We start from the raw sequence: 545,741 nt of genomic DNA on the forward strand, positions 1-545,741 counted from the left end.
TTAAAATTAGAAACTGCACTACGACAGAATACCTTTGCCATAAATAGAGTTCTGAGGGCTGAGAGAAGACAGCCACATCCTGAGGACTAGCAAGAGAAAAAAGCACTGTAACTCAGGTCAGAGTGCGGATGCAGAGCCTTTCCCCCAGCTTCCCCATCCTAAAACACAAATGCATCCTGTCCTGCTTGTTCACAAGGTTTAAGCTGGATCTAAGCACAGGTCATTGACTGAGCAGCAGAGACAGGCCGAGCCACCTTCACGCTGGACAGTGATTGCATTAAGCCATGTTTTGGAACACGCTGCACGCCAGTGGAGTTCAGGCTAAAGCTGTTCTGAAGTTGTTACCCCACCCGTAACAGACAAAGCGTACAGAAATCCCGTGGCTGCCACAGCCATCAAGAGAGCAGTTCAAATTTGAACTTTTTAAAAGAAAAGCTACCTCCACCTCGTTATGGTTTTTAACGGCTATTGATTTGCAGAATTGTTCCTCTCCCCTCACCACCCCTCATTTCTGGCTTAAGCAGAAAACAGACTTGCACCAGGGGCTGATGCTGCCAGAGCAGTAGCCAGTAATCCCGTTAAGACTGATGCACATGCTGGGAAAGTGATCTTCAAAGGCATGGCGTTGTTTAGAGGGTTGACAGACCGTTACTCTTATACTTCAAAAATATCTTTGAAATCAGGATTGTTATGAAGCCTTGCTTTGTCTTTTAAAAGTACACAGGTACTTTTATATGCACTGTTACTCACTGTGTTTCATACTGCATAACTGGAAGCGATTCTAAAATGAGGGCATGGTGTTTCTTACCAGATTTCAGCCTCCTCCCTGTGCTGGCTTTGTGTTCATGGCTTTGCTCACTGGGGTAGGTGGAAGAACAGCATTGCCAAGATTAACTAGTATTTTTAAAAATAATTTTCTATACAATTTTTAACGCCGTTTCTTAGAAATGCCGCGGAAAACGTGAATTAAACTACTGGGTTTCCAGTGTCGTACCTTTCTAGATTCTTTCCGTTGGTCCGAGCCCACACTTTATCAGCCCAGCAGTTGTGCCACGTTTAGTCAAAAGCTTTCAGATATTTTTATAGTTATAGCTGCAAGAGAAATTACCCAAACTGCATATTCAGACACAGGCTTTTCTTTTGAGACTGGCACTCGCTCATCAGGCTTTTCCAGAAAAATTAGTGTGAAGTTATTTAAAGCAGTTGCCCTCCTCATGGAATGTGTTTTGGGGGAAAGAAAAAAATGAAGTGGGTCCTTGGAGTATATGCAAACTATCAATGAAACTGAAGGAGCCTTTAATTGGAAGCTTCAGGTTAACGAGGAACTACAGTTGAGCTTCAGCAAATGGGTGGGTGTCTGTAATTGTAATACAGTTGTGACCATGCTGAGAATAAATGGCAGTGGAAAAATCTCTGGCTGCATTTTTAGTATTCAATGTTAGGAGTTTATGAGAAAAGAATAAAAGATCAAGTATTTGTAGCTTTGCCTGGCAGCAGCTAAGAGAAGAACATCATTTATCTGCAAGCAGAGCTTGGTAAAAATTACTCAGCACTTAGTAGCCTGAGGACAGAGCCTGCTAGCCAAGATGAAAACCAGCTGTGCCACTATACTCTCTGAGGCAGGAGAGAGGCTGATTTTCCCTTTAATTACAGTTCCTGAGCCAGAAAGAGGGAAAAAAGATAGGAGCACATAGACTTTTCAATCTATATCACATTACTGGTGGGTGTCACTGGACACTTTTCAATCTATATCACATTACTGGAGGGACACTGAGGAGTCTGACCCATAGGGTAACTTTTAATTATCTGCATTTATGGATTCAGTCCCCGAGTACTGTATCCTGCATTAAACAGGGCGAGGAGGGATCTGCTTTCTTTTAGCAACTTACACAACTTATGTCCTTTCCTCCTTTTCCTGCTTTCTCTCCCTGACTTTGTATAGCTCCTCTTTTCTTTCCCTACAGCAGCAATCCCTGTCCATCGCAGGAGTAATCCTCCTTCCCAGTCTGCTGCTAATTAATTAATGAGTTTGGTTAGGCAGGTGTTTTAGATATAATTAGGCTGTAAAGTTAATAGCACAATGAAATAAGCATGGCCTGAGAAGTTCATACGTCTGTTAGCTATTACTCAGGCTTTCTGCAGATGTACAGTATAATTTCAGTGAGCAATCGACTTAATGCAGCAGCCTAAGATCTTGTTCTAAATTATTATTTGTACCACGCTAGTACTTAGGAGCTTACTAGGACAACAGAGGGTGGGGAAATGGAAAAGTAAACAAATGTCCTTGACCTAGAGAGCTTATGAAGGACCCAAGTCGAAGTCTTTCAAATACCAGTGTGTGCGTGGAGCTGTCTGGTAACAATTCAACATGTGCATTTCATTCTGAAGTAAGACTGCCATGATTCTGTTTAATTCAATCCACTCTGGATTAAATGAAACAGGAACAAGATGTATCTTCTTCTGGAATAAGCAGGACAAGCTCTGTTTAGATCCAAGAGGTTTCAAGCCCCTCTGGCAGGCTTTTTAATGGAATTCCTGTGATATGCCACTGGTAAGCTCAGCTGTCCACTCCGCATGGGAGAAGGCTGAGAACAGGTATAACATTCATTCCTTCTGTGACCATCCTCATGAAAATATAATACAGTGAAGCCGACTTACTGGTGCGACTTACACTGCAGCTGTCAGCCCGTGAGGTTGTTGTGATGTGCTCGTTTTTTCTTTACAAGGTTAGGGGGAGAGCTCCGAGGCAGCAGGAGAGGTGCTGGGGCTGCGTGCGTGGGTGGTGGAAGGCAGCACCGTGGGGTATGCAGTTCACAGGTGGCAGGTGGCGTTTGCAACCAGTCAGGTCTAGAAACCCACTTGAATATTCAAGAACATGGGCTTTTCTGGAGTTGGTATATTGGCATTCCTGCCCCCTCAAAAGAGAAACATACTTCTCTTTATTAAGAAATAAGAGCACTTGAGAAACATCCTTAGCAGCAAAAGGCGACTGCGGTGTAGTTGTAACTAACACAACGATGCAGCAGGAGGGCATCATTGGAACAGTTATCGACTGCAGTTCGGGCGGTGCTGGGAGCATCACCCCAGCCCCATCTCTTCTGCTTTTCCAAAGGCCCTGTGGCCTAGAAGAGGAAGAGCTGGGGAACATTCCTGCAGCGCAGACAGCGACTGCACCGGAGGCAGCTGGATAGTGCACCCCGGCTGTCCTTTTAGACCTTACAGGCGCTATTCCATAGGCGTGCCTTTTGCTCCATCCTCTTCGAGAGTTATCAGCTGTCTCTCCACTAAGCCAATCTTTTCTTGCCCAATCAACTCAAATAACCAGCTACAACTCACCCAAGAGCTCTGTAATCCTGCTAGTTCCCCATCTACTCTTACTCCTTCTGCCCTTGGAAGAGAAGGAAGGGGGTTCACACCTACTTCATTAGGTCCCAAGCTGCTCTCTGGAGGAGCCTACGCTGGCTGTTCTCCGGAAAGGCAAACCACACAGTCTGAAGGACAGAAGCGCGGCACACGTGTTTGTGCAGCACCTAGCACAGCAGGGCCCCGAGCAGGGCGTGCGCCTCGGGACCTCTTTGGTTTGTACAAAATGATGGTACTCATGGGAAAAGCAGCGAAAGGAGTGCTTTTCCACAGAGGCCATCCAGCAAAGTACATACACCGTAAATGATGCAGAGCAGCCAAAGTTTGGGTTTTTTTTTTCCTGAGAGCCACATGAATTACACCACAGCCTGAAGCTGGAGCCAAGTGCTGTGAGTAGAAATTGGTTGTTGCTTATTAGGAATTTTTTGTCTTTACCTGCAGTTGTTCAGGTCTTCCAAACTTCTGCCTTTCCCCAGCCACAGACATACACACATGCAACGTACAAATGCATGCTTAGGCCCCTGAGTAAGCTGCGATGAGGCATGTCCACATTTCCCCTTGTTTTGCGCTTTGGGCCTGGGATCCATTGGCACAACTGTGCCATTTGGGCCGAAGACTTAAGATCTTTCCTACCACTGAAAGGGAGGTGGCACACCTGAGCTTAATTTTAGTATCTGTTCCTGTATGCATGATGTTACCCCATAATGTGTGACACACTTTGCCTCACACACCGTGTATGACCCATACTACTTTCCTGCACCCTCCTCCTCCCATCATCTCTCTGCTTTACTTCAGAAGACCCAGGTCATCCAGCTGCCAATATATCCCTCTGCCAGAGCAGCGGACTTTTCTTTTTAAAAGTTAACTCCTGGCACTCTTCCCCTTTGTTAACCCTGACGTGCCAGCTTACAGAACTCACCGTGTGCAGATGTAGAAGAAAGCCTTCCTCTTTGCTTGCTTAAAGAGACCATGAGGCTCAACTGAATGGAGTTTGCATGTGCATCTGAGAGGATCCCTTTTTCTGTCCAGATACGTGTCGTTTTGTTGTGCTGAAGGGACTCCAGCCTCAACAAGCCACTGGCCAGCAGCCCTGTGTCTCTGGGAGTACCTGCACTGGGCAGGGACTGGGAGGCTTTGCTAGAAAGCAGGGGGAAAGCGTATCGCTAAAGAATACGCTCTACAAAGTTCACGTGACATGTGATGGCACAGAATTTAATGCAGGCTAAACTGGTGGGAGTTTAGTCACTAAAGAAAACCAAGGAGTTAGCACGGCTTAGACCACCTTTGTTAAACACGCTGCCATTGCTATTAAATCTTTGTCTAGACAAGGCCGCGGGTATGGGGTGTGCTGCTGCACCCTGCTCACGCAAAGTGTTTGGTTCAAAATGATTGAGCAAACCACATCCTAACGCCCTGGTGCTGCATGAAACTGGAATAACACTGGCGATATGAAAATAGCGTGTGAAAAGCCCAGACCTCCCACCGCACTGTAGTAATTCCTTTCAACATTCGTTCCGCTGTCCAAAATACTCACATGAAATCTCTCCCCGGAGTCACTTTACTCTGCAGTGCAGAGAGCAATTAGTTTTAACGGCATTTCAATAGGTGGCCTTATGAGCCACATGTCACCTCAGCACATGTCACCTCAGCCTGGTGATGGCGTGGGGCAGCGTTGGACGGACCCCCGGCCTCACCGCTCGCCCCGTGTCGGGGCTGGATGGGGCGGCACGGCCAGGTGCCCCAGGACAGGGGTGCGGGGAGCCTGCCCCAGGCACTGCGCGCAGCCGGGGGACAGGGGGCCGCGCTGTGCTGGAGGGAGGGAGGGAAGGAGGCCATAACTCAGGGGCGGCACGGCTCGTTTCCACGCCGCCACCGAGGCTGAGGTGAGGGGCGGCCTGGCCCCCGCGCCTGAGGCGCCCAGGGGCGGAAAGGGGGCGGCCGGGCGGCCCCCCGCACAGAGGAGGGCTGCGGTCCGCGCGGTGCCCGGCCGCCATCCCCGAGGGCCGGGGCGCGGCGCCGAGGGCGGGCCGTGAGGAGACTCGCCCACAGCCAAAATGGCGGCCGGCGCCGCTCGGCGGGCCGCGCCCCTCAGGCAGCACAGCGCCCGCCGGCCGCCAGGGGGCGCGCGAGGCAGGGGGCGGTGCCCCGTCCCGCCCATCGCCGGTGCCGGAAGCGGGAGCGGGCGGCCGCGCCGTGAGGGAGGGAGCGGCCGGCGGGGCCGAGGCGGCACCCCCTGCCCGGGCCGGCGGGGAGCAGGTGGGCGCCGGCCTTCCCGGGGGGCGGCGGGCACTGATGGCGGAGGCGGGCGGTGGCAAGTGGCGGGGGGCTTATGGCGGCCGTCACCGGGCGGCTGGCGGGGCCGGGAGCGGGGCGGCGGGGGCCTCCGCACCTCAGCCCTGGCGGCCCCGGGGAGCTGGGCAGGGCGCTGCCGGCGCCCGGCTGCGGGACGTTGGCGCCGCAGGGCCGGGGCGCTGCGCCCCTCCGGGCCTGGGCCGCGGCGGTGTCCGGGGCCTGGCTCGGGCCGGGTGCTGCCAGCCCGGCGGGCTGCGGCCTCCCTGGGCGCGGGTGCCCGCCCCGGGGCTGGGGCCGGGGCAGCCGGTGCCGCGTTGGTGCCTGGCGCTGAGCTGCGTGCCTGACGCAGCCGGTGGCTCCCGGCAGCCGGTGCCTCTCGGGGCTCCCCGCGTTAACCCGTGCTCCGTGCCCCCGCCTGCTGCCCTGCGGAAGGTGCCACAGCACCGCGGTTCCCGGCCCGGAGCGGCGGTTGCCTGCTGCTGCCCGCCTGCCTGCGTGCCCGGCGCTGCCCCTGCAAGGTGGCCGGCCGACGGGTGTTGGGAAACCCCATTTTGGGGGAGCACAGCTGCCATTGCCCCTGACAGCGGCTTCCAGGAGGCTCTGCCGGCATGGGGGGTGGCAGGGCCAGCGGAAAGCTGGGAGCTGCCTCGCTCTTAGCTGTGGAGTGGTGGGGCTTAGCATACGTGTTTCATGTGGCTGCCTTGCACGTAGAGTGTTATCGCTCCACAAAGATGCTAAATTGAAATTCCAACACTTAATGCCGATTATGGTAGCAAACCCAAATTGTTCTTAACTACCAGTCCCTCTGGCTTTCCCTGCTGGGCTCCTCTCCATCTCACAGTGCACTGTGTGTTTACAGTTTATTGGAAATAAGATATTAAAATGTTGTAAAGTGGGCAGCCACCTAAAACATACACCTAAGGCATACACCTTTGCAAATGCTTTTGCCTGCTGGAGTTTCAATAGCTGACATGTCTTGGGGTGCCGTGAAAAAGAAAAGAAACCAAGAGGTAGTTTTGTGAAGCTGACATGCTCCTGAAAAGTACGGCTCGTGGTTCCACCGGCTGCTGTGGCCGCTCGGTTATTCAAAGCTGCTCACTTAAGGCGCTCAGCTGCTGGTCCTGAGAGCTCCTGAGAGGCGGTTACCTGGAGTCGGGGACATTTGTTTGGAGCTGGCTGTCATACAGTGGCACTCAAGTAGATCGCAGTTATTTCAATGAAGCTGAGGTTACAATATTTCTGAACTGCAGGCATCTCTGAAGCCGAATTTGTAACCGGTGAATGAATACGTACGTCCATATGTATTTGGAGGAGTGGGAGACACTGGGTCACCGCAGAGACTTTCAGCTGTCATATGCACAGTCTGACTGAAAAATCATTAAAGTCGAGCTAGCAAACAAAGCAAAGCTGGAAGGAGCAGAGGATACAGATAAATGCACTCAGCTGTGCCCAAGAGGAGCAGCCGGTGCCAATGCACATGGGTGGAACGTTAACTTGGGGTGAGCCAGGGCAGAGCTTCCATGAGCCGGCTGGAGGGGAAGCCCGTCCATCTCAGGGCAGTGTGAGGCCTTCTGTGCCAAGGAGTTTACAAGAAAAGTCCTTTTTAGAAACGTGTAACTGCTGCATCATGTTTCCTTTTCACCTGTTGGCCCCTCTGTGTAGTGCTGGGAAGCTGCAGTTCAAATTTCCATGGCTTTCCCTTTATTTCTTAAAGGTCACATTAAAGGAATTGGCATTAGAAAGGTGCAGATCCATCCCTGACACTAGAGGGGAGAGAATAATAGGAGGTTGCATGTTCCGTGGTTAATTCAGTGTTAGATTTTAGGTGGATCAGGACACAGAAGCTTAATTTTTTTAAAAAAAAACAACATAATTTCAAGCTGTGGTGGTTATTGTGCACTCACTTGGTATGCTCTGGAGGGTTAAGGTCTGTTTGCATCCAAGTTAAGAGCTGTAAGGTGTCCTGGTTCCCGTATTTAATGTGTTCATAGGGTTCATTCCCCCTAGCGAGAAGCACATCTGGAGTTGTAGCTACTTGTTTGTTACAGAAGAGTTAGCTAACAAAGGCAATTAAATGATGTGTGAGCAAGGATTTGTATGAAGCCTATTAGAAAGGGAGCATTCTGCTCCTTCTCAGTGCTTTTGTTGACTAGTGGGTTGTGCAGTTGGCATCTTTACATTTAATAAAAACATCAGATCATAACACATTTAAATATAGGATACTTTGGGGAAAGTGTTGGGCAATCATTTAGCTAACTAATTCTTAATTGAGGCTGTAAAAAGAAGCCAGGACACTGTTAACAGACCAGCTGTCCTTCCGAAAGGCCCCAGCGCCGCTGACCTTGGAGCTCCTGGAGGGCATGAACTAGAGACACCAGCAAGGAGCAGAACCACAGCTTTGCTGGAGCAGCCCTGTCAGGGAGCTGAGACTCCCGTGTCTTTTCCCTCAAATCCCATGTCGTTGCCCTCCTGAAGCCCCAGGTCATGGCTGGAAACAACCATCATAAAGCAGTTCTCCAGTTGCAAAACCACACTTGGGGGGTGGGCAGTTCTTTTCCCCACTTTTCCTGAAAACTGAGGTTTTGCACTCTCCTTCTTTCATTACTAAAGATCGTTCACTAACTTCTGTATACAGACCGATATTCTGGGTCTCACCCTTAGCCTGTGATCACAAGCCTGATCCCAGAGCATATGTACGCTCTGTCAGTGTTTTCTAGAAGAGCCTCTGCAATCAGCATGTTTGTTTTATCAGTTTTGTGTGTGAGGAAGCAGCACAAAAGTCCATGTCGGTCTCTTCCTGACAGAGGCTGTGGGAGGAAGAGTTGGCAGGCAGATGGAGTATTTGTCAGATGGAGAGAAGGCAGTCGGGGGGTGGTGATGGGGAAGCATGCCGCTGGCGGAGGTTACCTGACTGTAGCTTCACTGAAATCCTCTGCGGCTTGTGGAACAGGAATGGCTGTTTTTACGAAGGCCAGGGGCTCCTTGTGCCCTGAGGTGGTGGCAGTCACGGTTCCGAACTGCTGACCGTGCTGAATTGGAATTAAACCTCTGGAGTAGGTGTCTGCATGACTGGGGGTATTGGTGGATCCCGGTTTTGGTGGATTCTCGGTTTGGTAGCCAGTCAAAGACTAACTGTGGATGCTGTACTGTTTGTTCATCTGTGTGTCGGAACTGGTGATGACTGATGGTGATGCCGACACAGATACCAGCACACTGCTAGATCCACAGCTGGAATGCTGCTCGCGTGTTGATCTGAACCCTTTTGTGGACATTTGGTTTCCTTTACAAAAGAAATAATGGGGATTTTTTGAAGGTTCTTCATGGCTGTTCCATGTTTTGCAGAAAATGCTCTGAAGGAGAACTGTACAGCACCTGCCGGAGCGAAATCTCTCTGGAAAAAATAATCCTTCACCCAAAGGCCTGTTTGTCATCAAGGGGGAAGCTCTACAACGGCCAAACTCTGCAAGTGATGGGCTCGGAGAACAGCGCTTTAAAGAGCTACGCACTAGAAGAGCCGTCCTTCACGCTGCCAACTGGACACACGATTTATCCGGCTGTGCTACAAGATGGCAAACTCGCTTCGGTTTTTGTCTACAAGCGAGAGAATGAAGATAAAGTTAATAAAGCTGCCAAGGTACCGTAGAGAGCGTGCCTGGGACAGACTTGTCAGAGCTGTCCCTCCTTTTTCTTGGCAGGGTAGGAATCAGTTAATGAGGGTCAAACCCTTGGGGAGTAAGGGCAGGAGAAAAGGTGGAAGTTGACCCTGGCTGCCGTGCAGGGGGGAAGAAGGGGGTGTCAGCAGCTGCGAAACTCATCGTGCGCCACGTGGCGCCAGTGGCGGCAGGCAGTGATGTTCAGGTAGCGATACCTGCATTACTGTGCAAAGTACTGGTCTCTTCCTGCAGGCAGAAGTCAGGGAGGTGGATCCTACCCGAAATACTATGTGTATTCTGTGTAAGACTTTGTATCTAGATGTATTATAAGAAGTTTTGCAATGAGTGAGTGTGCCCAGTGCTTGGTGAGGAGCAGGGATGGGCTGTCTAAATTCAAGCCAAAAACTTGGCTAAAAGTACAAGGCTAAGCTCTGCAGCCAAAAGAGATGCCTTGGAGGAGATTTAACGCACATCTTTGTTTCTGGAAGCACCTGAAAACCTTGCGCCACCCTTGCCTTCTGCGCTTCCTCTCTTGCACTGTGGAAGCAAATGGGATCCACCTGGTTACTGAACGTGTGAAGCCTTTGGAGATGGTCCTGGAGACGCTCTCTTCCGCAGAAGTCTGTGCAGGGATCTACGATGTGTTGCTGGCGCTCATCTTCCTCCATGACAGGGTGGGTATCACTGGCAATAGTTATCGGGCTTTGGTGGGAGCCAGATGAAATGTGACAGGAGAGCGCTGTACCTGGGCTTGCCTGGATGACCGTCTCATTCATGATTCCTCACAGACACTCACCCCACAGTTCTTTTAGGCTGAAATTGCTAAAATCATTGGCTGCTTTGTAGGAGGAAAGGTAACTGAAAACGCTGTGGGTTTTTGAAGTAAGGGAGCAGTTCTCCATTCATGAAGTGACATCTCCTTGTAGTGCTGCTTACTTTGGGGAAACGGGATTGCTTGGCCGTGGCATTTATTTACAGCTCTTGCCACGTGTCAGAGATTGGTGTCACTGCTCCCGTTTTGGCACTGTGTGTTTTCCCAGGACTGCAGTTCAATCCCAGCTCAGACTGTAGCTTTTGGGCCTTGTGTTCATAGTCGGAGGTCTCCTCTGGATTTACGGTAACACTGCAAGGGCTGTGACAATTAGAGCTTTGTCTGCTCTAAAACCCCAGCCCTTCTGCCTGATACCTGCTAGTCGCCAGCATCCCGAAAGGCCTTTAGAATTGTGTGCTTTTTCACAGCTTTTCCTCAGCTCCTCACAGCACCTAATTAACGCTGATTAAGATTTTAGGTCTTCACCTATACCCAAGTCTGTTATCCTTTTCTTTTTTTTCTTTATGTTTTAGGGAAACCTAACGCATAACAATGTCTGTTTATCATCCGTGTTTGTAAGTGAGGATGGGCACTGGAAGCTGGGAGGAATGGAAACCGTCTGTAACTTCAATGAAGCCACCCCAGAGGTAAGTGCCAAGCGGAGTGCAGGCTCATGGCCTGCTGCAGCTGGCCATCTGTGGATGTGAATGCCCAAGTCCTTCTAGTTATCTGAATTTACTGTTAAGTGTGTTGGCTCACTTCCAGCTCTGATCTGAATCTGTGCTGTAAGGATGCCATAACTGTACACTACAATGTCTACACAGACAGAAGCTAACTCCCCATTAGGCAAAAGGCAGCTGCTTTGCTAAGGGAGACTGCTGGCTGGAGGGTCAGTTAAGACTGAAGAGAGGGAGAAATCTTTGCTTCCTTGGACTGATTTAAAAACAAACTTGAAAAAAAAACCCAGCTTTAGTGTGACACAGGAAGATCCAGATTGAAATGAATCAAGAAAATAATGTAAATGATTCCTTTGCTTCTGCTGCTGGCATCTTTGCTTGTTACTGGTATTAGCAGAAAAATTCCTGGTTTGGTTTCTGCTGCATGCTGTGCAGAGTCATTGCTGCAGCCTGGCACTGTGTCGTAAATACATACTGCCTTTTCTCACGGAGGATCTACAAATCCTTCATGAACTGTACTGAGTGTCCCTGGTGTGTATCACCTTTCAGAAGGGATCAGGCAGACATGCAACTGGTGTGTGTGGTGGTGCACAACAATGCAAAGAGCACAGCAGTAAAACCGGACTGATAAAGCTCATGAAATCCTTTCCCTGTCCAGATAGATCATGCGGGATGATAGGATGGAGGACTGCAAGGGATGAGCTGGCTGTGATGCCCTGAAGTTGCTTTTTGTCAGCTTGGTGCTTCACACCTGGCCCGTTTGTTGCTTCCCCCTCTGGGCAAAGCAAAGTGCAGCTTGCCCTGGGTGCCAGCCAAAGGGACCTCCTGCCACACGCTCGGCCCTGCCCGGTGAGGAGAGTCTGCTCGGGCTGCTTGGCACAGATAAGCCATTGAGGCAGTTTATGTCTCCCTTCTTCTCCTTCCAGTTCCTCTGTCATGTTAAGTCGGTACGAGACCAGTCATGCATCCCTTGTGAGGAGATGGTGAGTAACGTCACTTGCTGGAGGAACCTTGTGCTGGCAACAAAAGTGTGATGTTCAGGAAATAAATTTTCATTCACATGATTTGTTTTCTTATGCCTGAATGGGAGGAAGTGGCTATTGGGTAATATCTGAAGTTCACTCTTCCTTTTTGCCCCCTTCTGTCCCATCCCTGGTTTGGGAATGGTGCTGGGCACAGGGAACTGAAATTCTGAATGAGGAATGATGGGACAGCAGGTTCTCATACTATTTTTCAAATGCTTTGTGGTGCAGCTTTAATGCTTCAAAATCACCAAAGCTTTGCGAAAATTACAGAGTAGTTGCTGAGATTGCCCAGATCGCTGTGGTCACATGGTTGTGTAACTCTCGTAACAGCCTTTTTCTCACTTGTTAGTCACCTCCTAGACATTAAGCATCCTCTGAGTTGTTTATGCTAAAGGAGTGTTCCTTCTCTCTCTATCACCTGTTTCCATAGAAATGCTGACAGCTGTTGACCTGCAGTTGCTGCATGCATTCATCAGGGAATTGTTTCATCATGATGTAGTTGCTCCTTTGGGTTATAAAGTCCCTGGTGGAGGGTTTTTTTAGCATAATATTCTATTTGTAGGGTACTTAGTGGAGCTTTGAGGCTATGAAAAGAATTGGAGAGTGTATAGGGCGGGAACAGAGACTCATGGAGACTACCAGGTATTTCATAAACTCCTGGTTTTATTTTCAGTCTGCAGATTTCAAAATTCTGCCCAACAGCTACGGACACGCGAGGGATGCCTATGCGTTTGGAACAACAGTTGAAAATCTCCTGACAGTCCTAAATGATCAGGGTGAGGAATGACACGTTTATTTTGCTATTGACAGGCCTCTGCAGCTTCTTTGTGCGCGTTGAGCTGTTTGCCTTTTGTTGCAGCTGGCAGATGTGCTACGGGTTCAGTGGCCATTGTCCTTCACGTTTGCCAAGTTAAAATGCAAACCAGTTCCTCTGTATTCCCTTTTTCCTGCATTTGAACATTGTCAGACGTGGCTGGAGGTCACCAGCCCAGGTAACCCAAGCACTCCCAAATCTGCGCTGTCAGGGGTTCGCTCAGTCCTGCCCCACCAGCCGCTTCATCAGGGGTTATGGGTGCAGGTGCGTGGGTGCTGTGTTCCGTGGCTGAGCAGGTCTCCTGCCTTCTAGCAGAGAGGGAGCAGGAAGCTGCTTGGAAGGACAGTAGCACTCCTTGGTGCCCCAACAGCCAAGCAGCTTATGAAGAGAAATGGAAATGCTGTTTTCCCTTCCTTTAGGGACAGTTATGAGCAATTTTGTTGTTTAACAGAGCTAAAAATTAAGTTTTGGGGAGGGTGGAGGCCTCCTGAACATAGCTTGTTTGGTGTTGAGAGAGAAGTCTAACTGTAGGCGCTCTGGCTTTCAGTTTCAGCGGACATTCTCTCCAGCTTTCAGCAAACCTTGCACTGTACGCTACTAAATCCAGATCCAAAGTGTCGTCCACCACTGTCCAGCTTACTGTCTCACGAGTTCTTCAGGTAAGGAAAGGAATATCCTGCCTCTCTTGGTATGTCTTGATACCGCTTATTTCTGTGTTGCAACTGTGTTACTTATCAGATGGGAAGTGCAGACTCCCTGCCTCTTACAGGGATCGTTGACAAAGAGACTCATAAAATTAAGCAAGCATGATCAGCCTTCCAAATGAGGTGCTGAGCTGGCAGTGCTGACAGAAGCGTGTCCCTTAGTCACACCCAGTCAGCTGGATCTCCCCCTGCTCGTGGGAGGTGGTAGGAAATACTCTAGAAAATAAAATCATTAGTGATACCATTGGAGCAAAGCAGGCTGCAAGACAATGCCCACAGAGCTGTGTCTGCTGTCACCTGAGTGCTTTTCTGGGTGGTGGCATTAGTGTAGGGCAGCACTTTGTTCTCCTCATTGCCCTGGTAAGGTGGTGAGAGGTGGCTGATGCCACGTTGCCTGGGGTCTTCCTCTGGCACTGCATGGGGAAGTGGTCACACCTCCACACTGGCTGTTCTTGGTCTGCCAGTGTTTGACTTGTTTCCCTCTGTCTAGTTCTCTCTGCTAAATAAAGGCAGGAATTTGCAATCTCTTAGTTGTGGGTGGTTTAAGCATCAATAAGGATCACAGTTTGATAGCATACGTTTTTGTGCTTAGGAATGATTTTCTGGAAGTTGTGAATTTTCTGAAGACCTTAACACTAAAGTCTGAGGAGGAAAAAACTGAATTTTTCAAGTAAGTGAAGAAAGTATAATCTGGAAGCTTCTTATTTCAGAAATACTTCTGCCAAACGGGACTGTGGGGGCACCTGGGAAGGCTAGTGGCCAGAGAGGTAGTTCCTCAGGCGGCAGGCTACGATTGCTTTAGCGGAACACTGTTTGCTCTGTAGTATTTTGGGCACTACAGCCAAAGTAGTGATCGCATCAAAGAGGAAATTTCACTCCTTCCTTTCCCATTTTCTTGTGAGTGGTTTGGCACTCGGGAGGAGTAGTACCTGCTGGGCTCTGCCTCATTCACACACTCACCAGCCTCCGGAGTGACGCTGTGCACGGCTGTGTGGGCAGCGGTGTCTGTACCTGCTACAGACCAATTGCTGTCGCTGAAGAATCAGTCAGAAACCGGACTGTGGTGACATGTGTCACTTCAGGTGTGCTTTTCTGAATCCTGTCTGCTTGCTAGCAGCTGGGTTGAGCTCCTGCAGGGCCAAGAACAGAAGCTTTCCCAGGAGCACAGGGTTATGAAAAGGAAAGAATTTTTCCATTATCCACATTCTAATTGAGTTAATGCACTTTGTGGGGCATAATGCTGCTGTTATGAACAGAAGTTAAATTACTCAGGTTCTCTTCCCCCTCCCACTGCACCACAGCTAAGCAGGAATTATTTGAAAAGCCTTTCACGTGCTGTAGTATTGCAGTAGAGGTGGGAGCATGGCCTATAACAGCGGCTTGAGCTTTGGGAAACAGTTCCTCACTGGAGCTGTGCCGGGGTCCTGGTTTTTTACACAAGAGCTATCTGCTTGCCCAGTTGCAAAATACTCTGAATTATCAGAGACCTATTAACGTGTTGGAAAAAATAGTCTTTCCCTTGCCTCATTCTTAGAAGTAGTTTTATTTTAGATGTGGGTTTGCAGAAAAAGGAAATCTAGCACCAAGCACCTGTTGAGGCTGAAATTTTTTTCCGTTTAGGCAGATCTTCTAAACTGCTGAGAGTTTTTTCAATAAAACATGTTGGGTGAGTTACTCTTGTGGAACCAGCCCTGTGTGGGTAAAGCTGCTGTCTGTAGCAGATGTCTTGACTGCAGTAGTGCAGCATCTGCAGGAAAACCTATTGTCATGGCCCCCAAGAAGTGTTCTGTAAGGGAAGCTTCCGTGTAGTCATGGTATTATCCGGGCCTGAAAGAGGGAGAAGCCATAAAAGAGCCTGGATGTTCTTACAGAGCTCTTTTCCGGCCTGTTTTATACTGCTGTGGGTCACCATTGGTTGTAATACGAGTTTGATTTCACTAGCTTGACACAGAGTTGAGGAAATAAGAGGGGAAAGGGGATCTCAGCAGCAGCATTCAGAATTGTTCCCACTGTCTCTGTAACAGCAGTGTTCCTGAGGGAGGGAATGAATACTTCACTTAAAGATAAGGCAGTGTTGCCCCTTTATTAGGCTGAGAGGCTTTCACAGCATGTGCATTATTGCCCTTAGTCTCCTCCAAGCCTAGAGAAAAGCCATACCTGTTACTGTCATTTTTAAAATGAAAATCCTACAGGGAAGAGCAGTTGCACGAAATCAAACTCTGGGAGTTAAAAAATAAACCAACCCAACCCATGCTCTGTTGGCCACCTCTAAAATGTTAGATGGAAATGGCTTCAAAATGGGATTCCCTTTTTGCCCAGGGAACTTCCCTTGTGTGGTGAGTAGAACAGCCTTTTCTCAAGCAGTAGGAAAATTCATTTTCAATGCACTGGGTTGTGGGGCAAGAGGACAGCTCTTTCCTGCAGTTTTGTTGCTGTAGCACTTCATGGGAGATACCAGCTCAGAGATAGTTTGATGCCACGGTCTTCATGTGCCAGCTGCAGGTGCGGTGGTGCTCCTGGATGTGCTCGTGACAACCTGTGATGTGCGTGTGGGGTTTTACTGTGTGGCTCCTGTTCTGCGTTACCTTTGCCCAAAAGCCTTGGGCAGCAGCAGAGCCTTGTCCTGCTAGGCTGAGCGCACACAGCGTGAGGGACTGCGACAGACTCTGTAGGAAAGAAGGCATTCACAGAAAGAGGGGAAACCGGTATGAAGGGGAACAGTTGCAAATGCATGGAAGGCTGCCTTGTTACTAACTGCTCTCTGTTGGAACACAGATTCCTGCTGGACAGGGTGGCCGGCTTGTCAGAGGAGCTGATAGCATCGCGGCTGGTGCCTCTTCTACTCAATCAGCTCGTGTTTGCAGAACCTGTAGCTGTCAAGAGTTTTCTTCCTCATCTGCTGGGGCCAAAGAAAGGTGACCTTTAAATACCTTCTCTCGTCACAATTATTACTGACAAGTTTGGGATGAACTCAGAGTGGTCATTGCATTGAATCAAGGGAGTAGTGTTGTTTATTTAACCAGAACAAATACTGTAACATGCAGTAAAAGGGAGTTAGATGTGCTTCTCCCTTTGCAGTACTTTCCACTGCTCTGGGAGAACTAGGAATCACTGGGCTCTTTCCCAGGTTTATGTGTCTCCCTACCCTCCCACCCCAGCCTTTCCCAGTGGCTCACTGTATATCCCTCATCTCGCTTTTCCCCTGCCCTGCTTGCCCTTTTGTCTTCTACCACTGCACTCATTCTTTTGTAAAGAGTGCTCAGTCTCTCCTCCTTCCCTCTGTAAGAGGTGCTCAGCCTGTCTTGCTGGATCCCCAGCCATCTCTGTCCTGCTGTTTGCCTCCCTTCTCTCAAAGTTCTTCCTAAATAGCTACTGGTGTTTCAGCCAAGCAATACCCGCCCTGAGGCTGTTGGACCCTTTGGTGTTCAAAGCTGTTGCCGTCGAGCAATGGACAGTGGCAGTGCTGCCTCTCCTCCCTCCCGTCTCTGACATCCCAAGCAGGCTGTGTTGGCAGGTGACAAAGAATCAGACCTGGCAGTGGGGTGACACTGTAAATCTCAGCTGTGACCGTTTCCTGTCGAGTAGCTTTTGGGTGAGCTGTCTTGTTGTTGAGCAGCCTTTTCCCATCTTCACCTCTCTTCCCTAGAGCAAACTGGAGAAAGCCAGACCAGCTGCCTCCTGTCGCCAGCCTTGTTCCAGACGCACGTCATTCCGGTGCTGCTGAAGCTATTTGAGGTTCACGAGGAGCACGTCCGAATGGTGTTGCTGTCTCACATTCATGCCTACGCAGAACTGTTCTCTCGGGAAGAGTTGAAAAACATCATACTGCCACAGGTTAAGGACAGGAAAACAATATGCGGTATATCCTAGAATATGGGATTTCTACTGTTTGGGTTGGTTCTTAGCTTAAAGTTAGGATCTCAGAGCACTGGCCACAAACAGTTTGTAACCTCTGTTCTGTGCAAGCCCTAACCCTCACACCCCATCCTCATCTGGAGTTCTGGTTTTGTTAAACCTGATGCCATCATGCACACCACTTGGGCTGATACCCATCACAAGAGACTGTTTCTGTTTCACACCACAGCTGTCAAGAATGGAGGAGTGACTGGTCTAAGCTCAGGGTGCCCTGGCGTTATGGTCCAGCGCTCCCCAGGCACTAGGATCAGCCACCCTCTTTAGCTTGCAACACAAACTGGAAGGCTGATTTTGATGCTACAAAGTAACATCCAGTACCCACTGAGAGTTGCGGGAGATCATAGAAATGAAATGTGCTGCAATACAACATTTCAAGGGGAAAGAAGTGAAAAAGCAAAATTTTCTGCCCTTGGTAACATGATTATGTTCTTTGCATAGGTATTGCTGGGCCTTCGGGATACGAGTGACTCTATTGTTGCGATAACGCTGCACAGCTTAGCAGTTCTCGTCTCCCTGCTTGGGCCTGAAGTAGTTGTAGGTGGAGAAAGGACAAAGATTTTCAAAAGCTCCGCACCAAGCTTCATGAAGACTGCTGATCTCTCCCCAGAAGGTAAATGATATGGTCAGAGTGCTCTCGGGATTCTTGCCCCTTCTGTCCAAGCAACATAGGCAGAACCTCTTGGATGATTAATGTGTTGCTGTTGACAGGTTAATTGACAAAAAAGCTAATGTGCAGCTAACCTTCAATTCTAAATTAGCTGCTGTTAGCAGATACAGAATTGATACTAGAAGAAAAGTTTTATAAAAATATTTTACATGTAGGAAATACATGGGGAAAAATTTAAATCTCTTCTTCATTTAAGAATCTCTGTAAGCAAAGATTGTTAAATGTGTGTGTCTGGTGGAAAATCATACTGTCCTTCTAAAGGACTTATGTACTTATCCAGGTAGTTGTTTAATGTTCCCTCTGTCCCTCATGTTTTTAAAAATAGTAAATCTCATCCTCTTCCCCTAATTTCTATTCATAGATTGGAAAAAGAATACGAACTTCCCTATTTTCTCAGCTCTCAGGAGGCTTTTCAGCTAATCCAGATGAAGACAGTAGTCCCTGCACCTGCTAGATAACTTGGAACCAAGTGTACTATGGGAAAGTTTTTCTGGATATTGAAACTAAGAATGCTTATAACTGGAGGGAAGAATCTGCATTTGCTCTACTTTAGGATATATAGATACCAAGTGAGATCAATTTAAGTATCAATGTTTTCTTCCTGATTGTGTGTACTGACAGCTGCCACCCTTTATTAAAATCTGTGGATGGCTCATTGCATTATTTTTCTTTACATTATTTTAGTAGACTATAGTAAATAAAACCCTTTGGATTGCATGCCAAGGCCAGATTTATTTTTCAGAATATATTTAAAATTAGACATGATTAACTGCTGACAAACAACAAAAAGACCACTTTTGTCCTCACTAGCGAGTGACAGCCTGCAAAAAAGTGCTAGAGGCTGAACGTGTGAGGCTTAATAAGCTGTTTGCTTAAGCCCCTAAAAGGATGTACCTTCTATCGAGGATGCTCTGGGGTGGGGGTGGGTTCTGTCATTAAGGGCAGACCTTTCCAATGCCACAGCCGAGGCAGGCGCAGCACTGGAGCACAGGTAAGCCACGTGGAAGCGGATGCTGTGCTGGGGTGGTGGCAACAGGGTTTTGTGCAGACAAGGCCAATGCTGGTGAATCGCCGCCACCACTGATGGTACGCTGCAACTCCCAAAAGCAAACTGAATTAGGCACTTGCCGAGCCACTGTCACTGGCTCAGGGAAACAAACCTGCCTTTTGCAGCTTCAGAGCGTGGCCTTGATTGGGGTCCCTTGACACGAGGGAGGCTGTCACACAGCCTTCAGGATAGAGGCTTGTGTTCCTGCAAGCAGTTTTGCTCATGCCCTCGCATGAGTTTGCTTATCCTCTGAATTGCTGCGACTCTCAGTGCTGTGCTTTTGTACGAGAGGCAGGGAACGGGTGATGCCATGCAGTACAGAAGCTGGGATTTTGGATCCAGCCAGGTGTCACACAGCATTTTTGAAGCGTCTGTTCTGATGACAATCAGTTTGTTCATTGTGTATTTCTTGAAAGAACCTATCAGCAAAACCTGACCATTTACAGTTGCCTGAACTTTGTGCTGGCAAGAGCTGCAGATGGCAGGGACAGAGGAGTGTTGTGTTATATACAGATTGAGAGGTGCAGCTGGAGGATTGATGTGCCAGTCTTCATCCAGTATTGCTCGTCAGCGCTGTAAATAAGAACGTTCCAGTGCTGCAGGCAGTTTCAACTAAGATTGTCAACACACCTTGTGGACCTGGTGTCCTTTCTTTTATCCCTGCAGACTCCCCCAGTCACGTTGTAAGCAATCAGAGAAATCAAACCTCCCTGCTCTTGAAGAACAATTCTAGTGTGTTCCCCGTCTCTGGAAATGTACCTGTCAAGAAGCTTTCTGTGCGACGAGACAATCCACTGGCTTCAAAGACAGGTAAAACTTAGCCCTGGCTCTTCCTTTTTAGAAATCAAGTGTTCTACAAATGTGTTGCTTGAAAAGATGTTCATTTCTCCCCATGTACTGATCTGAAACCTTCACTGAACCAAGGAAGGCAACGGTGAAGGAAGGAGATCGTGACCCTTGACTTCCTAGGGAATAGTTATTTGAGAGTCTGATAGAGGCTGCTGGCTGGCCTTGAATTTCTGTTTCCTTACAGCAGGTTCTCTGCTATGCTTCTTCACCCCTGCCACAGCCTGGTAGATACGCTAGATCTACAGGTAGGCCTCAGGAGCTGACTCCGTTTACTTTCATGGCCTTTTTTCTGCCACCTGTTGCTTATCAGCAGTCAGCTTTTATTGCCCCAAAGTTTCAAGATTAATACCCCTCCTTTGCACGCAGAAAGGTGGATGTGCTTTCTTAGAACAAGAGGAGCTTAGCACGGAATCATCTTTCCAGTTGGCATTACTGGCTTATTTCCATGCCAGGTGCTACCTATGATGTCAAGGAGTTTCAGGCACATGTAACACCTTTGTCTTCCACAGGTGAGCAAGACACTCAGTCTCCCTTGAATGGAATTCCTGGAAGCATTAATACACTAGGGAGCAGCAGGAACTCTTTGACTACCTCTGAAAAGCCAGCAGAGGAGTGGCCAGACTGGAGCGAGCCAGAGGAGACAGATGCTGAGAAAACTGTGAACATTCAGATTCAGCCCCGAGAGCCACGGGGCAGTGTGGGACCTCGTTTTGCTGAACATGATGTTGATGAGAAGCCTTGGGATGACTTTGAGCCCAGGAGCCCTAGTCCTGAACTGTCCTCAGGAAATTGCCTCACTGTGACACAAGCTGATGCAGTTGAAATGCCAAGGCCTCTGTCAGGTACCCATCACCTGAGCAAAGAATTCAAAAGCCTCAGACTGAGTCCCCCCAAAACGTCCTGCCCTGGGAACAGCTGGAGCAATGACAAGTGGGACCATCCAGAGCAACTCGGAGAAACTGTGCTGCCAAAACCAACCTTTAAGGAAAGGTTGAAGTCTTCACTGGAGTCTGGCCTAGGAGAAGAATTCACGATCAAAGTGAAAAGGAAACCTGTGCAAGACCCTGAGCTGGACTGGTTTGCTGACATGATCCCAGACATTAAACCTTCTTCAGCTATCTTGATTTTACCTGAAGCGAGGACAGAAGCAGTTGTTCCCAGTCACTCTAGTGTAGTATCCAGCAGAGAAGGTGCCTCCCAGAATGTGCTGTTTTCATCCAAATTTGCAGCAGCTGATGTTATTGAGGTAAGAGGCTATAGGCAGTGGGGTTTAAGTGACTGCACGCTTGAGAGGATCCTAAAGCATGTACATACCACAACACAGTTGTAGCAGCAGCTGGCTCCTTAATCAGATGGTGGGTAACCTGAGGAAGCAGCAACAGCATACAACTGTACAGTTGAGTCTTTACCTGTGAATACAAGATGCTGAGCTTTGAATTATGCATCTTAAACCAGGCACCAGGTAGTTTAGTGGGCGGTTACTACAGTACCAAGGGAGCTGTGTTAAGAAATAAGGAATGGACTCCTACACTGCTAAAGACACTGACTGAGGAGTTTCATCTCCATCTTGTAATTTATGCTGCTGCATCCTGGATGCAAGGATCCTCCATGAGGTTAGGGAGCGTCTTGCTTTGTCAAGAGAGGTAAAACAAGGCTGAATTTCTGTCTGTTGAAACAGCCCCACACACAGATGGAAGAGAGCTTTCAAGCACAGAGGATGCTCAGGACTTGGTGTTGCTCCTGGCTCTTCTGGGAAAACCTAATAGCACTGTAAATAAAGAACCAGGAAACCAGAACCTCTGGATTACAAAGTAAAGCTTTTTGGGTGCTTTGTTTTCATGAAAGAACAGCAGAAACATTTCAGAGAACTAGGAGTTCTCAAGTAAGCAGGTAAATCCCTGTAGCCCCATCGCAGTGACTGCTGCGGTTTCCTAGGAGAGGAGGGAGCACTCCCAACACCACCACCTGAACACCTAACTCCATTAGGGAATAGGTGTTGATTTCAAGTTGTTCCGCTAATTCAGCCTCAAGAGTGCTAGCACAAGGGTAGCAGGTAGCATGGGGAGAGGAGCCTTGGATGTAAACTGAAGTTGTTTATTTGAATATAAACTCTGTCATCACATCAACCCCATGAGGCAGAGGAAAAGTATCACACACTATAGTGCAGTCAAGACTGTCAGTGGATGGGTGAGATCAAACTCATCGTGTTAGAATACAGCAGGACAACAGCCGTTTCCTGGGAGAAAGGAATGTAGTTTGTAGCATCCAGTTCTTAATGTAAAGTGGGTTTGGGATAAACAGTTCTTGCTTTAATTTTAGTGGGGGGGAAAAACCCAACCCACTCTCCCCAGTAGCTTGCTCTTATCTTTAAACTGTTCCCTTTTGTATTTAGAAGTTCTTTAGGACAGAAAGCTGCAAAGACTGGCACTTCTTTTTTGGTCCTATGAGGGGCTTTTAGCATACTGGATAAATGTCCTGCTCTGCCATCACAAGCCACGCAGGCTCCTGTGGCTGTGCTCAGTACAGTACATGTGCCTTAGTGCTGATAATTTTATGTCATTCTAGGCCGAGGCTGCAGGCTGGGGTGAAGAAGAGGAGTTGAACTGGGAAGATGATACTAACTGGTAATGGGACGGAAAGAGACAAAGGCAATCTGTGGTGTATTGGATTCTGTAAGAGAAGTCGCTGCTTCCGCAATACAACAGTTAAGTACCTCAGCACTGCTTTTGCCAGAAGGCAGGCACTTGCTGCAGCAGCCAGCAAGATCCCGTGGGGCCTGAGCCCTTGCAATGGATGCTCCTTTCCAGTCTGTGCCAAAAACTGCAGGAGTGAGGCCTGCACTCGAGCAATATGCCCAGCTGTGATGTGCACCACTGCTACCGGAAAGAGGAACAGCGTGATGGTGCTGACGTGCTACTGGAGGCAGAGTGGTGTAAGCGATTGGTCCAGAACTCATCCCTGCTCTGAAAAACTGATGACAATAAATGAAAGTCACACTGAGTTCCTTGGTTAATGTGCCTTTTTTTTTTTTCCCAGAAAAGTAAAGCCCTTAGAAATGGCTCATTTTAACTTTGTAGCTAAGAGATGACTTTAAGATGAATGTACAGTTTACTCAACTTATTTATTTCTGTTCATATAGTTCTGTCAGTGGATGGCACAAGAGGTGCTAGGAACCATACAGTGAAGGACCACTGAACACAAACTGCTTAAGCATTCTTTCTGCTCTTAACTGTGACCAATAAAGATTATTTTTTAAAAAAGATGACCATAGTGTGGAGTGGAACCCAGCGGCAGAGGTATGTTCAGAGAACAGTACAGAGCCTTAAACTGTTATTCTTGTGTATTTTAAAATTAAGATAAAAACACCTAGTGCCTGGTCACCTGTACATGAGGGGAACAAAGGTAACTGTTACTTTCACAACAGATTCAAACATCTTAGTATTCAAAACAATCTCATGACATGTTTATCACCATACAGTAGCTTAGAAGAGCAAGCTATACATCAGCAACATACAAAATGACAGCTCAGGTGCACGATAGTGTCCATTAAAATAGATCAGTCCTTCCAGCCAGTTATTAAGAAAGTATCTCACACCTCAGTTCATTTTGGCACAGAGCATCGCCCCGTGGCAGTTTTTTCTTCTCCAGTAATCACAGCTACAAAGGCATCTCTTCCCTCAGAGCAGGGAGCTGAGCTGGTTTATTGTTCTAAAACCTGTTGAGCACCTTACCGTACACTGTCTCTGAGGTCAGCTACAGCTGTATGTAGAGTCTCCAGTTTTACCGCAAGCCAAGCAGGGGGTGACCCTTTCCGGAGCAGCAGCTTCACAGCCTCCACTGCCCCCTCCATCGTGCCTACTGCTGATTTATACTCCTCCTCAGAGGGTGAGTGACACGCTTTTTTTGCCAGAGGCTGCAGATTTAAGTTAACAGGAGACATCATTTATAATGCTCTACATAAGCAATCAGTCTTCATCCAAATGCAAAAAAAAACCCTTAGAAGGAAGAAGAGCTGCAAGTGACTCCCCTTGCCTTGTGAGAGTTTTGCAGCTGGCAGGCAAAACAGAGCATTCAGGTTATAATACTAAGGGCCAGGTGTGCACACAACCATGGCAGGCAGCAAGACCATCTTGAACCTCTTTAGAGACTTCCCAGAACTGACAGCAATTGAGTGGAGCCCAGATAGATTAAAGAAGTGCACATACCTCTCCTGTTGACTCCAGTTTTCCATCCATTTTCATGAACTGTGCACTGCAGGTAAGCCTTTCTTGCTTCATGCGTTCTGTTCGTGCTTCTGTTGTCTCTTCTACTTGCCTTGTCTAGGGAGAAAGCCACAGGAGAGGTACTAAACCAAGGTAGCATTACCAGCCTTTGCAGGCTCAATTTATATGCCACAAAGGGGAGGGAGCGAGACAGGGATCTTAACATGCAGTTCAAGATTAATCTAACTTCTCGCGCACTCTTCTGAGCAGGAGACTGAAGTTATCTACAGCTTTAGTGTAGCATCACTGGCAGCTATCAGTTCTTTTGCTAATTATCTGTTTGTCAAAAATGGTTCATGCAGGTAGCCCTGCCTTAGGTTACACAATGACAACCACCTCCTCTTTCCCACTGTTTATGTTCTGCCTGAACAGCCATCTGCTCATAAGAGAATTTTTTATAACATGCAAAAAGGGACTAAGATGCTTCATACATGTTCATCTAGCTTTCAGAAACTGACCCAAGAGAAACAGGGAAGGAAATCACACAAACTGAATATGAAGTTACTGTCTTTTTAAACAGAGAACTTCTCTGCTTACAACAACAACTGCAATTTAATCTTTTTGTTGTTGTTCAAGAAGGGAAAAATCAGAAGTTCAGAAGTACTGGCAGAGCAACATGTACAGGAATGGCAGTTGTTAATTCTGCTGATTAAAGCAAGTAGAAAAGTTCAACCAGAACCCAGTTAACAGAACAATTAATTTTAAATTTACTTATTTAATCACCATGCAGACAACGCAGTTATAGACACAGGCAGTGTACTGCTTACTATGGATGTGTACAACATCAAGTAAGAAAGCAGTAAAATGGTTCAAACATACATACCTTAGCCAGAAAACTAACAACTTTGTTCTTAATTTCTTCAGAATTAAGGCACTGAGGAACAACATCTTCATGGCTTGTTTCCTGCCAAAAATGTTGAGTAATAGTTTAGTACATTTGTATTTACAAAGGAACAAAGTAAAAAATGTTTCTGTGACAGTCCCTTCTCTGGTGTAATCAATCTAAGCAACCCGTGCTTCATCTTCCTTCACTTCCAGCTCCATGAGCCCTCATTACAGATGCTATGGCACATCAAAAGTAATACTAAGATCCAGACGGGTTAGTGAAGAGCAGCAAACGTTTAAGACAGAAGAATTTTTGTACAACAAAAGTTAACAGAGCCAAATACAGGCATCCAGAGCTCTTCTATGCTTACCTCTGCAAAATGTGTGAATGCCTCTAATGCGTGCTGATGAATCAGCCAGGTCTGGTCAGCTAGCAGAGAAGCAAACAAACACGACAACTGGGGTACAACTTGCCTCTGAAAGAGGAACAGATATCTATCAGTTCCAAAGAGTTAGTTGTGCACATCTTACCATAATGATCAATTATTAAAGATTCACTCTAAGGTCGAGGCACAGGTTTGTGAAACAGGAGAGTGCTACTGCCCTGTCTGACAAAAACAACACCATGAGGGAGGTGACATGTTCTATTCTTTCTTCTTGGAGGTTCAAACATCAGTCCGAATAACTGGTGAGAAGCAACAAGCAAATGAATAAACCAAGCATCTGACATGCACTCAGCAAGTCTGGATGAAAAATAAAACTGCTCTAGACCATTAACAAGTTTCTCAGATGATTATGCCCTGGCACTCCTGTATGTATTTAATGAAATTGATCCATTAACTTTATATTTAAATAAATAGCATATCTTGTCATCAAAAGACAAGATTATTTCACTAACGCCACAATTATATTTACCTGTGCTTCTTGTGGTATAAACACCTTTCCCATAGAAGAGAGAAAATCCACCATCGCTAGGCGAACATGATCTGGGGGATCCAACTGGAAAAGGGAAGACTGCAGTGCAAATACCTGCAGAAAACAAACTCCAGTGAAGCTCCATTGAACAGACTGCAGGTGAAAACCATCTCACCCTTAAATCTCAGGACACTGAGTTTAGAAAACTGGACTGAAAACAGGAGGGGGTATGCTACACCTTGTATAAAACTGGCTAGTATAAAGCTGCAGTGTGCATTTTAGAAAGCAATGAGCATTCTCTACAGCACAGCCGTATGTCTCAATTACCTTAGAGAGTAATGGGAGTCTCAGAAGCAAAGTGCCATATACTTGGTTTAAAGACCAGGAAAGTAATCAAGGAAGAAATAAAATTAGGAACCTCCATGTGTTAAAGAGAAGGCCAGACCATGAAATAACTCATTTGAGATTTCAGTAAATCACAAAGAACTTGGTTTTCACGTAGTAAATTACTCCTAATCTGTAAGGTTTTGTTTTGTGGGTTTTTTTTTTTACCTGAGTAATTGGTTGCGCATCTAATGCTTGGACAAAGAATTCCAAAAGGTGAAGTAGTAAACACAGTGTCTGCTGGAGACATGGCTCATCTGAGACCTTCAACAGATCACAAGATGTTAGTAACACTGCATTTTAGCTTATGGAATAACTGCTTAAGAAAGAATTTAAAGTTACAGTAGTGTTCCAAAATTCTTAGCTTAACTTCACACACCTAAAACAACACATCGTAAGCAGCAGCAAATATTAAAACAGTCATATAAATACTTCTAGGTAGTCATATTTTACAAGACCCTTTTCTTTGATTTTTATTAAAAATATTTCTTATCCCTTATCTCCTTCTTCCACTCACTAATATAAGCAGCTAAAGGTTATCTGAACTATTTCTTTTCACTGATCATTTGCCAAATGTCTCCACAGAATGGCTGAGGTTGGAAGAGACTTCTGAAGGGGCACATTGTTGGCTCTTCTTCACCCCCACTCAGACTTTCTTTTTTAATCCAGAGTATGAACCATGACAAACCTTTTCTTCTTTACTGCAACTGCAGCCATGAACAGGTATACAGTCGCCAGGGCATCGTCTTACCCCCTTGTTCTCAAATACAGGAGGAAGGTTACTAGCTCTATGGGTTTTCATGTGCTAACAAGCTATGTTCTAATTAGATCACCATGAGTTTTGTTCACATGCTAATGAACATTTAAAATAAGCCAAATTTGTAACCGGTATGAATCAGAATAAGGTATTTCAGACTTCTTGTTAAGCAAGTCTGAATCTGACACCAAGTAACAGAGTAAGAAGGTGCCAATATATTTAACATTCAGGAAAATTCAAACTCCACTTCCCAGAGCAGGCACCTGCCTAATACACAAACCAGCTGACAGCACATGGGAAGCACAGTTACACTGTGCTTTACACAAATGGTCCAATCCAAGTAAAACAACTTAGTAACAAACACATGATGATACAGCACCAGCCTCCCAGAGACCTCGTGCTTTCATCATTGGAGCAGCAAATTCTCTTACCTGCTTAGCCTGCAGAAAAGTCCAGAACTGACCAAGCACTTCCAAGACAGATGCCTGAAGTTCTGCCTCCAGAGTGTCATCAGCAAAACTGCATGCAGCCAACAGGACAGAAAGGGCAGTATTCTAGTAGGAAAAAATGTATTAGTAAGACCAAAAAAAATTACATTTAAAACAAACCAAACCCCCAGGCTCATATCAAACATTTAAAATGATACAAGATGGCAAGAAGCCCAATGTGCTGCATCAGCTGTACAGTACAGCTAATCCACCAGGCCACTGGCCAATAAAGCTTCCAAAGCAAGGAAACCATCCGTTACTTCTGTGAGTTTCACACAGCGCTGTAGTGAAATTACACTACATTAGCAGGCGAAAGCTGGCAGCAGATACTTCATGTGGAAGTCTCTGGTTTCTCACACTCCTTTGCCCAGGAGACCGGTGAGCATCTTTCAGATTTAATGCTGCATAAAACCAGCCAGGACTCCAAAACTTAAAAATAATTGTATGACATAATATAAATCAGAATTTCTAAAGAAAAATACATTTACTCACCTAGAGAGCTAACAACTAGAATAACTAATAAACCACAAGACCTTTACTGACACCCTCAGACTAGAGGGTCCTAAGGTGTTGTGTACTAGGAGAAAACATTAAAATGAGAGTTCTTGCTCAGGCATATGCCAATTAAGCATGGAAAAAACCTGTGCAACACACAGAAAAACAGAACTGAGGTGACAGGAACAGAATCCTTATAGTTTGGAAATCCAGAGTTCACATGTTTTTTTACAAAAAGAATGACATCTCCTTTACCACAGATTGAAGCTCTCCCAGAATGCGGCTGCTATTCAGCCATCGCCTGCACTGTGCGAGCCCTGCCACACAGAGCTGACATGCCACTTGTTTCCTCAGATCAGGATTCAGGGCCTTGAGGGATAAGTGCTGCCACACACGCAAGTTCTCCACCTCTTCTGGAAGAAACTTATGAGCAAATTCTACCTGCAAACAGAAGTTAACAAGAACTAAACAGACTGGAAGACAATTTGATAATCTGTTAGAAACTTGAGCAACCAAAATGTACTGCCAGTTACCTTTTCAAATATTACATGAGAATAAAGTTGTGTAAAACCTTTAATTTAAATAAAATAAAACTTCTTATATAAAAACCTTCTAGAACTGCTACCTCCACCATCACATATAGGACATCAGAATGACTAAGCAACTTACTCTTTCAGCTGCTTGAAGCAATGCCCCTAGCAACCAGAAGAAAGAGCTTTAGCCCCTCCAAGGTAAATAGAGAGGCACTGACAGGAAAGGATACTACTCTGTATCTGATGACATGAGAACACTGATGAACACCAGCTGCAGATGCAAGGACAGGACATACAGTCTCAGCAAATCTGGGAGATGTGCTGTTTTCATACTTGGTCAAAAAAATGACTTATTCACCACTTAGTAAGACCACTCTTACAAAAGGTGTTATGTGCCTCTTATTTTAAAAATCACACCTGCACAAATTGGGATCTGCTGTGACAAAGTAGCAACAAGTACAATATCAAGTACAGCAAGCAAGCACTCAACACCTTGTCATTTCTGAAGAACTGAAAGAGGGTATTTTAACACAGGCCACTGATTCAAATCTCTTCTATTAAGGACAGAAGATGCTGGTGCTATACTTGCCTGATGATCTGGAGCCATCAAGAACAGCATACGCCTCAGCAGAACACCCAAGGCAGAGACTTGGTAACAGTCACTGGGCCAAGACTTTACCTGAATTAGGATAAAATTAAAATAAAAGATAATGAATCTAATTAAATTAAGGAAAAAATCACCACTCAGCAAATGAATTCTATACAGAACGTTCCGAGAGTTGCTACGTGGGATCACAGCAGTAACAGTCTAAATAAAACAATGCAGGACATGCTGGAAATCCTCAGCATATTGTTTTGTATTTTCACAGTACTGCTATTGCTAATTATTAACCCAAACACAGTTTGGATTTGGAAAAAAAATGAAATTCCTGTCTTTGCTCATTTAGAAAGTTTGCTAGTAGGACTAGGATTAAAACTGGTGCCAAATTGCAAACATCCTTGTAGTTCTTACCAAGTGGGCGATCACAACAACGTGGTGAGCACACAGTTCAGCTGTTCCATATCTAGAATGTGAGAGATGGAAGCTTGTAAGTCTGTACTTCCTGCTCTTTTACAGACTAAATATCATAAATCTTGTCTGAGAGATGGCCATTTCCTTTAACATATTTAAACTTGATATGCACAAACACAATTTACTTGTGAGAACCATTCCAAAAACCAATTATTAAATAATAGAAAAGGTATGTCCCCCTTGCGTGCATGAATGTAAAAATAGCTAAGCCTTTTCTGCTTCTAATTTTCAAACTATGCTCTATATCTGAAAAGAATCCAATTATGGAACAATTTTGTCTTTAAAAAGTATCTCTCAAGGAATTATATACAACAGAACTAACTGGATCTCTGGAAATCCTGCTTGACCTGTAACAAAAAAAATCTTACCGGGCAAGGAAGCACCATGAGTCCATTGCCAGCAGAGACGTGATCATACTAGAACCCAGCACAGCATCCAGCAGAGCATACTCCTGAGGAGAAAGTATGTATGCAAATTCATGCAGAAACAGACTGCAGGCCTACTATTACTTTTACTCCACTAATTATCAAAAAACCTAGTAGGATTTTCAGCTTATCCAATCTAGAACGTTTTAAGAACTCATTTTCACACTCTGTCTTCAGCTACACCATCAAGCAAGCAGCTACACCTTTAGTTTTGCATACTTCGAATGTCTATGTACATCCATTTCAATGGGCTGAGAATCCTTCATTTTTCAAAACATTCCATCATGTGCATCCCTTCTTCACAAGGCAACTTTATGGGTTTGTTGTTTTTATTTTAAAAGCAATGTATTGCCAATGTCCTTGCCAGCTTTATTAGCAGTTTACTGAAAACCAAATAAAACTTGTCCCTCTTTTCGGAACACAAATTTTATCTGAAAGAGGAAAGTAGCATTCAGAAAAAGAAAAACTAAATTAGAGCTATAGTTTTTGTGACTGCTCTTAATTTTACAAAGGTTAACATTTATCTAGAGGTTCTTTTGTCTATGTGCAGTAAAAAGTGAAAAACTTCTAAAACATTATATAACCTTAATCAAAGCCCTGAATACTCCTCTGAAGTAAAAAAATATACTACTTATTATTTTATGGCATGTTATTAGCTGGAATACAACAATATAATCTATTTATTTTTATTTAATTAACATTTATCTATTTAATATGTATTTATTTAGTATTTAAATATTAAATGTCACTTTATTACTTCACAGTATAGACTAAAAAATCCACGTAAATTTAATACAAGTTGAATACTGCAGAAAAGAAGGCGCTGAACTTTTATAACAACTTGAGCTCCCCTCCTCCCAAAAAGAACAAAAATTTCCAACGCCACAGAGGTTCTCAAGAACTTATATGAAGCTTTATTTTCCCTTTCCCACAAGTGACATTTGCTTTATAATTGAACGCCAGTCATGTAACTGTATCCCAGCTCCTTTCTACAGAACTTCATACCTAAGCATCTCTTCAGAGCTAGATCATTAGAAAGAACTCCTTTTTTAAACAGTATCTATGCATCACAACAGCTGAGAAGGTGATAAGAAAAAAAAAAAAAAAAAATCTTACCAGCTGAGGAAAGTGTGATGGGAGTGTGGAAGCAATGAAGGAGCACAGGTGGATACAGACATAGTGATAGAGGGTGATGGGAACTGCTGGCTGTCCTGTACTAATCACCTCTGGCAAACAAACAGGGAGAGAAAGCTCGGCAGAACATTGCTGGAAACTGAAGAAGAGAGCTGAAAACAAAGACAGGCTACAAGGGTAAAAGAAAAAAAAGAAGGTGGGGTTTGGTGGAGAAACACAGCTGGGTTACAGATTTGCAAATCCCAAATCCTGCAAGCAACATCTGAAGTACAGAATCTTTGTCTTTGACCAGAAACAATGGCAGTAACTTCAGTGCTTTTACATGAGATTTCCGTTCCTATCTTCCTCTTTTACAAATTCAGGTGATTATTAGAGTTTAGGCATAAAAATGCAAGACGAAGTATCAACAAATTACATACATCTCTCTCTTCCTACCATGGATGTACTCTAAATACCATTCCTTTCCTGAAAAAACAAAGACATTTATGGTTCTGTATCCTTCACTGCTGAATCACTGAACATCAGATCCTGTTTTTCACACCACAAGGGTACGAATCCATAGAGTAAGACATGTTACTATACAGTTGCAAGGGAAACCCCAGCAGCTGAGCCACTCCTTTTGCTCATATAGGCTGATTACTGTAATGAAGAGGTGAAGAACTACAAGGAAAACCTTTTTAGTACCTTTTTCCTGTGTTCCAGAGAGTCTGCACTTCTTCAGGCTGAGTGGACAGCTTGTCCATTATGGTAATCAGGATGAGACACTGAGGGAGCTGCTGCTCAGGAGGGAGACCTGTAGAAGTTTTAAAAAGTGATGCTAGTTGCCTTGGTTGTGTGTAAACTGGCTTTTAAACAAATGACAAATGTTCCTAGTAAAACAATCAAAAAATCACAGACAGCTGGGAAAAAAGGAACATTTCATCATGAACACTGTGTTTGAAGTGAAAAATAAATGCAATATACTGAATCAGGCAAAATCTAAAATATTCCAGTTTTACACTGTCACTGCAAGATGCTGCGAAAGAGTTACAATTCTAGATGCCTTATGCATCCAGTCTCCTTGAAAGCATGGGATGTCTCAAACACTGAAAACACAAAGTTTTCTTCTAAGTGTGTTAGGATAATCACAAGGCCAGGGTACGCATATGGGAGAGAAGCAAGTCGGCTATCTCAGAATTCTGACACACTGGTCAGGGCAGAAATTGGGGAGGGGGGCGTGTTGTAACAAAAAGACGATCATTTCCCAGTTTGAAGGCATTCTACTTTTCACAGAAAATAATTTAGGAAAAAATAGCTGTCTTCCCCCACCAACAGAAGAGCAGAAAAATTTCAGCTTACTTTGAAAATTTGTGACAAACGTGGACTGAAATTACACAAAGCAGCAGAATTGATAGGATTTTTATTAACCAGATTGATAATGAAGTTATTGAAAGTACTTCGGAAAAGATGCATTTAACAGGAACTATTGGTTATAAAATTAATCTGAGCTAGCACGCAAGTGATTATATCATAGCACTTTCAAAACAATCAGAGCCAAGCAAATCAGAATACAACTGATAGTCCATAAAGTCAAAATATCAGCCCTGATCCCTCAGAGATGCTTACGTAGTACTATAGCAGTAGTAGCTGTATTTTAAACCCACCTAACTTTTCACTTAACACTTGCTCCATAAAAGGGCTAAAGGGAAGCAGCTGGTTGATGAGAGGGTCCAGAGCCACAAGAAAAACCCGGGATATTTCATCTCGATGAACTTCTAAGATGTTTGGAGCATAGAGACTGGGAGGAAATTTGCTAAGGGGGGCCAGAAAAAAAAAGTTACAGTAGCATTCTCAGTAACATTTTTCAAAAGAACTACAAAAAGGCAAATTCATTATTTCCTTGTTATTATGAAATAAAAGGCTCCCCATTTTAGAGTATGTATTGTAGCCTGAGAGTTACAACTCTGCATTCACTCATTAAACTAAACATCATAATCAAGTATTTTATGAAACATTGAAAGAAAATCTTACAGGCTCATGGAAAACACATGTAAAATACATAACACACCTAAGAAGAACTACACTGAATCACAAACAAGTCAAGCAATGAAAAACCAAGCAAACACCTGTATACACAATTTGATGGTCATAAATGTGATAGCACTGATCTAACACATGACACTAATAAAAGTGTACCAAAATTTCTTTGAAGAGAAAAAAGACCCTGAGCAATAGAAGAAAAAAAGAAGTGAGTATAAAGCAAAGGAATTCATGAAACGAAAACCTCTCTTACAACTTACTGACTGTAAAAATGCTTCCTACTCAAAAATCCTGCTCAGTTTTGCTGAGTGAATAAAATTTCACAACCTTCCACTTGAAAAAGATCTACAATGTAAGTAAAGTTAGAAAAGGAAACTCATAAAAAAATCCACCTGACCTTGCAGTGAAACACATAGTGAACTCATGTGCACATCTCACCACAGAACCTGGTTTCAATTCCAAAAGAATGACTGAAATCAGCCCTCGATTATGAAGTCCACTTTCCACTATTCTTCCCCACTGTTGCAGCAAATACAACAAAACTTTTGAAAGAAAAACAGTCAGCCACTTGCAGACTGTTAGGCTTCACAAGCATAATGTTAAAAAAGTGCTTGCTTCCGAGAGAACCACAGTGTCCTTTCGTGAGATTTCACAAGATTATAAACACAACAGTAAAGCTATGAAAAATTTCAGAATGCTCTGTTTCTGATGCTCTCTCCCTTCAGGACAAATGTTTCTGTACTTTGTCTTAGAGATTGAAAACAATCTGTTTCAAACTGGAAGGTACACTGCTGGGTTGCTCAGTTTTAACCCTGCCTAATTGCTTCATTTCAAGGTGACTAAAGGGCAAATCCTACCTTGGGGAATTTTGACTTCAGGAACAAGAATTTTCAACTTGCATAAATAGACCCAGTGTCCAAGATAATCTGCATATTCCGCACATAAATTGTTAAGAAATGTTGACATAAGTTATTGCAACAAAGTCAGTGGTTTGTCAATACTGGACACTCATCAAAAACGGGGTTAAGGTAATTAGTATCACACAAAAATGCCCAATTTATTAAAAACATATTTTAGTTTTCCGTACATGAAGAAAGGAAGGTAACAGCTCTAGAACAAGAATTCTATTTTTACATCTCAAAAACTAAGAATGAAGGATGGAGATGTTAAGATACTATCAATAATCAATTATTTGTACTTCACTTACCTGTATATCTGAAGAAAGAGCTGATGTAACTGAGAACACAAATCAGAGAAGAAAGAAAGAAATTCCTGCAAAAATTATTAGTTTTGAATGGTACTTTTAATATAAAATACATGATTAAGTACACTTCCTTTCCATTTTACTATACTGGTGTGCAAACTACTATACTGCAAAAATTGCTTAAGTTCTAACAATCCACAGCACAAAACAAGTGCAAAGCAAACAATGAAGAAAGTGCTCCTAAGACTAATTACACTACATGTATATATATATATTGTAGGTGAACTGGCTAAATTTAGAGGCATGCTTAAAAAAATTGGTAAGTACATTTGTAATAGTCACAGAGAGCCACAGAAATCTGAAGTGGTCTCATACACGCTGTAAGGCTGCTTTATCCTGTCAAAACGCTATTTGTTTTGTGCAGAAGAAAAAAAAAACACAACAAAAAAAATCACCCCCCTGCTTTTATCCCATGGGACAGAACAGATGCAGAATGTACCATCAGTGCTATTCCTAAAGAGCAAAAGTTTTTCACATCCATTCTTAAAACGGGTAGATTTACAGCATGTCTTCTAATAATGAGAAAAAGAGAACACAGCAACAAAGTGAAAGGGCCAGGAAAAAGAGCAAGAAATCAGTGTCAAAGCTAACAAGAGTAAGTGCACGGACACTTCTTCTTACTAATGCCACATCATTTTCGGTTGCCGAAACAAGCAACTGAAACAACCTGGCAACAGGTTTCATCTGCTTAATGCTTCCAGATAGTTTCTGTTGCACTGTCTCAAGGCTGCCTGTAAAGACTGGACCCCACTCCTCAGTGACACTGCTTGCAACAGCTTATTATTGCTGTTTGCTTTTCTGTTGAATCACAGCAGTAATCCTGCTTAGGCTTCTGAGTATATACAGGTGGAAGAACTACAAGCAGGTTACGCGTGGATGTCAATTATACCACCCATACGGTATAGTTATAAATTGTTAAGATACAATGCAGTACAAAATTATTCCATTTGCAGACCAGAGGCTTTAATTTAATACTAACATAGAATTAAAGTATTAAAACCTACCTTGGTGTAGTGTGCAAGGGAATTAGCAAAGAATCTACACAGTTTGACCGTCTTCTGGAACAGCCTGAGGTCAGCACCATCCTGCCCAAAAAAAGCAGCTCTAAAACTTCACATACAGAGTAATACAAGAAAAAAATGAAGTTAAATTGCTAACAATGTTTAAAACCTATTTCAAACTTGATTCTCTACAGACTCCACAGCTATGAGAGAAAAGCTGTAAAAATCTTCAGTAGGCCTCAACATTTTTGTGGCAATATTCAGAATTGCAATGTTATCTTTTGATTGACCTTAGGATATTGTCAGTTTAGGAAATAAAAGACATTTCCATAGAGTATGGTGGAAACTTTTTTTCAGTGCCTTGCTAAAACATCCCCAATCTAAACAAAGTTATGTTTTTTCACTTGGTTTCAAAAGAACTACATACTCTGCCTACTACAGGAAGTGAAAAAAACCCAACCAAACAACCCAACAAACCAAACCTAAACCACTCCAAGCAATAATACAGAACAAAGAATTTATCCTCCTCAAGTTTGATGGCAGCTTTGGGAGCTTTTTGATTCACCTGTATCTCTGACATCTTCATTTGCTCAGCCAGCTGCAAACAGGAGTGAAAAGAAAATAGAGTGTCCTTGCACAGGCCACCAAGGATGTCACTGTGTTTCAGATGGTGCTGCAGCAGAGAATGATGCTTCAGGCTTTGCCTAAAAAAGTAGGAATATAATCAGGTATTTAATTGTCAGAAGCCAGCATGCAATGAGTTAGTACAAATCCAAACAACTAATTCTTCAATTTAGGCTTTTATGTAACACTAATTGATGCAACATCAATGTATTGATGCAACATCAATGTACACTGAAATCAGAAATTTAGAGAACAACCCTCTTCATAGCCACAAGTAAAACACAGAGGAAAGGCAGGATGAAAGTGCAAGACAGCACAACTCAAGTCAAAAACTCTTACAAAACTGTAGGTCAGGCCTCTTAAGATTATTTATTCAGATTATGGTGTTTCAGATTTTCTTCTGCATTGTAATCCAAAAGACAAGCTTCTATTACTTTTCATGCACAATTCCTAACTACCTTCAGGGCCTTTAATACTATACTAGCTAAGTACCTAAATTAAATTTCTAAATGTACTTATTAGCTAAATAGCTAAACTGAAATCTCTAATTTCAATTTTATTTGAAACTCTGAACATAAAGCTATTGAAACACTGGTTATTTAAGATTACAGTCTGTTTATATTACAATAAAATCCAAAGAGTTCAATGACATACTTGACTATGAACTTCCACGTATTGGCATGAAGAGCATGGTCCATATCAGAAATGACAGCGCATATCTCCAGCACAGTGTGGATTACTACAGAGGAATTAATAACAACAACAACTGAGTGAAGTCTGATTCATGAGTTCACAGCTACGCTGCTCCTAGGAAAACAGCAGCAACCACAAGCACTAAGAAAATACCATCACACTAACACAGAATCAGGAAACTTGGCCGAGTGCTTAGATGCTGCCTGTTTCCTACAAACCTACACAACATGCCCCACCCCACAGAGAAAGTTTCAGGAGAAAAACTGAAATATTTCAAGCTTTAACACAGTGCTGTCTGAAAGGCTGGTCAGGATGTCAGCATGCTCAGAACCCTGTTTTAAAAATTCAAACATACCTCTCTATAAGAAAAAAAAAAAAAAAAGACTGAGCAATACTAAAAAAATGTTAGATGCACATATACCTGACACCATATCTGTGACGTTATCTTCAGTAGAAGCAGAGCCCATGGAAATCATATCAAGTAGTTCCATCAGCTGCTTCTGAAGAGAGTAAGTTTCCTTGAACATAGCTTGTAGGAGGTCAGAAATCAAGTGCAGATGCCCACAGTACAATGATTCACTGTCCTGTAGGAAACAGGGAAGACGACGTTTATAAAAACCAGTTCAGGAATCACAGTCTGATGTTTCACATGCTGAAAATACCGACAGCTTTGTCACACATTTCACTGGAAAAAAGAACAAGGCATAGACATACCTACTTCAATACACAGCCCAATCTGTAGCTTCTGCTGCTGACTCCCGTTTGCTAAACATAAAATGCTATTCACCTGCAGCTTCATCAACTAATGAAGTCTGCCTGGCTCTAGGGAGTTTAGCGGGCTTTGTGTTAGGCCTCAATATATGAACCTAAGATCATATTTCTGAACAAAACAGTCCAATGTTAGCAACAAAGGAAGCAGCATTCCAAATCTTAACCTTTGGATAAAGGTATGGCACGTGCATTTGACTCCTGACATGGAAAACTGATGTAAATGTTCCCATAGGAAAGACAAACTGAAAAGTGAAAATGAAGGCCAACCAAAAGCTATTGTGTCCTTATGATGAGCTTGTTTTATTTTTACTGCTCTAGAGGGAATTACTGTTGCATCTGCAAATCCAGACATGAAACCTGATAAGACATTACTCATCGCAACCAACATAAACATCCTAACCTCAACTTTCAATCCACTGTGGAACTTGCATAGGAATAAAGTAAGTAGCACCATTTTGGTAACCATTTGTAGCTCTGAAAATATCGCAGCTATCAGAAGCGCACAGGTATCACAGAGAGCCTACATTCATAAACACAACGTTCAACTGATATTGATGCAAAATACAGAAATAGCGCAGTCTGGGCCTTTCACTACCCAGTCAGACAGCTGAAAATAATCTTGTACTTGGGCATTGAATAAAAAATTTAAGAACTAAATTTAAATTGAAAAAAATAATTCCACAACAGTATTACTTCAAAATAGGATGTTCTTACAAAGTGAGTGTTTCCTAAAAGCCAGCCAGCGTAAGAATTTTTCTCCTTCTAACACAGCCCTACCTTGCAGTGTGTAAATGTGTTCTTTATTATATGAAGAACTGAGGATGGAAGGGTGCGGATACTCTCCAGAGGCACGCACTCTTGAAGTGTGCAGATGTATCGTACACAACCGGTCAGAGTTTCCAAGAGCTGCACCATAGTCTTAAAGCAAGAATAAACAACAACGTTTTTCACCCCTGCAATGATTTCAAAAGCCTGTTTTCTTAGATGAATTGCACCTAGATTTTTATAGCGTTTAAAGTTCACTGTTCTTTGCATATAAAGATGAATGAAGCACCATAAAATATCAAGCAATTCCAGAGTTTTTCTCTGATACCATATATTTTTGAAAGCTTCGTTATTTCTTTTGACTACTCTTCTCAATTTACAAAAATTTTAAAACTCAGAATTAAGTGACTGTATAACCAGGTGCCAGGTTCACTCTTTAAACAGGGAGAATCACATTCCATTTGCATTAGGAAATTAAGCAGAATTTGAGATTTTTTTTTTTTAATTATGATTAGCATCACATGCTAGATGTTATCAAATCATTCACAAAATGTTAATTGAGCTTCAACTGCAAAGGAACATCAAATAACATTTTAGCCATCTAGTTAGTAGGTGGTAAAAATATTCTAAAAAACTTGTAATTTTAGGTAAAAATCAAAGAATAATGTAAACACTCCTTTGACAGCTTATTTCACAGGACTTGCCTGCAGAAGATTCCTTACAGTACTGCATAACTCTGTATTCTGGCTGGTTAATCCTTTTGCCTCGGTGGATAATTCATACATCAAGTTATCAAATAACTGTAGAGTCTGTCACAACAAAACAAAACTTAAACATTTTATTTATAAATATACACATGCAAATAGTAACACTATTCTCTTAACTGCTTGCTTCCTTGGCATGGAGTCACCGGCTACTGTGATAACTCACAGGAGAAAATCATGTCTTCTAGCATTTGAATCATAAAACGTGATAAACAAGAAGCCATCTTAGGGTTTTCCCAAATTATAGACAGAAGCTATACTAGCTGCTATCTTTCCTAAAAATCTGTTAGTAAAACAAACTTCTCAGCTAATTTACTTGAAATATATATACCTCATTCTACCAAAGATTTTTTTACACATCGTTTTAAAAGGATAATTTAGTCTCAGAAAATTTGTGGTTTTGTTGAGAACGATCACTAACATTTTGAATACATTAAAAAAATGAAGTCTATGACCTACAAACAACAATAATTTAGTTGAGGTCCTTGGATATTTGACAAGTGTTACTGCTGAGACTGCAAAAGACAGTGAGGTGCTTCCAGGCATGTGCAGGATGCAACATAAATAGGTATGGTACGGCAATCCTTGTTCAGCATAGGCTTGTTAGGAGCCATTTTTCTTGAAACCTCCAAGATCTGCTACAGGACATAAAATAAACGAAATGGAAATCAAGTGGCCATTTTTACCAGCTTCTTAAAATACACAAGCTGAGCCTTGAAACTTAGATCAGTAACTTGGCTTTGCTCTACTTCATTTAAAATGTAAACACTGAAGAATTTTCATACAACTATAGCACAAAATTCTCCATCATTTAATCAAAAAAAAGAACTTATCTTAGGTCAGTATGGTCTAAAAGTTTTTCACTATATTATTAACATATTTCACAACATTTATTCATGATATCTGAGCATTGAGCTCTTCAGCATTTTTGTCCTGGGAGGCTACCTCACATGAAAATTCTCCACCATGGTCATTTCACAAAAAGCTCAATCTTCTCAAAAAGAAATAAAAACCAATTCTACCACTGAATGGAGAAACTATTACATTGCACATTCAATCCTCTCCCCACTGTAAAGAATGGTAACAATCTCAGAAACAACCCAAAACAAAATCGATAAAACTGTTAAAGGATAAAATTTTAATTTCAAGTATTGTACCCAAACCAATAATTATATTGTGTGACCTCAAAAAAGAATCTCTGTGTTCTAAGCAGGTTTTAGCACTGGACCAACTGAAAATTCCACATTTAATTGAAGCTGTCATACCTTTGGTAATACTTTTGAGAAAAAAGTTTCTTCCAAATCTGCAAGGCTGATATGGGGCAAAAACATTTCAGTCAGGATCCTCAGAACACCTGCAAAGCAAAGCATTTAAATGCTATAGAAGAACAATGTGTCATTATCAGAAATACGCAGCAACCTATCAGATGAAACAAAGAACTGCACCAAGCAGAAACAGATCAGGTATTTGATTTTGAGAGCAGCAACACAACATTTGCCACACATTTATTATACAAAAAATCAAGTAACAGTAACGTCTCTTACATGTATAAACCCGTCAATAATATCATCACACCTGACTGACTACTCAGCTGAAGACTGAGCACAATTGTTTGCCCATGGAACTAGAACATTCCAAACTGCAAGTAGTTGCACATTTAATGTGCTGGCTGGCACTAATATTCAACTTTATTACATACCAGCCTCATTTTCTTACCACTATCAAGTATTACAAGAGTTTTTCCACCTATAAGATAATGGCCAAAAAGACAATAAAATACATGATGAAAAAGAACCCTTCTTTGAAGTGTCTAATAATCAGTAGCGGGAAGGAAAAAGCAGCCTTGCATGCATAACTTCTTCATGGACTTTCTTCAAACTTATTCAACATGCAAATTGTGTAACATGCAAGGTCTGGCAAGACTGCTGATGACCATGAAAGTCACAAGTTATAGCATAAGTATTTTTAAATAACACAGAATTTATAATGCAATTGCAATACAACAACCCATAGGAAGAGGCACTTCTTGGTCACTACTTACGAATATGCTCAGTCCAGTCTTCAGACTCTTGATACATAGAGTAAAAAACGTTAAAGAAACTCAAACTCATTTTGCTGTAACAGTTGCATCTTTAAAGCATCTGCAGCAGTCACAGTGGCTTCTCTCTCACTGTTCCACATACGCTTCACCCATCACATGAAATAGGCAGGGATGCTTCATAACCGATGCAGGCTCATGTACCTCAGTACTCACACCATCAGCACGAGTATTTCTAGTGTATTGGTGAGTACATCTTGGGGTGGGTTTTTGATTGGTTTTATGTTGGTTTTTTGTTTTGTTTGTTTGGGGAGGAGCTACCTACAGTGCTAAATGAACACCACTATTTTCTACCGTGAATCTTTTATTTCAATGAAGAACCGTTCGTATTTCCAGTAAAACGCCCAGCATCTAGCTTTTCTGCCCTGTGTCTGCCCCTTACAAAGACTGCACCGCTTTCCCTCCCACGGATGCCTTTGCTCTAACTATGCAAGGCTGCAGGAGGCACGCCCCCACAACCCCCCCGCCGTTTCGGGATGCTTCCCCACAACCACCCAGCAGCCCAACCACCCTCCCAGGAAGGATATAAGAAGCCTGGGAAGAACGGTGGGCATCTCTCGGCGGCAGAGATCCCAATCCCAACCTCCCAGCTCTTGCAAGAGCAGCTCGCGATCTATCTGGGACATGGCGCTGACTCCACACACCTCACAGGAGAACAGCGGCGGCGGGAAAAAGTTACCTCCGCAATCCCAGCAGCCCCCAGCAGCCGCCCCGCCCCTTTCCCGCCCGCGGGGGCTGCTGGGATAGCGGAAGGGGCAGCCGCTCCACGTGGGAGAAGCGGATGGTGCTGCCGGTATCCAGCAACCGGGGGTCGGTACGGGCACGGGGTGGGCTCAGCCGGGATCGGATCTCTTTGCCCGGCTTGCATGCTTCAGCTGGGGCTGTAAGGGAGGGATGCTGGGCCTTAACAGCCTCTGTGCGCTGTGGTTTGGCGTGGCTTGAAAGACTGAAGGCTGAAACGGGGAGTTTTACGGTAATAAGCAGTTCCTCTTATTTTTTCCAGTCTCTATCTACGTTACATGAGAGATGTCACTTGTCATGCAGTCTTTTCATAAATTTAAATGCTTATAAGATGGGTTTTTTCCATTTAAAATTGTATTTAAATGAATTTAACCTAAAAAAATAGGAGGCAGCGATTAGTCGGCTTGTTTGTGCTAATACGTAGAACTTGTTTATTCTATTTCCAGAAGTAACTCACCTGGTTTGTTGGCCAAATATCTGCTATTCTACCTGCAAAGCACTCTTCCCCACAGCAATAACTACATAAAAACATCCTCTATAAAAAAACAAGAAAAAAGTTGTGTTAGTATTGCTCTTAGACGAGTGTTTCTGGCTGTAATAAATTAAACTTTTTTTTTGTTTACTGTTATTCCTGAAAATGGATTTCCGATTTAATTTTTTTATTGACAAAAATGAGAACGATGAACCAGACACTCTGGGTAAGGTGGACTTAGAGTTGCACTCACCAAAACACAAGCAAGAATCCACAGGAAAGAAGCAGCAAACTGCTGCTACTGCGGCAGGTGCCAGCCCGAGGCTGGGTGCTGATGCACAGCAAGATGAGACACCGTCAAAGTTCTTTAAAGCTGCCAAGGAGCACAGTATACCTGAAGATCCCAACAAAATATTGGAAAATAAAGTCATGGAAATGACATCAGGCTTGTATTCGGTGAATGTGTCTGTAGTGGAAACTATGTGTTTGGATGGTGTGGATGCAGAAGGCATCATATCTAAAAGTGTTTCTTCTCGCTCTGATCTCATCCCGGGAGTCTACGAAGGAGGGCTGAAGATCTGGGAATGCACCTTTGATCTCATAGACTACTTTTCCGAGGCTGAAATACAGTTTACCAACAAGGCTGTGTTGGATCTTGGCTGTGGGGCAGGACTGCTGGGAATAGTTGCTTTAAAGGGTAAAGCTGGAAAAGTCCATTTTCAGGACTACAACAGCACAGTGATTGATGAAATAACCTTGCCTAACGTGGTGGCTAATTGTACAAGCAAAGGCAGCAGGCTGGACAGTAGGGACAACAGAGGAACCAACAAGCCTCCTTCAAAGAGGCCCAGGAAAGCAGAGTGCTTGCCTGATATGCTCACCAAATGCAGATTTTTTTCTGGGGCATGGTCTGAAGTCAGCCAGCTCCTGCGAAGCAGCAACAGCCCCTTTTCAAAGTATGACATAATTCTCACATCTGAGACCATCTATAATCCTGAGTACTACAGTGCTTTGCACAATACACTGGCTGAGCTCTTGGATAAAAACGGACGCGTGTATTTGGGAAGCAAAGTACATTATTTTGGTGTTGGTGGTGGTATCTCCCTCTTTGAAACATTCATTGAAGAAAGGAATGTGTTTAGGACCAGCATAGTTAAAACAATTGATGAAGGACTACAGCGATGTATTATGGAAATAGCCTTTAAAGATTCCATTTAAAATGCAACCACCGGTCCTTCAAAAATATCAAAGACAAAATATTTTAATCCTCACATCTCTGCTTTTTCCTCTGTTGTGTTATTCTGGTTTGACAAATTAAAGATGCTTGTTAGAAATGCTTGACAAATTCTGATGTCTGAGAACTGAAGGACTTCTGATTCTGGTTTTGCGTAGAAAAATGGAGTTCTGCTTAAACCAGCATCTGTTTATGCCAAGTAATTGTCATTTATATGTATTTAAAAGTAAAGTAAGTCGCTGTCCCCAGTCCCCCTCTCACATTCTTTGGCAGTGCTAGAACCTCACCGTAAGTAAATGAGATCATTTAACATCCCAATACAGTGCAAGCAGCTGTTCTCAAGGGTGAGAAGAGTTTTAACTGCTGCAGCAGATTTCAGAATCATCTGCGTATCTGTGTGCCCGGCTGCTTTGCCACCAGAGGGGGTTGGATTTATTACTTGGGTTCTATTCTGCTAGCAGTCTCGCAAGTCATTGTAATGTTTCCACATGTAATGCACGCGACTTTTATTCATGCCTTTGAAAAAGTATACCAGAGAATATGCACTACTGTGGTCTCTGAATTTTTACATTCAGATTTTGATGTATCACTTAAGAAATTGTCAGCAAGTAACTGGGAAAAGCTATACTGGTTTTAGAAATTAGTAAAATGTTTCTGTTAATGGCTCATATGCTATGACCCATTTTCAACACTTGCTGGGGGGGTACTATTGAATGCTCACACCTCTTAAATCTTTTCAGCAGTTTGGCTGGGCAGCAAGCATTCAGAAAAGCTGTACAAGTCACTCCTTTGTCCTAGGCTGAAGAAATTACCTTACTAAAAATGCAAACAAACCCAAAGAACAACAAAACCTGGTCCCAAGTGCTTAGCATCACCCAAAATTCACACAAAAAAATGCATTGCATGTTTTGTTTAACCAAAACTGGGCAAAAAGCTATTACACAACTCCTAATGTGTGCATCAAAGCTACTGCTTATCATGCACTGCTTTATTGGGTGCCTTTGCAAAAATATAGATAGCCAACCACTGCAGTAAACTGCATGCAAGGATACTCAGTGTAGGGAGGACAATAGCCTAAGGGGATGGAAAGAAACTTCTGACAGTGGTGACCTAAGTCACTTTATTACATAAAGATCCTGTAGCTGAAGATTTTTGAGTCTTCACAGTGCAAGACACCCAAGTCAGAGATTTCCCGTACTTTACAGAAGAGCCTTAACAACTACTATTGTTTCAAAAACAATTGTAAGTAGACTATTTTAAAGGGATGCTTTGGAAATTACTGAAGTTGCTCTTTTACAGGAGAGAGAGAACAAAAGCAGTCAGTTGTGTCACAGCTGTGATTGCGCTATGGAATTTTTCTGCATCAACTCTGAAACTTGGTGATGATAGCAAACTGCTGACTATAGATTGAGGAACAAAGGGAAGTTTAGCTTTGGCAGATCAATAAAGTACTGTTAACAGTTCTTTTTTGTCAGAACTGAGAAGCTGAAAGCAAACTGGCTACCGCTTGCCATTTTTCAAGCCTCAGTCATAAGACAAATTGTGGCTTGTACATAGTGACTGAATAGCGTGTTCTACACTTACTAGGTCTACTGCTCTTTCAGAGAATGGTACCTGAAGCAATAAGAAATGTTGACCACTATGACAGTGAATGTGGTTAGGAACAAGAATCTTAGGTATTTTTGTATGAATAAATGAAGGTGGCACTCACTGTCTTGGGTTTAATATACTACTCCTTTCCTCGGTATCCTTTTATTCTTGGATTGCTGAAATATGGCTCTGTTTTCATGCAAGTACGAAATCGGATTTTTTTGGACTTTGAAGTGAAGACTGCTAGAGAGCTACAATCTCATAGTGACTGCACACCTGCAAAACAGGAAAGCCAACAGTGTAATTAAGTTCCCGTTTCAGAATTAAAGATGCTAATAAAGGATGTTTTTCTCAGGTGAAATCAGCAAAATCAGCATTGGCTTTTCCATAATTCCAGATGAGTTCTATTCTGTTCTTGAAATTCAGCAGATGGATGCTGAGAGGGAGCAAAATTAATACATTTGGGTTTAAAGGCTGGTGGTTCTGTTGGTGTTTCAACATCAAATACTACTATTTTCCCTAATGTACATTAAGGCTTTCTCTACCTGCCAAATCATCACCACCCTGGTGACCAGTTTCCTGCTTCTCCTCATGATCTGGAATAAAAATATCTCACTCACTTGTAATACTTATGTAATTACTTAATAGCCAAGGAAATCAGCATTTCTCTAAATGACATTGCAATAGAAAATAACAGAAGTGGGAGGACCATCAAAAGTATTTTTTTGATGACTCAAACCCTTACACCAGGCCCAGTTTCTTGTATGAAGAAACAAAGGTAGAGATCAGCTGGTAACTCAGTTTACCAGCTTGTTCCAAATTACCACCACTTTTCTCCCCTTGACCCACCCCCTCACTTTTGGAAAGAGTCATCACAATAAGAAATCCGGTCTAAATTATGTCTTTCCCGTAAGTATTGTGGAGAGAAAGATTAAAATAGGTCATAAAATGTCTCAGGAAACTAAATTAAAAAGCTTGTTTGTTTTAGCAGACGCTATCTTTAACTGATGACTTCCCTTTGAAGACTATTTGCTAGTTTTGGGAAATGAGGCTAAAAAAAAAATGGGCTTTCTGTACTGGCAATTACAGCTATTTTACTAAGGCTTAGGGGAAAAAACCCATGAGGAAAATCAAAGTGGGAAGTGGCCAATTTGCAAATTATTGACCTGTATGCTATTCTTGGTTACTAGGTACACAGACATTTCATCATGTTTTGGAATCAAAATCTTAAGAAAAATCAAACCTTCAATCAATGTTATCACAGCATTTGAAGTGGTGCAGGCAGAAGACCAGTGCACAAGAGCATAAAGAGAAGCACAAACAGCAGATGCAGAAGTGCATAGGGGTGCTGGAGAGGGAAGTCCAGGCTGCATGGTGGGGGAAGCAGGTGCCAACTAAGAGACCTGCAGCACCAGCTTCAAGAGATCCCACTCCCAGGTGATAACTGGAACTCTTCTAATGAGGAATGGGCTGAAAGGTTTGAGGACAGGAAAAGGAAATTCCTCTCTGCCCAAGCAATTAAATCAAAGACACAGAAGGGTGACATCAGATGGATAATTAGCATAATAAGGTAGTAACAACGGGATTTTTTGTGATGGAAACTCGACTAAAGCCTCTCAAATTTCACAGTTCGTACTTTAAGAGTCATATACACATTGAAAAGGAAAAGCCACTCCATACTGCCAGATAGTAGTAGATCAGTGCAGTAGGAACCACAGCAAAGGGAAGAACCAGGATTTATATGCAAATACCTCTTGAAGACTGCAGGTCAACAATGTAAGCTTAAGACCAAAAGGAACTCCCTTGAAATCCACAACAACATTAAAGGAAGACTTGCAGGAAACATAAGTTGCAATTCTAAGAAGTAAGTTAATAAATGAAGGACAACATCTTGCCACAACAGGAGGATGCAGGTGCTGTAAGTTAATTCAGACACTGCCTAGGTGTGCTGGGTCTGGCCAGGAGGTAGTTAACTAGAACATAATTATTGCTATAAAAAAAAGGGAAAAGCATCATTATACTCATGGGGAATAAAAGAAGTACAGGAGAATCAGAGCAAAAGAAGGGTTGTTACAATTTGACATTGCCATCAGTCTGCTAAAGGTAAGGATTTTACAAGAACACAAAAGATCTTGATCATTAGTCATGTGGAACATAAATACTGAATTTTCAATACCATGGAATAAATCAGAGATTTAGGTGAAGAAGTGTAACAGCCAACCCTCCTCACTTCTTCCCCAGGTTTTGTAAATCTGGTGAAGTTGGAAAGCCTAAAGAAAAATACAAAATAAAGGAAACAGAAAACACTATGGTCAAAAGACCAGGTAACAGGTTTGGTACTGTGGTGCATAAATTGATGGCAAAATCCTAAAGGTATCTACAATAGATGAGTGAGACAGCACTGGATGAAGACAAACTGGAAGGTAAGATGTGGGAGTGTTTAATTAGATGGCATGTCAAAAGGAGAGGAAGAAGGCTTAGAACTGCAGATTCTGCACAAAGGAATGATCTGAAAAATAAGATCTATCTGGGGATACTAACCATATTATGAATTACAGCAGAGTCCAGTTTCTCCAGGTTTATGGTAACGTACATAGAATACACATTCAATTTTATTTGTCAAAGTACAGCTCACAGTTTCCAGTTTTTAACTGCCTGTTGTGCTTGTAAGTAGGCAATTTATTTCTTGTCATCTGACCATGTAATTTCATAATCTGTATACACTTTTTTCAGTATCTCTACAGTCACCGAATGATCTGCTTTTCCATAGCCCTGCAAGAAAGAACAAATACTTATTAGGCATGTACAGAAATTAAGTCCACAGAACCATTCAGTTCTTGTCAACACAAATTATCCAGTTATGATTTGGTACTTCAAGTAGTTCATGTGCAAATCAAATACAGGTACTAAAAGAGTTGTTCTTACAGTATCATGTTTTATTTTTCTGTTGGCCTCTTCAATTCACCCCAACGCCAAGTTGTAGAAAATAAATGAGATGGGGTCAAGCAATCTCGAGTAATAGAGGATGCATTTTCCACATCATTTCTCCAGCAGAAGGCTCATTTTAAAATGTTCCCAACCCCTTAGCCACCATATTTATTGAGTGTTCTTTTAAACCACAGAGATTGCATTGACCCACCCTAATGTATGAGTATGCAAACATCTGATCTGGCTCAGCTGAAGAAAAAAGGAATAAGCCACCACACATGAGAACATTTGAGTACTATTCTAGCCACTAAAGAAATCACAGTCTTCATGTTTTATTTATTTGCAATCTTGCCTTAGCTGGTAATGGCAGAATTTTAAGTATCTGTGGTCTTCAGCCACTGCAACTCCTAACACTGACCTAAGGCAATGTCAGATGACCCACATGATTTTTAACCCTCATTTACATCACTGATCAGTGTTGCTCTTTCACTGAAACTTAAGACAGCTGCGCTAGAAAGTGCCTTTCCTTTACTGATGTAACTGGAGTTATTATCTTGATTTCTTATTTCAGAACTACAAGTAAGTTTTTTCCTGTCAAAAAGCCTTTACTGCACAGTAGTCTAGTCTACTGATAAAACCCTGTGATTTACAGGTTACTTTCTTTTTCCAGTAACATTTCACGTGAAACTTAACTTGGGAGATTGAAAAAACAGCTCAAAATTGTATTATCAAAAAAAATATGTACTCTTACTCATCACTGACTCTGCCCCAAGAGGAACAGCTTATGTAAACCACCATTTAAACCATGCAGGTTAAAACTGATGCATTATAAAATGCAAACTTTTTAAAAATACTAGATAATATGGTTATGCCAGAAATACCACACCCAACATTTTTAATGGCAAATAAAGATCACACAGTAGCTAGACCAAGGCCCTGCAGCTAGAGATGCGCTATTCCTGCTCTAGCAGCAAGACTAAAAAATTCTGAGCCAAGATATGCTAACTTCCATTTCTAGTCTTGAATATAACTTAATGCTGGTATTATGCAGCATTAAGTCATTTATTACTTTTGGTCTCCTGCCCTTAAAACTATTGTCTTTCTAATCTATCTCACAAGTGAGCCAGGCAAGTTTTCCCATTAATGTTTACACTGGGATTCAAATAGCCAAAAGCCACCATACTATAAACAAAAATCCCGGAACGTCAAAGACTAAAGGATTTGAAGGAATACAAGAGATTCACTTACGGTAGAGAGCCCGAATACCCTTATTTTCTTTTCTTTGCTATTATGCTCAATTTTCCCTCCTCCAAGGCACTTGCACTCATATCCCAGCTTTTCCATCTCAGGATTTACTTTTTCAAATATATGATCTGCACAAGAAGAATGATTAGAGACATTAGAATACACAGGAGGCACCAAATGCTCTAGAACTATTCTTTTCAGCTGTTTTCCACTCATTTTCCTCCAGTGCCCTTCTTTCACCTGTGAGAGGTTTCTCTTGCCAGACATAGAAAAGCTGTTTCATTAAAGTTTGCTAGGTCAGATTTTACTTAGTTAAACAACTCGTTCTCCTAGATGAGGTTTATCAGGGTTGGCAATGGCACCTGACAGAGGTATTGGCCCACTTTTCATATTCACACCTATAAAGGGGAAAAAAGAGGCTCCTCAGCTATGTCCGCTGACAGCGCCCACGGCAGGCTGGCTCCCCCTCCGCCTCACATTCACTTGGGAACCGGCAGCCACGTCCCGCACGGTTTTGTACTAAGCTATCTATTATTTTTAGTTATATGAGAGTTGCCGCCGGGGAAGGGGGCCGGCTAACGGCCGCGGGGGGCTGTCACCCCCACCCCACCCCCCAACACCCCCACCCGCGGCCTGTCACGCACTGTGGAACTCGGCCGCCTTGGTGCCGCGGACGATATCGCGCCGCTCCTCGCCGCCCGGGCGCTGCAGGCGCACCAGGATGTACTTGAACGTGCCCTCGGGATCAATCTCCACGTCCCGCACCGCCGCCATGGCGGTGAGGTAAGGCGAAGCGGGCCGCTGCCGCGCGCGGGGGCGGGCGCTTGGCGGGAAGGCGGTGCTCGCGCCCGGGGGCGGGGCAGCAGCTGCCGCTCGTCGTGAGGGGAGCGGCCGGGCGGCATGGCCTCACAGGGGCGGAAGGGGCGCGTTACCCGTTAACATCGGCCGCCCAGGCCTCAGGGGTGACCTGGGCCATGTTTCCCTTCCTTGGCTGCCGTGCCTCCTCTCCCCCGCATCTTGGAGCTGGGGCCTTGCAGCGGGTACCTGCCATTTGGAGGGCAAGGCGTCTATACTGGGGGGGCGAGGAATGGAGAAGGTCGTGGAGATGCAGGTAGCTTAATGCCCTAGCGTGTTGTAGCTTACATTTTAAGTAAGAGACACAAATTTACCTCATGTTTGCCTTTATGGGTGCCACTCCAGTTGGGCAAGAATCACACATTCAGCATGAGATCACATATGTCAAGAATTACAAAGATGCACCAATTCACTGCAGATTGAATCAATGGTATTTAAAAGAAGAAAAAATTGTTTCATTGCAGTGCTGAAGTAAGAGCATGGTCTTGTATTGAGTATTAGTGCTTACTCCAAAAAGAGAGAGTCCCTACATTTTAAAGACTAGAATTTTTAAAAAATTTAAGAATATCTCCCAAACTAGTTTCAATATAGCCGTATCTTTTAAGTGCTATACTGTAGTTCACTTTTAACTGAACTACTTTATTCTTTTAATACGTACAAGAGTAAATCATTGTTGACATGAGTTTCTCCATCTGTAGTAGTTTTACAGTATAAAAACAGTGCTTGAACACAGTGTACTATTAGTTTTTAATGCATTACACCTTCTATAAAGAAGAATACATATCTAAATACAGCATTTAGAGATACTTAACAAGTATAACTTTTGGATTAGAATTTGTTTTCTGATTTATTACTTCATAACTAAGTTATTTAATAAACTATTAGCTGTCTTAAGCCTATAAAAAAGTTATTTCAGATGCTATTGTCAGTTACTTTTTTCTGGGCACAGAGCAGTACCAACATGATGAGGAAAACAAGCAGAGCCCTTGTAAAGTAAACTAAATCCTTATTAGTTAATTCTTAGGAGATGAAGGGGTGAGAAGGGCTTTAAGTAGAAACCAAGCCTACTGTCTCAGCTGTTCTGGATTTGCCAGGGCAGACAGGGAAAGTGATAAAATCTGTGTCTGGATGAGATGCCCTTTGGGATTAGGGTTCAAGCATCACTTCCTCTAAAAAAACCCTCAAAATTAATGTATTCCCATGAGTAGGAAATTGAGTAAAGGAGGTAGGAGACTGTATGGATGAGTAAGGGGCTTCTGACAAACATCCATCAGAAGGAAGAAGTTTATGGGATCTGGCAAAAGGGACAGGGACACTTAGCAGGAATATAGGGGTGTGGTCAGAATGTGTAGGGAGACAATGAGGAAGGTTGAGGCCTGTTTAGAATGAAATCTGTCAAGGACAACAAGAAGGGCTTCTTCAAGTACATGGACAGGAAAAGTACGATTAGGGGAAATGTGGGCCTGCTGCTGAATGAGGTGGGTGCTATGGTGATGAAGGGCACAGAGAAGGCAGAGATACTGCATGCCTTCTTTGCTTCAGTCTTCACTGCTAAGACTGGCCTTCTGGTTTCCCAGACCTCGGAGGCAAGAAAGGAAGTCTGGAGAAAGGAGGACTTTCTCTTGATCGAGGAGGATCATGTTAGAGGTCACTTAAGCAAACCTGATACCCACAAATCCATGGGCCCTGATGGGATGCATCCCCAAGTGTTAAGGAAGCTGGCAGATGTTATTGTCAAGCCATTCCCCATTGTCTTTGAAAGGTTATGGAGAACAGGAGAGGTGCCTGAGGTCTGGAGAAAAGCCAGTGTTACTCTGCCTTCAAAAAGGGCAAGAAGGGGGACCCAGGCAACTACACACTGGTCAGTCACATCTCCATCCCTCCAAGGTGATGGAACAGCTCATCCTAGAGGTCATATTGAAGCCTGTGGAGGAAAAGAAGGTCATGAAGAATAGTCAACATGGATTCACCAAGAGGAAATCGCGCCTCACCAACCTGATAGCCTTCTATGATGGAATGACTGGCAGGGCAGATGAGGAGAGAGCAGTGAGTGTTGTCTACTTTGACCTCAGCAAGGCTTTCAATACTGCTTCCCATAACATTCTCATAGGTAAGCTCAGGAAGGGTGGGTGAGATGAGTGGGCTAAGAACGAGCTGAACAGCGGAGCTCAGGGGGCTGTGATCAGCAGCGCAGAGCCTAGCTGGAGGCCTGCAGCCAGCAGTGTTCCCCAGGGTCAGCACTATGTACTGTCTTGTTCAACTTATTTATCAATGACCTGGATGAAGGGGCAGAGGCACCTCAGCCGGGTGTCTGGGGATACGGCACCCGGAGGAGTGGCTGGAGCACCGGCGGCTGCGCTGCCGTTCAGTGAGACCAGGGCAGGGTGGAGAGCTGGGCGCAGAGGGACCCAGAGAAGTTCAGCCAAGGCGAGTGTGAGATCCCGTGCCCGGGGGGGAGCAGCCCCATGCACCGGTACGTTCTGGGGGCTGGCCTGCTGGAAGGCAGCTCTGCGGGGAAGGGCCTGGGAGTGCTGGTGGGCAGCAAGTTGCCCATGGGCCAGCAGTGTGCCTGTGTGGGCCAGCAGGCCTGTGGGATCCTGGGGTGCTTGAGGAGGAGCGTGGCCAGCAGGTCAAGGGAGGTGATCCTCCTGCTCTGCTCTCCCCTGCTGAGGCCGCGCCTGGAGCGCTCTGTGCAGTTCTGGGCAGCGCTCTTCACAGTTCAAGAGAGACAGGGAACTACTGGAGAGGGTCCAGCGGAGGGATATGAAGCTCAGGAGGGAACTAGAGCATCTGTCTTAGAAGGAAAGGCTGGGGGAACTGGGCCTGTTTAGCCTGGAGAAGAGGAGGCTGAGCGGGGATCTTATCAATGTCTACAAAGATCTTAAGGATGAATGTCAGGAGGACAGGGCCAGGCTCTTGTTCTGTCTCTGGGTGCTGCTGAAAAGGGGCAACGGGCACAAACTGAAACACAAGAAGATCCTCCTGAATATGAGGAAGACCGGCTTCACCTTGAGGATGACAGCACTGGAGCAGGCTGTCTGGAGTGGCTGTGGAGTCTCTGACTCTAGAGACATCAAAACCCTCCTGGATGCAATCCTTTGCAACCTGCTCTAGGGGAACCTTGCTTTAGCAGGGGGTTGGACTGGATGTTCTCCAGGGGTCCCTTCCATCCCTGACCATGCTGTGATTATAAAGCTTAGAGAGTCCTGTGAAGCTGGGGTTGTTGCTTGAGTTTGCTTTATTCGGTTCAGTAGTAAAGGCCTATAGGGCTATTGCAGTGTTAGTTCTTTTAAGTTTCTTTCAAGCAATCTAGAAGATCTGTTTTTGTTTTGATTGTGAATATAGCTTGTTCCTTGATTATTTTGTTTACCCATTTAGCCTAATATCTGATGTTCTTGTTTATTTCTTGTTAGAGCTATAGCATTAAGAAGGTTTTATGGAGCTTGTTTGTTTGAATGAACCTTGCCTTTTTATTTTTCACTGGAATAGGATACTTCATTTCCTTAAGCATAGAAGTCTGTTGTGTAGCTGTGGAAAACTTTATTGTGCCATTTCAGTTATGATGCACGGAAGGAACTACCAACAAACAATGGTAGCACTGATGAGCAAGGGCAAGGATGGCAAAGGAAATACTTATGCCATACCTCAGAAGCTAAACTTCAGGGGAATTTGTCCTCAGCAAGGAGAGCAGGCATCTGACATGATCCTGAGTAGGTAAGTTTGTAACTTAGTAATAAGCAAAGCAGAACTTTGTCCTGTTCTTCTTAATGCTTTCCCAAACACCCACCTTATCCAAAAGTAGCTTCTTATGCTGTGCTGAGGTATAGGAGCTTCCTGTCAGTATTTAGGCTGAAGACAAAAATCCCCTGCTGTTCGTGGTAATTGTTAGCACGTCACTTTGTGAGCCTCAGGGGTACAAAGAGGATGGCATGGGGCAACAGGGGTCTCAAACCAGACACAGCCTGCCTCCAACAAAATTGCATGGAGGGACTTTCCTTTTGTAATGGGCTTACTCATACCTAACTGTGGCAGTGTGTTTAGTGCTAATTTCTGAAAAATTAAGGTTTTTTTCTATTTATTTGGCCAAGTTACATCTCTTGACAGTGGTGTCCTAAAAATCATTGTTCTGGGGAGAAGCATTTGTAAATATCTCAAATTAGGAAACAGTGAATACAATGCAATGATAATTAAGATAGGATAGTGGGTATTTTCCTTGAGTAATTACAGCCAGATCATAAGGGTAAGTATAGCCAGCATGTTTTTTCCTCTTCTGTGTTATATATGGGGCTTGTTTTCATTATAGTGTGCAGGCTTTGGGCTGGACCCAAATGACTATAAAGTTACACTGTTGTTGTTTATGCCCCTCCTGTCATCAGATTGTTTTAATCCACATGGCCTTGCAAAATTCTCCTATCCTTATATTGGCTTGGGTTGTGCCAATATTGCAATGTGTGTTGCAGTGCATTAAAATGTTGGTGTAACAACATTTGTTTGTTTGTATAACAGAATGTGTGGTTAGGCTGGATCTGGGATATGTCAGCCAATTTACTGGTTGAGCTAGTGCATTTGAACTTGGTCAAGCTTCTCTTCATACTCTAGCAATCAGAGATTAAAAAGGCAACAAGCAAGAAAAGCTGCGGTTCATGTGACGTGGTGTGATGGCTGGGTATAACTATTATAGCTACCCCAGTTCATTTTCATACAGGGATGAGATGTCCTGGTATCCGTCATACTTTTACCTTTTAAAAGTACTTACTGCGTGTCTTGAGAGGGATAAAGCAGGTAATAATAGCCTTGTGTTCTCTACTGCATCCCTCATAAGAGGGTCCTGTGACTATGCTTTTTCTGTTTAACAACTCTGAAAATGCTAATAAATATCAACTCAATTTGAGATAGTGATAGAGATATCAGTGTTACTATGTACCTACAGGTTTGTTGAAAATAGATGGAGAACAGAGATGCTGTGAGTGTTCCTGCTGAGAGAATGGGTTTATATTGGGTGTATCTGTATTGGATGAAATATCTGAGTGACAGAAGACGGCTGATAGGGGACAAATACATTCCTGCAGTCACACTTAACTGCATTTCTACTGGGCTTTGTGGTGGCATTAAGGCTGTGATATTTGTATCTTTTAAAAGTAACTTTCTAGAAACAGTTTTGTTCCCTGTTATGTGCCTCCAGCCCCTGAGAAAAATTGCTATTTTCAGGAAGTGTATAAGGTTTCTGAGCATGCTTTTTGAATCTTTTTCCTAGAGTTTCATATTTTTTTGGCTACTGAGGTGTACAAATGGTCTTCAAATAATCTTGGAGGAGGCTTCCACTTACGAATGTAGTGCCCCCTAAAAATTAGCTCTAGAGTGTTTAGTAGCTGTGTAAGCAGTAGCTTGACACATCAAAATACAAGCTACTTTATCTTAAGTCTTTATATCTTCTAGCCTTCTACCATTCAGTAGCTCAAACTACAATTCAGATTAGTACTTTCTTCTGAAAAAAATGGAAACTGTGGCTTTAAGTACATTAATTGTTTACATGAGTATGTTAAATGCCAGTTTTTCAACAAATACAGGTTCTGAATGTAGTTTAAGGAATCCAGTTATATGCCAGTGTCAAACCTAACAGCAGAGGAATGTGCTAAAGGCTTGCTATTTTTTTTTTTAAAATAATCAAATCAGTAGCTTAAATGCATTATGAGCAAAGCACAAGTGGGTGATGTAAAGGCAGCTGCATTTTCTTCCTATGTATTTGCAGTCCAGCGAAAGCATGTGTAGAATATCTGCAATAAAACAGATACAATACTGTAGTTGTGTCAGGTGATAGTTTCCTAGGAGTTCCTGAGGCACAGGTGCTAGCAGAGCAAGGGTGGTGGTGTTTCTTGTGAAGGATTTTCAGAGCAGTTCTGCCTAGTTATCCCTTTCTTCTGTTTGACCTGTCTCTTTCCCTTCTCTTCTTCCTGTGAATATACCTGACGTGGTTGTTGTAGGACTCCCATCTGCTAACTGGATTCCTAAAACCTTTGCTATAAAAGCAGAAAGGTCTTCTTTTTAAGTATCACTGAAAAAGCTTGCATGTATAAATAAGGGCAAATCACTGGAGGTTCTCAGGATGTGATTGGACAGGGTGCTAGATAATCTTATCTAGGCTCCCTTTCTCACAAAGGATTGGACCAGATGATCTTTTGAGGTCCCTTCCAACATGGGCTGTTCTGTGAAATTAAAGTGCTAAGATTACTGAAAAAGCAGTGAAAAATAATTTTTTGGGTTTGTTGTTTATTTCAGGGGTGTGTGCTTACAAATGTGTAAATGGGCTTCCCACTTAAATGTTTTCATGCATGCAAAGATTAGATCTTCACCAAAGAGAATCCTTGTGGATAGAAGATTCATAGCTTCTCCCCCCCATTTCTCCAGATCAGTTCTGTGTAGTCAGTATTCTTCAATCCGACTTGAGTCAGGAACCTACTTTAAACATTCAGGCAAAGCATGACATACAGCATTTCAACTCCTCTCCTGGGCTGAATGTCAGGATTCCAGCTTTGAAACAAAATTACATTTTGACTTACACTGGAATATTCAGACAGGTTGAGTATCTGAGGTGACTCCTTTCCCCTGTGCTATGTTCTGTGTTTTATAGCCTTCAGCTAAGGTCGCTAAGTGGAAAAGTTTAGTACACAGTAGCTGATGGTTGCAAAGAAAACACACTGGCTTCCCTTTCAGAGCAACCCACTAACAGAAAGGATCTGTGAAAAAGCCTAGGTTGAAAGCCTAGATGGGTTAGCCCTTGTGCATGAGGCTTACGAGATTTTCTGATGTGTAGTTAAAAGCTAAATTGGCCTTGAGTGGAATTTTTGAGAAATTGTTGTTGACTACTGACAGCTGTCACTTGTTTTATCAATTTGGATTGAAATGAAGGATGGGGAAGAGAAGATGAGGCTGTACTGCAGCTGTATATGGAGGTATCAAAGCCAGTTGTAATCAAACAAGTTCAGTAACAGAAGTCATCTGGCTGCAGAAACACAGAGTTCAGATCTGATCAGCTTATACTGCCAAAATCCAGTATCAATTTACTGTGCAGGTCTCAGACCTGCTATTTCTAGCTTGCTTTCAGTGCCCAGACTACACTAGTTTGCTTGCGTGACATCTTAAAAGGAAGAAACTGGATTGCAGTTCAAGATCAAAAGTAAATTTTTCATTTGAGAATAGGAAAAAAACCTGAGTCAGGAGTATCTTAATGTCAAAACATCCTCATATTTATTTTGCTACTTAGCCCCTGAACAGCAAATGACTAGAAAAGGAATATTAGTATTATCTAAATGTGTTAAATACATGTTGTGCTGCAGTGGAGCTCATCATGGGACTGTCTCAGGCCATTAGGCAAATCCAGGTTACTAGAATCAGGAAAAGGGAAACAATCAGTTTAAAGTCCAGCTGTATAAATTTTTCCTTTTATTGAGTTCTTTGACAGCAGAGCACAAGATATAAGAATATGTTTGGCCCACTCTTGTATTACAGGAAAATATTAAGAAAATATTTTTTAAATAGGTAATTTCCATTGCATGGAACTCTCAGAAGAAGGAAAATAAAATGAGGGTACTTGCTGAGCTGTACTTGCAAATTTATTTCTTTTGTCCCAGAGTGAGAGTATACCCTTGAGTTGAGCAGAAGAATGCCTAATACACTGGTGCAAATGAAATACACTGTTGTATATTGTGACTTAAGGTGGCCATCAAAGATCACAGGACTGCTTTGCTGCTTGGCCTGCTCATTGTAATAGGCTTTGAAGAAGGATTTTTCTTGAACAGCTGTTGATTAGCAGCTCCTCAGATTTGCAAAGAAGCGAGAACAAGTGCAGGATAATAACATTATCTCTCCTGGTATTAACATCTTTCGGATCTGCGTATGAATAGGCAGTTCAGAAGCTAGAGGCTTGATTTGTGCACTGAAGGTTAAGAATCTAAGCCAACCTTCAGCATGCAGGAGTGTAAAGGAGGGCTGCTGGGTCCTTTATACCTTGCTTTCATGAAAAACGCTCTCATGTGATCCCTTTTAGAAACTGAAAAAGATCTGCATGAAAACAAAGTTTTTTGATCTGCAACTTGTAGAAGTCAGTTTTATAACCTTGTTGCTTTGATGGCTAGAAACTCCCTCCTAATTTCCAGTCTACATTTATTCACAGATGATTTGTATCAGTTTGTTTTTTTGTACCAGCTTCATCCTTTTATATACAGAAAACTTCTGATCACCTCTTTACTTTCCCGATACTTACAAAGAGTGCAGGACATCCTATTTGAGCCTTCCTAGCTGCTTCCTTTTCTCCAGACTTCAACACAAATTTCTATTAGGCACCCAGTAAGATATTTCTTTAGAGGGGACTTCATGGACTATTTCTATCTTTGAACAATCTATAGAGTTTCCTACTTGGAGGTGTCATTCTCCTAGGTCCCCTTCTGAATGACCATAAATACTGTCTGCCTGTCACTGGATTGCTAGTCTTTGAAGTACTGACCACATGCTCCCCCCTAGAATCCCCTTGATCAGTGAAACCAGTCTGCTAGGTTTGTTTTCAGGGCTCTGCTGTCCTTTGGTTGTCCTTCCCTGCCCTTAGTGTCCATGCCTTACAGCGTATGTTGGAGGCATGATGAAAGCATGGTGTGCAGGTGATGATTCCAGAGTCCCAGCTGTTGCTGTGTGGTCTGTAGAGACAAATAGTGTGAATGAGTTGTTTAACTGATCTGAGTTCATTTATGGGGGAAATGTGACATCCTGAATATAAGGGCCTTCCAGCTGCAGCTGCTTTTCTCCAGAAATATCTCTGCTCCATGAATGCAAATGCATGAGTTCGAGGGTATTCTGAGTGGTGGTTTTAGGGCTGGAGATACCCAGCAGGGAAACAGTGTCTGTCCTTAGTTGTGGTGCTGGGATTGCAGCTCCCTACAAAAAAAACAGAATGAAGAAAAAAGATGGGTGGATAACATCATACTAGAAGAATTCTGGATATAGATTGAAGGAAAAAGGTAGATAATTTTTATTTTTTGAGATAGTGATCTACTACTGTTTGTGTCTGTAGGCTGGTTTAGCTAATAGCAATAATTCTTCTCTAAGAGAAGGGACATGGCATGCAGAGCAGGAAAATGAAGAGCTGCTTTCCCAAGTGCTGGTATTCAAGGAGTGCCAAGGTCAGAGAGCAGCGTCTGGTATACATAGGAATATATTTTTGTTACTCCATTTTACTAAATTACATACCCTAGTAGGTGAGGGAAGTGCTTTTAAAAGGGCATGTACACTGTTTATTTCAGGGGGAGAAAACTGAACCCTGCATTAGAGGATAGAAGAAAATCCCTAGAGCCAGTGGTTTAACTTTTAATTTGTATTTCCAATAGCTAACAGTACAACCTAAATAAGAGATGAAGAATTACAATACTGCCAATTTTGTTCTGAATTCTTTTCCCATGGCTGTAAGCGTCTAAACAAATGTATTTGCTCTCAATTTTTCTTCATAGAGAGAAAGGATCTCCTTTGACTTAACCTTTAGGTAAACCTTTGTCTTTGACTCTAGAGGGTATAAAGCAAATACACTCCTAATTTACTTACCTTCAAGTGGGCATAAATCTGGATCTTTCATTCTATTTTGATAGTAGGGTAGCTTCTCCTCTGTAGTTTATGTACCCAGTCTAACATCATGGGGATTTTGTTGCTTAGAAGTACAAATAAACTTAACTTTTAACTGCTTCAAATAGGAATGTTGCATGCAGGCCCAGTATTATTTTATAGATGAGAAATTACAATCTCTTCACTTCCTGCTGATCTAATAACTGTTATGAAAGTAATCTTAGCTGATTATTACTCCTGTGGTCTAAATAACCAGACTCTGCTACTGATTGCAGTCATGTGTGACTACAAAGGATGAGTAAATGCCTCTTGATAAATGAGAGGGGAAAGAACCCAACTACTATGCACCAGGAAAGACAAATATAGAAGTCCACCACTAAGCCATGTCCCTAAGCACCTAAATATCCCCAGGGTTGGTGACTCAACCACTTCTCTGGACAGCCTGTTCCAGTGCTTGACCACCCTTTTGGTGAAGGGTTGTCACGGGGTGTTGTGGGGTGGGATTCATGCTTTGCATCTGAGAAAAATGACCTTGTGGACTGCTTTATAGGCTCAAATATGAAAGTGTCGCAATTTCAGGGTAGGTGACAGAATCTCCCTTCCTGATGAGTCAAGATATCTAGAAGTGGCAGAAAAGCAAAATCTTCACTGGAAAGTTAAAGTGGTGTTTTCGGGCCCAGGAAATAAGGAAAGTTCTAATGATCCTGACACCGGTTAACTGGAACTGTAAAAAGCCTTGTGCTGCTGGTTTTTGTCCAGGAAATGTTAGAACTGAGCAATTTAATGGAATGGCTTTCAGTGTTAGTGACGAATTTTTGTTCTTGAAACAACTACAATATGCATCAGTTGAAGTACCCTCCACTAATAATACTAAGTTAAACATGCCTGTCCTAAAAAGCAATTACTTATCCAGCTGATAGAAATAAACTTTCTTGAGAAGGGATGGTGTGGTTGTGGCGAACTTGTGGAAGAGTGTCTAGAATGCTCCTGGAAGACTACTTAATTCAAAAACTTCTCTCATGGTCTGCAGACTGAGAAAAGTCATGAGTAGTATGAATGATAGGCCTTTGCCAGCTGTTCATGGGTCAGGTTTTACTTCTCAGTGCTGTGCAGTTGTTCCTTGTACTTTGGTCTTCTGCTTTGAAGATTTCAGATATCAAGTGTTAAGGATCTCATTCCACAGAATGCTAGTACCTTTGGTGATGGACCTTTCTGCTGCTTGGTTTTATAAATGGCATCAGACAGTGATGATAGTTTCTGGGGCTTGGCTTTAAATATGAAGGTCAGTATCACCCAAAAAAGCACCTTTTAGGTATGTAATCCAAAACTTCTAGATTCTTCAGAAATGTTGCTCTCTAGTTTATGATCTGCTGCAGATAACGCTTGGAGAGTTTGTTTTCTGCTTGTTTACCAGTAAAAAAATTAAGGACTGGAATATCTGTGCTGGCCTTCTCTGAAGCTTGCTTAGCAGATATTCCTTCCTAGAGCAGCACAGCTCTGGGGGTGGGCAATTTGGGCTGAAAACTTAAGCAGAAACCCAAGAAATTACAATATTGAAGTTATCAGGTGCTGTATTTAATGGTTAAGCAATCATTGTTGAACATAGCTTTAGTTATGGAATCAAACACATTAAATACTGTGTCCATTGATGTATAAAAATTATTTACCTGAAACTGACTGAAGCACTGAAAAGAACAAACCTGAAGCTTGGAGTTCATCAACTAATGGTGAGATATATTAGTAAGGAAGTGAAGCTACTGCCCTCTTCATCCTTTCTCATAGTCTCTGCCTCATAATACTGCAATTGGAGAATGGAAGGTCATGTCAGCCCTCCGGTGCTACTGATAGTTCACATGCTATCTGACAAGTCAAAACAGTGTTTTCTAGGAACAGAGCTAGGCAGAAGCTATGCAAAGAATTTGCAAAACAAAAAACATTTCTCATGATGACCACTTTTACAGACCCAACCACCAACTTAATCTCCTAATACTGAAATTTCCTCTCACTCCTCTCATTTGCCAAATACTGTAACTGTTCTCTTCCTCAGAGCCAGAATTCCCATAAGTGTCACATCTGGGACATCTCACCTGCCGAGACTGTGGGACTATGGAACAGACCTGGGCAGTAAAATAATCGGTGCTGGGTTAGTGCATGGGTTATTATTAAGTTATTCTTTCTTACATGTACATGAAGGATGGCAAGGCTCCAAGAACTCCTCTGCCATAGTTTCCAACAGTAGAATTAGAAATAATTGAGTTCTGCGTGGGATCAGTTCCACCTGCAACTGCAGGTAGCCAGGTATGTGTGATGTTAAGAGCAGCCCTGCTTTTATCTTAACTCAAGGTGTGAGTTGTTCCCTCTGGTTCTTTGTTCTGTTTCACATTTCAATGCACTGAATCACACCTTGCCAGTGCAAGTGATCCCTGGCCTCGGGTTAGATTTTTGAATGTGTATTTTTGTCTGTATGGAGGAAATTGAGCAACATGAGTCACATTAGAGAGTTCCCGAAATGAGAAGTGGAGATGAGATTTTTCTGGCTCCTGGGGTTTCACTCCAGACAGAGTGGAGACTGTCTTAGGCAGCCTGAAAAATTCCAGCTTCTTTGTAGCATTTCTGTTGCCTGCTTCACACTTCATGGGACACACAGGCTGAGGGATGAGTATGTTTTTGGAAATTATCTTTTCCCTTTTAGACCTTGGGGAAAACTTGTGCCCTAAACCCTTTGTCTCTGAATTTTTAAAAAATTAGTGTTTCAAGCTCCTCTCCAAACAGGAAACACCTTCACTAGTGGCACCAGAACATCTTTTCCCCTCAAGGTTGACTAAAGCTCTTACTCTTCTACTGTGTTACTGTGGATGAAGCTGGAGTTTTTTCCATTACTTCAACATATCAAGTAGTTTTACAGCTCTTTGCCATGGGATAATACGTATCTTTTATAATATATATTAGTTATACAAACTATTTTGACATAAATACTTATGAAGTGTTTTAATTTAGGAATGATAAATATAGCTCCTAAGAGAGAAATGGAACTGGGTTACTTGGAGGTACTTAATTCTCTATTTTTGTCTGTTGACATAGAATTATAGAATGATTTATGTTGGAAAAGGCCTTTAAGATAGAGTCCAACTGTTAACCCAGCACTGCTTAAAAAGGAAGACTTAGAAATATGTAAATGCAGCTGTAGTCATATAATGTATGTAAAGAACCATTCTTTAAGAAAGAACATGGGTAATTAATCTCTGTCTCTTTCTATATGTACATACATATATGTATATATTCTGGTTACCTGAGATCCCACCATATTCTGTATTTGTCTTATTTTTGTGATTTCAGCAAGTTCAACAGAGAATTCTAGATAATCTAAAATAATTTCCCACTACATCCTGTTTTCATAAACTACTGATATTGACAAATATCTCAAACCAAGACTTAATTTCCAACAGAAAGCTAGACTACAAAACTCCTGTTCTAGTATTTCATGGCCTCCTTATTTAGAAAAATTGCCTTTGAAATTTTGTCAAGAAAAATCAATCCAACCACTACTTCTTATGCACCAAGTGAACATAAAGAATTTTTTGTCATGTGCCTTTTAAGTATTCTAAAATACCTTTGGGGCTTTAGGAGATTGTATAGACTACTTTCTTCTATCATCCTTTTCTGCAGTGGGGTGGGAATAAAACAGTTAAATGCCTTGGATGTTTGCATGTAAGCCATGTTTTCTGAGTGTGTGTTACTTGAATTACATGTTACTGAGTATGTGTTGTCTGTGGAGAGCTGATAGTTCAGAAGATTAGATTCCTTGCAATCTCTTTACTAGTCAGACAAGCATTCCCGCATGTTTCAGGGACAGGAAACAAAATGAGGATGTTCATAAGAAATAAAATCAGTAAATCTTAAACATTTTTTTGGTTTTGTTATGAAGATAGTGCAGGGTGTCAAGATTGTATGAGATGGTCCTAGTTTATTTTCCAAAAAATAATAAAACTTTGATCTCATTCTAAATAGTGTATCAAATGTGTTGCTCAGGATTTGATTGTGTTTTGTCTGCCTGTAGCTTTCTGAAATTGTGGTACTTGAGATTAGGTACACTACACCAGATGAGATTTGGCAATGGCAGATTGGACAGAATAGTTGCAAATTTTGTCTTAAATAAAACATTCCTGTTAATATATATCAGAAAAGCATTTCCTATTTTTAAAAATGATAACAAATCCTTAGCCCATATTGTAGTCATGATTTGCTATAATTCCTACTTCCTTTTTTAGGATTCTCCTGCCTAGCAAGGAATTTCCCAGTTTGTTTCTATGGTGGTGTTTGGTTGAGTGTTTTTTTCTTTTTTGGTGGTGGTTTGGTTTATTTGATTAAGACCATTGTGCTTGCTTCTATTGTTTTGTCCTCATTTCTTTTGGATCACATCTCTAACTTATTCAAATCTTTGAGTCCTATATTGGTCCTTTGGAACTCTTGCAGTTCCTCAAAGCCTGGTGTCGTCTGCAAATTTTCTAAGCATTTTAGATGATAATTTGCAATCCAACTTAAATTAGCTCATGTTAATTCAAGATAAGCCCTTGCAGGGCTCATTTGTATAGTCCTCTCAGACTGATGGTGATTTTTTGAAAACTGCCCTTTGAGTAGTGGTTACATCTCATGCACGCTCATTTTATGGTGATTTCAGTTTGCTTATAAGAATGTCTCGTGGACAGCATTGAAAAATCTTACCTACAGCAAAACATAGTGCACTATTGTTTCTTTGTTACTCACTCAGCCTTCAAGTACAAACTAGATTGATCTGTCAAGAATAAAATCTATCATATCAATTCAGCTGTTCTTCACAGATCAGCCTTCTGCTGATTTTCCAATTGTGGTGTGGGTTTTTTTTTAATTTTCCAGTATGGTTCTAGTATCTTTTATAGGTGCTCATGTGGAAGGCCTGGCTTCTAATTACCTGGATCTTCCTTTCCTAGATACACACAGGCAATATTTGCTTTTTGTCAGCCCTCTGACATCTTTCCCTGTACTCTAAGGTAATTACTGAGGGTTTGCATCCTTACAGTAGCTTGATTGGCTGGAACTAACCTAAATAGTCATCACTCCAGTCTTTCCATATTCTGACCTGTTTTCTTTTCCCAATGTGTAACACTATTGCAGTGAGTGTTTTTTAACTTTTCCCTGTGTAGAAAGAAATGACATTTGACATGTCCTCTGTCAATTGCTATCCTTCTTTAAATAGCAGACCTGGCCAGGTTTTGTTGTTCTTACTCCTAATGTGTTTATATAGCCTTTTCTTACCTTTTATGTCTCATAGTAGCCTATCAAATAAACCTTCCAACTAGAAAATTAGTTGCTGCTAGTTAATCCTTGTTAGGCATCTCTGTAAGGGAAAAGAGCTTCTCTCATCTGGAACTTGTAAAAAGCTGGGCTTTCACTTGTGGAAATGAAGGTCTGGAGTGTATAGGACTAAGAAGTGTTCAGCATTTCTAAAGATTTGAATTGATTTAGGTCTAACATCTCCCATTTTTCTGGCAGAGAGGAATTGGATTAGTTTTAAGGAACTGTGTCTGTGTTCAGGTAGCATAAGAGTGCACGAAACTCAGTGCAGCAGAAGAAATGAAACTCTAATATTCTCCAAAAAAATGGTAAAGGAAGAAAAAAAGCACAAATGTGAAATAACTATGAAAAGAATAAATCAGTAACATGTAAACCAGCTAAAAGGCAAGCTGGATGGCATTTCTAGCTTGGAATTCTGCCATTCAACCTAAGTAACTGTATCAGAGGTGTTTTCCTGGAATACCTATGTAACTACTGATCTAATGAGCTTTAGCTCACAGGAATACCAGTCTTCCCAAACAACAGGGTTGAAGTTTTTAAGAGCCTTGGACTTTTAATAGTGAGATTTTTAACCTCTCAGTTGTGTGAAAATGCTTTTCAGGCTTGCTTTTTTTTTTAAAAAAAAAAATTGCATTTGTATGCATCTTCCATTATATTAAAAAGAGATAAAAATGTGATTAGTGGATGGCAGAATTCCCTGGGAAAAACCAAAAAGAGCCCCATGTCAGTGATGCATAAGAGAATACTGCCAACAAAAACAGGCAGTCTTTTTAGGCTGGAATTTTTACAGGCATATTGCTGTTAGTCTTTGGTGTTTTGGTTTTTTTTGTGTGCGGTTTTTAATCTGCTGCAGACAAGAGGTCTCAGACAGCCCCTGTAAAGGAAGGCTATTGTGAACTGTGAAATAGTCTCTTCCTTCCTCCGGAGATTCCACTGGCAAAGCAATTCTGATAAAGTTTCCTCTACTCAACTTCAGAGCTTCTGCCGTGACAAGAATGAGCACTTACCAGTAGGAGGCTCATAAAACTGCTTGAAAAAGTGAATGTCCAGGAAAAGGTGTAGGATTTTCTGCCTCCTGGCTCCAGAGGGGATGTAAACTGTTCTGAAGTTGTCTGTAATTCTACTCTGTATACAATTATAACAGCTGATCAATGTTTTAGAAAAAAAAAATAAGGCTACCCTATTAAAACTCATTATCATTAGTTTGTATTAGGATAATGTCTACAGAAATTAGGCCCAGCTGCATGATGTACCTTACAGGTGCATGAAAAGTACCAGCCTCTGTTAGGAGGGTTTGCAATCTGGAGGACATGGACAGAGCAGAGTTGGCAGCCAGGAGATGTTTGCACACCCATGGATGAGCAGCTGAGGCTAAAAAAAAAAAATAGCAGACCTGATCTGCTGCTGCCTGGAATTCTCTGGAGGTCTGGTGGTTCTAAGCATGGGTGGCCCAGGCCTAGGCCTGCAGGATGAGTTGGTGACATAGCCAAGAGCTAACCTCAAGTTCCCAGAGTTTTTTGATGGCTTGTGTTTCTAGTTTTGCTAGTTAGCACCTGCTAGAAATTGTTCCTCTCCCTACAAATATTTAATGTGTTACGTTTAATCCTCGCTATTCAGTAGCTGACTTTGACATGCTTTCTAGGACTTTGTTGCAATTTCTAGTAGACTCTGATATTTTGATAGTAACTGAGGGTGTTTTAGAATATATTATTTTTTCTATCCTCTCTTCTGTGATGGATTCCTTTGGGCAGAGATCTATCAAAGTATGGTTACTTGACAAAATTTTTTTGTGAAAAAATTGAGGATTGATACCAGCTGAGATCTTAGCTTGGAATCCATGAGCCACTGATTTTTATTGTGTAAGAACAGGCTGAGGTTCTAAAATAACAGCTCTAACATTAACTGTATAAACTAAAACTGTGCTTTACAGGTACGAAGCGGGTGCTACCCTGTGTCCTGCTATCACTGAGAACTGCTACTGATTCCCTTGCCTGTTAAGCTTCATTAAACCTCACTGATAATGGTGAATCTTTATGCCTGGAATACCAGTCTGGAAACTGGACTGTCTGGTAGAGCCCTCATAGTAAGTGCCTGCATGGATGTGGAATAGGGGGTGGGGTGACACGGCTAATTGGGGTGCAAGGGAATAATACCACTTTGTATCGACAAGGGTTGGCAGCGCTGGGGAATGTGGGCTCTGCTACAAGCTTCTAATGTCATGTCTTTGCACAGGGTTGAGAACTGAGTTAATGTGTCTATTACTCATGTTGCCTGTTCCCTGCTTATGACCCTCAACACTACTTGTGAGACCTGTAACAGAGGTGAGAAGGATGCTTCAGTGAGAATACCCAAAGCTACTTCTGTTCGTAGCATGGCAAATCATTGCCTTACCACTGAAGTGGCATATGTGTGAAGGTATGCATGAGGATCAAGGAGTGGAGCAGTGCAGCCAGAAGACTACTGTGCAAGGAATGGGTCATCCTCGCGCTCAATGCCTTCTCCTGTGTGCAGATGCATTCCAAACAGCCTGTGACCGCTTACCAACCCACTGTAGCAAAGTGTCCATGATTACTCAGACATGTGTTGGTGTACCATGGACACCATGTGACTGCTTCGTGCAGTAGTCATTAATCAGTGTATACACAATAAATGTGTGTGAATTCAGTAGGAGACTAGTGTATTGTCTTATCCACCTGAAATATTATGCACACCTGTTAAGGAATTGTAACTCTATTGAGACAAGAATATTGTAGCATATGGTCCAAGGGACTCTTCAAAGCTAAATCTACCTTCCAGGCTTTGATAAATCTGTATTATGAACAATATTCTAGAAGAGTACTAGCAGTCCTGAGGCTGGAAAACCTTACCACAAATGAGAACTCTTCATGACATTCTGTGAATCACGAGGAAAGGCTTGTCCAATGATGCAGCTTCCATCTTTTACCCAAACTTAGTTAACCAGCTATGAGCATTGGTGCCTTTCTTACTGAGATCCCCAAAAGAACCAACACTTTCTTGCTGCAAAACATCATGCTGGGTGAAAAACTGGAATCTGCTTATTCATGCAGCTAAAACTAACAGTCTTGCTCCTTCCTGATATCCTGGAATTGTGTGTTTCTGTCAGTAAAGCTATGTAATGAAGCACTTGGCAGTTTGTCAGCACAGTGTGTCTTTGAGAAGGTTGATTTGGCAAGGGGAAGCATGGGCTTAATGTGTGGGAGGGCCAGATCCGGGATTTCCAATATTTTTTTTTTCCACACGGAATTTCCCATCTCATGGAGGATAGGCCAGTTGAGAGAATAAAAGGCCATAGTAAAGGCAGGGGATTACACAGTCCAGACACTTGCTGAACTTAATCTTCAAGTCTGTATTCAGCAACCTAGCAACAGAAGACAGTCACTGAGAAATATTGAAGAGGACTTTTGCCACCTGGCCACCACAACTACAACCTGTGAGTATAACTGGAGTGTGGTGTTCTGTTTCATTGCTTAGCTAAAAGAACATAATAATGTTTAAAAGTATGTAGAAAAGATTGTGTAGGCAGTATTTTATATTGAATTGTAAAAAGTCAGTATTCATTCTTTACAAATGTGTTCCTTTGATCTCTCATAGCCATCTGCTTAAAAGATAAAGTGAAGAGAAAACAGTCAGAAACATGATTTTCTTGTGGTTCCCATCTCTTCTTGCTTATGGTAAGTGTGTATTTCTCTGTGTAGGAAACTACTCGGATGGTAGTATTAGTGTGATGCTTCTGTTTGAGCTCAGAATGAAACAGAATTTTTGAACCAGACCTAATTAGCTTGAGGCTAGGTTCATATAGAAGAACAGAGATTCTTCGGCAACGGGATGTTTCCCTGCTTGCCTGTCAAATACATAATTACCTCCTGTAGTTTGCTATGAAGTCTGCAAAGCTTTGTGTGATTGGATGTAGTTTCACAGGCTGAAGTCCCTGTACTTGATGCTGATATTCCTGTTTTGAAGCTTGACAGTTGATTATTTATAAAATAATTGCCACTACTTCTTAAGCAGTTTCAGATATTGACAACTTTACAGTATTTATAGAGCTTAATATATCTTCTAGCGAGAGGGAAAAAGTCAGACACCAACTTTTTGACATCTTTTCATTCTAGGACTTACAATACTGCAGGGGGTAAATTGTTGGACATACCATTATTCAGACACAAACATGACCTACAGGGAAGCAGAGCTGTGGTGCAAAAAGAGGTATACTAACATGGTTGCCATTCAGAATAAGGAGGAAATCAGCTATCTCAATAACTTCTTACCCTTCAATCCGGGTTACTACTGGATTGGAATCAGAAAAATTAATGATGTGTGGACCTGGATTGGAACTAACAAAGAACTGACAGAAGAGGCAGAAAACTGGGCTTCAGGTGAGCCAAACGGCAAAGGGAACAATGAGGACTGCGTTGAAATCTACATCAAAAGAGGGAAGGATGATGGCAAATGGAATGATGAACAGTGTGAGAAAAAGAAGGTCGCCTTGTGCTACACAGGTATGGTGCGATAAAGGCCATCTAGTGTGCCCCTGTGGAGATGAGATGGTGGGTGGGATGAGTTTTTTAACCTAGTCTTATATATTAACTGTCTGACCCTGTGAACACTTGTACACTTATCCTTACAGAGCTAGGTTGTTTTTGTTCTAAGAGTTGGATTGATCTTGCTTACCTTTTAGCTCCAGGAATATTGTATGTCTTTTACGAGCAAATCACCAGACCTTCTCTATAATCAGTAGAAACATGCTCTTCCAGATGATGACTTTCATCCCACGCAAGTGGGTGTCTCAGCTAGATAAAAATTGCCCTTTTGGAGGCATCTGTTTGCTGGCTATAGATCACTGGGTCAGATTAGACATTTTGTGTAGAGGTGGCTAAGGCTACATAAAAAAAAAAAAAAATTGCAAGTCAAATATCAAACAATTAGAGCTGTGATGAGTTAATGAAGAATGTACCTGTAGGGGATTTCTACTTACCTCATAGTATATTGTTCCTTTTGCATTTTAAATATTGCTAATATCTACCTGAGAACAAGTGGTCACGGAGTCTGCAGCCAGTAGAATCCTTTCACTGTGAGCTAGTCTGTCAAAGATGTTGATTTCTGAAATCATTCTGTGAAATGACAGGGTAATCCTATGTATTAAACCACCTGTTTTTCTTTTGCTCTACAAAGTGCTTGTTTAGTGCCAGAAAACCTAAACAAAGTGCTGGCCAGATTTCATTAGTGGCCACTGCTGATTCTTTTATAATTTGCTGTATTTTTTCTTTTTTTTTCTCTCCTGCAGCTTCTTGCAACCCATCTCTCTGCAGTGGCCGTGGAGAATGCATAGAGACTATTAACAACCACACCTGCCATTGTAACCCTGGATTCTATGGGCCTGAATGCGAGTTTGGTAAGATTACTCCCCCCTGCTTTTCAACCAGGGCAATGCTAGCTAGTGTAGTTTGTCTGTCTTGTTGATTTACCTGCTGAGCCAGTGAGACTGACTGTGTACCTTCTTGTGTTTCTTTGAAGTTGAGAGTTGTGATCCACTAGAAAAACCTGATCATGGGAGCCTCGAGTGCAACCATCCATGGGAGAACTTCGGCTACAACTCGTCTTGCCAAGTTCAGTGTGAGGAAGGCTATGAACTGACTGCATTGGAGTCTGTATACTGTACCTCTTCTGGGGTCTGGTCTGCTCCCCTGGCAGCATGCAAAGGTGAGCTTCTCAAGCAGTGATAGGTGAGCTTTCTACATTATACATAGCTCTGTTAACTTCAGTGTTGCTCTGTTAGTAGGTACAAATTGAAGTTCTGGCCCATTCCTTTGTAATTAATTATGTGGTGAAGGTGCTATTTTATTGCAACACACAGGTCTCTCTGTTCCTGAAAAGATGAATTGGGCAGGGTGAATGTTCTGGCCCTGGTCTAGATTTTCTTGTAGGGAAAGACATTTCCATCTCATAGTGGGGAACAGGGAATGGAGGTGATCTAGCTGTAAGACTGCTCACAACAGGCCAGTTACTCCTGGCTGCAGCAATTACTTTTTGAGGTGTTCATCTTAGAATAAGCTACTGTTTGAAGCAAATAAAAGCATCAAACATTAATAAGCAGCAGTCAAAATGGGAAAATTTTGCATTGTAACTAGTTGATGTCATGAGGTGCAGGTGAATTTACAGCCTTGCCTTAAGAGACGGTCTTCCATTTTGAAATCTTTCCACTGCTTTCTGAAATGGCAGCACAGTAGGTCACATAAAGATGCTTCCGTTTAGTGGTTATGTTGCCAACTTTCAGGAAAGGAAAAAAACCCCAACTTTTTATGGTTTGTTCCAAGCTAAGCTCTGTACTCTCTTTTATGCTTTTCAGCTGTGACCTGTCCTGCCTTAGAAGTGCCTGCTCATGGTGCTGTGAACTGCTCCCATCCCTCTGTGGAGCTCACCTGGGGTACCACCTGCGAGTTCACCTGTGAAGAAGGATTTGTCCTGACAGGACCAGCCACACTGCAGTGTGGGTCTTCTGGGGCCTGGGACAGGCAGCAGCCATCCTGTGCAGGTACCTTTCCTCACTGCTGCCCACTTGAGCACTCAGGGCTGTCAGCATTGGCCCATGGAACTCCTGAGACATCTGTGCTGATTGCTGTTGTGATCTGTGTGTTGCAGCTGTGAGGTGTGAGGCTGTAACCTGGCCAGAAGGTGGCTTTGTGACCTGTGACCATGCTTCTGCAGATCTCTCTTATGGCTCACGTTGTGATTTCCACTGCAGCGAGGGCCACATTCTGGACGGCCCGTCCAGCATTGAGTGCACGGCACAGGGGCGGTGGTCAGAGCCAGCGCCAAAATGCAAAGGTAAGACTTTCTGGGTTGGAAATCATCAATTAAAGCTTGCAGTATCTCAAATAGTCTGAAGATACTTCCTCGTTCAAGTGTAGGCAAGGAGTAACAGTCATCCCCAGTGTGTTTATAGGACTATTCATAAGCAGATCTCAAGATGGGGATTGTTTAGCCTCTTGTGTTAAAGAGGAAGCAGCAGTGCAGGGTGACAAGCAACGTTCAGGAACTGTGTCACCGACACATATGTTAACAGGATTTTGAAGTAGAGTGTTCTGACAGGAACTCTGTGTTCCCTACACCCCAGTGGGAGCCAGTGTCTCCTTATGCAGTCCACTTGTGGGGTATAACCTGGAGCCAGTGTCAGGATAGCTTACATGCTTTAGGTGCATGTGTAAGGGTTCTGTCTGCACCGTGCAACACGTGGAAGTCACTGTTTCCTGAGACACTGTGAAGTCTGAAGGGATGTACTATGGCTCTGTAGGGGACAGCACCAGGCACAGCATGTCCTCTTGTAAGCTCAAAGAGTGTTTAACTTGACCTACTCCAAGCTAAGCTCTGTGCTGTGTCTTTTGTGCTTTTCAGCTGTGACCTGTCCTGCCTTAGAAGTGCCTGCTCATGGTGCTGTGAACTGCTCCCATCCCTCTGTGGAGCTCACCTGGGGTACCACCTGCGAGTTCACCTGTGAAGAAGGATTTGTCCTGACAGGACCAGCCACACTGCAGTGTGGGTCTTCTGGGGCCTGGGACAGGCAGCAGCCATCCTGTGCAGGTACCTTTCCTCACTGCTGCCCACTTGAGCACTCAGGGCTGCCAGCATTGGCCCATGGAACTCCTGAGACATCTGTGCTGATTGCTGTTGTGATCTGTGTGTTGCAGCTGTGAGGTGTGAGGCTGTAACCTGGCCAGAAGGTGGCTTTGTGACCTGTGACCATGCTTCTGCAGATCTCTCTTATGGCTCACGTTGTGATTTCCACTGCAGTGAGGGCCACATTCTGGACGGCCCGTCCAGCATTGAGTGCACGGCACAGGGGCGGTGGTCAGAGCCAGTGCCAAAATGCAAAGGTAAGACTTACTGCTTTGGGAAATAATTTTGCCACTGGACAGCACACTGAAATCTGTATTCCTGTAGGGTTCTGGCTCCAAACTAAGGTGTGTGCTGTCTCTCATAATTTCAGCTGTGACTTGCCCTGCCTTAGGGCTCCTGGCTCTGTGAACTGCTCCCATTCCAAAGTCAAATGAATTTGAAAATACAATGTACATATAGTGGAAAAAATAGGGTCAAAGACAGGAAAGTCTTTAATGGCTTGTAACCATCTCTTTCTGTATTTCAGTTGTGCAGTGTGAACCACTGAGCTCTCCTGAGAAAGGCTCTATGGATTGCTCACATGGTGCTGGGAACTTCATGTACAACACAACCTGCCACTTCAGCTGTCTAGAAGGATGGAAGCTCAATGGTTCTCATGTTCTTGCGTGCAGTCATTCAGGAAACTGGAGTGCCAGTCTGCCCACATGTGAAGGTATTTTACCTGTGCTCACAGAGAGATGGCACTGGGTTTCTAGTCAAATGAAGTATGGAAGGGTGGAGAAGGCAACACCAGCCAGTGAGTTACAGCTTCTAGTGAAGTTCCTGAATTAAAAAACCCAACAAAAGCATGGGTTTTTGAAAACAGAAGAGGGGAAAATTCCTAAAAGGTCTTGGTGAAACATGTTGATTTCTCATAAAAAAAACCCAAAGCTGCAACCTGATTTTGAGTTTTGTTTGGGTTTTAGTGTTTCTCATGTTGAGCTTTTTCCGTATGAGTAAAGAAAGAAAGGTTTTCTAGAGAAACAGAACTCTGTGGGGAAATCTGTGTTCATAAGTCTTTCTCAGTGGAGAAGTTTATAGATTTGTTTGGTGTGACAGTTTCTTGGGTGAGCTCAGCTAAAAGATCTCACAGAGCTCTTCTGTCAAAGGCTGTAATTTTACAGGACAGAAGTCTCAGCCTTGCCTTCCCATTCATGGCAGTAAGGGCTTTGTCAGTGTCCTCAGTGGGAACATACTTGGCCTGCCTGTAATGCTTTTGCTTGAGGTTCTAAAAGCTCAACTCCACTTTATTGGTTCTAGCAGAATTAAGATTTCTGAATAATTTCAGAAAAAAAAGAAAAAAAAATTGATCTCAACCAAATTGCTCAGAGAGGAAGACAGCACAATGGGAATTAAAATACGAACTGAAACATGAAAAATAAGATGAGCATGAATTGTCACGTGAGGCTGGAGGTTAGACAGACCCCGCTATAGCTAGCTTGTTGCCTTGCCATTTCTTTGGCAATGGGTGGGATAATTTTTAGTATGCAGCTTTTTACCTTGTGTACAAGATGTGCCCTGTCTCAGCAAGAGAAAACTTAAGGATTACAAGCTGCAATTCTGTTTCCTCTTGAAGAGCACAAGGAAAAGGAAGAAGTAGAGGGCTTCAAAGACCACACATGCCTCTTGATCTCACTGAAACTTTTTTATCCTTTCAGTTTCAGAACAAGTCAGCTATGTCTCTGTGGGCATAGCAGCCACAAGTGCCTCTCTGTTGTCTACGGCATCATTCCTCCTTTGGCTTGCAAGACGTTTCCAAAGAAAAGGTAAGCAATTGGACTGGGTCCACTGGTTTTATTTACCTTCCTGAAAAAATTTCAGTGGAGAAAAGACCCTGAAACCCTCCAAACCCCAATACATTGGTTTTTGAAAAAGTGAAAATTCCCATACTTACTCTCCTAAATTATTTTCGAGAAGCCTGCATACATGCCATGTTTGGCTTCAGATGAAAATTTAAAAATCAAAAATAGTAAACCTCAAATGTTTATAAAACAAGAATTAGAAGAAAAAAGCAACATTTTATTACTGCCAGGGAAAGCGAATGAGAATTTGAGATGAGGCTCATGACAACACAGTAATAACTGCCTATGAGATTTGTTGATAGAAAATGGCTTTTTATCAGATATTCAGAAATGAGAGGGGTTTTAGTAGAAGAAAAAGTTTGCACGAGGGACTTTCATCTTGAAATGCTAATGCCTTTTCTTATTCTTCTTGCAGCAAAGAAATTTACTCCTTCTAGGTAAGTTGTGTCTCAAAAAACAGCATGAAAAACATGGCAATCACTTTTCTAAAATCCATTTGATATAAACCAGTTGTCATTGAAGTACTTCTCATTTCTGTTTTTTATAGTAGCTGCCAGAGCCTAACCATTGAAGGTAGTTTCCAAAGTGCTGGCCAGAATGTCTGATTCCAGGTGTTACAGGTAAGCACATGAGATAGCTGTACTTGCAAATTCTTTCCTATTAATTGGATAAGCAATCAGAGCTGTTAATTGCAATGCAATTGCTGAAATAGCAGTATGTGCTTTGGGATACCTAATATGCATCTTGGCATTGCATGAAAGTTCCTAACAAGGCTGATGGATTTATTGCTTTAGAAATGGATATTTAGCTCCTTAAGGATGACTGTGTTTAGCATCCTGTCCAGCTGCCTATAGTATTAGGAACACTTCTGTGTGTTTTTGCTACCTGATGCATACAAAATTCCTCTGAAATGAGAGCAAATACAGATCTATGCCAATTTTCCAACTTACAGAGGAATTTTGTTCTCTCTGCAGGAATTGAAGCCATCTTTACTTAGGTCTCAGATTTCTGGAGAATGAAACTGCATGTGAATCAACAGCTCTCCAGATGTTTTTACCTCTTGCTGACAAGATGATTGACCTTGTGTATTGTTCAGAAATTTTGAACTCAATCTGTCTGGTACTTCCATTGAAGACAAGCAGAGAGTAAAACTCTGGCCTTCTGGCAAAATACTGTCTACATTCAGTCATGTAGTTATCATAACTGGGAGCTTGCCATCTCTTGTCCAGATGGTGAGCAAATAGTAAGCTGCTGCCTAAAGAGGAGGCTGGTTTCTCCTCTGGTCTGCTCAAAGGTACCTAGGTGAGGTGAAGACATGCATTATTTCACATCACTTACTACACTGCTGGAGATGTCTTCTCTGGAGACATATGGGTTATACTTGCAGAAACAGAGTAACTGGGATGCAAAAGTATGCATTAAATAGCTTTGAAACCATTGATCTGGTTTGTTATTGAAGTCAGTTTATTTTAAGAGGATGTCCCAGTCAATAAATATGCCTGTGGCAATGTGGGCAACTATTTGGGTTTCTGCTGCATGTCCCAGAAAGCTTAGGGACTTTAAACCTTTATTTTTTTGTAGTAGCGCTAGGAATGGTAGTGCTTATACTAGGTACTCCGGTTTCTGAATGCAGCAAGTGGATCTGAAATGATCTCATCCCTGTGGGATTATGTACTGTAATACAGGTATATACATAAATATTTAATTGTGCAGTTTTTACTGTGGATATTTCTGTGCTGTTAACTGTAAATATATTGTAAAATACTGCTTCTTGAGTAGGTCTGTAGCCATTGATCTGGGCCCAGGTAATTTTAAAATAATTCAGAAGTGTTTGTAAGGATTTCATGCCTGCATATTATTTACAAATAAAATGGAAGCCTGCGATTTGGGTGTATATATTGCAACTACGATTTATTAAGCTGTTAAAGGACTTCAAATGAGAGAGTATTTCTTAAGTTATGTTTAAGTTATGATCATAAATCAAAAATATCTGACAGAATCTGATATGTATTGTCCTATTTTGTAACAGTATTTAATAAAATGTTTTAAATGTAACGCTCCCGTTTTGGAAACGTACATCATTTCAATGATTTACATCAGCCCTGCGGATATGGCTTCGGCAGCAGAATGTGAGGGGTTGGGGGAAGACTAAACAGCAAGGCTGTCCCTGAGTTCGCTTTCCATGTTTTCGTAGCAGTCAAAGAACAACTAGCCAGCAGATGGCACTGACTGCCTGGGAGCCAGCTCGGCCAGGGCCGGACCCCAGACCCGCATCCCCAGGCCTGAGAGGAAGGAGGAAGGCTCGGTGATGTGTCCCAGAAAGCAGGTGCCTGGACCAGCAGTGAGCTTTGGGAGAGGCATGCTCAGGAGAGGAGAACAGAAAGAGAAGCAAGTAGGTGATCCTGGTGCATAGTTAACAGAACAAACCCCGCAGCCCATGCAGGCCTTTTGCAGCCCTTTCTGCTGGGAGGTTAGCTAGTGTGGGAGGCCATGGGCTAAGGGGTGAAAGCACAGCTGTGGAGATTAGCGGTGACTGCTGTCTGGGGACCTCCACTCCCACCCTGGCTTGGGCTGTAGCCAAAGACACTGCCGTGGGCTAGTGCTGGCTCGGTACCTCTGATGGCCAGACACTCCTATGGCCACCCTTCCCCAATATCACCTGACCTAGCAAAGGAAGTGTGCTGTGGCTTTGCGTGGCTGCTGCCAGGAGCCAGCCCTTGATGATAAACCATGAGATGCATTCCTGCTCAAGAGAAGCTATCAGGCCTGTGGGCAAGGGAGTCAATTAAAAGGTGCTGTGCCACAGTGGATAGGGCCTGTTGCTGTTTATCCCAAACCAATTAAAGAACTGAGAGTGGCTGTCAGAGCTTCCCCTGCCTTGACAAGGTAGGGCCCAACCGTGTGAGCAGATGCAGACCAGTAATCCTTCAGGTTCCCTGAGGGGACATAGAGATTAGCCTGAAACGCCCTGCTCTGAATCCCTGCAGGAGCTGTTGTGAGAGTTAAACCACCACATGGGTCCCCCAGTCTGTCCTTGTTGTTGTCCTCTACATGCATGGCCCTGTGGCTTCCTCTGGAGAGAGCTGCTCAGGCCAGCGTGGCTCCCACCCTGCTGTGAGGGCAGCCCAGCTTTTCCTTTCCTGCCCAGAGCTGATGCTTCTAGCAGCTTTTCCTGGGACCTTACATGGGCTTTATTGCCAGAAGAGAGACTATAAGACCATCCCCTCTCTTTCTCCAGGTCTTCATCTCTTGTGATTTCTAAAGGCAGCAGGAGTGAGACCACATTTGGGTGGGATTAGTTCTCTATTTCTCCAATATATTCTCTAGGCCAGACAAAGACTCCCTGAAGGGGTTCTCCTTCCTTGCAGGGGCTTTCAGGTTACATCTATCCTCATAATTAACGTTGGTCCAGGGCACAGGCAAAACCCTACTCTGTGCTTGTCCAGCTTGCCCGATTGTTGGCCCTCTTCTGGTACTGGTTTTTCCTGCTTCAGAGTATGAATTACCAGTTTGGATGGCATGGTGTGTCCAGGACTTTAGGATCTTCAGGGAGTCATTTTATTTGCAGTGGATGTGTCTGTTGCAGTGCCTGTGAACGCAGGTCTTCTGTTATTTGCTACCTGTATAGTTACTGTGCTGGCAAGAATGGCCATGGGAATGCTTGCTGCCGGGCTGTCATTAGTACCTCCGTTGTATCACAGCTCTATATGATGCTGTGTGATCACCAAAGGATGACAGGGTCTTTGCTGGAGGGACTTCCCTTATTTCCTGTTGTTCCGTTTCCCTGAAATTCCTTAGCTCTCCCTGGGTCTTGTTCAGAATGGGATCTGTGTTCTGCCTGGCATCTTATTTCGGAGTGGATGTCTGCTTGTGCCGTGACCTATGGAATCTGTGAAGGTGACATTAACTGGGAGGCACGCATGTCCTTTCACAGCTCTGCGTGTTTGCTGCTTGGCAAGGGGATGGGTTTTGTGGCGTAACTTAACACATTCTTGATGAACCGAGCTACCCAGGTGGCTTGAGCTTTTTACATCTGCAGTATGACAGAAGGGGATTTAGAAACAAAATTTCACTTAAAGTTTCCAACAGACAGGTAGTGTTTGAGTTGGGGTGGGTGTTTCTGTGGCCCTTAGTGATACGAACAGCATAAGATCTGCCCAGATTTGGTTTGTGCCTTCTGTTTTCATAAGCAATTAGCCATCAAACAAGCAGTCATTTACCAGGGGCTGGCTGATGTTGCCTTCTAAAGCTCCAGTTTTTTCAGGGGTTGGACTGGACCCAGCATTTGGCCAGCAGTTCTTCACTTATGAAGATAAGTCACTGTTACAGGCTCTGGAGACTGCACATCTTTGCAGCTCCTTGCATGCTTTGCTGAGAACTGGTAGCAGGAAGTTTGAAGCAGCAGTTTCCACAGGAGTTGGTGTCATGATTGAATCACCAACCTGCTCAGCTCGTGCTTTAGGAGCTGTCAGAGGATATTAGGGCCAGGAGACCAGGCTGCGACATTATGTCTGTGCAATGCAACATACTCAAGCCTCTGTGAGCAGTTTTTGTCCTGAGTCTTGTTCCTGTTTGGGTTCCCCTGGTTCTTGCAGGGGTCTGGCTCCCTTCTCTAGGCTCGAGCATGCTGCTAATGTCTGGCTGCTGGTGGGTATTTGGTGAGGGGTCTTCAGCCCATAGACCTAGAAGGAGCAAGTTGCCATGGAGAGCTCTTGGCCAGGGACAGAAAGGTCCACAAGATCACTGCTTCCTGGGAGCTGTAACTCGCATCAAATGAGAAATACAGCATGGGCTTGCCCATGGCAGCAGGAGCTTGGTGGAGGGCAACAAAGTAGGTACCAGAGCCCAGCCTGTCATAGCATTTGCAGATTTGTACTGTGAAGCTCCCTAGCCTGGTTTACAGCCTCTCTCATGCATACCTTTAGGAAAGAACAAGCAAAATTGCAGGTTAGATTTGACCAGTGGAGTCAAAACCTACTGGATGGTTATCACTGCTCACCTGGCACTGTTAAATCTCACCTAGAAGGGAGGCAGATTTGGCCAACGCAGTTCAGCTGTGACTCCAGTATTGAGAAAGAAATCCACAGCCCAGAAACTGTTTCCACAGCTGATGATGGCCAATGCTTTTTCCAGCTCAGGGAAGCTGCTGCCAAGAACAGGACAGCACGCAAAAAGCACAAATGCCTCCTCAGCAAGGCAGCAGATGCCCCCGGGCAGCTGCCAGCAGGTTTTCTACCTGCCTTCCTACTTCAGGGAAGGACGTTCCCTGAAAAGCCCAACAGTTGCTTTGACTTTCAGCCTGGGCCAAGTGGGACTTTCATCAACTTCTCGCCTCGCCAGCTGCCATGAAAGCAGCTATGGCAGGTGTGAAATTGCAGGTGACTTGCTTGCTTCTGGCACTCCAGTGCTGTCATTTTGGGCTTTTGACAGCCTCTGAATGGGCAGGAAGAAGGAATCACACTGAATCCATGCCTTCTGGAGCAGGCCTTGGGTCACAGAGTGCTTGGGTGGAAGGAACAGCCTTAAAGGGGAGACAGGAAACACTTTATTCAGGGTTTATTCCACAGGATGATTCCTGGGAAAGGAGGGGCTGCAATCAAGCAGGATGTATTCACTTTGGGATCTTGGGAAATCAAGCGCAGCTTGGCCTAAACCAAGAGGAAAATAGAGCGCAGCCCACACCGCATGGAACAGCAACATCCCTGCTTCACCTTATCTCATGTTAGCACAAACAATCCAGATAACATAAAAATCAGACATGGTGAAATGCTGGCTTCACATGAAAAACAAAGATATCCCATGGGAAATGATATGGTTTGAGTAGAAAGACAGTGGGGGTAGTCCTAAAAGCCCTGTCCTAAGATAGAGGGAAAGGGCTCTCTCCGGTCCTCCCTGTATTTCCTCCTCCTCCTCCATCGCCTCAGTTGGTACCAGGGCACCACAGGTCGGTCCCTGGGTGGAGGGCAGGGGATGCTGTCTGTGTCATGGGGCTGTTCCCAGACTAGACTCTGATCTGGATGGCCCCCAAAGGCCGGACTCTGATCCGGATGGCCCCTAAAGGCAGCAGAGCAAAGCTCTGCAGATGGGTTAGGAACTGCTGGGTTGTTGTCAAAGAATAGAGATCTTTGCTACTTCACAGCAAATCACTTTTGACCAACACAACCCCTGCAAACAACCAGATGTAGCAGAGGCTCTTCGACTCTGTTAAAGGCACTTGTGGAGAAAAACTCACCTGTGTCAGTAACCTCTTGCAACTAAAGGCAGAGGATTTGGCTGAAGCACTTGACCGTGATGAAGCAGTCAGCATGGAGACATGCAGGAGAGAGCAGGGAGACAGCCCACGTTCTCCACTGCTTCTCCTCCTTTCCTGGAGGGAAGAACAGCTCCATCTGTTTTGCAAGACCCTTCTCACTTGCCACTTGGGCTCTTCTCCCTGGCTTTTTTGGGTACAGGGCTTGGTGTAGAGGTGACAAACCCGTGCCACATGCCCTTGGAGAGACGAGTGGCAGTTTGAATTGTGCGGGCAATTGGTAAAGCCACAGTGAATTTTGCACACATGACTCAGACACGCAGAGTTTGCTCAGGCTGGTGGCTTATTTGCACTGAAGGCAGGCCAGCCATTCACCTGAATGCATTTGTCACTGTGCTTTTTTGAACTGAGGCAGCTGGATACTGCTGCTGAGGTCTGTACAGGTTGATCTGGTCCATTTTCCTTTCCCTCTATTATTCCCTCTGTCTTCAGGAGTATTCAGCACCCTGTTTAATTTGCTCTGCCTCAGTAGAGGGTTTCACTTTTGGTATAAAATCTCAGCTGATGTGCAAGGAGGAGAGCACTCAGGACATTAAAAAATCTATGCCTTTCCTAAGACTGAGTTTAAAATCTGGATTTTAAAAACACACTGGACAGAAAAAGTTTCTTGTAACTGTAATTACTCACAAGTATCTGGCTCAGTGAAGTCATGTAAATGCTGAAAAGAAGTCGGACACAGATCACCCTTTTCTCCAGACTGCAATTCATTCCATTTGGCTACATTAAATTCAGAAGCAGTTCCTTTAGGTGCTGACAAAAGTGTTTCAAATGCTGCCAGACAAAACTAATAACGTATACACGCGCGCCCACATGTCCACACACAATGGGTCAGTCAATGGTTTTGTCCTGTTGCTTTTCCTTCCTGTTTCCTTGCACATGCACAGGGTGGATTTTGGTTCTCAGCCTGTTAAATGGTGAATGACCCTTTGCAATATCCTTCCCTGTCTACCAAGTGGGAGCAAGTCTTGCAGGTCAGTGATAGGAGACTCCATGGACTTTTAAAGTACTTTATTTGTGTTCCTGCATGATCGGGGAAAGGGAGATGGTGGCAAACAGCAGACAGATACTCTGCTTTCATGTCAGCATTGAAGCATGGCTCTAGAAAGTGACTCTGTCTCAGAGAAATGCACTGTGCAGGAGTGAACAATCTGTCTTGGAGGGGTTTTGGGAACATGGACTCCCCCAGATTTTGCAATGAGCAAAGCTAACTTGGAAGGGCAGGTTTCTCCCTGAGCTTGCACCTGAGGAAAGAACTTGTCAGAGGATCTTAGGAAATAAGATTTGAGAAGCTCTGAGAAGTCATCTATTCCAACCCCCTGTCTCAGGCTGTGAGTGAGACTGCAGGTGGAAATTGGTGCTGTGCACTGTGCGCAAAAAGCAGGGGGTCTCTGAGAACCTGGCTAGTTCCCAGTGCAGTGGCACCCCACATCTTCAGGGATGCTCCAAGCAACCCTAGGGGTTTGTGTGCCCAGGTCCCGGACAGCGGAGTTTATTTGGTGTCTGAATCTCTTTGGCAATTTCAGAAAGCCCAGGCTGGGGCTGTTAGCTCTTCTAACACTCAGGCTGTGGTCTGGAAAAACAAGCACTTGGTTTAATTTCCCAGCACTGCTGATGGCTAAGTCTGGAAAATTCATGCCTCTACTTTGTGTCTGAAACAGAATCATAGAATTATAGAATCATTTAGGTTGGGAAAGACCTTTAAGATCATTGAGTCCAACCGTAAATCTTAACACTGCCAAGTCCTGCTACACCATGTCCCTCAGCACCACGTCTATGCATCTTTTGAATACCTCCAGGGATGGTGGAAGAATGATGCTGAACTCCTTAGAGAAGAGCTTTCAGACCTTCCCAGGAAGAAGAGAGGACCTGTGCTAGGGGAATGACAGCATGTCCTGTTCTTATCCTCCTGCCCTCTCTATCTGCTGCCAGATACGAGGCCAAACAGGCCTTTGCTCTGCTCTGGGAGATCTGTCCTTCTGTTCCCATGTCTGGAGAGAGAAAATCTAAGCCTTTGGGGTGTTTGAATGCTATGGGAACAGGTGCAATAGGGGCCCTAAAAAAACAACAGATCAGAAAACATATGGGACCACCCCAGCTCTTAATTAACTTAATTGCTGTAGCTTCCATGAATGTCTGCATGTTTGCCTAGTGTGATGTTTCCGGTGCAGGCAAGCACTGGTCCCTGAGATGGAGTGCAGACATGGTAATGCTATCAGCAGCCCCTTCCTTCCCACAAGGGGCACAGCAGGCCAGACCACCTCCATCAAATCCAGCTGGTGGGCCCAGGGTGCAGGTCTTTGTGCCTAGACGCATAGCCCACTCCTCCAAAGAGGTGCTGTAGGCTTCTCTGGAGAGACTAGGGGTGAGGAATGGGTTTTGAAAGCTAACAAGGGTTATTACAGCCCAGCAGTTTGAGTCGTCTGCCTGTCCACCATCAGAGGATGTTACTTGCTGATTGCTGCTGCAGGGGCAATGAGTCATTCAAGCTGCAGGTGGTCGGCTGATAAATGTATTGAGCCAGCTCACCTGCATGTTCAATGGCACAGTAAAACCACTAGATATTTATAGAAAGAAATTGCATCCTGACTGGTGAAAAGAGAACACTCTAAATGCTCTTAGGTTAAAGAGCACAACTGGGCTGTAGTCCTTTCTTCAGGACTTCAGACCGAGAGAAAGGGTAGTCAAGAATCTTTACTAACCTCTTTTGATGCTCAGACAACAGCAAGTTTTTTTCACTTTAGAGTCACTTTTCCTTCCCAAAAGTATTTGGAGAGCAAAGTCACTCCCAGTTAAACATTTGTCTTTTCATGGCACTGAATTGTAAATAAAGCTGTTGTCCTAAAAATACTACAGATGCCTCAAAGTTTCCAGAGGTGCAAAGATATCCTCTAACAACAATCCTTGTGTTGTGCTGCAAACTGAAATTTGAAATTGGTTGTCCAGATGTCTGGTACGGAGCAGCCCAGCCGGCTAGCCTGCTGTTTGTAAGGGAGCAGCTATTCCCACATATGTGCTTCACTCCAGCAGAGTCTGGATCCTCTCTGAAGCTCAGGGGCTGGAGACTTGAAGCACAGCAGAAGGAGCTGCCTTGAGAGGTGCAGAGATGTTAGTGATCGAGGAGGGAGAGTGCGGTATCTGATGTGGGCACATCTTGTCTAGCCAGCCAAGCCAAATTTTTATCACCTTTGGATTCACCATGCTGCCCAAAAAGCAAAACAGACATGTAGTAGTGTTGGCAATCTCTGTAGGAACCTCCTGTCTGCCAGATTCTCTCTCCCTGCCCTCCCAGCAGGTGCCAGCTGGGTTTTTGCTTTCTTTCATCCTATGATCATGTTTCATCAAAGCAAGCACAGTCAGGGGATGCAGAGCGCAAAGGCTTACTAAAATTAGGCCTGATCTTTGGTCCTGTTTGTAAGTTGTTTCTAGGTATGGTGACGTCTAACATACAAACTGGCTAAAATCAGCGTTTGCAAGTCCTAAGTGCAGCTATGTTTATATTATTGTTTGCAAAGTCCTTTGGAGCAGCTGTGTGCCTGTTAGAACAGAGCAGCAGCACGCAGGCTCAGATCAAAGAGCCCCCGTGAAATAGATTTCAACATAGACAAGCAGCCTACGCTATCAAACTAGCTGACAAAGGAGGATCACGGGAGAAGCGCGGTGGCTGTGATTTTGACACAATCAAACCATGTTTGTGCAGTCCCCATGACTCATTTCTGGAGTCACATAGGTTCACTGTGGAGATCTCTGGGTCTTCTGCAAAAACAACAAATGAACAAGATGTTAAGTCCCAATTAAGTTAATGCGGCTTAGACAAATCTTTCAAGTTGAATGTAGTGGCTTGTGTTTTAGTGGACCTGGATCTTGCTAAAGCTTCTCTTCCCCCTTCCTCCCATCAGACCTACTTAAATAACAGTGGTTAGTAAGGAGGAATTATGAACAGCAGTTCAAACCCCAAAGCATGACCAGAATAGGTGTTTGGAATGGCTATCCAAAATACCTTCAAAGAGGTGATGAATAGGCAGCAGAGGTAAAGATGGAGAGCGAAAAGCATGGTTTGTGCCTGTTTTTACACTTAGCTTATGTGGGTTTTTGAATGAAGAGGAAGCGTTGATGTCAGGTTTCTGGTCTGGCTGATTGTGTAGCATGCCATGGAAATCATTGCCCGTCAGTAGTGCTGTCCTCACACTTGGGCTAGAAGAGCATTCGTTCAGTGCTGGATCTGAAATAACAAATCATCTGAACTGTGGTCTGCTCTTTGGGCATCAAATGTGGTCAAGTTCAGGTCTTCATGAGGACCTGGATAGCCAGCGGTGCTTTGCCAGGCCTGTGCTCAACATGCCTTTGCAAAATGGGCTTCTGAATTGCATGACCCAAGATGAAGCTGACCCCATTTTGCAGCAGCCTGAGTACCCCCATGATACTCCTCTGGTGCAGAGCTCTGTTTTCCTTTTCCCTGCTATGTGGTGTCCCCATATGCTGCAGCTTGTGAGAAGGAAGGGGATGTATGGGGTGCATCATGCCCCAGGACAGGGGTGCAACTCTGGTCTGGGATATCCCTGTGAGACCCAAAGGGATGCAAGTTCAAAATACATAAAATGATGTGATTCTCCACTCTTCGCTCACCTGTCCTGGCAACTTCCCTCCCAGCAGCTCCCTCTCTGCCCAGGGAGACACAGGGGAAATTCTGGTGGCAGCTCTGGCTTGGGATAAGGGCAAGCTTCTGAAACGGGCAGCTCCTAGACCGTTAGGAACTTTATAGCCTGAACCCAATGTCTTAAACTTCCCCTGAAAACAAATTGGCAATCAGGCCTAATGAACGCACTGCCAGGAAGCTTTGCAAGGCACGTTTTTGTTACGACTCTAACTGTGAAGGTCTACAGACTCTCATTTGACGAACAGACAGCAACATTTTTTTTTTGTCCTAACAAGGTTTCCTTAGAAATGGATCCACTGCTGAATCCTGAGCCTGCCTGGCATATTCTGGGGGACATCTGGCGTAAATTCTTCATTATTAGATTACATTAGTTGCAGCAATAATCATTCACGTGGGATTATTACATCCAAGCTTGTCTCATTGCCTTTATCCTTTCACACATTGTCTTTCCTGGTTCCCCTTCAAAGGACTGTTGTGAGCTTGTGTCGGAGCAAGAAATTAACTCGTTAGTAATTTATGCATCATTTCCTCCAGCCACATGTATTTAGGGCAAGATCAATAAAATATAATAAGGAAGCGAGTGGGTATTGTCACTGTGGGGCTGAAATAATTCATTTTGTATCACTGTAAATCCTTCCCTCACATATGAAAACCTGCAGTCCTGTCTATCATTAGCTGATTTTGCTAGACTGTATCAACAAGACATTGATTCAGCTCCTTTGTGTGCTTGCAGGGTCCGTGTCCTGCTACTTCTGCTCACAGCCACACAGAGTACTCTGAGTGGAGGTTTAAAATTTTGAAAAAGCAGTGTTTCACACACAGCCTTTCTTCTGGCTCCAGTCATGTAATTAAAGCCGTGCCACCTAACACTGGAGGTTCATTTCTGGAGTGGGTCCATGCTCTGGCAGCTGCTGCGATGTGTTAGGTCTGAGAAAGGGAAAGGGATAGCAAGAGGGATGTAAGCACCACAGGTCAGAGCACAGAACATTTTGCTGTCTGGGAGAACTGGGGAGGCAAACTTGAGTAGATCTGAGAGGTCAGTTGCAGGTTCGAGAGGATCTGGAGTCGTTGACTAGTAATCTGACTGCTGGGCAGCCCTTCCTAGGTTAAAAAAAAAAAAAAAAAGACAAAAAAACCCAGCAACAACAAAAAAAGGAGGGATTTGGATCCATCTTACCCACTGGCAGGGTAAGAACGTAAGAGAGGCAGTGCTTGTGAGGAGAAGAAACAGCAGAGAGAGCACCCTGGATTTCTATGGCTCTTAAAGAGGCTTAGAGTTGATGCCACAGGGTATCTTATTTTTCCATGTCTCTTTTCTCCCCTCCTGGCTCAACTCCAGAATACCCTGCAGGGTTTCAGATCCACAAGAACTTGAATTTGAGGAATTTGTTACAATTTCAGATTAAGAATTTCCTGAAAGCACAAGCAAAACCAACTAGCAATTCAGCACCCTTTCTAGCCCTGCCTGCCTGGACTCCCTGCAGCTGTTTCTGGTGTGGGAGATGTCCTGGCTGTTGGCACTGATGTAGAAGGGGCTGTGTGGCCCACCTTGGCTTTAGCAATGCTCTGCCTGCTGATCCAAGGGGATTACAGCAATGCAGAGGCTCCAATTTCTGAAAGTCTCTGGAAGGAGGAGACAAGATCACTCTGCACTCTGGGACCTGCGTGTTTTGTTGCTGTAAATGTGGAGAAATCTAGGAGAGGGAGGTGGTTAAAACCCCTTCGCAGGTCTGAGTCACATCCCAGAGGAATATTCTTTGTGTGGTTGTGCTGGGCTGGGCAGCACACAGTGTACACGATGGGGCAGCGAAGTCAGAACAATCTTGCCCTCCGCAACCCCTGTGATGTTGACACAGCCTGAAGGGGATCGCAGAGGAGATGAGATCCCGAGATTATCAGTGCAGACAGGGGAGAGGAATGTTGTTTGCTTGTAACTCTTCTTCATCTGGACTGGCAAAATCCAAACACTGAGGGAAGATGCAGGCAGACGCCCATGCACGGTTGGAGAGTGTAACAGATAAGCAAGGTCAGGGACAAAGCCAGGGGCTCTAACTTCAGCACAAGAAAAACTGGTCACAGCACAGGCTGATTGTCTTCTGAAAGCCTTTTGGAGACAAGGGTCTGTCCAGGTCACCTACAGGCTGCTAGTGACACTGCTCAGGAATGCATACAGGACATTTCTTTTGTCACCTGCCCCCACCATCCTCACAGCTTCAGTGAGGCAAAAGCCAGCTTTGTCTGGTCTCCGCTGTCCAGTGGTGATGTGGCTAACAGGCTAACACTACCACCTTCTTGAAGGCAAAATTTGTTATCAGATAGAGTGGAAAGGCTTGCAGATGAGAGAAAAAAGATCAGCTAGCAGGGAGGAGGAGGGAAGCAGAACTGAGGCAGACACTCAGCCAGGATGGCAGTTGTTTGCTTGGTTTCGTTCCTTCAGGAGCTGGGGTTAGAAGAGAAAGTGCTTCCAGGAGTCACTTTCTCAGCAGAGCCGCTTCGGACCAATTCCTTTGCATTGTAGGGTCTTTCTCGGGCAGGCTGTGCAGTCAGCCCTCCTGTGGCATTGCAACATCTCCTGCTTTCCAAAGAGACAGGAGCCTGGAGAGCAAACACAGGAAACCCCAGCCCCGGTCAAGGTCTGGGAGGTAAATTTGTAACTTAGGACAGATTGTGAGGATGCTGCTCTGTAATATGTAAACACTTCTCTCTTTCTCCAACAGCCCAGCACAGCTGAGAGAGCCGATCCCAAACCTCCCTTCATGGTTGAGTCCGCTGAAGAGACAGGACGCAGGTTGGAAATGCAGCCGGGCACACAGACTCCTTATTCCCTGGAGACGGGCTCCTTCCCTCACTTCTGTAAGTCCTTGCCCTGACCCCGTGCGAATCGGCTGTGCTGAGCAGCACTGCAGGCTCAGCCGTGGGTTGGGCAGCGGCGCGGAGGGGTGGCGGGACACCGCTGTGGCCATTGCCAAGAGCTGTGGGTTGCCCAGCCTCCTGGGCACGCTGCTCCTGTAGCAATAGGGGCTGACTGAACAGAGCCTTTATGGGAGTTTAATTCAGGCACAGGTTTTGGAAAAGAACCGTTGTAGCACTGTGCTGCACTCTCTGTTGCAGGAGAGAAGGCTTAGTTTAGACACTGGGAAAGGAGTGCTGGGGATGTGGTGGGATGGATGGTCTGGGGAAGGAAGTGACGGCTCTGTTCCCAAAGGTCTCCGGTCTAATTTGGGGCAGGAAGACAGGTGAGATGAGCTTGCCAGGTCTCTTCCAGACCTGTTTTCTGTGAGTCTGTGCTTTCCTCCTGCAACAGAGGGAAATGAAAGTGTTCAGGGCGTGGAAGGGGAGACTGTATTTATGGGTGAAGGCTGTGATGCCTTATACTAAAGGAGTTCTGGGAATCAGCTCATAAAGGTTAATAAAGGACAGGTGGAAGTTACATGTAAAGCTGGTCAAGAATTTTCCATGACAGAATACTTCTAATAAGGTGTTTTTTCCAAAAACTGAAGCTCTCCCTGGATAAATATTGATTTTGTCAAATATATTAAACATATGTGTGTATACGTACAGAGAGAGAGAAAGACAGAGAATTTAGCTGGGAAAATGCTGTAATGGTCTAATTAATTTCAGATCCCTTCGAACCTGGTTTGTGTTTTGACCTGACCCAATGTGTTTCACTACCTCTGCTGCAAGTGAAGTCTTTGCAATATATGCATAACAATATTCTGACCAAAAGGAATATATTTACTTCCCTTTATATGTTTCCAGGTCACATAAAACTTAAAACAGCAACTTCTCTTGCTGCTTTCTTAGTAAATACGTCACATATCCATATCAATATCAAGTTCAATTAGCATCAGCAGATACCCTATTTGTCTGATTCGTGTATATCAGGTAAACCAGTGGCACAACATGAATTGATCCAGTTCGACGCAAAGTAACCTTTGCACCAGGGGCTGAACCCTGGGAATTGAAACCCACTTGTCTTGGGCAGATCAGAGGGCTGGAGGGACTGCAGAGAGGGCAGGGATTGCTCCCCAAAAGCCAGGAGAGATTAACTGAGCACAAGCGGGCAGGCAGCATGCCGAGATGACAAGGTAGCAGGCAGTGGGTAAGCATTTACTGGCTCTGGCTTGGGCTTTCAGTGAAGTTGCTCTCCTCTTCTCCCTGCCTCCCTTCCCTCAGCTGCACAGTCCATGGCTGACCTTAGCACGTGCTGGCAGCCTGTGGGGCACAGCAGGGTCTGTTATCACCTACCACTGCTAATGCCTGCCCCAAAGGCATACTTGCTGATGTCCAGGACTCACAGAGCTGTTATCAGCTCTGAGCATGGCAAGGGGCTGGCAGATCCCTCCTGCGGTCTCAGCTTAGGCCACCTGTGGGGCACACAAAGAGCCTGTGGGTTTAAATCCTTCCCTTGAGCTAGGCTAAGGGGAAGGGGACTTCAGCAAAAAGCACCATGAAAGCTAGAGACGAACTTGAAAGCATTTTGGAAAAGCCACCTAGGCTTGTGTCTGATGATAGTGCTGATGTACAGCTTTCCAAATGAACTCTGCAATTCTAGCAGAATGTCATGGCTGTAAGACATCCTTGGTACATTTCCATGTTGGCAGAACCCATGTTATAACCAGGGTATTGAAGAATCGTTGCAATTTAAAAAAATTCTGTTTGTTTATTTTTACAAGTACTCCAAACCGTCAACATACCTCAACTCTAAAGTGCTCCCAGGTTGAGGGGAGTTTAAGTCAAATTCCAGCAGTTTTGGAAGATTCCCTGGCTTTTTACTGGGGTGATTCACTTCATACATGAGAAACCACCAGCAAATGCCTGGATGCTCACTGCTGTTTCCTACAGAAACCTGGACAAATAGGTGTGCATGTATGTAATGGACAGAGAGAAAATTATGTTCTAGTCTCAGAGATCTAAAAAGCTGATCTGAGTCACAAAAGCCAGAAAGGCATCCATCCCACCAGCCTACTCCCATCCCTCAGGGTGAAGGAAGGCTACACAGATGCCCTGCCTGGTGCTCAGCCCCAGTCTCAGTTTCAGGCTTAGTCCGCAGACTCAGTTGTCTGGAAGTGATCCACAAAGGATTTGTCACCAGCTGCAGTCAACAGAGCCCCGAGTTGAAGTCTAGCGTGTGCTGCCAAAACCAGCTTGCAGGTACTCACAGGTTAGCCCTTTCCACTCTGCATCTGTCAATAATGCGAGCATCCTTCCCATCCTGACTTTTCTCAGCTGACCTTTTTAAGCATGGTTGCAGGTTCTGCCCGATCTTCCCTTTGACAGCTCTGAAGATTCGTTCCGAACTTTGCAAAGGCAATTGGTTTACGGGAGAGATCAGCAGCATTTCATGGGTGCGGGGCTGGTCTGCCTTTCTCTTCCTCCAAGACAAGCTCACGCACACTTGAAAACACTCATGGAGAGATGGGAGATGCTGCCTTGACCATAGATGAGAGGGTCTCCTTCAGATAGGGAGTCTGGAGTTCAGCTTTTGCATGAGAAAGAAATTTCTGTATTGAAATCAGGGAGCTGGGAAATCACAGGTGGCTGAAACAACAGGAGCAAATCCCACTGCAACTTTCATGTCACTCCAGTGACCTTCTAGGAAAACGACTTTTATTGCTGAGCCTACTCCTTGCAGTACAGAGAGGACAGTAAAAGCCCTTTAATTAGCTGATGAGAAGGAGGTTCCTCCTAGGCTAGACCTAGAGTGTTATAGCAGGTGTTATTGCAGTGATGGCAGTAGGGGCAAGGGTGAAGAGTGGGTGTTTGTTGCAGGTGTTTTGAGTTTCCTTTTGATCTGCTTCAGCTGAAAACCCAAGATGGGCTGTCCAAAGATTTTTTTTTTTACCCAGAGGATGAGGCTAGAGTGTGGTATGGAGTTCTCTTGCTGTGATCTTGCTTGCTATCTCTTTGTTCCTGCTGTAGTAGCTTGCTGGGGTGATTCAGAAGTTGAGCTGAAAATCCTCACCATGTGCCTTGTGTGATGCCTGGCTCTGCCACACTCTTCTTATAAGTCATTTGCTTGTGCTGAGCAATATCCTACTGCCAAGTGAGTGCTACCCCTCTGGGGAGGGGTGCTGGGCTTCCCTTGGGGAAGGGACAGGATGGAGCAGTAGGGTGCTACCTCGAGGCTCATCCACACATGTGACAATGAGGGTGGAGAAGAAGTCTCTGGGAAACTGCAATAATGCAATCAATGAGAGTAAAGCTGAATGTGCCAGTCTGAGGAGGCAATGTGTGGGACTAGTGGTGCATTGCTGTGCCCTGCAAGCAACACGTAAGTTCTTCTCTATCTGGGTGACATGAGCTGTCTGGAAAAGGTTTCTCTATGCCATCTCCTGTGGAGGAGCATCACATATGTGTGAGCCTCAAAAAGCCAAGCAGCAGCATGGTGGCTTTGGTGTGCCAGTGTGGTAACGCCTGCTCTGTCCTTGATGTTGGTGGCTGCTGAGCACAGCTCTCCCCTCAGATGGGCCCGGCTGCCCTGTGGGTTTTCTGCAATGCTCCCGTTTACCTTCCTGTTACGGCTTTTTAACAGGAAGCCCTTGACATGATTCTGGCAGAAATTACTCTTGCCTTGGCCTGCCGCTTCTAAGCTTTCTCCAGAAACACTGTTGCATCCTGAATGAGACGTTTTGGAGCCAGGTCTTGGATGGCCCGCTACCTGCGAGGGGTGCTGGAGGTGACGGCTGCGGTGTGGGGCAGCCAGGCTGCCTCCACGCCCAACTGTCAGAAGTCTTATGCTGTCTGGAGTTTTACAAGGGCTTAATCTGTATTTTTTTGGCATAGCTTATATTACTGAGGTTATATATATATATATTACTAGAATAAAGCCTCTGTTTTCAGTACTTTGAGGAAGAGAAGCGTTACACTGCAAATCTAGTCAGTGAAGCTGCGTTCAGAGACCGAGAAAGGCTTGGGGGTGGATTCTCCTTTCATTGGCCCTAGCCCTGCTGGGCTTGAGGGCACAAAGTCAAAGTGCACAAGGAATCTGGATCTCCTTCTAAAAACAAACAAGATCTGAGTTTGCAGTCCCTCAGCACCCTGGGGAGTATGTGGTGCGTCTACTGCAAACCCAGAGCAGATTAAACCAGCTGGACAGTTTGGCAATTTTGAGCCGCAGGCTCACTTCTTTCCCCTTGGATCTGTCTCCTTGGGGTCCCCAGGTGAAAGGAAGGCATCAGAGCAAAGATGGGATGGGTGCTGGGGGCCACACTTGCTGGTCCTTGGCATAGGAGCGAGCCAGCAAGGTTACAGGAGGATAAGACAGCAGTGTTTTGGGAGGAAGGCTGCCTTGGTGTCTGGCTGGCCCCGGGGGCACCAAAGGGGTTAAAGCCCAGCCGTTCTGCCCAATCAGTCTGGCTTGCCTGTAATAACCAATTAACAGAGTGTAATTGTGCAAATCCATATGTGGCAGTAATTACCAAGGAGATTAATGGATTCCTTCCTTTCTAAGTGGACCCCACCACAGCTTGCCAGTGTCCCCCCACCACCTTGAATAGGACTTGGTGCGGGGGGGGGGGGGGCGGGGAAGCAGGAGCTGCTCTTCCCTGGACACTGTGATGAAGCCAAGCGGACAGGGAGGCCCCGTGGGGACTGCCCCGTGCTTGTTTAAATAACCCTTTTCATCTCCCTGCGTTTCCTTACATACAGCTCACTGCTCCCTGGCTTGGGCTCAGCCTCCCGAGGACAGTTCGTGCCCAGCTTGCCGAGCCTGGGCTGCTGCGTCCCTGCCCTCTCCATTGTCCATTCATTCCTCGCTCCCCTTTCCCCTGTTTAGCCCTAATTGCCACAGAATATCGCGTTTGTTTGCCCTCTTCTTTTGTAGCTTTGTTATTTTAGTTGCAATGGGTAATCCAGCAAACTGTTAAAGGCATACATGAGGCGACGAGGGGACAGCAGGGCGCTTGGGGCAGATTTTCAAGCCTGGCAGGTGGGGTTGCATTTGGTGGCTGGCAGCTTGCAGCTGGGCTGAGCCTGCCACAACCTTTAGGATGGGTTTTCTTAAGGATAGATATATGGCCACAGAAGCAAAGAGTGACCCTGGAACAGGTGAATACCTCCCCCTCCAAATGTTCTGGGGGGGGAAACGGGGCACTGAGCCCCACTGAGGAAGCGGTTGCATTGCAGACCTGTCCCCTAGCAGGTCACCACCTGGCCAGCACAGGCTTCTCAACTGTTGCACCAGCACATCGGGCATTTGAGGTGCAAAACTGCCTGTCCCACTCAGGCCAGCCTTGCCGCTGCATCACACACGTGGGTCTGAGCCCTGCTGGCCCACGGTGCAGAGGGGACTGGGAAGAGCTCAGCCTTGTTTCTCTGCTGGGTGATGATCCTTGCCCCTGACAGATAGCTCGTGCAGAGTCAGCCCCTGGGGAGGGCTGTTTCACTGGCCGGGAAGCCATCTGTCTCTGACTGCACGCACAGGGCTGCGGGTGCCCCGAGGGCAGCTGTGCTTGCTCAGCTGGGGATAGGGTGGGTGGCTGGAGAGCTAAGAGCCCTTTAGAGTCTGGGATGGGAGGGAGACATCACATAATATTTCCTGTGAAGCATCCTTGCATCCTCGCTGCCTTCCTCATCAGGCCAAAAAAGTGATGCTGGGGTAGGAATCTGGGTCTGTGATGTATTTATTTTTACCTTCTGTGTGTAGGCTGGTACCTGGACTTGGGGTAGGCCAGAGCTGCGTGGGCTGGGTAAGAGCATCTTGCGGGTGTAAAAAGCAGCCAGACGGAGCCAGGCCAAAGGTTCATCCTGCAAATGGTAGCTGTTTAGAAGGGAGGTAGGAGCAGAGTGTGCTCGAGTGCCCTTCTCCAGCACATACCTCCCAGCAACCTCTGCCCTGAACTGTTTAGTACCTTTCACCAGTGATAACTGTGCGGGTCCAGGACTGGCTGCCCCCAAAATCTGCAGTGATATCTGCATAGACATCCCTGCAGAGCACTGGCTGGCCCTCGCCTGGCTGTTCTCCGGCAGCCCTGGCCCTGTTCACTGCCACATAGTGATGAACATAAATGATCTTTTTCTTACTGCTGACTTGTTACAAAGGCCAAGAACGTGGCTGCTCTGAGGGAACAGCTGTGTGAGGTCCTCCACAGAGACATGAACAAGACTCCTCCAAGGAGGGTTACAGTTGTTGGGGAAGTTTTGGGAGATTCTTGCCTTCAGGTGGTGGGAATGCATGGAACAGTGCATCTTCCTGGAGGAGTGGTGGAGAGCACTGATGGAGATGCTGCTTTTGGGTCTGCTTGCTTAGGGTCCTGGGACCAGCCTGCACTGCCAGCTTTGTTTCCAGCCAGAGCGAGACACCCGGGCAGCTCTTATGTATTGCAAGTGGGATGGTTTGGGTTTTTTTTGTCAGAGCGCTGTGTCTATTGGTGTCACCTGAGGCTCTTAACTGTTTTAGCTCTTCTGTTTCACCTGACAAAGGGTTCATCAGTATTAATTTTTCCTTGCTGCTGTGTGTCATCTTAGGTTAGAGGTTATATGTGCCAAAGTACGGCATGTAAATGTGTCTCCTGGGTCTGCTCTGCTTGTGGGATTTTGAAGTAGCCCATGTCTTGGAGGAGCAGCTTTCCTGGAAAGCTTCCCACTTGGCCCAGGTGCCCAGGGGGATCCAGAGAAGTACTTGGGGCACTGAGGGATGTCTTGCACAATTTCTGGGATGTTTGAAGTGTTGTGTCTTTGCGGCCCTGAATATTAGGCTCCACGGCTGCAGGATTTAGTCGGATAGGTATGATTTAAAAGCCTCACTAATGAAATAAGCCTGGGGAGACTGATTTGTGTGGATATGGCTTGACTCTTAAATGACCAATGTTCCCTGTGGAAACAACCCTTGGCCTATGCTGACTCCCAAACTGTGCTTGGGAACTATCTGGCGGAAAGTGCTAGGGCCTGTGTTTACAACCAGCAGGACAGACCCTGGGACCATGCCCTGGAGTGGTGAATTTACTGGTATAGATTAGCCTTTGAGGCTGTGCTGCTGGTCTGGAAAGCTTAAGACCTGAAAAGGGACTGGGGTCTAGATTTTGCAGCTGAGATATGTCTTGCTAATAGAGGAGACAGCTCTGTGTTGGGAGAAGCTGCTCTGGGATCTTCAGAGCTTGCTTTAATAAACTGACTTAAGTCAGCATGCATTAGCACAGTGCCACTATGCGAGCATGTGTTCCTGTGCCCACGTCATCCCAGGCCCTTTCTCTGCTTCTGCTGTGCAGAGGATGCTCCTTCAGCTCAGAGGCTTGAAAGGACAGGGCCAGAAAGTGGTTGTGGGCAGGTGCTCGCTTCTTTCTTTCTGCTGGGAAGAGATCGGGAGGCAGGGAGCACGTATTTGACAGCGCCAGCAAATGTCATTCCACATCCCTGCAAATTCTTCATGTGCTTGCTGCTCGCTGCTGTGCTGCCTTGTCCCTGTGTGGTGTGGTCGGTGCTTCTCTTGATCCAGGGCTGTTCCTTTCTTTGGGTCACAGGGAATTTTGTCATGCTCCCATGGCTTTAAATACCAGCGGATTTTCTGTTCAGTACAGAAGAGCATGTGGCTTTTGAGAGGAGAATGTTTGAAAGGCAATGGAGGGCGCTGATGACGCTGTAGCTGGCTCCTTACCTGCCCCTTGGCTGCACAGGGAGGCAAAGGGTTTTAAACAGTTTTTTTGAAAAAAGTTTAAATAAAAAAGTTTATTTAAACAGAGAGGAACCGATCTTGTGGGAGAACATTCCGGCTGAGTTTCATGTTGTGTTTGTTCCCCTTTGACAGCCACTGGAAGGTGGGTCCCAGGGCAAGAATAGCTGCAAGAACAGATGAGAGAGAGGTGTATCTGCCTGGGTAAGGCAAAGAGATAGCTTATTCCCCTGAACGTCAAACAGACCAGGCTGGCAAAGCCTTGAACTGGTGTTGGTTGGATCTATAAAGAGATGCTGGGAAAACAAACTTGTTGGCTTTCTGTGATGCTGAAGTCCGCATGGCTTAGGAGACAGACCCAGACTATCAAGAGTAGAGTTGTCTGAGCCACCAGTGGAGGCAGAGGCAGTGGAGGGGTAAAGTGAGGTCTTTGTATCCCCCTTCTCCCAGCTTTTTATATGGCCAATTAATGAAGGGTATCTTTGGGTTTCAGCTCATCTTAAATGCATTTGGTGCTTTGTCTTTGGGCAGCAAGACTTGGTTGGGCTTTATTTCTTCCACTTTCCATACCTAGGCTATGTCTCTGTATCTGGTATTTGTGGAGAGGCTGCATAGGCATGTCTGCAGCACAGCATTGAACAGTGTGTCTCTGGGCAAAGAGGTGGTCTGGTTTATTGTTCGGGAGGGTTTTGTGCGGGGTTGGTTTTTTCCCCCCCCGGTGACTGAGGGGGATTATAGATATGAACTGGAGGATTGCAGTGGGCAGGGTTGCTGGATTAAGAGTATTTAGAGCAATGGAAACTTGTTCCAAGACTTGCTTGAAACTCGGAGAGCCATCCCCAGGAAGATCACAGATGAGATCTTCTTGTATTAGAGAAGACAGCAAAGCATTGCAAAACCTGCCTCTCCCTCTTTCATAGAAGCACAGCTGGGTTTTAGCGGTGTTTGATTTCCTTTCCTGCTCTCAGGGGACCCAATGAACAGGCTGAAATCTACTGGAAAAAAGTGTTAATGAGCCAGTGACATCTGCAGAAGTGAAGTGGAAGTGGGATTCGGGTGAGCTGCCTGGCTCCTGAGGAGCTGCGAGCATCCTGTGAAAGGCACAGCAGCCCCACCATCCCCATCCCACCTCGGCTTATAGAAAATGCCTTGTTGACTGGAGCAAGGACCAAGCTACGAAGGCACCTTGCTGAGAAGTGCTGATGGAAGCTGCACCTTCCTGATATGGTAGATGTGGCTTTTGGGCCCTGGTACACAGAACTTTTGATCTGGATCATGTGACACAAAGTGTGAATCTGGTATAAATGCCATCTTCTTCAGATCTTTTTTAAATGATAGTAATGGGCCAACTTGATAAGGCAGGTTTTATCCTGGATCAGATATGCTGGATGCTAGAGAGCAGACTTAAAAGCACAGGAGAGAAAGGAGTGATTCAGTGAAAGCCAGAGCCCTTGCTATGGCATTAATGTGACAATGTGCAGTCACATGCTTGTACCTGATCGAGGCAGTGCTCAGTGGAGAAACCCCGTGTGAGCAAGCTTGAAGCTGTGGCCTTGCTGGCTCGGAGAGAGCATGGATTTTCTAACCAAAGGTTTTCATTCTAATCCAAAGGTACGTGCTGATGTCCCCTCTCCCATGGCATGATACAGAGGAGCCTGGGATGATGTGTCTTATGATGGATATAAATTTTCTGGGCTTTGGGTGTGTGTGTGTGGCTGCTGTGACTGGGACCTTGGGGACTGGGCTGTGACTGGTGATGGCTACTGTGCCCTCTGTCGTGAAGGTATTGTGTGTGAAGCTGTTCCTTTTGGGTACTTCCAAGCCTTCCTCCCCTAAGACAGGAGCAACTCGGAGCAGAAATAACCCATGTTACCTTGAACTCCAAGATATCCATGTTTGCCTGACTGGTATAAATAGACCATCTGAGGCAGCTGGATGTGATGGAGATTGACAGGTTGTCTCTGGAGTTTTGCACTTGCTGAAGCAGGAGGAAATGTAAAAGCATGAACATGGGGATGCACAGAGTGAAAGTAGCAAGCAAAGCAGCAGGCACCTGCCACGCGTGATGTAGGTGGGAACCCTTTGTGGCCTTGTGCAGGACAGTGCTGTAACAACATGTTCCCCACTCTGTACTGAGCTCTGGTGGCCATCAACACATGCAAGGTCCAGCAGATACCTTGTGTGGCTGGGCTGTCCCTTGTCAGCTCTGTGCCACCCAGCTCAGGCCCTTGCCAAAGAGGGTAACGTAGTCTTGCTCACAGAAATCCAGATTTCCCAGCAAAAGAGAATGAAGAATGGAACAGGATCCAGGAAGGAAAGGCTTTTTGAAAGTTTTCCAGGAGTTCTGCAGAGATAGGCGGGGGGGGGGGGGGGGGCTGAGTTTCACTTTGGTAGTTTGTTTCTGAGTAGTCAGAGAAGCCCTGAAATCCTTAGGTTTTTGTGACTGAGGGTTTGTTGTGGGGTGGTTTTTTGAGTTCCTGTCCCTACAAGTGACAATGCAGGGTTAACCTGGTCAAGGATCCATTTTCTGTTGAAATATTTCCTCTGAGAAATGGTTGTTGTGGGAAAACAGCAAAATTGCAGGCAGTTGCATAGGCTGTATCTTCTAAGGTTTCTTGGAGAACTTTTTTCATAAGATGAGGAAATCTTGGTCTTCAGGGTGTAGTTTTCTTTGAAGGAAGGCAAACTAGCTGTTTTCAGGCATTTTACAGAAATCCCATTATATAGACAGCAGGGTTAAAGAGTGGCTTGCATTTAAATGACAACTGCTAGGTCCTCTGACACTGATTGGGAAGTTTGCTTGCAGGGTGATATCAAGGAGGTATCAAGTGAACTTTTTTTTTTTTTAACCTGTCATTTGAAAGTCTCTTGCTGAGCACCAAATGACACGCCAGGGTGGACTTTAAGAGCTGAGTGTTCATTTTCCACCAAAATCTCCTCTGGACATGATGGCCTTTTGGTCAGAGACATGCCTTTGGAACTGAGTGACTTTAGCATTTGCCTATAGAAATCCTGGCTTCATTTGGTGCTCATCTAACCTGGAATCCTGGTTTTATAGCCCAGTTTGCTGCCTTGCACCATGGACAAGAGAAGTCAGGTGCTTACCTTGAAGTGCGAGGAAGTGTGACTCTTCCAGTTGCAGTATTGTGGCTCCTTTTTTGTCTACAATCTTTATTCTAGCAAAGCTAAAAAGGTGGAGCGACCTGTCTGAAAGCAGGCAGGGACTCGCCAGCTCCCAAACCCTGAGCTAGCACTCTGACCAAACCATTGCTTCTCGATACATGCCCAAACCTCTATGTGATGTTAGCACAAATCTGTATTACACGCTTGCTTATTCCCTTGCAAACCCAACCCGAAGCAATGGATGCTTTTGACAAAGAAATATTTTCCAGAGGGTCCAAATGGCTATTTTTTTGGACCCACCTTCCCAGGAATACTTCGCTGCATGCTTTTCCATGACGCTACCACTGCTGACCTTTCTGCTCTGGCAAGGGGGAGTCGCTGGGAAGCACATAGGCAGTGATTCTTCGCTGTTACAAAGGCCGGGATTGTTGGCAGCTTGACGCCCCAGAAAGTGTCTAATTGACTTGACTCTCTCTAGCTGGGCTCCAAATGGATTTTCTGCCTCAGGATATCTCGGCATTATAGTGGACCTGTTGTTTTTGCTCCTCGCATGATATTAAAAAGTGCATTGTTGGAGCAGAAAGTGTGAGTCAGAACGGATGTGTGGAGGGAGCTGCCTGTTGCCCTGTGAATGAGTGCCAGTGCAGAGGAGCGGAGCGAGACGGGGTCACCTGCCATCCGCGGTTAGAGGCTGAAAAGTTTCTTGGAGCATCCCAGAGAATGACCTTGGCTTGATGGTATAGACGACACTTCAGTCAGAGACAGATGGATGTAAACCTGCCCTTTGCATCTCTAATATGGAGCATTAGTGTTAAAATAGCTCCTCTTGTAATTTTGCAATGTTTGTCCACATCAACGTGTCTCCAGTGTGGGCTTGGTCCCAGGTGCCCTCTGGGCTGTATGGAGGCCTTGCTCAGGTATCTCTGTCATTGTGTCATCTGGCAGTAGCGCCTGGGAGCGTCTCACCTGCATCTGTGTTAAAACGTACTTGTGCCACCACTGGTGTCTGCCTGGGGAGGTAATTCCCTGGAGGAGTGGGCAGCTGGGCCCTGCAACCAGCAAAGCTGCTGGAGGCGCTTAGGCAGGCGTAAGAGGATTCGGTGACACCGCCGATTAGTGTCAAGGGCCTCATTATGGTGCTGGTAATTGAAGGTCTCCCAAGGTTTAAACAGACTGGGAATTATCTGCCCTCAGAGGCTGCTCTTGGCTGCATGGGACTGTGCTTTCTGCAAGGTAGGCAGAGCCCTCCCTGGAGCAGCCTGATGCTGGGGATGGTGGCCCATGCCCTGCAGACCCTGGGGAGGGGACCCACAGCAGGTGGCAGCTATGGGGCTCAGGGAAAGATGGGAAAGGCCTGGGTAGAAGGAGAGGGTGGGCTGTGTTACTGCCGGTGTGTTTGTGGTGCTGTTTGAATATGCTGCTGCTGGTAATTGCATTAGCCCGGTGAGGCTCTGAGGCTAATTTCATTAGCTCAGTGTCTGTGGTTATTGCTTGACAAGAGACAACCGTGAGAAAGGACAGGGCTGGCTGGGGAAGGGCTGATGCAGTAGCTCCCTTCCTCTCTTTATCCAGGGAATCACAGGGGGCATTTTGCTTTTGGTAACTCTTGCCTGTCCCGGGCCAACGCCAGCCAGTGCAGCAGATAGATGAGGTTGGGCCAGTCCATCGGTTAGGCTGGAGAAACCCAATTTCAAGTCTCTGTTCTGCCACTGACTTCTTGTTTGGCCCTAAGCATGTCACCTGGTGTCCGTGTGTCCTCCCTCAGAGGCAGCAGGGAGGGGAATGGGCATTTTGGCTCCTGGGGCACTCGGCCTGGTAGCCCCTATTGCACCTCACTAGCGATGTGAAGGGAGCCCCCACTCTACTGCCAGCACTCTGTGGGCAGTGGGTTTTCTCTGGGACTCTGCAGCTCCAAAGCAGTGTGTCAGGAAGAAGATGCATGTGCAGCTGTAGGTTTATGAGGGCTGCAGCCTTTTTATTTGCGTATACTGTTGCCACATATGTTACTGTAGAATGCCCCTGCCTTTAAACAGAGATGGGATGGGGGACTGATGGTCTTCTTAATTATGTTTGGGTTTTTTTTGGTTCAATCCAATAGTGCAAGGAAAATGTATGATATTTAATCTCCAGCTTTCCTGGTTCTAGGTCAGGGTGTGATGTGATTATTCCACTTTAGGCCTTCATGAGTTTAGGGTCTGGCTCCAGAGACCAGCATCCCAAAAGGCTCGGTTGACGGAGTGGTGCTGAGAGGTCTTCCAGATGCTATTCCAATACACTGCTGAAATATCAGCTTCAGTACAATGGCTTTGGAAAGCTAACTGGGAGGTGAGTGAGTCAGGGATGTCAGCACCAGGTTAGCATCTCAGCTGGCTTGAATCAGCACTGCTTTGACAAGAGTCCTGCTCTGACCGAAACCCCCCAAGGTGCAGCTGCTGGATGGCAGTGTGCAGCACAGAGTCCCATCAGGTTGTGGCGTGGAGATGGCTTTCCTTCCTAAAATAACAGTGCCAGTCATTAATAATGTCTCCTGCTTTTACATAACAAGGTGGGGGGAGACACAGACAGGAATAAAAAGCATTCAGTTTTTTGAAGTGGTGATGTGCTATTTCTAGTAGAAACCGAAGGGCTGCCTCTAAGGTCCTGCAATACTACTCGAGAAACTGAGCTGGTTCCTGGAGTCCATCACAGACTGATCTGGGTGCAGGGCCTGGAGCCTCTCCATGCCACGAAACCCATGGTGGTCCCCTTAATGAATTGCCTGGTGCTTGCTTTGCCTGAGGAAAGGGCCTGGAAGGGTTTCCTTCGAGTCGCTCAGTGTGTACATGTGTTCTGCAGCACTAAGCGCTCACTAACCCAGATCTGCTAAAAAAATCAATAAAGTAATCCACTTACTGCTTGGGACTGCCAACCTTTTTAAGGAGCTCAGAGCTGTTTTGTCTTCTTTCCTCTCCCCTTTCTTCTCAGCTGGAAGAAAGAGGGATGGAGAAGGGGGTGCTGGCAGTGCTGGACTAAAATCAGGCTCTTTGCTCTGGGCAGATCAATAAAAATAATTCCCCACTAAAACTTCATTAGCATGGAATTAAAGCGGCTGAGATCCCGTGTGGTTGGTAAGATTTAATGGTACTACTAAATCTCAGCACGGTTGGCGCTTAAAACGCAAAGCTGCTTTGTTGCTCACACCTCCCTGTCCCAGTGCTGCTGGGGCTGAACTAGTCACACAGCCGGGGCTGCTCCCACCCTGCCCCATGGCTTCTCAGCAAGGGCACAGCCCCCTTGTCCAGCCTGAGGACAAGGGACAAGCCAGGCTGGGTTGGTAGCTGAAGCAGGTGGAAGCAAAACTGTTGTGCGAGAGTGAATTTGTCTTGAAACAGTGGCTCAGTTCTGAGTTCTGGTGGGCACCTGGGGACTGGGGTAGGTGACCCCGGTGTATCTCTGCAGGGTGATGGACAGATGATGGGAAAGGTCTCTAGATGTTTCCCGTCATGCCAAAGCTTTCCCCTGACACCAGAGTCCCTCTCTTCTGTGGAAGTCTTGGATCCTATTGAAGATGTTGTGAAAATCGCTTCTTTTGGAAGCAGTTTGTTGGAGTTCTTGATTGAAAAATGTTTCTTTCAGCCTTGTCACAGAGGAAGAAAACTTACCCTGCTGAGAAATCCAATTTTCTATCCAAAGATTGTAACAAGCCACCTTGCAGTGCTCTGGGTCTCTGCCTGCAGGGCCCTGGGGCATCCCTGCCCCATGCCTGGCTCTTCCCTCCTGCCCCTAGCAAGGATCCCTAGTGTGGCTGTTAGAGGGTAGCACCAGAGGCAAAGCCAGCGTGATCCTGAAATAGCAGACTTTGCCTACACGTTAGAAATCCCTGTAGTTGCCTGTGACCTAATGCCTCTTGGGTTTGGTGCAGGGTGGAGATTGTTTTGAAGGGACTCATGGGTGTGTGGGAGCATGGCCTGGTGAGTGTGGGGCAGCACCCACTGAAACAGGAGCTGTGCCTACACCTCCTGTGCCTGGATGGAGTTGTGAACACTTGGAGGACTGGCCCTTGCTGAGGATGTGAGCTGGGAACGTCCTTGTTGGAGTGGTGGCAGGGGAGGACACCAGCTCAGCTCAACAGGGAGAGGGACAGGACATAGCACCACATGGTCTATAGCTAGTCCATAGTATTATAACAGCTCTGTTATACTTTTGCATTTGTTATCAAACCCTCTGGTCTCCCTTCCTCAGAGGTCAAAACTTGTAGCCTGTGAGCAGGGCATGTAAGCATGCCACTCAGCTGCCTCTCCTCCTCTGAAACAGTTCTGCAGTGCCATTAATGTTTGTACAATAAAACAAATGAGATGTGAAAACTGGCCAGACAGAAAATACAAGAGCGATCTCTTCTGTTCGCATTCTCCCTGCAAGACTGCAGTTACTTGTTCTTTTGCCTCAGTAGAACCTACTCTGAATACTGATATTATTTTTTTTATTTTTTTTTTTTGAACTGTGAGGAAAAACCAGTGCATATATACCTGGACTACAGCTAATGGGCTATGCAGAATGCTGATACTGTTGCCTGCAGACCTCCTTGCTCCTGACAGCAATCTGGTTATCCATTCAGTCTGCAGTGTGGAGATGCACTCCCAAATGTTAAGTTCGTATTCCCAGGTAAACTTCAAGTTCTGGAGTTGAATGTACCTGCTACCCATAAAAAGCTGTGCGTCTGTGTCATGGTGACCTCGTGATATTGTGCATTACCAGGTCCCTGTGCACAGATGCAGAGCAGAAATGGGAGTAAGCCAAAATAATCTTTTAAAAATAATTTTAAAGTTTATTAATATGAGGGAGGGAAAAACACCCCTTCTCTTGCTTAAACTCTGGCTAGAGAGAAAAGGGTATGGCAATGTCTGAGAGCGAAGGAAGAAACAGAGCTAACAAGGGTAACCTTTCCTTCTCCTGCACACACGATACCTCGGGGCTGACAGCACCTCCGTCAGCATCCGCCCGAGCTGTGGCTGGATGCTGTGAGCAGCTCTGTGCTGGCATATTGCATGCCTTCCCCTTGCGGCATGCTTAGTGCCAAAGGGCAGCATGGGCCCTTGGGTGACCTGGAGGGGGCCAAGAGCCAGCAGGCCCTTGAAGGATGCCAAACATCCTAATCTGCTGTTTTTCCCTCTTTTGTCTGGCTGCTGCATGCTCCCCATCTTGTGTGTGAAGGTGGTTTGTGGACTCCCTGGGAAGACAGAGCCCCTTACTCGCCCCATACCCCCTTTCTTTACCATGTGGCTGGCCAAAGGCAGGGCTGTAACCTACCTCCTTCTCCCACACATGCTTAAGGCAGTGCAGACCTTGGTCTCTGTGTGCCTTACAACCTCGGGCAAAATTCCTTCCTCCTCCATTCCTTCGAGGTGACTTCATCCGAGGTCACCCAGATCAGAAACCAGAAACGGTGGGCTGTGCTACTGCCTCTCCTCAAAACTGCAGTGGCTGGGTTGGGGACTTGGCTGGGCAGGGCACTGGGGCTGCTCCCCCTTCAGAGTACCAGTCACTGGAGGAGGCAGTGCTGGAGGCTGCGTGTGGCTTTGTCCCATCTGGCAACTGGCTGCTTGTTTCTGCTTATTTCTACCTGTTTCCTGCAGTAATTCAATTTATTGCCCACCCACCCTGACAGCAAAGTTGTGGATGTATATAAGGGACTGTCTATGAAGCCTGCTGCATTCTGCTGCTGTGGCTGTGAATGCTTTACTGGCTGTACGTGGCATGGATTGAGCCCCCCTGGACTCTGTCCCATGTCCCCACCTTGTCCCATCCCATACAGCTTTAGCAACTGGCTAATGATGCTTTTTGGGGTGGTTTGGGTGCTTTTTTTGAGTCCTTCGGATGGGGTTGGGAGTTGAACTTGTAGCACCACTAGCCCCAGAAAGGTCCTGGTCCTCCTCAGTCCTGGCTGCTTTTCTTAGAGGTGACCGGGGGGCTGTGACTTGGTGCCAGGAGCGCAGCTGAGGCAAGGCTTGGTGTGGGATGGGAGCGTGGAGCTCCCTGCCCTGAACAGCCTGAGTCCCAAGGTGCTGGGACTGTTGCATATGTGCTCCTGCCCTGTCTATCAGCCAGCCCATCATCAGGGCGCCAGCCCCTCTGGGTGGGTACTTTGCATGTCTGGAAAACACCTCCACATGGCTGGGGCTAGTATAACTAATAAACTGCATTGAGTCTTCACTGGTGGAAAAGCAAAGCACCCCCCTCCTTCCCCACGATGCTCCTCCCCTAAACAACTTAACCTCCCCCCCTCCTCCCAATTTCTGATCTATACTGGAGCAGTCATGCATTGATCAGCGTCTTATCCGGGCGATTATGCTACCCGGACGGTCCGCTGTGAATTTGCAGGGAGCCGAGACAGCTGAGCCCGGGAGCCAGCCCTGAGCGGCGGAGAACAAGAGCATGTCTCATCCCGGCGAGCAGCTGCTGCCGGCGTGAAGCAAGGATGAGGCCACTGGAGGAGGCAGCTGCCCCGGCACCCTCCGAGAGCCCCTGCTCCTGCAGAGCCATGTCCCGACCCCGGCGGCTTGTGCTGCACTCCAGGCAGCTTTGAAGTTAGAGACGGCAGTTGTGTTTAGAAAGGCAAGAGATGAACTGAAGATTAAACATGTATGGGAATTATCCTCACTTCATTAAGTTTCCTGCGGGCTTTGGCAGTAAGTATTTTACTTGCGTTTGCAATCTGTGCCTTCTGGGTTAGGTGGAGGAACTGATTCCACAGTAGGAGTACGGGGGGTGGTGGTAAAGGGAAATTAAAAACATGTTTAACCTAGCTCGTATGGGGCTGTAACCTACGGTGCCTGTGTGCTTATGATTGAAGCTGTTCTGTGATTATCTGGGCTGTGAACTTCAGCACAGCCAAACCAAGCTGCCTGAAATTATGCAGGTGAGTCCAACCATGACTCTTTGCTCTGGAGTTTAGCATATGGCGTCTGAGAGATGCATATATGTGTTTGCGTGTGATGCGCCGAATCTATTAATTTAAAGAATAGGGTCAAACCAAGTCAATATCTTTCCAATTGCATTTTTATTAAGTTGGAGGAAAAAAAAAACGTAAAACAGCCCCCAAGAAAAACTAAAGAGGGCTCTTTCCTCGGCTGGTGGCTGTCTTCTGCCCTTGTGACACAGATACCACCATAATCGTGTGAAGCTGTGTCAGATTAGCCAAATGAGGCTGCATGGTGAGGCAGTGGTCTGCGAAGGGCTGCGTCTGCGTGGCTGCGAGCTGCAATACCCCCTGCACGCCAGCCGTGAGCAAGCCGCGGCTGCAGAAACCAGAACTTGCTCTTGGGAAATGGGCTTTGCAATTACTGGGGCTTGCACGTCGTTTTTAGCTGAAGTTATTCCTCTTGTCCTAACGTGAGGGATGCAGAAGGGGAATGGGTTGAGGATCTGTAGGGTGGTCCCCAGCTGAGGCAGGGCGCGTGCAGGTTGGAGTGCTCAGCTGCCAGGGGCTGGGAGCACCCACGTATTGGCTGCTGACAAAATATTGATGCTGCTCCAGGGAAGTTAAAGTGCATCGTTGTTTATGGATGTACAAAGTCTGTATCCCTGGAAAACTCCTCAAGTTGCTCCCAGCCCTTCAGGGTGGATAAATGCCTCTAGGACTCGCTCTGGAGGCCCCCAGGCTGTATACATCAACCTGTTATTTTTCTGCTAGGGAAGAGGTTCGTGCAGGCGTTGGATTGCACATGGGATGTTTCTTCTATGTGTGTATTTTTTCCCCCTCCCTCTGGCACCAGATGCTCACCTCTGGTAATTCTCCAACTCCAGAAAAGTCATTGGTATTGCATCAAGTCATCCCCAAGTTTCACAAGCGTTTGACTTTCCAAAATACCTTTTTAGGCAGTTTCTGAAAAGAGACGACTCGTTGGAAGAATCTATTGCTCACTGGTGTTTTTAAGGGATAAGCAAAGGCAAGCCAAACTTTGTTCTGTTGCTGCAAGAAGAGTGAAACAATGGAAGTGTTATTTGTGTTTCATTTGAGTATTACAAATTTACAAGGAAGCAAAAGAAAAGCGACATTCAAACTGATCTTCATAGGAACCAGGCACAGCTCTCTGTAGAAACAGGGGTCCCAGCACTCTGCAGAGCTTTTGGGGGATTTCTAGGAGAGAAAATTGATAGTAGAAGCAGAGTTATTTCTGCTCCGCCAATAAAGGTGAAGGGACGGTTCTCCAGCCCACCAACAGTTCTGTATATTGGGATTCCAACTTTCACTTAGAAGTATATTTAACTGGTGTGTTAACCTGCTTCTGATTTGCTTTAGAAAATCAGAGGTGTTTTCTGCAGGTGAACTGCTGGCACAGGTGCAAAAGCATTGGCTATATTTTGTTTGGGCTGCTTTAAAACAGCTGCTCTGGCCTGTCCTCTGCTCCCTGGACCCTACAGACCTGTGAGTTACCACTCACATCTACACTCCCCTCAAAGCTGGAGGGCTTCCATGCCCCTGAGGCAGCTTGGTGGGGCTGCGGGTGGTGTGGGGGCTGCCTTTCCTTGGGTTGTTGGGTCTGCAGAGGGATTTCTGGCTGGTTGAGAAGGCAACTGCTGCTCTGGCTAGACAGCTTTAGGGCCCATGGGCTGTGTGGGAGAACAGGCTTCAAGAGGGAAGAAGCAGGATAGGTCATGGTCACCATTGGTGGAGGGGGTGTGTGGCAGCTTCCCACAGCCATGGGGTACTCACCACAAAGCCCATGCAGGCAATCTGCATCACCATCAGGCCTACAATATGTTCATGGTCTCTGCTACTCCTCCCTCCTCTAAAATAGCTATGAAACTGGTCCTGCTCCTGCCTGTGCTGGTACCATGAAGGGGGACATCAGGACTGTGGAAAAGGGCAGTGTCCACACTAGGCTGTCAGCTTGTTGCATTCACTGTTCTTGCACTGCATTGCTGGAGGGCAGAGTTAAGGTGATGTGGCTGCTGCTGTTTGGCATATCAAGATCTTATTGTATTCAGATTTCCTTTAGCTCTGAAATTCCGGGCTTCATTTTGAGGAGAACAGCAAAAAAAAAGCGCAACTATATTTGCTTTCTTTTTTTGCATTCAAGCAACTGTTACATATGGTTTAACTTAATTTTATCTGCATTCAAGTTAGAAATAAGGTATGTGGTTTTGGTATAAGTGTCACTCTGATCTTAAATGTCAGAATGACACCATCAAATTTGTCTGAGAACGTACATACGCAAATTGATAATAAGCACATGATTTGTGATGAGGAAAGGACAGTCAGGCTGTGAAGTGTTGCAGATGAGAGAGTAGCAGGGAAGGTGTTCAGATGAGTCACTCGTAGACATCTAAATCAGGAGATGTGCACTAAGGCAGATGGATTTGCCTTCACAGCCTGGGTTGCAGGAGCAGGGAAAGAGCTTCAAAATGTGGTTTTATCTTCCAGAAGGATGCATTTCATCCAGAGCCCAGCTCCCAGGGCAAGGAAAGATGCTGTGTTGGCTGTCCTTTCTCTCTGAGCACTCTCTGGCACCGTTGGTTGGGGACAAGAGCTAACTTGGCTCCTCCACAAAGTCTCTTTTATTAGTACTCATGTAACTTGGCCGGTGGCCACACCACCTCCGGCTGCAATCTTGTCAGCTCTCCCAAGCAAAGCGGGGTTAGGCTGGGTCGTTTGGGGGATAGGAAGAGGAAAACCCAGGTTGTGCCTGGCTGGCTGGCACCTTTTTCACCTGTGATGGTCCCGGGTTTTGTGACCTACAGAATGCTTGTTCCCTGGGTCCCATGTCTTGCCGTGTCTGTACCTGTACATGCATATCGGAAGATGGAAGAGAGCTCTTTGACCTAGCCAAGGTGTGGGAAAATCCAGTGACTAGGCAGCTCTTGCAGCTAGGGAAATGCAGAATTTTTTCAAAAATTATGTATTTTTTAAAGCAGGAGACAGTTGCCTTCAATTATGTGGGGCAGCCATGGACCCTGCAGCCAGTGGGATCCATTCTGATGGGGGGCTGTAGCCTCTCCAGGAGTTCAAAGACCACTGTAGGAATTTGTGCATGTTTCTTCCTGGTGGATGCTGGAGATCTCGCTGTCCAGGTGGGAAATCTGCTCAGATAATCATGAAAAACCTTTCAGGCCTCAAATTCAACAGATTTATTCCTTTAGAGATGAGAAAGTTGATTCAACTCTTGTGTGTTACTGTAGTCACCAGAGGGATGTGATACCTTGTTAGGGTGAGTTAATTTAGCTTGCAGTCCTTATTTTAATTACCTGGCAAGCAGTTGCTAAAGGAGTTTTTGGTTGGTAAGATCACCACAGCCACAGTTACCCTGTAATGCATGGTTCTTGTCAAAGTCATGGCAAAGCCCGCGTAGCTTCTGTGGACTCTGCTCCTTCCTTCCCTCCTCCTTAAGCCTGGCTTTCTGAAGAGGAGAGTATGTTGTTATACTGCAGGTGTGTCTTGTCCAAAGGTCCTTGTACATATTAAGCTATTGACCCACTGTCCATTTTCAGTTGAATTGGACCAGGATCTCAAAGTAGCATCTGATGTTGAGCCTGCACCAGGGCAGGTGAAAGTCTCCTGTGCTTCCAGCACGCAGCCTCTTGTGGGCCGGGTTTTGGGTGGCCCCTGTTTGCAAGGGTGGCACAGGAGCATTACCCGGGAAGAAGCAACTCTTTCCACCACCCGGAGAGCTGAGGGGAAAGATTTTCCTGCCCTGTTGCAGAAGCCCCTGCTCACATATGTGTCAGCACGGCTCCAAAATTTTTTGCTCCTGCGTGATGTTAACTGTCAGGGGAAGGCTGCATTATTTATTGACTCGGAGTTGAGCAGGAAGGTGGAAACACAAAGGTTACTGGACCTTAAAAGCAAGGCAAAACCAGTAACCTTTCTGTAGGATATTAGCCTGGCAATCTGTATTGCCTGTGGAAATCTGCTTGGACAGTTAAAAATATCACCAGAAAGGGAATAGTTTTTCATTTTAGCTCCCATGCATTAAATAAAAACTAATTCTGCAGTTATCGCAGCAAAACTATTTGTTTCTAGTTAACGTGGGCTCCCTGCTACATAATCGCATCCAGTTTCAGGAGTGTTTCTCACAGGTATTTCCCCTTGAAGGTCATTCCCAAGGACGAGCTGCCTGCCAAGCTGTACCTCCCACGCACACCCGTGCTCCTCTGCTGGAATCAGCCCTTCTCTGCATGTCTCTTCCCACTTCTCGGTGCTCTCTGATCTGCAGAGGGTGAAGTATCTGCAAAGTTTTGCTAGTCATGTATCAGGCAGGGCAACTTGCACCTTTAATTGTTCATGCCAATTAAATGAAACTTTTCTGTGTATATCTGAGGCCTCAGAAGCACAAGTGTGTTTGTCGTTATTTGAAGAGTTCCAGCTTTTGATTCTCTCTGACACTAAAAACAAAACTGTGAAGGTTGTCATCATCTCAAGGCTTGCCAGGCATCTGCAGATCTCCGGAGGTGGGATTGCTTTAGGCCTTAGTTGCAGAAAGACCCTGGTGTTTAACACTGGTACCTTCCCTTGCAAGGCTTTGCTAGGTGTTAGGGCTCAAGGGGCATTAACCAAAACGACCTTGCAACCCATGTGGGTTAAATAGTGTATGTAGGGACTGGATGTTACTGGTCTCCGTGCATTCTCGTTCCACTTCCCACTCAAATATAATTGGTGAGACTGGTGTTTCTGGGACTGCTGTTATTTGGGTGAGAACCAAGACAGCTTCGTTGGCTGCAGCCTGGATGCTTCTCCTCCTACTGCCTTTGCCAAGTCATTTGGGGTCACTTGCCCGCTCTTGCGGGTGGTCTTTGCTTCTGCGTCTGCCCCAGCTTTACATGTGAAGTGGTCACAGCGCAGGGGTGTCCAAGCTGGTTTTATTGAGCTAGTATTGGTCCTGGACCAGCTTAGCTGCATTAGCCCAGGCTGTTTAGCATTGCTGTGGTGGACCTGGGTTTTTGTGCTTTGCAGGCACATCTGTTGGACAATTACATATCTGCTGTGATGTGGGCAGTGTTCTTCTGTTCCTGATTTGAGGCTATTCATGCAAGTTTCCCATCCCTGGACTAGGATTTTGCTAGGGTAGAGATGAAACACCGGTGAAAGTGAAATATCAAAGCTTTGAGTCCTTGCTGAGCTTCAGTGGCTGATGGGTAAACATAACGCTGTTGCTTATGTCCTCAAGGGCACTGTTGTCAAAACGCAGAGAACTGAGTGCTTTTTAGGGTGGTCTTTACTATTTTTTCTCATGTCAGCAGAGTTGTCTAGTCTGACCTTAGATATGAACCTTATTCTGAATGCTAAAGCAACAGGACCGACGTTGCTTCTGTGCGCACGCTTCCAACCCATGGCTGTTCTCTGCAGTAAGTGATGTGATACATTTGTAGAGGCAGTTTGAAACAGCAAAGCACCCAGAAGCAAGTTTCTTCTTTTTAAACTTTGCTTCCTTCAAAAAGAAATCTGGAGTATATGCATTTCAGTACAAGAGAGCTTGTGGCAGGTTGATTGAGGCACAGGGTTCTCTGGACACTGCATGTTTGCAGTGGAGACATCAGAGAATCCACACGAGGCAGTTCCCTCCTGTCCTCTCTTCCTCTTCTCTTCCAGGAGAGAAATATAAACGGTATCAGGCTTCCCTGAACCTCTCATTGGGAAACTACCTGTCCAAGCATTCCTGTAGAGGAGGGAGACAGGAGAGAGACCTAAACAGCCCCATTTGTGGATCAGAAGTAAGCTCATCTTGAATCTGGAGCAGGTGGTTAAAAGTATTAGTGAGCCCTGATGCTTGATGCGGGGCCTCAGCCAGTTTTTTCCAGCAGATGTGGAGGCCCTGGCCGGTCTAGGAGCCACACTTGGTGCTCAAAGGCAGGGGCTGTGCAAGCCGTAGAGCCCTCGCCTGCCGACACAGCGCTGCCCTCCGCTCCGCAGGGCCCGGCGCAGCTGGCTGAAACCCCGGCACTGCTTGTCACCTTGCATTACCTGACGGACAGACTCCGGGCTCACTTTGGCCTGTGTAAATGTCACCTGTGCCAAATGCCGCTAGAGAGGCTGTGGCTGGCATGCAGGACTGAGTCCTGTCTGCCCAGTCGTCCACCGCTCGGTCCCAGAGCTGCTTCCCTGCTGCGGAGCAGTTCCTCGCTGGTCCCGCTCGACTGCCGTGTTGACATTTCTGTTTGTCCCCCAAATGAGAGGGGGGAAATACCTTGAGGAAAACCAAGCCATCCCTGCAAGCCCACGACCTTACTGGTTTCTTGCTGTTGGGAGGTGAGGGACACAGACCATCAGTATTTTCCTGCAGATCATTTAGTTTAATAATTTGATTAATTCAATATATTGAATTTGAATTAAATAATTCAAATTGAAAAATCATGAATCAGACTTGCAGTCTGCTGTTTTCTTTGCTCAAGCCACCCTGGCTCCTTTGGACTGAAACAACTTTGAGGGTACTTAGCTTAGGGAATAAGTAACCCCAGTGTTGAGGATGCTTTGGCATGGCTTTTACTGCACGCCTTTTGCCAGTCATACAAATTGTTCCTCGTACAAGCTGAAAACCTGGTAGCAGTCACATATTATATCCCTCTCAGAGCAGTCCAGCCTGAAAATGAGAAGCTCAGTATGGAGGGGCTGGAAGTCAGAGTTCGGACAGCCTTGCAGGAGTGCTTTGCTTTGGGTTTTTTGGGGGAGTTTTTTGCTTGGTCTGTTTGTTTCTTCTTTTCTAAATGGGGTTTGTATTACAGTTTATAACAGATGGATGAAATCATTCATTGGTAAATGGAAAGTTAACACTGATGGGTTTGTCACAGCCTTGGCAGGACAGTGTGGCCAGACACTGTGGAAACAAACCTGTTAACTCTGACTTGTGTCATCAGGCTCTGGCAGTAGGTATTTTCATTTATCCATCCATCCCTACCAGCAAACACTCCTCCATGCATTCGTGCTTCCTCTTTGGTGTCTCATTGCTGGGGTAAGAGAGGTAGGTACAAGCCCTCCAGGCTTCCTGGCTTCAACCTTTGATCCTATCCTGGGGGCCAGGAGATTCCCCTGGCCTTAGCCCTTGAACAGTCGCCTCTTGGCATGGACATGAGCACACTGTGGGGCTTGTCCTGGCCTGCAGTCCCCTCTGAAAGCCTTGCTTGCTGTGGGTTCTTATGAAACTTGGTGCTTTTCTAATGGAGAAACTTCAATATGACAGCATTTCTGTAAGGTCTGGTGTAAATGCAAACAGTTAAATAACTCTCTGAGGAGTCTTTTCTTATTAGTTTAAATCTTCTGCATGATACTTTCAAAACATGCCCTTTTCTGTGTTAATGGAAGAGGATGAAGAATCATTCTTTTCCTTAGCTGTCCTGGTGTGATAGATTTCTGCCCAGTCTCTTCTTCAGTGGCTTATTTTCCGAGCTGAAGAATCCTCAAAGGCAATGATGTTTCTCTAATTGTTTAAAGAGGCATAAACCCAATTTCTTTATAAGTCTGTGCTAGAGATGCTGGGGAGGGCTGCATGCTGTGGTACCAGACTACTTGCAGGTGATGAAAAATGCATTTGCTTGTCTCTGAAGCCAATAATGGTACAAGTCAGGATGGTCCTTTTAAGTCCCAGGAAACAACGGAGGTGCCTCTGTGAGATGAGCACTTAGGTCAGACGAGGGCCAGGCAAACAGCATATCTTCTGCCCCCTGCTAAAGGCTGTCCTGGCGGCTCTCTCTGGGGTGAAAGGCTTTTGCGCTTGGAAGACATTACAAGGTAGGGATTTTGCTGTCTACTAACAGAAAATGGGCTGTGTGTCTGTGATGGTGGCAGGGGGATGTAGGGTGACTGTCTCTAGCAGCAGGCAGAAGCCCTGGCTCTGCCTTCAGACCGCCTCGCTGCCTCCAAGGCTTCTGCTGTTGTCATTGAGCTGGCTGTCTCTTGCTGCACATCGCTTTCCCACTGGGAGAATTGATCCAAAAAGCCAAAGCAAGAATTGACAAAGACCTTTTCTCCCCCTCCCTCTGCAGAATTAAGTCTGAAGTGGGTTGATAACGGCGGATCGAGTCCTCCTTGACTCTGACAAATGTCTTTAATGTTATTCAGCAAGCTGACCTTTTCCCGTCTTTATTGTGCATCTTCCCTTTGAATCAGATTTGATTGTTACTTCAGGTAAAATAACAAACACTGTCAGGTAAATAACTTTGCAATAATGTTAAAAGGAAGAAAGAAAGAAACAAACAAAACACCAAAGTGCTGCAATGGGAACAAGCATCCTCTGTGCCAGCCATGGAAAACCAACCATGTGACCTTCCCACAGAACATCTTTCCTTTGCTACTCCAGGGAATGATCTCCTGTGTTGAAAAACCAACAGAGAAACGATGGTTCATTGAAATGTTAATGACAGTTAATGCTAACTGGGGTTGGTAAACTCTAGGGGAGGGAGGAAAGGTCGTATAAATCCTTAAAATACAGCTAGATACATGACCCATTGGGACTAGTGGGCATTTGATGCCCAGATACCCTCTGAATAATTGAGATTGGTCTTATAGGAGACAGCGTTTAGGCCTTGGGTGAGGTGTTCAGCCTCAGAAACTGCCCTGAAGTGGCCGTGTTTGAGGTTATATGGCTTTTCTCTGCCACCTCTTCCCCGGTGGTGTTCTGCAGCAGATTGGATCTTGTGGGGCTGCTGTAAGGCTCAGTTTGGCAATGTACACTGGAGCTATTCGCCATGGGGGGAGGAAGCCCTCTTTCCTTGTGGCTGTGAGGCTGTGCCCAGGCATGTCTGTGTGGCCACAATCTCTGTTCTGTCTCATACTAAGGGAGGAAAAGTGATGGAAGAAATATTTTGTGGGTGCCTTGTCCCATAATCTGTGTTGCTAGCATGTCGTGGGCAGTTTGTCCTGCATTGCTCCAGCCCTTCCTGAAGATGCTGGCATCAAGTTCTGAGAGCTGGAGGAGCATTTGAAATAGCACGGTGGAGAGATAAGTGGGTGGGAAGGGAAAGAGCTGAGCCAGGGGAAGAGGAGCCTGCTGAGCCATCACAGGGAGCAAACGTGCTTCATGAGATACGGGCAGCATTTAGGGTTTCCAGCCTGGTCGGTGGGGCTTTCATGGTTTCAGATGTGAGCTGTCTCTAGAGCCGGCTTGGACAAAAGAAATGGGGCCTCAGGGAATAGTTTAGAGAAAACCAGCAGCAGGCAGGTAGGGGTGCCTTCTTCCAAGTCAGCTGAGGCACTGCAGCAGTGAAAGAAGACTTGACTATGAACTGTTATCTTCATAGTATGTTTTGTTGCTGTATGTAACTATTTCCCGTAGTGTAATCAACATTTTGCTCGTTCCCTTTTTAACATAAGGCATGTTTGCTGGTTGGCGTTGAGCCTTGGCCAGCATCTAAGCTGACACGACCAAGGCTGGGCAGCTGACTGCTGTACAGCCAGCCTCGCTCATAGTGTATTTAATCGTTCTGTTTCTCCCTGTAGATTCCCCTGTCCACGCCAGCTCCACATCTGTGAGCCTGTCGTCAAGCCTTTCCACAGGAAATTCAGTGGACGGACACCACAACTACCTCGAGGCCCCTGCAAACGCCTCCCGGGCACTGCCGTCCCCCATGAATGCCATTGGGTCTCCGGTGAACGCGCTGGGCTCGCCATACAGAGTCATCGCGTCCTCCATCGGCTCGCACCCTGTCTCTCTGTCCTCAGCCCCAGGCATGAATTTTGTGACACACGCCAGTCCGCAGGTAGGGAGACGTGCACACTTGTTTCGCTACACTCTGTGGTGTTCAGACTGGGCAAAGCCCCAAAATTTGAGGCAGTGGATTGCATGGTGGGGAGTCTGGTGTGTTTTGGCCACTTAAGGAGATCAGCTGTAAAGAACAATTTCCAGCCTGTGAGTCTCTCCACATAAATGTCCCTGGCTGTATGTATTTCAAAATACCCTGCACGATAAGGGGAGAGAGCTAATTTCCAGGTCTGTCTTCGCCACGGGTACAGTCCAGTTCCCCTCCACTGCATCTATTGTAGTGTGTGTAATTACTGTACATGGAAATAATCAGGATAGCCAAGGGGTGAAGCATGTGAAGCATTCCCCTTCTTCCTGCAAAAGGATATCTGCTTTGTTTCATTATTTGGAAAGGAGACAGACTTTCTAGAGAGAGAGACAGATGTTAATGCTAAATGCTAGCCATGTACTGTGTTGCATATAGACTTCGCCTGAAGACAAATTAAGCACTACTGTCCTTACTGCCTGAGCTCACTCAGGTGCTGAGGTTTCCCCTCCAGACAGGGGTGAGACCCAGGTGTTAGGATTGATGCCTCCCCAGAGCCATGGATGAGCTGGGAGCCTCCCAAGGTGGCTCTGTGGAGCAGGGGCGGGGACACGCTGCCCTAAAAACCTGGCACCCCCTCCAGCATGGCTGGGACCAAGGTGGCAGCATGGAATTTTGATAGTATGCTGAAATGTTCTGGGAGTCCAGATCTAAGCAGGAATTCTACCTTTTATTAACAAGGCTTCACATTTTATTTGTGGGACCCGAAGGTAAGGAAGGCTCAAGAGCCTCATGGTTTTCACTGAGGACCCAGCGAGGGGATGGTCCCTGAGCCCTCTCTGCCCCATACCCTGCTGTCACTCCACCATCTGTCTGAAGCTCTTCCTAGCGCCTGCCACTAAGGCTGGGAGAGGATGGTATGGGGAGGCCTCTGAAGAGCTCTGAGAGAGAAGAAGGGTGACTTGACAGGTTTGCCTTACCTTTCACCAGCACCCTTAACTCCAGCGTGTGTCTTGGCTGTCTGCAGTGGGCATCCTTCCTCCCCTCGTACCACCCAACTGTTCCCCACCAACCTCACGATATTTGTACCCATGGCATCCAGGGCAGGTGCTTTGTGGTGGTGGAGCTGGTGGCAGCATTTGCTGCATGGAAGCCTTCCCTTTGGGGTTCGGGATGCTCTGGGAAGTGGTTTTCCCAATTTGGGCACTGCGCCAAGTTCCCAGCTCTGAGGAGTGGGTTTCATTTCTGTTGCCTTTAATGCAAGGAGACAGCTGGGCCTTGGGGATTTGGCAGGAAGGCAGCTAATGGGTTTGGGTTCAAGCAGTTGTCCCAGATACCGTACATGATTGCACTTAACCTGCAGGAGTCAAGCTCTGAGGACACTGATGGCTAAAACTGCCCCATTTCCCTCCCCCTCCACCCCATGAACCCTCTCTCCCTGTTATTGTCTCAAAGTGCAGCCGGAGAGAAAGAAAAGGTGGTACCTGAGTCCTGAGTAACGTTTTAAACCATAAAAAGTTCCTTCTGGCTCAGCATCTTGCCAAGAAGAAGTTTTCAGGGTAAAAAAGGTAGCCACTTTGTTTTTAAAAAAAGGGCTCTTGTGGGAGGAAGGGGTTGTTTTCTCCTTTCCTTGGGCCAAGTTCAGATTTTGAAGCATTAGGAATTAGGATTTACAGCTGCCACTGCCTGGTCTGGGTCTCTGCTGGGGAGAGCAAATCTCTGTTCTTCTGGGCAGTTTTTGCCTATGCACTTTTATTTTCTAGTAGGGCAAAATCCCTGTCTCCTAGAGAGGTAATTTTTGCTGGAAAATTTGTATTTTCAATGTCACAAGACCTTTGAAGCTTTGAAAATGAAGGGACAGTGGGGAGGGAAGATGAAAACAGGCTGCCTCTTTTTCTTTTTCTAATGACAGGTCCAGAAATCCCAATGGGATGAACCCTACTTGTTCTCTGCTGAAATCCCTTGTGGAAATTATTATACTTTTTCATGGGAAATGAACCATTTCTTGGAGCAAATGGAGAACTTGCAACAGCATGCATGAAATCTAGTGGTTTAAATGTTATGGAGACTCTAACAAAGGCTGTAGCTGGATTTTCATCGAAAATCTTGTTTTCTGTCCCTTCTTCTGCCCTCTTGCTGCGAAGAACTTTAGCCAAAAAATTGGGGTGACTTAAAAGCAAGGTTAATGATAAAGAAACCGTACCCATCCCTCAAAGCATGGCAATGGGAAAGGTGACGTGATAGTGGTTTTACAGAGGCATTGCTCTGCCCAGACTGCTTTTGACAAAACGTGCTCCATGGCCCTTAATCCTCACTGCCCTGCCGACAACAGCTCGAAAGCAAATAGCAATAAAACAAAGCCCTGGGCAACATCAGGCTTTGGTCTCTAATCGATGTCGGTTTGTAACCTTTAACGTGCCGTGCCGCAGCCATGAGCAGCTCCCAGGGATCTCAGCTGGGGACTCTGGGCCATTTGCCTGTGTCTCGCTGCATCTGATTTTTAGATGCTCAGCCTGCTCCCTGTTTTGTTTAATCTGGCAACCCCACATCTGCTCCATTCTCCAGCCTGTGACAGTGTTTGGGAGCTGAAGTCCCAGGGAGTGACCACGTTTTCAAGTGTTTATGCAGATTTGCATATCACAAGGCAGGGAAGCTAATGCACTTAAAGCTTTTTTTTCTTATTTATTACTTTTTAAAAAAATGTCATTGCAGCTTCCCTAGCCATGCAGCAATGCAGGTTTAATTGCAACAAATCACCTGGCTGCAAAGGTCTTTCTTACTAAGCTGTTAATGGCTGAGGCAGCAAGCAGCCAGTGATCAGCATGGTCTAATGAAGCGGGCAGGATCCCACCAGCCTTGTCGCTTGGAGGCTGTAACTGAGCAGCTGAGGGTTGCTGCCTGCCCTTTTCCAGTTCTGCTTAGTCCTGGCTTTGGTTACAGCATCAGGACAGGGTGAGAGGCAATATCTGCTACCAAGCATCTGCTTAAACCGCTCCAGCTGGATTCACCAGAGGATGTCTGTCTGCCCATGGCAGCCCCGTGGAGTTGCTGGAGATAAGCTTGTAGGACGAGCCCAGCAGGAGCAGCAAGGGAGAGGTCAGCTCAGTTTGGGGATGGTTTCATTGAGGTATGAATCTCAACCTTTTAACCTGTCTTGTGGCTTCTGCAGCTCAATGTCCTGAACAATGTCAGCAGCTCAGAGGATGTCAAGCCCTTGCCAGGTCTCCCAGGGATTGGGAACATGAATTACCCATCTACAAGCCCAGGATCCTTAGCCAAACACATCTGTGCCATCTGTGGGGACAGGTCCTCAGGTAGGAGGTTTTCTTTCTTGGGGAAGGCTTTGTGCAATGAAAGCTCCCCTGATGCTCTGAGGCAAGGCTCGTGCAGGAGTGAACGCTGGAGGCTTGCTGGAGCCATGCGGGCATCACAGGGTTTGTAGCTGGGTCTGGCTTACCCAAGGGCAGGCTGTATGTTTTGCAGGTGGGTTGCACTGTGTCCAAAAGACAGCAAACCTAAAAGCTGTGCTCTTCTCCCTCATGTGTGTAACCTCATTTTAGGTTTTGTCCCTGTTTATCAAAGGTAAATAGACCAAAATCACTGTGTTCTCATTTACCTGTGCTCTGTGTTAGCTGGGCTTTGGCTGTGCCTGTGTTTTCTCTCCTACCCCAAAGACTGCAGCCTAGCTGGTGCCTTGCAGACCCCCTTCATATCAGTGTACCCCATTTGCTGTGTATGGCTTTTCTACACTTGAACTGCAGCTAAGATGTGGCTCCACATCCTTCCCCTGGGATGTGGTCCCTCCTTATCACAGGAAAGCAGTGGTCCTATGGTTTGACTGCTGCTGGTCGCTGTTCAAGCAAAGAGCCGCTAAAGCCAAGTCAGGCTGGCTAAGATGATACCCTGCAGCCAGTTTTTTCACCTTTGGGGTTGGTTCGAGCTCCTCCATGCTGGAGGGGAGGGCAGATACCTGCCTGCCCATTGATGGCCTCCCCTGGCCTCCCCAGGGAAGCACTATGGGGTGTACAGCTGTGAGGGCTGCAAAGGCTTCTTCAAGAGGACAATCCGGAAGGACCTGATCTACACCTGCCGTGACAACAAGGACTGCCTCATAGACAAGCGCCAACGCAACCGCTGCCAGTACTGCCGCTATCAGAAGTGCCTCGCCATGGGGATGAAGAGGGAAGGTACGTGTGGGCTGGTGGACAGAATGGGCTTAGAAATTTTCCTTGCATTCATTAGGGTAATTCTGGCTCTTGGTGGCCCTCCAAGGCTGGAACATTCCAAAACCCCACACTGACAGATTCAGAGTGTTTTTGACCTCATTTCGGAAAGGAAATGAGAATCATAGAAACGTTTAGGTTGGGAAAGACCTTTAAGATCGTCTAGTCCAACTGTTAACTGAGCACTGCCAAGTCCACCACTAAGCCATGTCCCAAACCACCACGTCTATGTGTCTTTTAAACACCCCCAGGGATGGTGACTCAACCACTTCCCTGGGCTGCCTGTCCCAGTGCTTGACCACCCTTTTGGTGAAGAAATTTTTCCTAATAAGAAAGAGGGACTAAAAAGAAAAGAGGGTGATGGGGAAGCTACTACACTATGTTTTTCCTCCCATCCCACCTAAATGCTCATACTGGTGACTATGGAATCTATTAACTGATTTTTGACACAAGCTTGCCCTTAGTTAGCGACCCTTAATGGCCTGGACCCCTTGGACCCCTGTAAACCTCTGCTGTGGACAGCACCTAGCAGTGACGAGTCCTGCAGCCTGCTTGTCTCCTGTGTGAAGAGCAACCTCCTCTTTCATTTTTAGCTTGCTTCAATTGTCACTACCTTATTCTCACACTGGAAGATTAGGGCGAATGATTTATTGCTCTCTCTTATAGTTCTCTGGCATTTCCACTGTTAACCTTGCTATTTGAGATGAGCTCTGGTACAGCTTGCATTCTGTGGTGTCCTTGTGCTGCAGGAGAGAGCTGTATGGGAACAGTCCATGCACCCTCTTCCATACTCCACATGCACTCACTGCATCCCCCAAAGGACTGTGTTTCTGGCCCAAACCACTGAAGCTGTTGATCCAGAGCAAGGATCCAACTTGAGGCAATTGGACTTAGAGGGATTTTGCACTGACTTGAAGGAAGGCTCCAAGAGCTGCTAAGGGTGACAAGTCTGTGGTGGGTCCTGCAGCCCTGCCTCTCTCCCACCCAAATCTGGAAAGTACAAACTCTCTGTAAAAGCCACCAAGTGAGTCTCTGCTGCAGGGAAAGGCAAGCCCAATGGCACGGGCGTTTGTCCACCTCTGCTCTCTGCAGCTAGTTGCTCTGTCCTCGGTGGAACAAGGTCTGCTGAGCTGGATAGTCTCCCAGATCACACTGACAGATGCGAGGTCAGGTAGTAACAACTAGGACAGCGTTTAAGATGCTTTTTTCCAAGATAAAATAACTGTGCAGCCTCTGGGGTTGAATGTTAACAGGCTGTGTAGCTGTCCCTTTTGGAGGCCATGCTGTCCCCCTGAGGAGCATGAGGCTGCTCTGTGCAGGGCAGAGCCTGGGGAAGCAGTGTAACACTGGGCACCGGCTGAGCCTCATCCTGTTCCCTGTAGCATCATCAGGGCTGTGTTGCCTCAACTGCTTAGGGCAGCGGGGGGCTGTTAAATGCCAAGCTTGAATCAAAAACCTAATCCCAGGCACAGTTCTCCCTTCCAGCTGGGTGCAAAGTGGTTCAGAGGACCAGGGCATCAACGCAACTTCCCTTTGCAGAGTGTGAAAATTTAAACCCCAGGATCTTGGTGGATCCTGCAGGGATTTGGCTGCAATAACCACAGGGGCTTTCCAGGAGCTGCAGAAACTGGAGACAGTCTGCAACTTTAACAAGGAGTCTTGTATGAGTTTGGGGGCTGAGTGATGGGATTGGTCTTTCCTTGGCATGTTCTTCCTCCCACTAAGCTTTTGATGACTTTAGAAACACTTCCCTGGCTTATTCCTGTCCGTCACCCTGAAAAGGACAAATGCTCCCCCCAGCTGGCTGGCACATATGTGCATCCCTTGTTGCCCTCCCTCGCCAGTGCCAGACTGGATGCCCCACTGAGCCCTCTTCTTGGGTGCTGCCAGTTCCCAGCAGCTGGGCAGTGCTGGGAAGCACATCCTCTCAGCTGGGAGAAATGCAGGGAAGCACTGAGCATTGCAAAATGATCATGAGCCTTAGTGCTGAGGCGCCTCCCCTGGTTTGGCCCTTCCCCTGAAAGCACACTAACGTAAGGGTGAGACAGGGCTGATGTAAGGGCTTGTTTCCTGACACTGCTACAAACAGAAGAGCTGTGAAGACAAATGGAGAAAAAGAATCTCCTAATCCAAGTATTTGACCTAAAAGCTTGTCACACTCTTCTACCAGCAGCACTTACCTAACTGAGAAAATGGGAATCAAATTCTCCCCCAGGCTGGCTGTGAGCTTGCTGAGCTGGTCCCTTCCTTGAGGTCCCCTGGTGTTTATGCAGGTCCACTCTCCTCTTAAAGGACTTTTTATCGCTTGGCCTTGGTGGTTTTCTCTCTCCTCTGGGTGCTGACTGCCTGGTGCTCAGCTAACGGGGCGGGATGCCATTAAGCTGTTGAATGGTGAAGCACCAACGTCTGTGTGGCAGGGGTCAGCTTCTCACCCACTGAACCTTTCATTTCAGGTGTATAGACGCCTACAGCTTGGTACAGGCTGTTCTCTGAGACCAGGCCAGCTGCCTACCTGTCCCTCACGGGTTACTGGGTGCTTTGGGTCCCTGCCTGTTGCAGTATGCTCACCCAGGGGAGAGATGGTAGCACAACTGTAGTTTTGGGGCATTTCTCCCCAGCAATGAGCTAAACAGATATGACACCTGCTGGTCACTTTTTAAAAAAAAATTAAGCAGGATTTTCTTATTTCCCTTTAAGATTTCTCCAACAAAAATGTGCACCCAGAACTTCTATTGTACAAGCCTTGTGCTCATGTCCTACACTGACCTGTCCTCCACACACCCAGCGGCCCTGGGGGTTAATAGCTGAGATCTGGAGAGAGTTTCAGTGATTCTGTTCCTCCAGTCAGTAGATATTTTGGAAAATGTGCAGAGATGGGAGGAGAGAGTGAAGGCATTGGGGCATTTGGAGGTGCTAGGATCTGCTTTCTAGTGGGGAGGGTTGGGAAGAGAGGTGGTGGAGAGAGAGGTGACGCCAGGGCTGAACCAGGCTGGGTAAGCTTTTGCTCAGAAAAGAGGTAGAGAGTGTGTGTATCCAACTGGAGATGAGGGACTGTCTAGCTCTGCTGCTGGATGCTCTGACCGCTGCGGGACTGTTTGAAGCACTCTGTGAGCACAGCAAACCACTGTCTGTCTGGGTGCTGGGTCTCTCCTGTCTCCTCCAGCATCTAGTGACAGCTGAGTCCAGGCTGCCACCTGGAGGTATCAACTCCTCTTTCCTTTATTCCAGAGCTTCGCACCTTGGAAATCCCAACCTTTTGTCAAATGTGGAGGCTGCTGGTCTAAAGCACCCCCAAAGTGGTGGACATAGACCTGAAACATCCATTTATTTGCTGTTCTGCCTCTCCTGAGTGGGTTTCTGGTCCCTGCTTCCAGAGGAAAGGGGCCCCACTGTGACCGAGTGTTGCTGTGCATGTAAAGAGTGACATTTCTGTCCCGCAGCTGTACAGGAGGAGAGGCAGAGGAGCAGGGAGCGGAGCGAGCATGAGGCTGAGTCCACAAGCAGTGGCAGCGAGGACATGCCCGTGGAGAGGATCCTGGAAGCTGAGCTGGCAGTTGAACCCAAGACGGAGGCGTACAGCGACGTGAACACGGAGAGCTCGGTAAGGAGCACTAATATCACTTGCATCTAGAGATGAGAGCCTTAGAGGTGCGATTTGAAAAGGCAAACCTCGCATGAAGGGCTAGCATTTTGTAAGGGGTTTTTGCTTTGCACTGCCTAAAAATCACCACAATTTTCTTTTGAAGCTACTCTGAACAACAACTAGAAAACTACTTATACGTTATTTTCCTAGTATTTTTTTTCCAGTTCCCTTTGGTTTCAGTGAGTAGATAGGGCAGTAGCTGGATGCCAGAGAGTCTGAGCCCGGTGCTGGCTTCTACAGTTGCACATACGTGGGCACTGCTTGTCTGCCCCAGTGACCAAGACTGGAACGGAGCTGAACACAGCAAGTTTACTGCTGTGGTTTGGATAAAACTGCTGTTCATGCCTGTTCAGAGGCTGTTTGATGGGGTTTAGCTATGCCCTGGGGAGCAGGTCTACAGCCTACCATGCAGGAGTTGCTTTGCAAGGAACAGCAAGTAAACAGAAGAGTCTAGCAACCAGCTGATTTGGCTGGGTGTAGAGGGGGAGTAGTAGGAGTAAATATCTTCTCTTCCTAATGGTACACAGCGGAGATTACTGGCAACTTGATTTTACTTGTGGGCTCTGAGTATCATCACCTTGATCTGATACTATGTGCAGTGCAGACAGTGATTATACAAGGTTTTTGATTGATAAATTTTCATCTTTTCCTCTGCTCTTTTTATATCTCTTTTAATTAGACTAATGACCCTGTCACCAACATATGCCATGCAGCTGACAAGCAGCTCTTCACACTTGTTGAGTGGGCCAAGCGAATCCCCCACTTCTCCGACCTGACGTTGGAAGACCAAGTCATTCTCCTCCGGGCAGGTAACATCCCCCACCTGTGGCCACTGGAGCTATTCCTGGTACCCCTGTCCCCTCTCTGGGCCGTGTGCCATGGCAGTCAGGCAGGATGGTGAATGCAAAATCCTGAGCTGATCCATCCCCACTGTCACAGGGTGAGCAACCCTTCCTGAGCCATGATGAGCGGTTGGCAGCGGCTGTGGATGGGGCAGTGGAATCTTCTGTTTGTTCCTGTCTTAATGGAGATGTGTAGGAGGGCAGGAAGAGAGTGAATAAATGTGTCCAGTTAATGCAGTTCTTATGGCTGTAGAGCTTACTATGTGTGCAGCACATTAGTGTGTAACATGTAAAATGATGTAAAGGGGTTGCTAAAGCAAGGAATAGGGGTTTTTAGGAGGAAAACCCAGCATGTTCTCTTCCCCCACCCCACCCCCTTTTATTTTGTTCCCCATTTGAGTCTTTTTCTGCACCTTCCTTGCTACTGGTCAGGGTTTGCAATCCCTTGCAGTGTTGGCAAGGGTGCAGTTGATACCTGGGGTTCCATCTCTCCTGTGAGCTGAGTCTGAAGCCAGCAGGGAGAAACCAGCTCTCCCACTTCATGCAGGACTGATACTCTGCTGAACTACCTCTTGTGTCCTGCACATCTCCTCTTGCAGGCTGGAATGAGCTGCTCATCGCCTCTTTTTCCCATCGCTCTGTGTCAGTGCAAGATGGCATCCTTCTGGCCACAGGCTTGCACGTGCACCGCAGCAGCGCTCACAGTGCTGGTGTGGGCTCCATCTTTGACAGGTATGTGGCCTGGTTTTGCCATGCCCTGGTAGAGGTGGCCAGGCTACCTCTGTCTTTCCCCTCTAAACTGGAAACATGTCCTTAGTGAGAACTAGAGCAAATACATGGTGATTTGGGACAGAACTACCTTCAAATGAGGAGGGGATGCTTGACTGGCTTAAAAACTGAGAATGAGATGAAAGCACCTTGGAAAGGGATTTGCTGCAGCAGCAGATCATTTGTTGGGTGTGCAGGGGGAGGAATGATTCTCTGCCTTCTCTTGAGAGTTTGCTGTAACTGGATCTCGAGCTAATACCGATCAGCAAGAGCTTTAGCTGGCAAAGCCTTAAACCCCAACTTTGCCATGTAATGACTGCACAGGTACTGTCCGTGCCATGCCTGCTCCCTGCCTGTCAGGACACTGCATTCCCACTCTACCACAACTGGTGTGTGTAAAGGCAGTGCCTGTGTTTTGCATAGTGAAATATGGAGAAAACCCCATGCAGTCTTCCTCAACTGAATGCAAAATCTTTTTTTAGTGCAAACAGAGCACCCAGGCCGTGTGCTGAGCGTAGTAAGAATGGGAGCAAATTTGATGCTCAGGTCCCTGGATGCTGCTGATAAACATACAAAAGAGCAGAGTGTCATGGCTGTCCCTCAAAGCTGCCTCTTCCTGCAGAGATGAATTGGGGGTATTCCCAGTGCCTGTCTCGAATGTTTTTCAGCCCCCAGCCTTGCTGTCTGTACCTGTTTCTGATTGTCTGCCCACCCGTGTCCCTCACATGCAGGGTTTTGACAGAGCTGGTGTCCAAAATGAAAGACATGCAGATGGATAAGTCAGAGCTGGGGTGCCTGCGAGCCATTGTCCTGTTTAACCCAGGTAAGTCTGAGATGCCAGACAGTCCCAGGTGACATGCATGTCCTCAGGGCCATGGCAGGTCACAGGCAGGAGTGCAGTGGCAGTAAGCATCAGGATTGCAGACGGATTCGTCCCACTCCCTGGGTGCATGATTAAAGAGAGCCAGAGTCCTTTCCCACCTGTGCACACAGTTGTTCTGCTGGTAGTGGAAAGGTCCCTTCTGCAGTGATTTCTTCCCTACCTGTATGTTCTCCCTCAACCAGATGCTAAGGGTTTGTCTAGCCCCTCCGAAGTGGAATCGCTGAGGGAGAAGGTCTACGCCACACTGGAAGCCTACACGAAGCAGAAGTACCCCGAGCAGCCAGGGCGGTGAGTGTCCCGAAGCGAGGCAGACAAGGTGGTGTAATAATAATAATAAACCCCCGACTTTAAAGAGGAGACTGAGGCTGGGGTGTCAGTGCTAGCTCTGCCTGAAGCACCCTCAAAGCCAAGGGCAGGCTACCAGCCAAAGGTGCCTGAGCAGCCCAGCTCCCGCAGGCTGGCCCGTCCTCTTGGTGCCCTAGTCCTGGGCCAGAGCCTTTAGGGTGCTGGCGAGCTGCAATTTTCGTGCTTTTCAATCCAATCCCACCCTCTGCTGGCCGAGCTCTCGAAATGCCGGCAGCTGGATCCATCCCCATCGCTGCCAGCCAAGTGATGCGCCCACAACATCTTCTGCCATCGTTGGCTCTGGATGTGACCGCAGAGGGCTGCGAGTGGGGTGTGGGGAGGGGGAGGCAGCCTGCCTGCTGCGCCCCTTGCACCCCTCGGAACAGGGGGCAGTGGCTGGCAGGGGCACTGCTGAGGGGTTGTGCACCCTCTCGGGAGGCTGGGGATTTCTGAACACTCTTTCAAGAAAGATTGAAATGGCACCATGGAGATGTAAGTCACTTGTAAAGTTCTAGTCTTGGAGAGAGAACCTCTCTTTAAAACTTTTTTTTTTTTTTTTTTAAAAAAAACGTATTCCCTCTGCACATGCAGAGAGAAACACTTACTTTGAAAGCATAAGAGAATCCATACATAAATAAATAAAGATCTCCCCGAGGCATTTCTGGGGAGAATTTGGGTTTTGCTCTCCTGAGCCCCCCTGACACAGGCTCAGAAACATGGGAGAGGGCGGCCAGTGCCTCCTGCCTGTCTCTGACTCTGCTCTCTTCCAGGTTTGCCAAACTCCTTCTGCGCCTGCCAGCGCTGCGGTCCATCGGGCTGAAGTGCCTGGAGCACCTCTTCTTCTTCAAGCTGATTGGGGACACCCCTATCGACACATTCCTCATGGAGATGCTGGAGACACCCCTGCAGGTCACTTGAGGGTCTGGCCCTCTCTGGCCAGCCCCTGGTCCCCTTGTGCCCCCACACAGCCTCCCACCCCTCTGCTCTGAGTCTGTGAGAGCTCAAGAGATGTCCTTCACCCTCCGCTCCTCCTCCATGGGATTGTCGTGGTTTTGTACAGCTGTAAATCGCCCCCTCTAACCCTCCCTGGCTTGGCTGTTGGGGGTCACAGATCCCCTGACCAGCTAACCGTTCCCCTGTACAGATAATTGCTTTAAATTATTTTTTCACTCTCAATAAAAGCCAACAAAACAAATAAAATAATATAATGAGAGGCACTGATTGGAGCTGACAGAGCAGTGTCCTCTTTTGCTGCGGTCACAAGTCTGGTTTGGGATGGGGCTGAGGAACCCTCCTGAGACTCCTGGGCAGCCCAGATCAGGGCAGGAACATCGCTTGGGATGTCACTGCTTGTGCTGGCGGGCAGTCCTCTGGCCAAGAGAGGACAGGTATTGCTGCTCCTTGCACCTGCTAAGGGAAGACCTGGAGAAACTTGCTGCTTTGAAACAGGAGAATTCATTCCACTATCTTAAAAAGAAACTCATGGACTCTTTGAATTCATTGAATTTTTAAAGTGATTTTAAAAGTGACTTTTTTTCATGTGCTTTTCCTTTTCTGAGCTAGTCCAGCCACGGAGGGAAGAACTGAAGTGCTTCATTTTGGTCCAGGTAGAGTATTTTGGGGTCACCCAAACCTGGCGTGCTGATGGATAATTTTAATTTTTCTGCAATGTCATGCATGGATCCTGTTCTCAGGTTTTTTGTCTTTTCTCCATATTTTTGCACTGGAAACAGGTTCTTCAGACCCAAATTTATAATCTCATACCTCTACAAGTGAAACCTGCAGAGAGAGAAAGCACAAGACGCTCTAACAAACCTGCCTCAAAGGTCTGCCTGGTGTTTCCCCTGCTCAAATGGCACTGCTGGAGCTTCCCATCACAACCCAGCTAACCAGAGTCAAACGAGTTAAAGACATTAATTTGTTCAATATGTGGAGCTTATCCTGGTGGGAAAATGTCCTCCCAGGAACCCAGCGAAATTGTCTGTATTATTATTCATAAAACAGGTGTAGTGTTAAGTGATCTGCCCCTTCTGACCCTCTCAGCAGACAGTGCGGTGAGATGCAGCCGTGCTTCGTCTGTCCGCATGACAGATTGCAATGCTGCTGCTCAGTGACTCGGGGAAGTTCGAGGAGAAAGGAGTAGCGACAACAGGAAAGAAAGAAGGATAAAAATGAAACATTTTGTTAAACTCCCACACAGGGACATGATTCTCCAATATTTCATTGTGAGAAGGAAAAAGAGACTCAAAAGAGCAGACAAGAGAAAAGAAACCCCCAAAATTATGAAAATTCTAATTTGTTTGTTTGTTTCTGGCGACACTGGAGAGAAAAAAAATATCAGGGAACATTTAAAAAGATGTGAAAAACAGTGACCAAGGGGATATTTTTAGTAGAAAAGGTAATTTTCCATTAAAAGGAAAGTGTTTAAAGACAAAAAAATACTCAACCTGCTCATTGTAAAACATTTGCTAGAGTCTGAGATGCTGCACAGAGACTATGCTGGGATGGTACCCATGCCATGCTGCCGGGTAGGCAAAGTAAGAGGTTACCTCCAGCCTGGGCTGCTGCAGGCTTCCCCCTCTAGGAGCTGTGGTGCCAGCTGGCTGGGTTGGGTTTCTTTTCTGGTTATAAAGCCCTGAGTTTATCTTGACTTCCCTGCTCTCTGGTTTGATGGTTTAAATTGAGGAGGTTGGTTGGCATTAGCAGGCTTAGCAGAGAAGGGCAGAGCTGGTGCTACTGTCTGAAGATACATCATGTGGCATTAGTGTTTTTTGTTAAAATATATAGAGGAAAACCGGAGGGTCTTTGTGCCTGCAGCAGAAGTCTGGCTGAGATGATGCGTGGGTGCTGTTTTGGAGCCCTGTGGCACTCGGTGGTAACTCAGAGTGTGCTTTAGCTCCAGGGTGAGCTGCTGCAGCGCAGCGGGCTGAGCCAGCTGGAGAGGACGGGATGCTTCCATACCAATAGTGCTGTCTCTCTCAGGAGCTCATGGGCTGTCCTCGGCACGCAGTTGTTGCAGCTGTCGTCAGAAGTATTTACATGGAGCTGCAAGGTTGGAGCTTAATTTGGCCAAGCCATCCAAAAGGGCTTTGGGCCATGCTCAACCCTCTCTGATAGGTGTTTAATGTGGACGGTGTAATACCTCTTGGTGACTTAATTTGAGTCTATGATGAAGGATTCAGAGTCCCTGATATTCCATATTGGCAGAACAGCTCATCACATGGGCAGCAGAGAAAAATAAACTGGACAGAAGAGTGGGACCCAGTGCGTAGCCAAGATGGCCCAGCACATGCCACTGCAAGTAAGAGTTTGCTAAGTTCTATGAGCAATCTTGACTCTCTTGATGCTGATCTCGATCCACAGCCTGTGAGCGAATCCAGACTATTGCCTGCAATACAAACAGTCACTTTTTGAAGTTGGAAGTGATGGGATGTGATAACCTGGACTGGGGCAGGAAGTCTCAAAGTGGCCATTGGTGGCTTCTGGACACTCCTACTCTTAACAGTCTACCTTGAGACTATGGGAAGGTGGTCTTGGGGTTCTGGGCCATGAGGTCTCTGGGCTGTGCTTTGAGCAGGTCTTGTCATCTTTCTCCAGATGACTAGTGGGTTTTTTTGAAAAAGTTTTGTGCTTGGTGATCTGCTTAACGGACACTGCACCACACACTCCCCCACCCCACCTCTGGTGCGGCAGTGAGACCTTGAGACGCAGTGTGGCTTCTGTAAACGAGATTGCAAGCTTGTCTGAGAGTATCACTAGCAGACACCTGCCCTATGCAGGGGAAAGAAATCATTCAGGGCCTGAGGTTTGATGTGATCTCCTGGATTTGGTCCTAACCCTTAGGTTCCTCATTCATGTTGTGGTCTTCTAGACAATGGTGTCAAAATACTGCCCAAGAGCATTTCTTCCCCTAGCCTTGCAGTGCACGGAGGTGAGTCTCTATGGAGAACCTGAGGAGCAAATCCTACAGCAGTTACTACTAACTTGTGTAGTTTTCCTTCAGGATGAATTGCTGCAGAAGAACAGCAGCTTGGCATGGCTGGAACTTACCTGATCTGCAGCCCTGCAAAGACCTAATTTTCATAAAGTAGTAGAAATCACTGTCATGGATAAGCTAAAGAAAACTATCCTTGCACATGTATTCAGCCAGCTTGTGTGGTGTTACAGCTGCACAAAGAATTCAAAAAGCAGCACTGGAGAACTCAAAACTCAAGAAATACTGAAGTTTAAGTCACTTCCAGTGCAGTCATTTTTCCTGGCAGGCTACGTCGTGATGGTGCCTTCAAAAATCCAAGGTACTGGCCACTTCCCAGGCATGCCAGGGTTCAGCTACCTACCCTTCATACTGAAACCTGGCTCCTCCTAATCTATGAATTTTGCTTTTGCCAGATTCCAGTTGCTGGGTCTTGCCACCATTTCATCTGAAGATCCAGTCATCAGTTTCCCCATGAAAACCCTTGTAGCCTCAGATTAAGCTCTGACTTTCTTTCCTTTACTCTGGGAATAACAAATAAACCAGGCTCTGGGAATGACTGGTGCAAAGCAAAGTGTCATATTCTCTTTCCCACCATGCATCACATCTCATGAGCTTTCTGAGTCAGCAGCAGGACCCCTCCACCATGGACAAGGCTTGTTTTAGTGCTCAGGCCAAACATTTCAAAGCATTTATTAATTCTGAGCTTCTCGCTCTGTAGCGCTCTGTGGAGGGGACTTAAAAAAATAGTGGGTTTAGCCACTTATGATGAGAACCTTGGAAAATGAAAAACCCCTTAAACTCCATTGCTTGTGCTAAGCTGGATTTGTTTATCACCTAGAAATCAAGCCAGTGTATTTTCCTGCCCTGCCTTCATTTGGGTTCTGTAGAGGTTACTTCAGTTTCTACTGAAGTTCAACAACAGCAGTTCTGGTTTGGGAATTAAAAAAATAAATCCCAAGCTATAAAGGTTTGAGCCGGTTTGCATTCAGTTCAGCTCTGGGCTCCCTTCTGAATTTAGTGATTCAAGGGCATGTCCTTTATAGCAGAGATGACTTTCAGGCACTGATGGCATGACTGAACTGAGTGCTGCCACCACTAGTCTTTCCTCGAGGACCTGATGTCTGGGCTGGGCCCAGGGCTGCCTTCACCATCACACCTGAGCTCCCCTGAGATGCTCTCTTGGCTGCTTGGTTTCTCTGCTCGTCCCCTCTCTGTCCCTCCCAGCTCTCTGCTGCCGCACCAAATGCCCAGGTGGGAAGTTATGGAGGCTGTGCTGAATTGGTACCTCCTGGGGCACCAGAGAGCGCAGGGAGGAGGAGGAAGAGAAGGAAGTACACTGATTAGGAGGCATGTGGGGCTCCCCAGAGCTGATGGTGGCAGTGGGAAGCAGTACCTGTATCCTCTTTCAGGGGATGATGGCTTTTATCTCATGGTGAAGTACATCGGGGTGGAAAGCATGATACAAAGGCAGAGAAGCCCTGATAAAGCCGCAGGCATTCATCAGCATTAGTGGACAAGGACCAGCCTATACCTACGCAAGGCCAGTGGCTGCCACCTCATACCTCTCTTGCCTCTCTCCCTATGCCCTCTGTGCAATTAGCTCTGCCTGAGACAGGCTTGGTTTGGGGGATTTCAGCGGTAAAGGGAGAGGATTTTGTCACCCCAGGGATATTTGACAGCATTGTGGCTGTGGGCTGGTTTCTGGCTTGCCTCCCTACCAGGGCTGGCCAGCCCAGCTGGGTGTGCAGCAGCTGATGCCTATAAAGGGCTCTGAGGGTGGCAGGAAGGGGAGGGTGGTGTGTTTTCAGGGGGGTAAGTGGTGTAGAGGGATGTCTCTGGGTGGTGGGCAAGGCTTGTCTTCTGGGTCAAGTTGGCTTCAGGCATTAGGCAGCCTGATGATGCTGGCTGGCTGGCCCAGGGACTCCTGTCCCAAGGGAGGTGGCTGGAGCATGTGTAGGGAAGCGCAGCCTGTAACCACCCTCTTCCCTGGTGTCCAGTGTGCCTGCGCCTGGGTCCAGCCCTCCCTGCTCCTGCGTGGTTCTGCATCCGCTTTGCTGGGCAGGGCGGAGGTGATGCTGGCGGAGGGATCTGGTTCCCTGCTGTCTGGAGCCATGCCTTTTGCTGTGCCCACGTTTACCTGCCCTTGGAGCTGAGCGCTGGTGGTCTCCTTTCAGCAGTGAATGGTGGGGACCTGCTGGTCCACACAAGCTCCTCAGCAGTGAACGTGAGACCTGAGTAACCCCACAGGGAGAAGGCTCAGGGAGATGAGTCCCTCTTCCAGTGCCTTGTTAATTTAGTGGACAGCTTCTGTTTAATGCTGTTTTTCCCAGACCACCCAGTTTTTGCAACACCTCACTGCCTGCAGACCCTACAGCTAGAAAGAGAAAGCCTTGTCCTGCTCCTCCTCTGGTTTAATTCTCTTCAGCTGCTGATGCTGTGGGCTGCTGCACCTAATTCAGCCCTGGGTGAGCTAATTGTGGAAACTCTGGCCCTCAGCAGCTGCAGTGAGCTGGCTGAAATATTCCCCCCACCTTTTGCAGGGCCAGGGCCAGTGCCCAAGGTGAAGGTGTGCTTTGGGAGTGAGGGGGTTTGAGGGTGTATTACTGGTATATTTTACCAGTTCATCTCGTGACCATCTTTTGTATGAGACCGGGTATGCTCCAGTACCTGTGATCCCTGTGGGAGCTGGTGGATGTGTGTAAATCGTGGGAAGCAACACCCTGGGGTTACACGCTGGGCCCATCCCTCAAGCCTGATCCTTCACAGACTGAGCCGGGAGTCGTGCGTGAGAGCTGTGAGATAAGGCAGTCTCCAAACCCCTCCTTGCCTGGAGAGGAGGAGGAACACCACCACCACCACGGGGTGACAACATCTAGGGGGAATGACTTCCCTCCCAGCTGTTCCTGCATCTCTGATCAGACCAAATCTGTGAGTGGGCATCCTAAGTATATAAGCAAGGTGTCCTGTATGGGGCCACAGTTTTCAGCAGTGTTGGAGGATGGCATTCCCTCCCCGTGGGGCTGACCTCTGGGTGTGTAAGGAACATCTGCCCTGCACAGCTCTGCAGCTGGGGTGGGATGGGGTGGCTGCGCTGCTTTGTACAGGGAGGGTGAGCAGCATGCTGTCCCTGGAGCCCCTGGTCATGCTGCAGTGTTTGCTGGGCTGGTGTCTTGGCAAAGTGGCTCTGATGGATCTGGCTACCCAGAAACTTGGCTGGAGCCGCTCAGAGACCTTCAGGAGAGACAAAGGCGGAGGCAGCAGAGCTCAGTGCCTCCCTGCTGCAGCTCAGCCTTCCTGGATGTGAGGCATTGGAGCTGTTTCACGCTGACCTGTACAATAGTACCAGTGCTCTTGTGCCCAAGCCCCCAGTGTAGTTATACTGGGATATAGTGGACCTGTCCCAGGGTCCTGTTTCCCTCTCCCATGGGGTTTTGACAGGGTGGTGATCCACCTGCGCTAACCTGTGGCCTCTCCCCTTCCTACCAGCTCCCAAAGGACACGACCTTGCTCCCTGCATCACCCGCGTCATCTGGGCGTGGGGAACACTTGGTGACAAGGATGCCCCACAGAGAGGCTGGGAGTGCTCCTGCCCCTTGTGCCAAGGTCACTGGTGAACACAGGAGGTGAGGCCCCTAAAACCTGCCAGCCTCCAGCAGCGGGACCCTGGCAGCTCTGCAACCCTTTTCTCCCCCCCGCCAGCTGGAGAGGGGCACCCAGCCCTCCTCCGAGCCGGGTGAAGCCGCTGCCCAGGCTGCCCCCGCAGGTACGTGGCCCCGGCCCCGCTGCGGGTGGCTCCGGGCCTGCGGGGACCGTGGAACACCCCAACAAAATAGCGATCACCCCCACCGGCCCGAGGCAGGGAACAGCCGACCGGGACGGGAGAGCGCCGGGGCTGCGGGAAGGCTCCAACTTCCAGCTTCCCCGGCCGGGCAGGATCGCTCCTCTGCGGGTTTCCCCTCCCCGAGACCGATGCGGTTTGAAGGGGCCGGAGCGGCGCGTCCCGGAGCCGCCTCCCTCGCGGTGCCGGCGCCCGGAGCGCACCGGGCCCTGCTCGGCGCCGGCGATGAGCCCTGAGGGGCAGCGCCCCGGCTTAGGGTTGGGTTGGTTTTTTTGTTTGGTGGTTTTTGTTGGTTTTGTTTTGGTTGTGGGTTTGTGGTTGTTTCCCCCCCCGCCCCCCCTTTTCTTTTCTTTTCTCTTCTTTTCTTTTCTTTTTTCTTTTCCCCTCCCAGCATTCATTTTCTTTAAATGCTCGGGAGCAGCGGGAGTGGGGCGCCCGGGGCGATGCGCAGCGCAGGGAAGCGCATCCCCACCGGGGACAGCATCTCGCCCCGGCCGCTGCCTCCCGGGGCTGGGGACCGGCTGTCCCCAAAAACTCCTGGCCTGGGCTTCCCCTGGCAGGGGGTGCTGCTTTCCAGCCGGTTTCACTGCCGGGAGAGCGGTGGTGACGGGGCACCACCCTCTACCTTTTTTTTTGCTTTTCTTCTTTTTGGCTTGCTTTCTAAGAAAAGCAGCAGCCGCGGAGCGGAGCGGGGGCTGCCCCGGCGGCCCGGACGTGCCCCTCGGAGCCGGGAAGGGCCGCCGGCCCCTCGAGGCGTGGCGGGGCCGGTGCCTGCAGCCAGGCAGGAGAGCGGGGAGGAAACTTATTTCGAGTGGGGTGGAGAGGGGAGGGCAGGGGGTGGGGGTCGGGCAGGGAGGTATCAGCCTCAGGAAATGTGCCTTGGCAGCAGTCGGACGGGCGCTTCCCCGCAGGTTGGTGTGCTCCGCTCCGGAGCCGTCCAGGGCACGGCGGCTCGTTCCCCAGCCGGGGCAGCTCCGGAGGAGGCCAGCCCGGGGAGGCAGGAGCTACCGCAGGATCCCCCCGGAGCGGTGACTGCGGGCCCCCCTCCCGCCGGTCCCCGCAGGAAGGTACCTCCCGGGCCGCCCCAGGTAAGCGGCCGAGCCCCGCCGACGGCAGCCCCGCATCCTCCCGTCCCGCTGCCGCGGAGGGGGGGGGCTCGGGTTCGGCAGCCCCCCCACGTCGGGGGCCGATAGGACGCTGCGAGCCCGGGCGGGGCAGCGACTGCGGAGCCGGGGCGGGGGGTCTGGGGGGTTTTCCCCGCTGGGCGGCAGGGAGGGAGGTAGGGAGGGAGGGGGAGAGGGAGAGGGGGGCAGCGGGCGGGGAAGCCCCGGCCGGGGCCAGTGTGGCCAGGGCCGGTGGGGCCGGGGCCGGGCTGAGCGCGGCGTGTCCGGGCTGTGTCGGCAGGCGGGCGGCGCGGCCCCCTCGCCCGGCCGGGCTCCCCACCATGCTGGACGGGCTGAAGATGGAGGAGAGTTTGCAGAACGCCCTGGACCCCGCGGCTCCCTTCTCCTCCCTGCTGGGTAAGTCGGGGCATGCTGGGGATCCCCCTTTCTCGGGGTGAGGCGCGGCCGGGCGGGCCCCGAACGGTGGGCAGGGGGTGTCCGGGGGGTCGGGGGGCAGCTTTCCCTCTGCCTCGCTCCTGCCCGCAGCCCTGCCCGGCGCCGCTCCCTTCGCCCGGGGAGCGCCCCCGGCGCCCGCCTTCGCCGCTCCCGTTTCGTTCCGCGATTGCATTAAATTGTGTGCCCCCCCCCAGTACAACGAAGGCCTTTTCTTCGAATCGAACGATAAATAATTTCCCCCCTCCCCTTCGTTTTAATATCGCTTTCAAACAATCGCCCTTTCTCCGAGCTGCGGCTCCGCCGCCGCCTTTCGAAAAGGAACGAAATTGGGGGTGACGTCCCCCCCCCGAAGCTCCCCTAAGGCACAGGTCCCCCCCGCATCCCGGAGCAGCGCCCCGCACGCCCCCCCCCTCCCCCCCTCCCCCCCCAACTCCGCTCGCTGGAAGAGCAGCGGGATCCTCCGTCCATCCCTCGCCGGGTCCGTCTCCCCGTGCGCCCCCGCCGCCACCCACCGCTGCCCCCGCGTCCTTCCCCGCAGGCAGAGCCGCGACCCCCCGGTCGGTGTGCGAGGGGTGCCAGCGAGTTATTTCGGACCGGTTCCTGCTGCGCCTGAACGACAGCCTGTGGCATGAGCAGTGCGTCCAGTGCGCGTCCTGCAAGGAGCCCCTCCAGACCACCTGCTTCTACCGCGACAAGAAGCTCTACTGCAAGCTGGACTACGAGAAGTAAGTGTCCCCCTGCCCAGTGGGGAGCCTTCCCACGCCGCTCCCACCGCCCGCAAAGCCCCAGTGCCCTGCCGAGAGCGCAGGCGGCCGGGGGGCTCGGGGTCCCCCTGCAGCTCCCCGCTTCCCTGCCCCGTGTTGTCCCAAGAGGCGTCAGCCGCACGGTGCTGCCTGCCATGCTGCGCTTCTCCCCCGCAGGCTCGTCGCACCCCACTTCTGCCCTTTTTGGAGGTGTTTGGTTGTGCTCGGTTTGCGCCTTTTTTTAAAAGGGAATTTAGGAGCCTTTTGTTGGGAGCCTGTGAGACCCCCGGTAACCCTGGGGCTGCGGAGGGACGGGGCCAAGTGTTTTCCCGTCTCCTCCGGCTTTATTTCCATACTGAGCGCCTGCAGGAGGAATGTTATATCCTTCCTGACCTGGTCCCAGACTGGGCTGTTTTCTAATATCCCCATAAGCAGGGTGATGTTATTGCTCCCCCTGGCTGGATGGGGAAACTGAGGGTCTCGGCAAGGCCCGGGGAAGGCCCTGCTGAATTCGGAGCGTTTGCTACTGCTGTTGCACACCGGGGGCTTTGCTTGCGCCTCGGACTGTGATGGAGCAGGAAATTTGGATGTAGGTGGTTAAGGCTTCCAGCCCCAACGCTTCCCCTTTGGCAAATGTGGGGCTAGGGCAGGGGGGGAGGATAATATGAAAATTATTTTTCTCTTTCTAAAGAAAAACCTTTCCAGTGGGAATGGGGAGAAGGCTGTTGAGTCTTTCCTCTCCTGCAGCTGCTTTTGTTTTTTTACTGCTCATCCCACTCTCACTGTCCCTGTCGGATCCCACTCCCCGGCTGGGTTTCAGAGCAGTTAAATTTGTGTTGTGTCCAGGCCAGTTGTTTCTTAAGGAGCTTGTAGATGGGGGGCTGGATCCCTTGCTATGGCGATAGCATGGCTGCTGGAGCCCTGTGATTTAATTTCTGGATCGCTGTTATACAAGAAAATGGTTATTGGCGATGCTCTTGTCCCTGGCCTTCGGTGGGTTAGCAAGCGTGCCGGCGGCTAGCCCTGCTCCAGGCCTTTTTAAAGTTTTTTGGTTTTTTTGTTTTGTTTTTTTTTCCTTTAAGTCCCATATTCTGGGTCTGAGTTTAATCACTATGGATACAAGGCAAATTGAAAGCAGAATTTGTGCGCGTGACCTTGTTTTCAAATGTTTACGAAAGAGCGGAAGAATTAGCTGCCACGAGAGTGGAAAGGAGAGCGCTGTGTTACGGGGTGGGTTGTTTTTTTTTTTTTAGGCAAATTTTTGTCGAGATCGGGTGCGTTGCTTGTTTGTCCGTAGAAATTTGGCTGCCAGTTCCCATATATTTCTAACACAATTTAATTTGCGTTTTCTGCTTTATCAGTGTCTCCGTTTGGAGCACTAAGGGGAAAGTGGGGTGAATGCCTTTCCAGCTTGCAGAACGTGTGGGTTTTACTCTCTGCACATTTGACTGCAGCTTCTGAGCTCTGGAAGCTGACTCCAACCTGAAACCCTCCTTCTCTGTCTCTTGGCCGTGAAAGAAATCGGTGCCGTGGATGGCTTCTTGCTGTGCCCATCTCGCTGTTGGGATGGACAAGGATGATTATGAAAAAAAAAAGAAAATGTCACAAATATTTCCTAGGCTCTGGTGGTGGCACCGTTTATCCTGGTTGTTTCCCAGCTGCGTTTGGGTTGATGGCTTTTGCCTGAGCCTGGGAGCGGGCTTTGCGGCAGGCGGTTTCCCCGAGGTGTGATGGTTTTAACTCTGAACCGCTGCTGGCCTCTTCCCCTTCTGTACCCGCCTGCCCCTTGCTATCACGTTGTTGTGCCCTTGAATTTTATTTTATTTTATTGTTTTGGTATGGGGCTGCAGGTCCATGTCCCTGCTCTCTGTCCCCTCGGCAGGGCTCTCTGCTGTGCTAGCTCTGTGGCTTTTTACCTGGGGACAGCAAGGGTGCGGAGCAGAGTCCCAAAGAGCTGTTCCTTTTGGGCTCTGCCGAGCTTTACGTATGACTCTTTATTTAACAAAAAACCCTCTTTCTTCGACCAAACCACCCTGTCTTTCGGTTGAGCATTTTCGGTGTGCCTGCCTCCACTGCGGTGCCGATGCCGATAACAGGGCTTTCAGCGTGAAACATGCAGGGGAAGAGCCGCTGCTCTTGAACTGAGCTAATTATCTCGAGCCGATAGCTGGTTAATTATCACGAGTGACTGACACTCTGCGCAGTGCGATGGTGGAAAGCAGCCGATGTTCCCCGTGGCACCGCGGTCGGGCTCCAGGGGCCTCTCTGTCGGCACAGCGGTGCCCGCCGGTGGGAGGGCTGGGGTGCCTGCGTGTGAAATGCCGGTGCTGGGGGAGTCAGGGAAGCGGTTGGCATCCTACCTGCTCGCTGTGTTGTGGTGCTGGTGTTTTGTGGGGGGGGGTTGTTTGGTTTTTATTTTGTTTTGTTTTGGGTTTTTGTTTTGTTTTGTTTTTTAATTGAAAGAAGGGGGTTTTCTTCCAGATGGTGACTGTTGGGATGTTTTACCAGAGATGAGTAGGTGCAGTTATTTTCTGACATGTATCTTCGCTTGCTGTTTGAGCTCTGTTTATAGTGAGGCTGCAGAGGGTTAATGATAGAGCATGAGATGGCTGAGTTATGCCTTTAGTTATAAATACATCCGTGGAGGGTGTTACGGACAGTTTTAAGCAAGCATCTGACTTGCCGGACTCTAGAAATTGAGGAATCATTTCTTAAGACACGTTTTACATTTCTTTGTCTTTCATAAAGAGGAAGACCTTGGGAGAGGACCTGGAGAGGGATGGATTAAGGACTGGGAATGCCAGGCCAGGTCTTGGCATCCCTTTGGGGTGCTCAGGGCCCATAGGCAGTTCAGACAGCGATGCCGGCCAGGGACTGGAGGGGCCAGGGGTCACTCTTGGACCAGTTTCCCCAGCACTGACGGGGAGGGCTTCTGAGGAGGGACCGCTCAAGCCCGTGCCCCTGGGACAGTGTCTATTTGGGGCAGAGGACGTTCGTTACAGAACATCCCGAATCCCGCGGCAGCCCCCGGCGCTTGTCCAAACCTGATAAGTCTCAACTATGACAAGGTTCAGGCTTCGCCCTGGCTGGCTCCCTGCCTGCAGAGTGGCCCTGGGGATGTGCCCCAGCTGCAGGGCCCCCACCTCGGTGGCCAGGGGGATGGGCTTTTGTCCTGGCAGATTTTGGGGGTGGGGGTGACTTGAAACCTGGCCATAAGTGGGGAGGGGTGCTGGAAACGATGGGAAGAGTGGGGCTTCCTCGGAGGCTTAAAATCCACGAGAGGATGGGAACGGCTGAGCCTTGCTTGCCCGGAGGTGTTTCACGGTGGGTTTGCATGGGCCAAGCAGTGCAAGGAAGGACCTGGAGCCATGGGGACATCCCCATCCTGAAGCCCCACCACGGGTGATGCCGGTGGGGTGCAGAAACCCTGCTGGCCGGTTCTGGGGGTTGGGAGCACTGACAGCGGTGCAGTCATGACGGGGGGCGCAGCTGGGGAGCGTGGCGACGGCGGGACGGCTTGGCACGTCCCCAGCCACGGCGCAGAGCCCCAGCCTCAGCCCCGGCTGGCAGGAGCAGATGGCCAGCACATCTCGGAGCAGGCCTGGCATGTGGGCGCCGGCAGCGGAGGGGCGGCCGCAGCCCCTGAGCCGCCACTGCCATGCCGGGCTCCCCGGCCGAGGGAGGCAGTTGTGTGATGCTCGCCCTGTCTTTGTACGGCTTGATGGCTCTGTGCCGCTGCCAGCTTCTGTACCGTCATCGTAAAACTCCCCCTGCTTGGCTCCAAAATCCCCTGCTCCCAGAGTCATGGGGTTGCATGGGTGCCTTCACCTCCTCCTCCTTGAATTAAAGTGAGGAGGCACATCGGACTGTGAAGGGAAAAAAAATAAAACAATCTTTCCAACCTCTGAATGTTGCGCAGAAGAAAATGCGTGCAAAGAAACCTATTGGTGTTGGGTTTTAAAATCACACCCAGCATCTTCTTACGGGGGATGAGCCTGAATCCCCGGCAGTGTGGTCCTGGCAGACCGTGGCTGGCTCTGCCCAGGGGGAAGGTGGGATCTGCCGGCTCAGGGCAGCGTAGCCTCCTCTCGCCCGCTGGAGGCTCATCTGGCAGCTGCCACCATAGAGGAGAGAGGGGGAAGAGGTTTGAAGCATGGTGGCTGTTTATCTTGCTTAAATGTGGGTAATGAATGTAATTGCACAATTAGCTGCAAACAGCGGTGCTGCTTCCCCAGCCCGGAAGGGTTGTGAGAAGGATAATCCCAAACGGATTGAACGAATAAGGTGATGCTGAATGCTTCAGGGCAGCCTGGTCCCACCAGCCAGAGACTTCCTGTCGTTGGGGATGTTTGTGCTGGTGATTTGCAGTCCTTTGCCTTCTCTTGCCTGGAGAAATGGGATGTTTTGCTCTTCTTGTGGCTGATGGGAGAGAACAGTCCCTCCAGAGAGCCACGGGTCAGCCCAGCTACGGTGCAACATGCCCTCTGGAGGTCTTTTCCCCTTCTTGTAGGGCATCCTATGGAGAGGATGGTGCTAATTTGTTTTTTTCCAGCTGGCCAGGTGCTGGGGGCAGTTAGGCTGGCCCAGATAGGGTAGCAGAGCACATGGCAACTCTGTGCCATGATGTCCCTCTTGCTGGTCTCTCTTTGTCCACCCCTTAATATCTTCTAGTGCTTCTCATGCTTCTTGCCTGCTCTCCATCCCCACCCAGCACCTTGTCTCTCATAGCAAACCCCTTTATGTCCTCACCCCCTTTCCCACAGCGCCTGGAGGAAACGTGCCAACTCTGTGGGTTGGGATGAGTGCATCCCTGGGCAGCCAAATCTGGTATCATCCCCACCGGGGATGTGGTGGTGGGTACCGCTGGGCTGGGACCAGGCACCGGTCCTTTGTTTTTTGTTATTAAGTCGCCTTGTTGTGCTGATGGAGAGGGGGGCGCGAGGAAGCAGCGGGATGCAGCAATGAGAATGGCGTTATGGGGGCTGCTGCAGGATGTGTGCTGGAAACACCAGGCGAGAAAAATACTCTTTGCCCCAGTGTCTGCTACCCCCTGTCCTCCCGCTCGTGGGGCTCTCCCTTTCCAAGGGGAGCGGAGAAGAGATTTTGCGTTTTTTTCCTTCCCTCTGCCCTCAATTAGATTTGTGTCTTACAATTAATGCTTCACAGAAAGGCCTGAAAGGGAGTGGTGATTGGCAGCTTGGGTGCGAGGCAGCCAAATATACTTGTCATCTGTCCCTCGGTGGTGGGGACAGGAGTGGCTTTGGGGTCACCCTTTCTCCTGCTTGTTGGCAGTGGGACCCTGGAGGCTCCAGGTCAGTGCTGCAGAGCTAGGACGTGAGCATTCTTGGATCTCTCCACAGTTTCTGTTCCCTTATTTTTGGACCTACAATGATATTTTTTTCCCTTTTTTTTTTCTTCTTTTTTTCTTTGTCCCCCTGTGGCACAGCATTCCCCAGTCAGCCCCTGATGGGGCACTAGGAGCTGAGGGAACCACTTCAGATCTTTGCGAGCCTGATGATGGCACAGAAAAGAAATCAGCTGGGGGAAGAAAGGGGGGTTTGTTTCAGTTTGATGAGAATTTTGTTTCCACCAGCTGGAGAGACAGCTGGGGTCCTCTCCTGCCCCGGCTCGCCAGCCCTCGCCTCGCCGGTTCTTCACCTGCTTGCAGCCACCAGGCACAGGGAGGGATTTGCTGAGCCATGGATTTAAGAGAGCCCACGGTTTGGTTTCTTGCTCAGTCCTTCCTTGGGGAGCTTTCTGGCAGGGTCTAAACCCAGTGCTGTGGTCACCCCCAGCCGGGTTCGGAGAGGATGGTGGTCTCTGGTGTTAGCCGTGCCGAAGGCTGGCTGGTGTGTGGGCAGGATTTGGCGGTGGGCACAGGTGCTGCTGTGGAGGCTGAGCTCTGCCGGCTGCCCCCAGCCCCGCTGGCAGCAGTGGGGTGGCCTCAGTGCACCCAAACCCACAGCCATTTCTGGCTCTGGTCCTGCACGCTTGCTGGGGGGGATCCCGAGGCACCCTCTGCCTTGGAAGGGGAGAAAGAGGGTTTTGGGGGGGTGAGGGTTGGTCTTCTCTTTGCTTGCAAGGGTGCAAGTCCTGCTTCTGGCTGAGGAGGGGGAATACCCAAAGGTTTGGATCAGGTTTGGGTCTGGATTCATGGTTCCTCACTTCTGGTGAACCCCGCAGCGTGCAGCCAAGGGGGGTCCTCGGCACGCCCCATGCTGGAGGATGTCCGAGGAAGAGGAAGCTGTGGCCAAGGTGGAAATAAGAGAGGCGTCCTTGGTATTTTTCTTCTCAAGATTCTCCTTGCCCCTTTGTGCTTCGTTTTGTTTCTGGCTTGTGCTCGATGCAGATGTGAGGTGGGGATGGTGGGGCCTGGGCTGCAGGACTGTGCCTCTGCCTGCGGTTTATTAAAGCATCTCCTCCGTAATAGGTGTACTGGATAGCTTTTAAGCAGGGAGAAAATATTTGGATTTTCTTCAGGTGAAATACTGGGGTTGACCCAAACTAATATATATTTTTTTCCAGAAATGTGTTTTCATGAGAAACTTGAATTTCTGTGTATTTAAAAGAGATTTCGGAAGGGAAAGGTAGGGGGGACTAATGGTGCTCCCTGGCATGGTGAACACTGTGCAGACCTGCAGCCGCAGTTCCGCTAGCCTGGAACTCCACTTTTATTCCTCGGTATTTGTAAGCTAGAAGGAATCTTGCCTGGGCAGAAGGAAGCCGGCTGGTCCCCGGGAATCTTCTCCTGGGACTGTTGGTCCTTGGGGGCAGTGGGTGCACTCGGGTTGTCTTGTGCGTCTCTGTGAAACAATCAGGCATCTCACTGCAGCTCTGTTTGAGGTTTGGTGGGGGGGTTTGTTGGCTTTTTTTTGTGTGTGTGTGGTTGGTTTTTTTTTTTGGTTTTTTTTTTTTTTTTTAAGACCATCAAACCTTGGTTGCCCAGGAGAGGGGTTCTGTAATCCCTGGCTTCCCACCCCAAATATTTACGGACAGCCAGACCTTGAAGCTTTTGCAAAAGGCATGGGGCAGGCTGAGCAGTGCTGTGCCAGGGCTGCACTGGCAGAAGGGGCACAGAGTCAGGCTGGTGGCACCGGCCTCTGTTTATTTGAAGGGTTTTCTGTCAGAATGGCTCTGCCTTCTCACTTATCTGTTTTGCTGGGATCTTATTAACAAAAGACCAATTTCTTCAACCTGTTGGGGATCCTTCAGGTCTTTCATATTTTGCAGGCTGGCTAGCTGAAAATGGTGTTTTCCCCTAGAAAGGTTTGAGTTTTCAGGGGGGTGGCATGTGCATTTCTCAATAAAGGGGTGAAATCATGTTGTGTTCAATGCAAACAATTTATTTCCTCATATTGCACTTGCATGCACCTACCTGTTTTCAGTAGAGCACTTCCCATGCCCATAGATATGATCCTGTTTTGGGTTCAGGTCTCCTGCATTGGTGCCTGGTGTAGGTATGATGGGTCCCAGTTGCACACAGGAGAAAGAGCTGAGATTGGCTCTTCCACCCATGAAATGGAGCTGGAAATATGAATCTAGCTAGAAAAGGCTCAGTTCATCATAAATGCTTTGAGCATCTTTCTGGGCGAGTTTGAATGCTGGGCCTGAAATCTCCGTCTCTCTCCAGATTTGCCTGATTTTGTGTCATACCTGCCTTCGTGTCTTCTACCTGGGGCTAACTTTGACCAAAGTTGACTGAGAGCTTGTGTGGTGGAGGTACCAGCTTCTCCCAGGCATGAATCGGTGGGATTAAGGCATGAGCTGATAGAATACGGTACGGATTGATAGGAGAACCACTCTCCTCTATCCTGACACATGCCGGCAGGCAGCAATGCTTCCTCTCATCCACTGGTCACTGGGGCTCCGTAACCGCAAGCGAAAGGTTTACCCTGCGTGAAGGCATCCTGCTCTTCCTCGGGGCAAATGCCTCAAAGGGCAGAGCATGCTGGAGGAGGCTTCCTCGACTGGTACTCGTGCTTTGCTCACCCATCAGGGCTCGGCATTGACCCTTCCCAGCTGTCCCCCTGTTGCCGTCATCCGTACATCATCTCTCACTGCTCCCTACCCTTCTCCTTTCCTTCTGAGGCTTCATTTCCTAATGCTGCTCTTAGGGAGAGCTTTCTGTCTTTGACAGCGGAACAAATCCCTTTTCACACGACCATCCCTCCCCGGCCCATTGTCCCCTGTCCCCGCTGACACCGTGCAAAATCTCCCTCCCTGGTACGTCTGTTCCTCTGGAATGATAACCACCATCATGGTGGGGTGGTGAGTCCGCAAAGTCCCTCTGGGCAAGGTCCCCTGCCCTGCAGGGGAGCAAAGTGGGGTTTCAAAAGCACAACAAGAGGCACAGGCAATTCTTGGAGAATCCACGCTTTGGATGTGATTCATCTTTGGGACGTGCATAGCCTCCTCTGCTGTCATGCTGCAGAGCTCCTGGGATGAACCTGGAGCCTGTGTGTACCCAGGGCTCCTTCTTCCCTGCCTGGGGCCAACGCAGCCATGTTGTAAGTTGAATTTTCACTGTGTAGCATCATCCAAGGTAGCTAAGCAGGAAGAGGAAGGCAGGAATTTTCTCTTTGCTGTTGAAAGCTCAGGGAAGCATTTGGCAGGAAAGTTTTGGAAAGCGGAGAGAGAAATAAGTTAAGGGACCTGAAGGCAGTTCTCAGCTGCAGCAGTTGTTTTTTTTTTTTTTATTTGAAAGAGTCTGTGTTGCCATTTCTTCCCCCCATTCCCTGCTGTCATAAAAGCATAGGGATGCTTTTGTTGTCAAAATTTCTGCTCTGTGTTCGCTGGCTCTGTTAAATCTTTATTCCTGGTAAACAGCATCTTAGCTATGCACAACATTGCTCACCTCTGCAGTAGTGTATCTAAATAGGTGGAGGGAAATGCAACATGGGAAATGTCACATGTTCCCAATTGCCTCCACAGGGGTGACTGATGCTGTCGGATGAATAAATTCACAGGTGCTGATAGTGGAGGTGGATATTTGTCAAGGCGCAAGCCCAGAACTCTTGCCCAATGGCTATGTGTTGAGCCTGGATTGGGACTGCCCTACAACACACTGCTGAGGACTCTTTTCCGTTTCTGGTCTCAGAGAGGACCATCCAGGGAACAGCAGCTGAGCTGTGTGTGCATCGGGTGTGCAGGACCCCAGCCCTGAGCTGGGTGCTGAAGATGGGGGCGACTGTCTCCTCTCCGCTTGCAGACCGCTTTCTGTAGGCTCCTGCAGGGGCTGAAGGGGAGAGAGAGGCTCCTCTGGAGCACACAGTTCAGTCTGAATTGCCCGATGGAGATGCTGAGCTCCAGGTCTTGGCTGCAGGGAGAGCTGGGAGCACCTTGCTCACCTGAACAGTGTCCATGAACCCAACCATCCTCTTGGCTTGGGTGCCTGCGGTCTCTGGTGCGGTGGGGTGGCTCAGCCTCATGTGTCTCGAGTCTCGCTTGCACCCAGCTGGGTTGGTGGTGGGAACTGAAATACTGAATTATGTATAACGCAGCATCTCCGCTGCCGGGCAGAGCGCTGGAGTGTTATTGAGCAGATCCTTTTAAACAGCGATGTGGGTATGGCAGTTTGGTTAGGAAAGCCATTAAGCTTTTGAATCTTCTTGATGCCTACTCAGGTGAATGTTGCTCCTTCTTTCTGCATCCGTAATTATGAAAAGCTGAAAGAGCAACCTCAACGGACTGGCTTAAAAGTTTAATGAAGCTTAAAGTCTCGTAGGTTGGGCTCTTGACTCTGAGCTTGTTTCAGCTCTGGCCCTAGGAAGGAGGGTTAACCAGAAAGGAGGAGAGGCTTCCTGCACACATTATCTCAAGGACATAAAACCCCACGTTGATGGGAGCTGCTGTTGTGGAGATGGATTCGGAAAAAGTAATGGGAGAAAAGACATTAGAGACAGGTGAAGGGCCCTGCATGGGGAAAGTATGTCCAAGTGAGGTGTTTATCCTTGGCAGGAGGAAAGCTGCCCATGGCAGGGAGGAGATTTTCTGGTCCCTGCTGTGCAAGATGGTCGTGTGACGGATGCCCTCTGCTCTGCAGCTCCAAACCCGGGCAGCACTGATGGATGGGTGCCAGGGTGCAGCAAGATCTGGGCAACTCACCCGCTCTGTCTGGTGTAACGCGCCTCTAGCAGCACCCAGCAGAGATGTTCTGGGCTGGGGAGGGCTGCTGGTGTGCCCACGCTGGCAGTCTCCAACTGGGTCCTAACATCAAAGTGTCTGTGCCCTTGGCAGGGTCTTTACAGGAGTTTCCTCCACAGCACCAAACTCACCTTTGCACCTTTTTTTGGCCGGCTGAGATGTGGAGCCGAGACCCTGAGCAGCCAGCTGGTGCGGGGCTGGGGGAGAATTGTTCTATCTCCAGATGTGCTGCGTTGTGAATCTTCGCCAGATGCTGCTTTTAGTTTCATGGTAAGGGTACCTCTGGCCGAGTGTGCTGGGCTCCTGCCTCTCACCTCCTGGCAAAACCTGGCAAAGGCCGTAAAGGAGTGGCTGGAGTAAAGATGGAAGAAATGTGGTCAGTGCTTTAATGCTGGGGTACATATGGGGACACAACTGGCTTCATGGCCAGCCAAGTTCAGAGGCACTGGTGCCACCTGTCCTTATCCGGGCAGGGTGACATGAAGTGATGAATCTGGCTGCTAAACCAGAGAGCCCAAATCCACCCTGCTCTGCTGGGATGGCCCATCCCCATCCTCCAGAGAAAGGGTAATTTCTCTGCCAATAATGTCTTTATGCTATTTCCAACCACATAACAAAAATCCCAGGAACTCCTCGAATCCTTGGCTTTTAAAGTAAATATGTCCCCACCTCAAACTGATTTATTTTCGCCTGTTTCAGGCACTTCTGCCTCCAAACATCAGCCTTGGTCCTTCCCTCCCTGGCCTGATGCCTGCATAGCACCGTTCTCATGCAGAGCAGCCGCTGGCCTTGCCTTGGGGTGATGCTTTGCAGGTCTCCTTGGTCAGCTGGGGAAGCGCAGCAGGCACGTGGTGGGTGAAAGGTGCTAATGAAATGAAACTCAGATCTACACCTTCCCCTTTAGCGCCTTTGTGCTGGAAAAGTGCAGCAAAAGTCAACTGATGATCCATCTTGCCGAAGCTGCATTTTTTCTTCCTTAAGGATTAGTGGTTCAAGAGCGGGGATTTTCAAACTGACAAGCCCTTGGCAGAGAAATAATTACAGGCTTTTTATTCTTTGTGTTTCTTAAGTAGTTCTAAATAACTTTTTCCCTTGGGGCATTTTTTTTTAAGTCCACAAAATGGGGGGAAAAATGTGTATTTCCTCAGTGTCCTTGAAAATATGCAAGATGTTTGTAGAGACCATTTAAGTTTCAGCTATAAGATTTTTAGCGTGTGTTTGTTTGCTTTAATCACGTCCAATCAACTGAAGTTTCTTGGCTGGTGATGCTTCAGAAATGGATCTTAGAAATGGGAGATGGAGGGAGATAGATGTGATCACTTCTTGGCCATCTCAGGAACGTGGGTTTTGCCTCTGTGGTGTATTCCCTGGGGCTTTTACCCCACTCCTTGCTCGAAGAGAAGATTTCTGGAGCTAGTGGAGTTGGTTTTTCTCGTCAATATCCATTATTTGCTTGTGCTGAGCTGCTGAGCATCCTGCTGGGAAACCATGGCCATGCCCCTTTTGTCAGCATCCCGCCACAATTCCTGGGGGCTGTGGAGCCCATCAGGGTGTGCCCAGCCTTGTCTTCCATTGGGTCCTCTCCTTGCCTGCACCTCCATCCTAACTGCTTTGGCCAGTCTTTAATTTTTAAAAAAAGACAGCATGATGTGAAAAAAGCCACCCAGAGGTGGTTGAGGGCAGCTCCCAGGCACACATGAGCCTTTTATCCCTAGCAAAATTCATCTCCTCTAAGTTTCTATGCAAGCCCTTAATGTGGTACCCTAATTTTTGGAGCACATCTCCGTGTCACAGCATGTTTTTCTGCAGCTCAGTCCCACCCCAGAGCTCTTTGCTCTCTACCATTTTGTAATCCCCTGGGAAGAGCCCTCCAGAGGATGCTGTCCTAAATCCCAGCTATCCCATGACAGAGCAGGGAGGGGGTATCCATCCATCCCTGATGCTAAATGCTGCTTGCGATGTAAGGGGGGACCTGGGAGAGGACCCTGCTGGTGTTTACACTCACCGCAATATAAAAGGGCAGCGCTGGGGCCTGGAGGGGCTGCAATATTGCATCTGCTGTCGGGGCAGCACTGGGATGCTCCCCTGGGATTACCAGTGTGATATTACCCGGGGAGGGGGGTGGGGGCAGGCTGCTGTTAATAACAGCATTGCTCCACCTTGGCTTTATTAAATGAGGGAAACCTCTGTTCCTTGCACCACAGGCATTGTTTGGGTCCAGGCTTCACGACGAGAGGGAAGCGGGTGGGAGCAGAGAGGAGGGTGGTGGGGAGATGGTGTTTGGAGTAATTAGTGCTCAGTGGAGAGGGGGGAATTTCCAGGAGGGGTGACAGTGATATCTTGAAGGAGATATCCTGCCCTGACCTGCTGCAAAACATTCCTGCAGGCTCTGCCCATCCCTGGATGGAGCCCACCTGGCTCCTCTGGGCCCTTCACTTCCCTGGGGGCTATGGCATTTAGCGAGTGGGGTGGTGAATGCCTTGCTTTCCCTATTCTTCTGAAGACCCTCTTGGGGTAGCTAAAGCCTGGTTGAGCTTGTGTCCAGGGCTTACAAAGTCCGTTGTGCCTGGCAGGTGTGGCAGTTGGCACTGCAGAGGGACATGGTGCCAGGAGGGGGACCTGTCTGTCCTGTCTCTTCTCTGCCCCAGCCATCATTTCTCAGGGGAAAGGGGTATTTTTCTTCCTCTGCCCCGTCCAGACACTGTGAATCCTACTAAAACTTTTGACTGGAGCAGGGATTAGGTGCTCAGGTTTCAGCCCTTGTCTGTGAGCGGTGTAAACTTTCTGCTGGAGCTCAAGTGACATTTTGTGGGAGATAGGAGAGTATTAAGTGTTGGTCCTTGCAGATAAAAATAGCTGCTGGCCTGACGATGTTTTCTGTCGTCTTGTTGCTGGTCTGACCCAGCTCCATCGTCTCCACGCTGGTGCTCCCAACCTGCTCTTTTCTTAGCAACAGGTGCTGGAGGCACCCACCACCTGACCCAGTGTGGTCCCACTCTGAGCATCCCCGCTAGCCCGTCACAGCCATGCTCCTTTCTTCCCGTAAGCATCGTGGCCAGGACAGTGCCGGGCTCTCGGCGTTGGCTGGGGGCAAACCAGACCAGGAGTAGCAGGTCCTGGGTTTGTGTTCACAGGGGCTGGAAGGAAACACTGTCCCTCCCGCTCAGTGAGCCCACCCTAACCAAGCACAGCATCCCCCTTCCCTGAAATCAGAGCCTGCCGATTGAAGCAGGTACCTTGAATTGCCAGTTATCGCAAACCTCACTGCTGATGTGGGGGAGCTTCTGATTACAGGAGTCCTCATGCGTGCACACGTGTCCGCCTGCCTGTTTTTCCCGTTGCTGTGTTTCAGAGCCGATGTTTTCATCCTGAGGTTATAGCCAGAGCTGGCTCAGGGCCCCTCAGCAGCATCGGCAGAGTTGACTCTTGCCGCTCCAGAAATGCGGGGCTGGGGCCGGTCGAAAGGAAAGGGAAGGGGAGGAGGGAGTGGCAGGGTCTGGCTCGCTGCTGAGCTGGGACCAGATCCTCTGCTGGGAGAGGCTTTCCCGTCTTGCCTGCCTTGTGCCTTTCCTGGGCTCTGCTTCAGAGTAGCATCCACCCGCTCCACCTCCAAAAACAGCCAGCGTGGCTCTGGGAGAGCTTGTGTACGGCTGGTAGCATGGCAGCAGGGCAGTTTCTCCTGATGTTCAGCCTTTCTTTTTCATGGCTGGAGTGGGAAGTCTCCAGGCATTGGTCTCTGTGGACTGGGCATCCTTTGAGGATGCCTTCATTCCATCTGCTGCTTCTTCTGATGTCCACCAAGAGCATCATTCTCCCCAAGGGTCTCTTCATGGACCCCTCAGCAGCATAGTCAGGCTGCCTTCAATGCAACTTTTTAATTGCAGCCCTTAAATCCCTTTCTCAAAGTGAGGGCTTTTGGCAACAGCATCTTTTCCAGATTCCCTTTGCCTCGAGGCCCACCTGCTGCTAGGGGATTCATCATCTTGCATGGTGTCATCCATCAGCCGAAGCATGTCCCCCGTCAGAAATAAGGATTGAGGTCCTCGTGTGTCTGGAGCCGAACTGATGTGATGGCACTTGGCCACTTACAGTAGTGGGCGATTACTGAGCCCCTGCCAGGAATTCTTCCAGTGGGATCGGGAACGCTCTCGGGTGTTAAATTTGTCCTGCGGCGTGTAACCTCTAAGTAGAGACCATCGTGTTTTGTAACGGGTCATATGATGTTGGCAATGGCAGCCGCCCGTCCTGCATTTCAAGGTCAGTGCTGAGCTCGGGGCTGGAGGGGCAGCTCCTGGCCGCAGCCTCGCCTGGCCACTGAGCCATCTCGCAGGGCACAAAGCCTCAGCAGCTCAGCCTCGGCGCTGGAGGCTGGTTTGCTCCTGGCTGGTGAGGCTGCAGCCCGCATCTCAGGATCTGCCCTTGCAGGGTGTGCTCCTGGGGTCAGCATGGCTCTGGGGATGCAAACCCTGCCGTCTGTCCTGCAGCCCTGTGAGGGTTTCTTGTGTGCCACTGATACGCTGTCTCCACATCTGGAAGCTGCTGTCCCTTAGCCAGCACCTGTGCATCGGGGTGGCTCCATCCCAAGAGCTTTACAGCATCATGCTAAGGACAAGACCTTCCAGCACACATACAGATGATACACCCTTGCTCTCAGTGCCTGAAAATACCTCCCGGTCAGAATTCCATCTTGTATCCCTGAAGTTGGGGGAATTGCTGTGCAGAGAAGGGTTTGCTGGCAGAGGTGAGGAGCGCAGGGTCCTTGTTTCGACAGACGACCAGCGCAGTGCTGTTGCTGCCTGCTCTGTCCTGTGGCTTCCAGCCCCTCACAGGAAAACACAGCCATCACCACGGTGATCCCAGGATCTTTACTGATAAATAAATATTTTGGGTCCATCACTGTATCAAGCAATGAGAAGGGGCTTTTCAGACAGGTTCTTAAAATAAAAATTAGCACAGGTTTAAAATATTAATGAGCAATTGGCCCTCGCCAATTCTCTTGTTACACAAACGTTTCATTTATAATTTGGACCCAAGCTGGGATGTGCTGAGCGATGCTCAGGCTGCAGCCTGCGCACGGGGGTTAACGTGGTGTTCTCTCCTGCCAGAAAATAATAAAAGCCAGGGACTGTCTAGGGATCATGCGTGAAGGATTAGGAAGAGGATATGCATGGGCCTGTCTGCAGCTGGTTGAAGTCTAGTGCAGAGGGGTAAGCCTGGAAATCATTGCTTTCTGATGGCTGCAAGGGGGCCAGCGTGGAAAGGGAGCTTGTCTCCTAAAACCTGGGGAGCTCTGCAGCCAGCTGATGCTTTGGGTGGGAGGTGGTGAGTGGATCCTCTCTCCCCAAGAGATGTTTGTGTGGCTGGGAAGGGGGCAGCGCTGTGTGGTGGATGCTTCTGCCCCCTCTTCCCGGGTGTAGTTGTTCAGTGCGAGTGGAGGATGCTGAGCTCCAGGGACCGGGGTTTTCCACCTCTCTATGGGATGCCTTGTCAGATCTAAGATTCTGCTCGGAGCTTGGCTTCATCCGCAGCATTATCTGTGGCTTTTTGGCTTTTAAAGCTGCAGGTCCCAGAGTCAGGGCATTCAATTAAGTCCTCCGCTGCCTTTCAGTAGGGAGCACTTCTAGCTCTCTGGCTCTAGGGGAAGCTGGAAGAGGCTCAGGTCTTGCATTTATCTGACTTCTTGATGTTGGTGGTGCTGTTCCCTGGAACAGTCACCTCAAGCTGGCTCGGGAAGCCAGAGTCACAGCTTTTCAGGTTAGTGAGTGCATGAAGAGTTCCTAGCACCAGTTATTCAGCATTAGGATTTACCTTGCAACCACCACGCTCATGGGAGGTATCTGCTGAGATGGAGCCATCTGAACTCCCCAAGGCGAGTCAGGGCTTTATGGCCCTCACCCAAGAGAAGCACATTGCTTTTGTGGCAACTATTAATTGCTTCCTGAATTTAAAAGGCATAAACAAACTCGCCTGCCAGGGAACGAGTTACCTGGCACATAAATGCTTTGCCATTAATGCGTGGCTGACCCTGACGGTGATGTGAGGACCAGAAGAGCTTTCAAAGAATTTACCAGAAACCATTTCAGGGGAGGTTGTGTGTTGTAAATCCTTAAGTAACGGGATGGAGGGAATTAGATTAGATAATAGTTTGCAGAAACCGGGCACGATTCCCCATTGAGGATCTTGAGATCATTATAAACACGGCGTGGTGAGGCGAGGCCCCTGCACGTCCTTATCCCAGTGACTGACGAGGGAGTTTACAACCTGGAAAATGAGATTATCAAAGGGTTTGGTTTACACACCACATTAACGAGCGATGTTAGGGAGCAAACCAGGGTCCTGTTACATCCAAAGGTGCATTGTAAAGCCGCAGCCGTTCCTGGAGCAGCAGCCCAGGACAGGGCTGTTTGCACTGTGTTGAGGATGCCCACTGCATTCAGCACCCATAGCAGCAGCACCAGGGCACCCTGCAGCCTTTGGTGTGTGTGTGTCTGGGGTGGTCCTATGCCTCTGCTGAGCTCACCCCAGCTCAGAGAGCCGCTTCAGGAGGACTTTTAGCTGCTGTAGCAAGGAAGATGGTGTCTTATCTTGCTTTTACAGTCTGCTCTGATGTATACGTCCATCTCTCTGCTCTTGCCGTGAGCTGCCCTAAAGCTGTTTGCAGGTTTCTAGGGGCCCCCAGCCCCTCCTCACCAATTCCCCAGCCTGTAGACAGGTCCGCTGAGCTATTTCACAGGGTGATGCTGGCGCGTGGGGCTGTTTGCTGCCTCTCCCCTCCAGCAAAACCTTTCAATTGCTTGCTACCTCTGCCGGTTTGCTCTTCCCCAGGCTCCCCTTGCATTGGAGGGATGGATTTCCGTGAGCTTTAGGGATGCCGGTGGCTTTTGGTGACAGACCTGCTTGTACCATTCAGGGACATGATGGGTTTTCTCCAGATGTTTGGAGATGGTGCCTGCTGCAAAATGCCGGGGAGCTCTGCAAACAGTGTTAAATCACTCTCATTTGAAAGGGCAGGCATGGGGAAAAAAAAAAATATGTTTCGCCTGCGGCAAAGAAGTATTTCCCAAATCCAATATCTATGCAATGAGGGGTACCGTGGTGGGAATTGCACATCCTTTCATGGGGTAGTGCTTGCAGGGAAAGCAGTCAACGGCCAGGCTGCCTCCAGCCCTAATAACAGTCTTGCAGGCTGCCTGGGGCAAGGCGCTGGTGCTTAAAAGATCAAATCTAGTGGCTGATACTTGACTGCCCGTTAACGTGGGTGTAGCAGATCCAGCTTGTCTGCCTGTTGTGGGGCTGCCCAGCACGTGCACGGGCTGGTGATGGTTTCAGGATGACAGTGCTTGACACCAGGGAAGGTGTAAGTCTAGATTAGCACTGGGGTGTGGTTCTGCATCTCCGGATATCACTCTCTCCAGCAGAAGGATGGAGTTCAAAGGGGCTCTGGCCTTCCTGGAATAGGAAATGGCAGGACCCACCCTGGAGCCTTTCCTTCTCTTACCCAGAAGGATCCCGCCCCAGCTGAGAAGCCCTAAACCCAGCTGGGTGTGGAAATGGGGGTGGAAAGATCTGTGTGAGGACCCCGCTTCATTCCTACCACGCCAGTGCTGGTCATTCCCCTTAAGCATGTGTGAGGTTGTGTTTGATCTGGGTCTGAGCTTGGGGTTTGTCTTTGTTCTCCTTTAGAAAGGGGGGAAAAGAAATTCAGGAGGCCCCGGTGAGATGGGCTTGGAGCGGGACAGATCTCGCTCCACAGAGCAGGCACTGGCGTCCAATTTTCTGTCTCACTTTGTTTAATGGACCTGCAAACCCGTTGCAAAGCCAAGATTGCACAGGCGGACGCCCCGCAGCCAGATTGCAGGGTCTTGCTTAACCCAGCACTGCCGGGTGTCTCCCCGCAGTTTTCATGCGAGGTCCCGGCTTCACCTTTTCACCAGTGAGAAACTCCCCAAAACTGCGTGGCCAGCCCTGGAGGACAGCATTTTCTTTTGGAGATGGGTTTTACTCAGCCTTATAGATGCTTTTTGCCAATACGAAGTACACTGTGATGGCCACGAGGGTGGAGAGGCTGTTTTGCACTGCGGTGAAGTGAGTCCCCTGCTTTCTCCCTCTCAGGAGGTAGTTTGGAGGCACCTTTCCAAGCTGGTGACACACAGATCCCTCTTTGCCTTAACCACCCCGGGAGGTGTCAGCTCAGAAGGTGTTTGGCAGGTTGGCAGGTGACATCATTAGGTTTCAGTGGTAACGTGTGGTGGCAGTAAGCAGGGAGACTCTCTCAGCAGTTGGTTCCCTAACCAGGGGCCCTGTGTTGCTTGGATTTGAACTCTTTGTGCTCAGATGGTTCTCCTCCTGATGCATACCTTCCCCACAGGCTTTCACAGCAGACTCTAGCAGGCTTAGGCTCTTGGGCAGGCTTTGGCTTTCTGCCTGTGAATACATGGCCTCGTGGCCTGAGGTGACATTACCGCTGTGTTTCAGCTTTGTGCAAGTCCTTTCCCACCTCTGCATCCTGCAGAGGACTTCTAAGGACAAAGGAGGCACCCAAGGGAGGCGAGATGCTGTAGAAGCCAAGGCATGGTGGCCTGGTGTGCCAAGTCCATCACTGCGTCCACCACCCCTGCCCAGTGGGTCACATCCCTGTCTGGCTTTGGGGGCCACCAGTCCAAGAGGCAGGGAGCACCCAGTGTGGATTTTTTTCTGGGAAATAAGGGCAGAGAAATACAACATCCACATTTGCAAGCCACTGGGAAAGTCTCTGGAAGAGGAGGTGTGGAGGTGCTTGGGATGCAGCTTGCAGAGGGGCTGGGTGAGTTTTGGAGGCTTGGGCTCCCCTTCGCACCACTGCTGCTGGGAGAGGCTGGTTTTGTCTGGCATTTTCCACCTCTCCGCTCGGCGGTGGAGGGTGAAGGGTCCCCCCCGCCTGCCCTGGCTGCTGGCAGGGCTGTGCAGGCAGGACATGGGCAGGGAAGGAAAGGAGGAGAGGATAACGCCCCGGCCGCGGGCCCTGGCCATTTCTGGATGAGTAGGTCATCTGGGTGTGGGAGGGGAGCCTGTGTCCAAGCCAGCCCGGGGAGGCTGAGGTTGGGTGTATGTGCGATTTGGGGGAAAGTGAGAAGGGATTTCTTAGGCGAGAGGAATGCAAGTTTCCTCCTTCACATATGTCTCCTGTTCTTCCAGTTTGCAACAAAAGTCATCAAATTGCCCAAGACCTGGCAGCAAGGACAGCCCGAGAACAGCCCACAAATCACGGGAAAGCATCTCCCCTCCTCCCTGCCTGCCTCCAGATACTCATGCATCAGGAACCGTTTTAATCCCCCTTTGGGCAATAAAACCCCTGCCCCTTCCCAATGCTGTGTGGCTGCACAGCTCAGACCCTCCGGAGCTCCTGCACGCTATAGCACCAGTCCTGCTGGGTTAGAAATCTGGGTTTCCCTTGAATTCATTGCACTTTTAAACCCTCAAAATGGTCCAGGGAAGGGCTGGAACACTCAGACATCAGGGGTGACAGCAGCTGTTCAGAGGAGACACCGTGATGTGGCTGGTGTGAGTCTCCTTGTCCCCAAGTGGTGGGGACAAGTGGCAGTGACTCAGGTCCTGCTTGATCCGACAGAGTTATCAGGCACTGGGAGAGGAGACGGTGACTCCAAGGATGCTCAGCCGGGGGGGTTGGGGGTGCAGGGCTCCAGCCAAGAGGCTGAGGAGCAGCTGTATCTCAGGATGAAGGGTGCTTTTAATGAGCTCAGCAGCAAGATTTCCTTGCAATCCTGCTGGCGGCTCTTTTTTTATTTGGCAGAAAGAGCCGTTAGCGAAGCAGAGCTGCAGAGATCAGGCGAGCCTTTCTGCACTCTCCTCTTCACCCTCTACATCACAGGGATGAGCTAAGCCCCTCCTGCCATTGTAATCTCGAGTTTAGGATCGCTGCTGAAGGGGTGTTCCACCTGTCTCACCTGGGGCTCCCAGAGCAGTGAGAGTGGCTGCAGCCCGCCATCCTCCCTGCTGAGGGCTTGCATCCCACCTGGTTTTGCAGCCACCTGGTTTATACCAGGAGGTGTGCTCAGGTTACCCCATTTTGGTCATTTGTGTTGTTACCAGATTTTCTTACAAGAAAATGATTCTGTCCGTCTTACTGCTAAACGTAGACTAGCAGTGATACCAGGACTGGGACTGCCAAGGTGTCCCACCGTCAGGGTCTACCCCTCGTCCTGTGTCCCATGAGACAGTGATGGTGCAGCTTTCACTAAGCGGTCCACCAAGTGCTCGTGTGGTGGAGGAGACACAGGGGGGCTTCAGGGTGGCCGGAGGGCAGGGGCATCCAGCACTTCGTGCTGGTCCGTACGCAGCATCAGTGAGTGAAGGTGGCAGTATGAGGCTCTGCAGTGAAGGAGGAATGACTTCTGTGTACAACTGGGGAGTGCAGGTCTCCTTCAGTCATGTGGATACAGCTGTTGGGTCTGCGTATCGACTGCTGCCCCCCTGCCTTGCCCAGCTGAGGTGAAGGTGGCAGCCCCCTGCCACCTCACCCCTTCCCATATGTGGCTGATCCGCCTGAGAACCAGGCACGCAGTGCTGCTCAGAGGGGAAATGTTCGTGTGATGGACCTTCCCGAGCCCGGGCGGGGGGCAATGGTTGCAGGTGAAGCAGTTAACAGCTAACAGTTCTACTTGGCATGTTATTTTTTCCTGCAAGGCATTGCCCCCGGCTACCAGGGTGCCCTAGGGATCACCAGCGTGCAGTGCTGGTCCTTCTTCAACTCTCCTGGTGAAACTGAGCTGCTGATGGGCAAGGCCGGTGGCCGGGTGTGCAGGGGAGCCAGGGGGCTGCCTTCCTTCGCTGCCTTCCTTCGCCTGCTGCTCCCGTGCCGAGCCCGTTCTGTTTCCCGGCTCCCGCCTTCCTCCTCCGGACACAGCATCTGCTCCGGATGTTTTTCCCCCAGACTGCAGAAGCTGCTTTTTTTCAAGCTGAATTTCCTTCGATGTTTTTTTCTGTTTGGGTTTTTTTTTTTTTTTTCTTCTTCTTTTCTTTTCTTTTCTTTTCTTTTTTTAATCTCTCCAGGGACCCTTTCAGACTGTTTTTCTCCATTCCATCCCCTCCAGTTTATTATCTCCTGCTAATGTTATTAACATGCTAATTAGCCCCTAATTGCAATTGCCAATGAAGATGTCAGATAGGGCTGATACAAATCCTGGTCCTTGACATCACTCTTTTTCTCTGAATTCTGCAGATTACTCTGTACCTCTCCCATCATCTTGATTATTTTATCGGGTTTGGCTTCACAGAGGGATGCTCACATCTGTGTGTGATTGCTCCCTTAGTAAAAACTCACCAAGACGCAGCACAGGATGGTTTATGAAGACCCCAGGGCCAGGTTGGCGATGGGTGTAGCTCTGAGAGGTAGTTTCTGGCTGGTCCCAAGGTCTTGTCTCCAAGGCAGGATATGTGCCTGGCTCCCCATGGCAGACCCCTTTGGAGGCAGAAGGAAAAGGACTTTGGAAAGTTGAAGAGTGGCATTTGCCATCCCGCCTATACACTCATCCCTCTGGCTGCTAGGGCTTTGTGCAAAGGTCTTCCATGACTATAGATAGGCAGAGGGTAGGCAAAAAGATGGTGAGATGGGATGAGGACAGGCGGCGAGCCAGCCTTGGCCGGCATCTGGAGCTCTCATCACCTTCGTGCGCAGAAGAGGTGCGGTTTGTTCTGGCCACACTGCTCTTGTCAGGCAAAGTTTGCCCCCGCAGAGCCTATTTTTGAACACACACACACACACATACCCCCCCCCAGGTTACCTCTTGGAGGTGCTGCAAAGAACCGGGGCCGGCTTATGGTAAAGGTGCCCCGGCGCTGCTGCAGGACATCGAGCCACGTGCTTCGAATAGCTCTGTGCAGACATGGCCTATGGAGATGAAATGTGGCTCTTGACCGATTGCAAATAAATCAGGGTCAGGAGCTTGAACGCTGGCCAAGAAACCCAAAGGGATAAAATATAGCCTCTCTACAGACTGTTAGCAAACAGCACGTGGGCTGAGATCTGCTAGATAAATTTATGCGCTGTGAATTGTTCACCCAGCTGTAGTGGAGGGATGGACGGACCCACAGAGAACTAATAACCATATGTGGTGGACATGCCTTCGGTGCTGACCTTTAGAGGGTTCAGCAAGGCTGGGAGGTGGCATGGTGACGTCTTCGTAGGGATGTCACTGAGAGGGAATGGCTGCATGTGTTGCTTGCCGCAGGGGAGGGGGACCAGGCTGCCTCTGCCCTGCACGTCCAGGAGACAGGCTGGCAAAATAAATTAATGCTCCTGACCTTGGTTTTCCTGTCATGTCATTTGACATGAACTGAGGATAAATACTGGGCTCTTTGCCTTTGCCTGCTCATTTCTGAGCTTGTGGGACTTGCCCAGCCCAAGAACTCCTGTTCCTGAGGCAGATCCAGTTCCAGGGAGATCCAGTTTAAAATGGGAGGAAGTAATAGGGAAACGGTGAAAAGATAGGATACCCAGGCTGTGGGCACGGGGCCTCCAGCACCCGCTGTCACCCATTTCAGGTGAAACACCGGGAGCTGGCAGCCCTGCCCTGGCCACGGGGGCTGCCTCCTCTCACTCACCCCAAATCCCTTGTAGCCACAAAGAGGAACATCGGCTTCACGTTGGGATGAAATATCCTGGCGGCGGAACCAGCTCCAGGCAGACCAACTTAATGAGCCTTTGGGCTCGGTTCAACTGCTTTAAACCAGAGAGATGGGCCTGAGCCCAAAACATGGAGCCAAACAGCCTTGTACTTGTCCAAGCTGCAGAGGAGCGTGAGCCGTTCGTGGCTGGTTCCTCCTTTCTCTAACCAGGCATCTGCTTCCCACCCTCCGCCCTGGGACGCTGGATGTGTGCATGCTGTCATCAGATGGGACCGGCTTATATGTTGACATCTTGTATGTCAACATCTTATATATCAACATCTCTGTCCTGGCTGTAGCTCAGTTTGCGGGGGGGACCTGACACCCCCGTGGGTACCAGACCCTGTGCCCTGGATCTGGCTGCGGGAGGGTGACTGCTCTGTTTTCTTGTCTCGTTTTACCCCAGTGCTGCAGGGGGAACCTGTCTGCCCCTGGCTGTGATTCAGAGAAATGTGGGGTGGGGGGGAAAATCCCACATTTTTGGGGAAAAATCATTTTTCCTTGATGCTGGGCCAATCCTGCACTCCCAGGCTGGGCTGGGCAATCCGCCTTCCCTAGTCTGGCCTAGATAGGCGATACCGAGGGGGCTGCGGGCTGTCTCTGCTTTCTGGGATTTGCAGCATCGGTTTGAGGTTGAGAGGTGGAAAGAGAGGCTTCATCCAGCCTGGGAGCCCTCCCTGGGACAGACTGGCAGCTAGCCGCATCTCTCCTGCACTATTGCAGCAGGGCAGTCAGCGTCCTGGCCCTGGCAGGCAGCGGATGGGGACTCCTGCCGTGGTGGCTAATCCAGTAGCCCCCCCGCCTCGCCACCCCCCCTGTGCTTTTGCCATGGGCTGTGACTTTTGACACGGGCAGGACACATTTAACAGTGTGCTCTGAATGCTTCACCAGTGGTGATCGGGTGCGTTGTGAGCGGCAGGGCTGTGTCACAGCTCCTGCCGGAGTGACACCGGAGCTGGCATCGCCGTCCCAGCCGGTGCCGGGGACCCTCATCCCAGCAGCAGCTGGGGACAGATAAAAGCCACCAAAGGCTGGCATGGCTTTCCGTGTGCAGGTTGAAGGATTCCCACTGTGACTCACACTGCTGTGTGATTCAGTGATCTCATTTTTTTTGCTTTTAAGAGTTATTTAGACTGCGTCAGGGCAAAACATAACAAGTTTTTAACACTGACTGATTTTTCCATCGAGACATCTTTTCTTTCTCCTTGTGGCAGTGAGGATTTTGACAAAACCTCCCAAGGAAACCACAAATAAAACCCAGAGCAATGAAATAAGTGTGAAAAAGTGTGATGTGGTGCTTGGGTTGATGTGCCCATTGCTTTTGTGAGGCAGCTCAGAAAAGCCCAGTGCTGCCCAGACAAACCCTAAAGACATTTTTGGGGAAAAAACTTAGCTTTTGTTTCTTTTTTTAATCAAAAGGGTGTGATTTTGCAAAAAGATGTCATCGTGGTCCTTTGCTCTGTGACCAAGCACCCCACTGTGTACTCTTTGTATCATCAGAGTCTGGTCCATACCTTAAAAAAAGGCAGCTGCCAGCTTTTCTGGAGAGCAAACGTCGCTGGGGCAGGCAGGAGAAGCGCAGCCGCACTGCTGCCCAGAGCCGCTTGCTTATCACACACCAGGCAAAAGAGTAGAGCTAAAAGGGACTCCCCAATGCCTAAGTAGTGGAATGGGGGGTGGGTCGTTCTTACCCCACCCCCACCCCAACTAAACACTGCATTTAATGTTTCAGTGAAGGAAATGAGACTTCTGCTGGGGATGGGTGCCTCGGTTAATGGCTTTAACCTACTACCCGGATGCATTTGTTATTGCTGTTGGTGGCATTTGTGGCCCCTTTGGTTGCAATCATTAGGTTCCAGAGTGAACGACAGCCACAGGGTAGTTTAAACTTGTCTCAGGTGGGAGGGGACATGCCAGCTTTAATTTAATACCTTTCAGAGATGTTGCCTTTTAGCTGGCAGGATGAGCCATAATTTTTGCTGTTGTCTTCCAGAGGGTCCTGCTGGGGTTTATGGAGCCCTGCCCTGACATTGCCACTCTGGGGGCCCCCATCTCACCGGCTCTGTCTACTAGCACGTGTTTTGGGGCCAGGAGAGCCTTCTCCTGGCTGAAGGCGTTGAGCTATCTTCCATGAGGGGTTCGCAGCTAATTGGTACAATCAATATTTGTTTTGCAAATGCAATTGGAGGGAAAGAGGGATTGAGAGTGCCAGAAATTCAATTGACCTGTAAAAACAGATACTGTGTAAAGGGAATCCTTTCCCTGCCAAGCAAATATTTAGAAAGGAGAAGCAATAAAATGAATAAGCAACAAAGTAATATCCTGCCTCCACGGCCGTCAGAGGCTGCTGGGAAGGGCTGCTGCCCCCGATGCTGCAATAACCCCGAGCAGACGAGCGGCAGGAACCTGTTTCCTAGAGAAAGCGTGTTTGCTTTTACCGTCTAATTTGTCAAAAGCTCATCCTCATGCCTCGGCAGTGCTGGAACCTGTCTCAGGTAGCCCAGCAAGCTGGACGCCAGCCCGGCATCCCTGCAACCACGGTGTGAGCCTGGTGGTGGCCCGGGGCTGTCCCTGCACCCTTGTTCCTCCTTTCAGAGGTTTCTGCTCTTTGCTCCCACATCCTCACTCAGCCTCCTCTGATTCCTGGGTGATGGAGCACACCGGGGAGGGCTGTGGGTGCTGTAGGGTGTAAGGGGTGTGTGGGGTAGAACATCAATAATTCGTGTCTGTAAGGAAATTCCAGCACATCAGCACTCGGCCTCAGCACACCTTGGCGTGAAAATCAAAATGTTTAAGAGGAAGTAAAAAAAGAGAGTTTTTCAGATCAAAAAGCTCCAGAAAAATGTTTTGGGTAGGGAGTGGTGAGGTGGGATCCAGCCAGGGCTTTTGCCAAGCGGGAGCAGAGTGCCAGGGTCCCTCTTTCCCAGGTTGCTCAGCATCCTTAGTGATTTGAAGAGAGACCCCCTTGGGCTCATTTCTGAACTGAAAAAAACTCTGTGGAAAACACAGACTTTTCAGAAAAAAAAATACGATCTCTGTACATATGTGTGTGTACATGTGTGTGTACATATATATATGAAATAAAGCAAGCAGAAGGAAGGGAGATGATTTTTCGGGAAAACTTCCAACCAGCTCTGGCACTGAGCACCTTTAAGCCAGTTTGGAGGCTTCCGAGCATCTTCCCCCCATGACAGATACTGACGCCTCTAATTGAGGTCAGGATCTGAGCCTGCCTCTCCTTTACTGGCATCAATTAGAGCCTTTTTTAGGGGCATTGGTGGCTACCGATGCTACCTTGAAATGCTGTCGCTACACAGAAATCAAAAAGAGGTTTGGATTTGCATTGGCATAATACTGAATTTTCAAGAGAGCATTGGCTAAAAATGTAGACTCCCCTCGCAAACTTCCCTGGACTGAAGAGGAAAAAGCTCTAGGGAAGCAAGTGAATTTTAAACAGTCGATAATCAAATTTTCTCGAGGTTTTATCCCTGTTTACTATGAGACTGAGCTCCTCTAGGATGCTCAATACGTCTGGGGAAATGATGCTTGGACCCACAAAAGGCAGAGCAGCTCTGCTTCTCCACGCACGAGGGGTCATTTGGGAGCAGGTTGCTTGCCGAGATCATGGTTGCTGAGCTGCCCGCTGCTGGGCTGTCTCTGCCGACGCATCCCCGACCCGTCGATGGCATGAGAAACCCCCCTGTGCGCCGTCATCTGTTATCGCAGCCCTCTCTCGGGTGCCGCTGAGGTTGCAAAACGTGCCCCGAGCGTTCGTTTCTTCCAAAACTCCAGCCTGAGAGCACACGCTAGAAAAGAGCTGCAACATGAGCTCAGTGGAGGAGGGGGGGGGGGAAAGATGGCTTAAATTTAATGTCTTTTTAGATGAATATTTCCATTCATTCCAGAGCATATTCCTCTGGCATTTCCAGCATGCTTGTTTAGCCGAGTAGTTAACAAACTTCATCGAAACACATGTTATAGTGCTCTCTAGTGCACGGAGCTATGAATGAAGGATGCCTCTTTTGAGATATTTTGATGTGCAGCGCAGCTTTTACTCTGGAGCAGCCTGTTAACCGCAACAGCTGCTTCCCATTGTGGAAATGCAGTTGGAAAAAAAACAAAACACCCATCCCAACAACTTGACAACACATGCAGATGATATTTATGCGAAACCCCACATGAGGGTGAGCTGGGGCACAGGGACATAAAAGATAAGGCAAGAAATAACCTAGCCAGGAGACTGATATCTCCCTGCCGGCAGCACCCGGTGTGCTCCCGCGGATCTCTGTTTGCCGAGCCAGTCCGAAGCAGCTGGTCTCTACGTCCGACTTAGTTTACTCTGTTTAGCTTTTATACAGCCGAGCGATTTTTATAGCCACCGGAGCACTAGGAAGCTCGACAGGATATTGGCCGCCTCCTAATGAGGGTTTGCCACGTTGGCATGTCGGCACAAACGTCCTGTGAATTTTAAATGTCTGGGAAACGGTGGCTCCTGTGGCCCCGTCCCTGGATGCTCCGGGAGCCCTTGGGGGGAACATGGGTTTTCTGTTTAATAAAGGAAAACTCGAGCCTTGATTGTAGCCTAGGAGACTCAAGAGCAGCCGGGATCCCCAGTGCTGTGGCACAGCTGGGCCCAAGGCACATCCACCTGCGCGTCCCTCGATGGTGATGCTCTGGGAAAGCCCCCCAAAAGCCAGGGGAGCCCGTCCTGCCCTGGGCAGTCAGGGAATTGGGTGGTCCCAAGCATGAGGTTGGACCCGTGGAACCAGGCTGGGGGTGAACTTGAGCCCCTGGGATTGCCTGATCCCTTGTTGAACCTGTTGGTATAAGGTGGAGGTGAATTTATGGCATCATGGTGGGGTCGGGGCTGGAAGTGACTGGAGCTGCCCAGCCCTTCCTTTACTTGGAGCAGGGCTGGCTTGGATGCTGGGTCAGGTTGCTCAGGGCTAGGACCAGTCGAGTGCTGGCTGTCCCCAAGGAAGGAGATTTCTTCTTTTGACCTGAATGCTCTTTCTTTTCCTTTCTTTTGTTTTTATAACCTTCCTTTTGAAATTCTGAGTGGAAAATAGAAAGGTTTTAATTTTTTCTTTTGTTTCTATATTCATTTTCCATCTCAAGAGCTTTACAAAAAAATCAGAGGCAAATATAATATCTTGCAAGAAGGGATATCTTAAGCTGGAAGGGAATGAAAATAGCTCCTTCCCCCACGGTGGTACAGCACATTGAAAAACCAGTGAGTGTGTAAAATCCCCAAAGGGGTAGGAAAACCAGCCTGCAGGATTTTTTAGCCAGGATATCTGTTTCTTGGAAAGAAGAAAAAAAAAAAGTTTCAAGATCATCACTGTTTTATCTGCAAAATGAATGACACGAGCAGCATTTCCTTCTCTCTTAGTTATTCCTGCCCCGCTTACAAAGCTGGCCAAATTGGGGTGGTGGCAGCGATGGCACATCCTCTTACTCCTGGTGACTTTGCTTTTCCATCATTTGCCTCTCCATTAATCTCAGTACAAACAAAGGCTCTGAAGAGACAAGCTGAAAAGCTCCTGGGGGTACGTTTAAATCAGTCCTTTCTAATAATGTCTGTCGACCTCTCTGTGGAAGCACTGCTCCCCAAGGAAAGGACACGGAGCCGCAGCAGCGTGCTGAAATATGGTGGGGTGTAATTAATTCTGACCTCTGGCTCCCGCTCACTCACTCTCAATATTAAATTTGACTAGTGATATTGTGGTTTTTCAATTATCCTTGTTTTCCAGGGGGCACAGGGAGGGGAGGGTGTCGCCGCTCAAAATTCAACTTGGTGGGAGATGCATTGGCTGGGATGTGGAACTCACATGCCATGGGCTGGATGGGATCGATCCTTGGGTCATCTCTATTGGGATGGCATTTGGGCTTGGACACAGTGTTGTGTGTGCTTCTCCCCCTCCTACCTGTGTCCATCCTGCTTCCAAAATGAGATACTTGTCTGGTGCCGGGATGGGGCCAGCTCCCTGCCTGGTGCTACATGCTGTTGGGGTCGTGGAGAGGGGGGGCAGGTACAGAAAGAAACAGCCTTTAGGGAAACAGGGAGGAAAATCGGCATTTTGGTCTTGTCCTTCTGGCCTTGCCCAGGAGGTTGCTTTCTGGCTGCTCCTGAAGTCAGTAGAGGATTTTTATCAGACTCTTCGAGGGCCTGGAGGGGACCCAGAGCCATCAGCTCCTACAGGACCTTATTGGTGAAAGTCTTGGTAGCATGTCCTTGACCAGAAATGGAGCAAGTTAAAACAGCTTTAGAAGCCATGCACTTGCTTGACCTTTTATTTTTGTGTAGAAAAGGCTCGAGGGTTGCTAGTGTATTTTGGCAGCGGCTGTTTGCTGGGAAGGCTTCGTTTGTCTGTTTATTTAACCCTATCATTCTAACAGTGCCCCTGCTTGTCATGGTGTGGTCTCTGGAGGGTCGGGGGGGGTGTTAAGTGACCACTTTTGGACCTCAGCCAGGAGGCAGGGACGAAGGTGCCCTTTTCTGGGAAGGCTCAGGTTGTTCATGTGTAGCAGTAGGGTTAAACAGCCCAGTGCCAACCCCCTCTCCTCTTCTGCCCCCCTTTCCTCTCTGCCACCACCTCCCCAGGATGTCCCTCATCACCGGTGTCCTCTGCCACAGCACCAGGCTTCACAAGGGGACATGGGACCTGCTTAAGTGTTCTCATCAGGGCAGGAGCTTGTTTAGGGATGCTCCTGCAGGACACCCATGTGTGGACCCCCCTAGTTTAAGCCCTCCAAAACCTCTGGGGTCCCTGGATGGGGCCGTCCCCCTTCTCTGTGTCCCAGCAATGCCCAACAGCAGCTCTGCCTTGGAAAGCGAGCTGTGCTTGTTGGCATCCACCGCTGTGGCGAGCTCTCCGAGGCTGGGATGCACGGCAGAGCGGGATGCCAGATGGGGTAGGACCGAACCCAGTGGTTTGGACCCTGGGAAAGCTGGGTTAGGTGGAGAAAGGTGAAAAGCAGGGCTGTCCAGCTTCACCTCCTCTCCTCACTTTCCCCAGCCTCTCGGAGAACGCAGCCACCAGCTCAGGTCTGGATTTTCCAGAGGCCAAGGACTGACTTTTCAGACGCTCCATCCCCAGTTGCCAGCAGGGTCTTGGCTGGGCCCTGGGGAGAGCTTGCCCCCCGGGGCTGTGGAGTTTGCATCAGCCCCTGGGATGAAACAAGTCCGGTTCAGCCCGGTTGCTATGTCCCCTCGAAGCATCGGAAGACGCATTCAGGCAGCAGGAATGATGAGAAGGGCTTGAGCCGGGAGGGGGCGGGGGGGGGGGGGGGGGGGAGGAGAAGGGAAATTAAAAAAAAAAAAAAAAAAAAAAAGGAAAACGCCACTTGCTGCAAAGCAAGCGAATTCTCCAATAAACCTGAATCTGCTGAGAATACATTTTACAAACATGCAGCGAAGTTGGCCGCTTTTGTTTGGGCGTTTGTTAAGCATTAACTAAAGAATGCCATGGTCCAGCCTGCTCGGTGTGAAACCTAATTCTCCCCCTTTCTGGAGCCATGGCATGGAGTGCTCAATTTTTTTCTCTCTGTAGGACTGCAGCCTTCTGGTACTCCAGCCAAAAAACACTCATATTTTAGCAAGCTTAGCCCCGGCCCCGTTGCCAGGCAGTAAAGCGAACACTTGCCCGCCTCGGGGGGAGGGAGCTGGGAGACGGGGAAGGGTCAGGAGAACAGCCCCAGGGAAAACATCCCTCCTTCATCCCACCCAGAGCTCTCCCAGGGCTTGGGGTGTGTGGGGAGGGAAGGCAAGGGTGGCTGCGGGTGCTCTGCTCTGTCAGCCTGGGAACCCGGAGACCCCGGCTGGGTTTGGAGGTGCCCGGGATAGCTGGTGCTGTGTTGCCCTCTGAATCACTCTCCCCGTCCCCAGGACATGCCAGCCTGCTCTCTGCAGTGCTGGGGTGGACTCAGCCCTTTCCTACTTTCTCCCACAGCCTTGTCACCCTCCCACGATGGCTGAGGGTCCACATGGTCCCCTCATGAGGATGCCAAGAGATGCCCTCACAGGCACCACGCATGGTGGATGCATCTGTCCTGCTTCCTTCTGGGTTGCGGTCCATGCCCTCGGCCTCATCCTTTATCCCCAGGAGGGCCAGAGTGGGGGACAGGGTGACCTGAGTCCAGCAGCAGCAAGAGAGTGACTCGTTCCCAAGCCATGGGTGGAGGGTTGACAGCCACTGGCATTTTTCCACTGCCAGCCCATTGAGGACCTGGTGCTGCCTTCCCCCCTTCCGACAAGTGACAGTGAGTGAGAAGATGACCCAGTGCCAAGACAACTCAATCCAGCATCCTTGCTCCCCATGGAGCCCTGTGGCTCACCGCTGGCACCCGCCGCCAGCCTCCTCCCGCGCCTCTCGCGCTGTGTGTGGCCGTCAGCTTGTCCCCATGCCAAGGTCACGTCTCTGGCAGGGGTCGTGGCTTTGCTTTCCAGTGAGCCATCAGCTGGGGATGGCTGTGAGCACGAGCAGGCTGGAACTCCAGCACTTCTGACGGGTTGGTCGGGGTCTGCTCAGGTTCCTCCGGGGTCATGGTGAGAGCAGGTGATGAGTTGGTCAGATCTCTGCACCAAGGTGCTGGAAAACACAGCACCTCTGCGGATGCACCTGCTGTGGCAGCCCTGGCAGGGAGGCGAGCGGGGCAGCTGCTTTGTGGGGACTGGTGCCATCAGGGTCATTGGGGGTTGCTCCTGCCCCTCTCACCACATCCCAGGGCCAGGTTGGCAAGCATCCCTCTGCCCAGCAGAGCTGCCTTGCCTTACCCACTGCCTGAACCAAGCCTCTGCACGGCGTTTGAGATTTGTCCATCAGTATTTAATATCGGCGTCCCTGACCCGCCACCCCCTCCCCGGGGAGGCTCCGAAGGGCTGTGTTTGTATGCGGCGCACACAGACAGACAGCAGCCGGGAAGCGCCCGTCAATCATGGCCCCTTTCAGCCTGTCACCTCAAAATAAAGGGAGAAAGAGGGGGTGGTGGCTCCGATGGGAACCGGGGGCTGCCCACGCTGCTCCCCCTCCATCAGTGCGGGAAGGGACATGGGATGCGCCTCCCCAGAGGTGGCTTTGGCCACGTGTTGAAATTTCTAGGTTTCAGTGATGATGCGTGGATGGGAAACCCCAGAGCAGAGGTCTGGGATGGATTTCTTGAGGAAGAGGAACTGCACAGAGAGGTGTGACTGTGTCCCAGGGGAAGCGGGGTGGTGGTGTCTGTAGCATCAGCTAGCTTGCTTGGGGGGTTTTCAGCAGGAATGTTAGACTTTTGGAAATGGCAAAATACTTTGTTTCAAGATTTTCTTGAAACCCACCACCACCACCTTTGTTTCAAAACTACAGATTTCATTTCAAAAGGGACCTAAATTTAAAAAAAAAACACAAACTTGGTGTGGATGAATCAATAGAGGAACAGGAACATTTTTAAGATCAGAAACAAAAGGTTGTGTGTTGTGATAAAAATTGCTTGCATCACTATATTTTTATTCCAGTTCTTCGTAAGTTGAGTGGGTTTCTTTTCGCCTACAAATATTCACTGTCAGCGCTTCAATGAGGCTTTTACCGAGTCACTTGTGGCAGGCTGGGTTTCCAGCGAGCATCACAGAGCTGAGCAGGTCACCCCGTCTGGTGCCCTGCCCTGTGCCTGCCAGCTCTGAACATGATTAAACAAAGCCAAAGGCTGCTAGCCAGGGGTTAGCTTTTGAACCCCAGGCTATGGAGGGAAAAAAATTAAATCTACCAAGAACTAAAGCCCACAGCATCCCTAGAATGGCAGAAATGAAGGCGCTCCCATTGCAGTTTGGGGGCTGGTAATTTGTTCTTGGTTTAAAACCTGTTGAAGTCCTTGGTCAGAGCCTGTCCTTCTCTTCTGTGGAGCCTCCTGTAGAGAAATGTAATCTCAAAGTCCCCTTTGCAGTTGCAGGGAGACACAAAGAGGTAGAGAGGGGAGAAAAGATGGCATATGCTCTGCAGCCTGCTGCTTGCAGCAGGAGGGGGCTGGGCACAGAGCTGGAGATCCCAGAGGTGGAGGAAAACATCTCTGGATCCAGGCTGGTGTGGATTGCTGAGGCAAAAATGTTAAATTAATTGCTAGATCCAGTGCTGGAAGAAAATTTTCCTTCAGCCCTGTCTCAGGCTGACCAGGGGTGTTTCAGTTGGCTTATTTATGCAGGAGTTGTCTATGCAGGAGTTATCCTATGTGGAGCTAACCCTATGTGGGGTTATTCCAGAGTGGGATCATCCATGTGTGGGGTTATCCATGCGGGAGGTTATCTGTGCGGGGGGTTATCCGTGCATGCTCTTCCTCCCTGGTCCCTGCAGAGAAGCTGGTACCGTCCAGGGCTGGTCCAGGGCTGTAGGGATCTGGGACACCAGCAATGCCCTGTACTCTCTCCATTACTACCTGCGGTAGGCTGCAGGTTTTATGCTCGTGACCTTTTAGCGCCTAAGATCTCGGTTTATTGTGGGTTTATAGGGAGCTCTTTATGGTTTTGTACTGTGGAAGAGGTTTTATGGGGATTTCTCTGCATCTCACGTTGCCCAGGGATGGGGGAGTCCTGCACTGGGCAGCAAAAGCTGCCTGGTCCGTCTGGCATCCCTCAGCAGGAGCTGTTGGGGACTCAGCAGTTTGGAAATGAAGTCATTTATTCAGCGACTTAAGTACGGCTTTAAGTGTCTAATATTAGGCAGCCATTTACCTAAATCTCACACCTTTGTGTTTTGCAACACGCTTTGGGCTTAGAAACATCCATTGCTCGGCTGGTGCTGCTGTGCATAATTGGCAAAGGTTTATGGCGCTCTAATCAGTACCCTGGAAATAGAGATTTTGGACACATTCATTCGTGAAGATTAGATAGCAGTAAGGTAATAACTTATCAATATTTTATTACTTAGAGCAGTTAGTAATCCCAACAGGTAGGGCTTAAACTTCATTTAAACAAGATGAGAATGTGTTACCAGATGAATACAAATCACCTCCACTTTGACACAAAAGAGACATAATTAAAGGCAAAATGACTACAGAAATATTAACACAAGCCTGCGCTGCTCAGAGCTGGGGCAAGAATAAAAATGACCCTTCAGAAGGGATGCTTTCAAGGGAATATGCATCCCTCTTCTCCCAGGGCAGTCACAGGGATGTTGGAAATACATCTTAGAGACAGACAGTTGTATGTAAACCTGGGAAATCGTAGTTTAATGTACAAAAAAGCTACTAATGGCATTATCTGGAATTACCAACTCCCCCTCCTTTTATTTGATGATTTTCTGCTTTCTGTAGTGACAGTAGTGTTTTATAAAAGCTTTATAACATCCCTTTCCTACTTCTTGGGGGATGCTACAATTTGCTGAGTGTGCCCAGGATTTGGCTGGCACAGGGAGAGTGATGTACCCCATCCCCATGCTCGCCACCACCAGTTTGGGAAAACCTGGGAGGGAGCAGGCACTGCCCATGTGCTGGTGTGCCATGTCCGTGAGAGGACCCCAAGATGGGAGGGTTGCCAATAAATGCCAATGCCAATAAAGTGGGGTGCATTTGGGGGCCCCATTCCTGACCCTTCAAGCCCTTGCCACCCAGCCCTCAAGGCTGGTGGACGCCGCTGATGGGCAGCAGTGTGCAGTGCCAGCTGTGTGCACATCTGGCAAGCAGCTGTTTGCCTCCAGAGCTTGGTGTCCACCAGCTGCAGCATGGGGCACTGGGAGGTGATGTCCCGTGGCTGACCTTGCCCATCGGCGTGGGGAGGCAGGCGTTATCCTCTGCTCCTGCACATGTCTGCCCTTCTCATGCTGGTGGGACGTGCCGCCTTGCCCGGGCTCGCTGGCTCCACGCAGGCAAGCGCTGCTCTCTGACGAGACGGGCACAGATGTGCCCAGCTGCTGCCACCAAATCTCCTGGGCTCACTGCCTGCACGGCAGAGCCTGCCTGTCCCCCTCCGGCGGTTTGCACAGCTGACCGTCTTGTTTGTCATCTATTGGGCAGCTAAACTGGTGAATTGGAAAAGCGAAATGAAGCCTGGCTGGGATTTCAGGGGAGCAGGGGCAGCTCGTGGGCTGCAGCAGGACGCACTCCCCTTAGCTGCTGGGGAGCTTTTGTTCAGCAGTGCCGCTGGAGGTAGGGGTGCCTTCGACTTGGGAGCTACCTCTGGGGCATGAAGACACGCACCTGCCTTGCTATTGCCCCCCGTCTCCTGGTTTTATGGGCTACTGAGCTCATCACAAAAACTTTTTGACATTGTCCCCATTTCCTGATGGTTTCGCTGCGAGGGTTTCGCATACATCTGGTCCTCTCCTCCTTGGAACGGGGCTGACTCAGCACTTTTCATTTCCTATGTGGTTTGTTGTAACAGCCAAAAAAAGAGAAAGGATCGAAAGCCTGCTGGTGGCTGCAGGGCTTCTCTCCCCCTCCCCAGCCAGCCAGCCCCAGCCCTGCAGGTCTCTCCCCGGGATGACACATGGGATGGGGACCATGGCAGTGGGAGTTATCGGGGCCGTTGGAAGGCTGGATGCAGCGCTCCCTGCACAGGTCCCTAGGGCATCTCTGGGCTGGGACAGGGGCGATGCTCGGAGATAACCTCTTCAGGATGTGCGCTGACTTCTGACTTCTCTTTCTGGGCCAAAGTCATCAAAACAGGGGAATAATAATGTCCAGTTCCCACAGATATTTAGGGCAAGGCTGGGTAAAAGGTGATTTTTTCTTTATGGAGCCCAAGCCAAAAACATAGATATCTGGGGGTGATGAAGAGATTCAGCGTTGGTACCTTCAAACATCTCTACTGGGGGAAACATCCCATTCACTTAAAACATCCAGCCCAGGGTTTAGCTCCAGGTGCCTCCGAGTCCTCTCAAGAAAACACTGATGCTTGTCACCTCTGCTCTGCTCGCCTCAGTTTCCCCAGCTGTAAATCATTGATCATGCTACTGAGCTGTGGTTGTTGGGTTTTTTAAGTCAGAAAAAGAAAAGCTTTGTTTTAACCTGAAGTGCTATTGCTGTAGTTACTATTGTTGGCTTTGAAGTATAAAGCCAGTGTGTTGAAACCTGGAAACTGTACAATTAGGGATGCCTCAAACACTGTCACATCAATGTCAAGGAACAAGCTGAGCTTTTTGTTTTCCTTTTGACACATCAAGTCTTCAGCCTGTCACCAGCCTTAACCCCCAAACTGCTGCCACGGAGGTCTTTATGATATATTAGACATTCCTGATGTGCTTGCAAGCAGGAAGGGGGCTGTTCCAGTGACCCAGGCTAGAGGAACAGGGTGGTTTGTGGGTGACCAACAGCACAGGTCCTTTCTGCAGGTGCTTGTTGAGAGGCACAGATGAGCTTGCTGGCCCCATTGCCATCTCCAGCATCTCCTTATGTCTAGGCATCAGCTGGAGGCAGGTTTTATCAGTTGGCCTGATAAAACTCATGTAGATGTGTTGTATCCACATCTTGTGGCGGTGGGAGCTGGACCATTGGGTTTGCCGCCTGTTTGCTTTTCGCCTGGAGTATCTGGAAGTTGAGGTCTTTGTCCTTCAACAGTATCCATGGCAAGCACCTGCTAACAGATCAACCAGAAACGCTAAAGTTGACCCAAAAGCAGCATCCCCCATTGGCACAGGGCAAGCTTGCAGCATGTGCCTTATCACGGCAGGGTGCCAGCACCATTGTGCCTAGTCCCCCAACACAATCAAAGCACCAATGGGGTGACCCAGTGATCCTGTGCCAATGCCCGTCTCCCCACCATGGGTGCCCCATCCGTTGTCCCCAGTGCCATGCCACCCGCTGGGTGCAGCTGTGGTGCTGCAGCGTGTCCCAGCAGGATCTCCTCTTGCTCTTGCAGGCTCTTTGCGGTGAAGTGTGCTGGGTGCCTGGAGGCCATTGCGCCCAGTGAGCTGGTGATGCGCGCCCAGAAGAGCGTCTACCACCTGCGCTGCTTCTGCTGCTGCGTCTGTGAGCGGCGCCTGCAGAAGGGCGACGAGTTTGTGCTGAAGGAGGGGCAGCTCCTCTGTAAGGGCGACTACGAGAAGGAGCGGGAGCTGCTGAGCTTGGTGAGCCCGGCTCTGTCGGATTCTGGTAAGGGGCCGCCCGCGCCCAGCGTCTCCCTGGCTGGTCCCGCTCTGAGGCCCCGGTGAGCGCGGTGGGGTCTGGAGGTGAGGTTTGGGGTCGCTGCCCTGAACCTCTGCCAGGGTCCGAAGGGAAAAGCTCTGTAAGCACCATTGCATCCTCCAGCCAGTCTCTCCCACCTCACTGGCAAAGGCAGGAGTGGGGACCTTGGCAGTGGAGGGGCTGCAGGGCTGGAGGATGCTCTGGGAACCATTCCATCTCATTAGGCTCATTTTTATAAGGGTTTTTGCTCCTGGCCTGTGCAGGGCACCAGCACCCCATCCCAAAGGGTACACAGCCTCCCTGGGCACGGGAGGGAGAGTCGTGCTGGCTGAAGGTGACATCTCCCACCTCCTCACCTGAGGAAATGGAGGAGCTGCCCCTGGTATAAATACACCGTAAATGAGAGTCTTCCTGAAAACAAAATCATGGTCCCAAGCATCCCACTGACTACCTTGGGCTAAACCTTCTGTGTCCCTCCCTTGTGCCTCGCTGTCCCCACCTGGGACTCTGGAAAGGCTGAGTGCAAGAATTGAGATGCTTCTGCTGCAGCCACCCTTTTTAATACTGAGGGGAAACTGAGGCACAGAGCTAAAACTTGAACTGGCAACAGGGAACCTGCAAATCTTGTGTCCCCAGTGGCTTCCCAGAGAGTCGATGACTGGAGCCAGACTGCAGACCTGGTGTGGTGGCACTGTGGGGACACTGCAGAGCCCAGGGGGGCTGCAGGAGGGATGGCACGTGGCTGGAGGTGGGCAGGGGGCTGGCATTCTGCTCCAGCCAGGGTGTCACTGCCGGACTGGGTTGCCCAGAGCATCAGATCATCATTAAAATATGTATTTACAGTCAATGCAAATCAAATCTGAATGTTTCCCAGGAAGATAAATTTAGTAAGAAAACCCAGCAACAGGGGCCGGGGGGATGGAAATGACCTGCTAGCAGAAATCCTCATGTTGATGCCGTCCCCGCAGAGCCCTGCTCCTCTTGAGGTTGGGCAGCCCCACACCATGTGCCTGGGTCACTCGGCTCCTCTTAAAAACCGTCACTGGGGGAAAATCTGCTTTGCTCAGGGAAGGATTTCCCTGCTAAATGCCATGCTCTGGAAAGGGCTGACAGCAAACTGGCAGGGAGCCTGTCTTTTCCCTGCTACAGCAAAGCACTGGATAAAAAAAAAAATTTGAAAAATCATTGTTACAAGCCCATTTAGGAGGGGGTTGTTCAGGTGTGATGTGGGGCAGGTCATGGACATGGCAAAGCCTGGAGCTCATGGCCAGGTGCAGGCAGTGCTGTGGCTGGGGGAAGGTGTCGGGGGGGAAAGGGATGGCTTTGGTGGAGATGGAGCAAAAATTACCCAAACCCCATGTTTCTCTTTAATATCGTGCTCCTCTGCAGCGAGAGCCTGGCTGCTTTGCAGCACTGTCTGCAGCTGGCTCTGTTCGAGCTCTGCAACCCCGCTTGCTGTACAGAAAAAATCCTCCCCCCAAATAACGGTGACGATATTTAAAAAATAGAGTGAGGCCATGGGAGGAGGTGGCTGAAAGAAGCTGGTGAGTGATGGTCCAACGCTGGAGGAGCTGGAGGGGCAGGAAAGCAGCAAGATCCAGCATGCTGGCGCTGGCTCTTGCCTTAGCCCTGGGAAAGTCCTTAATTGATTGAAGAATTATTATTTTTTCCTTCTGGGATGAGCAAACTCTTTCAGTTAAAATAGGAACCAGTGAGGAGACGTCATGCAAGAAAAGAAGTGAACTGGCCACCACGGTTTGGGTTTATTCCTAGTGGGGGGAAAGGGCAGTTTGGGAAAGGTGGGGGAGCTTTTTCTCCCCAGCGACTCATCCGCCTGTGGTCCAGCCCCACTGCCAGGGCCTCTGGCCAAACCAAGAGCTTCAACTAGCAAAAACCTCCAGGGGAGGTACTTAGTTCGGTGGAAACTCCAGCTGAGACTCAGGGGATGCAAAAGGCTGGTGTGGGAGTCAAAAGGAAACGGCAACCCCCTGGCTGCTTGGAAGCCCAGGCCGAAGCCCCTGGCAGCCCCTGGCAGCCCCTGGCTCAGGGGTCCCAGCCCTTCTCATTTCCCTGCAGACCCATAGCTTAGCCCCACCACTGTCCGTGCCTGGTTTTGGTTGCCACCAACAGTTCCTAGGGATGTCTTGTGGCTCTTGGGATGGTGGCATGGCGGGGACCAGCCCAAGGTGCATGTGCCATGTGGGTGCTCGGCGTGGCACGGCATTGCCTCCTCCTGCTGCATTCCCCTGGGGACCACACTGGGGGATGCAGAGGGTGTCCCCGCTCTGGCACTGGTCCTGGATGCCCTTCACCAACAGCATGCCATGTACTTGTCCAGCCTTTCCCTGTCCCCATCCTCGCTGCTTTGAAGCCCCCCCACCCTCTCTCCCCCCGGCTGCCGCGCACCAAAGGCCACTTTATGAGAAAGCACAGATAAAAAGCAAGCCATATGTTGTCTGTAATCTCCCAAACCCTCGCTTCAATTACTGCCTCCCCCGAGCCTCCGCTGCCCAGCCTAAGTAAACAAGCCCCTCTGAAAGAGGACCCCGCTTTCCAATTAAAAGTGTCCTAACGTTTCTCCTCTCCCTAAATCCTCCCAAGCGAGGAATGTCCTGGCCCCGGCGGCGGGATGCGGGCTCGGCGGGTCGGACCAAGGGCACGCCGCACAATATCCATCGCCCAGGCCCCTTCCCAGGTGACGTCAGGGGCAGCCCCAGACACTCATTAATTTCTCCCCCTCCTCGGTGGGGAAAGGCTTGAAAGGGAGAGTTAATTAAAAATAATACCCCGCCAAATCCGGCTTCGCTTTTCCTTCTTTCCCTTTGACACTGGGAGGGATTTGGGGAGCAGGTGTTGGGGGGGAGGGCTTGAAGGGGGGGGGTGGGGGGGGTGGGAGCTGCTCCACATCGGTTTTCCCCCTTGGCATGGGTTTTGAGCATCATTTGCTTGATGGAGTTCATGAGCCTCTGGTTCCCCGCTGCTGGGCTCTCCCTCTCCTGGACTGGAGGGGACTGGGGTGTTCACCTCATTTTAGGGATGCAAAGGTGTTCAGGCACTGATATGTCTCCACTGGTTGACATTCCTTCTCCTGATATTTGTAAAAATCTCTACCCTTCCATCAAAATTAAAATCCTTCAGGTTTCAGGAAAGCTGGCAACTTGGCGGAGCAGAGACCCTGCTTGTGCTGGTGATGAGAAGGAGGCAGCGGTGGCTGCTGCTCAGCCCCATTAACCATCAGAGACTCCACACCCTGGGGGTCCCCAGCACTGGGGCTCTCAGACCTACCTCATTACTGTATCCCTCACGCTGGGACATGAAGAGAGAAGTTTGTCTTTCCCTGTGCCGCTGCTGCTGTGGGTATGCTGTGGATGTGCTGTGAGCTAGTGGGGAGCTTGCAGCAGCAGCAAGGTGGTGGCTCTTGGGGGCCAGCATCCAGGTCCAGGCTGTTTGGGGACCACCAGTGTGAAGATCCGTCCCCATCCCAGCCCTCCCCACAGGGAAGGCCTCCATACCAGCTGGTGAGCCCAGGAAAGAGACCAGCAGTGTGAAGGGAAGAGGTAACTGGTACCTGAGAGCATCCTTGCTCCTCCACTGTGATCACTGCCTCCCCTCGCCCTGGAGATCTGCTCCTCTCCCCATTCCCAGCTGGGCTTCTTTTGGATTTATGCTTTTCTGATGTGTGTGATCCATGATCAGCTCTTGCTGTGGGCTTCAACCTGACCTGCTTTCGCTGTGAATCTGAGCCAGGCTTACACACCCCTGCTGCATCCCCATCTCCCAGAGACACAGCAGCCCTGGGACGGGTCTTGGGCCAAGTACAGCCTTGCAACTGCATCAAACCAGCACCTCAGCTCCATTATCGATTCCCAGTCAGAGGGTGGAGGAGCTTTCTGGAAAAGGCTTGTGAGAGGGAAGGACCTGTGCTGTCAAACCTGCAGTACAGCCCTCCCACACCGGCTGAGCAGGCGAGACCATCGACACGGTGGTGATGCAGTAAGTGAGGAGGGCTGGTAAGAGGCAAGGCAGCGCTGCCTGCTTTCCCGGAGCAGCTCCTGCCCGAAAGCCCCGTGGCCCTGAGCGGCGAAGAGCAGCAGGGAGAGACACACCAGTGCCTGGGAACACAATGGAGCAGCACATTGCAGCAAGTACCCAAGGGGTGAAGCTTGAAGCAGCCTGCACTTCTGTCCAGGGAGATTTAAAATTCCATGCCAGGGAGGAAACACAGGTGAAAAGGTGCCCCTTGTATTTGTGGTCAAAAGCCTGGGCTCTAAATGCGGTTGACATCCATGGTAGGGCAAGTCAGGAGGAGTTTGTGAGGTTGTGGCTAACGTGTTGCCCTCTCTGAGGATCTCTGCTCACCCCACACCCTGACCTTCCCTAGCCTGAGCTGTCCAGGCAGGGGGACCAGATGCCTGGTCACCAGCTAGGCTGGGGGACACCCCCAGGGGCACAGTGGTCCTCCATGTCTGCTGTCCTCTTGAGTGAACGTGGCCTGCCTCTGTCCAGATGTGTCCCCAGCTGTGGCCTGGCAGAAAATCCCTGTGGGGCAGGCAGGGATTTGGGTCTGATGGAGAGAAATCAGGCATCCCAGGGTTTCACACTGCAGCTGCTCAGGCAGTTGGGGAAAAGAAGAACCCAAAAGCACATCTGCTGGCTTGAGCAAATGTCCAAAACAAAAACCCCAAACTGCGAGTCACAGCAGCTCTCCCTGTCTCTGAGCTACCATGGGGCAGCCAGCCCCAGACCTCAGCTTCTCACACACATTCACAAGAAGATCCCCACCACAAACAGTTTCTTTTAAATCCCCCAGATTATTCGGGACATGCTGGAAAGTGGTGTGCATGGCCCATTGTCTGTAAAGGACCTCTTTGTTTCCCCCCCACCCCCACCCCCGTAGGCAAGAGCGACGATGAGGACAGCATTTGCAAACTGGGCCAAGCCTCGGGGAAGGGTGCTGAGGATGGGAAAGATCACAAGCGGCCCAAGCGGCCCCGCACGATCCTGACCACGCAGCAGCGGAGGGCGTTCAAGGCATCGTTTGAGGTCTCCTCCAAGCCCTGCAGGAAGGTATGGGGAGAAAGGCCCATGCTCAGCTGCCTCCAGTCCCGGGGATGTCCTGGATGCTGGGCAAGGAGTTGCTCCAGCTGCTCTATCCCCTCCTAAATTCCCCCTGAAAAGCTGAGTGGGCTGAGATGCTGCTGTCATTCCTCTCTCCAAGGTGCGGGAGACACTGGCGGCCGAGACGGGGCTGAGCGTCCGTGTGGTGCAGGTCTGGTTCCAGAACCAGCGAGCAAAGGTGGGCACGAGGGCTGGCCCTCTGCCAGCAGCCAGTGCTGGGGCTCCCCTCCCTCCCCTTGCTTTGACCAAGGGATGATTTCACTCCTTTTTTCCTCCCTTCCCACCCAGATGAAGAAGCTCGCCAGGAGACAGCAGCAGCAGCAGCAGGATCAGCAAAACACACAGCGCCTGAGCTCAGGTACCCCCGTCACACCCAGCTCTCCCCACGCTTGGAGTACCCCGTTTCCCAGCCCTCTCCAGGCTTCCCAAGGGGTCTGGGTCCCCCCAAAAGCAGCAGCCTGATTGCACCGACAACTTGCTCTTCTCTTCCAGCCCAGACGAATGGCAGTGGCAGCGCGGGGCTGGAGGGGATGCTGAATCCCTACACCACTCTGCCCCCACCCCAGCAGCTGCTGGGCATGGAGCAAAGTGTCTACGGCTCCGACCCTTTCCGGCAAGGGCTCACCCCACCGCAGATGCCCGGAGACCACATGCACCCCTACGGTAAGGCTCCAGGGCTTGCCCCTTGCCTCCTCTCCTTCGAAGAGATGCTGAGCTGGGGTGGGGGGCTGTGTGGTGGGGGCTTGTGTGTGGGATGCAGCAATTTCTGGGAAGATGGCAATCCCCTCACCTCTAAATCATTACTCTGCAAAAGCTGGGGGTACCAGGCACTGCCATGGTGCCAGAGGAGAAAGCAGGCTCTGAAGCCCTTCTGCTCCTTCCCTGCCTCCCAAGGTGCTGAGCCCCTCTTCCACGACTTGGATAGCGATGATACCTCACTGAGCAACCTGGGTGACTGCTTCCTCGCCACGGCGGACGCAGGGCCACTCCAGGCGCGAGTGGGGAACCCCATCGACCACCTCTACTCCATGCAGAACTCCTACTTCACCTCCTGAGCGTGGCATGGTCCCCGGCACGGGGCAGCCACCGCTGCCGCGCTGCCCCAGGAGGGGCTGCAGAGCCCCCGGGGTTGGGAGGGAGGGGGAAGCGACACTGCTGGGATGCTGTCAAACAATATGTTGTAGCTTGGGATTTCCAAGGAGCGAGTTAAGTTATGGGTTACATAGTTTCATGTTTCTTTTAGGAGCCTAGGATTAGGGACAGGAGTGGTTTTTGCAGCTGGCTGGTGGATTTTCAAATTTCAAACGGGGAACCAAATTTCTCGTTTCAGCAGGGGCAAAGGCAGGGGAAGGGGGATGGATGCCCCTATAGGATCATCCCAGTACCGTACCCACTCTGCACCACCTTCGGTCCGAGGAGTGGAAAGAGCAAACTGCTGATCTTCATGGGGAGAGCCTAAGGCATCAGCAGGGCTTTGAAATTTGAAAAGCTGACGACACTTTGGGGAAACACGGGGAAAATGTCACTGCAGGGTTTTCCCTCTGTTGCCTCGACCAGCTTGAGTGCTCGCTGTTAAAACACAGTGACTTTTAAGATAGATGTTCCCATGAGAATATAGAAAGCTAGAAACCCCTAACATTGCCCCCGTCCCCGAGGATGGGGTTGTGTGCGTGTATGTGTGTGTGTGTGGGCACGCACGTGTGTGTGTGTGTGCAGAGCCGTGTGGCTGTGGGTGATGTACTACACAGCTGCACCTGCCAGATTGTATCAACAAAGTTTATTTCTAAGTCTATCAGAAATTTACTGTACAGCAAAAGTAACTTTATTTTCAACGTGAACCATATTTAAGGAAATACTCAATGCACTTAAGTTATAAGATGAAATAATTTACTTTTTATAAACATTATGTTTAGGTTGCAAAAGCCCAGTGGCAGGGAAGGAAAATCAGTTCATTTCAGGCGATAGGTTTGGGTTTTGGGGTTGGTTATTTTTGGTGCTCTCAGGTTGCCCCACTGGTTTTGAGGTGCAGTTGAAACACAAAGCAGGGCTGGCTCCAGGGACCTGCTCTTCTGCTGGCGGATCGATGGGGACAGCATGGTGGCCAGATCCTGTCCCCACTGCTGGACGTGTCCAGGAGGTCGGTGTGGGGTGGACAACACTGCTGGAGCTGGTGGACATCCTGGCCCACTGGGGCTCAGCCATGTTTCTCTGCATCACCTCTCTCCTTCCCACAGCAGGACCCAGCTTGCCTCCACCAGCAACCCCATCCCGTACCCTCAGACGTGGGGGCTAGGTGAGTGGGAACTGCTGTCCTGGCTCTGGAAAACACCGCAGCTCGTATTGCCACCCCTCGGGTGAAGGAGAAAGGAGGGACAGCCCTGCATTTCCCACCCCATGTTCGGGTTCATCCCTGCCAGAGCCGTGGGAACCTGGGGAAAGTTCTCCTTAGGGTCGAGCCTTCAGCTGACCCTCACCTCATCCCCACTCTCGTTTTCATGCGTTGTGTCCTTTTGTGCTGCTGTTCACAAATGATGTAAGCAACAACCTGTAAAGACATGCAAGTGACTGTGAGGCTCAAAACACTGGCTCATTGCCACCGTACGATCTGACACTGAATGTAGCGGGGTCCGGAGATGGCTGACCCGGCAGGAGATGCTGACACACTGTCAGAAATCGCGTACCAAGATGAAATTAAAAAGATAAAAAGATCTCTGGAAAAAAAAACCCGAAAGGCGCCTGATCTTTTCTTGCGTGGGGTGTCCCCTTGACTCAGAGAGGGGAGGGTTTGCACCATCTCCAAAGTCAGCAAGGTGTTGGGTGGGGTACAGAGAGACTGCAGGGGAAGCTTCAGCTCCTTGGGTTTGAGATATCAAATACTCTCTGGTTTGGGACTAAACCGGCCCTTAAGGGTCCTCCATGACCAATGGACAGGGGGGACTGGTGGAAGGTGACACATCTCCCTCCGGCTCCCACTCAAGGTGGCAGTGAGGGGCTTGCTGGGGCTCTCCACTGGGCGCAGCAAGGACTAGCTCAGCTGTGAGCAGCCAGCTTGGGCCATCTAGGCATCTGCAGGCAGTGGAGATGACGCCCTGCCAAAGTGATGAAAGAAAAAGGGAGGCCAGACAGCAGGCAACTTTCCTTACAACAAGGAGGGATGGGGAAAAAAGAGAAAAAGAAAACTGTTTTGCATGTTTTCCAGCTCTCTGCATGGGCCCATGTGTGTTTGTACCACCAGAAAGCTCTGCTTCACATTTCCACCTGCCCACAGTGTTTCTATGCTCTTAGTGTTGAAGGAGAGCTGTAGAAGTCAGGACAGCCAGGTTACTAGCCAAAAATTTTCCCGAACGCATGAGCTCTTGGCTTAAAACACCCTGCAGACCTCAGTGGTACCTTCACATCCCTGGCTGCCATCTCAGCTCACGAAGCAGAACATGGCTGGGAGGCATTCACCCTTCCCAAGGACAGGGGGACTGCAGGAGTGGGAGAGCATTTCTGCAGGCCAGGTTACTCCATAAATGGCTTCACCTGGAGTATCACCTCACCATGAACCACAATGCTCTATGGCAGGGCCATGGGCAACTCCGTGTTAGGACTTCGTAAAAGGTAGGGGTGGGTATTTCCCGATAGGGGTTGCTCTCATCACAGCTCCCTGACATGGAGAGATCCCATGAATATGTGTCGATGCCACCAAATTGGGGATGGAGATACGCAACCCATTGCCTAAAATGTTCAAAACCAGATGTTCTCCTTTCCGCTCTTCATCAGTCACTGTTCTGCTGTTCCTGTGCTATAAAATATTTTCCAAGTCCAACCTGCAGAAAAAAATATTCTAAAATGGTGCGACTGTGTGAAGAAAACTTGTGATTTTTATTTTGCAAGTTGTAGTTTCCTAAGAGCAGCCTGGATTTCTAGGGTTGGTTTGGGGTTTTGCTTTATTTCAGGACAGAAGAGCAGTGCACCTCACCCTATGGACGGCAGCTGCTGCAAGCCCTACCAGCAGCCCTAGCCCAGCAGTGCCCAGTTTGTTCCAGTCACCCAGTCATGTCTTGGCACGGGGTGCTGGGCAGCCTGCCTGACCCAAACTGCTCAGGTCTGTGTTCTTGGGCATCCTGCAGCTGAGTGTTTCCCCTTGCTCCCCAAAACAAAGACTTATTTTTCACCACTCTACAGGCTCCATTTTCTCTCAACAATCACATTTTGATTACAAAACATCTCTGAGCCCGTATCTGACCTCTGTTGCCTCAAACACGAGCTGAAAAGTACAAAAAGAAGATTGGAGAAACATCTAACACATAGGAGAAAGGCTTTCCATAAAGAATTAAACAAGCTGTATTGAGTTGCAAGGCCTTCTCTCCCAGTAGAAGCATCTCACCTGTGCCTGCTTGCTCGTTTGGGGTTTAATTAGTCAGTCACGAGGTAAAGGTGTTGCTGGAGAGAGGGTAAAACCCTATAAAAGCAGGATTCACAGGTTGGCTGTGTTTGGGAGGAGGTGGGAAGATGTGCCCTAGGAAGCTGCCTGCCCTGATTTGAGATGCTCTTGTGAAGGACAGCAGGGTAGGTGCTTGTGTGGAAATTTTGCTGGATTTCTAAAGCCCTTGATCTTTTGAAGAGAGAAACATGTGTTGAGGAATTTCTTTGTAGAGACTGGGGTATTTGTGCATGTTTTACTCTTGACAAAGCACGAGGGTGATACCTGTTACAAATGCCGGTATTTTTTAATGTTGGCTAAGTGTAATTTTTTTAGCTGGTTGTCTTCAAACCCAGCTTCTGGGTGGATGATGTGGAAAGGTGAAATCTGATCTTTTAGTTTGGGATTTTGGCACAAGAGGGTTCCACAGCAACAGGGAAAAGTGCTGGATCTGTCCTGGCATGGACAAGTTAGGGAAATTATGGCCTGAGGCTTCTCTATCACTGTGTTTGGTGGTCTTGTAGAAACGCTGACTGGTGTTAGCGGAGCAGAGGGAACCTGGGCTGGGGTGAGGTGGATAGTCACCAGGGGCTGGATGTGGAGAAGTGCTTTGCTCTATGGAAAGGGGGCAGATCTGGGGGAGGTGGTCTGTATGTGGTGTGGAGGAGCTGCTGTGACCCACAGAGCCAGCATGAGTCTGGTTTGCAGGATCTAGTTGTGGGTGATGGCTGGGTTAACACCACCCAGGCTTGCAATAGAAAAATGGATGTTTTCATTAATGGTTATTAAAATTGCCTTAAAAATTCCCCTGACTTGGATGCTTCTTAAAACATCATGTTTAAAGTGTTGGTTTTTTTGTAAAGCCTTTTAAAGTTAAAAGGCTTGTCTTCTTCCACCCACAGTTATCTACTATTTGAAAAATGTTCACCTACACCAGTCTGGCTTTCCATCAGCCTAACTATCAATTTACACTTACTAAATTACTTCCCCCAAAATAAAACCCCCATAAAACCCATGTCATACAGACTGGTTGCCTACTTTTAAAATCCTGAAAAAAATGTAATGACACCCTATAATAACAGTAGCTTGAGGTATGTGTGTATATATGTATAAAACTATTATTTAGAGTATAGAGTTTTGGGGAAGGATTAGTATTGCAGAAGGGGGTAGGTCTTCAGTAAAATCAGCAGAATGCATGGTCTTAAAGCTGTCCTCCTTCTGCAAGCTGGCCTGTGCGCTTGACACAATGCGAACACCAGTCCAGCTTGCAACCTTGCCATGTCGTAGCAGATGAGGGTCCTCCTGTCATCTGGATTTCATATTCTGTTCTGCCTGATTTCAGGGTGCAGATGGATCCTGCCAAAGCACAACTGGCTGGGTCTTGTCTTCTGCACGTGTTGGAGTTGCTGCATGGCAGATGACTTCTTGTCATGCTGGGTGGGTTGTTGGATGTCCCTGGGTGGGTGGTGGGCCTGCTAAATTCGGGGCTGGCCCCCCTGGGATGCACTTTCATGGTGCTGCTTTGCCATGTTGTACTCTGTGTCTGAGCCTGCCCTCAATGCCTGGGGAGTGACTCTCTACGACAAACCGTATCTTCTTGTCAAAGCCAGGAAGAAAAGGACAAGGTCTGTCTGACATGAAAACGGGTTCTACCTTGCTTTCCAAGGCAAGGGCAATGCCAGGAAAGGGTTGGGACCTGACCTTTGTGTCTTTAGTGACACAAAACAAAGCTGCCTCTGTTCTGGCACTGCTCGGTGGCCAAGGAAAGATCAAGTCAGAGATTACTTTTCAGTTGAGGACACTGATTAGATGATAACTGATAGGCAGCTAGCTCTGAGTGATATTAGGTTAATTAACTTGCTCTTTGTGAATGGATGGTCTGGGAGCTTGTGGCAGATGCAGGCTGGAGTGAAACTCAAAATGGTATTGGCCAATACTGGCTGGGTTTGCATCTGGAGATTTAAATCTTGGTGGTATTTTTAGGCATTTGTGAGAGACTTGTGTGCAGACACAGGAGCTGGAGCAAGCAATCTTCCTGGAAATGTGTGATATTGGTAGCAGATGCTGTCTAGGAAAACCACCTCCAGATGAAGGGTTGGATCCTTGCCTTGCTCAAAATGGCCTGGCTCAGCATGTAACTGAAGCCAGTGGAGCTGTGCTGGCTCCTGCCAGCTGTGATGTGGGTGTGAGGAAACCCCAAACCTAGCAAAGAGCTTGGTGCAGTGAGGGGACCCCAGAGCACAGCCACCTCCCCAGCCCCTTGCTGCTTAGGGGGCTTGCAGGCTGGCAAGGTGGGTGTTGCTTTCTTGGGTGATGTGGGCCTGCACTCACATGGAAAGAACCTGCGGGAGAGTTTGTGCCCACATCAGCAGGTCACCTTTCTGCGTATGAGGTGGAAAGGCACAAATCTCAAGGGAAACAGCAGGCAGGGTCTTTCCCCAGAACTGTATGTGGGAGGTGGCAAATGCAGCTTCTTTGGTGGGAAATTGCCAAAGCTTTTGTTGCTTCTGTCACCCTTCCAGAGTGAAATAATTTGCCAGATGTCTGATACCTACACTGATGCTGTTCTGGGCACAGAATGTCACCCATCATTAGAAAATGCTTGTCTTGTGACACATGGTAGGGCTCAGGCCACTGAGGAAGAGTGCCTTGGTTTTATGGTAGGTCTCTGAGTAAGATCCCAGGTAACACCAGCTGTCCGCATCTGTGACTTGCATTTGCTGCTCATTGACTGCATGGAAAGTTCATTTAAAAAAACCCCTATTTATAAAATGGTAAAGACATGCAATGGAAGGAAAAGGGTTAGAAGCTCTTCAGGTGTAAAAAGGTGAATAACATCTTATCTTGTCAGAGATCGGACCAAATTCTTGTCTCTGTTCCTCTGACTGGCAACGTGTTGGTCATGAAAAGGTTATCTTGTCAGCTGTAGACCTCCTAGACACTGATGTGGAGGCTGATGTGTGCTTGCCTGATTGATGTGTATAAGTTCACAGGCTGAGGACGAGCATATCCAACTGCAAACCATGTCAAAACACTCCAAGTGATCAAATACCGACAGCACTTTCAGTGAAGAACAGCAGGTTCCCACTGCCTCGGGCCCTCTGAGCTGCTGCTTCAGAGGGGAGATCAGATTTCTCCCCTGATGACCCTGAGAACAGGGGGCTCATTCAGAGGGATGCTTGGTGGGTTGGATCATGGTCTCGGGGCAGAGTAAATCTGTGGCAGGAGGCAGGCAGATCCTGTTGGACAGAGACGGGGAGCTGGTGGTGAACCCCGGCAGGCGTTGCCCTAGGGTCCCTATCAACTTGGTGGCTTCAAGTGGGGTGAAGAGCCGATGCCCCTTTTCTGACCAAGCTTGAGAACTCTTAGAGAGGCCAGATGGAATTGGTGATCTGGAGAGCCGAGCTTTGGCATCTCAGATCAGTGCTCTGAAGCTGGCTGGCCCCCAGCAGCTCTGGCTCTCCTCCTGCCTCTGTTCCTTGCGGTACAGATGCAATAATATCTGCTTTGGCGAGGACGGGCTGTGAAGGGAGGTATCCATGGAGCCTCGGGCTTCTCTGTACTTTCCCAAGAGCATCTGTAAGGAAACAAGTCTGTGCTCAACACAAGCTCAAAATAATATGTGAGCACGGAGAGCCTGGAGGCTGTGTAGGAGAGCGAGGAGGAGATGGGAAACAGTGAGCAACTCTCCGTTTGCTGAATGAGGCAGGGACTGTATGGGAAACATAGCATGAGATCATGGAACTAACGATGTAGCGCAACACCTGTGCCTTGGGTGGCTGATTCTGTTGTCCTGACAACCTTGCACTGGTGTCCCAGGGTTGGAGGGTTTGGCTGTGCAGCTGAGTGCATGGAGGTATTTGGGAAGTAACTGGAGAGCCCCTGAGGAGTTTAGGAAGAGGAGGCTGGTGAAACCCTTCCAGCAGGGTTAGCTGGAGCCTGCCAGAAGCTATAACTGACTGTTGGCTGCTCTGTCTCCTCCTGGAGTAGGTGGAGGAGTGAGGAAGGAGCGGCGACATCCCAGGGCTGCCAGCAGAAGACCTTGGGGGCTGGGGCACATGAAGCATCACCCCATGGGGCAAAGACTGTCTTTGCAGGGAGCTCTTCAACAGAGGCTGGGGTGGCTGAGCTGGAGACGGGGTGAGAAGCTCAGGCAGGACGCAGGAGTTAAAGGGCAGCAGCAAATGTGGTAGAGCAGCTCATCTAAAAAAGGAGCAGCCCCACCATGGGTGACCAGGAGGCCTAAAAAGAGACACTGTGAACCATCTGAAAGCCTGTTTTGATCCTCAAATTCAAGGGGTGAAAAATGGGGCCAATTCTCACCACCAGTTGCCTGAGCATGGCCAGGCTTCTGCAGCTGGTGGCAGGGAAGGAGAACAGCATGGCTGGTGTCTGACCAGTGGCTTTCCTGTGTCAGGCTGGGTTACCTGAGAGTGAGATGGGGAAGGGACACTGAACCCAGAGGAAAGCATCAGTGAGTCTTTGGCAAGGAGTTAGACCCATGAAGAAGCCCGAAGGCAGATGTCATCTTCAAAGGCATTGCAACGTGTTGGGCAGCAGTGGTGGGACCCATAGCCCATGCTGTGCCCCAGAAACAGTTGTATGAACAGAGCTGCTTTGCCTCTTCCCTGGGCTTTACAGTTCCCATCAATTAGAGGCTAATAGCTTCCTTCAGAAAGCTTTTAAGTGCAAGCAAGCTTATTCAAGATGATGAAATTGCCTTCTAATTGATTATTCCTGCAGTTTAACAGCTGCTTCCCTGACTTGTGTTATTTTTTTTCCTTTCCTCAAAATAAAAATCTGCTGTTGATATGACCAGCTCACCTCCAGCCAGGAGCTCGGGAGGAGCTAACAAATGTTTGTGGCAGCGCTGGCTTTTGTGCAGGGATTGACAGAAGCGCCTGGTGGAGAGTGTATTAGCTAGGGCTGGAGCTGGCAGGGAAGAGCTTCCCCATGAAATATGAATAAGCAGAGGAGATGCTGCATTTTCAGTCCTCCCCACGATGGCCTCAAATCTGTGGTGTGCTGTGGGAGGAGGAGGAGGAGTCTTGTTTCATCCCACAGCCCTGGGCCACCCGAGCTTAGGTGCTGCCTGACCGTATGCACCCGGCCAGCCCCTCCTGATAGCATCGGGGCGAATACAGTAGGCGCTTTGTGGTTGGGGGGGATCTGGTTACTTGGGAGCAACTCCGCTCCTGGGGAAGATGATGACAATGCGCTGAGGGGAAGCAGGACTTGGGGGGGGAAAAAATGGCAATGCCGGTTTGTGAATTCCTCCGGGATTGTTTCAAGGTGCTTCCTAAGGAAGAAGTCAGCGGGCTGCCCGCATGCAAGGGTGTTATAGCTGGCTACCTGGTCTGCGTCTGCCTGCTCTTGCTGACATCCATGATGCTGTGTTGAATTTGCTGTGCTATACCACATCCCCCACCCCCTGCCAGGACACATGCTCCCTTTTTTGCTGCTGTTACAGGTCCCGCTCTGCATTCCCAGCAAGGCTGGTGGTGGCTATTTTTTATTTCCCAGCAAATGTTTTTATTGTGCTTTTCTGCTCAGACAAGGCTTATGCAATTGCCTGACCTGCCATCTCCTTGCCAAAATAATTTTTGCTGGTGCTGTCTTATTTCTGTCTGTTTTTATAAGTTAAAAAATAGGTTTCTGTGGGTCTTGCATAGAGGGATGCTGAAGAGATCTGTAAATCTGTCCACTACTACTCTCCGTCTCCATGGGGAGACTTCAGTGTGAGCACAACCCTTGCTGGACTTCAGGCACTGCATTGCTGATTGCTGCTACCCATGTCACATCTGCAGCTGAGGTGTGAGGCAGGGGTTGTGGCTGCCCACTGAAGGGATGCACAAAGACACGGGAGATCAGGCTTCCCAGTAGCTGGGCTGCTACTGAGTCCTTCAGGAAGAGGACCCTGTTGGCCAGAGCAACCCCGTGAGTTCTGCTGAGCTGAGACCCATGAGTGTGCTTGATGTGCTGGAGTTATGGCAGATATACATTACTGCTGCTGGCTCATTCCTTCCCTCTGTTGGGAGACCTGGCCAAAATGGGTCAGGGGTATGCTGTTTGTTCTTTGTCAGCCTGTGAGCCAGGTGGCTGGTGTCTTGGCAGGATCATAAGAGAAAGTCCCCTACTCTTCTTTCTTAGCTCTCCCACCCCTCTTTGCAGCAAGTTCTAGCGAAGGTGAGGCTGAAAGTCTTCTGGAGGCTCTCGCTGACAGTCTAACGGCGTGCAAACTTCTGTGTAGATGTCTTGAGTCACTCTAATAAATGTGTTCCTAGTGGGGTTTTCTGCAGCATGGGCTGCTTCAGGGAGGGAATGGGATCCTTAGCTAGAAAGTGAAAATCTTGGGAGGTCCATGGGAAATAGAGCAGTGAAATACAGAGACGGTGATGAAACTTTGCCATCTGCTCCAGAACAAACCAACTGCGGGGAATATTCAGAGCAGTGCCAACACACACAAACTTGCTCCTGCAATGTGTTTGCAGTCCTGCTGGTGCAGAAACCCACTGGACATGGCACCTCAGCTGCTGATCCCTAAACACCTATAGTGCACCTGGAAGGTTCACCTTTATGTTGGAGGGCAATGGGAAGCTGTCCTTTGGTGTCAGACAGGTTGCAGTCCTATTATTGAGCTATGCTTTTGGTGTGCTGCATACTGGTGGGTAACTGGTGTCCCACTCGTGTGGCAGGCTGGCTCTGCTGGGAGAGACCCTCTGAGCTGCTTTTCCCAGGAGGGCACACCTGGTTGCCATGTCTGTTAACATCCATGGATTGGAGGACACAAACCACTGCTCTCGAGACACCACCTGCATGACGCAGCCCAGACTGAGGGCTCTGTGATAACCAGCCGGTAAAACAGTCTTCGAAATGGCAGCGACGCGCGGACTTGGGCAAGCTTCCCTCACGGGGTGAACAGATCCAGTTTCAGTGCTAATGGGTTTCCCAGGATTTGCAGATGTGAATTATTTGCATTCTTGACTCCAAGGTGAGCGCAGGTGCATCGGATGGTCCCTGTGAGCACCCCTCTGGTGTGCTGTCCCCCACCTCCCGGGGTGCGGGTGGCTGGGCGAGCGCACAGAGCCGCTATTGTGCATCGCTGCCTGTGCACCACCTGCCTGGGGCACAGCCTGCCGGGTGCTCAGGGTGTTCCTCGGTGCTGTCTGGGTGATGGTGCTTTCTAAAGGTGTCTCTCCTTTTTCTCCTCCAGGAGAGAAGGTGTTCACAGAGTCAAACCAAGCTGGCCCTTGGGCTTTTGGTCAGAGGTCCAAGGAAAACAGCCTCCGCTTTAAACCACCCTCCTTGCATTTGCTCTGCTTAAACTCCAGGACTATTTAACACGCTTCAGCTTCTTATAAAGTTTCTGTCAAGACGGATTAGCAGCAGGCTGACAGATTGCTATTACAGCCCCAGTGAACTTTTAATACCTGCCAGTAAGTTCTGTGAGTCCTTTAAATCCTCCTGTGGATGCTTGTGTTGGGGAGCAAAGGCTGCTGCTTACGTGGCGGGTATTCAGAGTACCTCCGCCTCTCTCCGAGCTGTCAGCATTAAGAAATGACCTCTAGGGATTTCTGACATTATGTTCCCCAAGGCCTCAAAATGGCTTCCTCGACACAAATTGCATCCCCTCTCCCTGTGGGGTGCGGTGCTGCTGGGAGGGGGCTTGGGGCTGGAGGTCCCCCAACAGGCTTCAGGCAGAGGAGAGGCAGCAGCACATCTCGGCTCCTGCCTGTCCAGGGAAGGGTGTCGGGGTGTCAGCAGCAGCCAGGGTGATTTGGGGGACCCTCAGGGGCTGGTTCCTGTGCAGTCTGATGGCTAGGATCAGACCATCACTCGAGATGAGCTGTTAGCTGCCCATCAAGCAGGCTTGGCTTGATCTAGAGAAGTCATGCCCTGCACTCCAGGCGCCCTAGTAAAGGTCAGCAGCCTGGTGGGGCTGGAACAGATGTGATTTTTCTTTCTTATACTGACTTTTGCATCTTTTTGTTGGAATCTCGATGCACCTTTTCCTACTATTGTCACCAAAACCTCAGTGTGGAGGTGAGCCAAGGAGTAGTGGTGAAGTGGCTGCCATGTGAAGGGGGTGGTACATGGTAGGGTGTGCTGATAGGGGTAACTGTATGGTGGTGCAACCCAAACAGCTTCTCTCCAGGATCCCTGGGCTCCTGCTGGGTACCACCACCACATCTCCCACAGTATTTTTTCCACCTTCTAAATCCCCTGCTTCTGGAAGCACAGTGTGTGCAGGAAGGTATTTGCTACACTGGATAGCTTCCATTTGTGGAAAAAAGCTTGAAACTACCAAACTCCCTGGATTCCAAAACCAGAAGTCACCTAACACTCAACTGAGGGCACATGAGGTTTTTTGTATGCTTAGGACAAAACTTGGAAATGGCTTTTGGCCAGGGCCTTTCTGCTTGTATCTGAATACGTTCTGCTCTTTAGGTTTTGCATACTGGGATGCACGTTCTCCCAGTAGGCAACTTGCATCCAGAGTCTTATTAGCCTTTTGAAATGCCATCTTTTTCTTGTGTAGTGTTGGACAAGTTTGTGTAGCTTGGCAGAGGTACAGTTGCTCAACAAGAGGCTGCAGCTGAGCAAGATGTCTTGTCTTGGCATGGCCAACACATCATGGCGGGTATTTTGGCCTCCCGCCTGAAGGACGTGCCTCAAGGCACCCTGCAAGTGCTGTGGAGGTGGATGGTGTGTACCCTGCTGCCATGGGAATGTGAGGGTGGTGTTTGGTACGGTTTAAGGGGGGTGGGTTACAACTGCTCTAGAAACTCCAGCCAAAACTGGACCTCTGCTGGGGACTGCACACATGGCTGGCAGGAGCTCGGACGCAGAGGTCCCTGTAGCAAATGTATGGTGGGTGCAGATATAAGGGGGAGCCCCTTGTCAACAGAGAAGGATTTGGGGTGCTGGGGGAGCCAGGATAGGCCCAGGTTTGCTCCTGCTTGTAGACAGCTTGAGCATGAGAGGGAAGGAAAGCGAGAGGCTTTGGTTTCCTGGTGGCTGTCCCAGCCCTGCCCTGTTCAAACTGGGCTAACTTGGGCAGCTACTCTTTAAGTATCTTTGATTTATTTTTTTATAAAATGTACAGTGTGATGTTTTTTTGGGAAAGCTGGGCTATTATCTGCCCAATAGCAAAATCCAAACCCAGAAGAGAGAAAGGGGTGAGGGGAGGGAGGGGAGCGTGAGAAGGGGGCCTTTGAAGTGAGCTGCCCAAATGAAACGTGTGACATCAGAGAGATGGCAGATAGCTGGCAGAACAAGGCTGCCTTTGAGCCCGCCCTGGGCCTGGCCAGCACACACTTTACACCCCACCTCCTGAAGTCGGAGATGAAAGATGCCCCAGGCAGCCTGCCTGACCCCATTGCCTCTGCTATCTTCACTTGATTGCACAGTGTTTTGCTCCAAACAATTCTTCACTGTCTGGGCCGCACAGGTGAATCTCCCAGCTTGGCTTGTGAGTGGGGATGCCGCGCATAGCAGGGCTGCTTTGTTGTGGTCGCTCACCTGCTTGTGGGGTGGTTTTCTTAGGACAGGCATTGTTTGGCAGCAGGGCATGGAGGAGGGGTGGAAAGGATGGGGCAGGACTGGGCAGCCTGGGTACATGGAAAGGTCTGGGGGATATGGAGTCAGGGAGCATCCTTAGAGATGGGTCCATGGGGGTGGGATACAGAGTCAGAGCATCCTTGGCCGGCAGGTTAGTGAGCCCAGCAGCTTGTTGGATGTTTCAAGAAGAGATCAAAGCTGCATTTGAAAATAACTTCCATTTGTTACTAGATCCAACCTACATGTGTGTCCAAAGCACTCTGGTTTCCCTACCTGGGGTCCTTGCTTTCAAAAAAAAAAAAAGCAGCGTGGTGGAGGGAGGACATCTGCATGCATGTTTGTACCAAGAAGAAAATGTATCTTTGAGAAGCTGTTCTGTTGCAGGAGAGATGTGTGATGGATTTATATAAAAAAGATGTGAGGAAAGGGCTGTGAGTAAGGCACACACCCAACAGGCTAAAAGGGCAGCGGCTCTCTGAAACTAGACAGGGATTTGGGAAAGGAGAAGGTGGTGGGTCATGTGTTTGGAATTGGGGCTCTTCTGATAAGTGTCCATGCTGGGCTCATGGAAAGGAGGGTTGGAGAAATACAGGTCGCACAGGCTGTGTGCGTGTGTGGAGGATGCATCAGACATTGGAGTTCCCCTCAGAGGGGATGAGGCTGTCAACTGGGTGGACCTTCGGGGTTTCCCCCCCTCCCATCCTCAATTTATTTGAAGCTGGCATATACTTAGTGATGTGAACCATGAAACCAGTCTTCACAGGCTGCTTTAACAGCACTTTATACTTGCCACCCTCTTACCGAGCATCACAGGGTGGTGGAGTCCTCAGCCTGGAGGAAAACCAGGCCAGATCCCAAACTAGAGGCGCCAGGACAACACCAGTGCTGCCATGAGCAGGGCTAGGATAGACTGACTCCTCCTGACCGGTTCACTTCTGAGCATCTTCCAACAGTGTAAAAGCCAGGTGGCAGCTGTCTCCCATGCATCCACTAACTGATTATTCATGACTGTTCTCATGGGACCTATGTCTTTCCAGTTGGGTTGGGGTGGTAAGGGTAGGTAGACATCCTGCTAATGAGAAATGGTTGTGCAGTGTAAGTGTTATGACAGCAGGAAGAAATCAGAAGGCTGGCCGCCTTCAGCTGCCAGTTAGATCAAGATGGAAAAGGACTGAGCACTAGAACCAGTCCTTAGAGGATCAACAGGCAGTGGAACTCAACCTCTACATGTTGATCTGTAGATGGACAGGCTCAGGAAAGGTTTGAGTGTTCAAATAGTACCACAGGTGTGTCCACATGACCTTCTTAGCAAGTCTTTCCCCAGCACATGCAATCAGAGGCAATTCCTAGACTCATGAGTGGGGCAGACTTCAAAACCCTGAAGGGCATTGGAACGGATGAGCTCCCATACAAAGATCTGAGCACCCTTTTGACCTTTACTGAAAAGATCAGAGCCAAGTTTTCCCTTGCATTCAGTGACTTGTAAAGACTGAATGCCCTAAAATCAATGTTACTTGTGGGAACATGGAAATTAATTGTGTCAATCTATCACTCATCTTGCCCTATTACATTCAGTGATTAGAACTTGGCCTCAAATGCATGAACAAAGTGTCTTCTGTGACAGCTAACTGCTGCACAGGAGATGGCAGCGCATGACTTAAAGTGGTCAAAAGCAGAGAACAAGAGAAAATTTTGGTTGCAGCACTAGTTTTGGGTGGGTTGGTGTTTTTTTTTCTAGTCCAATGCAATGCTTTCCTTGCTTGGGTCTAGTCAGGTCAGTATGACATCTTGGGAACAAAAGATCAGGTTTACAGAATTGAGTTAGAAAGGCAGAAAAGTCTTCACGACATGTTCCCTTAGTGTTTCTGCTGATGGGCAATAAGTAACTCGCAGAAATTTGCTTAGTAAGGACTTGTGAAATGGTAAAGGTAAGGGGGGGGGGGGGGGAGGGGAGTAAAATAGCAGGAGGGGGAAGGACATGGAGAAGGTATGTCTTTTGTTGTGAGCTGTCCTGGAGCAGTGCTAAGGAATAACATGCCAAGTTGATTGGTCATCTGTAAGTAGACCCTGGGGCTGAGGAGAGATGACTTGCAGGACTGTGTATAGGTATTATGCAGTGACCTCACAAAACATGTTTAGGACTAGGTTGTTTGAAGGTGAGAATGACACCAGTGCTGTGGGTGTTTTTTCATCTCTAGCTACCACTATCACCCTACCCAAATCTGGCCTACAGGCCTCGAGGAACAAGTGGTGTTGATGGTGACACCTCTGCCTCATCTTCATACCCGGGCAGCTTGGAGGCTGGCCAAAATGGTCAGGTTGCAGTCATGGCTATGAAACACTGCTGAGGTTCCTGATGGCTGGAGGGGAGATATAACTGAGCTAACCTTCAGAGAGCCCAGCTGGATAGCAACAAACAGGTATAGCAGCACAGAGCTCAGAGTTGGGCTGAAATGACTCCACCTGGCTATGGCTTTAAGTTCAATTCATGTTAAGCTTTGCTTTAGACTAGCTACTATGAAGAAGTTACAGCTTTGTGGGGCGCACAACGTGCCTGATCAGCCTTCATCTTGCCAGAGAGGCATGCCATTCTGTCCGAGTAAAAAAAAGCTGCTTCTCACCCAAGATTACTGTTGAGCTCTAGGCACCCCCAACTCTTTTGGGCCCAGCATGGTGAGATGCCGTTGGCCTGAAGAACTGCCTGGAGGTGGCAGAGGGATGACAGCCTTCATCCACCCTGTGCCATCCCTCCAGGGGATGGAAGTCCCCTTCCCACTGCAGACCCACTGAGCATGGCTGGCCTTGCTCAGGAGCAGTGGTGGTTCATCTGTCTTCACTCTGGCAATAGGAGCATTACAGCTTGAGGCAGCAGGTCAGCTTGGAAACTTGCTGATACCCCTTACACAAGGCTCATTTCCCTATGGCAGCATCCCCATGTGCTCCCTGTTGCCTTCCAGCACAGCCTGAATTTGCGAAATAAAGCTAATTTTGGGGTGTGGGGGAACCAGTGACTCAAAGCAGAAGCAGACCTGTGGGATCTATGTTGGTTAGGCTAAGGCTATCTGGCTGATCACCAGACTGAAAACCTCATGCAAACACCTGCATGGGGACATCTAGGTGAGCCCCTGGGCTTGGGTGGCACAGTCATGCTGTACCTCAGTTTTTTACCCATGGCTTTTCCAAGGAACATCTTGTCAAATCGACTAAGACAAGGTCTCGAGGTGCATAAATAATATAGGCTCTGAGGGTGCTGGACCACCTATAGAGTTTTGTGGCTCTGTATCAGAGTTTGTCATCTGCAAAATATGGAGAAGAAAGTTTTCCTTTGGAGTAGAGCTGTCTGTTGGGAGGCAGAAACACGATACCCTGAAGCTGAGCTTTTTGGAGGTTGTGGTGCAAATACTGAACATCTCTGTGTTTTCCTGTGTTCACTAAAATCTTTCCCAGAGGCTGTGCCCAGGGATGGAGCTCAGCACTTCTCTGTAGCTGGTGGGAAGAGGGCAAAGGGCCCAGATTAGGACCTCTCCTTGTGTCAAACAGAAAGTTAATTTTGGGTGTAGAAATTCAGAAGGGGAGAAATGACAGCTGGAGCAGGCACTGGGGGCCTCCTACCCTGTGCCCTGATGCAAGGCAGGGCAGGATCTGTGCTTTCCCAGCCTGCACTGAGTATCCTCCAGTGACCAAGACTGTGATGTTCTTCTGGAGCTGCTGTTTGGGACCTTCCCCAACCTTTTTCTCTTTGCTCCCTTTCTGCTTGTAGTGAGAAAAAGGAGGCAGGGAACAAAACCAAGGAGAAAGAATCTGTTTGCTGCTGAAGAGGATAAGCTGCAGATTGGGGGGCTCGTCCCCTGTGGTTTGGAGGTGTAGGAAGATGCTTCCACCTCTTCACTGGGGCTTGGCTCTGGGGATGGCTCATGGGTTTGCAGCACTGGTGAAGAACCTGGTTCTGAGCCATCCCACAGCCCTGGGCTTTTCCAGCATCCCAGTGCCCCTTGTGCCATGAGGACAGAACCACAGCTGTCCCTCCCTGTGGGACCTTTGCCTTGAAGATGGTCGTGGCAGCTCGGTATCCGCATGTCCCCTTCCTCCCTCTCCTTCATTAAGGCACCAATCTCTTCCCAATAACAAGGGGGCTTCTGTTCGACAAAACCTGCCAATTAGTCATTCTGGCTGGGTATAAACGTGGCACTTGAACAGCTGAGGGGACGGCGGGCAGTCCTGCCCCTTCTCACGGCGTTGCCAAGCTTGCCATTAACACAATGTGACAACTAATCTCTCTATAGCATCTGACTGAGCAATTTTAATTAATAGCTCTGTACGCTTGCACACACACCCCTACCCCCTCTGCTTTGCGCAGGTACCGCATGCCTTTAAAGCTCCTTCCCTTGCATCGCAGCCTGGGTGGACAAAAGGAGGAAAAAAAGCATCATTCTGCCCCAATTAGTGCGGAAACACTGCTCATTTGGGGCTCTGGCACTCGGACTAATCCAGGGCTTACTGCTCCCCATTCCTGCTCCCCTCTGTGGGGTTGAGGACCTCAATAAAAATGGTGGTTTGGGGTGGAGGTGCTTCCTCAGCTCTGCTGGTGGTTGGGGCATCTCTGTAGTGGCCCGTGGGAGGTGAGGGGCTGGCAGGGCTGAGCCAGCTTTGCAGGCTGGGTATGGGGGGAATTGGAGAGCACAGAGTGGGCTTTTGTGCTACTCCTCAAAAAAAAGGCTCCCCGGCTTTATTGAAGTGTGTGATAAAACTGGAAAAAAATCCTATTTCTGTGGCCAGGCTCTCCCCTGATACAGATGGCTGCTGCTGGGACCACTGTGATTTTGGTGTGGAGGTGCCTCAATTTGCTTTAGGACAACTGGCAGGGCTCATCTGTAGTAAGCTTGGATGCTTCTTTTAGCAAACGTTAGCCTGAGGGTGCCTGTTTTGGTCTATCGCTCTTAGTGCTGTGGCCACTACAGTGGTCACAGCAAGAACAGGGCCAGCCCCCAGCATGGCTGGGGAGGGATGGAGGTGCCTGGAGAAGCTGTGTGGGTTGCTGCAGTGGGAGCAGAGCACACATTCCCAACAGAGAGGGAGAAATCATTGCAGTTAGAAAGCTGGACCTCTCTGTTAAGGAAGAGCAGGAAAAGCTGGATGCAGAAGAGAAGGCTGGCAGAGTGCAAGGGTGTGGAGGGGTCCCCCCCATCCTCCCTTCAACAGCTTAATTCAATATTTTGGTGCTTCTGATCCAGGTGGTGCTGGGTAGCCAAGACCAAAGGTGGTATCCAGGTAGCTGAATATCCTAAGCATGATAAAATTGCTCAGACTTTGGGTACTAAATAAGCTAAATACATGGGATCATCTCTTCCCGTGGTGACATGGCTCCACCATCACCTCCCTGCAGCTCCCTCCTACCCAGCTCTCTTCCTTCAGATCACCAGAGCAAGTCCTCAGCAGCTACGGAGCACCACAGGGTGCTTAAGCTTGGGCAGAACATCCATGCTTTCTGCAGGTTCTTGTTCCCACAGCACATGGGGCTGGGGGACATGCTGCTGTGATGGGAGCCCATAGCCTTGAACAGCGACCCTGTAGGAAGGGGGGAGCAGAAACTACAGCTAGCAATGGTCCTGCCGCACCTGGCCTGCTAGAGGATGCTGAAGTTATTTGATACTTAGGTAATAAGTGGGGGGAGCCCTTGCTCTCACGAGAGGGCTCTGCTGTTGTAATACTGTTGGATAATACATCTCTGGCTGGGAGTATCTACCCACTCTGGAAGTGTTGCTCATTACGGAAAAGTGCAGGGGCTGGACTTTGCTTTGTTCTTGTAGAAAGCGCAGGCCTGTGTCCCCAGGAGTTGTGTGTCTTGCCCTGGAAAGACAGAAGTTGCATGGGGTGCTGGGGTGGTGTGTAGGAGCCCCTTTCCTGGAGGTGGGATCTAGGAGGGAATGACCAGCTGGCCTCACATCCCTTTCCCTCTACTTGTGCTCATCCTTGCTGGTGACTCCTGGCTTGGGCTCATGTTTCTCTTGGTCCCTCTCCTGCCTTTGGGGCTGCCCAGGCTGTATCCCAGAGCTCTGGCTGCTGTTGTTGGAGGATCTCTCTGCCTTGTTCTGGCAGGGAATGCATCCTGCATATGGTGGGGGTTGGGAATGCCCAAGAGCACCCTCAGTCCCTAAAGTGACTTGTTGTGCTCAGCACCCTGGGCACCCGAAGCACAGTGCCAGGCTGTTTTGCAGCGGCATGTCCCCTTATCCCAGGGCACGGGCCTGGCTACCTTATGCTGGGTGAAGCTGCCCCAGCCCTTTGAGCATCTTGGCCCTGCGAGGACCACCGAGGCTGTTGCATTGTGCAGAGCCGTGAAAGCTTCCTTGCTTCCAGCTCGCCCTCCCGGCAGAGAGGTCGCATGCCGGGATGCAGCGGAGCCGCCTTGGCCAGGCAGCTGGCGAGCGCAGCCACCAGTCTGCAACCTGGGAAACACGATGTGGACCAGCCGTGCCCCCAGCCAGCCCCGGGGAGAGCAGCTCTGCCCTGCAGCGGAGGCCGAGCGGCTGCAGCGGGGAGCGGTGCAGAAGCCGGTGCTCCCCGGCACGGCGGTGGCAGGCGGACGCGGGACCTGCCCCATCTGCCCGTGCAGCAGCGCGGCGGGGAGCTAATGAGAAGCAAGGTGAGAGGCAGGAGACGGGCTGACAACTTACTGGCTCCGCAAGCTGCCGGTGGTGCGCGGACGGCAGAAGGACGGCATCTGCCCCCCCTGCTCCCCAGCATCTCCAGCCTCATAATGAGGTTATTACTGGCCCGCTGCTTGACGGCCGGCACCAGCATCTCTCGCCTCTTCATCCTCCCAATTCCCACTTGTGGCTACGGGAGCGGTGAGTTGGGGAGGAAGGGATCACCCTGCCTTCGCGCTTGGGTTTGGCCCAGGGCTTCGGTGGGAGGGAAGTGCGGTTTTGACCTTGCTTGCGGAGGAGACTGTGCTCCCGTGCTCACCGCCTGTCTGCCCCCGTTATTATCTCTTGAAGATTTCTGGCCCGTTGCAGCCTGGTTTGACAGGGGGAGAAGTCTCAAAGATAATTAAGTTCCTACAAGTTTTGTGAGAATAGGCAGGTGAAGGAGAGGAATGTGATGAGGGCTTCTGCGGCGGGGAGGGCTCCTGATGGGGAGGCTGAGCCGGGGAATGGCGGCTGCCTTGCTTGTGGAGCTCATGGGAAGCCCGCCCAGAGATTTGACTCGGGAAATTGGGGGACGATGCTTAACCGGGGGGCTTCCCACCGTGGGTCTGCTGGGGGAAGGGTGGGATTTCATGGGGTATGGCCAGGAGGGATGAGATCCCAGTGCATCCCACAAAGGGACTCACATGGGGATAATGACTACAGGATTTGTCCCATCAACTCCTTAAAAAATTTCTTAAGGATAAAAAGCCCTGTCAGCATGCGTGCTGGTTACCAGTACAGCATGGTGTGTGCCAGCCATCCCTCTGCCTGCAGAACAGCGGCTAAAAGGCTCCAAACACTTTTAATCGTCCCACCCCACCTAAGGGCAGCTGCAAACAGCTTCACTGAGCCCATCACTCGCAGCACGCTATTAACATTTGCATTAAGCACTAATGCAGCACCAGAAACCAGCGTGTTACCAAACTCCTCTGCCATCCTAAGGTTTGCAAACCGGGGTGTGGAATGGCTGCTGCTCACCTGGCTGCGCTCCCGTCCTGCCTCAGCGTAAGGGACCCACTGAGAGGGACACGGATGTGACACCGCTCACTGCCCCTGACCCCACGGCTGGCCACGGGGACCCACTTCCAGGCACCCACGTAGCGCTGTGGCAGGAGCTGCCTGTGGCTGGGGTGCCAGGCAGGGACCGGCCGGCGTTTTCGCCTCTCGGAGCAGCTGGCAGGGATGTCGCAGCCGATTACGTCGGGGAAGGAGGTGAGCGGGAAAGCAGTGACACCTTGCTTATGGCGCCCTGCTGTCGAGGGGCAGATGTGGAGGCCGACACATGTTCATCGCCACCACGCCGCTAATTAATCACCTCTGCTGCAGGGCCGTGACAGCACCCTGCCCCATGCAAAGGGTGCGGTGGCCCCACCAGGGTGGCGATGGGTGTTTGTCCCCATGCTGTCCCTTTGAGCCCCATCTGTGGGATGGTGAGATGATGGGTCGCTCTGCCAGCAAGCCTTAATGCCATCGCGTTTTGGCTACCACAAAAAAGATATCGGGAAGGCAAGTTGCTTCAGTCTCACCCCTCGCACAGGCACAATTACCCTGTAAGTCAGTGGAGTCCCTGCCCCACACCACCCCAGCTTGCACACCCATGGGAAATCAGGCACCCCAAGACCCAGGCACCTTGCCTGTACCCCAGGGTACAGGGAGACACCATGTCTGTGCTGGCAGCTGCAAGGGGTTTGGGCAGACAGGAAAGGGGATTCCCTTCCCCCTGGGAAGACCTGTAACTTCTAAATAATATGGAGAGCAGGCCCTTTTTTGCAGAAAAATGTTGATAAAGATGGGTCTTTGGGGGTGCTTTCCTGCTTGCTCTAGTACGTGTGGCACAAGGTGGGTGTTGCTGCACCAGTTTGACTCACCAAAGAAGCACTGGAATAGCAAGCACCCACCCAGACCCCTTTTTCCCAATTTCCCTGCTAGCCAGCTGAAAAAAAATCCCAAGTGGAAAGATTCACAATTTTGCTACAACCTGTTTGTTTGCTGGGAATGTCTCACTGAAATTCCTGACAATTTTCCCCCGTCCAGGAGCATCTCACGGTGGGGGTTGGCCACACTAAACCCCTTTGCCTGCCTAGCCTGTCCCCAGGCTCCCGAGGGGGACAGTGGTGCTGGGGAGGGGGGAAGCAGCCCCCTCCTACCTGTTTGCTCCAGCTTTCCGCCGAGTCAGAGGACCAGATTTCGCAGCAGACCCTGTTGGTGCTCTGGCTTCCGGGGACAGAGGATGAGGATGCAGCGATCACCTCCAGGGATGCTCTGGGGCCAGGTCCCAACCCATCCCCAAGGCACCACGGTGCCTGGGCAGCCCTGCTGTGCCCCCAGAAGATATGGGGGGCAGCGGCTGGGGACCCTACAAATGGCTGGGGGGGCTCTCTGGGGCCTCAGCGGGGCTCCCCGGCTCCTCTGCGGGCAGAAGCCTCCATCTCGTGGCCGAGCCCCGAATGACAAACGGGCTGCGGGGTGGGAGGGATGGGGCCGGGGGCTGTGGGGTCCCCTCGGGGGTGCGGTAGGAGCCCCACCACCCCACAGCCCCGTCCTTCACCGCTGCCCGTAGCCTTAGCTTTTCCCCGCTGCAAAATTCAAATCTCCGCTGTTGAACTGATTATTTTTATGTATTACTCTTGATTTCTTCCATTCAGGAATCCTTTCAGCAGTCAAAAGTTTTTCAGAAGGTTACAAAGTCTTTTTTGTTTGTTTGTTTGTTTGATTTTTTTTTTCTTCCCCCTTCCCAATTTATATTTCTGAAACTGGGCTCAAGGCAACCAAAGCGGCAGCAGGGTACAGTCAGCCAGTGGTGGGTGCATTGTCACTCCTCCACCTGCTCCCAGGCTGCGTGGTCCCCAGCTGAGGGGAGAGGGGGGACCTCTGCCAGCATGAAGCAACTTCTCCCTGTGCGGGTGTCCCCGTCCCCTCGGGCTCAGCCAGCCCTTGCTGGAGGCGTCAGGAACAGGGCTGTGCCTGGGCACGATTTGGCCATCACGTTTAACAGCCAGGTCTCCTGCAATGCTCGTGTTCCTGCTCTCTCATCCCTTAAATGTGAATGTGCGTGGGGGGTGGGATGCTAACCCTGGTTAGCCTAGGGTGAGGCAGGCCTTTGTGCCTCAGTTTCCCTGTTTCACGTGACCTTATTCTGCCTTCGCTTCTCCCCTAGCCTATCCCCTATTCTTACCCCTTTAATTAACATAGGGTCCATCTCTGCCTTACAGCATCCAGCAGGTTTTTCACCTAACGTCCTCAGCTCATGTAACTAATGAGCTTTCTAGCTTTTTTCTTTTTTTAAAGCAATGGGGCAGCTAATTTCTGACTTGGCCACCTGTGCTGCGTGACTCTCTTGGGGCTGATTCATGCTTGCCTGGGGGTCCTGCAGCCGCGGTGGCTCTCGGGAGGGGTTGCACCAAGCAGGAGTGTCTGTCTGACCATACTTGCAGGGGAAGGAGACCATGATGCGGCCCACTTTCTAGCCAAATTCCCCCCTGCGATGGATTTTGGATGGGTTGCCTTCAGGTTTGGCAAACCTGATTAGGTAGAGGACACCTGCAGACAGGGGAGCCTGTGCTAACCTCAGCAGTTGCCTTCTACTTTCCCTCCTCTTTTAAGCTCGATATGGAAAATCAGGAGGCGTGATGCAGGTTTTGTGGTGCTCTCACGGAGAAGCAGCAGCTCCTGGTTCTCGCTTTCCCCCATCTGTTACCAGCAGCGCAGGTACGGCACGTCTGCCCGGGTGCTTTCAGGGCGTCATTTCATTTAAACAATTCCCAACTGCAACTCATCAGTTTAGCTTCTGTCATCTGGAGACGGCTGCCCAAGACAGCGTTTGGCTGGGAAGTCCATTTTTGCACAGATCAAGGACAAAGTTTGACAAAAACCCAAAGAGACAAACGGCAGCAAAAAGCGAAGCCTGCTGACCAGGGCTGGGAGACTCTGCCACCCATCAATTAAAACGCTGGTGTCCTGGGGGCTTGGGAATTAACCCTCTCACAACTGGTGAGGACTAGGGGGTGACTTGCACCATGTCACGATGGGAAACCTCTTGCACATGTCCTTGTGGTCCTTACCCTAACCCAGGGTGGAGGTCCCACCAGCCGTGTGGTGGTGTCCCCCACCACCGCTGCAGGGCTCTGCCCAGCAGTGCCTGCCCCACACCTGGAGCTCCCCCTCGCTGCATCTCCCCAGGCAAGCCTTTTTTATTTTCTTGCTTGTCAAAAATTAAGACCTTATTTCAGCATCAAGGCAGGGTTTTTTTTTTCCCCATTTCAGAAATTCCACAGGGAATTTCAAGAAAAATGGAAACATTTCCCACATGCCCTGGGACAGAGAATTGGATTGTGAGACAGCCTTCATCTGGTGCAGCCTTCGTTTCCTGCCCTATGGGATAAAAGTCACAGCAGAAGTGACAAAGACTCATAAATTCTGCAGAACAATTTAGTTCTTTCTGGAAAAAAAATCTGGTTGTTCCCTGAAGTGGGACTGAGAGCTGGGTGTGACGTGGGGTAAAAAAAGTTTCTGCAAATGTCTGTCTCTTAATTAATATTAATACCTCTCCAGCTTTTTATCTCTGCTTTAAATAAAAGGAATCCAGCTATGGCAGCGTTCCCACCACATTAAGAAACTCATGAAAGTGGAGTGATGGATGCTTTGGAAGATGGCTCTCATTAATGTCTAATCTTTCCCATCAGCCCCACTTTTCCCTGACACTTAGAGCTTGTTAACCATTTTTTGCAACTGTATTCAGGGACCCTGAAACCAGGGGGAGATGGCGTTGCTTCCTCCCCTTGCATTTGGGTGACGGTGTGAAGAAGAGCATGCAAAAGTGGCTTCTGGTTTGGGTGCAATTAGCTGCCACTCTTTCCCATTTGTCTGCCCCAGGTTTATGGCAAGAGGTCTCTTCCAGGCAGACCCCAAGGTCGTGAGGCCAGAGCTTGCTGGAGGTACTGAAAAATGTATGTTTCATCTATATATATATGTGAATATATATATGAAAAATATATACTGAAAAAAATACTCTAGAGGCTCTGGCCATAATATTGTTTAGGCGGTGTGGACTTTACAGCAGTTTTTTCTGGGTGCAGGGCCATGTGGTGGTGCTGGTGGTGGTACTGGTGAGCCGAGGAGCAGGAGCCCTGCTCAGACTGTAGCTGCTAAAGGCAGTCAAGCTGGAGACCTTTTGGAAAGCACCAGCTCCTGGATTCATGTGAATAAGTAAGTAATTTTTTCTTTCTTTTTTGAAATAGTATCGCTTTGGTGCAAGTGAAAAATACAACAGATTTTGCGGGTAGAAGGGAATAAGCGGGTTTGGTCTCCATGTGGTTACACCTAGAAAATCCGGTGATGGGGCTTCTCCCCGAGCGTAGCTATGCCACCGAAACACTTTACTAGCAGAGGAAAGCTTGCTGTGCTCATCCCTTATGTTTTTGTCAGCTCTTTGCAGCCACGCTCACTTGCAGTAAGTGCTAATGGAGACTGTGTCTCAGTGGCTGGTGTCACCACAGTATGTTCGAGGAGAAAGGTGCCATCTGCCCTTCGGTGCCCAGCCTCACGAGGTGTCCTGATGGGGAGGGCACAGAGTCCTGCCAGACCTCACAGGTCCAAGTCACTCATGCCATGTGCCAGGAACATGGACCTCTGGTCCTGCTTGTAGTCTTGCAAAACCCCTTGGCTGCTTTGCTGAGGGGATGCTCGAGATGCTGGGGCTGGGAGGAGCAGCTCCCTGAGGAGGTCTTAAACAATGTGAAGCTTCTGCACCCGGCCCAACCATGCAGGGTAAGCAGGTCCCGGCCTTTCTGGAAGAGAAAGGCCACCCAAAATCAGGGCGATTGCCAGACTTAGTCACATACATCTACGTTTGGGCTGAGGGTAATGGGTTGAAGTGTTTCTCGCAGCTAAATATTGCAGTAAGAGTTCCAAGTAGGTGGATGCAAAGCCCCTTGGAGTAAATCTAGCCCTTGATGTGGAAGCGGTGCAGCCGAGGGCGGCCACTTCTGTCTGCTTTCCACTAGAGGTAGCTGGAGCCACGCACAACCCGCCCGAGAGCCCTGGGGTTCCCACATCCCCAGCCCTAAATCAGCATCGATAGAAGTGATTAGCCTGCCATTAAAGCCACGTATCCCAACGCAGGAGGTTGTTCGTCCGCAGTTCTCCCTGCGTGCCTCCTGCCCCTGTCCGCATCCTCGCATCCCTGCATCCCCGCGTCACGAGAGCTGCGGTGGCAAAGCTGTGTCAGCGCTTTCTCGGTGTAAACCCTGTAGTTTGGGGGCTTTTTAAAAGCGGAAGCAAAAATCCCCTCTGCTGCTGCAATTCATCACGCTGCTTCTCAGCCCTGGGGACAGATGTCTGTGACACTGGGGAGGAGTAGAGTAAACTGCTTTTAGCTGTTTATTCTGCAGAGGAGGAATAGGATAGAAGTTTGGTGGTTTAAGGCGATTTTTTTTTTTCCTCCTCCCCCCATTTTTTGCCCTTCTAGCAGGTTTAAAATGTACGTTGGCAGTTGACTCTGTAGCTGCTGCTCACAGAGGGGTGAGGAATAACCACCCAGGCTGGATGGGTAAGGGGGGGCCTAGGGGGTAGTTGGCTCCAGCCGTGGGGACTCCTCCAGCTGAAGGGCTCCCAGGCTGCAAATGCCTTTTTTTGGTTTTGGAAGGGAAGGAGTATATCATATAGAGCAGCTACTTCTGGGGAATTGCAATAACCTTGCAAAGTGAGGAGGGAAAGAAGGTCAGGAGGAGCGGGGATTATCTGCCTTCCCCACTCCCAAAGGGATTTTAACCCTGACTTTTAATAACAGCCATTAAAGAGGCAGACTTTGTGCTTACCCAGAGGAAAAGGCCCTAATAGCATAAACGATCAACTAGAAAAAACCCTTTTTATCTCGCTTCGCCATTCCCATGGAGACTGTTATGCCAGGGACTGCAGCCCCTGCCCCAAACCTGCCCTGGACCCTTTGCAGTGTGTCATGGTCCCCGTTGGCACAGGGGATGCTCCTGCCACCGGTATGCCTGTGATTTGCCGATGGCAGTGTGACTTCTCTGGACAGGGTCCCTGGCACAACCCTGTACAATGTGAGGGGCTTGTACATGGGCTGGAGAGAGGGTCCTGGGTCCCTCTCTGTGGCCACCACCTTGCCCAGTCTTTGCATGAGCTTGGCAAGCGTGTCCTAAAACAAGCGAGGTCTCGATGGAGCTGAGGATTTGGGGGAAGAATAAACCGGGGTTGCATGGCTGGGGCTGTCTGCTGCTCCTCAAAGGTCTCCCAGGCCTGCAGCATGCCACATCAAGAAGGGCTCCTAGTCTTTTCCTGATGCCACTTGAGATATGGCAGCAGGTTCTTAGCTGCATTGTCCTCTTTGTTCTGGTCTTCTGGCCATCAAGCGTCAGTCTCATTTGATCTGGCCAAAGCCAGCAGCCACCACGGTGCTTCTTAGTCCTTCAGGCAGGAGAGGCTAATGAGTCAAGAGAAACGAACCTTTCTGAAAGAGGGGCTGGTACCTCCTTGTGTTTCAGTCTAATCCCTAAGCCAGCGCTGGGAGATGATCTCAAAACTGTCCCTGGCTTCTTCTCCAGAGGGTTTGCCAAGGGCTCGCGGGCAGCGTCTGGGGACAGTGGAGCGCTTGCCCAGCCCCATGGATGAGGACGGGCATGAGCCGGCAAGCTTTGACAGATGAAGACCGTTAATATTGAACATATAATTACGCTGGCCAAGGCCGAGAGTCCTTCCACGGCGATGTGTATGGAGAGCATCAATATTAAGGCGAGTTACTAAATGTATCTCAGAGGTGAACTGAAAGGCATTTCGGAGGTCCAGGGCTGAGTTTCGGGACTGTGCCGTGTCGTGGCTGGCACCGAGAAGGTTCTTGCTGGCAGCGCAGCAGCAAAGAGAGCTGCTTCCCCTCAGCCTCCCGAGATGTCTCTGTGTTTGACAGTTAAAAGAGGAGACAGGCATGGCCACCCCGTGCTGCCGAGCTCAGCCTTTCTGAAATCCGGGGATCAGCTTAAAATGCTTATTTTTAAAGACGGCGTGCTGTAAATGAGTCAACCTAATTAAAATAAATCCCCCTGGAGTTGGGTTTTTTAGGGTGCTTGGCTTTCTTCTTCCATCAGACAGCTGGAAACCTTGTCATGGTGGATTTTTAATGCAAGTTACTCTCACCTAAGCCCTCGGTTCCTGGAGCTGGGGCTTTAAAAGGCGATTTGGGTGCCATGGGACGAAGCTAGGGGACATCAAAATTGTGCTGGGAGCTCCCAGCTCTTTAGTGAGAACTTTTTTTATATTTATGGAGGAAAAGGAATAATTTCTCTCTATCAAAAATGAATGAAAACTTGAAAAATCTCTATCAGGTTTATTTATTATCTCATCTATTAAAATAGCCACATATCTAGTCAAGTGTGGGGCTGTACTTTATCTTACCTTCCCATGAGTCACAGGATACTTCTTTTTCCCAGGGAGAAGATATTGCTGAGTTTCTCACAAGGGGAAAAATATGCTGGAGAATGCTGAGGGCATGACTTGTCATCACAGCAGCCGGGCAGCACCACCATCCTCCTGCCATGGCCATCCTGCAGCCCTGCAAATGCCTCAGCAGCCAATGCCGCCTGAGAAACCCATTCCCATCCCTGCTAGAGTCTCGAAGCTGGGGTTTTCCTCACCTCTAAACCAGGAGCCATCCACTGCTGGTGAGTGCTGCTTAGGTTAAAGAAGGCAGAGATGTTCGGGGATCCCTGAGACAGCTGCAGAGCTACCTGCATCAAACCTCTCAAGGGTCTGACAGGCTGTTGCTAGCAGGTTTGGGCATTTGTGCCTGTGTTTCTGTGCTGTGGCATGAAGAAGCCACACGCACACGCGCACAACCTTTCTTGCTTTGCATTCCGTGAAACCGCTCACGTGAAGCATAAGCTCTGAGTTTCTGCTAAGCCAGCGCGGTGTGGGAGCTGATCTATCTGTGCTGGAAGGGACACACTCTGCTGTTCAAACACCAGATGCCCCCAAATATGTTAATTCAAAGCCCAGAACAGAAAACCCCTCCGTATTTTTTTTTTTCTTGCTTCATCTCACACTGAATTGCAAACTCACAGCAGGACGAGAAATTAAACCTGCCTCCCATGACTGTCCCCCTGTGCGTGACTCTGCCCAGGGCCGAGCTGCACACCTCTGTGGCAGCCTGGGGTTTCCCTCCATCCCCAGCAGCCATCGCACTGAACAGATGTTGCAGGCTTGAGGGTACCTGCCGAAAAAACCCAGCATGGGAGCTGCTGTTGAACCAGAAAAGTGATGGTGGTGTTTAACACGGTGGGGGTGAGGAGAGGCTCCCCAGTGGGAACCCCCGGGATGCTGTGCCCAGCCTGCGCCTTTCCATGCCTCATCACAAATGGGCAGGGACACCTTGGTGAGGGATGCCAGCAGATTTCCTGGTGAATAAACTTTATTGAGAAGTTACCCATAATACTGCAAATACTATTTTCTAGGCTCGATACTATGCATGGTCTTTCCTGCACACAGTAAATGCCAGTTTTGCTAGAGCTGCGAGGGCCCTGTGAAGCCGCAGGGGAGCTGGTACCTTTTTCCATAATATGGGGCTGGTTTTAACTTTCCACAGTATTTTTTCTCAGTGTAAAGCAAGCCAAGGATGACATGGGCACGACTCGGGACCACTGGAGCCAGTGGGTGAGTGGGGCTCTGCCAGGGCTGGAGGAAAGCCAGAGTCCCACTGATAAAGACTTTAACCCTCAGGGACCGGCAGGAGGGGAGGTGTGGGGGCAAAAGACATCACTTTTTATTAGTATTTTATGGAAGCACATCAGCCTGGGGCTGGCAAAGGGCCTGGCTCAGCGGGACGGGTGGCACTTTCTCCTGCTGTGGGTATTTTCCCGTGGGAGCCCCACACTGGACCCATGAGTTCCCGCTCCCCCCACAGCCTTCCTGCCCTTTCCCTGCCATGGCTCAGAAAAAGCTTTATTTATACTCATTTAGCTGCTTGCCTTTTCCCTAATTGAAATCATTAACCTTCTCGCTTAATGAAGAAGAGGACCAGGGGGAGGGTGGGGGTACTGGGGCCGCCAGACCCCCTCCCGGGCTGCTCCACTGACTCCCTCGACCGGCTGAAAACGTGATTTTGATTTTGGCCACTGGGAGCTAAAAAAAAAAACCCACCAAAAAAACCCTGAACAACTGCATCTCGGTCGGGGGGCTGGCGGGGTACGGTTCCCTCTGCCCCCAGGGCCCTGGCGGGGCTGATGCCGGCATTTCATCTTGGCGGAGAAGTCATCGGCTCTGACCATGGGGAGGGCTTTGCCCGCCAGGTCCCACTTTGCTCCCCTATATTTAGCCCATTATGAATATGGAAGAGCGTTGAAAATGATTCGCCCAGACATCCCTCTGTCCAGCCGAATAACGTCAACGGCAGGAGCGGGGACGGGAGCTGATCTCCCTGGCAGGGACCCCGGCCCCCTCCTGGCCTCGTGGTTCGCAGAGTGGGGTCCCTGCAGCCACGTGGGGGGAAAATCACACTCGTGACACTAGGGACCCCCACCGCGGTGTTTTTGTGGGGTCTTCGGGTGGGTGCCGTGGGATGCTGGCTGGGGGAGCGCTCCCCCCTCTGCAGCGTGCTGAGCAGGCGCCCGGGGTCTCAGCTGGCTTTGGAAGGGGCCGCGGCAGGGACGCCGTGCGGTGCCCAGCTGCGCTCTTCAAGGGCACAGTGGCCCCATCCCTCCCTCCCACCACCCCCTGGCCAGCCAGGCATGGCCCCGGCGAAGGGCCACGCAGCCTGGGATCTGCAGCCTGGGAATTGCTGGCACTTGCTGCTTCCCATCAAGCTCCCTCCTTTCCTTCCTGGCAGCGGGGAAGAGGGATGCTGCAGTCCTGGCTGGGTTTGCCGATGCCTCGGCGTCTCCGCTTTGTGCGCTCGGGCTCCGGCATCAAACATGTGCTGAACATCCTGGGTGTGCGACCCGACAGCACGTGGCTGCTCCTCCTCCGTGCCTTGCTGGACTGCCCCGAGCACTAGACATCTTCTCCCAAGGCGAGCTGCTATCCCTTCCTTTTGGGAGCCCAAATCTGCCTCAAAAGCATTTGGGCATCCTCCTGCCTCACTCTGGGGCACAGGCACCCCTCCTTGGGCATTTGCCCCTTTTCACCCACTATTTTCCTTCCCTTTGCAAGGGTTATAGCTCTGACCCAAAAACCAGGCACTGATGGGGAGAGGATGCAGGGGGCAAACCCTGAAGAGCCCCCCCAGCTCGGCTGGGTTGGACTGGGGCTTGAAGAGCACTTTGCACAAAAGATTACCGTCGCTTTTGGGCATAGTGGAAAAGAGGGAAAACAGTTTTATTCAAGCTGTTAATGAAATGTCATTTGCAATTCACTTCCACAGCTGTCACGTGGCAGATCCGCAGCACCCCCGGGTTGCACTGGCTCACACGGTGGGGGTGTTACTTCAGAGGGCGTTTTGGGAAGGGGGGAAAATGCACAAAAGCATCAAAACACAACTACCCCATCCCCGGAGCTCGGAGGCTGTGTTTGCCATGGGTGCTATTGCTGGGTGAAGTGGCTCAGCCTCCCCTCCTGGCTCAGGGGACAAGGTGGGGGGTCAGCAGAGACCTGGCGGAGCAACACACCTTTTCTGTGGGGTCTGGCCCCAGAATTCTCCCTGGATTTTATTTTTCCCCTCCTCTCATCACATATCTATATCCCTCATGTATATTTCCCCTCCTCTCATCTATATCTATATCCCTGCACGTGGGCAGCCAGTGGAATCCCACTGCCTTCCCCCCTCTACAAGGCCTGGTGGTGCTGCTCGGACCCCCTTTTTCCATCCTCCCCCTGCTACCTGCCCCCTCTGCCCCTTCCCAATTTCTGAGTGCTCCTCTGCAGCTGTGAGCAGGTTTAACTAATCTTTCTGTCAGTGGGGTACTTTATGGAAATTGAAAACTAATTAACGTTCATCTCAGCAGCTAATCACATAAAAAACCCACTGCCTTGGCCTCCCTGGTCTTAAAATAATGATGGCATGTGAGCAGGAGTGGGGAAGACCTTGATCAAGCCCACCAGGATGGTTTGCTCCCCGAGACAGACCTGGGATGCCCACGACACCCCATACCTGGGGATGGGTCACCTTCTGCTGGTGCTAGATCTGGCTCCTGGCCCACTGAATCCATCTTGTCCATCCTACAGCTCTTCCCTCTGGCTACCATGACCCAAGAGGTAGGGAAAAGGCATTCTGGGGCATTTTGGGGAGAGGTGGTGGTGTGGGGCTGGGGCCGAGAGGGCGATGGAGATGTACGGTCAAAGATGCTCTCGCCCGCAGTGACTCTATTCGGCTTTAATTGCTCCCTGAAGTTGCTGGCTGCTGGCGGCACTGCATCAGAGATGTCACGTTATAGTCATGCGTGAAGAGCTAATGGTCAAGGGTGACACCACCAACAAAACATCCTCAGGGAATCTGTCAGCGGGCGGCAGAGGGGATCAAAGGGCAGAGACAGAGGCTGTCCTGCTGTCAAGGGTCGGGGCTACTGCTGGAGATGCAGGTGCCCAGCGTAGGGCTGGTGGCAGCGCTTGTGGGGCTTTGTGGCCAGAAAATTGTCCTGCCACATCAGGGACAGTGCAGGCAGTGCCCGAGCTGAGAGTGCTGGCCCATCTCAGAACTCCTGGAAAAGATGTCCTTTGACTTTGAAGCTTCACACTGGCACAGGTTCGGAGGGCTTGTGCTGACTGTGTCACTGGACCAGCGTTAGCTGGTCTCTGCTGTGCCCCATGCTGAAGGGTGGTAGCCCAGGTGTGACCACCCAGGATGTGTAGGTGGGTCTGAGATGCACAGCTCCTGTGACAGCCACAGGGGCACCAACCTGTCCCTTCGGGCATCTGCACCCTCTTGTGCCCTGGCTGGAATGCTGCTGTGCCCCGGCTGGTTGGCACCTACCAAGATTTGAAGGGAAGACCTGGATGAGACCCCATCTCAGCCATGCAAGAGGTTGAGGGGTACGGTGTGGTGGGGTTGCTTTTTTAGGTGCTGCCAACAGTCTGCAGGCTGTGCTGCAGCGAGAGCAGCGTGGTGCAAGGTGCCCTTTCCTAATGCCCTCGTCCCCAGAGGCCACTGCAGGACACAGGCTGCTCCTCTATTTCGCAGCAGTGCTGGTGTGGCCCTGGTTTGCATTTGGCTCGGTGCTCCCATTTCCAGCTGCTTCCCGCTGCTAGGTGCAGTATCTCTACCCCCACCGCCTCTCTGGTGGGATGGGGCAGTATCTCCCTGCCCTCCATCAGCAGGAATGGCTTGGAGAAAGCCAAGCGAGACGGCCACGCTGCTGGGGCGCACAGATCAGCCTGCCAGAGAGGCAGCCCTGGCTGCAGCCATCCCACCGAGAAGCGCGGCGAGGGAGGAAGAGTTATTGCTGCAGTCACACACCAGCTATTACCTCCCAACAAAAGGCAGCGTCTGCACAGCCGGGAGAGAGCCCGAGGACAGGGACAGCCCTGATGACCTTCAGAGGACATGCAGCAGACAGGCCAAAGCCCTGATCATCCCAGACAGGTATGCCTGCGGGCACCCCTCCACCTGGCCCGGCGCAGCGGGAGCCTCCCGGGATGCTCCCCATAAGCCTTCAGCCGTTATCAGCTTCAAAATCTCCTCGCCCACCCCCTGGCCCGGGTGGTTTGTTTTTTTCCCTTCCAGCACACATCAAGCTTTCAGGTTTCTGAAAGGAGGCAGAGGCGATGCTGTTGTCGGCGCTTAGCCGCTGCGAGGTGCCAGTACCCAGCCTGACGCTGGAGTCTGGACGCATCCTGCAAAGCGTCATTTCCCAGCCCATTCCTGGCAGCCGGAGCTCAGCAAGGAGCCTGCTCCTAACAACCAGGGCTCAAGGCTAAGGTGACAGCACCTTGTGGAGTAAGCCGGGGCTCTCAATCTGAGCTAGTGGTCAGGATCTATCATCTGTATCCCTGGGGCCTGAAACCCTCCGGGACACCCAGGTTTGAGGGTGATGTCCCTGTGCTGCTGCTTGCCCCAGAAGTGAAGGTACTCCAGGGCATCCTCATGCCATGGTAAGAAACCACCTGTAGGCAAGCAGAAATGACTGCCTAGCTGGGGTTCTGGGCTCTGCCTTTAACCTGGCCCTAATTCACCTTGGGGGGGTGGGGGGGTGTTTGTGTGTGTGTGCAAGAGCAGAAGCACCAGCAGCCCCATGCTCAGCTCCCCACCCAGCCAGCGGCCAGGGCTAACTGAAGGGGCAGGGGGGAGTGGGTTGTCAGCAAACGTCAAAAAGCAAAAAACAAGCTGGATTTCAGAGCCAATTAAGTTTGTGATGCGAGAGAAGTGCTGGTTAAAGACATGGGAGCGGCTGAACTGTATATCCATTTATTTAAATGCAGTTTTCCATGGAAGTGAAGTACATGCATATCATTAGTGCCAAATATCTCTAATAAGGCTGTCTCCACTAATATGCCAAAAAGAGCTTAATTAACTATGCTTCACCGTGAGCCAGGGAAGTTCCTCAAATGCCTTTTACTCTGGAGCAAAATGGGTCTTGAGACAGGGGGGCAGATGTGGGTGGGTGGGTACCGATAGCGTGGCTGGATCACCCCATGCAGCGAAGTGTCTGACCCCGCTTAGCTGGTGGGGAAGAGCTTCAAAAGCACATTGTGTGCCCAAGCTCCGTCTGAAGCATCAGAGGAGCACTGTGGCTACTCGGAGCGAGGTGGCAGCTGCCTCCCCGGGACACACGGGGCCATTGCCTCTCAGCGCCCCGCAGCCAGCGCAAAGCCCCAGCACCCTGCAGACTCCTTGGCCAATGCCTCTGCCTGTAATTAGGGAGATGGAGGAACCAGCGTGAGATTTCCATGGCTGCAGGTTATGTCTGTCTCTCCCCATCTCCTCCAGCACAGGAGCAAAAATGCTCAGCCTCAGCCTCTCCAAGCCCACCATGTTCCCCCGTCCTCCCCCATCAACTCCCTCACTCAGCGGCTGCAGCAGGGCTTGTCCCTGTGCTCCTCTGCACCACGGAGGAGCAGAGCACTGACGCTGTTGTGACGTGCACTGTGCAGGGGGTAAGCCTGGCCTCCAAGGGGTGACACTGCTGGTAGCAAAAGCAGGGCAGCAGGAGCCCCACGGTACGTTGTTGGCACCCCAGCATGGATGACACTGGCCATGCTGGGCTGTGGAACCCGCTGCAGGACAGCTCTGTGCCCAGGGGAGCTCTGCGGTGGCACCTCCAGTCCCGCTGCAGCTCCCTCCCGGCTTTCCGAGCATGAGACGGGCTGCCTGGGCTCACTGGGGTTGCAGATCCCAGGGGATTTGTAGTGCCTGGGCGCTAGCACACTGCTAAGTCTACCTATATGCATACATGTACGTATGTAAATACGTTATACAGACGATGATATATATGTCTTCTATTTCATAGAGAGGTCATAGCTGTGTAGCTGCCAGCTCTTTTGCACAGCAGACTTTGCCACCAGCCGAGCCATGCTGGAAGCAGGGATGGTTTACCAGAGCCCCCCACTCAGCACCGGGCAGCTGGCAGCAGTGGCGGCTGGGAGCCCCCTGTCCCAGCGCCGGCCCCACGCTGGCCAGGCTCCAGGCAGCGCTCCCCGCTTCCCTCGCAAACCTCTTAGTCCCGGGTTAATTAATCGTCATCAAATAACCTGCGTGGCCGCAGCTGGGATGGCAGCTTCACCTTCCCTCCTTCCTGCTCACGCCTGCGATGCTGGGCTCTGTCCTGGCGGTGTTGCTGCCTTTCACGGGGCTCCCGGGGTGCAAGTACCCAGCCCTGGGGCGGGGGGGGCAGGGACAGCCCCTGGAGAGTGGGGTCTCTCTGGGAGTGGAGGCTGGATAGGAGCAGGATCTCGCTAGCACGACTCTTTTTGTTTCATGGGGAAAGGCGTTACGTGCAATGGCCGCACACGCCCCAGGAGATGAGTTTTGAGGCAGCTCGATGGGATTTCCCCACTTAATGCCCCGGCCAGGCTCTGGGAATGCCGCAAACTGCTGCCACAGATCTCGGGAGCTGAAATTACCTCTGTTTTGCAGCATCTTCCCATTGCCCCTGGGGGTTGGTATTAGCTGGCGGGCACTGGTGGGGCCCCTCCATAGGGTGTCCCCTATAGCGGCGCGGTGTCGCTGCCGGGCACCTGAACAGATATTTCTGTGCCGTAATAAAAGGTTAAATATTTTAATAAGCATTAGCCACATGTTGAAGGTAAAACGAGCTGCTTGCTTTCACTCTCTCCGTTGTTTTTTTGGTTTTTTTGCATGCAGATGAACTGGAAGCTTATTAACAAGATGAGAGGCTGGAGCCTAATTAGCAGCAGGACGAGGGAGCTGCTAGAGCTGAGTCAGCGAGTGGGAGAAGCACTGGCGTGGCCCTCGGCAAACGCCACAGTGGTCCCGGCCATCGCCGCCTGCCGCTTCCAAACCGCTCCAGAAAACAGGAGAATGGGGCAAAACCCGCGCGGTCCTGGCAGGGTCGGGGAGAGCAGCCTCACCCGGGTCTGGCTCTGGACATCACCTGCGTGGTCACCCCAAAGCCACTGGCTTCAGGGTTTTTTCCTCCATGCTAATTGCATCGTAGCTTGGATTGTACGGGTTGAGCTCGGGCGGTGTTTCCAAGAATCTGTTGGATATTTAGGGACAATGCCACCCAGGCATTGAAAGGAGGTACTGGGAGGGGTGGGGGGCGGGGGGCTCGAGCGTGCCTGGTGCCCACTCGCAGGGGACCGGACTGCTCTAGTCCCCATGTAATTTGTTTCAGTGACTATTTGCTACAGATTATATTTCTTTTCTCTTTTCATTTTGAAGAATCATTTTCCCACAAAAAGCCGGGAAGAAAACAAAGGGGAAAAAAAGCCCACCCCTCCAAACCACCAAAATCAGGGAAACATTTTTTGATGTATTTTTTTAAATAATCTTTTTTTTTTTCTCCTGTCCTTTCTTCTATCCCCCTTTCCCTGCTCTGAAGGTTGCTTCAGGCAGATGAAGGACACCCCCCAGCCACCGCGGTGGTGCGGGCAGGGGCTGCCTGTCCGTCGAGGCTAGTGGCCACGGGGTGACGGGGACTTGCCCCCGCATGAGAAGCTGCTGCCAACAAACCCCTCTTGTAATTTGCACCTTTGGAAGGCGCCAGCAGCCGCGTGGCTCTGCCGTTCATTTGCATTTTTAATTAGCTGGGGTCTCCCAGCGCCTCTCAGCTGCCCTGTCCTGGGGCCAGCGATGGCTGCAGGCAAACAGAGTTGATTCTGGGGGCCGAACAAAGCGTTTTGGTGGCCCACAGGGTGGGACCTTGGCAAGGTGGTGATGGCATTCCTCTTTCCCCCCGTTTTTCATATGTATGTACCCTGCTTGGTCTTGGTCCAGCCCTGCCACCGTGCCATCACCACCCGTGTCCGTGCTGAGCCAGTGCCCGTCCACCCGCCCCCTCCTCTGGGCTCCTTCCTCGCCATCCTCCTCCTCTCCCGGCACCGAGCGCCCGCACCGGCCCCAGGCTCCCCCTGCCTATGCGGCCCCTGCAGCCGCACCTTGAACCGCCAGTGTGCAGAATTTCCCTATAAAGCTATTAAAACTCTACCTCATTAGCAATAATTAAAAGGTGTAGCACACGTTCCCAATAGCTCATGCCCATGGGCACGGTCATTTTTAATTTATTTTATTTTACCTTATCTTTATTTTATCTTATCTTTATATTTTTTATTTTACCTTTATTTTATTTTATTTTATTTCATCTTTATTTTATTATTTTATTATTATCTTTATTTCATTTTACTTTATTTTATTATCTTTATTTCATTTTACTTTTTATTTTATCTTTAATTTATTTTACTTTATCTTTAAATTCTTTTACTGAATCTTTATTTTATTGTATTATATTTTAGCTTTATTTTATGTTATCCTTGTTGTATTTTATTTTACTTTATTTTACCTTTATTTTACTTTATTTTGTCTTTATTTTATTTATTATCTCCACTCCTACACCCACCATGCCCAGAGGATGGGCAGCCATCACCCCTCCACACCATCCCCGCGGTGCCAGCAGAGGAGGGACCGGGGGACAGCCACCACCCCCCTGCCTGCCCGGCAGCGGGGGGCTGCCTGCATCCAAGGCACAATAAAATATTTTACTACAAAGCAGAATTACTCCAAAGACTGATGGGCTGACTTGCAAGACCCACTCACGTTTATGGAGGTCGTAAGTTATAGACTCCCAGTGAACTGGAGAAAAACATAACCCTCGCCTTTTATAGGCGAAACTTCCTGCCATATATTAAACTCTCCAGCAAACGGACGGGGGCTTTACTGCAAACTATAACTTTAATGCCTCCCAACCACTCGGTTAGTTTGGAAGGATTATTAATAACCAGGGATGTGCTTCGCCCGTGCGCGCCGCCTGTCTGCCCCGGTGATGCTGGTGGCTCCCAGAGCTGCCGGCACAGGGCTGGGTGGGCACAGGCGGGGGGACCCCAGCCGGGCAGGGGTGCTGGCAGCTGCTGATGGAGAGAAAAACCTGCAAGAGGCATCACACAGGTCATGCCCCCACCCCGTCCGGGACATGGCATGTCCTGGGGTATCAGCATCTCACCAAGCCGCTGGTTTCTGCTCACCAAAAGCCTTGCCATGGAAATCCCAGTGGTTCCGTGTTTTTTTTTTTCCACCAGCTTTTGGCCTAAAATATTATAACGTGGAATGAAAAAGTGCAGTAGCCTGGCCTGGGGGTTTGCGTTCACCCAGGGATGAACTTTGTTGCCCTAACGTGGGGAAATGGGGGGGGGGATCCTATTGATGAGTGGCAGGGAGAGAAGGAAAAGGTGGGGATGCAGAGAGGGGGAAGGAGACAGCCAGGAAAACACCAACAATCCGGTTTGGTTCCTGTGGGTTCAGTTTCTTTTAGCCACAGGCAGCCAGCAAGGGGGGATGGAGGGATGGAGGATGCTGGGATGCTGCACCCAGCTGGTCCCCCCCAGCCGCCCCCAAACGTTCTAGGAAGCTGAAGGCGCCCTTTTCCCACCTTATCTATTTTTGGCAGGGAGGGAGAACGGCTTGAGCTGGGAGAGGCATGACACGCTCAAACCCACCCCAACACCCGAAGGATGCGTTGCCAGGACCCCCCAGCCCGAAGAGCATCACCTCCCTTCCTCCCAGCATCACCTCCTGCCACTTGCCATTTTGGGGCGATTTTCTCATCAGAGCCCGGTGAGACTTAGCATTTCTCTGTTTGGAGCTGGGATGAGCATTTATTAGAATTAAACAGCTGGGAGCAAGATGATATTTAAACTGGTATTAGGAGAGCACCGGCGGAGGGAGATAATTCCTGGGGCGGTCTGGAAGCGCGGCAGCCGGGGGGCTCCTCGGGTCTCCTGCAGGAGAGCGATACAGTTAATTTGCAGCCGGAGCTGGAGGCTGGCCCGCACTGATATTGCCGTGTTATTTAGAAGAGAAAGGTCAGGCTGGAGATTGAATAATCATTGACAAGAAATCCATGGGGGAGCAGGGCAGCAGCTCCAGGCGAGCCCCAGCATCCTTGCGCTGCCTCCCCGGGGGTTTCTTTCCCTCCACTTTGGTCCCTGTGGGGTGTCGGAGGCATTTGGGGGGGGTCCTGCTCACCTTCCTCCAGCTTGGGAACTGGGGAATCACAGTCCCCCTCTCCAGCCGCCCCCTTTTTCATCTGCTGCCTTCATCTCCGGGGACATGGCAGAGCTGTCCTGGTTTTCGTCCCACGCACAGACTCTTTTTTTAAATTGCAAATTATTTTCAAATTTAAAATCACTTTTTGCTTAGAAACGTTTTCAAAATTTTTCCTTTTTTTAAACTACCCCCCCAGGAAAACACACGAAGCCACCAACCCTTCCCCTGCCCCCCAGCCCTGCCCCATTCCTGGGGGTGAGAAAGAAAATCCCCATTCTAGCTTTTTTGGAAAGAAGTGCATGAAAAAAATCCAAAAAAGCAGTGAACAAACAATGAAAACGGAAGACTGAAAGTATTTTTGGTGTGGAAAAATCCGTGTGTCCAGCAGTACTCGCCTCCCCCTGCCCAGGGAAACTGAGGCACAGGGAGGGAGCAGTGGGAGCAGCGGGGATGCTGTGCATCAGGCATCACCCCCAAATTGCATCCCTCCAGGATGAAGCATCAGGCTCTTGCCTTTGCTCACCCCCTCCCCTGCACCCCAAACCCTTCCTGACCCCTGCATCCCCATGGGGGAAACCCCCAGGGCATCTCGCTTTCCTCTTCTTCCTCCCAAAAAATACGCCAGGTTTGGTTTCAGTTTTGTTGTTTTTTTTTTTTTTTTTTTTTTTTTTTTTTTTGCAACAAAAGAAACTATTTATTTGGAATATGCATTACCAGTACAAATCAGGAAACTGTAAAACCTACACCTTGTTAGTATCGTCATAGAACATAAAAGTCTCAATTGGGATCAGAAAGACAGAGGCCTTTTTTTTTCTTTACAGAAGCAGAAAAGCTTAAAGTTTCAAAACCAGGTCGGAACAGAGAGTCTTTTTTTTTTTTTTAGGGTTTTTCTGTTGGTTTTTTTTTCTTTTTCTTTTTTAATATTTGGAATCCATTAGGAAGAGAAAGAAAAGATGGGGGGAAAAAATAGAAAAGAAAAAGCAACTCAGAACTGGATCATCTTTACAAGGGACAGAAGGGCTTTGCAAGAACCAAAAAAAAAAAGCAAACCGACAAAACCCACCCCCCAGGCAATGTCTGATTTACATTGTCTTAATAATAATAATAATAATTATAATAATAATAATAATTATAATAATAAAGGTGTATGAAAACAAAAGGACTCCAGGAAACCTTGGGATTAAAAATAACACCCCAAACCCTAAACCGTTCAGTGATGTGAAAAGCTCAGTTTTTTGGGAGGAGGCAGGGAGGAGGGAAACTTTTTGAAGAGAAAACTAAAGCAATGCCAACCGGCATCTTCCTCAGCACCGCTCCTTGAACCCCACTCTGCAGCCACCCAGATTTCGGGCTCGACCTGGGGGCATTCTGGCCATGTCCCATCATGGCTGTGGGGCTGCCACCTCGCGTCCCTTGTCCCTCATCCTTCCCAGCACCCCTGTGCAGCCAGGGCTTGGGGCCAGGCTGTGAGACCTCCCCCAGTCCTCAGCAAGGTCCGTGGTTGAAATGAGCTCAGCACCCTCCTTTCCTCCAACCCCTCGGTTTTGGGCCAAGAGCTGCAGCCAGGGGCACCTCCAAGCCAGGGCTGTGGCAGCCAACCCTCGGGGCAGGGGTGCTGCCGGCATCTGGGGCAGAGCACAAGGGCGCCGAAGTCCACCGTCTACACATTTTGGGGAGGATTCATGTCTTTTCATCACTTCCAGGGAGCTAAGCATCGCTCCCAGGCACAAAGACCCACGAGGGGCTCAGCACCTGACTCCCCATCACCCCTAGGCATCTCCTCCCCAAACCCCCTTGGGATTACATCCCCCTCCAGAGAGGTAATCCCACCGCTCAGCCCCAGAGCAGCCACCCAAGGACCTTCTGGGCTTGGGTGTCAAAAGGAGTGGGGACACCCCCCCCCCCCCCCCCCCCGAGAAACACCACCCCTCCCAAAACACCACCATCACTTTTCACATCACTTGGGTCACAGCTCAAAAGCGCAGGGGAAGCGGCAAGGCCGTCGTGTCTCGGACAGGTCAAAATAAACTCAGCATCATCATCAAAGCCCCCACCCCCCGCCCACCCAATAACGCCAAAAAAAAAAAAGTAAAAAAAAAAAGTAATTTCTGGGTCTCAACGTTAAGAAACATAAAGTGTTAGACTGTACCTATTAATGCTCACTATTCCAACCATTTTTTTTTCTTTTTAAAGTTTTACAAAATGAATTACCGTCACTTTTTAAACATTGTGTAAGAAGAAATGAGTGTGCACAACTCTACACTTTTCTAGCATTCTTGAACTAATTCACAAATGCGAGAAAATGGGAAGAAAAAAAAACAAACCATGGGAAAAACAAACAAACCAAAAAAAAAAAAAAAAGATGATGAACGTAGGTAGTTTGATGTTATAAACTATACAGGAATGAAGCGCTTGTTGCCACAGAAAGAACAGGGATGGCACCTTCCCCCTGTTCAATTTTGCGTGCTAAGAGGGTCATTTTTTTATTCTTTTATTATAAACACTATTAAATTCCGACTGCGTTTTTGGTTTTTTTTTTCTCCTTTATCTGAATATACAAGAACATTCATTATCAAATGTTCGTTATCATCAATACTACAAAGAACGAGACACAAATCGCAAGAAACAATGGAAAATGTTAATAAAGCTGAAAGAATCGTCGAGTTTTTTTTGTGTTTTTTTTTTTTGTTTTTATTTTTTTTGAGTTTCTGCAGGTTTTTTTGTTTGTTTTTTTTTTGTTTTGTTTTTTGTTTTTTTGTTTTGTTTTTTTTTGGTATCGAAGTCAGGTTTTTCTGGGCAGAAAACAAAAATAATAAAAAAGAAAAAGAAGAAGAAGAAAAAAACCCACAACACTCAGGGTTGGGGGTGGGCGGGAAGGGGAGGAAGAAACAAAACCCAAAAATTAATTAAAAAAAAAAAAAAAAAAAAAAGCAAAGAAAAAGGCAAGCAAGCAGCTACGCCAACATGAACCGGAGGGACCAACCGGGGAACCCAGGAGGTGATTTGCAAAGTACCGTGGAGGGGCGAGCGCCCTGCGCGGGCAGGGGTGCTGCGGGCAGGGGTGCAGGCAGGAGGGGCAGCACTGGCAGGGCAGGGGCAGGCAGCCCCGGTTCAGAGGGTTGTTTCAGCTCCTTCCCGGCTGGTTTCCAAGAGGTACGGCGGCATTCCGGCAGGCACGGCACTGCTGCCGCTCCGGAGAACAGACCTGACCCAGTCCTGCGTCCCTGAAACACTTTGCCAGAAGGGTTTCACGTAAAATAAGCTGGAAACAGTTACAAAGCTGCACTGGGGGAGGCCACAGGAGGAGGAGGAGGAGAGCGGGAAGGTTCCTCAGGCTGATGAGGAGCACCTCCTAACCCGTGTCCTCGCAGGGAAACAACCTTCTCGTTGCTCTTAGTGTAATCCCAGCCGGGAGGCAGCCCTAGACCTCGCACGTCACATCCCGCTCCGTGGCACGGCCCCATCCCCGGGTACGCGTGTGGAAGGAGCAGAGAGTGTCTCACGGCTGGAGACACAAAAACCAAGCAGAGAGCAGCTTGTGCCATTTCTCATCCACCTTTTGCACCCTACTCTGATGCCACCAGCTCAGAAACAGAAAATGCACTCAACTGGGACTTTTTGCGTGCGGGGGAAGGTCACATTTGAGAGCGGGTGTTTTGGAGCCTTCCGGGCTTGTTCCCCAGGGAAAGGCAGGCTTCACTGCCGCTTCAGGTGAGTCATGCTGCTGGCCGCATGCTGCACAGTGACAGCGTGCCGGAGCTGTGGGCACACCACCTCCATGGCTGGCAGGCCAACCACCATTATTTTTTCCAGCAGAAGGATGGAAATTATTTTGGCAGAGCTTTAATTTCAAATGGTTCCTGCTTAACGCTGCTCTGTACTGGCAGTTCCCATCTCGAGATGGCCAGCGCCGGCACGGGCAGGGCAGGCACGGATGTGGAAGAGCACAAGATGTGGCCAAGAGGTATTTGGATACATCACAAGGTGCCAGGCATGCTGCACCCACACCAGTCCCCACAGCACTCAGGTCTTGCCGTGGGCTGGGTCAGCGTCCTTGCGCCTGCTGAACAACCACTGGCCAAAAGTACTGCCCCAGCAAGAAGCTCAGCCCGTCGCCCTGGGCAAACTGGTGCCTCCTCACCCTGCTCTTCAACAAAAGCCATGTCCTGCCAGCACCGGCTGCCTCAAGGAGTGTTTCGGCAGGGGGAAGCCTCACTTAACAGCCACTGCTGGTTGTCCAAACAGACCAGAAAGGCTGGGCAGAAAATCCCATGAGTTCTCCCATGGCTTGGGATACTGCTGCCCAGAGTAACTCTTGGGATAAAACCAGCAGCTTCAGCGGAAAGACATCCCCAAACAGGGCACTCACCCGTCCTACAGAGCTTCACCCTCAAGCAAACCTGTTGCATTAACCGTTACCAAAAGCACCCACCACGCTCACCCCGCTGCATCCAGCCTCCGGCATCCTGCTGCCCATCCCTTGCTGCCTGCCCGGCAAGGCTTTGGGACTGCAGCGGGTGCCATCAGGTCCTCCCTGCACTGGGGAACCCACCTCCTCCTCTTCCAAGTGCAGCATGCTCCCAGAACCATAAGCCGACACCCCACGACGCTCTCCCCGCCAAGAAAATTCCACTGCCAGCCTCCCTAGGTGCTGTGAGAAAACTGCTGGGGTCCCATCAATCATCCAGACCTGATCCTGTAACAACATCGCGGAGGTGCTCAGCGCCTTCGTTACCAGTGATGGCTATTTCTTGCCCGCCTCTGCCTTGTCTCCTCCCCTCCTTTCCTCCCCTCCGACAGCAGGCGGGGAGGACGGTGGGGTTTCATGGCTCACCCAGCTCACAGCAGCCAGCGGGATGTGGCGGAGCAGGGCAGGGACCAGGGAGTGCTGGCTGTTTCCCCCAGGCTGGGAATGGGCCAAGTACCTTTTGGAAGCGAAGGGGAGCAACACTGGCTCCTTCTCCTACGTGTACGGGGGGCTGTATCCACCCACCCCGTCACCGGCAGTGCCCCAGGGACAGCTCACCGAGGCAGGGCTGGGCACACGGAGGCGATGCGCTGGCTTGGCTAGGGCTGGCGGAGGCGAGGCGACAGCAGGGCTGTGGTGGCATTTCCCTATGAAGAGGTGTTTCCCTACGGAGAGGTAGCCTGAGAGACGGGGAGGGGCGAGGGGGGCTGCCTGCTAGAGTAAAGGAGCGAGACGTGACTGAGGTACGTTTGTGGCTCCTCAGAAAGACGCCCAGCACGAGGCCATACACTGCTTTGGGCTTGTTTGGTGTGGTGGCAGTTGATTTTTGCTTTTCCTCCTTAAAATCCTTCCACCTGTTGACATATTCTTCGGTGGGAAGGGATGAGGGGAAGGGACTGGTGTTGTGGCAGTGGCGGGGAGGGGGAAGAGCGGCTTCTACCCAGAAAAGAAAGGGAAGAGAGTATAAAGAAGTGTCCAGATTGGCTGAAAAAAGCATCCCGACGAAGAGAAGAGAAGAGAAGGAGTCTTCTTGTGTGTGCTGATTGGGTTCACCTCCAGTCTGACTGCTGCGGTGTTAGGAGAGGCCCCCTCCCCTCCCGCCCCCGCCGGGGCCGGCTCAGCCAGGGATGCAATTTGCTGGGAGATCAGTTGGAGGTATCAGAGTGAACGCTGCCAGGGCCTTCTGTGGGGGAGGTCACCGACGATGGGGTAGTAGCGTCTTGCCAACCTCCATTAGCCTGCAGGAAGGGAAAGATGGAGAGACCAGTCACCTAGCAGCATGCCTGGCCCTACCCGATCCACCCATCCACCCTGGACCTCCCTCTTCTCCCTCAGCAGGGGCCGATGTAGGAGGCAAAGATGCCCCCTCTGGCTTCCCCATCCCACCACAGACCGTGCAGCTACATCAGTGGGATGAGGCCAGAAACAACTTGGTTGCAAACGCGGGTTTTGATAAATTGCAAATGCTCATGGAAATTCTGTCCCTTAAAAAATAGGAATTTCTGCAGAAACTCTGAGCTCTGGTTGTCTGGGGTTTGCTCACCCACAAATCGGACCCTTTCCCATATGGACAGCAAACACCTCACCCCAGAAACCCCATCCTGGAGTGTTATCTGGACCCAGGTGCTATGAACATGCGGAACAAGCAACGGGTCCCAAAGGACTGCTGAGCCATGCTGTGTCCCCCAGCACAGCTCCATGCACTACCCCCTCGCTGACCTTCCGGGCATCCCTCGTGCTGTATGGTCCCTCTGTGGGGGGAAGCCACCAGCACCAAGCCTTGCTGTGGGGAAGACGTTGCCCAGACACCTCTCCCGCCACCCTGAAGGCTGCTTTCAGGTATTTGGGCCACCTCTCTGCTCCCACTGCCCTCCTTGCTTTGCAGTAAAACCACAAACAAGTTTCTGCTGCCCTGGGGCTGGTCCTCCACGCTCCCTGTCACCCTTTCTCGAGGGACCCCAAGCCACAGCACAAGGCAGGTGCTACCACCACATACATCTCTCTCATCCGAGGGTTTGTACAGCAAAGCACAGTGCACAACTTGCCGCTTCTCCTAAAAGCAGACGCAGAGACAAACTCTCCAGCCTCTTGAGAGCAGAGCTATGGGACAACCCTGGCTGCCCCAGACAGGAGCCAGCAGTGGGACAAAAGCTGCTCCTCCGCGGCTGCCATCCCCTTTGGAGAGGAGCAGATGTTGTATCCTCTGCCCACTCTGACACTGATTGAGTGCTCAGCTAACTAATCCTTCCCAACCACTGTCCAGGACTGACTTGGCGGCAGTCGCTGTCCCGCTCTAGACATGCCCGGGCTGCTTTGCCCTCTCTGGCTGCCTGTCCTGCCGCCTCCTGGCACGCGGCACCGTCCCTCACTGGCCCAGAGGCCCCCAAAGCTGGGTAAAGGTAGGAAAATCCTCATTGCCCCGAGGTGCTGAGCAGCCGTGCGGGACTCGCCAGTGGATTGTCCACGCTGCTGAGCAGCTCCTACCTGCCCGAGAGGCAGCTGAGGTGGGAGCAAAGAGCCGACCATGGGTGCGGCGTGGGAACGCGTGTTTTGAGGGGTGAAACCACCCTACAGCAGGACATGCACAGAACAGAAAGGACAAAGGCGTGCACTCACGCAACGGGCTTGTGTGCTCTTCCACGCGCACGTGGAAGCGTGCAAACACGCTCCTGTGCGAAGGGGTTCAGGCAACAGCAGGGAAGACAGGAATCGTGACCTGGGCTTGCCAGCAGGTCAGTAAACCCCACTCTGCTTCACTTTGGGTGCAAGCATGAACCCAGAACATACACAAACATTACCAGCACTGCATGCTGCCTGTCTGCAGAGACCCTGGGCTCACCGTGCCCACCACCCCCACCAGCTTCCACCCACACCCGGGCCCCAACCCACCGTCCCTGCGCTCCCTGAGATGCAATATCTACCCTTACACGTCTTGGACCGCTGCAAGAGGCAGCAATTACTGTAGATTATCAGCCCGACAACGACAGGCCACGTAAAGAGAGACACAGAGCCAACTCTACCGCCCCGAGACTGGCATATTCAAGTACACTTAGGACATTAATAGCAATTTACGTGCCATCAGTGAGAGAGAACCACAATAGCTGTGCTGGCAGCCTCTTATTACCAAGCCTGTTATTTGTTGGAGTTACAAGCTATAATCACAACAGAAACTTTCAAAACCCTTATCTTCCGTGACGCACCAAATCTATTTCAGAGCCGTAATTGCTATGTCACCGGAGAGTTTGCTGCTTAATGCACTCAGATGCCATTTAGTGTTTGCAGGGTCATTACAGCGAGCAGGAGGGGGGAGAGCGGAGGGGGCCGTGCAGAGCAGGGCTCCGTCCCTATTGTGCTCAACTATTTTTAGTGAGGCTTTTGCGTGCCAGTCACAGTTGGAAGGAGCGAGAGGGAGAGCATCTTGCAGACAGCAACTGTGGCGCCTCCATATTTAGCACCCTGCCCCCCCAAAATGCTGGGGAGCCCCATGGTACTCCGGACTGGGAATCACCCTTCGTGTGTTGCAGGAGTCTGTGCTGCCGATGACCACCTCGGTTGCATCCAGAGGGAAGGCAAGAAGATCTCGGGGAGAGGCTGACCTGGATCAGGGCACCCTCCACAGACCCCACACCCTCCTGCTCCCCCAGCCTGAGAAGGTCCCAGGTTATGGGTCCAGCAATGGAAAGGCGGCCCCATCTCGATGCCACCCTTTGGTACGGACAAGCCCTCCATGAGGGGGCCGGATCCTTCCCCAGGCAGAGGGCATGTAGGCACCATCCACACTCATCCCTCCTTTCTGGAGTTCACCCCCTTGCTGCACAGGCCAAGCCACGTGCAGGATGCATCCGATTCCACCCAGCTGGCCCTGCCTCCTTCCGGAGCACGGAGATCCCTTGGGATCTGACTGCAGCAAATTGCTTGGAATCTCCCTTAAAGATGAGGGAGTCTTAGGAGGAGGTTGTGGCTCCTTGGGGAGCCCCCTGTACACAGCTGTGACATCTTCAGGTGGGGCAGAAGCCAAAGACAGAGCAGTGGTCTCCGAGACTCCTCTTCATATGCCACCTTCTGGTGCCAGAGCACGGGCAAGGCCTTGGTGACTGTCCAAGTAGAGCACCACTCCACTAAGTGGAGCCCCGGTGATGAACTGCTGAAGCAACTGGTTTTGGTGCCCATTTCCACAGGTCTCACGGCATTTTTGTCACCTCCAGCAAGTCTGCCTGGCTCTCCGCCCGGGCCTCCTACGTGGGGCTGGGAGATGACTTTCTGCCAATTTTTAAAGGCTCCTTCTGCTTCACACAGAGGCTGTCTGGATGCCCCACCTTCTGTGACCAAATTCTCGATGGGGCAGGATGTCAGGTCAGCCTCCAAACATACCAGATACCAGCAAGTCTTAGACGGGGAGTAGTCTCTAAGATGTTTCAGACCTCTGAACTTCTAAGAGTTTGTGTCAGGGTCTTACGACGTGCACTGAAGCTCTTACTACACACCAGAGAATCCAGCCTTGACTGGCCACCACTTCCCAAGGGTCACAGTGGCAGTCTTCAGGACACACTGAGGGCACTGAAGCCCTGCCAGACCCATTTCTATATCCCAGCTTGTGATCATGGTCATGAACCATAGGTTGATCGTGATGGCGAATGGTACCTTACTGAGGAACAGAGCAACAACTTTCTTTTCAAGGCTCAAATTCTTAAAGAAAAGGGTCTCGGCACGAGCGAGGAAGACTTCTACTTCCTTGTAGAAAAGCCAGAGAAGCCAACTTCTACTGCAACCTGCCAGAGCCTGGACACCTAAATGCTTTGAAACTCCCAGCCCCAGGGACCTCCGGCCGGGTACATATCGGACCTCCACGAACAAGCCCAGTCCAGAGGGACCAGACACTTAACATCTCTCACTTAATGGTGCAAAACCCCTCAACCCTCAAAGCTTGCAAGAAGGGCTGGATCTGGCCCCAAACACCTCACCTTGCAGGTGGGAGGGTCCCTCCTTCCTCTCAGTGCTACCCAAGGCTGGGTATCACCAAGACAGCTCCTGCCTCTACCACCCCTCCATACCCAGGAGCATCCCCGTCCCTTGCCGGGACCGGTGCTGCCTGACGCCGTTTCCACCTGTGGAGGAGAAGGCGGCTGCTCTCACTCTGCCTCAGCCATCACTGTGGGTCACAGAGATCACAATGGCTGGGACATCGCCCATTATCCTGCTAACGATGCAGAACTGACTCCAGCCCTTTTCGCCCCGCGGAGCGGTCTGTCAGCCGTTGAGCAGCAGAGCCATGGAGGGAACCAGGCTTCGGGTAGATTCCTGCTCTCAGCTGTCACGACTTACACACATTTAAAAATTCATCCTCCATCAAGGAAGGCAAACCCCGAGCGCTGTCTACCCTGCCAAGGTTTGCAGCAGCGGAGCTGGGCAACCTGCCGCTGACTTCCCAGCCCTGACGGGCTCCGGGGATGACTTAACCTCAGCCCCGTGCAGACATCGTTGTGACAGGGCTCTTCACTAGGTTTCGGCTCATCTCCTTCCAGCTCACGGGGATGCTCGGGTGATGCAGAGACGGCAGCTTTCTGTGTCACTAGCAGCTTTCCTCTGCATCCCGCTGCCCTTCCTTGGCATTAAGGGGTTCAGGGGAGAGGCAGGGAAGCCCTGCCTTCCACGAGACAGCCACCCTGCCTACCCCGAGCAGCTCGCCCAGACCCTGCCCAGGACCAACGCTTCCCAGAGGGCAGCCACACTTTCAGGAGCAGACAGACTGGCACCCATCAAGGGACCTAGCTGCATGGGAAGACATCGACAATAAAAGCTACAGGCAGGAGCATGCTGCCCAGGATACGGGGGAAGGAAAACATTTGGGAACAGACAGACAATCCAGACAACCCAGAAGATGCTTCCTAAACTATCTGCTCAGCTCTGGACTCCCTGCCTTGCTCCCCATGCCCACCACAGCATTATGGGGAAATGAGGCATCACCCCCAAACCCAGGTGGTCCCTTTGCCCACTTGCCACTCTGTCCCTCTCTGAACAACATCCAATCGGGCCAAATTGGGCATCTGTCCTCCTGGAAAACCAGCCTGAGGAGCCATCACGCCAGATCCCCATTAGGGAAGCACAGGGGGGACTACTGAGCCCCTGCCGCTCTCAGCTCACCGATTCCCAGTGCTACTCATGGTAACACTGGTTCTCCCATTACCACAGCCAGAAACACCAGCCAGCCCAGCTCTCCTTGTCCTATTTGGCTTTTGAGTTTCCACTACCTCTTTCTTCTCCTCTTCCCCCATCGCCCCCTCCCTGCCTCATAATCCCCGGCAGCAACCCTCCCCCCAAAATTTTGGCTTAACCCAGCCCACTGTTATTTTCCAAGCCAACTGCAACTGTAATCAGCTCAGCCTCTTTCCTTGGGGGTATTTTAATTTATACAAAAGTATCATCTCTTATCATGATCAGCCTGCAATTCATTTACTCTCCAAGTATTAAAAAGCCAGAAAGGGAATAAATTCAGCGCACGGAGAAATTAATGCGGAACGATAGGCTCTTTCATGTGGCATTTCCAAGTGCCGTTTTTGCAACGGGCTTATGTAATGAGACATAATTATCTGCACATGTTCAATTACATTACTTCACAAATCCTCCCTGCCTCTGCCTCCTGACGTCAAGCCGCCCACTAAGCCCCGGCGCCCGCAGGAAAGGGGAGCGCAGCCCCCTGTCCCGCCTCACCTCTCTCCCCGCACCCTCTCCCCGTGACCACAGTGGCCGCTGGCACACCGATGGCCTGAAGATGGTCACACGCAAGGTGACAAAAGCACGAGTCCCAAGGTGATGGGACTGGATGGTACACCCCACTGGGGTGCTCAGCTGCAGGACCACCATCCCACCTGGAGGACCATCACCGTCCTGCTCAGCCCAAGACCACCACACCTCAACCTTCAGCCTCCTCGGTGGGGACAGCAGCAGCCAGCCACATCCAGGGCTAGCCGTCCCCTCCTCCGTGCCAGCCCGGACACCACTGCCACCACCCACTCAGCGCTCACAGCCTCCTTTTCCAGGCTGCTCTCTTCTCCCAGCTTGCTGTCACCACCGCTGAGATGGCGGACGATTGATCTGAGAAATGAAGTTGGATTGCTGTCCCGAATCTACACTGGGTTCTCCTTGTGTGTGTCTGATCAATTTCCCCCTGTGCGACACAGCTTGTCGCTACGAATTTTCATGCTAGTCAGAACCCGCCAGCACACCCAAGAACAAGGAGAAGATGCTCCAGAGACTGCCCTCCCCCTCGCATCCTCCCCCAGCCCGGTTGGGCGAGGTTTTCTTGGGTTGATGTTGGTTGGCTTTGTTGGTTTTTTTTCCTCCTTTTATTTACAATTGTTATTGCTGCCAACCCCATCGCCGCCGCGCTTTCGGATGCCGGCCAGGCAGGGATGGGTTATTTTTAGATGGTTGCTCCAGGATGGTGCCACTGGCCTCCACGTGGAGCCATCTCTGGACCGGGGCGTTTGTGGTGACATTCCCCACCGCGGTTACACGAGGTGTCACCTGTTTAGCAGCTCCTCTCGGCCGAGCGCGTGTGGCCGCAGGTGCCGGGCAAACGCTGATCAGCTGTGACAGTCCTAGACGCCAGCTGCCTGCACAAAGCCTGCCCGGTCGCCACTTTTTTTGTGGGCAAAGCTCTGCCGTTGGCATCACCGATACAGAAGCAATAAACTAGGTGACCGTAAAAGCAAAGACAAGTCCTACTAAGTGGCATTCTGAGCCCTATGGCTTTGAAATAATTGGTAGTGAGAGAACAAAAATGAAAATGGAAAAAAAAAAAAGCCCAAAAAACAAGAACCCAAGCCTTTTTTTTTTTTTTCTTACACTGATGCCCTGCGGACTATACATCTGACTTGCTGCGAGTCCGTCACTGTATCCTCCTGTCTGGCTGATAACATGGCGAAGGGTATCCACCTAAACAGACCAACGACAACAAAGACACAAATTAGAGTGAACGAAATGTTAGTGGGCTAAGCCGCTTCGGTTCATCTTTGGCAAGACAAAAACAAACGGTACCAATAATAACAGCAATAAAAATAAAGGTATATCTTTAAAGAGGGGTAAAAGAGAACCGCAGTTGGTCTTGCAGCGAGAGCCGAGCCAGAGGACTGCTCCAGCCTCCCTCACCACCCCCCGCCTGCCCCGGCAGCCCCGTCACGCTCTCCTTGGTCCCCAGTCTAGAGCGTGGCAAGCGTGGGGTGGGACGTCCTGGAGCACGTCGCTGTGGCCGGCTCCACCACTGCTCCACCCACATTCCTACCCCTTCCACCCTTCGGCCCCACGCACTGGGAAGGTCACGGCAGCGGAAGGAGATCCTCGGAGTCGGCCGAGCACCTTCGTTTTGGAGGGCCCAGAAAGGAAATATACCTACCGTGGCAAAGGCACCAGCAGCTCTCCTCTGGGCATCCCGCTCCTCTCCCTCCACTCCCCCAGCCCAGCCCCAGCAGCGGCATGCGTGGCGAGCATGTCCCGTCGCCCACGGATGAGACGCTCGCTCTGCGTCCAGCACTGCGAGGGGAGCAACCTCAGCTTTAGAGAGCTCTCCTTGCCCAATGCAGAAGTGTCAGAGTGGCTGTCTCTCTCAACACAGTACAGAGCCTTAGATGCCAGGGAGTGGACTCATGGCACATCTGGACATTGGATGGGAGGTGGGAGATCTGAGTGAGTTCCTGGGTATTTGAATTTCTTTCTTTTTGCCCAAAGCATGGGTTGACGTTTCAGTAACGCTGCTCAAAGCTCCCTCGCTCTGTCTTGCTGCTGTGTACATGGGTGGTGTGAGTGCCTGTGCTTTGGCGGGGGTGGAGAGATGGTAAAGGGTGGCTTTTTAATAAAAATAATAAAAAAAAAATCTAGCTGTGTATTTGAACATTTCTTGCCTTTCAGCAGACACCTGGTTTGGCATCAAAGGAGTAAGTGGAAGCCTTGTAAAACGAGACACCAGTCCAAACATCTGGCCCCTTCCCTTGGAAGAATAAAGCAAGCAGAACCTAAACCTCAGCTGCTTTCGTTTGAGTTCGTGCCTGTTCTCCTAAACCTCCTCTCCTCCTAGTACGACTATCAAGCCAGAGCCAAATGCATTCACAAAGTGTGGGCAAGTCTCCTCAAGACCATGGTTGTTGGTTTGGTCGGGTGTTTGGTTTTGGTTTCTTTTGGATTGATTTTTTTTGGTGGTTGTTGCTGTTGCTTTTTTTGGTTGGTTGGTTGGTTTTTTTTTCAGTTTGGTTTGCCTTTTTAAAGTGTTGGTTGGTTCATTTGTGCTGGTTGAGATTTGCTCTTTTCGGACGGGAGGGAGAAGTGCCAATACAATCAAAGGCTCCTCCAACACTAATGCATTCACTGGCAGTACATCGGATGGGTCCCTACCTGTGACTGCACGTTGGCTCCAACCTGGGCCCCTTGGTAAGAATCCCCATTGAGAGACTGCACGCTCATGAACAAATCTCCAGAGTTTGACATGTTAAAAGAACTGGAAGAACCTGGAAAGGAAAGAGTGAGGCACCTGAATCACAGAAAGGAAAAAGATCCACCCCATGACTCTCAGCCAAGAGGAAGGAACAACATGCAAAGCAACCACAAAAACAAAACACACAGTCAGGTTAGTAGTATGAAGAACAGAGCAAGCAAAAAAAAAGGATGCACTCTTGAGGTTATTCAAAGCCACATGTTGTTACAGCTCAATGCCAAGAACATTCTTCAACAGCTCCTCAGCTGGAGGAAGGATTCTTCATGCTTTCGACCGAGACAAACAAAACCCAGCCTGGAGGACTCGGGCAGCCCTTCCCCTTCACTTCAGGGCATCAAAATCCTTCAGGCAGCGTTGAAAAATCTCGGGGTTTGGAGCTGTCCACCCAGCAGACTGCACTGGAGAACAGAATTACCCAAGCGAGCCTCGCTATTGAGAGCGGAAGCCCTGTCAGCAGGGGGGACCAGGCCCACAGTGCTGCTGGCTCTGAGAAGCTCAGAGCGGGCTGGGTAAGTCTACCCCACACTGCGCTCCGCAGGGCGAGCACATCCAGACACCATCCAGTTCCACAGCCAGAGCTCCCACCCAGCCACCGGGAGCTCTGCCAGGGAGCGGGGGGTGCGGGGGGTTTGCCTTCGGGACATCAGGAACCCACCACTGGTAGGAACCACAGCGCACCGAACTCGCAAAAAGGTGTAGGTGCCTCAGCCAGACTCGCAGGACCCATCACGGTGGCAAGTGTCTTTCATCGTGCGGGGCCATGAGAGAAGGCAAGGGTGTCACAGCCCTCCTGGGCCAGCTGCCCCAGAAGAACGAGCTCTGTCAGCAAATTCCCCACTGCATGCACCAGTTGCCCATGTTACGCTAAAAAATGATAACGGTGAAGACAACTGGGTGGGATCAGGAAGAAAAAACCCACAAATTAAAAGAAGAAAAAAAAAAATCCCGCCTTTGCAGAAGCAAGGTTTTCTGCTTCCAGCTTTGAGATATCCGAGTACCTCCTCAACTAGTGAACAGGAGAAACAAACCCCTCGTGTAACTGGAAGGCGGGGAAGGAGGGAAGGGGGTTAAAAATAAATAAAAAGGTTTTATGGGATTATTTCAGAACTTCTCGTGCAGATCAGCGCGTTAAGTGTGAGACAGCTCAACGTGCAAGGTTTGGTTATACACATGACGTTAGCCTTGGAAAGGAGAGACTTCAGGGGCCCAGGTCAGCTACGTTTTCAGCTCCAACCCCAAATACACTTTTCATCATCTCCACTGCCACTTCCAACTTGGAAGACTGGCAACCACAGTCCTGGTGGAATTGCCCAACTATGGCTCATGCGTACACTCTGAGAAACACCTGGCAATCCCCTTCCCTTTGCTGGGGAGGGAAGAAACGTTCTGCAAAGACCCCAGCTCTGCCCTGTGGTGGCCCAGGGAGGCTCCTCTGAAGGAAGCCACCTCCAAGTAAGATCAGGGAGCCGGTGGGAGGTCTATGCTGGAGACTTCACGTTCACTAAACTATCTGCTGCTTCTCTTTGCAACTGGTTCTATTGTCAGGTGTGGCAATTCTCAGAATTGAAGGAAAGCAGAAACATCGCTGCTAGATACAACACCCAAGACAGTCAAGAGGAAGACTCATCTTGAGCACAGCGAGTCTTGCATCAGGACCCTCCCACCGGTGCCTGAAAAGAGCAGAGCCAGGAATAGCTCGTTGCCTGTGCTCACTGTCAACCCTGCCCAACCTGTTCCAGAGAGCAATCCCACAGCGCTGCTAAAAGCACTGGGACTAGTCAGAAGGCAGCTGTAACCATCTCCTCTGCTCAGCTGGCAAAGGGCTCCTGTCACTTCCCGACCTCTCAGGTTACTCGCTACTTCTAAGGCAAAAAAAAAAACCCACCCACCACCTTGGGAAAACGAGCTGGCAGGCTGAGGATAGCCCACCCCGACACGGCTCAGCTTTCAGCAGGAAGATGGGCCCTTTTTGCACACACAAAGATGCTCCCTACCCAGTTTTCTGAATCATCGCTTTGACTGCTGGCATAAAAGCACAGGGCAGTAACGTGACTTTGTACTCCCACACAGCTGAGAACCAAAGGACTTTGCCGCGACCGCTCACAAGAAGAGGAGAGTATCCTCCTGTTCCTTTGAAGTGAGCAGAAACCTTCGAGATCACACAAATAATCAGTGGCAGAGCCGGGAAGAGGAATCGGGAATCCCTGAGCACCTGACAGGGCACTGCTATCGCTCTGCCCCCCGCAGAGCAACATTTCATCCCACCTTGCCCTACCAAAAGAAAATTATAACAATAATAACAAATAAAAATGCCATAAACTTAACCGGTATTTTATTGAAACTTAACAAACCTGGCCGTAAAACTGAGACCGGGAGGGAGGAAATAAAAATAAACAAACAGCCACAAACTCTAGTTCTGAAGAGCGCCGGTGTCTTGGAAATCATGAGGAGCGCCGGAGATGTCACTTACAAGATATACACTGCTATTGGCACAGGGGATTTTTACAATATATGTGCATATCTAAACGGTAAATATGTCTTGCCGCTGATGTGGATGCAAAGATAAATATGCGCATACCAATGGCCCCGCATGTATGGATGCATTTGTATCAGAGCCGTAATTGCAGAGAGCCCTCTGCTGCTTCAGCACTCCACTCCCTATGTACTAGCCACGGATGAAAATTACGATGGCCCAAAGTCTCAGAGACACGGCTAAGAGGGGCTGATCCACTGGGGTGGGAGAGGGGGCAGGAATGTGAGGAGCTCTGAAAATTAAGACTCTGGTATCCTCCACAGAGACAAGATCCAGGAATACAAGTCAAATCCTTCCACTAGAAAAGGTTCCATCATATATTTAATCCGTCCCTCCGAAAGGCTCCATTGTGAACACACCAAAGGTCTTCAGTGGTCATAATTTGACCTGGGGCTCCTTAAGAACTGAGAGGTAACAACCACCTTTGAGCTTGTGAACCTAGGAGGAAAGGGCTCTGATCTTGGCACAGAAGTCCCTTGATGCTATTGTGTGTAGGCCAAAAAAAAAACCCACCAGAAAAAACAACACTTTTCATGACTTGTAGCACTGTGGAACGGTGGTTTGTCTTCAGCATCCAGACATCTCACCAAACCCAAGCCCTACCATCACTATTCCGTAGTGCTGAGTTTCTCTCGGGTCATCACCAGCTTCAGGAGGAGTGCTGGAAAGGTTTGAACACGCTATGGCATCAGACCTTGCCACTGGGTGAAAGCCTACATCAAAACAATGTCCCCAAAGAGATCTCTTCCACCTCTAACATTTCTGATGAGCAAAATCCACTTCAGTTTTGCCTCCCAATTAAAAAAATTTCAAAAGCTTGCCTGTTGGTATTTCTTGTACCACTTCTCCAGCCTTCAGAAAGTTTCTTCTCCAGCTTCTCTAATGTCTTCTCTAACATTGTGACAGTCTCTACTTCCACCTCAAATTTTCCAGGACCTCTAGTAAGTCCTTTTCTCTGAAGTATCTGATAAATCAAATGGCATCAAGAAAAAACAAGCATGGTAATGGTGTTCATTGGAGCTGAAATCAAGCCATCCTCATCTCCTGCCTCATACCACCTGCCACCACCTGCCTGAGATCCAGCTCACTGAAACACTTAAGCTGGCTTTGGCCATGTATACGAGACTCTTGTGTGAAGTCAATGGCAATGACATATATGCATTGACAGCACAGAATTTACTCTCCCTGTAACTTTTTTTTGGTGTTTCTACCATGGCCAAAGCCGAGGGAAGAACTTGATGGACCACGTAGCTCCTCAGCTGGACAAAGCCACCAAGTTTGATAGCAGGTCTACAAGTCTGGGATAACCCAACAGAACTTTCGTTCTTTTTCACTTGCCATTCAACACTGGAGACAGTGTGACCATGACCAGAACAGCCTCTGCTGCAGCAGGGTCCCCTCCAGTGCTGTGCTCTTGACAAGCGATTGCCACAAAGGGATGAAGGCAGAGAAGTTGCAGCAATCAGGTCTCTGCTGAAGTACATTTGCCGACAACATGATCCTTTCCATCAGCAGCTTTGCAAAAAGACTTTTACAAAACAAAGGAGTGAGAAGGAAAATAACAGTTCAGGACAATTTTGGCTGCTCTACATGGAAGATTTCACTCGATGTCATCACCTGTGTGCGGCCCTAGAGGACTCTGGTTGGCAAAAGGGTCTGCCCACATGAAATAGCTTTCATTTGCCATGTGGTTTCTGTGCTGAGATTGTCCAGGCAATCAAAGTGAGGATGGGGAGTTGTTAGCCCAAATGAGCCAGACATCTCAGCTTATTTGAACATCTGGCTGATAAAGCCCAACTGTGTGTATTCAGGATGAAAAGGTGTTTGACATTCAGGCCTGGGTGACTGAGGACGGGGGACCCTGCTTTGAACGTGCCAGATGGCTAGACAGATGCAATCCTTGCCCTTGTCAATGTGTGGCCAATCTCTCTGACTGACTGTAGCCATTCACCGATCTCCGGTAACACGGGCATCAATGCAGAGAACAGATGGGCTTGCGTAGCCACAGCAGAAATGAATTTAGCTCCTGTCCCAGGTCCCATTGCATCCAGTTCCACCTCCTCTTCCAACATCATGGCCCTCCAGGGATCACATTGCTGGCCACTTCTATCTCGTGACCTGTCCGCTGCCTGCTCTATTTCTTTCCACATGCCCTACAATTTATTTGAACCAGAAGGTCCTACAAATTCCCAGCAAATCCTACCTTTGTTCAGACTCCTTCCTCACCGAAGTCTCAAGCAATGATGTGAAAACAGAAAGAAGTCCATGGTGTAAAAGGACAGGCATCATCTGTCTCAGTCCTTCACCTCTTCAATCACTTCTTCATCCCCCATGGCAACTCAGCACATCTGGGTGGCTTATGGACCTTGACATCATCCTCAAAATCTTTCACAGACAGGTATTTCAGACCTAGCATGTACAGGTGTGCTTCTTGCTGCTATCACTTACAGGACAACCTGAACAGGGGAGGTCACACAACTCCAGATGTCCTCGGGACATGCCTTTGACCCACAGTGTAACAATGCAGGGATGCTTGACTGAACTGTTGCATCTGCATGGTTCAGCTGGGGAGATCTCAACCAGGAATGCCACTGCAGGAGATAAAATCCTGAGGCCCTTCCAGCTGTCTTCTCAGGAGAGGACTTACAAGGACATCCAAACCCACTCTGCAAGCTGACCTACAGACTACTGCAGTGCTGACAGTGGGGCCTCCCTGCTGCTCTGCCGCTGCTGCAGCATGCAGGGAGGGTGGTGGGATCTGGGTCACGTTAGAAACACTTTGCTGCTAGCAGAAGGAGGATCTCCATGGCCCACAAGCTCCCCTTGCACCGATGTGCTGCTTTAGCACCGCCGCCACATTAGGCACGTGAAAAGAGGTCGATGTTTCTGGAGCGCAGACAAGTGAGCCAGAAAGAGGACCCAGGAGCTCAAGTCTTACCCCTTAATAACAAGACTGTTTGTCCTTCCTTGAAAGCATAGTGTTATCCAGGGATTATCTTAGCTGTTTACTGCAGGGTACTGGCCAATTTATCTTTGAAACAGCCATGTTACTGCCTGTGGGGAAGGCGAAGAAACAGCTTTGCACCAGAGCACTATTTAGCTGGGCAGGCACCGGGGAAATGCCTATTCTGCTACACGCAAGCCAGATCCAAACCCATTTAAGCAAGCTGAAGCTCTTCCCTGGCTATTCCAGATCTCTGGATCTGACAGCAGTCGAAGAAAGAGGAAAAGAAGAAAAGCTGTGTCTCTTTGGTCCAAGCTGATGCGGACTGCAGGACAGCATCACAGGCAGTAGGCACTTCCCCCCACGCATGCAATTCTGCTGTCTACCCTCCAGCCTTTTCTACAGAGGGGGTTAGCATCAAGAGACCCCACCTGACCAGGTACTTTGAGTGAGATGCTTGGAAAGGATGACATTTTTAAACAAACCAAAAAGAAAAGAATCAAACAAAATTCCTGCAAACCATCTGTCCCTGCAAACTGTCGACCTGAGCCTTCTGAGCTCCTCAGCTGAGCCAGAGCAGGCAGCCCTGGGTGAGGAGGAGGTGGGAGAGATGCCTCCAGCAGTATTTCTGACCAAAAGCTGCATCCCTGCTCTGGGAGGCAGACCCCTAGCAAGTAACACGTCCCCTGGAAATTAAGGGGCTTGTGTGTAGGGACTTCTCTCCACTGCTCAGCTGCATAAACCTACAACTCGCTTCTGTGCAAGCCATCCACGTGAGTCCCTGCAAGGTGTGGGCGAGCTCCCCAGCCCAGAGTGATGAACCCCCCTGACCACATCAGCTCGTGGGTAACAGACTGCCTTTGCCTTCCTGCTGGAGGGCTGGTTTGGACGATCAGCCAGACACATGCTGCTGTTTTCTCCCCTTGTTTGCCCCCTGGCTCTTCACTTTCGACTCAAAACCTCCCAATCTGAGGGTGTTTCTGGTGTCTGATCCCTCTGATCTGTCACAGGCAGAGTTGTGCTCACTATAGAAGCATGTCCTGATAGAAACCAGCATTTGCATGGTGTACCACTGGTGGTCTGCTTAATGTCCAGCTTCTCCTGCTGCCCACCAGCCCCTTTGCTCCCCCACTGTTTCTTTCCTCTTAGTAGCCTACCTGTAACAGCAAGCATCACACCCCAGTGAAAGGGTACTAGGAGCAGACACTGAGCTCAAAGGCACAAGCGTGGCACATTCCCACTCTCCCTCCCACCCCTAAAAAGAAAAACAGGCACGCAGATGTTCACGTGGATAACGAAGTACATGGCACCCACAAAGTTAATGTTTTCCCCTCCGTTTAATCAAATCCCAATTTTCCATTGCTCTTGGGAGTGGAGCACAACCAACTGAGCGCAGCCTAGGATGGTTTTTGGGTCGGCCACCCTCATGGCAGGCACCACGCATGAACTAAGCATCGTTCTCTAGCAGAGGAGTTGAAATCTGGACAAAGTGCTCTGTGCCTTTGACCCTCAAAACAAACAAATGGAAACCACAGCAAACGGGCAGGAAGGGGGGAAAGGGAAGGGAACTACCCATGGATTTCCCTGGATCACGTTGACACAAACGGAAAATAAAATTCACACAGAGCACACTCTTGCAGGTGATCCAGACACTGTCATATAAGCAATCAAAGGTAACCACAACAGAAAGAAAATCAAAGGATAAAAATCTACCCAAAACAACCCCCAAAATGGCATGAGTTAGGACATCCCAGAAATGCTGGGCTTATCCATTAGGGCCACTCATGCTTTCAGCCCCAGTGAAATAAAATCATTATGCAACAACTTTTTAATCACTTCTTTTTTCTCCCCCCACATAAGTGCAAGCAATCCCAGCAGCTTTTTTCAGATAATTTTTTCTGGTTTTGCGTTCACCATACATACATATAATCCCCAACATGGCATCGTCAGTCACAAGGTCTGTTCACGTCATTTTTCCAACGAAAAACAGAACAGGGAAGGGGAAGAGAAAAAAGAGAGAAAAGAAAAAAAGAGGGGAAAAAAGCAAAGAAAATAAAGTACCCCCAATCAAAATAACCCCCCAAACCAAACCCATCTCTCTTTTTTGTTGTTTTTTAAAAACCACAAAAGTGAGCCAGCCAAAACCAGAAAACAAAAACTGAAATAACTAAAAGAAGGAAATAAGAGAGAGATTAGAGGGAGGAGGGGAAATTAACAAAAAAACGAACACTAATGACCCAAAATAAAAAAAAACCACAAAAACTAACCAGCTGAATTGGGAGTTGAGGGTGAGTTAGCCTGGCTTCCATGGGCTGACACATTGGTAGCCGTGACAGCCGTTTTGGCAGCATAAATATTGGCTTCCTCTTGAAATTTACCTATGTTCTTCTTGTACCGGATTCTCTTATTTCCAAACCAGTTTGATACCTAGAGCGAGTTTAAGAGAAGACAAAGACGTTAACGTTTCGGCTCCGGCAAGCACAGCTGGGTGAGGAAGGTGGATTAGTTCAGGTTAAGCAGTACATATTCCTTTCCCCCCCCATTCTCCTAGACGCCGAAGGTAGCACTTTCTACCCACGTGAGTGACACCAAGCCCAGGAAAGGTGGTGGGACCACCTTGGGAGCGCTGGGTTTGCGCGGATGTATCTGGTTCCTCTATGGATGAGATGTCCACTATGGTTCCTCTGTGGATGAGATGTCCCTTAAGCTTAAGGGGATGCTCCACGGGAACCGCCAGACCCACCCCATGAAAACATCAGACGTGTTTAAAAAAGAACTGAGAAAATCAAATGACCCTGAAATTGCACGATCTGAAAATAGGTATGTGTCATTTTGGAACTTTTTATTTGCCTCCTCCTCAGAAGCCCTTTGACAGGGGTGGATCTCCTGACTCCCAGGTGCCCCTTCTGCTCCCTTTGGAGAAGCCAGCTGTGGCTTTCAGGAAGAACACCCAACAAACTTCCTCGGGCTCGGCTGACACACAAAATTGCCTTGGGATCACTGAAGCTCTGCTTTTGATCCATCTGCGTGAAATCAGTGCAAAAGGTCAGAAGTGGATGCTCTTCCTCCAGCTGAACTCGGCTTGTACGGTTTAGTGTGAGCCACTACCTAACCCAGGAGCTTCAGGGGAAGGCTGGAGAGGGAGCACAGGGCTTGTCCTATGGCCTAACTTTGGTCCCAGGGAACAAGTGTGTCCCTTGGCAAGAGGCAGGAGATGTTTCCATCGTGTTTGCCCGGAGACTGGTATGGGCCTGATGTGCCTAAGTGACTAGAAGTGCGTGCTGAATAGGGCTAGTGGGTTTATTTTAAACAAATGTAAAGAAGCAGGATGAAATTCTTCACAAGTCATGAGGGTGGCTGAAAATGATGGCCCAGACCTGAAGGCAGAACGAAGTGGTGCCGCTCTGCTCATGCCAGTCCTGGCAAAAGCCGTTTCCCTGCGTCTGCAGCAGCACAATGGATGAACCTCAGAAAACTCAAAGGGGATGTCTGAGCAGTGGCCCTTGCAGACTGTCAGGCTGATATCCTGGGATCAGTAGTATGAATGCTTGACAGAAAGGTCGCTTGGACAACTTTGGACAAGGTGTCTGGATAAATACCCTGAAGTATGTATGTCAGAGGTTCAGCACAGTGATAGCATAACTTCAAAGTCTGTGAAACCAGGCTGTGGTACCTGGCCAGAACTGCTTCCCAGGGAAAATGGCAGGGTACCTCCCAAAGCACCACGAGCCCAGCGTTCCCCAAATCCTGCTCAGTACTCTGTGGACGGTAATCCTGTTCACTTGTGGACACTATGTTGCACTAAACAATTTCAGAGGAGACATGGGAAAATTCAACCTACAGTTTGGGAAGTAGCTCTCAGCTGCTTCTTCAACAACACGAACACAGAGAATCAGGAACGTCTTCTCACAGGCAGGTCTCTAAGCAGAAGACAACTTCCAGCCGCTACTAACCTCATTTGAGAAATCTCATCAGGATGAAGAGTATGGGCAAACGCCAGAGGACACTGCAACTCTCCAGCGCTCCGAGGACTGCTTGGAGCTCAACCTTGAGCTAGCAGCTCAACCTCTTTGGTGGGACTCCAAGGACATTCTCCCTTTGTGCTTACATCAGTGCTCCCCCTTCCAAATGGACTGTCCAAGCACCAAGACACAGAAGACAAAAGACAATACTGGAGGCTCATCCTGGGAAGCTTATGATTTTTTCCTCATCTTAGGGAAACAATTGTTTTGGCTTGGGTGCCGATAACTGAAACCTCTATGTTTTTATTCCTGTGATGCTTTCTATCTGCAGTGCTCCTAGAGCGTTCAGCAGCTTCTACACAGGAGTCACTTCATCCACCAATTTATTTGCTGCTGAACTGCAGGTACCCAATCCTGTGCTGCTGCAGAGCAGGGAAAAGAAAATACAACCTGCAGAGACTCAGAACAGCACCCAACCTAGATCTGGGAGCACACATTTCAACGGCACCAGGAGCAGGTGCTGTTTGCAAGGACCTCCATTTCACTCGGTCCAGCTTTCTCATTAATGACACCGTGCTCCTTTGTGATCTTCCCACTTGGCCATCTCTCTACAACAGCTCTTCTGGCTTCAAATGCTGGAGTCGGTGGGTGAACTCTGAGCGCCACAGCGAAGGAAGTCAGGATAAACGGCCACCACAATCAATCTCCATCTTAAAACTTGTGAAGCAAAGAACCGACCTACCCTGGTCAGCCTTCTGAGTTCAGATCAGCTCTGCTCATGACTTGCACAGATTCATGCTGTCCCATGTTCCCACCTCTGCAGAAACAGAGACCTGGATGTGTGTTTTTCTACCTTCTTTGGATGAAGAAGGGTGGGAGATCCTGGAGACAGGCACAAAGCAGCCTTGATACAGCTTGATCAAAAACTACGATACAGCACGAACAAAAAAAAGTGTAGGATTTCTCCTGGGCATTTTCTTTTTGCGAGAGAAAAGTTGTAAGTGTGAACAGATGAATTAAATAAGTGAGAGGGGAAGCATCAGGACAGCTGTAGTTTTACTTCAGCCAATATGTGCTATCTCTCGTAGGTAACTCTGGGCAGAATCAACGTTTGGGTCTTCTGACCCAGGGGATGCAACTGGAATCACTCAGCAGGCGTTCAACACGGTGACGACACCTACCCTTGGATCCTGTTGCTCCTGCTGAAGGCAGACACGCTCTCACAAGGACACCAGATGCTACTGCTGTCTTCAGTTTACTCAAGCGACGAACAGGCATGTGCCTGGGGCTGGGAAGCAGCCCAAGATGGGGAACGCGATGGGAGCCTAGAGGGAGTGCTAAGCTCACATGAGGACAAGCCTACCAGAGGCTGTATAGATTGGCTTTCAATCACACAGCTTGCTCCAAAATGAGAGGAAATAAAGAAGGGCAGGCCCGAGCAATGTACAGCTGAACACTTCAAGGACTGACTACACTCCTCACAAACCCCAGCAGCTCCCAGGTCAAACCTACAGACTCCAGAAACTATGTGGCTGCCTTGAATGTATGGAAATAATTCGATTTTTTCTTGACCACCTTTCTTTGAGGAACAAGCAAGTCAGGGAGATGTCGTGTTCCGCAGCACAAGAGCAATGACAAAGAGCCATCACCCTGAGAAAGCCCACTCTCCTTGAGCACAAACTATAACCGTTACCCTATCTGACCCAAACCCTTCCCACCGGGATCTTGTCCGTTCTACCTCACCAAGCAAAATCTGCGCAACTCTTCCTACTCCCTTCGCACCCCTTGGCTTGATGGACTTCCATCACAAAGAAGCTCTTCTTGCAAGCCAGCTCAGCACTGTTTCCTTGAGGAGAAGACTTTGCCTCTGTGGGTCTCACACCACATTCTGCACTGTTAACGCTCTGGCTGCACACACAACCATCACTCTATGAAGTCTTCATCCCTTCTAAACCCTCTCCCAAAGTCTCCTTTTCCATCCATGCCTTCAGTCTGCAAGTCTGCCATCTGCTCTCCCATCCACTTAACGCTAACTTGCGCTACACTCATTTAGTAATTAAATGCTCAACACCGCACCATGACTGACTTGACCGTGGTCCAGGGTGCCCTTCGCCGCGCCAAGGTTTCCCATTAGGAGCCATCTTTGCTGCATTTCTGAGCTCTCTCACCTGTGAGACTGTGATGCCACATTTCTTGGCTAGCTCTTCTTTGGCTTCCTCACTGGGGTAAGGGTTGCTGAGATGGGAATAGAAATACTCATTCAGGATTTCCGTGGCCTGCTTGTTGAAGTTTCGTCTCTTCCGCCTTGGCATGAAGAAAGAGGGGGAAATAGAAGGAAAAGGAAAGGGAATCAGTGCCAGGGATTCAGAAATAGGAATGCAATTTTAAATACCCTGATTTCCCCCACTTCTCTCCCTCCTTCCCCTGCTCCTGGGAGCATGGAGTGCAACAGATTCATGGCCTGGAAGCTTCTCATCTGCACCTTGCTGGTGACTCCTCTCTCAGCACCTTCCAAAGCAAATTGTCACTGTATCCTCCAGCTCCCAGAAGAGTCTTGAAGTTGGCACCCAGCTCCTCCACCTGGGAAGGTGACTCCCAACACCTGGCTACCCTGGCCAAAACCATCACTGCTACTCTGCAAAGCTCCATGCTGAGAAAACAGCGCTGGATATATCCTTGGGGAAGCCTGTTCCATTTACAGCTGCACGTTACATCTGCTACCTCTTTCCTCGTACCCCCGGTGTGGCTGCCTCTCCTCCCAGTCCCAAACTGCAGGCCAAGCCACCGGCTGCACGTAACCAGCTTGGGCAGTGGAAGAATTCTGCAGCAGATCAATAATCTGGGACAACGGAAACAGAAGGAAAAGAACAGGAACCTAGAGGGGGCACGACGGGCTGGCAGATTAGCTTTCAGCCCTAACTGAAGTGCCCATTTTCACCACAGAGGTTTGCTGCAACAAGCCACAGAATTTCCTTCTGCCACAGAAAAAACCAGAATGTGCAATTCTCAAGGTACAGCTGGGAGCCTCCCTGAGACAAAGGCTGGATGTCTTGAATTGCTGTCCCCTACCCTGCTGAGCCACAGACAGCTAAAGGATAAGGAAGGTAAATAGCCTCTGTGGCTCAAGACCAAGAGGCATGGCCCCTCAGATGGACCTGAATTCACTCTAGAACCTCAAAACAGCTCTCCCAGGCCTGAACAACATTGCACAGCATGTGGGGAGAAAGGTTTGGTGGGGTGAACTCACCGTGCGTCCAGAAATCGGGAGCGCAAGATCATTACGGCTTCACACGTGCTTTGCTTCAACTGCATCTGGATGGAGCTGAACTTGCGGTGGATGATGCTCACCATCCGCTCTATCTCCTTCGGCGAGATAGGTCGGGTCCGGCTCTGCTCACGCAGCAGGTTCATCACATGGGTGGTGAATTCGTTGCATGCCTGGGATGGCAAGAAAAGCAAAAGAAACCCCAGGATCGGAAGGTCATTCGAGGGCGTCAAGGATGGAGGCAACGCTGCTGAAGGAAGGAGACGCAAGTGGAGGCCTCAATGGCTGGGGCTTTTAGAGCAGACCCAGAGCAAGAATGTGCTGGCTCTCCAGGGAGATGTAAATTTCTCTCGTCTGCCAAGCAGAGAACTTGAGAGACTCCCCAAAAATACGCTGAGAAAGGCAGGAGCCAATTTCTTCGCTCTCAGGAATCATGGATGGAGCTGGGGCAGCTGAAGCTTTAGGACTCAAGTTAAGCATGAAGAAGTCCCAGCCACTGTTTTTCTGGATGTGACTGGTGGAGGTATAGATGTATGAGGAGGACCATGAACCTTTTGACCCACTGTCCCTCCTCCCACTGCCCCAGCCGGACCCCAGCACCACATATCCTGCAGAGCCCCTTGTGCTTCATAGGAGCAGCTCCCAGAGAGACGCGGCCCCGCTCCGTGCCCTCAGCACATCAGGTAAGACAGAAATAACGATAATAATTAAAACCCGAGTGAGGCAGGAGCCCTGACAAGTAAGGACAACCAGGTAACCATCCCAATTAGTTTGCTGCTGGCACAGCACTGCCTGGCCGCTCGTGCTGTCCCCACGCTGTGCTGTGAGGATAGGGCAGTAAGAGGAGTCAGGGGGACAAGGGAGGGATTTTGAGGCTGGATGAAGGCCACTTCATCGCCCTCTTCTCCACCCCCATGACAGGACCCTCTGATTCCCAGAACCAAGCCCCGAAAACCAGGTTGAGAGCAACAGTCAGATACCGATGGCTCGAGACGCCTTCGGTGCTGCTGGGACACAGGCAGCTGCTCTGGGGACAGCATCCGCAGCTCCCACTCCATGATGGGGAAAAAAGCAGGGGCAAGAAACACTGATTTTTGTGGACTGGCGACATGGGCTTGACTTACTATCTCCCACCCCACCCTTCCAAGCTGAATTCCCACCCGCAGCTCAGACCCAACAAGGAGACATCCCCGAGGCCAGCAGAGCCCCTCCAATTGCCCGTCACCAGCGCCAGCTGACAGCTCCCATCTCCCGGGGTGAGCGCCAGCTAAGAAAGCTCTCAGCCGGCCGCCTCTGCTCCCAGATGCCCGAGCAATTTCAGCTCATCTCCTCTTGGCATGAAATAAAAAGCATTAAAGGCAAAATTGCCGACGAGCGCTGTGCTGTCACAGCAGCAGGCAGACGCTGTGAGACACCAGGCGCTGAGCTCCCCCAGCCACCAACTGTGGGACTGGGGAGGGGGACGGAGGTTCGGTGGCCCTGAACCCTGGCTTTGCAGGGCTGCGGGTGATGATACCAGAGACGTGGACCGGCACAGCCAGCTGCAAAGGAACTCAGTGGCAAAACTAATCCTGTCGGTGGGCTGCGAGGAGGAAAGATGTGGCCCACCTCACCCCATGGGGCTGGGGTAAAGGCTTCTCCCACTTGGGTGCCCCTTTGGGGAGCAAAATTGATGCAGAGACAAAATCAAAAATGCAAAGAAACAAACCTCCTGCCCAAGGGGAGGAAGGAGCAGAAGGTCCTTCCCTGAAGCCTGTCCTTGGCTGTGCCAAGGGTCTCTCCTTGGACCCGGGTGGCAGAGGACAGAGGGTCTCTCTCTCCTTCAGCCTGGAGGCTGAAAGATGAGCCCTGACGTGCTCTCCACTCCTACCCACATGAGATGTCTGAGGCTCCCTCACACCGCACCACCCTGTCTCCGTGCCTCGAGGGAGTGGCAGCAAGGCTGTGACAGCCACCAAAGGTCATCCAACTTACCCCCAGCCTGCTCCCTGAGCCCTGCCACTGCCTCCTCCTCTTAATGCTCTGCCAAAATGCCTTCCATGGTGTGACCACACTTGGCTTCTCCAACACCAGAGCCCTGTCTGGCCTGGCCACACTGACTCCAGCTCCAACCCAGGCGTGTAGGTCTGAAGATGGCAACCAGGAGCCTCAGCTTGGCAACGCGGCTCCTGAAGGATGAGATCTTCCAGTGCCACCATGCACCCAGTCAGCCAGGTAAAATGGGGGCTGGGCTGGTTCGCCCATACAGCCCCCGGCCCCAGTGGCCGCTCATAGCCCTGTCACATCGGCAGAGATGGCGTTAAACCAGACCTGGAACCCTGCCTGGCCCTTGGCCGCGGAGCCTGTCCTGCACCCAAAAAGGAGGGATGCTTCCTCGCTTGCACTGCATAAACCACAACCTTGGGGTAGAAACCACACTCAGCACAAGGCAAGCCATGCAGCAGCAAAGAGAGGTCTGCAAAACATCTGGAAGCGTTTGAAAGAAACCAGTTTTGAGCATTGGCCTGTGAAGCTTTTCATGCAATTGTCAGTGTTACCAATAGCTGCATTCATGACCCAAATAGTTGGGGTTTTTTTAAGAATAATTTTCCACAAGAATTTTTTTTTTTTTTTTAAAAAAAAAAGAACTTTTGAGCAGAAGAAATATTCAAGGAAGATTTTGATTCAAGCCTTGCTTGGAAAACTGCCTGCGCCGAGGCCAGCACCCTGAAGAGGACACCCCCTTCACAGGGCCAATTTTTGGCAAGGTACTAGGGGCGGAGTGAAAAGCTAAAATCAAAGGGGCAACCGGTGCCGAGCCTATTCTCGTGCCACATCCCAGCACAACCACCCAACCCTCCCAACCCTAAAAAAGCATGTTTTCACTCCAATATCAAGCAACAGTTTGCATTTGCCTGTGTGCTCCTAACAATAGATGTCAGTAGCGATCCAGGCTGTGCACATCCACACCACCGTGCCGGCACTTCTGGCTGCTCCGGCTCCTGCTCCCACCATCCCACCACCACCAGCACCCCTGCCCCGGCTCCTGCTCCCACCATCCCACCACCACCAGCACACCCCTGCCCTCCGCCGCGAAGGAGCCTGTTACCTGCTCGTACTTCTCCAGCTCCGTGTGGTAGATCTGCCGGATCTGGGAGAGTTTGGCTCTGTAGTCGGAGTGCTCCACCGAGTTGTCCGAGCCGGCTCCTCCCGAGGCAGCAGCAGCAGCAGCAGCGGCAGCCGAGCCACCTCCTTTTTCAGGGCCTGCTACCCCCTCGGCCAGGAGCATGTTGTCTAACCGCATCAGCTGGGGGTCCGTGGGCTCCTCTTCCTGCGCCCCCCGGATGCTCAGCACTGCAGGAGACACAAAAGGGAGAGCAAAGCCTTGAGTTGCGCCCAGGGCTTAACTCGGGAAAGGGGATGCTCGGCCAAAGGGGATGCTCAGTTCCCACCAACGGGGCTTTTCTTCCTTGCTGGGTACCCCAGCAGGCAGTCTGTACCCTGGTGCCCCAACGCCTGTCACCAAGCGCAGCTCCTCGGCTCTCCAGCCCAGCAGCGGCGACGGGGACCACTCCAGCTCCCCACTCCCCTCCCGGCCTCCTCCCTCCTTCCCGCAGGGAAGAAGTAGGGCAGAACCGGCAGAGAGCTCACTGCAGAGCTAACCCAGAAAACCAAGCTTTGTGCTCGAATACGCAGCAAAACTGGTAGCCACACCAGCCAAAAACCAAAATAGATGTACCCGTTCTTGCTGCCAGAAGTGATAGGGACCATATCCCGACTCAAGCACGGAATGGGAAGGTGGAGGTCTCTAGCCCAGACCTCAGCTCACCCAGGGGTCCTCCTGTGTCACCTAGCATGTCATTTACAGCCCGATCCTGCACCATTTGCATCAGCCCTCAACCCCAGACAGCAGAGGAAGACGCACAGAGCCTAGGCCTGACTGTGCCTCAGTTTCCCCATCTTTAAATGCAGATGGAGAGGGCTTGTGAGGCCATGCTTTTAACCACGCAGTGGAAAAAAAAACCAAAAAAAACCCGGTAAGAAATATAATTTTACTCTTCGGAAAACACCTTTGTTGTGGTGTTTTTTTTTTAGAATCCAGTTGTTCCAGTGAAGTGTAAACCATGCTAAGAAAAGGGGAACAGATAAATGAATCCTCCTGGAGCAAGTTTCCAAGGATAGGATTCTCTTCCCCTCTTTGTACTCTCCACCCCAATTACTGCTTGAGTAGAAGTCCTTTTCTTGCGAGGACTTCCCTGGAAAAAACACATGTGAGCATCCCGACCGCTTGGGATGTCCCAGGTCTGAAGGATGGCAGTCCCCCACGTGTCCCCCACGCATCCCTGCACAGCCTGTGTTTGAAAACAGAAGCATAACCTGAGATTTCCGCATGCACACAAGCACAGGTGTGCGCAGCTGCGAAATAAATAAAATAAATCCTTGGTGAGCAAACAAAAAAGGCATTTCCTAAGAGAAATCAATCGTATTTCCTCATCTCGTCCAGCACAGGAGCTCAACGCACTTTGTGAACATGCACACACACCCTCCAAGCACACGCTCACGCACATGCACATCCAGAGCTGGGTAACGCTGCGATTTTAATAAAGCTGTGCCCACTTACACCAAGATGAATTTGACCCCCTGAATCTGCAGCACAAACAAGAGCAAGTGATTTTCCCTGTCATTTAAAAAACAAAACCCAAAAAAAGTCTAAAATCAATTTGCAATAAGGAAAGTAAAACCAGGGCAGCTAAAAAACCTGGGCAAAGACCGAGTATGGTCTTCCTCACTCTGAAATAAGTTAAAGATACAGCTATTATCAGTATAAAATGAAAGTTAAAAGGCCCTGTTGAGGTTTGGGTAACACTAAAAAGAGCTTTTTTAAAAAGCCTCAAACTCTATGGAAATAATAACTTTCAGGACTCTAGCATCTACTGGCATTTCTGTGATTAAAACATTTGCTGTCAACAAAGGTGGGAAGGTCAGGAGGAAAGCAAGACAGAAAAAAGCCCAACAACAGTAAATATGCCAATAAGATGAGCTAATAATAAATAATTCCAGGCTAGGGTGGATCATTTCTATACAGAGGGATGGAGGCAGAGTGCCAAATCTGGAGCCGGGTGCCAGTTGCCGAGCCCTGAGGAGACAGGACCAGCATCTCCCCCCACCGCCAGCACCCAGCTACACGCTTTGCCGATGAATAAATCCGAGAGGAGAGGTCAGCTTTCATCAAGAAAATGGTTTGGGGTCTTCGGACTGCAAACTGAAACAAGAGATAAAAATAGCCAAATTCCTTAAAAGAAGAAGAGGAAAGGGGCCGGGCTACAGGGAGGACATAAACTTGCTATGGAAAAAAAAAAAAAAAAAAAAAAAAGAGAGAATAAATTCCTATTATTCCAGGACAAAAAAAAAAAAGAAAAAAGAAAAAAGAAAAAATTTGCTACATTAAAGCACATCAAAAGCCCAAATATAAATGGAAAGCAACACAGATTTAAAAAAACCCCAACAATCAAACAAAAACCCCCAAATAAACAAATCAAAAGCGGAATCGCCCAAACAGGTGCATCTGTATTTCAAAAGGGAAATATTTTTAGATTAAAAATCTCAGGAATCATTGACCTGACAGGTAGGCATGAGTGATTAATTAGTTTATGTTTAGAGAGCTGCTTCCTGATGAAAAGCACTGTATAACCCCTGAGCTTTATTACCGAGCAACACACACAGACCAGTACCCGTGGGGGTGTGCACCCAGAGCCCCCCCGGCACATGTCCCCGCAGCAGAGACCCCAGCCCGGCTGGGGACCATTGGGGATGGTCTGGGTTGGGGTGCTGGCTCCCAGTAACGCTGGGCAGTAAATAAATGGAAAGGCCAATGTGTCTAAGCAGAACTGATGCTGCCTATTTATCCCTGGAAGGCTGTGCTCAGCTGAGGAGAAGACAAAATGATTATTTAAAAGCTCCTTTTTTATCTTCCCGGTGCCGTCCCCAGCTCCAACGCACCTCCCGCCAGAATGCCCGGGGTGCTGGGCTCCCCAGCAGCACTGACCCTCCCAAATACCCCCTGTGGCAGGATGCGACCCCTGCTCTGCCAGCCGGGGGGGCGCGGGGTGAGCCGCTACACCCGACCCGCAGGGCCTGGGTGGCCGATCGTGAAAGGCCCCCGCTCTCCCCAGGCTGCTGGCTTTCCCACCAAATTAAAATAAAATAAATTAAGCAGAATGATCCTCAGCGGTCCGGCAGCGAGCCGGAGCCGAGGGGCTGCAGGCATGCTCCCGCCCCTGCACTGGCATCCCCAGGACCCACCATTTGCTGCTCCTGATGGAGGAGAGGGGGGAAGAAAAGGAAAAAAAGGAAGAACAAAAAGAAAGATAGCGGCTGGCAGCCGGGGGGAGGAAAATTCATGCGAGACTTTCTGTCCTTGGCCGCTTTCCTGCTGGCTCGGCAGCTCCTGGAGCCGCAGCAAATGTCGCTAGAGGGTGCTCAGCCCTCGCCGAGGTCCCCCACTGCCCCAAAATGCGTTTTTATAGATAAACATATAGATGCACACATGCAAAGATAGAGAGATATATATTATTTTTTTTCCTACGGATGTATTTTAAAAGCAAAGCCAAGCCATGTGCCTTGTCCCCTCCTGCACCACTGCAAACGCTGCTGGGTTGACCATGGGAGGGGAACCAAGGAGCACGGCTGTCGGCAGGGTCACCATCACCAGCAGCGGACCACCGAGCCGCCAGCCTGTGGTCTGGTCATGGATACCACCAGGGTCACAGGGGCCCATCCCAGCAACCGGGAAATGGCTCCCAGCTCACACTCTCGCTCCTTCACCCTCTCGAGGAAGGTACCACAGCCACAGTATGCAGGGGACATTGTGCAAGTCTCAGGCCTGGGCTGGCTCGGTGGCATGGCTGTGGGGCAGGACATGGGGAGGCGGTGGCAGGACTGGCCTCAGAGAATCAGGCAAGAAGATCAAGCTGAAAACAGCTCCCTGGCTCCTTGCCCGCCCCACAATTTAGGGACATGGAATGGAAACTGCATTGAGTCTCCAAAGCTTTCACATGCTCCAAGATGCTCCCCACCAACCTGGGGAAGCACCTGCAGAGAAACCAGCTCCATGCTCCCGTAAGATGGGCAGCCAGCACCCCACACCACAGTATCTGTGTCCGTTGTCCCCACGTGCTGGGGCAGCCACCAGCCTGATGTACAGCCGGGGGGGACAAGGGCCAGGAGACACAGCCCTTGCCAGACACGGTGCTAGCATACACCTTCAGAACAGACTGTGCCCTGAGGATGGCCTGGAGCTGTGAAGACACCTAAGAAATCCAGAGGTAGGTATCAGACTCCCGGTCCTCCACACCACCATCCGCTCCCTTACTTACTCCATTTTCCTGGGAGCATTTTTCCAAAGGGACCTGAGAAGCCAGCTCAGCACAGCAGGCAAGCACACAGCCACCTCTCTTCTCCAAGGCTACCCCAAAATGTTTCAGCTTAGCAACTCTTTGCTCTCCACCCCTTCCAAACGCTCCAGATCAGAGAGGTGCGTGGGCAACAGAGGCAGCATGACATCATGAAGGCAATCAAACGTGACGGGGGTGATGGCAGCAGCTTAGCAGGAGACTGTAGCTCAGCAGTCACAACAAAAAAGGATGCTCAGACCTCCAGGCTCTACCTTTCTTCCAGAAAGGTCAATTTATCCTACTGCCATCACTGTCCTCAAGCTGAGGAGACGTGGGAAGCAGGGCCCTGTCCTGGCCAGACTCCCAGCATGGGATATACCCACTCACAAGGGGACGGAGGCTGCAGTGGTACAGCATTTCCACCATTTCTTATCCTCATGTCTCCCCTTGGGTGCTGCTGAATGCGTGCACACCCATTCCCAGCTAGGTGCTGGCCAGGACTTCTGGGGTGGAAGCAGAAGACCAAGCAGAAGACACCAGAGGAGGCTAAGGCAAGGTGGGAACAGCCTCTTCAGGGATGCAATCGGGACATCTTGGAAGAAGACAACAAGCGAAAGACACGAAGCCAATTCAGGTTGCAATGATGAAACGGGAGGTCCCCCAGAGCTGGTGTGGCCGCTCGTTCCTCAACTCTCCGCTGACTTCAGCAGTCAAAAGCACGGTCCTGTGAAATCTGCTGTGACTGCCTGGTTAAGATCCCCTCCTACTACATGAGCTGGCAGTTCCTCTGCAGCTCCGTTTGCTGACACCACCGGCCACGGGCCGGTCCCAGCGTCTGGGCATTTAAACAAACCCACCCTAACGAGAAACCTGCTGTGTGGTTTTAACGAGTACGGGAGGAGTGCTTGCCCTGCTGCCCGAGCTGGGTTGCTTCTGGATGGCTTTTCTCATGGTTGTTTCTGCCCATTCCCAACTTGCTGAATTGCCTTTCCAGGGGGACATTTTAAAGGAGAAGGAGATTTCAAGTAAATGATTGCAACTTATCGAAAATAATGTGCTACTTAGCATCGGAGACAAGCATCCTGGCAGGCAGAAATGGGAAGCAGTGCCGGAGCAGATGGGAGTAATTAGGTTGTGATTTTCAAAAGGGTTTTCTTCCCTGCCTCCACTGTGCCTAAGATGTACTGCGGGGGGGAACAACCCACCCAAAGCAAGAGTTTCAAGAGAGGCAGACAATTCCTCTGCTGGGCTGTGAGTTGGCCTTTGGTGTGACTTTCCTGTAGGGAAAGCAGAGATGCCCGGCATGTCAGTGCCACTGGTGGAGCACTGCTGGCTGCTCTCTGCCCTCTTGTACAGCCACAAGCAGGGCGAGATGCCTCCTTCCCCACCAAGGCACTCATCTGCCACCAAATCACGGACACCTCACCTGCACATCAGGTGAATGAGCAAATCCTTCGACTTTAGAATTAGATCTTTCTCGATAAGAACGAGGATTCTAGTGCAAATCCCCTCCTAGACCAGTGCGTGCCCCCGAGGGGTGGTACGGACAACGAAGGCATGGCAGCTCCTCCCCAGGAACCCCAAAACTCCTGCACAGACCCACACAGTGCACAGCCGGGCTTGGAACCACACATCGAACATCGGCCTTTTGCAATTTAACCACTATCCACGGTATTTGCTTGGGCTTGTGAAGACCGAGCTTCAGGAGTCACATGAGCTCACCGGTTTTCTTTAAACATATGTTTTTACACCTCCAGGTCTAAAACAACAGCCAGCAAACAGAAGGACAGCCACAATGCCAGCAAATGTCCCTGCTAACAAAACCAGTAACTAATCACCTTATTTTAAGCCGATCTCTACATTCCCTGGAGCTTGTGTCTACATTTGTGAACGCTGAAGATCAACGGCACTGAACTTGGTACAAAAATACTCCCATCTGCCTCGTATTTGAGGACAGTTACACATTAAGTGGCTTGTGGCTGGCTGGCTGCATCTTCCTCATACTCAACTGTGTAGTCACAACCAAGTCAGGAGAGTTGGGGTTTGCTTCCTCAGCTGATCCACGATGGCATGGGCTTGAGCTGCTCTTCCTAAACTTTCTTTGTGCAGAAAAGCCCCCCGACCCCATGCGCCTAACCTAAACACCTCCGTTTTTTCCTATGCAAATACATTTGCAGCCTCCTTTCTTCTGCAACAGCAAACCCCGGCGCAAAGGAAAACGCAGCATCTTGGATCTTCCCTTTAAACACAAAATCACCTTCAAGACCCTATGCTGAGAAGAAACAAACTTCCAGAGATCTGCGGAGGATACTAAAGCACCTCCAGCTGGGTCTTCACACTGCCAGCTCAAGGGCCCTGCTGACAGGCAGCAATGTAAATGTCTTCTCGGCAAAGCAGATGGTGTCCACCTTAAATGGGTATCAACAATCTCGGTAACCCCTGTGAAGCACTTCAATGTTAAGTTAATCACAGGGTGTTTTAAACCTCAGTTGGATACATTCACCATGTTTACCTAAAGCCACCGAAAATATCAACATCAAAACGCAAATACCTATTTCCAACGTAAGTGGAAGCTGGAATTTCCAAATACGCTGACACGCCCCCTTCCAGAAAGCGGGAATTAAGAGAAGTTGTTTTTTTTTTTTTTTCTTACAATTGACATGAAAGTTCCCCTCCTCGCTCCAACCTTTCCAAAACTTACAAATGGATGAACAGATTTTTGCTCAGATTTTCCAAAACAGGCTGCCATGGGATGAGGCACGGAAATTTCAGCTGGCAAAATGGCTTTTTTGTGCATCTATTTATTTATTTATTTCCCAGGGAAAGGAGGAACATTGTGAAACCAACGGGCCATTTCTGTCATCAATTTTCTCACACATAAACCCAAACCCAGCAACAAACCAAGACAGAGGCTAATACCCATAAGCACTATAAAGCCACCCCAGGCCCCCACAATCCCACCTCCTCTCCCAACACGGGAGTGTCCACCAGGGCTGTTTGGAAGCAAAGCACTTACAACTATTTTGTGAAAGATACTTTTAAAGGTGGAGAAGCGGTCCTTCAGCCCATAAAGCACACAAAATTGTGGCAAGATATGTACTCCCACAGAGATGGGAGTGAGTCACATCAGTTCAGAGTAACGGTCCATCTAGCCCTGGAGGCCAACTCCAGCCATGGCCAACGAGCCCCACTAGAGACCCAACCAAGGCCATGACCAACAGCAGAAGCACCAGATGCTCAAGGCAAAAAAGAAATCTTCCCCTCCCATTACATGTTAAAGTTTTCCCCTTCTCTCTTTTCTTTAATAAAAATCTGGGTCCATTTCAAAACAACCAAACTGCTTTAAAAACCAGTAACTTCACATCTTTCTGGGGTGGAAGAGACTAAATTATTTGCTGAATCCACCCCCCCCCCAAAAAAAAAAAAAAAAAAGTAAGTCTGAATTACTCTCAAACCGCAATTTTGGGGTGTGGGAAATGGGAGGAGGGAATTTATCACATGCCAAAAAGTTTCTCAGCTCCCAGCAGCAGCTCTCCATCACTTCAGGAGGATGCAGCCTGCATGTGCCGTGGAAGCTGCAGAAGAGAGACATGTCTTTCACAGCGCTGGCAAAGAGTCTGCACCAGTTTTCTCCTAACCCCATCCCAAATGCCAAACGGGTTGCCATAGCGAGCAAGGATCTGGCAGCAAAACGATCAAAAGGTCTGGAAAATTATCACTAACACATTGGGGTGGAAAAAAAAGTCATCCCCCTACCCCACCCCAACTAGAAAATGATCTAAAATTGCCACAAAAATAAGGAACAGTGTTGTGTTGATTACTGAAAACCAGATTCCCTGAGAAATGTGACTTCCCAGGAAGCTGCATCAACATATATGAGCTTGTCTTTCCAGTCCTTCCCTGCATCCTACTCCTGCCGACCAGTTTAGCTCACGGCTAGAAACCGAGCTGGGTATGGAAACTTTTGACCCCATCTCCACATGCCCAGTTATGGCTACGTATTCAAACAAAGCACTGCGGATCAAATTTAAGTATTTTCTATTTTTCTCTTTACAGTCCTAAGGCTGCAAGCTGTGTCTACTCATGGATGCTTCACTGCAGGCTGGTGGTCAACTCCCACGGGCTTTGGCAGCAAAGCTCCCGGCTGTAATTTCCACATCTGAAATTTGGGGGCAGGTAGCACTCAGAAACCAAAGGCGATTGAACCTCTCGCACCACAAGCCGATCGCTGAACAGACGTGGTTTAGCGGCAGAAAGCAGGCTGGAAGTGTTTGCAAATATTCAAAACAAGCCAACCAAAGCCAACTGCCCCACCACTGGACAAGCCAGCTCCTCTCCTCCCAGTTACAGCAGCTTCAAGCCCACCTTTGCCATTGTCCAACAGAACAGCAAACCCTCACAACTCCACCTCATTAAGCAAATCAACTCCACCTCCCCCAATAACACTCTGCAAAAAACTCATCATCCCAGAGCCAAACTCTGGTCATGGAGGGATCAACCCTACCGTCTTGGCACTCTTCCCTTGGAACAGCATGGACAAATTTTGGCCACACACAGGTCCCTTCCCCATCCCACTGGGCACCCCACACATCCCCAGGCCCAGCTCACGGTCCGGCCATGAAGCAGGCTGATACTGGGGAGCAATGCTGATGCAGGCTGGAACAGTCCCGCGCTCAGCTTATCTCGCAAAGCAGTTTTCCCTTTTCTAAGCAGGGCAGGATTAGCTGGCTCCAGTTACAGCTGTGAAGCATAATCAATCCCTTATCTACGTAGGCAAACCCAGCACATCTCAAATTCTCCAGCTGTGCTGAGCACACCATAAGGGAGAGATTGGCTGCGGCCACCCAGGCTCCTCCATCCCATCCTCCGCCATCTCACCTCATCCCCTCCTGTGGGCAGGGGATGGGGACTGGGACTGGGACAGACCTCCAGCTGCTTGGAGCAACAGCCACGGGAGATAAAGGAAAGCCGGGCGAGATTCAGCGCTGCCCTGCTGCTGGGCCAGATTTGAGCTGAAGATGTAACCCAGCTAACTGACCACAGGCTGCCCCAGCTCAGGGGAGCAGCATCTTCCATGGAGAAAAGCCGGTGGCTGGGATGGTAAATTGGCAGCGGAGGGGAGGACGATAACACAACCATGCACACGTGCCCTCCTTCTCACACCTCTGAGAGTACGTTTGGGATTTTTTTCCAATGTGAGGTCGCGATATGGGACAAAAGAATCTGACTGTCCTATTGTGACAAGAAGAACAGGTGGTTACACACAGGGCTCTACGTTGGTCCCTCCAAGGGCAGCGCCTGCTGTGCCAGGACCTCACTTTCTCCTGGTGGAGTTTGGGTGATGGCCCAGAGTCCCCTCTGCAGCACCAAGAGAGCAAATTGTCACTGACGGACAGCGTAAGCCATCGTCCCCACCCCAGGAGACGGCTCGGACCTGGCTTTGGCCAGGCCTGGAGACACATCCCGGAGCATGGCATGGGGAGCATGGCACGGACTGGGGCTCCATAAGCCCTGCAGGAATAAATCAGCAAACAAAAGACAGGATTGCTCCGAGGACAGGTCCAGCCATAACCCCCCACACACACACTCTGAACGCCAGTTGGGCTGGGATCTGCACGGTGCTTTGCATATGAATTCTCCTTGCTGAAAAGAAATGGGTCCTTTGAATGAGCTGAATCTGCTAATGAGAAGCCGGGGCCTCCAGAGCCCCTCTGAGGACAAGGGTCCCAGTTCAACCGCCCCAGGCCAAGCCCTGAAACCTGAGAACAAACAAAGAGAGTTTTTTCCCCAGAAGGAAGCTGCCTCTCCAGTCTGCTCCCCTCTCAGAAAGGTCATCTCCCCTGGACACGCAGTGCTTGCGCACGGCTGCTCCATGCACAAAGCAGCCGGGGCGAGAAAGTCATAGGTGAAAAGACTGGCAAAAGCCCAAGCTGAAAAGCTGCATTTCAGATTCCCTGCTCCTGCCATCCTTCAAAAAAGATGACCCGTGAGACTCTCCATCCAAGGAAAGCTGCCTTGGAGCTCATTAGATGGCAATGTCCCACTCAAGCCTCAGCTTTGCTAAACTACCTGAAGGTACCTGCTGCCCATCACCCCGCCGCTCCGTTGCCAAATCCATGGCCTTGCCACGGGCTAGATCCGGGATCTTCTGCAATACAGGGAGTTTTTCCAGGTCTCGGAGCCAAGTCATCACAGGATACACACTGGTTTTTTCCACCCTTTCTCTCTCACAAAGTGAGCAGCGCAGAAGCAGACAGACATCTTTACCAAAAGCTGGGGACAGACACGTAACAGCCCCCCACTGCAGAGCACCCTGGGACCGTGTCCTCTCCCTCCGGGGCCAAGGAACTTCCCTGCCTCCTACTTACTGTCGCGCTCTCTGCCCAGAACCACGTTCCCATTTCCAGCAGCAACCTTCCGATGCAACCCAAGAGCTGAGCATGGCCCTTGTCACTCTTCTGCTTACTTGAAGGCAGCCTCGCTCCTCAGTGCTTGCAGAAGGTAGCTGCAGGAACCATATATCCCTTTTTTGGTGCATGCAAACACGAGGCAAACAAATGGGAAGGAAGAAGCAACTATTAAGCAAGGACTCTCCTCCCAGGGTGAAACCTCAGGGATGGGTTTTGCAGGAAACCTGCTGCCCTGGCAAAGGGGACACTGCGGCCACTGCTGAGTATGCGTGGATTGGAAGTGCCTACCACCAGTGATCACCTTTTCTTGAGTTCACCCATGGCCCAGGCTCTCTGCCTTGTGGAGGCTGGACACTGCTCTTCCCTGAGAGACAGGGTCCCTGTTCCAGATGCAAAAATCCCTCCCCATGTCCACCTCTCCCCAGCCACGGCACCAGGCAATTCAAAGCCCTCTCCATGAAAACTCTGGAACTGAGTTACACACGTATGATGAATACGCCAAGCCCAAAGCCCAAGAAGCAACCATAACCAAAAGTGTGGGAAATCCTACCCCAGTTCCTGCAGTGCAGCCACCATTTAGATGCAACCCATCAGCCACTGGACAACTTCAGGCACCTACTTTCAGTGGTGGTCTGTACTGGGATGGTATCAGGCCACTTCACAGCATTATAGATGCCACCTAGGTGACAGGACCAGAGGCAGCCTCCCTGGAGTCCACAGGCACGTCACCCCTGTGCGTTTTTGAAGCACCACAGCTCTCCAGGACTAAATGTCCCTCTAACTGCTTGCAGATTTCCCTTACACACAAGGTCTTCATGCCATGCATAGATCACACCAAAGCCTACCTGAATGCTCCTCTTCCCATCTGCTTGGTTTCCAAGCCTGTCCCACTCACAGCACCAGAGAGGTTGTTTGCCTAGATGGTCCATCAAGCTCCTGTGGCTGAGACATGCCACCTTAAACCCAACTTTGCTGGGATTCGATGATCTCAGGCAAATAAACAAGCACGTTTTTTGCACGATGCTCAGTCCCTCACGACACCACGCCAACCTGCTGAGCCTGGCGTCAACCCCGGTCCTCAAGCACGCCAGACAAAGCCCAACTCTTTGAAAGGCAACAGCCGGTCGGCAGCGTTTTAAGGCCAGAAAACAGCTCTGAACGTTCAGTTCCTTCTTTAAATAGAGGCCCCTTCTGTAAACGATCTGTTTGGACAGGAGGGAGAGTGCTGCAAGAGTCCAAGCACTTGTGAAATAGGATCGGCTGCCTTTGCTCCTGCTCCACTCAAAACACGTGGGGGGAAGAAAGAATCCCCAAACCAGCAAGGCAAGAGGGGGGGAGGGAGCCCCTGCACCTCCGTGCTGCTGGAAGCGCACAAGACACCAAAGAAAGTGGAAAAAATAATTAAAAAGGATCAATTAGTGGCATTTCTGTTTCAAGGCGCCTGCATGTGTTTAATTATATTCCATGCAAGAGGTTGTTGACGCAGATTTCCATGCTGTAGGGCGGTGGTGTAACGGGATCCAGCTCTGCCTTCTACCTTGGACAATCCCGCTCAGACTCACCCTCTGCACGGTTGGGCAGTGCCCTCGGGCAGAGGGGGGTGATACTCAGCCCCAAGCATGGTCGCACAGCTCCCCCCTGCTCCTGCAAGAGAGGCCCCTGCCGTGAACAGAGAGGAGAATAGAGGGAGAAAGAAAAAAAAAAAAAAAGGAAAAAAAATTCTTTGCCCAACTCCGGCTGCGTCCCAGATCAAAGATCATCTCCAGTGAGGCCATCTGGTCCTTGTAAATGTAAAACCAAATTGAAAGCCCTGCCCTCACCTCCTCCGACTCCCTCGGCAATATTGCTTTTACCGGCCAGGGATGGGGAAGGAGCTTACAAAAGGCATCTGTATGTAATATAGAGCCTCCGTGCAGCTGGGCTATAGGTTTGCAACCCCCCTTTTTGTTAATCACGAAGCAGAGGTAAATGTTTTCTTTGGATCTCCAGGGGCCCTGTTATTCCCAGGGGCTTTGGGAAGAGCCCACGGCAGCAACCCTGGGATGGAGGAGGGCTGCTCTACATCCCCCCGCCACTTCTCTCTGGCTGAGGATGGGGTTGTCATCCCTGTCCCGGTCTAGAAAGCAACACACCAGGAGAGGGAAGAGGTCCCTGCCATCCCAGCAGTGCCTCCACCATCACAGAAGCCACACAGCACCCTCCTTCCCCAGTCCAAGCAGGTTTCTCCCACCACTGCTCCCTGTCTGGGATGCAGAGGCCAGCAAATAAACAGAGAGAAAGAGGAGGACCGAACAGAGCGCTTCCAAAAAGGGGATACAATGCATCTGAGCCAAAAATGACTTGTGAAAAACCCCACCACTGCCAACCCAAATACTCCAGGCTCAACTTGAAAGGCAAGCAGGATCTGCTATCGAGAGGAGAAAGCTACACGGGAGACGTCGCAGGCAAAGAGGAGGCAGCTTGAGGAATTCCTACCCATCAAGCTTTATTGTGTTATTCCAACTAAGCAGAGACAAAAAGACAAATCTCAGCTCCCTACTTTCATTTATAATTGAACCCAGTCCAGAAGGATGGAGCAAGTACCATCTGTAACGCAGAGTGCATTAGCAGCCGGCAGAATGAAATATTCAAATTACTGTAGGCTACCTCGCATTTCAATGACAGGGTTACAAAAACCTGACTTGTAAGTGGAGATTGGACTGGAAGAACAGAAAGTTTGTTTTTCCAGTGCATGAATTAACCTAACAAAATGTTACTTTCAGGAAAAAAAATAATCATTTGCGTGGGTAATTCTTCAACATATCCCAACAGGCTCACAAGAAAAAAAAATATTATTCCATTTAGCTATCTTAATTGATATATTGTCCAGGGAGATGGAAAAGCTCGGGGAAAAAAGGGCAAGGCTTTTCCTTTTGGCTGAAGATACTAAATAAATAGACTTAGGTGTGCATGAACCCTACCAACACATACGGGTCCTGCACACAGGGATGCGTGGCAACACCTATGTGCATCCATGGGGTGTGTCAGTGCCAATACTTGCACGAGCTGCAGCCTTTCGATGCCGTGCACAATCTGAATATGCAAATCACTCCTTGATTTTCGTGCTTGTGCCTGCACCGGGATCCATTCGTTTTGATATCGTTAATCAGGGCTGCCGAAAAGCCTGACACAGTAAGTGGCTGTAGCCCCTAGCAGTAGTCAAGATAGAGTGACAGGCTCCATTTAAGATGTCACAGCATATAATAAAGTGTAAAACTATACTTAAAATAAACGAGATAGAAACAATAAACTTGACTCTGGGTTTGAACTTTCTGGGAGAGCAGCAGAGAGATGCGAGCACACGCGTGTGCAAGCAGGCAGGAGGCTGGGGTGGCTGGAAAGGATGGTCCCCCACCAGCCTGCCACCCAGGTGACAGCAAGCAGGGCTGCTGCCCACATCCTCTGAAGGAGCCAAGTCTCTCAGCAACCCCACGATAACAACTAGTCTGCATGCAGGACATCTCTGGAGCTTCTGGAAGTGGATGTTAAGGAGGAGGAGGAAGACAAGAAGCCATAACTGGGATGTGCTGGGGACTGAGGGGACAGCCAGGCCACTACGGGCACTGCGATTCACGCACGGAGCCCGCTGCAGGGGCTCAGCTTTGCTTCCAGCACCTCAGCAGAGAAGGGATTTACCCAACACAGGTGTCACCTCCAGGCACCTGACTGGAGGTTGGAACAACCTGGCCCAAACCACTCTTCCCTCCCAGGCACCCAGGGAGCCCCACCAGCTCCTGGCCATGCTCCTGGGGTGTCCCTTCCCCTCCATCCCCAGATGGCTGTGTCAGGATGGGATGGAGAGGCAGCAATGTCCTGAGCACCTCCAGCCTGGGCTTGGCCATGTGCCCCAGGGCTAGGAGCCACAGCAGATGCTGGAGCCCTTCCCTGGCAGGGTGAGGATGAGGATCAGGCCCATGCGGGGTGGGGGAGGCGTACTCACAAGTCCAAAAGCCCCATTTTTCTCCCCACATCACCTCTCCCCATCCCAAAACCTCCAGCGCGCCCGATGGCAGCTCTCCATGCTGAGACAAACCAGTCGCTCTCCCTCCTGCTAAGCAGTTAAATTAGAGAGTATTCAATTAATAACAGCTGAATATTCTGTCACATTTAGGAAGATGTATGGTAAGACAAGCGAGTTGTGATGTCTGTGACAGAAATGATAAAAGTTCTCCCGACACAGCCTGGCAGATACTTGGCTGGAGGAATCGCTTGCTCTCATGGACTCCAACGTCAGCACAGACACCAGGCCCAGCGCCGCCTTCAAAGGAGAGACGCTCCAAATTGCACGGCAGAACCACTGCCAAAATGGTTTGCAGGCAGCTCCCTCCCGCCCTCCTTCTGGGATCCATCTGAGATGCAGGGCCGAGATCCTGGAGAAGACCTTGTCCAAGACCTTGGCCAAGACAGGTCCAAGACAGTGCCTGTCAGCCACCACATGGTAAGCATCACTCAGCAGAAGCTCAAACCCTCCCCAGTCACCTAAAGGCCAACCCACAACACTCCTCCCTCCCAGGGCTGCCTCAGTTTACCCATCTGCAAAAGGGACAGCAATCACACCCCAAGCAACCCACCCCAGGGGGGACCGGGGCAGCGCTCGCATGGCACCACGACCATGGGCAAGTGCCTGCCATCCGGTAAGATGTTCTCCATCTAATTTACAGATGCGACACGGGCAGGGGACACACGGGAGTGGTGCTCACGAGGCCACCTCCTCTTCTTCTGGGGGGTTGTTTTTCACTGGTGTTGTTTGCGAACACAGTTTTGTTGCTAAGAAACTACCTTCATATTGCTCAGGGAGCAAAGACAAAGCAACCGTCAAAATAACGCTGTATTTTGACAGTAGCCAGATCGTAACCATAAATGATCCATTTTTCCTGCTCTCCTGTATGCTCATTAATGTGGTCTAAATACCATACTCCCATGTATAACCCGGACCCTGCACGCACACGCACGTGGCACACACAGGCGCTGGGGACCCGTGCCCCACGTGCGGGGGGCTCTGTCGCATCCGTTCATTCCCCAAGCGAAAGCTGAAGGAATCAGGCCCGGGAAGAGGAGGGAGCTCCCTGGGGAGGCCCCACGGCTCCCTTCTAGGCAGGAAGATGGCACAAGATCTTTAAGCAAGGGATACATGAGAAATAACAGGGAGAAGATAAGACCTCTGCCGATATCCACAGCAGCTAGCTCTGCGCGTCGGCCCTGGTTTGGGGACAAATGCAATTATCTGTTGGCTTAGGGTTTGTTGGGTGGGTTCAGGTTGCCTGTTGTGGGTATTTTTCAAGTCCCAGGGGAGAAAAAGTGGGGGGAAAAATGAAACCCATTCGCTGCTCAGTTTCTGAGGTGCTCTGTGCCTCTCGCTGCTTTCAGGGTGGGGAGATCCTGGCACACAGGGAGGATCAGAGCACCCCTTCACCATCAACTTGACACAGATATATTCCCAAACCAAGTTCCCAGGAAGGATCCTGAAAACCAGTTTACCAACGCACCCACCTCCTAGGGCAGGATGACATCTCTACTTTTCCTGCCGAAGCATCTCTGGCCTCTCTTTGCTGGTCTCACTGCAACTGGGAGGACCTGGATGGGTCCCAGAATAGATATGAAAAGCAATACATTTACCCCGGCTAAAAAGGCAGGAAAGGGACAAAAGTACCTCCAGGACAGCAGTAGCTGCAGGAAGATGTTTTTCTTGTGCTGATCCAGGACCATCCAGGATGATGCATGAAGCTAAAAGGCTTGGTGGACATGGTGGTGCAGTGAGGTTGGCAGCACCCTGCTCGCGCATGCTAGAGGAAAGCAAATGGCCTGTTCACAAATGTCTCATGGGCCCAGAGGGCAGCGAATAAAAGGGGGGGGGGGGGGGGGGGAGGGGAAAGACACCCGGGCTGTGCTCACTGACAACTGGGAATAAAAACTGCTTCACTGGAAAGCTTCGGCATCACGGCCAAGTGCCCTGAGTACAGGCAACATCCCGCTGTCAGGTGCCAGAGAGACAAGCAGAGCAGCGGGTCACTGCCACGCAGGCAGGGACACAGACCTCGGCACCTTGTACCCACCCTGCTGCAAAAGCCCCCTTCCAGGGCCACAGACCTGCTGCTGCTGATTTACAGGCAGAGGGAAAGGGCTAAAAGGCAAGGCTGAAACTGTGCCCTGTCATGCCAAGGCAACCCAAAGGGCCCCCACACTTTTGGAAACCCCTGGTGCAAGAAAGGGTCACACACAGAATCCCACACACAGAATCCGGTGGCTCTCACCACACCAGCAGGGCAGCAAACACGGACCTGCCATCCTCCACCACCACCACCCACCCGTGGCAATCACCAGGTCGAGAGCCGGCAGCGAGGGGCTGTATCCCTCTGCTCCACATCCCTCGGCATACACTTGTGCGGGCAGCGATGCTCGAGGCAGGGACCAGCAGGGACCGGGAGAGCAGCGCCCTGCCTTGGGTGCTCTTTAGGGTGAGTCAGGAAGAGAACTGAATTCTCTTCCCAGCTGTGGGAAGCGATCCTGCAGTACCTAGGGACCCTTCCCCTGGGCCAGCTGGAGCATGGCTCTAGCTGATCCCTTGCTCAAGCAGCAAGATGCTCCTGCACGTTCCCAAAACACCAGCCCAGCACCGAATGGCCTGTCTCCCGTGGAGCAGCAGCTTGCCACGTGTGCTTTCCCTGCCAAAACCCCCAGCTCCACCCCACAGTAGGAGAAAAAGGGAAGGGCAAGAAGAGCTCTGCTGAAACCCACCAAACCCCAACCCACATTTCTCCGCAGCAGAACAAAGCCCTTGGCAATCTCTTCTCCACTTGGGTCCCCCAAACCACATGAAAGCGGCATTTTTCTGGGCTAATTACACAGGCTGCTCTGAGCCTCCTGGCAGAATACGAGCTGCAAAGGCAGACATCAAAGAGCTCCCAACTTTAAAATAAATAGAGAGCAAAGACAGCGCAGTCCATGGGAGATCTTTCCCTGTTGCCTGCGCTGGCTGCTCAGGTTGAACGTTGGAGGGTTGGAGGTGACTCGGTTCACGAAGCCCCCGGCAAGGAAAGCCAGGGGAAGGGGGGGGGGGGGGGGGGGCGGAGAGCAGCTAGATTTTATTTGCATGGCACGTTCCCAGCAGGCAGAGGCAAGGAGCAGGGGGTTGGTCCTTGCAGGACCAGACCTGGTCACAGCACAGCTTTCTAAGGCTTCCATCCAAAGGAAGGACCTTGTTGGAAGGTATCTGCTAGCTGGGGTGGGCAAGCTGTGGGGGGCTGGATGGAGCAGCCAAGGTCGGGTTGTGGGAGAGGGTGGGATAGGAGTCACTGCCACATGCCAAGCGTGGTGGCTGCCATCACACTTGGTCTGAGCACCAGCCCTGGGCGCCGTGTGCCTCAGTTTACCCAGAGTTAACACCTAGTGCACCTGGAGCTTTGGAGATAGTATTTTCCAAACACGTCCTTCACCCTGCAAAAACCTTCAACCCAGGTCATAGCAACCTTCCAGAGGAAGCCTTGGTCCTGCTCAAGCAGAATCACAGCCTGTCCTTGCATCTATCTCCTAATGGACCAGAAACCTGAGCTCTGCTGCTTCCCATTCATTTGGCAGAGGCACATTTGCTGTCCCCTCTAGGAAAGGGGCACCAGCCCCAAACCCCCGGCACCCCTTGCTGATCCATCCCCCCTCCTGGCCCCAAAAGCGGCAGGCTCTCCTGGCTTTCAGCAGGACACCCTGATGTGCTGGGTGTGATTTGCATTGGAGATGACTGGTGAAGATGAAGTCATCCTACCAGCTCCTCCAGCCCCCACCTTTCACCCTCTCCTTTGGGCTTCATAAGGCCTTACAGCACGGCCAGTACACGCTCCGCAGAGGAACCAGCCCTTGCTCCTTCTCACTGATGAGCGCAGAGATGCTTCCAAAACAGCAAGGCATGACCAGAAATCCTATGGGTCTTCAGGCGCTGGTCCTTCCATGGGCAGTAATTACCCAGGAGTGCTGCCGCGAGACAATTCTGCAGTGCCTCGGAAAAGGACAGGGGCAAGGAAATCCACAGGGGATGCTCCAATATTCAAGAAGGTCAGCACACAGAAAGCTGTCATGTAAGGGATGCCAACCGTGCTCCTGCACCCAGCCTGGTCCAGCCCTTGGTCTCTCCGCTTCTCCCCAGTCTTGGCTTCAGGGGTGCAGGGACTGAGGGAGGTACAGGAGGAGGGCTGGACTGCACCCCGCTTCCCAGAGAGGAGAAGGAAGATGAAAGGAAGGGTAAGGCTGGGATGGCCGAGCGTGGGATGCGAGGGGAAGGTGTCAATTAAAGCAATGAGGCCCTCCGCATCCCCGTGCCTGACAGCCGGGCTGAGCGGAGCTGACAGCCGGAGTGCCGGCTGGCTTCCCCGTCTCGCTTGCCGGAGCGCGCTTCCCCCCGCGCACCCCCGGCTCCAAATCGGCAAGGCTGGGGCATGCGGACACCGGCAGCGGCATGGTGTCCCTTCCCCTGCCCCCAGAGATGCTCCTAATAACGGGAATGATCATGATTTGGGGCTTAAGCAGGCCACGGCCAGCCTGGGGGCGGATGGCAGGGAGGCAGTTGGGGGCCGGGTGGGATGGCAGAGGGAGGCACCGCATCGCACTGAAATACCTAACGAGCAAGTGCTGCCAGGTCTCAGCCCCTGCGCAGGATGGCATCAGTCAGGTGCTGGGATGCAGGGAAGGTGGCGATCCAGAAGACACCAGCTGGCAACATGCCCCCCGAACCGCCCCCTCCCCGGACAGCCAGCCGCCTGCATCTCTGCTCTCCCTTGCCTCTCCCCTGGGAATCGCATCCCGGGAGCTCCTGCTTCACCCCCTGCCTGCCCTCCCCGCAGGCTCAATCCGATTACTGCTGATACACATCTCCTCCTGGGCTCCAAAACACGCTCTTCCCAGCTGAAGGATTCGCAGGGACACGGAAAACTTGTCCTGATTGCGGCGTTAATGGTCGTGTGGCCCATGTCATCACCAAAATGGCCTTAGGGGGAGAGTTGATGGGTCTCTGAAGTCATCAGGACTACCCCACCTCATCTTGCTCCCCTTATTAAACCATTCATCCTGGGAGCTAAATGAATATGTTTCATCTTCAAATGCTGAGACACAACAGCAAGCAGGCAGAGATCTAATAGAACAATACCCATCTAATCATGCCGATTTTTCTCTCCCCATCCTGCCTTCATATTACACGCGCGGCCGCGAGACCAAGCCAGGGCCGCAGGCAATGGGTGAGGACGGGCCACGGCCCGCACCTGGCTCTGCTGCCACCACCACACCTCGTGTCCCCCCTACCCACAGTAGGGTCTTCCACCCTCTGCTGTGGTGGAAAAAGCCCCAGGACTTTTAAAACTAATAAGCCTGATAGATACTGAGCCTAACAAGTCTAAGGGAGCCAGGGAAGCAGGGCAGGCCCTCCGTCATCAGCAGACCCCTGCTTCCCCTGGGAATATTGCATGCCGTACTGTCCATGAATCATTTTGGCGCTCCTTCCCGCACCCACCGCAGGTTTTCCCAGCTCCTGTTCCCTTAGATACAGGGTTGATTTTTTCCCCTTGTTTGCTAAAGCACGATGCTAGAGGAAGCGTAACAATTTTGTGTCTCTCACATATTAAGGGTCTCCAGCAAGGTCCTCGGCTGGGGATGGGGTGGCGGAGGACACGGCAGGTGGGAGCGTCGTGAAGGGCTGGGGGTGGGAAAGGTGGTTAATCCATCGCATCTTTCAAGAGCCTGCCAGAGACGCCGCTGGTCTCCCCTTCCTAACTAGGGTTTGCACAGCAAATCCCTGCTCTATCTAATTATTAACGATAATAACGGTGGCTGGCTCGCTGGATGCCATCTGGAGCCCTGCCACGCGTGCCCGCTGGCCCCAGGAGGGCCGGGAAGGGGGTGACCCACGGGGCGAGGGCCAGGGCCAGGGGCTGGCCAGGCGGTGGGTACCAGCTCAGCATCGCCCTGAGGACCCGGTGGGCCCACCCAAGCTGCCGTGCTTGTGTTCGCTGCTGTGGCAGGCTTCATAAGGCTCCGCTCTTTGACTGGCGTTGAGTTTATGTGAAAGTAATTAACAGTAATTAATCCTTAATTACAGTAATTAGCCAAGTCGCAGTAAATTAAACCACATCTGGAGCAGATGAGGGCTTCTGAACGGAAGGCTAGTGCAGGCGACAATCGGAGAGATGCTGAATTCATCTGACAGCATCTGATTAAGGCTACCTGTTGCAAGCTGCTCATTTGCATCGTGTTTTTGTTTGTGTTTGGCAGTAACCCTTTCAGCCGGGCTCCCACCCCCCAACTCCACTCCCCCTGCCTGTTTCTACCTCCCCATCTGCCCCTGCAGAGCTGCGTGGATCTGCAAGCAGAAGGGAGCAGCTCCAACCCAAGAGCCAAGGGTCTCCCTGCCACCCTCTGCAAGCAGCCCAGGGGATGAGGAGCTGCTGGGCTCCCCCGAACCCTTCAGAGAGCAGGAGCTGCTCAGGGGGTGGTATATAAACCACCCACCCCACAGGTAGGCACTGGGCAGGGGGCAACTGAGCAGGATGGAGACAAAGCAATGGAGGCAGCCAGCTTTGCTCCTCAGTTTCCCTGCGCCATAACAGCTACAATAATCATAATCATAATAATGATAATAATAATAAAAGATCTGGACTCCAAAGGGGAGCACATTACCAAAAAGGGGCAGGCTATTATTAATACCACTCAGCATTTACCCAGCACCGTGCTACCTCAGAGACCTTTGCTGATGTTTAGCCATGCTCACAAGGAAGGGGAAATCCTTCCCTTCCCTTTCTTCCAGCAATGGGGAAAGCACAAGACGGAGAGGCAAAACAGGGTCCGAGAGGCTCAGCAAAAGCTTGTCATGTCTGAACGCTAAGAGCAAGCTCAGGGAGCAAACTACACTGTCCTGATTCGGTTTCATGCCTTCGTCCCACACAGCCAGGATGCATGGTTGGCTCTGAGCTATTACAGAAAACTGGGGACAATTCAGAAAAATATCTTTCACTCTTCTGGTCCTCAAACTGCATCACTCACCAGCACCCCAAACTTTGGGACAAGGTTTGCTGTCAAGGCAGAGAGATGCCAATGGGATTTCACGAGTAGAACTGCAACCATGGTGGTCCAAAAGCAATTGCCTGATTTCACTAGGTATTGCAAAAGCTTCGGGCCTTAATTGCACGCAGTTAATGAGCATGAAGGTCCTGCGTATCTTGCCTTTTCATCACACAGTACAGGGTGGATGGGTGGTATACCTAGGCTCCAAAGCCTAGGCAGGGAGTGTTAAAAACCCCTTTGACACTGAAATACTGCCTCGCCTCTGGAACTGAAACCATCCAGCTAAAACACCCACCAACCAGCCAATGTCTAACGCCTGTCCGACCCAGAAACAGACTTCGCTGTTGTGTCTCAGTTGGAGAAAGGGGAATTCACAGCTTTCATCCCCTCCCAAGGAGAAACGTGGTGTTCCTCAGCCCCCAGGGCCACCAGTCACCAAACGGAGCAGGAAAAATTAAGTAGACTCAAGTGATGCTCCACCAAACCTCACCTTCCTGAACTAGGCAGGTGCCTGAACATGGATGCTACCTCAAGAGGGCTGCGCCTGGTGCAAGAACTGTGTGTGCCTACCCAGGGTGAAAGGATTTTGCAGTCAACTTAAGAGTGGGGAGGGTTCCTGATTCACACCCCTAAAATGAACTCACACTGTCCTTCCAGTGCAATTTTACTTTCAATCAATAGTTTTCTAAATAGATATTCCATCAGCTTTGTACTTGAGATCCTTCACAGCTATGGCATTTACAGCAAATCACATTATTTTGCTGCAGCCAGATTTTTGGCTAAAAAATATATATATTCATATGAATAAAAGATTCCCTCGCAAATGTCTTCAAGAAATACACCCCCAAAATCCACAATGCCAACATTTTGCCTTGCACAAAAATAACATAAAATGGGAAGCTGTAACCAAATACACAAACCTGCTCTGGCCAGGCAGAAAGAGTGCAGGATGTTGCTCTGCTCCAGAAGCAGCAATGACCTCAGATGGTTTAATGGTGGAGGCAGGAAAGCCTGGCTGGGCCTGCTTCTTCTCCACAGGTATCAGCCAACAGCTATCTGTACAGACCATAGATGCTAAAGATATGGCCTTCAAAGCTGCAAAACATTCAACATCTCAGCTAAAGTGAATAGCCAACTCTCCAGTGCGTGGGCAACTCAATACTCTTGGGAAGATGGGCACTGCAGACCCAAATATGTGTTTTATTTTAGCTTGTGTGTGTCTTTGCATCCAAATTTCCTCCAGTCTCACTTAGCTATGCAACTTCATCTCTACACCCATAAGGAAGCCCCCTCCCCATGCATTGAAAGGCTCAAGAGAAACAGCTCCTGTAACGGCTCCCAAGACAATTCCCAGCTGTCCCACCCTGGATCAGGACACAACAATACCTCTCTCCCCAGAAGACAGTGTAGGTGAAGTGGTGCAACCTCCCCTGCTTGCCTGCCCATTGCTCCTCTCAAAGCTGGCAAAGACTTGCAGGAATATGAGGACCAGGGTCAGTGCTTTCTCCAAGATGCATCAACAATGTTGCTGTTAGGTCCAACTAGACCCAAAGCTAAAAGCTCCCTAAACCTCCGGCGTTGCTCAGCCTAGTCATCCTACCTACTGGCAACCGGTACATCTCAAACTTTCAGGCCTGTATCCTTCATGGTGGTTCCAACCTGCGTAAGTAGCAACAAGTCCCTCCGGCTTTTACTTACGTGGTTGGGAACACAAGTCGCCAATGGTAACAGACCTTCCATGCTGGTGGGGCGATGGTTAATGCCACCAAGTTGACCCTCTCTACCTTTTTAAGCCCAAATAATTGGGACATTTTGCTGCAGAAGCCCAGAGCAGTCCAGCGGTTGCTCCATTCCCAGTAGTTTCACACCAGGTCCAATGAGAAATCCAATACAATCACAGAAAAATTAATGATACTGCAAAGGGGAGAGGCACATCTCGCTTCTCTCCAGGGGAAGGGAGATGTGGCCATACCCAACGACACGGCCAGGTGGACTTCCTCACCCACCAAATATCACCATTTTTGGACCCAACATGCTACTGTGGAAGTTTTAACCTGAAAATAGAATGTGTGCGTGGCAAAGTTCCCAAATAAAACCAAGTAAAACTAAGCCTCTATGCCTTACAGCCCAGGAAGGTACCATGGCCCAAGGACCTGGGGCTGGGGAGGTGAGACACGGCAGATCTGCCCAGCCCTGCCAGCGACCTGGTGCAGATGCGCCTGCCATTGCAGACGGACGCACGCACGCCTGTTTTATGGACATGTGTGCGGTCCTTTCAGGCCGAAGACTCAGGTCCCTCCTCATCTGCACAGTTCGAATTAATTATACACTTTAATTTCATGAATTATTAATTTGATTCTGACTCGGCAGCTTACGATTATCCAGCGCTACAGACTATGCAATTCCAGCTTCATTAAAACATCACCAGCTGCCTGAGAGACAGACATTAAATAGCAGAGAGTAATAATAAAATTAAGCTCCCTGCGCATAGCAACAGAGTCTTCCCCAGCCGCACACGGTGAGGGCCCAACTGGTAAATAGGTCCCTTCCAGGAGCTCCATTCCCCTCCTGAGGCTGGTCGCACCCCGCTCCTTCACTGGGAAGATGCTGCTCCCGAGGACCTGGGGGTGTGCAAGAGCACCCCTGGGATGGGTGGCGCGACCGGGCGATGAGGGCGAGCGGCATCCCCCTCCCAACGCCCTCCTCAGCGCCCGCAGCAAGGACGGGGAAGGCTCCAGGGCTAACATCGCCTCCAAATAAATAAAGCCGGAGCGCTGCCTCCCAGCGTCTCCCTGGCAAAACAATTTATAGAGGGAAAATGTCGGAATTTAGACATTCCATTTAGCTGCTTCAGAAATCTAAGGACCCCAAACCTTGTGGGATTTGAGAAATCGATGGAATTAATTAAGGGAGATGTCCAGCAGTCTCTGCTAAGTAATCAGCAGGTACAGTAGACCTGAAATTCTATAAAGAAAAATGGGAAGGGATGACATTGAAGGAGGCAGTGGGGATTAAAAAATGAGCATCCGAGTGGTAAAGGCGCACACCCATTGATCGCTGCATTACGGATTAAGGCTTCAACGAGCAGCCAGAAGATTCTGTAGCAGAAAATGGTTACAGAGGATGAGCATGAGCAGAGCGGATATATATAACCTCTGACAGCCGGGAACAACTGAGAGACAGAGGACAGCTCTGCGGCGAACCCCGGAGCAAGAAAGTTTTGGGGAAGGGGAGGAAGGGGAAGCTGGGGGGTGTGGGGGGGGGGCTCGGGGGGAGCCATTTTGTGCGAGGGAGACCTGCCTGGGAGGAGGCAGCAAGTCCCCTACCCACCCCGGGGAGGAAGGTGGAGGGGGACACCCAGAGCCAGTGCCAGATGGGGAGCCATGGGGGTGGGCAGCGATGTGGGGAGGGGGCACTGGTGTGCTGGCCTGGGAGGCCACTCCATCAGCAAGGAGTTAACGCCTGGGAAGGAGGCACAGAACAAGCGAACACAAACGCACAGACCAGACTCGCCTGCCTGGCTGCCAGGCCTGCCACAGGGCTCCCCAGCCCAGCTTCACCTCTCCGCCAGGGGCTCTCGAAGAGACCACTGCCTTTAACCCTACGCCCCTTAGCGCTCCTGTGCTTTGGTTGCCCAACCATCCCGCCACAGATGACCGCATCCAAGCCTGGGAAGGCACCGTCCCCACTTAGACCATGTCCACACGGCAGCAGCTTCCCGAGGTCGCTCTACCCACAGCACAGCCACAGGATGCACAGCTGCCTGCCCCCAAAAGCCAGGCTGGACCCTCCTCGCCAGGGCAGCTGCGGGCAGCAGCAGGCAATGCCGTGTTCAGGGGCAGGTCGCCGGTGAGCCCCATCCACCCCCAGGAAGGAAACAAGTAGGGCATGATCATGTCTTCAGACACTCCGGGTATGTATGGGAGGGGGATAAAGCAAGATCACCCAAGAGGTGCCACCCTGAAACCCCCAGCCCACAGCCACCCCACTGCACAGCACTGGCACCACATCTATGCCATCATTTGGGACCAACCACAGACCAGATGTGCTTCTCCAGAGGTCCCAACCATCGCCCAAACCACCGTACCCAACGACGCTGTACAGCAGCTGGCTCAGACAAGGCTTCAGCAAGGTGGTAAACTTGATTTTCCATGCTTAAAACGGATCCTCACTGAGAACGTTACAGCCGCATCCGATGCCTTGTGCAAACAGAGCTGCTGCCTGGAGGAACCCCTTGGGAAGCAGCAGTACCCCACCCAGCCATCCTGCCTTCCTGCTCAAAACTGAATTGGGATTGTTGGAACATTTCAAAGGAAAATTTCAAAAATAAAATCACCCCCCCCGGCTGCAGGGCCGGCCCCCCATCACCCTCCAGCCTGCTCCTTATACATACGCATTGTTGTAAGCCAACACGAGCTAAAAGTCAGCGGTGCCAGCACACGCGCACAGCTGGAGGGGACCCTCACTTTGCTGGGAGGCACAGACCGGCCAGGTGCAGCAGGGAGAAGGGCTCACCTCACGCATGGATGCAGCCATGGGGACCCAGCTGCTTTGGGAGGTGTCTGCAAGCTAGCGAGGCTGGTGAGGCCGAAGCCCGCTTCCAGCGATGGGCTGTCTGCAGCTCTGTGGGTGCCTGGACAGGTCCGGCAGCCCTTGTGCTTCCATCCCAGCACTGCTGCTCCCACCACCACTCCGTCCCCCACAGAAGTATCTCCATCCTTCAGCCCTTAAATATCTTTCAAAAATCTGTTGGGGACCAAAAAAGCGCGCCTGAAGGTCACGGGCATTTTGAGCCAAACTCAGTGAGGGCGTCCTGGCTGGGGCAGGGTCTGCAAAAACATCTTCCCTCTGCAGATGGGCCACCTCCCTAGTCCTGCAGGAATCACACAGCTGTGCTTGCATGGGCAAACTGCACGGAGCATCTGGGTTACCCCTCTTGCGTGGCTCTGGGAGACAGAGCAGGACACCAAGTGGACCTTGTCCCCTTCATCATCAACAAAGACAGCGTCATCTTCTCCACTGCTAGCTGAGGGACATGGAAACCCCAGTCTCTGTGCCAGGCAAACCACAGGGACCAGAGGGCGCAGCATGGGCAGCTCCTGTTCCAAGCTGAAGCGAGATGCTCCTGCGTGCAGGAGGAGGAGCCCCAGACCCAGCATGACAAGACGCCAGCATAAAGAGGCCATGACCTCAGAAGAAAGATGGGTCTAGCAGATGCAGCAGCATAAAAGCTGCTCATCCCTTCTCCCCAGAAAGGCTTCGTCTGTGCCCAGGCCAGACTCTGATGGCTCTCTCTGTCCCCACGACTCCTCACATCCTTGGATCAAGCCCCTCCGGCTCCAGCTCTAGGTTCCCTCAAGCCAACTCCAACCTGCCTGCAGGCAGGAGCTGCCAAACCCACAGCCCGAGCCAACAGCAACGCCTCGGAATCACACTTGGGAGGCCTTACGGGTGCCCAGCGACACGTCAGGCGGTGTGTGTTTTACAATCCATGTGTCGAAGAGCCCTGAGCAAAGGCTGTAGCAGATGCAGAGCATTCAGTGCATTCCTTCCCCTGGCTGCATTACAGCAGGAGGCAGGGAGCAGCCCCGGCCTCTGCCCCCCGCCTCCCCAGCCCCCAGCAGGCATTTGGCATCCAGCACCACGAGCTCCCGGGGCAGGCATGCTCGTCGCCACAAACATCCTCCCTCAAAGCAGGACGCCTTCTCCCATGGGGCAAACATTAGTGGGACAACTGGAAACGTTCAACTTGATTATAATGCTTTAAGAAAAGGTCACGGTGAAATTTCAGCGCTTTACCTTGAGCTCTGTTTGTTCTCTGCAGGATGAGATGGGAAGAGTCAGCTTGCCCTGGCTCGTGGCATCCGCGTAGCTCTGATTGCATTTCACGGGCCGGCAGCAGGCTCTTGAACCACAGCAAACCCCCCAGCTCTGGGGACCAAGATAAGTCACTGCGGACATGCTTGTAGGGGCACGTGCTGGACCACCACACACTGTAGCTGGACCACCACACCATAGCCAGACCACGTTTTCACTCCGAAAGTTGTCCAACCCTTCGCTCATTTTGCCCCGTGCTTGCACTTTTGCTGTCAAAACAGGCCAAATACACCCAAAACGCACGGAAAAGCAGCCAGCAATTCCTAGACAGCGTGTCCCTCGGAGTCAGGAAGGTTTTCCAGCATACCATTTGGCTTCGTCTTTTCAGGCCTCAAAAGGGAGCTGTGGCCAGAACTGCAATGAGGCAGCAGCACTGCGGGACTCCAGCATCACTCAAGCGTCGCCCAGACCACAGATGACCCTCAGCCACTACACCAGCCCCACCAGCAGCTTCCCCTGCTCCTAGAGAGGGAGGACAAGCAATGGCAGCCAGTACTGAAGGACTGACATGGCTTCTGCCAGCACTATCAGCAGGACCAGGTCTCAGACCTCACTGAGCAGCATGCAGCTCAGGAGCATCCCAGCTTCCCCAGCACCTATCCTTGCACAATTGCTTTGGGACTCATTAACAAGCCACTTTGCTCTCCAAGCTGAGGTGCGCAAGGACAACCCACCAAAAGGCCCACAGCTGGTGCAGAAGGTGACCAGCACTCCCCAAAACGCATGGGCACAGGAAGAGGAGCAGCCTAGCATCCCTCCTCTGCGCATCGGAGTGGGAGCAGCTCTGACCTGCAGCAAAGGGTTTGCTATCAGTTGGGCGAGAGAAAAACCAAGGTCAGTTTGTGGCCAACTGCCCCCAGCAACGTTCCTGCTGCAATAATTAAATCTGTCGTCCAACTATTTGCTGCTGGGGGAGGTCTCAAAGGGTCTCCAAGCAGAGCAAGGAGATAAGCACTAGTGGACACGGAGCCCTCTGCAGCCACTGGGGTTGGGGCTGCCAGGTCTGGGTCCAGGCAGGTGGAATGAGAGGAAAAGCCTCTGGGAGCTACCTTCAGCTAGGATGACTCCCCTGGAAAAGGCAGTCAGCAGAGGGTTTTGGGGGCAGAGTTTAAAACAGCCGCTTCCAGCAAACTGGACCAAAAGCTCGAGGCGCCAAGTGCTCTCGCAGCACCTGGAGGTGTCTGGGAAGGGCGCAGCATCCTTCCCCGGAGGTGGTGGTACAATCCAGCTTGCAAAGTGCTCCCCCCAAAAGGGGAAACGGTCTGAGACACCACCACAGCGCAAATGATTCTTTCCTGATGCCTGCTGATGCAGTCAGAGCGCAGGGCTGGCATGACACTCCTCCGTGAGTTAGGACACAGCTGGTGGGTCCCCTCGGCAGCATCCTTCCACTGAAAGCCAGCCTCAGCAAAGGCAACGCCTGCTTCAAAGCCGGGGAGGGCAGAATCAACTCTTCAGCTTGTCGGTGGGGCCGTGGCAGACCCAGGAGGCAGGCAGGCCCTTGTCCCCGCAGCGCCTGCTCTTGCTTTTCCGGAGCACACAGACGCACCTGCCCGCGGAGCCGGGATGCTGTATTCCCACCACTCCGACAGTGCCACTCGCAACAACTCCCAGCTGCTGCCAAAAGGTATTTTTAGCTGCATTATTTATTTGAACACCTGCCTGAGACTTCAAGGCAGAGTACAGAGCCTGAGCAGCGGAGGGAGGGAGGGAGGAACAGCGCAGGGAGATCTGGACCACTTCCACTGGAAGATTCGAGAGTGGAGACACGGTGCAATGGAGCAAGACTCGGGCCATGCCGAGGAAGAAGACGGTTTGGCCGAGATCACACACCTACACCACAAACAGCACCGGGTTAACCCAGCTGCTGGGAACAGTCGAGTACCAGTGCAGACTGGGAAGATGCTCTAGCCACCTTCCTTGAGAGACTGCCTTCAGGGAAATTGGGCTCGTTAGGTATCCAACCACACATGATTTCAACATGCTCTGGCCCAATGTGGTGTCTGCAGCCGAAACACCCAGGTCTCGCTGCTGTGCATCGTTCTTCCACATAATCCCATTTTGGAGAGAAAACTCAGCAGAACTGCCCTCTTTCAAAATGCCTTTTCTCTGCACAAAACCGATTCCACCCCAAAACCAGCCCGCTGCCCTGTTTTGGAGAGCCACCCCCAGAGAAAAGAGGACAAAGCAAGCAGAAGGCGAGGGAAGGAGGGATGCTGCAAGGGAGGACAGACGTACTTCACTCTTCTTCCCAAAGGTGGAGATGCCCTCAGGGGTTGGGGGGGGGGGGCATGGGGTAACTGAGGGGTACACGGAAACGATACAACACCCCTGCGTTATTTTTGCACATGCCTTTCTTGCCACCCCATTTACTGATGTGAACAAAACCCGCTGCCTCCCTGCCCTTCTGCTCAAATAATCCCCCTTTTTCACTGAAATCAGCCAGGAAAAGGAGGGGGGGGGGGGGGGGGGGCGGGAAAGAGAAAAAGGAAAAAAAGAAAAGATCATCTAAAAATAAAGGCCAGGCCAGAGTATGTGCCTCTTGGTTGGGCTCCTGTGCTTACAGATCTGCTTATTTTGGCCTATCTCTCCCCAGCGATAAGGCAGCTAACAGCCCGTTATCAGCCAGTCGGTGAAAATGTGCTCCAGCCTGATTAGGGCTCAGTCTTTGCCAAGGTTATAAACAGCCGTTATCGTTCTCCCAAACAGAATAATCCGGACAGTATCAGCTCAGAAACATATGGGCCACACAGCGAAGATAGCCGCTGACGGACACTTCATTTTAATTGTAACGAGTGGTTAGCAGCAGCCTCCAGACAACAGACACAACTGCCCAATTGGCAGCGGGTTTGCATCTCCTCCTGCATCCCTCCTCCCTCCTGCTCGCCGCCGGTTTTTTTCTCCTCTCCCCTCTGCCCTCCTCCTCTCGACTTTGCAGACCCCTGGGTGAGCAACCTGTAATGCTGGGAGAGCCCTGCCCCGTTCCCGTGGGGCTGGGGGGAACTGGGCAGGCAGCACCCTCCTTATCTCCGCAGGTGGAAAACCAGCACGGGCCAGTGTGGCCATGTCACACCTGATGTGCTTGCGGCCCCGCTGGCGTGCGCAGGGAGCGAGGCGGTGCACGAGGCCGCTGCGATGGTGGGGAGGCACCTGCGCCCACCTCTCCGCAGGGGACAGAGGCAGGGTGACGGGTCCCCACCGGAGAGCGCAGGGTCCCCGCGCCTGGGTCCCCCCTCCGTGCAGCACATCCCAGCGTTTCCTCGCTCCCTGCCCGCGTGCCAGCTCAGCAGCAGGCAGGGTGCGGGAGGAGGGGCAGCAAACCCTCATTTCACATTCTCCCGGTGTCCCTTCTGTGTCATACTTCTTTTTTTTTCCCCCTTTCCCCCCTCCCTCTTCCCAAAAGGGGTGGTTTAGCTCAGAGAGTCTTAAACACATTTGCATTCCCAAGACAAGCCTAGGCATAAATTCATCTCAGTGCACGGGTCTTTTTTTCTTTTTTCCTCCCCATCCTCCTTCTTTTCCTCCCCTCTCTTTTTCTCTCCAAACCCAAAATGAATTCAGAAAGAACCCTTGCAATTCCAGCACCGTTGCACTGCGCAATGCAGGATTACAAGGGATCTGAGGGCTTTCCTTTTCTTCCGACTCACGGCGTGCGGTGTTGCCGCTTGGTTTTGTTATTAACAATATGCAGGAATAAGGCTCTTAGCCCCATTAGCTGCACTAACCTTCTTTCCACCTTCTTCTCCAGCCAGCCCTGGCTCTCAGAAATCACACGTGAGCTCCAAACCCCCTGCAGTCCAAAAGCAGAGGGAAAAGGGGAAACCCCCCGAAAAACCCCACAGCAAAAATGTTAACGTGGGGGAGGCAAGCTGAAAACCTTAGGGGGACCCAGGACTGAGCTTCGAGCCACAGACGCTTTCTCAGATAATCTGTATTCCTATCTCGGTGCCAGCGGAGCTGTGATCAGAATATCCAAGGTCTCATAAAAGATTCAGGGCTTATTGACTTCCCTGCCTTCCCTGCCAGTTCGTGGTGCTCCTGCCTGCTCCCGCTCAGCCTCCAAAGCACTTGCTGCCCCCTGCAAGCTGCCACTGCACATGCCAAAGTCGAAGACACCTAACTCCTGCGGCTGTGCTGGCCCAGGTGGATGTCCAGACTAAGCTGGGGAATGTATTCCTGGCCCCCAACTCCAGCACGAGGCATTTCAGGAGAGCCTTTGCACCAATGGACATCCCCACCCCAGAGCAAACCCCTCTTAGATGTCCCCATGGCCATTCCAGCAGCACCAGCCACTGCGGCGGGCAGGCGATGCTCCACACGCAGCAGGCAGAAAAGCCAATTTCTGAGTTATTTTAATTCAAGTCACACGTTTAGGTGAAATCAACTCCAAGCTGGAAAAGAAGACTTACAGCAGGGACCCCTCAGGAGCAGGTTTCCCCCCAGATCATACGTGGGACGAGCTCTCCAAGGGCTGCCTTTGGCTGCACTGCAGCCTAGTTTTGCTGCATAAGCAGCCCCCAGAAAATGTGCCGACCAGAGAATCCAGTCCCTGCAAATTTACGACCAGTATTACTCAGCCGCTGCCTTAAGGGGAAGGCAGAGGATGGGGGCAGGCACCCAGCCCTCTGGAACATGCCATCCCACCATCGCTCACATAGTTATTGGTTTTAGGCACAAAATATCAGGTGAATGGTGAACACGGAATGAATTGTGTAGTTTACATACTGGAGGTCTTCATACATGAATTACACAGCGATGCCCATGAACACCACATACAACCAAGCACGATATAACCATCAAATCCACCCAGGCACCCTATTAATTATATTTCCGCATCACCTAAAAGCCTTACAGGTGCATCAAGACTCCATACTAGAAGGCACTGCACAATATAGAAAATAAATCCATATAAAAATAAAATACTGCATAGGAACATATGGATTTATATATACATATATGCTCAAACACACACGCACACGTTTGTTTACATACCGTATGTGCATACACCCTCATACAGCACGTGCATATACACCCCCGCAAGGCATACCCAGACAAGTACATATATATGTACCTGCACACAGATATAGACTGTTTATACATACACAAACTATACAAACGCTCTACGCACCCCGCTTGGTGACAGCTCAGATTTTCAGTAATATCATAATATTATTTTTTAGATCAGTTAAGGTATAAAATGTGCGCTCTCTCAGTCTTTAATATTAATAAGTCTTGTAACTAGCAGTTTCTCGTAGCTCCGAATTCTTGAGCACAACTAGAAAGGGCACTTATCCTGAAAAATCTAATAAATTTACAGTTTTATATACTTCCTTCAATTGTAAAAGTCTTGTTCAATAAACTTTAAAATGCCACTATAGAGCAATAACACAGACAGTATAAACCCAGCCCTGGGAAAGCTGTGCAACCAGAAATTGTTCCCCTTTCTGCTACAGCAATAAAGTTTTATATGTTTGAACTGACTGTAAAAAGGTTTGAATGTTGGCAACTGGGGAATAATCTGTCTTCTTTATAGTTATTATCATATTTCCCACAAGACCCTTTGGTCTGTGTCAATCCTTCTCGTATATGACACCTTTGTACTGTCAGCGAAAGCAAGAATACTTAACTTTTTGCGTGTGCGCGCGGCTGTGACTGGAGGTCCTTTGCTCTGCTTTTCTTCAGATTACAGCACCCGGGAATAAATTACCTGTGACGTGCTGCAGTGGAAGCCTTTTACCAAATCAAGCTGATTTGGAGTGCAAAGCTCAGGAAAAAAAAAAAAAAGGAAAAAAAAAGAAAAGAAAAGAAAAAGGGATTTGTGGACCAGTTCTCAAGGTGCCAGGGTTAGGAGTGGCTGCCACTGAACGGGGATGCTGCTGTCCCCGTGGTCCCCCAGGACACTGCGGTTGCACCCCTGGGACAGGCAGCATCCCCCATCGGTGGCATCTCCCTGTTGCTCTTTCATAACAGAATCTGGTTTGAGACTGGCTCCTCCTGTCTCTCCACCACCATCTTAAGGCGAGGGCAGGTCCAGCACCAGGTTCAGCAGTTGGAGCCAGAGCACTCAGATCCCTCCTGGACAAAACGTTTTGGGGATTCTTGCTGAACCCCAAAGAAATCTGATCCAGACCCCAAAGAAGCAGTAGGCAAATACAAGGAAATTCCTCAAACTCATCCATTTCACAAACAGATGATGTTTTAATCAGTTGCAATATTTAACTAGGAGTTCACAAACCAAGATGAAGACAAATGTCACGAGACCTACAGCAAGCCTGGACCTTGGTACCACCCATGCAGGGATGATGTCTGCATGAGCCGCTGCGGGGGCAGCTGTGGGGTGCAAGGATGCAGGGGAACCCAGTCCTTCAGCCTTCAGCAGCCCCATGCCACACGATCCCCAACCGGGGGCCATCTTTCAGGTGACAAAGATGAGGCTCAATCAGAGATTGAGATGTCAGAAGAAGTGATGTTAAAGCACGTTTGGAAAATGAAAAATGAGGAGTCACCAGGACCAGATAATACCTGCCTAAGAGTTCTGCAGGGACTCAGAAATAAAATGATTGCATATTTTCATTAGCAGCTCAATCTCTCATTACACTAGAGGACACAAAGTGTCATACCCTATTTTTAAAAAATGGAGTGAGATGAGCCACAGATTCACCGACTTGTGAGTCTCACTTCAGTACTAGCTAAGATGATAAATAGATCGGATAAAGCCTCAAGATGGACACGATACCACCGAGATTAACTAGCAGTGCCTGTAAGGAAGAAGAAAACATACTTCGCTCATCTATTACAACTGCTGCACACCCGGCAACAGAAGGCATGAAGCACAGTTGGTGTTGTCTGCAGTCCCCCAAAGTTTCATCAGTCAACAGATTTAACTCTTCTCCCAGCAAAAGCAAGGACTAAAGTTTGGTTAAAAGGTGGAAGAGAGTAGAAAAAAAAAATGGCTTTTTCAACGAGACCACGGGTGTAGAAGGTTTGCCCGCTGCTGCTTAGTAAGTATTGCCAGGAGAAGAGCATGAGCAGCAGCAGGTTTGAGGAGAACATGAGCAACAGGGGTTTGCCAGGACTCACGAAGGCTGAGCTGCTCCTGCAAGGATGTGTGAACGAAGCTCCATGAGCTGGAGATAAGATGGGGGGTAAAAGTCAGCGAGGGTAAAATGCGCAAGGAAGTAATTTAATTACTCACACACACTGACTACGACAAACTTTGCACAGTCAGGCTGGACGCCTAGCGAAGCGTGAAGGGAAGGGGCGGTGAAGGCTGCCAGGGCTGCCCCCTGCCCGCAGGCTCCTCACCCCCTGCAAGCCCATCATCCTTGTGAGAAAGATGGAGACGTTCTTCACCAGAGCCTGTAGTGCTAGAACAAGGGGTAACGGTTCTAAGTTTAAAGGGGTCAATTTAAATTTGATACAAGGAAGAAATGTTTTATAATGAGGGTGGTGAGGCACTGGAAGAGGTTGCCCAGAGTTGTGGATGCCCCGTTATTGGAAGCGCTCAAGGTCAGGTTCGATGGGGCTCTGAGCAGCCTGATCTCGTGAAAGGTGTCCCTGCCCCTGGCAGGGGGGTGGACTAGATGAGTTTTGAAGGTCCCTGCTCCAACCCAAACCACTCTGTGATTCTGTGGTCCTGCAGACAGGAGATAACGCCACCCACGAGGTCTCCCCATGGGGGAGCTATGGAGAGACTGGATAAGGTGAAGGGATGCAAGTGAGCACTAAACACTCATCAGCCTTCACAACACAATTTGACAGTTAAGTGGGTGACTGGAAAACCCATCAATGCAAACAAGAAGAGGTCAGAGACACACTCAGCCTGCTCTCCCCAGGTGTAACCACAGAGCTGGAAGGGCACGGACCACCACAGCTTTTCCCCACCCAACCTATGCCTCCAGACATGAGAAATCGCCTCTGAAATGCAAACCGAGCACCACAACCACAGGGTTCCAGTTCTGGACCCCAGCTTAGCACTTCGTGCAACCAGCCACGAATGAAGGCCAAGCCCCTTGGCTTCCCAGAACAGCTAACACTGACCAAGAGAAAGGCCAGGCTGAGGGCCACCGCTTCTCCTGCCCAGCGCTCCTCACCTCACCGGCTGAGCCCCCAGCACCTCTGCACCCACCCTCAGCAGGACCCCAAACCCCAAGGTACCCCACGCGAGCCATCGGGCTGCTGCTTGCTGACAGCTGCATCCCTTTGCACCTCCCAAGCAGCACAAGTCTCTTTGCTAAACGAGCGATGAAAAAACCTCTTGGTGCTCACCATGAAGATGCTCCATCCTGGGCTTGCAGCAAGCCCAGCAAGTGCTGCTGTGCAGGAAGGGGGGTCTGCAGGCACCTGGGCAGCGCTCCCCTCACTCCACTGGGATAATCCAGCTCTTCCCACCGCACCTCAGCATCCCAGCCCTGAACCTGCTGGATCTCAGGGCCACAGGAAAGCGGAGCATGCGTCCCCTCATCCCACCCTATCCTGCCAGCGGAATGGCGAGGGTTAAGTCCAGCCGGCAAGGCGCATCTCTGTTGCAAGAGTCCATTACCTCCCGCCACATTACCTCATTCATTTCTTATATGCGGATGGTTTATTCTCCCATGAGCACCCTCGCTGGCAGACATGGCTAGTGTAAAGTCCCCTCCCTCCCCTGTATTTCTCTATCCATCACATTTAACACTCTGACAGTAACAGTCTATAATGTTTCTATTCTACAAAACCGCTCTGTCAACTCCGGGCTTCCAGAGCAGCAACTGAGGAAAATAAATAACATCAACGCCAGGCCCGACAGTATCACAGCTTGCTTTCTGCTGGGTGTTTTTTAGTTGGTTTTTTTTTGTTTGGGGTTTTTTTTTTTTTGTTTTTTGTTTGGTTTGTTGGTCTTTTTAGGAAGGGAAAGGAAGAGAAAAAAATGAGAGCGAGAGGGAAAGGGTAAAAAAAGTGCAGCGGTATAGCATGCAGGGAGAGATGGGTGGGAGTTTCCTTCCCACCCAAACTAAGGGCTGGGAGACACCCGGGGGTGAGCACGGCACTTCTGATGCAGAGGAGGGGTGAGCCTGGCACCCCCCTCACCCTGCACCCCGGGGACACAGCGGCTTAGGGGAGGGGGAGGCTGGGGACAGTACCCGCTCCCCTTCAAGGCCAGCCTGCCTCTGCCATCCAGGGTATGCTCAGGCAGACGGCAGCTGCCCACACCAAAGGGCTGGAATGGGCTGGGCAGCGTTTGCAGAGGCTGTTTGGGGGAGCTGAGGCTGGGCAGCGATGGGGAGAGGGGCCGCAGCTCTAGGACATCTTGGAGATGAAGGATTCAACCTGCCGCCGCCCACCGTAACTCCCACAGACCCCACAGTAGCAGCAGGCAAACCCCCATCTGCTCCACACCAGCCCCAGGTCAGGAATCACTAATCCACTTAAATGATCCACTCCGGCTCCTGGCTTAGTGGCCTCACGGTGTTTTCCATCTCCTTTCACTCCTGTGAAATTCCCTGGAGTCAAAATCAAGCACACCGCCGGAGCTCCGGGGTTTGCCAGCTCCTTTCTGCAGCTGCACCAGTAACCCCAGCACCCAGCCACAGGGGAACCACACCCCTGCAAGTATTACCAGCAAATACACGCATGCATGCATAAATAAATAAATAATAACAATAATACCGATAAACACCCCAAGAAACTGCCTGGCATTTTAGAAAGTGAAAATGAAGCAGAAAAACTCTGCTTTTTTTTTTTTTCCAATATTTTTGCTTTTCCTTCATAGGATTATGTTGGTGTTTATTTTAAGTCACTGTCTGCAAGCTCGCCTGCCTTCTGCATAAGCTGTGCAGGCTTGACAAACAGAGACCTGCTCAGGTGGTGTTTTTCATTGGGAAAAAAAAAAAAAAAGAAAATAACAGGCACAAGAACTTTTCCAATCAGTCAGAGAGAGACAGAGCCCTTGACAGCCCTGCAGACTTGGAGGCTGTGCTCACCAGACAGCTTACGGAAACCGGCAGGGATGCACCTGCCCGCGGCCAAAAAGATGAGGAGGAAATGCAAGTGAGGGCCCGAAGGGATGCTCAGAGGAGAGAAAGAGGTTCGGAGGACTCAGAAAACACAGGGAGCAGGTAACCACCCTCACAGCCCCCTGGTTATTCGCTTCCCCAGTCCCTTTGTATCAAGCAGCTGACATCCTCCAGCTTGACACCAGACAGGGCCACCACTAGCCCTGGATGAGGATGTACATGGGGCTACACCACCCTACATCTTGATGACTCCTTCAAGTAAAAAAAAACCAACAACCAAAAAGAAAGAAGGGGAAAAAAAAAAGAAATAAGTTAAAAAAAAAAAGAGCAAGCAGAAAACTGTTCCCTCTTTTGTTTACATACCTGCCAAGGGCTGACGCTGGCTGCTGTCACTCATTTGTATGAGCTGACTGTTTTCTAGCCGAAAGCAACACAAGCAACAGCAAGGCAAGAAATAAAGGGATGGATCCTGCTCTGAGAGACCCATGCCACCCCCCTCAGCTCACCCTGTGAACTCTGCTCTGGGAGGAAAACACACTGAGCAACGAGAAAGACTTCAGGTTTGGAAATGAATTGTCTTCTCAGGCTCCTTGCAAGAGAGAGCATCACCTCTACAGGAGGGGCCCCTGAACAACGCCAGCCCCGAGCTCTGCTGAGCATCCAAAATTCGGAGAACTTGGCCAGAGATGGACAACTGCACCTGAGCATCCTCTCTGGGATTCCCCTGGAGGGGGGCGGCTCATGTGGCACCCACGGCAGCTCAGGCTCGCTGGCCAGACCCTGCCTGCCCTCCACACCACAAGCTGGGCTCTGCTGCAAAGCCCCTGGAGCCGCTCAGATAACCCTCTGAGCCAGAAAGGATGTTACTGGAATTCGGGCTACCGTCTGGAACGGGCTAAAGGATTAGGACTCCAGAGGCAACTATCTTTGCCACAGACTCCCAGTCCTCTGCCAGGAAGGGACTTTATTCTGCTACAAAAAGAAACTTACCACTTGCAAAAGCAAGAATAAAGCTTCCCACAGAGGTCTGACAGCATAATGTGCATGCAGGCCCTAGTGTACACACACACCTCCCGCATGCAGGCACGCTCGCAACAGGAATGTGCAAGAGAAATACAAAGAATTAAGTAGCAATGAAAGGTACAAACCAAACTCCGAGCTTTGATGTGAAAAAATGCACAAATGCATTTTTTTTGTCAAGGTGTATTATTTTCCATTCATAAATATTCACCTTAATAGCTATATATGTAGCGAGATAAAATTTGTATTTAGCTAAGCCCTGTCACTGGGAAGTGTGTTATTTGCTCTTTGATCGCTGTCGTTACTCAATTTATTAAAAAAACACCTCCTTTTGCCCAACACAAGAGGAGAAGCTGGGCACCGGGACCGATGACAGCGTGGCTAGTGAGCAGCCCTTGGAGAGAAACATTTACAAACAGTTCACAGGCTGAGATTTGTTTCTGGAACGCAGTTGTGTTTCTGCGTAATTAATCCATTTCATATTTACTTTTGAATCAGGATTTGCTGACAAACAGTTCACGAAGCTATGAACTAAATGGGAGCAGTAGGTTTGGGAGCTGCAGGGAGAGCTCACAACTTTTTTTATTTACTCCCCAAGCCCTGGGGAGATGCATGCCCTGTGGATCGACACGGCAAGTTTAGCTGTTGTATGAATAGCCCAGCCTTCCAGGTTTGCTGTCAAATTTCAAGGCTGGAGGCTTGCCCGCAAGACCAGCCACATCTCCCACTCCTGCCCACAGCAGAGTCCTCCAACGGCCAGAAATGACGGAAGCAGCAGTGCACGGGGGCAGGGAAATCCATCCATTCTAGTGTCAAGAAACGCAAGATTTGGGCTGTTTTTTTGCAGGGTGGAAGGGAAGTGAAGGCGCAAAAAATCCTGCAGTCAGAGCCAATGCAGCCCTGCGGTGGCACCCCAGGCTCAGCACCCCAGGGAGCAGGCAGCATGCGCACCAGAGGGCAGCAGTGCCAAAGGCACCCGCTGCTGCCCTGCAGCCGGCAGCCCCCACCGCCAACAGGTCCACAGCCCACCGCTTCTCACCACGCACCTAACACGAAGAAAGAAAGACGAAGCAGGAAAAAAAAAAAAAAAAAAAGGCACCAGCCGTTTGATCCCTTTCCTTTCCAGAAAGCTTTGTGCCACTTACCAGAGTCAGGAGCAGCGGTGAATGAAACCAAACTTAAGCCCTTTTTGCTGCTCCCCAAACGCTGCAAGCTTCACCCAGGCGCGGGTGGCTGCTTGCAAGGGCTGCATCACCACAGCGCTGCCCGTCAAAGCACGCCGGGCTGGGGCTCGGCCGATGGGCCCCGTGCTTGGGCAGTTCTGGGCTCCGAAAAACCCAGGAGCTACTGCTGAGGAAAGGTAAAGAGTGTTGTGATGAAAGCCATGGGGGAGGCCTGGCATGCAAGCAATGCATCGCTGTGAGCATCACTGTGTTGCTGTGCGCATCCTTGCGAGCATCACTGCATTGCTACAAGCACCGCCACCCCCCCGCAGCCCGCCTGCACGAGGCCATGGGGCCAGCCCAGCTGCGAGCAGCGCTGTGGCCCCCCTCGGCCCCATTCTGCACACCCTCCTCTTGCCACGCTCCTGCCTAAAGCCCACCTCCGGAGACGATAACAGCTAATGAAACCCACGGCCTGCGGGTAACGGGAGATCAGGCAAAGCAGCAGCAGTGGTGGCAGCAGCCAGGCTGCCGAGCGGGCTGGGATGCATGTAATCAGAAGGGTTATCTAATGCTAGTTTCATTCTAATTGAGTCACTACCATATGTCACCCTGCAATAACAACGCAAGCAGCATGCAACTGAATACATATTTAATTCACATAATGGGTACAACAGTAGAAGTAATCAAGGCAGTTTGCCATAAGCCATAAAGAAGTGTAGCGTGTTCCTATCCAGGAGCAGCCTGCGCTCGGGGAGAAGGGGATGGCAGGGGCATCGCGCCGCTGAGAAAGCTGCAAAGGAGGGGGGGAACCCCCCAAAACACGCCCTGGCATGGATTGAAGGTGAGGCGACCATTCGACACAAATGGAAATCAATAGCAGAATATTGTCGACGGATCGTTAGCCCCTTCAATATAATTAACAGTAATGGATTTATTGGCGGAAATTTAATGATTTGAATGTTAAATACCAGCCTGGAATTGTGGTGCACAGTCCAGCCGAGGGGCGGTTGCTCTGCTCCCAGTTTCAAAAAAGACCAAAAAACCGGAAAAATCAACCCAAGCCAGAAGAAGGTACAACCCCGGAGGCAGGGCCAGGCAGCAGTGGCCGTCCCTGCTCCCAGATCACCCTCCTCTTCCAGTGGCACCCGACGGCCCCGCTCGCTGCCTTCATTTCCTCCCGCAATGAGAAGATTAATACGATTGAGGACCACTCATCAATATCTTTGGACAGATCAACCGGAGTTTTCATTAAAGCCATATTAATGCTTTTGGATACACAGCTGTGAACGGGTTAGGCTTCAAATCTAAGGCCCAGAGAAGAAAGAGAAGAGGTGAGGAGCAGTGTCCGCTCCCAGCTGGGAATTAACAGAAAGCCGGATGGTTCCCTCGTTAGCGGCCTCTCCCACCAACATGTTTTGATGTATATTTCATGAGCATAAACGAACATTCATTTCACTTTGGGAAGGTGCTTGCTGTAATGTATTGGCAGCCTCACCAGCAATGAGGGGACATTAATTTCAATTCTGGTGTTTAAACACCTTGTTGAGTCCCAATCATTCATCCCTGCCTCAGCACAGCCCTGGCATGGGGAAACAACGGACAAGCAGAGCCCCAGCCTCACCCTTCTGCAGAGCCCGCTGGAGTTTATTTGCTATTTAAATGACTTAAGAAGGACCAGACATTAGGAGAGGCAGCTCTACCTGGCTGCTGGCCTCGGGGTGCCGCCTGCAGCCGTCCCGCGTATCATCATCATTGGAGAAAGGCTCCCTGCCTATGCTGGGAAATACCAACCCTGGAGAGAACAGGCTCCAATGAGCATTTGCAGCTACGATGGACCACAGGACGTGCCAGAGATGGAAGGGGACATCTGTGCTGGAAGACTCCTGGGTCTTTGAGGATTCCTCAAGCCCTCCACCTCTGCATCCCCATTACATTCCCCAGGGAAATACAGGTACGGATGCAGGCAGCTGCATCTTCTCTCTATCCCTGGCCCTTGGCTCCTTGCGTGCACTGCTGAAGAGATGGAGCTGACAGAAACCATGCAGTGGAGGGAGCAAGAGGGACTGGGGCATGGAGAGTGGGGACATCTGGGAGTGCGAAAATGGGAAGCAAATACAGTCTGGAAAAGGACACTGAGTCCTGCTGCACAGAGGAGAAGAGCAGGACAGGCTGAAGAAAGAATGGCTGGAAAGACATCACTGCTTTTATTACTCTCACGTGTCTGTAAGAGGTGACGCTGCTTGTGGAAAGGCTTTTTACACATCATCTGTGGGTTACGATGCATGGAAACAGCAAAACAGGAAAATGATGACAACAGTGACGTGTTGTTTACGTGAATGCCGAGGGTTTTGCTTACCCCACCCCTCCCTGAATACTCACCACCACCCAAAGGGAAGAAGGGAGCTCCAGCACAGTTCCCCCCCTTCCAAAAAAAAAAAAAAAAAAAAAAAAAAAGTCCCATAAAAAGACTAACAAATATTCATCTGAAGAGCCACGGCAGGCAAGGGCAGGGAGGAAGATACCGCAACACCAGGACAACCGGGGCTGGCCCTCATTTTTCCTCCCACTTTTATTCTCCTGCTTCTTTTTCTGATCACCAAATACACAATATACTCTACACGAGTAAAGACTTAAAAGAAGTTACAGTATCTGACAACACACCAACAGCTCTCTGGGAACACCGTAGAGACACTGTGGTTGCTTTACATTATAAAGCATGCACAAAGAGTCAGACAGACACACACGCTCCTATCTAGTTCCACATAAATGCAGGCAATGCCATAAAAACATCTCTCCTTTTGCTTTGTTTTGTGTGATCTGCTTTGTGGGGATGTTGTAGAGGCAGCAGCACTGTCTCCCTTCTCATCCACACATCACCTTGTTTCTGAGAGTAAAAAGCTGCTTTAAGAAGAAAACACATTAATGCCTAGCAAGGAGCTTATGACAAGAGAGCTGCCACGACGAGGGCCACAGGGCAGCCAAGCACTGAGGGACAGAAAACATCTTGTCCCCAAACACCTTCCAGGAGATGACCCCAGTGAAAGGGTTTTCATCAGCATCAGGTGCTTCAGGAGGCACGACTGTCCCTTGGTACTGAACGGCTAATCCAGCCCCATTAACGTCTCAGAGGGTAATGAAGGTGTCTGTCCCTCCAAAAACTCTCCCCTCGCCCTGCCGTGTCCCTGTCTGGACTCATCCAAAGACAGGTGTTTCCAGGAGCGCTGCAATGGACACAACTGACCTGATGGCAGCCCCCCTGGAGATGTAGTGGGACTTCACGCTGTTGGTTGGATGAAACTTATTTCTTTGTGGTAGGGTTAAAAAATGCCAAATGTCCAATTCCAGCTCCCTGCAAGGAGCACGTACCATCAGGCATGGTCTCTACCCCAACGAGCTCCTCATCTACCCAAACTAGCCAGCGGCGTGACATGGAGGGAAGGATCATGTCGAACCTCCGTGATCCCAACTACCCCACTACAGCTCACCCATTGACACGACACCCAGGCAAGCCACCCCAACTTCTGAAGCTTCCCCGTCCTGCAGGGGCCATTGGAAAAGAAAGATCCATGGTCTGAAGTCATATGGAAAATCCCAGAGCCTTCCCTCCCTCCACCCCCCTTCCCACATTCAATAATCCTGTTAAACTGAACCCTGGCTGGATTAATCTCTTTCCCCAGACAAATGGGTGATTATTCAGGCGTCACATTGGGATTTTTAGGGTTTGTGTGCGTTTCTACTGATCTCCTCTTGGCTTCTTTTGTAAATGGCTTTTACCGCTCCCCCGACAGCACACACGATTCAATTCAGTCTCTCTATTAACATTTCAGATACAAATACCTGCTCCCCAGGGCTACCCGCAACAAATATAGGCAAAGCACTTTGGGGAATCCTTCCCTACTTCACCACCAGTTTGGTTGCTACAAAAACCTACAGCTACTCATATTTGTCCTTAAAGTTCTCTCCTCTCTAAAGCCGGCTGAGACCATTTCCGCAAACACCCAACCTGCACAGCCTGAGCATCCAGAAATCAACCTCCTGACCAAGCCTGGTAAATCCAACACATGCCTCAGGCAGCCTTGCATAAGGAAGAACCTACTGAAGTCAACTGAATTTGGCACCCAAACACCGAAGTACAAATCCATAAACCGCCCGGGAAACACCCGTGCAGGAACATTAGGTGGCTGTTGCATCTTCTGCCCAGGAGAGTAAATGGAGACCCACTAGGAAAAGCAAGAAGGAAAGCTGAAGAGACCCTGAAGATGATGCTGAGGTTTCTTGCCTGGATAACAGGAGATGACCACCTGCAACACCAGGGAACTGGCCCTGGGTCCCACATGGCCAGGTTTCCTGCAAGGTTGGTCTCAATTTTTTCAATAATCAAAAAAAGGATTTGGGATCAGGACGCAAGGTCCCCACCCTGCATGAAGAAATGGAACCATGGGGCTCTTTTACTCCCCAGAGTGCCTCCACAACACAGCCTCTACCCACCCGGCCAACAGCTCAGACTCCTGGCCTTCCACACCTGCATTCCCATATATGCGATTACGAGTGTACGTATACAGATATAGGCGTACACATAAGCACGCGTTTTTGTAAACAGAACGGAACCCGGCAGCGTTGAAACACCTTTTCTTTGAAAAGAACTGCTTTTAAGGTTGTTCACTCCCAGCCCCAAATAATGCCATCACATAAAAGCCAACAAGCCCTTTTGCACTGCCCAGATGTTTTCCTCGCATGCCCCCAGCTATATTTCTATACTTCAGTGACTACAATAAGTTGCAACTAATTTATATTCTGGCTAGCCCTGCCAAGGCAAGCCGGCTAGGAGGAGCCAGCTGGACTGTGGAGCTACAGGACTGCTTACCAAGCCCCAGCCTGCTCTACTCGTCCAAGCCCAGCAAAGACACGGGTGTGCAAAGGAGCATGCCATCCCCTGGATGCCAGCATGACCCTCCAGCTGCTAGCAAAGGGAAAGGGAAGAAACCAGAAGAGGTATCAGCTCTGCGGCTGGAAGGATGAGCTCACCAGCACTCACCGCTTCCATTTCGGTGGGATACTCAGTTCTAGACATTTTTCCCCTCAAAGCTCCAGGAGTCTTGGGAGAGATGAGGCTCACAGCATTTGGTATCAGATCAAGACTCAAAAGAGGAGTTTCCCCCATTGCTTAAAACATCCTTAGAAAACGCAGATCAGTATTTCCAGCTTTGCTGGGGTGTCTGGTTTGTGGCCCTTGGGACATACAAGACGCTTCCTGACACCACTAGGGACAGAGGATTCTCTGCCAGTTCCCACCCAGATCGGGGACTGGGGACAGCGGCGGAGGACTGGCAAGCTCAGATCAGGGATCCCTCAGGAGAGACCTGGAGCACCACAGGACAGGAATGGCTCTGCAACTCTTAAGAAATCCTTCCCATTCCACTCCCTTTGCAGCAAAGGACAGCCCAGGGCACCAAACAGACCAAAAAGCCACGAAATCCACACACCCCACACCTCTCTTCCCCAATCAGGACAGAGGTAAGTTGGGCAAAATTCCCATTATCCAGCTAATGCGTATTGCAGTGTTTCCCAGGCACAGCTCCTCATGGATAACAGTCTTTATCCCCCAACTTCCCTTCATCATTTGTCATCTTCTTTCAAATCAACTCAGTATGTCCTGAACCTTCCAAGAACCAACAGGCTCAATGAAACCCCAAAAGAAAACAAAACCAAAAAACAGCCAAACAAAAAACAAACAACAACAACAACAAAAAAACCCCAAAACAACAAGGCGGTACGTGCTTATGACTCACTAGAAAACTGGTTAATGTTTCCCACCCCTCTCTCTTCTCTCAAACTTCCCCCTTTCCACCCTGGGCCTCCAAACACTTCCCGGACAGCCACAGATTGGCTCAGATGAGCTGGCCTGGGGGAGGAAACCCAGCAAGCAAGAAGGCAGATGGACTGTGGTGCTGGGAAGAACAAAGCACAGAGCACCAGGATCTCCGGCAGATGCATTTCCCGTTCTCCCACCCCACCCGCAACCAGCCCAGCATCCTCAGGACAAACCCACCCCTGCACCAAGCGGTGCCAGGACCTTTCCCAAAGGACAAGTGTAGGAAAGCAGCTAGCGATCACGATGCTGGAGCATCTTCTGCACACGATGCACAGCACACGTGCCCCCCCGCCAGCAGCCCCCTTCAAGCTGACACGAATGGGCAGGGACATGAGTTTTGGTAGCAAAAATGGATCTGTGAGGGCACAGAGGAGAGGGAGAAGCTCTGCACTGCGGGTTGGGCAAGTGTTTATTGAAATGAAGAGAAGAAAACAGAGCACAGCAGTGTTTCCCGCTCAGGGGGGGTCTTCCCCCTTCACGTGGCATCTGTGGGCACAGTGGCAGGGGGTCACTGTGGGTGACCAGGGCATGGCCCCACACAGGGCTGAAGGCAACCCTGCCTGCACTGTCACACCGCATGGCACCTCCACCGCAGATGGAGACCTCCAGCTCGTACAGAAGACGACCTGACCCAAGCTATCGCCCATACGGCTCGTCTCCTGAGCGGGGCCCATCCTGCAGTCCTCAAAGCAAAACAGAAAGAAATGGATAATTTTTTTAGCCCACCCTTCAATGCTTCCCCCCTCACCAGGTTCCACTCCCTCCCTTTGCTTTCTAACACACCGCCACAGCCCCAGATAAATGTGTACAGGCAATCCAGGGGCAACCCAAAAGCAAAGCAGAAAGGCTGCAGAGTAGGGAAACAAGGAAAAAAAACCAACCCAAAATAAAATAAAAAATGAGGAGAAAAGGGTTTTAAAGAGACAGGACTGGGGAAAAAGCAACAGCAGCACAAGGAAAGGGGAAGGCGGAGGAGGTGTGGGGGGGAATTTCTCTGGAAATCATTAATACTCCAGGAACCTTCAGGACTAAACCTGAATACAGACACTTAAGCTCTCAGCTCTGCCATTAACGCTAGGGCCTAAATTATTGATCTTTTGCCTTTATCAGCATAACAGTCACGTCCCGGTATCAAGATCTAACTACACTGCGGTCCCTGTGCTGCAGCCACTGAAATAATTAGGAGAAATTCTCATTAAAGGAGAGTGAAAGGTTCAGAGATGGAGACGGAGAAAAGGGTCTGGGAGGGTGTTTAATGTCTTCCATGGGGTCAAGAGAGCGCTCTGATCAAATCCCCGCACGGGGCCAGGGGATGACAGCTTATCAAAAGGAGAAGTCCAAAGCCCGGGCTGGGCTGCGCCACACCGGCGCCCACCCGCAGCCACCGCCGCACGCCGGTGAGAGGGTGAATAAAGGAAGGTAGGGGGAAAATGCATGAAAAATAAATAAAAAGGAAACAAAAAATAACAGAAGGATTGCTGCAAGCTTGTTTGGAGTCTAAAAAAATTCAGCCCGGGGAAAGAGAAGGGGTACGGGAGGTGGGTAAGGGGAGCCAGCCAGAGGAAGGAGCCCAGCCTGCTCGCCAAGGCACATGGCCACGGCTCTCGCTATCGATTTCACTGCGGACTGCGCCGCTCGGGACGCCCAGAGGAAACCGCTAAGCAAAAAGGGAGAGCGGCAAAACCGAAGCGACACCACGCGCGCATCCGAGAGGACGGAGGGAAGGAACCAGGAGGATGGGGCGAAGAAGCCCAGTTTGGCAGTGGCACTGGTCCCAGCCCAAAACACCGTGGAAAATGTTAAGAAAAATAAAAAAATAATTTTATGAAAAAGGGAAAAATGCACACCCCACTAGCCCTAAACCTCAAGAAACGTTTCACAAAGCCTGGGGGAGGGTGAAAAATCCCAGTCTGGTGGGTAGCAGAAAGAAGTTGCTGGAGATTTCAGTGTGATTGGGGAGGGGGTGATAGAAAGATTAGGTGAGTGATGGACGGGGAGGGAGGAGGACAGGGATGAATGTAAAAATCCTGTCCCCTCCCCCCCCCCGCACACAAAGTTTGCCTATATTTAATGTCAACGCGTTGTAATTTAAAAGAAAAATTCCATTTCACTCAGCTAATCAGAATGGTTAGAGAGACCATTACCACAAACACTGGGAACATCTGAAATTGATTATTTTTTACTTCATGCAGTTAATGAAATCCTCTCAGCGACCACGGGCGAGCGCAGCAGAGGGGTCTGCGCCCAGCACCGGGGATGGGGAGGGGGATGCTGAGCCTTCTGCCCAGGGCTGCGGGGGAGAGGAGTGGGGGCTGCCGGAGCCGGGCTGGGCTCTCTGCCCACCATTTTGTGAAGGCTGGAGATATTTAGCATGGGCGGCACATCCCGTAAGGAGCACCACATCATTAAATGTCTTGGGCTGGTGCGGCGGGGAAGAGAAATGCAGGATGTCACTGCCTGATAGGGAGAAGACTCGGAGGTTATTTATTAGCGGACACTTACCACAAACTGCATTTTCACCATTTGCATTCGATACGCTGCAGCCGGCTTAGCACCAGGAAAAGGTGGGTGGGATGGAGGGACCAGCACCCTCGCCCTTCCCCTGCTCTCCCCTTCTGCTCCCCACTCATCTAAACCCCTCAAGAGCCTTGACAGTCCCACTGGAGCTACTTGTCGATCTCCTTGGCATGACCTGGTCACACCAACTTTCCCAAAGAAGCTGTGAGGCTCCCCGTTGATGCTCTCCACCACCACGGTTTAAGCAACCAAGCCCTGGGGTCCACCCGAGGTCCCCAGAGCTCCACAGCAGCCCTGCAGCCACCGATGCAAGACACATCCCTTCTGCAAGATCATCCGAACCAACTCACCAAAGAGCTCGCAGGACACTCGGACACTCAGCCCATCTCAGACGGGTACTGAATCCTTCCTAGGAGCTTCAGGAGGGCATCCCAATGCATCCCTGCCTCAGATGCAGGCACAGGCAGAGGGCCACTCTCTCCTCCATCCCATGGCCGCAGCCTCTCCCCCACCTCCAAAAAGTGGCCGAGTGTAATTACGCAGAAAGCTCCTCTGGAGCTATATCAATAAGACAGACGTCTGTTGTATCATTCTCTCTCAGTAAGGCATTTCTTCTCCCCAATTGCTCATATAGAATCATAGCCTAATAGCATGCTATTAACATAATTGCCAACACAACTAGTGTTCCGTGTCTCACAGCCATTTGCTTATTTTGCCATAAAGACTATCAAAAAACAGCCCGAAAACCCGCAGCCGGGTTGTGCGGCCAAGGGGACCGGCCGCTTGGCTCCACCGGTGGTTTCAGGACCCAGCCAGGAGAGGAGCAGCATCAGCGGCCGGCCCCAGCTGCGGACCACGGCACCGGCAGCGCACTCCGACCGGGCTCCTGAGCAGACGTGTGCGAAGATCTAAACGGATTCTGCCAGGCGAAATGAAATTCCCATTATTTTTAATTAATCCTTAATTAAAATATATTACTCCGCAGATTCCGCAAATCTCTCTTAATATGCAAATGCAGCCCATTCAAGGATATTTACATATCATTAATTAAAACGGCACATTCTTTCAGTCTAACAAGCTGGGAGCCGTGGCTGTTGCCACACTGGCAAGAAAGCCCGGCTCGGCACTGCCAAATTCATCCGCAAGAAAGATGTTAAGTGTCACAGCAGGGGGGGAGAACGCAGGACAGGGCTGGGGAAAGGAGATAGCTCTCAAGGCTCCTACCCATCACCAAATGGGAAGACGAGTTAGGGAGATCCCATTCCATGGCAGAAGAGCACCCCAGAGCCTGGCTGGAGCGGTGGATGGGGATGCACGGTGGCACGGCAGCATCCCAGGAGGAAGGAGGCATTCCAGCACAGCTGAGGGCACAGTCCAGACTCCGATCGCCGGGTCAGTGCTCACCCACACACAGTGTTTGAGGTCAGCTGGTCCTCCATGGCCTTCACTGCCAGGGACACTGTGCTGTCCCATCAAGATGTGTCATCAGGGAGTACTCCCACTCTCCCTTGTCTGCCTCAACCTCGAAGCATAGAGATCTCCCTGCTTCAAACTATGAGGGACATCACCCACAACAGCCAAATTCCCAGCACCCAATTCACTCTGGGCCATTTCATATCGAGCAAGACAAACTACCCCATCGGAAGAATCAGACCCTACAAGACAAGCCAATGCTACAGCCTTACAAGAGGGTGAAAGCATGGAGGTGACAATGAGCTTGCTTGAGGGAAGAAAGCTTTCCGTCCTGCAGTAATTTCCTCATCCACGACTCTCCAAGACAAATCCGTTCCTCCATCCCCAAGCTGTTAGGGACAGGCTCTTTGGGTAGCATCACAAACATGGTCACCAGCACTCAGCAAGCTCTGCACCCACTACCCCATCCTCCTGTCCAGGGGAGCTGCAGACCCGGAGACGTTTGTGAATCAAACCAGAGTGTGAGACAGCCGAGAGGTTCATGACTGTGCTGGCACAGGTCTAATAGCTGCAGAGAAACGTAGGAGTTAGGACTCTGGAGAGGCTTATCAGGTAACCGAGTCCGGGTATTAGTCAGGCACACATCAGTTACCCCCAAAAGCCATCAGTTCTGTACATGCAATGACAAGTCCTCGTGGCCAGCTGGCCTGCATCTTAAGCTCCCATGGGTTGATGTCAGCAGGAACGTCACGCACCCAAAAGCCAGCTAGCAGCTCCTTCCCAGAAGAGGAAGGCCACCACCAACCACATAGAGTCTACACGTTCGTGGCTCTACTGGTGCCTGAAAGCAAAGGCTGCCCAGGTCTTGAAGGCGACGCACCAGGACAGAGCCCTACCTCCCATCACAACCCGGATATACAGCTTCTATAAACCTGGAGGTTTTCAGCCTGCAGGACTGATTTCGATGAGAATGACAGCCCCACTCTCATTGTCTCAGTACTGTCACTACCTTCTCCTAGACAGAGCAGACAGCAGAAATTCATCCAGCACCTCCTCACATGGACTGACAGATATTCTCAACAACAATTAATAAGCCTCTGTCCTTCTTCGGCACTTTTCATCAGAGGACTTCAAAGCGCTTGAATGGATTTGTTTCCATTGCACTCCAGAGTGGGAGCAAATGTGTATCCACCTTTCTGACCAGATGGGGAAACTGAGGCACGGTGTGGGGAGATGTGTCCCCTGCCACACAAGAAACTTTGCACGCAGAGCAAAACAGAAGCCACCCAGCTGAGTGAAGGAACTTGTGCTGATCATCATCAGGTCTATTGCTGCTTGCTGCCGGGGTTTGGGAGGGACACATGCAAAGGGACACTCTGCTCCTGACTTGTCCCTTTTTGCTCCTTCCCCTGGCAGCTGCCACCAAGCTTTGGCAATGAGAGCAGCCCAGCTGGGCGCACATTCAGCCTGGCCTGGCACAGCTGCCCTGAAACCCCCGGAGATACCTGCATCACACAGGTATACTTGCCACACAACATCTTCACGCTCTCCCCATAAATGAGGCTGTTCGGGTCACACAAGCCTTCGAACTCCCAGGTCTTCAGAAGAGGAGCAGAGAGTCACACTGTTACCAGCCAGCCGAGAGGACATTATACGAACCACTCAAATCAAGGTGACTCGGCTGCATTTCAATGCCTCCTGTGGTCAGGAAAAGCAGCAGTATCTCCACATACCAGGCTGATACTCACATCGAGTCCATTTTACTAACACCGAGTCTATTTCAGGCCATGCTTACCCCTTTTTGCTGCACAGGGAGTCGTTCGCTCTTCTAGCAGGCTGAGCCTTTGACCAGGAGGCGCATCAGAGGGGGTGCTTGGTTTTCTCTTGCCTTTTTTCAGGACAGCGCGGGGAAAACATTTCTGCTCTATTGCAGACTGCCCCTTCAGCAAGTTTTCACATCACTTAACTCCTCTTCAGATCTTCAGTGCCATAGCAGTGCAGGGAGCTCACCAAGGCCCACGCAGAACACGGCAGCTGGCAAGCCAGGTGCTGCTGGAGAGGTTCGTCCTGCCTCTGCAGCATCTTCGGTCCCAAGTCCTTCTCAAGAAGCAAGCGGGGTCAGACGGGGGGGGGGGGGGCGTTCGGGCTGGGCTTAAAACACCCACTCAGCCCCTGTGCCAACCTGCCGAGGAAGTGGTCGATGCACCAGGAATTGCAGACAAAACCTACCAGGACGGCCTTCCTCATCTGCAGGCAGGCGGTTTTGGAGACCCTTCCACCAACCCCTAGCACCACACCATCCCCTCAGGAGCTGCCCAGGCCAGTGGCTTTCCCTCACTTTCCAGAAAAGCCTCAAAGCTCCCCGAAATTCCCCCCAATCCAGAGCACCAGGACACTGCATGGACAACACACCACAAGGCGCCAAACGGTTGACAAATTATGCCAATTAATACTCCCCTGGCATCTCTTGTGACAGAGAGGTGTTTGAACCTTGGTGGTCTTGGCCCAGGGCCAGCTGAGGTGATTAAATCACGCCTCCCTCCACTCTCCCTTTGCAGTTCCAATTGCACGTGAAATTGCTCCACACCTCCCAGTGCATCCACCTGCATCCTGACCGCCCTGCACAGGGTTACCAGCCACCACCATAAGCCACAGCTCCAGTCCACGGGTCCACAGCCTGAGCCAGTCCAAAGAGTCCCACAGGTCCTAACAGTGCCACATCCTGCACTCACTCCTTCAGCAAGCTGTGAGGAGGAGGGGACAGCCACATCTGGCTTCCCACTCCTCTGCGTTGTCTTCCCTCCACCCAGAATTTGCTGGTGTGGGCGGTGGAGCAGTTCTGGGGTCCCTGCTCCACTCCCCAGACTGGGGGACCAAGACCCAGGTTCCCCAGGGAGGCAGCTATGCTGCTCCATCCTGTGCAGAGGGGACAGGGCGCCTCTCCCTGCTTCCCACCATGCATTCCCCTCCCAGCAAACGAGGCAAAGCAAAACCAAACAGGAGAGACTTCATGCCCAGCGAGGGCTGCCTGACAGGAAGTCACCAGAGACACCCCAGGGCCACTCTGTCACCCAGGCTGATGCTCTCCAAGCCAAATCCTCCCAGCAGCACCCACCAGTGGCCCCAAGATGTCAAACTTGGGATGCAGAAGGGCCCCGGCTTCTCAATGTATTAGAAGGGCTGGTCCTCATCCCTCTTGGCTCCTGCTCTGCTCCTCTGTCCCCAGCAGATACTGGGCACCTCCTGGCAGCTCAGCACAGCCTCCAGTCATCCCAGTTTGGGGGGGGATGGTGGAAACAGTCACCAGTGGAGAGGGCTATCCCTCTCTCCCTCCCCACCACTACCACACACTCCACCATGGCACTAATCCCACATTAATATGCTCACCACAGCTGAAGCAGCCGACGTAATGAGAAAGCCCATCCACAAGGAGATAATTATATTACAAAACTATTTTAAATCAATGAGATCCAAGATGGATGGGGCAGGGGGGCTGCTGGGGACAGGCTGCCATCACTCTGGGCGTCCTGCCACAGTCTGGCCACCTCCAAGGGCTGGAATCCCTGGCTCCACTGGGCAGGGGTCCCCCAAGCCCCCTGTGCCAGGGGCTGGGCAAACTAGGGGTGAGAAATACTAAAGAAAGAGTGAAATGTGGCTCAGAAGAGTGTGGCCTTAGAGGCAGCAGGCAACTGTCAGCATGGCTTTTGGTGCCTCATCTCTCAGGACACGCAGCAGTTTGCTCCAAATTCACCAGCTCCCAGAGATGAGGGATGACAGCTTTCATTTAAAACCACCTGCAAAACATCCCAGCCACCTGGTTTTTAAAACGGCACTTTCACACCCACCACTGTCTCCAACATGGTCACACAGCATGGACAATACCCAGCAGAGCCAGAGGACACCAAGATGTGCTCTGCAGCAGGGATAAAAAAAGAGGACATCCCTCCTCCTGCCACAACAGAAGAGGATCCAGGGCCCGCAAGTCACCAGCTCTGGAGCAACAACACGTCCAGCCTCAACGAGAAACCCCAGCTGCAAAGGGAACAGCTTAAAAGGAAAAATAGCTGGAAAAAGGGGAAACCCTAGAACGAAAGGAACCCCTACAACACATGTTCTCCCCCTCCCTTCTTCCTTTTGCGCCTTGTTCTCTCTCTGCTTTCCCCGGCTGGGTTTAATTTGACACCTTGAGCTTTGGTAACGAGGTGGGGAGAGAAGAGCCACAGTGGAATTCATTAGGCTGAGCACTGCAGGGCCCGCTCTCGGCACGCTAATGACATCGGAGGATAGGGAAACGAGACAGCCGCCACGCTGGATGAAATAAACATGAGCACTGTCAGCCCTGACAGCAAAAGGGACAAAATAAGGCAGGTAGAGACCTTTCCCCAGCCGCACAATGCAAAGCGACAGCTTCCAAAGCCCCCTGCCTGTGGATCCCCCTCTGCTTGGGAAAGGGGAGGTTGGCCAAGAAGGGGATGGAAAAGAAAAACAGCGATTAAACAGGATTCCGCAGCAGGAGGAACTTGTGCCACCTCCTTTCAGCAGGCCAGCATGACCCCAAACTCTGCGCAGCTGCCATGGTGGGGGTTTGGGGGATGCTGTCTTTGCCTGGGGTACACCCCTCGCCCTGCCCAAACAGGACCAGGAAGCGGGGAGCAGGGTGAAAGTATTGCACAAATCCCCCAGGCTCATCACACCAGTGAATAAGCTGGAGAGGACCAAGCTGCAGTGCGCCATGGGGTTGATGTGCAGCACAGGGGCACGTGTACAGGCACAAACAGTGGAACGTGAACCCAGCACCATGGCTCTGGCACAACTTCTGTCAACGCTCACTGTCTTGGATTCTGAAAATACCCAAGCAGCCAGCAATGCCTTACTTTGCTTATCTGCAAACCTTCACCCCAAGTCCATGAGCACCCTACTGAGACAGCAACATTTAAAGGGTAATATGCAAGTTGCAAAGGGCAGGAAAACTGCAGGTTCTGGAAGAAAACTGGATCAGCTCAGCAGTTTTGATGCTGGGCTGCAGGTACAGCAGGCAAAGATGGTCCCTGCCTGCTTCCCTTGCAGGATCTAGATCTTCAGGATCATCAGGTGATGCTGAGGTACTTCCACTGTATCTAAAATGTGAGAGGATGGTCACAGGACCATGCCCACCAGCAAGGAGCCAGAGCCCAGCTGCCCAGCTCAGCCCCCAGCATGGCGCAGCCTCTCCTCCACCTCCAAACATCGCTTCCAGCACCCTCCTCGCCCAGCTCCTAGTCCCCTCTCCTGAAGGTACTCTTCAGAAGGATGAGGCTCTTTGTTATCATAGGGCTGCTCCAAGCTGCACAGGTGACAGGAAGGTTGGAGAAGCAGACATTACTTGCAGTGAATCAGGAAGAGTCACATGAGCTTTGAGAAACCAGATCTCGGGAAGCCAGGGCCACTGAACTGACCTGCCCAGCATTAACTCTGCCCAACGTCAGGCTGAGCTCAGGGCCCAGCACGGCTCCCCCTCATGCTTCACTCTGCCCACCCCTTCTCTCATTCATCAGGCACTGCAACAGCCAGGTCAGACTGCCCTTCAACGCCCCCGAGGCTTTGCAAGGTGAAATACTTCTCAACCCAAGAGTGACTGGCATCACCAGCACTTCTCTACTCCTCCAAAACACTGACCGGCTCCATCCCTTCATGAAGGGATGAGACTTCTTCCCACGTGCACCAACACACAGCACAAGAGCTCATCTGCCTGATGCCAGGCAGATCGCTCGGGTTGACAGATGCTCTCTTCCCATCAGGAATCTGTATTTTCTGCTTGGGTTTGGGGGCAAGTTTTTCTGGCTGGGCAAAGTTTCCAGAAGGCTCTTTTATAGCATCTTCACTCTAGTGCTTTTAGTGCTCCCAGTTGTTGGCTCTGCTCCCAGGGCACAGCAGCATGCAGGAGGGAAGGGCACACAAGGGAAAAAAAGACAAACTTCTGGAGCATGAGCGCCCCGAGCACTACTTCTGTACCGGCCCCTGGCCTGCCACAGCTTCCCCAACTATTAAAATAGCCGAATCCTCATCTGGCCTTTTCTCCTCCTATTCTGAGCAAAGGATGGCACTCATTCACAGATGCACTGCTAGATTTGCTGCATCTTCACCACTGTGATTTTCACCCCTGCAAAGAACCCCACACATTGATGGGAATATGGCACCCATCACATGGTTTAAATGACCCAGGGCTTTTTCTCAAAGTCCACTCAAAGGCCAGGAACACTTCCAGGCTCGGCCGTTCACCCTCCGCTCCATCCTCTGCTTTTATTCCCTCCTCCCATTCCCCCAAGCATCCCTTGAAAGCAAACGGCAATTGAGTTTGTAAGTCCCTATTCATCAAGGAAATTAATTCCTTATGCATAATTCATTTCTTTTGTCAACTTCCCCCCCCCCCCCCCTCCAAATGCTCCTGAATGCATCAGGAGTGGAAGCAGCAACGGGAGAATGGGAACATAAGAGGCTGAGAGGGGGAAGAAACGGCCTCACTATAAGCTGATAAGCCCATGCCCTGCACCAGCCCATCACTCCAACCCCCCGGCTCGCAAGGTGTCCCACGAGATGCCTGAGCAGGAGGGAAGCCATTATAAAGTTTGAGCCACCAGTAAGCACTGAGTTTGCTGGTAGGACAGAGAAGACCTGTGGGCTGTAAGTTTGTGCTGTGTCTATGTTGTTGCCTATGCCTGGAGGTGGTCTTGCTGAAGATGGTCTCAGTGTAGTTGAGCAGCATCTCAAGTAACAACTGAGAGTCCAAACAGTGGTCCAAGGGCTGGCACGGAGCAGGGGCACCAGGGTGCCCAGAAGACTGAAGATGGACAGAGCTCTGAAGGCATAAAAACACAGCACTCTGGTCCCCAAATCAAAGTGGGTGGCAGCCTCTGATCAGGCTTTCTGTCCCGCTCATTAGCAGGTTATGTGCCCTTGCGCTGAGCTGGGCAGCATGTCCTTCAACAGCTACCCTCTCCGGGTCTGGAGCGAGCTACCCAGGCTGCACCACACACCTTGTCTGTAAGGAGGCACCTCCCCATCCGAGTTATTTATGGAGGAGAGCTTTGGAGCCATGTCAGAGCCCCGCTGACTGCAGAAGATTTGCAGATAGGTTTACCTTGTTGCAAGCAGAAGTCTAGAAGGCGGCCTGGAGGTAACATGCACACCTTACCAGCTCTGCGAAAGACAAACCAGAAACATAAACCCAGTTGCAAGAGGAAGAGTTGGCTGGAGCTGAGCTGTGCCTGCACTCAGAGAGGACTCTGAACCCCCAGTTCCTCCCAGGGTCAGGATGGGCCCATGCCACCAGCAATGCCCAGTTTTTTATTTCCCTGAAGCTCTTACAGCATGGCAGGAACAGAGTGACTCTCCCTGCCAGCTCCACCTTGCTCCTTCCCAAGGTGAGGCGATCCCAGCTTGCCCTGGCATGGGCACAGCCCAGCTCAGATATGGGGAACACCATTGCTGAAATTCAGACTAGAAGCGCTGGGGCCACGTGCAATGCCATAGCCCCAGCAGAATGCCACTGATCCCAGCAGGATCGGGTACAACAGCAGCTTGGGTTACAGGGCTCGGTTTACCACTGACCTATGGACATTTATACTCGCGTGCAGCCGGTAAACCGCCTTCGGATACCTGACCAAAAAAGACTGTGGCACTCGGCCCGTGCTGCTAATCCCCAAACTTGAGGAGAAGTTCACACGCAGCGCTCACACCCACGTACCATCACTTCCCACCCTGCAAGCTGGGAAACCCCATATAAATAAAGCTTAATTGCTGCTACTCCAACACAGCGCACACAGGCAAAACGCGCGGCAGCCAAACAAACAGCAAAGCCCTGGGAATTCCCGACTCCCCCGCGGACCAGACCCTCCAGCCGATGTTCAACCGAAGTCAATAGGACCATCGCCTTACCTGCAAACCTGGCATCTTTCATGACCGATTTCTCCCTCTGCTAAGGAGGGGAAGGCATTTGTATAGTGAAGTTGAATTCATTTACTGCTTCTGGACTCGTGACTCTCAGTGGCACTAAAGAAAAGCGGAAAATTAAGCGATGTGCTGAGATGCCACTACCATCTCCGACTCTCTGAAGAGGGGACGCAGCCCTGGCTGCATCCCACCCCAGCCCACAGAGCAAAAGGCAGCGGTTTGTGCTGTTCCTTGTACTAAATTTGGACAGTAAGTAACGCCACCTTGTCACGGGGGTACAGAGAGCGTTTGCAACGCCCCATTTAACTGCACTGTACTCCTATCCACAGGCTTCATCAGCATATTTCAGCAGCGCCTTGATGGATGAAGATAGATGGGAGAACATCATCCTTGGTGAAATCACTGTTTTATCAAGGTTAAACCATCCTCACGCTGCACCACCTCCCTTTGTTGCTTCGTTTCCAATCACAAAATCAGCGGCAGACGTTAATGTGTTTGCATGGACCCTGTTACTCCCTCCCCAGCTCAGCTCTCTATTCTGTGGGGTGAGGAGGGAGGGGAAGCATGGGGAGACCTCCCTCATCTCCATGCCCAAGACCCTCCAGCTCTGTGGGCTCTGGGGACCCAGTGAAACCCAAAATCCCACATGAATTTCGTTAAGTTGCTTCTGCGGCATGGAAGGCTGGTGAAAGCACAGCTACATCATCCATCAGGGCTCTCCAAAAGCTCCCACCAAAGGGCCGCCAGCCCTTCTCCTTTCACCTTGGCATACCACATCCACTGGCACGCTTCTGTGGGCTGAGAGCTAAAGCCAAGGCAAGCAGAGGATGAAGAAGGAAAGCATGAGGCAGGTAGGCTTTTGGTGGAGCCAGCTGGCCTCATGGTGAAGGTACCAAGGGGAATGGGATGCAGAAGGGCAGCAGCACAGTAAATGACCTTTCTCCATTGTGAGCCTGGCTGGATGCAGGCGGGAAAGCCTGGGCAATTCGAGGAAAAGGGCACCGGAGCCAGGGAGGGAGGGGAAAGGCTTTTATCTCTGGGTCAGAAGTTCAACCCCAGCCCAGGTCAGCAGCGACAGAAAGCTGTTGCCTTCTGACGCCTCTCCAGCAGCCAGCTGGGCAGGTTGATGGATGCCCCTGTGGCTCCCAGCCCCAGTACTCCCCACATCTCCACCTGGCAGGCTGGGCAGGTCTCCTTCCAGCTCCCCCCTAGCACCACCCCCTCCAGACTCCGGGGACATGGCCCACAGCAGCTGTGCTGGGCCACCGGTCAGAGCCAGGTTCCCCTGCAAACCCCAAGCACACTTAGAGGAGTTGTATCAAACCCCTTCCACAGAGCCCCTCCGCTGGGGAAGGCCTGTCCCCCTGCCCTGTTTTATCAAAAAGGAGAAATACACGGCCTTGAGCACTGTCCCTGGCAGATCGCCTTGTATCACCCCATTTTTCCAAGATCAGACGTAGGATGCTTGCCACAGAGAAGGCCTTGTGCAGGGTCAGCGAGGCCCCAGCACGTCTTAGGCAAGATCATCAGACAAGGAAGGAGCCCTTGTGACTCGGCGCGCCCGTCCTGCTGGAAACCCTAGATCGCGGGCTCCCAAGTCACTTTGACCCAGATTTTGGAGACCTTTCGGGGCTGAGGCACCCCTGCCCGGAGGGCAGGCCCCAGCAGAGAAGAGCACCTGTTATCCCAGCAGCCTCCAGTCAGGCACTCACTGGAGGAACATGATCCTGCTGGCTGGGGAATATATAAGGACAGTCGACCAAGGTGGGCAGCATGCAGCTTTTAAACAGTCTGCAGGACCCCTCTCTGTAGCCCCAGGCGCCTAAATACCTTTTAAAAAAAATCTGTACCCCCTTTATAGTGCTGTTTGTCTCTGCAGGGCGCTATTAAGTTACAAAGATATCTCCGGGCCTGGGGCCAGCTGCCATGTTGTGTGGTCCCCATTAAACACAGATGGGTCGGACTGCCTGCTGCAGGGAGATCTGCTCCAGCCATGGCTTTACAGCCCCATCGTGAAAAAGTCAGCCCTGGCAACTAGCCTTTCTATCTAGCCCGTCACTCATTCCTTATGTGTTGCATAGGCCCCCTCGGCACCTTTCAATCAAGGCCCAACAGTGTTTTGCACCAAAAGAAGGGTAAGATGGCTTGCAAGATCACTGGCTTTACAGTTGGGGAAACTGAGGCACAGAAAACCCTGGGAGGCCAGCTCATGCTCATGAAATGAAGCACTGACCAGCCCGATTGCTGCAGAGCCACCTCTCTTCCCTCTCCCCTCCACCCCGGCTTCCCCCACACCTCCTCTGGACCAGCTCCAGACACAGCCGGCCCAGCGGGTCAGGTCCGTGGCGGCTGCCAGCCCTCCCCTCCTCCAGCGGGATCTCTCCTTTGCTCTTTCACCAGCAGAAAAAAGCATCCCTGATATGCAGCTAAGCAGGCAGCTGACCCTGGCACGCAGTGACCTGGGAGAAGGTCACTTATCGAGTCCTGCTGTGCTATCTGCTGCCTCCGAAGTCACCCTGGCTGCCAGGGCGAGCTGATGTCCCTGGAGGGCCGTGGGTACGTGCGCACACACAGACACCCACAGACCTTCCAGGAGAGGTGGCTGGTTTCACACCCCGGCTCCTTCAGGGCTGCTTCCCCACACCAACAGCACCCAGCGCTGGCAGGAGCAGGACAAGCCTTGCCCTGGCTGTCCCTGTCCCTGCCACCCCCCTCCTGTTTGCGGATACCACCACAACAAGCCCGGCGGAGAAGGAGGTCCGGACGAGATGCTCGCAGGGAAGTTTCCTCTGAGCTCAGCATGCAGCAGTTGGCTCACACTCCAAAGCACCACAGTTTATAGCCCTTATAAAAACATTTATATAGAAACTGCCTGTTCCTATGCATATAAGGCCAATGCCTTCAGACTTGGGCAGGCCCCAACACCATATTGAGGCGCAGGGAACAACCCGGCTTCCCAGTGAGCTGAGCACATCCAAAGCTGGACAGAAACCAGCCAGCATCTCAGAAAACCTCTCCAAGAGCTATATACGGATTCTGGAGCCCAGTCCCAGTTCACCCTGGGAGAAGAGGCCAGGAGGGCAGTGCTGACCAGCACTCTTTGAGACTTGGCTACAGAAAACTAAAGAAAGGGTTTACAGCAGTAAAAAGAAAAGCAAAAGCTGGAGGTCTCCTTCACCCCATTCCCAGCACAGTGAGGTAAATGAGTGCATGGATTAGACAGATGCAGCTTACGCGAGATCCTCAAACAAAACAAAAGCAAGGCTTTCTGCAGTGTATGTCATTTAAAAGCACAGCTCTGGGTAACTACTGCAGCAGCAGACGTTCACAACAGCCCAGATCTGGCCTAACGTAAGAGATCCAGGTTGGACAACGCTCAGCACCTGAATCTGAGTTTCAGTTTAGCAAGGTTCCCAATCCACGCCTGGTAGAAAGGACCAGTTGCCTTTCACTCGTTTCATACTAGTTGCCTCCAAATCTCCTCCTTGGGTATCCCACCGGGGGGAGCAGGAACATTTTCTCTCGGTTGCTATTTCATACACTACCAGCAAGGAGATGCCTTCTTCCTCAGTTCCCCAAGGACCTGAGCAAAGTGCTCCCTTCCATGGCCATCCTGGCCCAAAGCCATCTCCATGGCAAACTTGCCCCCTCCTCCCAGTAACAACCAGTTTGCTCCAGACCTGTGGAGCTTTCATTAAGAGCTCATGGATCACACTTGCCCCAGATTTCCCTGCCTGGGAGAAATCTCTCTGACCTGGGCTGTCCTCTGCCACAGAGGCGGCAGCACCTCAACGACGCGGCAGTTGGGCATCTGTCAAAAGCAAGGACACTCTGCAAAGCTTTGCTGTCTCTCAGGCACATGTCACTTTCAAGACTCAGGAACATCTGGACTTTGGTTCCTGGAGACAATTAAGAGAAATAAATCTAGTTGCTCTGGTCCCAGCACTGGAAGGGGAACGATTTTGCCTAGTGCTAATGGAGCTGATTTTCCTTACATATATATCAGCTCAGACGATGTCAAGGCAGAACGCTGAATTAGCCAGCCTCTATCAATTACACCACTTCTATGGCTCTTTCCATCTTCCAAGTGCTTTACAAACAGCATTAATTCCTGCGCATGTTATCTCCTTTCCAAAAACCTCCCTGAGGAGCTGGCAAAACCCCACAGCCTGGAGCAGCCTTGGAATGAGTGGTCCCCACCCAGCCTTGTGGTCCCCTGCGCGTATCCTGTCTCCCACCGTGCCTTTGCTCAAGACCATTGTTTGGAGCTGGAGCAGGAGCCTGACTAATTTATGAGCCATCAAAAGGGCCAGGACTCCCCAGAGAAGTGTGTCCCCAGCCGACGGTCTCCCAGTGGCTGGGACTTACTGCTGTCCTCCCATACCCGAGGGCTGCTGGCACTCCAACTTCAGCATCTCTGCCTCGCCTCTCCAGCTGGAGAATTTCTCCCACCATTAAAATTAACGAGGTGGGTTTGCAGAGATGAGCTCGCTACAGAGCCCCTCCTGTTCCTGGAGTTTGGGGTTGTTTTTAAATTGAGTTGCAGTTCCGTAAGTGCAAAGTTATACCAAGCGTCATTTACTTTACTGTTGAGCAACAAGGAGCAGGGAGGGAAGCAAGGCGCTCCCCTCCCGGCACACCGTAAAGCGCCTGGCGTGCGCAGGCACGCAGACGCTGCCTGCAGTTCTCCTCTGCTCCGGTCCGGCAGCGCTCCCCGTGCCAAGAGCTACAGCCTGGAAAATGGCACTTGTGCTAAAGTGCCCGCATTAATCAAATCTTCATTCACACCAGCAGAGAGAGAGAGGGAAAGGCAGAGAGAGACCCCACCAGCTCCCCAAGCCCAGCCTACGGCCCACCCGGGCTGGGAACAAGCTCGCTCTTGGTACTTTGGCAGCCGGCAGCCTCTGCGCAACGCGATGGAGGCCATGACGGCACAGAAGGGCAGCAAAAGCCTCTGCGTCACGGCTTTCACAGACCTAAGTGTTCCCAGGATGAAAGAAGGAATTACAACTTCCCAAACTAGATTTAGCAAGACGAACATAAAGGACCTATGGCAGAAGAGGGCCAGGGCATTCCCAGCAAAATCACCCAGCTGTGCTTTGACCTGAGCGACTGACTGCAACTTTCTAACTGGATGCCACCCCGGGGACCACCAATCCATCATCCACAGCATGCTATGGAGACAAGTTCAGAATAGCAATGGGATCATCATGTGCTGGACCGCCAGGGGCAAGGAACCCTTGAAAGCAATCACTGGACTTACGGCTATCCCTAACATCATCCCAATATAGTGGAACCTTGGTCTCATAGCCACAACTGGCAGGAGCAGAATCAACACTAACCACATCAGCACCAACCTTGTATTGGGAGACCCAACGGCAGACTGGCCTCTCACACCCCAAATCAGCAGCAGAAGGATGGGGGCAGACACATACATAATGACCCCTTCTCCAACACTGGAATAAGAGCATCCTTGATGGGTATTCTTCTAACCTGTGCTTGGACACCCATCACAAAGGTGAGTCTACCACCTCCCCCGATGGATTTACACTTACACAAGCTGAAGAAGGGATTGCTTGAATATTGCAAATTCTTACCTGGCTTTTGGGTTTACCTTTACTCCTTCAGTCTGCAAAACAAAGAGTATGTATGCTGTCCTCTTTGGACAAAGGAGAACAATAACCACAACTACCACCTTGATGTTAGTCTGCCCAAAAGCCTTACTCCTGTGCACTCCCACCTAGGAGACTGTAAGACAAAGCCTTGTTCGAGCTTACACACCTATCTGTGGCACTGGAAAAAAGTCAGATAAAGATCATCCAAATGCCAAAGAGAGCGAGTGCTCTGCCAGGTAAATCGGGGAAAAAAACCACTGAAACACAAATTGGAAAACGAAGAAGGTGGAGGAGGGATTCCCTTCCCTCCCATTTTAATAACCCAAGGTTGCAAGGACAGGAAGAGCTCTTCAAACTCACCGAGCTGGGTGCAGCAGCATCATGACCTTCACCAGTTTTCCGCTCATCGGAGAGGAAAGAACAAAACATGCTCCAGTTTCTTCCACTCTTCTACCTTTTTCTGTTCCCCACAGACCCTCTGGACAACCAGACAAGATAGATCTAATGCTCAAAGGGAAAGTCAGCCGGAGCACAGATTTCCTGAGAAATCTGCCAGGCAGACCTTAGATCAGACCTACCTCTCCCCAGCTGCAAAGTCAGCAGGAACCAGTACCCTGGCCACCAGCAACGAACCATGAATATTAGCAAAACCCTGCCACCCTATGTGTGCCAGACACTTATGGCCTCAGCACCCCTGCGCAAGAAATGGGAAGATGCCCTACAGATGTTGGGACCTCATTCTCCCAACTTCAACGTCTGGTTTCGATCCTTCCGATCCTTCTCCCCTCTGCCCCATTACGGGGTCTAGGGCACAGGGCAGCACCACACGGCAGGGCAAGGTCTCCTTCAGGCTTCAGTTACAAAGCAGCCTGGCATCCAGCCCGCAGCGGCAGGCAGTGCTTGACAGCCCGTCTCCTCCAAAGCCATCACCTCCCAGCTCCACAGCAAGCCAACCAAGACAAGCGAAGGTTTCCCCGAGCAAGGTGCACCACAACACCTTTGCTCAGCACTCGGAGGCGAGAGGAGGGAGAAGGAGAGTCTATCCAAAGCCACTTGCCAACCAGCCTTAAGAAGTTAGTGCAGAATTTTTCCCAAAGAGTCTGGCTATAGGAGACACTGGTCTCCACTGAATCAAGATCTGTTATGTTGTAATATAATAGATGTAAATTAAAACAGAAAATCTATCATGCCTCTAATGTGGCCTGATAGCTGAGCGTGTGGATCCGTACAAGCAGAAGCACAGAGAGGAAGGGTGATATATGGCGAAGCTGGATGGAGGGTGAAAAGCGTGGCGAGACGAGCCGGAGAATGGCGCAGCCCGCTCTACGCTCCTCAGACCCAAGGGCAAGAGAGGAATAAATGTTGATTAGTGTTGATTTTGTCCGACGAACGCTTGTCAAGTGACAGTTGGACTAAGCTGCTCTGAAAGAGAAGCATTAATCTTGGTCTGGTTTAAGTAGAGTATATTAATTTGTGTCATTTTTACTAAGTCATACTGAGAAAGGCTTCTTACTGCTTTGCATCTGACTGCTTTGGTGGTTTAGCCTACTTTATTTTTTTTTCTCCCTTTTTCCCTCCTTCCCCCTTTTAAACAGATATGGCGGCAGCAGCAACATATTCAAATAGCTCAGCAGGAGAGCGGGGGACCAAACGCTTCGCTCCTGGATTAAGAAAATAAACTCCCAGGGTGTTGGCATAGCAACAGCATTTCAGATGAACTGCTATATATTCCATGATTAATAAATTAACATTTTTTTCATATGGTTGTTCCTCCTTTTCTTTCCCTCCTTCCGATGGCAGGAAGGAGAGCCCGAGAGGGGGTGGGCGTCAGATGGGAGGCCAACACCGATGTCCCCACAAGCCAGGGATGAAGCTTTGCCCAAGCAGGGTGGTAGGGCGTCCTTCCCTCTCAGTGTGCCCAGCTGCAGCACAGAGCTTTCTGCACCCTACAAAGGCACAGGAAAATGACAGGGACCCGACGCCCCATGCACTGGGGCCAAGGAGAAATGGGCCTCGGGTCGATGGGGATGGGGGTGCAGCACAGCCAAGGAGGAAGGCGCAGGGGTAGGGTGCAGGCAGCCCCACCACAGGTAGGGCTGGAGGTGCTGCCGGTGCTGGGTCAAGGCCAGTTTCAACTCCCCTTTCAGGGCAGAATAGCCCCAGCTGGCCAAGGAGTGTGCACCCTCTCACCAGGCAGGAATGAAGCGCCCCTAAGCAGCAGGCAGCAGCACAGGCAGGCGCTGCCGGTCCTGGCTCGGTTACGCTCCAATCCTGCTCTCGGTGGGACCGAGGGCTTCACAAGCAGGTCTGTGCCCCTCGTTGGTGGACTGGCCCTTTTGCAGCCACTTTCTCATCTCTGCTGCCTGCCTTCTTTTTTCCTTTCACTTACTTTTACAGAAAAGGGACTAGAGGGAGAAGCTAGAGAAAATACTATGAATTAAGAGCAAAAGACTGCAAAGTTCCCCAGAGCAAACTGCACGCACAGAGTTAATTTTCCATGGCTGGAGCAGGTAACAAGAGCTCCCGCACGTTTCCCAAGCCCTTCTGAACATAACCAGGCGATCCCATTCTCGTACAAACAAGAAACCAGAGCCTCCCCAAGGAGCACTAGTGAGTGACTGACCCAAATTCAAACACTTTCTTCCTCCTGCCAGTGCTGGCAAAGTGACCGGTACTGAACCGTATCCGCCTTCAGGCCCTTGCTGCGCCGCACTGCTGAGAGCCTCAACACAGCAGGGAGAAAACCAATAATTCAGGATTCATTATAGCCCCCCCCCCCCCCCCCCCCCGAAAAAAAATAAAATAAAAAGGTCTGGCAGTATGCTGAGTCAGGAGAGCTTTGCCAGGACAGCAGGTTCCCCACAGGGTAAAGGCTGGTGGGGTGAACGGCACCCCATTTTCAAACACTCATACCAGGTGGTCTGTACGCCGTGGGATCACCTTGCCAAGAAGGTTCAAGCTTGGTCTACGTGCTGCTCCCACCACAGCATTCAAGAGGTTTTGGACTTTTTTAAAAAAATACTACTGTAACACCCCTTGCATCTGCAAAGGTGCCCTGAACATCCCCTCCCCGTCGCCTATACTACTCAAGGCCTCTTTAGCAATGTAGCAATCCTCACCCAAAGTTGCTTTGCTTCAGGCACCAACCAAAGTTGAAACATCCCTTCTTACCCAGATCTGAATTTTCTAAGTTTCATTAAAGCATGAAATCATTTTGTTGAGGCCTGAGTTACACCCACCCCAAGCTGCACATGCACAAGGGCACAATGTAGGCACGTACTCTGCACACCTGTTTGAGAAGTAAGATCCTTGAAGAACCACCAACATTTGAAAAAGTATTTCAGCCGTTCAAGACCCCAAGTCTGCTTTTCAAACCTGGCTAGGGATGAGGCTTAACAGCTTCTCCCAAGAGCAAGACTTGGGCAATCCAGGAACATTACCAAAGTGGTTTAAACCCAAGCCAAACCCAGCAGCTCCACGCTCGCTGCCCTGCACACAGCTGCAGGCGTGAGGCAGAAAAACAAGACGAGTCCCAGCTGGTATAAACAGGTAAAGCTCCTCCATCACCAGCAGGAATACCCTGGTTTAAGCTCAGTGCCAATCCCTCCCGGTATCTTCTGAGGTCTCAACAAACCCCCACCTCCTTCACGGCATTGCCCTTCCGACCGTGCAAAGCCCTGGCACGAGCTCTGCCATGGTGGCGGGTCCCTCTATGTTCTTTATACCACGGTAGTGTACAGCAGGGTCTCTACCTCATGCCTCGAGGGCACCCTCTCACCCAGCAGACCTTTCCCTGCTGCTGGCAATCCTTAAAAAATGGAAGCCTTTAAAATTGGAGCCATGGGGGACAGGGAAGCAGAGGACGGCCCCGCAGCACTATCCTCCGCTCATTAATGCTGCTGCTGGGGGCGGCCAGCAAGCAGCACCGCGCCGTGTCCTCCCCTTAACATTATCTTACACTCTGAAGCACAAAGGACTACTTAGAAAACCCTCGCTGGTGTCATGCTGTTTCTCAATGACTTTTCTTATGGATCCTGGAGGATAAGCCATATCAAAGCATTTCCACAGCTGCATACAAAGAGCCGGGAGTAACTTAAGCCTTTTCTTTAAGCAACTGCCAGCCTCTAGCCCAGCATCGGTAGTTTTTAGGGGGAAGATGGAAGCAAGCAAGCACCTGTGGTGACACGGGATGCTTAGCACCAAACTTCAGAGGTGTCTTTGGACATTGGCACATTCTTCACCTAGTCCTGTTTGAGAACACATACCAACCTGCATCATGTTTATTAAGCACACCAACAATCAGTCTACAAGTAAGGATCAAGTCCCAAATCCAAAATACGCAGAGCCTGGGATTTATTCACACACCTGAAGGTGGGAAGGTTCCTCATCACTCCCACACACTGTCCGTGAGAGACCACGTGAAGTCACTGCAGCATCAACACTACCCGGTCCTTCATTAACCCAACCCATCATTCCATCTAACCCAAGAGATTTTAAAAGAAATCAATCCATCAAAACACGGAATCCAAGTGTCAGCCCCTTAGTCCTTGAGGAAAGAACGAGACCCTGACAGGCAAAGTGCACACACACATCACAGCTCATTTTCCCAGGGCTGAACTGAGGGAGCCAGGGTCAGCATGGGAAGAGGTGGCAGCCCCTGCTTCCCAAGGTATATGACCTGGGAGAGAGAAAATGGGGCACCACTTGTCCATAAAGGACCAGTGCCAAAAAGCCTAAAATGGTACAAAAAAAGATCCTGTTGGCCCTACCTTGTTACCTGAATGCTGCCGTGCACAGAGGCTGTGTCACTCCAACAAAAAGTCTTGCCCACTTCAGGCACAATGTCACACTGTTCTTTAAATGATTAGTCCTTAAATTGGTATGCTGGACCAGATGGTTCTCAGCATCCTCACCAGGGACAGCATCAAGGATGAGATCCCCTCTTAAAAATAGAAGTGGTCAACAAGCCAAGAATGGGATGGGGAAACCCTCAAAGAAATTAAAAAAAGAAAACAAACCAACAGAAAAGCCTCCTGGAATTTGTCCGCGATCATCTGCACCAGGCTATTGCACTTCTCCCAATTTCCCCAGTTTAAAATGAAGCTTACAAAGAATCGGAAGCTTGAAATAGAAAAGCAGGTATGTTAAAACAGCACCAGCCACACAGCGTGCTGCAAAATATCTCAGCCCCTTACAGCTTTTGCCCCCCTGCAGCATAATCCCCAGCAATGCTATTCAGACCCTGTTTCTGGCCTCACTTTTCAATTCATCCCTTGTCCATCCTGAATTTCACCACCCAGTTCCTAGTCCAGGGACAGCCCTGTGTAACCCATTCAATAGTTCCCCACCATCTGACACCCACACCTCTCATCAGTTCACCCAGGGAGAAGCAAAGCAGCAATACTTGCTCCCTGAACTCAGCAAGAAGGAGCTTCTTTTTTGGGGGAAAAAAAAATGAAAAAAAAAATCTTTTATCACCCCCAAAAACAATGCGAAAGTCTGAATTCAAACTCAGACCAAGAATCCAAAATAGAGGACTAACCAGACAATTAATCATTCATTCCATGCTGCTGAGAAATCCTGATCCAGAAGTTTAGCCCCGGATGACATCCACGCTGGTTTAGGGGAGCCTCTAATTTACTGGGCTCACCATCAAGGTACTTCCACCATGCTTGCACAGCTCCATTAACGCATGCTCAGAGAGACCTGCTCTTGGTAATGTGCAGCCAGGAGCACAAGACAGAAGCCTGTAAAAGGTCTGCTGCTGTTGCTCCTTTGCTTTTACAAAAGATCCCATGAACTCCGGTGCTGTGCAAAGAAATGGCACAAACAGGTAAAATGCCGTTCATCTAACGGGCTTCTACTCAGCACCCTGGAGTCGCTTGTTCATTTATTTTCTTAAGTTTCTCTCAATCCAGGTGTTTCCTACCCAATATCCCCTCAGAGAGTGCCTGCTGGTGGGTCTCCTGGTCTGCCATGGAAATTAATGAGGCTCCACCACGAAGGGAGAATTTCTCCCTGTAACTCCGTAGCCCCGATCCCATACATCTGGAGTTCCTGAAACTCCCTTTATTTCACCAGTATCGTTGCATTAATAAGATGTCTGAAGACACATGCCATACCCAGTTAGGAAAAGGAACTAAGACCTCTCCTGCTCTATCAAGTGTGGCCTCTGCAGCCCAGAAAGCCCACTGCTACCCTTTTTGCCAAACCACACTGCAAGTAACACATCTAATTTGCTCTCCGCTGTGCTCCTTAGGTCTTTTGCAACATTACTGATTTCCAAGAGCTTTCCTCCCACTGAATCTTTCCGGTTTGGATCGCGAGGGTAGTATTTTGCAATTCCTTCCTCACACATTCATGAAGTGTTGCTGTTTGCCACTAAAAAGCCACTTGCTGGGCTCTACCCCAAAGGCAGCTGTGTTTCAATGGTCGGGAAGCTAATAATATACATTACCATACCGGTAGGCAGGGAGAGACATGCACTGATGTTTATATCTTCCCCGCACAACCAATGCACGACACGGACAGGTTTTTTCAGAGGAGAATTTGGAGGCGGAGGGAAGCGCACGAGACGCTGATGGCACGGGAGCAGCCAGCACCCCGGCTCCCAATCGATAGGCCATCTGTAATAGAAGATCAATCGCTGCCATTTTGCAAGGTGTTAAGTGTGACGGGGATTGAATTAAAGCCGAGACCATAAGAGCAGCTATAAGTTATGCCTTTTTCCTTCCCCCCCCCCCCCCTTTTTTTCCCCATTTAAGAAACAAACCCATAAAACAGTACTTTTTTTCTTTCCTCTTCCCTGCCCCCTCTCTTTCCCCTCTAAGATTTTCAATTAGGTGAGTGGAAGGACGAATGGTGCAAATACATTTTGCTCGAATTCTAAGTGCTTTTGAAACCCCCTGTCAAAGCATTTAGTAACGCAAGATTTAAGATGCCCAATTAATTTTTCCCCAACAAGGAGCCAAAAGTAGATGCAGGAGGAGGTTAAAAGCTAAGTGTTTAATTAATATTAAATTTATATGATTCTTTATCACCGAAAGCGTTGTAAAATTGAAAAAGCAGTTAATTTTATGGTCACTGTGTATTCCTCTGCTTTGATCTTTGATCCGTGGAATGAAATCGCGGAGTGTAAAGATTCTCTTGCTTTATTATACCTGTCTCATGGCAGGGACGCTGGGTGAGGTGAGCTCATCTGAGCCCCAGCTCAAACCAGGCAGGATGGTACTCAGGGCACAAAGCCCACACGCTGCCCAGGGCTTGGGGGTGCACAGTTTGCAGTTGCCCCCTGAGGGGAACTTTGTTTGTGCCATTTGACCAAGGATGGCACGAAACTCTTCTGTACGCCACCGCTGCCTCACCGCCGATTCCCGGCCTCCCCCATGCCTATCTGCCAGCGAGACAAAGAGCTATTATGCAGAACGGATTGCACTGGAAAGAAAAAAAGGGGGGAAATAATTTCTGCAGGGGGGTTTTATGTGAGTTTTTTATATATTTTTAAATCCCGCTGGAAGCCTCATTATAATTTAGTTGGGGGGGGGGGGGGGGGGGACACGGACGGGGGACGGACACGAACAACAAAATAAGCAAAAGAAATTTAACATCTTAAAATAAAATATTTAGAGGAAGGAGCAAAATCAACAGGATGAAAGTTCTACATGCTTCAAAGCAGTTGCAAAACCTGGATTCCAACATTTCTGGCAGCCCCAGCAGCAGCGAGTTTCCTTGGGGTCAGCTCCCCATCACAGATCCATTGCCGCTCCCGGGCGGAACAGGCAGGGTGCCCCAGACTACGGACGCCCACCCAGCCCAGGCAGATCCCCCAGACGGGAGCACGTCTCCACATGCAGCAGGACTGTCTGATCCCACTCCTCTCACCCAGCCTTCTACTTAGAAACCCTTTGAAAGGCCACGCACATTTCCCTTGTCCCTTCAATTCAATGTCTTCTTCCTAGAGAGAGGTATAGTGCGTATATTCATATGGGAGTTTAAATAGGAATTTAATCTTATTAAAGTCTTGATTTTAGGGCAGGTACATAAGTCATACAGATGAAGAGGCACAGAGTAATGAAAAGGTGCAGCTCTCAGGAAACAGCTGGGAAAATTGGGAAGTAATTAAGGACGGACAAAAATTAAGCTTGATATCAAGAAATAAGATCTAATAATTGGCACTGCTTCATAAGCAATGGGAATTAATACCATTAACCCTTCATCCTCACTCTTCAACTTATTTTTGGTTGCTGTCAGAGAAGGACAGCCACCTTATCCCCACACAAGAGGTTCCACCACAGCAGCAACACAAGTTGCCCCAGGTCATGCAGCAGTGATGGAGCAGAACCTGGAAGAGAAACCAGGTTTCTCCTCTCCCATGGGATGCCAGAAGGCTCCTTTTCTACTAAGCAGAAGAGATTCCAGACACACAAAGAAGTGGTCTGTAACCTCAGGGAGTCTGAAATGGGATGGATAACCACCCTGCTGTTGTTAGCAGGTCCTCTCTGCTCCTATCCATGGCATGGGAAGCACGAGGCACAGATTTGTGTTTTTCACGTCCCCGCTGGACGGGCCATGGAGTCCAGTCATCAGAGATGCTGACCACCAAATCATACCCTCCAGATGGCACCTCTTCCAGTCCATATCCAGCCTGTGTTTTAAGGGTCAAACTACCCTTGGCCCAGCCAAGACAAAGTCAGATTTCCGAATGCTCAGCCCTGGCCTTGAACCAGGCAACCAGCTGTCAAGCCTTGTACAAAGCATGCCAACCAAAAAGCCTTGAGAAGTATCTGCAATTGTCCATGGGGAGGTATCTACAGCCAGCCTGCTCTCTCCACTGTTCAGGGAAGAGAAACAGGTACCAAGGAGCCCACCTCCTGCTAACGTTCACATCTAAGGTGGTGCTTTCAGGAGCTGCTTGACAGAAGTCCTGCATGACTTCTGGTCCTCTCCCATGAACCAGAAGTCATGCATGCTCAAGCATGGCCATGTATCTATCTTGGGAAGAGCTGCCATTAAGTGAGATGTTCAGGGGACACGTACAGCACACAAGAGACCTGGTGCTGCTCCAATAACTCCTCTGCCTCCTCCAAAGTCGTGGAGAACAGCAGGTCCACTGCAGCTCCGGCCGTACACAGCACAGCCAGACTGACTGTATTTTATACGTATGCGTGCAGATATCGACAGATGGAGAGAGAAAATTACTGTGCCCATAAATTGAAGCTTTGGTCACGTCAGTTCAAGAAGCAGAATAGAAAATTTAGAGCCAAAAAACCAGCTTGTGTCAGTCAGGCTGATGAGCACAGGTGCCAAAAAACCCACCCCTTAGCATGGGGAGGCAAGATGCAAGCACACGCATGCATGCAGAGACCCTGCTTCTCTTCATCTATTCTCAGCAACTGTTTGTCTGAGGCCACATGCAACTGGATTTGTCAAGCCCCCTTTTAACAACTTCTTGTCACAGTCCATTACCAAATTGCATATAGTTATATATTCCACTAATTAGGCTTCTAAAATATCATTAACATGTCTCTTGATCATTAGCATAACGTATGAGGCGTCCTCGTTAGGCACGACTCGAGTTTGTTAACGCAGTAATGAAAGGCACGGGGCTGGTACTGCAGGAGCCGTGCAGAGATAGGAGGCTGGGAACATCAAAAGCATCCATGCCAGGCTTAAAAAAATAACAACAAGATCAGCAAGAGGCAGAGGCAGAAGCCAATCACCGGGAAACCAGGGTGATCACACACACACTATGCATCTTCCCTAGGCTAAAATAACATTCCCATGATGCGGGTACAGCGCAGGTAAGGGATGAGTCAGGATCACAGAGCTGAACGCATCACCATCCAGGTCTAGATAAAATGGTAGGGATGGCCAGGGTCCACACGAGATCAGCCCCGAGCCCACGGCACAGATCTGTGCCCTAGTTGAACCCTTCCTGTCTAGCAGACCCTGGGACACCCCTCACACCTACTAGGGCCAGCCCTGCTCCCCGCAAGGACACCCTGCACCCAAAACCCAGTGCAAGACACACACGTTCCTCCCTCCTCCGAAACCAGCGCTTAACACTCCCCCTCTCCCCAGCCCCAAGATAAAACTGGTCCGATGCAATGCCAGGCACCACCCTCACCCAGCCAGCTCAGACTACGCAACATTGAGCAACCACCCCAGTTAAACCAACAATGAAAAACCACCACCCACTAGGCATTACACAGCAGGAGATCAAGGGTGTTAGAGACAGCAGCCCAGGATGGCGCAATTACACAAGACCTGGGTCAGGAACGCAAGAGAAAGGCTCGAAGGTCCCCGGTACCCAAACGTGAACCCCAGACAGCAATATTTGCATATGTGCTTCAATGCATCCAGGGCTGGGGGGGGTGGGGGGAGGGTGAAGGATGTGAATTAATAGCCAAAGGTTTGACCAGGACAGATGCTTCCATGTCCAAGGCAGCTCATGTATCAGTGGTTACCACTGTTGCTATAAATAAGCAGGGACGTGTTGTTTTTTTGGTTTTTTTTTTGTTGGGTTTTTTTTTTTCTCCTTTGAGCGAATAACTCAATAAGTCACCGCATGAAAGATATTGTAAATAGCTCCAGCAGAGTGCAAGTCAGGGCTGCTTCCAATTAGCTTTCACTTACACTCCCCCCGCCTGCGCCAAGTTTGCAGAGTTTGTTCCCGACACGCTGCTTGCTGTCTGGGGAGAGGTGGGGCGCAAACCCCACTGCAATCCGGGCCACCACTCTTTCACATTAGAAATGATCTTCTCATTAAAGCTGTAAGGACGTCAAAGCAAGTGAAAACAGCCCACATATGCATTTATCTTTGTCCAGATGTTAATGCAAAGGTGGGGGGAGAGGAAACAACCAAGAGCTTTTCTACAGCTGCTGAGAGCTAACACCAGCACCACCGCAGCAACAGCTTGGAAATACGAAGCAGCACACAACTTTTTATTAGAACAAAGACATAAAACAAGCTCAGCGAAGGCAGTCCAGGGGCTTCTACGCACGCATCTGAAGAGACCCCCCCCCAGTCCCCATCCCTAAGAAATGGGTAGGACACATCCTCGTGGGCGACGCCACTGCCAAAACAACAGGGAGAAGATGGATGATTTTGCAACCCTTCATCAAAAAATTCCTCTTCCATGAGATAAAGGCGGTGTTAAGACTCTTTCCAAGTTTTTACTCATTCATACACACAACCTTTGTGTCCCGCACATGCGCGTGCCTTCACGTAGCAGCTGGTCCCGATACCAGAGGAGCATCACAGCCAGGAAACTATCACCAGGAAGATAAAATACGGGGCAGGCGAGTGCAGGATCGGTTGGTAACCTACAGGAACAGGAATCCTGGGGACGAGGCTTAGTTCCCCACCATCCCGACCTGGGAATGGCTCTGGGAAAGTCACAGGGTGACTGCGCCTCACCTTTTGCCATCAGGATGGTGTTGCGAGTGCCTGATCTGTGACAGGAGACAGAGAGGGACCTGGAAATCAGGACTTGCTCATCACATCATCATTTTAGCCAAATCTCCCTTCTTAAGTCACCACACAACTAGGTACCACCCTCACCCAGGCGTCCTGCAAGGAGGTCAGCAACAGCCCAGAGCAGGACCAGGATGTCTCCCCAAGCAAGCAGATGTATTCGTTCACACTCAAGCAGACTCCCTTCCCTGCCGCCCCAACCATAACACTGCATTGAAATATGGACACTGAAAAGCATCCGCTGTTTTGGGGAGAGGGGGTCACAGCAGTCAGCAAAGCACATACAGCTTTTGCTGGCTTCCTGCCTTTCAAGTCAAAAGCAACAATCACAAAAAAGAAAAGCCACTAACACTTGATAAAGTTTTTTGATTTGAAAGGGGTCAGGAAAAAGTTCCAGGAAAGGGAAGAGAAACAACCTTATTTTAAATCCTTTAATGCAGTGATAATCAGCTCTCGTAGGCTACAGGTTTGTGTTTTTCTCCTGTAGTTTTTCAACCATCCTTCCCCCCCTCCACCATGTTCCTTTGTCTTCCCACTCCCTCCCGTGCTCCCAAATGGTGGCAGCGCTCTATTAAAAAATGGCCAGAGAGGAACCTCTCCCCTCTCCATGCAGAAGGGCGCTGGGTTGACCTCTCCACATCTGGACATAGCTGCAACCTCCGGCTTTCCACAGCAAATGCCGGCAGCGCAGCGACCTTCCCGGAAACATGGTCCTCTGACCTCTCTTCTCCGACTCGCCCACCTCCTGTCCCTCTGCTGAACTCCACTATCTTCCACCGCGGCCAGGCTGGGGACACAGCACTACCCCAACAAGGGGTGCAACTCCCCAGGCAGCACATCGACAGCTCTCACGGGCCCAGATCTGGGGTGTATTTGCTTAGGAGATTGGAGCGGGGGGTGAGGTGGGGGTGGTCAGAGAGAAGAGAAGGAGAATCTAGGCTGCAAACTAGCCAGATTTAACTAAAGCGAACAGCCTCAACAGCAACAGATCTGTTCAAATCTTAGAGCTGTTTCCACTTTTGATCAACTGGAGAGCACTTGCCACTGCAGAGTGCCTTCATCCAGCGCATCTACTGTACGCCCAAGTCAGGAGGGGTTACATCAACACCTCTATCGGTACAGTGGAAAAGCCTTGGTGGGTCTTCTTCCTTCTTGTGCTGCATGAGTCCACCAGATCTCACCGGGTTACTGAGTAAAACACTGCCTTCCACAGCCATGCCAACATGCCTCAGCTTTCCCCAGCCAGTCCTGCATGAGTTGTTCCATGCTCTGGCTTCTCCAAGCCACGCATGGGCCAAACCAGACGGTCACTGATACCACGTCATGCCCCCTCCCCATGCAGGCCCATCACTCCCTCTTCTCTATTTTCCCACAGCTCAGATTTCTTCGTGGGAGCTGCTTCTTCCAAAATACCAAGATTTTTAACAAACTGGCGCATTGCTGGAAAACCACAGTGGTGCTCCTGTGGAACAGGAGACCTCATCCCAATAGGGCCCACAACTAACCACCTTGTGATGGTTTTTCCAAACATCCTCCCACCCAGACTGCAGCTGCCCAAGGCAACACAGAGCTCCCCATGCCTTGGATCTTCTTGGCTAGAAAAAGCACAACAGAAAGCAGAACAGATGTTAATGGCTAAGATACAAACTGTGACTCGGGACAGTCCCGTCACCAACAAGCAAAAGGGCTCACACTGTTGGCGTCACTTGCTCCCAGCCAGAGGAACAAGCAGAGCTCTGCTTTATAGGATACAAACACCTTTTCCCATGCACATCACCACCACCAAATCCTACTTTTGCAGCTCCCCCAGCAGCAAGCCTACTGATTTTCTGCCCTCCTTGCTGGGTGAGTGTGGCGACCCCATCCTCACCCCCCAGCTGCACTGGAGTGGGATCATGTCAATAAAGCCTCACTGATGCAGGAAGACATGAGCCTCCCTGCTGCCAGCAATCAACTCCATTTGTTTATTTTCATTTGAGCAAAACTTAAGCTAGGCTGGGCTGGGGGGAGGCTGGGAAGGGGACAAAACCCTGGAAAGCCGGGCTGCACGTTGGTCTCCAAAGGGACTGAGATTGGGGATGGGAGGAGGGGCCAGCTCTCCTTTCCAAAGAACTTTCAATAGGAAACAGATGTTGAGGGCCTGAGCATTGAAAGCCCCGGGTCTGCAGCGGGCTTCCCTGGCTCCATGCTCCTGACAGAATCCGTTTTAATTAAAATATTTCTGTTCAGGCACGAGGCAAGGGGTAGGGGGAGTGGGGAAAGGTCTGGGGGTGATGTGCTTGTTACCTCTGCACAGGCAGCAGTGTTTGTGGCAGGGCTGGAGGGGGGTACCAGGGTGCATAGGATTGGGTTGGAGACCCCCACCCAGCCCAGGCTCCCTCCCTTCAGCAGGACTCAACATAAATTCTACTGACCTCAAGTGAAAAATTGCCTCGTTTCGGTACCGAAAAAATAACATTACATCATGTAAGCTGTGTCAGGTTCTATCAATGCCCCCTTCCCGCCCACCCCCAAAGCAAGGGGGATGTAACACAACACTATGAAAACATCAGCCTGGAGAAGAAAAGGGGCCTTTGTCGTGGACCATCAGCTCCCCACTGCTGCCTGAGGTGAAGAAAGATCTCTGAAAACGTTAGGCTGGGAGGTACAGACTCCAGACGCACTCTCACCCCCCACAGCCCCTTTGCTTCCCCATCCTCACCTTCAAAACTTCTGCCATTACTGGGATCCAGGGCTACCTTCTCCCCCAGCTCCCTTTGCAAAGGTCAGCCCCGTAGAAAAAAAAACCCAGCATGCCAGGAAGCCCGAGAGCCCAGCCACAGGGTCACCAAAGCCTGGCTTTTAAGCCTGGATGAGTCAACAGTGTCCTCCAGCTCAGGATCCATCCTGGCTTTCTTCCCAAGGGTACCAGACTCCCTCGCAGGAAGAAGCAGAGGAGGATGTGGAGCACAGGACACATGGACACCCACACCCAGCTCCAGGAAGGAGGAACAGGGGAAGGACAGGACCCGAACAGTAAGGCGGGGAGCCAGCAGAGGCTCTGCCAAGCCATGGCCACCCAAGCAAACCCACGCGCCCTGCCAGAGCAGAGGCCCATCATATGGGGACACGCATGAGCCAGTGAAGAGAGGGAAGGAGAACAGGGCCCGCAGGGGTCGATAACCAGCAGCAGCAATGCACTGCCTTAGGGTCCTCAAGGCTACGAATTCACAGGGCTGAGCACAGGCTGTGTGGCTCTCCTGTGGCTGCTCAGGGAGCGTTGTGCCAGGGAGGGGAGGCAGGCTGTGCCGCTCACCTCGCTGCCAGGGAACAGACCCTAGTCCACTTTTATTTACTGGGAGAGAGGAGCTGCACAAGCTCCTAGGCTGAGCGTGCAAGTGGGAATTGGAGGGGTTGCAAATGGAACGAGCCGCCTGGAGCATAGACGGAGCAGGGCAGGGTTGCCTTCTGCCTCCCTACTAGGACCACGCTTTCCTCTGCCCAAGACGGGGGAAGAGAGGCATGCACCCCAGCAAAGCATGCCTCGCTCAAACTGTGCTCACCGGCAGCACCCCAGCTTGCTGAGCAAACCCACAGCAGAGGGAAAAGCAGCTGCCACCGCCCGCGGGCAGCACCGCACCAGGCCACGCGCGCGGGTCGAGGGAGGAGAACACCCAGCTTGCCCCGGGCCCTCGGCTCTCAAATGTATTTTCTCATTAACGTGTAATACGGTTTTATTGTCTCAAACAATGTCTGTTTTCGATCAGTTCCTTTATCCCAGACACTGCTGCGCAGAGAGACCGAGGAGGCCAGATGGTTCGTGTTGCAGGAGTCTTCCCGCTCTTCCCGCCCGCCCCCTAATTCCTTACAAATTCCTGGAATGCCTGCACCCCCGAAAACCAGCCCCAGGGCAGAGGCAGGCACCAGCCTCCAGAGCAGGGGCTGGGGGCCCTCCTCGGCCTCCCCCTCCTCACCGCCAGCAGCTCAGGCAGGGCAGGTCCCCGGCGGTGAGCAGCACAGCGGCTGTCGTCTCCTCTGCGGGGTCCTTGGCGAGTGGTTTGCACCTGAAACCAGAGACCCGCAGGTCCCCTCCTCCCTCGCCCATGGCAGCGGGGTGTCCTCTGCTGTGGGAGGGAGGCACAGACCCCCAAACCCCCCATCCCAGCCTCAAAGGCGTGGCCAGCACCGCGGCTGCAGGCAGCGGGGAGGACGTCTGCCCGTAATCCCCACCACGTGCCCAAGGCCACCAGGCCCCCACCACAGCGCTCTCAGCTCCAGCTTTCACCCACACTTCCCGGCGTTAATCCCCACGCTGGCAGCTGGATGCGGAGGTTCACTGAGCCCTTCCCAAAATCCAGGGGATGATTTGAGCCTCAGCCAAATCAAAGGGAAGGCTCCCGCTGTCTTCAAGTGGCCTGCCTCACCGCCCCCCCCCCCCCCCCCCCCCGCCCCATGCCGGCTATCCAGACAGGCAAGTTGGCTGCCAGCTTCAGCCCACCCTGAAACACCACCCAGAGGTCCAGCAAGGCTCATGCTCCCCCTGCCATCTTCCCAGCACCCTTTTAAGTACCTTCCTGGGAGGAGGGAGCCCCCCAGCCCCGGGAAGAAGCCCTGCTGAGCATAACCCAGCAGCAGAGGAGAAAAATAAGGGATGCTGAAAGCAATTGTTCAGCCTGGAAGGAGGCCAGGAGACTAGTGTTCACACCCTTAAACTCAGGAAAAGCACCACGAGAGTACAGATAATCCCATCTGGGAAAAGTCTGAGTCTGGGGGGAAAGACGGCACCTTCTCTGAGGCACTCAAGCACCGCACAGCACGGACAGGCCATGGGTCATCCCAAACCAGGCACTGGCTGCAGGGTCCCACAGGATCTCTGATCCTGCAGACCTTGCCCCGTCTCCCACAAGCTCCATGAGACATGTTTTTCTCCCATTCCTGCTTCACAGCAGCTGCTGCCCAGGAAAAGTCTCCACTGAGGAAGGGCCAGAGGGGACGTCCAGCCTGTAGGACCACAGGGCCGGCAGCCACTCTCAGGGTCTGGCTGCCAAGACATCACGCAGGCTCCTCCGAGACCTGCCGAGCAGACGGGTATCTGCTCCCAATTCGACTGAATTTTCATGAGGATGACACAAGACAGCCCCACTGCCAAGTTTCCACAGCTTCTCCAGAGAGAAGGGGTGCCAGAGCCTGAGAGGCACCTCCAAAATCTCACTTGCAGTCACAGCAAGGACACCTTTTTTCTCCATCACTTCTGGTTTGGTTTTTTTTTTTCCTGAGCCACTCAGCTCATTTTAGCAAGCCCTACACCAAACTTGCTTCCACCTGGAGAAACACCAGAGCACAAGAGCACACAGTTAAGAACTTGGCAGGGTTTAAGAAATGGGGGGGGGGGGGGGGGGGATAAAAAATAAGGACATGGGAGGTTTATAGCAGGTAGATTTATACCTGTAGGATCATACTGTCTCCTCCAACACCCTTCCTACACCCTGCCCACGAGCACTGCAATGGAAGAAGCTGTTCTTGCTATGTCAGTCAGATGCACAAGAGGCAACGTGGCAGAAGCTGAAGGGGTCTGAGATGTTTGGTTTCCACACAAGAAGCCCAGGTATATAAGAAAAGCTGCTACAGGCCAGAACTGAGGGGTTCAGGGAGTTCCCAAAATACCCAGGAGAGTGGTAAGTACAGGATGTGCCCTTGGTACAGTAGAACAAGAATGAGAGCTGTAAGTGGTGGGGGGCACGCAAGCATTTTGGTGATTTTGCACTCCGTAGCAGAGAAAAATCTCACCTGCCACCTTTTGGCATTCCCAGCGCTCAACTTTGGCTCCATCCAGCAAGAAAAAACAAAGCAGGAAAGAGCAAGCGAGCTGAAACCTGATCTGCTGAACGGCCGGACTCGTGTCTGGCTTTTCTTACCGCCTCGGCCGACCTGTACGTGCCAGCCTGGGAAGGCATAATGGTTCCACCGACAGAACTTCATTAACTTTTTATACACTCGGCCACTAATTTATAATCATTAGCAGACAAACAGCCAACAATTACACAAGCAGCACGTTAAGAAGAGAGGGAGAGAGCTTGAAGGAACAGCGATGGAAATGCGTTGGCGGTTGGGAGGGAGCAGGGATGGTGTGTCCCCTGTCCCGGGGCTGGCATGCGACAGGGACAACCTCTCCCAAGATTTACTGGCACACCGTTTCACCAGCTGTAATCAAGGCATCGGGCAGCAGAAAGGCAAAAGGAGCAGGTGAGCAATCTCACAAGCCCTCTTGTTTTCAACACAAAAAATAAAAAGGGAGACGGGAAGAGGAGGAGCATGCATATCCCACATTTTCAACTCCTGGGGCAGGAAGGCCCCTGCTTACAGAAGAATGGGAAACTGCACACACAGACAGCACAAAATTCATGCTGACTTAATGAAATCTTCTGCTACAGGTTACATAACCCCGGTGCCTTTCCCCACGCCATCTCTCCTTCCTGCTGGAGGCTGCTCTTGTGCGGAGGTAGGAGGTAGTGTTGCAATGCACAGCCCTGGCACCCTGGCTGAGCAACGCAGGCAAACACCCAAATCCCCAGGATGCCTCTACCTTGAGGATGGAGATGTGAAAGTGGGGAAAGGTTACAAACGCTCCCGAGATCAGCAGTCTGTGCTCCCCAGCCGAAACTCAAAACTAACTCCCCCAGTGCTCCTCTCCCACCCAGTATCCCACCCAGTGCCTGCCAGTAAAGGTGTATCACCCAGTCAGACCCCAGCTGCACAACACAAGGGTGCAGGCAGAGGCCAATGGGCAGGCTCCCTTCTCTGCAACAACCCGAGCTGCTGGAATCGATTGGAGCCGTAAGATCTGCAGATATAGATGTCCCTGCTGCGTGGGCAGGCCAGCAAGGAAGCAGAGTGACCTGACCAGCATCACTCAACAATGTGTCGTGGCCAGAAACCAAACCTACACCTCTTCTGGCTCCCGCACAACGGCTGAGCCTGCTCTCCTGCCCCACACCAGGCAGACCAGCCAGCCCTTTTTCAAGATGTAAGCTTCCTGCTAAACAGGTCTAATGAACACTACACACACCTTGCAAAGCCTCTGCTCGGGCATCTGCGAACAGCCAGCGCAGCTCAGCAAAGCACCTGCTGCCTCTGATCAAAGAAGAGGAAAACTTCCCAAAACCCCATGCAGCAGGGGGGAAGAGCAGCACCCAGCTTTACAAAGCTGAGCAGCACCCCTGAAAGAAAGGCAAAAGAAGCACGCAGCTGCCCTCCAAAGCAGGAGGGGGAGGATGCAGCAAGCACCGCTGCCTGCATGCAGGACCCGCCGTGCCTTGCAAGCCACGGCTTGCCAAGCACGCAGAGGACAGGTAGGCAGAGCTCCGTGCTCCCAGTGCACAATCCCAGGCATGCTTGCAGCTGGAAAAAGCTGTTGCAGCCCACCAGCTCCACCCGCTCCCCCTCCTGCTCCCCACAGCAGAAGCTTGTGGAAAGGCTCACAAGCCACTTTGCTCATGGTAGGGCCTTTCCCCTTCCACCCTTGCACTTGCAAAAAGCACAAGTCTAACGCATGCTGTCTCTTATCACATCAAGAGACCAAACTGTTCAGGCCAGAAAGATGAATGCCTCTGAGATTACTGGGGACTAAACTCAACTTTCTCGTGTGACAAGCTCCTTTCCCTCTACAGCAGCTTAATAACCATCCAGCACTGACACTGGGGGGGGGGGGGGGGGGGGGGGGGAAACAAAGGAAAACCTCTCCACCAAGAAGTGCAGCTCTCAGGGCAACTCAGAGGATCAAGCAATAAAGCTAATTTAGATGAAAATTCAGACCACTCATCCTGCCTGGGAGAGACTTGCAACTTCACCCAACTGGATACAGCTGCAAGACCATAGTGCTCACCTACACCGGGGCAAGCTTTTTTAAGAAAGCCTCTACCTGATCTGTTAAAAATAGGGCATGTTGTTCAGATTTTCCTGTGGCTGTTCAATATCCATAGCACCACAAAACCCTCAGTCCATGCATCTAAGATGACCAGGGAGGGGGGGAACTACATATAATAAGCCATCACATAGTCCATACGGGGCAACAACCACAGATCGAATGGTGGGATATGCAGAGAGGAGAAGCAGAGGTTGTTCCTACAAACTTTGCTTTGCCGTTCCTGCCTTTAAGTAACTTTCAAACAGAATTGCCCAAATACCTGTTCTTTCAGGACTTTTTTTCCTCTTTAAACAGCATCACTTCAGCTGGATTTGTCATTAAGGTATTGGTAATATAAAACTGAAATCATATTTCAGAGAAATACTTTTAATAAAAAAGGCAAAGGCTTAATTTCAAAAATGTAAATATGAGACGTTTCCACCTTTTTTATGCTTCCCAAAAGCAAAGCAAGAGAGGCTTCTTTACTGAAAGATGTTGGGAAACTGAGCTGCACAAATTTGTACAATGTTTCTGTCAACCCAAATACATATTATTATTATTTCTTTTCCTCCTCAAGACCTTTTAATTTGGAAGGGGGAAAATAAGACCTCATCTTGCCTGAAGACATGAAGAAGATGCCTCTCAAGCCCATAAGCAACAACTGGTCAGTACCCCATCCCACAGGGATGTGGTGTGGCATCCACAATGGGTGAGAGGGAGGAAGGAGCATCTCCCACCGGCCCCAGGTCAGCACCTGGTCCAGAGGCTCTGCAGCAGCAGTACCGGCAGGATGCACGCACCAAACCTTGCACTGGAATTAAGCACTGCCCTAAAGAACCCTCTGCCTCCCCTCCGATGTCTTGCCCACACCACCCAGGTCACAGAAAAGCAGACAAAGGGCAGGAAGACCTCATGATAGGGCGGCATTGCTCTGGCAGGAACTGCCAGCATCTGGAAACTCCTGCCACAGAGGGAATTAAAGGCAGCCGGGCTCCAAAAGGGAGGAGGAAAGAGTTGTTACAGCCATCTACTACAGCAGGTAAGCTCACAAGCCACGGACCCCAATTTTTATTTTTTAGGAGAAATGCAGAGATATCCAGGCTCATCCAGCCCTAGAAATGCCTGAGCAGGGACCACCAGTGCTCCTGGAGCAGGACACTCAGCACCTCAGGCGATGAAGGGACAGCCTTTTAAAGTAAGGATGTGGTGAGCTGGGCAAAGGGAGCCAAGCAGCACCCTTTGCATCACTAAAGCCTCAGCAGCACCATGTTGTGCTGGGGGGGGGGGCTCTGCTGGAGGGGCTAGCCCACAGAGCCAGGGCTGCTCCCCCCTCCATGCATATTTGGGAATGCTCCTCTCTGGCTTTCGGCACTCTATTATCCAAAGACTCCAGAAAACGAGGCAAGATCAGAAGCGGCACAACTTGACTCGATGTCTCCCCATGAAGGGGCCAGCCCCATCCACTTCTGGGTTCCCAGGAAGCTGCAGTAAGGGGAAAGGAGGCGGGGAGCTGGTGAAGAGTACCCCCCACACCACAGCCAGCCCCACACAAACCTCATCCAAAGCCCTCCCTGGCGAGGGGGGGGCCGCACAGCCAGCACCTCTGTGTGCAGCCCCTCTTCCCCACCACCCTCTTCCCCTTTCCCTCCCCCTAAACTCGCTCTCGGCCCCGTCTTCCCGAACAATCTCGCTGCAGGCTCCTTTTGTAAGCCTCCAGCCCCAAAAGAAAAATGATGGGTTTGAACTCTTAACCCCGCCCCAGAAAAAGGCTGGAATTAAAAGGGGTTTATGACTAAGTATGCAGATGGGAATACTGTAATAACAACAGGCGAAATGTTTGCCCAGCAGTTCTGGGCTGGTTTCAGAGGGAGGGAGGGAGGGAGAGCAGGGACGGGGCGGCTTCTGGCCGGAGGATGACGGCACGGAGAAAGAATTTGGCGGCTGGGAGGGAAGGGAGGTTGCTGATAAATGCTGGGGCAGAGGCAGGGAGGGGGCCCAGGACCCAAACGCCGCATCGCTGGCACTTCAGGGAGGCTGGCTGCAGCGCTGCGGGTTTCTGGCCGGCTGACAAAGGCACCGCCGTGGAGGAGGCGAGCAGGGGTAGGGGGAGATGGCTCCGGGGCCGGCACTGTCGCACTCAACCAGGCTGGGCTGCACAACAGCGAACGTATCAAGGCAGACTGCAATGCTCCCACGCACCCCAAATCCCTTCTGATGGGGGGGGGGGGGGGGGGGGGGGGGGAGACGCATGCACACAGGCTCCAGCCACGGGGGGAGCCCACAACTGCAAGCAAATGGCTGATTTTTACCAGCTCTGGGACTCCAGCTCTGCTGAAAAGGTGGTAAAATGTCAGTACCTAAGTCACCTGGGGGGCATTTTCAGGACACCACCTTCCCATTTTAGAAACGGGCTGCACAGAGGCCCCACAAGCGGGAGGCTCAGGCTAGGGGAGACCCAAACCTCACCCACTGTCCCAGAGGAGTGCACCCCACTGCTGGCTTAACCCTTATGCAAGAGGGAAAAAGCACTCCTTCCCCAGCCCCCAGTCCTGCGCAAGCCTGCTCCCACTCCTTGGGAGCCCAGGGGCACCCAGGACTCCTCTCTTTGTGGGGGAACCAGCCAGGTGAGGTACCTTGACAGCTCCCCATCACACAAGGAGCCACCCAGGTATCACTCAGCTGAGCCCAAAAACACCTCCCTGTCACTGTACCAAGCCAGGCTGTCCGCAGGCACCCAGTCCACAGGAGAGGTTTGCACTGGGGATGCAAGTCCCGAATTGTACCAAACCAGCACCTTCCTGTTCTCTTGAGCTCCCTAGGAGGTACCTGCAAACTTAATAAGATGCAAACCACTTGCATGCAGATCACCACTCATAGCTTGGCAGCCACAGGCCAGAAAGCCATCAAACACCCCAAATCTTACAAGTCATCAGGACCCACAAGAAAGAAATTCACGTGTGATAGATGGAAACAAGCCACAAACCTCCCCGAGCCCCCAGAGGAGCCACAATATCAAACTATTCCTGAGCAAAGTTCCTGCCACAAGCATGGGGACCTCCCCCCCTGCACTCACTGGGCACAGCCCAACGTGATGCAACAGCAGCCCTTTGCCAAACCAAGCACCTCGCAGGGGTAACAAGGTGCAGATGGGAACATGCCCCAGCCGCTTCCCTGCAGGGGTGAGGAGGTAAAGCTGCACGCAAAAAAAAAAAAAAAAAAAAAAAAAAATCACAGCACAACTGGCAACCCAGGCACTCTAGTAGACTTCCCAGCTTGCAATCCAGGGAATTTCCAAGCGTGTCTCACACCTGCCTTTGCTTAAAAAGGACCTCAGAGTTTGCAGCATCAGCGCACAGAGTTTGGACTCACCTCTGGTCACCTCCTGCTGACCCACTGCATTTACCAGGGACAGAGAGTGCTGGAAGGAGCCTGTGGATAGTAAAAGGTCTTTCTCGCTGCCACAATCCTCCTCCAGGTCAGACCTGTTGCATTTATGAACAGAAACACAGCAGCCCTACAGCAACCAGGTGAGAGGCGAGTGGACACCCCCTTCCCCCCAACCACCTCCGACAGCACTCAGTACTGCTGCTACCAGCAACACAGCACAGGGGACAGGGAGAAAACAAAGCCACCAAGCTTGCCCCTCTTAACAAGCAAGATCTTTATTTTGCCTCTCAAGCAGAACAAATGCCACTGAAGACATTTAGAGACCATCTGCGGGGTCAGGAAAGATGGTCACTAGCGATGGGGGTGTGCACTGCAAAGGTTGATGGGGAGACCCAGGCTCTGGTGTCCCTTCCAGCACCACACGCTGCAGCAGCCTGCAGTGGACACAAGCTGCACAAATGCACAGTTCCCTTCACGGCTGCTGCTCTGCGATGGCACAGCAGTGAGAGCAGACACGCCAGGAAGCACTTGGATCAGGTAATGAAGGGTGTAGGAGACTCGTGAGATGATTCCTGTGAGTCAGACAAGCTGGCCAGGGCCCAGATCAGCAAGCTCTGCAAAATCACCTAACAAAAGAGTGCAAAACCTGGACCTCCCCAACCCCTTCCTGCTGCCTCCGAGATGACCCCATGCAAGCCAGCAGGTCTTGATGAGAGTGGCCAGAGCTACGTGGCATGCTGCAGCCAGGGCAGGGGACAGGGACTCAACCTGCCTTGGGGTGACCTGGTCACCCCAGCTCCCTGCTCAGTCCTAGGACTCACTGAGCAATTTGGTTTCTCCTCTACCAGCAGAGCAGACCACATTGCTCTTGCTTTGTTTAAACCATGAGCAGACTCTCTCCACATGCAAACTGAAGCCAGGAGATCTGCCTCTCAACCACAGCCTCCGGGGCACTTCCCAGGGTTTAAGGACCAAATGTAAATGCTCCTTTGAAAGTCTTTACCTGGCAGCAGTGTTTCTCCTCCCTATCCAATTGCACACCTGTGCCTCAACAGCCAGGCACAGAGCTGGTCTACACAAGGGACATTCATATCTCCCTCCAACAGGGTGGCTCCAAGCAGGCAAAGCCCCCAGCCCTGCCTTGCACCACATCCCTGGAGCTTGCTTCAGGGGCTTAAAACAGGTAACACACTATGGGAGGCTGCAGCCACTTGCCTGTACCAGCACGATGCCCTTAGGAGACCACGGGAAGGGTCCTCGCTTTCCAGAGACAGACATGAGGCACTCGGTGCCTCACGAGAAGATCTAGGACTGAAACAAAGCTCTGGCCCTGCACATCTCTGCGGGATCACCTCTTGGGGAGCAGCCCTGAGCCAAGGGTCACCATACATTTCATGGAGACCTCCTCTCTCTGGAGGCTTGAGAACCTTACCCTCCACAGCCTCTGCCAAAATTGGCACTACAGCCAATCTAGCTTCCATGAAAGCCCCCCAAAAATCTCTGCCATCAGGTGCTGCCATCCCTTCCTCATCTGGGACTACCAGACATTCCAGTTGTCATTATTTTTCATTAAAAAAAAGAAAGAAGGTGAACAGTGGGGAGGACATCTGGAAGAGGGATAAATACCCATCAGGAGTCATCCCAATTCTGACAGCTGAATGAGTTAGACAAGTGCTAACGAACAAACAAGCTAAATTGCTCCTCTCCCTTCCTGACAGGCTGAACCAAGTCTCCTGAGCAGCCCAAATGCCAGCTCAGGAAACAGCCACTTCCCAGCTTTTGGTAGCAGCGAGAAGCCCAACCCAGACAACTGCCCAGCTACACCAGCCTGCAGGGAGGCCTCCAACATTGAACCCCACTCCCCTGCACCCTTGGTGGGGTACCCTCACCACCCAGAGGGGAGCCCTGAAGCTGGGTGAGATAGAAGACCAAGACCAGACCAGGTCACCTTTCTCGGTGAGACAGAAGACCAAGCCAGGGAAATTCAGCCTTTACAAACAGATGGGGACCAGGACCACGCACCCCCTTTTCCCCACAGGGAAGCCTCCTGTTCCAGCAGAGAGGTGATGCAGGCAGACCAGCAGCCTCCACCCCTCCGATCCATGAGGGCCTGTAGCCCCTTCCTTCCCGTGCTCCCGACGGGAGGCACACCCAGTGCTAAACACTGAGGCTAACTCCATCCGGTCCTTCTTCCCAACATTTATTGTCACTAAACATTTATCTGGTTTCTGCCAAAAAAAAAAAAAAAAAAGCCAACCAACAATCATGTTGTACCTCCCCTCTGCTGTTCAAAGTAAAAGCAGCTCTGCTCTTTATCCAGGGAGGGGAAGAAGAGTTTAAAGATGAGACCCCCCATGTACCCAGCACTGCTCCGTTCCTCCTCCTCCAAGGACTTTCACACAGCCCTGTCCCGTCAGCCTGTCTGCGGCATTTGATTCCTGTCTGTCACTAAGTGATGAGGACAAAGGGTGAGGAGTCAGGAAAAGGTCTGAGCTACTTTGTTCATCGTCTGGATACGAACTTTGGATGAACTCCGTGGGGAAAGAGAAAAGCCGCATGGAGCAGGACGCACGGTGCATAGCACTCTCTCTCTTCAAAAAAAAAACAAAAACGGGGGAGGCTTGAACAAGGGAAAGGGGTGGGAGGGAAAGGGAGAGAAGAGCATTCCCCATCCCCATGGCGGCAGGCAGTCCTGAGAGCTCCCTGCTCGGAGGAGACAGAAGGATATTCAAACCGCCTTCCCAGGAGGCATGTTCAATAAAGCAGGATGCCAACGCAGCCTTTTCTCAAACAAATCTGTTAGCGGCGGGCCAGGGGCCAGCCACAAGGGCTTGCTTTTTAAAGCAACCAAATGGGAATTTCCTAATAAAATAATATTTTTTTTAAAAAAGCCCCACCATGGCACGGTTAAAGGGAAGCTTGCTGACAGCAACTTATGCACAGACCTCTCTGGAATCGCGGGAAGATGAAATACAGTGCAGGACAGGGAGCTTTGGGATGTAACCACAGCCAGGGTGCCAAAGCACCCATGTGCTCCCCTGGCACCCAACTCCATGAGCTGGGGAGACGACTGTCCACTGTATGGTTACATACCAGGGCAAAGGTTTACAGCCATGATTTCTGCTGTGCTGAACAAGGGAGGAGGCTCGCCCTGCACTGCAAGGGAGGCAATTTCCCTCATGCTGACCTGGAAAAGCCACCACAGGGAACGCTCAGCTCCTTTGCTTCACTCTGCTTTTCAGTGCAAAGCTAAACCACTTTGCAACTGGAAAGCCCTGTGGTAGCCTTCCTCCTCCCGGGCAAAGTCTCCTGGGCACCAAAGTCATCACAAACTTTCTTCTGAATGGCTTTTGCCAAGCAGCTAAGATGCCCACACTGGGATCAGATACAGCCTCCATCGAGGATTATCGGCAAAGCCTACATGCAAGATGTGCCAAGCCACACAGGAGTGATTGCAATTGTACGTGCAGTTCTGCAGCATTCACAAGAGAGCTGCTGAGCACTGGAGGTGAAGGGTGCCCAGAGAAATCACCCCACCACACTGCACCAGCATCACCCACTCAACACAGGAGGGGTCCAACAGCCCCACAGGCTGGCTGGGAATACAGTTCTGGCTCTGTCACCTTGAAAGTCTCTGCCTGAGCCATGAGTAGTTGGACATCCATGGGGTCTGGAGCTGGAAATCCAAAGGTACTGAAGTCTGTTCACCACCAGCCTTCCCAGCACACCCCAGCAGAGTGGCTGCACTTACTTTCCAGGATGTGGAATCCTACATAGAAGAGATTAAGTGGGTTGCAAAACCCAGGAGGAGCACCTGAAAGCAATCCACCAGAACACGCCGGAGGTTACCTCAGATCCCTTGTCTCTCTACTAGCCACCAGTAAACAGAAAAACAACTCTGCATGAGAAAGCTCTGCCTGGGACACCACCACAACGGACCTGCAGGCTGCAGCAGCCCAGCTGCAAAAGGCACTGGCAAGACCTCCCTGACTAGGCACACAGCAGCAGGCAGGGCACATGCTGCCCTTCAAGGTGGGAGAAGCTTCATCCTTTGCATGGTGCCCAGTGCAGGAGACAGAGCTGCAGAGGTGCTCACAGGAACTGCTAATCCCAGCTCCAGCCTGGCCTCTCTGCCTGGGAAGATGCTTACTTACCACGAGGACTGCTGGAAGTGCTGAAGGGATCAAAGGCTTTGCTCCATTGACCTACAGCTACATATGGTCCCAGCCATTCCAAGATCCCCCTGCTGTGCACCAAGACAATGACCAGGGCAAAAAGAAGGAGGAAGGGGAAGGAAGCACATTTCTGCAGGGAAACAACTTGTTCGTGGAGGCCAGGAACACAGGGTCCTCCCTTGTAGTCACCAGCCACCACCACATCCTGGAGGAGCACATGTTAGGAGGTAACTCAAGCATCTAGGAGATGCTGCCCAACATCTCCAACAGAGAAACTTTGATCTCCTCCAAGCACATCTAGTCCCTGGGGACCACCTCTAAAACACACAACAGAGCGTGCAAGGACAAACAGACTCCTTAGAGAAAACCTCAGCCTACCTGGAGGAGTTTGTTCCACCACTCACTCCAGAAAGTCCAAAAAGTTCCTCTGGCAGCAGGAGGGACTCAGCCCCCGCAGCCCAGGCAAGGCAGCCTGGCTTGAGGTGACAAGATCCTGACAGGGAGAATCAGACAGAAGGGGAAAATACTGAACAAGATGTTGGCTGGATTGGCCAGTAATCCCATTTGTGGAAGGTAGGAGCTCAAGGAGGAGATGCTAGTGCTGCTGGATCCAGGGCTGTTTTGAGAACAGCAAGAAAGAGGAACAGAGGGAAAGAGAAGAGGCTGGGGGAAGAAAAGGTAAAAGAAAACAAATCTGCTTTATTATTGCCTGAAAAGCAAGGAGAATGATTAAAGCAAACAGCCCCCCTGCCCCTTCCAAAGGGCTGTCTCGCCTGCTTCATAAATCTGATTCCCATTTGTCTCTAAATGGTTCTCATTTGTTCTTCATTTAGGTCTCCTCCACACTCCTCACCAAGCCTAAGAGAGCCCTCCAGAAAGCCACAGGGACAGGCTTCCCCCAGGAGCCTGCAAGGGCAGTCGCTGACCAGGGTCAGACGCAGCACCAGTGTCTGCACAGTGGGAGGAGATGTGGCAATAGGAAGGCAGCTGGCTGCTGACTATGTGCAATGGGTAAGGGGCTGAGAAGATCCTTGGAAAGAGCTGCCCAAGGGAGGAGACCATCACTACCCAAGGGTGGCGATGGGAGCCTGGCCACCTCTTGGGTAGCAGAACCAGCATCCCTGAAGGGTGAAGCAAGAGCAATAAACAAACAAAAAAAAAAGCCAAAGGGACTGAGAAGAGGGGATGCAGCATGAACCAAGTCCCACTACACAAGCAGTTTCCCTCTTCATTAGCTGACAGCCCTCTGATTAAACAGGAGCTTAAAAATTATCCTAATGGAGCTCCTTTCAAACACAAACCGCAGGGACCTCTCCTAATTGCGCAGCTCCTTTCTCAGTCACAGCCTACGTACGACGAAGCAGGTTCATCCACCGCCCTTGCCCGCAGCTGCGTGTCTCGGCACACAGCGCCGGCATGCTCCACCAGCCGTGCCCGCAGCTCCCGGCCGGGTGTTCGGGCTGGAAGCACCGTGCCATCACAGCCCTCCCAGCGCTCCACTTCTGCCCCAGCCCCCGGGTTGTTAGCCCCCGAGCACCCAGCTAGTCAGGCATGCTGCCTTTGACGAAGCATGTTTCCAAGGCCTAAACCAAACATGGCAGAAAAAGGGAAATAAAAATCTGTCCTTTCACCCAGGTGGGCTTTGCCACTTACCTCAGGAGCATGGCAAGAAAGGGGACTTCCCCTGCTACCACCCTTAGCTGTGTCTTATCTCCTTCCATATTGCTTGTGGGTTTTCCACAGCAAACAATCCCTCTTTGCCCTTGGGATAGTCTCCCTAAACCTCCAGCCAGGCCACTGCACTGCTGCATGCGTCCTTTTACTCCCAAGAGCCCACAGGTCAGGGCCCCATAGCGTTCTAAACCTGGACGCAGAAGAGCCATTTCTAAGGAGAAATCCCACCCCAGGGCTGCATGCCTCCCAGGCACACTCTGCAAGCCTACGCAAATGGAAACAGAGCCCCTTTGCCACAACCCAAACCAACCAAGCACCCACTGCCCAACTGGTCCATCCACCACCAGAGGAAGCTGAGCACAGTCTGAGCTTTCCATAGCCGGGGCCAACCCTGCATCCACCTAATATCAGAGCAGGGTCCAGATGGTGACACAGGTGCCATCACATTACGTAGCATCATTTCCCCCCTCCTGCTTGCTGCCTAGGTAGAGGACACAGTACCCATCAGCTGCTCTCCCTGCTTCCTCCTGCCCATAAGGAAAGCAGAGACCCCTGACCTTCTCCGCCGCATCCCCCCAGCCCCTCCACAGCTTAAGCAGCCCAGGTGTGCAAATGTTACCCAATGCCCTCACCAGGCAGAAAGTAAATTCCACCGAACGGGGGAAATGCCAGCCGCAGTCAGACACCAGGATGTGCAAATAGCAGCCGGGGACCTTCGGGAGAGGAACAGCCCAGGCCCAGGCGCTCCTACTGATAATCCTTCTCAGGACGCCCCCTCCAGAAGCTCCTGTAGCAGAGGAAGGATGCTAATTTGACTATTTAAGGGAGCACACGCACAAAAAAATAAATTAAATGTTTGCTATTGCGCTAAATGACCTTTTCAGCCACATGGGGACAGAATTGCACCGGGGCTTTGGAGCGAGCTATAGCGGGTGCTGCTCGCTCCCTGCTCCCATGCTCAATGCTTTCTGCATCCGGATGCATTTAAGGGGTCCGTGCCCCCCAGCTGTCTCTGCTCACCCAGCAACAGAGCTGAGAAAGAGCCTCTTCGGAAAAATCTGCATGAACGAGGGATGAAGAAGCGGTCTGCTAAGAGCTTGCTGAGCAAAGCGCTTCAGACCGCTTCATTTCACATCGCCGAAAGCGTAAATCAGGGAATTGTTCTTCAGGTTTTTCTCCATTAGCAAAGTATATTGCAACTCCCCACCACCAATACCGATCAACACTCACATCTGCTGAGCAGATCTAACAGCCAGGACCTTTCAGGGTAATAATACATTCACCGAAAACACCATTCCTGCCACCTGCTCCCCCCAGCCACACAACTGCACCGGGAGCAGGGCCGCGGCAGGCACACGCACAGCATAACGCGGCAGCCAGAAGCTTCACAAATTCCTATCAGAAATAAATAGGTGACCCCTTGCAAAACAAGGGTCATAAACCCTTCAAAACACCACCTTCGCCAGCTGTGGTGGAGCATGCCCCACCACCTCCAACTTTCCTACACAAGACCAAGAATCCTTCTGGAAAGCACAAGCTTCACCGAACATACAGGGGAGGCCACATCCTGCGCTATGAAGTCAGGGCTGATGGCTGCAACTCCTTCCAACTCATTCCTTTTACCCTGTGAACCATGCCTTTTGACTAGAGAATTGCAATAATCGTATTACTGCAAATTATTGCAATAGGACTACTGCAAATTACTAAAATAGTGCCACTGCAATAATAATTTTGCATACAAAAAAAAAGACTAAGTTAAAATACTTGCAACCTTTTAAAATTAAGAGACTTAAGAGCCAAAAGCCAAATTTCAAATCTTAAAGCAGGAGGCAGATCCATCCAGAGGCTGCAGTTACTGTACCATTCTTAGTGTTTCATGAGAAAATCACTGCGGGGGGGGGGGGGGGGGGGGGGGGGGGAGGAAAAAAAAAAAATGTGTGTAAACAAGCAAAGGTACACCCACCAGCAGCTTGGGTTTTGAAACATTAATGTTGAAATTAGAAAGGCACATTTGGAGAGTTACAGGCAGATTCACTTTCATTTTGGCTCCAGCCTTGTAAATATCGAATGTCAAAGGAAACAATCGCACTGAATTAAGAGAAAAATCCCTGTGCTGCAACGACGTGTCCAGGATCAGGACCGGTGGAGTTGGGAAAGGATCAGCGACCAGCAACGAATACTTCACAACTGGAAGAGTATTTTTGCCAGTTAACCTGCCACTGCTAATTCTGCTAATCGACATCACTCTGGAATTTGAAAATGTTATCCAACCAGGAGAGAAACTCGATTTTCCTCTTCTGATAACAAGGACAGGCAGGCCAGCCAGGCTGGGCCAAACGTGGCGTTGCAAAATGCTGCCTGTGAAACCGAAAATGGGACATGGAAATGATGAACTGAGTTTCTGGACTTGCACTCAGGCGAGAAACAAAAATCCAGCCACCAGCATTTAGATGGGCTGATCCCCCTTGCAAAGGCAGCTCCGCTCGTTTTTCACCAAGGCTGCAGTAAAATGGCAAAGTTATCATTTTAGATTAGAGTGGTTCCTCACAGCACTGGCTGTTCTGAGGGTTTTCAATTTATCAGTATATTTAAAAAAAAAAAAAGAAAGAAAGAAAGAAAAAAGGAAAAGAGGGTGAGAAACAGCCCCATCAGGTTAGGGCAAGCAAAAAAGCTATTTTGGGTAAGGCTTCTCCTATAAATAAAAGGCTGGGCAGGGAGAGGACTGTGACAACACGCTGCTTGCTCAAGGTGTCAGAGGGGATTTCTATTATCTGTGCTGGTGACCTCCCCAAAACACCGAGAAGCAGTGACAGCACACCGTTCCTCAGCGGGCACAGCAGCCTGGTAAGGCAGCTTCCCCCGGCAGCCATCCCCTCCATCGGGCTGCCGGTTCTCCTGCCACCTCTCCTTTGCCACCAGGAAAAGGAACCAGTAAAGGTGGCTTTCTGTTCCAGATTTTAAAAAAAAAAAAAAAAAAAAAAAAAAAAAATATACAGGCGCAGGGCTCACAAGCCCAAGAGATTTAATTCTTCAGGGATTTTTTTATTTTATATTTTTTTCTAAGCAACACAGTTGCAAACCAATACTTCCAGCCCAACCAATCCCCCAACACCGGGAAACAGCATCACCCAAGTCCCTCCCCAGCCCCACCGCTGGCCTGACAACACCACGCTTTAATGTATTCAGCCCACAGCCTCCTCAGGTCACAGCTTTCTGTAATTTATCCCTATACTGCCCGCCACCTTGTGCTATTTAAGTCACCAGGGGATGCAACACCTCCAAGAGAGTTTTCAGCAGAAGCTGCCGACCACCCAGCCTGCAAAACCATTGTTATTGGTTTCAAATGGGGTTCCCAGCAGAAGCTCCCCAAAGGTGACATGGCAAGAAGAGGGATTTCATGGAAAAAAACCCCGACATCGATGCCTCTGGAGCATACTGGGGAGGTGATGGTCTGCAAAGCACCATGCAGCAACTACAAACAGCCAGTGCACCCAAAAATCTGGGATGCTTGCACAGCCCAGGCTCTGTTGGAGGGTACAGCCTTGGCACCCAGTACCCACTGGCAGCACTGGGGTGCCACAAATGACACTAGGCTGGCAGTCCAGGGGCCAGGCACTGTTCACAAACAGCTTCTCTCACCACAGGGAACACTTACCAGTCCAACTGGACCGGGATCATCTCTAGATGGATGTTTGGGGAAAGCAAAGGATGCAGATTGAGGCTGGTTTATTAGATTATGGACAGCCCCATGCAAATAGGGCCATATTGATCCGGTCTGCAAACACCTGGCTGGGAATACAAGCAGCCCCTGAGTATACAGAAGCTGCTGGAGATTATTAACCAGATCCATTGCTGTAAATCACATTACCTCCTTCCAAACCCCAACCCAGCACCGAGTCCTGCCTGTGCTAGGCGCTGTACAGCACACATCCTTGCAGCACAAAGAAGCATCACTTCTCCCTGCCCGGCACTGAAAAGCCCAAAGCTTGAGCCCAAAAGCTTGGAGCCTGGCAGAGGCCATCCTGCTCTGGGGTCCATGAAAGCCAGGGCTGCGCAGCCCACCTCCCCCACAGCAACTCCCAAAACAAAGCAAAGAACAGCACATGTTACCAGGAGGGTGAAACTCACAGTATGTATAGGAAAACTGCCATGAGAATGCAAGACTTGAATAAATAAATGAAAAAAAATAAATCAGAAAGGTAGAAAAAAAGAAAATATCACATCTTCAGACACAAACTCACCCCCTGTTCCCACTGGGTACCTGGCATTTTGCACCTGCTGCAAACCACCCCTCTAGTGCACAGAGCAAATAGGACAGGCTCTGCTGCCTCCCAAAGCACCCCAACTCCAAGCACAGGAAGGGGAAAAAACCAGTAGTAAAATGTTTCACCGCAGATTTCCAAGAGATCACGAAACCCTTTGCAGAGCTTCATTAGCAGAGAAGGCAGCAGCTGCTGGATTAAAGGAGGAACCGGGGAATGAGGTGCTGAACCAAAAGCAGAGGAGGAATCCCATATTCCTCCCTTTTCCCTGCCAGAATCCCCAGCTCTGATTCAGCAGAAGCACCACCAGCAGCATAGCCTGGTGTGTCTTGCTGCAAACAAAATCATTTACGTTTAAACCACCACCCTACTACCCTAAAGAACTGCTGCATGCAGTAATTTCCTTGTGACCAGGGTGAGGGGGGGGAAACCATGATGAAATTGTCTCAGAGTTTCTCTGCGTGTTGTTTACAGCCACTGCCCTCAAACCCAGGGCCAGCACGCAGCGCGCGAGCCTGCTAAAAGGAATAAATCTAGCATTTGAGATCATTTAGAAAAGCCCTGCTCCCAGACAGTCAGCGCTCCGAGGGGGAAATCCCTTTGCAGGTCTCAAATAAGGGAACTTGAACCATTTTTCCCTGGAGAAATTTAGGCCTGAAAGATCTTCCGAGTTTCTCGTTTGGAGCTACAAGACCCAATAAAAAGATCTCTTTCCCTGAGCTCACCCACACCGCTCTGACTGCTGCCAAGACTGTGCAGAGGCGAGGGGAGATGGACTGGGCAGAAACCCGTGGCAGCGCGGAAGACACCTAACGTTCACGTTAAGAGGATGCTCTGGTTAGCTGTTATTTATGTATGCATCTGGTTAAAACAGATATTTTTCCAGCGTGCATTAATGGAACACAAAGATTCCTTCTCCTCTGCGCCTTGTCAGCAGGCAGCATCTGAAGAGCAAGCTGCCGGCACAGCACCTTCCCAGCACCCTCCTTCCCCAGACACATGCATCCAACAGCCACTGCCACCCAATACCTGGGGAGGCTAGTGCAAGCAAAGGCTAGGAGACTGGGGAGCATGGGATTGAGGGCCAAGGGACAAGCTCATCCACCCCCCAGGAGCAAACAGATGAGGCAGGGAGCAACGGGACCCAAAAGACCCTCCAAGAGCATCGTCCCAGTCTGCTGCAATTACAGCAAAGTTTGCTCGACATCAGGCACCCACAAAAAAAACAAGCCTGAAAACAAAACCAAACAGGTTTCTTCCTGTACTCCTGAATTGTAGTGAGTCCCTCAGGAGCGGTGAGGCTGTGCCAGAGCTGGGCCTGGTTTCTCTGCTTTGCCGGCAGGGCTGAGGGGGAGGAGGTGGGAGGAAGAGCCCGCTGGCCGCCCCGTGCTTCCCACCTCCTTCCCTGGAGGATTGCAGGAGGCCAATTTTGATTAAACTAATTAAGCCTGCTCCGTTCAAAGAGCTCCAACCACATGCTACCAGGGGAGAGGAAGAAAATATAAAATTAAAAGGGAAAAAAAGAGAATTCTCCCTGCAAGCATGCTCCTCTAAAGCTACCCATCCCAAGCGTATCCCAGATGGACAACATCATGCTGGAAGAGGAAAGCCCAGAAAAAGAACTCGCTGCAGTGACACAGGTCCAACCTTGAAGACGCTGCTCATTCCAGCCACCAGGACCCTACTGGGGCACATCCCCCTTCCCATCAGGGTGACTGGTATCCATCCCTCCCAGCCAGTCCCCAGAGGTGGCCGCTCCTCCTGCAGTGATACAGCCCTCCACCAAGCCAAGGTCTCTCAGACGCTGCTTTCCCTCCCAAACCATCCTCATCTTCCAGCACCTTGCATGTTCCCTTCCCTCCTTTCTCTTGAAGACATCAGGTTTCTGGAAGCAATTTGTGAGCTGCCAAGAGGCTTCCTCGGGCAGTGCTGGCCGGCAGGAAGCCCTCTCCTCTCCCACAAGGTTTCACTTCCCACCAGGGCAGCGGCACTACGGACCCCACAGACCATGCCCCTACAGACAGCCTGCCCAGCTGGGAGAGAGAACCATCACTTTTGCCTTCAAAGCCTCTCAACTGGAGGAGAAAAAAAAATATTAATAACAAATATCAAAGCAAAGGCTTCCTCCCCTTTGATGGGCAGAAGGGAGAGCAGCCGGGTGAAGGGTGGACCCACCAAGAGCAGAGCAGGGACCCAGATGCTCTGGGGCTGGAGCACCAGCACTTTCATTACGAGCTTTTGCAGAAGCAGAATGAAGCCTTAGGTGCAAGAATTACACTGCGATTCAAAGCGGGATGTTTTAACTCTCCCCTGCACCTTGAGAAACCTCAGTGGAAATGCAGGATAACAAGGCAGGCAGGGTCTGAAACGGGAGGGGGGGCGGGGGGAGGGAGGAAAGCAAGCTGCCCCATTCAGCCCTGAGAAAAACTTCATCCGAGGGGCCTCGGGCTTGACAGCATATCCCACTTCCAGCTCTGCCCCATATCCCAAAAACACTACCACTGCACGCACTGCAGCTGCCTCTCTTCTCCCCATGCTGCTCTTGGTGGGGCTTGAGTTGGGAGCAGGGGGAGAGAAGGGAGGGAGAAAGAAAGAAACCCCGTATCGTAATTGCTATATGAAAGAGAAATAGCAGGCAAGAATAATAAGGGAGGTGTCAGAAGTGAAATACAGTAACAGACATTAGAAAAAAAAAAAAGACTACAGTTCTGCAATGGGGGTGTTAATTGAACACAGAGCTGGAGAGAACAAAGGGGTGTTAAGGAAGAAAAGAAGGGGGGGAAAAAATCCTACCTCCTTCAAAGATCTGATTTGAGTTAAGTTTGGTGAAGATAATGCACAGGGAAAGGTAGCTAAGAGGCACCTTATATAGCTATTATGTTCTAAAATTAAAAAAAAAAAAACCACACACACAAACCCATTATTCAACAACAATTGCACAGCTAATCAGTGCTGTCTATAAATATTCCACTTCGTAAATTCCCCCCGTTGGTGGCATGTACATTTTTCTTTTAAACTTAAAATTCTTTCAACACAGAAGGGTGAGGGGGGTTAAGGAAAAAAAAAAATAATCAGGGGATTTGAAATACAAAGTCAGGGTCTTTTTAAGAACTAGAATTTGCCTGATGCCCTCACCTCCCCCAAAAGAGCAGAGAAAGTGAAACGATGGGAAAAGCTCTTAAGGAGGAGGAATCAGATTAAATGGTCATATATCCTGCGCTCAGCCTCTCCCCACCGGTCCCTGCCGAACGAGATGGGAGTTGGGAAAGGCTCATAGCTGAAATAGATGCTGCTGCATTTTGACAGCAGATATTTTCCAGTTTGCCATCCAAGGACCCCACGTCTGCGTACGCCTTGCCTGATTCTTCTGCTTAGCTATTCAGCTCATGCAGAGAACAGCTTAAAAAAAAAAAAAAAAAAAACACAACATACCAAAAAGAGGAAAAAAACACAAGAGAGGAGGGAGGCCGTAAAGACAGAGTACCTACCCCTGCCTTCAAACTTTTTATAAATCAGCAATACGATTTCCGATTTCAATCCCTATTGACAGAGGAATCAATTGTATTTAGGACAACAATGCCTCCCATTTCCATAATTATTATTCCAAAAAGCCAGCCAGCCATTTGAAGGCAGTCCTGCCCCTTCCTTCGCAACAAAGCGACCAACAGCAAGTGAAAACACACCAAATGAACGTCGACAACTTATACGCATATTTCAGCGGCAATTTCCACACACCCCCCTCACATGCTCCCACTCAGAGCAAACCTCTCAACTTTTGTTACTTTTAAACAGTCATCACCCCAAAAGCAACAATCTCCATGCCGCAGACAAAAGACAACCCACTGAGCTTTTTTCCAGGTTTTGTTGGTTGTTGGTAATTTTTTTTTTCTTAAAGTATTTATAAATGCTTTAAAAGAACTGAAGAGCCCAAATGCAAAAGGCAACTCTTCAGCCAATACAGACGACCTCTTTGTCTAAAAACTTTATGGACACTTCGGGTTTGCTCAAGACAACGTTAACGCTATGAAATATTAGCCATAATGTTGCGAGAGACTGTGGTAAAGTCTCCGTAAGGCTCTGGAGTCACTTAAATCAGGCAGCGGGGTAACTGAACGCACATTTCTGCACATCATAACGCCGGGGGGAAGATGTACGCACGCACTTTCAAACACCCACCAGTGACCACAAACAATCACCAGGATTTCAAACACGACACATGCAAAAATCTGGGAAGCAAAATGGAAAGTGGGAAGAGAGAAGCTGGCTCAACTTTCATGCCGCTGCCCACAAGGAAGGAGCGAGCAAACAGAAGCAGGCAGTACCCTCAGCCCCAGAAAAAAACAAGACCAACTTCCTCCTAGCATTGGGCCCACAAAGCAATAATTAAAAAAAAACAACAATCAAAACCAAACCATCTGGCTGCTTGCTTCTTTACAAACCCTGACTTTTGGGGACCCAGATGGGGGAGAGGGGAGGAGGTCTTTGAATTTACAAATTAAAGAATTCACCATAAACATATTAAGGGCAGATAAACAATGCTCCAAAAGTCATCTCAGTTCAACCTCTTCAGATACCTCTACACAACTCCTCCATGGCCAAGTAACCCAGGCACAACAGCAAAAAATAAAAATAAAAGAAAAAAGTGTAGAGACAACCCCAGTTCACACCTGAATATCCTTTATTTCCAGCAGCACACTTTGCCCTATACCACCTCTCGATTTTCCTCAGCAGACAGGAATTATCCTACCCAGCCACTGTGGGATACGTACAGCTCCCCAACCCTCCCCAGCTCACCAGGACCCCAGAGCATCCCTGAGGTCACCTGAATTTCCCATCAGGTTTGGTCCTAGCAGATTCCCAGTCTGTCCCCTAACTTTGCAACTGCATTAATAGAAAAGCTGAGGTGGGATTCGTCAGTTACCCTGCCAAAAAGTACCCCTGCACTGGCAGCATACGGAGCATCACATACATGTGGAGAAAAGGCAGACAAACATTTTCTTTGGCTCATGCGACACAAAAGAAGAGGGAAGAGAGGAGACACCGAGTTCCTTTCTTTTTTTAGGGTGGCACACAGGGGAACGCTATAAAATCCATAAAATTCACCTCCAGGCAGACTCCCTCACGTTACATCATATGAACTGTACAGGGGTTCCCATACTGAACCTACTAGCTTAATATTATGGGAACTCCATAAGAAAAGACTCCTCGGAAAGGTCAGACCCAGCCACGCAGCCATGAGGACTTCAGAGAGCCGAATGCCATCGGTAGGAGCTTTGTCTGGGCTACACTCTGCACAAACAACGTTTAACAAAAGGTCCCCCTTAGTCATCTTATATATATTGCAAGAGTCAAGTAATTGTATTTTCAATCAGCTGCTCACGCTAGGAGGTTTTATATATATATTTAAGAAAGAAAAAAAATAAGACTTGCGATTCAGGCTCCTGAAAGCTGTTCCTCTTTTATGTGTAACTATCAATGTATATCAGCTAGGTGTGCAATCATATTTATTGTCACTTTCATTCATGTCATGCCCTTGCTTATATGGCTCAGATATGAATTACTGACTGTTACAGTCCTTGTTGTAAAAGGAGGGGGGGGAAAGAAGTCAAGTACTTCACAGCAAGCTGAAACAAGGCAGCTAGATCGGCATGGAAAAACCCGCCGATCAACTCTGGTCGGCTCAGAAAACCAACAGCAGAGATGAACACACACACACCCCCCCGCCCCACCAAATTTCCATCATTCCTCCCATTTTTTTAATTAAAAATAAGAGATTCTGACAAATACATAAATAAGTGGTGCATGTTGTTAAATGCCCTTCCCTGAGCATCTGTTGTTTAAGATCACCCTTGATTGATGACTGCTATTTTTTAATTGTTGCTTTTAAAATTTAAATGCCCCCCTGGGATGTGTTATAAGTGTGTTAGTACATGGTAGGAGGTCTGGAAAGTGGGAAACAGCAGAACCAACGCTCTCATGCCATTAGCTTCTTTAGAAGCCTGAGAACACCCCATGCCATAAAACAACAGTACCCTAAAGTAACTAACAATCTAATATATTGCTTTCACTAAAGGCAACTGACAACTCCCTCTTACATGAGCTAGCCAGGATATGACTGGCAGACAAGAGCATTTTAACCCTTTTTTTAAAAAAAAAAAAAAACAAAACCACAACTAAGAAACCTTTACGTTTACCTGAACAGTAACAGCAATCAGACTGCACAATTTTATTTTGTCAGGTTTTTTCCCCCGCTACTCTGTACTCAGATTTTATTTAATAATAATAATAAAAAAAAAAGCAGTGCCATGTCTTAAAGAAGAAACTATAGCAAGAGACAAATTGTGAGGGTTTTGATCTTTTTCTTGTCCCCAGAAAAAGCAATAAATAAAAAGAGGCTATACAATAGAAATTAAACCACAATATTTTCCCTTCCAGACACAAACTGCATCGTGCAAGTCCACAGCCAGAAGCATTAAATACCAGCGAGTTATTTCTCCCCACTTAAATACTGCTATGGGGGGGAGGGGGCCACAAACTTGGTGGTATAAAACCCTCAAAGAGCAAAATGAAAAATAACACAGAACCAACAGCACTGATTTCCTACCTGTTTTTTCTTTGATTTCACACAAGACATTAAAAAGGGCTGGCTTCATCCTGTGGCAGTTTAAAGCATGTTTCCTGGAGAGAAAAGAAGAGAGGGGCGAGTGAGGTTAGGATGTCACCATGAAGAACAACTTTCCAAATTCTTGCTGGCTGGCACGTGCGTGCCGGAGGTGGAGGGGACACGTTTGAGCCCCCTCAGCCCCACCACTACCTCTGCCATGACTTGAGCGCCAGTGCTGCAAACAGCCACCTATCTAAGGCAGAGGAGATGAATTATACCAATTTAGGAATGGCTTGAAAATCACCTTTGCCACCGAGCGTCTCCCACCGCCGGTGCAAGCCCGGCGATGCACCAAGCCGACACCAGCAGCTTTTGGGAGCCAAGCTTGGTTCAACTGTCTTACTCAATACAGAGCAAGCACTGGGCTCTTGCCATCCCCCACCTCTGATATTAAAGCTAGCCATGTGCTTTATTAGGCTCACCCTGCAAGGTAGAAGGGAATTAAACCCCCCCCCCCCTTGCCCCAGCGGTGGAAAAATCCTCTGCTTAAGAGCTGTCAATTCGGAGAATTTCATCGCCCAACTTCGAGTGCGGAGATACACATGCATGTATGGCGAGAGAAACCCATTTCCCTGCCTCCACACTACTTACATCCAGCTTATTCACAGGTGTTACAATTTAATTCTTTACAATTGGGACAGTAAACACATTTAAAAACACAGCCAGCTGCTTCTGGGAAGGGGAGGGCACGCTATTCAACGCCTTGCTTTTTGGCTGCTGTTATTTCAGAGCTGACCGTTCTCTGTAGGTTCTGAGGAAAGAGTTTGGGGGCAGGGGAGTGGGGGTAGTTTTAATCGGTTGGTTTTAAAAACCCACCGCGTGCCCACTGAGGCAAAGAAACTGTATGATTTTATCTTTTTCTCTTAAGCCATACAATCATTTAGCCAAGGGTTTAGTTGTATAAAGGGCTGTTGCTATCAGGCGCCTGTTACAGGATTTCTGTTTACCAACCGAAATTACACACGAAAGACGATGTGAACATCTGGCAAACATTCACACTACTTACCCCACACCACCCACAACATGTTAAAAAGATTTATATATCTGATGAAGTCTCTCAAAGGTATATACCCTTGCAGAACCACAGCGTCCCCTTATCAGCACACCCAGATGGGTGCAGACATTTGGGTATACACAAATCACGTACATATGCTGGAGGAGCCCCCTTACTAATAATATTGGCACTTTGCATCTTCCCAAAACTTCATTTAAAAAAAAAAAAAAAAAAAAAAAAAAGAGGCAGCAAAACAACAGTAGGATGGATGGAAGAAATGCAAAACTAAACATCACTGATAAATACGGTGTGTTTGGCAGCTCAGCATTAAAAACAGTAATAAAAAATATATTTAAAAAGTACTGCGAGGAAGCAGCTGAAATAGTCCAGCAAGGCAAACCCATAAAGCCTTCTCCCAGCTCTGTTCTGCTTTGGCTTTGTTGATTTGATTAACTATACTAAATTATGCAGGCAGGAACACACAAAATTCCTGCAACTTTCCGAAGGAAGATCCCTTCGCTGCCCCGGGTCTGGCCGGGGAGAAAGTGCCTGATTTCCTCCTCCTCCTAACAGCTACTCTGCCCCTGCAAGAACGTAAGAAAATTAGTAAGATCAGCCCAGCAACGAGGCTTTTCAGTAAGCAGGGGCTTTATACAAGCTGGGGAGGCGGTGAGGATGTAAGCTGAGGTTTGGGGGCTACTTTTATCCTTCTGGAAGTTCTTCCTAAAAGAGTTGTGGGGCCGTGCGATGCGTTTTTCCAGGAACAATGTATTCTAGCAATCTGCTCCAGCTCGGGGCATGAATGCCAGGGGGAAGGACACCGTACCTAGCAGCTCTGCAGCCCAGAAGAAATTTCAAGTGTACCCCAGGCAATTCAGGGCAACTTTATTTTGCTTGTTTGTTTTATTCCTTCAACTATGCCTTCGATTTGGGGATTTGTTATTTTTTCCTCCCTCTCTTAACTTTTGCGAGCGCCTTGAAGGTACGTATTTAGGTTTGCACTCCCTGAAGCCGGGGACAATTCGGTTACCGGCTTTTACAGCGGTGTTTTTTGTTTTTTAAATACCTCTGCCATTAACAAGAAAAAAAAATTGAAGGGAAGCTTCTATGTGCATCCTCCAAGGGCAAAAACACGGCCTGAAAAATAACAACACCACTACAGGGCCCTAAAAAAGAACATTATTAACGCCCCTATCAACAAAAAATAAATAATATAGAGCAGTACTTTGTGCCTCTTTCGGAGGAGCCCAACGCAGAGCCCTGCTGCAACACCCGCCTCCCTCCGGAATCCACCCCCACCCCAAAAAGGCTGAGGACCCCGGGCCGCTGCCCAGCCGAGCCCCACTTCGGGACCCCCCGTGGGGAAGGAGCTGGGGGATGGGGTGGGCTGAGACCCCCAGGAACCACCATCAAGTTGGGAAGGGGGTGGGGGGATAAGCTGTGCCCTTTTTTTCCCGCCCCGCCACGTCCCGGCAGCAGGGACCCCCCGTCCCCCCGCGCCGGGCGCTGCCCCCGCCGGACAACAAAGGCCGGGCCGTGCGCGGGGGAAACTTCCCGGCACCTGCCCCCGCCGGGCCGGGCCGCCGCTCTCACCTGGCCTGCGCCTCGTCCAAACTCTGGTCCGTGATGGTCATGATCTGCTGTAAGATGTCTCCGATGTCCTGCTTCCTGCCTGCCTCCCCCTCCGCCCCGCCTGGTCCATCCTGCATGTGCTGGGACAGGCCCGGGTGCCCCGGCATCCCCACCCCGCTGTGCGTGTGCATCAGCCGCGGCTGGTCATCCATCGCCGGCCGCCGGCCCCCGCTCCGCCGCCGCCTCCTGCCCTGGCTGCCGGGAGCGGCGCGGCTGGGCTGGCCGCCTGGCTCCTCGCTTTCTTTTCTTGCTCGCTTTCTTCTTCTTCTTTCCTTCCCCCCCCCCCCCTCCTCCTCCTCCTCCTCCCCAGCCTCTTCCTCTTCGCTTTTTATTTATCCTTCACGCTGGCGCCCGGCTCCGCGGCGGAGAGGAAGAGGAGGAGGAGGAGGGAAAAAATGAGGGAGAAAAAAAAGAGAGAGGAGAGGGGAAAGAAAGGGGGGAAAAATCCCTTTGGCTGCTGGAGGAGGAGAAGGAGGAGGAGGGAGGAGGGAGGGAAGGAGGAGGGAGGGAGAAGGGGGGGTTCCGGGGAAGGGAGGGGAAACGGCGGCGACTCCAAAAGCAGGGCAGCGCAGCCCCGCGCCCGGGGAGGCAGCGGGCCGGCCGGCGGGGGCAGGGGCTGCGCCCGGGGAGAAGGCGGCGGCGGCAGCGGCAACGGCCGCGGCGGGGCGGAGCGGGGCGGCCGCCCGCGATGGCAGCGCCGGGGCTGCCGGGGCTGGAGAGCGGCGGAGCCCCCGCGCTCCGGGGGAGGGCTTCAAACTTTCCCCCACCCTCGGGCCGGGCTCGGGGCTGGCTGGCAGCCCGCTCCGCTCTGCGGCCGGCAGCGGGGCCCCCCCTCTGCCGGGCCTGCGCGCACCGCTCCCGGCCCTCGCCGCCTGCTTTTGTTCGGCTCCGGACTCCTCAAACTGGCACGGAGGAGCCCGGGGGGCGGGGGGAGGAAGGGGCAGCGGCGCCTCCCCGCCCCCCCGGCCCCATTGGCGGCGGCGGCGGGAAGACCGGCCCCCCCGGGCCGCCCCGCCTCCGCCGCGGCCGCCCGTCAATCTCCGGGTTCAGAGGTGGGCCGGGGGCCGCGCCCCGCCCGCGCCTTAAAGCGGCCTCGGCCGCTGGCGACAGGGACAGGGGTGGGTGCGGCGCGATGGCCTGTCCGGGCACGGCCTGCAGGCCCCTCGCAGCCCGTCTCAGCGGCCGCCATGCGCCGCTCGGCGGGTCTGTCGTCGGCCCCGGCCCGCCTCCCTTCAGTGCTGTGCCCCTCAGCCTTCCCGCCGCCCCTCAGGCTCTCCTCAGCGCCCACCCCCAGCTCAGCTCACCTCAGCGACACCCGCCAGCTCCTCCTTAGCCCCCCCCAGCTCTCCTCAGCGCCCCCTCACACACCCCAGCTCTCCTCAGCGCCCCTCTCCAGCTACCTCTCAGCCCCCCCGCGCTCCTCAGTGCCTCCCCCCCGCCCCAGCGGTCCCCAGCGCCCCCTCAGGCCCTCCTCAGCTTCCCCCGCCAGCTCTCTTCAGGTTCTCAGCCTCCCTCCTCGGCTCCCACCCAGCTCCCCTCAGTCTGCCTCCCTCCGGCCTTCCCTGAGCCCTGCTGTACCCCACCTCCCCTCAGCCTCCCCGCGGCCAGCCCTCCCTGCTCCCCACAGCCCCCCTACGCCTCTCAGGCCGCCTCTGTGCCACCGCCGGCCACCTGGCTCTGGCTCCTCATGCAGTCCCCACATCAGCCCCACGCCCCGGGTGGCAGCAGGGCTCCCTCTCCGCTGTATCCCCCAGGGAGCTCCCTCCACTCACCTCAGCCGTCGCTGTCCTTGTGCTGTATCTCACTTTCCTCTCCCCCGGCCCACGCAGGGCCTCCCCACGGACATGGTGCAGGCCGGCTGTGCCATGTCCCACACCTGATGGCCCCACACCTGCCTGAGCGGGGCAGGGGAAGCCAGCAGAGGCTCCAAGGCCACCACGACTGCCATGCCAGCCCATGTGTCACAGCACCCTCTGCGTTCCCCAGGATCTGAGACTGTCCTGTGGCCCAAAAGGACCTTGTAGGCACGAAGCTGATAAGCAGGGATGGCCCTGGGGCCAGGCTTGCCTGCAAATTTATATTCAAAAATGAATACATTGTTATGGTGATACAAGGATTTCTTGCGTGGGAGGTTATTTCCTCAGATTGTCCCCTTCTCAGGTCTGAGGGTTGCCGGCTCCAGGCCCCTCATAACACAGGGGAAGACCAGTCCTGGTTCCTGACCTCAGCTGAGACTGGGGAAAGAGCCATCAGGTTGATTGGAAAGAAAAGAAAATACAGAAGGCAACTGTTTTGCTTCCACTCTTCCTTTTTAATGAAACACTTTCCAGTGTTTTAAGCAACACATGACTTTTCGTTTTGAAATTTCCTTTTGAACCATTAAAATGTTTTAAAGTGGTTGAAGGCGAAGTGAGATGTTTTGATTTTTGTCGCTATGAAATGTTTCACTCAACACATTCTTTGTGTTTCTTGATTTGCCAAAATTTTTCAAAGGTTTCTGCTTTCTCGCCCAAGACGTATCTATATATTTTTTACTGTTTTGAAAAGAAGGGAAAAAAAAACGGGAGAAAAAATACCCTTTATCTCCACAGCTCCACAGGAAGCGAAACTTTATCCAAGAAACAAAGGGCCAAGGGACTCCTCTCCAAAGGTCCAAACTTTCAGACACTTAGTCATCCCTTCACTTGCGTGCTCGTACACCAAGTCTAGACATATGCTCTTTCAAACTCTGGCAGGGACTCTCACATCCCCAGAGGTCACTCCAGGGTCTTTCAGGTTTGATTTTGAGCAGCTCTGAGGAGAGGCAGCACCGCAGAGCTGAACGTGCACAGCAGAAAAGGGAGCAGTGGCCACCGGGGGGGACAGACAGGGACACTGGGGACCATGAGACTGACCCTGCAGACTCCCGCATTCCAGATCCTTCCCCCAAGTCACAACACGGTGCCTCAGCCCATCAGGTAGACACAAGAGAGCTGGAGCCAGAAGATCCTTCGGGAAGCCGGCACGTGTTGGGTACGAGGCACGCGTGGGGTGAGGCGGGTTGTCCGCGGGGTCGGTGACCCCAGGCAGCCCCATGGCATCTCGTGGGGAGAGGGGCAGAGCGACCCGAGCCGCTCTGAGGGAAGCATCCCAGCATGGGGCCTTGGGGGAGCCATGGGGCCAATGCAAAGTGGCCAGGACTCTGCCTCTGCTGTCTGCCAGAGTCAGTAAAATCCTTCCTGTCAGAGATAACTAATCCTGGGGCCTTTACAACACCTCTCCTGAAGAGCACATTTCATTCCTCCGTCTCCTCCTGCCTTCCAAGCGCATGAGATTGCGATAGGTATTACCGAAAATATTCCCCATGGGAGCTGACACTGGACTCCCTTAAAACCCAAACACCATCACCCCTCCTTCCCCAAGACACAAGCGAGTGCTATGCTCTATTATCTCTACACCCACTAAATCTTTCTGAAATAAAGAATAAACATTTCCACTACACATAGTGTAAGTGCATGTGCCAAGCTGCATCGCTTCCTCTCCTCTGTGGTTGTTATAAAGTGGTTTTGTTTCAGTGGTGAAGCGGATGGACAGATTCCAAGTCTGGCGTCCCCACTCCCTCCGAGTACGTCTAACGCTATCTTTGGTTTATCACAGATTCCTGAAGAAAATGTTTACAGGAGCCTCTTGTTTAAAATCTTGGCTCCATCACAGCATAATTCCTATTATTTATTAAATGAAAATCAAGCGGTTGTTAATGCACCATTACTGTGGCAAAGTGAAGCCCTTGAAAACAAAGGCCAAACACACTCGGTTTCTCTGACTGAGCGCGAGGGAAGCGTCTCCCCATTATCACTGCTCGATGCTCACGCCGCAATGGGCTGAAAGGCGGTCTCCTGGCCTGTGACTCCTTACACATTTTCTTTTTGGCGAAGAGAGCCATGGATGCTTTTGCTTTGCTGTCCAAAACCTGACATCCCGGAGTCAGACGGTGTGCAGGTTGTACATAACGCTGTCAGAGAGGCTTTACCTAAGACACCTCTGTGGCAATGCCTTTCTCCGTTCACCATGACCAAAGCAATTTTCCTCCCTCTTCTGCAATTTTCCTCTAATGTATTCCATGGAAACGCCAAAGCCTTTCCTATTTCCCAGCCAGCTGCAGCCCCCGTAACCCAATGAGCTCTGTACGGATGGTCTCTCTTGGGCTGAAGTGTGGCACTTTACATTCCTAACCGGTTTTCAGAGAACATTCTTAAATTTTCCCGGAAATGTTCTGTTGCTGCTTTGAACTGATTGTTTATTTGTCAATTTAGTCATTAACCTTCTTCCTTACTCCTCTGGCTTTTGATAAGACAGAAAATGTCAGAGGGAAGGGAAATAGGCTCAGAATGATTTCCCCTGGCGAAGGATCCCAGTCCCCAGAAGCGAAGGGAGTTTTCTCATCAATTTTAGCAGAGACACGGCTTCACTCACGGTGCCAGGTTAAATCAGCGTTCCAGTTTTTGAAGGGTTTGTGGGTTAGGCTTCAGCAAAGCACCTGGGTCTTCCAGAGTGATCTCAATCTGTAGATCTCAAAGCCCTCTCAAAACAAGCTAAATGCCGCTGATCCCAGTTAAGGTGGGAGGTGGGAAGAGCTGGCCAGGCAGCGGGGGAGCCAGAAATGGATTCCCACTCATCCCATTCCCAGTCTGATGTTCAGTTCCCTGCATCACACCGCCTTTACCGTGTTCGTGCTCTATTCTATGAAGAAATGCATGTCTTAATGAATACGTTGCTTATTAATATTTCCTATTCGTGAAATTTCTACAAACAACCTGGATGCACGTAAAATCCTACTGCCACAGGACAGGGGATCAACTTCTGTTCCCACAAAAATCTGCGGCGTCTAAACTTGTTGTCTGTTGCTTATTCAAATGCAAGTAACAAAATTCTTACCATCAGAAGTTTACCAAAAAGGAAAATGGCTTTTCCCAATAGCTGACATAAACATGTAAGTGCTACCAAACATATTTACATGTTTGAAATAGATGGTATAATTACAATGAGTTATAGTCAATATTCAGTCTTTCCCTGGTTTAAATGCTACCTTCTGATACAGCACAACACATCCTTTAATTGTGATCACGTGCTCTTTCTTAGAGACTGCTGCTTTTTTTTCCCCCACAAAAACGTCTGTAATTGAAAAGAAAATGGCATTGTTTAAAATAAATTCCCTACCCTCCTAGAAATAAACAGGTGACTTCCCTTATGGAATATCCTATTTCTGGGATTTCTACATCAAAGAAAGTAATCTGCAAAATCATTTTGGACATTTTTCAAGACCCCAAACCTGAATTTCAGCAAGGAAATGCATTTTAAAGACAAAAAAAAATAGCAACAAGGATTTTGAAAGCAAGTCAGGTGAAAGCTATCAGAGGAATTATCAACAAAAGTAGTCAAGAGTCCTCCAATAAAAGCAGGTCCATTCCAGATTCAACAAAAAAGGTCTTTTTCCCTCTTTCAGCCAATACTGATGTTCCTCAAAGGATAGAAAATAGCTGTTAAATTCACTTTTATCTAGTGCGTCTCACATTCCGAACAGCACTTTTAAATTGAGAAGCCACATCAGAGGGACAAATACATGCCTGTATTACACAGCTTCTCCATGAGATCTCACAAGTCAGGCCTCCGAAGAAGACCTCTTCTTTATCACCTGCAGGATGGGCTCACTTTTGTAGTAAGGCCATTTTCAGATGGTTTACCAAGGAGGTATACCCCTAGCCTTCTTTTACAGATGGTGAATCAGAGGGACCAGAAGAAGGGCCTTACCCCTGTGATCCAAGATAGCAAGAGCCAAGGGTATCACCTGCAGGTGACCTTGTAATACCTACCTCGATCACAGTGTCTGTGAAAGAAATCTCTGCTGCCTCACATGAGCTATAGGTATCTAGAATTGCTTCCTTTGTGTCTCAGATGCAGACTCATGGGTTTGGGATGTTTTCCACCACGTCATCTACCTTCAAGTGGTCTTTATGGGGTTTACCTGAAGGCAGAAGACAGTTATCCTCTCCTGAGCTTTCCATAGATTTCCAAGGCTGAGAAAGGCTGCAAAGGAAGAAGCTCAGCTACAGGTTTCTGATTTCACTTCCAAAAAAAAGAGGGGTTTAAAGCTATCCCCAAAGGCAATTCTCAGCAGTCCTGGATCAAGAGACAGAGCAAATGCCCTCCGTCCCTCTGCGGTGAAGCTGGTGGGAAGTGTCCCCCCATGCAAAGGTCTGTCAAGAAGACCCTTGCTGCTCTCCTGAGAGAGTCCTGCCATCCCATGCATCTCTCAAATTGGCTATCACGATGGAGCAGTAAGTGAAGAGGTCACAGTGTGAGACGTAGGTCTCTGTGGTGGTAAGCAAGCCAACAGCTCCAATTTGCTGACTCGCTTTTCGATAAAATCCCTTCCCAGCCCTCCCTCCCTTGGCTGTTGCGCAGATTCCTTCAGTCTCTCTCACAGGGGTTTTGACCCAGTGTTCCTGCAGGCTTTCCTATTATCAGCTGTCCCATTTTTTCTACACAACTGCTGAAGTTGGACCTTAGCCTTTCATTTCATTTTCATTTGGCTTCTTCCCCAACTTCCCATATTTGAGCACTTCGCTTATTATCAGTCTGGTCCCTCCTGTACTTTGCTCAGCTCCATTCTGCTAATTGGTTCGAGCATGGGCCCAGCATTCCCTAAAGGAGAGTTGCTTCTCCCCGCATACAGTCACTGCTGCGCATTCAACACCCTCCCCAGACTCCCGGAGCAGGAGCGACCCTTCCTCTCCAAAAGGTGCTGGTGTCCTTGACTGAATGGGTCTGAGACAGTGATCAATATAATCACTGATATATGATTGTGTCCCATATTGGCTCTTCACAGCCCAGGAAACACGTCCCCTGGCAGGCCCTGAAGGTTGTAGGACAGATAGGCTTTACAACCAGACATCCATTTTCACTCTTGCTCTTATCAACAGCTTTCCCAGTAATATCCCTATATTGCACACCACCTTGGGAAGGGCCACATTTCAAATAGCCAGCAACATAAAACTAGGATGTTCATTTTAATTCCTACGAATTGAAAATATTTGGATTCTCATACGGTCAGAGGAACCAAAGATGCTTGCACCACCCTTGTCAATGACCTTGTCTTTCCAGAACACAAGTCACCACCACTTCCCTGTGGCTCCCAGGTCATAAAGAGGTGTCAAAACCACTCACCTCTCACTTGTGAGTAAGGAAGCAGTGCTGCAGAGAGAATAACCACAAATCACAGCAGCAACTCTCCTGCCCCCAGACCCAACCCAAGTTCACCAAGGATTTTACTTTCCCTGGTCGACTGGGCAGAAAACCTGCAAAGCTTAATTTCTTACCACGCTTTCCCAGGAGGAAAAAATCTCACCTAGAATTGCTGTCAAGTCACATATCGTATCTCACCCCAAAAAGACTTAGGCAGGTTAAGCCTGGAAGAAAAAGAAACTATCAAAGTCTGCTTGTTTGATAAGGGCACATCTATACTGCAGCAGCACCTGGTTACTCTGGGACATGTGGAGCTGGAAGCTGGGCTGGGGGAGCAGGTTGCCCTCCCCAGGCACTGTTCACTAGCGGGGAAGGCAGAAAAGACAGGGTCTCACTAGCTCTGAACGAGAACAAAGCCCGCAGAGCAAAAACCGTTGGCATCTTGCGGTGAGCTCAGAGCCACCTAGCCCTCACATTCAATAGGTAGACCACCAGCCCCACCAGCTCTGCAGCCTCTAGGGAGGGGAAGCCACAGAACAGAAAGCCAAGTTCACTGGGATTGTGGCTTTGGAAGGAGGTCCTGTTGAGCTAAAGGAGGCGGAGGTCTCAGACACTGCTCTGGAACAAGCCTGCAGTCTCCCACTCTGGTCTATTCAGCAGCAGCTTCAGCCTTCCCAGCCTCCGTTTAATTAGTGCAAAAGTCAGGGTGTCCAAGGGATGGGGATCGTTGGGAGAGTGCCAGAAGATATTTACCAGAGAGCTGGAAAAAGGACAAGGACACCATGGTTGTGGCAATGGGGAAGGCAAAAGGACACGTAAAACTCAAAAAGCTACCGATGACTCTAACATTCTGCTTTTCCCCCAGTCTCATACTGGGAAGGTCCTCCAAGGATGTAAATTAATAAACCCCATTTAAAGCAGTACCAATTTACTCACAATAAAGACCTGGCTTTCAAATTTTAGAGGCCCCAAGCGGGTGTCACATGGGAGCCCGGATTTCAAGGCCCAGGCTGGGAAGATCCCACTTGGCTCCCATTGCCCTGGCCTCAAACAGAAGAGCCAAAACTCCTCCTGTGTTCCGGGATGCTCAGCCCCTTCCTCCAGCTAATCGTTCTTTCCCCAGTTGGATAGTCTAGTTCTGGAGCAATAGAAGAATTAGGGCAGAGAGAAAGACACTGGCAGAGCCCAGGGAGGAGAGGAGTCCCCCCAGGCCCCCACTGTCCCCATGGAACAGCAGTCGGGCTCCCAGCACCCAGGTGGGGATGGGGTGGGAGGAGAGAAATGGGAGCGGTGTCCTGGGGGCTGCAGACCACCATAAGCAGAGAGGAAAGGGAGGAGAAGCAAAGGAAGTCACAGCCTTTTGGTTTTGCAGGGAAGGGAATGTGGGTGTTTTATAGTCATCAACACCCCATGCCCAACCAACATGCATGACTTGTGACCAGCCCAGGTGGGCAGCAGATACAAAAGCAGCAAAGGGACATGTGCTCACCCAAAAGTGCCCTGTACTTTCTCCTCAGAGAACTGCCCCAAGCAGGCAGGGCAGTGTTTGGCATGTTAAAACACCCTTAGGCCAGGCCTCATACTGCTTCTACTGCAGAGCCCTCAGCTCTGCCCACAGCACCCAACAGGTCTGCCGATCCCCAGTTAACCCCATCTCCCAGCCCTGCTCTGTCTCCCTTCCCAGCCGGCTCAACGCTGGGAGCTGGCAATGCAGACCATCCCACCAAGACACGCTCTCAGCATCTCAGCCCTTTCTATTCCCACTTCTTCCTCCCATTCAGCTGAGAGAGAGCTAGGCGGAGGTGGGTCAGACTCACCACATGGATCCAAAGGCTCAGTGTAAACCAGGGAGAGCAGTTCCCAGGGCTTGGGCTGGAAAGTGGGGAAACAACCGGCACGTCTCCTGAAACCTCAGCAGCTTGCCAGTCTTGTGACCTGAAAGTCAGGGACTGCTCAGAGCTAGTAGCAGTTATTATTTGCATTTGAGCTAAGGGGCTGACTTGGAAGCTTTAGGCAGTCACTGTTCCAGATAATGAGAGGGTACTCCTTGCACGCACACTCTGGACACATCTGGCCAGCTGCTGCTCCTGGGCACTGCCATGTGGTTGAAGTCAGAGGCATCATGAGTCTGGAGGAGGAGAAAAGGCAGAGCTCTATGAGAAATAGCAACATCCGTTCCTTTCCTAGGGACAACTCCAACTCTGCTGGTAAAAGAGAGAGAGAAGCTTAGCCAGGTCTGGAGCACAGGGCAGACCGTTGCAGGTAGCACCCTGCATAATTCCTTGACCAGAGAAGTGTTATTTATCAAAGCACGTTCAGCCTGTTTTCATAGTATTCTCCAAGCCAGTGCTTGTTAGATGGACTAACCATGCATTGGAGGCTGCAGTGCTGCCATCAGCCCTAAGTAACATCGCAGAAGAAGACAGGTCCTGGGAGACCCCACCATCACAGCCTCCTCTGGAAGAAGACAGCCTCTGCTGGAGCTTCACCACAGGCAGGACACAGAGCTTCACTGCACAGTGCGCTGTTCGTCCATGGATGAACGGACTCAAGCAAAAACAGGAGACACCTTCACCAGGATCAAAGTTTGGTTCGCAGTGGTGAAGACATACCTGCATTTTGATGCCAAGTTATCAAAGTGAGTCATTTCAACCACACAGCAAGCTAGAGCACCCCATGTCTGTGTAGACATGGTTAGGCTGACTCCACTCAGTCAGAGGTCTTTCTCTACACTGGAAACCCAAGCAATGCCAGTGATATGAGAATGGCATTGCACTAGATTTATTCTGCGGAGCCAGGATCAGACTCTAACCCTAACTTTTACACAGCTTTTTTATCATCTCCCCTCACCACCACTTTACTCTAACCCCAAGTGCTGGAGTAACCAAATACCATCAATTAAATTGCCTCAGAGGAAACAAAATGTACATTTTTACAGTCCTGAGCCAAAGCCCTGTTCTCATGCTTCGTGATGAAAGGAGTTCTTTACGTTGCAGAAAACACTTGCATTAAAAGGCAAATATTATTATCTCCTGCTTTTTTCTTTGGAGCCCAGAGCAGATGAGAGAGAATTCATAATGTGGATTCAAAGGTGCCCGTTAAAACAAGGAATCGATGTATCTAATCCTCAGCCAACGTAGGACGAGATGGATCCTCCGTAAGGGTAGAAAAGTGGTCTCGGGTTGGTGCTGGAACTGCAGCAGAAAAAATCTGTGGTGGGACACAAAAATCCCTTCATGATGGACTAAAGAAAAAAAAATCTGAACCTTCCCATTAGGCAAGTGTTTCTACAGTAAGCATCTCTTCCCACTTGCTCGCATGCCCTTCCCCTAGCTAAAGAGGAGTGGTGGTGCTTGTTGCACACCCATGCACACCCAAATCCCACACATGCTCTTTCCATCCCATTTGAGGCATGGCTTCCCAGGCTGTATCAAGTGCAAAGTGAAATCACCTGAAGAGTGTCGCTTTAAAAGCCACGGAAGTGCAGAGAGCAGCACCAGCAGCAGTCAATAGCAATTTCCACCGCCGGGTCGATACCATCTGATGGCTGTGTAGCTGTAAAGATTGTTTCACACACATATCAGGAGGTGGGCAGGGGCAGGAAAAGTGGAATTGGTTTTAATGATTGCAGGATTCAAAGTACTCCTGGCTCCCTCTCCCTCTTCTTCTTTCACAAGAAATACACACACAAAGAGTCAGAAATCAAATTTCCAGCCCTGTCAGTTCCTATCACACCAGCTCCCCAGCTTGGACTCCTTCCCAGTTTGCCAGGGAAGCTTCTCCTAATCCACTGAGAAGTGCATTACCGGGAGATGGAGTTGCAGCCTGTGTCCAAACTTCCCCACAGCTTCAGGTCATTAGCTCCATCGGTTTGTATGTGGAGCTATAGCAGACGCGCAGTGCTCGGGTTCAAACCCAAAGGGCTTCCAGAGGAGGGTAATTAGCACTATTTTACCTCCCCAGACAAGATCAGCATTTCATTTTGCCAGATGCTGAATGGGCAGGCAGTAGTAAGTAAACACAAACAGCTAAACACACAAAAAAAGGGAAGGTACCCATTTTGCAGAGAAAACACGTGAACGGCTGTAGCCTGAAAGATAATAGCACATTGTGGTTTTGTTGCCTCATAAAATGTGTTTCAGCCAGTGACTCCAGTGGCAACACATGAACAAACATGTCTTGGTCAATGTCAAAAGCATTGCTGTGGGATGAAGGAGGCCAGTCCAACCTGGGCTTCCCAGGGCTGTTCCTGCGGTCCCAGCTTTGCTCTTCGGCTCTGGCAAACGTGCTGAAATACCAGCCTCTGCTTCTGTTTCCCTTGCACTGTCTGTCTGTCTGCCTCCTGCCTGAGGCATGAACTCTTTCTTACAGGGTTTCACTAGCTGAAGCTCTGATCTCTGCAAGGAAACCCTCTCAATTGCTCCTGCAGTGAATGAAAGCCAAGACCATGTCTGTTTTTCAGAAAATAAAGAACATTAGTTTGATTTTTTGTCTTCTACTTCATTAATTCACTGACATCCAAACACAAACTTCTCCTCGCCATCGCATAAATAAGCAAGATAATTCTTCCAGGAGCTGAGCCCCCACACCAGTGTTCTGACCCTTACCAGGGTACCAGGGTAGGAGCAGAACTGGGCATCTTCAAGCATCTCTTTCTGAAAACTGGGGCAAAGCAGCCCCTCCATGGTTCATCAGATTGTGCTAGATGGACACCACCTACGTCCTCTGCTCCTCAGATCACTTCATAAAACACAAGTTACCACTGTTGTAAATGCCCATCATAGAATATTTTATGGACACGCTCATTTAGAGCTCATATGATGACTGAGAAGCAAACACAATGACCATATGCATATGCTACCAACAGGTCTTCCTTTCACCTTGTAGGGTGTCACATGAATCTGTATGTGTAATGCGTACATGCACATCCTTTCCTCTTTTTCTGCCAGCTTCTAAGACATCAACCCCTATTTGCTGCAGCTTTTTTTTTTTTTTTTTTGAAAATAAATATGCAAGCATTTCAGGGCCTGACCACCAGCTTGATTATTTTATGGAATGGAAAACACATATGCACAATATTCACAGTAGTTAGAAGCATGCTGCCAAACTTCCAGCCTCCAGAGTCCTTTTACAAGCAGAAATGGAAGGTAATGGTACCCAAATCCTGAAGCCTGGAAATGGTGAATGAGGTAGAGCTTCAATGCAAGGGCTGGAGAAACTTAAGAGGGGCAGGCTGCAATTAGTAGGGCTTGCTGAAGTTTTAAATCAACAGAAAACCACCTGTGGAAAACCAAAGTTACTATTGGTCTAGATCCAACTTGACAAATAGTTTTTTTCCTGGGAAGAAATACAGAGAGGAATGAAGAGAGGGAAAACGCATAATTTCAATATTTTTAAACAAGGCATCTCGCTGTTTCGGTTTGAAACACTGCTGGTTTATACTTGCCCCTTTCAGAGGACTTGCCAAGCTTTCCCTGGGTGAGCTGCCATCACCAACCTGAACCCCTACAGCTGCACAGAGGTGGCCACCACAGTGCTCCATCCAGCAGCGCTGCCAGGAGACATGGGGTGGGTGACAAATACAATGGAAGACAAACAAAGCCCAAGCCGTGGGATTACTGAAGCACGTTAGCTCAGCAGGGGGAGGCCAACACAACGCAGCAGACCTCTGACCCTCGAAGGAAGCCAGAAAACAAACTCCGTCTCTCTCCACGCGCATGACACTGATGGTGAGGCCACTTGTGCCCTTCAGCCTGGCCAGCAAAGCAGAAGAACCTGCAGATGATGAGGACTTCAGAACTGTAGAGGCCAAACGGGCCACCCACATCAGCTAAACCTGCCCTGGTACAGTGCAGGTGGAAGAGCTGTGGGAATTTCAGGTCAAGGTCTGCCTTGCCAGCAGGAACCACACATGCTTGCAAGGAGACACCCCCTGAGCTCCATGGTGTCTCCTTGGTGAGTTCTCAGCTTTGCTAATTAGTCACCAAGCCAGAAGCCACAAACACACCCCTTCTGCTCACAATAAACCAAAACATCACAAAACTCTTAATGCATTAAAAAAAAAAAATCCCAAAATTATTATTATTTTTGTCTGTCTTTTGGATCACATTTTCAGGTTTCTGCAAAAATCAAGTAGAAGGTCCTTGTAATGATGCGAGTCCAGAGGCTGGGACTTTAAATAAAATCCCACGCACTGGGAGATGCTCAAGGCAGTAGTGAGCACAGCTTCTGCTTTGCCTGTGCTCAACCCTGCAAAAGACTGAAAGGTCTCTGTCTGCTCAGCAGTCAAAGAAAATCTTCATCGTGACTCGATCCCAGATACCCACAGAGTGAAAATAGCTGAGATTGGCATGTTCGTTAGGCTCACAGGTAAAAGGCACAGTAAGCAGCAAAACCCAAAATAAACAGTGCGAGTTGACAGCACTGAGTGAGGGAACCTTGTATGGGAAATAAAAGACAATTTTGAACAGTGAGGGTAGTTAATCATCAGGTCCGGTTACCAAGGGAAATGGCAAATTCATCACCAGTCAGAGGTCGTGCATGGAGACTGGATGTCTTCCAAAAAGCGATACTCTGGTTTGGGATCAAGTTTTTGCATTCAAAAGCATCTCTCCGAGGAGAATAACACCCTCTGTCACAGCCTCCGCAGGTGATGCCGGCCTGAGCTGCCAGGCAAGCGGGTGAGGGTCACAGTGCTGCAGAGCCTCACAGCCCAGCCTCCCCCCAGTCACACCAAGGCTGTCTTTGGGGCCAGCTGAGCACCAAAACCCTGTGCTGACCATGGCTTTTCTCCAGACACCCCGAGGTGTCACAAGCCAGGCTCCGAGTCCCAGCCTCCGTCACCCTCAGCCCCAGCATGGTGCTGCTGACCACCGTGGCAGGCTGTGCCGCCCACCTCCCTGCACCGGAGCGCTGACTGCCCAGTGCAGCAGGGATGCAGAATAACGAGCTGGTTTCTCCTTTTAGTCTCTACATCTCCTTCCTTCCTTTAGCTGACACACAAAACCAAGCCCAAAATACATGCTCTGGCTTCTGTTTACCCTTTCAGGCAGTTTCCTTGATGCCCAAGACACTGATTTGAACTGACCTCTCTCAATGCCCCCTTACCACCAACTCGGCTCCCCATCCCTCCTTGGAAGCAGAAACAAAAATCCATAGGGCAAAGCAAAGGGGCCTTGGCATTCCTGATGTGCTCCAGCACCTCGATCTCCCAACCATCATGCGGGAGAAAAGCAAAATGGATCACGGTCTGACTTCCAGCTTTGATTGCAGACACGGAAAGTGAAATGCCAGCTAGTACGTCACGCCACCACAGTCCCTGCATGGGAGTGACTCCCCAGATCCCTAAGGGCAGAGCTGTGTTCTCTCCCCTCCTTCTGCACCAGTCAATATGACCAATTTAAACAGGTTTCAGAAGAAAGCAGGTGCCTGCAGCTCATGCTGCTTCTCTGACTCTTGTAAATCCAGTCTCTTGAGTGAATGGCTTGTTTGGAGAGAGCCCTCCATTTGTTTGTCTGGGCTCTAGTGATAATAGCTCTAATTTATCTCTGAGCTGGGCAGGCATGTCTAATGTGTTTGAGTATTTAGAAGCATTATGGAGGTTTCATTTGGTCAATTGTTTCTTGAAATCCTTTCCCACACACAGAACAGCCACGCAAAGGTGGAATCGCTCCACTGCGGGCAGCCCCAGGAGCCGCAGCCTGCATTGCCAGCCTGGGAAGGGCACACGTCGGGGCTGCTAGATTCATCAAAGAAGAGGCACAGAGATCCCAAAGCCCGTAGCACTCGGTCTCAGAAATTAAAGACCAAACAGCTGACCTTTGAAAGGGACAATGACAAGATGGTCTGGAACGTGCCACCACACCTCCTCCTGCTTAGACCTTCCAATCCTCTTTGCTTTATCGTCTATCCCCTCCATTTAGGCACACTCCATCTCAGCTCAGACTTGATTAGACAGGGTTGGCTTGGCATCGGCATTGGGAAATACGGCACAGTTGGCCAACACATTCTACCTAATCTTAAATTAACCCTTCCTGCAACTACCGAGTTACTTACAGCTCAAGCCTACACGGCTCAGCACGCGGCTGCACATCACCTGTGCTATGCCAGCAGACCCGTGCGTGCTTCGGCCCGTGACAAATGCAAGGTCACGTGCTTCGGCTTAAATCACTTTCGTTGAGGTTTCAGCAATTCTCTTCATGCCATTTCAGCTAATTTTAGCTGCGAGCTAAGAGCCCGTTACTGAAGTTCAGCTGACTGGTGGCAATTTATCAGGTCACCCTGTTGGGGCAGGGAGCCTGATCCCATCCAACCCAGCTCTGCCCTCTCCACTCCCCCTTTTCTGAATGCAGGAGCAGGCATGTGGAGAACAAGAACTGTTGTACAGCACCCATAGCCCCAGAGCGATTTAACGGAGCGTTAGCATGAGCAAGTCCACATTGCTCCCAGTGCCCATCCTCCATGTCACCCTGTGCACCACAACGCGACGGGTGCCTGAATGGAACACGTCGGGCATCGCACACCACCACACAGCCGGGAGGAAATGACGCTGCAGCTCCCCGGCTGGGGGCTAATTTATAGAGGCCGAATGTAATTACTTACCCTGGCACATGGCCAGGACACCAAGGTTAACACCCTTGCTCTGCAAAGAGTGCCAAGGGAACGTTAGAGGGATGCTGCCAAGTCATTTTATGTGCCTTGACTTCAGGTGTTGCGAACAGCACGCTTTAGCAAGGACCGGTCGGGAGGAAAAGGGTCGTCATGGAATTTTTTAAAAAGCAAAATAAAAGAAGGGGGTTGTTTTCTGCTTGGCTGCTTGGGTTTATTAACTTAAACTTTACTGTGCTGCACCAGGGACCCAAGTACAGCAGCCCTGCAGAAAAGCTTGCAGATGCATCCTTCAGTTGCTTTGGAAAGTTTTGAGCCTCTCTTGGTTTTGCTAGAGAAATCTTGCGAGGCCTTGAAAAACATTGCTTCATCTCTGTCCCTGAGCTTCCCGTCCCTCCGATGGCCTTGGCAGTGTCTGAGCCATCATCTCTTGGAGCAGGGGCTGGCGCAGACACGGTGTCTGTGCTGCGCCAGCCGGAGCGAGTGCTCAGCTCAACAGTCTCCTACAGCGCTGGCAAAAGTTTCTCATGGCTCTAAATTATTTTTTTTTACATGGGTTTAAAACAGATTGAAATAGCCCTTGTTAAAAATAAAAGCCACCGAATTTAGCCTTCCTTCCCTCTTCCCCCCCTGCGCCTCCCGTTTCCTGGAGTATTTGCAACAGGCGGCTGGTTGGGAGGTTTCCCCCAGGGGTTTTGTCTGTTATTTATAAAGCTTTGATGAAAAATGCAAAAGAAAGGGGAAGAAAAAAAAAGTATAAATTAACTTCCAGGTGACCTCTTTCCTTCTGCAGCAGCTCTGCTCCCTGCAGCGACGAGGCGTTGTGGCAGCCACGGCTTCAGGGACCACATCCAACATCCTTTGGGTTCAATGCAAACCTGCCCTCTGCCTTCCCTGGATGTTCTCTCCAACCCCTTCTCTGTCCTTGAGGGATGTAGCGATGAGGGATACAATTCCCTTCATTTAGAGTTTACTAGTTCAGCATAAAATGTCACACACCCCACCTCCTAGCAGCGCCGTGTTACTGGCGTGTGTCCCTGGAGCTTACTGGTCTGGAGGACTTCCCAAAAACTGTTAGCGCAGGACCTTGGAGGAGCTAAGCTGCTGTCCCCTCCCAGTTTTAGGGTAAAGCAAAGAACAAAGTGTCACAAATACATCTCTCCTGACTGTCCCACTGCTGGGACAAGAGCAAGGCTGGTCCCACTGCACCCAGAGCTGATGCAGGCATCTCGCATCTGGTGATGAACAAAAACCCAAATAAGCGGAAAGCTCTCTGGCCTTCGCCTTAGTCCGTAAACCCACACAGGAAAGGGCAGCACAGAAGGCCAGTCCCTTTACCCTCTGCGGGTCACCTTTCCAGCAGGGGAGTAAGGACAAGCACAGCAGGAGCAGGAGCTGCGTGGCAGCAATCCCCTCAGCAGGGCTGTGATGGCTGCACCCTCTGCTCAACCCGACGTGGGACCTGGGGTGATGCCCGATGCGGGAGCATTACCCCATGCTCCCTACTCCAGTGGCTGGGGGGGGGAACGCTGCAGCGATGTGTATGCATGTATTTATCTATATATACATGTGTGTATGTACTATGGTGTGCATATGATGCATATTGAGATAAATAATATTTTGAGAACAAACATTTCATTTTGAAAGTCACTGTGTGACAACAAGTTAATTATCTATCATATCATCTCTCAAACCCAAACATTTTGAAAGCTAGGAAATAACTAATTAAGATCATCATAAATCTTACTCTGTCTCACAAGCCCATTTTCCTAAGAAATAGGAAGAAATACATATTTCATCACAATGCAACATCTGTAACTCTGACCTATAAGATATTAATGACTAGTTCATGCAGGTTCTCTATCTAAACACTTTCTTGCAAAGGTTATCGTAAGGTAGCACAGGATAATTATTTGGTAACGCTCTCCTGGCAACCTGACTTCCAATAAATCTGTAGACAGAGATAGTTAGGAGGGGAAAAAAAAAAAAAAAAAAAAAAAAAAAGACAACACTGGGATCCTCTCACCTAACACAAGCCATGCAACTTCCTCAGATCCATTTTGCTTTGAACCAGGACAAATCTTATAGAGGAACATAATTAACTGCTCCCAGCTAAAGCTTTGCTCCCTCTTCCTCCTCCATACAACTGCTCCCAACAGGTTCTTACACCCTGGCCCGTACCCGCTCCTGGGGCTGTCCCCTGGTGCCGGTTTAGCCCCAGCTTTGGCAAACAGCTGGCCATTCCTGGAAGACAACTTCAGATTGATCCTGGGTGGATAAATCAAGTCTGCTAGAGAAGATGCACAAAGCAAGGCCAGAACTACAATTCTATTAACATGCTGAACATGACTGAGGAGCTTAAGGACTTGAACAGGGAGGAAATTTCAAATTTTTTTTTAATTAGAGCGTGAAACGCAGGTGGGACAACCATTCAAGCAAGGCTTTGAGCCTGGAACTACGTTTGATACAAAAAGGTTGTTCACGCTTAGCATCAGGACTACAAAGGAAAAAAGATGAGGTGGGGGAGAGATCAGCAAAGGAAGATACATCTGGAAATCAAGAAATACAGGAACAGAATGAAACTTGGCAGGACTCAGGCAGAGTTAGACCTTGAAGGGGGGACAGGAACACAGCAAAAAGGGCTTTCATTAGAAAAGGAGACCAAGTGACAAAGTACAGCTGCTCCACACTCATGGTGATCTGTGTGAGGGTAGTTTGGACATGGCCCCAAGAATAAATCGATGCTTGGTGCCTGGTGAGGGCAAAGGCAAAGAAGACACAGGTAGAAATGGCAACAATCCTCACCTGTGCAGTGGTCCAGAGCAGATGGAGGCAGATAACTCCTCACAGGCCATCACTCAGAGAGCCAGCACCCTGGAGCCACCCTCTGTGACTGCAGGGTAGGAGATGTAGCACCTCCACTCAGCTCTGCAGCACCAGTGGGCTGGTCTCCAGAGTCTGCAAAGCTCAAAACAAGTTTCAAGGCTGGGATTGTTTGGGACTCAAAGCTCACTACATGGAAAAACAGCCAAAACACAAATTAGCTCTTGCACATTTGGGTCTGAGCGGGCAAATCCCCAAACCAGCTTTCCAGATGAAACAGGAGGTTCATCTGGGGAAGACTTCACCGAACGGTGCCCTGTGGGACACATCCACTTGGGGTGGGAGGATGGGGATCATGGGACAAGGAACCAGGGGGCAGAGCAAGGTTAAGCTGTAGGGCTGTGAAAGTGCCCTGCATGACCACAAATTGCTGCCTCCAGCTCAGCGGCTGCCAAATATCCATACACCTCCACAGCCATGAGCCAGGGCCAGGACAGGAGCAAAAGCCCCTGGCCTCAGGTCAGAGTGGGCTTTGATGCTGTCTAGGGTGGGAATTCAAACAGACCTAAGCATAATGCTGCATACAAGGAGGCTCTTACACTGATGAAGCAGGCCCTGATTTTGTGAAGGACATTTGCAAGGAAATTTAAGCTAAAGGGAAAAAAGGCTCTTTTTATACTGGAATTAAAATGTCTAGACAGTGCCTTCCTGGTGTAACTGGACCTGTGTATACTGATCGTGATACACCTGATAAAACTCCCCATGTAAACAGGGACTAAGAAATACTTTGGCAGAAATTCCAGCAGGATCCATTTTAAAAGTCTTTAATCTCGAGAATTACTTATGCTATGTAACGAAGTCTGTATTATGGCTATTCATTACATGGACCCTAAACACTAGAAGGAAAACTAGATTTTCTTTGGTATTACAACAGGAATCCACGGCATAGACCAGGCTGGCCCTCAGCGTGAGGTCATATCTCCCTCTAGCTGCTGGTCCTGGGGACTCAGGAGCCTTTGACCACCCAACACAAGCACAAGCTTCCCTCTGACCTTACCTACACGCCACCGCTTTCAGTGCTGCAGGTCTTGGGGTCACCGCTTGCTGGCTGCAGTGCTCCTCCAAGGAGCACAAAGTAGCTCAGCTTTTGGCGAGGGCGTACTCCAAAAGGGAGGTAAAGAGGCCAAGAGTAAGACACCAGGTCTATGGCTACTGTAAAATAAACTAACATAGATTAGTCAATGCGGTATGCAGAGAGCTGGGGACCCTCTACAGAGGAGACATCCTACAGCCAAGCTACTCATGGCTTATGCCCCCTCTTAGCCCCGCTAAGTCCACAAAAGACCTTCAAGTCAATTTTCTTCCTCTAGCACACAGCAGGATCCAAGCAGCGCTCAGCATCACACTGGTCTTCCCAGAGATATGTTCCCCAGACCAGCAGCCCCAGGTCTCCAACTTGCCATTACAATGTTGCTACATCACTCACACCTTCAGGGCTAGCACCAGAGCTTGCTATCAAAATGCCACCAGCAGCACCAAAATGTCCCAGCAAGAGCAATCCCAGAGGAGGACCTCATCCTTGGGTCCTTGGAGGTGGGTCAGCTGAAGATCACTGAGTCTTTCTAGGAAGCAATGGTAGGAGGGTCGAAGGGAACTGGCTTCTCCACAGGGTCTATCTGCAGTTCCTGGGAGGATGACTGTAGGAGACAGAGGGTTTCAGCCACACTGTAATGCCTCACAGGATGATGAAGAAAGCTGTTTTGTTGGGAAGGTGCAAAGCCTTTTCATTTTTTGAAGAGCTGGATAGGAGCCTTGGTTTAAGGGGCTGGAATCTGGTGGCTAAGTGATGTCTTTTGTCACGTGGGTCAGAGCTGGCCTGGCTGGTCCCACTGACATTGACAAGTGAGCTTCTTCCTTATATGTTCGGATCTGAAGGGGAAAAACTTGTGCAAATCCTGCCCTGATGGTCCCTTCAGCCAGCCACCGCTTCGCAACATTGGAGAGGTTTGTGGGTGAGTGCGAAGGAGAGATTTCTCCTCCTGCCACAAAGCTGGCGGTAGTGACTCCTCCTGGCAGGTGCCAACCACGAATCCAGATGATCCTCAAAACCAAAATCAAGACAAAACAAACAAAACAGAAAAAAAAACCCAAGCAAAAAATAACTTTCCTTAACTGTGACTTATTTTCTTCAGAATCATCTGGACATGTAAGTTCTCCAGAACTGTGAACAGGCTTTGAGGAGCAAGAAACAAAGAGCAGCAGGAAAAAGTTGACATTTCAACGATGAGAAAGCTAGACACAACTCATGAACCTCTGAAAAAAACACTTATTGGGCACAGTAGGAACCTTATCAGCTCTCCACAGCACGAACACAATTTCCAACTCCAGTCACTTTTCCAAGCCAAACCCACAAGAGAACTAAAATGGGACTTTATCATGCAGCCAAACACAAACCTGGGGCTCCTTCACATCCCTCCGGTCAGGCAGATTAGATGTGCAGGAGCTGGCCTTCATGCTATCCGAGTGCTGGTTGTAGCAGAGAGGCACCACGGGGCAAATATGAGTTGAAGCCACCTTCCAGCTGAGGGCTGGGGAAAGTCTCAGACCCCTGTGAAACGCACCTTGCTTCTCCCAGGACCTGAAAGCAGAGAGTGTCCATGTGGCCAGGCAATGGTCACAGCACCACTCTTCCCCTTAAGCAAATCCTGGCTCTCCAGAGCCACTCTGTAAGATCTGCAGAGATCTAGAAAAGCCTTCTCCTGTCACCTGAAGGTCCATTAACATCGTCAGTGTAACATAGAGGGGCTCCAGGCTGAAGCCAAGCACGGAGCACATCTGCCAGAGACCCCGGCAGGACAGTGTGTCTGAATAGCCACATGCACAAACACACACACAGCGTCCACCTTGCAAAGTTTCCCCTGGATTTTTGTTACCATGTCATCTATTAATTACCTAATTACATCTTCTAATTATGGGATTCCTCCAGTATTTATACTCGTTACATAAATGGCGGCAATTACACTAATTAGGTTAATGATACAGGATAACAGTCTACAAATTGCTTTAAAGGGACACTCTCAAGACACATAGGCCAAGGATGCTCCCTGGCAGGTCAGCTGGTGGGTGGCAGGCAGGCGTGCTCCCTCACCCCACGTAACTGCTGCTGCTGCTGCCGACTCCTTGCGTGGCCTCTACCTGAGCACCGGGGCAGCCTCGGCCGGGCCTCCCTTGGCCTCCACAGAGAGCGACTACAAAGGCAGCTGCCGGGAAGGTAAGGAAGCAATGCTCTGTTGCATTGCTGCTGAATTACTTCGGCTGAAAACTGTGGCCCGATATTCAAGCGTGGCCCCCTCTAAGCTGGAAAGCTGGAGGAAGGGTTCTAAATATTTCTTCTCTGGCTGTATGGAGACCTGGGAGGAGGAAGGCAGAGCACCTGCATCCTTCCAGGCTCCCCAGCATCACTTCTGAATGCACCCCAAGTCCTAGAGTCCCCCTCGGCTGGATGTGTCCCAGGCTTTTGTCTATAGGCATTTCCAAAATGGCAGGGTTGCGGAGAGGAAATCCAACTCCTCTGCTCCAGCCAGATCCCCCGGAGCTGAGCTCCGGTGGCACTCTGCAAAGCCAAGCGTGTCCTCAGGGTGAAAGGCGAGCCACAAGAGGCTCGAAAGATTCTATTTTGCTGAGCGCCCTACTTACCCAGATTTGCCGGAGACTGAGCGGCGCATGACAACGTGCTTGCCCCTATATCTCACCCAAAAGGATCCCAAAGCAGCGCCAAGCTCCATTACTCTCTGGAGTGGCCTCGAGCACGGGGAGAAAACTTTCTTGCTTGGATTCGAATGCAGGCACTTCTCCGGTGGAACACGGGAGCCCTTTGCAGCACTTTGGAGCGTGATGAATGGCCCTTTGTCCTGCAGCCACTACAGAAAGAGAATGTAATTACCCAAACTGGAATTCGGCCAGGGCGCAATTTTACACTGAATGAATTTCTCCCCCCCCCCCCTCCCCTTAAAGTGTTTGCAAATCCCCCTTTAAAGATAAAATCCCAGAATAAAATCCAGTGCTTGCTTCAAAATTGGCCCAATTCCATTATAAGTCAACTGAACAACTCCATTTTGCACCTTTAAGGCCATGGAGCTCTCTATGTTGCGCAAGAGATTTCATTATTGGCAAGGCTGAGGAATGCTGATTTCTGCTACTGAACTGCTGTCTTAGCCCTAAACTATATCCGTGTGTCAGCTGCCCAAAGACATGTGTAACCAGGTCCATTTTCTGAAAGATATACAGCTGCGTCCGGCTTTATAGCCTGTTCCAGCAGGACATGGTTGGCACTTCCAGTGGAGCAGGCTGACCAGTCTCCACTCTAACAGGCAGGGTCTATGGCTCCAGCGGGAGCCTTGCAGGAGCATATATCGATTGTAAATAATGTCTCAATATCCTATAGTAGGTCATAAATCAAAAAGGGGTTGAAATATCTTTTCTCCAAGGGACTTTTTTTTAAAGGAGTCTATTTCTCGTTTAGTAGTTTTCTTTTTAGAGTTACTGCATCGACCTTTTACCCCAAGTGCCAGGTTGGAATCGTGGCCGGCGATCCCTGCTTGACCCTCCCCAGGGACACGCAGCAACTCTGAGAAGAGTCCAGACCTTGGGCGTCCTGTGGGAGAACAGTCACATCTCCCACCCAGGCCAAACCCCTCGCCCCAGGTGGTGCCCCTTGCCTTGCTGAGCAAGCCAAGCCCCACAGCAGCCGCGTCTCCTCTGGTTGCGGACTATGGCTTGGAGAAGAGTCTCACACCTAGTAGCACTGGAGATACCGTGGAGAGGTATCTTTCACAGAGGGTGCAGGAAGCAGAGATCCTTCCCGCTGGGTGTGGAGCAACACCATCTTCAACTTCTCGGCAGCTTACTTCACTGATACCGACCCAGAAAATCAAAACAAGCTTTGAGCTAATGAAGACGTCAGCCTGTTCCACAGGCCACAAGAGATCCCTCCAAAAGCCTGACCATCAACCCAGACCTCTCCTTTCCCTCTTTGGAAAAAAAACCAAACTACATGCCTCCAAACCACGTGTGCTGGCACGGCAATGGAGCAAAAGGAATGACCTCAGGGGTCTGTCCTGCTGGACATGCTGCTGACACTGCCATCGGCCAGGCCACACGCTGTTACTGACATGGGACAGATGCAGCCTCCAACCCACCGTGCACAGCCTTGCCCCAGTCACCTCCTCAGTGGTCATGACTTGCAGACCCATTTGACGTGGTTCAGGGCAGAGACCCCTTTTTTGTCACATCTCTGTAGGGCCCTATCACAGGGGCCTTTTGTCCTGCAAAGTTCTTGTTTCTCAAGCTGCTTTTGGGTGGGGGGAAGCCTACTTTGGGCCATTTTTAGGGGCGTTGAGCAGAAGGAACTGAATACCTGGCAGAAGAGTGGAAAAACCACAATAGTTTGCTGTTTAGAAATTCCTCTGGAATGGTCCAGGTTGAACTTCCCTGTTGCATGATGCTATGTGGTACTTGGGGACACCTCCAGTCCCTCTCCCAGCATCTCTTGTGTGTCACCAGCATCCTGCACGGCAGCGAGGACAGGCCACCTTGATGGCCACAGGCAGCAGGAGACGGTCCTACTGCTCCCCCTCCAGCACTGCCTTGGTAGGAACAGGGCAATATTGATTTCTCCAAGTCCATGAAGTATTTGAGCTTGACTGGCAATAAAATCAAGCCCAGAGAAAGGTGCAATGGGATCTCTTGGGACTGAAGTGAGAGCTATGATCTTTAAAGAAGCCAAGAGGGAATAAAAGGGAAGGAAGGGTGGGAGGGGAACAGCATTTACCTGCACAAAATCAAGAACATTGACAATAATCCAGCTCAGCTCCAGCTTGCACGGAAGGCTTTGGAGAAGGGGGTGGGAGGCAAGGTGGGAAATTACCAGGAGCTTAAGAAAATATATATGTAAAAATTAAAAAAATAAAATAAAACTGTATCAGCATTGACTAATAATTTCCGGGCTCTGCGCAGATGTCATTAATGACCCTTTTTATTCATGCAGGAGTTCCCAAAGAGGAGCATAATGTTCCATTAGTAATAATTGAGAAAGTCTCCTGTCGGGATTATGTCAAAACCTAGAGATGCTGCTGCTGCCAAAACATTTTGGTGACAAACGTGTGAAGCGTTTGACAGAAGGTGCCACAGCAGGTTGAGGCAGCTTCAGGAGGGGAATCCTAGGAGGAGAGAAGAGGTGGGAGACAGCAGCAGGGCAAGAGCTGTGCACCAATTTACTCAGGGAACACAACGCAAGGGACGAGCCTGCCTACTGCAACACCTCTGGGGTCACGGTGGCGCCTCAGAGATGCTGCTGGGGACTGCTCAGGATTTCGACTGACCCATCTCCTCCCCAACTCCCAAGATTTTGCAACACATCTGCAATACAGACTTTGCCATGGCTCAGCGCCCCCAGATCCTTTTGTCCAGGGATGACTGTGTCCTCAGCCACCGCAGAAAGGCAGGGCTGTTGCAACACCCTGAACATTTCTTGCTGCTTATCATGGCCCATGGGCCAGGGAGGGCTAGAGACTGCTACAGTCACCAGCACAAAGGGCAAACTTGGGACAAAGCTGCCGTGAGCAATTAACCCAGTGTTTCCCATTTGAAGATGATGGAGAAAATTTCAGGTGACACAAGTGTAGTTTCCTCCCTCACTTTTCAACCTACAGCAAGGCTGGGCAATGCCTTTTGAACCACAAGACGCTGATGAAATTTAGACAAATGGGAAAATAAATTATTTCTACCCAATCTTTCCTATTTACAGTTGGGACATCTCTTTTTTGACCCAGCAGATGCAGAACTCTGCTTGACCCCAGCTAGCATCCGAGTACCAGCATTACACTGCTGCTGTACAGATGCCACTAGAAAACACAGGAAAAGCAAGAGGTTTTCCAGGCTCAGTCCTTTTCTGAGAAAGGTTAGATGATGTCTTACAAGAGCCAAAATAACAAGTTCCCTCCTCTGTCCTCATTCCCCCTCACCAAGTCCTCCTGGGGCTGGACCCCTCAGCAGTACCTACCTGACATGCTGCTCCTCCAAACCAGAACCCACCTACCACAGCCCATGGCGTGGGGAGCCGTGCTGCCAGCCGGCACTGCCGTGAGCTGCCTGGAGCCCGGCGCTGTGGTATGCAGAGATCTGTGTTGCACTGCTGGGGCTGGCACAGCTCAGCTCCGTGACGTCCTTGGGCTCCACAGACATGAGTTATGGGAACTAGGGAGTGGGTCAAGCTCAGAAGAGCATTGGTGAGATACAGGAAGGGATTCCCTGGCATCAGGGGAGACGAAGGATAAGCTGGGCAACGCAGGGAGAGCTGGGGAAGCTGCCCTGGCTCCCCATCCCCAGCAAGGGAGCTTCCTTCCCCTTGGGCACAGCTCCTCCTGCAACATAGCTCGGCATGGGGAAGCACCCATGGGTCAAGCGCTGTCAGCCACACATTCCCAACTTGCTGCACAAAGCCAGGCAGGTCACTTCACCAAGTCAGCACCCGCTGCCAGAGGGGTGAAAAAGGGGATTTAAATGCAAGCACCATCCTGCCTGCATCACTGCAGCTAGGGAAGCCCAAGCCAGAGCACCTCAAAGTCAGCGTTACACAGAGCCATGAACAGAAGAAAAGTTTGTCACCACCATATTATTTGACCCTTGTAGAGCAGGGAGGTACTTGGAGCCAAGACATTGCTTCAGGCAGCATGCAAAGCCATTACATTTGGATTTGGATCCAGAGCTGGAGTCTAAAAGCCATCCCAGTTTGCAGGGGCTGGTTCAGGCTCATTTCTAGTCCCCAGACCACAGCAGAAGGGCCTCTCTTCCCCGAGGCAGGAGCAGAGCAGCTGGTACTCTTCAGCCCAGTTAACAGACGAGGTCTGGCCACCGCAGCCGAGGGCTGCTCCAGATTTGTTTTCTAGTGGTTTATTCATTGAGAGGCTGCCAACGTGTTAGCGAAGAGAAATGCACACTGGCCTGATTCTCCCCACCCCAGCCCTGCCTTGCACCAGAGCAAATCTGCTGTGAGCTGGAGCGAAGACTCTGCCGAAGAAGAGTATGTGCCGGGCGCTCTGCTGTAACTGCACCATCAGAGGATGGAGCCAGGGTACATCCCAAACAGCTCTGATTAAGGCAGCCCCCCTTAGAGACAAGCCCGTGGGCCCCGTACACCGCTTTGCATGCCCACATATGGGTCTGGTGTAGCCAAATTAGCGGTGCCATCCCCCCCCGCCCCCAACACCTGTGGGAAAGCTGCTGCTTCTGGCCCCACCACAGCAGCCGTACGGAGTCAGAGGCAGAAGTGCCATTGAGAAGAGCGTGAAGGCTGATTGCTGTAATTGAGCCTATCAGGGGAATTTCGGTCTGTGGGAACGCACAGTACCTCCCAGCCTGCAGGAACGGGGGTGGAGAATATCCGAGCTGTTCCTTTCGAGGACTAATGATGATGGGTTTTTGCTAGGACTCAAGCTGGCATGGATGAGAGCTCCCGCAGAGCGCAGAGTCAGCCAAATTAAGCGCTGGTCCTCCCTTGGAGAAATCCAGTCTAGAAGAGTTAGTCACAGAATGCAGCCAGCCTGGGTGCAGGCTGTGCAGAGGCGGCAGCAGCAGGCAAGGAGCCCTGTGTCCTTGCTGGATTCCTGCTGAGGATTCTGCTAACCCTAGTCTTACAGCCCTGCTATTTAGGTAGCAAGAGCCTGACCAGCGATGGCAAAGTGATTCAGGAGACATGGGCAAGATGATGCTCAGGTATCTCTGATCTTCTGACTTGGAGTCACAGGGCAGGTCTTGCATGGAATTAACAGTGGAAGAGGGAAAATACACAGCCCTGCACATGCAATGCTCACCTTTCTGTGTGCAAGCACATGTATGTATGTATGTTCACAGGTACAGAGAACCTGCATCACAGTCAATGCCCTTTTTACCATTTGGCCCCTTTTATGTTCCCTGTGTATGTGCACAAGCTCGCTCCAACGTATGGCCAGATGTGTCCCAGCCGTTCACTAGCCATTTCTAACTGGCTGAACGTAAAGGATTTAAATCCTGACCAAATGTGAGATGCAGGTCTCATCTCAGAGGTCTGTGGTCTGAAAGGTGAACTGGCAGCTGCATTGCTTTCTTGCCTAGCTTGGAAAATTATTTCTAAAAGATTTAACATGACTGTAAATAAGTTTGCTCCAAACTGATGCTTCGTAGCTGAATGCAGAGAGAAGAAACACAAGGAACACATTGCTCGTACTTGTGGTTAATTGCTGCCGTTTCTTTTGGGTCTACTTGGTTTGAAATATTAAATGCAGAAGAAACCATCTATTTTTCCTCCATAGCCTGTCAGTAGAGGAAGTGAAATATGTTTCCCCCACCTCCTTTTTTTTTTTTATAAACAAGGAGTATAAACTGTTTTATAGTAACTAGATAAAATTACACAGTATTTTACTCAGTGGGGAAAAATATGGATCTCTGCGTGGCGGTATTTCTCCTATCTTTCTCGCTGACTGTACATTAACGTGACGACTCTGCATAACTCAGCTTTGCCGAGTTGTCATGGACATCTTTGAGCTCAGACACCGTCCAGTCTGTCCCATCATTGCCACCTCCAGGGCCACGTGTCACCCAGAGCAAGTGGCATGCTTTTTAAAGAGTTCTGGGGTTTGATAACCCAATACCTTCAGGAAAATTTGGGCTGGCGGTCAAATATTTAAGCCTGTATTTCACACCCAGCCTGCTGTGGCCCACAATCAGCCTTTACCCTGCAAAGGAGCTCTGGACCAGTGAACATGGATTCAGCCCACGCTATCACATCGTCACTTAAAGGAAACGTTCCTCGGAGAAAGAGAGCCACAAGCGATCAGGAAAAAGCACCAACTTTTCTCTGTAGTACCAACAAACCTATAAACCGATACCTTCTTTGCTCTAAAGGACCAAACCTTTTGCCACCAACACCAGCTGTTTTGCTTCAGCTTGCTGAGCCTCAGCTCCACACCGCAAAGCGCTCCAATGGACCTCCTGCCCTCTGCAAACTCCAAACCGCCCACAGAAGCAGCGAGTTTTGAAGGAAAGATTTCCCAGCCCCAATGTTTCTCCCTTTGACCCTGAGCTTGCTCTAAGGGCGTGCCAATATTTCAGAACCAAAATGTCTTTATAGTTTTTTATGCCCATTCTGATGGAGAGACTGACATTTTGGCTTTTCATTGCGATGTTAAGTAGAAGCATTTTCCAGACCTTTATATGGGATGAAAATTCAACATTTTCCATCACCGCCTAGCAAACAGCTGCCCTAACAGAGTTTACGCTAGCACCTGGGGTGGAAAATTCAGTGTGTTCTGTATGAGTCTGCTAAATTTTGACTGAACAGTCAAAACTGGTGTGTCTGTAGGATGGCACACAGCTGGGAGCTGGGCTGCTGCCACCCCACATTGTCCTGAGCAATGCTAGCAGCGTATGGCTGCCACTGCCCAGCCCCTGCCTTTCCCTGGGAGATCAGCATCTGGTTGAACCAAACCGAACATCTGGAGCCACCACAGATTTTGCCAGCTCCACATGCAGTCATTGAGGGAGAAGACCCACTGGTGCCCTTACCTATGGGCTCCATCCTGCCACTTCTGTGGCTTAGTGGAGCTCTGGTGAAGGCAGAGGCACCAGTTCTCCACCACAGCTGTGGTGGGAAGGCAGGCTGAGGTCCCTGTCAGTGCCTTCAGCACATGCATGGCTGCAAACCCACCGGGCAGAGCCCAAAGCAAAGAGGAGGAAAGCGTACGAACAGCTTTAGCTTTCCTCAGCAGGCACCAAACCCCCATCTCTTTTATGACCAGAAATTCAGAAGCACTTTCCTAATGAAATAAGCCGGTTTGCAGCCTTTAGCTGTACAAACACAGGAGGAAAGTTTTCATTTGGAGCTGAACACATCCATTCCTTTGCACCGTGTTTGCACAGCCCGTCGCACCCCATGCCGATACCATCTCCAGCGCTACCAGAGCATCCTACTGCTTCAGATAAGAATGAAAGACTTTTGTGATTATTTTTTAATCCCTGTTTTTCCAGGGGAGGGAAAAAAAAGAAAAAAGAAAAAAAAAAAAAAGAGGATTTAATCTAAAAGTTTTACGGTCTGCAAGTCTCAGCTGCTCCTGCAGTGTTAGTGCCCACTGTGCGGGGCCAGCCCATGGGATTCTGGTGTAGGACGAGCGGTGGCATGGAGCTGGAGCAATGCGGTCACAGCATTGCCCGTAGAGGGAGCTTCCTCGGGGAGCCAGGCTGACATCTTTTCATCAAAACTGTTGAGCTTTTAAAAAACAAAAAATAATAATTTCCAGACAATACGAAGTATTGATTTTAAAGTTCTTGTGGGTTGGGGTTTTTTTGCCGCCCCCCACCCCTCACAGTAAAACAGGCGGCTCCAGGTTAAACCTGTTGGAAATGGATATTTTGCAAGGGGGGGGGGGGGGGGGCGGAGCACGAAAGGAACAGGGAGAGAAATGCTTTGTAGTCAGTTTTTTGTTGGAGTGAATCAAGCAAATTGCAAATGGTCACTTTTCCATTTCATTTTGTTATAATGAAGGAGGGGAAAAGCTAGTATTTTAACAAAAATAAGACTCTGCAGTCTGCCAGTGCTCAAGCGCTAAACAGCTTTTCGACCTACTGGATACCACTCTGAGTTTGAAATATGAAGCCCGATGGCTGTTTTTCTACACTTTTAAAATTTAATTTCCCTGCAAACAGGCTTCCAGGCTCCAGTTACTTCTCCATGAGATCCCCCCTACCCTTTGGGCATGGCCACAGGATTCCCACAGCTCCTGAGCCGGTGGAGGAACGTCCTTTTAATTCACTCTGTGGACGGCCCAATTAGCATCCCAGTAAATTATTACCTTGGGGAAAACTCCGGTCTCAGGACTCAGCAGCCAGCTGCAAAGGCAGCCGGCGCGCTCTCCGCTTCCCCGAGCGGCATGGGGAGAGCCGGGAAGATGGAGGGCATTTTCTCCGTGAGGCGATGGCGTTCAGGTGGCCAGGCAGCACAATTAGACAGGGAGAATTGTAGATTATCTCCGGTTTATAGTTCCCTGGTAGAAGGGAGGGGGAGAAGCACAACAAAAACATGACCAAATCATTTGTTCTGCTGTTCAAACTTCTGGACAAGGCGAGAGATAAGACACAGCTCCACCCCCCAGCTGCAATTGATCCTTCAGGCTTTGAAATTAAATATTCTCCCTGCAACAGGCATAATTGTGTCCTGGTGAAAACCGCTTCTCCAGGCTCTCCCGTAACACAGGTTTTAAGGCTCCCTGTGTTCAGCACACTAAGAACGAAAAGCCCCAGAAGCGGCTGAGATCCCTTTGGCTCAGGTGCTCCACAAGCAAGGGATGCTCTTCACACCAGGTCTTTTCCTACCTGCAAGGCAGAGGCCAGAGCTTGGGCAAGGGGACCGAAGAACGCCAGGGGACCAGACCAAGGCTGAGCAGCAGACGTGTGTCCCAGCAGGGACACAGCCCAGGTGACGGCTTGGTTTGGTCTACCATGAAGTTGTTCTTGCACCTCAGCAACCTGTTGCCATCTCCTTCTTGTGAAGGCCCCTCTCTCTGTTCTCTTCTTCCCAGATGCCTTTGCAATTCACATGAATAAGGTGCAGGCAAATAAAACCTCATTGAGCCCACACTGCAAACAAGAACTGTGACCCTGTTGTAGCCACAGTGAAAAAGAGGAGGAGTGTGGGGCGGTAAACGAGCCCCTTACCAGCTAAATCCGAAAACCACCTCCATTTGCATGAATAAATTTGGCACGGGTACCCTCACTCACCTCAGTGCGCTTCGGGTTCAGAAGGGCCAGGTGGACTTTCTCTCCTATTTCAGCATCCCAAATTTACACCTCCAAAGGTTTGCCAGCCTCGATAGTGCAACAGCTATTGTCAGGAAATTATTTTCCAATCTGTTTTCAGCTGGGGCAGCATCAGCACATAGACACCAGCACCTGGTCAGGGATGTTTTAGCTACATGGAATCTCCACAAGCTTCAAAGGATGATGTAGCATTCATGAAGTGCAGATCTTTTTAATAGTGTGGGACACATCGAGGCTCCCAATGTTTTTTGATGGTGGTTGTCAGTATTTCTGCAATGGGACATTCTCTTCTTTTACCAGCTCTGGATTTACACTACAGTATCTCCATCAATTTTTATGGACCTACTCTTGACAAGGTCACACTGGGAAATGGGAGAACTCCATCCCTTAGCCACGTACCATATTTGCTTGCGTAACCATCAGAGCTCCAAGCTTTTGCAGCCTTAAGATAAGGCACAACTTGCTGTACTTCTGTCTGACCTTGCAGTGTGTTTTCACACCTCAAGAGTACAAAACATTAAGAACATTTCCCTATACAAGCTGCAAATGTTTCACATCGCCCCCCAGTCCTTCCCGAAGGAGGAGAGAGTGAGTGGGATACCTGAGCCCCCTTCCCTGGCCTGTTTGCTGACTGACCGTGTCCATTCTCACTTGCTCTTTCCTCCAGACAGCATCCTCTTTCTCTCTCTGCCAGCCTCCCTCTAGGAGGCCTTTATTTATTTTAGTCTATTGTCTCATTCTGCTCACCTAGATGGAAGCAGCACCTGTTCATCTGCACTTGCCAGACCAAACCACCCACCATTTAAAAATTTTTATTTTTAAAAGCCCCAAACAACACTTGCTCCAGTTACCCCTTTTTTCCCCAGACCCCATCTCCAATTTAGAGTTATTTTGCATACTGGCCTTGTTTTCTAACATACTGGCCCTCTCAGCTAGGCTTGTATCATCTAGAAATGACCATAGCCCCATTCCACCATCCCGGGGCGCTAAGGAAAACGTGGAGCATCACCAGATGCCAGGGTTGCTCTGTGGCACACTCACTCAACAAACGCTTTCAGTACAACAGTGAACCTTTGGTAGGAGCTCTCTGACTTTGAATTTCTGGCCACTTTTGCAGCCTCTAGCATTTCATCTAGGCATTTCTCCCCCACTTACGAGACCCACCTGTCAAGCACACCTGGTAAACCCAGGATACTCAGCTTCTGCTGTCTGCCTTCCCTCCACAAGTCCTGCTGCTCAGTAACGCGATGTCCTACAAGGCTGAACCAATTTCCTTTGAAGCCACCTGTGTTACCTGTTCCCACACCCTTGTTTTTCTCCGAGGTTTTCACAAGCTTGACTACAGGTCCCAGTGCTTTTCTGGGAACTGCAGTTAGCCTGAAAGAAAGCTGCATAATTATCCCATTCCTCCTTTTCTCCCTTTTTAAAGATAGGTGTATTTTTCCCTAGTACTTAACTAGGATCACAGCCGACCTTCTTAGGAGGAAACAAATGTGATGCCACTTCTTTGGCATCATCTGCTGAGTGCTTTCCCTGTCCCTGAGTACCAAGCCAACACCGCTGTGGTCTTCCTGCAACTGCTGATGTACTGCTAGAGCGATCTCTCGTTACACTTCATGTCCCCTGCTAATTGCATCTCACCATGTGCCTTGGCTTATCTGATCTTGTCTCTGCATGTGCATGCTGCACTTCTGTGCTTGATCTTCATGGCCTGACCTACTTTTCATTTCCCCAAGTTTCTTTCTCCAGTCCAAGCTCTCCCTGTGCTTTCCTTCTCCTGCAACACCATAGCCTGAACTGTGCCCACAAGAAGTCGTGGCTGGCTGGCATTAACAACTTTTTCCCCGCCGAGACCAGCTTCCCAGGGGGTCTTACCTGTGCACAATCAGCTGGTGCTGGATTCCCTGGATCTGTGCATAGATCCCGCACTCTCCTTCTGCCCCCGGGCTCCTCAGCACCAGTTCAGTGATTTCCCAGCATCTCAGACAGGTCATCTTCCACATGCCTAGCCACCTTTTCCTGTAGGAGCTACCATTGGAAACAGGCTCTTCTCTGTTCTCCCACCCTGCTGGGTGATGGAGATGGCCACCTGCACACCTCCAAGACTCACTGGGTCATCTGCATCTTCTTTCCTCAGGAACAGATATCCCACATTAATTAAATGATGCTGCCAGCTGCTCACTAAAGCCTCCTTTACCTGGTAGGCTCGAGACCCTCCCCTGCAGTAACTGTCCTGGTGTTTCCCCTTTTAACCACCAGCTGGAAATCTCCATTAGTGGACCCACACACACGTTCTGGTCCTCCATGCAGATATTTACACCTTTGACACACAGAATATACCTTCTCCCTGGTGCCCCTGCCCCAGCCATATCCCTTTAAAGTTGCAATTCCAGAATAGGACTTCTCCTGCTAATTGAATCTTGTTGCTTTGTTGCAAGCTAAAGCCCCCCAGCTCCCCCCACTCCTCTCCCATTCATCTTGCATTCAGCTATCGGGCGCAACAGCCTCCTCTGCTCTTTCTTGGCCCTCCTTTGATCTCGCTTTGAATAGAAGAGGTCAAGCTACACGACCACAATTTCTTTCTTCCGTCCTTAAAGCCCGTGACGCCGGCGGTGACGGCAGGCACACTGAGCGCCAGCGGACGGCGCTTCCAGCAGCGGGTCAGGGCTCGTGGACCCCAGCAGGCTGCCGGGCTGCCTCGGCAGGGGGGCACCCATCCCTGGCCATCGCCCTCCTTAATAGGGCTCTGACACGGCGCTTTCCCTCCGCCTCGGCAGCACCATTCAAAGTCCATTGAAGGCCAGAGAAAGGCTCCCATTAGCTTCAGCAGGCTTTGGATCGGGGTCGTGAACTGTGAAGGATGGTATTTTTTACACTGAGGCTGCCAGATCAAGTTAGTAAATTGTCCTCAGCAGTCAGGTGCCTGCCGGGTCCTGCGATAACACAGCTCTGGGCTCTGTGTCCTGGTGCAGAAAGCAACAGACCTGGGCGTTTTTTTCTGCCCTGGGTCTAGCTCTGCAAGAAAAAGCCTTGCTAACCCCACCGGCACCTGTGAGGGTGATGTCTAAGCCAAGAAGCAGGGAAGGGAGAATCACCCCAATTTAAATCCACTCAGCTGCTCATACCAAAAAGGTTTACCTTCCAAGACAGGATCCTGATAGCACTCAGAATCCCCAGCCTGAAGTGCATGAGGTTTAATTACTGCAGCTTTGTTAAATCAGCTTCGTTAAGCCCCTGTGTAATTGCTTTCTTCTGGGCCCAGCAGTGGTTTATTTGAGGACAGCTCAGGCTGATTTCCAGATGACTCAAAGCTGCTCCTGTGCTGTTTACATCCCCTTGTTTAAATCAGTTTAAACCCATACCTTTTGAGAAAATGCCCTCAAAGAGGTGAGGCCTCAGCCTTTGCTCTGGTTTATGCTGGGAGAAAACAAAATACATATTTTTTGCTTTAAATACATGAAGCCTGGTTGGTTGCACCCTGTGCTACCAGTGTGCCCTAGACAGCACGTGGTACCATCAGTCTCAGGGAGGATGCATCAGGCACCCCAAAAAACCCACCAACCACCTGGCAATGGGGCCAAGGGACCTGCCCGGAGGAATCTGTGCACCGTGGAGCCCGCAGGAGCCACATCCCAAATCCCGTTGTGCTTCCCACCTCCCTTGCCCAGCTAGGGAGAAGCCCAGGACACGTGGCACCCGGGCGATCCTCCGCTCCATCCCTGCATCGTGCATCTGTGCTGGTTGCTACGGTTACGGGCAAATTGGTGCATTTTGCAGGGTGGGAGGGGGTGGCAGACAGGACCGGGGTGACGGGGGCTGTAAATGAAATGGCTTTTGCAGGAGGGAGGACCCTCGCTCAGTCCTCGGCAGCCCCGCGCCGCAGAGCCGACCCACGCCGGCTGCAGGCGCCTTGCAAATTTGCATGGAGATGACAAGATGACAAGGTGCAAATATGCCAGGCTGCTCGGGAGTAATTTTTACGGCAGCTCTGCCTTGTGCACGTTTTTATTGCAAAGAGGGTAATCGGGCCTCTTCATTATTGAAAACATATTTACTACCCCTCGGCCGCTCTCTCCCATTTTTGCCAGCCCCTTCCTTCCCCCCTTAAGTATCCTGTCCTCCACAAGATATGATCTCATAAATTTACACTGTACTTGCTGTCTGCAAAGTGGATGTTCAGTTTCATTTTTATTGGACTTTATGATACAGGCGGATTGCATTTTATTTGTTGCACCGCTACCAGAAGGCCTGAAACTGTGGGTAAGTGCTGGCTGCAACAGGGATTTGGCCTGAGAAAGGGCTGCGGGATGGGACTCCGCGGTCCCCAGGATTGCTGCCGGCATGGGACACGCTGGCTGCAAGCAGGATGGCTGCAGGGAAAGGTCGTGCTTTGGAGGAAGGCTGCCTTCCCCCTCCTCTGCTGGAAGAGATGCTGCTCTGCCCGCCCTGTGGTCCTCCCGGCTCCTCCTGCGAGGGACTGGGATCGATGCGGAGCCGTGCCTCTCTCCCCGTGATTGACAAGGGATGCACAGCAGGAACACGGCAGCAGTTTCTCTTTGCTCACCACTCTGTTTGCGGTTGGTACCCTTCCCAAAAATGCCTTTTCCAAAGCTTGCTCTCAGGCTAGACAGGCTTGTCCAACCCCCCCTGTCCAGCCTTGCCCTTAGCGCAACACTGACGTACCTTAACAAAATTACCAGAAACCACAGGGAACAGCAGTAACGTGTGCGACACCGAGGGGGTCAGCAGCTATGAAACCACCTATTGCAGTCAGTGCACTGCTCCAGATTTACCCTACTGTAACGGTGAGCAGAGCGTAACCTCACCCCCTTACCTCCAAGCGCCTCAGATGGCTCCTACTTACTGCTCGGGACGCAGGCAAAAACCCCCGTGGTGCCGAGGGACAGGCAGGGGCAGCGGGAAGCCCACGCCTCTGCTCCCACAGACATCGGCTCCGGACTGACCGCCGAGCCAGCCGCTGCTGTCAGGGCTGCTGTAATCAATCGCTAGTTCATTATTAAAAACTGTCTCGCTAGTGCACAAGGAATTTGTTAGCACGCAGCGAGGCGTGTGCCCTCTCAGCATCGGGTGGGTGGGGTGGCACCACATCTCGCTGCACAGCCGCTTTCTTCTCCAGGGGAAAGGGCTTTGCAGCCCTTTCAGCAGCTGCCCGGCAGCGTTAGGAGCCCAACACACTTTGTATCCACTTCATCTCGGCGCAGCACAGTGGAAATAATCAACTTGTGGCATTTCAATCTGAAAAAAGGAAAGAATTTTTTTTTTTTTTCTTTTCCAAGGTAACGGGGAGAGGCCAAGCAAAGCACCGCAAAGCAACATAAATGATTTAGCACCCAACGGTTTTGCCAGGGAAACGCTAAAGACAGAGTCTAATCCTTTCATCTAACCCTGGTCCTTCTAAAAGCTTTAAGCTAGGAGTTGACTCAGCATGTCAGTGCCAAAAAGATCCATTGACCTCGAGTTCAGTGCTGAGAAATTGAGAAATGTTCTTTTTAATGTCTATTCAATAAATACAGCATCACCCTCTCCGTGGGCTGAGCAATCCACTTCAAATCCATTACAGCACGTTCTCACAGACTGACAAGTTGTCCTGAGACAATAGTGGCTGCCAGATGAGGTTAACCCTTGCCGAGGGGGTGTAAATCTTTGTAGCCACAAGCCTTTTGCTCTCAGAAGTCCTTGAGAAGAGGGGAGGGGGATATCTGAATTGATGACGAGTGGCTGCTGCGTGCACTCCTTGCTGGACCAAGGTGATCTGCATTGGTAAAAAATATGCCCAGTCAACACAGCTGGGCTTCTGAACATCTTGATGGGAAAGAGGGGAGTGCTGCCGCCCTTTACTCCCTGGTGGGCTGGTGATGCTCCCAGGCTCTCGTGCTCCCAGCTTCTGCTGCCCATTGGATTGGCAGCAGGATGGATGCTGCTGAACCAGGGTTTTGTTGGGAAGCACCATGCTGTGGCACTACCATCCCTTGGGCAGCTCTGCCAACAGCCAAGAGTAACCTCTGGAGCTCATATTGCCCGGGGAAACCTGGAGCTGGTTTGGAGACCTTTGGTGTGGGCAATCTGAGCGTGAGCTCCATGCTCGGTCCCCTGGGGACACCTCCCGGGCTGTGTGGCCGTGCTCTGGACAGCACCATGCTGGCTGGATTACGTACATGGCCAAGGACGTGGACAGCACAACTCACAAGGCAACTCAGCCCACCTAATTCCAACCACTCCTGGCAGCAGGCTGTGGCTTCTGCTCCCCCAAAAAATCCATCTTAACAGAGTGGCTACACAAGGGACAGCGTGGGGCTGGCAGCGGCACAGACGTTGTACCTGCAGGCTAGGCTTTCTGTCCAAAAGCACGTCCATGCAAGGAGTGACAGCAGTATGATGCCACTTTTACCCACCACCACGTATCTTTAACTCTACCCAAAGCAAGCAAACACAGGGACGTACTTTTCACTAGCTCCTGGTTTCCAGCTGCCCCAGCTGGTGGGTGCCACGTGGCCGCCTACAGATGTTTCAACGTTGGTTGCCCTGGTCATCTCTGATCCGTACACGGCTGGTGGAGTCTGACCCAGCCAGAGGGTTGTCATCCTGTCTTAAGGTCAGAGTCCCAGATCACTGGGCTAAGCAGGCTTAAAGGAGTGCTGGGGTAGAAGGCACCTGCTTGGCCGGTTTAGTCTGTCAGAGCTCAAACACAAGGAGGGAGGTGTCCCTGCATGGCCCCGGGGGACCCTGCAGCCAGCTAGGCATTCTTTCTGATGGCAAGTCCTGGACTGCTGCAGCTTCCAGCAGTAGGTTGTTAATAAAAATTATCACCTTAGTAATGGTAATAATACAATAATTCCAAAAGGTAAAACTACGGGTGCACAGTCAATCTGCAAGAAATTGGTGCAGAGGCAGCAGGGGAGCTCTACGTCTTTGGTTTTATATTCAGCTACAGGTATTTTACGGTGCCCCCTTCCTCCTCCTCCTCCTCCTCCTCCCTGGTTTCAAGCTGCTGAGCTTTGGCTCAGCAATGCACAGTCACGCTGGAGGCTATGGCAGTTTTGGGGGGACGATGGGGTGCTGCAGCAGCCACCCAGCCTTTGCAGGCTTCTCTGACCCACCGGTGTAGAGGAGATCGCATGAGCTGGTATTCAAGGCTCTCTGCTGGCTCAAGGAAGCCATCCTGCATCATGTTTATCTGGGTCACATTTACAAATTCTCTTTTTTGGTTTTGGAGGCTGGAAGGTTCTATTTTTTCCCCCTCTCTTCCCCTTGTTTGTATATGCTGGCTGAGGGCAGCTTTGCTAAGATCTGCAGCATACAGAGGGCTCAGCCATGGGGTTGTACTGGTAATTACTGTTTGCTGGTTAACTAGATCATGAACACTAGCAAATCTTTATCTTCCATTAGGCTGCAAAATCTTCAAGGCAGCTTTCCTTGCTCATAGAGTCTTTAAAGGTACAGAATTCTGCTGGAAATCAGCAAAAAGCTTTGATTCATAGAAATCAAGCTTATATATAAACTCATATAGCTGCTGAGAAAAACGTGGGAAGGCCAAATGCCTGCACCCAAAGGTTAAAGTCTGCAAAGGCACAAAACGACCCCTGGATTTTTCTCCAGTGTCCCTGGATTAGATTAAAAATCTCATGATTTCTTGGGGGACAGTAGGCGCACTGGAGGCTTTTGCAGAGGTGAGGCTTCTATCACTGGGAGCATCATCCCAACACACCAGTCCTCACCGAGGGACTTTTGGGCAGCTGGGTGCTTAGACTACACTAGTATGTATTTCTATACCAGTAAATAAAGTGTGCTCAGCACTCTTCTCCAGCACTGCTTCATTTGCTTCCATAGGTATAGCCTTAAATACTTCCAAAGACCCAGACCAAAGTCCCTCGTGAAGGAGGGCAGAGCACAGCGCTTGAATGCTGCCCCAGCTGTCCACATCACCACCAAGACCTGCTCCAGAAAGTACGCCTGTGTCACATCCTCAACACTGTATGGTGGTTGGATACTCTGACCCTGACTTGTTTTGGTCTCCCAGGCACTCTGTGGGGAGCCCTACCCCCAAAAAAAGCACAGCCGCCACATAGGGGAGATGCAGCTGCTTTGAGATAGGCAGGGAGACTCCCAAATATCTCTGAAAGGCACCTAAAGGTCCTCAGGGTGAGGACCACCATCGTTAGAGATACTGTTGGCTGAAAGACAATGTCCCTTCCCTTCTGCAGTCTGGCCACACCAACCAAATAGGTCATACGGGAGAGATGCTAACAGAAGATTCTTCCCTCCTAATTCCTCACGTGCATAACAACACACCATATGTGTAACCAACAACACAAGTCCTCTAGACCTCAAGAGAGCTGAGGTCTTGCCTCCAAACCCCACGCCAGCACAGCCCTGCAGCCTAGCACCCACCTGCCCTGCCCACGAGAAGCCACGTGAGAAGGCCAGCACTAATCCAGACCCAGGTCCTCTGCTTAGGGCTGAAATGCCCCACACGGCCCCACGCAGGGTGCTGGTGTGTGCAGGGCGTGTACCCACCTAGAATATCTGCGTAGGCTGGAAGATTTGCCTCGACCATACTCGCAGCCTTGCACTGGGGTGGAGGATGCGCTCATTAAGATGCTATGCCCAGAACTGTGCTTGAGCAGCCTCACCAGAGAAGGAGATCTCATGGAGAAACCGCTTGCAAGATGAAAGGTCTTCACCTCACTCTTGGCTGAATTTCGCTGGAAGAGGCAGAACTGACAAATCAGGTATTGGGGCAACGATTTCCAAGCATGAGGCCTGAACGCAACTCTGTCGCAGGAGTGTTCCCAGAGGTCAGCCAGGGCGCATCATGGACATCACCACCAAAACAAAACCCTGCAGGAGGAGACATGAGGGGGGTAGGGGGACACTGCTTGGCTGCTGTACTAGACACAGCCAATTCATTTGGAGACAGGTCACAACACCAGGTTGTCACCCTGTCGTCAATAATCCCTGCTTGGGTCACCAGCACCGGCCATGACTTTGGGGCTCCATAAACCCATGGCACACTGGGCCACCTCCTTCTGAGGAGGGACAGGCTGTCCCTCTTCTACACAAGGAGAGGAGACAATAACAAGCTGGTGGAAGAGCTGGTGGTGGACCACCTCTGTGATGCTCCTGAGATGTAGAAGTGGACCAAGAGGGTGGCAGTGCCCAACACACCGATCTCCTATGGCACCCTGACCCACACACACCACAGCAGCCACCTGGCCACGGGGCTCCTTTTTTGGGACCCAGGCTTTAGGAGTCTCCTCCAAGACATCTGCTGACACCGCTAATTATGGCCCGGGCTGACAGTGGCTTGGTGCACTGCAAGAATTTCCTGATTGCTTTTCTGGGGAGGGACAGGAGCTTTCCTTCTCCCTTTGTCTCCCCAGTGAAGGATGTGCTCTCGGGCTGAAGTCCTGACAATCCAAGCTGCTGAAATGAATCCTCTTCAGTCTATTTACTTGATATTTACCAAAGTCTGCGATCAACAAGAAAACACATCTCAGCAGCTCACTTGGCAAGAGAACGAATTGAGGCAGCACTGCAGCTGTCATATTTATTTCAGTGGCAAAGCAGGTCAGGAAAATTGATAAAATTAATCATACAAACTAGCAAACACCGGGAGTGAAGGAGAGGGAGAACGAAGGGGAGAGAACGAGAGTGAAGGAGTGTTTGCAGCACCAGGCTGCACCTGCTTTTATTTCTTTTAATGGATTTTTTTTTTTTTTATGCAATGTCACAGATAAAATTGGTGCAAGGTACAGTATTTTATAAGTAGGTTTGGGGAGGGGTGTTGAGATTACTACAAGCAGATGCCTATTACACCAGGGCTGAGCCCTAGCCACAGGGTTTGCAAGGAAATAGGAATTCAAGGACAGAAGTGATTTTTCAGACACTCCCCACAGACCAGGTGGGAAGGTCCTTGAAAGTATCTAAAGGTGCACTGACCGGGCTTGGGTTTGGGCCAGGGCTCCGGGTGGCTCCTCAAGGTGCTCCCAAGGTTGTCCTCGGGGCCATATCCCTATCACCTCTGCCAGCCGGGTGCAGATGTGCCCAGGGCTCATGGCAGCAGCACCTGCCAAAGTGCAGAAGCATCTCCTCAGCCAGCCACCCTTGGGGGTGAACAGCTCTGGGGACATCTCACCAAATGCATCCCCCCCAGTTTCTGGACCTCGGTCTCGGGAAGTGTGGCTGAGGCACAGCTCCGGAGAGCCCCTGTGCTCCCCAGGCAGCGAGGGCTCCGTTCCTGCGGCCAGCCATGCTGGGTTAACCACCAGCATGAGGATTAACACTGAGTTTGCTCTCAGAGCACCTTATGGGTCTGTCTGGAGAACGCAGCCTGCCTAAACCAAGGTCTTTTTGCTACAGGGTCCTATTTGAGTGGGGACCTGCCTGATTTCTAGCTAGGGGGTAAGGCAAGCCGAAAAGAGCCAAATGACTCCAGGAAAACCTTCAGGGAAGGTTTCAAGCATCGAGATTCAAGCATAAAGCCCCTCCCCCCCCCCCTTTTTTTTTAAGAGTTTTCAGACTAAGATTTAAATTTTAAAACTTGCCATTTCAGAATGAAAAGTGGAAGAGTGCGTTTCAAGGATGTTACCAAATGGCATTTTGGCATTTCTACTCTTTAGTTTTCTGTCATAAAAATAGCAATCACAAAACTCAACCCAAATTCAGAAATAACATCGGTCCCTCTGAAATGTTTTCTTCTCTCCTCTCCCTTTTTCTCTCCTTTTTCCTCCCCTCTTTTTTCATTGTCCCTCTCACAGACTAAAGATTCACTGAAAAATATCTCTGCTCTAATTTCGAGTCCTTTTTCTCCAGCTTTCCCCCTCCTCTCCCACACCTCTCCAGGCCCTTGCTGCACGTCCCTGTTCCTGCCGTGAATTACTGTTCTCATTGCTCCAAGCACATTAAAAGTGAAGCTAATTAACCAGCAGAACAATTTGCCTAACGACGTGGTAGATTCTCCATCACTTGCTGCCTTCAAGTCAAGCCTGAACATCTCTCTGACAGAGCCTTAGCAGGGTGAGAAAATTTGGGGGTGAGGGTCTCAGACCCATGCAGGGCTGCAGGACACGTGAGGTCACCTTAGAGACTTCAGGACCCTAAAATAGGGGGTCCCCCCTGCCCCTAGGGAGGAGGGAATCCATCAGCTCCAGCTTGCTCATTTGCAGCCTCACTCTGTCCTGGCCAGGGATGGGGCTGCCGAGGGGGCCGGTGGGTTTAACCAAGCTGTGGCTGAGAAGGGATGGTGGAAGGGACCCCGACGAGGTAAACCCAGGGGGATGATGGCAAACCAGCAAGAGGTCACCAGAAACACCAAGGCTGCCATGGAAATCACAAGAGTTAATGAGCATTTTAGCAAAGAAATCCCTATAAGATCTTGCTGACAAGCGCTATTAAATATTCATTCTATAGACTGCGGAGACATCATTAGACACATACGTTCAGGCTCTCCATACTCCTGGCTCTGGCATTTGATTTACGCTGCACTGATGAGCTGAGGGCGTCCTGAGGGGGGCTGGTGCTGGCCCCCATTGGCAGAGCCGGGCTCCACAGGGGCAAGTATAGTTTGCAAGGGAAAACACATCCCAGGAGCCGCATTGCTGCCCATCCAGGGGCGGCAGGAGTAGGTGGGTTTGGGAGATGCCCGTGATGAAGATGTGTTATCTTCCCCGTAGAAGAGCAGCAGCAGAGGTTGGAGGGCATGCTGACCCCCAGGAGCCGTGGTCCCACCACCACCATCCTCCCTTACATCCCAGACAGACACGAGGGTGCTCGAAGGATGACTATCTTGCCTTCACCCCCTGCCCCGCGCGCACACCCCGGCACCGGCAGCAAACCCTAAACAAGCCCCCTCCAGCCAGTCACCCCTACCAGGGACTGAGGAGAGCTCCTACGGGCACCCCAGGAATTGCCACAGCCCTGCCATCCACCACCTCGGCAGGCTCGCCAGACTGATGCTGCCTGCCACATGTCTCCTTCCCAGCTCCGAGCCGCCTCTCCTGTGCCACAGGAAAACCCACACACTCGCCCTGGCCAAAGCCAGTTCGGCCCATGGGAGTTGGGGCTTCCATGCATGCATATAAACATATATATATATATGTATTTTTGCATACATACATGGTGACGGCACCATTTATATTTTTTTTAAAACAATCCGTCCATAAATGTCACCAAGAATCCCGGACTCCTTTTATTAAACCTGAAAAATGCGTATAAATGTAAATAACAAATGACTGATACAGGGAAAGGAACCAGAGCGTCTGCTGGCGTCACCCTCCCTCCCTCTCTCCCTCCCTCTCGCTCTTTCCTCCTCGTGTAATTTGCATTAATAAAGAGGCTGTTCCTTGTCGGAATGTGTTTCATCCGGTTTAAAATCCCAGGGCGATCCACCAGGAACAGCTCTGGGAGAATCCGACTGTCAGAGCCGACAAGACAAATGAATCCCGGTGTCAGGAGCGTGTGGTTCAACGATGACAGATTGAGAAGAACTGTCCCCCTCTCGACAGGCGGGCTTCATTTTCAAATTAATAAATCTGAATAAAATATTTTCCCTTTCATTACGAGCCGAGCCCGGATGACAGTTCCCGTGACAGGAGGGAGTCGCAGTGTTGATGAGGAGACTTTGCATGAATTCCACCTGGGCTTCTTCAGCTTTATTTTTACCTGCAATTTCATCCCTGTTTACTTCTCTCGCCTTCCCTCCTCCCGTTGCCCCCTCTCTCACGCGCCCCCTCCCTCGCTCCTTCCTTCGCCCCCTCCCAGCCCCTCTCCCGTTCCTCCTCTGCTCCTCCCTTCCCACCGTCCCCCGGTGATTTGGGAGGTGAGCCCTGGACGTCACTCCTGCAACACACGCACCAGCTGTCTCGCACCTCAAAGGTGTACATGTAGGAGATGCACCAAGGTCTCACGTCCTCTCTGCGTGCATGCTGGTTTATTTCCACAGGTGCACAGGTGCCTCGGCCCCACTCGAAAACCACAGCCCACACGCTTAAAGAGACCCCCTGTCCTTTGGATCCGCTTTACATGGAGGTGGGGCTTGGCCTGGGGACCAGGGACCTCTGGCTGCTCCCAGGGGGCTGGAGGCAGAGCCACACAGCAGGCCAGTCCCAGGGCACGGGCAGCTGGGCCACCGAGGGCTGGGCACGTCCAGCAGCATGGTCAACCCCAGCTAAAACACTCAGCTTCTGCTCTGTCACGCTGACAGTCCCACCGCCCAGCTCCTGAGGTGGAAGGCACCGCAGATGTGGGTTAATGATAACCTTTTCCTGGCCTGCTGCCTCAGGTACGTCTGTAAGTCTCCGAGCATCTTTCTGTGAGGCAGCAGCATGCCAGACGCACTTGCATGTTGCGTTTGCACAGCAGCACTATCCAAACCAGCACCGAGCTTGGCCTTGGTGCAGGAGCACGTTTTCCCTCCGACGCCATCTGCCATCCCCGGGGATGTGCGGTCTGCAGCAGCACCGTGAGGTCCTTCTGATCTGCCCCTCATTACCAGCCTCCCCATTTTCTGCAACTGACACAATACTCAAACTAATCCTTGCTCTGGAACATGCCTTTGGATGCTGAGGGCAGGCAAACAGCAAACAGTCGTGCCGCAGCCGAGCACTTGTGACACTGTAGTCTCCGTTCCACCTCCAGATCCTGCTGTGACCCACAAACATGGCTGGAGAGCCCATAAACATCTTTACTGCTGCATAGCCTCCAAGGCAGTGATGTGTCCCACTTCCCAAGGATGCCGCAGAGATTATTCGATGATGCTCCCCATACAACCTCAGCACAGCAAGTGGTAGCCCTAGGATGAGGGCTGGAGAGCCTCTTCCCATCCATGAAGAATGTCCTGGTTTAGGTAAACCTCCCAGCCTTCCTGCACAAGAGTTGGTCTTTGGTTTGGATGGTTCTCTGGCAAACCCCAACCGGGATGTGGCACCCATGGAAGATCACAAAAACTCAATCCAAAATTTGGACTGAGGTGGTAGTGGCATGGAGAGAGCAGAAACAGGAGAGACCACGGTGGGAAATGGAGCCTCTGAGCTGGCTCGGGAATTGCGGTGACTCCAGGGCGCGTTACACAGAAAGACGGCAGAAATGGAGACACCGACTGATTCTTTGCAAGCCCAATATCCCCCTCCGAAGAAATTAGAAACATTCCAACAGCTATAGCTGTGCCTGACAGTAAATTTGATTAACTTGCCCGTGGAGTTAATGATATAGAGGGCCGTGTGGATTTTGTTGTAAAGAACACAGAAAAGACAGATGAGAAAATGAGAAAACAAGAAAGTAAATTTAAGCAGCTGGAAGCTTTAACAACTGGCATGATAAATCCAATAAAGAACTGCTCGATAAAACCCAACCACTGGAAAGGCAAACATGGGTTGGGGAGGGAGTGGATATGGATATGGTTTGGATTCACAACCGAAGCAGGAGTGTGATTCACTCACGGTGGGAAAATGCTCCCAGGTCACCGTCACCGGCAGGGCTGCAGCCCTCCTCAGCTGCTCGCTCCTGGAGCCCGTGGCAGAGATGCTCCTGCTACGGCCATCCTACACCAGCAAGGCAAAGCAAATCCAGGGACCTGCTGCCCAGGCTCGCTCCCCATCCCTTTTCCACTCTTGTTCCAGTTTCCTTTGCAGTTCTCTCGGGACCAGAATGAATCTGCCGAGGCTGACGAGAGCCTGGGGGGGATTCACACCTACCAAGCCAAACCACACGAACTCTGGAAGGCAGCACAGCATCACAGACACGCTTGCCAACCAAACGCAGACCAGGTATTGCCAAGAAGCCTGAAGTAAAACCCAACATTTGGACATCCATATTCTTAAATTCCGTCTTCTCTAGATTTTAATTCTGCTGAACCCTGCTGGAAGTCACAGCCAAGAGGAAAACCTTTAAGAAAATGACTGATGAGGACACATCTCTGCTTACCCCAGTAGCAAGAGCTGTGGAGCAGCATCCCATACACCCTATTATCCAATACAGAGGCAGACTTGGAGCATCTCTGTGTCACAGACCCTGCAGGATCCTTGCTCTCTGCACACAGAAGCAATTTTGGCGTTCCCACACCGAGCTCATTGGTGTTCCCCATCCAGTTGGCTGTGCCATGTAGTTCCAGAGGTGAGCCACCACTGCCAGCCTGCTCCAGCCGCACTGCTGCACTCATGCAGGGGGAAGGCAGAGACACCCTCACATGAATCCAAGAATCAGGAGTGCAGGGAAAGAGGGACCAGGGCCACCCATGCAGCACCAGATGCAGCTGGCAACAGTCCAGCCACTGTGTTAGCTCTGGCACAGCTTCCCCAGGGCTCTGCGTTGCAGGAAGGGGTGTTAGCTGGGCACAGTCTGACTGCACAGAACTGGCCTTGAGCCCAAAACCATCAGCCCTGCTGGGACGAGCCCAGCAGCATTTAGGCTGGGTCCATGTAGGACCACCCAAGTATCCTGGCATGGCACTGTCCACCGTCCGTGTCATCTGCACCTTCATTTTTCCAGCCCTTCATGGCCTGGGCAGCAGAGAACCTCTATGTTCCCAGCTAGGACGTTCAAGCTGGCCTGCTGACCCAGATCTGAATTTGGTACTTGGACTTCGCAGACCAGTATCTACACTGCTGCACAGCCTGCATCCAACTTTGATGGGTCACGGTCAACCACAAGAGATTTGCTACAAGCACCAATGAAGAACAACAGCTCCAGATGCTCTCCGTGCATTCCCTAATGGGGCAAAAATACAGGTGGAGTCCAGTTCCCCAGAGCCTTAGTTTGCTGCCATAACCCTAATTCCCAAGAATATCTCCTAGGTGTCACTTCAGATTTGGAATTGGATTTCCAATGGGGGAATGGCATCATCATGAACTGGAGACCTGCTGTAGCCGCAGGCTTTGAGGGCTTTCTCAAGGAACCTTTGGTGACCAAAGAGAGCAAAGCGGCCCCTTGGAGCCACCTCCCCCATCTCCTGCCACTTCCCCGTAGCTCAGCCTCTTGCAGGACCAAGTGGCTGGAAATGTGCAGAGTGCTCTGAATTGAGCTGTAAAGAATGAAGGTGAAGTTTTAAGCCGCTAGATTCATGGCTGGGATTTTTATACACACATAAAATATGAATCTCAGTTGTATACAAAGCTGAGCCCATCGTGCCAAAAGGATCCCAGTCAAGCAGGCCTGTAAAATGAAATCCTCTTGGACTAATTTAAGGAGACCTGAGCAATATAAATTCTGGCCTGCTCAAATGCTGGAAATAAAAAAAAAAAATCTGACTTGAATACAGGCTTCTCTCTCAACGCACTTGGCAGCCTCAGTGTGCAAACAACGGGAACAAAAAAAAAAAAAAAAAAAAAACCAACAAAGAGCAAGAAATTAGCTCTGGAGTTGTGAAAAACACTGTTCCAGCTCCCTGTTTACGCTAGTCTTGTGGGCCTAACGAAACCCTCTTCAGTAAGAATTTAATGCAGAGATAAACTTTCTGATAAAAAAGGGGTGCTCGTATTTGCTGACTCCTGATGACTTTCCTGACCTGCACAGTCACTTCCACTGAGCTGTTATGCATGGAGAAAACATTTGTAAAGATGCTTCTTGTAAAAGAAAATATAAACTGATCTGCCAGCGAGCAAATCTTGACTTGCACACCTTTATCTCCTCAGAGCTCCTCTGGTTTTAGTAGGAATCTCCTTTGACAAGCCACCTCCTGGGAGGCTGGAGAAGGACTTGCTTGCCCTGCTCCTGCTGATGAGTGCAGCTGGAGGAAGGTCGCAGGGCTGGAGGAGCTTTCTCTGAGCCATGGCCACCACAGCTCTGGTGCTTCTGACAGTTTAAGGCCAGCCCTGGGGAGACCATGGGTCAGCCAGGTGGGACGAGGAGCAGGTGAAATCAAGCATCCATGTCCCCTTTTCTTTCCTCAGTCAGGGCACTGGGGTGAGAGGATCTGAAGTGACTTTGCTCAAGGTCAGAGAAGAAGCCTGAAGGTCTGGGAAACACACCCAGATCTCCCTGCAAGGGCCTGAGATAACATCATCCTTCCTAGCAAAATAAAGAGACAGATAAAAACATCCAATTACAGGATTAGAAATGCCTTAGCTGAAAGCACTGGCTTCTTTTTCTAGAGAACTATGCGCCTGTTTTTTGGAGGGCCCGGAGGAGGAGCATCACTCAGACTTGCTGGGAATTATCTGCCAGCTCGCTGGGACCAGAAGCACATTGCTTGGGCTTGTTCCACCAGCCCCATGGCATGACACACGGCAGCTCCCTCTCAAGCAAAAATAGCTTGGGGACAGCTTGAGTGAGGCGGGGACAGCTGTGCTGCAGTTGCTGATGGACCCTCAGCACCTCTGGAGTTCACAAGTCCAATGGTCTTCTCACCCCAGGACCATCACTCTGCTGCTAAAGGAGCCCTTACCTCCCTCCATGCCCAGGGTCCTCCTCCTTGTGTCAACGCCACCTCCCCAAGCCACGGAGAACTGAAGTGACTGGGAACAGTGGGGGAGCCTTTCGGTAGCTGCTCAAAGGCACGAGACAGCCAGCAAAGCTATACAATAATTCAGGGAACATCCTCCAGTGAGAGGATGATAATGGTAGCAAGTTTTCTGGGGCTATTTTCCCAAGCTTTCTCCATTAAAAAAAAAAAAAAAAAAAAAAAACACCAACAAAACCAACCAAAAACCCACCAAAACAAAGCAAAAAAACCAAACCCAAGCACTAGCCAGGAAAAGCCTCCCTAATGAACGCATCAGCTTCAGCTCCAAAGCTGAAGGCAACTTCCAGCCCAGCCCATCTTTGCTCCTCGGGGCCTTGGAGAAAGATCTCCTCTTGGGCAGCCAAGTAGCAATTGGGTCACAGAGCAGGATTATCTGCTAGTAACAAGCCGCAAATGTGCTCTGGGACCAGTGATTCATTAATGCAGTTCATGGTGACATATGAACCAGAACCCGAGGGAGCCTTTATTTCTGCCCTCTCTATCCATTCAGTTGAAAGACAGGGAAAAAGGTTCCAGCACCGCACTGATTTCTAACGCTGATCAAATTAGCGCTACCCTACAACCACGGCAACTAATCAAGGACATCGGGGAGAAGGTGTGGTTTAAGTGCAGCAAAACCCTGGGTCTCTGAGTAATGTTGCAAGACAAATCCTTGCTGTTAATAGAGACTAGGAAGACAGAGGACTGAAGAGGCGGGGAGGGGGGCTTTGCAAGAAGGCAGTGCTGCAAGGGGACCTGTCGTGGACCCTCATGGCCCCTCATGGCCATGGCTACAGGGTGCCAGCGCCTCCCTCCGTTGCTGGACAGTCTCTTTCATCCCCTTGGGTCCCAAGTTGCCAGCAGTCCTTGAGAACTGGGAGAACAGATGCTCTTCTGGAGAAGCGTGGTCCCTCCAGAGACACATCGCCCACCCACACCACCTACTGCCACCTCTAAAAATTCTAAAAATTGGGATAGAGAAGCAAAAACTATGCCGACAGCAGGAAAGCTAATACCCACTGCCCACCTTCAGCCGTGCAGGCTGAGTGCGTTGAAGGCACACTGACCACACCAAAATGTGTTTCTTTTAATGGCAGCTGCCAAAATATTGCCAAGGTGGCCCACATGCACCCTTTCAGACAGATCTTGGGGGATTTTCAGGAAAAGGCCCTTCCCTGAGGCCAGGACCTCTCTAAGTGCACTGGGAACGTGCATCCGAGGCTTGGTAAGTGACCCAGAAGCGAGTGTCTCTGCAGCAAGGCTGGAGGGCAGCCCTGGCGCCGCAGAGAAAACCCAGAGCTGCTCCAGCCTCATGCCAGCGTGGGAAGCGATGTCCATCACACAGATGGAAGGAGCAGCACTGACATCCAGGGAAAACAGGGCTGATGCTGTGTAAGTACAGTCTTCACCAATTTAACGTACCTGTAGGAGCTTTAAATGTTTTATTTCCTGACTTTTATGCAATTTTATTCTTAACCATAATGCTTCATTGACTTTTTTATCTTTTCTTTTTTTTTTTTTTTTTTCTCCTCTCCACAGTGTCTATATCTCCAGGTTATTAAAGCGCTGCACCGGGGTGGATTTGCAGCTGGTGAGTCCCAGCACCACCTCGCCCAGATCCACAGGGGGTGCCAACCTGGACCATGGTTCAGAGCTATCCCAGAGGTTTTGGCACCAGTGGGACTCCCCCTCCCCACCCTGGCACCTGGCTTGTCTGTGTGTTGCACTGCCCTTTCCAACACAGGACCTGCGGGGGATAAAAGCACCCAGCACCTTTCCGTCCCCTCCTGCTCTGGCAGACGCTGCTCTCCCATTGCATGGTGTTGCACCGAGTCAGGCTGCAGCAGGAGATGGGGCGACCACCCCACGGACACAATCCTGAGCCCTGGCTGAGCCTCGCTGGTGACCACAAGCCCAAGGAGGAGGAGGAGGACGGCAGCAGGTCCACAGGGCTGAACCACACTGCTCCTCCATCCCAACTGACCATGGCGGGACGCGCACCCTATCAATGCAATGGAAAGGTTAATGGGATCGCCTCCTTCCAACTCCATCACAGTAAATGTGGGATTTATAGCGACGCTAAAATACTGACCTCTATCTGTTTTATGCTGATCATTAACTAAGATTATCTCACACCAGAGATTTGCTATACCAAAGAGCACTGACATCACTAACTGCTATTAAGTGTATTATACTTAAACTCCATAAAGGGGAGCAAAAAACCCATTGTCAGCAGCATAGGGAAAAGGCACATTATCAGGCACGCTCATATTATATATATATATAAAAAAAAAAAAAGAGCAGTTGCCTGCAGCTTTCTGTGTGCGTCTGGCATTTTGCGATTGCAATATTGAGAAAAATCCTTGAAAACATTTTCAGACTCAAACCCCCCCGCACACAGACACCCAGATGAACACCCTGTAGCTAACAGTCAATGGTGGGGATGGTTTGCATTGTGTGAGGTCCCCAGAACTTCACTGCAATAGGTGCCACGCGTATGGAGCACACGAACTGGTGCCTGCTCTGGGAGCAGCGGGTGAAGGCATCTTCGTGTCCCCAGATGGCTCAGGCTGTCTCCTCCATGGCCCACCACCCACGCTGGCTCTGCTCACCACCCTCCTCAGCTCTCCCAGCTGCATGGCTGTTTCTGGGCAGTGGCATATTTGTTGACTTGCTCTTTTGGTGACATCTTCTTTTAATAAGGAAATCTGTCTCTTAACAGCTTCTTGCCTAAGGCTGTGCTTAGTTAAAGTGTAAAATGTCAAACTTTAGCAAGGATGACAATAACCCTGCTGGGCGAAGAAGAGGCAACCACTATATTATTAGCTACGTGAGGAAGAGGGGAGGAATATTGACCCGTTCCATGGAGGAAAAACACTGAAATCCCCTCATCTACCCACCCACCCCCTCCTACGTGGAGACCAGCCTCAAATCCACTTCCACATGATCTTTGCAGCAGCAGCCAAAGCTCATAACTAAAGCTGAACAGCAAACAGCACGCCCTTCCTATTTGATCAGATACATGTACATATGCAACTGTAATAGGTCAAAGTGTCCTGACCGTGCCCTTTCATCTCCCAAAATTCCCCAAAGGCAGATCAGGATGCAGGCATGATGCTGGGATAACAGGATGGAGCGAAGTCGTGCTGTTGCTGAAAAGCCTAAGGCAGAGAGTCGAGCAAAGCCCACTGGGTCCTCCAGAGCAAAGCCCACTGGGTCCTCCAACAACCAGTGGCTCAGGCAGAGGAAGGAAGAGCCAGTGGGCACTGTCGCAGGTGATAAACAAGGGCAGCTGCACGAAGAGGGAGGTCTGCCAAGGGCTTGCAGAAACAGCCATTTGCAGAGCAGAGGAACGCTTTGTCAGGCTTATGGGTCTTCGGACAACACTTCTGTGCTGCTGAAGGACTCCTCCACACTGCATTTACCTCCACACGCAGCAATATATGTAGGTGCAACCTTTTCATCTAGAGCACACATAATGGAGGCTAACATAATTTTCTGACTAGTTTTTCCTTGAGCTGCAGCAGACCAGGGCCATAAATTCACATCCCCAAACTCAGCGAGAAGATTTCTGAGATCTGAGACTGGACAATGTTCACCATCAGACCCTAGTCGTCCTCCAGTGGGCTGTACCGAGACCCTGACACACAAATAATGACAGTTTTTGAGAAACATGGTCCACTTTTCAACCAAAACCTGGATCTCAGATATGGAAGAGCAGATCTGCTACTGGCTTTGTGCATGAAAGGCAACTTTCAAGATACGCAGAGGTACTAGAAGGAAACAGGTGAAATTTTTAATACCCTGTAGTGTCCCAGCAGGTGCCAGCTCTTACACACCTTCCTGCCAGCACAGGACCTCTGCAATATCCTCTCCATTAGGTGCCACCAGAATCAAGTCAGGTCAGAAACACCACCTCAGCCAGTCACAGCATCACCTTTGCTCCTTCAGACCTCTGATCCCTGGCCCACAGCAAGGCCACTACTGGGGTGCCCCTCCACCCCTTGGATCCATAGGAAGATCCCATCGGTGCTGGGGCTGGCGGGGAGCCCCAGCACCGCCTTGCCCTTTCACTTGTATTCTTTCACAAAATATTATTTTATGGAAACAAAAAGAAATCCAACCACAAAGCATCATCACCTACCCAGGCAAATGTGGCACCATAAGGTTGTATTTCTGGCTTGGGTTGGAGGCTGACCACAAGCAGTCGGAGCCTGAGATTCACATCCCAAGCATTGCCAGAAATTCAAGTCCCCCCTGCTCCAACCCGCAGCATGGCCCTCCGGAGCTGATGGCGCAGGCTGGATGACACAGGGCATTTCCAGCAAGCCCCGTTCTTTGGAGACACCTCATCAGTCTCCGGGAGAGGAAGCAATCTATTCCCTCCTCCTCTCCATCTCAGGACAGAGGTGACCCAGGGGACTGCCTACGTGCTTCTTTGGCAAGAGCCACTGCCTGCAGCCCTCACCTCTGCTTCCTAAAAGCAACCCTCACAACATCTCTCCCTCTACATTGTGCAACAGTCCCAACAAGAAATATATATATATATACATGTGCGTGTGTGGTGCACACACGGGTGTGTTGTGTTTTCCCAGCTAACACATGTCAGGATCTGTTTAAGCCTTGCTTTATGCTCAAATGTCACCCTGCCAGAATTCATTACATCCCATTTATTAATTAATTAAAATATATTTATACAGAACAGGCTTTATGAGACAGAGATAAAAATAACGTTTTGAGAGCTGTCCCCTGGACGGAGCGGGTGTGCTCTGATGGCAGCAGCAAGGACAGTAGCCACAGCCTTTCCTGTCAAGTGCTGACTCGCAGGGAATTGATGATATGGAAATTCGGTAATTAAGGCTGGGAAAAAAAAAAAAAAAAAAAAAAAAAGAGAGAGAGAAAAAAATATCAAAGGCGGGCTCCAGAGCTGGTGCTGGCCATGTGGCAGCTCCACAGCTCCATCCTCTTCTTTGCATTGGGTGGTGGGATGATGCCACCTTTTCCTCGTGCAGAGGACCTCAATGTGTAGAGCAAAGGGGCAGGCGACAGCTTGCTCTGGCATCTGTGCCACCCATCCCCGCTCCCCAGGGCCTTGCAAAGGTGAGAGTATACACAAGTTCCAGTAGCTCCCCCTCCTCCCAGTCCACCTCTGTGCTGCTCCTCTATCCCTCCCTGCTCACCACAGCAGGGTCCCAGAGCTGGAGAGGAGCATTTGCTGCCAGGGGAGGTGGCAGGCTGGCCAGCAAGGGACATAAGCAGGGTGACAGCATGGGAGTGAGGGGCAGTGGCTCACTTGGCCATGCTTTGTATGCGGGAAAAGCTGGTCTTCCCTAGCAAGGCAGGTCCCACTGATGTTGGAAAATGTAGGACTTCCCCTTTGCTCTCCCACCTCCCCAGGAGGTGCCACACAGCCTCCTTGGGACTTGGATCCAATGGCGTCAGAATGGACCGTGCTGGGAAGAGAGCGCAGAGGAGCACTGGGAAAGGAGGGGAGGAAAGGGAGGAAAAGAGAGAACAAGGCTGGGGAGGTGACGGCTGGAGGGCACCAACCCCGACAAAACCCCTTCCCCAGGGCTGGGCAAAGGGTGGCTGGCAAGCCACAGCTCAGTGAGCTAGCCCTCCCTGCTAAAGCCACTTCACCGCATGCGTGTTGGCTCCGTTATCCTTTTGACAGAACAACAGTGACATTTCTACTTAAAACTCTCCCTGACCTTTCCCTGTGAGCCAATTTGTGCTTCACTTGTTCTGGCATCTCCTGCCTGCCACCCTCTGGGAGCACCTTGCTCTCACCCTGGGGACGAGGGGGGGCACGGGCTCCATCTGCCAAGGCCAGCCCCGGCTTTTCAGTGTCCACCTTCACCTGTCGGTTGCCAGCAGTGCAGGGAGGACCAGCCAACCTCCCCGATGGGCAACACTGCACTGTGGTACCTGCCTCCCTCAGCACCAGGGCTGCGGTGAGGTTGCAGGCACAGGACCAAGCAGCAGAGCACCTCGCTGTCCCATTTCCCTGCTGAACCTGACCTCAGCCGGTGTCACCCAGCCATTCCTGGCCAACAACCAGCCCACCCCAGCACTCTGTTTGCATGCTGAGGGGCCAAGGCCAGCGACAGGTCCACCTGCCTGTCCCAAGGTGCCAGCATTGTTAGCTACCTAACGATGCCCTGCAGCTTACCCAGCCGAGGGTCCCTCCAGCTGGCAGTGCACGTTAGCAGATGCGCTCACCGGGGTCCCTGACAGCCACCCACACAGCTTGGGTGCGTGCCCCAGGACAGCAAAGCTGCAGCAGCTCCCACACACCAGCCTCATCACTGGGGAACATGTGGCCAGGCAAGGCAGAAGTTTGGGTCTCAAAAGGTCAGTCAGCCCCTCCATCATTACAGCAGCTGTGGAGACAGCACAGGTTTCCCCAGGCTCTGCATGATGCTGAGACAGGGGGTATATCAGCTCAGAGCCACGCGGCAGGGACAGCACTGCAGCTGGGGCAGCCCTCCCGCACCACGGCTGGGCATGGGTGTGCAGAGGGAGAACAAGAGCTTTGGAGCTGTCGTGCCCTGGGAACCTGCAGCCAGATCTGCCCATCCACCAGGCTCAGCTGGCTCCTCTCTCACCTGGTTTGTTCAGCACAGAATGAGAATAGTCACCTCCCTCCAAAAGCCTTGAGATGGTAACAGAAAACTTCATGCCCTGCAGACCAAGCTGCACTCCCCTGGCAGCGCTCGGCCCTGCTCCTTCACTGGGCATCGTCCTCAGTGGAGCGGTCGGCTTGGTGGAGGAATGGGAGCAAAGATCTTCAGGTACCTACAGCCTCAGGGAGGAGGTGGGTGCTGGATCCAGGGGCTGAAAGGAAGAAATGGGAACAGGGGAGAGCCTGTCCTCTGCATCCCCACCGCATGCTCCCCAAAGACCACCTCAATTTAGCCAGAGAGATGCCAGCAGCTGACCCATGTCCCACAGCACCCAGGACAGGCAGAGCAGCCCTTAGGACATGCCAGTCTCTCCCCATTGACGGAAAAGTGGTGGTCCTCCATCAGCAGGTGCAGACCTTGCCTGCAGCTGAGTTAATTTGTCCTGTGCCTCCCAGGACAGAGCTGCAATCCAGACCTCTCAAACCCTCTGTGAACAGGGCCACCGTCCTTTCCATCCTCATGCTATGGCAATGCCTTCTTGGAAGGACCAGGTCCTCTCCTCTGGATGTCAGCCAGAGCAGCTCTGCTGACCTCGGAGGAACTCCGCCAGCTTACCCTGGCTGAGGACATAACCATCTATTATTTAGATAAGGAAACACACCTGCAGGTATAAATGAAAGTAAGTCCACCCTACTTATTTTATGTAGGCAAATATATCTCAGCAGATCCTTACTGGATACTGGCCAGAAATGGCAGCAGCAGGAAGGACAGTCCTGAGCCTACAGCTCCATTGTTCTCCCTTACAGAAAAAGGGAGGCAGAGGGGGGAAAGCAGTGACAGGACAAAACACTCTTACCCACGACAGCAGCACAGGCTCACAACCGCATGGACATCGGCCAAGGACTGCACCTCCGGCCTCAGCTGCCATCCCTCTGTCCCGCCCCACGGCCTCAGCAGCTCTGCTGGGGGATTTAGGCAGGCAGTGCATCCCTGAGCCTGGCTGTGCCAACACCTCGGGGTGTGCGGGAGCCAACCTGCAAGGCTCCCATCTGTCCCTGAGCACCCTCCATCACTCAACGGAGTGTTGCACCCCTGGTGCGCACGCACCGTCCCCTTCACACGGCCCAAATTCAACACAGCCCAATGGCGTGCAGCCCCACTCCCAGTCTGCACGCAACCCTCGCTCGTACCCAGCGCAACCTGCCAAATCTCAACCAAGCGGCCCTTTTTCGCTGCACAGGGATGGCAGTGAACCATTCGTCATCCCTTGGGCTGGCAAGGAAACCACACGCACGAGGGAAGAGCTTCCCTGACTCAAATGATTCTCATTTTTTGAAGGGCAAATTTCCTTAGTCTGCCCACTCAGTCTTGACAAGGACAGCAGGAGACCCACCACATGAATACTAATGGCACCGGCAGCAGGGACACGTGAGGCTGGGAGCGCCGGGGCTGGGCACCGTTGGCGGAGCAGCAGGCATATGAGGAGCAAGAGGCATCTGAGATGCCACGGCAGGGGGTGTCAGGACACCAGGACCCCTGGGACAACACAGAGGGGATGCACAGACCCAGAGGGCAAGGGATGAAGGCAGACCTCCACCGGCAGCTGGGAGGTCATCGAGATGCTGTGATCTGGTGATCTGGATCAGGCCACCGTGGGGGCATCACCAGAGCGAAGGATGCAAAAGGGTTACACTTTCCCCAACAGTCTTTGGCCCTGACCCCTTCTACCCCCCACCCCCTCCCCCACCCAAGCAGCTGTGATATCCCTTGTGCTGAATTCTTATTCAACTTCAAACTGACAAACTGTTTTTAATCTTTTCCTTCCATCCAGCTTGGAGATTGGGAAGCAAAAATCAATACGGGCTGGCAGGTGATCAAGTTGCTTGACAGTGGCGCTGAGGAAAGAAACAGAGAAAGAGAGAGGGAGCAGAGAGGGGGAGGTGAGGACAGGCGGGAGGATGGGGACGAGCAAGCACTCTGCATTACAGGACCCAGCTGGGAGGGACACACTTGTCCCCGTCACCAGTGGAGTTGCTTGGTAAGATAGCTGGCATGAGGGTGCTGGGTGCCGGTGTGCAGCTGATGGGGTGGAAGGAGAGTGCATTGCAATCACACCTCGCCCCCGCTCCTCCGTGCTCCCCAGCATTGGCTGCCCAGTGCCCCACGCACCGGCGAGGCTTGGTGCAGTGCCTGGCCACCCCAGCTGGCCCCTGGCCATCTGGGACCCCCACCTCATACTGCCTCCCCCGCATCTGATCTGCTGCAGCCTGGTGGCAGCGGCAGCTTGGGGAGCCTCTGGGCACCTTGAAATGTGAAGCTTGAAGTCCTGCTCCAAGATGCCTTGGGCATCAGGAGAGCAGTGCTTCTTTCCCAAGCCTGCTTCTAGTAGGGGATTGTTCAGGCTGGGAGTGGAGTGATCACAACAAAATGCAGATTTCTCAAAAAAATTCAGCCACTGTTGCTCCTGTGGCCTCTGTTCCTGTCACATCCCAACCCAATCCCCACCACCCTCCTCCCTCCAGCACCCAGAGGACACCCCAGAGCCAAGAAGGGTGAAGGAGGCCAGAGGTCCCAAGCAATGGGCTGCTCAAAGGATACAGAGGGATGCAGCACCCAAAGGGGAGAGGCAGCACCCACAGAGGCACCCAGCAGCCCCCCCAAGGGAGGCGGGTGGCAGCATCAGCACCGAGTCAAGGACAAAACCCCATGGAGCCACCCAGAAGGAGCAAAGACTCTCCAGCCCCAGGGGCGAGCAGGACCGAGCTGGCCTCTTCCATCCATAGGCTTCCACTGCCTCCTGGCATTTCCATAAGCCACGGGCTTGCTCCCAGAGCCACCAGAGCCCCCGAGAGCAGAGCTGACATTTGAAAATGATCAGTTTAGGAACTTCCCCCCACTGCTTTCCTTCGTGTCCCCCTTCCTATTGTTACTGTTCCTCTGAGCTTTCGTCGTCTAACTCGGTAAATCTCCGGGAAATACGGCTGTGTTTCTGTTGTCACTTCTGATCAGAGGGATGCCAGCGGGGTGGGGGGAGTGAAGGGGAAGAGGAGGGGGAAGGGAGAGGGGAAAGAAGAAAAAAAAATAGATTGCCTGGGGCCCCACACAGAGCTGGCATGCAAATGAGTGCCAGCTCCGTAAAAATAGCCCCAGCAGTCACATTTTATTACAACCGAATTATTGGACCAGGGTTACTGGGAACTGGCACTGGGGAAGGCGAGAGAGGGAAGGGAAGAGAGGAGGGAAGGGTCAGACATCATTTATTCTAAATATTTGAACTTTGAGAGTGCCAAGGGGTATGTCCCCCCCTCCATGCACGCCTGTGCCTGAAGCTGCCAGGGTGCTGGATGTGCCACAGCCTCCCCCAGCTCTGGCATGCTCCCCTGCCCCCGCACAGCACAGCACGTCCAGGGGCTTTCAGCGAGGATTTTCCACCCTCCCTTCCAGACTGGTGCTGGTTTGCAGCAGGGACACCCATTGCAGGTGCTGGCACCATCCCTGGAGGTCCCTGCACTGGGGACCCCACTGCGCACGTCCCACTGTGGGCTGGGAAACAAGGGGGCTGCGAGGCACCAACTCTGTCCCCCAGTTTCTGGGGCAACTCTCAGCCGTTCACAGGGAGGATAAACAAGACTGAGGGGGTTAGAGGTGGCGGCCAAGTGAGTTTGGAGGTGGCTCCTGCCCAGGGATGGCCAGGCGACATTGCAGACCCTGACACGGGGAGGTGCTGGAGCAGGTGCTGCTTCCACCCACCCCAAGGGCAGCAGTGGGGGGGGGGCCCTGTTACTGCCCTCCCCAGGAGTCTTGTCACCTGCTGTGAGCCCCTCAGCCCTGCAAGCACCTGCTGAGTCAGCATTTCCCAAGCAGGGACACAGCACACAGGGACTGGCTTTGTCACCATCACAGCCACCCTCCCCTGCACCTGGACGGCAGCAGTGAGATGTTATGAGCCAGGCCCAGTTTTCCCTCTGAGGGAGCTCAGAGGAGGGCTGAGCAGGAAAAAAAAAAAAAAAAAAAAAAAAAAAAAAGATGCTGGGAACAAGCTATGGACTTTGGAAAGAGCCCCCTGCACCTGCACACACTCAAGTCCCAGCTGCTTTCAAACCAGAGCAACCCAAACCACTCATCATTGCTTTTCCACCCCACATCAGACCCACCTAACGGTCACATTTTTGACTGCATTTCTTGGCAGAACAGCCCGCCCCCCCCAGAGGAGGCCAGGCTGGGAGAGGAGATGCCCTCCCCTGGACAGACAAATCCTTGCAGCGTTGTCTGGAGCCTGGCGGCTGCTCAGGCTGGCGGAGCGCACGGCAGGGACAAAGCGCTTTGCTAAACGCCTTGCCTCCGAGTGGCTCCAGAGAAAACTGGGTCAAGATTTTTCTAAAGACAGGAGCTTGGTGCTCACCTCCCTGTCGCAGCAAGCAGCAGCCCAGCAGAGCAGGTGGCGAGCAGCACACAGTGGCACTCAACCCTCGGAAAAGGCAGATGCGATGGAGCAGGCAGCCAAGGGATGGGATATCCTCCTCCGCTCTGCAGCCAGGGGTGCTCCAAGGATGGCTGGTGCTTCCAAGAAAGCCACTACCTACCCGGCAATTCCCACCAACATGCATGCCTCTCAAAAAAGCCAGCCGAGTCACTATTTAGCATCACACGGAGGATTTGCTCTGCTTCTTGTTCCATCCCAAGCACCTTATGGGACCCAGCAAAGTCCTGCAGCACTGCGCACCATCCCGGGCAGACAACAATAGCACAAACGTGCTGAGGTGCGTATCGTGACAAGCCACAGAGAAAGATCCTCAGAGGTCTAGTTTCGATGTGCTGAATTACGAGCCCTCATAAAAGGAACCTCACAACACCCCTAACCCACCCCCTGCCCCATGGCCGCAGGGCAATGTGGGCAGCTCCTGTTCTCGCAGCACCCCCGGGCTTCCCCTTTGCTGTGCAAGTGGGAGCAGTGTGGGTTTGACACAGGCTGTCAGACAGCAACTCCTTACACTTCCCAGCATGGACCACAAGCTGTTCCCTGCATCGCTGCCGAGCCACTCGCACAGCAGGATCTGCCCCCCCTCACCCCAGGCAGGCTGCAAGAGTGGGGGGGATGTACACGCTCCCTCCTGTGCAGCTCTGCAGTCCAACACACCCTTTTACCAGTTTATTATTGTTTTTCTAAAAAAAAAAAATAAATCTCATCCCCTAGTTTTGCAGCTGTCCCAAGACATCTTTAGATTTTCACAAGAAAAACTGCCACCAGCAAATCTCTGTCCAGGATGGCAAGATCTTAATTCCTGAGCACATGTGTTGGGGCGGGAACTTGATTTTAGAAAAGTTCCTTTCTGCAAAGCTCAAAAGACCTTCAGAGGAATTTTAAGAAGGTGAGCAGGCCTTACTGTTGAAAAGCTGGTTGTGGAGCTGATTTGGGGAAGGCCTGACTCACTCTTCTGAAATGCCCGGGACTCATCTTCTTGCTGATGCTGCAGGAGCAGAAGAGATGCCAGCCAGCTCCTGTTATCACCTCTGTGGGACTGGCTTGTGATTAAAGGCATCTGAGTTGCAAAGCACGGAGGGAACAACATATGGACAGGAGCAAGGGACTGCTTTTCCAGCCTCTCTTTTTTAGACCATAACCGCATTTGCAAGAGGATCCCAGAGCTGCAGTGCAGTTCTTATTCAGTGCTATTAAACTTCATTAACTGATATATCGTTTCGTGTTGACTCAACAACTCTTAAACCCTCTTCTGAGGGACTTCCTCGAACACAACTATAAATTGCCAGTAACTGCCGTCCACCGGGAGCAAACTACTCCAGCATGGTCCTACCCTGGGATGGAGCAGCACTGCAGGCAACGATGCTCCCCACACCCAAGAACCTGAGAGCTCCTCTATTTATCCTCCTGCAAGCCAAGGAAGGCAACTGGAGGGGCAGGGACTGCAAGAAAGCTGCTCTCCTGACTTTGCTCCAAACACAGAAGAAACCTCCCCAGCAAGTTCTAGATCCTCAGCAGAAGAAAAACTCAAAAAAATTCCTCTCCCAGTGATCAAAGTGCTTCGTTGCCACAGAATTGACAGCTCTGCTTCCAGCTGAACGCTTTCAAGGTTCGCAGTCTTATGTAAACTATAATCCAAAATGATCTCAAATAAAAACAAAACCAAACAAAAACACGCCCTCAAAATTCAAACTTTGGGACCTAAACCCAAATGGGTCATTTCGGCAGCATACGATTCTGATTTTTAGTGTTTCCTTCCACCCCCCACCCCACCCCACCTTCAAATATCAGCGAGACCAACCTCCTTTCAGAGAGCTCTTTGACTTTGATGCTGTGGCATACACAGATGGAATATATTTCTGCATATTCCAAGACACTCTGGGATAGCTTCACTCATGTAATTATTCAGATAAGCGAACCTGAAAGCGAGAGCGTGTGCTGCTCGTTTGCCAAATCTGAGCGACTTCGCTTTCAAAGCATCAGTAGGCGCTTCCCCCGCCGCAGGTGACAGCTGCCAGGCTGCGGTCCCCAAGCTGTCCTGGTGGGAGCACCAGGGGAGGTGGGGAAGCAGCTCATAACCTAGGGCTTGCCCCCCCCCCCCCCCCCCCAGCTTCAGCCCTTTCAGTTTGGGGAGGAGCTGCACATGCATGGAGGGATGCGGGGGCCGAGATGCAGCTGGATGCCTTCATGGTGGCAAGTGACAGCAAGTCAGAGCTATGGCTTTGACACAGGTGGGTGAAGCAGATGAGAGGAACATCTCTGCTAGAGGGTCTCCTCTGTGATTGCCAACCCAGCCATTGACACATCCCGGATGGTAGCAACTGCCCGTGGGGCACCTCGCACCCCCGCTGCAAGCCAGAGTACTCATTCCCCTGCCCAGCCTTTAAAACCAAGCACGCTTTAGGAGCAATTTCTAAACGGCTCTGAGGTCAGGAGAGGATGGCTTTGCTTATAACTGCGCGGCGAGGCAGGACTGGAGCAGCATCAGGCAGGATAATAGCAGGGCTGAGTGAGTGGCAGGTGGGCCACCGTGCCGTCCATTTACCACTCGCCTCAGCCAAGTGCCGGGTGTAATTATCTCAGGCCACCGTATCATCATAAAGCGCCTTTCTGCTGAAATTATAACGTGTCGCCTTTAATTACGCTAATTGTTAATAGGGATTCTAATTTTGGGTTCATTTTTCATCGTTAAAAAAATAAAAGGCGAGGCAGCCCAGGCTTTTCTGCCTTCCCTGGGATTTCTCCCGCCAGCGCTAATTGAAACGTCCCCCCGATCCGCGCTGCTCCACGCTGACAGTGGTTTTGCCCCTTGTCATAAAATCAATGGTCTTCCCCTGCCCGCCCTGTGCTGGCTTCTCTCCGGCTGCCAGGGCTCCTTTTCCCACTCGCCGGCTCCCTCGGATCATCAGGGTTAAATGATCTTTTCATACCGCCCGGCCGGACTGTCAGGAGGCATTGAGTGACTTTTGAAAATGAACCATGTTAAGTGGACTTGATGGGGGTTACAACCGCCATTATTGCTATCACCACCGTGATAAAATGGAGCCGTAATGATGGGGGAAGGTACTTATCACTGTCTTTTGTAGATCACTTAAGATGGTTTGGGTCTGAAGCTTCTCACCGGAGTTAAATGGAACATACCAGCGACAAATGGCACTGGGACAGAGCCTCCCACCACATGCAGGACATGAGACAGCAGTGACCTGGCTACAGTGGCCACGTAAAATGATTAAACACCCAAAAAACACATCGCCTTTCCCTACGGGAGCCATCACAGGAGATGCCCAAAGCCACCAGAGCAACAAGGTTTGCCCAGGCCATTGCTGACAGCTGGGTCACTCCGGTGAGAACCAGGATGGGAAAGAAATGGGACATCCGCTCTTTGCCTTGCAGCCTGCCCGTGGGAGTCAACAGCAAGAGAGCTGACCTGGAAAACCGGGAGATCCTTCCTGCCCCGCTGCTTCCGCGGGCTGTGGTGGAACACCAGGGAGCCCCTTCCCTCCACTGGGCTCCTCCCCATCCACCCTGCCCCAGGTGCAACACTACACCTGGGGAATCAGCATCTACCCCCAGCAGCACTCTCCATCCTTTCTCTTGCCCCCATCCCCAAACCTGGGGTGATTTCTACTTCAGCAGAAGGAACGCAGGGAAGCACATGCTCATCTGCTTCAGCGCTTGGCTGGATCTGTGGCACAGGAGTCCCCGAAAAGGCACTTGTGCAACATAAAGTGAGACATGAGCTCACGTTAAAGGATTTCTCATGAGGCATTGCTAGAGAGAGATGCAATAGGAGGAAACCCTTTGCATGTTTATTGCTGTTGATCCCCTTGCGCATCCAACTAAGCCAGACCTGACCTGCCCCAAGTCCCTCACACAAGCTGCAGCCTGTCTAGCGCAGGCAGAGGAACAAGCTTCTGCCAGCACTGGGTGCAGGACAGAGGCTGGCAGGAGCTGAACATGCCACAAGATACCAGAGAGCTCGAAGAGGGTCTCAAAGCACCAGCAAAAGCAGCACAAAGCAGCCCCTGTCAGCCCAGCCCAGGCAGGGCAGTGCCAGCAAGGAGGGCTGGCAGCCCACTCGCGGCCAGAGAAACCCGAACGATACCAAACTCTCTTCTACGTTTGAGCAGGGAATCCAACAGTTTAAAACAGTCAAAGAAAACGTCACGTGCTTGGAAAACATTAGGTAAACAACAAATAGTATCATCACACCCCAGAGCAACAGGGACCTGGGCAGCAACCCCAGAATGACCCTTCCCAAACCAAGCAGCACCCCCTGGCAAAGCCCCCGACCCCTGCAATGCCCCACTCACAGTTTGTGATCCACAAGCAGGAGAGTCATCCCTGTGGTGCCCAATGGCTTTTCTTCCCCAGGTCTCAATGCTGCACAGAGAAGGATCCCAGGACACTGAGCACCCTCATGGCATCCCTCAGAACCCTGAGGAAAAGAAGCAGGAAGGCAGAGAAAAACAGGGAGCTACTGAGAACACCTTATATCACCTCCTCGTCTCCTTCCCTCCAGCCACACCAAGCTGAGTTGTATTGTATCACTTCATTATCACTGAATTGAGATACAGCTGATTCCCTTCCCTCCCTGGCCACCTGGCAGCCCAGGTTGCTTTTGTCCTGCCCTGAAAGTATGGGAAAAGACACCAACAAGGCCAGGCCACCCCACAAGCACCACCTCCAGTGACAGCCCTGGCTGCTATTGCAAGGGAGAGGGTGGTGGGAGAGGCAGGGATGCAGAACAAGACAGCAGCTCCTACACGAGTGGGCAGAGCAGGTCCCCCCCGAGCCACCCTGCTCCCCACTACCATCAACATGTTGTGAATGTGGAGGTTTCCTCTGCAACGAGGTGAGACGTAAAAAGGAGCCCCTCTGCAAAATGGCTGAGCCCCTCCAAGCAGGGAGAGGAGAGAAGGGCTGGGAAAGGGTGAATAAAAGGAAGAATCTGTCTGGGAAAGTTGGGAAGGGGAAAGAGCTGAAGTAAAAGACTGTTTGTGGGAGTCGCAAGAATGCCGTCGACTCAAGTCTCGTCACGACAGATGTGTCAGCTCCGGTTGGGCGCGAGGCTGAGACGTCGGTCCCGGGGTGCCTGGTTTCTCCAGACCTCCCCCGACCCCCCTTCCCTTGTCACGGCAATGGTAGCACCGCTGCCGATATTGACAGCCAGAAGGATTGCTCATTTCCCACAGCCCCACAAGGTAAATTAAAAAAAGGAAAAGTCAAAGCTATCTCTGGCTGCTCGTACTCGGGGAGTCCCAACTCAATACATCTTGGTTACTCAGAAAAGATGCTTATTAATAAGCTAGAAAGGCAAAGTTAGTTCTGCAGGCTGTGGGGTCGCTGGTTAGAGGATTGTTTGCTTTTCAAAGACTTTGTGGAGCTGGATGCCTGGACAAAAACAAGGGCTCCAGCTATGGCTGCTTCTGCAAACCCCTTCCCACGTGGGTATTTTGTCTTGCCACATGTAAAAGTGTGGAGATAAACCAGTATTCGCTTCGCCCAGCTCCGTGATACCAACTGCACGAACACTGCCTTCCAAGCTTGTGCAAATATGGCAAAAATTTAGCTTTAGCTGCAAACCAGGCGCAAGAAAAGCTGCAGTCAGAAACTATGGAAAGTCCGTGAAATTTTATCCACCGCAAAACTGTTTCCAGACTGACTTCAAGGCAGCAAAGCCTGCACAAGTCATGCTGGTGGCCATGTGCCTTTTCTTCAAGCAAGGATTTCCTGCTGTTTTCTAACCTCAAGGCAAAAGAGAAAACATCAGTCCTTTCACCAGCTTTATTCCCATTCCAGATGAAGAGTTGATCCTCTTCTTTTTTTTTTTTTTTTTTTTTTCTTTCCCTGGTGTCTCAGTGTCACAAGACAGTCTCCAAAGCGCTGCCTTCCACCAGCACTGGTGGGAAGCAGCTTGCCTGGGGACAGCCAGATGCCACCTCGCCGGGGCTCTGCAGGAAAAGCCCAGCTGGAAACTGTGGCTGCAAACACTGGATCGTTCAGTGCGAGGGCTGTGGAGTGGGAGCTGCCTAGCGTGCCAGCCCTGGTGAGTTTTGCTTTGAAGCATGGACCAAATACGTGGTTTGGCAAACAAAAAAACACTGTGGAGACAGAGGAGGCCTTTTTGCCTTTGAGCGCTCATTTGGGTGTCCCACACTGGTTGTCAAATCATCTTGGTGTGATGAGCCTGGTGAAAATTTTTGCTGCAAAAATCGTTTTTTGCATTAAAACTCATGAAACAGGGTTTTCCAAATATTGATGTGGGTTCCCTATCCCATCAGACCCCAGGTAGGAAAGGTCCCCAAGCCCAGTCATCCAAACAGGCCATTTAGCTGTAGAAATACTCTGCTTTCCCCTTTCACTCTCCACTTAAACACAGAGGAGGATAAGCCCTCACAAAGCCAAACCAGATTTCAAGGTTTGCCTCCCACTAGTGAACTGCTTGGAGATGGGCAGAAAAAAGGGTAAAGAAAACTATAGGTTGTGCACAAGAAAGGAGGAGCCACCATGAGCTGCAAACAGGCCCCTGGAGAGCTGGCTAGGACCCACACAGCCCCTTTGCAGACTGGTAGGGCTGGTATCACCAGGCAGAAGTTGAACCATAAGCATGCAGCCCAATGTACAGACCCTTCTGTGCCTCCAGAGACGCTTTTCACGATAGAAATGCTTGTCCCAAAAGGTTCAAATCTCATATTAGTGAGCAGCAACCCCTGAAGACCTGGAGGAGCTGGTGCTGTCATCCCATGGGGGCTGTACCACCACGCTATGGTCTCACTGGACCTCTGCTGGGTGGTCTTTTGCTAAACCTGTAACCTTTGCGTGGCACAGAGTATTCAGCAGCAACAGCATCTCCATCTCTCCAGGACCACCAGGAGCCAACTTCTGAAAAGATCTCCTGCAAGAGACTTTTATAGCTCTCACAAGAACCGTGCCCCTGGCCCACCAAACATCTTCCTGCCAGCATTTTGCTTATTTCCCCCCTGCCACCCAAAACCCTGCTGCAGAACGAAAAGCATCCGAACCGCTGAGGCTGTGATTTTCATGACACTGCTGCCTGGCTCATTTCTCTGCTGTCCTCTCAGTTTTGTGAAGGTTAAAGGCATCCTTCCTTGGCGACTGTCAGACTGTTATCTGGGCTGGGACCAGCTACCCGAGCTCCACAAGGAATATTTTATGCAGATTCTCTGCTGCACCTCGGATGGCTCATCAGTAACAAAGCTGCTGCTGGTGCTGTGTGGCTTTATTTCCTCTGAGCTCACCTTTTGCAGCCTCGCCCTTTTTACAGGTGTGGAAAAGTGGATCTCCACAGCTAAAATGTAAGGTCTTTTCCTTGGGCTGCTGCAAGGAGGGGAACAGAGGTTGCTCTGTCCTGCTTTCAGGAGGGGTTTTGGAGGCACTGGGGAGAGCTGGAATGGAGATGGGTCAGTTTTTTCCTCTGGAAGATGGGAAGATCAGGAGACCCCCATTACTCTGCATCAGACTTTTACTCCCAGCCCTCTGCTTCCCAAAACCATACCAGGACAGGGAAATCCCTGGCTCCCTCTGCCTTCCCCTTGGGAACTTCCAGGGGCACAAAGACAGCAGACAGGAGCGCTGGGAACCCAACCCAGTCTCCCTGCTGCCTTCCCCCATCAGAGGGTGGGTGCACGAGGAAAGGGAGGATAGCCCAGCTTCCTCAGGTGGCTGCAAATCTGAGGATGGTTTTCATGCCCATGCCCTGGCAAGTCGAATGACAGCCCATTGCCATCCCAGCCGTCTGGATGCTTTTTCGGTAGAGATCTGCCCAGTGTGGGAATCTCATCCCCAGCACAGCAGCTTGAGCACCAGCCCTCTCCGAGTACCCAGGCAGAGCATACCACTCAGGCATCTTTCCACTAAACGCTGATTATAAATGTCATGATTTCAGAGGGGGAAAGAAAACAGCTGGATTTGTCAGACAGCAGCACTGGCAGCTAAAAAAATACCATCTTTTAATGTGTGAGCCGAGTACAGAGAGCGTGAGAATAAACAGGAGACCCTGTGGTAACATTTTTACAAGTCCCCTGGCTGACTGTTAGAGCCCTTTAACTAGAACATGACTGAGCATCCCTGTTTCGGGATCTCAGCAGCACGCCCAGCTCCTCCAGGGATCACCAGGCTTCAACAACAGATGGATCCAGGCAACAAAGCTCACGTGTGGATGGAAAGTCAGGAGGACTTGCTTTTGGACCCATCCCCATGTCTAGTTTTAAACTGCACTGGCATGAGAGGCTGTGCTCCTTTGGCCATACTTCCCCATGACCATAAATCCAATTTTATGGCACCCAGTCCAAGCCTGAAAACAATGCAAAGCACTGAACAGATATAAACTCTTTCTGCTGCTTCACAAGATCTCCAAAGGGGCCAGGAAGACTTTCTGCTGAATCAGGTATTGTTTTGTACTCCCGCCGCTGGCGGGGAGCCAGATGCACACCATATTGTACGAGCTGGGTAATTTGGCAAAAATGCGATCATGTGCTCACCCCTGATTCAGACCCAATTCCTCCCATGGGGTGACCGGGTAATGTGCAGATCTGGTATTAATTAACGGGAAACCACAGCCCTAGGCAGTGATCTGTCATCTTCTTTTGGATGCAGCTTGTGCCTGCTAACAGCTTCCCCACCCTGGGCTCCCCCAGCCTGCCCCCCCCTCTGCTGGCAGGTACCACCCCAGGCCAGGGTAACCCCCCAACCCTCCTGAGTTGGACAGAAGATCCAGCTAACCCAGCACCTTGTGTCCAAGAGCCACTAAATCTGTGCTCCTGCTCCCGGGCATGCCTGCACCCCGTGGTGCTGGGTAGAGGGATTTGCTCTTCTGGCCAGGAGCATGTTCAGGAGCAGCAGCAGCACCAAGCTCTCGCCCAGGTCCCCATCCGTGGTGCAGCACCTCCAGGCAAGCTAAAGCTCGTACTACTCTGCTGACATTTCCAACAGCAGAGCCCAGGCAGCGCTGAATGCTTTGGGAAAAAAACCAAACATCTCCCAGGCTCCAGCGGAAAAGGCGGCACTGGTACCCAGCATGCCAGAGATTAAGCAATTTACTGAGTCAATTGTCTTTTTTCCAAGGACAAACATGTGTGATAGAAGATCTCCAGATCTGCTGGCACACTGCAAGCTCTGGGCCATCAGCCCTTTCACTGTCTCAATTCATCTGTCAATAAACCACCATGCCCATTAAGGCTGGAGAAATGGAAAGGGATGTTCGTGGTCCACCCAGCAAGGATTAAATGCTATGTTGCACAAATGATGGTTACTCAAGGTTTCTCAGCAGAGGTACCGAAATTCCTGACCACGACTCCCGCTGCCCTCCTAAGCGAAGCAGGAGTGCTAGTAAACAGCAGGGACGTTATTTGGTACCAGAAAGCCCTTGCAAGAGGCAATGTGACCACGAAAGAATCTCATCGCTTCATGAAATATCTGGGTGGGAAAACCACACGATGCCAAAACAAAGAGCAAACTCCCTCCAACGCATGGGGAAGACACGAGGTGTCTGCTTGCTGGAGGTCAAACGGTGATGTTCAGCTTTGTCCCCAGACTTTCACAGCCTGTCTAGACTTGTCTCAGCCTTGGACATCACTTTGGCAGCCAAGCTCAGCTCACCAGCCTTGCCCAGGGTGTGTCCCAGTGCTGGTGGCCCCAGGATTGTCACTGTCACCTCCTCTGATCCTGTGCATTTGGTAACAGCCAGCAGGTGAAGGCAAGAAGAAGAGTAACTGCTTTCCAACCCAACTGGTATCTTGTCAGGGTTTGGTGGAAAAGCTGCAGGGGAAGGTGGGAGGATGAAAGGGACCTTGTCTCTGTGCAGGACAGTCCCCAGGCAGCATCTCCTCCCAGGCTGGCCCCTTAACCTGCAGCACGAGCTGCCACCGGGTGATGCTGAGGATAAACCTTGGGGTGGTTCAAAGGGAGAACTGGCATTTTTAAGGGGAAGGAACATCTAGGGTTGGCATATACAAAGAAATACTTTTGGAAGGACACAAACCCCCTCTGGGATTAAATTATCCCCTAACAGCAGCCCAGAATGGATTTGGCAAAAGGAGCGGTAGAGGGATAAATTACCCAATTCTGGGATCGTTTGGTTTTGTTAGACCTTTTTTAAAAAACAAAACAAAACAAAACAAAACCCAACTTCCTCCAGGACACACCCCTGGGACCTGCAGGAGAGAAGACACAGCAGCAGGAATAACTCAGACCTGAGCCTCACCATCGATGCCATCATTTCCCGTAGCCACCTTTGCAGACCTTTGCAGACACCTCTGCCCACTGTCCGTAATTAAAGCAAAGTGCAAATTGGAAGCCAGACCTCAGTCAGGCCCTGGGAAGGGGGTCTTGCTTCCTCGACGGCTCAAAGCAAATGTTTGTTATGGCAGAGGAGCAAGGCAAGAGAAACTCAGGACAATGTTTGGTTTTGTCTGTAACCTAAATCCCAAGCTCTGCCCTTTCCCCTGCCAAGTGCCTAGGAGAAAAAAAAATGGGAGCGGATTTTTTTTTTTTTTGAGTGCATAGCAAAATGGCTAATTTAAAACAATTATGCAACAGCTAATTAAAATCATCTCTGCGTCCTAGAAAGGCGACTGGCCAGGTACTCAGCATGAAGCATTTGGCTTTATGGAGCAGCATCTTGTTAAAGCCCTTCATCCTGTGGCGGTGGCGGCTGGACCCATCCTGCGTGTGCCTGCGGAGAGCAGGGCGGCTGATGGCCTTCCTTCCCGGCATCAGTGAGTGAGTCCTCCCTCTCCTCCTGCCCAGCTCGGCACCACGACGTACCTGAGGCACCGGCTGTGCTTTATGAAGTCTAAAATTTTCAACTGGTTGTGTCTTTCCATGCAAACTCATTAGACACTATTTACACCCGCTGCAGCTGTGCAGAGAGAGGTTTTGAACTCTGGCATTCTACAGTAGGCTTTGTTTCTCATTTACATTTGCATATTAAAGTGTTTGCCTGAAATAGGCTATTGAAATTAATTCAGGATTAATTGGTGTCTTTATCTCATTAGGACAATCTAATTTAAGGATGATGAAATTGTTTAGCCTCCCGTTTGCATAATTAGATTGCTTTGAATTGCTGTCATTATTGTGCTCTTTAGCATCATCTGTAGGCCTCAAACAGACAAGAGTTTCAACCTCATAAAGACCAATCATGTGTTACAGCAGAGAGCTGTTAACCCCTTTTAACCCAAACTCCCTCCAACGCACCGCCGCACAATGGAGCGGATGCTCTGCGGCACGGCGGGGACGCGGAGGTCCCCACACCCCGTGTAACAGGGCATCCCCTCCTTCCCTGACACTCTCGCAGCAGCGAGGTGCAGCCCCAGGAGCTGCTGGCAGGCAGCCCCGTTTCTCCTGGCCTTCCTCCTATGGGAAGAGCAGCTGCTCTCCCAGAGGGTGGTGGAACCTTTCACGGTCAGGTGGGGCCATGGGCTGCTACTCCCGGGAGGCTGAGCAGGGCCACAGGCACTTGCTCTCCCTCTCACATCACTGGAAAGGGCTGACGGGAGCATGTCCAAGGACTGCCTGATCCCACTCCTCCTCCATGACCTTGGGAAGATCCCTTGTCTTCGCAAGATGGCTTGTGACTAAGACATCTGGGCTTCCCCTCTGCTGGAGCCAGGGGTGCAAGGGATGCTCGTGGCCACGGGTACCATGGTGTTTCATCCCCTCCAAGGACTTACCAAGCTCCATCTCTTTCTTCTCCAGTCTGGAGGCTGTTTCTGAACCTCCATCTGAGGAGCATTCTCTGAAGATGTTCTGGCCAACACGTAGCCCTCGGATTTGGTACCAGCATGCTCCTTCTGCTTCAAATACTTCTCTCCCCTCTGTGCTTGCCTGGATGCTAAAAGAAGAGAGGAGACCTGCCCATCCCTGTGCAATGGGAGCATACATAAGAGGAAATACCACCAGTGCCTAAGTGGGAAGAGCAAAGGAAAAGAGGAGTAAGCTGTAAGGCCAGATCTCCATGTTGGATCATCTTTAAGCCTAGACTCACCCTGTGATGTAGGCACTGGCCTGATGCTGTGAAGGAGCAGGTGGAGCCATGCCAATCCCATGCAAGGCTCAGCTGTGCACCCGGGGCAAGCAGGGGCCACCAGCAGCGGAAGGAGACCACATTGAGAAAGCATTCCCAGGATGGTTGTACCCGGGGACAGCGATCAGGGTGTGGATCCCCCGACACTTCGTGCGTGCCCCAAAACATCACCCAGCGAGCACACGCCAAGGGGCACGAGAACATGGGTTGCAATGGTAGTGTGTGCAGAGGACACTGGTGGAAAGATGCAGCTGTCCTCAGGACCCTTGCAGCCCACGAGGGACACATTCCCCGCCAGCAGCCCCTCACCTGCTTTGCAGCGCGACCTTCCCCAGCCCCAGCTCCCTGCCCACCCAGGGACTCGGGCTTCTCAGAGCCGTGGGGACACAAGGGCTGGAGGCACTTGGAAGCAGGCACCCCAAGTCAAGGCTGGCTCCTGGCAGAGGGAACCGGTTCAGTATCCTCAGCTAAGACCTCACTTCCCCGTGGGTCTCTCCATTAAAAAACAGCCTGTTCAGCCAAACAAATGATCCAAAACATGCATCTCAGAAGCGTTTTTACACGATAAAGCATCATACAGCATTGTAACCAGCTTCCTTGCTAGTAACGAGGACCATGGCCTTGTGCATTCCCCCCCCTGTACCGGCCCAAACTATCTTTCCAGATGGCCGCCAGAAGCCAATAGCCACCGAAGTGCCTGAATCTAGCCCTGGAGATGCTCCCCGGGCACTGAGAGCAGGAAGGGGGTCGAGATGGCAGTTCCGTGGTTGCTCCTGGGGATGCTCTCCGTCTGTCCTGGCCCAGCTCGAGGCGAGAGACCTGCTTCTCATTAGCGGGCGGCTGACTCCGGAGGTGGGGGCTGCGCCAGGCAGGCTGCTTCGCCAGTCGCTTCACGTATCCTAACATCTGGTTGTGTCTCATCACAGTGCAAATTTATGACCCTGGAAACAACATGTTGATGATGCACTGGGAAGAGGAGCTGGAGCTGTAATCCCATGTCCGGAGCGGGGACGAGGGGAATCATCACCCGAGTACTTTGGCAGGGAAGAAGAGGTGAGGAAGGGCAGACCTGCCCTTCCCTGCATGATGGGGGTGACCCGCAGGGGGGAGGGACACACATGGAGCTCCCAGTGATGCAGCACAGCAATGTTTTTAACACTAGATCTCTCTCTCCTCTGGGAAAGAAAATGCAAATTCAGCAACGGCCAACTTTGCACAACTTCATCTCGATGAATTGCCAACTTCCAAACCATCCAACAAACAGGAAACCTTCAAGAAAATAAATGAAAGATTTCATTTGAATGCTTTGAAAAGGAACATTTCCATTTGCAGTGACTGGCCAGTTACACTTTCCATTTCATGGTTAAAATTATACAGACATTTTAAATGATGTGAAATGGAAATGACAGATTGCGTTTTGGGTCCTCTAAAGGGAGTTTTGTTTGCCTAGGATAAGTAAATGTTTCATTATTTTTTCTAGAGATCAACTGTATCAGTTGAACCAGAACAGAGCAGGACTTGGGAAGTCTTGTTTGCAGGTTCACACCAAAGATGTTTTAAGTTTTCAGTTTAACCCAAACAAGTGTTTTTAGTTATGTTGCTTTGTTGGAGCTGCAGTGGAAAAGAAGGAAGGAAATCCAGCCCTTGCCATCACAGTTAGGCAAGCAAAAAAGAAAAAGGAAAGAAAAAAATCGTAAGATTCAGTGTGAGAGAAAAGTCTTAGGGTGGAAGAATTATGCAAGGCTTGCCTGAAGCTTTCAGTTCTGCAGACTTTTTCAGACTCTTGGTGCTGTTAGCAAGCCCTTTAATATATTGAAGCGGACAATCCTCGTATGATGCCACATACACATATGTATCTGCATAGGCGTGCCTAGCCCAAGGTGGAATGGGGAACAGGAGAAGACACGGTCACCAAAAGTTAGGCTGCTATCCGAGAGAGGTGGGGTGAAGTTTCTTCCCTTGGCTGTCCCACAGCTCTACAGCATGGGTGCCAGCTGGGAAGCAATGAGCAGGAGAGGAGCAGCCAAGGGCCACGCTGGACCACAGACAAAGGAGATTCAAACTGGTGCAAAAAAGGCCTCAGAAAAGGCTCCTCAGACAAGACGAAGCACAACTGGAGCAAGCCTGGAGGAGAGAGGTAAGGACATCTAGAGGTCTGGGAAACACAACAGATACGGAGGGGAGACACAACACAAACATGCCTTTGAATACGCCGAGGGCTCTTCTTCATGTTGTCAGTGGTGGATGCGTGAGAAGTCACAGCCCAAACAACCTCCAGGAAAGCTGAGCTAAGACCTCAGCAAAAGCTGCAGGTGATGGGCACCATCGGGCAGCATGCAGCAGCCTGGGCACACAGCCTGGAGCATCCACAAGCACAGCAGACACCCCGGCAACAGCAACAATATACCTACCATGACCTTCCAGCATTGCCTATTCGTCAACCCAGGTGGCTTTACGGTGGACACACAGGTCCTGGGTAGAGAAAACTGAGTGGAGCAGCCCAGCTCTGGATGAGCCTGCAGCCCACGGTATGGACAGCTGTGGAAAGCACTGGCACACTCACCAGCAGCCTGGCTTACCTTCAGCCAGGTACTCTGGCAGAGAGGTCTTAAGCAAGGACATTGAAATCATTAGCAAACGGATCTCCCTCTGTTCCTTCCAGAGCGGGAGGGAGATCTCCAGAGATTGGCTTTTCTTCCCCTGCTTTAGTCTTGCCACTGCTGAGCATTGTCAGGTCCTGCAAGCACAGAAGCAAACAACGGGTCTGAAATACAAGAAAGACTCAGAATCAGGGTGGATTTGCAGTAATACATTATATTATTATCACTACAACATCAGGCAGCCTCCCCTGGAAGCCCCCCCAGACTTGCTATTTTTTCCACTCAGAAGTAATAGTGAGACCAGTTGCACCTGTTTCAGTAAAGAGGGTGTTAGGAAGATATCTGCTGAAGGCAACAGAGAGGAACCTTCCCCAGAGGCCAAAACTGGTTAAGCTGCCCAGAGGCAGAAGGGCACCGACCCAAGCTGGCTGCAAGCGGAGGAGCTGCAGTCCTTACCACCGGCTGCTGGGACAGCAGGGGCTGTCTAGTAGCAGGGACGACCCCTGCATCAAAAGGACAAACATGCCTCTGTCATCTGCTGGAGCACTGCAATCATGACAGCAACAGCAGAAAGCACAGCGTTTCGCAGAAGTCATGCAAAGTGTGCAGGAGCCTTTGGCCAAAGACCTACAAGAGTTTTTAAATACTCTTTGGCGGAGATGCAAAATGCCGTCTGGGAAACTTAAGCCCATTAAGGGATAGTATGAAGTAGCCAGCTTTCAGCTGCAGGTCAGGTTGTGACCAGTAGTAAACATCTGCAACCAGTAGCCACAAACAAAAACGTGGGGCTGTAAGGAAGAGCCCACGCAGGGATTTTGGTGTGTGGCTCACCACCCAGCAATGGTCCTACAGAAACCCCAGCCATGGAGGAGGACCTCCCTGCAGCCCAGCTCCAGGCGCTGCTGGGTGAGGAGCACAATGCCGTGCATTTGGAGGGACCACGACGCCCCTTGGCTCAGCCAGAGCCTGCCTGAGGGGGTTAGCAGGGGCCAGATGCAGATTTACAGCTACCCACCCTCCGTCAAGCCCATGTGCTACAGCCTGTGTGGTTCAGCTCTTCTTCCCGGGAGGACTCTGTTAGCACAGTCCAACAACAGATCTTTATGTTTGCGTGTAGGATGTCTTCAAGGGGTGGAGGAGAAGGAAAGAAAAAGAGAAGAACCCCAGCATTACAATATTTGTGGTTAACTAAAACATTTTCTTCAGTCTTGAGAGTCTGAAAGAAAAACGCAAAGAACACAAACCTTTCAAAACAAAAAGTCTTTGCAAATTAGAAAAATCAGACCGTCCCCTTGAGCAATGTTAATGCAAAATCTTAGGACTGTTTCTGAATTCACACAAACATGCACATATATATACTTACACATATATGCATTCACCAATACGTACGAGACTGCACGCTGCTCTTACCCCATGGGAAGGTACCCAGTGAAATCCATCCAAATGAGAAGTCCTGGGTCCTCCCAGCCCACACTGGGGAAATGTGCTCCCACCCTCTGCTCGGGTCTCATCAGTGGAAGAGAAGGGGTCTGGAAATGGCAGTCCTGGCCGCAACAGGGTGATTTATATCACCAGCCAGAGCGGAGGGCAACCAAACCCCAGCCTGGGACCCCCAGGCTCACTCCTGCCAGAATAAGGAGGTCCCTGGCTGGGAGCTGCATCTATCCTCCTGGCTCAGAGATGTGCCCATGGCCCACAGACCCATCAGTCCTTTCCCAGCCACACCAGCAGCCAGGCACGTGCCCCCAGGAGTGTCCCCAGCCCCTCACAGCTGCCAGGGTTAGGGGGTGAGCATGCCGAGCTGCGGCTCCGGCGTTTGGTCAACGACTCCTGACCCATGTAGGTTATCGGTCTCATAAGCACCCAGCCTTGGTTTCCAAGTGCCAATCAGGCCTCTCCTTTGATCAGCGTTGTAATCAGATACAGCACTCCAGCATGGATTATTAAGTTTTAACAGTTGACACATCATTTCTGATACCATAATCTGGCAGCACTTTACAATAAGTGACAGGTCCTCACTAATTCCTTTTGTATTCACTGTAGCAACGTTAATCATGAGTGATGAACTTTGCGTATTCATATGGATGTAATAGGCAGTTCCCAAGGACTGAGACTGTAATTTAGCTTTAACCTAATGGGCACTGATTGTAACAATAAGTAATTATGTCAGCTAAATGCAGTGTTGATGGCAATTGATGACAGCAGCGAAAGCCACGACACCATTTTGGAACTAAGCTTAGAATAGTCATTTGTAAAGCCGTAACGGCCAAGACGAGGAACAATGTGTCCTCTCCTGTGTATCCTATCATCCAGCTACCTTCAGCCTGGTGAGGACAGTCCCAGCTGTGACAAACACGCTGTCAGCTCCCTGTTTTACTGGCTGGCAGATAACTTCAGGGTAGCCAAAAATCCAGCCTCCTAGATGGATGGGACCTGTGGTGCCTTGAAGCTCAGGTAAAAGGAGAGAGGCAACTCATCTGAAACGAGGTGTTGGGGTCAATTCCCTGGATAACCTTCAGGTCCTTTGGGCAAGCCACATCAGGTGACACCTGGCCAACATCTGGCTGTGTCACCTTTCTGCAGAGCAACGCTTGCTGCTCCCCACAGCTGCAGACCTTGGTTCTGTACCCAGCCAGCAAAGCAGGGACAGGCTGCAGAAGACGGGAGACCAGTGCTGAGCTCGGAGGCAGCTGAATTCAGCAGATCTACGATTAGGAAAACACAGGCCTGAGAAGCGTGCTCGATAACCTAAAACACAGCCTAAGTATGTCCATGCTCTTCTATTACCCAGAAGGGCTGGTGTGACCTCTTTTTTGGCTCGAGAGGAAAATGAGGATGGGATATTTTTAAGCCAGAATATCTGGATTTGAATCGCTTTCTTTAGAAAGGGCGAGTGTGGCAAAGTCGTAATAATAATTTTGTTAATGGCAGTAATAAGACTGTAAGTGCTGGTGTCATCTTGAAAAAGTGATTTGTGCTGCCAATAAGAATCTTGTTTCGCTGTAATCAATGTGGTCACAAATGCTTGGAAAACACAAACACAAAGTAGTTATAATGAGGTAGAAAGGGTGTCTTCAAGGAAACAGTTCTGGGGGGCTCCCGCAAGATGATGTCCCTACCCCTAGCAGCCTGGGAGGAAGAAGCCACCTCCCTTGACATTCGCAGGACCTTTGGGAAGCCAGCAGCGAGCACCTCTTTAAAAATACACAGTGGGGTTACTCAGGTGCTCTATTTACTTACTATTTTAATTAATTCCCTAAATGCAAAGCAATTTTTTTTTTTTTTTGGTTGTGGATAGATGAGTGAATGTAAGGGAGGTTGGACAAATGCCTCCTGGTGTTCTGTGAAGGTCGTGGCAGCCTTTTTAACTGGTCTTTAGCACGGCTACAGCCAAGGAGTCAGCTGTGGGCAGGCAGCTGCCTGCAGACCTTGCTTACCCTACGCATGGGAGCAGCCAGGGCAAGGGAAGGGCAACGCTGGACTCAAGGCTATAGTGTGATGCTTTTGGCACCACGGCTATGGAAGTCAAGAGTAAGATGGGTCCCTCCTGACCCCTGAAAGTCCCAGGGCTGTCAGCTTTCCCACGTGATGCAACTATTCCTAAGATCTTGGGGTTGGTTTAGAGGTCCTGGCCATGGTTTCTAGTAAATGGGGAGACCTAACTGGAGCTCGAGCTATGCAGAAAGCATCTTTCTTTAGTAAAACCCTTCTGTTCAGGGTGGCTGGGCTGTCACCACCTCAGTGCCGGTGAAAGCAGAGGTCTCAACCACCCTCCTCTGCATCCAGCTGCCTGCTCCCTCGGTCCCTATTTCTCTTCCCTGGGGTGACCATCCACACGCAATGCCAGAGCCCAGCTCAGGCCACACAGGACAAGGGCTCCTGGGGGAAGGCTGAAAGCACAGGCGATACAGTAGTCAGGTTGCACGATTGCACTTTAAAAGCTTAAAATCTACCTGGCAGAAAACAGCAGGGCAATGCTGTGCTTGCAGAGGCACGCACAAGGCAGGGAGCGGAGCCCTGGCAGCCTCAGCCCTAAGGACAGGCAGCCCGGCAGCACTTCCACTGGCTCAGGGAGTGGGAGCTGAGCTATGATGGCAGGAGCCAAGTTTTTCAGCAGAGCAGATGCGTCAGCAGGGTATTGATAGCCTCCTGGGATCCCAAGAGCTCCAAGGTTTGCACTTTTCAATGGACCATTTGTTGGATTTTGTCCCAGAGGTGGCCTTGCAGAAGGGGGGTGTCGGCAAGGACCACATGTTAGATGCCAGGCAGCCTCCCAGGGGGGAAGGTCCCACTGGTGGAGAAACCATCGGGGAAGATTTCCACATAAGACCTCACAGTGATCCTAAAGCACTGACATCTATCGCTCACCCTGGCACTAACTGATTGTCAGCCCACAGTGCTTGCCACAGAGAATGGTGACAGCGTAGCAAAAACCATGGGCATTTAAAGCAAGAAACATGCTCAATGCTTTCTCTTGATGACCAAGTTCAAAGCCAAAAATAGCTGCCCAAGTCCCTGATTGCAAGAGATTGGGTAAAATACCCAAGACAAAACTCTTACTGCTGAAAATGCGGTAGGGATGTGCAGCTACAGGCAAAAATGTCTCCCACTAATTGCAGATGTGCTTGTCAGGGGGACGCGTTGTCCCTGATGCTGTGCTACCAGCTGATCTGGAGCAAGCAGCAGCAACAGCCCTCACGAACGCAAGGCAGGCATCACATGCTGCCTCCCAGGAGTTGGGAAGATGAGAAGGGGGTGCTGCTAGCAGCAGATCAGCATGTTGATGATGGAAAAGACAACATTCCCCACCTTGCCAGCCAGCCCCAACACTGAAAAGGTCTTTCATCGCTATCATAATCACTACTGAAATACACTGCCCACACACAGCCACGAGACGAGGAGGCGAGAGGGGCAGGGGAAAATACACGAAGGACCCTTGAAAATAACAAAGTTGGAGAAAATCAGAGGAGCCGGATCAATGGGGAATGATGAGGAGAGCTGGACTCCAGCAGTGACATGAGGATCGGCACACCAGGAGTTGCAGTGTTGCTCCTGTTGCCATCATCTACATCTAACGTATGGTCCCTGCAGCAACCCTTCAGTTACTCCAGATGCACTTGGCTGGGATGCAGGTGCCTCTTCCCAAGTTAAAGCAAGACCAGCCCAGACCCTGCAGGAATCACAGGCTGCTGGCAGCTTGGTTGTGCCGTTCCTGCAGGGATCGAGAGGAGCCCTCGGCAGATGCAGAGCAGCAGCATTGTGCCCGGTCCTGCTGCTGGGGCACCGGCTGGCAGCAGCATTTGCAGCCGCCTCAGCAAGAAGCCAGCCACACCTGCAGCGGGCAGATTTACAGATGCATTTAAGCATCTCTAAAAGTGCATGCCGGCCCCCTTTGAGACAATACCTGCAGCCTGGTGCTTCTGAAAACACCCCTGGGGTCATCCCACAGCTCCTGCTGCCTGCCTGTGGCTGGTGCAAGCTGGCAGGGTGCTCCCAATTTACCACCTTACCCCAGCTGAGAACCAGTGTCCGTGATTGCAGAGCACACCCGCTGCTAGCAGGAATCAACACCTGGCAGGTCTGTCTCCGTCCGAAAGGTCTCAGTGCCCCAGCGTTTCCTCAGATGGCTGCAAACGCTCGTGGAGGGGGGACCCAATTACCACTCGTCACTGCCCCAGCACGGTCCAGGCATCAGGCCGATGTCAGAGCAAACCGTGACACAGTCGACGTGATGCCCAGCACTGCGGCGGGAGCAGGGGAGCGCGGGGTGATTGGCAGCCTGCGGCAAGCAGTGCCGAAAGCACGAGCCCTCCACAATTAGCCGTGCTGAAGCGTTTTCCCCCTCCCCATGTGAGGAAGGAGATGAGGTACAGCTCCTTGCCCAGGGAGGCATCCTCGGCGGTGCTGAGCAGTGGGCAGGATCCGTGCCCCAACCATGCTTTGGATGAGGGGCTGCCATGCGGGGAGTGGGCAGCACGGCGTGTGCCGGCGAGGTGAGCAGCAAATCCCGACTGGCAGCAGCCTCGGAGGCCAGCGCTAATGACACCGGCTTGTCACAAGCTGCACCGTCCCCCCTGCAGCAGATGTGACAGCCCCAAAGTAACCAGGTACCTGCTATGTCCCTGCTTCCTCTCACACAAAAGTGACAAGAGGGACAGGTAATAGAAGTGCAGGCCAATTCCTTGACAGAGATCTGATGGCTTCAGCCAGCTCAGGATGCGCATCCCTCCCTGCCGGCTTCATTCCTGATAAATAGCCACCCCAGCGGGAAGGGCGGCCAGCCAGAGCATGCTGCATACCCCCAGATGCTGGCAAGACAGCCCAACCCATCTCCTCACTTCCCTCCGGCTGGCCCACAGGCTCCCACTCCTGTACACTGAGAGGGGAAACTGAGGCACAGCTCAGCATCTCCTCCAAGCTACCCCCATTTCCACAGCTGTGCTCTCGGCCAGGCACAGGGAACCATCCTGGGAGCACTGACACAGCCCAATGCACCAAGGGAGGCAGTGAAAGCCTGGCTTAGGCATGTTTAGCGGTGTCTCCTGGCCACCCAGAAGTGTTCCTCCCAGGCAGTGTTCAACCAGCTAAAGCCCAGCCTTTCCCTTGCCACGAGCCCTCCTTGGTGCTCCTTTGCTGGCTGCAACCCCCTCATTTACTCCACAGCCCAAATTAGACCATAGAAAGCAGCTGTGGCAGTAACAACAAAACAAGAAAGCAGGATTAGCATCAAGTTGCCAGTGGCTTGGATGGGGCCGCTGGAGCAGCGCTGCTAGCACCTCACCGGTCGCTGCACAGCAGATGGTGCATGGGGATGGGTGACGGGTGGGCGATAGCACCAAGCCCAGCCGCGGCCAAGGGTCTTCGCTGCTCCCCGCTACCCAACCCTGCCCGCCCCAGCCTCATGCCATCGCCGTGATGCCGCGGCCCCTGTGCCCCAGCTGTACCATCCCTGCTCAACAAGGCTCGGTCTACACGTGTGCCCAACATACGGGAGCGCTCCTTCTTCCTGAGTTGGGTGGATCTGGGCAGTCACTGACCCATGACTGGAACTGATCTTCCCTTTTCCCACAGGACAAACCTCCCCTTCCGTTCCTCAAGCACCTGTAAACTCCAGTTAGTTTACAGCAGCAAACGCTTCTGCACCTCGCATTCGCATCTGCTCTCTCATTACTGACCTGAATTCTGCTTTCACAGCAAATTGGAGCAGTGGGCACAATTTTAGGCTAGCTCTAGGCTCTCTCATCCCTCTTTTACTCTGCATCTGCTCCAGCTTCCTTCCTGGGAAAGCTCGGAGGATTTCTGTTCTCCCACAGGTCTGTAGCAAACCATCATTTGGTACCAGGAGGAGAGAGCTGGTTTTCCATCACAGCATTGCATTGCTTCCGATTCTGTCACGAGCCCTGAACTTCTGCTCTTTTTCTTTAAACCTCAGGAGACACACATCATCTAGCCAAGGAAAGACTGCCTACCAAAAATTCAGCCTCTAAATGGCACATAAAAGGAAACACACGGTCCAAAGCTTTTGGGGGCCGAGAAAATTCCCCTACCAGGCTGCACCCCTGTGTGTCACAGCCCCATGGGTCACAGGAGGTGTCGCCTGGTGCTGCTGCCTAAGCCCCCGCCGTGCTGGGGGTCAATAAAGGACTTTAATCTCCCGCGCTGGAATTCACACAATAAGCTGGAAGTTAGAGCCAACGCGAAGGCAAAGCTTGTCGCTCTCACATAAAACCTCCTCCTCCCCACTTGTGCTTCCCTGCAGGACGTCTCCCAGCTGACAAACCTCTGGGCCAGCACAGACCCTGGTGAGATGACACCAGGTTTCCAGCAAGGGGGATGCTCTCCTAGCGCAGGGCAAGCAGCTGAAGTGCCGTCAGGAGAGACAAAGGCGCCTGGCAAACTTTGAGAAATGCCTCTCATTATTTACAGAATGACACAGGAAAACTTCAGACTGAAACAAGAAAGGCAATTAGTTTCCTGTACGGAAACAAAGAGACATCTGTGCCAAGTATGCTAACATATACACAAGGGGCAGGTATACAGTACATGAGGAATTTCTTCCAGCTGCAAATCCACCCCCAAATTCTCAAGTCAATCTTGAGTACTACGATGCTCAGCAATCCTCTTAAAACTGTCCAGATGCTTTAATAACTTAATTCTAATCTTCTCAGGCACCATTTTCCATTTAACTGCTGAAGCACTGGAATAGGACCGAGGGGTCAGGACTGAAGAGTCACAGTGGGGAATAAACAAGCCTGGTTTGGAAGTCCAAGAAGCCCAGGCCAGTTATGCCAGCCCCAAAGTCAGCATGGATTTTGCAGGGTGCACTGTGCATTGCCTGGGCTGAGGGATGGTGAGCAGGTTTATGCACCCCAAAGCATGCCCTGCCACCTGCCAGGTGCTTCAGCGGAGCTGAACTCAAGTGTGGACCTTGCAAAAAGGAATTGCTGAACTGTCACTGACAGCCTGGGCTGTTGAGCACTAGCTCTGGCTGGGTCAGATGCACCCGGACCCCACCAATAACAGCTTGGGTTTGTGCTAAAAATGCTAAAAAAACCCACGCTTGAGGCTTCATCCTCCAGACCTGCTCGATTAAGGCAACCTCTTTGCAGAGGGCTGAAGGTTTTGGACAGTGAGATTTGCCCCAGGAGGCTGGGGCAGCGCTGGGACAGGCTGCCTCGGGTGGCTGCTGGCTCTGCATCCTCAGAGGGTTGCAACATTCACCTGGACCAAGCCACGGCCAACCCGATGGGGACAGTCCCACTTCCAAGGAGAGTCTGTGCCAGAGACCTTCAGGGATCCTTTATGAACAACACTTCAATGAGTCTAAGTTGGGCTTTAAAAGCGGCTTACCTCCGTGCGGCGCTGGGCTGGCCTGACCCAGCCTGGCTGTGCACCACCTCCCACCCCCAGACACCAAAAGATTCCTCCAGACTTCCCGTCTCAGCCAGCTACCTTTTAGACAACAGCTTCTCAAGAATGTTTTAAACAGGGAAGGAAATTTTGGTGACACTTTAATACATAAAGTGCTTCTTATTTTCCTTGTGCCAAAGAGCGGTGCTTTCTAACACGCTTTCTGAGTTAACATCAGGTGTTAAACAGACACACGCGTTGTTTTAGCAGGAGCACACATTTTATAATAGGCTTTCTATCTAACAGCTTGATATAGCCCCTTCCATTAAGCATTTATTGCTAATGCATTGTAAAATGTAACGTGCTATATACGCTATTAAAGAATGAAGCTGCCACGTACTCACCCCTTAATAATGAAACACTTATGAACGGGAACCTTAGGTTAAAGAATTGTGAATTAAGTTTAATCTCCAAGAGATCATCTAGCACTCTACCAGTCTATTGTGGCACACTATCAGCAGGAGGGCTAGGACCCGAGTCCCCTGGGAAAGCACTCCTGGACTTTGGAGAAGACCTTAGTGAAAATGCTCCCCAAGAAAGAACCTGGCTAAATACCACCAGAGGGCTGGAGAACCAGCAGAGCTAGTTTGAGCTCTTCCTCAGAGGGACTCCCAGACAACCACATGTCCTGGTTATTGACTTTCTAATAATTCAATATAAACCACAGTCATTAGAAACCCTTTTAGATGAGATACATCTCCACCTAAGCATTATCATATTTTTTTCCTTAGTATTCAATAAAAAAAATAACATTTTAAAAAAATATATGGAGCAAACCCCCTTCCCCTGGCAAGTGGCAGGGTTGGGTTTATTCATACAATCTTTGCCTAGATAAGTGAGTCCTGGGCACAAGGAGCAATGACTTGATACTACAGGGTTCAGCCGCAAAGGCAAGCGGTGTCAGGGCTGTTCCTTTGGAAAGAGTAATTGTCTTGATCTCTTCCCTCCTGCTGGTCTCACCTTCCCAGGGATCTATTTATACACACGCTGATACACAGCAGGTCTTGCCTTTGTTCCTTTTCCATTCATGAATTGCTGAAAAAGCAAGCCCCACATCTCCAAAACCATTGCCCTGCAAACCCTAGAGCAGCATCTTGGATCAGCATAAGGCAGGAGACGGGCTTTTGGCTGATGCAAGAGATTCACCTTTTTCACACCCACCTGCCCCCTGCCATTCAGTGGTGATGGGACACCCAACTCCCACGTGTGTCCTTGAGGATTTGTATTTATTGGGGTGGGACTGACCTTAGGCTGGGTTGGGAGATGGTGTGTTCAGAGAGCTTGTTTGCAAGAGTAGCTGGGGATAACTCAGTTTCCATGAGGAAAGGCTGAGGAAGACTCTGGTCTTCAGTGGCACTTGCTCTAACCTGGCAAGCTCATGACTGCTGCGGTTTTGCCTGATGTCTTGAAATCAAAAACCACTGGCTTTTTCCAATGACATAGCTAAGTGACAAACCCAAGACCTCAGTGACGTCTCTAGGGCAAGACAAACGGCAAGGATGGTCTGGGTTTTGGTACCCAATTCAAGACACTTTTAAACAAAAACGCCTGGAACTCCCCCAAACAATCCCCAGGTTCCTGAAGAGGTTTCTATGCAGTGAGGAAGCCCAGTCCTGTGCCTGTTCACTTGCTCTCCACATTAGCAGTGGTTGTGTCAGTCGGAATTCAACATGAAAACACCCATGTGGTACTTGGGGAGAGCTTCAGCACATGGTGACGGTTGGTTGTGTTAGGCTTCCCCCTGCCCAGCCAGCCCTCACGAACCTAAGATGTGCCACCTGAGGACAATCTGCATTTGGGAGGGAAGAGCAAGGAGGGGCATCCATGTGGCTTCCATAAAGCCACAACGGCAGCACTGAAGACACAGCAGCACAGACTTCAGGAACAAATCATGTACCTTGAGAGGTTGGTGTGGTTTCTGGTTGTGTCCTCTGATGCCACAGGGACACCCAAGGGCTCACACACAGGGACGGCCACAGCTCATGAGGGAGATCCCAGCTGGTGTCCTCCACCTCTCTGGGAGCAGCTCACTGCCATGCTCACCAAGGTTCTCCTGGGCCCAGCAGCATCAGGAGTACTTCAGTTACACGCACGTGTTCATCGGCTGTGGTTAAACAAGGCACCTAAATATACACAGAGGCAGAACACACTGGAGAGAGATGGAGAGGATGAACCCTCTCATCACCTGCAAAATCTCTTCACAGACTGCAAACGTTTAAAAGAAGAGACCTCCACAGCTGATGCACCTTGTCCTGGCAGTAAGATTAAAAAAATAATAATAAAAAACAAATACAGAGGTTCCCCCAGGCACACTCTCCTCTTTAGGTGATGTATTTTTTAAACTTCTTCCAAGTTTTTTTTCAAATGAAGAGGGAAGAAGTTCAGCTCAGGCTGACATACCAGTGCTCTCAACACTCACGGCAGGGAGCTCCGAGAGGATCACTCCTCTTGGCCTGCCAGACCCTTCGTGGGCACGGAGGACTCCAAAGAACCTCCCTGGACATAGCTGCCCAAGCCCAGATAGGTGACAGGTCTTGGTGAGCGCACCGCAGTGTTGCCATCCGCCCCCCCATGACTATCGCTTTTCTTTTCCATGCCCGTGGTTCCCTTTGTGTTTACGATAACAGAGGGATGCTTTATTGCATTTCGCCCGGCCCGCTGCCATGGCAACCAGCAGTTGCTGCGCGCTGTAAAAATAACCCTCCTTCTTTGATAGATTTCACTTGAGTGAAAATAACCCTTAAAAATAGGTTGAAATTTCCATACTACTCTTCCAGGAGGTTCCACGGAGGCAAGGATGAATTGCAGGATCTGCTGATGGGACTCCGGTGCTACCCTGGCACGGAGCTCTCACAGAGGAGCCCATTAGGGTGCCTTTTGGGAGCCACCACTAGCCAGTCCCCCTGGGTTATGGTGATGCTGATGACATGGGAAAAGGACCTGCCTACCACTGATGTGACCTACCACGGGACCTTGATGTGGCCCATGGTGCAGTTTCCACGTGGCCACATCAATGGATGGACCAGCAGATGTGGTGGCTCTCCAGGGATTCTAAGGATTTCTAGCAAAGAGAAGTGGTGTTCCCTCAGTGCCTGCTATGGGGGCCTGGCTGAGATAAAGGTCAGCTTTATCTTCTCAGCTCCTGTGCACCATGACCTCAAAAAAAGGCTTTTGCCTTCTCCAAGGGTCAGGGATCCTTTGCTAGAAGCTGGTGCTCTCCATCAGCACATAAGCATTTCACAGCTGGCCATCACCGGGAAGCTTCACCATGGGTTTCCATTGAACAGATGGGAGCAGGTGAACAGCCAGTGTGAATTTCTCCCCAAAACAAAACTCCGCTCACACCCAGGAGAGCTGTACTGGCCATGTCCTCTCAGGCCTCGTGCTCAGGCTTTCAGGGGCAGCAATGCAGCGAGACTCACAGACACAGCATGTGGCTGATGCTACGGGAGGTTGGAGTCTCCCTCCTTTGCTTCAGAGCATGTGTACTGGTCCCAGCCAGCAGAAAGATATTCAGCACGTTGCTCTGGAGCAATGAGGGCGTTGCTCTTGCACTGGCTTTTGACTCATCCTCACCAGGAAGGTCTTTTTTTCTTTTTTGGCTCATTTCTTTCCTTTTTGTTCTCCCAACCATTCAACTCTTCTTCCTCCAAATAAAAGCCAATTCACATTTTAGAGGTGGCCCCCGATTCCTCCCATGAGTTTAGGTGAGTCGAACCATAAGAAGTGGAGTAATGAGATTATGATTAAAAGCACACCTTGATAGTGGGGCATCCATCAAGCTGTCATAGAAATCGTATCTCGGAGGCTGCTCTCATCAATCTGACCTTTCAATTATTACCCAGAGTTCATGACTCTAAGTGTATATAATTCCTACCTCAAATCCGAGAATATACGCCTTTGTTTTTTTGGCTTGCCTTGTGCACAGCTGTGCGAGGTCTCCTTCACCAGTGCATCAGCAACACTTTGCAAAGCCAATTAACTTAAAATAGCTCTTCTATCACCCAAAATATTGGGAAAAAGATCAAGACACCACTGGGGCACCAGAAGAAGGCTGTTTGAAGTTTTTATCAATGTCTTTTTGGCTTTTTCTCAGCTTTTTAAAGCCAGTGACCCCTAAGGTTAACTGCAGTAGTGTGCACAGCCCACACCCTTCTATGGCTCGTGTCCCCACAGAGAGGCAAGGCTGCTCCCACCGTGCTACAGCATGTCTCCAGCAACAGGGAAGGCCCCTCCAACCCAACCAGGACAAGCCTACCCAGGCATCAGCACAGATGAGATTTTTCTACCCAAAAAATACTGAAAAAAGCCTCCTTTTTGTGAGCTACACCCCAGCCAACATGGTATTTCAGGAGTAGAATAGAGCCTAATTCCATTTTTCATTGGCACCACTAGAAGGATTCCTCCCCATTTCTCTAGAACCAGAGCACCACTCACCCCCAGCCAGCTCCATGCATCCCACCCCACCATCTGTCCAGTTTTGGGGCTCTCAGGCTGAAATAAGACACAATTTGCTTGGCGCCAGCCTGGCACCTTGCTGGATCCGAGTGAGTTTCCATAGGGCACAGGGTTACCAAGCAATGAAATCCTGCCTGAATCTTAGTTGTACCCTAACACATGTAGGACATCAGAGTGTGCCCAGTGCTTGGGAACAGTGCATCCTCCCGCTCCCTGCCAGCTCCACGAGCAGAAGAACAAGAGCAACCCGGCTCCTTGTAGCACAGGAATAAGTTGTTCCTAGACTGAATAAAACAAAGAAAGACATTTGTTTTATATTTTTCCTTCAAAGGAACCATGTATTTTTTATAAAAGAGTAAACTTCTCTGCTACCTAGTGACTTTTCACAAACAAATAAAAAAACAACAACAACAACAACAAAACAAAAAAAAAAAAAAACAACCAAAAAAAAAAAAAAAACCACCACAACAGGTATGTTGCTGGAGAAAAGAAACCCCTGCTTGGCAGAGGAAGACAGGGGAAGCAGAAATGCCTTGACTTGGGATCTTTGATAAATCCAGCCCTGAAGGCATTTTGCTGGTATTTGTAGTGTTGTAGGGTCTGCACAGCCTCCGATCATAGCTTTCTCATACAAATAAGTAAGAGTTTTAAAACCACATAGATGTGGTGCTTAGGGACGTGGTTTAGTGGTGGACTTGGCAGTCCTGGGTTAATGGTCGGATTTGGTGATCTTAGAGGTCGTTTCCAACCTAAATGACTCTATCCTGAATGCAAGATCCTTTGCAAAAATCCCTGCACTTCTCAGGTGACTGAAATTGTGGGAATCTCCAAAAAAAAGAGCCTCAAAAACAACCCAGAGATTTCTAGTGTGACCCTCAATTCTGCAGCAAAGGTGTTCAGGTGAGGTCAAGCAAGACCAGAAGAGATTCTGGGAGTCAGACTTTCTCAAAAGATGGAGCAGCTTTCAGAAGTGACCCTGAGGCCAACAGGACATAAGGACATTTGTCTGATGACACCTGCCAATCCACGCAGCCCTTCACAGAGAAGCTGAAGGTGAATATCTGCTCCCCTGCCACAGGACAAACCTCCCTCCATCGCGGCCCTGCCCCGCTGGCATCACTGCAGACTTGTCTCAAAGCCACTGTCACTATTAGCAAACAAGACGCCTTCTGCAGGGAGAAAACACTTAAGCAATACTTCAGGCACAATTCTGCTTTAAAAGCCTTTTTAAATGAAAGATTAAAGGTAAGCAGGAATGCATCTCCAGTGCCCAACTCAGTGGTGGGTGAGGAGTCATCTTCAACTTCAAGACAGGCACAGGACAAGAACATACCAGCCGTGCAGCCATCACAGTCTCTTTTTTGATACAACCTATGTCACCAGTCTCGTATTCTGCACTGAAAAGCTCTAAGCACTATCCCACCAATTCCAGTTTAAAAGCCTCCATAGCGTGGATTTCCCAAAAGCCAACCAAGAAATTTCATCTAGCTGAGGGGCCCCTGCACCATGCCGCTCAGCGTGAGCCTGGAGGGGCTGCGCCCAGCTCTCACGGTCCAGCTCCTTGTGCCTTGCAAACCTCAGCCCCTTTGGGACTAGTTCCATCCTGCTCCTGGAAGTCCAGTGCAGGTTCCCCTCTGTCCAAGGAATGGGTCATTCAGTCACACACACCATTGTCCTTTCCCTCCTCTCTGGTAGCCACATAAAACCAGCAGTCTGGAGGCCATGAAATCTGCATTGTAGCCACAGGTTGCTCCCTCACAGCCTGGCCTCCCCATGTCTCTTGTGCCAGAAACATCGTTAAGGTCCTGATGACAGCACCAGCTGGAGCACCTCTGCCATGAAAAGGAGACAAAACCTGCAAAAGCGCCACTGCCATTTTCCCATTCTCCCTCTGCTGTTTTTCCCAGACCAAACCTTCACTCTCAGGAACAGAGTCTCTCCTGTCTTAGAGAAAGCCATCTCATTTACATCTTCATAATATCCCAAAAGGAAGAAGCTAATTACCGTTCTCACCTGTGGCTGCTATATGAAACGAGCTGATGGGCTCATGCATGCATCTGAGCAGGCATCGTCCACCTCATCCAACAAAAAACTTGTCGCTGGCCAAAGGCAGCCCCTTTGGCAGTGGCCAAGGGTGGGGGTGAGAGGCCACGAGTTACGCTGCTACCGAGAGGAAGGGTCTCTCTTTCACAGGAGCAAAGGGGCTGGCACGCTCCCGTTTCACCTCAGCGCAACCAAAAAGATGCTTAATGCCTCCCTTAAGGTGGTAACCACAGTTGAGCTATGCTGTGCAGGAAGGCTCTAATCCTGTGCTAATTTATTTTATCAAATTAAAAAGACGAGCATCCATGGAACACCAGAGACCTCCTGTTCTCAGGGTCCCAGCAGAAAGCTGCATGATCCCTTTGTAAAGAGGGTTGGGGGGTTGTTGTTTTTCTTCTTTTTTGCCAAGAATATAAAATTAATAAAACAGGATTAAGGGAGATATGGTTTTAATCAATTCCTTAATCCCAGAGAATAATTAATGAGAGCAATGCACCACTTGGCTCGACTCTCCCCACATTTGAATAATAAATAGCATCCACCAAAGGAAAAAAAAAAAAAAAGGAGGAAAAGGGAGCAAGAAGAAGGTTGAGCAGTAAATTCTTGATACAAAGAGCTTTTGCCATATGTATGCGTGCACAGCTTTCTGGTCTTGGATCCAGAAAATGTAGAACAGAAAAAAGCAGAGCCCAGTTCTGGCCACACACAGATGTGTTTAAGCCAAGATTTACGGGAATCTCCACACGTTTAAGAAACAGAATACCACCGTAAGTCTAGATAAATGGCCTGCATTAGGCCCCGCATGCTAACGTCAGCCAAGACTGACACGGGTACTGTGATCCCACAGCAAAGTGCCATCCTCAGCCAGAGCCACTTGCATAAAATACACTAACTTGCACTCCTGCAACTCACCCTCGTGCTCCCGACCGCCCCGTGTGCCAAAGGCAGGTCTGGTCTACTACCGAAGAAGCTCTGTAAAGGTGCTGCATATGGGGTTTAGGGCACTGAACTTGAACCACCTAATAGTTGTCTAAGTGTATGCTTCTCTGTAGGGTCTTCTAGTCAGTGGAGCAAGGGTATCTGGGGTCCCCCAACTTAGGCACTTATTTTTAGGTGGAAGGAACCATCTTTTGTCCCACAGATGGACAAGGAACCCTCTGAGAGTTAATGCTTAAGTTTGCTCATGTCCCTACTGCCTTGTCTTGGAGATAGAACACGCCTTCCCAGGGCTTACTCCAAGAATTCCCAGTGATCATGATGTCTCACAAGTATCTCCAGCTCCTGGACACAGCTCACCTATAGACCAAGCAGAAGTCCCTGCCCGAGGAGTTTTTCATCCCAACATGCAGAAAAAGCGTTACCACCTGAGAGAAATACAGCTTCTCAACGTATGGTCTCATCACCTTTTCTTAAGCTTCTTGACTCAAAGGGGAACCAAGGATGCTCCTTGAGGAGTCATTTTTTAACTGATACAGAGATACCAATGGTGGACCTATGACAGGCTTCCATACAACATCACCTTGACCCAGCCATGACCAAGGCAGCCCATGTTTGGGGGTAGAATGCCCTGGATTGTAAAAGAGCATCTTAGCTTTGGAGGCCCACAGCAGCTGACCAGGCAGGAGGTCAGAGGCTTAAGGAGGAACATCTGAATAAACATGGCCTCATCCCTGCCTGCAGCCCTTGTTAAGGCAGGGCTTTGCTTTGAACTCTTTCCTGATGAAATGATTAATGAATGTCATGCAGACCTCTTCCTTCCTCTGCCTTCACCTGCCACACAGAGCAATACCAAATGAGGTGATCATGACAAACACAGCTCTAATTCTTTATTAATATTAATCAGAGGCAACCTTTCCATTGACACCAGAACCTGAGCGTGTGTTGGCAGGGAGGGAATAACACCGCGGCAGTGACATTTCTTGGGTAGGTGATTTTTTTTTATTTTTTATTTTTTTTATCCTGTACCTTCCCTTCCCCCTCACCTTTAATATGAGTGAGCGATACCTTGTACAAACAGAGGAAGGAAGAAGCTGATTAAATAGCAGAGTTGGAGCATAATGAAAGAAAAAGCCCATTGCAAACATGTGCTGATTGTTTTAAACTGGAGGCACCGGGAGCTGGATTTCAGGTGATACCGTGGTGGCTCCTCTCATAATCCCGGCTAAGGCGGCATTATGGCTTTCGAGCTCAGAGCGAATTTTATCCAGTCCCCGCTGGCAGGGAAAGAGGCTTAGGCTGGATAGCAAACCTTAGCCCCATCTTGAGCCAACACCGGAGCAAGGCCAGGAGAACCACAAAGCCGCAGCTCCCCTTAGCCGAAAGGGGCCCTTGCCTCGTGCCGCCGCACCGAAGCAGAAATATTATGAGTAGCAGCATGGAGTAGCAGTATGCACACCTCTGTCTCACCTCCAGGTACTCATCGACACCCATACTTGCCGCTCACGTGTGGCCTGGCTTGAGAGGTGAAGGCAGAGATGAGGGTCTTGTGTGCTTTTCTCAGGTCACCTGCAAAATTTGCACCTTCCCGCAGCAGCTGGAGGTGGGTTCACACGAGCACCCACCTCTTGGGATCTGCATTTAGTGAACAAGCATAAGGTTTGCAGGGTGAGGAGAGCTGGTCTGGGGAGAAGCCATTCAGTCCATAAGGAACAGAGACCACCACGTGCCTCTCACTACCCTGGGGGAGCCGGGCCACCTTCCTCTGGCTGGGAGGATGACCACTGAGCAGGGGCAGGAGCCCCGGGCAGGCAGGACCTGCAGGCTTCCTTCGCTGCCCGGTTGTTGATTTTCCAGGTTTCCCCATCCTAACGACCACAGGACTGCAGGGAGATTTGTGCAGAGAGAAGGCCCAGGTTCTCAGCTGAGTGCAACTTCTCTCTCTCTCTCTCTCTCTGTCTCTTAAAACAAATAGATTTTCATTGAAATCAACATATCTTTCTGAATTGAATAGGTTTTCATGGGGACAATAAATTTCTTCAAAACAATGCATTTTTATTACAACATATTTTTGTTCAAACCAATACTTTTTGACAACCAGATATTAATGACCAGGCCAAAGCTATAAATTTGCCTCAAACTATGTGTTTTCTCATGGAAGGAAATAATTTTCTCATACAAATACATTTTTATTTGAATCAATCCTCTTTTTTCCACCCCCCAAAATCAGATGTATTTCTGGGTGGGAAGCAGGAAAGCTGCGTACCCAGGAAAGCCCCTTCATTTCAAGAGGGATCGAGAACTTGAGGGCTGTCTCACTCCTACCCTCCCAAGCCCAGAAGCTCCACAGGTCACTTGAAGCTTAAACATAAACTCTGGTTTTGCTATTGCCAGCATAACTAGACCACTGCCTGGGTTCTGGTAGGTTCTACCGAAACGTAGCTTAGATCTCGCTCCCCTTGCTTTGCTGTTTGAGATCGTGTTTGCTCCGGTTAAATAATCCTCACTTGTATTTCTTTCTGCATACCCAGCACCTGCTGACTGCAATGCAGGACTAACCCTCCCCGCGTGTCCCCTGGGCAGACCCTTGGGTCAGCGATGGACAGGACCCCTGGGTCTCCCCACCAGCCCTTAGCAAGGTCTAAGCCTCTTCCCCAGGGAGCTGGGCAGGGAAGAGCGGGTCTCAGCCTCCCTGTTGCATGGACAAACCACGCAGGGGATGCCCCGCTGTGCACCCCCGGGTGTCTCAGACATCATCCCAAATGCAGCTTGTCCAGCCCTGGGAGCGATCCTGGGATGGGGGCTAGCACAGGTGGAGGTTGTCCAGAGAATCTGCATGCAGGGCAATGCAGAAAATGGGTTTGCCAGGGGCGAGGGCACTTCGAAGGGCCAGAGAGGGAGGGCTGCCAGGGCAGGGGTCCCTACGCAGGGCAGAGGTGCTCAGACAGGGCAGCCCGTGCCAGCTGCAGCTCACAGGGGTCCATACGGACCCACTGGTGGCCAAGGGCCCCTGTGGCAACACAAGCACTGCCACTGCAACTCGCTCAGCTCACCTGGGCATGTCCGGCTGCAGGTACTGGGCTGGCTGGTGTCGAGCTGGTTCAGGTTCACGTGTCAGGAGCAGAAATCACAGCCAAGCTCAGAGGGCCCTTTCCTTCGTAGATCATCACCATCGCCTTTGAAGGAAGCATCGGGTTGTTCTTGGATTTGGGAGACAGTTTCATGTGTGGTAGCTGCTGCAAGCCACCGTGGACACGCACAGGGGACAGGCACGTATCTGTTTAGTCCCACATCTTTCCTTGTAACCTCTCCAACTTCCTTGAACTCTATGTGAGGGGCCTGAGCCCGCCGGGACAGCCCTAGTACACCAGGGATGCTGCTCCTGCATGGCCCCAGCAGAGCTCATCCCTCAACCAAAGCACAAAACATCAAACTAATTTCAGCCAGAGAGATGTAGCTCCAGCACCCGGCCCGGAGAGGGGCAGGAGGAACAGGAACAAGGGGCTGGCAGCAGGGCTGAGTTTGCTGGAATTGCGAAGGCTTTGGCTGCTACTTTTGCTACTGATTGAAAGCCAAAGCAGGAGCAAACCTCTTATCTCCCCCGTTTCCCCAGCTGACTGTCCATATCACACACAGCTCCCCACTTCACCAGCTCCCCACACTCGCACAGCCCTGAGCCCAAATCAAGAAAAATCATTTTTTTGTAGCAAGTAGCTGCGTGCAACTGCTTCAAGCCCCATTTCCAAGCTTGGGCCTGGGTCAGAGCCCGGGGATCCCGGGGCACTTTGAACATCAGGGGCTGACAAGGGTTCATTTCCCATGGCCCCCGTTGGCCACTCTTTGTTGAGCTTCCCCAGTCCATGTAAACATGCTAATTGCTTGGGCTCAGCACAGGGCTGGATGCCGCACTGTTTGTTTTCCATTGAATAGGATTAGGGATTCTGACAACAATGATTAATCGCCGTGCTGCAGACGGCTGACGAGCCCGGGGAAGGCGTCCTCTCCGAGCGGAGAGCACGAACAATCTCTGCCAAGCAGCTGCTGCTGACTTCTATCTAACCCTCTACATCTTGCTCTTTATCTTCCCCCTTCCCCCAAAATGTCTCATGTTCACCAAGCCAATCCCAGGCTGCCTGGGGGGCAGGGGGAGAGGCGGCCTGGGTGCCCCAGAAGTGATGAGCTCAGCCCCTGTGATGCTCTGTCCTCTGTGCCACTTCCCTACATCAGCTCATACCCTGCATCCCATGCTGCCAAGACCCTCCCGACAAGCTGTAACGCCTCAGCCAGCCCTTCTCAGCCTTCATCCTGATGGCCATGATGATTCACACAATTTTTCCAGCTCCCATCGCCCTGGCGTTGGGGCACAGTAACATCTCTGTTGGCACTCAGCAGCCACGTCCCCTCATCAAGCTCCACAAGGCCACTAAGTGCCCCACCAGTGTTTGAGCCCACGGACTGACGTGTACATAGAGGACCTGAGCCCCCAAGAGGGGACAGCCAAGGCAGCCCCACTCACAGTGCGAAATATCAACCCCTCAACTTTCTGCACTCGCAGGCACGGAGGGTCACGCCAGGGGACCCACGCCCTGCAGATAAGCCCAACGCTCCCACTTCCCAGCTGTAAGAGCTGGATGTGCAGTGTTCCCGCATCGCCAAGCTGCCCTGTGCACGCCAGCAGCCCATCTCTACAAACACAACTAGGGCACTGGTGAGGCCACCCAGCCCAAGAGGGACCATGTTCAGGCACTAAGGTCTGAAGGAGCTGTGTTCCACACGGCAGCTCCCAGTCATCTATTTGGGGTGCTGTTAAATTGCCAAACACAGCTCCAGCATCCCTTCTGCTCACTGTGCCGGCCGCTCCGCTAACTGCAGCCCTTTCCCTCCTGCACAGCACCCGGGCACACAAGCATCCCTTTGCCCGCAAAAATGCATCCACCTTTCAGTGTCACACCAAGGCTCCTCTTGCACTTGGCCCTGCCCACCCTCCCACAGGCAGCCAGAGTTAAAGGTGCCCCGCAAAGGGCACGGGCACCCAGCACTGGCCCCCCAGGTACCTTCAAAGTCCAAAGGACCACCAGGGACCTGGAGCAAGGCAGAGAAGAGCAATGGGAGCACTGAACGCTTTTGCCACCTCCACCCTCCACTCGTGGCTTCAGCGTCTCCCCTGTGCTCCCGTTTTACCCAGCAGCAGGCGAAGGGATGGTGAGGAAGAGGAGGAGGGCTGGAGAAAGCAGCCTTGCAGGAGGCAAAGCATGCCCTCAAAAAGTTGCAACCTTTGAGATTACCTCTTCTCCTGACCTTGCAGAAGAAGTGCTGGAGGCAAATCCACCCATCTCTGCCGGTGCCTTGTGTGACATACTGTCACTCAGACAAGCGACGTTCTTAATGGGTTTGTGGGAAAGGCCTGGCCTGCCTTTCCATCTGTACCTTCTGCCGGCTCCCCTCTCCAGCACTGCCTCCCCATACGACATTCCCTTGAATTATTTAGACTGGTAAATCTTCCTGCATCTCACATCTTTAGTCCATCTGTTAGCCGGGGCTTTGCCTTTATAGGAACTGTCCTTTATGCATGCCGGCATCTGTCAACAGTACACTTGCCTCTTTTATTCATGATCTTCCGTGGGAGATGGTACAAGCTGCAGAAATGCCTCATTTCTGGTATGCATTTCATTTTAATGGAAGATTACATGACTGGGGCCCATTTTATTACTTCTTGCCCTGCACATTCATCCATCACGAGCCCCATTTGCTGAGCCTGCACTGGGACGGCAGCCATCAGCCTGCTCATGTCGGATTCCTCCCGTGCCGCTTTCTCCTCCCCTTCGGGATGGGGAGGAAACGCATTGCGTTCGAGGAGGGGAAGGTTAGCAAAGGGGAAGCAATCCGCCGCCGGGTCTCAGAGTTAAGCCAGAGCCGTGGCTGAGCCAAACAGGTTCTGGGAAACAGGCCCGGGAATCCAACAGATCTCACCCCGACACGTGTCCCCTGCACCCGCGTTCACCTTCACACGGTCTCTTTCCCACCCACGCCACCGGCAGGTATTGGGGCACAGCTGTCCGGTACACCAGGGCTCTTTGGAAAGACCCCACACCCCCAAATAAACAGACATACGCTCCTTAGTTCCCCCCCTCCAGCCATTCACGGTTCCCTACACAACCCGCTCCTGCCGCGCGCGCGCGCACACACACACACACACACACACACGCAGCACTGGGAGCAACATAAATAAGATCAATGTGAACCAGCAGTGGTAATTAAACTGCCGGTGGTATTTGCAGTCTCTCTCTCTTGTAAGGAAGGTTGCATTGCAATTAGTGAAAACATTTTGGACTGGGAACAGTGCCAGTTTGCTCTGTCCTTTCTTTCAACTCCCACAGAAACTCGAGGACCCCTGATTATCCTCCAGACTGCAAAAATAAAACCCCAGTAAAAACACTCTGCTTCTACGCCGCGTTTCCCCACATCCAGGGCTTGCTGTGCCAGGAGGCAGCACGGGGGTCAGAGGGGCCAGAGGTGGAGGTGACCTCTTCAGAGACATGGCGACCTTCTGCCAGCCCACAGTCCTCGGACATCACAAGACACAGGTTGCTATTTTAACCCAGCAAATGTGTCTGTCCTCAAAAATCCCAGCCGCAAGACCCTTCCTCAAGGGCAACTGCATGACCATCTTGTTCACGTGAGAGGGTTGTACTGTTTCCACTAAAGATGTTCTCTGAAAGCAGGTTAGGTCAGCCCTGCGGTCTGATCAGGATTGAACAACAGCTCTAGCTGAACTTGGATAGGAAATCGGTCTAAGATGAAGTAATGCAAGCCAGTCTCCAGCTGAGGCTCCAAGTCAGACCTTGGGGGGCTTCAAAGCATAGAAAACCTGAACCATAAGCGTCATGGTTGGCTGAGATGCCCGTTCTGGCTGGGAAGGGAGAGTGAGCAGGGTTTAGATGACAAGAAGTCCTGTGCAAAAGTCAGTATTTTTCTGCAACTTGTATCAGTACATACTAAAAAAATGAGCAAAAAATTGCTATGAATAACGTGCTAACTACCACAACAGAAATTCAGAGGGAGAGAACCCAGACATGTCTGGAGAAGAAACACTTAAGACAACTGTCTCCAAACTGAACGGGATGAGCTGGAAGAGGCTGATCAGCTCCCGCAGATGGGGGACAAGCCCTCACCGGCAGCTGCCCCTACGTGCACTCACGGCGCTTTGGAGTCAGTGGAGAAACCTGCGAGAGAGCGCTACTCACCCAACAGCCCAGAGGAAGCAATACCACGTGTGTCACATACGGCAAGAGAAACCAGCAAGAACCTGGGCAAGCAGCTAGAGCAGAGGCTAAGGGAAGCAGAGCAAACACGCTCAGATACGTTTCATGAGGCTGCTTAGCTAAATGGTCACCATAATTTTAATTTAATATTCAAAACAACCTTAACTCTGTCCCTATTTTCCATCCAGCACCCCCCTCTAGTAGATATTCTCCATATTGTAACTAGTCCACCTTGATGGCATAACTCAGCAATTTCCTTTCAGGAATCAATGAGAACAAATGAAAATTTAATACATTCTCCAGACAACCCAACTCCCTTCTCTCCCCCATGGTAAATAAATAATGTGCTAGTCAAATGATGGATGGAGTGCTCGGAGATCAGTGGCCAAGCGCTATTAGGGGCTGGGGAGGTCGGTGAAGTGGAGATGTGGTCTAGCACAGGATGAGGTGGTGGCCGTGGGTGATTTGAGCACATAAAGAAGCCAGGAGTGAGACGGGAGGCACAGGGAGGTTTCTGGTTGATGCAGGAAGGGGACATGGAGCAGGCTGGGCACTCTCATTATGGATTGCTGCATGGGGGGCTACTTGGTTTCTCTACCACAGACAAGGCTGGATCCAAAGCCTAGTGCTGTCAATGAGAGAAAACAAATTAAACTCCTTTTGTCTTCAGCAGGACCAGGAGATGTTGCTTGATGAGGCAGGTAGATGTGAGATTTTGACCTGTCTGCCAGGAAGCGGATGGAGGAGGCAGAGGATGGTCTGAGGGATCTTCAGCCTGCACAGGAGACGGACAATCGAGTGCAGCTGCACCACAGGTCTGTCGGAGCAAGCAGGGAAGGGGTGTGAAAACGTGAGTCCGGAGCTAAAGCACTAGGGAGGGGGGACCTGGCCACAACCGCAGCTGGACAGGAAGGACCTGAAGCTTCTTGCTTGCTCCCCAGCCTGGGTGATCTTGCACAACCTGTGTTCTGGCACACGTGGTTGTTAAGGAATTATATTTCACCTCCAAGGAAATGGGGAGGGTTTGCCTTTTTCCTTTTGCCTGTGAGATGGGTTCCTGGGGCTTCCCCAGGACACGGCCAGGTGGGGTCAAGGCAGGGCTCTGGAAGACAGAGCTGGGATGCACTAGAAGAACCCGCTGGAGAAACAACTGTCAGGCTGCAGCTCATGAAGCAGATGGTGGCCAGGGAAGATGGTGGTTGCCAGGGACATGAACCTGGGCCAGAGCTCCCCGTCTTCACCAGGACAAGCAGTTGCATTCATTAGCCTGTGTTGATCCTTATACCTTCAAACCCAGGTTTGGGGCTTAGGTCTAGGAGCACGAGGGAGAGCTGCTGGCCCCATTCCTCACTGCCAGACACTGAACTAACACCATGTCTGTGCCTCCCAGATGCTGGGTCCCAGCTGGTACATATGGTCCTGACCGCATCCCCCTCTCCCGCACCACATAGCTCTGGCTTTTGATCCTGTCGAACTTGAGGATGCACAAACAACAGTGCCTGCTCCGCCTAGTCCCACAGCTCTGCTTATCTGCTGAGCTGACTGTGTTTCTCCTTATCTCTGGGGAGAGCCTCTGTGTAAATATTGCTGTAAATTCTTTGGCTTCCCTTCCAAGTAGCACTGCTCTTTAATGCCTTCCTTGTAAGACCTGCTTGCCCTACCCCAAGCCATTAGCTGTAACAGGACGTTAATAAGGAGGGGGTTTGGTATCTCTCAGGGATGTTGACCTCTTTCACTAGAAGCAAGGCACCCATTACAGAGCAATGATAAATCACAAGCCTTCCACTCCTTCCCCAGCAGGCACTTCTTTGCATGCATAAACACACACGAGAGGCGCACACACACTCCCTGCATTAACTCTGGCAAGACCCAAAAGCCCTGCCAAGCCAATGCATATGGGACCTCTCCCAACCCATCCCCATCAGCTTTCCCCCACCTCCGTGCACCCGCAAAGCACAAGGCATCCTCCAGCCTCTGGGTCCTGGTGTGGTCCTTGCATCCTTTGTGTGCATCTTGGCTACATCCACGCGTGGGTCCCAGACCGATGAGCCAAAGTGTCGGCACTTGAAACCATGGTACTGCCAGAGACACCACAGATGCTCACGCAGAACCAGGTGGACACCTGATGGGCCAGGGCAGGACAAAGAGTTCACCACTGTGCTTCCTCTGGGGTGGCTCGGCAGTTGGATCCCCATCACCTCCGTCAGCCACGCCAACCACTCCAAGCCCTATGAGACAGAGCACAGACCCTACACAAAGCTTTCCTAAGCAGGCAGCATTTCTCCAGACAGCCCATTTTCCATTCTTCTGAGGAGCTGTTGTGTTTAACGTTGAGTGCAAACGTTGCCAGTTGAGCTGAACCAGCAAGGAAGACATGGCAGGCCCCGTAATCCAGGTATAAACCCACAGAGGGAACGAGACATCAGCAGGGACCTCTGGAGGTCACCAGACCTGGGCTACCACCTTCCCTGTCCCCAAGCACTCTGCTCTATCTGAACTATTCCCAGACTTACAACTACAGACCGGCAAAAAGACTTAAGAGACACTAAGCCTTCAGAAATTTTCCTGACATTCTTTAACACACATTTTCCCACCGTGATAATCAGTTCCTCCATTCCACTTTTTTGGGTTTTTTTGACATAAAATCAAAAATACACTTGGAGACCTTGCTGGCTTGAGCCTTCAGATTCAGATTTCAGTAGCTGACAACCATGTTGTTTTCAGTGCTGCTATTTAAGCAAGAAAAAAGAAAAAAAAAAAAAAACAAACACCAAAAGCAAAAAAATTTGGCTGAAAATTGACATGTTCTGAGAAAAATTCTGCTCTGGCAGAAAAGAAAAAAAACAATGCCTGTTTGACAGAGAATTGCTTTTGACAGCAAACTATTGACCAGGTCTAACAAGCGGGCTCGGACCTGTTAGAGAAGGAGCATGGGTTTCCTCATCCATCCCGCCCGTAGCACGGGAGTGTTGAGTCAAGCTGGCCGCTGTCTGCATTAACAGCCAATTTGCTTTCAGCCCTTCGTGGCAGAGCTGGAGAGCATCCGAGCGCCACGCACATCCTCGCCCGGGGGTCGTGCTCCTGTGCAGCAGTTCGAGCAGGGGAATGGAGCATCTTCCCGGCATGCCCTCCTTCGAGCTCGTAAACAGCCGCCTCCTCTCGCAGCCATCTCTGCTCATCCTTTAATTACGTTAAGGGAAGATTTCTGCTGAGTCCAGCACAAAGCTGGATGCATGGCGGCGCGGGGAGAAGCAGGGGCTCCTCGTGGTCTTGACCCTGCTCACCCCGTCCTGACGCTCTGCTTCCATTTCCCTGGTCTGACAACAGCGCTCTTCACCCTCTTGGGGAGAAGCCACACGCTGTTGCTATCATCTGTTTGGAGTTAAATACTAATGCACCCTCACAACATTTTTTTTCTTTTTCTGCTTAATTTAAACAACTAAATTTAAAAAGCCTCAAACCATCACCAGCTGATTCAGAGCAACAAGTCTGATCATAGCAGATTTCTGATGATTGAATGAAGGGTTGGACCCAGACTGCTGGGGATGGATGGAGAAATCCTCTCCATTTCTGCCCTGCTGCCATGTGCCCAAGCACAGCTGTTTCCCCTGCTGGTGCTCTATGTTGGACTCGACTGCTGCATTTAAAACTTCGCTTTTTCGTACTCACCTCCTTCCTGCCAGCTCAAGGGCTCTCGCTCCCTGGGGCTGTCATTAATCGGTTGTGATCAGAGGTCGGCTATAACCCTTTCACAGCAGCCTCTTGACTTCACTCTCACCCTGGGGGATGCACTCAGGGACAGAGCAAGAAGCATGTTGAAATACAGCACTTTTTTTCCCCCTCCCTTACTGTAAAGCCCTCACTGTCATCAGAGCAAGGAGCCACTCACACTTGTGACACAAAGCCAGGAAATCAGGGCACTCTCACTCCAGAGTCTGCAGCTGGTAAGTGACCTTGGGCAAAGGGCTCTATTTCTCTGTGCCTTAGTTTTCTGTGATACTTTTTAAAAAAAAATAAAAAAGGGGAAAGAGAGGGACTGCATTTCTAATATGGGTACTGGCTCCAAAGATGAGACCTGGAGGGCAAAATCTGGCAGTGACACCACTAGGAAGCCACGTCACCAGCTCTTGCTAGCAGGCTAGCTCTGGAGCTGCGAGATGGGAAGGAACAGGCTGGCGCTGAAAGCCAGGCTAGGCAAGGCTCACCAGCCCTGCACCGAGCACGGTGGGCACCGAACCGCCCTGCAAAAAGCAGGGTGACAACGGGGAGTTCACGGTGGGACCGAGCTCCATCTCACTCACTTTTGAAAGGAGCACCCGCATGCGAAGTGCTCCCACTTGAGACAAGAAAGGCCTTTGCATAGTTCAAGCAGCCTACAAGGGCAAAGGCGACTCCAACTACACGTGACTGTGGATAAGCAGCCTGGTATGGAGGGGTCAGTAGCTACCTAGCAGCGAAGACCCCCATGCTCTGAACCCGCAGCTGCCTTACCATGCAACCTGTTTGCTCCCAGGGCACTTCCATTCCCTGTTCCACCTGGAGCAATTTTGCAGAGGGAGATCTCTCTCCTGAGGAGCAATGCAACAAGACCCAGGCTTCAGCTGGGCACTAATGCAATATAAATAACCACAGAGCCATCAGAGGTGCAAATCCGCTTCACTCTCCTACATGATAACACCCTTATAGAGGGATAGCTCATTTGGCAGATAATTCCCAGCCACGATGAGGGGAATGATAAGGATGTTGGCTCTTCTAACCACCGTCGGTAAATTGATGGGAGGTGGATTCCACACAAGCCCATAAAATTAAGACCTACAGATCAATCTTTCTTCATTTGTTTTCCTGCAATTGCCTGGCAAGCAAAAATATGCACAAGTGATGATGAGGTGTATCCAATCTTCTGCTAGCGGGAGACGGGTTTCCATTCAAGGCCAAGGCTTTGAGATGTCCATAAAGACAAACCTCCAGCCTAGTGTGAAAGAGATCCTTTTACATCTCGTTACACACAGAGGTAAATCATCTCACGGTAAGTCATCAATTCTTCTCGCCCCCTTTCCTGAACTGGATGAGGATGGCTGAGAGGACCTAGCAGAGAAAAGCACGTGAGGAAGGATGGGGAGGAGAAGCTGGCACTGAGACATCAGCTAGACCATGCTCTCTGCCTTCCTCACGATGTCTGGGGGGTTCACAGTCACAGCCCCACAAAACAATCTCCTACCAGCTCACAGCACAAGGGTGCAGCCAGAGCATCCTTCACTTAAGCACAGTGGTGACAGACAGCTAATGTATCCGGTTGTCATACAGATATGGGGCATTGTCACCTGTCTACATGTTCAGCTGCCCAGCCAGATACTTAGTGGGTAAAAACTAAAAGGTTTTAGCCCAACCCCATGGAAAACTGGACCCTCACCAGGAGCTTTGTCCCTCCTGGACACTTAAAATTGCTCCACTGAGAAAGAGGCAGCACTGTCCCCACTGTGAGGCGAGTGAAGCTATGGGTACCACTGGGCCCTGGCAGCAAACCTTGGAAATGATGTCCTGACAGACACGTAAATTTTAAATCCATTTTATGTGGACACTTCTGAGTGCTACTGCAGCTCAGAAGCAGGTTTAGCAGCAGGTGAGAATGCCACCTGAGCTAAGCCCGAGTGCAAGGGCTGCGAATACTAACTTGCACCAGAGACAAGTTCACGTTGGCTTTGGAAAAATACCAGGCATGGGACCTGCTGGAGTCAGGGATCTTGTGCGAGAGATGGGGAAGGCTTTAGCAGGCAGTCAAGCAGGAAACTGCTTCTAGAGGTATTAATGCTGAGAAGAAATTAATTCATGGGTCAGTGGTGGCTGGGAAGTTTGGGGAGAGGCAGGGCTCAAAGGCCACAGGCACCACATGGGGCAGAGCCAGGTTGGCTCAGGATCCTGGAAGTCTCCCCTCATCCTCCTCCATATCAGAGCAGGGAAAGGAGGGACTGGGGCAGGCAGCACGTGGGGTGAGGGCCAGGCAAAAGACCCCCTGCAAGGGGGATAAGAAAAAGGCCAGAGGGGTGAAAGTGGACAAGGAGTAAGCAAAGGGTGTTAGAACCAGCTGGGAAATGGAGGGTGGTTGTGATCCCCACCTGGAAAGCCAGATTAGCCCATATTAAGCCTTCCCACTCACCTCGCTGTTTCACGGAGATGTACCCCCAGCTGCTGGAGTCAGAGCCTACAGGTTGTAGGAAGCATCCCCACAGAGCTGGTAGGTCTCTCGGCTGTAGCTCTTCTCAACAATCCCTGCTTTGCTGGTAGGAAAAAGCACAAAAAGCAACTAGTAACATGCAAGTATTCATCCATCTGTACGCATCTGGAAGCCAGTGGAGTTCAGCATTAGCTGTATTTCCCCAAAAGAAGGGGACAGAAGAAGATACGGCTTTGTGAAAAATGAGGGTGTTTATGACAGGGTGTTTCTGGGAATCATTTGAGCTGGGACCCCCAGGAAGCTCTTGCATGGGTTAACTCTTATTGAGACAAGAGCTACTGGGACCCGAACAAATAGAGCTGCAAAATTCTTACTCCACAGTCGCCAGAATTTTGGCTTTTTAACAAAAAGTTGCTTTTCTGGCTGCATCAACTCCACTCACCTTCCTGGCCTAGAGGCAGGACCTGAGCAGGTCCCCTCATGGAGACCACCTTGTGTCCAGCCAGCAAGTCCTGGAGGATGACACATCCCCTAGACCAGATTTCGAACCTGGAGGGGGACTCCAGCCTCAAAGCAGCATGCTTGGGCCACCTCTCCCACCTACACTAGCACCAGTTGCTTGGCCCCTGGAAAGTTAGACCCGCCTGTGTCAGAGCTCAGCTTTCCAGAGCCAGGTTTGAACACTTTGGTCCCTGGAGCCTTGCCTGAGCTGTCAACGAAGTGAGGGGGAAGGAGAAATGTACTGTCAGGAAACGTAATCTCTGAAAAGTGCAGAAATCCAACTGTGGGAGGATTTACAGGAGTTCAAAACTAAGGGACGCCAGGAAAGACAGCTAAATAAACACATAGATCATGCATCTTGAAAGCTGATGTCAAGATCATAAAAAATCAACTTGATTATAGGAGCAGACAGGTGGCGATTGGTGCAACCCCTACGCATCGTGTCCTGGAGCCTTCGGCTGGCCCTGTCCACTGGAAAGAGCACCCAGCAGATGTTTTCCTGATTATAAATGCTGTATAATTTATAATCCACAGCCCTGCACTTAAAATGATCCCAGAGCTGTGACGAGGCCAAGGAGTGGAGAGGCCAAATCCTTCCCATCCATTAACACAACCAGTCCCCATCACTATCCAGTGACGCAGAGAACAGACTGTTCCCATGATGTGTTAGGGTCTGGGTGCTCTCAGCAACAAGTACAGGGGACCTTAGAGGATTGGTTTGATGCCATCAAGACACCTGCTTTTGAATCTGGCTCCAGAATCAGCAGGAACATCCACCATGCAATGGCAGCAGAGGTGTGTTGCTCCCAGGAAGAAAAACCCCCTCTTGATGCTGTGCCAGGCTCTGCTCAAGGCAATCGTAAATTCTCTTTGTCCTTTTCTCCCTCTTCAGAAGTTGACCGAGTCTTGCCAAGGCATCCGTGAGAAGCTAGCAAGTGTTACGGCTCATGTCACTCAGAGTTTGGAGAACAGCACCTAGAAATGGAAAACCCAGCACTGTCTCCCCCTTTAGAAAAGTCATATATAGGGGCCCATGAGAAAAAACAATGAGCTATAAAAGCGTCCTGAAAATCTCTTCCCATCTTGGCACAAAATACTCCTTTGGGCTTTGCTAGCAAAGGAAATTCAGTACCTCAAATGCCTGGCTTTGGAGACAATAAAACAGCCTTGCTCCCGGCCAGCTGAAAGTGCTCCAGCACCAGTGGTCCCAACAGCCTCGGCACATCTCAGTGCATCCCCTTCGCCAGCAGCTGATGCCACATGGCCTGGGCTGGGGAGGTGGAGTCCTGCCCCACTACTACTCTGCAGCCCCACGAGCAGGGCACGAAGCAGGGGGTCCACCCAGGAGCCAGAAGACCCGCTGGGCTGTGGCACAGACCTGCCTCAGGTGGTTCCAGGCTTCTGTGCGAGCAAGACGGCTGTCTTTGTGTGACAACAGCTGGCTCCTAAGTTACAAAGTGTTACCGGACCTGAGCTGGTAAATCCACGGTGGGCTAGAAGGGCTCCCCAGCGTGACTCCCTGCTAACCCAGTGCTCCCTGCCCACGGAGCCGCATTCCCATGGGAGGCAAAGCAGAGTAGATGCAGACAGCACAATCCCGGCTCACAGCACTGACCTTCCCAAAGGAATTCCCGCTGAGGTTGGGCAAGATGCTGAAAACGTACTCAGGGCAAGGAAAGGCCAGGCTGCACACCGCGGGGCTCAGCCCGAGCCCCCCGCGCGGGCTGCCCCCCACCCGGGCAGCCTGGCTGCAGGCAACCCAAGGCAGCAGTCTCTGACCCCCCTCTAGTGGCTATAAAACATAGCAAAGTTCACGAACCCGCTGCCAAAGCCTCCTTCTGGGAGCGCAAGGCAGGGCCCGAGCACTGGGACACAGGGTCTGGGGTCAGCTGTCCCCACACTGGGCAAAGGCTGGCTCTGGACCACGAGAGGGATGCTCAGCCCGGCTCCGGCTCCGGCTCCCGCCTCCAGCCCTGCTGAGTGAGGAAGAGAAGATGATGCCAGGGCCACTTTCCAGCCTTCCTCCTCCATCTATTAAAAAAAAATAATTAAAAAATGAAAGCACAGATCCTCCCCCGAGTCCCCCATGGAGTGGTGGGGGCAGGCACTGCAGACCACCTCTCTACGCAGAATAGAGCCCTGTGGGGCTCTGAGCCTGCCCTGGAGTGCGGGACATACGCAGGGGGAGCAGCCATACGCGACAGCTACCCCTGCTCGACCCCGGAGGCACAGCATCCTCCGGGCACAGCACCGCAGCCGCTTTCAACAGAGTCAGGGCAAAGGAACCAGGCAGTGCTTCCCTGCTGCGAGGCCCAGAAGGGACCCTGATCCTGAAAGGATGCAAGCTGGAGGCATAACCCTCCCACGGGGAAGCAGCAGCCCTAGGACAACACAGCAGAGAAGCAACAGCATCCCCTGACAGCTTCTTCCTCCACCCCCCCAAGGATGCAACAGAGGGACCAACGCCAGATTCAGAAGAGGCTTTAGGTAACGCCAGGCACAGCCACATAGGCAGGATTGACGAGCATCTCTGCAGGGCCCAGCTCCCAAATCCCAAAGGCTTTCCTGCTGCAGCACACACACCTCCGCACACATCCTCCCAAAGAGGCCAGGCACCTATGTACCCCTCCAGCATTCCTGAAGTTCATGTTCAGATGGCACCATGAACATTGAACTAGACACGAAATGATTGTTATAATAAGTGCTGTAAAACCTACTGATGCTTTCCAGCTTGGTTCTCAAGGAAAGTGGCTTATGCAATTACACTGTAGGCTTGTGTGTTCTGATTGCTTTGGAAGCTGTCAGCTAATTTTAACCCAATTTGGTAGAGAGACAGAAAACTCAGATAGTTTTAGTTTCACTGGGCTGTCAGCTAAAGGACAGACACCTTCTTAGTGTCCTCCCTCGAGCAAAGGCTGCAGCATGAGCTCAGCCTCTTAGTAGACACCTGAGACTCCCTGTGACTTAACAAGCAACCCAGTGCAGGAAAGGGTGTTTACAAGAGCTCCCACCCCTCACCCAACCTCAAGACAAACCTGTGGGAAAGCTGTCTTTCCTGCCTAGCCACACTTATAAATACTCAACCCCATCACATTTCATTTTTCTCTGGGAAGTTTAATTCTTTTCATCTTAAGTTACCTGTAAACTAAGGAAGTTGCTGGCATTTTTTCATATTTTTTTTAATCCCTCACTAGAGAAAGGCAAGAAAATGAATTGAGCATTTTCAGACAAAAGTAGAAAAAAAAATCTGATGAAATAAAAGGCAACCCAGTTACATTTGGATGGAAGAAATGTTGTACCTGCTACAGACAGTTGGCACTTACCAAACATCTGACCTTGAAAGATCAGACCAGGTTTGGTATGCACAGTACAGACAGGGTTTTAATATAAGAGTTTAAGCTATATATAGGAACAGATCCATTTTCATTTTTAAAAAACAAAAATGCAGAAGGAAAGCCTTGGTGGAGCCAGCACGTTTGGTAGCCAGCATACCTTGGCAGCGCTGAAATGCTGATGGTGCAGGACAACCTGAAGGAGGGAAACTGCTCCAGGGTACGTGGTGCGAGACCATGGCTAGTGGTCAGCTCGCAAAATACACTCTGCTTGTGTTCGGCTGTGGCTGTCAAGATGAAATTAATCTTGCCTGGGCAGTCAAAGTTTGGATCTGCCTTTGCTAGCCTCTGATGAAAAATGCATAGTGGCAAGCATTGGAAAATCCCTGACACTCAGCACCAGAGGGTACATTTAAATAATTCTATGAATATAGATCAATAAAACTAATGTACTTATGGCCACTGTGTGAAGTATTCAAACTAGAATAAAAGTCATCTTGTATTACAAAGCCTCGTATTAATTCTTAGCACCTATTGTTTTACATATTCAATTAATCTTAGTCGGCAGATAGCAACTCATACATGATATTAAAAGCACAAGGCATGCAAATCTGTATTAGAGAGTCCAGACATCTTCATAACCAAGAGTGAGCTCGGAGGAAAACGTCACTGCAAGACCCCACTGCCTTCCTGCGTGCTGGGGATGAGATACTACATGGGCTGGAGACACGGGAGGACAGCTACAGCCACGCAGGGACCTCCAAATCCCCGTGCGTGGTCTCTGGGAGAGCGCACATCTTCTACAGAGAGGGATCTCAACACATAAAGAACAGGAATCGCGGGAAGAGGCACCTTCATGACAGAGGTGGAGATGCAATGAAGACCTAGAGCAGCAGCCCTGGCCACTAGAAGGTCACTTTCAGTACCAGCCGGAGGAGCAGGGGAAGCGTGAGATAATCTGTACGGTTGGACTAAGAGCCTTTCCAAGTCCTTGATGGGCTGGTTTGCCAAAATCTCTCAATGGCCAGCGCCTCTCTCACTTAGCTGCAGGGAAAAGCTATTCATTGAACAGTTACTTTGGAGACCTCCCCAGGGAATTTGGAACAGAAATCTGTTGGATCTAATAAAACATTACATTAGAGGACTAGACCATCAAAACAATTAGTCTAAAAGCTGTCAGCCCAGACTTGCCAGCCCCTGCATTTTCAGAAACAGCTTCTACCTTGGGCCACTTTGCATGGACCTGAGACCCCTTCATGCCACGTGACTGTCGGTATCTGTGTGCTCCACACCGCTGTGAAACCAGACCAGCCTCAAAGCCAGGCAATTGAATTCAGCGATGTCATTGGAAGGGTGGACCAAGGCAACAGAGGGAAGAGGCAAAGAGCTCTCTAATATCTCCCGTGGAGCCACAGAGGGTTGGCAGTCTTGACTCCAGCCACACGGCAGGTCCCCTGCTCAAGTAGTCTACTCCAGTGAAAGGTCTGGCCCCGCTTTTTTGCCTCTGTGACTTTTCAGAGCATCATCTCTGGATGCACTGTCCAGCTCTTCAGAAGAAGACACAGACACCAAGCAGCCAGGCACATCATTACTACTCCCCCCAACCCCCACCACGCAATTACTTAAATGGTGTTTGGGTCTCTTTCTTCAGCAAAGGTCACAACCTTTATCGACACCATGGCTGCTGTGACATTCATTAAGCTGACAGTGGCCCTCAACACACCGCTTGCTATGATGAATCTGGTGTTGGAGAGCAGCTCTGCTCTCAGCCACTGGGCAGGGGAGGGCCTTTTGGCAGCACAGCAATCTGTGGTCGCTGGCATGGCACCGCTGGCCGTAACTGTCGTCACAGCTGCTCACAGTGTTTCACTTCTGACTTACTCAGCACCTTACAAACCAGCTGTGAGTTGTTGACCACAACAACAGCACACTGTACATCACAAGCAAAATGTACTCAGTACCTGCAGAGAAGCCCCACATATATCGAACTCAAAAGACAAAGGAGCACTTTAAAAATAATAATAATAATAAATAAAAAAAAGAAAACCAGAAAAACAACAAACCCAAAAAAACCCACCCAACACACAGCATCCAGTATGATCTAGCAAACAGAGAGCACCATTGATAGAGATCTATGTTAGCCTATTAATAACACGATGCTAGGCTTGCATCTGGACTCATTTTGCTTGTATATTAATCATGTACGTTCTATATAATAAGCCCTGTGTGTTGCCACAAGGTAGGACACCCTTATTCCCACATGGCAGGTTTAATGACTTTGCAAGGCTAACAAAGCTCCTCTTTCTGAAAGGGGGCTGGAGTTGGGTCCCTACCAAAGTGAGGTTCTCAGGAGGTAATAAAATAGCAAGGAGATGCTATCTAGTGGATTTGGAGCATTTCACTCCCTTGAAAGTCAAGTCGACAGCTGATTTAAAGTTTCCAGCTAGGTCATACAAAAGTCAACAGCGGCTGCATCCAGCCAGGTTCAGAGTTTGAATATTTATGGTGTCAATCTGAAATCCAGATAACCACAAATAATCTAAACCCATTAACTCCCCCTCATCCAAAGGAGAAAGCTCTTTGGACATTAAAGCCCATATTGCTTAGGTTACCATGGGATTGTGGGCAGAAGGTTGGGTGAGGGTTTTTTTCGGGGGGTTTTTTTTTTCTTTTTTTTTTTCCCCTCCCTAAATAAAGGTTATTGCGCATTGATGGCGATGTGTCAGGCAGTTCCCGCCAGATCAGCCTGCCTTCCAGGAAAGCCGGCATGAGCACCACGTGAGCGGAGCTGGTTGGAAGCACCGAGACACTCTAGAGTTGAGGTCAAATCCAGTCCACCAGGGAATAGCCTGATAAATTGCAGTCATCACTACACTGCAGTGCAGGAATGCAAGGTAATAATCATTGCATGCCGGCCAGCGGAGCTGCCCGCAGCACAGCCGCAGAGCGAGGCACGCATGTCTCTGGGTCCAGGCCACCCAGGAGATGAAGCCATCTCACTCCTTTGTCCTGGAGAAATCCTTCTGACCCATGGGATGTGCTCCACTCCCGGACTGCAGGGACATAGGTCTGTGTGCCCCAGGGCTGGGCTGCAGTGCAGGTAGGGGGGGCAGAGGCTGCTTTGAGCATACAGCCCACATACTGCATCCCATCACAAGTAGAGCAGCTTCCCAAGGAAGGCCTAGAGATGATGTGGGATAGCAGAAGATCCCAAGGGGGCGGGGTGGGGGGGAGGGGGGGTTGTGAAGAAAGAAAAAAAAAAAAATAACAAAGTACCAATAATAGAGGCCCTTCCCCTGGATTATCTGAGCCTGAGCAGGGCTGGCATCCCAGCAGAAAGCCTCTTGCTGAACGGAGCTGCACGGGGAGCAGAGAGCTCCTTCCTTACCCACCCACCGGCTGGATCAAGCTGTGAAATTGCATTATTGTGACATGCCAGCCCTTGGGGGAGGCTGTGCCTGAAGCATGGTACCGATCCTTCTGCAGACATCCCGCAGCATGGAATATTCCAGCGGGTTAGAACAAGGGTTTTGAACAGGAATGTGCAGTAATACCCCAGACAGGAGCCATCCCGGGAGATCTTGGCACACTGCCTCTGGCCTCTCTGCAAAAGCTCCTGAAGAAATCAATCTTGGAGCTTTCAGTGGTGCTTTTGCATCTCCATTGGCAACTTGGATGGCCCATCCACAATGTCAGCTATTAACCCAGCCTTTATGGCTCCTCTGTCCCATAAAGGCTTAGAAGAAAGTCTTTCTTAAAAGAGAGAAGAGGTGCTGCCGGTGAGCTGATGCACTCAGGAGACCTTTGTGCGGTGGGTAGGTATTGCAAGCCCAGGAACTGGAAACAAAACACCTGGAACAACACACAGGGCATGCACAAGCAGCAGCATCCCAGATTTTGACACGGTCGCTACAGGGACAGCCCCACACAGATGTGTGTTGGAACAGATCTGCAACACATCTGCTGGTGCTTGCCAGAGCCCTGAGCAGCTCAAGGCATTTGCCAAGTCCTGGGACTTGCTACGGCAAGGTTGTGGGTACTGCAAGCCAAAGGAGTCAGCAGGATGCTGGCAAGAAGGGCAGCGCAACTTGAGATAAGAGCAGAACCAGAGTAAACTGAACAGGTTATTCTGGCAAATATCTTCCTATCCAGAAATATCTCCCTAAAGACCAGACCGAGTTTTCCTCTGCTGCTGGAGAAGAGTTAGTGCCCCTTGGTGAGTTTTAGGAGGATTAGTACAAGTATTAGAGTTAAAAATAGTTTTGTAGCTGTCTTCATGGACATACAGGAACATGCCTAAATATAACATTAATTTCCATATGTCATCCAAATGGCTGCTTAATAAAAGCAGGGACTGAAACAACATGAAATGCAGTTTCCCCATCAACTCACATGGACCAGAACGAGCACCATATTGTAAAAACAAAGTAGCTCCTGCTGAAGTCAGCAAAGTTGCTGTGGGTTGGAAACATTTTGCTTTTTCACCTAAATTCAGGTGTCTGGAGTGAGGCTGCTATCCTTCCACTTGCCCCAGCTGCCAGGCAGCTTTGGGAATGGTCCTTACCGGTATGATGTTGGATGTTACGAATTGCAGCCGTTCTTTGGGGCCATTTTCGGGACCCACGACACAATGCTGAACTTGGAGGTTAGAGCGAGTAAGGTTTTGAAGAGAAAGGCAGGCAGAGATTGTGCAGCAATAAATCATTCTACCTACTGCACGATTGTGAAATTATGTTGAAAATTGATTCATCTGAGAGAAAAAGGAAGTTCATTCCCTCTGTTGTAATAGCAATTTGCAATGTTGATATGCGTCTCTATTTTGACAGATTTGCGGGGCAAAGTTAAGCTTGAGTGGGTGGTGGAAGTCATTCGGGGTGATAATGAACAAACAATAATTACAAGGCAAAAGGGGGAATTGGCTGGATACCTTAATTATGCATTTCCAGACTTTCTAAACATTAAAGGATCTTACTAAATCAGTATGCTATTTTCAGAAAATATTATTGTGCGGTTGGAGTGCCATCAGAGGAGTGCATGGAAATATCGGTATGCAGAGTGTAATTATTCTTTGTTCCTTTTGGGCTCCGCAACATTTAGAAGAATTTCCCCCGTTCGCTCCCCACAGCCAGCAGCACCACACGAGGAGCTCCTGGGCTTCACCAGGGTTCCTGCTCAGCACATCAGGCTGGAAGCAAAGCAGAGCAGCGCCAGGTCTCCTGGACCCCAAGCTTCAGACCCCCAGGTGGGGCGATTTTCCTGAGCGCTTGCAGAAGAGTCAAGGAATCTTTCAGCAGCTGAAGAGTTCAGATTTAGGAGAAGAGGCTGCCAAAATCCCACTCCAGCCCTATTAAAACAGGTCACCCACTTATTCCTTTTTATCAAACTGTTAGCAGTAAGAGACTTCCCCACACACACTTAAAGATAAAAAAAACCAACAACCCCCCACTTCAAAAGAAACATTTCCATCTTCTAATTCTTAATTTCCACTTGAAGTAAATCCTTAGCTTCAAAACCAAATGCAGCTTCTAGAGTGAAACTAAAATGTTTCAACTTGCCAAAAACTTCTTCCCCAAAAGAGACTGTTTCAGGTCAAGCCAAAACATTTTTTGGACCTGCCAGCAAATTTAGCGACACAGTTCTTTGTGCTGCTGTAATTAGTATGAATGGGCTTCCTCAGCACCATTGTTTCAGGAGCAGCTGTGCTACTTTGATGAATACCCATATTTTTGTATGTCACATGCATTTGCCATGGCCTGTTTATAAAGTTTCAAATCATACAGTCAGGGAGCAGAACAGAAATAATATCAGGAGACTTGGGCGATTAATCACAAACTACAAAGGGGAAAGACAGGGATCTTGTTGTGGGACACGGGACAAGGACTCAGAAGACCCAGCTTCAGTTCTTGGCTTGGCCAAAGACTGAGCTGGGCAAGTGAAAAATTACTCTTTTTCTGGCAGGTGAAAGTATCCAGAGATGAAATAACTCGCCAGTTTGTCTATTTAAATGCTAAGGTTTTCCACCGAAGGAGCATGCTACCTACTCACTTACCGTGGAAACAGGTAAAAAAAGTTCCGCTACCATACACATGTAGTATGTATATAACCAGGGAGAAATGCAGATTCAGTAACACTGAAATACTTCTCAAATCACTCTTGCCTCCCTCGCCTTGAAGGCTCTTCACACTGCAGTGTTCTAATTCTGCAAAATCCAAATGTCTAGCTGCAATATCTCCCAGCCTAGCAGTTCAGTTTTGCTTGCCTTGAAATGCCTTTTGCTTCAAATTCAATACAATTATATTTCAAAAGAAGAATTTTAGTGACAGCACTTATTGCTAAATATCAACAACCATACCAATGCTATTGTTCTATCAAAAAAATCTATTAATTATCCAGAATGAAATGCTGTGTTTCCTTCTGGCTTTCAGTTTGATTGTAAACCCTCAAATGGTTGTTCTTCTTCTGAACCTGGAGAAATCTAAGATTCAGACTTACAAAGGAGCCTAGCTTAACAAGATGAGGTTTGGCTTTACCAGAGAGGCTGCTATAAAGAAGAGAGCAATAAATAATGTAAGCCAAAACCTGAAGCTAGCTGGGTTGGTTTGGGAGATAGAAAAGAGTCTCAGGGTGTTGGGGACAAGAGGGGGTGCAACATTACCCAGCACATCTTCCTCCAGAAACCCAGGATCTGCAGGTAACTCGTATAAGTTAGGAAACATTAACAAAACCGACCAGCCCAAAATATTTAAGAAGGGCTTAAGAGAAAATAATATCAGGCATCTTCTCCATTGTCATGTCTCTCTTTAACAGGCAAAAGCACTTTAGATGAAAACAGAGCTATCAGCATAGCATTTTGCTTTCTACAAGAACAGAGGCCAACACAACTGGTGGACGTACGCACTCATGCCCACGGTGCAGCCCTCTTTCTGCTGGGGAAATAGAGACACACTTCTCTTTGCTGTGCTCCTATCTGAGCATCTAAAGAGAGATGCCTGTAAAGGACTCCTTTCAAAGCATCTTTCAGAAGCGCTAAACCTGTTACCAAAACCTTTAAACAAGATACACGACCTCATTCAGCCAAACGCAGCCTTTGCAGCAGGACCTGTCCTGACCCCTCGCTATATTGCTCAGCTATCAGAAGGCCAAGTCCAGCAGGTTTTGCAGGACGAAGCAGACCCTGCTTCTCTTGCCCAAGTCAATAAACCCTACAGATATAACCCAGAGCAGATCAGCTGCAGCCCCTCTGGCTGCTGGGGGGTCAGGTGTGACACCCCTGGGTCTCCTGTGGGGACCACCAGATCTCATGTGGGGACATTGAGCCAGGCACCAGCCAGAAACACGTCAGAGCTTGCAGCTCGGTCAGTCCCCCCCTAACTCCATGGAAAACACCAGCCATAGCAAGAGGTTCTGCAAGCTGAGAGCCATTGGCCACCGTTGACAGCTCCCCACCATTTCAATCGCATATCCAAGCCAGCTGCCCATCCACAGATCCTACACTCTTTGCTCCCCAGCAAGCCGTCTGCCGCCTCACAGTACACTAAACGTCCCCATCCAAGAAAAAACACACCTTGAATCATCAGTTTTCTTTAAATTTTCAACAAGTATCTTCAGTTTGGCTGATAATTGGTTAGAGACCCCCATTAAAAGGAGATGCAGACAGCACAACTGGTGAGCAACCCCATGCTTTGTGGAAGGGCTCTACCACCAAACTTTCTCCCAGTGCAGAAAAGTTGGGATTACGGCAGGAGGTGACAACTTTAACAGATGAGGGGCCAATAAAGGCAGCCACACAGAGCGCACGGCTGTGCAGCTAACATTTCATTTCTAAGCAGGATGTTTTTTCAGAGGGCCCCATTAATTTCTCCAAGGTCCGTGGGCCTCACTGTCTCCCATCTGTCTAGCAGTGAAAGAATATAGTGCCCTGCCTTAAACACTTGGAGACCTCCAGTCCCCTCTTTGCTCTCCGCTCAACCCACTGGTTAAGTGACTAACCCTCTGCGATGCGGACACATTAATACTCAGCGCTATGAAGGGAGTTCAAGGCTGATTCATAATTCACCTGGCCCAAAAAGACACTGGGTTTCTTAGGCTTGGGGCCATAACTTTAAAATGTAGAAGCTGTCAAAAAAAAAAAAATCAGAACAGTAAAAAAGGCTGTGAAATTTGCACATAGTGAAATTATTCCTATTTTGCAAGGTTCGTTTAAGAAGTTACTGTAAATAGTTCCTGCAATTCACACACAAAACAACATTTCCAGAAGCATTAATGAAACATTTTTTAAAGCCCCCCCTAAAGTTATTCCTGGCAGAAAAGGGGGAAAGATGCAAGCTGTGGAGTCTGTGACTGCATAAGGGAAAAAGCTGTCGGATCCCATCTGTCGATGAGGAGGATAAACGACCGCACACATCTCTCCTCTGCGTTAGCTCGTAGCCAGAGTTTGAGAAGGAACACTCTCGGGTCACAGCTTTTGGCAGAGGAGGCAGGGATGGCAGCAAGCAGGAGTTTGCTCGTAGGTCTTCTCCCCCAGCCCCTCCACCCATACTTCAGGAGCTAACAGACTCCAGATTGGGTGCAAAATGAACTGGAGGGAATGAAAATGAGCACTCTGCATAGCAGCAGGGATGGCAGGGAAGTTCTCCTCCACCAAAAGCCACAAGCTGAGGAGACGCACCCTCCTGGTGGACCTCAACAGGCTGCACCAGAGCCAGAGCCTCCCTGTGAGATCCCTCCTGGGCCACCACCGAGCCAGACTGGACCAGCAAGAGCCACCTGGGTGCTGGGTCCAGAGGAGAGGGTCAAACACCATGTCTTCCCAGGAAAAGACAAGCTTACTAGCGTCCTTCAGCACTATCAAAGACAAAGACTTGAAGAAACAGTGCAGACAAGCACTGGCTAGGACACCACGGGTCAGTGCTTCAGCGTACGCTAGACCGGCATTGCACGTATCGGGATTAAACGCCTGCAAATAGCCTTGGAGGAATGCTGCAGTCTCGCTGGGAAGGAGCTAAGGTCAAGACCAGGAGATACCTAGAGGTCAAAGTGCTGCCAAAAAAAATATCTAAACAAGACCCAGGATTTCTACAGCCAATTGCCCAGTCATAAAAAGACAGCATTACTTAAAATACGAAATTTGAAATTCACTTCAGATATGTTCCCTCCTTATTTGAAGCAGACTTCTCTCAGCACAAATAACACTTGATTTTAGGATCCAGCTAAAACCAGCCAACACTAACTTGAACTTCTGGGGCACTGAGAAGCAGGCGGCTCACAGTTTCTCATTTTCCTTTGGAACTGGTTTTTGGTTTTTCTTGGTGGTTTGTAGGGGTTTTTGTGCTTTTTAAATATCTAATTATTTTTACATATAATGGACATTTGACGTATCTGTGAGGAGTTCTGGTGGGGTATTTTGCATAACTGGCCTACTGCCACCCTGTAGCTCTCCCTGCAGTGGCGAAGTGGGACTCCACATTCAAGCAAGAGGTGGCCAAAGCCTTCATCATCTCCATTTCCCCACGCTCGTAGGCAGCTAGAGTTAAATCCCTGGCAAGAAGAGCAGCCACAATTTGCTGCTGCTGCTAACACCATCTCAGCCTAGTCTGTGGTGCCACCCCAGCAACACAGGGCTTGTGTTAGTGGCTCCTGGAGTCTCCAGGACCTCCCAACACCCAGAAGACATAGTCTGCAAGCAAAACTGCCACAATCCTCTGCCTCACCAGCCAGCTGCATTCATGCAATACCTGTTGTCGTTCCTTACACTGCTTTATCTACATGTAAATAGCAAGACAGACTTTTATTTAAACAGTCAAAATCCTGCTTTGGGAGCAAGGGAGTCTCTCTCACAAAGCTCTCTTGTATCAAAGCTGTGACTTCCCAAATGTTCAAGTCAAAGTGTGTGCACACAGGGCCACAACAGGACACACAAGTCCCCAAGTTGTGGCCTTGCTGGAACACAGGCTGAAGTTAAACCAACCAACTTTTTTCCCTCATCCCTGTGCTTTTGCAGCAGGGACATAAATGCAGTTTGCAGGTAGGAGAGGCACAGCATCTCGCTCCCTAATCTTCCTGACTGTTCAACACCGGGTTTCTGAAAATCCTTTTGCACACTAAAGACAATATCTCATAAGGAACCCAAACAGAAGTACGCTCTTTTCCCCGTTTTGAAGGTTACCAGTGAATAGAATTACCCTTTGAAGGTGTTTGGGCTCTACTGGATTAAAAAAGGATGTTGTACCTTGTACTGCGTTGCCAAATAGACCCATTACTGGTTTCCCAATGGCCAGTCTACAAGCGGTCCAGCCCAGTCCCAGCTCAGACAACAGCACAGAAGATCTTCTGCAACTTTATGAACTCAGCAATTAGCCCCTGAGCGCAGGGGGAGTTCGTCACGATCCCATCGCAGGCAAACAATAACACAGAAATACAGCTTGGAGGGGGAGACGATTTATCAAGCTGACCACAGACGTCTCCCTCATTTTTTCTTTAATAAATCCAGCTTAGCTCTTGGCTGCGTTCGCTATCTTGTCATTGCTTTCATCTCCTTTCAGGAAGCCTCCCACCTGCAGTCTTCAGGCCCTTCACAACCCTGGGGCCATTTATTTCCCCCAACATTTCTCCATGAAGAAACCCAGCCTTTTCTGCCATGGTGAGGAGGGAAACTGAGGCACCACAAAGCAAGCTGCCTGGCCCACGGTCAGGGAGGGGGACAGGAGCACCCGCTCGTTCGGGCTGGGCTGGTTTGTACTGGCCATTTCCTCCTCGGCACCATGGGCACCAGGAGGCTTTTGCTCCCTCTCATGAATAAGCTGTTTAGGAATTACTCGGCTGCTCTTTGCCATCAGATTTTAATCACCAGGAGTGCCTTCCTTGTGGGACTCCATGGGGCCGTGCAGGCAGGCAGCCAAGCTCCTGAGAGCCAGGCTTCCTCTAAGTACACGCGCCGATTATTCTTAACACGATCGGAGCCGAGCTGGTGTCTGCCCGCTCTTATCTCCATCTCCCATCGCCAGCGCAGTGTTTCTACCACCATGTCCACCTCCCGGTGGTCCTCCCAAGAGGGCAACGGCGAGCTCCAGGCTCGAGTCCCTTCTCCAGTCCTTGGAGACACTCCTGGGAAGAGCCACATTGGGAGACAGGCGGGTCATCCTCAGAGGCACAAGTGGGACCGTCCGCCCAGGTGGCCGGCTCTCGGGAGCACCAGGCATCAGCACCGTGAGGCTGCCGACAGACGTGGTTGCCTGTGCTAATTTCACGCCCATCCTCTTCACTCTCCACAAAATTCCAGGCAGGCCTTCCACTTTGGCTGACATTCAAAACTGTCACCTCTCTGCAGACATTAACTTGGAGGCCTCTGTCATCCCTCACATTAAAATGCTATCACGGGGAGTCAGCACAGCTCGGATCAGCCAGCTAAGGGGCTGGCTCCGGCCACACTTGCAGGGACAGCCGATTCACGCTTGACATCCATGGTCAAATTTGACAGTGATGGACACGCTACTTAGGAGTCATTTGCTGATCTCGTTTCCCCAGGTGGGAGGTCGTGCCACTGAGCTGCCTTCCCTGGGGAGGAGAAGCGGTGATGCTCTCCAGCCTCTCCAGGAACTGAGACATACGCAGATGGGCTTCCCCATCCTCTCACTGAGCAGGAGACAATCTACAGAGCCTGCTGGGAACCCAAAATGCAGCTGCCCAATCCTCCATGGGCAGAAGTGGCTTTGCACACAAACAAGCATCTTGACACACACCCCCCAAAAAAAAAAAAAAAAAAAAAGGTCACATCCATTTCTGTGGACCTTCCCCACATCCTTGCCAGAGTGCATGCAGCAGGGTTCCCTGTCCTGACCGAGAAGGGAAAGGGTAAGAAAACCTCAGTCTTCTCAACCACTGCTTGCATTTTCTGAGCCCGCTTGCTCTTGCTGCAACATGCTGCCAAAGGCCACAACAGATTGCTTTCAAACCAAGGCACACCTTTGCCCCCAGACAGGGTCTGGTCACTATACCCTGACCTCCCTTATAGCAAGGAGAGGAGGAGGCGTGATGCTCATTAGGCTCTAAATCGGTTTTTAATGGACATATGCATCCTCCTTTTAGCAGGTCACATCTCAGTCCGGAGGTGCTCACCCTGTCACTGTACAGCCTTCCAAGCAGGTAACGGCCAGCAGCCCTCACAATCCTCAAGGGAGCAATGCTCCAGCAAGGAGAGGGCTTTATGAGCCTTCACCTTCCACCATGAGCCCCAGGCATCACCGTAGGTGCACCCAGCCCTGGGATGTGTTGGCATACACACACCGACTGGATGACTAACTCAGCAGATGCTTAACCCAAGTGCAATCACACTCTCCCTTTGACTGAAGGCCCCTCAGCACCTGCATCTGCTGATGCCCAAGCACATTACTGCCATAGCTCTGTTCCAAATAAGTTAAGGGACCATACCAGTCTCCTGTACCTCCGCACACATCTCTAAAACCAAAGCCCACCTGCAGCTCAGGGAGCGCCAACTCTAAACCAGCTTGGTTATTCTGGTGCATAAATTCCAATTAAACCAGGCTGAGTTAAGCTAAACTAAAATACACAGGGAACTAGTTAAAGCTGAACTGAAAATACAAGTTTCCATGCAGACACAAAGCCGAAAGCCTCCAGAGCTGTGGTACTTGCATCCTTATACCACAGAAGAGGACAAAAGACTTGGTTTGCTTTTGGGGTATGTTTTTTTTTTTAAATGCACAGAGCTGTTTAGAGTCTAACCCCCTAAAAACTCCCTTCCACTTCTTACCGCCCTAGCACAGTGTCATTGGTAACACACTCAAATCCCAAGGCTGCAAAAGATAATTACAGCAGGGGAACTCAGCCAGCTACTGCTGGGAACCACTTCCCAGCCTTTCCCAGTTCTGGGAAGCCTGAGCTGAGCCCTGTCCTAAACACCCTGTAAAACAGATGTCTTCTGCAGCGTGCCCAGAAGGCCCTCCTCAAAACTAGGCTCTTTTGGATCAGAGAAAGGGAGCAAATTCCAGCATCCTCCGGCCCTTGCAGCGAACATGGCTCCTTTGAGAGCGAGGCGCGATCAGGCTTGGAGCGTGCCTCTCCCCACAGCTGTGGCTGCCTGGCTCTGGGACAGTGGCACGCTATTTCTGTCACCGATGCCACCTGTCTCAGATGAAGAAGGAGACTGAGGAGGTTTCATTCCTTCCAGAGATGCCCACAGAGTTGATCAAAGCCCTCAAAGACTTTCTCTCTCGAAGGTGACCAGGCACCAAGGGTGCAGCAGCCGCATCCTCATATGAGGCGGTTTGGTCCATCCCCGCGCCTCCAAGCAGCAGGGCTAACAGCTGCTGGGCTGGCCAGGATGGATGGAAAGGGACCAACTGACAGCCGAGGCATGGATCTTACGGCTTCAAAAGCAAAGCCCCAAGCCCTAGCGCTGCTACTGCTCTCTCTGCCGAGCAGCGAGGGTCTCTGATGGCCACGGCCGCCTGGCTCTGCTCCAGCACCCCCAGCCCAGCCAAGGCAGGACGAGCACCACACTCGCCTCCCAGTTACTCGCTCGGCCCTTTTATGGGGAAGATGGTTTTATAGCAGGGTCTGGTAGAGTACTCAGCTTTCCCTTCCAGACTCCAGCAGAAAGAACTTGACCTGTGTCCTCAGACCCTCTTAGTCATCGGGCTGAGCCACCTCTCCCCTCCTCCCACCACCCTCCTCTTTTATGGAGTAGCAGCAGCAGCAGAGCATGGGGTGAGAAGTCAAGGGAAGGACAACTTGACTGATGGAGCTCAGGTTGTGGGGTCAGCACAAGGCGTCGTGATCCGGGCTCAGACAGAGCCATTTCCTCTGTGATTTTATCCGCTGTGATTTTTATCTTTCGTCTGTTCACACGTCATGCCACCTGGACATAATACAGAGCAAGCTGAGCGCTCGGCTCCAGACTTAACCCCTTCCCTGCTTCCCGGGAAAGCGGGAGGCCCCAGGCACAGCACGATCCTGCGCTTGTGGCTTTGCCTGGCAACAAGGGGCTTTTCTTTACAGGCCCTTTTTATTGCCTTGAACATCTGTAAGTGGCAGGTTTATCCTTCTCTGCTGACCTCACAGACAATGTTATGATTTACCCACGAATTTCACATTCTTGACAACATTCGTTAGGTGCAAATTTTGGTGTTCGTTTCAGGAGAGACAGGCTGGTTTCAGTTCCCGCTCTAAGCCGGGTAAGCACAGCCCTGGTAGCTTGCAGTGAGGGCTCCTCAGGTGATGGTGTAGACATGAAAGGCAGGCAGGAACAATTTCCTCCCACTGCAGAAAAAGTATTCAGCCCTGGCAGCTGCTTATACAGGGCTGGAGTAATGAAGACCAGCCCTCTGCTCCACTGAGCCCAAACCAAGACCGCGGGTGGAATTAGGTGGCATTTGACGTGAGCGCAGGTGTTCAGACCAAGCTAGGCCGAGTTATACCAAAAGCAAAGAACGTTTTGAACGTCTACAGGGAAACTGGCAACAATCCCCCGACCAAAGTTGCAGCCATCGAACGTGTCAGATCTAAAGCCTTTTAAAAGGCAGATGAAAACCTTCACCCCCATTCTGTAGGTGAGGACCAGCATAAGGAAGGAAGCAGAGGAGGGAGATATTAAAGCCAGGACCTGTCCCAAACGCCACATCCCCAGCTGTAGTGCGTGATCTCTCACTAACCATTTCATCGCCTGACATCCTCTCACCTCCGCAGGCTGGGCAAAAGTCCAAGTGTCCCCACATGACATCCACTGACCTTCCTTTCAGGTCCAGGTAGCATCAAATCCCATGGTCCAAACAGGATACAGCTCCAGCGGGAGCCGCACGGGAGACCCAGCCTGTAAGACACAGCAGAGGGGCCTGCAGGAAACCTGGTGACCCCCAGAACATGTACCACTGTTCTCCTCCAGACAGGACCCACCTTCCCAGCCTTTCCTGGCTCCCCCAAAGAGCAGAGGGCTAGCTCCCTCATCCGCCTCATTCCACCCTGATAAATTACCACCGGATGGGACAAAAGTAGAAACTGCTTTGAGCATGGGGTATTTTAAGGTGCTTGTGGGGTGGTGGGGTTTTTTTTTAAGTTTCCTTATTTGTTTCCTTCCTTGCTCCTGGTACGGTAACAAGGGAGAGAGTTAGAAACTCCTGTTGTTTATCTAAAAAGTCTAGGGAGAAATACAAAGTGCAGGGTGCACAAAAAATGTACAAGTCTTGAGGTTATTTTAATTTGTGGCTTCTTAAAACCAGTGACCTCACTTTGTGAATTGGGTAAAAACAATCTGGACAAAACAACACATTCTCAAATAAAACCCTTTTGGCTTTCATGTGTGGCTCCCAACCAAGCAATCTATGGGTGGCAAGGTGCGATATTTTTAATGGCCCTCTCAAACCAAATCGAAGCATCTTCAAAGGAGCTGTAACAAGTTACAGTTCTGGTTCTCCTTCAGAAGGACTTTGGTAGAGGGCAGGGATGAATTGGTTTTTCAATAAGCCGTACGCACAGTGAACACATACGAATGAATTTCAAAAGGTTAAATAATTCTCATGCAGAAAGTCAACTCTCTTTTGACATTAAGAGACTCCTTTATTTAGGGCAGTCCCTACATCAAGGGCTGCCAAAAGCCACGTAGATACAGTGGGAAGGATCTGTGCATAAATCTCAGCTCTCATACACTCCCAAGGCATCTGCTCTTGGCCACTGTCAGGAGTTTACTATATCAGAAACGATCCATCCAGTTTGGCCGTTGTTCTTTTTCTTATAGGCACAGAGAGCCAGGCACACGACTGACTTCAAGAGAAATGGGCCCACTTGGCTACACACCAACGTTCACCCAGTGGTGCATCCGCTCTTTGAGACAGGGACCTTCTGTCCTGTGTCTGTGCACCGTACGGCGCAGAGGGATGCTCAGCCATGAGAACTCCCACAGCCTCTGCATATGTGCAGGTGTAAGGAACGTAACTGCAGTATAAGGGCTGTAGTCCCAAGATTTACCCTACGCCAGCTTCACACAATCCCCAATTCACCACAAAACAGAAACACCCCTTTTTCCCTTGCACAGGAGGCTGAATGCACAAAGAAGTTTGACCTTGGTGTACCTACTTCAACATGGTCTTCGCCCTTCTGCTGTCTTCAGGTAATTCGCTTTCAGCATCTCCTCTCTCTTTAACTGTTTGCATCAGTCACTCACTGGATTTGCCCTTGTAGCACATCTCCAAAGACAAATGCTTCTGCCATGCTGCACTAGCGAAGACACAGACACCTGATGTCACCTGTAGGTGGTCAAACACCTCCATTCAAAATTTACATCCCCAGGCATGCTTCTCTTCACACACAGAAAATAAACCTGAAAAAAAAAAAAACAAAAACCAAACAGATCATAAGAACAATTACACCTTCTCCCTCTGGACTGAGGACCCAGTCACTCCCATTCCCACCACTTCTTCCCACAATGACCCTTCTGGATTTTTCTTTTGAGAACCCTGAGTTTCTAAAGACATCCACCGAAACCGCAACTTCCAGATCCAGGTTTCCATGGGAAGAATGATACTGTGCCACCAAGCCAGAGGTAGCAAATGCTGCTGTGGCTGCACATGGGCAACACCCCCCAGAGAACAGGCAGCAAAGCCAACCCCGAACCATCGGACCATTGTTCTTTCCAGAAAGCTGCCAACAGAGCCCTACAGCAACATAAATTTTGGGGTGCCCTTGCTCTGTGGTCAGCCCCAGTCAAAGACATCTTATCGCCGGCCGTTTCCCCATGCGGCACAAATTCATGTCCCTATCATTAAAGAGACACATGGTTTATTTACTCATTACCATATCCAGCTGTTGGCTTTCCTTCTCCCCATATTTCAGGGTAAGTAGTGATTTGACATAAATAATACCCCATTCAGCTACAGCCTGAAAGATATTGTAAATATAAAAAAAGTCTTCAGCTCCAATAGCTCTTTTCAAGTGCTTGGTCCAAACCCTACTTAGTATGGGAGTGGGGGGAGGTTGGGAAAGAGAAAACCCAACGCCATTACTTAAATAGCCCCATTAAAAATGAGCAGAGAGTGAATTACGGCTTTATTAAACAGATGACATTACATCAGGAATGATGAATCATAATGTTTCTTTTCGGGATTACAATGGTATACGACCTCTTCAGCTGTAATCATTTGCCTCCGATTCCAAGCCACCATCAGGTGTGCTGGCCCCTGTCCCCACCACGTTAGCACCAGTGCTGGGGACCCAGGGGCATCTATTTCTCCATGGCTCACAAACCACCGCAGCTTGCTGCGGTGGGGAAGGGGAGGGAGGGTGGCGATCCCACCGGGAAGTCTAGAGGGGATCCTGGGTTTTGTTGCCAGCCCTGGATAGGCACGGAAAGGCTGGATGCCTTCCCAGGAGAGCACAGCGGGGGTACTCCAGGTTCCCAGGCAAGAGGGTGTCCGGATTCTCAGGCTCAGCTTCTTGCCTTGGTTCCTCCTGTGTCAGAGGAGCTGAACAGGGTAAAGCAACAAACCAGTGACCAAGCTCACAGGGGTCACCTTATCCCCCATCTACCTGCACCTCTCAGTTTGCCTCCTGGCAAGCTCATGGATTGATCCATGAGCAGAGCTTGCACACCCTGGCTCCCTCCACACCACTGGCTCTCTCCTGCCTGGCCCCGTGCTCCCATGCATCCACCAACGCGGCCATCCTGCCTCCAGGGCCTCAGCCAGCTTCTCCTGAGGTTGTGCTGGGGCAGTGGAACAAAAGCACAGACACACACAGAGCTCCAAAGCCTCAGGAGAAGAACCTGTGGTGGGAACAAGATTTCAGAGTTGCGTGTCTCAAGACTTTTAATACCCAATTCCCTTCCATCGCAAGGGCAGCATCGCTGGGATTTCAAGAACAAGAAGTATGGGAGGTTGCACAGTGCAAGGTGGCTGGGACCACACAAGGGTACAGCAAGAGGCTGCCAGATAAAGGACTCCAGACTGCACAAGACATAACCCTCTGGTACGCGTACTGCTCTGCTGCTTCACCCACCAGAAAAGCAGATCCCCACTCTCCAAAATGCATCAGTTTAGCTGTTTGCTGCCTCTGTGCTTTGCCAAGCTCTTCATAAACTCCTTCAATCCACCCATCTCTTCCCCCACGTGTTTAAAACCACATCGTCTCCAAGGCAGGTCAGGCACACAGATCAGAAAGAAAAGCCCCTCTGAAGGCAAACTCCCCTCCCTGTGTTGGTCCTTGCAGGATCAACCCAGGCACCGTTAGGAGAAGACCCAGGGCTCCCAGTCCCCGCAGCTCAGCAGGGAACACTCTGGCCCAAAACCACCACGTGAAACGTTTCCCACGTTTTGTTCCACCCGTCCCTCTCCCAGGGTTTGCCTGCCACCTATAAATAGCCAGGAGAGCGTGACATCCAAACTCCAGATAAAGCAGTGCCGTGCCACAGCCTTGCGCAAGCCAACGGCTTCTATTTTTACATCTTTGGTGAGAACCACGTGTCAGCTATCGACAACACACAACAACGGGAAAAAAAAAAGCCCCGACGCTCGGATCCCCACTCCCCCTCCACCTTCTGCTCAGGCAGACCTCAGACAAGCGCCCGGCGGCCCCATCTGCTCATCACCTGCTAGCATTTGGGTAGCAGATACGTCAAACTCCCGCCTCACGTTTTCACACGTAGGAGTTTGCTGTCTGAGTGATGAGGCTGTCTGTGCTCCCATTGTGCTTTGCCATCCAGAAAGTTTTTCAGAGCCTTTACAAAACCCTGCATGCCAGCAGCTCTTATGTAAGTTATCAACCTTCTTGCCCCCATTTTACAGACTGGGAAACTGAGATGCAGAAAGCAGAGATACCTCTGCTGCCCCAGGAAACCCTTCCTCTGCCTCTGAGATGTTCCTCTGTCCACTCATCTTCACATCTGTAGCTGTTTCTGAAAAAAAAAAAGCAAAAACCAAAAACCCACACACAAAAAAAAAAAAAAAAAAACAACCCACAAAAACAAAACAAAACCCATCTCCAGCAATAAAAACCTACCAAGGGAAGTTGAGCCCTGGTTTTGGTCCATGGTGGTGGAAAGGTCCGGGGTCTCTTCATAAGGCTGGTCACACTGTGGGAGGCGAGGGGCCAGGACTCCTCACCTGCCTTGGCAATAGCAGGTCCCTTTCAGTTTGCCCACAACAGTCATTTGCACCTCTCCTCCCCTAGGTCTCGGTTCGACCTCTTACCTCCATCACAGAAAACATAGAGTCCTACAAAAACCGAGGGCACGTCCCTGGAAAAGGAGTCACAAACATCAGGAGGGACTGAGCAATCAAGGTCTCAGCTGTTACTCCTACCCCAGGTGCGTGGCAGCATCTACAGAGAGATGTGACTAAGCGTAAGGGAAAAATAAATCCAGTAACTAGGAAATTGTTAAGTGGACAACTTAAATTCAGCTTTTACACATCAAAATCGACAATGACAATCATTTCTCTTTCCACTGCAATTGTTGTAATAGCATTTACTCTAATCTTAAAGAAAGAAAAAAAATCCACCCCAGATTTCATTCCACTCTAGAAGTGCGTCAGCTCTCAAACCTCAGCTAGAAAGAAAAGCACTTGCTAGGAAGGATGTGGGAAAATAGAGGGTTAGATTCACCAGGCTCCTCTTGGGTCATGCTAAAATTACTACGATTTAAGTTAATGAACATATTCCCTTTTGTTCCAGCTCAGCTTCATTCTGCAGCGTTACAGCCCTTATCCCAAGCTGGAAGCAAGCGCTATTCAGATAAAACAAAGCCCAGCTTCCCTTTAGCATTACCACCAAGACTTCTTCATAATAATATTTATAAAATAGCTATTAAGATGGGAGGGGATAGTAAAACCACATCGGTAAAAGTCAGGCACTCGGGTTATAAAATACCAGGAATTAAATCTGCCCTGCAACACAAATTCCCTTCCCACCCACGTCTTTGCTTGTTTCAAAGCATCTTTTAACGCTAAGGGCCACATCCTGCTTAATCCTCTGGACCTCTGCCTCATCCAGGCTGGGGACTGAGCAAAAGGTTCACTGGGGTTCTGCTGCTGCATGTCCTTTACACTGGGCTTCGGCCTCTACTTAGACCTGTTTGGCACTAATTGAGGGGGTCATCTGGGTCAGGGCATGTCCATTTGGATAACTCCCACCACCACACAGAGCAGGGAGGCTCAACCACACATTGCTCTGAGCTCTATAGGACAAAGAGGGAGGCAGCGACAGAGGTCACAGCAGAGCCACGGGTGACTAGGACAATGGGACTTGCTCCTTGGCAGGCTCAGTCTGGCACCATCTGTGCTTCCAGGGAGCAGGAAAGCATTTTTGTGCTGCCTTTGGCAAGAACAGCTTTCCACGGACAATCTCATACGCAGCACGTTCTGCTTCCTCGCCACAGCAGACTGCAGCAGCAAGGGATAGCTCAGCCTCTAAAGTAGATCTGAACCCCGCTGTCTTCCCATCCTTGCCCTGCATACCCAGGAAACCAAGAGCAGAGAGGAAAAAGCATGTACCTGGCTGCTGTGGACCACTGTGAAGCATTAGCCTCTTGGGAGTTAAAGTAGCCCAGGCAAGAAGCTAACAAGGTAGAGACTTCCCTCAAAAGGTTAATTTGATGGAACCATCAGTGCAACCACCAGGACAGTTAGAGGGGGAACAAAAGAAAACAACCAAACAAGCATACAGACAGGCAGCCAGCTTGGTGCCGGGCACTCATGTGCGCCATCACCACGCAGAAGGGAGGCTAAAATACAAGACCAAGAGGTCAGGCTGCGATGGGTTGTACCTTCAGAAGTCCTGCAGCTCTGCACACCCTGTGAGACAGGAGGGCCACAGCAAACCAGAACATTTTCAGAGCATTTTCCAGCTCTACAGGAGCCTGATTATCCCAAACCAAAGAGTATCGTTTCACTGCAGCCAGCCTCATTGCTCAGCGTATCTGGTTTCCAGCACAACCTCAGCTCTGGAGTTCATCCAGCACCAATTACATCGAGCCCCAAAGAGCTAGTCACGTCGGGAACACACAGAGGAAGGTTGCAAGGACCAGCAAGCCAAGGACCTGGGAAGGAAGGTTACCTACATCTGAAGTCTGCAGCTGCAATAAGCTTTTTGCTGACTTTTTTCAGCATCTTAATGGTGAGGCGGGGATGGGAAAGGAGACTTGTGAGAGCAGGAAGAGCCGCAGTATTTATCCGGGCTGACACCCCGCATAACACCAGCCAGAGCATTTCAGCTATAAACCCCGCGTTGTGCCAAGCGTTGACACTAATAGGACAACAGCTGAGCAATTAAAAGGAGAGTAGAGACAACGAGATATCAAGTCAAGAAAGCTCATGGACAAGAGACAGAAAGACCTAATTTCTGCTTGTTTGCTTTGGTGAGTGGAATATTGTCAGACAGATACCATGCTCAGGAAAAACTACATTTCTGTGTCACCACCAATTAGTGCCTCTTCCATAAGAGGCTGGAATCCTCCTGCCTTTTTGCTGGACCAGGTTTTTACACGGACCCTTTAGAAAGGGTGTCAGAGCTTGGAGCGCACAGCATCCCTCCGCATGGAGATGTGGCTGAAACAAGCAGCTAGCCCTGCGCTAACTCTCATTTAAAGACTGTTCACAAACTGTAGGAAGCAAGAATTTACAGTCCCTTCATGAGGGATAGAAGCATGGGGAAACACAGGGGAGAGCCTCTGCATCAGGAGGCAAACAGCAGCTCGCTGAGGTCTTGTTTACACACTTTCCCAGCAGAGCTAACCACCAGTAGTGTGGAAGTGGGTGTACTAGTTTTGGGGCCCCAGGTATAACTATTCTGCAATCCCTGCACACGGGATTATACATCCCTATACATCTGCAAGTCCCGGGCAACCCTGGGGCCCATGGCTGGTGAGAGGGCCCCGGGGGAAGCACAGCTGCAGGTCTGAGTGGGCACCTTTTCTAACACATCATTAGGCAGACACGTGGCAACGGAAAAAAGGGAGCAGCGAAAAAGAGCCTGCTCCAGCCAGGCAGAACTCATGTCCCCAGTGTCCCCCTCAGAGCCGTGGTCCCATGGTCCTCTGAGGTCTCACAGGAAATTCACAGCAAAGAGGCACTGGTGGGGCTAAGGACAATGTCAGGAAGGACAAATCCAGGGCAGGGGGGCAGCCAGCAAGCATGGGCAGGCTGGAAAGCTGGACATCAAACGTGGTGTATGGCAGCAGCTGAGAGGGGACAAACATCAGAAGCAGGGAGCTGTGTGTCCAGGCATTGCTTTCACTAGATTAAAAATGCAAACTCCCTGCATACTAGCCTGCCTTGGCAATATGGAGAGTAACAGGCAATTAGGAGTAGCGAAGTAGCAATGACAGCAGCAACAGGCAAACATCTCCAGGAAAGCAGGAGGTTTGGGCAATAGGTGCAAATCTCCCTCCCTCTTTGAAGAACATGTGGGAAGGGTGTCTGCTCCAGCTCTGTTTACTTCTCTGCCAGTTTAATGCTTCCTATCAAGCAGTGGCCATATCACATTTAATCTAGGTTAATAGGATCGCCGGCACGCTCAAGGGAGACATTGCTGGGAAGAGGCACAGGCAATGTGACCCACGGGCCTCGGAAAGCCACGGGCACACGTGGGTCTAGAGACAGACACGTGCTTTGCAGTTGGGTCCTTGGGGTGCTAATAAAGGTCGATGATACACCATAAACCCTTCCCCAGTAGGGTGTTAACAGTCTCCCTTTGCTACCCAGCCATGCATTTCCATAAAACTAGCAGGAGCTTAATCCCTCCAAGACTGTGATCCATCACTGCTGGGGAAACCAGTCAAACAGCTCCAAAAAAACCACCCAAAAATAAATGGATGGGAAGGTGAAGTAATTGCTGAGCATAATGGTAGAAACGTTACCATCTTGGAAAACCGGGCTAGAAAGACAATTTGGCATGCACTAGTCCCGCTTCATAATGCGGCAACACCGTGAGCAGCACCAGAGCCGAGCTACCTCGGCAATGCCAGCAAGGCACCCACTGCCCTCTGCTCTGCAAACAGTCTGGGACAGAGTAACACTACACAGACGCCCCGTGCCAACACTCTCGCTTCCACCTCACCCAGGAAGATGAAACCCAAGATTCAGATGACACCAACCTTAGCAAGAGAAGGAAAATATTAGGAAACATCAGAAACCTGATGAAAGCACCAGGGACAAAAACCCAGGCAAACCTGGAAAACACGGGTGAAGGAAATCTTGAGAAACAAGAGATACAGAAGGGCTGGTGAGAAGAGGATGGAGCTACATGGAGGCGACTGGGTTATAGGCAATCTTACATCAGTTTATGAAAATATCCCATTAATCTTCATAGCGCAATCTTAATTGCAAAATCTTTCATCAGCCTTGTTATTTGTGCACCTGTCATTGGAGACACTCGGAGTTGTTTTGTCGTCATTTCTCACGCTAATTAGAGGGGCTTGGGGTGGTTTGTGGGGTGGGATGGGATGGGGAGGGGGGGGCTGTTGTTTTTTTTAATTGTCCTCAAGCACAGCTCAGCTTTGCAGTAACGCTGCCAATTAGGGTCCCGCCCTGCGCAGGGCTTGTAGGCCTGCTAGGCACATTACGGAGGACTAGAGGGGTTGTTTTAATTAAATACCCCCAGACTAGTAGGGAAATATTTAGAGCAATTTAACAATCTGCTGCAGAGTTGTTAAGCCTCCAATATATCTGCTTAATGTTCATTTGGGTATTTAATAATCTCCCTACCTTATCTAATCCTGTTTAAATTTAAAGAGATGCATCTAAGCTGGTGAAGTAGCTAGTGCTTATTAACAGCCGCTGGTTATTAAAACATATTTGAGATGTCATCACCAGCAAGCAGTCCCAGCAGCACGCAGGGGACTCGGTGCCCGCAGATGTATTTCTTTCTTAAGTGGGGCTGCCCAGGGACAAGACCCGGTGCTTTCATCGCAAGCCCTGCTGTCACCACGCCAGTACCCTCAGTTTCCAACCTGCTTCATCTGCCTGTGGAAGGGAAGGTGGTGGCCTTATTGTGTAATTAGTTGAAGCTACAGGTTTGTTTATTTTTAAGGCTGTTGCCCAGGGCTTCAGCTACTCAGACCGGGGCATTTTTAAAGAACTGGATGTTTTGTTTTCTCAGGTTAATGGAAGCTGTGTTTTGTTGTGCTCAGCCAGCTCTTCACAACTCTCCTGTGAGGTCCACAGCAAATCATTTGCCTGAGGATATCCTACAGAGCCAGAAAAACTTCATTTTGCAAGGTTTTAGTCCATCATTTGTATGTTGCTAAACTGGCTGTCCTGTTCTTGGTAGTCTTCTTCCGCCCGTTAGTTGCACTGCCATTTCCCACAGCAACCCTCTTCGGGTTGCCTCGGCCATCTCTCCTCCGTTCTCTCCAGAACAGGTAGCCCCAGCACACTCGGAAGTGGTGCCACCCAAAACTGCGACCAGGGCAGGTCCCAAAACATTGCTGTCACGGACAAGAAGGGGTTGTTGCAGAACACGCAACTCTCCGCTTGAACAACTTATACAATGGGAGAGTCAAGCCAGCCATTTAAGTGTGAAATGGCCTCCAGACAAAGCAAAGCATTTTCCTAGCACATTCAGGACACAAACAGTAAGTCAGTCTTAAATCCTATGAAACTGAACAGCCTAGACTGTTTCACAGGCACTAACCCACTCAACTCTGAAAGTACCTTCACTGCTGAAGCTAGAAAATAGCAGCTGTCTGTGTTAAGAGGAGAGTGCTCTGCCAGCCAGTTTAAAACCAGAAAACACACCTGGGAGAAATCTCCTTGCCCAGCTGAACGAGAGACACTATTCCCAAGAGCTAAGGCCACAACGCCTTGAAGGTTTAATATCAGCATCCTCAGCCAGGTGAGTTTCCCCATCCATCCTGTTCAAGCAGGAGCATCTCAGGCTCTCACAGTAAAGGGCTGATTTTCACCATAGAGTCTGGTGCTCTGCTTTTGGCCACCTTGTTTTGTGACAGAAATGAACCATTTGGAGAGAACGAGCCCAGAGGTGACACATCTGTCACATGCCTTGCGCAGCAGCACAACCATCCTAGTTGGTCCTCATCGATCCAAGAGCAGCTTTCAAACAGCCTGCGAGAAGCGGGAAGGGAAAGGGTTTTTTTCAGCAGCACCCATCACAGAACATAAACCACAGGCTAAAAACTGAGGCAAGGAAGATTAGATTGGGGGCAGGGGAGCATGACACACATGACCAAGACTTTCTGTGTTTGTAACGTTATTCTTGTTAGAAGCCTTGAAGTAGTTGAGCAACCTCTATCCTCAAGGGTCTTTAGAAACAGATTAGTCCAGAAACAACATAGGTAGAGTTGATCTTGCCTCGGGGCAGGGAGACAGACTCACATGACCTTGGCAAGGTCCTTCCGATGCTGGTTTTTCTGTGGCTGTATGCTGCAGCACAAGCAATGCTGAGCCCCAACCCACCCCCTCTTTGCCTTACTGCAAGGAGCTGGTTACGGTGCCAGTCAGAGGAGTCTCGACTCTGGAAACAAGCTCAAACCAGGGACAGGTAGTCCGTAAACACAGTCCAGCAGAAGCAGCCTTCTGGCCTGCAAGGCTTGTTGGTCTTGTGAAAAAAACCTAACCCATTTCGCATCCCCAGCAGAACCTCCAAACCCAAGCCCTCCAAACCCACAGTCCCCACTCCAGATTTGGATGACAGATGACCAGAGGGGAGCAGATATTTTTATTTGTTCTTTGTTTCTCGTCTCTCAGACACTGGTGTCATTTAGGATTTTTTGTGGAGGAGACACATCAGCACAGTGACGGATCCTGTCTGGTCCCATCAGCACCGAGGCATCGTGTCCCCAGAGTAACGCGAGAGGACTGCCGCTCCTGCGGGGAAGGCTGCTCTGCAGGAGGTGTCAGCCTGGGAAACACAACAATTGTTTCTCTCCCATCGGTTCGGTGGCACTTGGAAACTTTCAGGGTGGGGGAGAAGGCTGAGCCTGAACCCTGAGGTGTGCCAAGGACTTGCACCGAAGGACAGGGAGCAGGCTTCACACCCAGGCATGGTCACGATGCCAGTCATCCACCGTGTCAAGGGAAAAGGAGCGACCATACTTCAAGAGGCTGTTTCCTGCCGGACATGCAGTGCAGGGTAGGGAAGGGGACTTCCAAGCCCTCCCCCGTTAGCCGACACTCCCCGCTGCACTCCCTTGTCACCTCTGTGTGCAGAGCTGCAGTCACAAGTCACAGGTTTATTTAGACTCTTAAAAAAAAATAAATAAAGGATGCAACCGTTTACAATGCGATTTCCTTAATTCTCAATAAAGGATCCTATTTGCTTCCTCCTCCAGAAGTCACCTCTGGTTTAGCAGCGTGGCAGCAGGACAAAGGGATGGCGTGAGTTAACACTCCAGTGCCCTCTAGCAAACACAGCTTTTGCTGTAGCAGAAGGACTTCACATCCTCTTTCACCAGAGCAGCAGATGACTTCAAATTCTCCGTGGCCAGGTGGAGAAAAGCCTGGTGGAGATGGGCCATGCTGTTGTGCTTGCCAGTCAAATGGGGACCCAGGGTGCAGAAAGACTGAGCTGTGTGCCACACACACACGCAAGCTGAAGAGCACCAGCTCTCCAGAGACCCAGCCACCAGGTCACCTATGTTCAACACCCTGAAGATGCCAGCTGGGGCTGCAGGATTTACATAACACACAGGGAAAAGTGCCTGCAAAGACCAGTCTCTGCATTTGGCTTACTGGGAGAGGAACTGGGTTCTGGGCTCCTTCTCTGTGCAGCAAAGCGGGATGCACCAGTATCAAGTACACGGGTATTACAATGCCACGTTTAGTCTCATCTCTGCTACTTAGAGCTGCCTGGGTCTTGCCTTTTGCCAGCAGGAGATGCCATGGCACGGCTTTTCACCGAGTAGAAAGTGCTTGGAGGAGCTGCTTGTGAACAGCAGGCTCAGAGGGAGAAACCAGCAGAGGCATGCACAGAGCAAGTGATAATTTCTGCGCTGTGCAATTACAGCTGGGAAGGAGTAAACCTCTGGTGCACAAACCTGCCAACAGTTTACTGCCGACAAGGAAACAAAACCGACAGTTGACACTGGAAAAGCTACTGATACCCTGTAATCATCTTAAAAATAGACTCTTTGCAAACCTGCTTGTTAGTAGTGAGAACATATGCTCTTTTTAAGAGAGGGGGAGAAAAACCTCTCAGCATCTCCAAAGCAACATTTGCATTAGCCAGAGCAAGTGTTCGGTGAAGCTGAAGCTGCAAGCATCTTTCCAGAACTTGGCCCAGTCCCACTGGATGACCAAAATACATCAAGATCCTGCATTGCTATAGCACATCTCCCAGCATCGAGCACACTTTCTCCTCTGAACCCAGAAGCGAGTGCTTGCACTGCTATTTCAGACACCCAGCATATTCCATCTCATTACACATATATACATAGCTGTGTTACCTAGCACAGGGCTGCATTCACTGCCATGGAAATGTCCTGACTTCTGCCTCTCACCATGAAGTCTTCTGGGCCCATCGAGGTCTGAGTGTGACCACAGCAGTGAGACACCATCTGTGTTCATTTCATAATCCTCTCCCCAGTGCTGCTCAGCCCCATCACCCTGCTCTCCCTTCCCAGGACTCTCTGAAGGGAAGCATGAGACGTTCTCCCACATCCGTGTTCCTCTGGTGGCTAACATCCGCCAAGGCTTCCCTTTTCACAGGGCGAGAGAACATAGACGTCTGACACAGGCAGAGACTCTCCATTACCCAGACGTTAAGCCGTGGTAAAGCACAGTACTGCATCTCCAAACTACACCACCAGGTAACTCCTGGATGATGGAGCAGCTTGGTCCTCATGCATGGGCAGGCAATAAACCCCCTGTGTTGCACGAGGCACTGCCCTTCCCCAGGCTCCTGGTACACAGCCTTTACTCACAGCGAGTAGTCCCCAGTGCTCCTTTTTAACCGCAGCCCCCAGGATCCCAGCTGCTTTACCCCAGACCAGGGTGGGCAGAGGAACGCCATCACTGAGCTGAGGGCTCTGCACACTTACTCCAGCCTGGAGTGCTCTCCGTCACACAGAGCTGGATGACAGCACAACCCTGGCCCACTGAACATCTCGGGAAGGGCCAAGTGTAAGGTATTCCCATGAAGGATAGCACAGCTCAGGAATAATCCAGAGTCCATCAAAACAGACACTTCAGCCAGGATCTGGTCTGTTCTGGGGTGTTGTAGGTTTTTGGTTGGGTTTTTTTTGCTAGATTCCAGCTCATTTTTGTCAAATTCTCTTGAAGACAGAACAATAGCCTTCCAGAAAGGAGAGAGGGCTGCTTTGGTCCCTACCACATTCAACAGAAAATCCACCCGCCCGCAGCTTGCTGTCCCCTCAGTGCTCAACACATCAGCGCTGCAGGGAAGAGAGGAACAAGCATTCCCTTGTAAGTGGATTTCATTTTGGTATGAGCCATTTAGAGATTATATCCATTTCAGTTCGGGCAGGGATCCAAGGTTAACATCCCTGCTCTTGTTAACAGAGCTTTGCTTGCAAAAGCCCATCAGCTCAGTTTTACATCTTATTTGGAAAAGTCAGTGCAATGTTACACTGTGCGCTAGGACAAGGGGAGAGGAAAGGTGGAGCGTGACTGCTGTAGCTACGAGTAGTTTCCCTAGGACTCCTGGGCACATGTCACTGGTCTCCTCTGTCTGCCACTCATGAGCACAGACATCACAGACTGTTACTGTACAGCCCTAGGGTGTTCAATCCCAGGGAAACTTCAGAGACTTCCCATTGTCTCCATCCAGCCAAGGAAGAAAGACCTCTGCCAACGAGGCACAACATACAGCATGAGGGTGGCCCCCTCCATCCGGGATCACAGCAGCATTCAAAGCCACGTGGTCCTTTAAAATCCACAATTATGCAAACTGTGGTTTCCCTGTTCCTGGAAGTCCCATCCACTTCTCAGTGGACAGGACTTCACCAGAGTTGTGCTGCTAGCCAAGGCGCCTCTGGGTCCTTTGGTAGGCTGGCCAGCCAAGTTCAGCCTGTGCATGTTTTTCTGTCTTGCAGTCTCCCCCCACCCCAGAAAGATTGCAAACTGCCTACACGCAACAATGTGCCAGAGCAGCAACTGCAGAGTTGACCCAGAGTCTTGTCACAGAAGGATCTCAAACCACATCAGCAGGCACAAGAGTCCATCTGTAAGTTATGAACTACAGCAAAAGCTGGTCCTTAACAATCTGGGTCTTCAGCCACCTTGAGACACCCCAGCAAGCAGGAGAATGGGAGCACGCAACAAGGAGCGCAGTCTTGGCTGCCATAACTGCCAGCCTGGAAAGGATTTGGCTGCACACCAGCGGGCACCTTGCCGTCAGGAGACTGTCTTTACTGCATAACCCCAGCACCTGAGCAGAAAGACAGCTTCTTCACCCAGGGCAAATGTACTAACGGCTTTCACTGAGGCGTTCTCAGATTAGCTCCCAACAGTCAATACTGCCAGCATGAATTATTAATCAGTGTGTCATTCAGCCTCAGAAGCTGATATATCCACACCACACAGGAAAAAAGCTTTTAGCAACACACCCGTGTCAGCAAGCCCAAGGCGAGCTTGCCAGGCACTTTCTCACACCTCCCCACCGAGCTGCTGAGAGCTGGCAGGAGGGGACTGGTGGTGGTCTGCCCGCTGCCGTCTCCAGCGAGGGGCCGCGCCGGCCCCACGCGCCTCCTCTCCCAGAACCAGCTCCGTGCGCGGCTGCATTAGCTCAGCACATCCACCTGTCACGCAAGTCACTCGTTTGGAAAATTATTCTGCTGGAGCATCGCTGAGGACACCTTGCCAGTGAAATATCAGACAACATCAGGCAGTGTTTACTTGCTCCAGCGCAGATACTACACATTTATTATTTACACTTTGCAGTGTATTTTTAGAGTTATGTCAATAAGACTGAGAGTTATCAAGTGATCTGTTTGCAGTCAGTCAAAAACTGCCATGATTCCCCGTTGGCCTGAGGAATTTTAGGACCAGGATTTAGCATTTCACATTAGATTTAGCCTAATCTACGACACAAGAGACTGGGGATCTGAGAGACATTTGTCTGGGTTTGCAGGACCTTGAACTGAGTTTGCATTGCTTACCTCCTCTGCCTCCTGCTTGAGGGTGCTCCACGGGGAACCACCCCGGGGGAATGGTAGGCTCCTGAAATGCTGTAATAGCAAACCAGAGATGATCTCCCTCTGTCCCAAGCATCTGAAGAGATGGCTGGATTGATTTTTATAGACTGTTCCAACTGTACTAAAAATGAGACAGAAGTGGAGAAAAAAAAATTAGGCCAAGCTGAACATATTGTCCTACTCCCTGGTCATGTTTGGAGACTGATCATAATTAAGGCACTGGATACTAGGCTTCACTGAAAAGATCCTGCTCATTGCTCATTTGTGGTGAGCCAAAGAGAAGATGCAAAGTATTTCCCAGGTGGGATTTCTTTCACTGTGAGGCTCTGCACTTCTCCTGAGCACAAGTGTTCCTTCATGTGGTGATACCAGCTGCATCCTGCTGAGCCAGAGCCATCCAGGCACCATCGCTGCCCACATCTCTCCCTGAGCTAGAGGTCAGCTCTTCTGCACCGCACCCCAGTCAGAGGATGCAGCTCATCCAGCCTGGAAGAGCTTGGCAAAGACCAGGCCAGCACAGCTAGCAACTCCCCATGCGTAGGGAACATGGATGGGTCTGGAGAACATGTGTCACAGTTGTCCCACCTGCAGATGTCAGCTCCTGTCCTAGCCAGTATTTTCTCTCCATCTTTTCTACCATCTTTTGTCAGAGGTGGGGAAAACAATGAGTATTTCCAACCCAGTCATGGCATAAGCTCATTATTCCCCTTGCTAAGAGCTGCTTAACAGTAAAACTAACAAATATCCCCCCGACACCTGAGCATGCTTAAAGTTTCTTCTTCTTTTGAAGTGAAATTTGTCTACCTAGAGCTAGATGAAACAATTTCAGAGAAGTCCATTGAACTGTATGCACTTCCACCAGTAGCACAGACCAGCCACTATTTCCCTCTTCCAGACCCAGACGTGATGGACCATTGAGTGCCAAAGAGCAATAGTTATCACAGAGAGCGTAAGACATTGTTCAAGAGCTCAAATTAATAGCCAGGCTCCAGGTGGCAAGGCATACATCATCTCTAGCAGCAGCTCTCTGATGTAGAAAGATTAGCCAAGGTCCTCTCCCCCTTCTCACATTTTTGATTACCAAAAGTGCCTTCAGAGTTCTGGCTGAAAGACCAAAGCATCCAGCCATACATCTATACAAAGCCACCAGGTATTTTAGCAGCTCTGCTCTGCTGCAAGTCCCACTTCCACAATGGAAAAGGTTTAATATTTGGTTCACGAAAAGTCCCTTTTCATCAGTCCTTGGGCTGGGCTGGTTCTGGTGTTCAGCCTAACTCTGCAGTCTGGCAGCAGAAATCTGAATTCTTGGCCTGGTAATGAGTGCCAAGGCAGTTGTTTTTATCTTATTCAGTCAACAAAAACATGGAAATCAATTTTTTCCAATCTCAGTTATGGCTAGAAATCCATTCCTTTTAGGCGAGCTACAGGATTAATCTATCGAATGGTTTGCAGGCATTTTGCTGACATACAAACATTTGAAGAATACATTATGCTTCCCCCCTCCTAGTATAGCATTAGTGCTTTTTTTTTTTTTTCCTGTAAACATCTTTGTTCGGGAATCCATGAGACAGGATGTGGAAATGCATCTCCGTCTTGCAAACAAGCCTCATGTCTGCAAAGTTTTGCACTGCACTTAAATTGCCAGTGCTTGGTGACTTCAAAAAAAAAAAAAAAAAAAGCAAAGACACCTAGCGATGCACAACACATGCCAGCAACACAGAGCATGTACTTCACATAGCCAATATGGAACAAAGCATCAGCAAGTATAAATGAAATAAATTATATAAATGCCAAATTCAGCAGAAGCCTTGATCTAAAGACCTGCCAGTCTAGCAATTAGTCTCCTCTGCTGGCTTCACAACATCAGGACATGCGTGTAAAAAGCCATCTCACATCTGTTACGATAGTTGTCTAGTGCAATTCTGTCACCCCAGGAAGGGGGTAGTTGACCAAAGTTTATTCTCTTCCCATAGAAAAAGGAGGATCTCACCACTTGTGGTCCTTTATTTGGTCTCCAGGAAGTTTCTTGCCCTGTTCCCAGCAGGTTTCCAAGACTCTTTGCAAATCTTTCTGGAAGACTGTGTTATGTTTCATGAGATAGCTGAACTTAAAAATTTTTTTCCCCATTTTACAGGCATGGAAAGAGGCAAGTTATCCTCTTTCATCAGCATGAGCAGGCCTTCCTGAAAGCACTGTGCTTTGAACACTAGCACCTTTTCAACTCCAAGAGTTGTTTCCCACCCACATCTGAGGATACATTGCCCTCTGATCCAGTATCTGCGCCTGCCCGTAAGAAACAGGTTCTAAATTTCCATTTGTCCGATATCACAGCTTTTCCCCACCCAGTCTCCAAATGTCAGGTTTGTTTGTAAAACTTTCCACAGGTGATGTATTTCAGGCCAAAGGCTAAGATTTGTTTTAAAATGTTCTTCACAAAATTTGATCTGGGCAGCAATACCGAAATGGTTTTGGAAGAACAGAGAACGATAAAGCAATTATGTGCCATGCAGCAGGACAGCAGAAAGTGAGTGCATCCATCTCACCACAGCTGTCCTTTCTTCCTCCAGCAACCCGAATCCAACAGACTGTGCACATCTATTTCCTGCCACTGTGGAGGGCACCACAGGTATTTCCGATTCAGAAAATGCTCTCGATGCTATAATGTGCTAGCCTGGCCAGAAGGGACATATCTAGTTATAAAGATGTGGTAGCCCTGCTTGCTTACCTACAAAAAGACTCTACCCTCCAGGGCCGCGGGGAGAGCACAGAGCTGTCCCCACACCTGGACACCCTGCCTGATGCAGACAGCAGCGGAAACCTCGGCGTGCATGCAGGAAAGTAGCTTTTTCTTTGCCTCAGTGCCGTGAATAGATGCAACATAGAAAGGAAAGCAGAACGGCAGCACCATTCGCTCAGCAGCCATTCCCCCAGTTAGCAACTGATCCCTGCTCCAAAACAGTCAGCTGTGGACACAGACCTTGATGCCTAAATGGTACTACATTCACTTGGAGTGTCACGTTGGCAACTAGACCTCCTCTTAAGACCCCTCAAGGGGCCCACGAAATACACCTCCAGGCCTGTCCCCATCACGGTCCCCTTCTTCCCCTCCAAACAGCACGGCTGTAGGCTGAAACAGATTGTTTCTGGTTCGCCCTTGCAAGTTTCTCTGTTGCCCAGACCAGGATATAGCCACCAGTCATAAAGCATGACGACACCTACACCACAGTGGGAAGCAAGTCCCCTCGTAGGGAGAGCAATGTGCAACGTGCCCGTGTTGTGCGCTGTCGGGGGGGGAGCAGGGCACACTCAAGGACTCCTTTGTACTACCGTATAGCTCACTGGAGAGCTTCCATCAGGTTCTCTCATCTTGCCAGGACATCCAAGACAGATCCACAGTAACTGAATAATCAATTAATCTTCCTGTAGAGCTCCATTTACATAATGAAAACGCAGCCTCCCAATATACCACTATTTTTCAGTTGTCTAGACTAATATATCTGTCCTGTAGTTGGAGGGGGGAGACCTAACACAGCTTCTATTACGGGTGGCAGAGTTCCAGCTGAAATCACGTGGTGGCAATAAAACTTCTATTGATTTCATGTAAGCATTTAACCCTAGCAGAGCACATATTCCTCCAACGGCCCACAACGGACCCAGCGCCCAGCAACCCAGGCTGAATTACAGTTGCACCTCATGTGGAGCCTGGGGAATCTCTTTCTTTCTAGGTCTGGAAGAAGGAGGCACACACAAGCAGAAATCAGACAGGCTTCACCGTGCGTTTTGAAATACAGCAACAAGTTTGGATTTTTCGGTTCAATACCCGCAACTTAGCTCAGACTGCAGAGGTAGGTCTCACCCTATAGACCTCAATGAAAAAGAAAACTGCTATAATTCTAGATCCAGCTCATCTAGCAAGTGAGGGCCTGGGGTTGTGGTCCATCCTCAGAAGCCTTCTCCCAGACTGAAGACCAGGACCAGCGGTGCTGAAACAACCCTCCTTCTCCGCTCCACGCAGCGCTGGCAAAGCACCAGTCAGTAGGCAGCAGAGACTCTAGAGCTGAATCAAAGCCCTTACCCTTCCTTCAACTTTCACCTCCGTAAATAGGATATGAAGAGCAAACAATCAGTAGCTCACAGCAGGGCTTATCTGCAGACCCTGGCTCCCAGCCAGACTAGACCGGCTGCAGATGGGCGATCAGCAGAGAAGGCTGAGGTTCAGCTGCAGCCCTCGGTCCTGCCGCAGACTTCTGCGGGTCAACAGGCAAATTGTTTTGAACTTATCTCCAAGCCCACAAAGTCAGAGCAAGGCTCCCCATTAATCCAAGACATTGGAAAAGGGACCAAATGCCTGACTTGCACTGCCAACAGCACAGCAGGGCCACTGCAGACAGAGTGACAAAGCTTTGTCACAGCTTCTCCTGGGCAGGATGGTCTCCACGTGCACTACAACAAGCCCCAAACCAGCGCGCAGGGCTCCCACTGTTTGGTGACAGCACCATATTTACGTGTTTCTGTAGGAGCATGGTTTAAGTGAGCATGCTCTGCTCTCCTCTGCTTGCTACAGGTTGTCTCTTCAGCCTGCAGAAGCCTAGGCAAACTCGTACATCTCGCCTGAGGGATCACATGGTGCTTCATCGGTAACACAGCCACCCAACACAGACACAATGACTTCTGGCCATTGCCATGGCCAAGGCACACGCACAGATCAGCTGCTAATTGCAGCAACCTAACACTGCGGCTGGGAACAAGGATGCTGATGCCACACCACAGGGTTCCCACAAGCAGCTGACAGCGATGCTTGTTCAGGTGGGGACAAGGCTCAGCAACTGCTCCACCAGCAAAGGCAGCTCCCCCAAGGCACAGTCCTGACCCAGCATCATTTTCAGAGGAGACAAGGTCTTTGGAGCACATGCATGAAGCACCAAGAGCATCTCACACCTAAGTCAAGGCTGCAGCATGCTGAGAGCCACGAACCGCCACACTTAGGGACACGTGGGTTGGCTGTCCCATCCCCACAGGGTCTGGCCACCATGCCAAGTGAGTGTCAGGGACATGTCCTTAAAGACTTCCACCTTCCCCTGCTAAACCAAGCACAAGGTCCGGAGATTTTCCTTACTGCATAAACAAGCACCAAGATTTGCCCTGACATTTGTAGGTCACTAGAATCAAAAGGTTTTGGAAGGGGAGACTTCAAAAATCCTTGAAAGCTCAGCTCTTGCCAGCACACCTCAGTTTCAAGCTGCCATGCCTCCTTCTGACCTTTCCACGTCCCCTACAACATCCTTCTCCTTATTGTCATGGGATAGAGCTGCTCACCCAATGGCCCTCTCTTCCATGAGATGAGAGAAACTGATTGCATCAGGTGCTCTGGCTCTTCTGACCTTCCTAACAGAGCTCGGGTGGTGCTGCCATGGAACAAACTGAAGCAAACACATTACTGCTCAGGCCCAGGTGAGCTCTAGTTGCTTCTCTAAAGTCACCTCAAATGTCCTTTGAGAAGCCCTGGCCTGCTTGAATTTCACCATCCCTCTTGCTCTTCAAAATGTGAATTCCAATATTTGTAATCAAAGGTTCCTCCAGATCTTCTCTGAGTTCCTAGGAAAGATATAAGTTATTTTCATATATATATATATAAAATAATCAAAAAAATTAGATTTCCAGGGCTAACTCCTCTACATTTCTTGCAGAAGCACATCCAAGGGTGGCATATCTTGGAGCATGCACTAAGGTGCCTGTCCAGTGCGTTTTGTGGATTTGTTTTGCCAAGTTCTCCCCAGGCAAGAGCCTTCAGCATAGAGGAGACCACTAGGAGCCATACCACAGCACTAACAGAAGAGCAGGGACTCCCTGCTTCCAGGACACCCCAAAACTTCAACCATGAAGAGAGCCCTGGGCTACTGTGATCTTGTTCTCCTCACACAGGAGTAAGCTGAGTTTTCCATTTGTCAGGTGTTCCTCTGCACAGCGCTGCCCAAGGACGACAGAGAGCAAGTCATTTAGACTTGGCAGCCCTGTGTGTCCCAGGCACAAGTTTTGGCACAAACTCCCAAGTCTGGGATGCTAATATCTTCCTAGATAGCAGCTAACACTCCTCTGTGCTTCTTCTGTCAAGGCTTTCCCTGCTTTGCCCCTCATGTCCTACATCCTCCCTGGGGACCGTGGCAAACACAAAGACGGCTCCTCCTTTCCGTCACGCAGAATGGCTGACAACAACTTTCTCTGCAGGTCTGGAGCTCTTGAGAACAGCCTACATCTGGCATGACACTGCGTTTGGAGTCATCCCCGCTCCCAAAGGACAGGCTGAGCCAAGCTTATGTTACCAGCACCAGAAGCATGTTCCTCACTTCCTAAACATTGCATCAGAGCACAGAGTGTCGGAAGCATTTGGAAATGCATTGAAGCTGCCTCTGCATATGTGTGTCAGAGGACACGCACGTATCCCGTCTGGAAGCTAGAAGAAAGGCCATCTGCCTTTCATCGCAAACTGGTGATGGTCGCAGATTCTCCCTGTCGCTTTGGCTACTGCACGCCGAGCGGTGCCCAGCTCCACAGCGAGCTCCAGAGCCACCTCCTGGCTGAGAGGGTAACAGTCCTGGAGAGCAGCAAGAAGGGGGGGGAAAAATAATAATGATAAACAAACACCCTAGCAAACCCAAACGCCAAATCCCAGTTGTTTGATTTATAGCTGCGATGCCCCTCCATATCAGCTTTCAGCATCACTTCACTCCAGACAGAGACGCTGCCCTGCTCCCGTTCCTAACCATGGTCCCAAATCCAGGACAGGAGGGTGCCGCCTGCCTCGCCACCCTGGCCCTGGGGCAGGCACGCCTGCTGTACGCCTGTTCACCCCAGCTTTCATCCAGACACCCCGAGTCGCAGACCGGCAGCTGGACACAGATGCCACAGTGCCCAGCACACTGTGCAGGGGCAGGGACGGTGGCTGGTGCCAGGCAAGGTGAACACCCAGGCAGAAGCTGAACCCTTGCACTCAGGCACGCAGACGCTGGCACTCTCCCCCACTGCTTCCTTCCTTCGTCTCCCCCTTGCACTGGGCTCAGGGGCAGAGACCCACCCTGCCCTCCCAGCTTAAAATATTCATCTGTTTCAGCCACTTCTGTTTATACTAGGGGTCTTCTCTGCAGAAGATCCATGCCATTCCCTTACCAAGGTCTGCTTAGCTCAAGTCATGCTGAGACAGCCAGGAGCTGCTCCCTTCCAGGCCAGAAGAAAGGACAGGAGACACAATTATCCCAAAGAAAGATCCTTGGTCCATCAACACAGAACGGGAAAAATTCCTCTCAGTCCACAAGGCCAGATCCTGCTATTCGATTAGGTTTGTTTTGCAGCAAGGCTGAAAAATCTCCAGGCAACTGAGCTGCCTTGAGGAGAGCAAGATACAGTTTACAGGGTGAAGTATCTTTCCCCAGTCTGACCAAAGGCAAGTGAAGAGATCACCACTGGGATCCTTTTCTTCGATGACCAGGTAATGCCCTTCACACTTGATGCTGCTTTGCACAGCACAGGGCACATTGCCCAGCAGTGGAAGCACAGGCTGCAGACAGAGGCCAACCAAAGCACAGATTTAACTCTAAGTCAAGATTGTGCACACAGAAAAACTGATAAAACATCATATCGAACCCTTACAAAAGGTTTTTCCTGCTGTAAGGGTGCTAACATGAGGTAAAGGAAGGGTTATAACAATTCATAGCAACCTTTAGGCTGGATTTCTTCCCTCTTGACCTTCTTCCAAGATGCCGCTGCCATTTCCAGCCCAACTAAGCCCAATACAGAACAATAAACTCAAGCATCCCACGTGATCCCAAACATGAGACTAGACTGTGGAGACAACCGTAGACCTCAAAAGGTCTGGCAAGAAGAGGCAAGGCACAGCTATAACCCCACCGCAGGGAAACCCGAAGGCAGCCAGAACTCCACCCACCACGTACCCATCAAACGGGTAGGAAGGCACCAGGCGAGCCGTGTAGCCAAGAGTGACACTGGAGTCCGTATGATGTAAAAAAAAAAAAATCTCTTCCCATGTTGCGGCATGTTGACCTGACAACATGCCATCAGAATTTTAAATTATGTATCTGAAAAACCCTTCTCCCTGTCAGCGAGCATTTGAACCTGAAGCGAAGCCAGCAGCGGAGAAGAGCAGACAGGAGAGGTAATTACCCGCGGTCTCCTCCAAGAGCTGACAGAAAGCAGGCCCCGTGCTGGAGATCCTGGCCTCATTACGGGCTCTCCTGGAGGCTGCAGCTGCTCCTCTCTGCGGTCAGACATGAGTCACAGCGTTGGAGAGGAGAGGAGCGCTCCCGCGAGCTCATTAATGGCTGCGAGGTCCGTCGGCCATCGCGCAGCCGCGGCCATGCTGGTGTTTGAAGCCAGAGCCCCAGTGCTGTGCTCGGGCTTCGGAGACCGAGCAAAAACCAGCCATGAAGTTGGCTTGCTCATCGCTGTGGCATTTCTAATACGGGAAAGGGCTTTCTCCTGAGTCAGTGTGTGGTTCAGAGCTAACAAAGTGATGAAGCAAACTCTCACCCCTTTCTCGTTAATGGCAGCAAGACAAAAATCTGTAATATTCCACAGAGCAGCTGGGAAACAGCTTTAGAAGCCATACCAACTTCTGCAATGGTGGTACCTACTGGGGAAAAAACAAAAAAAACAAAAAAAAAAAAAAAAAAAGAAGAAAGAAAACAAATGGGGGGGGGGGGAATAAAAGAAAATGAAGGGGGGGGGAGCAAAAACCAAGGCGGGGGGGGAGGTGTGTGTGAAGAAAACCAAGGGGGGGGGGGGGGAGAGAAAACCTAAGGGGGGGCGAAAAAGAAAAAGAAAACCAAGGGGGGCAGGGTGTGAAAAAAAAAGAAAACCAAAGGGGTGGGGGGGAGGGTGAAAAATCCAAGGCGGGGGGGGGGGGGGGGGGGGAAGAAAAAAAAAAGAAAACCAAGAAGAAAAAAAAAAAAAAGGAGCAGGTCCCCAGCTCAGCCCCTGGCCAGAGGGTGAGGACCATCTTGCACTACCAAGCTCTGCAATGCTGGCCTCAGCGTCAAACCAGCACCCCTGTTCGCATCTCGTGTGCAGCCCACAGATCAAAAAAATCATTTTGCACCTCTTTCCTTCCCACTCCCACACTCACAGCCCGGTCTTGCCTGTTCCCAGTTCTTCAGCATGTTTCCAGGGATGACCCTTACGCACCTTGAGCCTCCAGTTTAGCAAGGCAAATGCAAGCACACAGCAGCACCCTGTCTGCCTGCAGCAGTGATCTGAGCTCTGTCTCACCATCCCCTGGCTGAGGTGTCCTCCACATGCTTCTCTAATAGCCTCTCCTGGCAGCGACCTTTGCCAGCCTGCCCATTCCAGGGGACTGGAAGGTAATTCCAGCTCCATTCCTGCGCTGCTCCTGCCTGCGTCCCCAGCTGTGCCTGCACAGGGAGGTGGCGAAACCCCCGTGACAGATTGCTGTCCAAGGGGAGCTGAGCCACCCTTGCGTATCTAACAGAGAAACGGCCAGCTGGACAGGAGCCGCAGACCCAGACAGCAAAACGGTCTGTTCCAGCCACCTCAGCCCCTTCCCAGCAAGGACCTGGCCCAGGAAATAAATGTCCTGAACAACAAAGGAGCAGGGGAGAGACACAAAATGGCCAAGTCCTGCACAGATGCAAGAGAAGCCCAGCACGCATTTACTCAGGGGAAGAGGCGTGAAGCATGCAAAGCCACTCAAACACCAAAACATTAGTGACCGAGAGCTTGCAATACATGATCCCCCTCAGTGCTACCTGCCCTTCTGGCTGGTGGCCCAGGCTGAGCCACAACAGAGTGACCGGCCAGGGAACATGGCATCCCTCTCGGTGAAAAGATGCCGAAAGGCTGCGGGCACTCTAGCTCTTCCCACAAAGCCAGGAATGAGCATTTTGGCCTCCAAAGGGGTCCACTATTAACTTCCTTCCGGAAAATACAGACCTCACAAAAACAAGACATTGGCTTGACGTGGCATCGGCTGCTGTCTCCCTAGCAGGACCAGCAAACCTCGACCCACAGTGCTGGCGCTGCCTGCCCTTGGAGCCAGGGAGCAGGGCAGGGCGAGAGAAGAGAAGATGCGTCGGGCTGTTCACCCCCTTGGGTAGAGGACAGGAAGGGAACGCGTACGCATTGGAAGGGTAATGTTGGCGTATTATAGGCAGCAAGTTTAATGACATCTAATCGTAATGCTACAGAATTTCAGAAGGGACATAAACCCTTGGCCTTTGAATGACCTTTGAAAGACAGAGAAGAATGGGAACAAGTCACCCCCACAGCCACCGACTTTACAATTTCCTCCTCCTTCCACTAACACCTCCCAGTGTTGAAGCCGTCACAAACACCAGACTGAGTCAAGCAGACCTTGGTGCAACTCCTGCCATCCCTTCATGCCTAAGTAATTAACAGCAGACTATTTCCTTTCTAATGGAGCTTTTTTCAGCTGAGAGCAGTTTTCTGCCACCTCCTTTCCTCTTCCCAAATCTTTATCTCGGTTATTTTTTCAATACGAGCCAAATTAGTTTGGCAGCTTGGGGTCCAAGTGCCCGTGCACAGGTACGTGCGCCACGCTGCACAGCCCACCCCGCACCCTCCAGCTCTCACCGGGCTCACGCCTGCGCTGTGTGCGCTAACAGATTTCCCACCGAGCTCAAGGGAGTGAGATCAGACTTCAAATGCCTCCAAGAAAGCCTCGTATTTCTCTCCACCACATGTCCCATGAGGATCTGTTAACTCAGGCAGCTTCTGCTGCCATCCTGGTCGGGGCTGTGCTTGAAGAGTCTTAAAATGGAGCATAAACTCCTGCCTCCTCCTCTGGAAGTACACGTCCTCCTAGAGGGATCGGTGGAAATTTCACACAGGGTTAGTTTTAATGCTTTGAATATTCTGTGACGTTTGCATTCAATTTCTCATCATAAAGTTTTAATGGGAACTCTTTGAAATTGCCAGCTCTTCTGATGCACCTTCAGACAGAAACTGTCTCTCTATGAAAAACGTGGTGAGGTGCATCCTGATTCTATCTGGGGTACTGTCTACAGTTTGTTGGTTTAAAAAAAGAAAGCGCATCAGATATGCAAGTTTTAGCAACATTTTTAACCATGACATGTCAACATTTGTCCCACACTTGCAAGCTTGATAGTCTAAATCCTTAGTTGGGGGATTATATATATTTGATAAAGGTGATGTTGTAGCTGTCTCCTGCAATGGGAGGAGGGAACCAAGCACACATGGGGCTCAGCTCCGAGCTGCCCCAGGCTAAAACCCACTCCCCCACTGATCACTCAGCATGCTCGCTTGCCACAAACACCACTGCAAAACTCTTGGAAACACCAGGGAATAAAAACCTGTGTTGAATAAGCTCACTTTATGCTACCTAACAAGCTCCCAAAAGTAAATCCATGTCTTCCCCCCAGGAACTGAAGCATTGCCAGCACGAGCAGAGCCATGGAAGGAGGACTGCAAAAAGGCACCGGGCAGCTTTTCTTAACATATCGTTACTTTTCAGGACTGAATCTGCACACAAAATCTAGTCCTAAACAGTCAGGATCTTTAACTAAAAGCAGAGGTGAGGAAGGGAATTTAAAAAAAGAAAAAAAAAAAAAAGAAGTGGAAAATAGGGGGGCGGAGGACAGGGGGGAAGAATAAGAAACTTAATTTGGTCAAGGAAAAAAAGTAACCTTGGTTTTCCAACCCATCATCTCACCACAAGTGTCAAATGTGGAGAACATCAGGAAAAAAAAAGGTTATTTATGAGACAGGATGAATTTTGCAAAATAGAAACAAAAGTGATGATCACCGCCCTGAGATGGGATTTTTAACCCCTTGCACGTTATTTCTTGGATTTGGCCCTTCTTGCACACTAAAGGACAGCACATCTGCTCTGCCCATTTGCCCTGCGCAGGACACCATTTTCCATCAGCCCATACCCTCAGTCAACAGCCATAGCTTCCAAAAATCACCGAGCTGGAGAGACACGCCACAACAGGTCTGCATGGCCCACCCTTGGGCAGCAGTGACACACGCTCATGAGGGCACAGCTGGACCACAGCCTCCTTCCTACACCTTGTCCCCACAGGCATGGCATCAACCTCAGCTAGGGAGGAGGATTTTCCAGTCTCTACTAATCTGCTGCCCCCGCTGAGTGCTGGTCCCCCCAGAATTAACCAGCCTGCAGCTGCGTGCTGCCTGGGCAGCAGGTCGGGGGGCATTTCCCCATGCATCCGTGGACCACCCACAATCCAGGCAGCAGGGATGTTCTGTGCTGCAATTCAAGAGAAGCTGGGTTTCTCTCCATTTCTTCCCTCTCTGTACCAGAAACCACTTTATGCAAATGAAATCTCTCTTTCGCTGGCTCCCGCTGTGCTGCAGAGGGTTGGTGGAAGGGAGGAGAGGGGAAGGGGTGGGAAGGAGGGGGGAAGAGGATGGAGCCTTGTTCGCTATCAGCTGCTCAGAAGAGCAGAGCAGAGACAAGATTGATGATGCTCTCTGGATATAAGATCTCCTCCTTGTGAAAGGCTGCTTATGAGGCCTGATAGACTTGTCATCTCTTAATAAACATCACTGATATGTCGGTGAGGAGAAAGCAGGAGCGAGGGGAGGACACACAGAAAGGCGGCTGACAATTTACTTAGAACGACGCTCTTCTCTCGCCTTGGCCCTCACATGCAGTTCAGATGGCCTCTTCCCAGGGAGGAACATCCCCAGCCCAGCCTCACCAGTACCTGCGGTCCCAGCGGAGCCCAGGGGCAGGCTGAACCCAGCATCTCGGCATTTCTAGTGAAATCACCTCTTTCCCTATAAGTCTGGGGCCACCAGCACAGACCTGATCCTAAACCTCAACAAAGCCAGTGGGATTTTCAAACAACTTACACAGTAACTATGGGAGCAGATCCCAGTGGGAACAGAGTGCAAGGGAGGCCCTTCATCAGCACCTTGCAGGGTCCAAAGCTGTTTCATTGCCTTTGTGCTCCTTCTATAAACTGCTCTCCAAGTGTAAGTGGCTCTGCTCTTGCCCACATGGCTGTAAATCAGAGGGACTTGCAAGGGATGTGTTTCCCCATCACAGGCTTTTGTTTAATCTCTGTAAAGCAGCAAGGAAATGTTTGATGCCTGAAAGAAGCATTTGCCCTACTCAGTGCCAACAATGACAATCACAGGTAGCAAATGGACTTATCACCAGGTGCTCGCTTGGATAAAAAACACCACTTATGGTCACCCCCATCTAGCTACAGGCATGCAGATTGTGTGTGACTACAGCCACATTTTCCTTGCCTATCTGGCTCAGTTTGTATTTAATCAAGCTATGCATGGTTAAAAATCCTCCAGAGCATTAGCAGGTGCTTAGCAGTGCTGGGTAAGTGCAGAGCTAAGGAATAACGTGCTGTAAGCACAGCTAACATAAGTGTTCATAGCTCCCTGTGGGGCTAAGAATGACTGCAAACCAGCTTCTCCACCCCGGGCTTACATATGCAGAGAGAAGTTCCTACAGAGACCACATAGGAAGCTGGCTGGCTGGAAGGCAGGTCCTCTGCATGTCATAGCTGCTCCCTTGCAAGGCTCAGACCTGCGCACAGCTACAGGGACACTTCTGGGAGGGCATCAGGCCCTCCTGCGCCTTAAGGCCAGCCCAGGGCACAAGGATGATCGGGCAGCTCTCTGCTCCTGCAGGCAGCCCAGCCCAGCAGGCTCCTTCTGCTAATGCTTTTGGCCCCCTCCAAGGTTTCTTCCCCTGCACTCATGCACTGTCCTCCTCGAAACCTGCCCCAGGATGCTGATGCCTTACAGGACACTTCACCCTACGCTATTTCCCTCTAAAATAACACCATGCAGTGATTTCCCCTTTCTCGTGCTAATTCCACTGTTACTTTGTTCTATATAACTTTATCAACAACTCCTAAGACAAATTCATCGAGTTGCAAGGACTCATATCTGCAGTACCAGTACTTAGACTCTTAGGAAACTAAGTCCTTTCAGGGCTTGGATTAATTTTCTTTGAGAAAGCTGGAGAGGGACTTTTTACAAGGGCATGTAGTGATAGGACAAGTGAGAATGGCTCTAAAGCTGAAAGAGAGGAGATTCAGATTAGATATTAGGAAAAAATTCTTTACTGTGAGAGTGGCAAGACGTCGGCACAGGTCACCCGGAGAAGCTGTGGGTGCCGCACCCCTGGAAGTGCTCAAGGCCAGGTTGGACGGGGCTTGGATCAGCCTGGTCTGATAAAAGATGTCCCTGCCCAGGGCAGGGGGCTGGAACTAGGGGATCTCTGAGCTCCCCTCCAACCCAAACCATTCTGTGATATTTTAACCATGGCATTTGTGTTCACAGGAACCCAAACCCATACGCAGCTCTTTCCAAAAAGTTAATACAGGAACTGATTTCCAAGGGCTAGACTCACAGTCAGTGAACATCCACGCTAAATGAGGACAGGAGCACTTAACACCCCAAACGACTGCCTGGCAGAACAAACAAATGCATTTCTCCTGGTTCTGCACATAACCTTGCCACCATATCTCCCAGGAGAGAGATGTCCAGCCCCCCTCCTCCCCAAAATCAGTGACCCACAAGGAATAAGCAGACTCTGAGCCGTGGGCTCCAGCCTCAAGAGACCTGGACAGCCCCAGTTTGCTTTGCAAGGAAAACATCCTCGACTCCACAAGGTGAAAGTGCAGCCCCGGCATTTCCTGCCCTCTGCGGTCCACAACCAGCCACCATCCCCAGCATCACCTTCTCCAACAGGCACTCCAACACACAAACTCCTCCTCCTCCACCCAAAGAAAATCCGAGGAATTTTTGGCAACCTCCAGTTACAAGGCTGGCGTTCGGGTGTAAAACTGGGATTACACTCACCAGCTGGCATGCCCATGCCTGCCTTCAGCTCCTCAGCTCCGCAGAAAAGTTAGATTGTGTTCAGCTCATCTGACTGCAGGTTCCCCTGCCGACAAGGTTTTTCTTAGACCAGCCAACACCCCACACCCCACATCTAAGTATACAGTGTGACCATAGTTCATATTTTGGTATGAAACAGCTTGCTTTGTGGTCATTCCATGTATACAAGTGCCTCAGCCCTTTTACTCACCCAGCACTCCAGGCCAAATCCATGAAACAACAGTTCCCCAGCACATCCAAACAGATAAAAATTCAGGTGCCTAATCTAATATTCCTAAATCCTCATGATTTCCTTGTCTTAAAGTATCTTAGGAACTTTTTTCCCCAGCTTTTCAGCTGCTGGGGCAAGCGATCACAGGAGATTCACAATAATTGTACTAAAGGATAATTAAAGTTTCTAACCTCTATGGCTGTGAAGTCCTTGAAACCAGCAGGCAAACAAATGTAATGTCTCAAATGGAAATTTCCTTAAATTTCACTCCCCTACATACCCCCTGACGGCCCCTCTCCTCACCTTAGGACTCAAGAGTCATGACTCTGATCTCAGCTGGAGTTTCAGATTCATTTCCAGATGCTCACTTTGCTGGGATTTTTCATTGCACTGGAAAACTGAAGTTTAGATAAAAATCTCACAAAAAAAACCCCATGCATTTTGTAGACTCCTTTTTTTCCACATTTTTTTTACAAAAAAAAACTAAAAAAAAGTAGAGGATAAGAGGTTTTCACAAACAAAAAGTAAAAAAGCTTTGCCGAGGCTATAGACAATAAAGAACCAATTAACTACCTCATCCAAGAAACCAAATTGCTTGTCATTAAAAAAAAAGATAGTACCAATCTAAACACTGCCATTGTGATTAGAAACTTAAGGTTTAGTATATACATTTTGTCCTCAGCACTTAACCTAATGGTTATAATGAGGATATCCAAGCAACTGAGGTTATTATTTGGTCAGAGGGTCACCACAGCCCAAGACAGATCTAGCATAACTAGAAAATACGAAGGTATTTTCACATCACATTTTACAAGTTGTCTTCCAATACAAGTAGAGGCACGTAGGAAAGAAAGAAAGAAAGAAAAAAAGACCTTGCTACACCAGTTAGAAATTCCTCACATTAATAGAAATTAAAATAGACAATAAAAACACAACGAGAAAAAACAGGATTCATGAGTGATGAAGAGAGCAAGTGGGAATATAAAACCTAGCATTTTGGGAGATACACTTTTTTGTTTTAAGTAATCTGAATATAATCAAGTTAGAAAGAGAAACCACAAAGGGGAGGGGGAATTATTCACACTCGAGAATTGTTTGCAATTTTCCACTGCTATCCCATCCATGCACCCCCTCAGTTTTGTGCACGGAGCAAACAGACGTTTCCCTCCCAAGAGCATCGCTGTGGCTGTTCTGGGGAGTGGGAGGGGGCACAACTGAAAGCTCCTGGGGCATGAGAGAGAGGAAGAAAAAAAGAAAGGAAAAACAGATTATTTGCAGAGAAAGAAACACTTAGAGGTCTAAGGACTGCCAGGGTGCATGTGTGTATGTGTATTTCTGCAGCACAGTTCTACCTGAAAAAGCAAAACTCTCATCAGAAACACAGGATCAGGTCAGAGGCCTTTGAAAACTCTGCCTACAGCACACAGCATCAAAGATTAAAACCCCAACAGTTGCCATCTGTAACTCCCCCTGCTTGGCAGGGAGCCTCACACAACTAAAAACACAGAGACAAACGGAAGGTGTCAAGTTAGTAATTTCCTAGCTCTATAGCGAGCAGCATGGAAAATATGTGAACCTGTATTTCATGCTCCAAATCATATTAATACTCACATCTCAAGCAAGAGATAATGCAAGGGTTTATCTATTAGGAGGGCGGTGGGACACTGGCAGAGGTTGCCCAGAGCAGCTGTGGGTGCCCCATCCCTGGCAGTGCTCAAGGCCAGGTTGGACGGGGCTTGGAGCAGCCTGGTCTGGTGGGAGGTGTCCCTGGGGGCTGGAATCAGGGGATCTCTGAGCTCCCTTCCAAACCCTTCTGTGATTCTATGAACTAAAGCTGTTGTAACCAATATTTTGAAACACAGGGGTAGAAATATAATACAAGTAGTGCTTTAGGATATATATTAAAATACCAAGTGGAAGGTGGAACAAAGCTAATGAACTTAAAGATGACATCTGAACAAATACTCCATTACCCAGATTCCAGCATGCTCAAAAATCATATCTCATTTGCTTTCACATAAATGTCCATTATCTCTGAGGGGTTTTTTTGTGGTTTTTTAATGTAGCAAGACATTATCGCTCCTAAGATGCTCTGACAAAGATTTAACGCTGACATTTGTCATGGTTTAACCCCCGCCAGCAGCTCAGCCCCACGCAGCCACTCTCTCGCTCCCCCTCGGTGGGATGGGGAGAGGATCGGAAGGAAAAAAGTGAGAAAACTCATGAGTTGAGACAAGGACAGTTCAGCAGGTAAGTCTAAAGCTGGTGCACGAGCAAAGCAAACCCAGGAGTTCACTCACCGCTGCCCATGGCAGGCAGGGGCTCAGCCACCCCCAGGGGAGCAGGGCTCCAGCACGTGGGACAGGGGCATGGGCAGGCAGACAGCATCGCTCCGAGCATCCCCCTTCCTCCTCCTTCCCCCAGCTTTATATGCTGAGCATGACGCCATACGGCATGGGCCAGCCCTTTGGCAGGGGGGGTCAGCTGTCCCGGCTGTGTGTCCCCCCAGCTCCTTGTGCCCCCCAACCCGCTCACTGGTGGGTGGGTGAGGGGCAGAAGATGCCTTGGCACTGCGTGAGCGCTGCTCGGGGTAACGAAGGTTATCGTCCCTGTGTCACCGACACTGTTCTCAGCACAGAGCCAAGGCACAGCCCATAGTAGCTACTGTGGAAAAAACTAACCGTATCCCAGCCAAAACCAGCACACCACTTTGTATCCAAACCCCCACCTACTTGCCAAAAATCCCCCCCTGCTCCCCTGCTGACAGTGTAAATTCTCCAAATCCGCTGTTTTAACAGAAAGCAAATCTAATTTCGACTCAGACTCCAGATGGGTATAGCCATAAAGATATTGTCAGGCTAAAGATTAGGTGCTAACTTAGAGCTATTCAGCTGCAAGCTTGATAGTCTCTGAAACGGCATCTGCCACACAGGAGTTACCAGGTACCGATACTGCTGTCCAGAACAACAAGAACATGGAAGTGCTGGAGACTTCTAATGGCATTCAGAGCTCTGCACAGGGAGCTAGTGACCCCTGAATACAGCTGAGGACCCTTGCAGGTTGTCTCTGTCCACACATAGCTGTGACAGTGCAGAGTTTGCTATGGGATGCTGGAGGAGTGACATGTGGTAGAGGGACCACGGTGCAGGTGACCTGCCAGCCCTTCAGGGCTGGGGATGTGGGGCACAGGTACCTACCGTTCTTTCACCTGGGAAGCATGATGCACGGAATTGCAGGAGCAGGGTTAATCCCACCCACCCAACCCACTGACCACCCACAACCCGCTCAGTGCTCTCCTTACAACTCTGTCACCCTTACACAAGGCTTGGCACCTGTAGTCTACGTAACTCATGCAAAATTAGGGGGCATAAGCAAAGGAGAGGTGGAAAAATCAGCAGTTGCAGCACCAGGCCTGGAGTGAAATTGCTACCCCCTGCCCCAGAAATCCCAGAACAGGTCCCAGGCTGAGGTCTGGGAAGAATCACTTGGAGTCTGGGAAGAATCCTAGATCCAACTCCTATGAGCACACTGAATTGACCTTCTGGCCCCTGCAGCTCCGAGTCATCACACAGGACATTCTCTCACAAACCACCCTGCCTCCCCACATGTTACCTCGCCACTTAAATGACTAGCCTCTGCTAACACCCACATCTACTGCCCTAAGAGCCTAACTCTGCATCTACCCCAGTGTGTGGGAGTTTCATCATCATCATCTGCAAAAAAAGCAGAGATTACTATCACCGAGAATACTCTGTGTCAGTGCCACACAGCGGAGACCAAGGCAAACACAGCAGACCATAGCATCAACACCAACACAACTGGGATGTACTCACTTCCTTCTGAGGTTCTCCATACTCCAGTGGGCATTGCTCTTGGGATAAAGTCTTCTTCTTGCAGGGACAGGTCTCAACAGGACATATGGATAGATAGCCTTGCAGGCCAGCCAGCTGTGCCATGCCCCACAGCACACAGTAGATCAGCAGTAGTAAGATACTTCCAGCTGTGGGAAGAGAACGAGACAGCTTGGTTAGGTGATGCGATGGAGAAGGCACAATGCCCATCTGCCCTGGACACAGTGCACACAGGCAGGCAGCTCAGACACGAAACACAGGAGCGCTATGCCGACACTACAAACACTGTTCAGAAGCAAGTCCTTCCTCCCACTTGGTGAAAACATAAACCTACATCCTTAGAAGTGGTGAATGGACTCGGGAGGTGCACCTGAGCAGATTCTGTTGGAGAGAAAAGAGAAACACCACAAAGTTCAAACACCCTCTGATCACCACCACCATCAACCTGCACCCCCCCAAAAGCCAGAGTCCATCAGTGCAGCTGCATATCGGGAAGGCAGCCGGCTCTTCTATACAGAGCTTGGCTATCCCTGGTGCTGCCACCCAGGCAGACTCTGTCACTAGGTGCCTTGGGACCTCTAAATGGTCTCAGACTGTATTTGTGGAAAATAACCCCTCATGGGACTCTATATGCCAAAGGGGCTGGAATGGATAAGCAGAAGTAGCCAGGCAGCCAGAAAACCGCCTGAGGCACGATGTTTGTCAGAGAGGTGCAAGGCAGTGCCTAGCGAAGCTTGTCAGGGTCACCCTGTCCCCACAAACCCAGCAGCTCACACAGAAATGCATGCAGAGCCCCACTTCCAAAAACCCCAACCTATCACCCTAGCACAAATAGTTCTGTGCAAAAAAAAAAAAATAAAATAAAATAAAAAAGCCTGCCTCCTGTTGAAGAAATAACGCAAAAGGGACAAACTCCTTTGCCATTTGCCACGGCTCCTTCAAGGAGCACAAGCACCCTCAGAGATGAAATAGGGCCTTTGCGTGAAAGCAAAACTGTGTTCATCTGCAAAAATACAGCCATTATAACCCCCTCACACAGGTAAGCTGCACCTACCGATGGAGAGAGCTTAAACTGGGAGGTGCCTTAGCATCCTTTCCACTCAGTCCCAGAAAATCCTGTTGTCCAGTGCTCCTCCTGCTTCCCTGATGCTCAAAAACCGCCACACTAGGAGCTAAGAGACAGGTTTCCAGGGTGCATGAGGCATGCCGTCCATCACTAGAAAGACACATTCCTTCGGTGCACAGCCGAGACACACATGTGACCCGCGATTCCCACGTCACTATAACTCACCCAGCCTCAACAGCATCCCCTTACCCCGCACACTTCCCCATTTGTCTCACATGAAGTGTCGCTGCTCTGACCCACAGAAAACAAACATTTAGAGGGAGGGGGATGTTAAGGAACCTCCCTTCTTTATCTCAGACTAATTAATCCATTCTGCTTGTTCAAGGAGCTGCGAGGGGCCAGTCGTACACTACCCACGGCACGCTGAAGTTCAGCGATACCCCCTGGCAGAGCCATGCCAGGTAAGGCTGGGGAACCACTGAATTAACACTGGCAACTAATTGCACTATGCAAACACCTTAGCACCGGGAAACAGGAAAGCAACTTTTTTCGGAAATGCTAGTGTAGGGCCAAAACATGCAGAGCTGGAAAACAGTCTTCATTACACAACTGCTGCCTTGTTATCCATCTTGCCTCATGTCAAAGAGCCCAGAAAGGATCAGGCTAAAGGGATGGTACTTCTTTTTCCTGATGGATCATGCAAAATAGAGCATGACTATTGACTTACACAACCCAAAGCACACACAAGCGTAGCCGAGTGATTTTCACCTAGACACTGGGAGGAAAAGTTTAGCTTCCCTAAGTTAACTCTAGGAAACCAGACCATAGATGTGATTTGTGTGCACCAGGCTCCTGCCTGATGAAACGTAGGATAAACTTTGTGCAACAAGGAAGAGTTATAACAGATGATGAATAGATAATGGGGTGTAAGGGCTCTGAAGAGGTCACCTGCACCATCTCCTTGCCCTAAAACAGGAGCCATAAAACATCTCCATACTTCCCCATGCGCACACTTCTATATTTGCAGAGCACCCAGCACAAAAAGAGCTCTGTGCCAATGGATACTCCAATGATTTAAGTGTTAAATAACAGATTGGTGCTATTTATGTGGAAATTATTCTTGTTGGGACAGAGACACAAAAGCAACATTTTCTCCTGTGCCTCTGCCTGCCTCACCTGCACTCTCACTGATCATCCATCTCCCAGGATTGCCTGGAACATTGCACATGTAGGAGCAGTTTCAAACAGCTCACATTTTCTTTAAAAAGTCACCCTGTTCAGTAATGGCTCATCCTGCTCCTCCCACCCCCTGCTATGCGCTCCCTTGGGGCCAAGAGGAGAGAAGATTCAGCCTGCACTGGAAAACAGCTTTATGTACATTAAAATATCACCACTTGTGAGTCTGATGCCATTGCAACCTACAAAGCCAGAAATAGCAGCTTTGTCCCAGTAGGATAGAAAAGGACAAATTTCCAGCCTCCCAGAAGGGTTCAAGGTATGCAGGTGTGCTTAGTCCTGCAGTAACAGCATCTGTAACAGCAAAAATATTACAGGGAGGGTGGAACAATATTGTTTCAGGTCATTTTATATATATATATGCGTGTGTGTGTATTTTATATATATAATGTCCTTGTATACCTGTACAATGAACCTCCAGCTGAAAGATTAAAACAAAAGCATTTTACAGAGATGAAAGTAATAATCCTACATCTGTCATTTTCCCAAACACTAAAAGAACTTTATGAAGCATTTGGTGATGTCAAGGACCTCTACAGGGTACACAGTTAGAAAACAAAGAAATACTTCCCTGTAACCAGCCATCGCCTCAAAATGACAAATAAAGACCCCCAACAATATCTAGATAATCTTCTTTCCCATGTTAAGTAAAATAAATATTTCCATTTTCAAACAAAAATATTTCTTCTGTCCCTGGGGCTGCAGGATTCCTGGCTCTGCCACAACCAGCCCCTACAACTCAGTCAAACCCTTCCAGCCTAGATGTGGATGTGCAGAGGCTTAGACATTCGAAAGGTATGCAAAGAACAGGGGGAACCAGGCAACTACATGTCCTCAGAAACACTTTGGCATCTTGTGGAATTCGAAGCTGAAGACAGGATCGCAACCCACCCCTCCCACAGCTGTGTTTAGAGAGGACAGCGAGTTATCACCGAGAGGGAACTATCGATAGGGCTGTTGGACGGGAACAGGGGCAAGAAATACAAGGAAAAGGCTTGCACCAGCTTTTCCTCCCCATGCTGAAGGAATTATGTGTCGACAGGGGATACACACAGCACCGGGCGTAGGGTCCTCCTGCATTTTCAGGGTCACAGCCCAACAAGCTAGCACGCAGGAACGCGAGGGAGCAGAGCTGCTTCGGGCAGCAAGATGAGCGATGGCAGCCAGGACACAAGCAGCAGTTCACACTCTTTCCTCAGGGGCCATGATGGGGTAAAAGCCAGCAAAACTATTGTCTGTTCCCAACCAGGAGGAATGCTTCAGAAGGTCACTGGTCATCTCCAGCTGTCCCAAGACACCAAGACACAAGTGTTTTGGACAGCAAATCAAAGCAAGTCTTCAGTTCACCCCCTTCCCTGTTGCTTTTCAGTCTATATGGTCCCGCAGGAAAGCACCTGCAGACCAGCAGCTGTCTCCAGCCCTGTGATGGGACACAGATCAGGACTGCAAGGACCATCACCTGTTGTGGTTCTTCATAGTCTAAGCTTTGAGACTTTTGAGATCTATGCGGCTGTAGGAGCCCCAGCCAGGCCCACAAAGTACGCGTCGTGTGATTGCATCACCTCGTAGGAAGCTTTTCCTCTTATTTGTCTCAGGAAGCCTGGAGGGGACAGGGCTCCTTCAACACCACAGCAACTGAGCTAAAGCGAGCAGCCAGATTTTAGACAGAAAGCAGCCAAAAGAGCCCCAGGAGTTAAAAAAAATCAAGAGTTACTAACTCCAGATATCATCTGCCTCTCGGTGCCATCACAGCAGCAAATGATTTTGCTGGCAAGATGTGGGTCTTTGAGAAGCCAAGCAGAAAGAAAAAGTATTTCACGGAGTAGAAACCACTCTTGGATGGCTTTCAGTGACCTTCCCAGTCCTCCCGCAGAGAGATACACAGGTGTGTACACACAGATGCACACAGCATCGCTCTGCCACAGCTGGGGTTGCTATTTTGGCAGCCCCCAGATCAGAGCTGATCACAAGTGCCCTGGATACAAGAGGACCGTGCACAGTGGCACTCCTGCAAAACACGAGCTCAATGCAGTGGCGGCAGCATCAAGAGCCGAATTCCCATTTAAATAAAATGCCAAAAGGCAGTCAGCGAAAGTGACATTTATGGTGTTACTACAAATGCATTCAGTGGGAAGCTGAGTAGCAGAAGCAGGTTGGGGGGAAAAAAACAAGCTGTAGTGAAAACTGCCATCTGTATATTGTGCCCCATTTTTAATATTCTGTATTCTCATAAAAAGTGTTGTTTCTGTCACTATTCAATCTCCCAAACTCACATGGAACACTGTTAAAAGTCAGCAGTGTGTGAAATGGTATTTTAAAATAAATGAAACCCGCTCGCAAAGCTGCGGAGGAATATTGCAATGCCAGGGTGCTGACAGACAGGCATTGAAAAGTAACAACCGTTATCATCTTAAAGCAAAGCGGATTAAATAAAAACCCACAGCTAGTGGTGCATTACCAAGTCTGATATTGACACAGCTGCCGTGGTGGTTATTTTTCATTGTCTCATCAAGACAAAGCATCATGGGATATCAATCTTCCCTCTGTCAGGCCATGCCTGGTGTAAAGTTTTTCGTTTACATTTTCATTATATCCCTTTTATCTCAGCTGCCAGCAAAAAAATATATACATGTATTTTATATATATACACACACACATATATATGTATATCTATAAATATGCAGGCATGTATGTATTTTGGGAACCTGAGACCAGTTGAATTTCGGCACATTGCCTCTGGCCGCGAGGATCCCTGTTCTCCCAAGACAAAGCCAACCCCTACTTGTCTATCTTAGAGGTGGGTGGGCTGCGAGGACTGGTTTAGGTCCCCTCCAGCTGGGAATGGGCTTAATGGTGAGCTGGTAAAGGTACGGTCCCTGGAGAGCTCTCTAGCCAAGAAACCCAGCCCAGACAGCTGCCAGTGCTTTCTGAGCAGGCTCCTTCCCATAACCAGATTCCACTGGATGGACCAGCCAAGTCTACACTGCTGCCTAGCTCAGTCTGGTGCGCAGAAAGAAGGAAGAAAACAACGCAGAAATCATAATTCTCCGTGGAGGGCACCGTCTCGTCAATACTAGTAGCAGTTACATTTCTTCCTTTGCAGGCTGATCTCCTCATGCAGCCATTCCACACATTTCCGTCCTCAAACCTAACTTTGCCAGCCTCAAGGCATTCGCAAAGCACAGCCAGGGCAGAACCCCCAGCCTGAGTATGCCGAGAGCCTCACAGCCCTCACTTACAAACACAGCCCTGGCAACTCAGCCTGGCCTCTCTAACAACAAGACGTAAGACAGAACCAGCTGTTTGCAGCTGGCCACGGCATCCTCCAGAGCAACGAGGACTGCAGTAGAAAGAAAGGGTTCCTTCCCTTATTCTTAAGGGAGCCTCATCTTCCCAACCCATTGTAAATGTCTGCTATGGCTACTCGTCTGTGCAGCATGACTTCCAACACTTCGTTCTTGTTCGGTCTCATCAGAGGCAGCTCGGCACTGCCTGCTACAGCACTTCAGTGCTTTAAGAGCAGGGACTCTGGGAAATGTAGTGCCTAGTGGAAAAACAAGGCTAAAGCAGCCACAGAGGGCTGCTGGTGCCCTGGGAGAGCTACAAAAGGGGCAGTAAAAACAGTGAAGCCAGACCCCTTGGAAAAAGGGGGCTGCAAAGGAGCAAATGTCAAAGTGACCAGCCACCGAAACTCCCTGCCTCGGTCCTGGTGGCCCCTCTGGTGAGCCGTCTGTAGGCTGACAGTGCAGAGCCAGTGCCTCCCCTCCCTTCCACAGCTCCCAAGTAGCCAGGTAATTGCTCCAACCCTCTGGCGTGTGAGACATGCACAGGTTTACACCAGTCCACGCATGCTCTGTTTATAGCCCACCATGCCGAGCTGCAGGAGTCAAACACTGATTACACCTTTCCCACACCAGGAAAGGGCTCTCTGCAGTGGCCCAGAGCATTTTCCGCTATCCAAGTGGGTATTACTGCCAGTATGCTCATCAGCTTCACCAACGTCGACCTTTGCTGCCGCTCTGCAGCCCAGCTGCCCCAGGAGCAGGGCTGACCGGTTCCAACACACAGCATTTCAGATACTCCATCATCTCCCTGTGCTCCACTCAGCCCCTGAGGATCTCTGCATACGTGGGAGGGCAGGTGTTCCCTATGGCACGGCAGGTGCTCCCTAAACACAAGAAACCCCTGCATGAAAAACAATACAGTGTCAAGCAATACACCCTCCCACCTTCATTTCCCTGCCTTAGTTTCCCCAGAACTGTAGACAATGCCCTTGAGCACTCCACAATCCCTCTCCTGCTGCATCTCCCAAGCTGTCTACATAGTTCTCCCCATTCCCCCACTGTAAATCCAAATCTCCCTGCCAGAAACTTCCATCCCACTGAAGCGTCTGTACAACCCTGGGATGCGTGTCCTTTATTTTGCTGCTAGGGGTATTCCCTTTCCATCCCCCAAAACGTTCCAATCTTTCAAACAACAGCCCATCTTCCCAAGGTGTTTCCATTTAAAGAAAAAAGCATTAGCCCCTGCAAGAGGCAAACTTCTGGGAAGCGGTGGCAGGTCCGTGTGCTCCAGCCCTCACTGCATCCCTCTGAGGTCACCTGCGTTCACACTCACTTGCATCCAGCCTGAATTCAGCCCCCAGGTCCTGCCCCGGCAGCCTGCAGCCCCAGACCAACAGCAGTTACACCTCCTCCACAGTGCTCGGCACAGCAAAGGGTTACACCCGCTCTTCCAGCCGCCTTTCCTCTCTCTCCCTCTCTGCAAGCAGCAGCAATTGCCATTCTGCATCCTTAATAGCAGCGTAATCAAAAGTTATGATGCATTTTTCAGTAATCACAAGAAATGATCCCCACTTAGCGTTAAGTAAAGCAAATTTGCCACTGGAAGGATGAAAAAAAAGAAGAAAAAGAAGAAGTCAAAAGCATTTCAATTTTCATTTGAAATGAATGAGTCAGAGTCAATTTGGTAAAGCAGTTAACAGCAGCTGTGCTCCCCTTTCCCAGCCCCTTAACAGGTACAATTTGCTTTTAACAAACAACCTCACAGAGGTCTCTGGCACTGTGTTAACATAGTGGCATTCAACCCCTCTTGCTGTTGTGTATTTAAATTGGGTAATAGAGTCAGGCAGAGGAGATCCACCATGAATCTTAAGAAGTGCAATTTGACAGCATCTTTAAAAAAAAGGGGGGGGGGGGGGGGAGCTTTTATAAAAAAATAATAAATGAGTTTGAGAACAGGTTTTGCTGGGTTATTTCAAAGCAGCATATTAAAAACAACAAAAGTCCTAGAAAACACCAGCGTGGTGGCAAGACCCCAGCAAGCCTGGGGCCATGAGCAAGCAGGGCCCCTCTGCAAAGAGCTCTGCAAAACAAGCCAAGACATTCCACAGCCAAAGCACCCTCAGCCTGGGTGCATTCAGGATACTTCGCCCTGCACCAAGAGTGACAGCAGAAGGCTGTACATCAGGAAAACAAAACAAAAAAAAACCACCCACAACACAAAACCCACCAAAAAAACCCACACCAGAACAGCCCTGCACACCCATGCTAAGGTTGCCCCAACCCTCAGGGCATCCCACACCATCCAATAGTCTCAGCAGTTGCTTAGGGAGAGGGCTACCCCTGGGTGTAAGGAAAAGCAAAGATGTGCAATGAGCCTCCAGCCACCCCTTCTTGTCCTTCCTGACCCCAGAGCATCTCTGTCTTTCCCTCACCCTAAAGACAGGCCCCTGACAATGCCCTCATCTCACCGGGGTTTTGGTTCAGGCAGTCATCTTCTCTCATTCGTTTGTTCTTTGAAGAAATCTCATTTTATTACCTTCCCGGCTCCTCAGCTTTGTGGGGAATTGCAGGAGGTCAATGAAAAATTCATGTTCTCAGTCAGTAATTGGCATTTTTGTTTCCTTTTTTTAGAGGAAGGAAAGCAAAGAAAAGGATGCGAATGGGGCAGACAGCAGGGTGAGTGGGTAACTTCTGCCAGTTATTAAGATAAAGTCTCTCATATTGCTCCTGACCAGCGTAGTCTGGTGCTTGCTCCAAGCAAGCCCTGTAATCCTGCATATTGAAATTTGAAAGCATTCCCGGTACTTTTATTAGAGGGACAAGTAATGAAAGCAGACTGGACATACGCAATTATTACAGTGTAATCCGCTGGAAATAAAGTCAATCCAATCACCCAGTGTTCTGCTTTCTTCTCATTTTTTAGACTTCAAGTAAGTGCTTCCCAAATTCCAGCTGAAGTTACTGTTATAATCAATAGCACAAGGGCTCTCAGCATAAGACTCAATTAATATGATGCTAGCGAGTACTCTCCTATTGATCTCAGGCAAGTCTGAAACATCAGCCATCAGCAGCACCAACTACTAGACCGAGCAAACACCAGAGAAGGGGCTGCCAAGCAAGCTAAAAGGAGAAGCAGACCCTCTTCTTCGAGGATACCCAGGAAAGAAGGGAAACCCCTGTCCTGAAAGTATGGGAAGTTCTCCAAAAACCAAAGTCTGCCTGCCTGCAATCCGCTCCTGTTAGATTTGCCATCAGCGACCACGAGACCAGGATCTCGCCCATCCAACACACAAAAAGAAACTCCGCTCAGCCACGCTCAAGGTCCTGCCCCGCGGAGCTGCGGACGGGCGATGCTTCTTCCTCCGTCTCTCCCTCCTGCCAGCAGCAAACACGCTGTCAGCCAGGAAACAGATTGCTACATACAGCACGACCAAGGCTTGCGATGATTAGATCTATTAATACAGTGCATCTGATTCACCTCCAAGGCCCCGACACGCGGTGACAAATAGGGACAGGTTTCTCTGCTTTGCCGAGTGGGGCCCTGCAATAATGACCTCCTTGCCAGCAGCTGCTCGGAGCCTGGACCAGCAGGATCAGCAGAGACTGGAGAGAGCAGCATCCCCCATCTGCTGGTGGGTGCTCTGGGAAGAGCCCCAGCAAGGATAGAAGATTGACAGCACAAGGAGCTGTCAATCACAGGTGGTGGTCCCAAGGTTTATGTCCTGGCAGGTCCTTCTCACTTTAAGGATGTGAAGGGGTCCTCGTTCCCCAGCTCTTCCTGCATTCTCCTCCAGCCAGGATCATTTCCAGTCCCACGACTGAGATTGCTCTGGTGGCCCGGTCCCTGACGGCTGCCTGATGCCATCAAAGGCCCTTGTAAGTCCACACATCCCCAGTGACTGCCACTTGAGATCTGCACTTCCCCGAGGTTAGGATCTGCTCCTCTGAACTTGTCACCTTCTCCAGGATCACCTCTCCCCACCCACATCGCCCAGCAAGAACAGCCACCCACTGCGGCACAGCAGGGGAGGTGGGATGGCCAATTCCCTGCCACACAGACCTCCCTCGAGCTTCTCTGACCCCACGCCTGTGCCCAGGTCCTCCTGGTTCCACAGCTGTCTTCTCAGAGCAGGGGGAGCATCACCCTATGTTTCTCTACTCGACATCCTCTTACATTTCCTAAGACTCTCCCTCCAGCCATCCTTTGTCCATCACCGCAAACCCTCGAAAGGAAAACTGGAAAGAACACAATTTTAGCACCTCAACCAAAGAGGTGAAGTTTTTCCATGACAAAGTGAAACCCTACCCATTCCCCATCACAACCTGCTGCGTGACTTGTAGAAATCAGACAGGCCTCGCTGCCTCCAGGGCTGATTTACATAAGATGAGGCTTTCATGCCTTAACCTGCTTCCCCCACCCCGCACCTTGCCCTGGGGAGCTCCTGCCCTCCCCTGCCATGCCCGTGGCCAGGACAGCTATCACTCCAGCAGGTCCAACATCATCTGCTTATCAGGCAGGGGGACATCTCATCAGCAGCTGCAGCCCAGGGTCTGCCTCTGCAGGGAGGCAGGCAGGCAAGTTAAAGGTGGACACTTGGTGCATTTATTACCTGCTTATTAGATACCAGGCTCCCGTTATGATGAATTGGCCGAGTGATCGCTCCTGCCAGCTCCCGATGCTCAGCAAGGCTTTCTAATTCCGTTTTGCAAAAGCTGGGCCAAGGCAAAGCTGTTTCCAAGAGGGAGAGAGGAGCAGTTGTCTTTCTCCTGCCTCCAAAACAATCTGACCCTTTGCAACATCTCAGCAGGACCTTCTCCCGATGCACTCTGCCTTTCCTCCCAACGGTGGGAGTGCAAAGGGCACAACTGGGAACCGGCTGCTCTGGAGGCTGCAGTCTTCTGCAGCTGCATGGGGTGGGCATCTCTGGTGGTCCCACAAAGGCTCTGTGGAGGCAAGCACGGCAATAGAGGGCCACACGACTCGCAACACCTCCTGTACACACACCATCATTCTGTACCACCACGGTGACAGTGCTCAGAAGTGTCAAAAAAAGTGACATTTGCTCAGCAACGAGAGCAAACAGCTGGTTGATCTCAACACCCCCAGCAGAGGACAGGTTTTGAAGCAAAACTCTTCTGAGCTCCGAAACCTTCAGGAGACAGCAAGCAGCTTCCCCCCTGTACCAAAGGGCTCGTGCCAACCTCTGCAGTACAACACCACATCCGTGAGTCTCCCCAGGAAAAAACAGCAGATGGGGACAGGTATCAGGAGGTTAAAAAAAAAAAAAAAAAAAAAAACAGTAGACTGTGCTAAGACTTTTCTGGGAATGGAGACAGGTTTGAAAGACATTCCAGAAAAATGAAACCCACAAAGGAGATGTTTTTGCAAAACAAAATGATCAGGAGATAAGGCAACTCAGGACCACTGTTCAGCATTTCTGAAGGCAAGAGCGAAAGCACAGCCAAGGGGCCGGTGGCTTTGGGTGCCTCTCCCAACGGCACAGAGTGCTGTCATTCCTTGTGTGATGATTTCTTCCGTATTCCTCAGTTCTGTAGAAACCTGTTCAGTTATCCTTCATCCCTCCCGCAGGCCAGATTCAAAACTGCATGAAGAGGCAAAGAGTTCAAAGGATAATTAAGCTGCGTTCTCACCTAGTCACTCCCCGGCTTTGGTGATTTTCACATTCTTGGGCTTTTCCTGCTCGTTTTGATCAGCGAAAGCCACCCATTTCCAGCAGGAATGACCATGCTTTGCTAACTAGAGGTGCTTCATCACTCGTTCACCTCTCTTGGTAGGAAAGACATTCTCGTGCTGTCTTTTCACAAGTGGCAAAACTAAAGGCAGGCAACAACGCCACATGTAACTGTCCTGAATGACACAGAGCGACTCCCTGGCTGAGGGAGGTAGTTTGAGAGCCACTGAGGTTGGCAAGTGTCAGCTCTTGGTGGCCAAGCTGTCTGTAAACCTAGCACCCAGCTCTGCAGCAGTCATTTCTCCCATGAATGGTCCTGGAAGGCCGGAGAGAACAGCTGACGGGCTTTTAATCTCCCTCCAGCTTCACCTGCCAAGGTCCTGCTGACTCTCTTCTGGGTCTGCTGCCCGCTGCACCCCTGCAAAGCCATATTGACGCATAGGAACGAAGGGGTTGAAGAACCTCATTCATAGAGCTCAGAGGGGGCTGCAGCCGAGTGGGGTAGCTCTGAATGCTGATCCCTCTGCTCGGCAGGAGGTGGGCACCGGGCCCCCTCAGGGATGGACTCTGGGCTCAAAGTTTCCCTCCTCTCCCGTTGCTGGAGGGCCCTCAGCCCCAGCCCGGGGGAGGGCTGCACATTGTACATATCCCCGCTGAATTGTTACACATTTTTGCTGTGTTCCTTAGACAGAGGACTTTGCTACCAGCGAGCGGGAGAGAAACTGCCATCTGGGACCGCATGTGCTTTCCAGACAGATGGCTGACTATTCTAGTCGTGTTTTATTTCTAGCAATGGTTCATACAGCAACAGCACTAGTGTGAAAATGGGATGTGACAAGATGTGTATTGCTTACACCTTCTGTAAAGTTCAGATAAAACCAAGATGTACAGAACGTAAAAATCAATATAATTAGGTAATTAAGGGAAGCGAAACCCCCTGATTTAATGCTGCATTGTGTTCATGTATATTACAGATTGTGTATATGTGTATGATATGGAACATACATATGTATGTTTCCACATTTATGCATGTACACAATGCAAAACGAATGGAAAATAATGAATGTATATATTTATCCATTAAAATAAAACACGGCTAACTGTTCCAGCAGGTGTTTCAGACAATTCTTGACAACCACCCACTGTTTCACCCTTTAGACCGAAGCTCCACGGAGCAGGAAATTTCCTCTGTTGTGCTCAAGCAGGACACAGCACAAGGTCCTCATTCTGCCTGTGTTCCTTGAGCATTATATCCTGCCTTCTCTGATGCTGAAGAACTACCTCTAGAAAGGGTAACAGCAAAAAGAGCAGCACCACACGTGCACAGGCTCTTTACTTTATAAGCACTGGTGAAGTTCGGATCATTGCACTGTTTTCTGCAGAGCCAAGAATTCAGCCCTGTCGCTCCAAGCAGCACAGGGAAGCACATCCACAGAGAGCCTGACGCATCCCAGAGTACATAGGAGGGCTGAGACCTGGCCATGAAACCCATTTCCAAGTTGTTCTGCAGTTCAGGGTGGAACAAAGGCCTGAACTGAATGCATTCAAGGCCACCAGTCACATATCTGGAGCTGGCTAGAAGCAGGGTCCCCTCGCACATGGGAGCACTCTGCAGCTCAGCTCAAGAACTCACACCTCCCATGCACAGGTCTTCACACAGAGTCAAAAAGAAGGAAAAAGTTGGTGAGAAAACTATTCAAGACAAAAGTACCTGTCCTCTGGCTGCCCAAAGCAACCACCATGGATGTAACAAGCTTCTGGAAGAGGCTGCTGCTGCACTCAGCTATGCCGGAGGCTGTGTCTTCCATCATGTCCTGCTTCTTCAGCCTCAAAAGCAGCGGGGGTCCATCTCCCTTTGCACCGTGAGACAGCGTGGGACTAGACAGGAAAGCAAATAGGAGAAAAGCATTTCCTTGAGGCACCCCTCAACACACAAACCCTGCTCAGCAAAGTCCTGTGCTCACGGGCTCACAAGACGCCTCCTAAGGGGCTCCAGACCAGGAGAGACATCCTCAGAAACAGCAACAAGGGCCTGTTCCTGTAATCAAACATTTGTTATAACGGGCTAATGCAGAGCCGTAGTGGTAAAGACCCAAATGCAGCATAGCACGCCGGGGTTATCAATGTGCCAAGTCCCTGTCCCTGCGAGGTTATCATCAGGAGGACAGGAGCAAAGCACGGATGTTAAACTGCAGGACCATGGCTCAGTCAGAGCTGGGTGCCAGCTAACCCAGGACATGCAGGCACACAAGGCCCAGGATCCTATACAGGGACACAAAATCATACCCATCGATAAGCTTAGGGATGCAGAACAGGGAAAATTCATCTCAGAAGCAAGAGACGAGCCAAACCCTGGTCAAACCACTCGCTACAGGCAGGGATCCAAGCCTGGTCAGAGAGACAAATGAGAAACTGCCACCTCTAGACCCCCCTGTGACTAACTCTGACTCAGCAAATGATTTTTTTGCACTTTCAGGCCCCAAAGTAGAGTGAAAAGGACATTACACAGAAACCAGACCATGTTGGGGAGTCCTGGCAATAGCCAACTCTTGTCTTTTTGTCACTTTGCAGCACCCCGGGTGTCACTCAAACTAGAAACCTTCCGTCCTGTTCCCATTAGGTGTAGATGTGTTTTCACACTTCTGCTTAGCCAGGTACTTTCTGTGCTGCCGATGGTTAATTACTTGATGATGAATCACACTGCTCAGCGGGGAGGTGGGGCAACCAGCCTTATCTGAGCAAGTCATGGAGTAGGGTGGCAGGGAAGAAAATATCTCTGCATCAGGCAGGTGGGCACACACGCGCACAGGATTCGCAAGGAATAAATTTAGAGGGGAATATCAATAAATCTCCCAGCCTGGCCACTCCTTTCGCCCCCTCCCTGCAACAGGGAAATTCTGCTCTTTCCAGGGGGGGGTGGGGGGGTGGGAAGTGGCGCAGGGCTGCATTGAAATGTAAATTCACTCAAATTATTAAGCACAAGAGAGCAGCTCCTGCCAGCCCTTTGTTCCGCAGTCAGAATGTGTAATCTAGAAGAATAAATATAGTCAGATATCAGCTAAACAAAGAGACCCGGGGCCATGCATATTCAGCGACCCTCTCCCCCAGGACATCCCTTCCCCCTTTATCAGGGAGGCTCTTTCTGCAGTCAACAACTGTAGATCAAAATGCCCTCATTAACCAGGGCTGAGATGAAAACCTCTTGCTGTTTCACACTGAGGGTGGGGTCCAGGAGCAGAGATCTCCCTACCCCACCATCCAGCTTTTCTCCTTCACCCCGTTTCCACACTGGGAGGACAGGGCAGGGGTGCCTCTGAAGCCCACTGGTGCTAGGCTTCCATCGGACAGGTGGGGTAGCTCCAGGACGAAGTCCCAGGCTCCGGCAGCTAGCATGGCTCCAAAACCTGCCCCGTCCACCTGTACCAGCAAGGGGAACACCCCAGGAGGGGGCAGGCAGCCTACAGGTTGATGCAGCCTGCACTAAAGAGAGCAGAAGCCACCAAATATACCCCTCTGTCACTTCACAGAAAGAATTACCTGAGCTAAGCCTGACAGTGGAGATGCTCAGATAAAGAGACCACCCAGAGCAACCATTACACATGCTTCTTCCCACACGCTACTCATCTACCCATCTCCCGCAGCAAGGGGAGCTGAAGTCACCCCAGGGGCTCCGGGTCCGACGGCCTTTGCCGAGCTGCAAGTTCAGGCTCTGGGTGGTGATGGCTGAGGATGTCTGTGCCTCCACTCTCCGGTCATACGAGAGCAGGTGATCACACCGACGTGAAGCTGTGCTGCTAAGTGAATGGAAGAGACAGGCACAGCTTCTCCAAGGCATTCCAGCAGGAGTAGAGACCCCAGCAGGCAGCCAAACATTGCATCTGCCCCGAGCCACAAGGAGAGGTGGTTGGAGGCAAAGCAAGGAGAGGGTGCTCTCCCCACCCGTGGCTGGGGTCATTACCTAAACACAGCTTCTCCGACTGCAGTGCTGTCAGTCTCACACCTGTCACTACCACTAAACCTGCTGCGAGATTTAAAGATGAGGTGGAAGAGGAGGAATAAAAAAAAAAAAAAGAGAAAGAGAAAATCAATTTGGCTGTTTTTGAGTTATATGAATATAATAAACCCTGAGTGTCCTGCTTTTGGATGCAGTTTGCGCTTCCAATAACTCGGCAATATATTCATTAAACAAAGAGAGGTAAAAGCAGCAAGCCATTAAAAATAAAGCACCAGGAGAAGGAAGGCCATGCAGGCTGTAAATATCTTTGACTCTTTTTCAACCTCCATTTTCTTATCCCTGCTCATTCACTAATTGACCTCTGGATCCCGCTTCTCAGAATAGTTTCCATCACTGTACTTTGTCCTTCAACCACAGCTTGCAACAAAGACTCTCCAGCACTTTAAACACAGGATAAACTCATATTGTAGACCTCCAAGGCAGGAGACAGGGTCCATCTCACTCGTTACCCTAGTGCTCTGATGCAACACCCCCTGCACAGGGCTACAAAACCCACAGGATCAAAGATCAGGTGATCCAGGTGAAAAAATACTTCCAGTTTTAATCTCTTTATGCACCGTGCACAGATGCTCTACAGATACATGAGAAATGCCCACCTCCTGGTACTTCAGTTTCATTGCATGAAGTCTACCCATAGCTACAGAAACAGACTCTTCCTTCTCACACATACGGAAGCGTTGGGGCCACAGGGCACCGTTCCCAATCCAGATCCAGGCAGGACTTCCCTCCAGGTGCCAGACACCAGAGCCTCACATGCTGATCTGGACTGAGGACCACCACACGTGAACCACTGGGCTATTTGGAAGGGAGGGTGCCCTGCTCTACGACAGCCTGTGGATTTCAGCACTGGTCTAGAGATTCTGAAAAGGTTGAGCCTACCACGTGTAGACCCTCCAAGCCTAACTCCAGGATCACCAGCTTCCCAGCACAGCTGCCAAGAGGTTGTTCCTGAAATCTATCTCACCTTGCCCAGTCTGAAGGGCCACCCCTAGTACCAGGTGCTTTAACTCCCAGATTAGACATTGCCTCCCATCACATGCCACAACAACGATTCACAAGACAGCACCTGGCTGGCTCAGCACCCTGCAAAAGTCTTCCTAACAGCTGGGATAGATCTCATGCTGATACAGAGGGAAGAGGTTACTCAGTAGGAGTATCTCTGCAGCATCTGGTTCTTCTCTGGAGTTCACCATCTTCCACGTGGTCTTGTTTCTTCACAAGTCTTAGCAGCATCTCAGAGCACCACCCAACATTACAACAAAACAGCAGGCAAAATTTCCCTCACATTTCCTCCGATTAGGAAAAATACTTGCTCAAGAAGGCAGCCTTAGGTTCAGTAAGGGCATAAGGTTTTTTTTCTGCCCCAATACAGAAGTGATGAGATTGCTGTACCGCTTGCCTGCAGGCACTCAGAATGCCACGTTCCCTCCTTTCCATGGGATTTAAAAGAGCAGCCTTCTCATGTTCTTAATCCCTCCCAAAGCTCACAGCATATGGCAGTTTTGAAGGAAATTGGGTTAAGACCATAAAGGCTATTAGAGGAGTTTTGCTAAGTACTGGCTCTGCAAGAGAGAAGCTACAGGAAAGGGACAGCCTGGGGATGCTGCAGACCTTACTGGGCCTTGGAGAGCAGAAAGCAGGGCCAGGAGCTCCATATCTTGTGCCCCTTTGACAAGTTATCTGCACCCAGTCCCCGCTGATGCTGAGCAGCAGAACAAAGAGAGCAGAGGAGCTCATCTCCCTGTTTTCTCTGAGAAAGAGACTCGTTCAGTGCAAGGAGGCAGGAATGATGGTGCATCCCTGAAGGTCCTCATGTCCCAGCGCAGCCCAGGGCTGATGGGGAACTGCGCAGCCTCTTGCTTCAGGCACAGCACAGGGTTCCTGTGTCATGAACATGAGTCAGTTCAGCATGGCACAGCCCAGCACAGCCTAAAAGAGAAAAACCATAAAAGCAGAGATGTCCAAAGCCATTCTTGCAGACGTCAAGGAACTGCTTTCAGGCAGCCACCACCCACCCTCACACCAGGCAGGTGGATGATGCTCCGGTTGTCTGGGTTAAACACAGACTTCAAGTAGCCACTTCTGACTACCGATACACTAGACAGAAGTCCCCTCCATACAGCTTTCTGCTGCAGGGAGGGGACTTGCCACAGCCAGCAGCTTTCACTCAGCAAGCCTGTTTTTAACTACAAATCAGTTAAAGTGCCACCTTCTTCCCCTAATAACCGAAGCTTTTCTCTCACTGTGATTTTACTATGGTGCAAGTTCAACTGGGTATAAATCAGAAGAAAAAGAGAGCAGTATCTGGCCTCAGCAACTGATGCTTTGCCCCCTAAACAAAGCCAGTTCGATCAAGAATCTCCTTTTCCAGCTACTCATTCACTGGTACTTGGAGATATTCTCAGAACAGCACAGTACCTGGCAGTTTCACACAAGATTTCTTGCATTGCATTTTTCAGGATAGTCCAAAAGTCAATCAAATACTACTTATGCCCAAATACCCTCTGATCCATACCCAGGTATATGAACTCACCCACACGTTTGACACAAAACCATTAGAGAAGAAAAAAAAAATTCAAGGCCTCTTAGGTTGGCTCATCAGTGAATATTAATTTCTATTGTCATGCAGTTGACTTGTAAATCAACTGGATCATTAACTCAGACCTTTTGTGCAGTAACATTACAGGATGTTGCAAGTTATTTAGACGCAGTGTGTCCTACACTCCCACTGCTCTGAATGCAGAGTTCTGCTAGTTGTGCTCCCAAGAGGGGCACAGCTCAAGCCCACCCAAACACAGGTAACGTGCAGTGTGACAGCTGTACTGGCTTGCTGCATGGCGTTTCCAATAAACCACACCATGTGTGCTGGTTTTGGCTGGGATGGAGTTCATTTTCTTCACAGTAGCTACTATGGGCTGTGCCTTGGCTCTGTGCTGAGAACAGTGTCGGTGACACAGGGACGATAACCTTCGTTACCCCGAGCAGCGCTCACGCAGCGCCAAGGCATCTTCTGCCCCTCACCCACCCACCAGTGAGCGGGTTGGGGGGCACAAGGAGCTGGGGGAAGGAGGGGGGCACCGCCGGGAAGCTGACCCCCCCTGCCAAAGGGCTGGCCCATGCTGTATGGCGTCATGCTCAGCATATAAAGCTGGGGGAAGGAGGAGGAAGGGGGATGCTCGGAGCGATGCTGTCTGCCTGCCCATGCCCCTGTCCCACGTGCTGGAGCCCTGCTCCCCTGGGGGTGGCTGAGCCCCTGCCTGCCATGGGCAGCGCTGGGTGAACTCCTGGGTTTGCTTTGCTTGTGCACCAGCTTTAGACTTACCTGCTGAACTGTCCTTGTCTCAACTCATGAGTTTTCTCACTTTTTTCCTTCTGATCCTCTCCCCATCCCACCGAGGGGGAGCAAGAGAGTGGCTGCGTGGGGCTGAGCTGCTGGCGGGGGTTAAACCACGACACCATGCTAATCTTTCCAGCCAAATAGTGCCTTCTGCTGGATAGCTTATTCCCCACGTGTACTGGAACGACAGGTCTAACAAGAGACCTGTTTCTGCCAAGGCAAAGGTATCCACAATAAGTTTACAGGTCTAGGCAAAAGACCGAAGTTTTAACTAAGGATTTGTGGCTCTGCTGAGAACAGACTGTAGTTTTGGGGAGTGAACAGATCTACATTGATTTACAGTATCAATAGGCTCAGATCTTGTCCGTTTCATCTGTTAATAAGTATTGACTATAATAAACCTATTGAGAACATACTGCTGAATCTCAGTCTGCCGTCAATACCGAACTAGCGGAGTGATGGGAAACAGTTTGTTTGCTTCCCAGGCTGTTGCTGCCGTGGATGTCCCATCTGGTCAAGCCTAGGCACTCCTGACCATTCTGAAGAAAGGCACAAGTGTCCATCGTCTCTGCTGGAAGCTCTCATTTGCCTTTTCTCTAGAGAGAGGCAATGAAGTTAAAAGCCAAAGTGTTTTCAAGCAGTAAGGAACGCTGACGTAAGCGGCTAATTCACTTATGCAACTTGCAGAAAATTGTGACCCATGGGATTTTATGGAGATTCATAAAAGGAGCTGAGCATTTTCAGCCAGTTCTCCTTGTCCTGGAACAGACTTGGTGGCGACATGCTCACTGCCAGGTCAGGACCAGCTGGGCTCAGTGGTCCAGCCTTGGTGCTGCAATGGTGCAGGTCTACACCTCCTGCCAGAGGACTGCCCAGGAGAGGACAATACCCCTCTGCAGGGGTGCACTTGTCTGCAGCAGCAGCAATTTAACCTCCAGGACAACCAAGAGAGGCTCAATGAGCTTCAAAATGGGTTTCTCTGTAGTGCTGCTACTCAGACCGAGTTTTAACCAGGACCCACGCAGCCGTCACCTGCCCACGTCACAAGGCATGCCTGCCACGCTGCCCTTGAGCGGAGCGTGCCTGAGATGAACTCACCTGCACAGCCTATATGCAACGAGGTTCCTGAGCCTCACCAAACCTGCTCATGCAGTCAGCTCAGTCCAGCTACGTGATGAAGGGCCATGGCACACAGCCTCCCATACCCCACCGTTAGAAAATACCGTACGGCCCACTTGAACACAAACCTTGAGCATTGCTCCTGCTATGTGCTCCCCTTCTACAGCATCTCACTTTTAGGATGGCCACGTTACCCAAAGGTCTGTCTGGTTCTGACCAGTCTCATCCCTCGTTTTGCAAACAGAAGGGCGATCACACCACCTGCAAGTCCGTGTGCCCCTCATCCTCACACCACCACTATCACCCTGCCCTGGCTGCTGCTCAACACTACATGCATTTCTCATGCTAAAGAGAGATGCCTGCTGTGCTGGGGACCGGGAATGAATGAAGCTGAGGAGCTGCACATCAAGACTGAGGGGTATTTGCAGGACATGTTGGTAGGCGCATGGGGCAAGGGTGAAGTGCGAAGAGAGAGAGCTCAGCCACACCGTCCTGCGTTCTCCTCCAGCTACATCTATTCAGCCCTTCATCTGCAGAAGCCTAGCGTTGTGCTTTTAAGAGAACAGCCTTTTTGTAAGGGAAAAGCAGCCTGAGGTATTACAGAGCAGGTTGAGAGCTGGACACAATAGAGAGAAGGTGGCTCTGGGGAGGCGAGGGGGTCTCCATTCCCAGTTAAACAGCGACCTCTGGTCTCTGCAGACTGAAACGCACACGTCTTCCCTCCAGCTCAGTTGAGGGACACCTTAAGATAGATCATTTTGGTCCGCTTTATCTATGGGGAGTAAGGACACATCTTTCACTTGTGGGCAACCACCGTGACCTTCAAATCCCATCAGATTGGAGCCGAGGGCTTCACAGACCTAGCAGTTGTTGAAGCATCCTAGGATTTACCTTCTCCTACTTCGCTGATATTTAACCAGATGCCGAGAGAGAGACAAGGACACCTGGTTTCTAAATGGATTGTTTTCAGCATACCCCAGGAGGGAATATAGATATATGTGCGCTCACACACGAGACTTGCATGGAAACTCTTAAACAGAGCTACGTAACCAAAACCAAGGCAAGCGGAAAGAAGGGTGCAGCTATGGAACACACCAACTGCCCCTTGGAGGCTGGGGGAATTACCACGTGTGGTAGGAGGGCTGCGATACTGCGCTGCAGCACTCCGAAACCGCGGGCAACAAGTCAGTTTGACCTGCCCAGCCTGCAGAACCATTCCCACCAAGCCAAGGCTAGAAGATCTGTCTCTGCTCCTCAGTACGGCGCATCCTTAGCCCTCTCTGCACCTCTCTCCTCTGCTGCCTCAACTCACTTTCCCATATCACAAGTTATGGGATGTCTAGGATTCTTCTGACAGTCCGCAAAACATCAAGCCAGATCACAACTGGCAGCTACTAGAGCTCCCCACTTGCAGCAGGAGAGGGGAGTCTCATAGGAAACCCCCACCTATGCCATGCCAGGGGTCCAGCACCAAGATCCCCCGCTGGGCTGCGGAAACCCATGACACAGCTCTCGCTCTAGCAGCTCACCTAAAGACACATAGTCCTTAGGAACCCAGCATGCTGCAGAACACCTTCCCTGCGTGTCCTGCGTGGGAGTGCCCCACGGGACCTGGGACTCAAGCCCAGTGCGGTTTCTTGCCTCACCCGTGAGGATCGGCAGGCTAAGTGTTCTCTCTTGCTGGGAGCTGGAGAATGCACGTGCCCCTGGTAGCAGCCCCCTGGTGCCAGCTGTGCCTCTCCACCCCAGCATACCCACACACACCAGTAGATCCACTCCAGACGCTCCTACTACTTCAAACACTGCAGTGTCCAGCACCCAGGAAAAAACAAAAAAAGGACTACTCCAAAAAGCCCAAAGCATTTGAAGAGCTGTTTTGGGCTAAACTAAGACAGCAAAGTGAGGATCTCATACCTCACAAGCTGCAGAGATGTTTTAAAGCTCTCCAAAATATTAATAAGTTAAATATCCTGATACTGTTAGCTCAAACAGCTTTTAGGACTGCACAGGACCTCTGCTCAGGAAGGTTCCACTCTGCTCCTCCTTTCTCCACACACACACAACTGTACTGCTAAGTCACTGTGACAATTTTTAGGAAAAGCAGCACAGAAAATGAAGGTCAGTTTAAAATACCTTCTCAGCTAAAAATTTCTTTTAAAAAAATTGAGCTAAAATTAACCATTTTGAGTGAGACAGAAGACCTATTAAGCAACTTCAAAATTGCTGCAGCCAAGAGTATCCAAAGCCTGGACAGAAGTTGGCAGAAGACAGAATCAGGTCTCTGCAGCTCCTGGGGACTGTATGTGCTCCCTTCACTTACAGTTAAAAAAAAAAACCACCACAAACCCCTAAACAAAATAGAAATGCCCACGGCACTTACAGACATTGCCTTACCAATAAAAGCAAGTTTATAGCATTTCTGAGAAGTAGTCCTATCAGCTTTAACAGCTGTGTTGTATGCTGCAGAAAGTTTGTCTCATGCTTTTACAACTTTGTATGGCTTAATTACTGCACTGTTTGTACTCCCAGTATTCTGTCAGTTGCATTTGCAGGACTACACCCGCATCAACACCCCGTTCACACAGAGCTCCAGACAAACAGAGCATCCAGGGACCAACCCAGGGCAGAGATCTGCGACAGATGAAGCTGCAGTTCAGTTAAAATTACTTATGCACAGATTTCTGCATATGTTTATATACATTACTATCTATAGATCTTGCATAAACTCTGTCCCTACAGCTGGATACATCAGTAAAGACGTGGATATTAACCTTTTTTTCCTGTTTTGTCTAAAAGACGGTTTGTCAGGTTTGCTACAGTATTCCTAGATGAAGCATTTCTAAGAGCAGACCACACAAACAGCATGCAGCATCGCTGGGTACCTCTGTGCTCAGCAAAAACGTCTCCACTGCAGTTTCTGCAGTTGCCTCTTGGGTAAAACCTGCGCATCCTCAGCCCATCGACCCTCCTGCTTGCCTCTGTCCCCACGCACTGGTGACGTGACCCTGCTGGATGCCTGCCCTCTAAGGTGACAGACAGCTGCCAAGCGGTAACAGCCCATGCTGGGACACCAACCAAGGGCCTAGAAGCAAAGAGCTCAGTGTTGCTTTAGTCTTCCAGAGCTCCACCGCCAAGGTAACATGTTCCGCTTCACTCAAACCAAGAGCTTCTAGAAGTAGTTGTGCCCTTGTCTCCACGGCCCTCGCAATCTCTAATGGGAACAAGTTTAGGTGCATCAGCATCCATTTCATTTTCAGCACTTACACTTCATAACTCTTCCCATTTTGTCACACTTAATATTTATAAGACATCTAGCAAATGATTGATTTTCCTTCGGACCCCTTGTCATTCACAGTTGCTTATCTCCTGCATGTAGGGGGCAATCAACAGATTTATAGCAGCCCATAAAAGTTGTTACCAAAAGTACAGTTTCTTTTTGTGTGCGATAATTTCTAATAACTCTTATGCATGATAGCAATTACTGACAAAAGTCAGCCTCTGTTAATAGAGTTTATCTCAGTTCATCATATATCCTTTGTCAGTGGAAGCATTTTGACAAGCCTGGGGTTAATTAAAACCAAGAAGACAATAAAATACACCTAATCAAACATTACAGGTACAGAAATCAATTAGCAGATTTATGGTACTTTGGAGCCCTCTATAACGTGCAAAATTCAAAGAAACTGTCAGTTCCATCCCCCCAAGACAGTGTAATTGAATTTCTAATTGAAACTATTTTTCAATAGGTAACACAATCCGCAAAGTTTGATTTGCATTAAAGTGGCATCTGCAGAGGACAGAGAAATCTAAAAAAAAAAAAAGAAATCCCATGCTGCTCCTATTATTACCAGCAATAATTATTATTATTTGCATATTTAAAATTTTGCAAAGGCCCTTTAGAGCCAATGGAGTGGCCAATTCTTTGCCAAGACAGCTCTAGACACTAAGATTCCTGTAAGGATCAAAAGGGAAAAAAGAATCAAGAAGAAAATTCAGGGTGGGCAGAAAACTGGCTGGGCCTGGCAATCAGCAGAATGAAGCCCAACTGATGGTCCATTACCAGTGGCATCCCTAAGGCATGGGGGGCACTGGGACCCATATGGGATGTCAAGGCCATTAAACAACATGATGGGATGGAGCAGTCTCAGCCAGTAGGCAGAAAACACAGAACAGTGGGGGCAAGTCCCCGTGCTGGGAGGACGGGGCTGCTTTTCAGCCAGAGTCCAGCAAGTTGACAAGAGCCTCGTGACATTCTGAAGGAAACACCTTCACTGAGCCGCTCCGGTTTTGCCTTTCGGTGCAAAGCTTCCCACAAGCAACGCAGCAGTTGCCAACATGGACACAACAGCCAGGACCTTCAGGAGATCACCCAGCTCCAAACTAGATATCGTCCAAGACAACAATAGCAACAAAGCAGGTTTTAAAAAGGCCACAGTATAAACCCCCTGAGCTTATCGTTACACAGCGTTTCTGAAATGCAGCAAGACAGAGAACACATACATGCACAACTATAGTCTAATTACATACAGTACTGTTCAGGATGTATTATCTATATTTTACATTGCTGCATTTCTGCTGCTGCTCGTCAGATATAGCTAGGAGCCATCTCTCAGTAATTTACTGGGAGATAGGAAAGACTAGAAATGAAAAAAAAAAAAAAGTCAGAAGAAATCAAGATACAAGCCCAACACGAAGCTTTCCAGTACTTGCATCTCTTTCGGCGTAGTGAGCCAGATTATTTTAACATCTGATTTTAGCACTCTGATATCCAGAATCTGGTACGGACAAAAGTATCATTGTTATTTAAAATTAAATATTAACTATTCATTTAATATTTATTAAAATATTAATTTTTTAATGTTCTACAATGAAACAAAAATACATGAAAACTTCTTATTCAAATACCACTCTGACGCTAGCAAGTCCAAACTCCATCTAGCTGGGTCCCACTTCACAAGAACCTGAACAGAAACAGAAGATATTGTACATAAACCCAAAATCTGGATGAAACAAAACAGCAAAGAGTAAAGAATGAAGCAGGAGCAAACATAGGGCTTTCTAGGGCTTTTTTTTCTCCTGTTTTAAGGAAACCGTGGAGAAAGGGACAAGGTTCTCAAGTTCCACCCACTTTTCTAGAGAGCATCTAGTCCCAGCCACACACCTTTCTTACGCCAGGTCAACCCCGTTTCACTAATATCTTAGCAGCATCTCAGCTGGAAGAAAAGAGCATGCAGAGAACACATCCACAGTAGCTTCGCAAAGCACTAAACCTTATCAGAGAGGAAAAGCATTCCCAGGCAGCCGTCTCTGCAGGATCAACCAAGTGACGCACAGGGGCAGGGATCTTCTCACAGGGAGAAGAGCCACCTGTAATGAAGTTCTGCTTTTGTAGAAAGAGAGAGTCCCTGCATCACCAAAACAGCTTTTCATCTGGATATCAGCTCCTGTGAAATTAAATCCTGGTGCGCTGGGGAAATGGTCCATGGAGAGGTTATTAGTTCTATTTGACTATCTGGAGGGAACTCACTTATTTCCTCTGTAAAGGAACAGAAAAGGAGCCTGGAATTCAGATTGTAGCACAATTTCTTCTGGAGCCGATCCTTGAAACTGCCACTTTCCTTGACAAGTTGGCTGTGTTCATAAGCAAGTGCATTTTAAATTCTGTGTTTCCTAACATTTTGGAAGTTTGAAGGCTTTGCTCTGCGCCTCTCCCTCCCATAGCGGTTCCATGGAGATGCACCTGCAACTGGACATTCCCTGGGACCGCAGTGTTCACCTCCTTTATTTCAGTGCCATAAAACAAAGGCCTGTCCTGTTTTCACAACTTACACCACTCCACATTAAAAGCTTTCTGGTGGTCCCAGCACACCTTTTGTAAGGCAACCGACCCAAGATGCCAGCGAAGCATCACCTTGCCATCAACTGTAGGAAAGGAGCAGTCTTCTGTTTTGGTTTGGTTTTTTTGTTTGTGGTACTTTGTTGATTTTGTGAAGGTTTTTTTGTTTGTGTGGTTTTTAAGTTCCCCCTCCCCATCTTTCATTCCCTTCCACTATGAACACATCTTTTTGCTTACCCTGTTCCTTGTATGTTTACAGATGCTGCCTGTTTCAAAAGGAACAGAGGCTTTTCAGCACTGCTAGGTGAAACCTTTCCTTTAAGTCATCATTAGAAGCAGCTTTCAGTACCAGCCCCCGCTGGGATTTGCTGGCAAAGCAGAATGAAACAGGTAGCAGGGAACAGGAGCTGAGTGAGGATGAGAAGTACGAAACCATCTACCCACACAAGCTGCTGGAACATAAGGCAACGACAGGGTAGGAAAAAGCTCAGTTTTACAAGTTAATAGAAGCAGGTAGAGTTGGAGGACCAAAGGACACATCCACTGGGTTCAAGGTTTTTTTTTCTGGCAGGTTGATTGGGAGCATTGAAGCTTATCGTTGAGGTTTTCCCCGGTATCAGCTTCGCTCTCCCTTGCTGTAAGTGAAGTTGTTCTCCCTCCGTGAGACTTGTCATTACTTATCCCACAGGTCACGATTTCCCAGCTCTTTCCCATTTCTGGCTTTTGAAATGCAGCATGCAAAGCTGGATACATTCTGCCAGCCTAGACTTCACCACATAACACAGAGCAGTTGTATCTCCTCTGACCCCCACAACTTGCACACGACACTCCTATTAATACTTCCAGGAATAAGATTTCTCATTAAAGGAACATCACTCTGACTCATTTAGCTGTGATTCACTACGAGCCCTAATCCCTGCCTGCAGTACTGCTTGCCTAGGCAGCTGTTTCTCTTGGTTTTTTTGATCAGATGTTTCCTCCCTAAAGGTAATGTTTGTCATGAATTTCATCTCGCTAACCATTCTTTTAGTCTAGATCACTTTGAACTCAAAGCCTGCTCTACAGAGTGACTGTAAGTTCGCTCCCAATGGCATCCTCTTCCTCAGGCACTGCAAGATGTCCTTTCCTGTGGGAGCCAAGGGATTCTTGGAGGAATACCGTACCACCCAGTGCAGAGAGCCTGCAGGACTAGGGAAAAGAAAAAAGAAAAGAAAGTCCACTCTGACAGTAAGCCCAGGGCAACTGCTCTTTGAGGAAGGCTCTTCCAGTAAGTGTGATCCCACTTCCTAAGCAAATTCAGTTCGTGTTGCTTTTACAGCAGTGTCCTGAAGGATGGCACCAACAACTGCAATCAACAGGCATCGCACTAACCACCCCATCGCTCACCCACCCAGCAGCTATTCAGCCCAGGAGGAAGATTCCCCTTGGATGATCCACACTCAAAGGAAGCAGGCTCAGCGTTCACCCTTGTCCCATCCAAACCATCATAGCTTGCCCCATCCTATCTGGCAGTTCAAAAGCCTTCAGGATCTTAACGGCATAGACCTTCCCACACCCAAAGCACAGCATACCAACCCAGAGAAAAATTTGGCTTGATTTTTTTTTCTTCTTTCAAAACCATTTGATAGCAACACGAGAGTGCCAGCACAGCAAACACTGACCAGCTGACACATCTCCACTGATACAGGGCAGGACAGCTCAGACAGAGCTAACACGTGCTCTGCAATATGTTCACTGCTGTTTTAAAACGGGAGATTACACCAATGCCCCATTCAGAAGATGTCAGACTGTGTTGGCACATGGTCACAATGTGTTGCTACATGGTAATTTTCCCCTCAGCCCAAATATCACTAGCTAATGTGCTGGCCAGCCACTGCAAGGTAATTCCAGGCAGGAAAAAAAAAAAAAAAAAAACCAACAAAACAACCAAATTCTTTCCCTATTAAGTCTGCATAACAACGTAAAACAGATTTCTTTTTTTTCCTTGTGCCACAGCTTTCTGCAAGGAGACAGGGGTTTAAGACGAATACATCAACCCCCTACTTCCTTAACACTAGCTGCAAATTCACCTGTCTCCTCAATGCTGATACATTTTCCTTCACAAGTTTGCATCCTTTGACATCTTTGCAGTCCCTCCATGTTTCTGCTGCTGTTTCTCAGCAATAGATAAGAAAACTTCAAAACCTGGCTCTGCGCTGGCAATAATGAGATTCAAAAGAAAAGATTTTTTTCCAATCTTTCTACATAAAAAGGCCTGAATCAGAGCCCAGCAGTGCACAAATATTACTCATGTCATTGACACTAAGAAAAGGGGAGCTGTGAATAAAAAATGTTAAAAATGAACACAAGGAGCATTGTTTGCATATCAGAAAAATTAATCTACATAGAGAAGTGTAAGAGCCTGCAATTCAGAAAGCAAAGAATTAGGACAGCCCAGCTGAGAATAATTTTCTAGCCAGTTAATTTAATTGCATAAATCATTCCTTTGTTAGCAATAAAGAGATATAATTAAAATGAGATTGCTTCTCATTTCTATTCTCTGGAAACTAAAGGAATTGATTTTGGGGAAAGCATTCTTCCAAATACCAGATCGGCAAATTACATTTACCTTTTTAGAAAGGCTAAATTATTTTGCGCTAATATCATGGAGGGTTTAATTAATTATAGATCTGCCATATGATCTTAAAGAAATAATTTACTTAATGCCCACAGAACAGAAGTTTGTAAGTGCATGTATCCCTCTGATAGATGGCGTGGAGATTTTTACAAACAGGTCAGAAGTTGAACAGGTGGCTGTCAGGAGAAACGTGAGGAAATATAGGAAGTGTTTAAAATGGGGGACAGGTTTTTTAAGAGACATTAAAGTACTGCTGCCTATTTATTGGCACGTACCTGGCTTACTGTTCTTTGAACCCCTCCAAACTGGTTTCCTTGTAAATATTGTGGATAGAAAACAACAGTCATTACAAAGATTCAGGGCTCAATAAGCATTAACAGGTTAACAACAGAACAACAGCCAGAGAGAAAAAAAAAATAAAATAAAAATGAAACAGCGTGAAGCCCACCTATTAAAACAGAATATTGCTTTTACCGAGTATTGCAGGGGCTGGCCACAGCCAGGCTCTTAACATGACTGTAACATCTAAATACAGAAGTCTGACACACTGTACATCATCCTCTGGATGCTCTGCTTGCCCCTCAGAGCCAGAGGCTCACAGATCCAGGGACGTCGCGCAGGCTGAGCTCCCTCTGCTGCACTTGTGGCCAGCCAGACAACGGGGTCTCCAACAGAAGGGTCTGCAAACAGCCTGCGCTGCACACATACTGCACACCACAGCACTGCAGCTCAAGCCTAAAGACCTGTAGCAAAAACAAAGGCCATAACATGACGGAGCATCACCAGCGCTCCAGCTTTCACCCACAGAAATGCAGAAAAGCGTTCCTAGAAATAAGCAAAATTCTCTCCCAAATCTTCATACGCCCTCAGCTCACATACCGTGCTAGGACGGAGTAACACAGCAGCAGCTTGCAAACTAGTTCCCAGGTTTCACTCCTTCGAAGAGTAAGAACTCATCCACCCCAAATGCATTTATAAAGGTACATACATAATATACACAGCATCATTTGGGATACAAGGAGAGGGTGGTAAGAGAAGGCAGGGAACTAGTTACCATGCAGGAGACTTCAGATACAAGGGCAGGAGGAATTCTTTGTCTCCCGCTGCAGACAGCTCTCCCCTCCAACAGCAGCCCCCAATGCAAAGCTTGCTCTGCCCTGCCTGCCAGGGGCTACAGAGGCAAGAAGGGTGATAGAGCGAAGCGTGTTGCTGCTACAGGCAGAAGGCAGGGAGCAGAATCAGTTTCTTTTGTTGCACAGGGGTGAGGTCTCCCATACCTGCTCAGGGCTTCTCTCCTCGATAAAGAACAGATGCTCCTTTCTACATACTTGAGACCATTAGTAATTTCACGGACTTTTATCATGCTGCCCACTCTCTCAATTGTCCTTTTTATCAAAGGTAAAAACTGCCACCCTTCCACCTTCCTCCATCAGAAACTTCCCTTGCCATCAAGGACTCTTGTTCCCCACATCTGAGCCCCTTCAAAGGACTACTAGGTACAAATTTAAGTCAGGCTACTTTGATGAACTCTCCAAACAGTCACAGAAGGATTTCTACAGTTCTCAGATGGGCACTAAGCTGCATCATTTCCAAGGAGGATGCATCCTTATGCTGTAAACCCTGCAGGCTATGCAACACCTCAGCCACATACCTGCCTGGTGGCTCTGCTCTCAGCACCAGCTCAGCCCAGCCCTCTCTGGGGTCTATAGGAAACCAGCATAACTGTAAAGTCATTCCCATCACACACACGCTGCCTCTTCCTCAAAAGCTGTCCTTTTCTACGTGCTTTGGAACAGGGGGAAGAGAACAGGAACAGCTTTGTCCCAGGCAGATCATTCCCCACGCAGACTGCTGCACAGCGAGTATGCCCATCACTAGAGAGGATGTTGTGAAGGATGGCAGGTAAGCTGAGAAAGGAGAGGGCTTTGCATGCAAGAGTTAAATAGCAGATAGATTAGATCTCATCATTTGATATTTCCAGGAAAAGTATTGTGTTGCTATGGAAACCGCAACAGAACCCAGGTTTTCCCTCCTTTTGTTTGTTCATTTTCTACAAACACTGGCCTCTCCCAATCCTCTCCAGTTGGGCTTGCAGCTTGCAAAACAGATTTTTTTCTTCCTCCTAATGTCCATTTCTCTTTCCAAGTATGTTTTTCAGTACATTGCCTTTCGCAATATCACTGTCACAACCTCCAAACTCTTATTTTTGCAAGAAGCACTTTTATAATTTGCTACCCATTAGGAAACTCTGCTCCTAAGCATCTCACTCTTCCAGCTTGGGGAAAAAGGGAGAAAAACCTCATGGTAATAAAACTGAGCGTTCCTGGGTTTCATTCAGGGAAAGAAAAAAAAAAACCCACACATACACAATCTCCCTTCTCCCAGAATCAGCGACATGCACCTCTTGTGATTGTGTTTTAGTACTTGTAAGGACCTGTCTTGCTCCAGGCATTGCAGGTGCTCACTCCCAAGTTGCTGTACTCCCAATAGCAGCTCTGCCCGCTAACTTTCCATATAGCAAGCGAGACCAAACCCAAAAAGCAACTTAAACTCTGTTAGAAATAGACTTTGTATTTGCAGTAGGGTCAGGCAGCCACATCAAAGCAAGGAACACAGCAAGAGACAAAGCAGGATCCTGTGGATTCTTCTGTTAGATAGCTCTGGCCTCGTCAGTGACTATACGTGTACAGCACGGAGGATGCCAGGTGACAATCTAGCAATATTACTACAAACTGGCAAAGAATCATGTACAAGCAGTGATGCTGGAGAAACCCTGGAAAGGTTATTTCACCTTACCTGTTGTACTGTCTCCTTTAGATTATCAGCACCGTCAGGGACTGCTACACAATACACAGCACCACAGAAACCAAACCCAATTCTGGCCCGTTGGCACTACAAAAACCAAAATGACACAAAGTGATGAAGAACAAGGGGACCAAACCTGAACTCATCAAGTCGTGCACATACACAAAACAAAACCTTGGTCTCTACCTTGCAAGACATCAGTTCAGTTTTCACGAACTGATACTGGGTTTTGCCACCCTGGAGTCACCCTTCTGTTACTGAACAACGAACCGTACAACAGTAGGAGAGCACCCAAACCTTCTGGGGCTGAAGAGACAGGAGTGTATCGCAGTATGCTGACACATACCTACCATCTTTTCCTGCATCCACTGACATCAGGGAAGTCCACCATAGCCAATATTCTGCAAGCGTTTTCATAGAAATGCTGGCACTAAAAATACCACAAATTAAGAGGGTCCCTTGAGTGCCACAGAAGGGGGACCAACTGAGTGAGAAGTGCTATCACGTCACAGATAGTTGCCCCTATTTAGAAGGTGTCAAGACATTGAGTGTTCCCTTTTTAGCTTGGCAAAATGAGGCATTTTGCAGGCAAAGATAATTTGGATATTAGTTTTTCTTGGTTTTATTCCCAGTTATGTCTAGCCATTTATTTTACTCTATTATAATAAGAGGGATTACCCTTAATGTGTCTGATGGAAACACCAGGAGAGTCTTTCCAAAAGGAAGATGTCCCACCAGCTACAAGACTTTGATGCACAGGAGTATTTCTCTGTCAGATTCCGTTTGTTTGTTCTGCACTTCACAACCTCATAGCTTACACACGCTTCACCTTAACATCAAAACACAGCTCTACGCGTATGAGCCTTTCACACTCACTCCTAGAGTACTCAGCTGCATAAACCGCAGGGAAGCAACTACCAAGTGCAGGCTCTATTATCTCCTTTCTCCAGACCAGTGCTTACTTCAGCAGCATAAAGGGTCATATTGTTACCGAAATCTCGGAATGAAGAACTTATCAACACCAATGTGATGTAGATAAGCAGACACTTCTTCATTGACGGCCGGGTGCGTGAGCGAGTCCTCTCACGATCAACGCACCCGGCTGTCAATAAAGAAGTGTCTGCTTATCTACATCACATTGGTGTCGATAAGTTCTTCATTCCGAGATTTCGGTAACAATATCCTTAAGCTGGAAACATCTGTCAGTAAGCTTTGGAGACTCAGCACCAGCTACAGCGCCTGAGCAAGCTTTGCTGGAGGTAAAAGGGCACATCGAAGCTGAGTCCAACTAATGTACAACGCAACGTGATTTCACGGGTACCGGTGACCTCAAAACACCCTTGTGCTCTCCGGTCGGAAGACAACACCAAGAAAGACGCTGTGGCTTTTTGCAGTTGTTTGGATGGTCTTCACTCAAAACTGACCACCAGTTGCCCGAAATCCTTATATAAAAAAAGGTTTGACTTTTAGTTTACCTGGTCCCGGCTAGCCGTAGACTATACAAATGTCAAGCTGCAGAGGTGTTATTCTGGGGCCGCCGATTCAGCGCATTTCCTTTGGCTGCCTCAGCCAAGCCGCCGCAGGGACAAGCTTGCATCCACCACCACGGTCCGTGCCACCAGCCCCACCACGTGGCCATGCACACCTAGAGCTCCTCTTCCAGCTCATCCCACAACCCCAGCAGAAACCTCTCACCAAGCGCTGTTGAAAAACAGAAAAAACTTCCTCACCTAAGCCAGCCCTCCTCACACTGCCCAAAGCCTAACAGAAAGGGGGCTTCCCAGACACAGTTCTAGAGATCTTCTTTCCAGCAAGACTGTAAAGGCAGAGCAGGGGACTGACAAGGAGGCTTCCTTCCTTCATAAGGAAAGGAGCAGCCAGACACGCAGGCAGGGGACAAGGTATCCCACAGCCTCCTAAAGTTTTGATCGTGTCCACACACACACGTACATGTGCCGAGCCGTAATCAAAAGTTGCCCACCCATTTCCCATCTTTTCCACTACTACTTTTTCTGCTTGCAAAAGGTACCAAAAGTTGGTTTAAACCCTTCAAAACGTGGAACAAAGACCTGTCCTCCCTGAGATAACATATCCTTGTGGGCAGGAGACGCTTGCCTGCCTTTTTAATAGTTTATGGCACAGAGTCTGTGCAAAGGAAGGACACTTGGAAATAACAGGAAGCTCCAGCTGTGCTATCCATACAAATATTCTGGACATTCATACATCTGAGCTTGTAAGAGGAGGTATTTTCACCTCTGTATTAATGCACAGTACTCCCAGCAATAGAGCAGCTGCATACACAACTGCTGATAAGCTCCATGCCCTCTCCTCTGCTCTACCCACTTCCCCCCACATAAGCACTTTTTTTAAAAAATAAAAAAAATCCTAAGCTAAAACTGTTCAGCTCTAAAGAAGGAGTTGTGGGGACAAGCTACGGACAATCCTAATTAAACTTCCTGCTCCTGGAAAGTGAACTTTGAGCAGTAACCTATACTCAGTGACCTTCTGGGTAATCTAAGCTACTGCCAGATCTATGCAGGTTCCCTAAAATCAAAACGAACTAAAAAAATACCACGAAGAAAAGCTCTACTATGACCCAGACAATGCTAAATCAGAGCAAAGCAAGTGCCTGGGCTCTGCTCTGTATTAATCTGAACTGGTAAAGGTACCTGGTTATTCAAGCATACAAGCAGAGATGTAGAGCCAAGTTCACAGGATATTTATGCAAAGATGGAGTAGACATGAAGTCTCCCACATAGGATAGCACACCCAGATCAGGGCTACATCCTGCCCTGGTTTCCCAAAGATCACCAGAAGCAGTTCACCATATGGCCTTCCACGTATGGAAGACACATACAGCCCAGCAAAAGGATTACCAACACGTCAGATACTAAACAAGCCCATCTTAGAGTAAGATATGTGACAATTTTTAGCATCAGAGGGAAAGTGGTTACTGTTTAAGAAAAGGACATTCTGGATCATTATAGACCTACAAGATTTTTTTTTGCTATACAAAAGGAATAGGCAGCACATAATCTACATGTGACTATAAGGGAGCTACATTTCTTCTGAAGATAAAAACCTTTGTCTGGCATATTCAGGTTGACCCTATAAATAGTCCACGCGAAAGATAAGCATTTGTAACTGGATCTAGACGACACCTAAACAAAGAAAAGGTCTTGCAGATAATCGGTTAGCTACAGAAATTCAGCACAAGGACTTGCCAGTAT

General features: G+C 50.0%; 8 protein-coding genes across 36 annotated transcripts; 4 read left to right on the plus strand and 4 right to left on the minus strand.

Moving 5' to 3' along the window:
* Positions 1–5,485: 5,485 nt before the first annotated feature.
* Positions 5,486–22,818, plus strand: SCYL3 (SCY1 like pseudokinase 3). Its single transcript, XM_080407372.1, has 14 exons — positions 5,486–5,619; positions 8,998–9,289; positions 9,797–9,982; positions 10,653–10,766; positions 11,723–11,779; positions 12,495–12,597; positions 13,183–13,294; positions 13,932–14,009; positions 16,115–16,254; positions 16,986–17,173; positions 17,693–17,864; positions 19,636–19,779; positions 20,328–21,064; positions 22,384–22,818. Exons 2-14 carry the CDS (start codon positions 9,125–9,127, stop codon positions 22,444–22,446), a joined length of 2,259 nt encoding a protein of 752 aa, XP_080263498.1. The 5' UTR covers positions 5,486–5,619; positions 8,998–9,124; the 3' UTR covers positions 22,447–22,818.
* A 670-nt stretch (positions 22,819–23,488) lies between these two features.
* Positions 23,489–41,831, minus strand: FIRRM (FIGNL1 interacting regulator of recombination and mitosis). 2 transcript variants are annotated; one of them, XM_080407369.1, is made up of 24 exons: positions 41,635–41,831; positions 41,051–41,090; positions 40,275–40,363; positions 38,950–39,054; positions 38,258–38,398; positions 37,131–37,293; positions 36,671–36,755; positions 35,958–36,096; positions 35,396–35,476; positions 34,335–34,399; positions 32,752–32,900; positions 31,793–31,901; positions 31,091–31,277; positions 29,918–30,000; positions 29,490–29,541; positions 29,067–29,156; positions 28,200–28,385; positions 27,393–27,515; positions 26,373–26,468; positions 25,821–25,934; positions 25,277–25,381; positions 24,904–24,984; positions 24,024–24,137; positions 23,489–23,731 (listed from the first exon to the last, which is right to left on the minus strand). In XM_080407369.1, exons 1-24 carry the CDS (start codon positions 41,731–41,733, stop codon positions 23,546–23,548), a joined length of 2,682 nt encoding a protein of 893 aa, XP_080263495.1. In that variant the 5' UTR covers positions 41,734–41,831; the 3' UTR covers positions 23,489–23,545. The 2 variants fall into 2 exon arrangements, with proteins under 2 accessions (XP_080263495.1, XP_080263494.1); XM_080407368.1 differs by having other exon boundaries at positions 28,200–28,381; positions 29,063–29,156.
* Positions 41,832–41,835: 4 nt separating this feature from the next.
* METTL18 (methyltransferase 18, RPL3 N3(tau)-histidine) lies at positions 41,836–45,770 on the plus strand. Of its 4 annotated transcripts, none has more exons than XM_080407444.1 (2): positions 41,836–41,921; positions 42,295–45,770. In XM_080407444.1, exon 2 carries the CDS (start codon positions 42,486–42,488, stop codon positions 43,536–43,538), a length of 1,053 nt encoding a protein of 350 aa, XP_080263570.1. In that variant the 5' UTR covers positions 41,836–41,921; positions 42,295–42,485; the 3' UTR covers positions 43,539–45,770. The 4 variants fall into 4 exon arrangements, with proteins under 4 accessions (XP_080263570.1, XP_080263569.1, XP_080263572.1 ...); XM_080407443.1 differs by having other exon boundaries at positions 41,841–41,917; XM_080407446.1 differs by having other exon boundaries at positions 41,876–41,900.
* Positions 45,771–47,707: 1,937 nt separating this feature from the next.
* LOC308071682 (14 kDa phosphohistidine phosphatase-like) lies at positions 47,708–50,161 on the minus strand. Its single transcript, XM_080407482.1, has 3 exons — positions 49,962–50,161; positions 49,321–49,445; positions 47,708–47,916 (listed from the first exon to the last, which is right to left on the minus strand). The coding sequence occupies exons 1-3, from the start codon at positions 50,089–50,091 to the stop codon at positions 47,824–47,826; spliced, it is 348 nt and encodes a 115-aa protein (XP_080263608.1). The 5' UTR covers positions 50,092–50,161; the 3' UTR covers positions 47,708–47,823.
* Positions 50,162–50,262: 101 nt separating this feature from the next.
* RXRG (retinoid X receptor gamma) lies at positions 50,263–127,888 on the plus strand. Of its 11 annotated transcripts, XM_080407393.1 has the most exons (15): positions 50,263–53,886; positions 67,037–68,557; positions 68,719–68,798; positions 69,237–69,623; positions 70,409–70,516; positions 70,639–70,824; positions 71,471–71,656; positions 71,764–71,949; positions 72,517–72,702; positions 72,810–72,995; positions 73,265–73,450; positions 74,436–74,543; positions 74,995–75,016; positions 75,127–75,199; positions 75,554–76,759. In XM_080407393.1, exons 3-14 carry the CDS (start codon positions 68,762–68,764, stop codon positions 75,182–75,184), a joined length of 1,836 nt encoding a protein of 611 aa, XP_080263519.1. In that variant the 5' UTR covers positions 50,263–53,886; positions 67,037–68,557; positions 68,719–68,761; the 3' UTR covers positions 75,185–75,199; positions 75,554–76,759. The 11 variants fall into 11 exon arrangements, with proteins under 11 accessions (XP_080263519.1, XP_080263516.1, XP_080263520.1 ...); XM_080407390.1 differs by having other exon boundaries at positions 50,263–68,557; XM_080407394.1 differs by having other exon boundaries at positions 50,263–68,798.
* Positions 127,889–128,012: 124 nt separating this feature from the next.
* On the plus strand, positions 128,013–218,196 carry LMX1A (LIM homeobox transcription factor 1 alpha). 10 transcript variants are annotated; one of them, XM_080407415.1, is made up of 10 exons: positions 128,013–135,573; positions 135,890–136,005; positions 136,583–136,769; positions 173,419–173,651; positions 178,582–178,751; positions 178,903–178,980; positions 179,091–179,160; positions 179,295–183,356; positions 203,724–213,488; positions 215,698–218,196. In XM_080407415.1, exons 2-8 carry the CDS (start codon positions 135,930–135,932, stop codon positions 179,855–179,857), a joined length of 1,377 nt encoding a protein of 458 aa, XP_080263541.1. In that variant the 5' UTR covers positions 128,013–135,573; positions 135,890–135,929; the 3' UTR covers positions 179,858–183,356; positions 203,724–213,488; positions 215,698–218,196. The 10 variants fall into 10 exon arrangements, with proteins under 10 accessions (XP_080263541.1, XP_080263542.1, XP_080263543.1 ...); XM_080407416.1 differs by having other exon boundaries at positions 203,724–212,979; positions 213,121–218,196; XM_080407417.1 differs by having other exon boundaries at positions 203,724–204,665; positions 207,902–218,196.
* A 3,023-nt stretch (positions 218,197–221,219) lies between these two features.
* Positions 221,220–354,619, minus strand: PBX1 (PBX homeobox 1). 6 transcript variants are annotated; one of them, XM_080407428.1, is made up of 9 exons: positions 354,078–354,619; positions 351,431–351,504; positions 248,799–249,043; positions 245,693–245,883; positions 244,614–244,749; positions 240,751–240,910; positions 232,907–233,019; positions 231,368–231,457; positions 221,220–224,760 (listed from the first exon to the last, which is right to left on the minus strand). In XM_080407428.1, exons 1-9 carry the CDS (start codon positions 354,266–354,268, stop codon positions 224,668–224,670), a joined length of 1,293 nt encoding a protein of 430 aa, XP_080263554.1. In that variant the 5' UTR covers positions 354,269–354,619; the 3' UTR covers positions 221,220–224,667. The 6 variants fall into 6 exon arrangements, with proteins under 6 accessions (XP_080263554.1, XP_080263556.1, XP_080263559.1 ...); XM_080407430.1 differs by lacking the exon at positions 232,907–233,019 and having other exon boundaries at positions 354,078–354,612; XM_080407433.1 differs by lacking the exons at positions 351,431–351,504; positions 354,078–354,619 and adding an exon at positions 334,698–334,796.
* A 55,378-nt stretch (positions 354,620–409,997) lies between these two features.
* Positions 409,998–543,495, minus strand: LOC308071680 (uncharacterized protein). Its single transcript, XM_080407480.1, has 5 exons — positions 542,503–543,495; positions 524,494–524,660; positions 511,486–511,652; positions 492,505–492,656; positions 409,998–458,704 (listed from the first exon to the last, which is right to left on the minus strand). Exons 2-5 carry the CDS (start codon positions 524,591–524,593, stop codon positions 458,629–458,631), a joined length of 495 nt encoding a protein of 164 aa, XP_080263606.1. The 5' UTR covers positions 524,594–524,660; positions 542,503–543,495; the 3' UTR covers positions 409,998–458,628.
* Between the last annotated feature and the right edge of the window lie 2,246 nt (positions 543,496–545,741).

This window comes from Falco punctatus (assembly GCF_963210335.1).
Source record: "Falco punctatus genome assembly, chromosome: 11".
NCBI lineage: Eukaryota > Metazoa > Chordata > Aves > Falconiformes > Falconidae > Falco > Falco punctatus.

Bases quoted from the DNA above. Each gene is read 5' to 3' on its own strand.
- LMX1A (XM_080407413.1), top strand. From the start codon at position 135,930: ATGCTGGACGGGCTGAAGATGGAGGAGAGTTTGCAGAACGCCCTGGAC. The intron at 136,006-136,582 runs GTAAGTCGGGGC...CCTTCCCCGCAG, and splicing joins TCCCTTCTCCTCCCTGCTGG to GCAGAGCCGCGACCCCCCGG. The intron at 178,752-178,902 runs GTATGGGGAGAA...CCTCTCTCCAAG, and splicing joins CCTCCAAGCCCTGCAGGAAG to GTGCGGGAGACACTGGCGGC.
- FIRRM (XM_080407369.1), bottom strand. From the start codon at position 41,733: ATGTCCCAGATAGATCGCGAGCTGCTCTTGCAAGAGCTGGGAGGTTGG. The intron at 34,400-35,395 runs GTAGGTTTTAAT...TAATTTTTGCAG, and splicing joins CCCTTGCACACTACACCAAG to GAATTTCTTTCTTTCTTCTC. The intron at 30,001-31,090 runs GTAAGATTTTTT...CTTTCTCCTCAG, and splicing joins CATCACACTTTCCTCAGCTG to GAGTATGCTCTGCTGGATGC.
- METTL18 (XM_080407444.1), top strand. From the start codon at position 42,486: ATGGATTTCCGATTTAATTTTTTTATTGACAAAAATGAGAACGATGAA.
- RXRG (XM_080407394.1), top strand. From the start codon at position 68,762: ATGATTTTCTTGTGGTTCCCATCTCTTCTTGCTTATG. The intron at 71,657-71,763 runs GTACCTTTCCTC...TGTGTGTTGCAG, and splicing joins GCAGCAGCCATCCTGTGCAG to CTGTGAGGTGTGAGGCTGTA. The intron at 72,703-72,809 runs GTACCTTTCCTC...TGTGTGTTGCAG, and splicing joins GCAGCAGCCATCCTGTGCAG to CTGTGAGGTGTGAGGCTGTA.
- PBX1 (XM_080407428.1), bottom strand. From the start codon at position 354,268: ATGGATGACCAGCCGCGGCTGATGCACACGCACAGCGGGGTGGGGATG. The intron at 249,044-351,430 runs GTAGGAAATCAG...TGTCTCCTGCAG, and splicing joins TGAAATCAAAGAAAAAACAG to TGCTGAGCATCCGGGGGGCG. The intron at 231,458-232,906 runs GTAGGGACCCAT...TGGTCTGTTTAG, and splicing joins GAGCCAACGTGCAGTCACAG to GTGGATACCCTTCGCCATGT.
- LOC308071680 (XM_080407480.1), bottom strand. From the start codon at position 524,593: ATGATGGAAGACACAGCCTCCGGCATAGCTGAGTGCAGCAGCAGCCTC. The intron at 511,653-524,493 runs GTACTTTTGTCT...CTCTTCCCACAG, and splicing joins TTTGGGCAGCCAGAGGACAG to CTGGAAGTATCTTACTACTG. The intron at 492,657-511,485 runs GTGAGTACATCC...TTTTTAGTACAG, and splicing joins ATGGAGAACCTCAGAAGGAA to TTGGAACAGTCTATAAAAAT.
- SCYL3 (XM_080407372.1), top strand. From the start codon at position 9,125: ATGGGCTCGGAGAACAGCGCTTTAAAGAGCTACGCACTAGAAGAGCCG. The intron at 9,290-9,796 runs GTACCGTAGAGA...TGTTTCTGGAAG, and splicing joins AAGTTAATAAAGCTGCCAAG to CACCTGAAAACCTTGCGCCA. The intron at 21,065-22,383 runs GTAAGAGGCTAT...ATGTCATTCTAG, and splicing joins CAGCAGCTGATGTTATTGAG to GCCGAGGCTGCAGGCTGGGG.
- LOC308071682 (XM_080407482.1), bottom strand. From the start codon at position 50,091: ATGGCGGCGGTGCGGGACGTGGAGATTGATCCCGAGGGCACGTTCAAG. The intron at 49,446-49,961 runs GTGCGTGACAGG...CTTCTTGTGCAG, and splicing joins CAAGGCGGCCGAGTTCCACA to ATCATATATTTGAAAAAGTA. The intron at 47,917-49,320 runs GTAAGTGAATCT...TCTTTCTTGCAG, and splicing joins GGGTATTCGGGCTCTCTACC to GGCTATGGAAAAGCAGATCA.